The sequence below is a fragment of the Neofelis nebulosa genome, chromosome 4 (assembly GCF_028018385.1).
Source record: "Neofelis nebulosa isolate mNeoNeb1 chromosome 4, mNeoNeb1.pri, whole genome shotgun sequence".
Taxonomy (NCBI): Eukaryota; Metazoa; Chordata; class Mammalia; order Carnivora; family Felidae; genus Neofelis; species Neofelis nebulosa.
In genome coordinates this window covers 128,187,400-128,764,115 of record NC_080785.1, presented here as the reverse complement: position 1 = coordinate 128,764,115, position 576,716 = coordinate 128,187,400, and the positions used below count along the sequence as shown (strand labels likewise).

Below are 576,716 nucleotides of genomic sequence, written 5' to 3'. Positions count from 1 at the left end.
TAGGTCGGCACAGAGAGAGGAGATAATGGCTAATGTTAAAGTCAAGGAAGTTTCTAGAATCAGAAATCAGAATCAAAGTCTGGATTCTACAGTGGAAAAGAAAAGGCTGCTCACTCAATTATGTATCATGATCTCATAATGTATTGGGAACCAAGGAGTTATATGAGGGTGAGAATTATTTATGCAAGTTTAAAAAATTAATTTAATTAGAAATTAAATTAAATGTGGATTAAAACCACAAAATTATAAAAGGACCATTGTTGATGAGCATGATGGTGATGGTGGATGCAGGGTGCAATAACAATAAAAGATTAAACTCTGGGTCTTATTTTTTATTTCTCCCTCATAAGTGCAGTAGAATCATAGTCCTGCAGAAAATGAGGATAAAATCCCCTAGTAGAGATTCAGTAAAGCAGGGGCTTCCAGTGTGTGGCCCCAGGACAAACAGCATCAGTATCATCCAAGAACTTGCTAGAAAATAAAGTTCTTAACAAAAATAAAGAAAAAGAAAATTCTTAGACTTCACTCCAGAGCTCCTGAGTCAGACTCTCAGGCAGTAAAGCCCAGAAATCTGTGTTTTAATAGGACACATGAAATTTTGAGCAACACTGAACTAGAGGAAGAGTAGAAGAGGTTATATGTGGAGAACAATAATTATATAACATCATATATGTTACAATCATGGAGTATATAATCTACCACCTCTGTTATACTTGCTTTATTTCATACACACAAAATCTTCACACTGTAAAAAAACTATTTTCCAGAATTCATAATTTATTTTTATGCAACTTAAGATGTATTTTATAGAGAGTGATTTAAATGCTGATGGCTAGATTCTAAAACTAGCACAGAATCCTCATTAAATTTCTAATAATAGTACTGACAATGATAGTAAAGCATACAAATGTATAATACTTTAGCCTACAAAACATCTGTCAAATAGAAAAAGTGAGTCAAATAACTTGCCAAAGATCATATAATTAGTATTGAGTAGGAAGCTAGAACTTGAATCCAGAACTTGCAACACCAAAACCAGGGCACTTCCCATGACATCACAGCTACTTATACCATAAATGAAACACTATCAACAGTCAACAACAACAAAACAGTTCCCGGTAATCATGATTAAGCAAAATTATATTTTCATAAAATTGACTGGCATTTGATGAAAACCTGGTTTAATTAAATAAAGAAAAAAAAGCAGATGGAGTTTCCTAGAGAGTGGAAGGAAACTTTGGATATTTTGCAAGAGTTAAAAAGGGAATCCAATTATGGAAAAGATACTGTGTGGAGGAAACAACCCAGCTTCCCAACAGTGACAACTCGCGGTGAATGCCCAGTCTGCCACCAGGGGAGAAAGGAAAGAGGAAGGTATTTGGGGCTGGGTAGCTAGTTGCCATTAGAGCTGAAGAGTTAAGTACATCTGAGATTGGGCAAGACACGGGAAAGTGTGACTTGCTTGTGATCCAGCGATCAACACTTACTAGGGAGCTACTTTGTGCCAAGCACTCTGAGGTCCGGGATGAGGGTGAAGCGAGCGGGGCACTTGTCCCAGGTGCAAAATTTAAAGGGGACACAAAAAACACTCAGCAATCAGGACCTTTCAATGCAATATTTTTTAAAATCATAATAAATGTCATAAATTCATGATGAAGAAAATAGCAAAACGTGAAATAAAGATGGCATCTGTTTTATTATTGTTTTCCTTTGGTTTCAGGCTCCAGTATGTGTTAGGGTGCTGTTAGTGATCTTGTCTTTATTCCCCGTTCCGATAATTTGCTCACCTTGAGATGTTTTGCATTAATTTTGATTTGGAGAAATATTGCATAAAAATACTGATTTACCTTAATTATTGAGTTTGAGTCCTTCAGTTTTGTACCAGGTGCCTCATTCACTGTACCCTAGCCCTGGCCCTGCATCGTGCTAAAAGCTCTACGTCATTTATCTCAAGGAAGCATCACAACCCATAAAGTGCATGATTTGTTAGGTGGGAAAATTTAGTATTTGAAAAACAATTTTTTATGTTTACTTTATTTTTGAGACAGAAACAGAGCATGAGTGGGGGGAGGGGCAGAGAGAGAGGGAGACACAGAATCTGAAGCAGGCTCCAGGCTCTGAGCTGTCCGCACAGAGCCTGACGCGGGGCTCAAACTCATGAACCAACTGTGAGATCATGACCTGAGCCGAAGTCAGACACCTAACCAACTGAGCCACCCAGGTGCCCCCCAAATTTAATATTTTTAACGCAGGAAAAAACATTGCATTTGAAAATATATCTAAGCCTACAAAGATACACAGAGACGTGCAAATATCCTATCATATTTCAGGGAATAGTGGGTATCAACTCAATCTCACATGCCAGTTTGTTTGTAACAGCCAACAGTGCCCGAAGGCACAATTCCACGTGTTTGACTCACTTAATACATTTCTTTCCATCACTTTCCTAATTTGGTACATGAAACATGCTCAGATTTTATAAGTCCTGTTAATGGTAGGAATCATTGAACCCCCACTGAAAGAAACGCATCTTAAAATCTATACCTCAAAAATCTGGCCAACAATTGATTCTGGTTGTTTCCTGGCATGGAGAGACCCTAAGAGTGAAGGGACAGGTGGAATGGGACCAGAAAAATGAACATGAGAAAAAAGCAGTGGCAGAAACACTAGAAAGAAGCACATGTCCCCGCTAAGGTAGAAGTCCCTGACTTGCCTCCCTTTGTCTCAGAATCACGTGAAGCCTGGGATCTTTCTCAGACCTTCACATTCTGCTTGTCTGGGGCGAAGATTGGGCATCCCAGAGGATGCTGATGTGCAGCCAAGTTTGAGAGCCAGGGGACCCACGGACTCAGTCTGGGTTGAACCAGTGTAAACAGGACTCTCCTTGGTATTGCTCGAGCAATGAGAGATATACAGTGTTGGGCATCTCCTATGCTTTTGTTGGGCTGTGAATGGGTTGGTAAACAGGGAAATCTGAACTGTTCCAGAGAATAGAGGGAATGTTTAAAGGGGTGCGTGTTTGACCTGGGTGGCTCAGTTGGTTGAGCGTCCAACTTTGACTCAGGTCATGACCTCACAGTTCATGGATTCGAGCCCTGAGTAGAGCTCTGCACTGGGACTGTGGAACCTGGGATTCTCTCTTTCTTCTTCTCTCTCTGCCCCTCCCCAGCTTGCACTCTTTCTCAAAATAAATCACTTTTTTAAAAAAGTCAAGAGCTGTGTGGTTGTAGGGCGGGAAGGAAAGACGAGATCACTGAGAAATGAGTTTTTATTATGTTTATGCTGTATAGTGTGGTACATTAGTGCTTTTATTCCCATGTGACCTTCAGAAAAATATTTCTTATTGCTGGCCTTTGGCAAAGACTATCTTTTGGGGCTGATGTCAAATTGCTGAGGACTTTTCAGGTGAAGAGGCATAAGAGCACAGACTGCCCTTCAGTTATGTGGTCTAATAAGGAAAGGGTATACGGAAGGGACCCTGGCAAACAGCAGCCAGAGGATCCCAGCTTCAAAAAAGAGAGAGTACCAGGTGCTGCCACCACACTGTCTGAGTGAACTGGAGATCTCACAGGAAGGATGTCTGGCAGGCATTTCATTTTTCTGGAATCACAGCCTGCAGGGGACCGATACTCAAGTGTTCTGGAGTACTGAGCTATTACCACTTATCACATCCCTTTTATAACCTCTTGCTGAGTTGCTTCGCCAGTGTTAAAGTGATGGTGTGGCAGTGTGGTGTATTTTTCAAATTGAGCTGGAAGGTATGAGTTACCACAATCCTTGTACAGTTCACAACATAGTTTCTGTGAGGGTCACACACATCCACTTTGATCATTTTCTCTCATAAGCACAGTTAAAAAGGAATGCATTATAAAAGAATTTTGTGAAATACCAGCATGATGAGCATGTTAAGGGCAAAAGCAGTAATTACTATTTTAAGCTGGTGTGGCCCAGACATGTGGAAGGAAGCAGAGCTGACACCCTCTAGCTGCATCAGTTTCACTTCTGACCTTGGATAAGAGATCTAGATATCTGCACTCACAGCTATCTTCCCAGGGGCGCCTGGGTGGCTCAGTCAGTTATGTGTTTGATTCTTGGTTTCAGCACAGGTCATGACTTCACGGTTTGCGAGTTTGAGCCCTGCATCAGGTTCTGTGCTGACAGCACAGAACCTGTTTGGGATTCTCTCTCTCTGCCCCTCCCCCACTCTTTTTCTCTCTCAAAATAAACTTTAAAAAAAAAAAAAGCTATCTTCAATTTTCCACATTAAATAAAAAGATCCCGTGGTAGTATTTTTTTAAAACGGCCACAGCAATATTTCTGTTCTGTATGTTTTGTCTGTTTCCTTTGTCTGTTTCCTCTCCCTTGAACCTGAGCATGCCTGGGACTGTGTGGTGTATAGAGTCCAGCAGAGCCGACATTGTGAGACTTCCCAGAAGGTCACAACTTCTCCCTGGCTAATGAGTAGGATATTCACTTATCCTGTAGCCCCATGCTGGAGAGATCATGTGGAGGGACCCCATAAAGACACAGAGAGATGCCTAAGCAGCCCCAGCTATTCCAGAGTCTTCCCAGATCAAGTGCCAGGTACATGAGTGAGTGAACTTTGGATGATGCCAGCCCTAACCTTCAAGCTGTCCCACCTGACATGAAGGGGAGCAGAGAGGAGGTGTCCCTGCGGGATGCTGCACAAATTCCAAATTCATGAGCAAAATCGATACAATCATCATTTTAAGACATCAAGAGTCAGCGTGGTTGGTTATATGGCATTAGATAAGCAGACGAGATGCAGAAAATCTATTACTGACAATAAATTGCACCAGTGGAAGGAATACGTTCTGACCATCTGATATAAAATAGCAACCCTCTGTTGCCACTCTCTCTACTCTACATAGTTTTCCATAGTAATTACCACTCCCTAGTATTATCTATTGATATTAATCTATCTATTGATTGTTTATTTCTGTTTCTCTACACTAAGAGAGTAAGTTCTGCTAGGCACAAAGAGACTTTGGTTGTTCGCTGCTGAGTCTAGAATGTACAGACACATAGTTCTGTAGCGAGACTGAATGAGAGGCTCTTTACTCACTGCCATTCCTAAAAGAATAGCCAGAAACTAAGTTCTTGATATTTGTTTTAGATTTTTTTTTATATGATTTGGGTCAAATATTTAACTCGAGTAAAGAACAAAATTGTTCAGCAGCCTAATTTTTATTTTACCAGAAATGGCTGGATTAAGTTTTGGTTTTGTTTCCCTGCGACTTCAGTTTTATGAGAAACCAAATCAACATTTTGGAAATGTGTTTTTCTTCATATGTAATGAACCTTGATGAGTCATGAAATGAAAGTATGTCCAACCTCCTCAGGAACCTAATGAATGACATCTCCATGAACATGGTAAGGAACTTAAACTTCAGGCCAGATTTCATAAAATCCTTGTAAGTATGTCCAACCTCCTCAGGAACCTAATGAATGACATCTCCATGAACATGGTAAGGAACTTAAACTTCAGGCCAGATTTCATAAAATCCTTGTAAGCGTTCTCTAACGGTGCAGTCGATACTTCCACAAGACTAATCACAACAAATGATTCAGGGCATTATTTAAGTGTGAAACTCATGGCTGTGGAAAGAATAAAAGAAGCGTTGCAATAGCACACATCTTGTTAAAGGCTGACATGAAGCCAATTCTGTTCACATTTTTGTTCCAATTTCAGATTTCTCAATGTTCAGCTCCTTAACAGTTTCCTCCCAGCAAGTACTTGAAAGATGTGGGGTTTAAAATTGAGAAATGTGAAATTAGGTGGCTTGGAACTCAGATACCAACCTACCAAGGAAAGGGAGAAAGGGTGGAGGCCTCCTAGGGAAGACTAAGCGATTTTAAGGGAAGATGAATGGGCCTTCAGAAGAGTGGATGGGAGGCATGGTAGTTTGTGACTGTCTGTGTATGGTATTTACTTCTAGTCTCCTCTGGAGTGGTTAAGACCCTATCTTCCCTGTTTGCTGGCATTCCCAGGGAGGCTTTCTAGGCCAACTGAATTCCTTTCAGAAAATCTGTCTTTAACCAGGTAAGGGCAGTTCAGAGAAAGATTCTTCCTGTATCCGCTTTCCTTCAAGTGCCTACAGGTCAAAATAATCAACATATCAAAGCAGCCTATTTTAGGGTGGCAACAGTGCTTACAACCATCACCAATATCCAACTCCAGAACTTGTTCATTATCCCCCACATAAGCTCTGTATCCATTAAATAGTAGCTCGCCATCCGTGCCTCCTCTGAACCCTTGGAAACCTCTCTTCCACTTTCTGTCTCTATGACTTTGTTTACCCTAGGTACCTCCTGTAAGTGGAATCATAGATTACTTGGGGATTTTTTGTTTGTGTCTGCAACTGTCTTATTTCACTGGCATAATGTTTTTTGAGGTCCATCCATGTTGCAGCCCGGATCAGAATTTCAGTTTTTTTAAGGCTGAATAGTAACCCATGGTGTGCATAAATGAATATATCACCCTTTGTTTATCTATAAGCCAAAGCACATGGGAAAAAGTCTAAATATATCTCATGAGAAGGGAAGAGAAATGTTGCTTCTCAAAAGGAAGGGGGAAACGAAACAAAGCAAATAATCTCAGGAGCAGGGAAAGTAAGTAAGGTGGAATGAGGCTGGGACCATTGTGTGGTGGGCCAATGGACCTTGAAAGAATGTAAATTTCCAATGTTTGCTTATCAGGTGTTTGACTACCTGTGATGAACTCCCTCTCCCAACTCATTTCCACATCTTTAGTAAAATCAGTCACTACACTCACAAGTACATAGTAGGAGTAATGCTCTTCATTTATTTACATATTTTTCAGCATCAACTGAGAATGGACTGAATTTTACATCTGGTTCAGAAGAAGGACTCCCAGTTGATTGTGAAATGGTAAGCCCCCAGGAATCCCCTGAAATACCAGAGAGGGGTTTGTACTTTTACGGAGCAGGCATGAGGATCAGGTCAGTCATGTCAAAATTTCAAGGGGCCTAGAGATCTCATGAGATAACTGGTCTAATTTACTTCACTACCTTTTGTAGAAGGAGAATTTTGAAAAGTCACTTCACCAACCAGACTGAATGACCACCACCGATCAGTTTTTGCTCTCAGGTTTGCTGTCATTGAAAGAGCATGAGGGCTACTTTGGAAAATCCCTTTGGAAGCCCATTCAAATACATCAAGACCACAAAATTCAAAAAATTGTTCAACTCTGCGAGAATTTCAGAGAAAATCTCCTGGCATCTGTTAAAAATAGTGTTTTTGAGAGATGCTCTAGGTTGTGTAATTTGAGAACACAATTCTGGAACAGAGCTCTGGTGTACTTCCCCACAAAAATAGCCCAACGTGTGGACATAAATGCACTGTGCAGAGGAATCTAAGAAGGAGGCAAGTATTGGCTTTAGAAATTACTAATGTCCCATTAAAAGATTCCTTCTTGGTCACCTGTATTTGCTTTAACTATTTTAAAAGAGCTTTCACCTTAACTATCAGAAAATTTTCTCCAGGTTGTTGATTATAATCTTTCCATTGACACATTAGGCTTTTTACTCAATTTCTCTTTGTGTTTTTCAATCCCCACCCCACCCCAAACACACATACATAAATACATATACACACACACATATACCCATACACACATATGGACACACACATACACCCATACATACACACACATACACATGCATACACTCAATATACCCATATATATACACACACACACAGAGGCTTCATTGTCATTCTCTACATGCTTAGCTGCTTCTTGCAAAGTTATCCCTTCCTTCTCATAACATTCCTCTCTTTTGAACAGGAAAACAAATCCTGTTACAATATTGATTTGGACATCATTAACAAGCAGTGGTGGCCTTGGTGACTGATATATTTGCTCTAGTATGTGAATCCTTATCAGCAATCAGCCTGATGAAGGAAAAAGTCACCAGGACAAATAAATGAAGGGCCTCATGACACCATTAGGAAATGAGTTTTCAAGTTCTAGTCCCAGCAGGTTTTATTATGGGGCTGTGTCCCATATTATGTTCATCATTTGCTACTCTGGAATCACTGACTTGGGTTGATGTCAGTCCTGCCCTCTCAGGCATATCTCTGAGTTACGGGAAAGGTAAACGGATCAGATAGAGTAATCAAACTCTTTGCCTAGTGTAATTACTTGAACTCATTTTACAGGTATCCTTGTCATATGACCTTGTTTAATTCCCAGTATACAATTTGATGTTCATCCTTTTAATAACATGCACACCGAAAAGTTTTAGCACAGGGAGCAGAGAATCTTATATTCCGCCTGACACTGCACCTTCTTGCTTTCTGCAACACTTTCTGAACCCATGTGGACAAAACCCAGAGACAAAAGAAAGCCAATTTGGGGAGGCTCAAATTTAGATGGTATACACATAAATCCAAGTTCTAAAAGTGAAATTAATAAACAATTTTCTTTTTTTTTTTTTTTTTTTTTTAAATTTTTTTTTTCAACGTTTTTTATTTATTTTTTTTGGGACAGAGAGAGACAGAGCATGAACGGGGGAGGGGCAGAGAGAGGGAGACACAGAATCGGAAACAGGCTTCAGGCTCCGAGCCATCAGCCCAGAGCCTGACGCGGGGCTCGAACTCACGGACCGCGAGATCGTGACCTGGCTGAAGTCGGACGCTTAACCGACTGCGCCACCCAGGCGCCCCAATAAACAATTTTCAATGCGGTAGTTTATTTATCACTTCCCTTGCTCAACCAACAAATTAACCATTGAAGGAAATATCCAACACATTCCCTGCCTTGCAGTATACTTTCCAAGGGAAAGATTGACATTTAAATGGATACCACAAAACAATATGCTTCCATCACGGCTATGACCAAAAGCCTGTACTTAAAATTCTTCCGCAGCTAGGAGTGGAGGCTGGGCCAATAGAAAAAATCCTCCAGCAGATTGGTTCATCCTTGGTACCTTTGCACATGTCATTCCTATTCTACCTTTTTCCTTTGTACTTCTTTAGACTCACTGTATTCTTAACTATCGATATAATACTAAACAAGAAAGACATGGACCTTCACTGAATGGGATTTGTAATCCAAAGATTACAATACTTTGTCTAAGTGGCACTTTGCATTTATTAATCATTTAATCAAAACCATAGCAACACTAAATAATAATGATGGCTAATATTTCTTAGGCAGCTGGTATGGGTCCTGGCACTTTTCCAAGTGTCATAATGTATTTAATTCTCACAGCAATTCTGATGTGAGTATTCTTATTATCTTTTTTATACTTGAGCAAATTGGGGAGCAAGAACATTAAATAATGTGTCCAAGGTCACATAACTAGTAAGTAGGAGAGTCACTCTGTAAAGCTAAGTTATTACACCAGTGTTATGCTACCTCTTTTTTTTTAAGTATATTTACTTATTTTGAGAGAGAGAGAGAGAGAGAGAGAGAGAGAAGAGGGAGAATACCAAGAAGGCTCAGTCCTGTTAGCACAAGCCCAATGCGGGGCTTAAACAAATGAACGATGAGATCATGACTTGAGCCACAATCAAGAGTCAGACACTCAACCAACTGAGCTACCCAGGCACCCCTAAAATTGATGTAAACCATTAGCTTCCACTTCTGGGATGGTAGATTGGTTCCTTTTATATGCCAACTTTGATGCACAGTTAGAAGCTTTGTGGAGAACAGGTTGAAAAATATGACAAAAGTTGTACAAAGATCAATTAGTGATGTCTGCCATAGTTTGGAGATTGTATATACACACAGACATAAATATATATTTGCTAACTCTATTCTGGATTGCTGTTTTTAAAGAGGTGTACAGCCAGATGATGTTTCTTTACAGAAATGGGAAACATTGCATGCTTTTCCCTTTGTCTGGGTCATACATGTAAGGAAATATGAAGATAATCATCTCTCAAGATTTGTGAGAGCCTGGAAAACTCCAAAATGCTTTGTCTGTGCCCTTTCTTACCACAGGGGCCAAGGAAGCATCTAGTTCTTGGGTTACTTAGCTGCACTTGGCCCCATGGGAGAGAGATTTAGCCTCTAAAAGTGGCAGCCTGATTGACAACTGAATCTAAAATTGATTCTTTTGTTTCCAGAGTTTTCAAAGTAAATGCACATAACAAGTTATTTCAGCTCCCCGAGAAGCCATAGAAAACACAAAGTATTAAGATAACTAACATTTTCATAAGGTAGGCCATATTACAAATCCCCTAAAAAGTCAAACAGCCATACTTGGCAGAACTAAAAAACCAGGAGGAAATAGATCTGGATCCTATTTTGACTTGTTGGAGCATTAATAAAAAGAAATAAAGACCAATTCGACAGTATGATTTAAACTGTTTCCATTTTATATCACATTTTTTAAAAACATATCAAATACCCTCCTTTTCTTCAGGGCCCCAAAGGCTTAAAATACATTGACTTAATGCCTATGGGAAGAGCGACTGTGGGTGTAATTGTGACAGTTCTCCAGATCTTTGCCATTTCGTCCATTTATATATCATTACCATGGCTACTGTGATAACATTTAAAATAATTCCAATGTAAATCTGACAGCACTTCATTAGATTTTCTTAGAATCGTGTAATTAGGTAAGAAAAGACCGCTGATTGAGAAGGTTAGAATTGCCTGAGACACGATTGCGTTTCACAATTCACAATCACAACATTCCTTCTCAAAAGCCCTCCCTAATTTAACAGATAGATGCTCCTTTAAACTGGGAATCAGGAGACAGTGGTTGTAAAATTTAAGGGTTCAGTGGAGGGGGAAAGAATAACACTGAGCTACCTTTTCCTGTCTTAGAGGCGGGGTAACTGGATAGATGTCCCTCTTCCCTTCTGCATTGCCAAAGGACTAGGAGCCCCTTTGATACTGGCTTCAGAAAAGCTTAGAACCCTGAGAAGATTAAGCCTCTGGATCTTTAATATTGTAATTTACCGTCTTTATTTTTCTTAACAAAGTGAATATAATTAAGGAAGATAAAAGTGCCGTTAAATCAAGGTTCTCTCAGGACGAAAAGCCTCCTACCAACAGAAATGGCACAAATCTGATTCATTTTCTTAATAATCTTCAAATATATGGCTTATTCCTGGGCCCAGAGGTGAAGTTGAAGTTAAGCATAATTTTTAAACAAACGCATTCTGTATTCCAAAGAAGCGAGCAGCAGCATGAAGCTATTTAAGCAGCAACCATAGCCGCCTTGTTTGCAAAAAGGCATCATAAATGCTCAGTTTGACACTCTTTGGGGTTTTAACTGGGGGAGAATGTTTACACTCTTGAAATCTTCTATAATGAGGAAGAATTTAGACTAATTGGCAAATCTAATAGGAGAGCTGATTAGTTCATACAAATAGCTCAAATCCATTATTTGACACAGACCACACAACTGTGGCCTTTCTTAAGAGAGCTCTATTCAATTTTATAACAGAGCGGGGGAAAAAAAATGCAGACAAAATCAATTTGTTATTGTTCTCAAAAGGGTTGCTGTCCACCATGGAATTGACTTATAAAATTTGTGCTTAGAATCAAATTATCCAATCTGAGAGAGGAATCTACGTAGACGCACCTACCATACCAAGCAAGCAGAGAGAGACAGTGGTCCAGAAGCAAACAGCAGCATACCTGCTCAGTATCTGCTGTGAACTGGTGTTTTGTATAAAACTGATTGTTACAATGGAATGGATTTCTCACTGATAATACTGTGTGACTCCCTCTGCTTTTCCTCCAAATACCAGGGTCCCGATGAGCAATCAATCAGATTTGAACAAGTGAAAGGCTGACAACCTCACTTGTTTACCATGCCACCTGACTTTCAATCAGTGATCACCAGTGGGGGTGATGGGACACATTTGAATTTTGGAAGGCACATGTGGCCATTGCAACCAGAGGTGGGAGTGGGTTATGCTGCTGGCATCTCATGGGTAGAGCCCAGGGATGCTGTCACACATCCTACAAAGCACAACACAGCCCAGAACATCAACACTCCAAAACATCAATAGCACCAAAGTTGGAAACAAACAAACAAACAAACAAACAAACAACCTCTTTAACTAGATGCACTGATTATTTTCTTACCCTTGTAAATAATTAAACTTTTTAAAAAAAAATCGTCCATTGCCTAGCCTTCCAAATTTTTTCATTCAGACTCTTGATAAAAGCAGAGATTGTGATGGAGCCACAATTTGTAAAGAGCCCTAAATCTTAAGGGGCTGTTAACTCCTCCCGTTCAGAAACAGAGAGGTCATCATGTGAAAACTAATCGTATTTTCTGAAATCACAGGGGAGGATCTCTTTCCTTTGCTATTTAGGACACATGTCCAAAGGAGGCCTTCTAATCCGGACTCCTGGGAAGCATCTGCTTACAGGCAAGGAAGCCCCAGAGAAAAGGCAGTTTATACCAGTGGTGAGCTTTACTGACACCCCGAAAGAGGGCATGAGCAAAGCTAGCTCCAGGCTCAAAGCCAGATCAGGTAAAAATAGTGACCAGAGATGGGCCCTTAGGTGACTTCTAAAATACCACCAGTGATGAGTGAAATCAGCCAAGCAAAGCAGGAAAGGTCCTTGTCTTTACACGGAATGAAAACACTGCCCAAAAAGTAGATCAGAGCTAGTTGCACATCATTCCTTCTCCAAGACAGAGATGCATCAGCTTTAAACCAAAACACTGAGGGGAATTGATAGCATACATTTCGTGGCAAACATTAACTCAGAACAAATTTATCCTTTACATAGCAACTTCTGTGCTGGTGATTAAATATGTCTGCTGCCACAGGTCACGCCGTTCGAATTAACACAAATATGCAAGTATTAAATTATTTCAACAGCAAGGCAAAAGCTTTCCTGGAAGCAGGCTCTCAGATCGTATATCTACCTATCTCACCTAACTCTGACAAAATGGTTTGGAGTCCACAGGAATTATTGCCCCATAGAGAGAAAGCTTATGAAGTAGGTATTTTAAATTCAAGACTGCAATTAACTTAGCTCAAGTTAATGTTTCAGGATTTATACCAACACAGAAATCTGGAAAAAGCCAAGATCAGACTGTAGACCACATTTATGACTCTACTATAGGGGGCCCGTTATCCTAAAAAGACAAAGCATTCCTCTTCTAGCCCTAATCAAAAGGGAACCGATGGCATAAATCTACTTGAATTTCGGAAAGGTGATTAGATGACACTTCGCAAAATTGTAAATTCTGTCAAAGATCAAGTGACTTTTAAACTAAAAACCAAGCAGGCAGTTTCTGCGAACTATCACAAAATAATTGGAAAGCCGCAGCTCAGCGACTGGCAAAAGTTTCAAAGCTAGACTTTCTGCAAGAAGCACTCTACTGGCTCCTCAACTTCTCCCCTCTACTTGGCTCTTATGCTACAACTCCTCCCAGATCTGACCTTTCTCTCTGGCAAAGAATGATTTGAATCATATGAGAAAGCTTTTGTTTGGTTAAAAGAACCAGCTTCTTTAAGATGCACACAGTCTTGCGTTTCTATGTATTCCAGTCCACCATTCTTTGTAACACAGGCTGATTATCACCTGTATTTTCTTTCCCATTTTCTGACAATTTCTGAGGCAATAAGGCAGGTGCCAGTCTGTACATGTAGATGACAAAGGAGAGGGGGCGGAAGGAAGCTTTCAAAAGGAGGGAAAATAAAGCTTAAGAAGTTCAGAGGGATGATGAGCCTCTGACCGTCACCAAATAAAAGGACTGAACTCTTTCTGCATACACACCAACAATATAGGGGAGGCCTGGTAGCCAAATGCACACCAGACAGCTTATATTTGTGCTGGAGGGTGGTCGTTATTCTTTTAAAATTGACTTCATCACTATAGGAGAAAAAGGTGAAATACTTACTGACTAAAAGCATCACTGCTTACCCCCTTCCTCAACAGAAAACTAGGCACTGCCCAGGGTTATCTGACTCTATGGGGTCTTTGTATCCGCATTGTCTTTGAGCTATTTTACAACTCTGAAAGCTGTAGAATACTGATAACAACACAAATGATTCTTATCCATAGAAATGCAAATTGTCCCAGCTGTAATAGAGTTGATTATTATTGCCCTATGGATATTGACCAAATTTGCATGAAGTAAGCAAATTTATTTCAGCAATCCTGTTTGTCTACATATTTGTTGTCTCTTTAGATTCTCCTTTGAACATGTTATAACATCTTACTGCTTTTCCTCATTAATGAATTCAGTAAAACATTTTATATGTATTCATTTTGTATTTGTATGAGACTTATGATGATACTCCATAAACAATGTTTTCAAATTGGAAGATGATAGCCCTAAATCAAATTCAATGTTCTATCTTGAAGAAACGAGAAGTTTCAGCTATCCCAGGTTGGCAGGTCTAAATGGGATCACTTAGTTCTAGGTGCATGGTGGGTGCTGAGTTGAAGGGCAGGTGTACTCACCAGTGTTCCATAGTCCTCACTAAGCATTAAAGTTTGCAAACCCTACTTTTCACACATTGTCAGGATGCCCCCTTTTAAAATTTTTATTTATTTTTCACTGAAAATCTCTGGCCTTAAGGCACTGAGAATTGAGTTAGTGACATTTGTCAACATGTGACACAACTTTCACCATTACTCTGTCTTCTCTTTTTTTTTTTTTTTTTAATGGATGGATGTGTCTCCACTCCCAATTCCCTCCCCTTACCATTGGCATTCCCTCCAGTGTATTTAAAAAATGTCTTTCCAATCCATATTTTATAGATTTATTTAGATATATGGCTCCTTAGAAACATTTATTTAGATCTATGGATTCTTTAAAATGCAGTGCTGGTCTGCATGTTGTTTTCGTTGCAGGAAGGGTAGTACAACACATATCTCATTCTGTTTCTTCTTTTGTTACACAATATTATTTTTTGAGATCCATGCAGCCATGCATAAGTAAAGTTCATTACTTATGATGGTTGCAGAGCATCCTATTATATGTACACAACACATTTCTGCATCCTTTCTCCTAATAATGGAACCGAAGTCACCTCCAACTGTCTGCCGCCCCACCAGTGCAACAATGACCTTCCTAGCATCTATCGCCTGTCAGTCTGGGAGACAGACATGAATTTCTGGATCTAATGGTATCCATATGCTTGCTGAGACTCAGCACTGCTGAGGGCATCTCCATCAAATGGCAACTCCTCACCCACCAGCACAGCACAAGGCTTCCAGATCCCTCAGTGCTTCCACTATTAGCATAATTCTTTTTGTGCTGATACCTTTTATTGGTTTTGCTTTTCAATAACATTAATATTTGCCATGCAGTCTTGCCTGAAGTTTTAAATTAACTGTTAAGGGTTAATAAGAACCAGATTTTTCCATTGAATTTATAAAACATGAAGCATGGTTAAGAAATAATTTTTCATCTTTTTCTTCATTATTTATTATTACACAGCATTCAAGGATAGTACACGTGTCTTAAGATTTCAAATCTGAGAAATACATCTCTGCCAGGAGTTGCACCTGCTGCTTGTTGGGGTTGTTGGGTGTCTATCTCAGGTATTGTTATGACCTGTCCGATTGGTCCCACAACACTGAGGCTCTGGCTGTCCAGGAGTGCACCAATATGAACATAACTTCTAAATTTTTGCCAAACTTACAGATTGTGCAATGGCATCTTCTTTCTGCTGTTTTAAACTGCATTTTCCTTTATGGTTTATTTTCTTCTTGAAGGTGCCCTTGACATTGCAGAGTAGCAGCGACAGAAAAAGAGAGCTAATAAATGAAGAGATATGAAAGGATTATATTCAATAAATTCCTTTTTTTCAAGTCCACAAGGAAAGAAATAAACAATCGTTGACTCAATCTTTTCCAGATCAGATCCTAAGAGATGTGGGCTATTTGATTCACACATGGAAAAACAAACAGAAAAACATATGCATAATCTAAGAAGACAGACAAAGTCTTAAGAAGTCTTAAAGAAACAAAGTCTTAAAAGAAATATTTAACTAAATTTTCTGCAACTTGCAACTAAGACATAGATGTGGTTCCAGGCGCCTGGGTGGCTCATTTGGTTAGCGTCAAACTCTCGATTTTGGCACAGAAGTCTTAAAGAAACAAAGTCTTAAAGAAATATTTAACTAAATTTTCTACAACTAGCAACTAAGATATAGATGTGGTTCCAGGTGCCTGGGTGGCTCAGTTGGTTAGTGTCTAACTCTTGATTTTGGCACAGATCATACTGTAATAATTGTGGATCAAGCCCTGCATCAGGCTCTGCACTGGTGGTCGGGAGCCTGCTTGGGATTCTTTCTCTTCCTCTCTCTCTTCCCTTACCCTGCTTGTCTCTCTCTCTCTCTCTCAAAATAAATATATAAATAAACTTAAAAAAAATAGATGTGATTCCATTTTCACATGCTACATGTACCTACATAGGATACAGTTTATTTATCCCCAGTCACAGTAGACACAGTACTGAGGGACCAAATACTGAGGAGCCACAAAAACATGTTAATTTCTTTTAAAATAAAAAAAAAAGAACTTTTAGGTCAAAGCACATGTTTTAATACAAAATTCTTAATTTTTTTGGAGGAAGGGGCCCACAAAGGCAAATACACTTAGAGCCCAAGAAAAGCATAATGTGGCCTTGATTTTATAGGGCTACATAATTTTATTAATTTGAGTGGCTATAGAGAAACACAGTTTTATGTATTTACTTTCTGGGCAAAATTTTATCATCAAAAAGCAATTTATAGCTATATATTTATTTTTATGAAAAATCAGATCTAGTCTATAACCATGAATCATAAACTAGACAACATTTTCCAGGGATGTTTTACGATGAAGCATGGCATCTGATTGCCTTGAAGGAATTGTTGATTTTGGAAGGAACCATACCAGAAGGCTGGGCAACTGATTCTTTGATAGAAAGATGATTTTTTTTTTACTTTAATGTTTCATCATCAATTTACATGTGCTACATGACTGACCATGTAGATGCTGTCTTGAACGTGATGGGGAAAAAAAAAAGCTGGTTAGCACTTTGCAACCTTGAAGACAGAGCACGGATAATCCTGTCTTATTTTCCCTTCTTGGGCTATTACTACAAAAATACATAAAACATAGGAGCCCTGTCTTACCCAACATAAGACAAAGGTCTATAAAAACTGGACAAGCATTCACCATGATTAAACCTAATGGCCTCTTGGAATAATAGTAAATCCATTCTAAGTGTCATGTGGGATACAGGTGAAATGGGGGAGAATGTTTCAGCACTCACCCTTTTACTTCTTTCTTCTTCCCTTTTCCACTCAGTCTATGCAATGCTCAAACCTGTTCCATGGCAAATGGCAACCTCATCTAGTTACTGCTCTTTCCTGTGCCTTCCTCCTTAAACCTCTTAAAACACTCAATGTCTCCATTTCCTCATTGGGTCTTCTCCCTTCTTATGCCACTTCTATCTGAATTTCCCCCCTTACTCCACTGATATTATGCAAAGTACAATAAGTAGTTTAAGAATTTCTGTATTTGTAGACATTTAGATTATTTCCCACCTTTGGCCATTAAAAAAAACAAACAAACACTGCTGCTATGAAGATGCTTGTAGATTCTCTCTGTACACACTGGAGAGATATTTTTCCAAGATGAATCCCTAGAAATGTAATTCGTGGGTCAAAAGAAAAAGTTTTAACAGATACTGCCAAAGTGTATTCCAAAAGGGCTGAACTTTAATGGATCTTTAATGGATCTCTCTGTAGCAAATGGTACCAGACTATTCTTTTCTTGTGGGAAAACTTTATCCCACAAATCCTAAAATCTAGTGTAGATCAACATAATTTAGGGAGCTGGTTAAAATATAGATTCTTGGACCCTACCCTGGACTGTAACAATTAACAAGCTTCCGGGGGTGCTTCTCCATGCACTAATGTTTAGAGAAATTATTCTTGTCCCTCTTGGCCTTCCTCCTATGTATCTGTCCTTCCCATGGGGTTCTTCCTATGCTCAGCTTTAGAGAATTCTTTTTTTTTTTAATGTTTATTTATTTTTGAGAGAGAGAGAGCATGAACAGAGACAGAGGGGGACAGAGGATCTGATCTGGGCCCTGTGCTGACAGCAGAGAGATGGATGTGGGGCTTGAACTCACAAGCCATGAGATCAAGACTTGAGCCAAAGTTGGACACTCAACCGACTGAGCCATCCAGGCGCCCTTATGCTCAGCCTTTAACACCGGTGATTTCAGGGCACCTGGGTGGCTCAGTTGGTTGAGCATTCGAATTCGGCTCAGGTCATGATCTCACAGTTTGTGGGTTCGAGTCCCTTGTTGGGCTCTGTGCTGACAGCTCAGAGCCTGGAGCCTGCTTCAGATTCTGTGTCTCCCTCTCTCTCTGCCTCTTCCCTGCTCATGCTCTGTCTCTCTCTGTCTCTCAAAAATACAAATAAAATAAAATGTTAAAAAAATTAAAATACACAGTGGTGATCTCAGGGCTTATCTCTTTTCACTCCACATAGTATCATTGAGTGACATTATCCACTCACAGGTTTCAATTACCACTGAGATGTTAGTGAATCCCAAAGATTCACCTTACCCAAGAAAATCACACCACATATCCAATTGTCTATGGGCTATACATCCACATGGATGTTCCATAAACATAAAGTGACCAAAGCTTGACATATCACCTGTCCCCATACACCCACTCTTTATGTATTCTCTCAGTTGGTGGTGAGCACCTTAACAAAGTCTGCGTCAGCCACTTGCCATTTATTTACCACTTCCCATCTATTACCTGCTGCTGATTATACCACCTCTCCAGTTCTTTTGCTACCCTCTCCACCTAAAATCACTGCCCTTGTTCTTGTCATCATATCTCTCACCTACTCTTACAATAGCTTGGGAACAGATCTCCAGATCTCCTTCTGATCTATTCCTGTCTGAGCCAGAATGAGCTATCACAAAAACTAGGTGCCCAAGTTACTCTCTGCTCTAAAACCTCCCTGAGGCTCTGCTGTACAGCAAGGCACCCACAGGCTTCTCTGCCCTCCACTCTCACCAGCTTTCTTCTCCCAGCTCTTCTCATCATGCACTTTACTCCATCATAACACCAAACTGCTATTTTTTCTCTGACACAACATGCTATTTCATGAGTCCAGGCTTATTCCATTTCCTTTGTCTGGACAACCTGTCTCCTCCTTATTTTGCTCAGTGAATTTTTATTCACAGTAGAAGACTAGGTTTAACCCCTTCTAGTACTCAGTGTTTGAACTGAGCTGAGATAAAATGTGATTTTTTTGTGTTCCATGATCACACATGTCTGTCCTTCTTTCCTTCAACAAATGCTCACAGAGTGATTTCTACGCATGGGCATCCTAACAGGCATTGAAAATACAGTGGAGGAAAAAAATGGAATAGCCCTTACCACCAGTGACACATCACAGGACTTAGATTATTACAATAAAATATAAACAAAATGGCTGAAACCACCTTAGAGTTAATGACATTATCTTACTAGGCAGCTTTGTATATACCTTCTTTGGAATAGTCCCTCAGTTAATATTTTGGCCCAAGATGGACAGCATCCATTTGACGATCGGGACTTGCAGATTATCTGACTTCTACTTGATATTTGAGGTGACTCTTGAGGTCAGCTTTTTAGAAATTTATCTTAATCTTACCTGGAAAAAGTGATTTTCTGTAAGATTATCTAATACATAATAAATTCTAATCAATTCTAGGTATTCCAGAAATATCAAATCTGAATGTCTTTAGGGTCTTAGAAGAACTTCTACAACTACGAAAAACTACGTTTCAAAGGGATGTTTCAACCTTTTTCTCAACCATATAGTTCAAGAGAGACTTAAAAAAAATTTTCCTTGTAGAAAAGAAAGCATTTCATTAAAATTTAAATGAGGGGATTTGTAATCTCTATCTGCTTTACTACTTTATAAAATATGGTAGTTTATAAGAGATGCCCACAAACATTTTGCATGGAACAGAAAGGCAAAAAAAATGAGCTAGATTTGAGCATCAGCAGCTCCCCACAATAATGGAGAGTCGAGAAACTTTTGCATGGTTCATTTAGAGGCTTGAGACAGGTTTGTAAAGTCAGCACACAGGTTTATCAGACATACCAGATGCTTCCTCACTATGAAAGTGTTCAGCATGTGTGAAAGAATATTTTGCAGAATTAGACTTCTATAAGATGAGATTTCAAGCATATGACTTTGGGCTCAGTGAAGCAGTATTTGGTCCTCTTCAGGTTCAATTTTTTTTTTTTAATACATAGGTGTTCCCTAAAGCATAAGGTCCAATACAACATTTTAAAGGTGTCTACATGCCATTTCATAGACATGGCAGCACATATATCATGTCCATGTATCAGAACACTGCCTCACACGTTTTTCAGCATGGGAGCTTACAAGAGTTCTCCAGATAGTAAGAGTGATGTAGCAGATGTTAGCACAAAGGAAAGAGCAAATGAGATGTGAATTACAGGGTGACGAGGCTCGTATGAATCTCATTTGTTTAACCATCTGAATGGTGCTCCAGGTATTAAATGAGCTAGATACTATTGAACGCAATTTTCTGAAGAGCCAGGAAGGTGGTTTAATGGACTATGCCCACTTGAATGTCCTCACATCATCTTGCCTTTTCAACCAGCCATAGCTTACTTAGCTTTTCTCCCCAAGTCTTTTAAAGTAATGCACTGGATGATTATGACCTTGTCATTCTATTTTCTAGGTAATATAACATCAGGAATTATTACATGATTAGTAATTTAATTAGCAGGCGTATTAGCAGAGACTCTTTTGCAAATTAAGAACTTCCTCTTAATAACCGTGCAACATCTAAGGACCTGGCAGTTTGAGGGTTGCAAATTTAATTGCTTTACTTTCTCATACCCACCCTGGCTACAAGAAGCTGTGATATTCCTGACTTTCTAAAATACTACTTTTCTGAAAACAACTCTGAGGTTTCCACAGTTCTTTCAATGGTTTAACGACTTGATCGTATTAGTGATGCAAAGGTATTGACCCAGGAGAGCTTCTCTTTTTAAGCCTTCCTGTCACTTCTGAAACCAGGTGAAACCACTTATTCTAGAGTAGGCAGTAGAGACTATAATTTAGCTTGCCAAAAATAATGGATAGTTCTGTCGTTCATTTCTCATTCGCTGGATGTGTTTCCCTGTTCACAGATAAGAATTTCAGTGGGCTGGTAAGATAAGTTCATTTTCAAGCTCACCACAGATCTGCTATCTTTCACCTACTTTTGGGAAATAATTGGGTAGAAAATAGCACTTAAAACATGGAATACTTTTGTGGTTACAAAGTCAACAGTTCCAGGAAACTTTTCTGATGTGTGGACAGTGTGGGTTTTTTTTTTTTTAATGGTGTAATTAAAGGTAATTTCCTTATACCATAATGCCAGTGTATTAAAAATAATTTTGTTTTTCCATTTTTTCATTTTGCCTAAGAGAAGTGGTATGAGGAATAAAAAAAAGTTGTTTTTTTTTTTTAAGATTAACACTAAAACATGGATGAATCCATGTGGTTAAGTATGATATCCCAGGACTTAAAAACATCTTCTGTAACTATCTAATGTTCCTGGTAACTGGGAATCGAGGAAAGGCCAGAAAGACAAGGTAACTCTTTAAAAGGAAGTTCAAGCTCAAGGATCAAATGGTGAAATGTGACTGTGATGATCCAGCATCCAAGTTAAAACAGATATCCACTCAAAGAAACTAATAAAATAGGAAATTTGCTGGATATATTCATGCTAGTGTCACTTACCAGTGTTGTGCCAAGCCTCCTTTAGCCAGAGACTCCAGCAAGGGGGAGATTATGCCTATCTTTTCCCAAGTCTATGTTCAGTGACATCCTGTTGGTACCTGAAATTGGCCAAGGAGAATGTATTTATACCATGGAAATAAGCAAAGGCTATGGATTTATTTTTTTGTTTTAATTTTTCCAGTCACACCACTCCATACTAAACAATGGCAGTTGAGACTCTTAAGGGATGGGACCTGGAACAGAGTCAGGAGTCAATTTGGATTATTTTCCGTAACTCTGGGGTTTCAAAGGCTTTCCTGATTACTCTTGCTGCTTCTGTTCTCCTTCTGCTCAACTTTGTATGGCTATGCATGGCTTCCAAGTTCAAATAGTCCACAGAGTAAAACCAGAGTCTCTTGTGTTATCAGAGCACCTAAGATCACCAAAGAGACAGTGACTGGTTATATAATTATGAGTCTTTCCTAGTGCTATCACTTCCACCTTTGCCCCCATATGGTCTAATCTATATACCAGCCAGATGACCCTGTCTATGTGATAGTCTGTATCATTCTCTCCTCAAACATTCTAATACATTCCATCACATTTGAAGCGTAAAGAAAGTACCTCCATAATTTAAAGGGCCCATGACCAGACTCTTTCCTCTCTTTGGATCTCAGTGTCTACCACTCTTCCCATCTCCCCTTCTTCTGGCCACCTCCCCTTCTTCTGGCCATAACTCCTCTTTCTTTTTCTCAGGCAGCCTACTACTTCAGGGCCTTTGTTAAGTTTTACTCCAACCATGACAAATGTGCACAAGGAAGACAAAACTGTATTGACTACAGGGAATGATTTCACCGGAATAGGTACCGACCAAGGTTAGGAGTGTTACAATATATACGCCCCAAACAAGAGACACAATGTCTGGAGAGTAAATGAGATTCAGAAAGAAATGGAATCAAAGAAAACCGAGAGAAAATGGAGAAATACTAAGGAGCAATAAAACAATGCCTTGGGTATTGTGCTACAGCAAGACTTTCAAATAGCTGCAGGGCAAGTATAGGCAAATTGGTCACTATTAACAAGCCTCCCTTTCTTTCAACAAGGCCTGATACTTCCCAGAGAGTCAAGCAATTGTGGGATAAATCAAGCATAAAATTAAGATACTTAGGGTCAACAAGTGTTGAGTTTGAGTCAATGGAAGGATATTCTGCAATTTTCCCCCTGATAAATAAGGAATCACACTTTTTCATAGATTACTATAGATATTTAGGTAAATCAATAAAAGTATTTTTCAAAAGATATGAGGTGGGGATGATTATTGCTCAAATATTTTATTAATACTTATAGTAAGCAACAAATAACCATTAGCTAGGTATCAATTATTAAAACACTAATTTATAGATAAATAAATCTCTATCTCTATATGTTTAATATATCATTAACAACTCAATAAAAGTACTAAGTTGAGTACTACAACTCAATAAGGGTACTAAGAGTCCTATATTATTGATAAAGAAACCAAGGTAGACAGGGGTTAAATAACTGGCTGTGGTTAAATTAACTAGTAACTAGAGTTGCTAGGACTTGAGCATAGGCAGTTCACAGCCAAAGCCCATTCTCTTAACCACTCTACGCACTGATTTGTAAAAAATTGTTTCTTATACATTTTGTTTTTTAGCTTTTAAGGCCAAAAACTCCCTTTGGTGAGAAATTCAAAGTTGGCTCCGTTTGTTGTTTTTCCGCAAATCTATACCCAAACACAAGCTTTCCTGCTTCCTGCATGTCTGCATTACTTCCCCCCTGTATGACACACAGTCTCCTGGCTCCAGTGCTTTTCCATGTCAATCCACTGTGCCAGAATAAAGGTGCTCACCCGGTCTCTTCCTTCTCAGATGGTACAGACACTCCCTCATTCTTGTGTGGTCTGTGTACCAGGGCCATCTCCAAATGGTTGGTAATTGGCCCTTGACAAGGTAAGTACAGACATGGAGAGTAAGTGAAAGGGCGGGCCTACACCGGCCGACTCCATCTTGTTCTGTGTCCTTCACCTTGACCACACCTCCTCCCCTTGAGTAACCCCCCCCTCACCTGTCTAACAGGACTCGGACCCTTCCCCAGCCAATCGGCTGAGGCCATAGCCATTACCTCACCAACTGCCCCTAGGCCCCAATAAAACCTTTGTCCTTTTGAAACTCGCTCTCTCTCCCCGGTATCTCCCTGCTGCGTCGGTGCAGGTAGGGGATTGAGCTCGAGCTAGCTCGAATAAAGGCTCTTTTGCTTTTGCATCGGACTCGGCTCCCTGGCAGTCTTTGGGGATCACGAATTCTGGGCATAACAGTAAGGAATTTTCGTAGCCTTCGTAACTATTTGGCACAGTTTTTTACATCTATTCAATTAAATGATGAAGCTTTCAGCATGTATTTTGGATATTCTTTTTCCTCTCATTTTTCTACTAATTCATGTTTGTTTGTTTTTTTACATTTTCTACAAGTATAGGTAAGTGATGGGTTATAAAATAAAAAGTGGTTTTCACCAGTTATAACTTTAGCAACAGTTCTCTACTGTAAGGTGGCCAACCATTCTGTTCTCCTGAGACCAGGAGGGTTCCCAGGACATGGTGCTTTCACTGTTAAAACTGGGAGTGCCACTGGCAAAGCAGAACATATTGGTCCTAGTCTACAGTTCCTCGTCCAAATTCCAAATTCTTCTGCTGGTCTTTTACAGTTCCCTTTTTTTTTTTTTTTTTTTTTTTAGTTTATTTATTTATTTTGAGAAAAAGAGAGAGAGAGCAGGGGAGAGGCTAAGAGAGAGGGAGAGAGAGAATCTCAGGCAGGCTCTGTGCTATTAGCACAGAGAACTACGCCGGGCTGAATCCCATGAACTGTGAGATCATGACCTGAGCCAAAAATCAAGAGAACACTTAACTGACTGAGTCATCCAGGTTCCCCAGTCTCTCCCTCTCTCTCTCTTTTTAAATCTGATCTCACTCTGCAAACAATCTTACTTTTTCCTTTTCCCTAACACATATCATTTTATTTTTGAAACTGAGAATTATCCATGAAAAGGCTCATGAATGGAGGATATGATTCATCCTGAAAGCCAACTCGGATCACATTTTGTTATTATCCAATGCACTGTGCTGAGTTCTTGTCTGAGAAGGCCAGTCACCACAGTGCAGTGGGAAGGAACACAGGGCACATTCTACCACTCCTCTGGGTCGAACCAACGAAACTGACTCTCCCCTTTAATCCTGTTTACTCACTGTAATGGTTAATTTTATGTGTCAATGTGCCTGGGCTGCAAGTGGCCCAGATAACTAGTGAAGCATTGTTCTGGATACATGTGTGAGGGTGGTTTCTGAGTGAGATTAGTATTTGAATCAGCAGAGTTAGCAAAGCAGATTGCTCTCCCTATTGTGAGTGGGCCTCCTCTAATCCAATGGAGGCCTGAATAGAACAAAAAGAGGACACAAGTACCTCTCTCTGCTAAATTGCTATTGAGCTGCAACACCGACTGATCTTCTCCCGCTTCTCTACTGGCTTTCCTGGGTCTCCAACTTCCAGGTGGCAGAATGTGCGACTTCTCATCCTCCATAATTGTGTAAGTTCCTTATAAAAAATAGATAGATGGTTCTAGACAGAGACACAGATGGGGATATATCCTATTGGTTCTGCTTCTCTGGAGAACCCTAATGCAGTCATCTGCAAAGTGGTATGGGTATGAAAAGACTATAGGGCAGATTATAGGGGACAATAGCATGTAAAGCAAGTTAGCAAAGCACATGGACAACATGGGCATGTTATTCAGCACAATTAAGCCATTAACACTATTTCAATAGAGAGCAATGATCTTGGCCATGGGTCCAAGGGCTTGTGGAGGTAAGCAAGAAGGGATCACATAGGTGGCATCTGGTTGTCCTTCTTGATTTAATTTGGCAACAATATATGTTGACCATTGTTTGAAAATACTCCGGTTTACTATTTGGAATGAGATCCATGTTAATTCTGAGGGTCAAAAATAAAAATTGTGGAACATAGTAGATGATGTGTGATGCTGTCTCTCCCTTACTGCATGTATTGTATTATATTGCATTGCACTGAATGGCAACACCGATAAACATCTTCCACATAAATAAACAAATGAGACATCTCCTTCCCTTGTTGTTCTAAAACAATTTTGCTTACTTTTTGCACACCAGATGTTACATTATCTTTTCATGATTTTGTATTTAATTGGCTTAGGAGATCTTGAGTTGAAGTTTGTCATTAAATCTAATATACTCTCATTTACAATAGAGTATTTGCCAACAGCATGTAAATATTTGGGGAACTGGAAAAATTGCTTTGATCCAACTGTGAAACTTTGCACCCTATATAACTCTCACTCTCAAAATCAAACTTTCATGTAAGGCTTTATGTCATGATTTTCATCTTCTTGTTTTGTCCCGCATTTCTTGTAGGTCGTTAGGACAGTAGCTGCCGTTGTCACCAGGCTAGTCAAGTGTGGATCTTACATGTGTCACTTTCTACTGTTGGATGTAAAAATCCTGTAAAAAGCCTAAAGTCAGTTTTGCTGTCTGTTCATTTTTAAGTGTAGGAAAAGACAAGCATTCCTTTATAAACAATGCTAGTGTTCTTTGGAAATTAAATATTGATAGGCTGGCAATGTACTAGCTTAGATTAGATGTATCTGAGCTCTAACAGTTTCAGTGCTTAATATTATCAATTATATTCATTTTTAAATAATGAAGCTTGTGTAAAATTGTGGCCAGTTTGCTTAAACTATGTACTTTGGTCCAAGTCAACACGGAACTGGGTCATTTTCAGTGAATTCTGCCAGGTCTCAGCAGCACAAGTAAGATTTTTGGTGGCAGGCAGACCTGGATTTCAATCTTGTGCCACTATGTGATTGTGGGTTTAGTATGTACTTTCCAGGTTTCATTTTCAACATCTGTAGAATGGGAAGCTATTATCTCCTGCAAAGAGATTTTGCGAGGCTTATATAAGAGAATTATTCCTTCATTTACTCAATAAGTACTTAAGTGTCCAAGAATTCAAGGCATTCTTCTATATGCTGAGGGTACAGCAGTGGGGAACAACTCAACTCAAGTATAAAATATACTATATAGTGCTTAGAACACAGTACATCATCAGTGTTGGATTCCTTCCCTTTAAAGTGCAAATTATTGGGGCGCCTGGGTGGCGCAGTCGGTTAAGCGTCCGACTTCAGCCAGGTCACGATCTCGCGGTCCGTGAGTTCGAGCCCCGCGTCAGGCTCTGGGCTGATGGCTCGGAGCCTGGAGCCTGTTTCCGATTCTGTGTCTCCCTCTCTCTCTGCCCCTCCCCCGTTCATGCTGTGTCTCTCTCTGTCCAAAAATAAAAACGTTGAAAAAAAAAAAATTTAAATTAAAAAAAAAAATAAATAAATAAAGTGCAAATTATTGCATGTTACATGGTCTTAGGTACACATAACACCTTATATTATCAGCTTTCCTTTGTAAGTATTTATGTCGCACATAGTCAGCTAGGCTGTTTGAGGGCAGGGAGTGTGTTTCTATTTTGTATTCTACCTGGCGGTACGATGCATGCAGGAAATAATGAGGAGGTTGCATTGAAGCAATCACCAGTGACCGGCTCACATTTTGTCTGGAGCAGATAGAGGGGAGAGGAGGTTTGGAGAGTAATAACATAGTCTAGCTCTTGATTTCAAAGGTATGTTCTTTGAGGACTTGATTCAGTTCTCATGTTCCACTGGATACCTCAAAGTGTGTTTGCTGAAGGAGTATTGCTATTTTGAGGCATGACTGGTAAAGCAATATCCTCTGTGTCAATGGCATTTCTTTGCATAGTCTAGCATCTTAATTAATCAAATTAATGTTTGATTCCATAAAAAATTAAAAGCCTTTAGCAACACAACTATTTTAAAATGTCAGTCTCCTGCTTCTCAACATAATCACCCCAGGATAATTTTTTCTAAGCATTTAATTATAAAATTAATATCCCTTAGATAGGAACTGGAATAAGCCTATTTTACAATTTTCCTCCCACCCTTTCATATTTACATATGCATGCATGCACATATACACACATACCCACACCTACATACACAACTATTTTTCCTGGAGTCTATAATTGAACAATTAATTTTACTTTATTTTATTTTAGTCACAGAAAAATATAAATGATATTAGCTTAATATTGTATAAGATTTTGTTTTTGTTTTGAATAGGGCATAAATGTTTTCAATATCTTAAGACTGATTAACATTTTGGTAGATATATAAGAATGTCCTCAAAAATGTATATAACTGTTCTCATAATTGCAAAATTATTAATCCTTTATTTCTAAATGTCCTAAAACTAAGTTCAGGACAGAATAAATATTGTTCAAAGAAGAGAATACATAGCATCTTCAAAAGACGTGCTTATACTAGGGCACCTGCGTGGTTCAGTTGGTTAAGTGTCCAGCTCTTGGTTTTGGCTCAGGCCATGATGTCACAGTTTGTGGGTTTGAGCCCCACATCAGGCTCTGCGCTGATATGGCTGAGCCTGCTTGGAATTCTCTCTCCCTTTCTCTCTGCCCCTCCCCCAGGTGTACACACACACTCTCTCTCTCAAATAAATAAACTTAAAACAATGTACTTTTGGGGTGCCTGGGTGGCTCAGTCAGTTGAGCGTCCGACTTCAGCTCAGGTCATGATCTCACAGTCCATGTGTTCGAGCCCCGCGTCGGGCTCTGTGCTGACAGCTCAGAGCCTGGAGCCTGTTTCGGATTCTGTGTCTACCTCTCTCTCTGAACCTCCCCCCGTTCATGCTCTCTCTCTCTCTGTCTCAAAAATCAATAAAGGTTAAAAATTTTAAAAAAAACAAAAAACAATGTACTTTTACTCAAAAAGGGACATTCATTTCATTTAAACTCTATCCATTGTGGCTATAGAAATCTAACTCCCCATAATGAAAATAGTATTGGACATAGGTGTTTCTATAGGTTGACATGGATACTTTTTTTTTTTAAATAATTAAAGTTTTAGAGGAGCACCTGGGTATCTCAATCGGTTATGGGTGTAACTCTTGATTTCAGCTCAGGTCATGATCTCCCAGTTAATGGGATCTAGCCCTGCACTGAGCTCCACACTGACAGTACAGAGCCTGCTAGGGATTCTTTCTCCCTCTCTGCCTCTCCTCGACTGGCTCATTCTCTCTCTCTCTCTCTCTCTCTCTCTCTCTCTCTCTCTTCTCTCTCTCTCTCAAAATAAAGAAACATTTAAAAAATAATTAAAGTTTTAGAGACAAGAAAACATAGTTAAGTTATAGGACCAGAATATAGAATTACAAAATAAACATAATCATACCCAAAATTATTCTCTTTGAACTAACAGATTTTTGCATTTTTCTTTGCTACATCACCACAAGAAACTATTTTTATTTTATATAGTTGCAAATTGGGTCTTGTAAAGCCATGTTTCTTCCTGGATGATAGCCTCTAGAAGTGATGGACACTTCAAGCTGCCACCAAGATGTTGACACTTGGAACTTGATTTATCATCAAACCCCTTGCCATCTCACCCCATCAGGTTTTTCTTCAAGTCACTCTTACTGCATAAACTGCAGAAGTTATTTGTGAATCTTTACTTTCTTTCCCTATCACATCCCATTGCCCAATCCTACTGATCTTTCCTTCATGGAATTCATGGTCTTTTCTTTGCCATCATCTGATCCACAACCATGTCACCTGATGCCTGTGTAACAGCAAAATCTTGTTGTTGGTTTCACTGGTTTATACCATTTTGTTTAAACCCATTCACTAGGACAGACCTCTGTTTATACTTTTACTGGTTTATACGTTTTATTCCAATCCATTCTACACAATGTCACAAAGACCAAGTTTCCTAAATAACACTGTGAACATGCCTTCATCTTTCTAATCTTTCCTTGACCCCATAAAGATATAGAGATGCTCTATAATTGCTCCAACATTCTATTAAGACCTTATTCTAATACCTTACTGCCTTTAATATACTGAAAGCAATGAATTACTACTTATATCAGCACTGTTACAAGCATTAGCTCCTTTCATCAAAAAAAAAATCATTTACTGACATTTGATATACATACAGAGAAGGGTGCATAATTATATAGCTTGATGAATTTTCATAGAGCAAACACATCTGGATAACCTGTACCCACATTCCATCAGCTCTTTTAACCATCACAACTATTCTATGTGGTATTGGAATCGATCTAAGGGAAGTCAGTTACAAATGGATGAGCTTGAATTTAAACTAATCCATCAAAATCCAGAGTTCTTGGTGACATTCATAAGCATTATTTACAGTTGACCCAGACAAATTCATATAATTGTTGTCCACCAACATGCTATGCTTTTTTGTTGCTTCCATTTTTGTACCTCCAAAATGTTGGTTTTTCTTCCTTTTCCCTCCTTAATTCTCTCCCCTATCTCCTATTTCTTTTTAATAATTGGATTAAATCCTACTTCCCACTGCCAAGCATATTTTGGCAGCATAGGGTAATGAATAGAGCCCAGGCTTGAGAGACAAATATTTCTGTGTTAAAATTTCACCTGGGCCATTTACTAGTATTTATTAAAAGTTTGCACATTGTCTTCATGTGAAATGTAGTTTTAAAATTAACCATATCTTAGGGTTTTCCTAAATTGGAAACATCAAACATGAAATGTCTAGCACAATGCCTGGCAGGTGAGAGACAGTCATTAAGAGATAATTCTTACCCCTAATAAGCCTACAGCATCCTTCTCTCCTTCCAATGACTCTGTTAGCCTCCACCCTTTATCTGATTCTTATTTATACGCAGCATGGTGGATTTCCTTTATCTTTATCCTAGATTATTACTGACTTCTTTTCTTCTAATTCCACTTCATTTGTATGTATTTCCATATAGGTAGTAAGCTCTTGAAAGTAGGGACAGCATTTCATGTTTGTGTATTTTTCATAAAGACGTGTACGGTAGCAACCCTATATGCATAAACATCCCTGTTCCTGGCAAACCAATGGATGAGGAGGTCCTACCTGACAGATAAAAATGATATCTAAAAGCAACCTGCACCAAATTTAATATGTTTCAGTACAATTATTTCCCTAGTTGCCCTGATATATTTGTAAGGAGGTAAACAGCTGACATAAATTGTGCTTCTTAGTTTAATTTAATTACCTATGTCATCACAGTTCTGGGGGAAAAAAAGTATAATATGATTCTAGCTCACTAATTCCATTAAGAAGAGAAGAATTCAACTTGCTGTGAAATAAAACTTCTGCTTTGAAAAATCCACAGAACTCAGAGCTGTTGTCTTAAAATTAATGATCTAACCCCTTGGCTATAAGAAGTAGTTATTGTGCAGGTGTAAAAAGAAACAAAGGCAGCCATGTAGAGAAGTAACTGCATACTTGAAATAGAAAGTAATTAGCCTGGAAATGCAAGAAATGGAGTGGGAAATGAATGAGAATCTTAACAAAGCATCAATATCCCAATTCTTGCCAATGGTCCTGCCTTGTCGGGCAGAAAGTTAATGTTATAATTTGAGAGGAGATTTGAGATTTTTAAAGGAGTACTTTGAAATTTGTTAGTGTCATCAACTTGGGGTTTCTAGAAGCTGCCCCAGGGCTTATTGTTGGTATCTTACATGGCAATTATAGGGGAAAAAAGACATTAAATTACATATATTGGAAATATCACTCACTACTTCCAAGCAAGGAATTATTCTTATCTACTTGGTCAGGTCCTGAGGGCTCCTGAATGGACAAAGTCCACATCAGGGGAAATGAAAACAAGTAGCGAGTTAACAAGCATAAGTAGGTCTACATAATAAAGATCTTATTCTAGACAGAATTCTTATTCTAGAGCTTCTCTAGAGAGAAAAGAGAAAAGGCAACAAGGAAGACTAAGAGGGAAATTTGGGGGAATTTGTAACAATAAAAGGGGGATATTTTAAAGCAGTTTATTGGAGTTTGAGAGATTATAAAAACAAGAGAGATGAGGAACATTAATTGCTAAAAGATGCGAATACATTCCTCCCTTTGCCAGCTTTATACTTGGTAAATATACCAGGGCAATGGTCAGTGCCAGTTTCACTAGCTGCAAGCCACATTGTGCTTCAGAAAAATTAAGGAACAGAAGAATCCACTCCTTCTCTCAATATCCCCCCAAACGCTTAAGAGCTGCACCTTAGGTATCTCTTTTGGGGTAACTTTTTTATTTATTTATTTATTTATTTATTTATTTATTTATTTATTTTTTAATATATGAAATTTACTGTCAAATTGGTTTCCATACAACACCCAGTGCTCATCCCAAAAGGTGCCCTCCTCAATACCCATCACCCACCCTGCCCTCCCTCCCACCCCCCATCAACCCTCAGTTTGTTCTCAGTTTTTAACAGTCTCTTATGCTTTGGCTCTCTCCCACTCTAGCCTTTTTTTTTTTTTCCCTTCCCCTCCCCCATGGGTTTCTGTTACGTTTCTCAGGATCCACATAAGAGTGAAACCATATGGTATCTGTCTTTCTCTGTATGGCTTATTTCACTTAGCATCACACTCTCCAGTTCCATCCACGTTGCTACAAAAGGCCATATTTCATTCTTTCTCATTGCCACGTAGTATTCCATTGTGTATATAAACCACAATTTCTTTATCCATTCATCAGTTGATGGACATTTAGGCTCTTTCCATAATTTGGCGATTGTTGAGAGTGCTGCTATAAACATTGGGGTACAAGTGCCCCTATGCATCAGTACTCCTGTATCCCTTGGATAAATTCCTAGCAGTGCTATTGCTGGGTCATAGGGTAGGTCTATTTTTAATTTTCTGAGGAACCTCCACACTGCTTTCCAGAGCGGCTGCACCAATTTGCATTCCCACCAACAGTGCAAGAGGGTTCCCGTCTCTCCACATCCTCTCCAGCATCTATAGTCTCCTGATTTCTTCATTTTGGCCACTCTGACTGGCGTGAGGTGGTATCTGAGTGTGGTTTTGATTTGTATTTCCCTGATGAGGAGCGACGTTGAACATCTTTTCATGTGCCTGTTGGCCATCCGGATGTCTTCTTTAGAGAAGTGTCTATTCATGTTTTCTGCCCATTTCTTCACTGGGTTATTTGTTTTTCGGGTGTGGAGTTTGATGAGCTCTTTATAGATTTTGGATACTAGCCCTTTGTCCGATGTGTCATTTGCAAATATCTTTTCCCATTCCGTTGGTTGCCTTTTAGTTTTGTTGGTTGTTTCCTTTGCTGTGCAGAAGCCTTTTATCTTCATAAGGTCCCAGTAATTCACTTTTGCTTTTAATTCCCTTGCCTTTGGGGATGTGCCGAGTAAGAGATTGCTACGGCTGAGGTCAGAGAGGTCTTTTCCTGCTTTCTCCTCTAAGGTTTTGATGGTTTCCTGTCTCACATTCAGGTCCTTTATCCATTTTGAGTTTATTTTTGTGAATGGTGTGAGAAAGTGGTCTAGTTTCAACCTTCTGCATGTTGCTGTCCAGTTCTCCCAGCACCATTTGTTAAAGAGACTGTCTTTTTTCCATTGGATGTTCTTTCCTCAAAAATGAGTTGGCCATACGTTTGTGGGTCTAGTTCTGGGGTTTCTATTCGATTCCATTGGTCTATGTGTCTGTTTTTATGCCAATACCATGCTGTCTTGATGATGACAGCTTTGTAGTAGAGGCTAAAGTCTGGGATTGTGATGCCTCCTGCTTTGGTCTTCTTCAAAATTACTTTGGCTATTCGGGGCCTTTTGTGGTTCCATATGAATTTTAGGATTGCTTGTTCTAGTTTCGAGAAGAATGCTGGTGCAATTTTGATTGGGATTGCATTGAATGTGTAGATAGCTTTGGGTAGTATTGACATTTTGACAATATTTATTCTTCCAATCCATGAGCAGGGAATGTCTTTCCATTTCTTTATATCTTCTTCAATTACCTGCATAAGCTTTCTATAGTTTTCAGCATACAGATCTTTTACATCTTTGGTTAGATTTATTCCTAGGTATTTTATGCTTCCTGGTGCAATTGTGAATGGGATCAGTTTCTTTATTTGTCTTTCTGTTGCTTCATTGTTAGTGTATAAGAATGCAACTGATTTCTGTACATTGATTTTGTATCCGGCAACTTTGCTGAATTCATGTATCAGTTCTAGCAGACTTTTGGTGGAGTCTATCGGATTTTCCATGTATAATATCATGTCATCTGCAAAAAGCAAAAGCTTGACTTCATCTTTGCCAATTTTGATGCCTTTGATTTCCTTTTGTTGTCTGATTGCTGATGCTAGAACTTCCAGCACTATATTAAACAGCAGCGGTGAGAGTGGGCATCCCTGTCGTGTTCCTGATCTCAGGGAAAAAGCTCTCAGTTTTTCCCCATTGAGGATGATGTTAGCTGTGGGCTTTTCATAAATGGCTTTTATGATCTTTAAGTATGTTCCTTCTATCCCGACTTTCTCAAGGGTTTTTATTAAGAAAGGGTGCTGGATTTTGTCAAAGGCCTTTTCTGCATCGATTGACAGGATCATATGGTTCTTCTCTTTTTTTTTGTTAATGTGATGTATCACGTTGATCGATTTGCGAATGTTGAACCAGCCCTGCATCCCAGGAATGAATCCCACTTGATCATGGTGAATAATTCTTTTTATATGCTGTTGAATTCGATTTGCTAGTATCTTATTGAGAATTTTTGCATCCATATTCATCGGGGATATTGGCCTGTAGTTCTCTTTTTTTACTGGGTCTCTGTCTGGTTTAGGAATCAAAGTAATACTGGCTTCATAGAATGAGTCTGGAAGTTTTCCTTCCCTTTCTATTTCTTGGAATAGCTTGAGAAGGATAGGTATTATCTCTGCTTTAAACGTCTGGTAGAACTCCCCTGGGAAGCCATCTGGTCCTGGACTCTTATTTGTTGGGAGATTTTTGATAACCGATTCAATTTCTTCGCTGGTTATGGGTCTGTTCAAGCTTTCTATTTCCTCCTGATTGAGTTTTGGAAGAGTGTGGGTGTTTAGGAATTTGTCCATTTCTTCCAGGTTGTCCAATTTGTTGGCATATAATTTTTCATAGTATTCCCTGATAATTGTTTGTATCTCTGAGGGATTGGTTGTAATAATTCCATTTTCATTCATGATTTTATCTATTTGGGTCATCTCCCTTTTCTTTTTGAGAAGCCTGGCTAGAGGTTTGTCAATTTTGTTTATTTTTTCAAAAAACCAACTCTTGGTTTCGTTGATCTGCTCTACAGTTTTTTTAGATTCTATATTGTTTATTTCTGCTCTGATCTTTATGATTTCTCTTCTTCTGCTGGGTTTAGGCTGCCTTTGCTGTTCTGCTTCTATTTCCTTTAGGTGTGCTGTTAGATTTGGTATTTGGGATTTTTCTTGTTTCTTGAGATAGGCCTGGATTGCAATGTATTTTCCTCTCAGGACTGCCTTCGCTGCGTCCCAAAGAGTTTGGATTGTTGTATTTTCGTTTTCGTTTGTTTCCATATATTTTTTAATTTCTTCTCTAATTGCCTGGTTGACCCACTCATTCGTTAGTAGGGTGTTCTTTAACCTCCATGCTTTTGGAGGTTTTCCAGACTTTTTCCTGTGGTTGATTTCAAGCTTCATAGCATTGTGGTCTGAAAGTATGCATGGTATAATTTCAATTCTTGTAAACTTATGAAGGGCTGTTTTGTGACCCAGTATATGATCTATCTTGGAGAATGTTCCATGTGCACTCGAGAAGAAAGTATATTCTGTTGCTTTGGGATGCAGAGTTCTAAATATATCTGTCAAGTCCATCTGATCCAATGTATCATTCAGGGCCCTTGTTTCTTTATTGACTGTGTGTCTAGATGATCTATCCATTTCTGTAAGTGGGGTGTTAAAGTCCCCTGCAATGACCACATTCTTATCAATAAGGTTGCTTATGTTTATGAGTAACTGTTTTATATATCTGGGGGCTCCAGTATTTGGCGCATAGACATTTATAATTGTTAGCTCTTCCTGATGGATAGACCCTGTAATTATTATATAATGCCCTTCTTCATCTCTTGTTACAGCCTTTAATTTAAAGTCTAGTTTGTCTGATATAAGTATGGCTACTCCAGCTTTCTTTTGGCTTCCAGTAGCATGATAAATAGTTCTCCATCCCCTCACTCTCAATCTAAAGGTGTCCTCAGATCTCAAATGAGTCTCTTGTAGACAGCAAATAGATGGGTCTTGTTTTTTTATCCATTCTGATACCCTATGTCTTTTGGTTGGCACATTTAATCCATTTACATTCAGTGTTATTATAGAAAGATACGGGTTTAGAGTCATTGTGATGTCTGTATGTTTTATGCTTGTAGTGATGTCTCTGGTACTTTGTCTCACAGGATCCCCCTTAGGATCTCTTGTAGGGCTGGTTTAGTGGTGACAAATTCCTTCAGTTTTTGTTTGTTTGGGAAGACCTTTATCTCTCCTTCTATTCTAAATGACAGACTTGCTGGATAAAGGATTCTCGGCTGCATATTTTTTCTGTTTAGCACACTGAAGATATCGTGCCAAGCCTTTCTGGCCTGCCAAGTTTCAAAGGAGAGATCAGTCACGAGTCTTATAGGTCTCCCTTTATATGTGAGGGCACGTTTATCCCTTGCTGCTTTCAGAATTTTCTCTTCATCCTTGTATTTTGCCAGTTTCACTATGATATGTCGTGCAGAAGATCGATTCAAGTTACGTCTGAAGGGAGTTCTCTGTGCCTCTTGGATTTCAATGCCTTTTTCCTTCCCCAGTTCAGGGAAGTTCTCAGCTATAATTTCTTCAAGTACCACTTCAGCACCTTTCCCTCTCTCTTCCTCCTCTGGGATACCAATTATGCGTATATTATTTCTTTTTAGTGTATCACTTAGTTCTCTAATTTTCCCCTCATACTCCTGGATTTTTTTATCTCTCTTTCTTTCAGCTTCCTCTTTCTCCATAACTTTATCTTCTAGTTCACCTATTCTCTCCTCTGCCTCTTCAATCCAAGCCGTCGTGGTTTCCATTTTGTTTTGCATTTCGTTTAAAGCGTTTTTCAGCTCCTCGTGACTGTTCCTTAGTCCCTTGATCTCTGTAGCAAGAGATTCTCTGCTGTCCTGTATACTGTTTTCAAGCCCAGCGATTAATTTTATGACTATTATTCTAAATTCACTTTCTGTTATATTATTTAAATCCTTTTTGATCAGTTCATTAGCTGTTGTTATTTCCTGGAGATTCTTCTGAGGGGAATTCTTCCGTTTGGTCATTTTGGATAGTCCCTGGAGTGGTGAGGACCCGCAGGGCACTTCCCCCGTGCTGTGGTGTATACCTGGAGTTGGTGGGCGGGGCCGCAGTCCGACCTGATGTCTGCCCCCAGCCCACCGCTGGGGCCACAGTCAGACTAGTGTGTGCCTTCTCTTCCCCTCTCCTAGGGGCGGGATTCACTGTGGGGTGGTGTGGCCCGTCTGGTCTACTTGCACACTGCCAGGCTTGTGGTGCTGGGGAGCTGGCGTATTAGCTGGGGTGGGTAGGCAAGGTGCACGGGGGCGGGAGGGGCAGGCTTAGCTCGCTTCTCCTTAGGTGATCCACTTCAGGAGGGGCCCTGTGGCAGCGGGAGGGAGTCAGGTCCGCTGCCGGAGGTTTGGCTCCGCAGAAGCACAGAGTTGGGTGTTTGCGCGGAGCAAGCAAGTTCCCTGGCAGGAACTGGTTCTCTTTGGGATTTTGGCTGGGGGATGGGCGGGGGAGATGGCACTGGCGAGCGCCTTTGTTCCCCGCCAAGCTGAGCTCTGCCATCCGGGGCTCAGCAGCTCTCCCTCCCTTTGTCCTCCAGCCTTCCCGCTTTCTGAGCAGAGCTGTTAACTTCTGACCTCCCAGACGCTAAGTCGCGCTTGCTGTCGAACACAGTCCGTCCGGCCCCTCCGCTTTTGCCAGCCCGACTCGGGGGCTCTGCTTGGCCGGCGAGCCGCCCCTCCGCCCCGGCTCCCTCCCGCCAGTCCGTGGAGCGCGCACCGCCTCGCCGCCCTTCCTACCCTCTTCCGTGGGCCTCTCGTCTGCGCTTGGCTCCGGAAACTCCGTTCTGCTAATCCTCTGGCGGTTTTCTGGGTTCTTTAGGCAGGTGTAGGTGGAATCTAAGTGATCAGCAGGACGCGCGGTGAGCCCAGCGTCCTCCTACGCCGCCATCTTCCGGACTATTCCTCTTTTGGGGTAACTTAATATAATAGCAGCAGCAGCCAGAGTAGCTGTTAAAATATATTGAGCACTTATTATGTGTCAGTAGGAAATGAATGAGAATTAGTCTCTGGATTATTTTATTTTATCCTCACACAAATATTTTATGGTAAGTGTTATTATCCTCAAATGACAAATCAGGAAAGTGACAATAGTAGCAACTAAGTAATTTTCCAAATGCACATATACTAATTTAGTGGTAGGACCACCCTAGACTCCAAATCCAGAGTGTTAACTACTACAATATCCTGTAAAGCAAAACAAAGCCAAAAAACTTTGGGATACATTTATTGAATGATTTTTCAGTGCACCAGAAAGTATATTTGAAACTTTATGTGTTTTATGTCTTCCAATTTTTTTTCAGAAAAAAAATGAATGTTCCATAAAGTATTCCCAATCATTAATCCAATTCAATATATAATTTCTGGGGTTTTTACTAAAATCTAAACTCTTTACTGACATGAATGCTACTAATATAAAGTAAGTAGAGCACTAAGTAAAATAAAAACAGAGCAGAGGACTCCCACTTCTGGGAAGATTCAGTAGATATGCTTTCATCACCAAGTACAACTCAAAGCCCTGGAAATCAAAATATAAAGCAAGCATAAGAAGAATGGAAATTGATTAGGCAACTAGAACACAAAGAACAAAAGGGTGATGGGTTCCTTGGTTTTCTGTTTATACCAGATAGGGTGCTGCAATGCCAAAGGGTGCAGGCAATAAGTCCCAACAAAAACGTGATCTATATAGACAAAGGGTCAGGAAAGAGCAGCCAAACAAAACAGAAAACATTTAGACAATAACACTCTGCTCCAGTAAACCATCACAGAAAAAACTGTGGCACCAACCTGTTCCAATGCCGGCAATGGTTAAGTGGGAGCTTGAACTTTCATCCTTTCTGGACCGTAATGGCGTACTCCAAACCTCCCTCCTACCTGGTGTCAGGGAAGGTTGAGTAGGGAATTAGGACCCAATGGGACAATAGGAAACCCACTCTCCCCCTAGCTGTAATGTCAATGAAGACCACATGGCAAATTTGTAATTTCAGCTCCACCTACCAATAATGATGCTATATACTTAATCTCCATTAGAATGATGTCAGAAGAAGCCTGGTGGAAAGTGAAGAATTTTACCAACACCTAGTGGTAGTAACAAGGTCCCTACCCCAATTCATAATGTCAGTAAAAGACACATGGGAGCAGTAATGGTGAACTATTATCCCTTCCAGCAATGGACCTATCATATCAGTGGAGGCTATTTGAGATCTAGTATTCCCACCCTTATTTAGCAATGAGGAGTCTACCCATTACTTTGGGTGTTAATGGACACTGAGTGGAGAACCAAGAATTCTACCTCCACCTGGCAATAACAAAACAGTAAATATCTTTCCCTGACTTAGCAGTGTGAAAGGATGCTATACAAAACATAAAATAAGATCCAGTCTGGCATAGTACCCAAAAAGTGCAAGCTTTAATCTAAAACCATGCATTATATAAAGAACCAGAAAGGTCCCAAAATGAATGGAAAAAAGACAATCAATAGCTGCTAGTCCCACAGTGACAGAAATGTATAATTATCTGACAAATGTTTCAAAGCAGCCATCATAAAAATGTCTCAATCATAAAAAATGAGCAATCAAGTTACACTTTTGAAACAAGTGTAAAGTGTAAAAGTAAAAAAAAAGTAAAGTGTAAAAAGTAGAAAGTCAGGAAATAGAATGTTTCTGCAAAGAAATAGGAGCTATAAAGAAAACCACATGGAAATTTTAAAACTAAAAAAATACAACCATGGAAAAAAAGTAAAACTCAATGGATGACCTCATCACAAAATGGAGGAGATAATACAGAACAAAAACTCAGAAAACTTGAAGATAGAACAAGAGAAATTAACGAACCTGGACAACAGAGAGAAAATAAACAAATAACAAACGTGGACAAACCCTCTAGAGCTTGTTGACTATAATATAAGATCTAATAATATTGCCATGGGAGTTCCTAAATGGGAGAAGAAAGTAGCACTACAAAAGTAGTGAAGGAAGTAATGACTGAAAACTTTTTAAATTTGTCAAAAAACACAAACTTAAATATTCTAGAATAAACTCCAAAAAGGAAAATGCAAAGAGGTTCACACAAACATACATTATAATTATACTTCTAAAAAATAAAGACAAAGAAAAACACCATGAAAGCAGATGGAAAGAAAGAAATCTACTGCCTGAAGAGAAAACACTAATTCAATTGACACCAGATATCTCATATGAAACCATAGGGTTCAGAAGGAAATGCTAAAAGAAAGAGCCATTAACCCAGATTTCTATATACCTTCAGAAATGAAGGAGAAATCAAGATAATCTCAGAGGAAAAAAAAGAACTTAGAGGATTTGTCACCGATAGACCTAGCCTAAAAGAGTGGCTAAGTTAAGTTCTCTAAGCAGAAACCAAAAAGGAATATTCAAGACAATCATGTTACAAATACACAAGATTAAAGGGACAGAAAGGAAAATCAAATGTCTTCAGTATAATCTAAATAGAAAATTGATGACATGAGTAGATTATGATGCTATGTACATGTGATGTACTACCTACAATAACCACTAAAAACTATGCAAATATATATCCTGAAAACACTAGAAATAAATGAAAAGGCGATTAAAAATATTCAAGTGACCCAAAGGAAGACAGGAAAAAGAAAACCAAATAGATAAAAAGTTGGCAGTTTTAAGTTCCAATATGTCAATAATTACATTAAGTGTAAATGGTTTGAATTCACCAATTAAAAGACAGAGACTGGCAGAATGGATTTACAAACATGACCCAACTGTATCCTGTCTATATGAAATTCACTTCAAAAATACAGTAAAACCTTGGCTTGGGAGTAACTTGTTCTGCTTGTGTTTCACAGACAAGTGAACATTTCTAATAAAATTTAACTTGATAAACAAGCGATGTCTTGCAATATGAGTAGTATGTGACACTAAATGTAATATGATTACCACTGAGCCAATGGTTCTTGAAATTTGCTTTGATATACAAGTGCTTTGGATTACAAGCATGTTTCTGGAATGAATTTTGCTCATAAACCAAGGTTTTACTGTAGTTGAAAGTAAGAAAATACATGATTAATCAAAAGAATACAGGAGTGTAATATTAAAAGAAGATAAAGTACACATAGTAGCAGTGGATATCACCAGAGTCAGAGCAGAATATTATATAATATTAAAAGGATACCAACAAAAAAAATCAATTGTAAATATGTATGTACCAAATAACAGAGATGCAAAATATGTAAAACAAACACTAGTAAAACTGAAAAAAAAATAGAAAATCTGTAATTACAATTGGAGACCTCAATGACCCTCTCTCAACAAATGGTAAAATATCAAGTCACAATATCAGCAAGGACATAGAACTCGACATCATTTTCCAGTGGGACTCAATTGATATTTACAGAATACTCTGCAGAACAACAGCAGCATACACATGCTTTTCAAGTGATTATGAACATATCAGGATAGACCATATTCTAGGCCATAAAACAAATCTCAACATATTTAAAAGAAATGAAACCATGCAGAGTATGTTTCTTGACTATGATGCAATCAAAATGTAAAATAAAGATATAAGAGAAAAAAAATCTCCAAATACATGGAAATGAAACAACACATTACTAATAGCCCATCAGTCAAAGAAAAAGTCCCAAAGGAAATTAAAACACACATCAAAGTAAATGAAATTGAAAACATAATACAGCAACATTTATGAGAAACAGCTAAACAAGTGCTGAGAAGGACATTTATAGCACTAAATGCATATATTAAAGAAGAGAAAAATATCTCAAATTAATAATGTAAGGTCTGGGATGCCTGGGTGGCTCAGTTGGGTAAGCATCTGACTTTTGACTTTGGCTCAGGTCATGATCTGATGGTTGTGAGACTGAACCCCACATTGGGCTCTGTGTTGAGCATGGAGCCTGCTTAAGATTCTCTCTCTCCCTCTCTCTCTGCTCCTCCCTTTCTCTGTCTCCCTCTCTCTAAAATGAATGAATGAGTTATTAGTTAACGAATTAATTAATTAAGATTCTACCACAACAACCTAGAAAGAGAATAGTAAAACAAATCCAAAGCAAGAAGGAGAGAAAGAAAAAGACAAAGCACAAATCATTGAAAATGAAAACACAAAAATTATGGAGAAAGAGAACACCAATGAAACACAAACTTATTTTTTTATTTTTTAAAATGTTTATTTATTTTGAGAGAGAGAGAGTGAGCATAATGGGAGATGGGCAAAGAAAGAAGGAGAGAGAGAATCTAGAGCTGACAGCACAGAACCTGACACAGGGCTTGATCCCATGAGTCCATGATATGATCTGACTTGAAACCAAGAGTTAGACGCCTAACCAAGTGAGTCACCCAGATGCCCCAGAACTGATTTTTTTTAAGATTAATAAAATTGGCAAACCTAACAAGTCCGACAATGAAAAAAGGAGACATAGATTTCCAACACTACCAAAAACAAACAAAAACAAAAGAGCTACCACTACAGACATGTCAGATATCAGAAGAATAAAAGGTAAACTGTGCAAAGAACTCTGTATTCATATTTTTGATAACATAAATGAGATTGACCAATTTTTCAAAAAACATTAAGGTACCACATCACACCCAATGTGAAATAGAACATTCGAATAACTCTACAACCATTTAAGTAAATAAAATTCAATGTCAAAATCTCCCAAAGAAATCTCCATAGATGGTTTAACTGGAGAATCCTACAAGATATTTAAAGAAGAATTGGGGCGCCTGGGTGGCGCAGTCGGTTAAGCGTCCGACTTCAGCCAGGTCACGATCTCGCGGTCCGTGAGTTCGAGCCCCGCGTCAGGCTCTGGGCTGATGGCTCAGAGCCTGGAGCCTGTTTCCGATTCTGTGTCTCCCTCTCTCTCTGCCCCTCCCCCGTTCATGCTCTGTCTCTCTCTGTCCCAAAAATAAAATAAAAAACGTTGAAAAAAAAATTAAAAAAAAAAAAAAGAAGAATTAACACCAATTGTAAACAATCTCTTCCAGAAAATACAAGGAAAGGAAATACATCCTAGTTTATTTCATGAAGCTAATATTACTCGGATATCAAAATCTGGCAAGGATAGCACAAAAAAAGGAAAATGGCATATCAACATTCCTTATGAATATAGACAAAAATAGCTCTTTAAAAACTTAATAGGATCCAGCATTATATAAAGAGGATTATACACCACGACCAAATGGCATTTATAGCCAGAATGCAAGGCTGTTTCAAAATTAGACAATCAGTATAATCCACCATATTAATAAACTAAAGAAGAAAAATTATAGAATCTTATGAATCTTTACAGAAAAATTATTTGATGTAATTCGATACCCATTTGTGATACCAACCCTCAGGAAAATAGGGATAGAAGGGAATTACCTCAGCTTAATAAAGAACATCTGCAAATACATGAGCTAACATATTTAATGGTAAAAGACTAAGTTCTTTTTTTCCACAGAATGGAAACAAGACAAGAATGCATGCTCTCACCTCCCCTACATAACATAGTGGTAAAAGTTTTAGTCAATGCAATAGTACAAGGAAAGGAAACAAAAGCATATAAATTAGAAAGCAAAAACAAAACTGTTGCTTTACATTTATTTAGAGGTGATATAACTGACTATGTACAAAATCCAAAAGAATATTTTAAAATAGTAGAGCCAACAGGAAAATTGATCAAGATCACAAGATATGGTATAAAGATATAAAAAGCAATTATATTTTCATGTATTAACAAAGAACACCTGGACACCAAGATTTTTTAAATGTAATAGCATTTGCAACTGCTCAAAGAAAAGAAATACTCAGGTAAAAATCTAACAAAACTTGTATGTTGAAAACTACAACACTGGTAAAGAAACCAAAGATCTATGTAGATCGAGAGATATCTAATTTCCTGGATTGAAAGACCCAATGTAGCAATTCTCCCCAAATTTATATACACGAATGCAATCCCTATCAAAAAGGCAGCATGGTTTTTTTGTAGATATAAACTAGATCACTCTAAAATATACTTGGAAATACAAAGGAATTAAAATAGCTAAAACAAAATGAAAAAAAAGAAAGTGGAAGGAAATATTCTTTCTAATTTCACAAATTTTTGTATATGTGCAGTAAACAAGACCAAGTAGTATTGGTGGCAGGATAAACACAAATCAATGGTATGAAATAGAGGACTGAGAAACAGACCCACTCAAATATACAAATTTATTTTTGACAAAGATGCAAAAGTAAGTCAATGAATAAAAATAGCCTTTTCAACAAATGATGCTTGAAACATTGGATATCCATAGGGAGATGGAAAAAGAACCTCAATCCAAGTCTCACACATTATAGAAATATTAACTCTAAATGGTTCACAGACATAAATGTAAAACAATAATTTTGTTTTAGAAAACCTCCTGTATCTTGGGCTTATCCAAGAATTCATAGACTTGATACCAAAAGCTTGATCCATAAAAGGAAAATATAAACTGGACTGTGTCAAAATTAAAACTTTTACTTTGCAAACATGTCTCTTAAGAGGATGAAATATAATACTTCCACTAGGGGTAAACATCAAGAGAATTCTAAAGGTCATTGTTGCAACGTGCTATTTTGAAAATTTCTTAATTAAAAAAAATATTCCATCTAAGGCTCTCAGTTACCTCAAACCTAGAAGTTAGTATCTTTGCTTTGAAAGAAAAATTAGCTTGATGCAGCTTAATTTCTAAACTTAGAATCACAGTATGGTAGAGAAGGAGAGTATTTTAGGAGCCTAAACCTTCCTTTCCAATAAAGAAACAGGTCAAGAGAAGCCAAACAACTTCTATTTATTGACTGAATGAGGACTAGAATCATGTTCTTCAATTTATAATCTGGGGCTCATTTCACTGTAGCACACTGACGTGATTAGTATATTTATAGTATTTATTATGCTTTTAGTATTTCATTTTAGCCCTGTAGGAGACTCTCAAATTGCCACCAGACTTTCCAATCTACTAATCACAGAAAGATTACTACAACTAACTCCAGAGATTTGAAAAGGTGCTTCAGAAAGGCATCTGATTAACAGAATGGAAAAAAAAATATTTTCAAACCACGTATCTGGTCAGGGACTAGGTTCCAGAATATACAAAGAACCCTCAAAACTCAAAAGTAAATGAACACAAAATCCGCCTCAAGAGTGGGCAAAAGCTATGAGATGCAACATGAAACGATGTTCAATATCATTACCCATTAAGGGAATCAAGTTAAAACCATGATGAGACATAAGTGCGTACCTATCACAAAGACTAAAATAGGGGTGCCTGGGTGACTCAGTCAATCATTGGATTCTCATGTTTTGTGGGCTCAAGCCCCACATAGGGCTCACGGAGACTGCTTGGAATGCTCTCTCTATCCCTCTCCCTCTCTGCCATTCCCCTGCTCCCTCTCTCTCTTTCAAAAATAAATAAATTAAAATTAAAAATTTTAAATTAAAAAGAAAGGCTAAAATAGAACTACAAAGGATGGTGAGGATGAGGATGAACTCAATTACTAATGAGCTACTGGTGGTCATGTAAAATAGTAGTCACTATGGAAAGAAGTTTGGCAGTTTCTTCGAAAACCAAACAGGCAACAACCATATGATTCAGCAATTGCACTCTTGAGCGTCCAAGGGAAACTAAAACTTATGTTCACACAAATTCTGTACGTGAATGTATACATAAGCTTCATTTCTAAGAGCTCAAAACTGGAAGCAATCCGATGTCCTTCAATGAATGGTTAAAAACTGGTACATCCATACCTTGAAATTCTACTCAGTAGTAAAAAGAAACAGAATATTGACACATGTAGAATCTGGGTGAATTCCAGAGCATGATGCTGAAAGAAAAAAGCCAATCCGAAAAGATTATATGTTGTTATAATTCCAGTGAACATTCTTGAAATGAAAAAAAAAATCCTAGAAATGGATGAGATTAGTGGCCACCAGGGATTGAGAAGGGGGTGTGGATAAAAGGGAAGTGGTATCATTGCAAAAGACTATGTGAGAAATTCTGTTTTACTCCCCTCCCTTACACCCCAGTAGTGAGGAACAGATTCCTACCCTACAGTTATAGAGATGGCCAAATACCTGACACCCCGCATGGGGCAAATGAGATTGACTGCAGTTTATTAGTCACATATACCTACAGCCCAGGGATGGAGAAACACTGCATCATGCAGGATCACAGTGAGGGTTGTACTAGGGAGCACAGTGAACACTCAGAGGTTGTTTTGAGGGAGGCTTTGCAGTTTCAAGAGGATTGCAATGAAAGGATGCGACTGGCTAATTTGAATATGTCCACAGTCAGCCAGGAAACTGGAGTTATTAACTCCAGGGATAAGCAGGAACTGTGCTGGTCCCCATGATAGAGAAGGTTGTTTGCCTAGGGGGCCTTATCTGCAGAAGCAGAATGGGAAAGGGAATTTACGATTACGCTACTCAAGTGCCTTTTATTTTCCCAGATAAGAAAGCAACACAATATTGGACCTTAATTTTAGGACCCATATCATAAATTCATATGACAAAGGAAATGTTCTATATCTTGACTGAATTAATACTAATAACCTTCTTGTGATACTGCACTATAGTTTTGCCAGGTGTTATCATGGGAGGAAACATTGCAGTCAGCAGAATGGAAGCTTAGAAGAGGAGGAAGTATTTGCCATAAGCTGACTCATTCAAGAGTTTGGTCAGAAAAGATTGCTGGGAATTGAGTAGACAGCATCCATAACAATGCATGACTGTAAATCTCAAACGACTATTACAGAATTTAACAATTATTCCTTTTATGTAATTTGTATACCATCTATTGGCCACAGCTTTTTCCACACAATTTAGGATCTGCAAAAAAGGTAGAAGGCAACTTCTTTACTGCTGAGGGTGGTCCATTTTTGTGGTTTCTAAACATGAATGAATTAGAGAAAAATACAAGGTAATACAATCCACCGTGGTTCTGGTCGGTACAATACAAAAGTGTTCACTGAATGCCAGAGAACTTAGGTTTGAATGTATTTACACAGGAGAGAATGGAAAAAGCACAAAGTCATAATAGTGGAATATGAAGATACAGAGAGAAAAGGGAAAAGAAAAAGCCCTGAGGTATAAATAGATACAACTGAAGGTGCACACGTATATATGTATATAGTGTGTTCAGTGACAATTGATCAGCCCAAGTAAAACAGGAGTTTCTTTGCAGAGTATAGCTCAATGGCTAAGACATCATATTCTGTTATTGAACTGCCCAGATGTGAATAGTGATTTTGCCCCTCACCAGCCATTTAACTTTGGGCAAATTATCTAACTTCTCCAAGCCTCATTTCTTCTTCCATAAAAAGGCACAAAAACGGCACTTTCTTATAGTATAGTTGTGCTGTCTAAATGTCAAAATGGGTACAAAGCATTTGTCACACTGTCCAGCATATAATATGTATGTGATAATTGTGAATGATAATTTAATAGTTGCCTAAGTGTGAGTGAACCAGACAGTAAGGGGGTTTAACATTTTAGGATCAGAAATCTCACCTTGATAGGTCCTGGAAGCAAAGAAGAACCATGGAAAATTTTTCAAGAGGGTTTACAATCCATTAAATAAAATATATTGATTGACGTATTTATTGATATGCTAGAATTCGTCAATTTGCTGCTCTTCACATCACTCTCTGGCATTGGAATTATTAGCCTTGATTCACAAATAAAGAAACTGTGGCTTAATGAGAGTGAGTTATTCAAGTTCAGACAGGAAAAAAAAAAAGGTCAGGTCAGGCTTCCTCGCTTCTGGTCCAAAGCTCTTTCTGTCAGTAGGTGGTTTCCATGAAGGATATAACCACAGAGTGTGGCTGGCAGATGGCCACTCCAGAAAAAGAGGTGGCAAGTTTCACATGAGCAGAAAGAATGAGGGGTGCACATTTGAAGAATTCAGTAGAGTATGTAAAAGCTTATAATTATTTATAATGAAAATAATCATTCAGGAAAATTAATCTAACAGAATAAAAGCTGAATGGGGAGAGGTTGAGTTGGGTGACCAGGATATCACAGTAACCCAAGACTATAAGGAAATCCTTTCTCTTGATGTTGGTTGTTGGAATAGCCAGAAAGAACAACTGGACCATCTGAAGGAAGGGTCTATAATCAATGTACATTGAGGCAGATATTTTAAATCTTAGAATTGTGACCTCTTTCCTTTGATGTTTTTACACTGATTAATTATCCTGTCTTCTTCCAAAATGTCCTCCCAAATTAGAATAAATAAACCTTCATAATTGTAAGAGCAAAAGATCATAATGTCTTCTTAAAATTATAATGATTATTCTGAAATGTGCCTATTATTTCATCTTTGGACAAAGGACTTGGACACATAGAATTTTTGAGAGGTTCTTTGTCTAATTTTCTTTCTCCCTAACCCCAAATTTGCCAGGAGAATGGTAATTATATGGTAAAACATTTGGCTTTGCCATTATTGCTAACAGTGTTACAATTTTCTATAATAAACCCGAAATTTTCCATGAAATATAAACACAATCAGCTGTCAAAGCCCTTTTTAAATCACAAAGAATTAGAAAAAAGTACTCTTGGATTTGTCTTAAGAAGAAAAAATGGCATTGTGATAGCTTTGTTCCTCATTTCAGTCTTTAATGAATATTGTCTGTAATTCCCAACTCTGAATATTACTGAGACATTAATTTTTCTTGTATTTTAACATGCAAGTGAATTCTTTTGTTTGGCAATTAGAAACATAATTAACTCTATTTTCAAAGCCTAGCTTTGATTTCTAAGAGAAGGAGTAACACTAACATTTAGAATAGCATATGGATAGTGAAGCGAAAGTGAAAACAATGATAAAATGTAGAGCAAACTAGAAAACAGTTTAAGTTCAAGGAGTTCATTTAATTGTCTAAGAGTCAAAGAACTATTTTATTATTGTGACACAATTTATTTTACTTGTAGATTTCACTGATATATATGCAAAAAACAATTTCGTTGGCACCTTTGAAATTAGAGGCCTAGTCACGGTGATACTAAGATTTCTGTATCTGTAACAGGACACAAATGAATTGCAGAATGTTCATATTCTTTATACCTTCCCTTGGTCCTCCACAGAAGGTCTCATGTTTGGCACAACAGTCTTCTCCATCCTTTCCCCTTCCTAAACAGCAGATATCCCATTCTGCTGTAAAGAAGCTACGTTAAGCTATAGGATAAAAGAATGGATTGAGAAAGACCATAGGAGAGACCTAGAAAGGAATGGATGTTATAGAAAAGGGAGAAGTTATGAAAAAATTGTGGAAAGAGAAATTGTGCTGTACATGTGATGGAAGTGGGTAGAAGACAAAGGGGCATGTCCCTAGATCCCCTTTTTGTAAGGTTGCTTCCCCCAAAATAGAATGTTGTGAGATAACAGAAAATATATATGTCAGTCTCTGCCCACAGTTCTTGGCATAAAACCCCTGAATCCCTTGTAAATTCCTCAGTTATAATAGCAACTAGGAGCATCTTTTTTTCTAATGAGGTGAGTCTGGGTGGGCTCCTGATGGAGGCTGGTTACCAGAACGATCAACTCATGATAAAGAAGCTTAGAAATTTCATTTCCCCATCCTTCAGAGAGATCACAGGTGTCTATGTGAGCAAATGTCTATAAAATCCCCAAAGTATGAGGAGGTTTCCAGAGCTTCCAGGTGGGTGAACACAGCCACAGACTTGGAGGGTGACACACCCTAACTGCACAGGCACAGAGGGTCCTACACTAGGGACATTCCCAGACCTCATCCAACATATATTGCCATCTGGCTGTTTGTCTGCCTCCTTTATCACCTCCTTTATTTATTTATTTATTTATTTATTTATTTATTTATTTATTTGTTAGTTAGTTATTTTGAGAGGTAGGGAGGGGCAGAAAGAGAGAGAATCCCAAGCAGGCTCCACACTGTCAGCGCAGAGCCCAACGCAAGGCTCCAACTCAAGAACCATGAGATCATGACCTTAGCTGAAACCAAGAGTCAGACGTTCAACTGATGGAGCCCAGATGCCCTCACATCCTTTAATAAACTAGTAAACCTAAGCATTTCCCTAATTTCTCTGAGCCACTCTAGCACATTAATCAAAATCGAGGAGGTGGTCATGGAAACCTCAGATTGGTCAGATGTACAGGGCACAGTCCAGACTTGAAATTGGTATCAGAAGTTTGGTAGGAGCAGTCTTGGGGGACATTAATCTGTGATGTGATGCTATCTCCAGTAGATAGTGTCACAGTTGAGCTAAGTTGTAGGACACCCACTGGGTGTCTTGAGAATTGCTTGGAGGAAGTTCCCACACATTTGGTAACCACAAGGGTCAGCAATGTTATGTATAAATGTTAAGGAGACACTGGGGCACCTGGGTGGCTCAGTCGGTTGAGCATCCAACTTCAGCTCAAGTCATGATCTCGCAGTTTGTGAGTTGGAACCCTGCATCATGCTCTGTGCTGACAGCTCAGAGCCTGGAGCCTGCTTCAGATTCTGTGTCTCCCCCTCTCTCTACCCCTCCCCTGCTCACGCTCTGTGTCTTTTTGTCACTCAATAAGATATAAATGTTAAAGAAAAAAATTTTTTTTAAGTTAAGGAGACATAAAGAGGGAAAAACTGGTTTTCCCCTAATACTGATGTTCAATTAAATTTGAATTTCAGATAAACAGATAATATTTTAGTGTGAGTGCACCCCAAATGCTGGGTCATCTGGTACTCTTTCTTTCCTTTCTTCCCTTCCCTCCTTCTTTTATTTTTTCTTTCTTTTCTAAATCTGGAAGCCCTGCTTTGCATTATCTTTTAAGGGATGGATTCCTTAAAAATTACTTTGGCTGTTGGATTACATGTCTTTGATATGACATTATTCTGGAACAGGACTAGGTGGATCCAGTCTTTAACAGGTCACATTTCCAAAGATAGGCATCAGGAGGTCTTGGGAACTTCCTGGAAGTTAGGTAGAACCTGAATCTTAAATACCCTGAAAGTGCAGCAATAGATCCTTGGTATTCAAAGATACATGTGTTTAAGCATGGAGGAAAAAATAGTGACTTAACAAAGCCTCAGAAGTTCATAAAATATAATAATGTAATCTGTTCCAGTAAAGATTATTCTTTGTTTCCTAGGGATTTCACCCCATAATTAAGGCAATCATGGAAAGAACCAGATGTATACAGTAAAGTTGGCTTTACTATAATTATTCACTCTCATATTTGGCTGGAATTAAAAACAAAGTTCATTCCCACAGTAGAAACGGAGAATTGTGCTATTGCAATTTCACTTACTTATTTTAAAATTTAAATTTGGGAAAGAAATTATATACACAAAGCTGTTATTTGGCTGTCTTTTTGAGTCTGCAGAAGAGAGATAGAACTCTTCTTGCAATATGGAGCATGATGCATTCAAATAGGCACTATAATTAGTCACAATAACTTTACCACACAGGGCTGGAATATACAGAATATCCATACTATAAGCTCTCAGTCTCAGCTGTCTGTATTTTATTATTCTAGTGAATAGGTATGTGATTAATAACAATATCTGTAGAGCTTTCTCTTTCTCTTTTTAAGATTTGCTGATGTGTTATTCCCCTACCCCTCACCCTTAAAGCTTCTGCTATTCCACTCTTTTGCATAGAAACCTTCAATAGCCCTTCCCTGAACTCTGGAGAAAGTATCACATGCTTTTAATGTTTGACAATGCTTCTTGTACATGGCCCCAGACATCCTCTCCAGCCCCTAAGTCCATGATCTTGACATGATGGGCAAATTCTCTGGATTGGTCCCCTGTTCCCTCTCAGTCAAGGAAATTTGCACTTGATGGTACCTCTGGGTACAAAACACTTTTCTCCACATTCTCTACCTAACTCCTACTCAATTTCCTGGCCTCAGCTTAGACTCCACTTTTTTCTGAGAAGACCTAAATCAAGATTGATTAGGTGACATTGTCATTAGGTTCCATGCATCCCGAACTTATATTGACATAGCAATTATTACACTCAATTATAATTGTTTACTTATTTATATGTCATACTAGAAACTTTCTTTAGAATTGAGTCTTATTTACAGCTTAATCCTAGTACCTAGTACAGTATTCTCAAAGAATGTATCTCAATAATTGTTGTTGAAAGAATAAACAAATAAATGTTTGTGCTGCTAGAAGTTTAATTCGCTATAGCAGATTTTCCAATGGCAAAATGGTTGCATCAACAATGCAAACGATGGCCATTCCAACAAGAAACCACTGAAAATTGCTGCAATTAGCAAAAACAGGTGGAAACTGGGCATCTTCTTTTAGTACAATCCATTTCCTTTGAAAACTACAGAAAAACAGTTCAGTTTAGATGCAGGCAACTGTGCTTGAATCCTGTGTCACACACCACATCTTTGAGATTGTGTTAGTTTCTAGCATTAGTGAATATAAGTGATATCATTCTCTCCTAAATCCTTCCGTTTCGAAAGCCATGTGACAGCTCAGACCTCTATGCAACCCATCAATCAGTGAATGATTCAGTCCATTTTTTAATTTCAAGTCATACTCTATAACAAAGGCCATAGCTACATCATCAATATTTGACCACTTGAAGCTTAAATTGTTTTCCAGGCTGACAAGTGCTCAATCGGTCAATTGCCCAAAAGATAATCCCATTGACTGTCTTTATAACTGAAATAATTGGAGCTATAGTCTAGAATTTTTTTTAAGTGTTTTGAAGCCTGAATCAAATAAATCAACTAAAATCTTCTCATTTGCTCGGCAATCACCCTGGCAACATCTGCCTGAAGTTACCATACAAATTTGAACAATGGTGGTGAGCTAAGATGAAACATTTGGTGATTTATGTTTGTTTCCAAATGGGAAAACAGTAGAACAGAAATGAGAAAATCTCAATGTTTGAATCTGATTCTGATATGAACAAAATAGGAAAACTGAAAATAAAGAGTTTGATTTCTCCTCCCCCCATTTTTAATACCTTAGCATACTGGGATAAGCTCAAGTACTATACACACTGATTAGAAATACTTCAGGAGTAAGGACTTATTCTCTACTGCTCCAGTTTAATGATAGGGGCTACCAGCAGAACCACTAATCATACTCAGTTTAGACAATATTGAGCCATTTCAACACTTTTTATAATTTACTATTATTTAGAGGGCAAGATACCATAGCTTAGTGATTACCTTCTATTATTGCTTCTTGAGCGATCTGGGATATAATGCCAGAGTGAGTTTAAATACCAGCTAGCTACCTTTAAAGTACCTAGGGAGTTGAAGGAGCTCTATTTCTGAGTATTTGTACCAAAGAGGATCAACCTACTAGATTTGATATAAGCTTTCCAATTTATCCATTTTGTTCTGAGTGCTACCTATTTGAAAGCTCTGCAGTGTTATTTGAAAGCCGGTTATGAGAAATTTATTAGACACTGATGGAATATGTTGGGTCAGATATAAGAGGGAAAAAAAAATATCAAGGCTTCACCTTGGCTCTTTTCTTGGGCTTTATAAAAGAAATATCAAATAATTAATGTTGCCTTGGTATTTAGTATCTCAGCCTGGAGAACCCTGGACAGAGTCAACCCTTATGTCTTCATTTGATTTACATTGCCTGCTTACAGATGGATGGGTCTGTTTGGAACATACCAAATACTAATAAAAATCTCAATTAATTCATAAATATGGTCTATGAGCCTTCACATTTTCAGACTTTTTCTTCTATGAAACAAAACGCTTTCAACCTGCACTGAGTCACAGTGTCATTTTTTTAAACATTTAAACTGTCTCAGAGTCTTGACAGATGTATAACACAAAGCATTTAAAAGGGAAATGTTTTACTTAAGTAAGTTACAATGCTACAAAACTCTGTCTAAACACTACAAAACACTTCACTTCAAATCACAGACTCTTTAAAGAAAACCCTAGAAAACACAACTTTCTAAAACAACAACTAATCTTTATTTTGGGTTTCTTAGTAATTGACTAGGATGTGGTAATCTTTTGGAGTGATAAAATCCAAAAGAAAATGACCAAAATCTGGCTGGAGATGGTCCATTTAGTACTCACTTTTACTGCTAGTACAGCACGGGCGTGAGGAATTTGGAATGGGAATTTCTCTTTAATAGGTCAGCTAGAGGACAATACTAGATCCTTAAGGACTCCAGTTTGAAAATCCTACTTCTTAACCCTACTTACTTCTACGATCTTGATTTGAAATAAATGCAAATAAACTTTTCTAAATGGTTCAGGGAACCTCCTTACTTAACTCTGAGTATCACTTGTGTTCGTAAACTGCAATAATTCCAATTTATAGGCCTTAGGGTTAGAGACCTGCACTCTGTATTTTCTTTCAAAATGTAGAAATAGGGACACCTGGGTGGCTCACTCTGTTAATTCTCCGACTTCAGCCCAGGTCATCATCCCACAGTTTGCGGGTTTGAGCCCCGCATCAGGCTCTGTGCTGACAGGTCAGAGCCTAGAGCCTGCTTGGGATTCTGTGTCTCCTTCTCTCTCTGCCCCTCCTCCACTTGCGCTCTTTCTCTCTCTCTCTCTCTCTCTCTCTCTCTCTCTCTCTCTCTCTCTCTCTCCTCTCTCTCTCAAAAATAATCAACATTAAAACAAATGTTTTGAAATGTAGAAATAACCTAAATTAAGCCTAAGCACTTTACTTAAAAACGTAATCCTTCCGGGGCGCCTGGGTGGCTCAGTCGGTTCAGGTCATGATCTCACCATCAGTGAGTTAGAGCCTCACAATAGGCTCTGTGCTGACAGCTCCGAGCCTGGAGCCTGCTTCAAAGTCTGTGTCTCCCTCTCTTGCTGCCCCTCCCCAACTCATCTTGTCTGTCTCAAAAATACAATAAAAACATTAAAAAAATGTTTTTAATGTAATCCTCCCATCACAACCCATCTCTCACTAGAGTTAATTTCCTCCATAGCGTGAAAGACCATCTGCACTATTAAAAATTTCCCTTACTTAGCTGTCTCCTCAAACTAGAATGTAAGCTCTAACAGGGAAGGGATTTTGTTTGTTTTGTTCACTGCTTTAGCTCCAGGAATGCACACAGTAGACAGAATGAAAAGTTGTTGAATGTAAGTGAATGAAAATATAACCATACTACAGTAAGCTACTAATAGTAAAAGTTGTCAAGTGGAAAACAAATCTGGACTTAGAGGAGGAGAGATAGAATTCAAAAATACTATTGTGGGGCTCCTGGGTGGCTCAGTTGGTTAAGTGTCTGATTCTTGATTTCAGCTCAGGTCATGATCTCACAGTTCTCGAGATCAAGCCCCACATCAGGCTCTGCCCCTCACCCATCTTTCAAAATAAGCAGACTTAAAAAATTACTACTGCAATGTAGACAAGGAGAGCATTGCAGTTAAGAAATTCAGGACTATTGCAAAACAGAGAACACCCTGATTGGAAGTGTCTCAAAGGACAGGTAGAAAGTCCTCTCTTTTTTGAGGGGGCGGGGAGGATAAACAAGGTTAGGAGGAACTGGCTGTGAGTGAGTGGGATAAGTAGGTGATAACCTTGATAGTTCCTCAGGAACTTTTTTCCCAGAGGTTAGCCATTTCTCCATAGGGACCATTAAGGTGGTGCTACTGACTTTCCAATGATAGCTCAAGGGTGGGTAAATGTCTTGGAGTGTAGGGGAAGGAAGAAGTTTGACTCAAGTTTAGTCAAACCGGTGAAGGAAATAGGTCAGCTAATCATTCATGCAGCGAAGAATAGGAATTTGGAAGTTCTCTGTGTCTGGCCTGTAAACAAGAGGGTGGGGGCATCCACAAATCTTATCCAAGTCTTATGGAGATGTGTAGCTCTTGGCAGTGAGCCATTCCTCTTAACCAACCAAAAAGGGGATTAGATTTGTTGACAACAGCTATTTTCTAGGGGCAATGGGCTCAGGTAATGTGAGAAGTAAGGGAGATGATTCATTCGTAGACATACCAAATAAAAGCTGTGCTGTCTAGTTAACAGGTTTACAACCTAATGGAAATATGTACAACCTCCTCCCCCAATAATGGAGTCCCAAACCCTTAGACACTCACTTCTTGGTTCTTCTTCCCTTCTCCATTTTGTGGGCTTATTTTCACAGGCTTTGCAATAACCATGGGCCAAAGAACAAAGGGAAGGGAGACTGAAAGTCTCTGCATCACCTCACGGAATGTACATTTGTTCTAATGAGACTACTTTTTGCCTTACGTGCACATAGGCTATGTCTGGATAAGGCTGTAACCTCTATAGTACTCAGCCAATGAGGAATCAGTGAGGAAGGGAGGGGCTTGCATGGTAGGAAACAAATTGTCTGCTGTAACTGCCCCATGTGCACCTCTCCATCAGACACCTGCTCTTGCAAGAGCATTGATTAAAACCTCCCTTCACTGTACTCCAAGTCTTTGTGCCCCTCCTTTGTGTCAGGGGGGTTATTTCTCACAGGTAAAGTCAATGTTGTTAAAGGATTTATTTATAAGCATCGCCAAAAGGAAAAAAAGTTTGCAAGAATAAAAAGTAATCAAAGAAGAAATGATAAACGTGAAACTGTATTGTGCATTCTGTACAAGTCTGTCTTGTTGTATTTTTCCACAGTTCCAGGCCTGTCATTCTAGAAGAGGTTGCTACCTTCACACAGGTGTCGTCCATACTAACCACAAAGATAACAAAGGTAGAAATATTCTGTGCTATTCTGCCTGCCATTCTTCTCCATGAACATATGCCTTAAATGAGTCAGAGAAGGGAAATGGGACTAACAAATTCTTTGTTTCATGGTACTAATTGTGATTCTGCCATTTAGGGATTCATATTTTTATATACAAGGAACCTCATGAACAAGCCAACTACGTTTATGTGGTTTCTCCATCTTAGTAAAAGGCAGATTCACACATTCATATGCCCCAAATCTGCAGCCATCTTTACTCCTGTCTTGCACGCTGCATATTCAATCTGCCCACGAATCTCATCAAAATGCAGGCATAACCTGACCACTTCCCACCTCGACTACCATCAGCTGCATTTTTATAATCCTATCCATTATGTCAGGTGCGCTCCTACAGGGCTACTACCTCCCTGCTCCCTCTGCCCAGAATGTCCTTCCCCCCAGCATGGATCTCCCTCATATCCTTGGTTCTTGGCTCAAATGTCACCGTATCTGAGAGGTGATTCATGTCCAGCTCAGATCAAATAGCAAACTCTTCTCTCTTAGCACCCTGTTTACTCCGCTTTACTTTTCTCTGGAGCACTAACTATGGTGTCTCCTGATTGGATTCGATGGGAAGGCCACAAAATGTGGAGGTGTCCCAGTTGGATGGGGGCCAGGGGCATGGACAGTGAAAGAATTCATCCAGGGCAGAAAATAAAGAAATAAAAGTTAATTGAATACACTACAAGGAAGCAGCAGGCAGGACAGTGAGACTGTGTATGGTGAGGCAGTGTGTGTTGGGGGGGGGGGGGCTCTGTCACAGGATGGAGTGAGGGAGTCTGGGAATGTATGAAATGTCCCCCTTGGTGCCTTGTTGTCATTGGTCAGTTAGGGCTCAAGTCTATTTCGAGTGGTCGCTTAATGAGCCTGTTTGCATTCAGCTCGGTAGTCGCTGTGGGCCTTTTTCCCTTGATCAAGTTTCCATTGCTCAAGCCTGCTGCCTAAAAGCACCTTCTACACAAACCTCATTCATTCATTCATTCATTCATTCATTCGTTTTTCTATCACCCTACCATGAGATCTTTTTGTTCAGTGCCATACCCACAGCACCTAGAACAGCATTTATCATAGTTTAGGCATTCAATAAATATGTTGGATGAATAAATGATTTACAGTTTCATGAAATTTAAAGTTCTTTGTACACCTATGTTGCTCTGAGACACGGGAAGAAAAAAGGGAAAACACATTGTCAGCAGTACTAAAGAATTTTCCATAGATAGTCCGAATTCTCTCCCCTTAGAAAAAGAAAAAGTTGTACTTAACTACATTCAGGTGAAATAGTGGACTTATTTTTTGGTATAAATTCTACCAGAAGTCTAAGTTAAATGCTGTAAATACAACTTGTATTTTAGGAGCATATCATTTTGATCTCACCCATCTTTATATACTCAGCACCTGCCATGGAAATCCAGGTTGGCATAACTTGACCAGAAACTATTTAGATTTTTCTGAATTTGTATTTTCAATCCATTGGGCCAATAGTTATTGGACGTCTACTCCCCAGAGTGGGTTAAGGGAGATAAGCCAATAAGAGATCTGTCCCCAGTTCTCATCCAAACTCCCTGTGAATGGTGGACCAATCAGTACCCAGCCATGCTCTGATGCACAAGAAGGTGAAAACGGAAGACTACAGGAGATCTCGGGCTGGGATGCAGGCCAAAACTGCTAGAACTGGCATAAAATCTGTCCTGTTGCAAGGTATTCTATGACTGAGCCTACTCCCACTCTCCTTGAACAGGAACCTGGGCCAGACACAGTAGTGTGGCAAGCCATCAACAGGATTTCATTTTCAGCCACATCCATTGTTGAGAGAGGGAAGCCAGAACCATAAGAAGATCTTGCCCGGGTACTAGGAGGGTAAAAATAAGCATAAGAGCCTAGAAGTGAGTTTCTTTGATTGATAATATCTAATAGATAACCTTTCTTCTTATAGGAGGCCTAGGGAGATTTTTTTTTTTAACTGCAAATTGTGCAGCTGGTCCAAATTCATTTGACAAGGCACTTGAAAAGAGTTTAATTTTAATAATATATTATATATTATTAAAATTCCAGGAAACTACTGTTTATATTTATTGAAATATAAATGTGAACTCAGGGCCAAAGAAGACTTATAAAAGTGGGTGGTCACAGGCTGCTACAAGTACAAATACATACAAAGTTTATAAAGGGAAAATTGCTAATATGCACCCAAAGCATTATAACATCCATGTACTTTTTATCCAGCCATTTTACTTCAAGGATTTTATTTGGTGTCCTCCCACTACAGAGGAGAGATGGTCAAAAACTATTTTATGTGCAAAATATTCTTCCAGACTATAACCGCAAGATTTGGAAGCAATCTAAACATTTAATTAAATACATATTTTTTAAAATTACAGAATATATATGAACTCAAAGATAAGTTATTTTTTAAAAAACTATGTAGAGTGACCCAGTTACTGGTCAATCAAAACAAACAAACAAATAACTGTCCATGCCTGGGCTGAGAAGTGCCAGTTTAAAAATCACTTAAACTCAACCGTAAACAGAGGCTTCCCTGTTTTTTTTTCTGTTGTCTTCATTCAGCCTAGAACTACCACAACTATCCCCTTTCTTCACAACTATTCTTTTTCTTTTGTTTCTTTTAAATATTTCAGTATTTTGAATTCATTTCTATCTCCGTACATTTGTGAAGTTTGATGTAGAAACTAAGATTTCCAGTGTTTCTTCTAGATCAGAAGATTTAACACTATAAGAAGAAGATGGGCTGGGCCCAGGTAGATAATCAGAATGTTTAACAACCAGTGGGCTCCAGGCAGAATGGTCTTATCTTCATAAGTGCTGGATCACTGAGTCATCCTCGGGGACCTGGGAGAAGATCCAAGATCCCTCTGGAGCTCATTTACTGACACGTATAATATTTTTTTAAAAGAATTCTTTCTAAATAAAAAGAGCAGGTATGTCCACTTCTTCATTCAAGTCAGAGGAAAGAAGGCCTCAGTGTGAACAAGGCATTTGAATGCTAATAAAATTTCAAAGAATGAACTACAGACTGGAAGCCAAAAAGAGACAGAGAGACAGAGACAGAGACAGAGGGTTGTGAGTTCAAGTCCCATTTTGGCTATAAGGTTTACAAGAAAGAAAGAAAAGAAAGAAAGAGAGGAAGAGAGAGAGAGGGAGGGAGGGAGGGAGGAAGGGAGGGAGGGAGGGAAGGAGGAAGGAAGGAAGGAAGGAAGAAAGGAAGAGAAAGAAAAAGGAAAAAGAGAAAGGAAAAGAAAAGAAAAACCTATTGTAATCTGGGTGTCTGATAAATGAGGAGCCCTGGAGAACCAACAAACCGTATAACTGAAAACTGAGGGATGGGTGTCTCTGTTTCTGCCCCAAAGCTTCTAGAGATGAGGGGAGGGAACTACATGATTTTTTTTAATGGATGTGTTTTGTACTTAGAAAAGCTAACATCCTTTGCAGATTAGCATTCAAGGAAATTCTGCGTCTTTCTTTTCCTGGTCTACTGACCTTAACAAGTTTTCATTTATTTTGTGCTCTCATGCTTTCATCTTTAAACACCCCTTGCTCTCTCCACAATAAAGTATAACAATGATAGAAACTAAGTTTCAAGAAAGCATCTAAGCACATTTAAATGGTTACAATTTCACCTCTAAAAGTAACATATCCTACTTCTCTATTAACTGCAATAACATTCAATTATTGTACAAAGTGCCAACACTTTATTCAAAAGGCAGCCATCTGGGAAAGGGAGCCATGCTTAGAAGCCTTTCCAGAATCACTCTTCACCGAGACACCTTTAATCTATAATTCAGTGTAATTCTGGCCCTCTGACTACACTGACTGGTTCAGAAATGGATGCAATGGATACAGAAGCTTCATTGCTTACCTGCACCTGGCTAGGGAACTTTTACTAGGACTGGACAGGAAAAGAAGCTTTCCCCAGGACATTTCTGAGATTTCTTTCTCTTATAATGCATAAGAACGTCTGATAGACTCACCGACACTTTATATCATCGATCTTTATCTTTTGAGCCAAGAAAGAGTGGCAGAGACCTGATATATTTTGATCTGAATGCGGCCATGTCTGAAGTTGTTTTACTCCCATTAACCTTGCTTTTGGACTATAGCCAGCTTCAGGGTAAGGGTTTGGGTTTCGGTTTGGGTTTTTTGGGTTTTTAATCTTGTGGGTTTTGTTTTTGTTTGTTTGTTTTTGTTTTTGCATTTGACTGATACAATCGATCTCATGAAGATATGTATTGTTATTCTCAACCACTTAGTATGGATAGTGACAGAGAGCTCATCCGCATGAATGTACAAAGTGTTGAAAAGAATGAATTGAAATAGCCAAAAAAGTGGAGGGAGGAGAATTTTTTGGTTAGCTATATAAGAAAGGGCAACTATCCATAAACACTCAAAAAAATGATCTTATTATATTTTCCTCCTATTTTTCTTTTACTCAATACTTGCTATCCTTACCTTTCTCTACTAGCCACTTTAACTTCCTATGCTGATACTTAGTATGAGTAATTCACGATTGTGAATGTACAGAGGTGATGTACAGAGGTCACTAAAGTGTTCATTTTCTTTTATGAGTCTTAACAGACGTTCATTTCTTTCTTCTTTTTTCCTTTCATTCTTTGTGTCACAAAGGAGAGGAATTATTTTCTGAGTGCTCATGAAGGGTCATACCACGTACATATGCCAAGTTGCTTTACACTCACAAAAAGCCTTAAAAGGTGGACTGATCCACGTTTTAAATCGTGGGTAAATGGAGATTTTGTTAAGTTTAAGCGACCTGCCCAAGGTCACAGCTTGTAAATCACAGAATGGAGATTGAACCCAAGTTTCCTGGGGTGGTAACTCACATTCATTCACTAATAAGAAACAAAATAATAATAATAAATAATAATAGAAAGATCAATGATAGAAACACTTAAGTTTACTACGTTTTAAGTGTGAGGTATATACTCTATCCACATCTACAGGAGGAAGATACTCTATCTCTATTTTAAGGATGAGGTAACTGAAGCAGAGAGGTTAAGATGCTTGCTCAAAATCACACAGTAAGTGAAGAAGTTAGGAAACCATCCAGGTGAGGTGTCAGGAATCCCTTGTTTTTAAATACCGTGCCAAACTGCATCAATTCAATGATTTTCTCATGCTTTAGGCCAGGGCAGTGTTTCTCAAGCACGCTTTCATGGTCACCTCCCTAAGTTGCTCTTGGGACTAAAATCCTTCCATTGGGCTCTCTGTCTTTCAAAAATGAATAAACATTTTTAAAAAAATTTTTAAAAAGGTGGGGGCACGCCTGGATGGCTCAGTCGGTTGAGCGTCCAAATTCGGCTAGGTCATGATCTCACGGTTGGTGGGTTCGAGCCCCGAGCTGCACATCCAGCTCTGTGCTGACAGCTCAGAGCCTGGAGCTTGCTTCGGATTCTGTGTCCCCCTCTCTCTCTGCCCCACCCCTGCTTGTGCTCTGTCTCCTTCTGTCTTTCAAAAATGAATAAACATTAAAAAAATTTTTTTAATCCCTCCATTGGGAATACAAAGACTAGGGTGTATGTTCCTTAGAGGCAGAGGCTTTATCATTTCTGCTAACCTAATTTAACCCTTTATGATTTTGATTTTTGTCCCATGGAACTGTATACACGGCACTTGGATACATTAATTGACTAGAATGAGCGGTATTTACCCCAAAGCAGAATAAATTCCACGACCTTTGACCAACAGTACCTGTTTAGCAGAACTGGTGGGACCCTCCCCCACCTTTTCAGCCATCTTCTTCACATTCCTAAAGATGTGAGAATTTAGAGGTACAATCTACAGAAAGATTCTCCAATGGAGAGCTCTAAACATTTCTTTTCGGGGACCCTTCCTTCAATGGCATTTTCCACCAAAAATTTTTTTATTTGTAATGTTGGAATACTATCTGAAACCTAAAGATCTTCTTTAGAGGGGCGCCTGAGTGGCTCATTCTGTTAAGTGTCCGACTCTTGGTTTTGGCTCAGGTTGTGATCTCACTGTTCCTGAGGTTGAGCCCTGCATCTGGCTCTGCACTGACAGTGTGGGGCCTGCTTAGGGTTCTCTCTCCCTCTCTCTCTCTGCCCCTCCCCATTCATGCTTTCACTTTCTTTCAAAATAAATTAATAAACTTTTTTTAAAATTAAAAAAATAAAGATCTTCTAAAGAACTTGATATTGGGCTCTCACAGATGGTGAGAGCATTTCCTGCCGCCCCCCCCCCCCACCTTTGGACTCTAGCAAATTGCTTTTCATTTAAATAAAAGCAAACTGTTTAGGGGAAGAAGAAGTTTTTTCTATTCAAATTTTTCTCTACTGTTAAGTTACTCAGTACCCTGTGAGAAAACAGCTGTGGTTGTCTTATTTCCACCTCCGTGTCTGTTTTTAAATGAATTTACAGCTGATGCAGGCTTTGTTTTATTTTATGACTACCACTAAGAGATGAATTATGAATTAATAGGGAATTGTTAATTTCACCTCAATCAATAACATCTTTAATAAGTGAGGACTGCCCATTAAAAGCCAATAAATCATTATGGTAACTGTTAATAACTTACACTAAACTCTATATGACAATATATATATATAAATATATTGGGAATTTATTACAAATATCTAGGAATAAACTTATGCTCACCTTAGATTTGAGTTATATCTGTTGACTACAGTCGATATGATAATGAGAGCTATTTTCAAGGCCTTCGAAACAGGTTTTTATGCCAGAGACTAGAGAGTAAATTTAATTGACACTTCTCTGATACTCAGACCTGCCTCGTCTGTACAGCTTTCACATGAATTTTCAATTCAATTTCAACCTCAAATGGGAGCTCCCACAAATCCAAACACCTTGTTGAAACAGCAGAAAATGAATTATGTGGATAACAATATTTCATCAAGCTTGAAACTCAGCTGTGTTATGTCCAAAGCAGTAAAACTGTGTAAATAAATTGCTAAGTCACACTAGAATTGATTACTTGTGTCTCATGTGTTAAAACCAGGATGACTAGTTAAAAAGAGAGAGAGAGAAGAAAAATCATCTCTTTCACTTGGCACATTTTATTGTTATTTTCAAGTTCAAATGAATGTTAGAGCAAAGAGCTCTCCTATCAGATTTCAATAACTTCAAATTACCAATAAATTCTGTGACTGTCTATGAGGGTGCATTCGCACCTGCAGCTTGTTTTTAAACTAAGATTTTCCTACTCAAACATTTTAAGAAAACATTGTGGGATTGCAATTTCATTGTATTATAATGAGTACATGATTTTCAGTGGTAGGGGAGGAAAAAAGTTTTCCTTGACCTTCTTAAGGTCCCTGGTTGTATCTGAAAATTAAACTGAGAAACACAGATGAACAGGAGAAGATCATGGAATTTTTACATGTACATGAGAGCCTTCATAAGAGAAAGACCTGATCACTTGATCAGAGCTGGAAGCTTTAATACTTTTTAGACACCTCCTCAAAAAAAAAAAAACTGTAAAATAATTGACAAGACAAAGGGGTTTGAACTAGGGTGATAAATGGTGAAGAACCAGGAAGATAAAGGTTAGTTTAACAAAGTTTGTACAGATTTCTCAGCCCCAAATTCCCAGGCTGTAGTGGTGAAAATATCTTCTTTCTTCCTGGTACAAGGAGGGTACCTTTCACATGAGACTTTTATGACTTGTTTCAGGGGTAAAAAGGGCTTGGAGACAGGGGATAAGAGGGTAAGTTTCCTGTTTCTGCCATTTTCTCAAATCCCTTCAGCTTAAGATACTCAGTATGCCGATCTGAGGGATTCACTATCCCTTATTTTGTGGTACCATGTCTGGAATTGCATTATAGCCAATAAACCATTTTAAATTTCCATAGCTAGAATATCAATTTTGGTATACAGGGTAACCCAGGCAAATTAAGCTGTCTACCACCTGTCATACATTTTAATCATCCCCTGATCCAACCAAACCTGAATACCATTGTGAAAATTTCAAAAAGGGTCAAACCCAGAGATCTACCAACAGCTGCTGATAAAAGCAAAAAAAAAAAAAAATAATAAAATAAATAAATAAATAAATAACATTTAATAGGAGATAACAGCAGTATCACCTTTTTTTTTTTTAATTTTTTTTTCAACGTTTTTTATTTATTTTTGGGACAGAGAGAGACACAGCATGAACGGGGGAGGGGCAGAGAGAGAGGGAGACACAGAATCGGAAACAGGCTCCAGGCTCCGAGCCATCAGCCCAGAGCCTGACGCGGGGCTCGAACTCACGGACCGCGAGATCGTGACCTGGCTGAAGTCGGACACTTAACCGACTGCGCCACCCAGGCGCCCCAGCAGTATCACCTTCTTAAGAGTCTGTATAAACTATTCCTGAACCCCAGTCTGAGTTAGAAATGCCAATGGGGAAGGCCATTGCTAGAAATGATCTTCCACATAGAAAAAAACACCATTCCTTAGGTAGACGGGAGCAGAAAAGAAAGAAAGTGAAGTTTTGAAATCAAAGCAGAAGTAGAGACAAACATATTACTTGCCTATCTGTCCAGAATTCTCATGAGTCAAAAGCTCTAGTGTTTGGGTCTCTATAGTATCTTCTGGATCCAGAAACTAGGGTGGATGCTATTACATATTAAAAGTCTTGGTGCACGTGGGTAGCTCAGTGGGTTAAGCGTCCTGCTCTTGATTTTGACTCGGGGAATTATCTCACAGTTTGTGATATCGAGCCCCATGTCAGACTCTGTGCTGACAGCATGGAGCCTGCTTGGGATTCTCTCTCCTTCTCTCTCTGCTGCTCCCCCAGTTGTGTGTGCATGCATGTGCTCTCTCTCTCTCTCTCTTTCAAAAAATAAATAATAATAACAATCCATTTAAAGTCCTCCTTCAGGCAGCTAACACACTGCCTTTTCTAAGCTTCCTTCACCAGGCTCAAACATTTCTAGAAGAGATTATTTATCAAATACTGTCCCTTCAGGACTATAAGCAGAGGTGGCTGGAGCAGGGAAGAGTCTTCAGAAGGGGTGCTGAGATCTGAAAGGCGAGGAAGAGTAACTTGTGCTGAAGAGAAGAGAAAAAAAGACAGGTGTAGTGAGAAACAGCACAGGAAATATTTACCATTTATGTAAATGAAGAAAGATAGCAACCCTGGCAAGCTCCTTCTCTGAACCCAAGGGAGGCGGTGTCCATGTTGTTTTAGCAAACCCCCTGAAAGCCCCATGGCTGTTGTTGCTATGATGCTGGTCTTCATCAACCACCACGCAGGCTGAGCCTCAATGCTCCTGAGTACTGGAGAAGGAGTTCCACACTGGGTGGGGCCCAGTGCCTGGTCCTGGCAAATCTTCTACGGACCACATCTACACTAGCTCGTATCCCTCTTTCATAGAGAGTGTTCCTGTAGTACGATGCTTGTGTATTCTTCTATCTAGACGTACTTTCCTTGGAATGGATCAGGCCTCTCTTTGATGCTTTAACTTTTAGACATTCTGTTGCATTTGGGGAATGGGCCAAACCCGTTTGCTTACTTTCTTTTGCTTTTTCTCTATTCCTTTAATCATTTCTTTGAGAACTGCAGACAGTGCAGAAAAAGCAGGCAGGAAAGAGAGATCATGCGCATTTTACCTCCTTTATCCAGAAAATGCAGCTTTTTTTGAATATTGAAATTGATTCTGTTCTATTACATATTTTATTCCTCTTTTAAATTTCAGAAAGAAACTGGAAGGCAAGTTAGTGTTTGCCGGCATTGTGAGCTGATTTGAATTCATTTTTGGATATAATTCTAATAGGTAATATTTACTGAGTGTTTATTATGTGAGGCATTGTTCTAAGCTCTACAAATGTATTCATGTGACTTTATAACAACCCTGAAAGGTAGGTACTATTATTACCCCAACTGTATGGCCAGGACACCCACTCAAGGAATTTGGTCCCTGAGTCCATGCTTTTATCAGTAAAACACGCTGCCCTCCTAGTATACTGAGGGAAGCTCTGACCAGATCCTTTATGCTTAAAAACAAACTTATCCACATTTTTTTGTTGTCTCCATTCTGTCCATTTTAATTTTTTTAATGTTTATTTATTTCTGAGAGAGAGAGACAGAGCATGAGTGGGGGAGGGGCAGAGAGAGAGGAAGACACAGAATCGGAAGCAGGCTCCAGGCTCCAAGCTGTCAGCACAGAGCCTGATGTGGGGCTCAAACTCACAAACCGTGAGATCATGACCTGAGCCAAAGTCGGTCGCTTAACCAACTGAGCCAACCAGGCACCCCTTTTCTCTCCATTTTAATAATAAGTTAAAATAAAAACAATCCAAAAAATCCTCTCTATGCACCTTGCACGCTATGCGGGTTAAAGAGATTTCATGTTTTACGAATCGTGCCTACTGAGTGTCTTTTCCTTGCACATCACAAGAACTAAACTCACGATTTTGATATAGTGCATTCTTGTTATGCTTAGTGCAGAGAAAGCAAGACCCAGGACCTCTATCACAGAGTACATAAAATTCCTCCTCTAAAAATCAAATTGCTTATTGGGAATGACTCCCTTTGCTTAACCTCTCACTGGTTTAGACCTCAATAGTTTTCTTCCTTCAGAAAAACAAAATAGCCTCCCCATGGAGGGAAACTGTCAGTCCCATGTCAAAGTTCTTTTAATATTTAAGAATTACATACATACTTATTGTATATTTTAATCATATGTTTCTCCACATGCATATGCCTGGATTCTTTTTCCTTCTGCACGATGCTGGTCAAAGTATTCAGTTCAAATGAAGGAGGGTAGTCTTCCCTGAGTAGCTCAGTCAGTATTGAGATAATAGAGACAAATTCTTCAACATCCTTTTGTTATTCCAGATCAGTTCAATGGAAAGCATCTTTCTATAGATTTATTTTCCCTTGTCTGTTGAATGCCTGCAGAATGTTATCACCCTCACAGTTATAACCATGCTAAGGCATGGTGGCAACCTCTTGTGCTGCAAGGTTTAATGCTGTATTGTTTCCCCACCAATTGCTCGTGATCAAAAGTCTCCGTCCTTTGATGCCTTACTGATACTTTGCAGGATATTTTGTGTTGCTGTCATAAATCCCTTATTTTAAGAACCAAACAGATGATAATAGGGTTGATAATCACATATTGCAAAAGTCACTCTTTTTTTCGGCACATGATACCTTTTAAAGTCCTTGCACAGTTTAAAACTCACATAATCGAAGCCACGCTCTGACAAATGCCAGCCGGTGTCCCACGTGACAACAAGCTGGACACAGGCAACAGGTCACCCAACATGACATTCTGCAACTCTCAGGAATTTTTAAAATTTTAGACCTGCATTGCTTTATTGTTTAGAACACGGTCAGACTGTATGAGTATTTTCATGTTGTAGGCCTTCAAATCCTACAATCCAAGTTAGAACAAATAAAACCATACGGTATTTTCTTCTGTCGTCTATGTTTACGGAGACAACTCAATTTAAATAAAACTGAAATTAGATATATTTTTTTTTTGCATGTACCACTACCAAGAATGCATGTAAAGGGAAGAAGTTACCTGTGCCTAGCACAGTGTCGGGCATAGAGCTGGGGCTGAACGCATATTTATTGAAAAAAAAAAAATGAATGAATAAGTGAAGCCTTCCTGTCTTACTAAACCCTTTTCTTAAAATGTCATCTCTCTGGTCATAGAATAAATTTTTAGATTTCAATCCTTTTAAACTTCTTTAGGCTTTACCATTCATTTTCTTGGCATCTGTACTGACTGCTTCAGTGAGAACATGTTACTTATATCCTTTGTATTATTGATTCTAAATGAAATGAGCATGAGTTGACTGATGGAGGTGCCAACAAAAGCCCCTTCTATCTAAGACTACGGAAGCAAAACTGAAGTTTCCAGAACAAAGTGGGACAGCTGCTCTGGTTTTGCACTGCCTGGGCTGCACCTGGCGGGCGGGGCTCCACGGTGACCCCTCCCACCCACAGAGCATGAACCACAGGATAAGTGTTAAGTCCACGGAATACATCTTCTGCTTTATTCCCCCAACCACCTGCATGGAATGCCTTTCATTAATATGATCCATATTGCATATGAAGATACAGAGATTTAGAGTTTATCCCAGGTTTGCTGCTAGTCTCTGACAGAGCTCAGACTGAAACTCTGGCTGCATCATTAACCCCCTTGCTCCAGTACCTCATGAGACAAGAGTTTCTTAAAGAAATGACTGGGATGGGAGAGAAATCAAAACATCATTTTTTGAGTAATGAATATCATTCTGGGAAATTAGTCTGGATGATTAAAAACACGGAAAGACAGGATAACTATTTTCAACTCTCTGAAAAGCTATCATGCAGTAAAAATTCATTGAAATTTTTCTATAGAACCCCCAGTATTAGATGTTACAATGGAGAATGGGAGTTTTAGGGTGAGCAATTCAATCTCAATATATGAGGAACACTAGTAATATCTACACCAAATAGATTACAAGCTCCTTTGGCGGGAAATAAAAGCTTTAACAGGAGACATAATGAACACTTGCTAAGATGATAAAGAATGGATTTGTAGATGAATAGCTGCACCGAATGGCCTTAATGTCCTTTTCAAACTAAAGATTTCATGATTCTGTGATTCAGCGAAGCTAATAAAAGGAGGAAGGATAAGAAAGGAGGAAGAAACATTAACTTACCACCTAGTTAAGAACACTATTTATGCAACTTCTCACTTAAATTACTCATCATGAGGTCACAGCTCATGGAAATCATCATTTCCATCTTACACACAAGAAGAAATAGGCCCTTCTCACAGACATGAAAACTGAGTCTTAGAGTATATAAATACTATATCCAACACCATACGGCTGTATAATAGCAAAGCTTGGATTGAACCTCTATTGTTTTTGTCTCTGAGCAAAGGTCCTGAATGGAATAAAAACTGTATATGAAACTATTGGTAGTGAGAGAGGAAAAGTGCTAAAGAAAAAGAAGTCAGTGACACTTGTGATAGAAGGTAAGGACCATCATGGCAGGTATAGGGGCCACTGCAGTGGGATTTTTACAGTAGAGGAGACAGAGTGGACTCAGTGTTAAGTAAGCACAGGCAGTTGGGAATTTATTGCCAGGGTGCAAGTGCGGAGGTCAGTGGGTGGAAGATTTCTAAGAGGAAACACTAAGAGGTAAGGGGATTCTGGCTAACCTGGCATAAAAGGATTTTTGCTACAGACAAGCCAGACAGTGTTGTCCGAGGATGGATGCTGGAGGGTGAGGAACCCGATCTGATATTAAGGGTTGGGGGTTCTGATTAAAATGACTCTGCATGGTTCTCGCCAATGCTGGATTTTACAAGGAAGTGCACAGATGAACCTGGAAAGCAGCCATTGGGAGTTACAGGGCGGGAGGGAGACATGGACATATGAACACAGCATACGCCACTGCTGGGACAGCCTCACATGTGCTGTAAGAACGATGTTACTGCTTTGGGTGCACCCGGATTTAGGCCGAGAATATAGATGTCTCAAAAGAGATGAGAGCTGGGATGGGGGGTCATGGGGCAATAATTCACATATTTTTAATTTTTTAAATTTACCGTCCCCTGTCTGGAAGCATTATGATGAACAATGTCCAAATGATTTGGTTGTGACTAACTTCTTATGGGCAACTTGGAAGTCTTCATGGGCATTTGTATATATTCATTTCTTCAATAAGTATGTTCTAGCTGCTGTATCTCCATCATTAGAAAAAAAGGCATAAATCCCTATCCTCATGGAGTGTACATCTGAGAGTGGAGGAGGATGCTAATTATAAATAAATTCTGCAGCTTACTGAGAGAAGTGCTTCGAAAGAAAAAAAAACGGAGCATGACAAATGCTGGGAAGTGGCAAAGGAGCATTCAACTTTCAGTCTAGATGCTGAGAAAGTGATCTGAGCAAAGGCTGGCACTTGAGGGGGGAATGAGCTGAATAGGCATTTGAGGACAGATCACTCTAGAGAGAGGAATAACCAAGGCAAAGACCACAAGGGAGGAAACATGGCCACGTGTTCTAAGAACGATGAGGTATAGAAAGGAGGAAAAAGACATGAGGTCAGAGCGGAGCAGGAGGTTAGCTCATGTAGGACCTTGTAGATTATTGTAAAGCCATTAGCTCCTACTCTGCTTGCACTGGAAAGCTACCAGACAGTTTTGAGTGTGGGCAAGGAATTCTCTAACTCACATTTTAAAAGTATAAAGTAGATACCAAAGTACTCCAGCAGGTTCCTGAGAAATGGAGAGTCTACTAGAGGTACCATAAGGAGATAAGGGAGACGATTCCTATTGCATACCACACTGAAGAAATAACTTAAAATTCCCTTCAGTATCTGATCTCCAATTGCCTCAAAACATTAGTATTTGTGCTAGTAACACCATCTCTCTGCCTTCTTCCACACACAGCTGCCAAAACTCTTTCCTGCTACTCTCAGCTCTCGTTTTCAATTTCTATACCTCACTTGGCAACACAACACAGTCTAATTAACTGCAGAACAAACTTCTATTTTTTCTCAAGCATGCCCTTGAAAGGTTCCACTCTACCCGAACATATGAAAATGTTCACCCAAGAAAACCAGGTCCTTCCCTCAAGATAATTTTAATGTTCACAAAATACAACTTTTACCATATTGTGTTTTTTTATGCTAACTATTCTTGTAATACACTAGACTAGACCTGAAATTGGGTTTTTTGAGACTTACGAATTGGGGTCTTCCTTGAAGTAAGTACTTTAGCACATGGTCTATGATGTGTTAGCAGTGACACCTTATTTCAGAAGAGGATGCGACGGTGGGACGTGGCGAACTATCAGTAGAACACTGAACTGAAGGTGAAGAAAAGGAGATTTCATTTCCATTTCTAAACCAAGGACCACACGTGCCTGAATTATCCACTAACAGGCCTGCCAGCCACTCGTTCATTAGGAGGTTTGTGCTATGGTGTAACTAGAGGGAGTAAGATCTTGAAACCTATTTATTCAAAACTGTACTTGTCATTAGTTAAAACAAAAGCTCCAGAAGTCCAGAGACCAGTGCAGGGAGGAGGGTGGCTGGGCCAGCTGACAAGTAGGAGAGGGGAGGTTCTGAGAGACAGGGTGGAGACAGGAAAGTCAGGCTTTGCCATTTTGCCCAAAGCTTCCCTGTGTGAGTAGAGTCAGAGCCTGTGAAAACCAGCAGACTCAGTAGCACCTAACTTCTTTCCCCTACTCTTGCAAAGGTGAGACCATCAGAAGGAACAAGACGTTTCAACAGGTCTTCATTACAACAAAATGTCCTCCATACATCACACTGGATTACCAACAACACCTACGTTACAACAGATCGTCAGCTTCAATTCAAGATAAGCAGTGAGTCTAGAAAATTTCATTATTCACAATTACTTCAAAAAATACAATCAGTTCCTTAAAGCCCTGCCAATCGAAGTGTGGAACTCACACCGGTAACACCAGCATCATCTGAAAAGTTTTTTTTTTTTTTTTTAATTTTTTTTTTCAACATTTTTTATTTATTTTTGGGACAGAGAGAGACAGAGCATGAACAGGGGAGGGGCAGAGAGAGAGGGAGACACAGAATCGGAAACAGGCTCCAGGCTCCGAGCCATCGGCCCAGAGACTGACGCGGGGCTCGAACTCACGGACCGCGAGATCGTGACCTGGCTGAAGTCGGACGCTTAACCGACTGCGCCACCCAGGCGCCCCTCATCTGAAAAGTTTGAAGTGCAGAATCTTGGAATGCGTCCCAGGCCTACGGAATCAGAATATAATTTTAACAGCAGCCCCTAGTGATTTATATGAGTAGTAAAATTGTAGAATAGTGGTTTATGGCAATTATCCTCAAACCTTGTACGTAAAAATTACCTGGAGAGGTTTTCAAATATCCCTAGCGCAGGTGGTTTAAAATTGTATACATTCATTACCAGTCCTTAAAGGATTCCAAAATGCAGACAAGTTTGAGGATCAGTGCCTTAAAAATAGTGATATTGATATGCAAATGGAAACATGCTCTAAACTTACTGATTACCAGTTAGGTTTTCCTGGTAAGGTAGATATTAAGAAAGCAATAAATCCTATCATAGAAAATTCCAAATTAAATTTCCAAACTTTAATGATATAAAATTTCTAAAATTCTAATGACATTCACATTCATTTTAATTGCAATCAATCCATAACTGACAAATGGTCAGAGAAATCCAGAAAGACTGCCACGTTCTCTACTCAGAAATGTTAAGGATTCTTTGTTTTTAAATACGTTGTTTATAGTTCAAGGGTGGGGTTTTTTTCAATGGATTGATTTCTTCTTTTTTATTTCTCAAATCATTCCTCAGTAAAGAAGATAAAAAAATCTTACCTATTTTCAGTATTTCCAGGCATGATTATCACAAATGTTTTGCAAGTTAGTTTGAGGAACTGAAAGGATTTCTCAATGGCAGGTGTTACTTTTGTTGAATCAACAAGATTGACTGGTCTCATGGTTGTGTTTAGTGAGTCAATCATTTTCATTACACAATGGATAACGTTGAAAGGAAATTTTCTTTTATTCATTGGAAGGCTATTTTGTGATATTGAGAACAAAGAAAATCAACTCTCTATAGAACGAGAGTCAATCTTCCAAAATGTAATACATCCATTAGGAGAAAAAAAGAGAGTCAGATAAAAAACAAATTGGCTAAATGGGTTGAAACAACGCTTTAAAATTAAGTTTACATATTAAAGGGAAGATAAAAGGAGTAAGTGTTTCATTTTCTAAGGCACAAATACCTTCTGATTTTCAGCTATTTCACATCTCAATTTTTTTCTCTCAGTACATTTTTAGCACTCCTGGTTATGAACAGCAGATGAAATCAAACTGACTTGAAAAGAAGATGTACTTATTGGTGCATATAATTAAAATATTAAGGGGTGTCTAGCTTCAGGCATTGCTGGATCCAGATGCTCAGATGATGCCAGAGCTGGTCTCTTTCTCTAGGCTAAGATTTTTCTCTGTGCTGCCTTTTTAGTTTTTATGGAAAAATGGACCATTATATCCAATAAACTCACAGTATATCTCTGTTGATTTTAGTTGCCCATCACTGAATGTGATTGCTAGGTGAAGGAGATGCTTCTTGGCAGCATCTGTGTTCTGTGCTCAACCTATGGAGCTGGAGATAGGGCTAGCCCTGTTTAATTTTTTTTTTTAACGTTTATTTATTTTTGAGGCCGAGAGAGACAGAGCATGAACAGGGGAGGGTCACAGAGAGGGAGACACAGAATCTGAAACAGGCTCCAGGCTCTGAGCTGTCAGCACAGAGCCTGACGCGGGGCTCGAACCCACAGACTGCGGGATCATGACCTCAGCTGAAGTTGGACGCTTAACCGACGGAGCCACCCAGGCGCACCACCCCCCCTTATTTAAAAAAAAAAAAAGTAACGTTTGTTTATTTAGGCTAGCCCTGTTTAAGCTACACGAACTGAGAGGAGAGGGTAGGGGCTCCCTAAATGATAATCAAAGTATTGATGTCAGAAAAGGGAGTAGGGATGGAGAGGCAAATGTAACACTGTGCAAAGGCCCCTACATTATTTGCCGTTTAAACAATTGCATGAGATAACAATTGTTTTTAAGAATTCCAAAAGACATAGGCTTAGAGAATTTATTCACCTTTGTTTACACACTCTGGCATGGGCTTTCAATACACATACATCAACTCCAATTTAGGAAAGAAAAGCGTCTGATGTTTCTAACCATGAAATCCCCAAGTACGACAGACAGCACAGCCCAGAACAAGGAAATGAGGACACAGGGGAGGATGAGACCACCAGCCACACTATGGTAAGCCATACTCAGCGAGTGTTTTCTTGATTTTGTTGACTGTGTTGCTGCATTGTGAAGTCTATCCCTTTGAAGATGGCCAAGAGCTAATATGTGACATGCACTACTCTCTCTCCTTTATCCACCTACTGTTACAGTCAGGGCTTTTAAGGAACCTAAACAAAGAAAACCCTATCTCTGTGGAAAAAGCGTCTATCTTCCAAAATGAAATACATTCAGGAAGAAGCAGACCAGAACTTCAATTTAGGTTCCTAAGACTCAAAATATACCTTCTTTTTAGTAATGTAATTACCAGCTCCCAGAAATTCATGACAGAAATTGAAACTGTATCTAATTCTCAGGCTTATACTGCAAGTTTTTTTAAAGATAAGCAAAAAAGGGAAAGGGCTTCGAAGACTGAATTATATAAATAGGATTGATGAAAGAAATAGTTCAGAAACACTCAAATACATTTATGTGGCAACTATTTCTTCCAATGATTTATGGATGTACAGAGAAATATATTAGATGTATAAATGTTTCGTCTTTCTTCTACGCACCCCACACCAAGAATTAGTATATCAGCCCTTACTCAGACTTGTCAACTTGTCTACTTAGGAAATTCACAGTGTAGTATATATTTTTTAAGTTTGTTTATGTTAGAGAGAGAGAAAGAGGGCAGGGGAGGGGCAGAGAGAGGGAGAGCAGAATCCCAACCAGGCTCTGTGCCATCAGTGAGGAGCCCGACATGGGGCTTAAACTCACAAATCTTAAGATCATGACCTGAGCCGAAATCGAGTCAGATACTTAGCTTACTGAGCCACCCAGGCACTCCTAGTATTTTTTTTTAAAAAATGAATTACAGATGCTTTAAAATCGGGTCTCAAAACCTCAGCACTATTAACATTTTGAGCTGGACAATTCACTATTTTGAAGGACTAATACATTGTAAGATATTTGGGAGCATTCCTAGTTTCTACCCATTAGATTTGCCAGTAATAGCCCCACATTTTTGTGACAACCAAAAATGGCTCAGACATTGTCAAATGTCCCCTAAGGTACAAAATGATTCCCGGTTGAGAACCGCTGCTTTAAATAAAAAATGAAAATAAGGAAATTCATAGAATACTGTTAAAGCTGTAATCCAGAGTATAAATATTTTGTCTCTTTTTGACCCTTACATTCTGGAATTGTTACAATTATTTCTTTGGAATTAACAACAAATCTATTTTTTAAGAGTTATGAGAATAAAATCCCAACTGCAAAATAGGAGAATACTCCTTGCTACATAAACCTTCACAAGTAAAGAGGGCTGTGACTTAAGGTGGTGCTGGATGAACCTGCTTAGTTAAATGAAGATTCCTCTTTTCCACTTCCCTTTGGATTTCTGTTGGTCACTATAGTAACGAGAATGGGAGAGATTCAGAACAAGGACACATGCACTCCAGCATGACAAGTTCAGCTGAAATCTAGACCAGCAATGTAACAACAAAAACAAAACAAAACAACAACAGCAAAAAAAACCCAACCTCTGTGAAACCTAATGATTACATACATACCATCAACACACTTTGCTATGGCATTACAAGAGTTAACACTCAGCTCAACAACACTCCTCATCAGGGAAATGCAAATCAAAACCATAATAAGATATCACTTCACACTTGTCAGCTTGACCATTATCAAAAAAAATAAAGAGAGAGAGAGAGAGACAGACAGACAGAGATAACAAGCGCTGGTGAGAATGTAAAGAAAAAAAAGGAACTCACATGCATGGTCAGTGGGGATACAAACTGGTTGCAGCCACTGTGGAAAACAGTATGGAGTTTCCTCAAAAAATTAAAAATACCATACCATCCAGCAATGCCACTTCTAAAACACTAACTCAGAAAAATATCTGCACCCTTATGTTCATTGCAGCATTGTTTAAAATAGCCAAGTTAGGGAAGCAGCATAAGTATCCATTAATGGATGCTAAATAAAAAAGATGTGAGATCTATATATCTACAGACAGACACACACACACATACCACATACACATACACATGGAATATTACTCAGCCATTAAAAAGGAATGAAATCTTATCATTTTGCAGCAGCATGGATGGACCTTCAGTATGCTAAATGAAATAAATCGGACAGATGAAGACAAATACCCTATTATCTCAATTATATGTGGAATCTGAAAAAAACAAACACACACAAAACAAAACCTGCTAGGTACAGTGAACAGATTGATGATTGCCTGAGGTGAGCAAGGTTGGGGATGGGTGAAATGGATGAAAGGGATCAAGAGGTACAAATGTCCAGGTATAAAATAAGTAAGTCGCAAGGATGTAATGTACAGTACGGACAATACAGACAATAATATTGTATTAACTTCCTATGGTGACAGATGGTAACCAGACATTACAGTGATCACTTTGTAATGTATATAAATGGAAAATCACTATGTTGTACACCTCCAACTAATATAATTGTATATATCAGTTATACTAAAAAAGATAAAACATTTGGATTTTTAAAATTATTTTAGAGAGAAAGTGAGAGTGAGGGTGAGCTGGGGAGAGGGGCAGAAGGATAGAGAGATAAAATTGTAAGCAGCCTCCAGCTTCAGCACAGAGCCCTCTGAGATCATGGGCTGGGATCATGACCTGAGCTGAAATCAAGAGCCAAATACTCAGCCAACTGAACCAACCCAGGCACTCCAAACCTTTGGATTCTTAAGAATGGGAAAAACTCAAACACTTTCATTAAGGCGTGACTTTGTCAAATTTCTCCTGGGAGGTTTGGATCCCTTGAAACCTTAAATTAATGTCCTTCCTTACCCTTTGGAGGATTTTTTTGCTTATAAAATAGAGTGATGAATGTCTCCAATGATAACGAGTGAACAGAATTTTCAATATTTAAATATAGGCTGAAATACTCATATGTTCCATGTAAGAAACAAGCATAAGATCATTAATTCTCTAATGGGATATTTCTCTTTCTGTCGTACTAAAGTTTTAAAAGTATAGTTAGAATTATATTTACAGCCAGAGATACATTTCAAAATTGAAATCACAAAGTGCAAAAGAGAAACGAGTTATTTCCTAGTGGGATTAAAAGTCATTGCATGGGATATATTATTTCCTGATTTTTATCACTGCAAACCATTAAAGAAAATGATGCTTATGGCTTTCTTTTCTTAGACCTTGATACAGCTAGACCTCAGTTTAAAGAGCTTGGGGACTGAATTTCTTACTTTTATAAACTTGAAGTTCTAAAGACGACTTCGAGAGATCTAACTATGGATTAATATTTGTGTAGAATCCAATTTGAATTATTTTGAGCAAGTGACTCTATAATTTTAGAAAATCTTCTAGAAAAAATAAGGCAAAGTTTATAAATATTTGTTTATTTAACTATATCCCTTTCTAAATCATGAAATACTCATGGACAAATCTACACTGTGGCAGAGAAGATAATTTTCTCTTTTACTTCCTTTTCATGATTAAACCATCTCCCCCTTGCATTTTAAGAAGCTATAGAGTATATTTCTAAGCCTTCCTACAAGTCAAGTGCAATTAGCTTCTTACCAAGGGACTGTGAGGATAACTGATATTTGCAACATCTCTCACATCTTTTAAAGAAAATCGTCCACCCTCCATTTATTTCCTCATTCCCCCTTCAAAGGGGCTAGAGCATGGATGTAGTGGGAACCCAGCATCAAACATGTGGGAGAGAACAATATTTTAGAGCAGGGGCTGGCAAACCCTGGACCATGAGTCAAATCCAGTCTGCTACCTGTTTGTGTAAATAAAGTTTTATTAGAGCACAGCCACACCCATTTATTTACTCTTTGTTTACAGATGCATTTGTACTACAATGACAGAGTTGCATAGTTTTATCACAGACTATACAGCCCTCTATGTCTAAAATATATACTCTCTTGTATTTTATGGAATAAGGTTTCTTGGCAGTTACCTGAAATGATGGTGGAGAAGCAAGAATCCAGGAAGTACAGTACCAAGACCCATGATGGGTGGTTATTAAATGCAAAGTGGAGACAATCAGGGATGAGCTCAAATCTAACCTCATCACATGTAAAACAGGATCATCGTTATCAACCGTTCTGGATTACTGTGGGGATAAATGAGATCACATATAGTACCTAACAAAAAGCAGGTGCTTCTTCAGGAATCACTGGAAACAACACTGTGTCTGGATTGAAGTTTGGCTGCTCTATCCAAAGCAAAGTATTAGAACAGAGGTAATTTAGGGTCTCAGTCATCGCTCTCCAGTGTTGAGGATCCAAGAGGCTTTGATCTTTGTATGCTGTCAGCCACAAGAAATGGCTTCTGTTTTGTGGTCTGTCATAGCTACCCAGACCTACCAATGTTCACTTTTCCAGCAACTAAAGAAGTGTCCATGCTCCTGTGCTTTAAGGCCATGACCCTGAAGTTGCTCACGTCACTCTCTGTCTTAGTCTGTTGAAGTTGCTTTAACAAACTCACAAAGAGTGGGCAGTTTATAAAGAGTAGAACCTTATTTCTCACAGTACTGACATCTGGGAAGTCCAAGATCAAGCTGCCAGTCTGGTCAAGGTCTAGCAAGGGCTTACTTCCTGCTTCACAGACATTATCTTCTCCCTATGTCCTCACATAGTAGGAAAGCAAGGGTCTCTTTTATAAGAGCACTAATCCCATTCATAAAGGTTCCACTCTTATGACCTAGCACCTCCTAAAAGTCCCCATTGCCTAAGACCATCATCCTTACATGTTACAATTTCAAGAGATGGATTTTAGGGGGACACAAACATTCAGACCATAGCACTTTCCTTCACATGCCATTGCCAGCATTTCCTTGCATGGCTTCATCTGTTTGCAAGAGCAGCTGACAAGTATGATCTATGGCTGGGTGGCCAAGAGCCCAACACCAAATGGGCAGCTCTATTACTAGAGAAGGACAGAATGGATCCGTGAAATAACCAGCATTTTCCACCATGAACATTAACGTAGGTGAAAATGTGAATTTTACATCAATTGACTATTTGGTATTTCTCCATTATCTTTCTTTCTAGATCACTGAGCCATAAAATTACATGCATATGCTGAGAAGTGTATCACACATCAGATAGTTAAGATGTAAAATCCCCATGAGGACAGCCAAAGGTGGATGTACTCACCTTCCAGGGTATATGGCAAGGTTGTGATATTAAAAAATTAACCCTTGTATGGCTCCAACAAAATTTGGCGAACATGCAACAACTAAGGAGACAATTGTTGATTCCAAGAGTATGGGAAGAGCGAAAAACCTGGAGGATTAGGATGGGGAATGCATATACTCAAAATTAAGCCAAGGTGGGGAGCTCCAAAGAAGAAGATAAGGTAGGACCAGAAAGAATCCTTTGAGCTGTAGGAACAGTGTGGTTCTGGAAAACAGAAAATTTGGGAAAAAAACAGGAACTTGGAAAGACATCTTGTAAGATGCAAAGAAAAATATGGTTTTGGTTCTTTAAAAAAATTAGTCACATTGGTGGTCATGGAGCCAACATGGGGGAAAGAATTAAACATCAAGGTTGGGGAGCATGATTAAGTACGAAAATCAGCAGGATTTATATTAGATTTTTAAAGTGACCTTCGCTGATAGACTTGTAAAGAGTCCGAGAGAGCACCAGTCAAATACGCACTAATCCCTGAACTATGCATGGGTTGTAATGCTGCTATTTTAAAAATCCATAACATCCTCCAAAACATGGATTGTGGGCTTCTGTCACCAAAGTTCTTATTCTTACCTTTCAACAAAAACCAATTGCCGAAACATTTGCTGACTACAGAGTGATGTGGTCTGCTCTGTAGGGTGAGCAAAGTATAGATGTGGCATTGAAGATGCTTATGAAATAGGGCGGGAAGACAAAGTAGGCTTCTACACAGGTGACCATTAGGCCGCAAAATATCATTATGCTCACATGGAGGTGAAGCAATATGCAAATCGCACAGCACTGAGTTCATTCCAATTGAGAGCAGATTTTATGGGAAAAGTAGAATTTTTACAAATCTCTTGAAGGAAGCAAAGATTTTAAGAATCGTTACTGGTGGAATAGAAAGGGAAGACCATGCAATGGCAACTCTGCACTTGAAAGAAAAGAGGGAAAGAAATTTAGAGAGTATTTCGCAAAGGGGCACACGTAGCGAGCTCTATACAAAGGTCTGTCATAACTTTATTCCACTAACAAATTCTGTCAATTATGCCCCCAAACTTTTGTCTCTTTTCTGCCTCTTCTTCCATCTAAAGGGCCAGCACCTCATGTTAAGCATCCAAGACTTTGTCATCTCTTATCCACCAACCATCATGGTCTCCTGTAGGATCCCAATCTGACCATGCAATCCATTCTCCACATGACAACAGACTTCTTTCAAAATGCAAACTCAGTCCAATTTCTTTCCAGCTTAAAACCTTTCAAGAGCTTCCTAACACGAATAGAAGAAACATCTTAGGTTTTTCACTCAAACTGGAAGACCCCCAAGACTTGGCCCTGTCCGTATCCAGCCCCATCTCACCTCTGTTCTGTATGCTCTTACAACACTCTGCCCTTGGCCTTTCCTACTTCAGAACCCCTGAGCATTCTGTTCCTGCCTCTAGAAACTAGTTTATTGGACAAATCTTCACTAGTCCTTTAGGTCACCTCTTAGACGTCACTTCCTCAGAAAACCGTCCCCACCAATCTCAGTTGGGTTCCTTTGTTAAAATGCCTCACTATTCCTTGTCCTTTTGTAGGATGCATCCCAATTGGTAACATGTGTGATCGCTGTCTAATGTTTGTCTCCATCATGGCTGCTAAACACTCTGAGAGTAGAGAGCATGCTGATCTCGTGAAATCCCTTGTCCTTAGTGACTGACACTTGAAAGGTATTCACTGAATAAATGTATTAATGCAGGCATGACTGAGCAAATAATCAAGGACTTTCATAAAAAATGCAACAAACATTATTTTTAAAGCCTCCTGATGTTTTATCTGCACAATGTGTTAGGATACATTGAAACAACCACATTTGTGTTGCAGGACTCCTGAGGGCAAAAGTAAATAAAATTCAGACAGGTAAGTGAAAATACAGATTTTTAGGATTACACTGCTGGTAAAAAGGATAATAATTATAGATAATAAAGTACGTACTTCAAGCACTGTCTAAATAAATTATACATTATCTATTTTATGCCACATATGATGGTGACTCTTACTATCCCCATTTGGCAGCCAGGGAAGCTGAGGCACAAAGCCTTGACATGATTTCCTCTAGAATGTCCAACTGTCAGGATGGGGTACGCAACTGTCAGGAGTGGCTCTTGTCCACACTGCCTCTCAGTTTGTCCATTAATGTAATATATCGAATTGTAAGTATTTTAATTTGATAGCAATTTCTCTGAAATTTTAGATTTTTACTGCTTTATGTTTCCTTTATCATAGTTAAAATATGATTTAATTAATAGTAAGGAACAAAACTATAGGCTTTGAATGAAATAAGGGCCACAAAGAATAGTTTACCTGTAAAAATGTCAATCTATCTATCATGTTAATTCTTTGAGACCACTGAGCATTCAATTGCTTTGTTGTGTTGTTTTAAAGCCTTTAGTAAATTACTAGTTTTTCAAAGTATTAGTGTTTCTTGTAAAATTATAGCATTTCTTACCCTGCACAGCAGAATTTGGGACCCCAAATTACGGCACCACTTTAGAGAAAAAAAAAAATGTCTGTTGGTAGATTAGTAATTAACTCAGATGGATCTTGGTATAAAATAGAACTACTTGAAATAGTAAAGACTATTATGGTAAGACACAATGTTATTTTAATGCAGTACCTTGGAATAACTTCTACTCTCTAAACCATGGTATTTTTTCCCAAAATACATGAACCTAAATTTTATAGGCAGAATTATTCTCTACTACATTTTATTCTTACATTTATTTGGGGCAACACTTCCCATGTTATTAAACAATGAAGGCAAACATGTTTTTAGATTCAGTTTGTATTACAATAATCCTAATCAATATCTCCTAGGTTTCTAAAGAAGAGTTAATTTTCCATAAATGCGTTAACTTGTCTCTTCTGAATGGCATAATTTATACACCACTTTAAATGACCTAAATGCCAATAAAATTACAATTTTATTTTTTAAAAATTTTTTTTTTCAACGTTTTTTATTTATTTTTGGGACAGAGAGAGACAGAGCATGAACGGGGGAGGGGCAGAGAGAGAGGGAGACACAGAATCAGAAGCAGGCTCCAGGCTCCGAGCCATCGGCCCAGAGCCTGACGCGGGGCTCGAACTCACGGACCGCGAGATCGTGACCTGGCTGAAGTCGGACGCTTAACCGACTGCGCCACCCAGGCGCCCCTAAAATTACAATTTTAAACCTTTCTCTGTAAATTATTTGTGCTTCTTCATAGATGCTAAGAAAACTATTCTTCAGTTTAGTGTGTATATATACACACACACATACACACAAACACACACACCAGTCCATGTGTAGACACATATATGTATATTTCAATTAATGCAGTATCTATTTCAGTGAATACATATAACCTAACAGTTAAGATCATCAGCTTAAAATAAAGATTATCTGAATTCTAGTCCTGGCTCCACCGTCTATTAACTTTGTGATTCTGTGCCTGAGTAAATTCATTTATAACATGGGGATAATAAAATTATATATCTTACAGAGTTTTTGTAAGGATTAAATGTGATAAGACAAATTCACTTTTAACAGAGGGCTTAGCCCAGCTACATGCTCAATAAATGTTACCCATTACAATATAATAGTAAAATATTTGGGCCTGTTATCACAGAACTTAGCAATAATTTGGATTAAAGGTAAAATATTTTCAAACCTATTATTCTATAGTATCTGAAAAAAAACTTTGATGGATTCATGAAGAGATTTTCCGATTTGTCCTGAGAGGTCCATTTAAAGTAGTACTATTTCCCATGCTCTACTGTGTCTCTCATTTTGATTCATTTTTATCTTGTGATATAGAAGGAAAACAGTGGTAAATAACATTTCAACACTCAGTGAATCAAGTGTAACTATCTAATTTCAATCCATCACTTACAACTCTTAGTTAGAAATCAAAAGCATTCTAACAAAACAATACTACAATGAAGAGTGATACTTTAAACTCTCAAGGAGGAAAGATTTAAGCAAGCAAAAATACAAATCAGCATGCAGTGCAGGGTCTGAGGTTGGGATTTACCAATTGGCACTCTTGAGCTGAGATTTTGGCACATAGAATTTTCATTTGAGCAACAAAATGCATCTAATTGTGTAATTTGCATTCCTTAACTAATGCATATGAAAAGCAAGAGTAAACAGAGAACATTTTAATTTTTGAAGTGACAAATGTGATTGGCTCTTGTAAGGTACTTATCTTCCAAGAATCTTCTTGGCTTAACTCATAAATACAGAGAACAGACTGGTGGTTTCCAGAGGGGAGGAGAGGTGGGTGCTTGGGCACATTGGGTGAAGGGGGTCAAGAGGTAAAACTTGCAGTTATAAAATAAGTAAGTCATGGGGATGTAATGTACAGTGTGGTGACCACAGCTGATACTACTATATTGCAGAAATGAAAGTTGCTAAGAGTAAATCATAAAAGGTGTCATCACACACACAAAAAAAGAATTTTGTAACTTTGTAAGGTGATGGATGATAACTAGATTTACAGTGGTGGTCGTTTCAGTGCAGACAAATTTCAAACCATTATGTTGCACACCTGAAACTAATTTAATGTTAATCTCAATTACATCGCAATAAAATAACAACAACAATAACAACAAGAGAATCTTCTTGGCCTTCGAGTATATTAATGAAATTGTTGGGTAAAATAAGCAATTGGAGTACGTTGGCAATAGATCATATAAGACACAAACTCTGAGATGTTTAGGCCTTCAATAAATATTTATATATGTGTTTTATACAATAAGGATTTTCAATTCCTAAATCTACCTCCCCTAAACTATCTTTTACTATCAAGTTTGTTTAATAATGAATGAACTAATAATGGTTTCATAGAGCCATGCTGTAAGGTTTACTAATTTTTACCATTCACCTAAATCAGGCAAAAAAAATATTCACATTTGAAGAATGTAAAGAGTGGAAGAATCCTGTTACTTTTACTATTGCTCTTAAGGCAATGGAAAATGGAAAGTATGTCTCAAAGCAACTTTCTGATATTTTGATTTCAAACATTTCAAACCTACATATATATTCAGTCACTCATTTCATTGCATAAATATTAATTGGAATATTTATTGTATGCCAGGCATTTGCACATATATATTTAAAATATTGATACTTCCTCCCTTATTTTTTATGATGCACAATAATGTAGAATAGATTGTTAACTTCACCATCATCATTTTATCCTTCTTCCTTGACTTAACCAATGTGCCTGTCTTAAAAACTGCACTTCCTTGGAACCATTGCACATAAGGGTGACCATGAAAATCAGTTCCAGCCTATGAAATATCAGCAGAAGTAAATAAATGAAGTCTCCAGGAAACTCTTTGTAAAGAAAGAAGAAATTCAGGGGTGCCTGGGTGGCTCAGTCAGTTAAGCCTCCGACTTTGGCTCAGGTCATAATCCCACTGTTTGTGGGTTTGAGTCCCGCGTTGGGTTCTGTGCTGACAGCTCAAAGCCTGGAGCCTGCTTCGGGTTCTGTGTCTCTCTCTCTGCCCCTCCCTTGCTCGTGCTCTGTCTCTCTCAATCCCAAAAATAAATAAATAAAATTTTATAAAGATTTTTTTAAGTAAGAAATTCAGTAGGCAAGAGCCTTTATCCTTGGCCCAGTTTTCTGTCTACCTTCCATATACATAATGAAGACAGTTCTATCCCAAAGATACAGAGCAGCAAGTACCCTAATATTTTTGTGGAATTAATTTTTTTAATGTTTCTTTATTTTTGAGAGAGAGACAGAGTGTGAGCAGGGGAGGGGAAGAGAGAGAGACAGACAGAATCTGAAGCAGGCACCAGGCTCTGAGCTGTCAGCAAAGAGTCTAATGTGAGGCTCTATCTCACCAACCTTGAGATCATGACCTGAGCTGAAGTCAGCCACTTAACTAACTGAGCCACCCAGGGACCCCTTGTGGAATTACTTTATCAGACTTTAGCTTGTGCACTTACTACATGAGAAAAAAATCAACCCAAATCTTCTTTAAGCCATTCTTATTTGGGTTTTCTGATACAAACATCTTAAAGACATTCTGGAAATAACATTTAGGAATGTGCATTTCCAAGTTCATGTTAATAATGAATTGTACAAATTATGTAGCTTCTACAAATCCAGTAGGGACTATAAGACCTGAAAAACTTACTGCACCTGTGAGAAAACCCACAGATAATACCATACTCAGTGGTGAAACACTAAAACCTTTTTTCCTAAAGTCAGAAACAAAGCAAGAATGTTCACTTTCCCCTCTTCTATTAGGAGAGTACTGAAAGTTTTAGAGCATTTAGGCAAGAGAAAGTAATAAAAGAAATCCATATTGAAAAGCAATAAATAAAATTATCTCTCAGATGACATAATTTGTCCATAGAAACCCTAAAGATCACACATGTACGTGCATACACACACACAGGGTAAGAGCTCATAAACTAATTCCACAAAGTGACAGGCTAGAAAATCACCTCAAAAGTCAGTTGCATTTTTATACACTACCAATGACCAATGAAAAAAGGAAATTGAGAAAATTGCTTTTACATTAGCATCAAAAAGAATAAAATAAATAAGGATACATTTACAGAGGCAAAAGGCTTGAATATTATAAACTACAGAATGTTGCTGAAATTAAAGACCTAAGTTAAAGAGAAGATATTAGTACTCATTAAAGATGACAACATAACACAGAAGAATCTATAGATTCAAAGCAGTCTCTATCAAAATTCCAAAGATATTTTTTGCAGAAATAGGAAAACCCATCCATTATTTCACCTGAAATCTCAAGGGACTCCAAATGACAAGAACACCTTGAAAAATAACAGATTTGGAGGACTCATATTTCCTAATTTCAAAACTTAATTCAAGTTACAGTAACCAAAACAGCATGGTACCAGTATGAGCACATACAAACCAAGAGAATAAAAAAGATCTCAGAAATAAATATTCACCTGTATGTGTTCAACTGATTTTCGACTGTGGTGCCAAGACCATTCGATGGGGAAAGATTCTTTTTAACAAAAAGTTCAATCAGTTTCTCTGACAATGGTTGTCAAGTATTGTCAAGTGTCAATGGTATGCCACAGTTTCAAGTATATAAAGTTTAAGATGAAAGTCTTAGTTAAGACTACATACTGATTATGATGTCTAGCGTTAGAACTGTGATCTGTTCTAAAATTTATTTCGAAAATAAAGTAAGATAACTCATATTGGTTTTTTTTTCTTAATTGAAAAGATTTTTTTAATGTTTAAATTTTTTTTCTTTATGAGTTTTACCTTAAAAGAGAGAAAAAAGCAAGGTGGCTAGTGCTTAAAACACAAGCTTTAGCCATATTATAAGAAATTCTAGGAAGCATTCTATTTAATTCACTTTTTTGTAATACATCTAAGAAGAAAATAAATTGTAGCATTTTCAGAATAAAAGAACTGAATATGTAGAGTGTGACCAATTCTGTAATGTGCGTTCAAAATAATTCTTTTAAGACCAGGAATGTGGTCAGCTGTGTTCTGGTGACTTTGAATGCTGAGCTTCTTTTCTTAGATGGAAATCTTGTAGTTGATCTCTGAATATCAAAGCACACCTTGCCTTGGGAGAAAATGGATGCAAAATGTTTTCACAGTGAGATAGGATGGGACAGATATTCAATCACAAAATGCAGAGAAAATAAAAATAAGAATATCCCTCAAATATTATTTCCCCAATAGTCTAAATCCTCTTTATGATCAATATCATTTCTGCCAATCCTAACACCAAGTTTCCAAATATTACAAACCAAGTTCCTAGAAGGTTACACAGTCTCCTTTCCCACACCGCCTCCTTCTACCTCCACTGTTCACAGCCTGCTGTTCCCAAGCAGCATCACTTTGGTCTTTCAAAAGACAAGTTAAAAGTGAAAGTGAAACTTTTTACCATTTTGCGAACATGGAAACGTCTGCTTTCTGGGTTAGAGAAAAATAGAAATCATGTATTTTTTTGAAGAGTGTTGGACCACTGGCTTTGGGTACAATCAATAATTATCAGGGATTGTTCAGAATGCTCTGATAAAAAACACTTCATTCATTGTAGCTCTTATTTTCAGAGACAAGGCAATTACAAAAAGAAAAGATTGGCAAAGAAATACTGCAACATTTTGGCCTGGCTTAAATTCTTTCAGTGGATGGATAGTCTTGGAATGCAGAGTAACCAATTTTAAACTTCTAAACTACAACTGTATCAAGTGCATGCATTAAAAAGTCGAAAATGAATTCCCAGCAATAAGCCAACTGGGTTAGTTCCATATATTTGCTCATAGATATGACAGGTTAGACCAAATTTACCAGCAAAGAAATTTCTTAGGTGATAACTAAAAAAGTGTCTGATATTGAAAACTTGTCCAATTGGCTCATTCATAAACACTACCTTTAGAATCATATCTCTTATATTTGAGTTGAACCATAGCCTTATGGTTATAGAGTTTTATGCTATTAGACACAATAGAGCTCCCTGCTTGGCAACAAATGTTTCAATATTTTGGCCTGAAATGTTTAGCTCATTTATATGAAAAACAGTTACCAACTGGAGATCGTGGTCTGACAGTTCACTCGTTTACCATTTCAAAATCCTCTGAGGGTTCCACTTGGGAACACTGGATGACTAATTACCTAGAGTTAATGAAGCCCTAATTGTTATGGCATAAGCTGGTCCACTTAACTTTCCAAATTCAGGACAATTAGGCATCATCAGTATTATCCACTGACTGAGCTCTAAAATAAGGTTTAGCATTTCATTCTCAACAACCTTTAGGTATCCATGAAGAAAATGTGTCATGACTTATGACAACAAGGTCTTCTAGAAAAATTAAATTAGTGAATAAATCAAATGGCTTTACGACTAAAAAAAGCAATGTACTAAATGTAAATTCTAAATAAACTGATATTAACATTCATTATTCAAGAATCAATTTACAAATGAATACTTAATTTCTGTCAAAATTAAGACTTTTTGATTAAAATTAAGTACCAGAATTAAGTTAAACTATAGATTAGTGACTTCCACTCAAAAGTGAGGTGGCATCATGGGCAGGATCCCAGAGCTCCAACCCCCAACAAGTAGAATCAGTAGTGTCATAAAAGATCTGAACAACACTTTTAACCTAATTTGACATCCATAGACCTAACTGACATTCACAGAATGCTGCCCTCAGCAGTGAAAGAATATATACCCTTTGTGAGTCCACAGAGAACATTTGCCAAAATAAGGTATACAACAAATAATCAAATAACACTAAAGAAATTGCATGGAATCTAATTCATTCAAATTATGGTTTTGGAACATGTGGCAATTAATTAACTAATTAGTCCAGTAAAATAATAACTAGAATATCCATCAGCTTCTTTGAAATTAAGCAGTACATTTTTAAATACACTGTGGGTCATGAAATAAATCACAAAAAAGAATCAGGAAAACTTTGGAACTAAATGACAATAAATATGAAATCTAAGAAATGTTGTGATACAGTATTTAGAGGCTTATCTATAGCTTTAAAATTCATATATTTGAAAGTAACAAACACTAAGAACCAGTGGACTAAGTACCTATCTTAAGAAACTAAAAAGAGGGATACCTGGGTGGCTCAGTTGGTGAAGCATCTGACTCTGGCTCAGTTCATAATTTTGCCGTTTGGGGGTTTGAGCCCTGTGTGGGATTCTGTGCTGGTGGTATGGAGCCTGCTTGGGATTCTCTCTCTCTCCCTCTCCCCGGCTTGTGCACTCTCTCTCTCTCTCAAAATAAATAAATAAACTTAAAAAGAAGAAACTAGAATGAGCAGTGCAAATGACTCCCAAGAAAGTAAAGGAAGGAAACAATAAAGAACAAAGGACAAATTTGACAATCTAGATGAAAAATACATATATTTTTAAAAAGCTGTGATTACTGAACCCAATACAAGAAACTCTAAGTTCAGATGGTTTCAGTGGTGAGTGTTTTCAAACATTTAAGTATTTAAGGAAGAGAATGTGAATTTCAAAAAAAAAAACTTTGACAGAAATCCTGATAAGGCTATTAGAAGAAAGAAAAATTACAGGCAAATGTTTTCCATCAAAAGAGATATAAAATCCTCATAAAGTACTGTATGAAATGTAAAACTATCCAGAAAAGATTGTACACCACAATTAAGTGAGGTCTATTCTGTGAATGCAAGGTTAGTTAACATTGGGCCGGGGGTGGGGGGGATGTAAGTGGACATATTAACGACAAAAAGAGGCAAATCATATGGGTGAAGATAAAGTTTGTGATAGATTACATACTTCTTATCAAAAACAAAACAAAGCAAAATAAAACCACTCCAAAAAATCACAAAAAGCCAAAGTGGAATAGGTAATAATATTTTTAATATGATACTATCTCTTTGAAAGAGATCGATGATCATACATGATGATCAAATATTAAGTAGTTTCTGCTTGAGTGAATAAGAGAAAGATGACTGCTATCACCATTTCTACTCAACACACTGTGGGAACTCCTAGCCAGTGCAATGAGGGAAGCAGGGTGAGAGGCTAAGAGAAAAATTACCAGGTGTACTCACAACTGCAAAGAAAAGATCTTTCCCCTCCCCCCCCACCGTTCCCGAAACCAGCCAGGGTGCCCCCGGTTGTAGTCTGACATAAAGGCTGGAACCAATCAAGTTCTGCTGAATGGTTTAAAATAAAGGCGGGAACCAATCGAGTTCTGCTGAGCGTTCAAATTTAAATGTTAACCAACCACAGCTCTGTAACCTCTAAAAAAGGTCCCTAAGTTGTTTGTGCGGGGCTATAAAAGAAGCTGTAAGATCCTTACTAGGGGCCTCTTAGCGCCACTGGCAACGAGTGTGCGGAGGACCAGGTTCAAACCTGCAATAAATGACCCTTGCCACTTGGCTTTGATTCTGGACTCTGGTGGTTTGTTTTCGGCGGGGGGGGGGGGGGGGTCTCTCGAATCGGGGCATATCAAGGGGAATAGACAAGAGTTGGGAAGGAAGAATCCATCTTTATTCACAGGTAACACGAGAGTACCTGTAGAAAACCAGAAAGAATCAGGAGGCGAAGTTCAAAAGTAAGCAAAAGAAGTGTGATGACAAGAAGTCAGGGTAATAATTATTTCCGTGTGGTGATGGGAAGTAGTTTCTGGAAGGAACAGTAATAACAGCCAGGTTCTTGATCTCAGGGCCATCCACCCTGAAGTGTTCACTTTTTGAAAATTTACTGACCTACCACGTTAGGTTTTGGGCACTTTTCTTTATGTATGTTACTACAAAAAAACTACACTATATGCTATAGGTGACATTTATTGAGTCATTGAGATAATCGGGTGCCAATAATTATGCCATTTAATGTTAAAAAAAACAGTTCAGGAGGCAAATCCTTTTTTTAGCCTCATTTTACGAATGAAGAAATAAATTCTTGAAATTGATTAACCTCCTCAAGCGTGTACAACATAAAGAATCCCAAGGTTTATACACATATCCTTCTGATGCTAAACTCAACTTTGTCACTAAATTAACATTTTCAATGCTTCTTAACTCAATGTTTTTTCAAACTCTCTTCACAGTTCTTTCTATTTAAGATTTTGGGCAACAAGCATAGGTTAAATTCTAATTCAAAATGATTGTGACTTCAGCAAAGCCATGACCTCAAATGATTACATGGCTGAAAAACCCATGCTTAAGGAGATATTTGAGGGTACACTGCATTTTACTTACTTTCATGCAAGATCGACTCAATCTGTCAAATGTTTAAAAATCAAAGCCAGACTTAAAGCCCAAACATGTATTAAATCATGCGCACAAATGATTCATAACAAAAGCCAATCCACCCCCTGCCATGCTGGCAGCCATGAAGAAATCACAGCCATGGCTAAATCTGAAGACCTACTCTTCTCTCACATTGTTAATGATGAGATTACAAAGGCAGCAAAGCACAGGAGATGAATGGGTGCCCATAAAATATAAGACGTATACTCCAGTAAGACCCAACGTAATTGAAACAAATTAGATCATGGTGGCACTTCCTTCTCCTCCATCTAGTTTTTTTTTTTTTTTTTTCTTTCCAATCTCCCAGCAGAAGTTGATGTAAGAAGAGAAAATATTTGCCGGTCGATACAACAGGCAGTGAAATCTTCCCACTTTTGTGCAGATGGAAGCTAACTTAATCTGGTTCATATGTTCTAAGAACATCTTAAAATAAAAACTGGAGGCTGATTTGCACCCAGAAGAACTGTGTATAAAGCTGAAGGAGGCAAGCAATTTAAATTTCCAATATGTCACTGCAATTTTGTTTTCATTCCAAAGGGGGAATAATGCCACCATTTTTCACTTCGTCCTTTGATCCCTTTTGAAACTCACACTTATATTTCGAATATTACATCTGACCTAATTATTTCAAGAACACTGAAGTTGCTTTAAAAAAATCAATTACAATACCCAGTATGTTTTGTTTCTACTTACAAATTCATTATTGAAACTTGCTGTCAGAATTCATAGCAGCAGAGTTTCCAGTTATAATACATGTATGACATCTGTTATTTTCTCTTGTAAGTGGAGTCCTTGGAGCACTCTGGAAAACTTGGTTATGAAAATACACAGTAACCATTTTAGCATCATCCTACATAACAGGACAATGCTTATCTAATCATTGCCTTTAGACCTTTATGGAGTTTTAAATTCATATTATACCCCTATTTATATAATTATTTTTTTTCCAGGGGAAAACAGAAAAGCCAAGCACTAAATTTTACTGAAATGTTCTGTTCAGGTGTCAAGTCCTCTATTTACTGCTCTGTAACTGGTTGGCATGTTTACCATGATAGCAAAGAAAAAAAAGGGGGGGGGGGTGGATGGGTAGGAAGGACATGCTAAAAATAAATTTGTTTTGTATTATTTCAACTCAGTAATCAAAGCTCCACAAAGGTCAGTGCCATGTAGGTCTTATTCACAAATTTACTCCCAGATTTTAGCCCAAAGACTATTGCCTAGCAGGTGCCCAGTAAATCTCCATTGAAAGGAAGAGGGGCACCTGGGTGGCTCAGTTGGTTAAGCCATTGACTTCAGCTCAGGTTATGATCTCGTGGTCAGGTCAGATCTAGCCCGGTGTCAGACTCTGTGCTGACAGCTCAGAGCCCGGTGCTTGCTTTGGATTCTGTGTCTCCCTCCCTCTCTACCCTTCCCCCACTCATGCTCTGCCTGTCTCTCTCAAAAATAAATAAACATTTAAAAAATTTTAAAAAAGAAAGGATGAAACTGTCACTTTTGGAAGCTAAGAACAAAGAAATAGAAGATTACACTTCGGTTAAAGGCCCCCAAGACCACACACAGTTTTGATGAGTCCCAGGACTCAGCATACAGTGGTTCTCATAGCCATGATTTATGACAGCAAAAGGATCCAGAGCACAGTCAGAAAAGGCAAAGGCTCACAGGGTGAAGCCCTTAGGAAAGTGGGCACAAGCTCCCAAGAGCCCTCTCCCAGTGGAGTCACACGGGACTTGCTTGAATTCCCAGCGGTGAGTTGTAACAACATATGGAAAATATTGTCTATCAGGGAAGTTCATCAGACCCACAGCCCAGGGTTTTTACCAGGCGTTGGTCACAAAGGCATATGCTGCCGGGTAGGTACCAGAATTCCAAACTCACTGAAGAAAAGTCAGTGTGCAGCAGAAATCATACTGTTTGCATAAACAGTTTAGGCACAGTAAGAGAGGCTTATCAGTTCTAGGCATGGTGGAAAATCTTTTAATATCTCCTTTCTCAGAGGCCAGTCAAGGGCCAACATTGTAAGCAGTCTTTTCTAAGGATAGTGGTCTCAGGTCTGCTGCTGTTTTCTATACAGAGCTCATTTCAACTCACTGTGTAAATTTTAATGCTTGCTCGCCTTTCTATTTGGCTCCCATCTTCCAGTTTAACAGAGCCCTGTGGCAAGTCCCATATAAATCCAATATCATTGATTATTAGCAAACATTTTAACACTAAGTTACATATCTAATGGTACACATTGCTCTTTGGTCCAAGTTGTGATGAGAACCATATTAAATAGAACAAAACAAATCTTAAAAGTCCTTTTCCCTGTTGGATTTCTGTACTGTTATGAATTATGTCAGTGGTGGTTCTGGGAGGGGTCATTTTTCCGACTCAGATTCATCTAAAAATGCAGAGTCATTATCTTATTAACATTTTGTCCTTAAAAAGCATTTGGGCTTTCTATACATTATTAGTGTCACAAATATTTGTTGAAAGAATAAATTTATGAATACATATTTACATATGCTCTTTGAAAGATAAATTTTGCTATTGGCTGAAATTTTAACACCAAAAATTCCCTGAAAAATACTGCTTTGCTGCTTCCTAGGTAACTTTTTCTGGTTAAGGACATATCTTTTTTCTTTAATATTAATAAAAAAAAGAGTTTGCTTCAAATGGAAAATGTTTGTGTTTAAGAAAAGAGCTTGAATTTCCCAGTTATGGCAAACTGCCTTAGGCAATTTACCAATAGGTAAATAATAGGCAATAATCAATACTTTACCTTCTGGATTTCCAGAAATTTCAAGCACTAAATTTTAAATCATCTTTTTTAGGTTTATTTATTGATTTTGAGAAAGAGACAGTGTGAGTGGGGGAGGAGCAGAGAGAGAGAGAGCAAGACAGAGACTCCCAAGCAGGCTCTGCACTGTCAGCACCGAGCCTGATGCAGGGCTCGAACTCGGGGAGATCATGACCAGAGCCAAAACCAAGAGTCGTAAGCTTAACCGACTGAGCCACCCAGGCGCCGCCCCCTCCGCCCCCCTTCCCCCAACAAAGGTCCAAGCACTAAATTTTAGTAGGACCTGCCTTTGCCATGTAATCATGCAGGTCTTTCCAGGAAAAGGATGAGTGTATTGCTTGATCCTTTGAACCTGGATTTAATCATATGGCTTGCTTTGGCAAACAAGATGTCATCAGTCATGATGCAAACAGAGCTTGAAAATTATTTGCAAGATTGAGTTTATGCTTTTGTGCTTCTGTCATTGCCAAGAAGAGGATGTTCCCGGGCTGGCCCACTGCTCCCAAGAGAAGGAAGAGAGACAAGTGGAAGAGATCTGAGTAACCCCATCCAAGCCCAGCTGACCCCCTGCCAGCTCCCACATGTGTAGGAGAGCCAAACCAACATTACTGGGCCCACCAGCTGAGCCTGGCCTGGATCAGCTGAAATGCACTGACACATGAGACATAAATGTTGATTTGTGTATGCCACCTGACAGCTAAGAAAAGTCGTGAAAAGTTCATAGAGGCAAATTATAGGACACATTTTGCCAAACCACCACGGGGAAAGTTTTTAACAATACTAGAGGAAGCGGACTTAAAGCTGACTAGAGGAAGACCTCAAACATTTCCTAGAAATGGTATTTACATTTTTTAAAAGACTTCTTCTGGGGGCGCCTGGGTGGCGCAGTCGGTTAAGCGTCCGACTTCAGCCAGGTCACGATCTCGCGGTCCGTGAGTTCGAGCCCCGCGTCAGGCTCTGGGCTGATGGCTCGGAGCCTGGAGCCTGTTTCCGATTCTGTGTCTCCCTCTCTCTCTGCCCCTCCCCCGTTCATGCTCTGTCTCTCTCTCTGTCCCAAAAATAAATAAAAAACGTTGAAAAAAAATTAAAAAAAAAAAAAAAGACTTCTTCTGGATCAGTTAAAAGTAAGACATAAATAGTTTGCAAGGGCTATTTTAAGATAAGGTTTGAGTCATTCTAAATAAGCCATTAAAAGTTAATTTGATGTCATTTTATATTCACAGTCTAGAAAAATCTGAACTCTTAGATCCCTCTATTTTATTTCAAATTTTCATTAAATCTTGAACCAGTTTCAGTGTGCCACACACCAGCATGGCAGAGTGAACAGAAACAGGAAAGGTGGTAGACAGTTTCATTATGTGTGGTGAAGAATTCTCAAACTGGCCTGGAGTTTCACCAATAGGAGGGTGAGTAGTAGGAACAGAAATAAAAGTGAAACATGTGAATCTGTAGATTCCTTTCATGTCTCTCTAATCAAGGGGAAATTAAAGGCAAAAAAGAGGAAAAAGGAAGTAATGGCTGTTTTATTATGGCCATAAGGTCTCAAAACACTAAAGGGCTTGCCCTGCTCAGACACTCCTATCAGCTCACAATAATAAGGCAACCTGCTGCCATATGTGTATTCGTATAGGCTCTAAAGTGACTTAGGGCAAAGTGATATCTGATTATATTAGTTAGGAGGAGCACTGTCTACTATAACAAATGAATCCCTAAATTTCAATGGCTCAAAACTGTAAATGTTCTCTTTACATAATAGTCCAACGTGGGAAGCTTTGTCTGTATTGTTCTTCAAGGATCCAGGCTCTGTCCATCTTGTGACTGCTCCCTTCTGGCTTGGGAGTCTCCTGCAACCAGCCCAGACACAGGAAAGAAACAGTGAAGGAAGTACACTCGCTTCTTTAAAGGACTAGATGACAAGTCACACTTCCTCTGATATTCCATTGACAAGAGTTAGTCACGTGGACACAAAGAGGCGCAAAGGAGGGTACGAGGTATAGTTTCAGGCTGTACAGCAGCCTGCTACCAACAACTTCACACAAGGGAGGTTATGTGGTTAACTAGCCATTCTCACCATGCTGACACAACTGTGCTCTGCCCAGGGAGACCAGCCCGGGCCTTCAATATAGCAAGAACTCGGACCACATGGGTGGCTCAGTCAGTGAAGTATCTGACTTTGGCTGTCCGTAAGTTGGAGACCCATGGCAGGCCCTGTACTGACAGCTCAAAGCCTGGAGCCTGGTTCAGATTCTGTGCCTCCCTCTTTCTCTGCCCCTCCCACATTCACACTCTGTCTCTCAAAAATAAATACTAAAAAAAATATTAAGAAGTATAGCAAGAGCTTAGAGCATAGTCACAGAATAACTGAATTAATGAACTGTCTGGACTCATGTAGTCATTTTTGCCCTATAGTGTCCTTCTAGCTATTATTACTGTGTTTATTAGCTCTCATTGAGTAATCGCTTCATGCCAATGGCTACGCTTATTAAGTGGCTCTGTGAGATAGGTATTACCACTGTACTTGTTTTAGCAGATGAGGAAACTAAGGCTCAGGAGAAGTCAAGTAACTTGCCTAAGGTCATTAGGTGTTGGGATCAGATCAACATTCAAGCCTAAGTCTGTCTAACTCCAACTAAAACGTTTAAAGAAACTGAGTGGCTCCTTCTCACTTTGAGCTCAATCATTTGCTGATTTACAATGTAACATTATCCATGTGTGGACATGTCTTTTCTAGTTACCGCAAGTACTCTGAAGAAATAATCTAAGCCTTTGTTGAATTTTTCCCTCTGGGTCACGCCTACCCCACAACTAAGGTAAGTTTAATCTTATAATAATCTATTTTGAAATATGGAAAAATAAAAAGGTGAATCATTCATTTCAAGTTGCATATTCACTGTATGTGAAGTATATATAATGATATACATTATATATATAATCTATAACAGTGTAGATGTAATAGTATGTATAACAGTAAGTAAATACTGTTAAGACAAATCAAATTCTCACATATTTTCCTGCTCCATGGCCTGGTTTCAAATTAGCATTTAGAAAAAAATGGAAAACATAAAGTGAGGTAAGATTTCTGTTCTATTTTTGGGAAAGAACGAGCTCCGAGTGACCCAGGGTAATATGCTAAAAATGAATCATTAATATAAAGCAGGCTTAACTACAATCTGAATATACACCTTAAACATCAAAATTATAGGTACTGCCTGAATCCATCATCAATAAATTGTGTACATAGTTTTTAGCCCCAAAGTTTAGGAGAGCAAATAGTGAAATTTCTTCAGTTACATCCTTGAGAAACAGTATCTCTCTTTAAAAAGAAAACAGATTGGGATGTTTGCATGGCTCAGTCAGTTAAGCATCTGACTTCAACACAGGTCACGATCTCACCGCTGGTGAGTTCAAGCCCCACGTCGGGCTCTGTGCTGACAGCTCAGAGCCTGGAGCCCGGTTCGGATTCTGTGTCTCCCTCTCTCTCTGCCCCTCCCTGACTCACACTCTGTCTGTCTCTCTCTCAAGAACAAACATTAGAAAAAAAAATTTTTTTAAGAAAACAGATCATTTTGATTTTTTAAAAAAGGGATGCTAAATTATTTCTACTGAATTAAAAAGAATTTAATTCGGGGCACCAGGGTGGCTCAGTCAGTTAAGCATTCGACTTTGACTCAGGTCATGATCTCATGGCTTGTGAGTATAAGCCCCATGTTGGGCTTTGTGCTGAGAGCTCGGAGCCTGGAGCCTGCTTCAGATTCTATGTCTCCCTCTCTTTCTATGCCCCTCCCCTGCTCACTCTCTGTCTCTGTCTCTCAAAAATAAATAAATGTTAAAAATATTTTTTTAAGTATTTATTTCAAGCAACTAATAGCTTTTTATATTGAAGGTAGTGATCAGATTTTCCTCTCTTTATTCAAAAACTGAATAAAATATTAAAGCCTTAGATTGTGGCTGGAGAAATCCTGAGTAACAAAACATTCATAAAAATGCAATATTAAATGCTTTGTGGGATCTGGTTTAAGCAAATGGACTCCTTTATCTATAACAGTTTAAAACAACTTATTCCTGGTTCTTGGGCTGGCAATTTACTAACATTCAGTTTTACCAAGTATTTTCACAAAAATGATTTTTGAGATCAGTAGGTAGTTTACCATCATACAAAAACTGAATGAAAACAGAATCTATGACTTGTGTTCACCATATCAGTTGTTAATTCATATTAGGCACAACATTGCACAAACCAACAAAAACATAAGCCTTCTGGATCCCTCTCTCTGACAATGTTTAAATGAGGGTTGGGTGACCCTCTTCCCTTGGAGCTATGCTATCTGTGGCTTCTAAGGCAGCAAAGACAGGAAGGGACAGATAGGCAGGAGGGATATCCTCTTAGCTGTCTTGACTCCCCACTGACACATGTCTCTCTTCTGGCGACAGCCCATTGGCCAAAACTAGTCACAGGATGCCCCAACTAACTACAAGAAAGACTGAGAAATGTAGGGGAACTGAGGAGATTTTGATGAGCACTGTTTCTGCTACATTTACAGCAAAAACAGGCACCCAACCTTCCTGAGAGCCGTTCTAGAAGTTTTCCCATGGATTCTAATCCCATGCAAAGTATACTTACTGAGCTCAAAAAATTATCTGTGGCTTTTTTGAGCTGTGTTTATCAGGGTTATCATTAAATGAAAAGACAATTCTGATAGAATCATGATGGCGGACGTAATCCTAACATTCTCAATCTTGTGATTCTGAGTTTAAATTTCTTATTGTTGACGCATGGAATTTTTTTTATAAGCTTCAAGTGATTCACAGCTGAAAGTGGGTTACCTGAAGCCTCCTGATTTAGTAGGAATGTAGAGTAGCTGAAGTAGATATGTTTAGTAGTAGGAGCATGTATGATTTAGTAAGATTTTTCTCATAAGGAATGATATTTTTTTTTCTCTTTGGGTATGAATTCTGTTTCTTAGTTTCTACAACAAAACCAAAGCAGCTTGCAACCAAAAGCTTTCTCTGTGCACACACTGCAGTTTTGTTTTTTTAAACACTTACTGAAAACTCAACATAGAATAAAAGTGGTAACGTGGCCACCTGGTTTTCTTTTCTTTAATAACATGGATCATGCAGAATGCATTACAATGCCAGAGAGAATTTTTTCCACTTTTTTAAAGTTTCTAAAATTCATGCCATGCAAGGTAGAATGCTATTTTCTAATCCTCACTCCTAAGAAAATTGTGAGAGCAGAGCATCATATGTCATAATAATTTGGGCTTAGCATTCATCATGGATGTCTCACTTGCTTTATAAACAAATTGCTATTTTTGGAAAGCAAACAGATTTCCTCAAACTTTTCTCACATTGATTAGTAAAGATGTATACATAAGGGAGTTTTGAAATTCTTCCAAATCCTCTCATATGTTATCCACCCTTCATTATGAAGGTATATGACCTATTACTTATACATTATTAGTGGATAGGAGGGGTTATTTTATTTTATTTTTTTTATAAAGGCTGCTGCTTTTTTTTTTCCCAATGTTTATTTGAGAGAGCATGCAAGTGGGGGGAGGGGTACCAAGCAGGCTCCGCACTGACAGCGGGTGTGGGGCTTGATCTCGAGAACCATGAAATATAAGATCATGACCTGAGTCAGACGCTTAACTCACTGAGCCACCCAGGCGCCCCATCCCATTAGGCGGGATTATTTTAACCTGGTCCTCCAGTATGGGCTCTGGAGAAAATATTGTAATCATTCACCTAAACCAAATTATTGCAAGCATTCCTTACCATGAAATGATTTTACCAGGAGTTTTATTAGAATAGTATGCTGTGCCTTAACTAACGCTTGTTTTCTCTTTCAAATACCACACTGTATTATGTATAGTCACATAATGACCTCAGAAACTTCCACTTATCTATTATTTGAAGCCTGTATCCCCTAGACACTAAGGAGAGGGTCCAGGAATTTTGATATCCTGTATTTAATTTATGCCTATAAGAAGACGCTGCCTGCCTGGTTAGAGGAAGTTAGAAAATGAGAATCCCACTGAAGAGAAAAGGTCATTTGAAACGGTTCATGGCAGGTAGCATTCAGCATATAAAACCCTCTTTTCTTGACATCCAAAATAATAGTCGGTGAACTTTTGGCATTTATTGGTTACAAAAATATATTACTACAGAATTTTTAAATATTTTTTAAGAAAGTAAATAGCATTTATTAGTTACAAAAATATATTATTGCAGAATTTTTAAATATGTAAAATTATAAGAGAGGTATTAGTGAGATTCAATCATACACACAGTTTCCTCAAAGAATTAAAAGCATGAAAAAGTAAAGGAGAAAAATAATTGTTAGAATTAGCAATTCTTGGGGTGCCTGGGTGGTTCAGTCAGTTAAGCATCTAATTCTTGATTTTGGCTCAGGTCATGGTCTCACAGTTTGTGGATTTGAGCCCCATATCAGGCTCTGTGCTGACAGCATGCAGAGCCTGCTTGATATTCTCTGTCTCCCACTCTCTCTGCCCCTCTCCTGCTTGTTCTCCATCTATCTTTCTCTCTCTCAAAATAAATAAGTACGCATTAAAAAAAAATAATTGGTGATTCTCCTCCCTCTTGCCACTCAGCATATCATCCTGAAACTGAAGATACTCTTTCTGGGGCACCTGGGGGGCCCACTTGGTTACGTGTCTGATACTTGGTTTCAGCGCAGGTCATGATCTCATGGTTCATAAGATCGAGCCCCACGGGGGGCTCTGCAGTGATAGTGGAGAGCCTGCTGGGGATTCTCTCTCTCCCTCTCTCTCTGCACCTCTCCCACCAACATGAGCAAGGGTTCTCTCTCTCTCTCAAAATAAATGAACAAACATTAAAAGAAAAGAAGACACCCTGTCCTTGGTATCAGTCCCTAGTGGTTTTAGTATGAGCATCTTATCACCCTGACAGTGATTCTAGTGAAGGTTAGGAGCTTGCATACAATATGATTCCTGAACACCCACCAAAACCTTCATCTATTCCTCAACCAACAAGATAGAAATGGAGGAAAAACTCCCCATGTTGGGCTTATTAAGAGGCAATATCCCTGTACAGTGTACAGAAATTTACCGAATTGTCAAAGGTAATTGAACAATGCCTAATTTTCACTTTACTAATTTAAGAATTTGAGCATCTGACAAGTTCTGATTGATAACATGTAATTATCACAATAGGATCCATATCCACATCATTATTGTCTGTCAGTGGGCCAAGAGTTTGTGGACACCTTGCAGATGTCCTGAGGGTTTCTGCAGAAGATAACCAACACTGTGAGAAATGAATCCAGAGGTTAATGCTCAAAAAGCCAAAATCAACTGACCGAGCTTGTTTAAAACAGATTGCTCAATATTCAGTCACCTTCTTAGCAAACCTAGTCAATAACATACTAACAGACACATTCACCTCTATATGGATAAGGTTCATAAACCAAAATGAAGATTATTCTTTGATTTAGTCAGTGTCAACAAACAGCATATGGGTTACTCACTACTAGTATGCAAGCTTTGGAGTAAGAGGCATTATACACTTGGTATTTGAGAGTTAAATTTGACAAACTTTTTGTTTGCCAAACTCTCTGTAAAGGGACAGATAATCAATATTTCAGGCTTTGTGGGGCAGATGGCTTCTGTTGTTGTAGTACAAAAGCAGCCATAGACAATACATACATGGATGGCTATGGCTGTATTCTAAAAAGCTTTCTACAAAAATAGGCAACAGGCCAGACTTGGCCTGGGGGCTGCGGTGTGCCAATCCTGGGTCACGGCAGGCTCTGGAAGGTGCCTTCTACGTCCTTAGAACACAACACAAAACCTAAGCAGCAACTCCTGCCTCTAGGGAAAAGAAACATGATGGGTGGAGGATAGGAGATAGAAATACACTTCCCATCATGTACCTTTTATAATCTTGAATTCTGTCAAGTATGCCACATTTACATAAAAGATGCATTTATCTTCGGAAAGTATCCTTCCCATGTAGCAATCAACTTTTCAAGGAATCCATTTAATCTTCTATAGAGCAGGGGTATAACATCTCCTCTCTTTCTTTCACTGAGCAATTAAGGAAATAAAATCAAACTCTGTACGCAAATACGTTTTATATCTAGCTAAAGCTCCACTTAAATATACAGTGTATTTTCATTATTTTATAACTGTTGCTTTGGGGAGACAGGACAGTTTAGCAACTAGAAGCCTAGGTATCAGAGCCAGATGGTTAAATACCAACCAGAGCATTTTCAAACAACTTGCTTTCTTATCCACTGTGTGTTCAAATTGAAGCCCATTTCAAATCAATACTAGTCACAAAGTAATTCAGACAACAAATCTGGCATCTTGAAAACTGGTACATAGAAATAAAAGTCCTAACTGAGACCCACACTTTAATAACTCATTGTATTGTATTCTTAAATCTATATAATTTACTAGGAAAAAAACTGCGATAAGAAACATGTCTTCCTTTTATCTAGTTTTTTAAACTTTCCTAGTCAATTCTGGTATCAGTCAGCCTTCAACGCAGTCCCATTGACATTTATAGTTTCTATAAATGTTGTACGATCGGAAATTATCAAGATCAGAATAATGACCTTAGGCACATGGAAATCCTCAAGGACTAAGTAATATTTAATTAAATCAGGTCAAATATATTAGGATAAAGCATGAAAATGAAAAAAAAAACTATTTTAAAATCATTTTCAACAGTAAATCTTAAAACTGAAAGACATTTCAGGTTAAACGACTTTAAACAATTCATTTGCATTAAATGTGGATTTACTGAGATTTATTTCAGAGGAAAATTTAAAAGATTTTTGGAGTATGCCCTCTCTAGCTATTGTTTATAGTTGCCAGAATGGGTAAGTTAAGAGACAGAGTCATTTTAGGAGACATGAAGAAAGACAAGTGAGTCAACATAATGGAATAAAGCACTCACTGTTTAAATGAAACAATAGTACAGTGTGAGATGTGAACAAACATTGATTAGTCATTGGAAAAAGAGAAACTATTTAATAGCATTGGAACCGGCTAGAAAGTTGGAAAAAAATTCCTCACTTTGTTAAGGATACAGAATTGACCAAGTAATGAAAGGTGGATGTGAAATGGAGTCTTTGGGGTGTTTTTTCTTTTGAATCCAATATTGAAGTGGAAGATGCCATTTATGTCATTGAGTCTTAGACCCTAAGGTAAGGCAACTATGAGCATAACTATAGGTATGCATGATTCTGAACTTGAGAAGTAATAACCTGGATGGGGAAATGGATTCTGAGTAGCAAATTCTCTAGGCAGCCAAAGATAAAAGACTTTCCTGTTGACAAACAGAGGCAGTAAAGCAAAGAGCTGCTTCATCAATGTGAGAGCTAATTAAATCTTTGGGAAGTTGTTCCAAGGCATGGAAGATAGAAAGCAAATATCAGGGGTAACGGTTTAAGAGGAATGCCTTAAGGATGAAGGAAATAAACCTAAATGAAAACTTCTTGGGGGGAAAAATGGAAAACAAATAGCCATCGAAGTGGCACACATTCTTGCTGAAGTAGTTGGTGGTAGAAACGGAGAATGACACCGGGCGTTTCTACTAATTAATTACCAAAATAATAACTGAGGCATCCGTATTTCAGAGATGAAATTCCTGAAACCAAATACGGTTCTAGAACTTATCTCAGGAGGGACAAGAGTCTGCTGAAGTGGCCTCACTAGTGCCAAGGGTGGGAAAAGCGATAACTATTTGGGGCTTCTTGCTAAGTAAAAAAATAAATAAATAAACAATTAAAAAATAAAAATTACTGAATCGAAACCAGGTATAACAGGGGAAGCTTATTTCAGATGAGAAAAGAAATCACAACCAGCTAATCAAGAATGTTAATAATATGACAAACACACAAAATCCAGGGGGAAAAAAACCCCAAAATATTTAGTTAATATTTGGACACAAATTTGACCCTGTATTTGGGTGACAATGCCAACGACACCAGCAGAAGTTCCTTGGAGTCTTCCTTTTTTTTTTTTTTTTTTAAATTTTTTTTTGACGTTTATTTATTTTTGAGACAGAGAGAGAGACAGAGCATGAACGGGGGAGGAGCAGAGAGAGAGGGAGACACAGAATCGGAAGCAGACTCCAGGCTCCGAGCCATCAGCCCAGAGCCTGACGCGGGGCTCAAACTCACGAACTGCGAGATCGCGAGATCGTGACCTGAGCTGAAGTCGGACACTTAACCGACTGAGCCACCCAGGCGCCCCATCCTTGGAGTCTTCCTAAGCCAGGACAGCTAGCCATAGTTTCATAGAACTGACTGTATGCCATATACACCCAAGCTAAGTGTTTTGTCCAACTTAATCTCCTTTAGCAGATCCCACATACGGTCATGGCCAAGGTCACTCAACAGGAGGGGAAATGTGACAGAAGGCAAATCAGAGGAGGTCGACAGTAGTCTCGAACTACTGAAGTCAAAATGTCTTATTTTTGCAAATTTTACAAACGCACATTATGGTGAACACATTGTAAGACTCCTCCCAGAATCTTATGAAGAGCCCATGTAAGCAAGGAGTCCAGCAACTCCATCATCGTCAGAGTGAATTTGCTTCTACACAACTACTGGTGCTTCTCAGCTACACATAGGCTACCACCTGTAGGAGGCAGAAACGGTGTGGACCAGCAGAGTGTAAGACCCTGACATTAAGTTTTAATTCTAATTTAAGGGCCTGAGTGTAAGTGTTTGATTACTGAGGCGTCTTTTTCAAAGAGACCCATTCTGAATAAATATATTGCTAGGTGTATGAGACAGCTACCAGCTAAACAACTAAGTAAGAAATCAAGCTGGCCCACCCAGGAAGATCCCCTCATAGAAAGCCCTGGATAACAAAGATCACTGACCACTTGAGTGACCCCACTTTTCCCTTCTCATGCCCCAAATCTCTCTGTTTTCAATTCACCAAAAAAGATTAAACCTGTGGAACCCTAGGCACCCACCCTTGGACCCAATAAAGGCAGAACACAGGTTCTACTCCGGCTCTCCCCTTCTCTACTCACAATCCGGCTATGTGATCCCTGGGCAGATGGGGTCTCTGTGAGGACCAACGTTCCTGATGGTTGTTGCTGAGGTGTATCTTACAATCACAAGTAAGAACCATAAGGACCAGTCCAGGTACAACGCTGGTTCAGGTCAGTTAGATAAACGTCTGTGGGGACTCACCACAAGTAGTAAAGGTGCAGGTGAGTGCCTCAGACATTCTTTTTTTTTTTTAATGTTTATTTATTTTTGAGACAAAGAGTGCAAGCAGGGTAGGGGCAAAGAGAGAGGTGGACAGAGGATCTAAAGTGGATTATGAGCTCACAGCAGTGAGCCGGATGTGAGGCTCCAACTCACAAACCGCGAGACTGTGCCCTGAGTCAAAATCTTGATGGGTTCACTTAACCCACTGAGCCACCCAGGCACCCCCTCAGGCATTCTTAGCTTATAATATCACTATTGATAGGTTGACGCTTCCACAAAATAGCCAGATGCCAGAGTTTCATAAAAATGATTAGGAAGTTGCAATGCAATTTACTGTGAACTATCTGGCTTCTACTTTACACTTGTAAAGCTTCCCCAAGGTGAGAACACTAACACATACTTACAATTATTTAAGGGAAAGTTTTTCTTGTTTATTTCTCTGAAGATTCCAGATGCTTTCCCAGAACAATGAATGGGACTTCAGTTCCGAAAGATTTAGAATTCCTAGGCTACATGGTATGATCTGAAGGATGGTGTTAGACGGTTCTTTGCTCGAGAACAATCTACCCAGGAAGGGCATTTAACTTCTCTGAGGCACTTATTATTTAGAATAAAAGAGAATGATTCAAGGCCACTCCCCTCGTTAAAATTTAAATCGCTCTCTAGCAGAGACTAAGAAATTTGGTCACATTATTATCAATTAGAAAACTCATTAGGAATCAGTATATTAGATCAGAGAGTTACCAACCATGTATCTGAGAGAATATTACCCAGAAAAGTTATGTTCTGAAGTTCTGAGGCAGAACAAGGTAATGAATACAGATGAAAGAAATGCTCTCTTCCAAAAAGGGTTTCTGCCTCTAGAGGACAAACCATAATTGGGCTTTGAGTGAAAAGTGGGCAAGAGAAGCACAGGGACACCTAGAATACCTGAAGAGGTAAGACAGGTGGAGAAGGAAGAAGTTGAAGGAAGTCAAAGTTAAACCTTTTTTTTTTTTTTTTTTTTTTTTTTAATTATTGTGTCCTTTTGCCAAGGGCTTCCTCTGCCCTTAGCTCCTGACCATGACCAGGTCTATACATATAATGTCATAGGATTAAAGCTGTGTGTGTAACTGAAGAGTTCAACAGTAAGTTCTAGTGAGTGACAGAAGACCCCTTTTCATACCAGACACTTCAGTAAGGGGAAGTTTGATGAAGGGCTTTTCAGGTGACAATCTTATGGCAGCATTTCCCAAAAGGAAGTACATGTACTACCATTGATAGGTGAGATGATAGGACTTTAGTGGACCTTTTTTTGAATGCTTTTATTTTGTGTTATACTTATCCTGATGCAGTAAAGAAAAAATTTTATCTAGCCAGTGAGTTTAGAAATTACAAAGTTCCCCTTTTCATTATTTCCATAAAAGAAGAAGTGGGTCAATTTAGAAAGAAAAGGATAAATAACAATAGTGTGAATAGACGATACTTAGATGCAACATGAATTATCAAGGTGGACTGAGAATGATGCAACCTGGCAAATAAAGTCATATATAAGTCTGTCCTTTCGCAGAACTAGAGACTTTGCAAGACTGTAGAGATAGAACACATTTTGCATTAAAGGAGACCCATATCTCAAATTCCTAAAATGTTAACAAATAAAAATAGTTAGAAATTCCAAAATGCTGTTACATTCTTTAACTTTTAAATGCGAGCAGGAGTCATACATAATTTGTGTGTGTGTGTGTGTGTGTGTGTGTGTGTGTGTGTGTGTGTGTGTTTACCTGGGAGGAGCTTGAGGTATGGAGTTAAGTGGGTTAATCTCAAAGGTGTGAAGGGCCATGTTAAGGTTTCAACACAGGTGTACTCCTTTCAAATTCCATAGTAGCAATTATTCTAGCAACTAATTCAAGATGACATTTTGGTAAAAATTGTTGTTTTTTTGTGTTTTGTTTGTTTTTTGAGAGAGAGAGAGCATGCAAGTTGGAAAGAGGGGCAGCGGGAGAGAGAGAGAATCCAAAGCAGGCTCCATGCCTATAGCAGAGCCCATCTTGAAGTATGATCCCAAGACCCTGGGATCATGACCTGGGCCCAAATCAAAAGTCTGATGCTCAAATGACAGACCTACTCAGACACTCCCATTTTGGTAAAACGTGTCAAGGCAGAGAATCAGTATGGTTAGCAAAATGGTAAAAGTCTCAGGTACAATGGGCATGTTTACTTCATTATCTCTTCCCGATTAAAATTTGACCAAGTATTGGAGGAGAATTGTTAACACTGGATCTGCACAGCAGTCATGATGTTCAACCAGAAAAATATGGTGAAAATGATATACACACCAAAAAATAGACATGCATACATATATGTATTTATGTATGCATACATACAGACACATCCATTATATGCATGTATGACATGGAGTTTTTGGATAAAAATGGGAATTATGCTACATGTTCTGATATATAATGAGAGGTCTGAAGCCTTATTTTCTGGATTCAAATCCCTTATCAGCTATGTGACTTTGGATAAGATTTTCAAACTCTGTAAGCTTCAGTTTCCTTGAAACAATAAGAAGAATAGTAGCTACCTTGTAGGGTTGCTTCAAGGATAAAATAAGGTTAATATAATAAATGCACTGAAAACTGAGTCTAGGAAATTATAAATTATAAATGACATTATATATGTCTGTGACACTATTATCCATTTTTAAAAGTATTTATTTTTAATGTTTATTTTTGAGAAAGAGAGAGAGAGAGAGAAAGAGAGATCATGAGTGGGGGAGGGGCATAGAAAGGGGAACAATGGATCCAAAGCAGACTCTGTCTGTCAGCACAGAGCCCAGTGTGGTGCTCAAATTCACAAACTGTGAGGTGATGACCCAAACAGAAACAAAGTTTCATATGCTTAACCAAATGAGCCATCCAGGTGCCCCTATCATTATCGATATGATGGTACAATTTAAAATATAAATAAATTCAATGGAATATTCCTTGGCAATGAGAAAGAATGAAATATGGCCTTTTGTAGCAACGTGGATGGAACTGGAGAGTGTTATGCTAAGTGAAATAAGTCATACAGAGACAGACAGATGCTGTATGTTTTCACTCTTATGTGAATCCTGAGAAACTTAACAGAAGACCATGGGGGAGGGGAGGGGGAAAAAAAGGTAAAGAGGGAGGGAGCCAAAGCATAAGACACTCTTAAAAACTGAGAATAAGCTGAGGGTTGATGGGGGGTGAGAGGGAGGGGAAAGTGGGTGATGGGCATTGAGGAGGGCACCTGTTGGGATGAGCACTGGGCATTGTATGGAAACCAATTTGACAATAAAATTCATATTAAAAATAAATAAAATAAAATAAAATACACATAAATTGGGGCACTTGGGTGGCTCAGTCAGTTGGGTATCCAGTGTTAGCTCAGGTCATGATCTCAGGTTTGTGGGTTTGAGCCCTACATCAGGCTCTATGCTGACAGCCCAGAGCCTGGAGCCTGCTTCGGATTGTGTCTCCATCTTTCTCTGCCCCTCCCCTGCTCATGCTCTGTCTCTGTCTCTGTCTCTCAGAAATAAATACACATTAAAAAATATGCACAGAAGTCTCACTATTAATTTGACACAATAGCTAATCTGTTTTGATCACAGATTTATGTATTAAATAGAAAATTAAAATTATTTTCACACCAGCAGTTGGCCCAAAAGTGTAAGATACTTGAAATAGTTTTAATAATAAGGGCACTGACTATTTAAAGGAGACCCAAGCCTGACAATTTGCCATAGCTATAGTCGCTAAGGAAGTAAATGCTCTATTATGCCTGCGATCTTTCTGATATTTGTCCAGTAGATTCTCCAGTTTATTTATATATTTTTAAATTTCTTAATGTTTATTTATTTTTGAGAAAGGGAGTGGGGGAGGGCAGAGAGAGAATCTGAAGCAGGATCCAGGCTCTGAGCTGTCAGCACAGAGCCCGACATGGGGCTCGAACTCATGAACTGTGAGATCATGACCTGAGCCAAAGCCGGAGGCTTAACTGACTGAGCCACCAAGGCACGCCCCCCCCCACCTTAATTAACTTGGACTAGAATGTAAGTGCTACACAAGGGTGAGGAGGGGCAATGGAAGGGGTGACTAGCTCAGTTTTGGATGAAGTGAGTTCAAATCCTAAAGGATGATGAAGACTTTGCCAGCTGAAATGGCAGAGAGAGAGGCAGCCTGTGTCCTGGCAGATACCCACAGGCTACAAATGCCTGGAGCTGAGAAAACACTGCTTCTTCATGGAACTGCATGCTTTCTAGTATAGTGTGAGTTTAAATTATAAGATGAGGGAGCTTGAGAGACTGAGCCCACTCAAGTTATAATAGGGCCTGTGTGTCATGCTAGGGATTTCAGACTTTATCCTGAGAAAAGTTGGGAGCAACTGGAGAGCTTTAAACTGGGGAATTAGACAGTCACTTCTGCTAAGAGGCCACCAGCATCTATGTGATAGGAATTCTTAATCCCGAGTCCTGAACACTGCCTGAAATTCAGTGGGTCCGTGAACGGGGGTGGCCAAAGGGAAAAAAGTAGCATATTTGTTTTTACTAAGCAATGTAATGTGGTCATAAAGCAGCACATAATTCTACATTATAACTTTGTTTACAACATATGCAACTGTTTTAATAAAATTGGTTTTCTCTGTAATCCTATGCATTTTAGTTAATGCTTTTAAAAACATCTTTCTGAGAAGGGGTCCATGGGCTTCATCAGGTTGCCACAGGGGTCTATGGCACAGACCCCCAAAGAAAGATTACACGTGCATACAGACTCTTGACAAGGTTTTTCTGGTATGGTCGGGGAAGTAGCCAAGAATTCAAGAACAAACCACAGATCCCGACAAGGTAATAATTAAACTGACTTAATTAGAAACTCCAAATACTGATAGCTCTAGTACTTCCCTGTGTTTTCTAGCAAAAAAGCTGAAAATATTAGGGTGTCTCTTTCAATACCAATCATCTGGCAACCTTATAGACACTATCCCTGCATATTATTCTGGTTGATTCTGTACATACATAATAATCCCATAGTGGATGTTTATTAGGGATGTCTCTCCAGATCCATCCCCCTCCTTCTGGCAACAGCAACCAATGAATGGACATATTCCTTATGTTCTTTCAGTAAGTACGGTCTTGGGAGTTTTCACTCCCACAAACCTATATAACAAGGCTACATCAATCACCATATCATACCTCCTCAATCCCATGACCTAACTTTGTCCAATTGCATTAACTCTCAAGATTTTATAGGAAGTAGCTGGCAAGATTCTAGTCATTTCTACAGTATAAGAACTTGAGAGGCTATGAAAATGGAGCTCCTGCAACCACTTTTCCATCACAGCAGGGAGGCTGGCATCAGAGGAAGAAGTCCACACGCAGACCACAGAGGCAAGAAATAGGACAAAGTTCTGCTGACCCCATATGATCCCTGAAGACAGAGCTAACACTGGACTTTTTAAATTCATAAGCCCAGTGGTTTGTTTTGCTTTTTTTTTTAATTTTTTGAATGTTTATTTATTTTTGAGAGAGAGAGACAGAGTGTGAGTGGGGGAGGGGCAGAGAGAGAGAGGGAGACACAGAATCTGAAGCAGGCTCCAGGCTCTGAGCTGCCAGCATGGAGCCCAAAGTGCGGCAAGAACCCATAAACCATGAGATAATGACCTGAGCTGAAGTCGGAAGATTAACTGACTGAGACACCCAGACGCCCCTTCTTTTTTTATTATTAATAAAATTAGGGTGGTTTGAAATTTTATTACTAGGTAGAAAGGATCCTAACAGAAATACCCAAAGCTCATGTGCTTGGTGAAAAAATTCTGTGTGGTCCATAGCATAATGTGGATTCATTGCTCAATTCATTTGTGGCTGCATCAAGTTATAGCTGTCATAATTATGCCTTTGGTGCCCATGTTGTGTTGATGGCATTTCCTAAGCAAAAGTGTGTTAAGTGTATTCCATGAACCACATGCAGCAGGATCCCACAACATGTGACGAACAGCAGACATTCCTATAATCATAACCAAATGTATTAAATCTCCAGGGGAAAGGCTGAGGCCTTAAAATTTGCATTTTGCTCAGACACTTGGTGATTTTCACATACAGAAAGATCTGAGAACCCTCTTCCTTTACTAAGGCTACAGAGAACAAGGAGAATTACATCATCAGGGTTTCTGGTGTGGTACAGTGCAAATTCTTCACTAGGTGTTTTTGTATTTTTCACTGTAAAGTTTCATATTATTGGTTGGATGCTTTGTACTGGGATTTGTTGCGTTCAAAAGGTCTCTTTGCCATAATTTCTATGAGTTTGGTACAAAAGTAGACTTCCAGGACTTGTTATCGGTTCAGTTAAGAATAAACTTAAATGAGGGAGCCTTGAAAAATCTGCCTTTTAAATGTTTTTTATTTTTTTTATTTGAGAGAGAGAGTGCACAAACAGGGGAGAGGGGCAGAGAGAGAACGAGAGAATCTCAAGCAGTTTCCACACCCAGCACAGAGCCCAATGCAGGGGTCGATTCCACAACCCCGGGATCATAACCCAGGTTAAAATCAAGAGTTGGATGCTCAACCAACTGAGCCACCCAGGCATCCCAATCTGACTTTTTTTTTATTTTTTATTTTTAAAATTTTTTTAATGTTTATTTATTTTTGAGACAGAGAGAGACAGAGCATGAACGGGGGAGGGGCAGAGAGAGAGGGAGACACAGAATCAGAAGCAGGCTCCAGGCTCTGAGCCATCAGCCCAGAGCCAGACGCGGGGCTCGAACTCACGGACCACGAGATCGTGACTTGAGCTGAAGTCAGACACTTAACTGACTGAGCCACCCAGGCGCCCCCCCAATCTGCCTTTTTTTAAGCCAACTTTCCCAGGTAATTCTGATGCATTCTGACATTTAAGATCCATTGAACTGGAGAGATCAAGAGAAAAAAAAAACCTGAGATCTAAGCAGAAGAGACGAGTATTAAATCTGGAATCTTTGAATTCCCTTTTTACTTGGCCATCCAAGAGACATTTTCACTTTACTCTACTTGCTATAGGTTTTTCCTTTTTTTCATTATACCAAATCTTCACCCATATAGAGGTTGAGAATTCATGGTGCTCTCTGTACAGAACAACTCAAGCTACTTGCAAGCAACAACATTTTTTAATTAGGTGTATCCCTAAGGAAAAAACTTGTGCCTCTATCTCCTCACAGCCCAGTAGGGCTGAACGCTTAATGAATTTTAGGATGTTTTTAAAGTAGGAAATTGAGCATACAATTGAAAAAGCGAAACTACTGCTACATTCGTCAAATAAACTCACCATGAGCTCTGAATTCCATTTCTGTTTCTCGGTCAAAATTGAGTTTGAGTTATGCACACATTTTCAGAATAAGAAAACCATTATTTACTTCTTTTCAGATATGGGTTTTGGCATCTTCTTCAAGCCAGCTGTAGAAATTGAGCCATGTATAAGAGAGCAGAAATGTTGCAGTATTTTATGAGGTTTTTTTTTTTTTAATTGCCTTAGGTAGAAATGAGAACTTTTCCTACATTGTAAACTGTCCACTATTAAGGAGAGGAAACTGCATCTATAAAACGTTTTCCTTCTACCAAATGGACAGAGTTGCCTTAATTTGTTAATTCAAGGGGTAACCCCCTTTCACGTGTGCGTAGAAGACACAGATGGAAGGGAGGGGGAGAGAAAGAGGGCTTCCTCATCAACTGCCCATAGGTATTAAGAAGCTATAAAAACAATACATGTTACATAACGGTATCTCGCGTTTCTTGTAATTAATAAATCTAAAGATGGAAAAATCATTTATATGATATTTTCATTTGTTTTCATGGAAGTTTTATTATTTATTTTTGAGAGAGACAGAGAGAGAGTGACAGAGAGCTCAAGCAGGGGGAGGGCAGAGAGAGAGGGGAACAGAGGATCTGAAATGGGCTCTGCGCTGACAGCAGCGAGACGGATGAGGGGCTCAAACTCACCAGCTGGAATCTGCAGTGACAGCAGCGAGACCCATGTGGGTCTCAAACTCACAAGCTGCAAGGTCATGGCCTGAGCCAAAGTCAGGTGCTTAAACAACTGAGCCATCCAGGCTCCTCTCTTTTCATGGAAGTATCTGTGCATTAAAAAAAAAAAAAAAATGTTTATTCCAGGTAGCAACAATAAGACAAAATGATCCAATCACTTCCTTTCTCCAAAACTAAGGCATTGTATCTGAACATTCTGCAAGGTATATCAATTAACTTTAAAATCAATTTCCAAATCAACACTAGGAAACAGAGCTGCCCGGAGGATTTCATTTCCAATTTATCTGACAAACAAGCAGCCTGAACACATGAAGTGCAGTGTGGGGTGCCTCCTATTGCTTGATCACAGTGGCCATCTATATAAAGATTTGACTCAACATTTGACTGAATCAGGGCAGATGGGTCCCTCAGTCAGTTAAAAGTGTGACTCTTAATTTTGGCTCAGGTCACGATCTCACCATCGGGAGATAGAGCCCTGCATCGGGCTCTGCTCTGACAGCGCAGGGCCTGCTTAGGATTCTCGCTCTCCCTCTCTCTCTGCCCACCTCCACCGCCCCCCCAAATAAATAAATACACTTAAATTTTTTTTTACTGAAGCAAGAGCTTTTACAGGCTTTTGTGTTTCCTTAATGGTTTATATATCAAATAAAAACCACTAGGCATTTGTTCTCATCAGGGACTATTACAAATAGAAAATACTGTACATTTTTCTCAGCCTTCCACATCTGTTTCCAGTTTATGCATGGTTTTCAGCAGGGGATCAGTGATGGCTTCATCAGAGGAGGACTACTGTGAGTGATTTATGATTATAGGAACTTACATGAATGTGGGAGCAGGGGGTGGGGTGGGGGCAGGTCCATGCAAGGCTATAGCTTCTGCATCTGATTTGGGGCTTTGCTGGCTATGGTTCAGACGGGCTGTCCTCTGGCAGGGGAAGCTGGACATGAAGTGGGGCCCCAAGAATAAACTGAAATCTGGAAGGAGGAACTATAACCCACCAAGGCAAACAGCTTCTCTTGATTTCATCAGGAATATCTGCTATGTGACAGGTATGTTACAAAGTACAGGTCCTCTGCCAATGGTAAACAATGCTTAGCGTGGTCTTTTTTCCCCTCAGCGATCAGAGACGGTGCTTCAGAATCCTTCTCAACACAGATATAGAGGCAGTTGTTTCCAATTAAATGCAGTTGATCAAAAAGAAGAAACCTATTGGCCACCTGTCGTGTCAACACAGCTTTCAAGTAAGGGAGGCCTGTTATAGGCGTCCCATACTCTCTTGATCTCAATCTTCATCGATTCTATGATTTAAAGGGCCTGTGGGGATAATTAATCATGATTTAAGACATTGCTTTTTGAGGGAAAAATGAATTTCAAGGTTCACTAACCATCTTATGAATTCATGCTTGGTAGATTCCCAAGAGCAAGTCTTTCATTAACAGCAGTAAAAATAAAACCTACTCTTTTGAAAATTATCTACATTTATTTTTATTTGCTCTAAATTTACAGGCTTCGAGTCTATGTAAACTTGTCCAAAAAAGTAACTATTAGATATTGAGAAGAAGATCAAAGTGAAAAGGTGCCAAACTGGGAGGGACCTGGACACCGCCTTCCTCCAGCCTCCATGGAAACTGTTCTGTAAGTACTGATTTCATGTATCTCACTAGCTCATGGACTTTATTCTTTCTGCTCTTCATATTTACATTTAGCTTAAATCTGCTTTTCTCTAGATTTGCTCATTGGAACTGAATTCTGTCCTGTTGCTTCTCCTCCCTGTGTTCCTCCAGCTCTTACTTTTCCCTCAAACCTTCTCTGCAAGGGAGATCGATGAGTTTCTTTAAGAATCCTAGGGGCACCTGGGTGGCTCAGTTAGTGAAGCGTCCAACTTCGGCTCAGGTCATGATCTCAGTTTGTGAGTTTGAGCCCCGCATTAGGCTCTGCGCTGACAGCTCGGATCTTGGAGCCCGGAGCCTGCTTTGGATTCTGTATCTCCCTCTCTCTCTGCTCCTCCCCCACTCATGCTCTGTGTCTCTCTCTCCTTCAAAAATAAATGAAAAACATTAAAAAAAATTAAAAAAAAAAAGAATCCCTGTCCTACCACATAACATTATTTTTCACACATTGGTACTCTGGTTGTTCTTGACTGGTCTTACCCAGAAGCATTCTGGTTTATTCATACTTCTTTCAGAGTTGAGACGCTTACCACACTCAGCTCAGAAATGACTCAGAGTATCAGAGGACTCGTAGAATTACGCTTCTGTGGCAGCCTTAGAATTAAAAGCAAATTCCTTCTCTCTCCCTTTCGTTTTGTATCTGTATCTTACTACTTCCTTGTATTGATCTTGTGGTCATTTACACTCTTTAAGATTTCCCACACAAGGTGGTTTAACTCATTGTGCTGTCCCTGTAACGGCACAGCTGGAATATTTAGACTCAAGAGAAGGTCATTATATTTGTCATTTTTATAGTTTACTGGCCTTGAAAATATAATGGGAATGGGTTGAGTGCACTGTGAAATTTTTCATTGGATTTAAGCAATCACTACTACCTTTTCTAAGTGCTTACAAGTCTACCTGACACATTATTCTGGATTTTATCTGGCTTAGTGGCAAGTTTACGTGTAAACCCTGTACTATGTGTTCCTATTGTTGAGAGACTATAAGCTCCCCAAAAGTAGGAATTTTCTAGCTGCTTGGTTCACTGATGTATCTCTAGCAGTAGGCTCTCATTTGAATATGCAGAATAAATGAATGAACGTGACAGGTACTTTCTATACACTAAATATTTAATCTGTATCATAGCCCTACCTGGTAAGGGCTATTTTTATTTCATTTTACATATGAGGGGGTGATATACTCACTTTCAAATTTCAGAGTGGATAATGGCTGGTTACTGGAAATTAGCTCTAACATGTATATGGAAAACAAGAAACCGTAGCCTAGGAAAGAGCCAAACTACCATAAACTGATTAGATTTGCTTTATATACCAAGTGTAGCTATTCATTCACCCAGACACATTTTAAGCTGTTTTTGTGCACCAGGGTAGGAGGAACTGAGAAATAAAGGAGTGCCCCTGGCCTCAAACAGCCAACAATTATGCTCAGAATGACAGAAAATGTGTACTAATAAGAAACAGTATGGAAACAAAGGATCACACATATGCTTATGTAAGTGTCTGAGTGGGCATGATTCAAAGTGACACTTATTTTTCTTCACAGTCAGCTAAAGCTCAAATGGAGGTCACAAAATGGAACCAAATTACAAAATGATATGTGACAGGAAGCTCTTCTGAACCAGTTAAGAAGTGAGAGGATGGGTGCCATTGAGACCCAGATCAAGATATATAAAAAATGACTTCTTATCAATACAGAAACCATAGATGATTTATTGCCTCATAAATAAGAGTGTGGCTCACCATACATGTGACCACACAATGAAAGTATTCCTCACTCATGAGGATTGAATTAAATTAATTAATTGAAGTCAAGTAAGGTTTTTAATTGGTCTAGCTTGACTAGTTACAATTTATATCTATTCTCCATCCTTGATCTCAGAAAAATTCTTTTGTTGCAGGACTTCTTAGGTTATAAAGATCTTTTCTGGATTTGTTTTTCTGGCATCCAAGCTATTGGTTTTCTTTTGTCACTCATACCAACAATGTATGCAAATAAATTATTAGTCAAAAGTTTGGAGGCTGACAGTTCTAAGTATAAAACTCTAGATAGTTGGGGCACCTGGGTGGCTCAGTCCGTTAAGTATCCGACTTTGGCTCATGTCATGATCTTATGGTGCACGGGTTTGAGCCCTGCATAAGGCTCTGTGCTGACTGCACAGAGCATGCTTGGGATCCTCTCTCTCTCCCTCTCTCTCTGCCTCTCCCCCAGTGTCTCTCTCTCTCTCTGCCTCTCTCCTTTTCTCTCTCTCTCAAAATAAATAAATAAACTTAAAAAAATAAAAATAAAACTCTATATTTTTACTAATCTATAAAACCTGCATCAAATGTGTAATACACGCCTCTTCCACCAGTTAATCTGTCATTATACTTGTAAACTATTTGCATCAATTTGACTTGTTCTAGAAAGAGTAAGCCTATGATATGAGAGATTAGGCTTAATTTCAGTTCAAAGAGACATTGGGGATATGATTTATAAAATAATAAAAGCCAGAAATGGATTTTTCTTGTAGATGATTCTATTCTTTAGATGGCACATTAATCCCACCCCCATCACTATTTGCAATTCCATTCAGCAAGGTCATGGTAAAAGCCAATCCTGTTTTCTGAATCTCATCCAGAAACCTGGCTGTGACCTTTTAATTTCATTCCTTAGCTTCTAATAATGGGAGAAGTAATTTTTGCTTCATTGGTTTTTGATGAAAACTCTATTATTAAACTTTCTGAGAATTCCCTGTACTTCATGAATCACTTCTCCTTGCTGTTTTGAAGACAACTTTTTTGTATTGCGATGAGTTTTGTATTAAGATGTTATTTTTTAGAAGCAGTTTTAGGTTCACAGAAAAATTAAGAGAGAGGTACAGAGACTTACTTTCATCTCTACACATCCAGTGGCTCCCTCATTATCAACATTACTTACCAGAGCGGTATGTTTGTTATAATGGAGAACCTACACTGATATATCATAATTACTCCAAGCCCACAGTTTACCTTAGCATTTACTTTTGGAGCTGTACTTTCTATGGGCTTGGATGAATGTATAATGGCATGTATCCATCATTATAATATCATAGAGAACAGTTTCACTGCCCTAAAAATCCTCTGAGCTCTGCCTATTTATCCCTCCTCCTACCCCCCCCCCCCCGCCCCTAACAATCAATGATCTCTTTACTATCACCATAGTTTTATCTTTCCCAGAATGTCATATAGTTGGAATCATACAGTATATAGCCATTTCAGATTCTTTTACTTAGTTATGAGCACTTCAGTTTCCTTCATGGTTTTTTTAATGGCTTCATAGCTCATTTCTTTTTAGCAGTGAATAATACCCCATTATCTAGATGCACCCCTGTTTATTAATCCATTCACCCACAGAAGGGCAATTTGGTTGCTTCCAAGTTTTGGAAACTATGAATAAAACTTCAATAAACATCCATGTGCATAATTTTTAATAGACTTTCTTTGCTTTTGACCTTTGGTATTTTGACTATAATGCATCCACCTGTGGATCTCTATGAGTTCGTTCTGCTTGGAATTTATTGAGCTTCTTACATGGGATTCATGTTTTTCAGAAAATTGAGGATATTTTGAGCAATTATTTCTTCAAATATTTTTGCCTCTTTCTCATCTCCTTCTGGAATTTCAATTATGCATATGTTGGACCACCTGATGGTGTCCCACAGTTCTCTGAGACTCTGTTTTTCTTCATTTTTGCCTCTTTATTTTCTCAGACTGGATAATCTGAACTGACTTATCTTCAAGTTTGCTGAATCAGATCTGCTAGTATGTCTCTGTTTCGAATTTTTTGTTTCAGTCACTGTAATTTTCAGTTTCAGATTTCCTTTTGATCTTTTAAAAAACATTTTAATCTCTTGTTTGCTGAGACGTTTTACTTTAATTCTCTGAACATATTTTAAAAAGCTGATTAATGTCTTTGACTAGTAAGTCCAATGTCTGCAATTCTTCTGGGATATTTTCTATTCACTGATTTTTTTTTCCTGTTTATGGGGCATACTTTCCCATAAGTATGGGAAAGTTTCTTTGTGTCTACTGTAATGGATGATGTAAATCATTTAATGGGACAACTCTGGAAATTATATCCACCTTTCCCCATCCCACCCCCCAGTTTGTTGTTATCGTTGTAGAAGTCTTTTTGTTTAATGATTTTCCTGCACCACTCATGTGAAGTCTGTATTCTTTATTATATGCCCCTGAACTCTCAGCTCAATTAACTTTGACTGGCTAATCAATGGACAGAGAATTTCTTAATTGTCTTAGATGAATAAGTCTCTCATCCTTTGCCAAAGGCCGTTGTGTATTCTGGAAGGAATCTTTAAAGTTTGGCAGTTTACATCTCTGCCTTGGTTTCCACTTCCTCCTTGCACAGAGCTTCAGTGTCGGACAGAGATGAGAAGGAAGTTCCTTCTTGGGTTTTCCTGGCATGTGCATAGCCCTGCATATATGCACAGCCTCCAAGATCATCCAGAATATGTCAGAGTTTTTCAAAGCCTGCTATGACACCTCATTCCTCAGTTTTTCTTTTTATGTTTTCTTGGCCAGCTTCTTATGTTTCTTAACTGCTATATGACTGCCTCAGAAAGCTTTAAAGTTAAACAATTGCTCCTGATTATTTTTAACCATAACTCTGAGGAAAAGGCTTTTCCCACTGAGTATGGTCTGACTCAGTCAAATAGACAAACCCTAGAAATGGAGCTTCTCCGGGGAGCTATCAGACAGATCAGATAGTGACAATTCTCTGGGTGGGTGATTTTGAGGGAAGCTCTAAACCAATTCTGCACCTCCAGTTATTGCTAAGCCACTACTTTCAAAGTATACTGGGTTTGGAAGGCTGCCGAATTTCAAGGCTACCAGAGACCTAAAGAGAGGGAGTTATAAATACAGCAAGTTAAAAAGCTTGCTGTTATTACCAACATTTGGCCATTTTTCTTGACTAAGTATTCTTCCTATCATTGCAAGTTTTGATTGATTTCCTGAGTTCTGAAAAAGTTGGTATTTACTACTTTTGCAAATAATCTTTATTGCTCTTTTGGAGGAGGAGATTTTTGGAGGCCCTTCCTGTGCCATTCCAAAAGTGCTTCTTGTGGTTTACTTTTCCATTTCTGTAACAGATTCACTTTTTTTTTTCATTGCTCTCAGCATATGGCTTTCTTAAGCATCTTATTTAACTAATATTTTCACTGTCATTTGACGTAGACATTAGTGAATGAATTCAATGTACTAAATATTGCTGTGAATTGCAATATTATAAGATGTTAATGACTCTGGTGGAGTTTCTAATAAACAGATTTTTTTTACAGTTACAATGTTAAATATTCAAAAAAGAACTTTACAATAGAACAGTAATAGATACAGTAAGGTAAAGAATTTTGAAACTTGCATAGTAAAGGTTAGGGCATTCTGATCTACCTAAAATAATAATATTCATTTTTAATAGAAACATTTAGATACACAGAAAAATCACAAGGTAGAATAATCACAATGATTCAACAGTTTTTTCTTGAGGAAATACATACTGAATATCATTTTAGTCTAATGGCATTAACTATGTACCAAAGACAGAGAAAGAAAATAGTGCAGGCAATTCTGCTCACAATGCATGAGTTGAGAATGTTAATATGAGGTGGTTCAGGTCTTACCGCTACTAATGATTTAAGTGTCTCATTATGCTGCATCTGATTCTGTTGTTTAAAGATAAAGTGCTTGAAAAATATTACAAGATCATTATCTTCTGGGTATGTGCAAACATTCCTATTCACAGACAGAATTATTACATGATACCAGGTGTCATGGATTGTATACGGTCCCTAAAAAGTCATGTCCATCAGGAACCTTAGGATGCGAACTTTTCAGGTATAATTCGTTAATTCTTTTCAGGTATAATTCATTAAGATGAGGTCATACTAGCTTAGGGTGTGTCCTAAATCTAATAACTGGTGTCCTTATAAAAAGAGGAGAGAACTCACAGAGATACACACAGAGAGGAAGGACATATGAAGACAGAGGCAGAGTTAGGAACAATGCAGCTACATGCTAAGAACACCATGAACTGTTAGGAGCCACTAGAAGCAAGGACAGAGTCTTCTCTAGAACCTTTAGAGGGAGCATGGTCAAGCAATATCTTGATTTTGGATTTCTGGCCTGTAAAAACGGTGAGAGAATAAATTTCTGTTGTTCTAAGCCACCCAGTTTGTCGAACTTTGTAGAAACAGCCTTAGGAAAATTCTATGGCAAGGATCCAATATAAAGAATTTTCAAGAGTAAATTGAACTAAAAACAATCTGGCATTATTTTCACCTTAGGAAGTGACTTAACATTATCCCCTCACAGCAACTACAATGCTATGATTGAAAGAATTTCATTAATTTTAAAAGCACAGTTTATTTTAAAACTATTTAAAATATAATATGTAAGTACTATAATCTAATTTATATCATTGGCAATGTTATTCAAATGCTCTGGCCTTCAATTTCTTCTTTGGAAAAATGGAACATCATATCTTAATCAACTATACGTACTTTTCTATATGGGCATAGGGGTTTTTGTTAACTTCCCTTATAAAGTTTAAGCTGTTATTGACTATGTAAAATCTTTCAGTCCAGAAAACTTATTTTATTATCTAGGCATTCAAAAATCTGTTCAAATAATGCTATCTGCTTAATATCAGAATAATAAAAACTTAAAGCTGAAGAAGAACTTAAAAATACAGTACAAGCTGACAAGATCCAAATCTTTCCTTTAGGGAGCTGAAGCTCAGCTTTAGAGAGCTTATCACCACAGTGAAACTACAATCCAGATCCTCAGACTCCTCCTCTGACAAAAATAATTGCTATTCTTGTTAGAAGAGCTCCGAACAAGTTTTGCATAGTTGGGGTAATGGTTAAGATAGTAGGCTTTATTTTTTTTTTTTTAATTTTTTTTTCAACATTTTTTATTTATTTTTGGGACAGAGAGAGACAGAGCATGAACGGGGGAGGGGCAGAGAGAGAGGGAGACACAGAATCGGAAACAGGCTCCAGGCTCCGAGCCATCAGCCCAGAGCCTGACGCGGGGCTCGAACTCACGGACCGCGAGATCGTGACCTGGCTGAAGTCGGACGCTTAACCGACTGCGCCACCCAGGCGCCCCAAGATAGTAGGCTTTAAAGCTGACAACTTAGTTTCAAATTTTATCTGTGCCTCATATTAATTTTGTGACTTCAGCAATTAATACAATCTTTCTAGAACCCAGTTTCTTCATCTGTGGAATGGATTTAATAATCATACTTCCATAAAATAGAATTAAAAGAGGATTAAATGGGTTAAGACATATAGGTACACAAAAAAAAACACACCAAGTCACTTAGTGGTTATTATGATTACAGCCACTGTTTGCACTTTTGTAAATAGCTGTGCAATGTACTTTATGGATTAATTCTGCATATGTTTGCTTTATTGTTTCACATAGCCCAGGATTTCTCAGCCCAGGCACTAATGACATTTTGAGTAGGATAACTTTTGGTTGTTGGGGGCTGTACTGTGTATTGTAGAATGCTTAGTGACATTATAGGATACTATATACCAGGAACATTCATCCACTCCCATTGTATGACAACCAAAATTTCTCCAGACACTTACAAATATCAAATACTGCCAAATATCCCTTCTGATTAAGAACCACTATTCTAGTCTTAGGTTCTTTGAGGGCTGGGAGTTGATCTTATGTCACTTTGTTAACTCCCAATTATCTGGCCTCATGCTCTTGTATAAATATTGTATTTTATAACTTGTATTATATAATAATTGATGGGAAGTCTATTTCGAATTAAATATTATATATTCTAATATAGAAGGGGGTTATTCCACCATCATCACCCCATTATGATCAATATCTGGTAGCTAGCTCAGTGCTTGGCTTATGAGAGGTATTTTATGAATGATGGTTAAATATATGAATGTTGGTTGGTTGGAGGAATTGTTCCTTTATTAAAAGGGGTGAAATGCCTCCTCCCATGCACTGAGTCCTCATCTTTCAAAGGCACTGTCCTAAATTCCTTACATACATTATAGCAATGAACTCTTAATTACCAGATGGTGACAGAATCCCATTTCGTTGGTAAGAAAACCAGTATTTACTTCAAAGTCACACAACTAGTAAGAGTCAGAAGCAAGGTTTCATTGCATATCTTCTTAAATCCTCATGTAGACTTAGTGTTCTTTTGATACCATGGAGTTAAAATTAACATCCCCAGAAAAAGTAGAATCATCTATTATACTATCAACCTTTTTCAATTTTCTGCTTCCTAGAATTACGCAGACCATAGAAAGTTTTAGATCCAAATAAATGCTACAGAAACTAATGAAAGCATCTGATGGCTTTGAAAGACATTTTATAGTGTAAGGTTGAGGAGAAGTAAGCAGGTTACTTCTCCAAAGCATTTATTCATCAGTCACGAGCTCAGACCAACTTATCTTATTTGACATACATCTCATCACCTCTACTCAGGCTTGTAGCTCTCATTTCAGGATGGTATGTTTACAGTGGAAAATAAGTCTCAAAAAGATTTATTATGTCATTAATCAATACTCAGTGCTACAGAGCAAATAAACCACAAACACGCTGAATCTGCTAGTTCAGTTGTCTTCAGGACTGTCAACCTTAAGTGTCTGAGATCTGAGAGTACTCATCCTTGGGGTTACTGTGTGTACAAATGCACATATGTGATGTCCCCTCTAGAAAAGCTAAAAAGTGTTTAATAATGACTTACCACTTTCCTCAGACATCTTATATCACACCATAGCTTTATAAATTATAGCCAGTTCTGCTATTTTGTAAATAGGGTAAAAAAAAATCAAATGTAGATTACTGGAGGGGATCCAAGACAGTGGTGTGGTAAGATCCCAAACTCACCCCGCCTTGGACATATCAAATCTACAGCTACATAAGGATTATTTCCTTCTAAAAAAGATATGAAAACTAGGAAATACAAATGAAATCCATGATGAGACAACATCACCCCTGTCAAAACGGCTAAAATTAACAACTCAGGCAACAACAGATGTTGGCGAGGATGTGGAGAAAGGGCAACACTTTTGTACCAGGAATGCGAACTGGTGCAGCTATTCTGCAGAACAGTATGGAAGTTCCTCAAAAAAAAAACCCTAAAAATAGAACTACCCTACAATCCAGCAATTGCAGAATTTAGTATTCACTCAAAGGATACAAATAAACAGATTTGAAGGTGTACATGCAGCCCAATGTTTGTATCAACACTATCAATAGTGGAGAGAGCCCAAGTATCCAATGACTGATAAATGGATAAAAAAGATGTGGAATATCTATATAATGGAATACTACTCAGGCATCAAAAAGAATGAAATCTTGCCATATGCAATGATGTGGTTAGAGCTAGAATGCATTATGCTAAGGGAAGTAAGTCAATCAGAGAAAGACAAATATCATGATTTCATTCATATTTGGAATTTAAGAAACAAAATAAATGAACATTTGGGAAGGGGGGAAGAAAAGAGAGGGAAACAAACCACAAGAGACTCTTAATGATGGAGAACAAACTGTGGGTTGACAGAGGGAGGTAGGTGAAGGGATGGGTTAGATGGGTGATGGGTACTAAGGAGGGCATTTGTTGGGATGAGCACTGGGTGTTGCATGTAAGTGATGAATCACTGAATTCTACTCCTTAAACCAATATTGCATTGTATGTTAACTAACTACAATAAAAATAAAAATAAAAGATCTGAAAACTGGAAAGATTGCACTCCATAACAAAGGATAAACGACCACAGGGAGAAGGTAGGAGAGTCAGAGACATTGTCTTGCAACATGCCCAACCCCTGGCACTGCAGCACACAATAGGGAGGGATCTCTATATAGACAGGCATTTTTCCCAGAGAAGCAAATGATTGGTGTCCACACTGGGCACTCTAGCCTCTGGGATTTGTACCAGAAAGATGAACCCTCAGAATGTCTGCATGGAAAATCAATAGAGCAGACATCTGGGAGTCCAACAATGCTATAAGAAGCTGAGATTCCCCTCTTACAGGGCTTGTATGTGGCCTTAATTGCCCTAGACCATGAAAATACAGGTATTTGAAAGGCACCTAGATTATCTGTGAGAGAGATTCATTTGCTGATTTAGGGCATTGCCTGGAGAGGGAGGAGAAAGCTGAGACAATCTCTGGAAACAGAGGTGATGGCAGATGTCTTCGATGTACTCTCCACATAAACTATTATCACAGGTGGATAAGATCAAATGAGGCACCCTTCTGCCACCTTGGTGGGATGGTATGGGGGGGTGAGCAGTTGGCACTTGTTGAGGCGGAAGAGCCTAGGCAAATGCAGCAGTCCCCTGCTCTCTGACTGGAGTGGGTGAGTGCAAATGGTCAAAGAGTTCTTCTGCTCCCTACAATCTGCAAGCTAGGGAAGTTGTGATACTTCCCAGTCCCCTGGCTGGGGCTGATGAGCATAAATGGTGACAGCATTCTCCCATTCTCTGCATAAAGTTGGCACATAAAGATAAAGAACTATCCTGCTGCATTGCTGAAGTCCTTGGTCACACACAGGACATTTTCTCATTGCCTTCTTGAGGCTAGTGAGTGTGCTCCACCCCCTACACTCTCCACATGCCTTGTTAAAACCAGCAATCCACACATGGGACACCCCTTGATCACCTGGCCCTGGTTGTAAAGATGGCTGGAATTCCAGAGCTCCATAGACTGTAACAATAAGATAGTTCTTGGCAGTCCACCACCGTAGGGCACTTGAAGGACAGCAGAGCAAAATAAAACCCTAGTTTTCCTATGAAAAAGGTCTATTTGCTTATTCTGGAGCTTCAGCCTAACAGATAGGCTTCAGGTGCCCCACACATCCGGAACTTAAGAAAGTGCCCCCAGGGAACATGAGTAGGAAGGCATCATCTTTGTGCACCCCCCTGGATTTGCTACAGCTCAATGAAGCTTCCCAAAAAGAATTTATATTCTCAACTGGAGTCCCGATCTTTGCAACTATCTCCCAGGGATACCTCCAGATTTTCTGGCCTGGAAACCAGAAGGGATTACAATTGTGTTCCCACAGGACTGTATATATTTGTATACTTTAAAAGCTGCTTGCGGGGCGCCTGGGTGGCACAGTCGGTTAAGCGTCCGACTTCAGCCAGGTCACAATCTCGCGGTCCGTGAGTTCGAGCCCCGCGTCAGGCTCCGGGCTGATGGCTCAGAGCCTGGAGCCTGTTTCCGATTCTGTGTCTCCCTCTCTCTCTGACCCTCCCCCGTTCATGCTCTGTCTCTCTCTGTCCCAAAAAAAAATAAATAAAAAACGTTGAATAAAGCATTTAAAAAAAAAAAAAAAAGCTGCTTGCTGCCTGAGGGTCTGGCCTCTGATCAGCCTGAAGCTAAGTGCTAAAAATAAGACTCCTTTATTCGGATCAATAAAAGGTATTGGCACACCCTCAATAATGAGGGCATATGAAGAATAATTCAGGTGGTTTAGACAATCACAACGTTTAATAGACAACCAAGAGCTAAGGCAAGATTAAATGAGAATTATCACCTACACAACTCCACTCTCTCAAGACAGAGTGGGAGCTGTTTCACCTAATATATCAAAACACACACAGAGAGTCAAGCAAAATGAGGAAACAGAGAAATATGTTCCAAATGAAACAAGATAAAACCTCAAATGGAGACCCTAATTGGAATGGAGCTAAGTAATATACCTGATAAAGAATCAAAGTCATGCATATGCTCAGCAAATTTGGGAGAAGAATGGATAAAGACAGCAAGAATTTCAACAGAGATGGAAAACAAAGTACAAAACAGAAGTCACAGAAATGAAGAATAAATAATTGAACTGAAAAATACACAGGTTTAACAGCAAACTGGATGAAGGAGAACAGATCAGCAAGCTGGAAGGTAGAGCAATGAAATTCATGCAAATAGTGTAACCAAAAGAAAAAAAATAATGAAGATAGTTTATGAGACCTCTGAGACAACATCAAGTAGAATAACATTCATATTACAGAGGTTCCAAAAGGAGAAGAAAGGACCAGAACATGTATTTGAAGAACTAATGGCTAAAAATTCCCCTAACCTAGGGAAAGATGCAGACATCAGACATCCAAGTCCAGGAAACCCATAAAGTTCCAGATATGATGAAATAACTCAAGGAAAGCCACACTGAGGCACATTATAATTAAAATGTTAAGAGTTAAAGATAAAAAATCTTTAAAGCAGCAAGAGAAAAACAAATTGTTTCATACAAGGGAAACTTCATAAAGCTATAAGCAGATTTCTTGGCAGAAACTTTGCAAGCCAGAAGGGAGTGGTAGTACATATTCAAAGTGCCAAAAGGAAAAATTTCAACTAGGAATACTCTGCCTGGCATGGTTATCATTCATATTTGAATGAGAGAAAAAAAGAAAAAGAAAAAGTTAAAGGAATTCATCACAACAAACTGCCTTATAAGAAATATTAAAGGGATTTCTTTAGGATGTGAACAATTAGAATTAATTAGTGACAAGAAAACATACTAAAGTAAAATCTCACTGGAAAAGGTAAATATATAGTAAAGGCAGTGGATTAATCACTTATGCTACCGAGAAATTTAAAAGAGAGACATAGTACAATTAACTGAAACTGTAATAATTAGTTATGCGATACATAAAATAAAAAGATGTAAAAAGTGACATCAAAAACATAAAACATGGGAAGGCAGTAAAAATGTAGAGTTTGGGAATGTATTCAAATTTAAGTTGCTGTGAACCTAAAATACAATTATAAACATAGGATGTTATATGTGAACCCCAAGGAAACTGCAAAGCAAAAATTTACAGTACATACACAAAAGAAAATGAAACGAATGTAAACATCACATTAAAGTAAGTCATATCAAACCACAAGGCAAGAGAAAAAGAGAAGAAAAAAAAACAGAACTACAAAACTTCTAGAAAACAACAAAATGGTAATATAAACATACCTATCAATAATTACATTAACTGTAAATGGAATAAATTCTCCAATCATAAGATAGATGGAAAAAATGGATAAAAATGGATAAAATGGATAAATGGATAAAAAAAGATCCATCTTTATGCTACCTACAAGAGACTCCATTTAAAAGTAAGGACACACAGATTAAAGAGGAGAGATGGGGACAAATATTTCATGCAAATGAAAATAAAAAGAAACACGGAGAAGCAATATTCATATAAAACAAAAGCCTTGAAAATGAAGACTGTAATAAAAGACAAAGGGGGGCACTATACAATGATAAAGGGGTCAATCCAGCAAGAAGATATAACATTTATAAATATATATGCACCCAAGATAGAAGCACCAAAATATATAAAGCAAATGTTAAAGGAGCTCAAGGGAGAAAGTGACAACAGTACCATATAGTCCACTTATGTCAGTGATCAAAATCAAGATCATTCAGACAGAAAATTGGAAAGGAAACTTCGGCCTTAAACAACACATTAGACTAGATGCATTTAATAGATATATACAGGAGATTCCATCCAAAAAGAGCAGAATATACATTATTCTTTTTTGTTTAATGTTTATTTTTGAGATGAGGAGAGAGAGAGAGATACACACAGAGTGCAAGTGGGGGAAGGGCAGAGAGAGAGGGAGACATAGAATCCAGAGCAGGCTCCAGGCTCTGAGCCGTCAGAACATAGCCTGAGGCGGGGCTCGAACTCACAAACTGTGAGATCATGACCTGAGCCGAAGTGAGACGCTCAACTGACTGAGCCACCCAGGTGCCCAAGAATGTGCATTATTCTTAAGTTCACATGAAAGATTCTTTAGTAGAAATCACATGTTAGGCCACAAAATAAGTCTCAATAAATTCAGTAAGATTGAAATCATACCAAGCATCTTTCCTAACAAGAATAGCATGAAACCAGAAATCAATTACAATAAGAAAACTGGAAAAACTACAAATAAGTGAAGATTAAATGACTTGACACTGAACAACTATTGGGTCATAGAAAAAATCAAAGGATAAATAAATACCTAGAGACAAATGAAAACAGAAAAGGGACATACCAAAATATGGGATGCATCAAAAGCAGTTTTAAGAGGCAATTAGCAATACAGGTCTACCTACTTTAACTTCACACTTAAAGGAAATAGAAAAAGAAAAAATGAAGCACAAAGAGAGTAGAAGGAAGGAAATAATAAAGATCAGAACAGAAATAAATGAAATAGAGACTAAAAAGATGATAGAAAAGATCAGTGACACCAAGAGCTGGTTCTTTAAAAAGAAAAAAACAAAACTGACAAACTTTTAGCTAGATTCACCAAGAAAATTAAAAAGAGACAGAGGGTTCTAATAAATAAAATAAAAAATGTAACAGAAGTTACAATTTATACCACAGAAATATAAAGAATCATAAGAGACTGAAATGAATAATTATACACCAACAAAATGGACCACCTAGAAAAAATAGATAAATTCCTGCAAACATACAATCTTCCAAGACAGAATCAAGAAGAAGTAGAAAATCTAAATAGATTATTAATAAGGATATTCAGTCAGTTATCATAAATCTCCAAACAAACAAAAGTTCAGAACCAAATTGCTTCACTAGTGAATTCTACCAAACATTCATAGATTAATACTTCTCAAACTCTTCCCAAAAATTGAATAGGAGGGAAAGCTTCCAAACTCATTTCACAAGGCCAGCAATGCCCTGACACAAAAGCCAGACAAGGACACCACAGACAAAAAATAAAATTACAAGTCAGTATTCCTGATGAACATAGATGCAAAGATCTTCAATAAAGTATCAGCAGCAGGCCAAATTCATCAATACAGTAAAAGGATCATATTCTGTAATAAAGTGGAATTTACTCCAGAAATCCAGGGATGGTTCAACATCCAAAATTCATTCAACACAATACATTACATTAATAAAATGAAAGACAAAAAAACATATAATTATCTCAGTAGATGCAGAAAAAGTATTTGACAAAATTCAACATGCATTTATAATAGAAAATCTCAACAAAGTGGAGATAGAGGAACCACACCTCAACATAATAAAGGCTATGACAAACCCACAGCTATTATCATATTCAATGGTGAAAAGTGAAAAATTTCCTCTAAGATCAGGAACAAGACAAGGATGTTCACTATGCACACTTCTATTCAACAAGGTACTGGAAGTCTTGACCATAGCAATTAGGTAAGAAAAAGAAATAAAAGTCATACAAATTGGAAAGGAAGGAGTAAGACTGTCCAATTTGTAGATGACATGATACTATACATACTAGATATACAAGATTCTCAAGACTTGCCCTAAAAACTGTTAGAACTAAAAAAAGAATTCAGGAAATTTGCAAGATACAAAATCAATACACAAAATATTGCATTTTTATACACTAGTAGCAACCAATCCTGAAAAGTAATCAAAAAAGCAATCCCATTTACAATCTCACCAAAAACAATAAAATACCTAGTTAAATTTATTTAACCAAGGATGTAAAAGACCTGAAGCATGATGACTATTAGACATTGATGAAAAGAAGGGAAGAAGAAAGAAATAAATGGAAAGATATTCCAAGCTCATAGATTGGAAGAGTTGTTAAAATGTCCTTATTACCCAAAGCAATCTATAGATTTAATACAAGCCCTGTCAAAATTCTAATGATATGTTTTATAGAACCAGAACAAATAATCCTAAAATTTTTACAGAAGTACTAAACACTCCAAAGAATCAAAACAATTTTGAGAAAGAAGAACAAAGCTGGAGGTATCACACTCCCTGATTTAAAACTAGACTACAAAACTATATTTTAAAAAGGAGTATGGTGCTGGCAGAAAATCAGACACACAGATCAAGAATAGAGAATAGAAAGCCCAAAAATAAATCCACTCATATATGGTCGATTAATTTACAACAAAGCAGGCAAGAATATACAATGGAGAAAGGACAGTATATTCAATAAATGGTGTTGGGAAAACTAGACAGCCACATGCAAAAGAGTGAAAATGGACCACTCTTTTATACCATATACAAAAATTAACTCAAAATGGAGTAAACACACGCATGTAAGACCTGAAACCATAAAATGAGCTCCTTTTCTTAGCAATATTGTTTTGTTTTTTCTTTTGGATCTGACTCCACATCTCCAAATGCAAAGGAAACAAAAGCAAAAATGAACAAATGAGACTATCAAACTAAAAAAAAGACAAACAAAAACAAAACAACAACTTCTGCACAGTTGAATAGTGAAGGGAACTATCAACAAACCAGACAACCTACTAAATGTAGGTTATTTGCAAAGATATTTGCAAACCATATATTTAATAAGTTGGCAATATCCAAAATATTTAAAGAACTCCTTTAAATATTCTTTAGTTAAAGGATCCATCAGATCCATCACATGGAAAAAACAGGCAAAGGGTCTGAACAGACGTTTTTCCAAAGAAGACATACAGATGGCCATCAGGCACATGAAAAAGTGCTCAACATCAGTAATCATGAAGGAAATGCAAATTAAGACCATAATGGTGTATCACTTTACATTTGTCAGAATGGCTGTATTACCAAAAAGACAAGAAATAACAAGTATTCGCAAGGATGTGAAGAGTAAGGTGGGAACATAAACTGGTGTAGTTACTATGGAAAACAGGAGGTTTCTCAAAAAATTAAAAATAGATACCATATGATCCAGCAATTCTGCTGGATATTTATCTGAAGAAAACAAAACACTAATTAAAAATGATATCTGCACCTCTATGTCCATTGCAGCATTATTTACAATAGCAAAGATATGGAAACAGCCTAAATGCCCATTGATAGATGAATGGTTAAGATGTTGTATATACAACGGAATACTAACCGGCCATAAAAGAGAATGGAATCCTGCCATTTGTGACAATATGGATGGACCTGGAGGTTATTATGTTAAGGTAAAGAAGCCAGGCACAGAAAGACAAATACAGCATAACTTCACTTATATGTGGAATCTACAAATCAAAACAAACAAAATACAACAAAATGCAGGTTCACAGATACAGAGAATGGATTGGTGGTTGCCCAAGTCAAGGCTGGGGTGAGTAACAAGGATGAAAGTGGTCAACAGGTTCAAACTTCCAGGTATAAAAATTAAAAATCATGGCGGTGTATTGCATAGTATGGGCAAGAGGGTCAATAATATTGTAAAAACGGTCTATGGTGGGAGATGCTAACTAGACTTACGGTGGTGATCATTCTGCAGTATACACAAATGTCGATCACTGTTGTATACCTGACATTAACATAATATTGTGTGACAAGTATACCTCTAGAAATAAATCAAATGTAACCCCATCTTGTTTTACGAATAGGGAAACTGATAAATGCCTCTTGGTGCATAATGCTACCTTCAAACATGTGAGCTCTTCAACAAAAATGAAACAAATGAGGTGTCTGGGATTTCAGTTTAATGACTTCTGGCCATCACATATGTTTTGCTGCTCGATGGCAAGCAGGGGGCTTTAGTTCACTTTGGTCATAGTCAATGCACTAACAGTTATGTACCTTCAAACGTGATTATTGTAAAGTTGATCGAGTTGATCTTCAGCTGTACTGTAAACAGGGTACTGCATACAGTCTCCATATATGTTTATCATTTTTCTGTCGTATTTAAGAGTTGGTTAGGAATACATAAAAGGTATAGTTACTAAAATATCTGATTTTTTTTCTTCCCTCCCCCATTGAAAAGAAGGGGCTTCTGTTGTTCCTACATGACTAGTTAGAACCATAATAAACACTGTACCAGTAATTTGTAACATGAGTATTGTGATATGCTAGTAACACTCTTGTAGCCTTGTTTTACAAAGTTTATTTTAATCAGTTCAGTATATTGCACTAACTGTTTTAGTTATTTTACTTATATGAAATCTACCACACCAGAGATGATGTAATCTCTTTAAGTGTTGAACTGCTAGTGGAACTTATACATTTACAATAATTCAGAATTAGTAAGGAAAATGGTTCACCAGTATTTAGTTTTATATGGAGGGGCTTAGATTAGAATAAAGTGGTATAAAATGCAAAAACAAACAAAAACACTAAAGTATGGAAGTCTATTCCCTAAATGCCATTCAATTCAAGATTTTTTCCATCAAATACAGTCAACCAGAGTGCTTATAAATTACATCCTAGATAATCAGCTTTAAGGCACTTGTTCTATGTTAGAACACATTTCTCACTTTGTAATAATATGTCATTTCTAGAGTCATTCTACACAATTCTGCTTAATTTTTAATGTATTTGAAAAATATAGCATTATTTCAACTAATCAATCACTAAATGTGTCATTTATATTGAAAAATGCATTTTAAGTTATGGAAGGGGCGCCTAGGTAGCTCAGTCAGTTAAGCGTCAGACTCTTGATTTTGGCTCAGGTCACAATCTCACGGTTCATGAGATCAAGCCCTGAGTTGGGCTCTGCGCTGACAGTGTGGGGCCTGCTTGCAATTCTCTCTCTCTCTCTCTCTCTTTCTCTCTCTACTCCTGCCCCACTCTTTCTCTCTCTCCCTTTTTTGCTCTTAAAATGAATAAGCATTAAAAAACTTTATGGAAAATAGACTTCAATTCTTTAATGGTGATGACTTAATGGCATTATTAGGGTCAAGAATTCCACCAGTACCAATGTAAGGAAAGGTAATGCTTCTGGATATTGAAACGTTCTGTTATCTTTTAAATTCAGTTCACACTCATTCGATTCTTCTATTTTGACACATGGAGTTTGTACTCTGGATGCTCCCAGCCTCACATAGGAAGCAAACCCCACTATGAACAACTTCAATAAAGTGATATAAGAATAATAACAAATATAAGTTAGAGATAATGTAGAGAAAAGAAACTGAAACAGGGGGTGGCATGGGATTTAAAAGGGGCTTTGCTGAGGAGCAGAATGTACATGTAGGAGCTCTGACCTAGAAACGAAAGTTATGATTTTACTCACTCATGTGAAATTTTATCCACTCATCTGTAATTCTAATATTACTCAAAGAGTTTGGTAATTAGACAACATCAAACCATAATTGTAAGCTATCATATTATAACTGAATTCCTTTGTTTGTTTGTTTTGCTTTCTTTGAGTCTGAAGTTCTGGGAAATAACCTTTTGGAATTCATGTTTATAAAAGAGTAACAGCCAACACTGATGCACTTACCGCCACTTAGGAATTACTCCAAGCACAGTATGCCATTTAATCCTGACAACATGCATTTTTTTTTTCAACGTTTTTTATTTATTTTTGGGACAGAGAGAGACAGAGCATGAACGGGGGAGGGGCAGAGAGAGAGGGAGACACAGAATCGGAAACAGGCTCCAGGCTCCGAGCCATCAGCCCAGAGCCCGACGCGGGGCTCGAACTCACGGACCGCGAGATCGTGACCTGGCTGAAGCCGGACGCTTAACCGACTGCGCCACCCAGGCACCCTGACAACATGCATTTGAGGTGAACTGTATTGTCTCCATTTTGTGAATAAGGAAAATGAAGCATATAGCGGTCAATACCCTTCCTCAAGTCACAGAGCCAAGATCTCACAACAGTCCCATACTGTTCCCAAATAATTAAAATAATAACTAGCATCTAGTTTGATGCTTTCCCCAGCTGCCATTTTATCTGAGTTCACACATCACAGTGACATTAAAGGAACTTAGCCAAGATTACTTCCGCTTTTGTATCTATTACATAGCCATAGCCATGGCTGAGCAATTCTTTTATTTTTTTATTTTTTATTTATTTTTTTTAAATCCTGGCTTTCCTATTTATTGCAATTCTGCTTTTAGAATTATACTCATTATAGCCACAAGTTGGTACATTGAACAAAAGGCACATCACCACCATATTGTTGGTAATACCCCTACACTGGAAAATAGCAAAATACCTTTCCATACTACAATGGGTAGAAATACAACCTGCAGCACACTCACATAACGGAATGCTCTACAACAAAGAGAATAAATGGTCTCCAACTACAGACAATATGGATGAATCAACCAAACAATATTTGGCAAAATAAATCAGACAAATGAGTTTGTTCTATGAGAATCTGTGTGTAAAGTAGAAAAAGAGACAAATAAAGCTGTTCAAAGTCAGAATAGTGGTTATCCTTAATTTGTGAAGTGACCGGGATGGAGAAGGAGAAGAATTTTAGGGACACTGATAATGTTAATTTTTTTAAGGATGCTGGTTATATGGATGTGTTTGGGAAATTCATTGTTATCTTCATTCATAAGGTGTATACTTTTCTGTATGTATATTATACAACTATATTTGTTTTAATCAAACAATATAACTCATTGGCCACTGAACAGAGCAACTAGCTATACAACTGACATATTAAATGGATCAAGTGGTAACAATTAAATATTATTTTATGAAAACACTGCTTTGGCTATTCAACTTCATATCCTTAGACCTTCAATCATTACGGGATACAAGCAGACAGTTTATCATCTTCAAGTGAAATCATCTAAGACTTTCATTTTCCTGGTTTGGATCTGGGCAGAAGGTAGAAAGTACAGAGGAACCAAACAATCTTAGCGGTAAAACAGGGTAAATGCTTGGGAGATGGGAGCAAGGAGGTGAGCAGGAAACATAAGCAGCACATGAAAGCCTCTAAGAAAATTGAGGAGACTACTTACTAATTGCATGGTGTCACCAGAGTCTCTAAGGTAAGAGAAAAGATGCCCTGGCCAGGCATAAGTCTATAAAAGTGTAAAGACTTTCTTGGACTATGAACGCAGGGTCAAACTCAAGTGTGAAGGGCAGTGATAAAAAGCAATAGTTGGTTCCACGCACAAATCCATGGTAACCATCTTAAATTGTGCTCTGTTCCCCCGGTGGTCTGTCCAACTGCACAAACTACAATCGCCTTTAAAGCCACTGCAAAATTCCCAAGTATTAAAAATTGGAGACATGACTGTAGCTTGAGTTAAGCGGTTATAGGGGCATTTACTTTGTTATTCCTCACTAAAGCCTCCCAACAAAGGGAGAAAGCATATTAGTCCCTAGAACGTTAATATAAAATATTTAGAGGGGTCAAATGTTTGCAGCTTTTAAGTACTGAAAATATGAATACTTGTCCCCAAGCACATAAAGCACCACCACAAACAAGAAATATTAATAAATTATTGCTTACTTGAATTGCACAGCCTGTGGTTCCCCTAGACGATGAAAGTCAAGCAACTCTTTTTAAGTATACATTGGAATTGTCAGTCATCTGCTCACTGGTAGAAAGTAAATAAGCCCCATACTAATCTTTGTGTTAGTGCCTTCTTATCTCCTTGTTAATCTGTAATTAATTTAGGAAGCAGCACATATGATTTGGGACTAGATTCAGTTTTATCTCCAACATTAGAATGGTAAATCCCTTCATTAACAGAAACAGTACATGGAATAGTTATTAAACTTATTCTTATTATGTTATATTGGATATTTGTTTCAGATTGCAGCCATGCATGAATGGATATTATATGATGCTTTGATGACCTTTAGAAATTCATCTGATTAAACACTCTTGTACTTCATTATGACATTTCTCTCCTTGTACTACCAGATTTGATGTGTATGGCTTAATAATGTAAGTAGACACAAATGCTAATAACTTCACAATTCATTGCTATTTTTTAATGCACATGAAATTTAGTACAAGTTTCGCTGGCTGGAGGCTTACATGAATCATATAAATTAGAGGGTAACAAAAGAACATATTAGCATTTGTTAGCCTAGATGCACGAATTTTGTACTAACCATTTTAATATGTACTACAACTTTCCACCCTCAAGTTAAAAAGCCTTTCAATTTTTCAACCAACATCATAATTGAATTGGTTCTCTTTCTGCCTAAGGATAACAATTTTACACTGATGGAATCTTTATTAGATTCTAAGGATTATAGTGACGGTTCTGGTTTGTCAAGTCAAACACCACCACCCAGGGAAAGGGGGTATTTCAATGAATCATGAGCAAAAAAAATTTTACATTTGTCTTTTAAGGGGAAAATGCTTGTTTAATTATTATTGTAAAATAAGCTGAATAGGCCTCTGATAATTGATTCTCAGGAGAAATGGCCACACACTGAGAAAGCTATATAACCTAAAGTTTCAGGGAGCAAAATTGCCCCCAAAACATAGCTATTTTTTCACTTTAGGTGGTATTCTGTTGATTTCCTGATTAACATATTTTTAAGTTGGTGTCTGAAATAGAATTTTAGAAGTCATGAGAGAGAACATTTCTTTTTATAGCTGAGAATTTTTGTGTGTGGCCATAATAATTTTTTTGAAATGAGATTTAAATCATCTTCATATCAAATTATAAACATGTTGCACTTGATTTTCAAAGTCTGATTACTATCCTGACAGCCTGAAAAAAAATCTTCAGATGCTCCAACATTAAAAACTCTACAACTATACAAATGACCTTAGAGATAAGCTAGATACATCCTTGTATTTTTGAACAACAAATCTGATATCTGGGAAAACAAAGGATATATGTAATACCTCCAAGTAATTTTGACTGTTTCTTATATATTTTATTATATTTTTCTGTGGCCTTTGGTTACAGGTTTAAATTTGGGAGAAGAATTAAAACAAGTGTTACTGACCATAAAGGAAAAACTGAGAAATGACCAGGATAGCTGGAGGGAAAGCAAATGCACATAACTTTCTTGACTGCAAGCCCTAGAAAGAGACTTAAGTTACTAAGCACATACATATACTTATGGGTGCATGTGCACACTCAGACACAAACAAATCAATTGGAAGGAAACAGGACAATTCATAATATCAAAAGAAGAATGACTTCCTCTCTAAAACGATATGAATCAGAGCAATTCTTTGTTTCCAGGTAGCATGAATTAATTAATGGGCATGTGTTTTTCCATTATAGCATTAAGACAATTTGTTTCTGATAAGGGTAACCTAGAGTTTTCTCTCAGTAACCAATTTGCTTCTCACTTAGCTCAAGAGTGGATCATATGTCCCTGACCTAAGCCAATGAGAATATCACTTTTTTTTTTTTTTTTAGTCCTGGCAATTGTCTAGGGATGCACATATGATCCAGTACATAGCATCTTTCTGAACTTTCTCAGAAATTCTTTTATTCCTGCCACCTCAGATGTGAACATGAGAGGTTGCATTTTCAGGGACACTATAGTAATTTACTACCACTGAAAACAAATCACTCAAAGTTAGCAAAAATTGGGGGGGGGGGAATATACACATATGGACAACAAAACCATTATGTGATAAAGTAACTAATGTAGCAAAACCAAGCCAGATACTTGCACGTAAGCCTCATAACTAATACAATTTTAATAGAGTGAATTGCTCAGTAAATGATGCCTGACACTGCTCAGAGATTAAAGGCACAAAAGGTCTTCACTTAAGACCAAACCCTACCCAGCTAACCGAAAGCCCCCACTTCCCTTAAGGTCTTGGTGATTCTCTAGAGAGAGTTTCTATTCAGCTATTTAATTCTTTATCTTCAGCAAAGTCATTATGTTTAATTAAATGTAGGAATGATGAAGTTAAACTAGACTTTAAGTAATCAGTTGAGTTCCAAAGAACAGGAATGATTAAAGTTCAGATTCTTAACTAAATATGTTTTCATAAAACAGCCAGAAGTACTATCTTTAAAATTGAGCTTTGACAATGGGCCAGTCTCTGAACTGGGTATATTGTACATTTTCTCATTTTGTCTCCACAATGACTGTTTCAGATAGGCATAAGTAGCCCTCTCTTCAAGCCAAGAGACAGAGGTATAGTGTTAACTTGCTGAGCTGGGATTCAAATCTGAGTCTATCTGATTTAAACATCCTTTTCTACTGCCAGCCCTGTCAAATCCAGAGATATCTTTTGATTATACTTGTATTATCACAATTTAAAAACTGGGTTTTTTAATATCTGTAAGCTCAAACTGAATCACCTTTACATACCTAGAACTCTATTATTACTGACTTCTTTCTTATCAGGTCCCCTCCCCAACAAACATAAAAAGTGCTATTGGAGTTGTGAATTGGTACAACTTTTCCGAAGCATTTGGCAGCATTCTGCAAAGGTTTAAAAGTTCTCACACCATTTGAATCATCATAGTTAATGCCAGGAATATTTCCTAAATGGTTACATGTAATCAAGTTGGTACATTTCAAAGCAATTCAGAATAGGATAAAATTACAATGCAACTTAATGTCCAAGGAGAAATGAGTAAAGCAATTATTGCTTAATTACACAATGGAATACCGTGAATCCATTAAAATATTTTCATAGAATAATACACAATAACATGGAAAATGTTCATGATAAACATATAAAACAAAGTAGGATACTTAAAAACTATGCATAATATGACTCTAATCCTGCTTTAATACATGCACAGAGCAATGTTTGGTTATCACTAAATAAAGGGATTCTGGGAATTTCTTTGCAAACGCTGGTGTGATCGCAAAGAATATAAACCTACTAGAGCAAGCTTGAACAAGAAAGGTGAATGTATCATGAGGTCTGGGGCATTTAAATGAAGTCAAGGGGAGAAGTATAGCTGTGCCTCAGGAGAAATGGGAACAGGGCACTGGAGAGCTGTTGAGAAACAAAGATGTCACATTCTTGGAATTGCTTTCCTCAAGGCTTCTGCTCCTTTGAACACCTCTTTTTATTCTCCTCTATAGACTGGCTCTCTTTGCTTCCCTGTGTGCATGGCATAAGATGAACACTCAACTATGTCCCAGTTTACATATTCTCATTTCAATCAATTAGGGAAGGCTGACTAGTCTCCCTAAATTCAAAAGTTATAGGAGGATCTCATTGGTCTAACTTGGATCACATATGGATTCTGATCCAATAAATGGTGACAAAGGGGACCTGGTCACAGATAGGAATCTCATCTTTAGTGCCACTAGGGGTTGGGGATGGCTGCTCAGGTTATGGGACATTACCTTACAATTTTTCTCTAAGAGGAAAATTATTTCCTTTTTTTGCATTATTATGTTCTTCTGAATTTTTTGGTGTGAAAACATGTCTCTTTTGCACCAATTAAAAATTAGAAAAAAAAATGATGTCTCCCAGGTTGAGAGAAGCCATGGACACATCAGGTGGTCTCCCCACATGGACAGCAGAGCCATGAATTATTCATAGTTTGCAGAAATTCTCCTAAGAGGTACAGAGTACTCTGGCTAGGAACTCGATAGAAATCTTTTATCATTACTACACTCTTTAAATGTGTTGGTTTCACTGAAGATCCTGAGGGCCAAGTAAAATAGCTAATGGCAGAAGGAAAAGTCAGATGTGAGTCCAAGAAGCCAAGAGCATCAGAGGTCCCAGCTTCATTTGACCCATAAGAGAAAATGGGTAAGGAAAACAGAAGGAGCATATGATACAACATTCAATCCACCCCAGGAGAGAGGCATGTCAAGGGCTATGTCCCACCTTTAGGAAGTTACTCACATTCACTGATTTTTAGTTTTGTAAAATGAACAGGCTTGAACCAAATAATATATAGCTCTGAAAATATGCTGTTCTAAATATGTGGTAAGAGTAATTCGTAAAATAATGAGCTTTGGATTTTCACTTGGTTTTTTTAACAACGAAAGTCTGTCTTCAAACTCTTTTGGCCTATATACCAGAAAGGAACTTTCAATATTTGGGGTCTTAAGTCATTTATTACAGAATAGGCCTTGTCATTCAGGAATAATCAGGTATGCAATGCACTGCTATCGTAATGGGTTTTTAAACCCTCCTTCATGGTTCATTAACATGGATGGACATAACTTCAGAGGTCATAAAGCACAATAGCTTTCCTACACTTTGTTGATAAATAGGTCAATCAGCTTACTTCATAGAGTCAACAACATTCCAGATAAGCACAAATTGAAACTCATACACAACTAATTGTATATGGGATGACCAAAATGTCAATTCAAAATTAACATCCGTGCTTTAAACTATTATCAACTATATGACTACCCTTTCTGTTGTACTCTGTCTATATGCCACGATATTCTCATTAACAGTGTGTCTATATTTTTGTCTTTTTGGGAGACAGGGCAGAAAAACACAGTTTTGAACATACAAGTTAAATCTTCATCCAAAATTTATTTTTATTAGGGGAGCTAATTCTCAATATGTTATACTCCTTATTCTGTACTGTTTTCCGACTGCTCACTGTACATTATTTTAGTTCCAAATCAATGTGGCTCTTTTTTAGAAAAGATGTGCTACACACCATAAGTGTACTTGAATTCCTTCCCTGATAATCAAAACTCTGTCAAGAGGTTTGCTAGCATTCGACTCTGATATTATACTGTTTGACATCATTCAATAATGTGTTATACACGGAACAAACAAGTGTTACTCTTTAGTCTCCAACATATGTCAAAATAAATGGCTATTTCAGTTGTAGTTTTCACTGAGTGACATTTCTATGTGGTGTCATGCTTTTACTTATCGACCTTAGCTTCCTGGAGTGATGAGCCTCAAGACCAAATATTACCTCCATTGTTCCCTAGCCTATTTTTAACAAGTTGTCAAACCCAAAGATCCATTCCAAACAATTTCATGAAACAGTCCATCATGCCTCATCTACTAAATTGCTTTATTATCTTCTGCACCATTGGTACCAAGACTAGACCCAGTCTTCCAGTTTCTGATTTTGTGAACTACAGTTCATATTCCTATGTAACTTTCTTTCACCATAGCTACAGGTGTTTGGATTGTTGATGCACAATGAGAAGATTATGTCTAGGGATAATTTTAAGTAAGTGAGATTATTCAAAAATTATGTTGTATAAGTTGATTTACAGACATCATGGCAGAGGCTTGCAAAGGAAGAAATTCAAAAATTGAATTAGATGCATCTAAGCCAGACATTCAACTTCAATGTCAAAGTCTTAAAGTGGATAATTCAAAACTGCTTCACCAATTTACTCTGAATTTCTGTGTTCATTTTTTTCCCCTCTCCCAGTGCATTTTGTGATGGTTAATATGACAGGTACTCAGTCACATCAATTGTTCCTTTTTTCCTTGAAAGATTCTATAGTTTCCTTTTGTAATGTAGAGTCTTTTAGAAATTTCAAGGGAAGCCTATGCCTTCCCCATCTTTCTTATATATTATTTTTGCAAGTGGGTCATAGTGGTAAGAAGAGACAATGTGAATATTTGAAAGTTGGGGAACATTCTTGAACTGAAAAATAATGTCAAAACAATTCCTGTTGTAAAGAAATCAAAGTACTAAAAATGAAACAATTGTATCTAGCTCTACTATTCCCCTCCCTGTCTTCCAATTGCACAGAATCACTACTTTCAAATATTTTGATCTTAGATCTATTAATTATTACTTCCTAATCCTAAATAATTCACTTACACTGGTACTTCTAGATTCATCAATACAAGACACTATTAAATATCTAGGTAAAATTTGAGGACTTAGCTCATTTATTCTACCCTTCATCTCTTTATCAACATGTAATCAACACTGTAATAATGAGCATTTCCAAATTCATCTTTACCATCAGTGCCCCCAAATATTCATCGATTCAGTCACCTGATAAATCGGTATTGAATAACAAACATACAACCAAGCCTTTTGTAGGCACTCTGGTTATAGCAGTGTATACAACACAACAAGGCCTGCCTTTACAGAACTTTCATTCTAATCAGGAGAAAATAGGCCACAAACAGAATATGCCAGATGCTGATAACACATTAAGAACAAAAAATGAAAGCCGTATAAGGAATTCAAGAGCATATATAGCATCATCCGAGAAGGCCTTTATGACAAGGCAGCATTTCAACAAACACTGGACAATGAAGGAATAACCATGTCATTATCAGAGGGAATAGGAAGGAAAATAGCAGAAGCATAAATGGTGTTAAAAGGTTAGGCAAGAAAGGCCAGTATAGGTGAAGCACATCAAATATGAGGAGCGTAGAGAAGATGAGAGGGTTTGGGACAGCCAGCAGGGAAAGGGGCGTGTTGCAGATCTCTGAGAACTTTGCCAGCTAATGACGAGGAAATGTATGGTATACTGGTCGAAATGGAGTCTCAGCAGCATTATGCATCAGAATGGAGAGACATACTGTCTTCACCAACCACGTCTCAGACCTGGGCCCTCCATCTTAGCCTGTGTAGCACATAAGCACCACTAGATTCTTCTAATAACATTATTGTTTTACAGTGTTAACAGTGTTATGGAAAGCCCACTGGAGTAGGGACAAAGCCATGGCAAGACAATGAACTTGTATCATCTATGAAGGTGGAAAAAAGCCTTAAAATAAGGCAGTGACATTAGGTGCAGAGAACAGTGGACAGATTTGAAAGAAATTTCCTAAAAGAAACCAGTGGATACTTTTGGCTGTTGAGGAGAGTGACAGGACAAGCAACAGATTCCCTATGTGTCTGGCTTAGGAAATGAAGAAGTGCAGTTAAGAACTGGGGCACCTGGGTAGCTCAGTCAGTTGAGTGTCCGACTTTGACTCAGGTCTTGATCTCATGGTTTGTAAGCTCAAGCCCCTCATCAGGCTCTGTGCTGACAGCTCAGAGCCTGGAACCTGCTTCGGATTCTGTGTCTCCATCTTTCTCTGTCCGTCCCTGCTAGTGCTCTCTTTCTCTCTCAAAAATAAATAAACATTCAAAAAAAATTTTTTTAAAAATGAATTCAAGAGGAGGCAAGTTTGAGGAGGTTTTAAAAAAGGTTTTGGGCACCTGGGTAGCTCAGTCGGTCAAGCGTCCTAATTCGGCTCAAGTCAAGATCTCATAGTTTGTGAGTTCAAGCCCCACGTCGGGCTCTGTGCTGACAGCTTAGAGCCTGGAGCCTGTTTTGGATTTTGTGTCTCCCTCTCTCTCTCTGTCCCTCCCCCACTTGCTCTGTCTCTGTCTCTCTCTCTCAAAAATAAACAAAAATATTAAAAAAACGGTTTATTACAAGATAATTTACATTCTAGGTACCTGATGGGTGTTTGTCCTCACTACTACAAAGCGAAAGCTATCATTTCAGGGAAAGGTTTATAAAATTCTTTCTTAGATTATACTGTGTACTGTTACTTGTTGGATTAATGATTCTTATCAATTTTTCTCCAATTAAGATTGAGGTGTGCACTTTGAAAAGGTGATAAGCTTAAAGCCAAAGGTTATATATCAGCAGGTTGACAGAAATTGGCATACTATTCTGGTCATTTAAAAGTCCTTAATTAGTAGATAACCAACTTTAATATTCTATATCTTATTGCTGTGTCTTATTTCATTCAAAAATATTTGAGGGTTTACAATTTTCCAAACGTTACACCAGGTACTGGCATTAAAGTAAATAAGATATGGTCTCTATCCTATTCTTTTAGGCAACATAGTCTATTAATAAACTATGGAAGGACCAGTCACAGCTCTACTGGCTGATGAAAGTGTACCTTAACAAAAAGTTTATTTGTTTATTTTGAGGGGCATGTTGCAGGGAGAGAGGAAGTCCCAAGAAGTTTCCACGCTGTCATCACAGAGACCGATAGGGGCTTGAGTTCATCAACTGTGAGATCATGACCTGAGCTGAAAACAAGAGTCGGACAGTTAACCAACTGAGCTACTCAGGCATCCCTGAATAAGTAGTTTATAAGGAGTACAAGGAAGGACAATTTTAAAATTATCTCATTTAATGTACTTTACTTTTTAAGTGTTTTCTATTTATTTATGTATTTTGAGAGAGAGAGAGCACAAGCAGGGGTGAGGGGGACAGGGAGAGGAAGAGGGAGAGGGAGGGAGGGAGGGGACAAGAAGGGAGGGAGGGAGAGTGAGAGGGAGAAATAGAGAGAGAGAGAGGGAGACTCTGAAGCAGGATGCACACTCAGCATGCAACCCAACTTGGGGCTTGATCCCACAACCCTGGGATCATAACCTGAGCCAAAATCAAGAGTCAGATGTTCATATGACTGAGTCATCCAGGCACTCCACTGAGTTTACTTTTCTAAAACATTTAAACAATCCTTCAATGGAAAGCTTTTTAAAAATTACCATTCTGTTTTTCTTAATTTTTGTCATGATCCATATGAAGTTTGGCAAATATGTGTATGTATCTTCTCTCCCCTTCCCAAGGCAGAAATCACTAACCTGTCATAGATGTATTTCCAAATGAACCCTGGTGTAATCTCAGAAATATTTTCTATAACAGAGCATAAGATGGCAGCGAACATTATTTTATTTGTGTATAGGAGATGAAAACTCATTGCCATCCAAGGCTTAAACAGGCACTTCACAAAAGATGATAGGAAAATAACTTACATACTTCTGTGAAAGGATCAACCTCATTAGTCATCACAAAAATGCAAATTAAAACAACCATGAGAGAGTCATGCTAAAATGAAAAACTCTGATAATACCAAGTGCTGGTGAGGATGCAGATTAAGTGAATGTTTCACTGTAAATTGTTTAGATTACAAATTGGTTCAACTACTTGGGAAAACTGTTGGATGGTATGTGGGTTATAAGCTTAGGAATCCTCCAGGCTTACACCAATGGGCTAACAAGGCATAAAGAAATACAAAGCCATAGGATGCTCACACCCGAGTTTGGGTAAACAAGACAAGGCAACCAAGAATAGGGAGGTGCAAAGGCACCCCAGAATAGAGAGGAGGTACAGAGCCCCCAGAATAGAGAGGGGCAAAGTCCCAAAATAGGAATGGACACAAAGGCTCCCAATACAAAGGTATATGAGGTAAGCAAGATCAGGCATGCAAGGCAAAAATGTCCCCCAATTTAGTACTATAGCAGAAAAGCTTTCATAGGAGAATAGGGCCATGGTAGGTAAATTGGTGAATTGGACTATGGACCTCTGCAGTGCAGGCAAAGCAGCCCAGAGTGGAGATGTTTAATGAAAGAAAGGGTGCCTTGTCAACCCTGAGATTATTCCCCCTACCTGCCTCCTCCCCTAGGTTCCCTAAGGTAAACAGAGGTGGTACCTCATGTCTGCTGTAACCAACCTCCCACTCTACTGTCCTGTAGGCATCAGGATTTTGCTTTGTATTAACCCAAACCCCTAACCCCAAATATCTTCAAGACCCCCTTTCCCTCATGTTCCCAAGTTAATGTTCACAGATTGATTCATTGTCCCTTTGTGCAAGTCCATCACCATGTTTGTAAGCCTTCTGATCCTAATAAAAATGGGGCAAGGACCCTTACTCAGGGCTCTTGTCTTTTCCCAGACATTAGCCCTCTTTCACTTTCAATCCTGCATCCTGCTCTTTTGCTAGACAAGAGAGAACTTTAGACCCAGAGTCTACAACAATGGTATCTGTAAGAATTGAGTATGTACATTCCCTTCTACCCGGCAATCCACGCCTACTGCTATACCTAAGCAAAATAGGTCCATATATTTACCAAAAACTAGGCACAAGAACATTCATAGTAGCAGTGTTCAAAATAGCAGAAAAACAAAAACAAAAACAAAAAAACCTGGAAAACACCCAAATGCCTTCATCATTAAACAGATAAATAACATTTTTACAGTATCATTAGCCTATTACATTATGTAATACTATGCAGTAATGAGAACAAACTAAACTATTTGCACCATGGATGAAACTCATAAACCTAATACTGAATAAAAGAAGCCAGAAAGGAATATAAGACATAAAGTTTCATTTATGTAAAACTCAAAACACAAAGTTAGTCTCTGGTGGTACAGGGTACCATTGGGCAGAGTATAAAGATTTCTGGGAGATGATAATATTCTAGGTGCTTGCTACATGGGTGGGCTCATTTTTTGGAAAATAAATTGAGCTGTAGTCAGATAATATGCATACATGTTATAATAAGTTAAAATAATTGTATGCATGTTATAGTAAATTAAAAGCTTATTTAAAAAATAGGGGTGCCTGGATGGCTCCATCAATTAGGCATCAGACTCTTGTTTTCAGCTCAAGTCATGATCTCACGGTTCATGAGATCAAACCCTGCATCGTGCTCTGCACTGACAGTGCAGGGCCTGTTTGGGATTCTTTCTCTCCCTCTCTCTCTTTCCCTTTCCCACTCACTGTCTCTCTGAAATAAATAAACATAAAAAAAAAAAACTAACCTAAAACCTTTGGGACATCCTTGAAATCTCACCAGTTTTGGAATTTTCACTATTTCCAATTTGAAAATCCACTAATTCTTGGATTTTACCCCCACATGAACATCTTTCATTATGAGACATCGCTATAATTAATTGCAAGAAATTTTAAAAATAAAATTTCAGCTTCTAAAAATAACCTTAGGTTTGGGGCACCTGGGTGGCTCAGTCAGTTGAGCATCTGACTTCAGCTCAGGTCATGATCTCATGGTTCGTGAGTTTGAGCCCCACATTAGGCTCTGTGCTAACAGCTCAGAGTCTGGAGCCTGCTTCCGATTCTGTGTCTCCCTCTCTCTCTGTCCCTTTCCCCCTCATGCTCTCTTTCTCTCAAAAATAAATAAACGTTACAAAATTAAAAAAAAATAAAAATAAAAATAACCCCAGGTTTCTGGTGAAATTAATTCCCTTCAACTTCTAAATGGGCTCTGTTCATACTTCACTTGATTTTATCTTTACGTCAAAATTTGACTGCATTTTTTTTTCCAGAATGAGCTAAGTAAAATTTGGGAATAAGAAAATTATTAAGAAGATAATTATTAAGTTATTAACATAATGGGTTTGGGCATTTATCAAACCACTTTCCTTCATGAGCTAGGAAAAGAGCAAAGTGAAAAGTAAAAAATATACAATTCAGGTGTGTTTTTCGTTTTATTCTTCTTACTTACATAATTTGTTTTTTAGGCTTTTTCCTGTGGGTCTAAGTTATTTGTTCTTTTCTGCTCATCATTATTTCTTTGGATGATAAATATAAACCATGCCTTGTAGAATTTATGTGGTAAATTCTCAAATGTTTTTCCTTATATAATTTTTTCATATTCAACCTTTAATTCAACTCACTACTTTTATAACAATAAAATTAAAAGCTTTAAAAAGAAAAAGAGTACCTTAGATGATCCATTTAATTCAATTTTAGAAAATTTATTCTTTTTGCTAATGATTGATATGGAGGCCTGTCTGTGATCCTGTTCCTTATCGAGGTAGCCTGAGGGGGAGGGGCTGTTGGGGCTTGGATAAGGGCTTTTCTGCTAATTAAGAGAAACTGTGAAGGGTGCAGGTTTCTGCCTCTACTAAACAATCTAGGCAGCAGCAATAACACGGAATCAATCAATGGAAGCCAACACTCACAAGCCTCAATCTTTATTTGACTATGATAAATAAACTTGTGGCTATTCATGTTTTTATAATTGATTGAAACTCATTGCTGAACAGAATTTACAGAATGGGAATAAAGAGCTATCAGGACAGGAAAGAAAGGTGGGACAAGTAGCTGATAATGACAGTATTGATCTAGTGAAAGTGTCTCACCTGGAGCTGACATGTCACTGGACTGGGACAAGTAGGTGTGATAACAAGTGTACTTATTTTTAACCAAGTTTTCATCAGAATTATATAAGGAAAAATAAAAACATCTTAAGTAATTTAGATGGGCAAGACTTTTCTCTTTCAGACTTCCCCGAGTTCTCAGTACAGTGCCTCAGACTTGACTGGTGCCCTACAAATATTAGCTGAATTCATGATCTGTGCTTTTAGCTCTTTGTACCTAGAGCCAGAACCTTGTTTCCATAGCTTTTCTCACTATCATGCTCCACACCCCAACCTCAGGAGGAAAATTGTATTTCATTAAACTTATTTAAAATTGATTAATATACTGATTAATTTAATTAACTTAAACTTACAGTTAATTTCTTTAAGGAGAGATTTATGCAGGCAGTACCTCCCTCTTCTCCATTAAGAATATATGTGTTACCCCCCACCCATGTTCACTACAGCATTATTCACAATAGACTAGACATGGATGCAACCTAAGTGTCCACTGACAAACTAATGGATAAAGAAAATGTGGTGTATAAAAGCAATAGCATATTATTCAGCCATAAAAAAGAAGGAAATCCTGCCATTTGAGACATGGATGGAGTTTGAAGGCATTATGCTAAGTGAAATCCGTGGGAAAGAGAATGACAAATACCGTAAGACCTCACTTAGATGTGAAATCTAAAAAAGCTGAACTCATAGAAACAGAGTAGAATGGGGGTTGCCAGGGTGGGAGGGTAGGGGAAACAGGGAAATGTTGGTCAAAGAGTACAAACTTCCAGTTATAAGAAGAATAAGTTCTGGGGAACTAACATAAAGCATGGTGACTACAGGTAGCAAAACTGTATTATCAACTTGAAAATTGCTAAGAGAATAAACCTTAAACACTCTCACCACACACACATACACACAAAGGAATGTGAGATGATAGAGGTGTTAACAAAGCTTATTGTGGTAATCATTTTGCAGCAATGCATACATGTATTAAATCATCACCTTAAAATGACACAATGTTATATGCCAACTCTAACTCAACTGGCTAAAATGTGTGTGTGTGTGTGTGTGTGTGTGTGTGTGCATGTGCGCACGTGTGTGATAGCTGCTGTTACCCAGTACCGTGTGTGGTGGTGAGAGGACGGGGGAGTAGTAGGGGTGAAATACCTCATTTACTAGCTTCCTGACACAAAAATGACAATGACTATGGCTCATCCTTCTGTGCAATGTTCTGCAATACGTAGTAAATAGAATTACACAAATATAAATATTTACAAGTTTATTTATCATATTCAGATAAACATTATGCATAGATTAGAGGTTGTTTTTCTAAATATTTTATTCATGTGTTTAAAAGAACACATATTTGTAGCATTTGTTCCATGGAGATGGTCGTATTTTCTGAAACTTGGTAGGCACGTTTTTACAAGATGCACTGTAGAATATATCAACAACTAATGAATTAGAAATACTGATGACAGTGCACTGTAAAATGTATTAGGACACTAATTAGACAATCGCAGAAATGCTTACTGATGGCTTTTAAACACCTGCTTGGCAATTTCTAAGCCTGGGTGTTACTTCATTTAACAATACACGCTTAATTAGGAGACAGAGTTAAGATTAAATAATAAACCCAGGACCGCCCAGCATGCTCTATGCTTTTAACTTTCTACCTCATCCACAAAATTTAAGGAATGATAATTTCATTTACAGAGGAAGCAATAGAATAGATTTATCTGTTCCCTCAAGGCAGATTCTAATCGCTGTTATGAAGCTCATTTCATAGAATGGCAGAGAAGATTTAGGAATGAGGTGCGTATGGAGGTATTGGAAGGACGTTAGAGCCTAGAGCAGAAAGCTGATCATTTCCAGGTGAGATTTCTCCAGACAAGGGGAAGCCCATTTCTCTGTGATCAGCAGAGACCAAATTTTGTTAGGGTTTCCACCTTGGTGGCCTGCAATGGGTACCTGTTGTTTTATGTGCTTGCCACGCCACTTGCACACATGTATATGTTCCTCCTATTTTTCGACACATGAATATGGTGGAAGGACCAACAATAATAAACACGACAAAACCCAGCTGGCTGCAGTTGGTGAGTGGTCTCTGACCACTCAGAGAGTGTTCTGGGGACCAGCAGTACTGACCTCACCTGGGAGTTTCATTAGCAATGCATCATCTCTGGCCCTGCCCTTGACCTACTATATCAGAATCTAAATTTTCATAAATTCCTCAGATGCTGTGTACAATCATTAATTTGTAATGCACTGCCCTACAGCACTTTATTACAATGTCTCACTCAGTCATTGCTTTTGCTTCCCTACAATACTCTTGGGTCATTGTAACAAATACCCCTTTGTCTTTTAGCTAACCACAATGGGTTTCTACTACCTGCTACTAGAAGACTCCAGAGAGCCCCACTTTACCTCTTCAATCAATTTTATTTCCTAAAACAAATGAAACTTTAAATTTAATTTCCAAAACAATTTCTTTCTCCAAGCAGCATTAAAATAAAGATTGAGGGGGATTCATATTGGGGGACCTGAAATTAAGAGTTATTTGTTGTGGCTTAAAAGGTGATTCATGAGTCTTTGAACACAGAATAACTACCCATGTTCAACAGCTGAATTTATTTACAGGAAAATCTGCCACCACATATAAAAATGTTTTTAAGGGTAATATTGTGTTGATAAATTGTAAGAAATAAAAAAGAATAGAGTGAGAATCTGTAGATTAAGAGAGACTTAAAAGATACATAAGGTTAAAATAGAGGAGCAAGAATCAACTCATGTGGCTAAGGATGGACATCTGGGTGAATAAAAACATTAAAAATAATTACCATAAATTTAGGTAATGGCTACTTAGGGAAGAGGAAAGACATGATTGAGAAGGAGCATAGGCAAGGGACACTGAGGTAGGTAGGAGAGTTCTATTTCTTAGCTTGCTGATAGTTAGAAAATGGGTCCTCTGAAATAATTTATTGAAGCACACATTTGTTTTGCGTGGGTTTTTTGGTAAGTGTATTTTATTATAAAAAAATATAAACAACAACAAAGAAAAGTCTCATAGGAGAGTTGAGCTCTACCTAAGAGCTGAAATATCTTTTCTACATATAAGGCTCTTTGCAATTGTGTCTAGGGCATTTGCTTTAGTGGGATAATATTAAAGTCAATTAAAACAAAAGGGAGGGGCACGTGGGTGGCTCAGTCATGAAGTGACCAACTCTTGATTTTGCTCAGGTCATGATCCCAGGCTCATGGGAGAGAGCCCCAGCCTTGCAGCAGGCTGAGTGCTGAGGGTGGAACCCACTTAAGACTTTCTCTGTCTCCCTGGGACCCTTTCCCCTGCTTACATGCTCTTTTCTCAAAAATAAAAAAAATAATAATAAAAATAAATAAATAAACAAACAAACAAACAAATAGCAATGCCTTTCTTAAAGAACAAAATAAAGTAAAATAAATACTGAGTGTATCTTCAGGACTCATCATTTCTGGATTCATCTGTCACTGACTCATTTTTTAGAGTTTCCTTTTATTTTTTGTTTTTAGCATAGCAGGAATTGGTGTTTCACCATGGAAGCTCTAGATCTCTGAAGGCCAGATGCTAACATGATGTCAATGTTTTAATACCGGGCCATTTACTAATCCTCATCTTGGAGAGAGGGATAACCATGGCATCAACCTTAGATCTTTAATAAGGGTATGAGAATATGTATTAAATCACTAAGTGCTCCCCACACATTTAAGAGCTGTTAATTTCTAGTTGAAGTTGTGAAAAGAGCAGAGTTTTGGAGTCTAATGATTTGGACTGGGTCTCAACTTTCATTTAAGCAGGGTAGCTATTTTCTGCCTGATTTCATAAATCATAGAAGTGTGTATTCAGGAAAAGTTTATCAGTAAGGTACTTTCTATTGGTCTTAACATCTGGAAAATAATTCACCACTCAAATGTTAGATTATTGTCTTAGAATAATATCGAAGAGGTTTAAGTACCATTTGCACATTAGAAGTCTTTTGTGATGAACCATATACTTGCATTGTATCCAAGATTAGGTCAGAAAGCCAAAAAGTGTTTTCCATCAATGTTGCCTTCAAATCTCAATAAATGTTAAATGTAGCTGATGGATACATGAAGATTCACTATATTATTCTCTTTATTTATTTATTTTTAATTTTTTTTAAGTTTATTTATTATTGAGAGACAGAGCATGAGCATGGGAGGGGCAGAGAGACAGGGAGACACAGAATCTGAAGCAGGCTCCAGGCTCCAGCTGTCACCACAGAGAGCCCGACATGGGGCTCGAACTTGCAAACCGCAAGACCACGACCTGAGCTGAAGTTGGACGCTCAACTGAGTTCCTCTTTTAATTTGTATTGCTTTGAATACTAATGAAGTTGACCCTGTTACATTCTTTTTCAGTTTTTAGTCATATAAATGTCTTCCATTCCTATTTTGGCCTCATTTTGCAATAGGATCATTCATTCTTTTATTATTACTCTCTCAGGATTCCTTATACATTACAGATATTAATTTCATTATATAATACATGTGCCAAGGTTTCCCTGTTTTTGTCTGATTTTTTTTTTAATTTTTTTTTAATGTTTATTTATTTTTGAGACAGAGAGAGACAGAGCATGAACGAGGGAGGGTCAGAGAGAGAGGGAGACACAGAATTGGAAGCAGGCTGCAGGCTCTGAGCTATCAGCACAGAGCCCAACACGGGGCTCGAACTCATGGACTGTGAGATCATGACCTGAGCTGAAGTCGGTCGCTCAACCGACTGAGCCACCCAGGCACCCCTTTGTCTGATTTTTTTACCATATATAGAAGATGTTAACATTTATTCAGATACACATATATACATCATTTTTCCTATCTGCTTTCTCTTTGCCTTTCTATTTAAAAGCTTTCCCTTTCCACTTATTTGTTACCTATTTACATATTTCTCCTTATTCTTTTATGATTTAACAAATTATATGATATTTAATGGAGTATATATTTTATGATTTCGTATTATAGTCAACTCTTGAACAACATGGGTTTGAACTGCACTAGTCCCTTTATACACTGACTTGTTTGTTCAAAGCAGTACACTAAATAAATTTTCTTTTATGATTTTCTTAATAACATTTTTTTCTAACTTGATTGTAAGAATATCTAATACATATAACACATAAAATATGTGTTGATTGTTTATGTTATCAGTAAAGTGTCAGGTCAAGAGTAGACTACTATAGTTAAGTGTTTGGGGAGTCAAAAGTTATATGTGGATTTTTGATTATGCACGTAGGTGCCCCTAACACCCACATTGTTCTAGGATCAACTGAATTCCGTTTGGTACTGATTTAGATACATTTTGTGAAACACAGTTCTAACTTGGTTTTTCCTCTCAAGCAGACAATTATTATTTATTCTGAAAATAAATCCATCTGTCCGTATGTACTTGAATTTTCTTCTTCATATTCTAAAAATTATGAAAACAGGATGCTCTGTGTATATGGAATCTCTTTGTTATAGGTGACCATTCACGAGTCAACAATAGGCAGTCTTAAGTCTTTATAGGTGAAAATATTATTCATTTTTCAGAAACAGATGTACTTTGAGAAAATAAAGAAACTTTAAGATCCCCATTTGTTTTCACAGAATGAGTAGGAAGGAGATAGAATCTAAACTGTTCGTAGGTAATGTGGCTGCCCTTCTCTTGTGTTCAAAACATAAATTTATGACACTACCATACAGTCAAAATCATGGTGAATATAACCTTGAACTAATCTTGAAATTACCATGAATGGGACAAAACTTTTCATTTTTATTTTGAAGATAAGGCTTAAAAATGTAAATAGACTTAGAAAGAGTTTATACATTTTGGCCTCAAAGAACTTTAGATATGTTACTGATAGGAGCCAACCCGGGGAACAGGTATTGAATGATAAGGGACCTCGAGACCAAAAGGGCAGGTTGGGGATGAAGGGAAGTTAAAAACACAGTATGAAAAATGGAGCCTTTCTATCACTACTAGTCTTGCTATAACTCCCATTTCCAGAAAGGCGATCATATCCTAAGTACAATCTAGCAATCCTTCTCTGAAAGACAGGCAAATGAGTCCCATCTGTAAAAAATGAGGGAATTCTCTAGGTTGTACATTTCATTTGACCCTGGTGATGAAAATCCTAAATCATAGGTTGATGAGAAAGACCAGATAAACAAGAAGAATTATAAAGTCAAAATACAACAGTTTACCACAAATACACATAAGACACACCTGTGCTCTATGAAGAGAAACCCAAATTCCAAAGAGAGAAAAACAAACAACATATATTGTACCTAGAATCAGAGTGGACAATGCTTATAACTTCAGGGAGGGCAGAAATAACATTTAGATGACTTAGGTGATAACATTTAGATGACTTAGGTCCTGACCCCAAGGGATGCAATGTTTCAGGCGTAAGAGAACATAATAATTTTGGTGTGTATCTAGGGGGCAGGAGACAACCTTTCCCAGGGACACAATGACCTGGACTGATATATGCTGAATTTATCACTAGTTTGCCGTACAGCTAAGAGGTGAAAACACCTTCAATGCAACAAACTTAGTAGTTTGCAGAAAGAAGTACTTAATGAGGTATTTAATCTTAAGCAACAGAATGGTAAAGGAAAGATATTTTCTTTTACAAAGAGACAATAAAAGTGCTTTTCTCTTTAATTCTATTTTTGCTCCTTTAAATCCATGAACTCCAAGCATTCTCCAATGCAAAATATTCTCTCTTTTACAAGAAAGGGAGACACAGGCAGTTCAGAATATAACATCTTTCCTATACCCTACTCTACCCCTCTACCTCTTCCAAATAAGAGAAATGTGTTCTCATTTATATTATCCTCCCCTGAAGTTGACTCTTGTTAAGAAGAGTAATAAATATCAAATCAAATTTTCACATGGTTGAAAGGCAAAAACAGAAACAATCTATTGTCTTATCCTCTGTGCGATCCTTTATAGATCAAGTATTAACATCGATTTCTTCAAAAATAGCATCTCTATGATATTCTCCATTATTATTAAATGATACATCATTTTGCATTTTATATGGAAGTTAAATCGGACTGTAGATATATTGGCCTGTCAGTGATTTTATCTGCTTTTGTTTTGGGGGTAGCAGTCATTTTATTGTGTCTGTTTATCGATTTAATGATGATCGTTCTTTGGATGATATCCAAAGCAACATCTCTGTTCATTTTAAAACACACCTCAAAGTGTCTGCTGGATATTTCAACTACTTCTCATTTCTACCTAAAATCTAGCATGCTGAATGCTAGTCTCACAACCTATAGTGCAGTCCACAAAGAAACCGCTTCATTCGCTGATTTCCTTTTTGGTCTCTGATAGGCGTAGCCATGAGTGGGAGTGGAATCAGAATCCAACATTAATAGAATCAACATCTTCTAGTGAAAGATGAGGCTTGAAATCTTTTGTCACCCTTGCCTCATTTCCTATCTTTCCTTCCTTCACATCTAATTATTCACTTAATGTTAGTTTCCTCCACGTAACTTCCTCCTTCATGGATAACAGCAAGCAAGGACTCCGGACAATGAGAACTATGTCTTCAACCCTCCCCATGTCCAGGATCATGAGGTGTTTCACTTCTATCCAGGCCTCAGGAAATGTTGCCTTCACTCTCTGGATCCCTAACTTATGGCACTGTTAATGACATATTTCTATATAGGTTAGGGATCACACAGCTTTCTTTTATTTCCTTCTGGAAGGTTAGGTTCTTTTTTTATTTTTTTCATGGAGGTCATCTTTACTTAAGTCAAAAATTATTTTTGGAGAACATAACACATGCCTGATGTTGTAACAGAAAAAGGACCTACCTGTAAGAGAAGAGTGTGGAAAGGCCCCACCTTTTGAGAAGAAAGAAGACAGGCAAGTTTCTATGTTAGACACTGCAACACAACAGGTTTATAGTTATCCTTACAACACATCAGTGCTAGGGACTGGGAGCGTAAGTTCAAAAATGAACAAGATCAAAAAAGAGGTGATATTTTAGTGATAATTGACAGAAAGGCCACCGTCCCTTGCTGAACGGTACGATTTCCTAAAGGGCAAATACAAGAAGGTAAAAAGTTAATTTAGAAAAAAACCTCACTAAAAGGTTGTGCATTAGAGTACAGCTTTCAGGAGACATGAAAGGGCTAAGAAAAGCTATAAGAAAACAAAGGTTAGTGAAGAATCTGGCTCTGCATTAAAATCCATGTGTGTTTCTTCAAAATCATAGGCAATGGTTATGGAGGTTTTACCTGCCAGGCCTCCTGGGAAAGCTATCCTCCTCACACCAGACTTGAGGTCACAGCCTGGGCGTGGAAGTCCCTGAAGGGGAGTGCCGTCAAGGATGCAGACTCACTGGCCAGCCGTGTTCTTCACTTACATTCGTGGCCCAGAACCTTCATTCCTAGGTCTTTTTGTCTGGGGCCTCAGGAAGAGGTCTTCTTCTGGCACCTCCACTGGGGCCTCCTAATGCAAATGGGGGGTGGGGTTGGATGGAGATTAAGGGCTTAACGATTTCATTTTTGGCTTCTTGCTTTAATCAGGAGCAAGACCCTACCAAATCCTTTGTGAAAATAACATGAGGCCGCTCTATGAGGTAGACCATTGTAAGAAAGCGCCTTCTCTGGGCCCACACATTCAAAAGCTCGCTCCTCCCTCAGGCCCTGAAAGCTTCCCCAAAGCTCTCAGAGGTTTGTCAAATCTGAAAACCACAAGGGTAGGCCAACCCTGGATTACTAGTACTAGCAAACACAGGAAAGGAAGAAGGGAAATCACTACAGATAATAAGGCTCTGGGCAGACAACAGAACCCACCTCACCCGCCATAGGTAGAAGCAAGCCGTGGCTACAGGCAGAAATGCAATAGGCCTTTAGTTACAAGCAGGAACTGCCGCTATATCCACAAGTGGAGGATGAGGCAAAGTCTGTTCCTGTCAGAAGACAAGGTGTGGGTACAGGCAGGAGACAGCAATTCACCCAACCATAACACAATGGAGGTGAACATATTTATAATTAAAAAGAAAAATCACATCAAGGAACAAAGGCTCTTTAAACAAACACTCAAGAGATCTTCTGCCCACTGTATAATTGGAACTGTGATTAATACCTCGAGAAGAGAATATTTATTCAGTACTTTGTCAATGTTTGTTGTTTTGTGAACCATTAAAAGCTTGGATCTCTAGCCTTGAACTTCCTATTTCTATTTCTAATCTATGGTTTTTATCCACAAACTAAAGAGCGGATGAAATATAATTAGAATATACCTTTCAAGAAGAGAAAGGAATATGTAATAAGAACATTTCAAAACACAATTTGAACTTGGACAAGGATCAGGGCCAAATACTGCTGCAAGTGGTGATATTTGAATTGGGGGCCCTTATTGGATAGAGAGATGGTTTAAATCCCATCGAATTCAAAAGTGACCTGAAAACCTCTATTTGTCTTTCCTTCTTTGAAAAGGATTTGGAATCTAATCTTTACCCTCTCAGTACAATTTTTCTAGTAAGTACTTTTCGAGGACAATATAATGATGTTGATTTCTTTTTTATAAATATGCCCTTCCTAGGTGGAATAATAATCTGACTTAAGTGCCTTTAAATATAGCAGTACCATTTTACCTACTTTAAAAAGTCAATATGAAGGTAATCACAGATCCCATTAATCACTGCACCTTCGAAATCTATTTTCACCATACTAAGTGTTACATTTATAATGAATACAGTAGACCACTGACATTGACAGGTTTGTGTTTTATCATTTTGACAATTAGCAGTGACTATGAATGTCTACGACGTGTAGTGCCTTGTAATTTTCCAGAGACCTGCATTTGAATTGCCTGCTGGGAGAGAGATGATCAAGATTAAGTCACTTAGCTAGTGGGTGAGCACTCTGACCCAGCAGCTGCATACCTCACCAACACCTATCTGCATTAATATAGATCCTCAATCAAGCTGCTTTAAATTGTCAGAGGTGACTCTATTCTGACACATGTGAACTGGGCTGATGGTCTAACACAGCGACTCTCAAACCTGAGGGTGCATCAGAATCATCCAGAGGGTTTTGTAAAAACACAGATTACTGGGCCCCATCCCACCCCAGGATGGTGTGAGTGGAAAGTAAAATTTGCATGACTAGGAAATTCCAACGGTTCCAAAGGGATGCTTTGAGGGCCACCGATCTAAACAATTTTATCCATTTCATCATTAGAAAACGATTTTTTTTCAAAGTATAATTGCCTAAGCAAATAGCAGCAACAGTTTCACCAATCCAATTTGTTCATTTACACGGAAGAATGTGGGTCAGATATCTATACTGATTGTCAAAATTAAACAAAACAAAACAAAACAAAAACACTGTACAGGTTGTTAAATAGCCACTTCACTGAGACAAGTAAGCCCTTCCCCTCTCTACTAATGCCACTCCGTTCAGCCTACCCAGAAGCAAGCAGATGTTAACTCCTGTAGGGGACCTCTAGAAGCTTTCTAACTGGTCATTGCCCTCAGTTTAATAAAGCAAAGCATAAGACCTTGCCCAAGACAGGTCAGTCCTTTCCTTATGAGGAGGCAGGTGGGGGAATGGGAGGCACTAATAACGATTCTTGTCTTCTTTTTCATCTTTCCATTCATTTATTTTACCAATGTCTTACCATTTATGTATATATATCTTTCCTTTCCTTGGTTAAATTCATCCTTAACTATTTTATTGCTCTTAATGGTAATATAAATGGGACTGTTTTTTCCTTTTTTCAGATGCTGCACTAGTGTGTAGAAATGCAACTGATTTTTGTACATTGATTCTCTGTCCCAAAACTTAACGGAATTTATTTATCTAACAATTTTTGGTGGTATCTTTACTTCAGTAAAATAAGGATTCTTTCTGATTAAAGAAAGGAGTTGGCAAGCCTGTTCATGCACATTTCAGTAATTGTGGCTTTTTACAATGGAGTAAATTCAAATTGCTGTGAATTCTTGAGGCTCCCAAATCACCCAGTCTTGTTCGTTCAGGTCAAAGATCAGAAAGGAATCTGAAAAACCCCACCATTAACAGCAATTCACCCAGTTTGAGAATATTCACTGTACCTTTAGAGCTGGCATAGTGACAGCCAGATGAGGATCTAAGAATTTGGGAAACAGCCACCTCAAAGATTCAACAAGACAAAAATGTCAATGATATTTTTGAAAGTTGTCTCATACATAAACATATTACATAATAATGAATACATAAGAATTTGTCATCACCATATGTTTTTATCTAATCACTGCCTTTCAAGATGTTCTAAAGCAGCACTAATACAGATATCCAGGGGGATGTCTTAGTCAAATCTTTGACAGATTTTTTCTCATGTCCCTGTTGGCTAAATTCTTCATATGTAAATTACTCTAGTTTAAATTTAATCACTTTTCCCCATTTGGCCCCTAGAGAAACACTTGTGTACCTCACAAAAAGCTCCCTAAATTTTAAGCTAATGACTTAAAAATCTCTATCACCTTTTCTTTCCTTTCTCATTTATTCAAATAAATAAGCACCTTAACCGGGTGCTAGGCTAAGTACGAGGGCTATAGACGTACTAAGTTTGACTCTGTCCCCATGATGCAACCACCAGGAGGGACCATCACAGTTTTCTAGGAGAAGGCATAAGAGTGGATTATGCTTCAACTGAGAAACAATATAGGGGGAAGAAAGGCATGACAAGGGACGTGTCTTGGGAAACTTTTTTGTAGTGGAAAAGAGGAACCACATGGCTGGAGCAGAGCAGCAAAGAGAGAGGGAAGGGCACGGAGGCCACAGCATGCATGACCTTGTTGAAGATTTGGACTTTAACTTCAGAACAATAGAAAAGATTTGAAGAGTTGCATGTTAGGTGTGGTTTGAACAGACTGGATTTTTTTAATGATCCTTCTGGCTGCCGTGCAGAGATTGCACTTGAGAGGACTAGTGTGGGGAGACAGAAACTACTGCAGAAACTACTTTCACACCAGACGTGATGGTGGCTTGGATGGAAAAGATGATAGAGCACATGGAAAAATAGTAACCAGTTTGAAAAACATTCAGAAGGTAAAGCCATCAAGACACTTTGGTGATGAAGTGAATATGTGGGAATTGAGATAGAGGGAATTATCAAGGATATGAATAGTGGTGTCACTTCGTCTAAGTTCAGGGACAGGGCAGATCAAGAGTTCATTTTCAGCTTGAGATGCCTGTGAGCATTTCCGAGGAGATATCACAGGTATGCAGGTCTCTCCCTGTAAGTTTGGAGTTCAGAAGAAATTAACTTTTAACCATGTTGGTCATTAATATCTGTAGAAGCAATGTCACATCGTGGCTATTTCAGGCTTTGGATTCAAAGGCCCGGGGGCAGGACCAAAGAGATCATGAATCCTCAGAGAAAGACTTTGAACTAGCTTAGAAACTGTCTTTTTTTTTTTTTTTATGGTTTTCTGGTTCCATGCCATGAGCGTCCATATAGTAAACTTGATCAAAGGTTCACCTACTCTATATCTTGAATCCAAAAGAAATAAACATAATAGATTTCCATTTGGCTATTGGATGGCTAGTTAAAAGAGGTTGGATGAGTAGACTAAATTTAAAGGGATCAATAAACAATACAAATAGCAACTCTGTCTTGCTGGGGATACTTTATATATTTTGAGTTTTTTCTCTAATTGCTTGGCACCCTAGTTACTGACTTTCTGTGAGATTAACCCTATGACAAACAGTTCTAATTCTAGTGATAGTCAGCTCCTTCACAATGCCATGCACTAACCAGTTTGCTCAGAAGATGTCATCAGCAGAGCCAGTGAGTTCTAACTATGAAATCTACATTTTCATGCAATTTGAAGCACTAAACAAAAATTCGCAGAATATTTACTTAACAGCAAAAATAATCTATTTCATGCAAAGAACATAATTGGATTTTTCACATTTGTATATAGACCTTGCTTCTCTCTGTACTAGCTTGGGAGATAATTTCTCCCTCTGCTGGAAAAGAGTACAGCTTCAGAGCAAATTCATATTTGGAAAATAGTACCTTAATATAAATTACTTAAGTGACCATGATTAAATTAAAAAAAATTTCTCTAATATGAAGGATAATTTTCTTTCTGTTTTAAGAACTGATTCTGCCTTGTCACTCATAAGAGTTATGACTTACTGAGAAATTACTACATATGTACTAGCCTTTGAATAAATTCTGTGCCCCGTGCATTGTAATTTAGTTCTCAGCCACTATAAGAGGCAAGCAATATTTTATAAATCTCACATCATATACTTTTATATTAAATATGTATATATACTTTATGTTATGTTTTATTTATTGGTTGGTTGGTTGGTTGGTTTAAACAAATGAACTGAAGGTAAATTTATGTTGAAGTGAAATGCCAAGGTCATGTATCTGTTAAGCAGCATTTTAAGACTTGAATCTTAGGTGTAATCCTCAGTCGCAGCCCTTGACCACTCAAAAGATCTCTTCAGAATCATTTTTATCTTTGCAAGATTTCACAACATTCATGGCATGTTTGCCTCAGTGAAATGAACAATTTGAATTAAATACTAACATATGAAAGACCACCTTCAAAAATCTTTCACGTACAATCTTTGGTATTTGGGGACACATGGGGCTTGGTCTCCAAAGACAGAATTATTTTCTCAGACAAAATGCAACTACTGAGAATTACAGCAACTCATACAGCAGCAGCACCTACTTGCACTGAAACACTTGTCTTTAAAAATGATCAGCTCTCTTAGATATTCCATTCATTCTCCAGCTGTAAATTATTTAGAAAAGGTATCACTTCTGCAGTTCTAATAAATCCTATGAACTATTTCTCATGATATCATATTCATATGAGAATGAAAATCTCCATCTTCTCCATCTTTTGTGCCAAAATAAAATATAGCAAAGCTGCTGAAAACTTGTATTAAAGCCCTGAAATTATGTTTCAAAAAATACTCAGGAAATATTCAAAGAGAGCCTCTTTGTGTGTGAGTGAAACTGATTAAGAGCCTAATATATTTGCATGCAAATGGAGATATCACACCAATGGCATGAAAGGTTGCAAGTAGGTATCTACTTGTTTTAACATGAAAACCATACTACTCACTGTGTACATGCTGTTTTAATGCACATCTCTTCCTTAATGAGTTCTGAGTAATAATAAGAGAATTATGCTAGAAATTTCATATGGAATTATGTAATGTATGAAAAGGGGTTTGCATAACGTTTCTCTTCTATCCAGGAGATGAAGTGTATAATTCACTAAAACCCTGGATATTAATAGCTCCTATATCTGGACTGAACAGTCTTAGCTATAAATGAAAATTTCATAGAAATATAGTCTAGTTTAAAAACAGTGTTTTCAGAAGACATTGAGAGAGGGAGAAGATAGTATTTTTATTCATATTTGTGCCTTGCCATCTGTGGACATGCTAAGGATGGTTGACTTTTTCTTTTCTATATGAAACACCAGAAATGGGCCTAAAGGGCATTGTTCATTTTACCTGACACACAGTGATTTCAGTCTTTTCTTGGGAGACACCCTCTGCATGATTCTTATGTCCCAAAGCAAACATGTTGAAATGTCTTAAAAGTCCTCCTATGTACCACCCCAAAAATATTTTCCATTCAAATCCTATTCTAGGGGCTTAGTTTAGAAAAGTCTTTATTATTACTGACATAATCTTTAGATCTCAGGGCATTTGATAAGAGTGTTAATAGACAAAGCATTTCTCAAATAAATCAGCCAGCAAATTTCAAGCATTAGTTACTTTTAAGTGAAGCCTGTAATTCTATCTTGCAATTCATTCTAATAAAATATATACATCATTGACATGGAAATAATTTTCAAAAATCGGGGATTCATTGACAGTACTATATACATAAATCTGTGGAAATAAACTCTATGTATTCATCTATTACATTAAGTTTCCTAAGTTCTGTCCTGTTCTAACATCTTCAGAGACAAAGGAGATTTTAATACTTGCAAAATAATTGGGAGATGCAAATAAGTAGGAAATGGCATATGCTAGAACACAAAATATAAAGGTACTTTCCGTTTGCTTCCGAAATCAACTGATTCGCCTCACTTTCCTCATGATTAAATTTAACATGATAGTCCTTTCTGAAGTCAAACAGGTCTAAGTTATCAGATGAAGATGAGCAAGGCAGGTATCCAGATGGGGATCTGGGGAGAGGGTGGGAGGCATGACGGTGACCAGAGATCAGATGATCAGATATGAGGAGGGGTCTTCATGAATAAGTATGAGGTGGGGTGGAAGGGGTAGCCTCCTGTTCCATGTCGGAGTGCAAGCGGGCTACGGAGGGCTACCTGGTGTGAGGCGTTAGACCCCAAGAGGGGTATGGAGGACATCTGTGTGGAAGATGGTATGCCACAAGTATGTGAGCCAGAGAAAAGAGTCATCCACAAAGGAAAGCACCCTGGCTGAGGATATCTATGAAAGCGTTAGGATGTGGTGGGGTGGTTGGTGGGGGGATGATGTCCAGTATGAAGTACAGGAACATAGACAGGGATAGGAGATGTGATGGATGTGTTGACAGGTGATGGTATCATTTCTACACTGGTTACACACAAGGAAATTGACCAAATGAGTAAATACCTTAAGGGACATGGGATTTGGTTTTTCATTGTCAGAGAAAGAGGTAGCAAACCAAAATGCCACAGAGACCAAACAGATATCCCCTCTTTATGAGGGGGAGGGGGAGGCACTGAGGAAGCTCTTGAAAAGTTCTAATATTTGATTAGTGAAACTAATCAGCCAGTGAAACTATACTGTAAGCTGACAGATGAGTCAGACAAGTCTCACATTTTCTTGAGACTTGATGTATAATTATGCATGATGAATTAAAGGCTCAATTCTCCACCTACAGACAGAGGAGTCTGAAACCTAGAGGGGGGACAGGTGATCCTTCTCTTCCATGAATGCAATAAGTTACTGTGTCTCTTGAGACTAGTACAGAAAAAGGAAGAATGCTAACATGACCAAAGAGATTATTAAATGCTGACCTATGACATATTCTTAGATGTTTTGTCTCATTTCTTACTGCATATTGGTAATATGGATATTATAAGGCCATTTTGCAAAATGAACAATGCAAAACTTAGAATTTAAATACACAAGTATGTTACAGGATTAAAGATCTTGGTCTGATTTCAAGCCCATACTTTTTAAGCCTTTATACTCTCTCCCTAAAATGAAATAAAAATAGCCTCCCAGATACGGTAGATTTTCTGATGTTGTGCTATTCCCAAACTTCAGTAATTCTGTTATAATAAATACTGTCTTCTCAGTACACATAAGTATTGTATCATCTATGAAAAAAATTGTGAGAAAATGGTTATGGCTTGAAGATAATCAAATGTTTTCTAAGGAAATGAGTTATTCTTTTTACCACAGTGATAACAATTTACACATTCTATGTGCAATGTGACTTTGTTTTTTCTCATTTCTGATGGCTTTGCCACATGGTGCCTTTTTAACTGCCCGTTTTGTTTGTAAACTTACTTAGTTGGTAAACTAAGCTTCTTTGAGATATTGGATAAAGTTGAGCACCTCCTGAAAGGGTTACCATCTGGTCCTGGCAGTGGTCTTAAATGACACTACTTTTGGAAACATATCTAACTTTCTGGCTTGAAGCATTTTTGGACTGACCATTTAGGATGAATTTATGTAGCAAACTTGTGCAAATGTCAGCTTGGGCTTATATATTTTCAGGGGAGACATTTTATTCCCTCATTCGGTACGAAGTTTGGAGACAGGCAATTTTCCTATTTTTACCTGGGAACAGAGTTATTTCTAATTCATCCTTACATGAGGAGAATAGCACTTTTGAGTTCCAAATAGAAGAAAAGTGGATTTCTGCTTTGACTTTCCCATTTGGGCTCAGCTTTAAAATTGTTTTCTTCTGTACCAGCACCCACCCCAGTCCTGGGAAATATCAAAGATGACACTCAGAAAAACTGATTTGCCCATGTGATTCAAGGTGAAAGCTAACTTCACTGTTTGAATTAATCTCAGGTTGGTGGCTTCACTCAGCCATTGCTCTAGCTTCTTTACTTTGTTGTCAGGCTACATACGCATTTCTTTTCTTTTCCATTTTGTGTATTGTTTTTAAAAGAAAGGTTAGTGCTAGATTCTCATCTGCCGCATTGCCAGAAATCGTACTAGAAGGCCAAGTTTTCGTTATTTCTTTGTTCAGTCAGACTCTAGAGTTCAGTAATACACATTACTAAAATTTATTTGAGGGAAAGACTATTACAGATGGCATGGGTTATCTCATAACTTGAAATTTAAAGAAGAAATCTAATGTATGTTAATCTTTCCCCTTGTTCCAGTATTTCTTTTCTTTTCATTGAAGATCACTAATTTTAAAAAATATTTTAAGGGATAATGAGTTGACAGGCCTCCAGGCAGACTTGTAGTCTACCCTCATTTCAATACAAAAAACAAAATCATATCACTTCATGACATAATCTCTCTGGACTGCAGTTGTAAAGTTAGTTCTCTCATAAGGAAAGTTTTTTGTTTCTTGTAACTACTAAACCATGGTCGAGATCAATACAGGGATATAAAGATTCAGTCACCAATAGGCCATTCTTTGACTAAAATCTAATTTGTAACTACAAGATCTTTGAATGTATTGTTTTTATTTTTTATTTTACTTTTTATTTTATTTTTGAGACAGAGAGAGAGAGAGAGAGAGAGAGAGAGAGAGAAGTGTATGCAAGCAGTAGAGGAAGAGGAAGAGAATCTTAAGCACGCTCCACACCCAGCGCAGAGCCCGACACAGGGCTCCATCTAGAGACACTGAGATCACGACCTGAGCTGAAATCAAGAGTCAGATGCTCAACCAGCTGAGTCACCCAAGCACCCCTGAATGTGTTGATTTAAAAAAAAATTTTTTTTAATGTTTACTTATTTTTGACAGAGAGAGAGAGAGAGAGAGACAGAGCATGAGCAGGGGAGGGGCAGAGAGAGACACAGAATCCAAAGCAGGCTCCCGGCTCTGAGCTGTCAGCATAGAGCCGGACGCGGGGCTCAAACTCACAGACGGCGAGATCATGACCTGAGCCGAAGTCGGACGCTCAGTCGACTGAGCCACCCAGGCACCCATGAATGTATCGACTTTAAATCAATGTGCCATTTCATGGCTGTCAGTCTCTACTTGTAATTCTGGTGTATGATTTGGTCTCAAAAGACCTGATCTCAAGTTGGTAATGCTTATTACATTAAAACTTGCCAATGACACTTGGAAAACTTAAGCTACGTTAGTTCATTAAATTATGTAGTATTTAATATGGTGCTTCAAATTATTATAGATACCTGACAGACATACAAGGGGTTTAGCGACTTGTCTTTTGGAATTCAGTGATTGGAGCTGCTTCTTTGAGTCTTAGAGGTAATCCTGCACTTCACAAAGTTAAGACAGTGGAATGTGTCATGCAGAAGCCCACATTTCTTTTTACTTATACTTGCTTTGAATGAAATACAACTTTTTAATACTATGTAGTCAGACTCTCTTGTTTCAGGTCTGATAAAAGCAAGAAACCAATTTCCTGTTGTTTGGTTAAGTCCCGATAAAAACTAGAAAGTGTGATGCTTGGCAATGCACAAATGATTGCTTGTGAATTTTATATGAACATTGAACTTGGTTTAGTCAATATATTCTATTGATTGGTTTAAGCAATATTATCAAAATTTGTTTTGAGAATGATAGTGTTGCCTGGCACAGTGCCTGGCACATAAGAGCATTAGGATGCAGTCAAATATGTGTGAAATAAATCAATCACTGAATAAACTGTATAATGGACTGATCTATTTAGAATAGCTCAAGGCAGAGCCTGGGTGGCTCAGTCGGCTAAGCGTCTGACTTCACCTTAGGTCATGACCTCACGGTGCGTGAGTTGGAGACCCGCGTCGGGGTCTGTGCTGACAGTTCAGGGCCTGGAGCCTGCTTCGGACACTATGTCACCCTCTCTCTCTGCCCCTCCCCCACTCACCTGCATGCTTGTACTCCCTCGCTCTCAAAAATAAACATTTAAATAAATAAAATACCTCGATAAATATCTACCATTTAGAGAGCACATTACCCTTAATTGTGTTAACTTGTCACACAGTTGATCTGGGTCAGAGCTTTTAGCTGTGTGGATGTGTGGATGATCCTGAGGCCCTGGGAATTATGTGCAAAATTATGAGCTAAACGTCTAAATGTGTTTTTTTCCTTCTGGGGAAATAATAACTGCTTCTACAAGATCCTTCGAGTGTTTGAGATGAATCATGTTTAAATATCACTATCTCAAAAAAACATGGATTGGTCACTAGCTAAATCCCAAGACCTGGTCTTTACTACTGCTCACCTGCTTGTACTCACTACCCTTTTGTTATATTTTCCCCTAAGCTCTTCTTTCCAGTTTTCCTCTTTTCTTTTTTTAAATTTTTTTAACGTTTATTTATTTTTGATAGAGAGAGACAGAGCACAACTGGGGGAGGGGCAGAGAGAGAAGGAGACACAGAATCAGAAGCAGGCTCCAGGCTCCGAGCTGTCAGCACAGAACCCGATGTCAGGCTCAAACTCACAAACCGCGAGATCATGACCTGAGGTGAAGTCAGACGCTTAACCGACTGAGCCACCCAGGCGCCCCCCAGCTTTTCTCTTAACTCAGACAAATGACATTTGAAATCATCTCCCAGGTGATGGCACCTGCCCAGACCACCTGGACCCATTGAGCTAAATCTGACTTGCACCTGTGCAGATGGACCATGGCGTGACCTCTAGAATGACCTACAATTACCTTTACCTCATTATAATACTAAAATCTCCACCCAAGGTAGAACACCAGCTTCATTTACATAATATACAATGTATGTGTAGAACTGTTTCCTTAAGGCACCTACGTTACCTTATGTCTGCCTCTACATAGCATAACAAGGTTTCCCAATGTAAATATTCATTGTTGGGGCACCTGGGTGGCTTAGTCGGTTAAGCATCCAACTCTTGATTTCTTTTTTTTTTTTTTTTTTTTTTTTTTTTTTTTTTTTTTCCAACTCTTGATTTCAACTCAGGTCATGATCTCATGGTTGATGACACGGAGCCCCGCATTAGGCTCTGAGCTGACAGTGTGGAACCTGCTTGGGAGTCTCTCTCTCTCTCTCTCTCTCTCTCTCTCTACCACGTCCCTGCTCATGCATTCTCTCTCTCTCTCTCTCTCTCTCAAAATAAATACATAAACTTTAAAAAAAATAAATAAATATTCATCCTAACCGTAAAAGAAAGGAACCCAATCACCCTCCCTTGGGGAGTCACAGCTTTGGAAGCAATTTCCTGTGATCTCCTTATTTGCTGCAAATAAAAGTTTTCTTTGTGACAACTCAACCTGGTACAGTTCCTGACTCACCAAGGAGCAAACTCATGTTGGTTCAATTACAGATTTATTATTATTATCATTATTATTTTCAGATTTATTTTGGATCAAGGTATATCCCTCAGCAACATGGTGTTCTCTTACTAGAATATCAAGAAAAAATGCTCTGATATAGCCAGGTCTTGGGATTTCGAAAAACAAAGAAACAAAAAAACCAAAGCATTATTAGACGCAAGCTTTGCCACTTCCTAACATAACAAAACCTTACAAGGTTGTAAACTGCACAGTGGTAGGAATTCTTTGGCCTTGTTCAATGGCTATATTTCCCAGCACCTAGAGCAGCACCTGGCTTATAAAAGGTGATCAAATTAGTTGAGTAAATGGTAAATGAATTAAAATTCAAAGGAATATTGCTTTTGTTTCCAAGAAAAAAGAAGAGGCTTATTGCTTATATTTTAACAATTCCGTGATCTATCATTATAAATACTTAATAAACTCAAAGCAAAGTATGCAAAAATTCAATATCCTCACAAATCCCAACTTAGGTAAATTTTAACATTTATGTGAGAATTATGTTATCCACTCAGATTTTAGAAAGACCTGTAATAATTAACTCAAGGAATACCTGAAGCTATTTTTTAAATGGCCTACCATAAGTTTTGAAAACCTGACCTATCACCATTTTTACAAATCCTCCTGGTGTACGGTGAAATATATAAAGAACGTCGAGGGGTGCCGAGGTGGCTCAATCTGTTAAGCATCTAACTCTTGATTTCAGCTCTGGTCGTGGTCTTAAAGTTAGTGAGTTCGAGCCCACATAGGGTCTCCACACTGTCAGTGCAGAGGGATTGGGATTCTCTCTCTCTCTCCCTCTCTCTCTCTCTCTGCCCCTCTCTCTCTTTCTCTCTATCTCAAAATAAATAAATACACTTAAAAAACAAGAACTTTGGCAAGTAAGTCCCTATAAGTAATATCTATGATGTTATATTCAGGTTTGAAGTCAAAACTTGAATCAGCTTCTGGTTTGTTTTATCGAATGGTTTCAAATGTTAGAATCCAGCTCAAAGAATCACACAATTTATTTTATTCATCTATCAAAAACGTAGTGCACACTGAGCACAACATGTTTGTGGACAAGACAGATATCAACAGAGCTTATACTCCAGCAAGGGGAAAAGAGAACGATCTATGCCTTTGATTTATATTTCTTTCTAAAAGGATTAAATCACAATTTATTAGATAATCAAACAAAATGAAAGAAAAATTTTTAAATAATCAAGAAATAACAGTGAGTACTACATTATTCATTATATCCACATTTACGTGTTAATGAAAATTGAAACCTGAAAAGAACACTAGGTATGATCTAATCCAACATTCATTTGACAGATGGGAAACCTCAGACCAAAGAGGTGAATTGGCTTGTGCAACATACGACAGGTGAGGTAGGAAGTCAGAAGTTAGGATAGATACCACGTTTTCTGATAGCCTTTTCAGAATACTTCCTCATAGAATGGGAACCCACTTGTCCCCAATTATAATTACTGAATGAGTGTTAGTTGAATTCATTAACTAGCTACATTTTGTTTCCCATATAAAGAAAGAGACATATAATGTGCCACTAAGATGTAGGTCATGGTTATGAATGGGTTAATACTTAGTAGCAGGTATTCTAGGAGTTCTAACTCCCTTAATAAAAACAATGCTACGGATAAATGGTTATCTTAGTAAAATGCTGATGGGAATATTTAGGTACACCATTTTGGACGATCATTTAGTAATATCGATCAATATTAAATATGTCTACCATTTGACCTTGCAATCACATCTCTAGAACACAAGCCCACAAGCATGCACACAAATTAGCCAGTATACTTATAAAAGTGACACCTGTAATAAAGAGGAAAAAATGCAACTATCTAGCTTTATTCCGTCATTAAGATTACAGAGAAGTGACTATTTTTAAAGTTTCTGTGAAAATTTTAGTCCCATCATCTATGATGGGTCTGTTATATAATAGGAGCATGATCAAATTTAGTCTAACTCTTCAAAAACACAGAACCTGACACAACACCGTGAACATAGAACTTGAATCTATATTCTTGATCAAAAGTCATCCTACCCTAAATGTACCCTTTCAATCTACTGGAACAACAAAGTAATGATTGAGAACCAGAATTGGCCAATAGTGCCAAACATCTAGATACTTTTTTAGGCTCTAAGACTTGACCATTCAAAACCTATTCTTCTTTTGTTTCCTTTTGTAAAACAGGAATAACATTACCAAACTCATTACACAGTTTTAAGCAATTATCCCAACATCAGAGGCATAGTGAAGGGCCATCACCATCATTATCTGTATATGCACATAGAAGTTATATACTCTAACCACCAATTTTGCTGTCCAGGAAGTGGTTAAAATCCTGGCTCCATTTTTTGGGGCTGTAATGGAGGTCAAGGGAATGTTACCTACAATAGTCCTTTGTGTTTCAGGTAACTGTAAAGTAGCATCATTTAATAACTATACTTTAACAAAAATCCTGAGAATTCTTCCTTGAAATAACTGTCTAATATGTTAATTACAGTGAACTTTGACAGGGCTATTGAAGCTGACTTTAGTAATAAGCAAATCTCTTTAAAAGAAAAATATACTAACATATCATGCGCCTACTAGAGAGAGAGATGCTGAAATTATAGTAGTGTATGGAGTAAAAGTCAAAATTCCTTCCTTCTCTCTCCAGGTATAACCATTTAGTATGTTTGGTGTATTTTTTAAGGTGTATATAACCACTAACTAATATTGAACTTTAGATTTCAAAAAGGGACATTTTATGTGTTGCTTTGCAAGTTGTACCTTCTATAACTCTCAAACCATGTGACAAACATTTCGAATTGATGATCTATACAATGTCACGGTGTCAATTAATGTATATTCTTGTGATCACATAGCTTTGAGAATAAACAGGCTTAATTTTATATAGATCAAAAATCAGCAGTTCTTCTTCTGTAAAGGGCCAAATAAGAAAACATTTTTGATTTTGAGGGTCATATAGTCTTTGCTTCAACTATTCAAATCTGCCACTGAAACATGAAAGCAGCCAAAGACAATAAATGAACAAATAGGGATGGATGTGTCCCAATAAAACTTTATTTACAAAAACAGCTGTGGGCCAGACCTCACCTAAGGGCCATGTTTCTTGAGCTTTGCTTTAGATTTCTTTTTAGCATTCAGTGCTGGTGCTGTAGACCCCTAAACTGGACAGCATCTACATTAATTTTATAACCTGGTACAAACTCCTGCAAATGGGAGATTTCATAAAAACCTTTAATTTTTAAAGGCACAGAATTGCCAAATAGTGAGTTAACCGCTGTCAGTAGGGCAAATGAAAGGCATCCCTCATGGATAGAATCCTGACATAGAGAGTGTTACTTTATAAAGAGAAAAGAGCACATTAGTTACTCTTCATTACATGAAAAAACAAAAGCTGCTCACAAAATATTAAAAGCATGTGGATATTGAGTGAAAAGAGAAATAGATGAGCTATGGCAGCAAAAAGAACCATTTCAGTGCATTTTATTGATCATTAACCTTTTGCTTTAGGAGGCATTTGAAAACAACAGAGAACTGTGTTATTGGTTTGACATGAAACCTCTAATGATGCATGAGAATATATGCTCAAAAATGTCAAAGGTCACTGGAGAAATCACATATTGGCAGATAAAATGTTTTTGATGTTGTGTTAGGCAGAAGTAAAAGGGCAGTAAGTTAACTTCACTTGTAATGCTGGCTTGGGGAACTTTGGTGGTATTTAGCAAAGTTAAAACTGAATGCGGTTTATTCTGGCTTTCTCCTTCCTAGATACCATGAGATAAAACTGACGGGTAGAATATCAATGTCAAGAATATATTTCTTACCAAGCACATTTAAAATTGTCAAGAATCAACCAAAGTAGTTATATTCGTGGTGTTTTAATGGTTTATCAGCAGAGATTGTCAAAAATTGGAGAACCTACTCACAGGCAAACACAATCTTAGCTATATAAAGCATGCTTCCATTTTGTTCCTTCTGCAATTGCTAATGTCTAAAATATGTTCATGAGTGGTATCTGATCTTAGCTATTAAAAATATTAGCATAATATTTGAGCCTATTTTTTTTTCCAGAACAAAAAAGTCCACAAATAAACTTGGGAGGGATTTTAAAAATGTGAAAGTTTTGTGGGATTATATACCTTTTATACATCAGCAAGTAAACACTGGTTTGCTAAAAAAAAAAAAAAAAGTTAAAAAAAAAATCCTACCACACACTCAGAGCATTACTCATTTAGGACCTCCTCTGAATTTCTTAAGCTGCTTTAATTGGAGAAGAATTCAACACTGCCTTCTAAAATAAACTCAATTTGCAAAATTAAGCCTTGCAGGTGTATTAATTTGATGAAGACAAAAGTGAACATTAGACCAAAAATGTTCACTCGTTATGAGGGTAGGCTGGATTTCTTGCTATCAGTTGACAATGACCTATAATCTCCTGAAGAAAATACAACATTCACCCAGCAATAGCACTGCTAGGAATTTACCCAAGGGATACAGGAGTACTGATGCATAGGGGCACTTGTACCCCAATGTTTATAGCAGCACTCTCAACAATAGCCAAATTATGGAAAGAGCCTAAATGTCCATCAACTGATGAATGGATAAAGAAATTGTGGTTTATATACACAATGGAGTACTACGTGGCAATGAAAAAGAATGAAATATGGCCCTTTGTAGCAATGTGGATGGAACTGGAGAGTGTGATGCTAAGTGAAATAAGCCATACAGAGAAAGACAGATACCATATGGTTTTACTCTTATGTGGATCCTGAGAAACTTAACAGAAGACTATGGGGAAGGGGAAGGAAAAAAAAAGGAGGTTAGAGTGGGAGAGAACCAAAGCATAAGAGACTCTTAAAAACTGAGAACAAACTGAGGGTTGATGGGGGGTGGGAGGGAGGAGAGGGTGGGTGATGGGTATTGAGGAGGGCACCTTTTGGGTGAGCACTGGGTGTTGTATTGAAACCAATTTGACAATAAATTTCATATATTGAAAAAAAAAGAAAATACAACTTTCATAACATGTGGTATAAATGAAAAACACCAAGTATACATTAAAGAAGAAATCTTCATGGAGTATCCTGTAGGTAACATTTGAATGATCTAAGATGAGTGGATCTATGAGTTTTTACTTTAAGTGGTCAAGCAAAAACAAAACAAAAACAAAGTAAGCTGTACTTTATTTCTAGTTTTCCGTCTCCTCCCACATGGAATTCATCAAACAATAATCTTGGTCCTACCTCCAAAATCTCTCAAGGGTTCCCAGTTCTCCCCACACACTTCCTCTGCTCCAGCCCACGTGGGATTCTCATTCCGACCTTCATACTAACCTCCCTCCTGGCCTTTCTACCCCGACCCATTTGACACACAGGGGCCAGTATAATTAAAAAACAAAACAAAGCAAAACACACACAGAAAAACGATTTAAATCGTACCACTCTTCTGCTTAAGGAGTAAATGGTTTTCCATTGCTTCACATTAAGGGCATATAAAATCCAGCTTCCTCATTATGACCTATAAGTCAACAATATGTCTACCTCATCTGATGCCATTTTTTCTTGTTCAGACTCTCTTCTCACCTCAGCATCTTTGACTACCTGATTTCTCTGTTTGGGAAGCTGTAGTCTTAACTCATTTTCTGCTTAGAAGATTCTCCCCCTTTAGGTCTTTGCTGAAAACTTCTACTTCCTCTCTTCTCTCTCTGGAGTTCCATTTTCTCCCATTGCCATTATTAACTTATTCACTATATTTCTTTTACAGTCTATAATTATTCAGCTCATTTTCTGATTACTTGCCTAATGCCTATTACTTCTTATTGAATGAAAGCTCCACGTGAAAAGAAGCACTATTTTCCCCGCTGGCTGCTATACCGCACTGCCTAGCACGAAGAACCATCTGCAACGGATAATCAGCTATTCATTAAGAAAGGAGACACCCATGGGGCGCCTGGGTGGCGCAGTCGGTTGGGCGTCCGACTTCAGCCAGGTCACGATCTCGCGGTCCGTGAGTTCGAGCCCCGCGTCAGGCTCTGGGCTGATGGCTCGGAGCCTGGAGCCTGCTTCCGATTCTGTGTCTCCCTCTCTCTCTGCCCCTCCCCCGTTCATGCTCTGTCTCTCTCTGTCCCAAAAATAAATAAAAAAAATAAAAAAAAAAAACGTTGAAAAAAAAAAAAAAAAAAAAAGAAAGGAGACACCCATGAAGAATGAAAATTCTGCAGACCCAATAATAAAACGACAATATAATGTACGCAGACACACATACACGCAACTAGATGCTTTATAATTAAAGTTCCATGTCCTTACTAGGTGTTTCTTGAAAATACGACAATTGCAGTCAGAGACTGTATAAATAGAAAACGTAGAGAAAATATTATAGTAATGAAAAAATTAAAAACCATTTTGTTTATGCTGAAAATTCACAAGGAAGTTTAAGAACAGAATGACTTCAAGTGACCGATTTCCCATCCCCGAACTCCGTAGGAGCCGGATCTGAAGCATTCCTCGATCAAAACGTCAAGTCTCGCTTAATGACAACGAGTCACTGAGCGCCCATCTATACCAGACTATGCTTTGTGCTGAAGTCACATGGACTCTATGTTAATCCTCACAACAACCTTATTGAGTTGCTACGACTATTCTCATTTTGCAGATTAGGGAATCTAGAATTTTTTATTTCAATAGGGCATAGGGATAAAAGAAATGCCAGCAAATCATCTGCTAGGCTTATGGGGGGAAAAAAAACGGCACTGCAGATTTTACTGCTGTGCTTAATCATTTATGAATCTAGTTTAACTTCTGTCTCTTGCTAGAAAATGGAGAGACTGTGGAGTTCTCAGTTAATTAAGAGAAAAGGCATTGCTTGTCTTTCCCCATGATTCATGCAGAAATGTCAGTGACTGGAGACTGGTATAGGAAGCAAGAGGAAAGAGAAGATTATATCTGACTGCAAGACAGAAGACACTGATCCAGAAGTCTCATTTGTTAATTCACTTTATTAATTATTTTATTGATTGCCTTCCAATTACCAAGCAGAGTGCTATATGCCAGAGATAAAAAGATAAAGGAAAAGCATTCCCTGCCCTAGACATAGTTCCTGTCACTTGAGTAGAGAGACAAGTACACCAGTAATAAAAATATGCTGATCCCTTCTATAATGGTTGGTATTTATGGAACACTTTTCAAGAGTTAAATACATACCAAACTTCTGGGTAAATAAAACAGTGTGAAACAAACCAGCACTAGATGCTTTTATGAGACAGTAGGGAAACGTCAAAAGCACAATTCATTAAGTAAATAAGGATGGCACATCTTAATAGACAATAGGACAGAAAAAAAAATTAGAAGAAAATAGAAAAATCCATGTTACCATGAAACAAGAAAAATGCATTTTCTTAAAGTTTGGCTATTTACAAACTTACCCTGCCCTCCCAAATCTTATCATATTGTTATTTATTTTAGACATAAAGCTGTCAAATTAATGCCTGTTCTCGTGTAAAACTTCATCCTTGATTGTCTGAAGTTAATTCCTGAGTCACTGCCTGACAGATGGTTTCAAGTTTTACATTCTCACAATAAAGAGACAAGTTTACCCTTTTCTGAAAAACTATCTAAATTTGATTTCCAATAACTAGTAAGGATAAAATTAGCGTCTAGACTTGATAGCTATAAAAATCCAGCATATCTATGCGATATATTTGACAGTCAATTGTTTTGCATACCAAGTGACATTTTTATACTGACAAGTCAAATTTAAGGGATCCATTCAAATTAACATCGCTGGAAGTGTAAACATTTAATTGTAAATGCAAACACAAATGCGTTCCCATTCCTGAAATATTGTTTTATTTTTATTTTAGACTTTTATAGCTGGGGAACCTGGGTGGCTCAGTTAGGTGAGTGTCCAACTTTTGATTTGGCTCATGTAGTGATCTCATGGTTGTGGGATAAAGCCCAGCTTGGAGCCTGCTAGGGATTCTCTCTGTCTCTCCCTCTCTGCCATTCTACCATTCATGCTTGCATTTTTTTTCTCTCTCTCTCTCTCTCTCAAAATAAATTAACATAAAAAAAGACTTTTACAGCATATATCCTTTATAACCCTTTATTCAAACATGTTACTCTTCTTTGGTATTTGTATAACACTGTTACTATATACTCCCATATGTACAAACCTTATTTAAATTTCAGTATAATCTCTGTGTTTTTCCTGATTTTCAGAGGTTAAGGTTTAGAAAGTTAAAAAAAAAAACACATAGACATCCATACACATCTATATATTAATATGTCTTTAACCTGCCCCACAGATTTTACACACACACAGACACACACATTCTTTAGAGAAAAGAAAATGAAATATAACAGAACGATATATACAATGCTCAGATTTTGGCTTTCCCTCAGGCTCCAACTAGTAACTTTAATTTGATTTTAGGGTCTCCTCCCAGGCAAGCATTTTAGAAACTTCTCTGACTACTTCTGATTAATCACTAAAGCTCTCCATAAAGAACCCCTCCATTCACCCTCTTTGCCTAAAGATGCAAATCTTGCTTGTGCTTTATTGCATTCTTCAGATTCTGAGCCCATTATTGTCCAACTTTATTTGTATACAAGAATGATTTAAGATTAGAAAAGGAAACCTTTCTGCTTACATCATCAAGCACTTGTCTGTGTGAATCAATGAAGAAAGCCTGCATTTTAAATTGTAGCTTGACCCACATTGCAGCTTCTAAGGACTAGAGAAGACATAGTCTTTTCTGCCTTCAGACTCTTGTCCTGATTAACATTATTTTACCTGCTGCCCTAATAGAAAACAGACTCAAGGCACTCCTGAAAAGACAATGCAATGGTAATAAATTCAAAACATAAATCTAAAATGAGGCCTAAGAACTACAGATTCTATATTTTAGAGTGTGGAGCTCAACCACCACGTGAGACTTGACAAATAAAATGGGGGCAAAACAAGTTTTGTTCAAACATTCAAACCACTGACTCATGTTAAATAAATGATTAGCATCATTTAACATGATTCAAACCGCTGACTCATGTTAAATAAATATAGCAAGTTTAGGAGTGACAAAATAAAGATTTTAAGGGAGAGTTAGGGGTGTCAGCATCACAACTACTTGTTTCCTTGATTTAGGAAGAAAATGGTTTCTTTCCTTTTGCCTCAATTTAAGAAAGAGGCTTCAAGGAGACCATTTTACATGTCACCTGTATTCTGAGTACGTGATGGATTGGGATGGGTTTGCTACATAAGACTATCTGAAGGAGAAGCCATCCAGCCAGACTTTTTGAATTGGAATAAAAGAAAAGTTTGCTGCTGCATTGGTCTTGGTTGTAAATCTAGCATTTGTTGGGACATTGAATGCTTAAGTTTTCAAATTTCATTGGATAAGATGTCAACCACGTGAGAGAACCCTTGGTGCCTTTAATCTGTCCCCACAAACCACCCAAGGACAAGAAAAACTCAGCAAAAATAATCTTGGCCAGCTGAAACACAGCCAAAATATCTAGTGTGAGAATTATGGGAACGTGGAGCTTCTTAGTCAAGGTTTTTAGTGAGAATTCCCTAGGATAAGTGGGTGGGAAGAATGTCTCCAAAGAGTCCACGAAAATGACCTCAATGGACTCTACTTGGACCTTGGGATCCACACAGTAAGGTGGCTCTCAGGACAGTAACTTCTTACATGACAGTTCGAAGATCCAAGAAATCATAGCAGAAGGTGCCAGTGGTATTTTTTTTTTTAAGTTTATTTATTTATTTTTGAGAAAGAGAGAGTATATGGCAAGTGCAAGCTGGGGGGGGCAGAGAGAGAGAGAGAGAGGAGGAGAGAGAATCCCATGCAGGCTCCATACTATCAGCACAGAGCCTGATGTGGGGCTCAAACTGGTGAACCCTGAGAATGATGAGGAGCATAAGGCAAGCTGACAGGCCACAATCCGCCCCCCCCCCCCCCACCAGGTGGGATATGTGTGATATTTCTCGGGCACTCCTGGCTGCCCAAGAACAAAGGAAAGGGGGAAAAACAGTGGTTAACTGACAGAGCTCATAGTCTTGTAGGGCCAAACTGTCTATCACTCCTCCATAGTCATGTGGGAAACAAAGGCAGAAGGAAATGGCAGATAGAACTAAATTTCTTTATAATCTGAGGCCCACTGACAGATACTTTGAGGCTGGCAGAGTAAAATGTATCACCAGGAATGACCTACTGTCTTAATGCTAATGCTTTGCTAGAGGGAAAAGCAACCTGCTTGACAAGAGCTAGGACTCCAGGATCCTGTGAGTCTTTAGCATATGAAAATCTCACTGGAAACTTCTCCTGGACTTTACCTCCCCCCCAACTCCATGGTATATACCAGTCTCTCCTCAAGGTCCCGGGACAGCTCTTTCTACCCACAGGTCCTGTCTCCGTGCTTCAATAAAACCACCATTTTGCACCAAAGACATCTTTAAGAATTCCTTCTAGGTCATTGGCTCCAGACCCCACGAACCTCACTATCACCCCCCCCCCCCCAAAATCTCATCAAGATCATGACCTGAGCAGAAATCAAGAGTCAGACACTTGGGTGGCTGGCTCAGTCAGTTAAGTGTCTGACTTTAGTTCAGGTCATGATCTCAAGGTTTTTGAGTTCAGTTCAAGTCTTGTATCAGGCTCTGTGCCTAGAGCTCAGAGCCTTGAGCCTGCCTTGGATTCTGTGTGTGTGTCTCTCTCTGCCCCTCCCCTGCTGTGCATGCTGTCTCTCTCTCTCTATCCCAAAAATAAATAAATGAACATTAAAAAAAGGGGGCGCCTGGGTGGCTCGGGTGAGATAAGCGCCCAACTTCAGCTCACGTCGTTATCACAGTTCCTGAGTTCAAGCCCAGGGTCAGACTTTATCCTGACAGCTCAGAGCCTGGACCCTGTCTCAAATTCTGTGTCTCCCTCTCTCTCTGCCTCTCCCCAGTTTGCTCTGTGTCTCTCTTTCTCTCAAAAACAAATAAACATTAAAAAAAAAAAAAAGAGTTGGACACTTAACCAACCGAGCCATTCAGGCACCCTAGAAGGTCTGATGCCAGTTCTCTTAAAGCACAGTCCCAGAACTGGTCTAGCCTTACTTTTGTCATATTCCATTGGTTAAAGCAGCTATTGGACAAGGTAAGAGAAGAAGGGAAACAGATCCCATCTCTTGATGAGGGTGTGTTAAAATTTTGTAGCCATCTTTAATCTGTCCACAGTCACGACTGAGGAAACTAAGGCCAAGTAGGTGTGATATACTATGTCACTTCCTACCTCCTTCCTTTTTTTCCCTATTTAGAAGCCATTGTTATTGAGAAAGTGGAGAAATAGAAGTTCTAGATGAAGAGAGAGGCTATGCTTACCTCTCCCACTGAGATTGATAGGATGCAGCAGACTGGAGATGAGCAAAGAGACAATTTTGTATTATTTTGTTTGGATTTAGCTGGAAAGCTTAATTATCAACTAGAACACTGAAAACAAGTACAGAGGTGTCACTGGCCTTGCCATAAATTATATTCACGAGTAGAGAAACAATTAACATCATAAGATACATTTAAAAGGGTGATGTGCCCTGTTAGAAAAGTTACATCCGAAAGATAAGAGATAATGGGTTGGTGAGAATGTGGAAAAAAGAACCCCCTGTCCACTCTTGGTGGGATTGTAAATTGGTGCAGCTGGTATGGAAAATGGTGTGGAGGGTTCTCAAAAAATTAAAAATAGAAATACCAGGGACACCTGGGTGGCTCAGTTGGTTAAGCATCTGACTTTGGTTCAGATCATGATCTCGCGGTTTGTGAGTTTGAGCCCCATGTCAGGCTCTGTGCTGACAGCTCGGAGCCTGGAGCCTGCTTCAGATTCTGTGTCTCCCCCTCTCTCTGCCCTTCCCATGCTCATGCTCTGTCTCTCTCAATGATAAATAAACATTTAAAAAAAATTAGAAATACCAGATGAACCTGCAATTCCACTTTTGGGAATATATAGGCAGAAAGCTAAAAACCTACGCGGAAATCGATGGAATGTGGAGCAAGCTGAGGACAAAACACAGGTTAATAGCTCCCTTCGCCCGGGGAATATGTGTGCTATTCCTCAGACACTCCTGCCTACCCAAGAACAAAGGAAAAGGGTTTAAGTGCTTGCCATGGTGATGTGGGAAACTAAGGCAAATGAAAAATTAAATCCCTTTACTGCCTATAACCCATTGACAAGTTCTTGAAACCAGCAGAGTGAACTCCCTCTAGGAGTTCAGCTGTCTGGATGATGGCAAAAGGGAATCTTAACATTATCCCAACCCCCAGGATCCTGTAAGTCTACTTTACCATATAAAAATTCCTTTGGAAACTTCTTTTATTTCAACTCTCCCAAGGTACATGCTGTCAATCATACTCCAAGCTTATGGCCCCCTGATAGACATCTGAAGGGTCTCATGACTGAGGTTTTACTAAACAGAAATAAATGACATTTCCCTAGCAACAGGTAGCCCCTCAAGGTCATGGAAACCTTGCTTCCAAAATACCTTAGAGACTAACTCTATCCCTGACCCCCTCCCAACCTGAGGGTATATAATGAGTTTCCCACCATGACCCCAGTGCAGCTCTTCTGCCCACGGGTCCAGTCCCTATGCTTTAATAAAATCACCTTTTTGTACCAAAGACATTTTCAAGAATTCTTTCTTGGCTGGTGGCTCTGGACACCCCCCCCACCCCCCGGGCCACCATCACACCAAAATGTCATCAGAAATAACTCTACCCCCATGGTACAGCATTGTTTACAATAGCCAAGACATGGAGGCAACCTAAGTGTGCATCAACAGATAACTGGATAAAAAAGTGGTGTATATATGTGTAAACAGAAGGAGTTAGAAGGCCCCAGAAAAAGAAAGATGAGACATATATGGCTTTTGTGTCACAAGAGAAGTCATTTTAGGTGCCTAGCTATGTTCCATGATTTATGTCCTCCCAGCTCTACTTGCTCAAGAAAAAATCTTGCAGAACTTCCTAGGAAGTGTCAGAATTACAAAGAAATGCAAAAACCTCGGCAGTTAAGGATTGTAAGGGAACAAAGGGAATGCAGAAACTAACACTCTCTACCGGGCAGGAAACAGGCTAACTGTAAGAGAAACAATACATCAGGGGTAAAAACTCCCAGGGCCGGTTCAAAAGTATGCAAGGCCTTTCTTACTTGGAGATCATGAGCTCAACACTCCATCTAGTTTATACTGGCCCTCAGAGGAAGTCCACAGCCTTTCTCCCTTGTCTTGATTATAATGTTAAATCTCTCTGTGGCCTCTGGTTTAAGATAATGTTAAACGTCCACCCTAGAAGCAACACAAGCTTCATTAACATAACATAGGAAGCATGTGGAGGCCTGTTTTCAAAGCATGTTTGTGCAACTTGCAGCCAAGTATACAGGAGATGATGAAGCTCAGCTTTCTGAATACTTATCCTAAACCCTAAATAAAAGGAACCCACTCACTTCTGCTAGGGGAGTCACAACTGTGGAAATTATTTCCTCACGATCTCATTGTTTGCGGCATAATAAAGATTCCTTTGCAGGACATCTCTACTTGGTGTTGTCCCTATCTGCAATTCACCAAAAAGCAAACTCACTTCACTTCAGGTACATACATACAATGGAGTATTATTCAGTCATAAAAAACAAGGAAATCCTGTCATTTACTTCAATACGGATAGGATTTAAGGGCATTATGGTACGTGAAAAAAGTCAGAGAAAGACAAATACTGTATGATCTCATTTATATGTAGAGTCTAAAAAAACCAACCAAACAACATAGAAAAAGCAATCAGACTGTGATTATCAGAGGCAGGGGATATGGGAGGAAAGGGAAGGTGATCAAAATGTACAAACTTCTAGCTGCAAGATAAATAAGTACTAGGGATGTAAACGTACACTATGTGCCTAGGGTATACAGTGCTTTAGAGGACAAAGGAAAGTTAATCCTGAATGCTCATCACAAGGGAAAATTATACATATATTTTTGCATCTATGGGAGATGATGGATGTTAACTAAAGTTATTGTGGTCATCATTTCATGATATATACGTCAAGTTATTTTATACATACACTTTATACTTACGCAGTGCTGTATGTCAGTTAGATCTCAATAAAACCAGAAAAAAATTAAAACACGAAATAAAAGTGTGATAAGACAAAAATAAAATGCTTTATAGTTACATTTCATGAAACTTCCTGGTTCACAATAACTTTACAATTCATTCTCTCTCTCTCTCTACATATATATATATATATATATACACACACACAAACATATATATATATATATATATATATATATATATATACCTAACCAAATTGTGTTATACAATGCATTCTTTTAATCAAGGTGAATATTTTAATAGAAATAGCATGGATAAAGCTAAATGTATCTTTGACTGCAACTCCTCATTCTAATACTACCACCTTATCCCAGAAGTAACTATTATTACTGATTTGATTCATTTTCTTCCAAACCTTTGTATGCTTTTATAAATGAATGTATATCCAGGAAAAAACATCACTTAAAGTTTCCACATAAGAAGAAAGATGTTCAGTTTTTCAACTTATTATCTGCCTTTAATGCCAACAAACTGTGTTGCATATTTTTTACGTGAAGATTTCTATTGCATGCTAATCCATAGTATGTATTTATCACATTGTTTTTGATCCTTTCCCTTCTGATGGACATTTAAATTGTTCTCTCTCTCTCTCTCCATATATATACACATACTTCTTTCACAGAGCACAGCAACGCACTGATTGTCCTCATACCATTTGAAAAGTATTTGGGTGTAAATCTCAATTTATAAATCTTTAAGTCTCAGAGGTGGTGTTTTAACTAGATGTATCCTAGTTTTTGTACACCTTCATTGTGATGTCTGATTTTACTTTATAGATGGTTTTATTAAGAAATGTTTTTGTCCCTTCCCAGATATTTTTCACACATTTGTACTGTAGAATGATAGCCCCCAAATCTGACTGTTAATTTTAATCAGCTTGTTACACAAAAATCTGTAGACTCCTTGCCTCTTTCTGAGAGGCTGATTCAGGATGGTTGTGGAGGAGGCCAATTCTGATGCTTAGGTCTGAACAACTTTAATAAAAAGAGATGAACTAGAAGCAAGCTCCATCTGATATTAAACTTTTCTTAAAAAATTTTTTCAGGGGCGCCTGGGTGGCGCAGTCGGTTAAGCGTCCGACTTCAGCCAGGTCACGATCTCACGGTCCGTGAGTTTGAGCCCCGCGTCAGGCTCTGGGCTGATGGCTCGGAGCCTGGAGCCTGTTTCCGATTCTGTGTCTCCCTCTCTCTCTGCCCCTCCCCCGTTCATGCTCTGTCTCTCTCTGTCCCAAAAATAAATAAAAAACGTTGAAAAAAAAATTTTTTTTTTCAGAATAAGGCATTTCCATCTATACTCCGCGCACTACCCAAGACAGCAGTATCTAGGTGATTACCTCTGATGTCTAGTATAGAAAGTTGTAGAACATGCAGGTATCTGTAATCATTTTGTGGTGGGTACAAGCTCATCTACACATCACAACTAGCTGTGCACAGGGGTCCTCGTGGCCCAGGAAACAGGGCGCTTTCAAGAAACAACCAAGAAAAGAATCCGTAGAAGATCCTGCTAGAAAGGACTTCAAAAACTTTGTATCTTGTGTTTTGTGGCTGAAAAGATTCCCCCTCTTTTTTTTTTTCCAAACCTTTTTGACTAATCTTTTAGAAGTGATATATCCAGATCAATATGTTTAATTAGGGAACTTTTCTTCTTAAAAATCACAATGTCAAGATCAAACTGTTTTCATGTTAGAGTCTAACTCAGATTCACCAAACCCTCTCTCAAATATGAATGAGCCTGAAGATATGCCAACATTCCATGCGTATTTGACTCATAAAAATGTGAGAGTATCGGGGCGCCTGGGTGGCTCAGTCGATTAAGCGGCCGACTTCGGCTCAGGTCATGATCTTGCGGTATGTGGGTTCGTGCCCCGCGTCAGGCTCTGTGCTGACAGCTCAGAGCCTGGAGCCTGTTTCAGATTCTGTGTCTCCCTCTCTCTGACCCTCCCCTGTTCATGCTCTGTCTGTCTCTGTCTCAAAAATAAAACGTTAAAAAAAATAAAAAAAATAAAAAAAAATGTGAGAGTATCTAAGAGTCAAGTTTATCCCTTTACCTGTACAGAAAAACTTTACAACAATGAAAACACCGAGATGTGAATACCAGAGATGAGGGAGAAACTTGTTTTGATGCAATGGTTTTTTCCTTTTAAAATAGCATTTAGTCTCAAGGAAGAATAATTGAAATCAAATGCTCATAGACTCAAGACGCTAAAATTATTTACTTATGACCATTTGGGGAAATTGTTCTGGGCCGGTAAAAGGAAGAGGGTCTTTTTCCTTTTATGATGCCTCTTCCAAACCAGAACAAACAAACAAACAAATTGGGCATTTCCTTTCAATACGGCATTTGCTGGGCCCGTTTTCACCTGGAGCAGCAAGCAAGTATACAAATGGGATTAAGGCAAGTGATATAAACTATGGAATAAAAGGCACAAAACATTTCAACTGCTAAGAAGTGAGCTCTAACAGGGGCGCCTGGGTTAAGCGTCTGACTTAGGCCCAGATTATGATCTCTCTCGGTTAGTGAGTTCCAGCCCCACAGGGGCTCTCTGCTATAAGGGCAGAGCTCCCTTCAGATCCTCTGTCTCCTTTTCTCTCCCCTTCCCCTGATTGCATTCTCTCTCTCTCTCTCTCTCTCTCTCTCTCAAAAATAAATAAATATTAAAAAAAAAAAAAAAAACAAAAAAGAAATTAGCACTAACCTCTTCATTCTGGCTGGGAAGAAAGGTAGAAATCGGTCCTAAATATGCAGTATTAAGGACCGACCTCTGCAGGTAAAACACTAACCACGTTTTAGTTATTATTTCATTTAATTATCACACAACAGAAGCAGGCACTTCTTACCTCCATTTTGCAGGAATTTTAAAGGAATTTGGTGTGATCAAGTAATGTGCGCGAAACCACTAAGGAAGTGAATGGCAGACTCAGGACTCGGGGGAGATCTGATCCCAAGCACATAATCTTAGTCATTTCCCATATGTTCTATCATCTTTTCTAACATACAACTTGGATGTACTTACCAAGACTAGACCAAGACTCGGCTCCCAGCTTGGCATAATTTCCTTCCCACCAGTGCCTCACTCAGATCTGGAAACTCTTCCAGTAGGCAACTTACCTACCACCTGCAACAGGTTCTTACCAGTTTAACCAGCACTCCCAGTTCCGCCCTCTCTCCTGAGCACCTGGGGCTCATCTACCCTCACAACCACCTGGACCCACCTGCTGTCTTTTCCACAGTGTGACAGCTGTAAACACGGTTGTTCTCCACAGGATTTAACAGGTCTGTGAGTAGAAGCATGGGCATGCGTGGCTTTCAAGAAAATTTTCCTTGAAGGTACTGAACGACCTTTCAGAGAGAGGTGAATATTCGTGAAAATAAGTGAAACGTTTTCCATTGTTATTACCTTGGAAACTATACCTAGCGCTTACTTTCCCTCTTGCCATTTCTTTAGATTCAAATCTTGACCTGCATCTATTGTTCTCTCTCTCTTCAAGATTATTTCATTATTCGAAATGAATCTCCCGAGCTATGGCAGGAGGCAACTGGATTTAAAAAAAAAAAAAAAAAAAAAAAAAAAAGGGCATTCCTCTTACAGAGGTGGGGAAACAGAAGAGAAGGGCTTTTTTTTTTTGCCCCAAAGAAAGGGCCTAATGAACAAGAGCCTTGCATAGAGGGAAACATAATTTCTGAAGGGTGAAATCTTTTCTTCCGGTGGTAGCAGCAGCCGAAGACATCTCTTTGATTCTTCAAATCCCAGAGGGACAGTCTGTCCCTGGGTAGTGGTCCTGGCGGCTGGAGGTAACGTGCTTTAGGTAAGAGCACAAAAATAGTAATGTTCTCAACATGGGTGTCTGTTGGATACTCTTCAAGTGATTTCCTTTTATATAACATATTCCTTTCTGCCAAGGCTTTCTAAAAATTCCTCAGCCCCTCCAGACTAACTTCCAGAACCTTCTCGGCATCCTAGACGAGCCAGAACAGGTCAGGTGACTCTGGTTTAAACTTAATTGCTATGATTCAGGAGGAACATATATGAGGTCACAAACAGGCCTTGTTTACTTAAAGGTAGTAAAAGTAAAGCTTTTAGTCTGAGATTTAACATCTTTCTGAGTAACATCCTCTGAATATTATTATTGGCATGGACTTGTGGCAACATTCTGAGCTTTTTGCCATTTGGGTTTATTTTGAGAGAATACAGATTGGGGCTGGTAGAGGCTGAGTTCCTTACATGTGCCCAGTATTGTGCTACAAACTTGATAAACATTATCTTAGTTATAACAATTACTAGAGCATATATTCTAAAATATCTTACTCATCCTCAAATTACTCTCTAGTCCCTTCTCTTGCTTTAGTACTTACATATAAGCTCCCTGAGAAGAGGGATCTTATATCTGGTATGCAAAGATCAGTGTCTGAAACTATGGATGAATTCATGAACCAACCTTAGAGGTAGGTAGCGTTATTATATATGTTTGAAAAGTACTCTTTGATGAATGATTTGACATTTAAAGCATAATAATAATAATAGCCAATTAAACTTTGTTATTGATTACCCATGAGCCAAACTATGATAAAGGCTTTCTGTAATTACATGGGGTCATCTCCCAGGATACTCCTCCTAGTGAGGTCTTTCCATTGGTGCTGTTTTACAGAAGAAACTTTGTGTCTTAGAGGGATGATTGCTTCTCCAAAGTCACACAGTTATTTAAAATATGGCTAGGATTCCAACCACGTCTATGACTGGGAACAAATGCTCTTCACCACTCAGCTATACTGTTTTTTTTTTTTTTTTTTTTTTTTCCAGTTTGGTCAACTTTCCCAGTATAAATGATCTACTGCTTATATATTACTTCAAATAAAATTTTATAATACCTCTTATTCTCTTAATTATCATATCTATTATCTCCAGAGGCAGCACAGGAGGGAAAAATAAGCAAGCCAAACAGGAGAGAGTAAGATGAAATGGTGAAAAATCCACTGATGTAATTCAACAAATATGTACTGAACAGATAAAGATGAGCCATGAACGAGAGCCTTTGCTGTGACAGACTTTATGATCCCAATGAGCATTTTGACTTGTGAGCTTGACATTTAGCCTTGGAAGGGCAGCCATTCTCATCTGGATGTTTTGGAAAGACCACTACAACAATCACATTGAATGGACTTTTCGCTTCCTCATTAGCCAGTCTAGATATACGTTTCAGATTAGCTTTGTGTTTGTCACTGATGCCAAAATGCATCTGCTAATTTGCCATTCTTATCTTTGTCTCTGTTTTGTTTTTCCCTGAGTTTTCCCAGGAAACATCCAATTATACAGTTTCTAATTCTTTGTCTTCCACACAGTACTAATCATCAAGGTGGAAACATCAGGCTCTAAGATAATTTCAATGGGGAAAGTAAGAGTAAAAAGAAGGAATGAAGGGGCGCCTGGGTGCCTCGGTCAGTTAAGCATCCCACTTCGGCTCAGGTCATGATCTCTGGGTTCTTGGGTTCGAGTCCCGTGTTGTGTTCTGTGCTGATAGCTCAGTGCCTGGAGCCTGATTCAGATTCTGTGTCTCCCTCTCTCTCTCTCTGCCTCTCCCCCACTCAAGTTCTGGTTCTTTCTCTCCCTCTCTCTCTCTCTCTCTCTCTCAAAAATAAACATTAAAAAATTAACAAAAGGGGGGGGGCGCCTGGGTGGCTCAGTAGGTTAAGCATCCCACTACAGCTCAGGTCATGATCTCATGGTTCATGGGTTCGAGTCCGCATCGGGCTCTGTGCTGACAGCTCAGAGCCTGGAGCCTGCTTTGGATTCTGTGTCTCTCTCTCTCTCTGCCCCTCCCCTGCTTGCACTCTGTCTCTCAAAAATGAATAAAAAACCATTAAAAAGAAATTTTAAAAAATTGAAAAAAAAGAATAGGAATGAAAACCAGTAAACAACGGAAGCATCTTTTCTTAAATATTTAATTCTGTATCAGTGCATTTATTTTGTGAGCAAGTTCAAGAGGTAATTATCACCTACATATAAAGCAAGACATGCAAAATTAGGGCACAGTGTTCAAATAAAAACAAAAGCAGAAAAACCTAACCATTTAAATAAACCATATTCCAATCTGTTTATATAATTTCTTTCAGAAGAATGGTACAATTTACTAATTGCTAATTTTGTAATTGCTGCTGTGGGTTGATTTTACCTCCAATATTTACTGAAGTGTATCCAATTTATGATGAATAGCAGTACAGTTTTCATTTTTACAGAGGGTACAATACTTCAGAAAAAAATAAACCCAATTAAGATTAATTTTAAATTAAAAAAAGATGGCATTGTAAGAACATGAAACGGCAGGGGGGACTTTAATTGGAAAAAAAAGCAACTTGTAGCTTCCTCATCATTTTGCATTTTTTATTTTATTGAATTATACTGTTACATTTTCATTGAAAATGGTAAAATTATTGAAATTAAACACAAACCATCTTCAAAGATTAAAGAAAATGTACGATGAAGATTAAACATAAAGCCTAGAAAATATTTTTAACACAAATGTTTTTTTTTTTTTATAACTTTTACTTGAATGGGGCGCCTGGGTGACTCATTCAGTTAAATGGCCAACTCTTGGTTTTGGCACTGGTCATGATCTCACGGTTTGTGGGTTTGAGCCCCACATTGGGCTCTGCACTGACAGTGCAGAGCCTGATTGGAATTCTCTCTCCATCTCTCTCTGCCCCTACCCCACTTGTGCTCTCTCTCTGCAAAATAAAATAAACTTAAAAAAAAAAAAGCATTTATAATTTTTACTCGAAGAATTCTGAAGCTGGGTCAGTTTTAGATAGCTTTCCACGTAAGAATTAGCGAATATTAAATTGACAATAACCAAAGGAAAGCTTCCCAGGTATTCCATTCCTCAATTCGAATTATGATCAATAACAGAGGCAGAACAAACTATACTGCAAGTTGGTACTATAAATGCTGACTAAAACTTCTACTTTGGATGCATCAGATTTTGCCAGGGATCTAATGCCTTCGAGCTCAGCGTTTGCAGCCAGCTCGCCTGGGTTAGAATCCTATTTTACTTGCCCTTGCTAGAATGGCATTGTATGATGTACTTAATCTTGTTGATCCTTGGTTTCCTTATCTGTATAATGGGCTTGACATTAGTACCTAACTAATAAGATTTCGAGGATGGTCAATTTAGTAGTGATAAAGTGACTGAGGGTCTGGCTCCAAGACAGGGAAGATCTATTATTTGACATTAGCAATGTTATATTCCTATTAAAAAAAATCTGATGCCAGACTCACTTTACCCCCTCTTCTAGGAACTTCTGGTGGCATGTACATACATTCTTCATGAGATCAAAGGAGAGCTCTAAATATATTAAAACAAAGCCACCTTCAAATCTTTACTTGTGTCTTCCAGTGTCACATATTTACATACTGATGAGAATAATAGGAAGAGTATGGCTCTAAGCACTCATACACATCATTTTATTTATGAACTCCCATCCTTTCAAGTGGGTAATACCAACAACCTCAATTCACAAAAGATGAAATTCGGCACAGAGGGTGTGGCAGTCACTGCAGATCTGACATTTCTAGGAGAGTAAGACTACCATGGCCCCAATCTGCAGATAGGGAAACTAAGGCTTAGAGAGCCCACTGACTGGGAGCAAGGGTACATGGCCACTAATTGGTGACGGTGTAATTCAGACTAAGGCAATAGGATTTAAAGTTGACCTTCTGATTCTGCCATGCCAAACAGCCCTGGCTTCAGGAGAGAGAACACAGGCACTGGTTTTAATGGCATAATCTGTTTCTCCATATTCCCTAGTTCTTTCCCTTCATAAGGGTACACCAATGCACCTGGTAAAACTGTAGTAAATTTAAAATCACACCTCCTATGGCATCTGGGTGGCTCAGTCGGTCAAGTGTCTGACTCTTGGTTTCAACCCAGGTCATGATCTCATGGTTTGTGGGTTTGGGCCCCAAGTTGGGCTCTGTGCTGATAGTGTGGAGCCTGCTTGGGTCTCTCCCTCCCTCTCTCTGTGCCCCTCCCCCCCACTCTCTCAAAAAATAAATAAGCTTAAAAAATAAAGTCACACCTCCCTACACACAGGTACATGCACACACACACCTGGCACAAGCCCTACACATACTCTCCCCACTTGATTGTCCTGCCTCTAAATATATCTTTTGAGTTTTCATGTAAGAAAATAACTGAATTGTTTCTTTGGAATGAATTTTCCTCACATCAGCAATAATTTTTAAAATGCTTCGCTAATTACAAACCAATCTTTTCTAGTAATTTAAAAAAATATTTAGAATACATTACACCACAAGGATTATTGAGAAAGTCTCAAACACTGATGCCAGTGAGAAAGTCTATGAAGGACTTGATAAGTTGTTATTAATCTTAAGAAAATAGTTGTCAAAAATGTGGGTTATAGCCACCATCAACTAAATAAAGTCATTAGAAACTAGATACCATAATTAAGTAAAGTAAATTTTCTGCTACTCCTTCCTTCCCTCTCCCTCCATATGTAAAGTATCTTTCATGGAAACTCCCCTTTTTTTAAAGTGTATGTATTTTGAGAGCGAGAGAGAGAGAGAGAGAGAGAGAGAGAATGGGCGGGAGAAAGAGAGGGACAGAGGGAGAGAGAGAGAGAGAGAGAGAGAGAGACAGAGACAGAATCCCAGGCAGGCTCTCAGCTGCCAGTGCAGAGCCCAACGTGGGGCTCAAACTCATGAACCTTGAGATCATGACCTTGAGCCGAAATCAAGAGTCAGAAGCTTAGCTGACTGAGCCAACCAGGTGCCCCAGAAAGCACCTTGCCTTAAACTGCAGATTTTACTAAGTCAGTGGGGTCTAAAAATAATTTTTTAAAATGTCCTCTTAAAAGATGGAAAGACTAAATTTTGGCTGAAAAAACATCAGCATAACTATTATGGTGCCCTCCTATTTCCCCCCTTAAAATATTCTTTTTGACCATACCACAATTAATCATGCAGGGGCCATTGATTGTTATAAATTTTATTTGAATAATAGAAAATAATACATACAGATAACCATAGGATACACACACAGAATTTAAAGATAAATCTTATACTTTTCAATATGAAACAAAGTACATATCTCATGGAGATATATTGCTACAAATGCCAAGAAACAATAATCATTTTGAAAATGGAAAGTGTAGGAACATATTATAGGAATTACTAAATAATAAAAAGGTACAACTCCATTACATGTAGCATAAAATTCAGGTATTGGAGAAAGCGTTTCCCCACTTTTTGACTGGAAATAACAATGGTCATATGAAATCTACTAAGTCATTCAGATTTTTTCTAGATATATACAGTATATACAGACCTTGCAAAGAAAGTTATAAATATTTTTCTCCTTTGTGTATAATGACTTTAATCTTAAATGTAATCTTTAAACATAAAGTAACACTTCATGATGATACCAGAATTTTGCTAATTTTTATTCTTTTTTGATAGCTGAACTGTGGTCAAATTCTGATATATCTGTAAAGAAGAACGAGTTCCTGCAAAATGTGACATTGTAGGAAAGAAGTAAAAAAATGATTTTCCAATGTCTAACACTCAATCTGTCGATTTTCATATATTCTTTACATATTGCTATGAAGTCATGTCTTCAACAATCTTTTGAAAACCACATATTGAAAGACTGAGTCATACATATCAAAGTCAGCAGCATTGCCATGGTTCTATTACAAATTTAACTCAGGAACTAAAAAGCCTGCCAGACTCACTCTGATAGACGGTTGGATTTCATTAAAAAACCATCTCCACCATCCAAAAAAGAGAGGGCCTCTTAATGGAATCAGAAATTGGAAATGAAGAATTGTGTGAATTTTGTTTAATATCTGAGTTGAGATTCAGGTCATTCCTTATTTTCTCCACTGTGTTTTAATAAAACCTGAAAGCTTGTCCATAGATGTGAAGGAAACAATTACTTTCTAATATTTTTTTTTAATATTTGAGAAATAATAAAATGTGAACATTTCAATTTTAAAATATCGGTGAACAAAAAAAGAAAGCATTACCCATAACGGAATGCAAACTTAAAGAAGCGGCTGGTTCTTCTTTTATATAGTTAGGTAAATTCCTATTAATATTTTGCACAGACCCAAAATATGAGGGGTAGCAAAAACACTTTCACATGTCCTTCTGTATCTCTTAACAAATAATTTATGGGGCACAGGCAGGTACACTGGGCATTATTTCCACATTTTATAGATGAAAAATTGAGAACTAGAGAGAGCAAGAATCTCACAACTTTGTTAGACGTAAACAAAACAGCACCGTTTCCGCCTCTGGTGTAGCATTTTTCAACATTCTTGTGAGTCACATGCACCCTCTTCCAAGCAAGGTAATTTTTAAAATGTATTTTCACTCTTGAGTATTTCAAATGAGCATTTCAGAATAGTACTGATCAAGTCTTCCAACCAATGCTGTTATAACGGGGAAATAACATTTGGATTAAATGAGTTTTTCCACATTAAACAAACAAACAAACAACAAACGTGTGTGGGCATATGTGTGTGTATACACATGAGAGCATGTGAGTCTATCGAAAGGCAGTGCTCAAAATCATAGCTTACGAATATCTTTATCAAAAGTCTAATGTAGTTAATATGTAAATTCCTTTGGTGTATCAAGTAAATATTAAGGCATTTCAGATTCCCCTAAAAGGATTTACTGTTTTTTTTTATTATATTCATATTTTACCTATAGAAAGTTAAAAATACAGAGTTGAAAAAAAAACATGCATAATCACTGCATTTCATGAAAGCACTTTTTTTTGTAACCAATTAACTTTCTAGTAAACAATTAAAAAAAAAAGTTAGTACCGCCACAGGGCATTTACAATGAAGAACAATACTACAGGTACATAACTGGACACAGCGTGGACATGTGAGATGGCTGAAGTCGAACCTCTTGCGTCCATATCTGTCAAAGATGATAAACAGCTCATTAATAAGGATTGTACCGAAATAAATCATCAGGGCAAAAGTAATGCCTCTGCTATCAAAGTCAAATCATACCACGAACCCAACCTAAAACCCTGAGTTATGATTAATCCTCATTTTATTTGTCAGTGTTGCCTATATTAGTTGCCAAGAATATCTCTGAAAGCACCGACGTATTTAAGTTTTTTAAATAAATGAATCTAGGCTGTGCTCATCTAGTATTATTTAACTTTAATTGAAATTGCAAAAACAACTTAATCACTTTGAAAACAATTATACTCTTTTGAGATAATTCAATGGTTTAATTAAAGAAAGCTTCATTGGATGAGAGTTTGGAAAAATCTGTTGGTTTCTACTTTATTCATTTCTAGATAAATTATTAGGCGTGATATAAAACATCATCTTTAAAAAAAGCAATCAATAAATGCTCCATTTTCCCAGAGATGGCCTTGTCTACACTAGTCTATGCAAGCTCAGCAGACAGCATATGTCAGATGAAAAGGCTACTCTTGACTCAGCAGCCCTAAAATGTGAAAATAGTGGCTGTTTCTGCAAAAGCATAGAACTTACTCCTTTTAACAGTTACACTCTGGCCATATTATCATGTTATCTCTACATCTTGCAGTAATGTACGAATACGAGCATGTCTGTCTTTTTTTAAATTTTTTATTGTTTGTTTACTTATTTATTTAGAGAGACACACACAGAGTGAGAGTGGGGGAGGGGCAGAGAGAGAGGGAGACCAAGAACCTGAAGCAGTCTATAGATTCCTATGCTGCAGAACTCAGTTCTGAGATAAACACTTTCTGCTTTCATGGGATAGTTTAATTATTTGCTTTAGTCTAAATATGGCATTCTTTATGATTTCACATAAAGATAAAATTCTTCCAAATTTCCATATCCCTCTTTCTCGTTATTTCCTAATGATTTCAGTCATTTTGTCTTCTAAGATTAAAGAGAGAGGTTTTAATCTTATTTCCAAGACTACAGGCTAGGCCACGCCCAAGGGAAGGAAACAGGGTACAAGGTTTTTAATGTCACTAAGAACTACAGATTAGGATATGGAGACAAGATGGCTTCTACCACACTTAAATGGAGGTCCCCAAACTCCAGATTTGGAAATTGAAAGAACAAATAAAATTTCTTTTACCACTGTCACTGATAAAATATGTATGCAAGTCTGTTCCCCTTAACTCTAAAAGTGTAATTTCTATAGTAAAATAGGTTTACTTTGGATTTGGAAAAGAAAAGTTAGTGCGAACCTCCTTCAAAATCAGAAACTGAGACTTGTTTTTGAAGTATCTTTTGGTTTGGTCAGCAGTTTATGACCTTAACAATGTTAGATTTCCCACTTTTCGAAGAATTGATAAGATTCATCTACAATTTCTAGGAGGCAAACTAAGATCTTAAAACTAGTTTGTGGTTTTTTTTTTTTTTCTTTTTTTTTTTTTTTTAAATTTATTTTTGGGACAAAGAGAGACAGAGCATGAACGGGGGAGGGGCAGAGAGAGAGGGAGACACAGAATCGGAAACAGGCTCCAGGCTCCGAGCCATCAGCCCAGAGCCTGACGCGGGGCTCGAACTCACGGACCGCGAGATCGTGACCTGGCTGAAGTCGGACGCTTAACCGACTGCGCCACCCAGGCGCCCCTAGTTTGTGGTTTTAACATTGTCCTTGAGAAATGCTTAAGAAATTGTTTTTTATAGGCAATCCAAAAGCAAATTTAGGCATTTCTCATAATGAGGAAAAGATTGAAATTAATAAAGTTCTGCTAAATATTTTTTGATGTCTTTTCTTTCTGTTATTACCTTTCTTCATGTTTTGTATCACTCCTGAGAAAGTTTTCTTGCCTTCATCTCTCCTATTCCAAAACCTTCTTAGCATTTAGATGGAGGAGATGGTGGGGGAAAACGGACAGAAGGGCATTGACTGACTCACTCTTGGAGGCTCGTAACACTGGTGTTATCAATAAAGTAAATGTTGACTTTGACAAACTTACTGGTTATTCTTGGGATCCTGATCTGTTCGCTACTGGTTCCATCTCCTCCGTCTGTTGTGGCCTTGACTTCAATAATGTAGTCCTCTTTAATGGGCAACAAAAGTTCTGCTGAAGTCTTATTTGTGTTCAGCACTTGTACACTGTTTTGACTGCTAGTCCTATAGAAAACCTGAAACGCATGAACAAATACACTCATTTCTTACATTGCCTACTCTTCCATTTTTCACAGAACTGATTACCCGGATGTTACTTCATTTACATTGTCTTTCTATACTCACCAGAATATAAATTGAATTCACAGCTCTTTCCATGGGTCTTAGACTGGGGGTTAGCACATACCAAAATCATCAAGTCCTCAAATTCAAAGAGGTAAGGAAGACGGAAGTGAACTTCTTCTGTGGAAGAGTTCATCTGGGTTGGGCATTTGTATGGTTAGAGAGATGGGGCAAGCCCCTACTCTATTGATCTTGAAAACCAGACCAACAAATTACAGCCAACACTTTCAGTTGCTTTTTAAGCAGTATATTGGGGTTCATCAGAAGTAACAAATTAATTAACATGATGAACAATTTATATTTTATCCCACATCCCTGAATACCCAGAATTACTTCCCTTTTATTTATATTTAAGAAAGCAGATATTTGGGGAGGGGGGAGATACCCTTTTCATAAGAAGTTGGTATCTCTATGTCAAAATTAGATTAGAGCAACCATATTATCATAGTTAGAAAAACCATTCGAGCCTAGCTTCCCTTGGAAAGTTCTGCCAGGAATAGGAAAAGAAAGCATTGCAAATATCTTACTTTATATCCCGTTACTTCTGATTCATTCTCCATTGCTTTAACTTGTTCCCAATTAAGTAACACTTTCGTGTCTGTAGCATTCCAAACAACATTTCCTGGTGGCTGACTGGGAGCTTGAAATGCAAAATGAGAAATTAAAACAGATTTGAACATGAGTGATATTTTACATAGAACATATAAATGACACTTACAGGAGGCTTACAGAAGTACAGCAAAGTCTCTTTGGTAAGAGCATATAGGTGGAATCAGAAAAAAATAAGAGTAGCTAAATATCCTTTTATTTATTTATTTATTTTTTGTTTTGTTTTTAATGTTTATTTTTGAGAGAGAGAGAGAGAGAGAGAGAGAGAGAGGGAGAATGAGCAGGCAAGGGGTAGAGAGAGAGGGAGACACAGAATCCAAAACAGGCTCCAGGCCCCGAGCTGTCAGAACAGAGCCTGATGCAAGGCTCGAACCCACGAACTGTGAGTTCATGACCTGGGCCGAAGTCGGATGCTTAACCGAATGAGCCACTCAGGCGTTCCTATTTTATTTTCTTATTTTTTTAATGCTTATTTATCTTGAGAGAGAGGCAGAGAGAGTGTGTGTGTGTGTGCAGCAGGGGAGGGCCAGAGAGAGTGAAGAGAGAGAATCTCAAGCAGTTTCCACCCTTTCAACACAGAGCCTGATGCAGGACTTGAACCCATGAGCCATGAGATCATGACCTGAGCCAAGATCAAGAGTCAGACGCTTAACAGACTGAGTCACCCAGGCACACCACTAAATGTCCTTTAAAAAAGGCTCTTCAATTAAATTGTGAGATAATTCATTTCATGACATTCATCATATCTTTTAGGATATATTTCCCTTGTTGCTGTGGGTCCTTTTCTGGAAACATGTTGATGGTGGAGATATAGAAATTCCTTTACCCACCACGAGAGGGATGCTGCTTGATGCACCAAGAAAGGCAGGCAGTGTGACCATTTTGACATATAGACAGAGGCGAAGAGAAATTGCCAACTGAGTAAAGACACACAAAATGAAGTATGGAGCGGCGCCTGGGTGGCTCAGTCGATTAAGCGGCCGACTTCGGCTCAGGTCATGATCTCGCGGTCCGTGAGTTTGAGCCCCGCGTCGGGCTCCGTGCTGACAGCTCAGAGCCTGGAGCCTGTTTCAGATTCTGTGTCTCCCTCTCTCTGACCCTCCCCCGTTCATGCTCTGTCTCTCTCTGTCTCAAAAAATGAATAAACGTTAAAAAAAATTAAAAAAAAATGAAGTATGGATGATTTTTAAGCCAGCTTTGTGTGATGACACAGGCAAAATAGGAGGCAATCAAGGATAAGGGCTACTTATATTTATTTCCATGAAGTTAATACCTATTCACGTGAAAAAATGTAGCAGGGAGAATACACGTCACTCTTCGTTTTTCAAGTTTTAAATCAATTTTTGAGAAAAATAAGGCAAGACCCGAAAACATTAATGAGAATTCCCTTAGATAATGAGTGAAATTCCCTGAGGTTTAAAACCTTGGATTCATAGCTTAGTTCCCTCTCATGAACTCCAGTTAGTAAACTATGCCGGGCAAAGGGGTTCAACAGCAACACAGACAGAACATTAAAATTCAGTTTCTCATCAAGCACAAAACAAACACAATTTTATCCATGTGGCAACAGCATCACAGTTGCCCAAAGCAGTGCTGAAATACGCCGTACTTGTGGATTTAGCCACACAATGTGATCTGGCTAACTGAATCTGTAATGGGAAAATTATATAAAATATTGGCTATGCAGAGAAATTTCTAAACATCATTGACTCACGCCATGAGGGAAAGATGGCTGAACCTACAGATGGGAAGAGTTCTCCAGATACATTTACGTGACTAATGACACCAAACAAGATTGTATTCCCTGCAGATTCTTTTGCTTATTGTCCGCTCTTGAACACTATTCTACACTGCCTTTTCAATTTGCGATCTGGCATTAGTGACGGCTTCAGGTCAGTTCAGAGAGTTCAAGCTGTATTGCTTTGATAACAAAAAATATATATAATGACAGTTGCTTACGGTTGAAACACTAATGACCATGTTCTGTTGTCTCAATTCAAACGATATGAATGCACAATTGTTAGGACCTTTTCTCAAAGTCTGATTTCCTGTGTCCTGACGGTCCAATAAAAGGACAGGTTCATTTGATGCAACTCAGATAACACAGGCAGCATAGTGGTTCTACCAAAAGATGTGTGCCCGGAGATTACAGGAAACTTGAGTAATTTGGATTGAATCATCTATTCCAATACTAGTCTCATAGAAGAAATGACTGCAAGTATAACACTGAGAAATATCTTGTATCAGTGCAAAAATAGATGAGTTGAATGAGTTCAGCCTGAATTGAATACTTCTTAAATACACAGAAAGAAAAAAGAAACAGGAACAGGGGAAAGAAGACAAAATTAAGGTTTGTTCTGGGTCTGATTACCCTTATTCTGAATCACATCAGTTTTTCCTGAGCATCAGATAATCATGTACACTTTCATAACTTTTGCTATTTTTAAAAAGAGGACTTGACTTAAAAAAAAATCTAATTTAGCCTCATCCCAAACACTAATACTCACACAATCATTGGCTTAATATCCTTGTTACATTCTTATGGTACCCTCTAAAGTAAATGAAGCATTATTAAATGTAAAAAAATATATTTGTGAACCACCCTGAAGTCATCTCTCTTATCACCAATGATAAGAACGACATCATGTGGAGGGGCCCCAGGGTAGCTCATGTGAAAAGTTTCAGTTTTGCAAGATGAAAGAATTCTAGAATCCATTACACAACCACCAATCTTAATGCTACCGAACTATACATTTAAAAATGGGTAAGGGGTGCCTGTCTGGCTCAGTCCCTTAGGCATCTGACTGTTGACCTCAGCTCAGGTTTTGTTCTTGGGGTTGTGACTTCAAGCCCTGCATTGGACTCCATGCAGGGCATGAAGCCTACTTTTAAAAAAATGGGCAAGATGGAAATTTCATGTTATGTGTATTTTTACCACAATTAAAAATCAAAAGCAACAACTTGTTAAGAAGTATTATGTGGATTCAAACCAGCTCTGATTAATTCCAAAGTCTATGCCTCCCCTATTACATTGTGCTGACTACCTGAGACCGTATTTAGCTCCTGAATGACTAATCACAGGTTTGTAAATGATGTAAAAGTGAATATGAAACAAGAATGTCACAAAATATGCTCAGTGCCCACTTTCACAGGAAAACGTATCATGCTTTTCCTGATTTCTCAGACAAAAGTGGGGCCTCTTTTCATTTACCTGATCCACTTTCTTCATGATCCTCATCAAAGGTACATTGTACACTTAGTTGTGGTTCTGTTTCTATTAATAGCCAGTTTTCCTATTAATCTGTAAGATCTTTGCAAGCAGAGACATTGTCTGGTAAGGTCTCTGACACAGACAAGTCGAAATGGTAGATGTACTCACTGGCCCAATGCCTTGACAAGGGTAGATATCAAATTGGATATTGTATATGACTGATGTTTTCATGTAAAAAGCAAAAACTCAAGGATTAAGGAGACACTTTTACAGTGTTATCAGAAAATAAGTTTGAAACCTTTCCCTTTGCATTCCTAAGGAATGATTCATGCAATGAACATTCTGAATGGAGTAAAGATTCAGAGTAAGTATTAGTGAAATAATTCACTGTGACACCAGCAAGACAACATTTAGCTGGTCACACTTTTCAAATGCAGCATATCAGAATTCAAAATGAATTTTCCAGCTATGTGGTTGAAAGTTCTCCAAGCCATCCTAATAAATGCTATATGTCTATAAAGACAAAACTAGGACAGGTAACATCCATTAATCATCAGCCTTGAGACTTGAAATTGAATACGCCCAGTTGTACGGAGGCTAAGGTGATAAGGAACAGAACCCAAAGAAGAAGAAAACAAGAAAAACATCAACAACACTGGTGTATTAATTGAATACTTAAATGATTTATTCAAGAGACATCTATGTGTCAAGGGTTAAGAAAAAAAAAGAAGGAGGTGACAACATCTGGAATAGATTTTGAAAGGCAAATACGATTTTTGCATGTAGAGGTGAGAGAGGGAAAGGTATCCAGCAGAGGAATAAACACCTGCCAAGACACAAAGGCAGGAAATAGTAAGTTTCAGTGGGGAGCTCAGTTGTGACTGGTTACAAGGTAGTGGGGAAGGGTAGGGATAGACCAGATGCAGTTGAAGACGCAAGCAGGAGCCAGATGCTAATGGGTCTAAGAGACCAAAAGAACCAGGAAAGGAGTTTTTCCATAGGCAATTAGGAAGGCATTGATTAAGTAAAAGTAGGGAAGTGATACTATCAATTTTGTAGTTTCACAGATCAATGTGGGAATAGGGGGATGAGAAGGAGAATCTTGGCAGGCATTCTGTTGGGAGAATATGGTAGTACTTAGTGTAAGAGAGAATTAAAGGTCTGTTCACACGAAGATGATTGTAGTGGAGTTAGAGGGATGGAACAAATGATATTTGTGGAGCCTCAACAAGTCATGATGGCTGACATCATATGGGTGCTGGCAACAAAAACAAACCTAATTCTGGCTGACAACACAGACCTTGGGGAACAACATCTATACCTGGAATTCCCTTCGGCCACAAATTTAATAACTTTATTGTGTGTTAGGGATCCTTCTGAGTACAGCAGACAAAGAGATTAATATGTTCTCTGACTTCTACCCACAGGGTCTATCAGTGGTTCCCAAGGATCAATATTTCTACCATTAGAGATGATTTTAGATGGATGACATTTTTAATTGGAAATATTTAGATATTTTCACGTAAGCCAAAAAAAAAAAAAAAAAGAACTAACATCCATTTCTTGATTCACAGATATGATTCTCTGGATGAGGCCAACATTGATACATCTGTAATAATCTACTTTACACACAACACACAGATCATTAAAACTAGGTTCTAAACAATGATAAAGAACAAAGGTTATTATGAAAACACAAATCACTCCGATGTTTTCAGCTGTACACAGATGTGTGGTAAGCATCCCAAAATACACAGTCATAATTCAAACTAACTCTGACCTAAGGGAATACTTACTACATATAATTCATCTTAAACTAAGTGATCAAGAAAAGAATATCACTCTACTAATAACAATCACAGATAGTCTGATTAGCTCATTGCAAAACTTATCTTCAGGTATGCATTTTTCAAAATAAGTTTACTTTTCTTTGCAATTCATTGTGCTCTTTAACTTTAAAACTTTTTCTATTCAAATAATTGCTTTGTTTTCATTTTATGAAGAAAGTCTTATAGCTACTATCTTGTAATCAAGAGAAATAGTGATTTTCTGTTTATGGTAATGGTATAGTTGCTTTTAAGATAAATATATTTAACTATCAAATTAAATCTATTAGGAAAATAATCATACGGTTTGTTTGCACACATGGGTAAAATCATGCAAATATCATTGAGTGACTAGAGATGGCAAAATGCTGGGAAAATTCTGCACAGGTTGATTTGGTTATTTCATGATCCAGACTTTCCTTCTGCATCTTCATTGCTACTCATGGCTTCCATCCTTACAACATTTAGTTCCCTTGTATGGAGCCTTCAATGCTCTTCTTTTCTATCTTCCTAGGGTCAAACCTCAAGTATGAACGCTTTGCTTCCACAATCTCTATAAAAAGGCTGCCTACTCCTATGTGCCAAGAGTCATCCTGGCATGACACAGAAAAGATCTACCTAATACTTCAGACAGAAGCCTGGAAGCAATGTGGCCATTCACATGGCACATGTCCTGAACTAGCTTCCTAGCCTAACAGAAGCCACAGTGTCTCACATGTAAAGGAAGAAGAGCTAAGAGAGCAATTGTTCTATGACAACCTACAAGATAGTGAAATTGCTCTAGGACTGTCAAGCTTCAAATCAAAAGTTGCAAACTGAAAATGCATCTGCTAAATCAAGCTTGCAATTTTTTTTTTTTTTTGTCTAACCCATTGCACTTTAATTTTGCTTAGTTGCCAATATTTGAAAGTCAGGAGCTTTCCTGTAAGTTCTGGATTTCTGATTGTTAATTGCTTGTGTAATATCAGATCAGAAGGAATGGACCTTAGGAATGGACCTAAGGAAAGACTGTCCCAGCCATCCACCCCTGCTCATTTCTACCTGTGTGGCTACTAAAGGTGTCTGACTTCACATTCTTCTTTTCTTTTCTTTTTTTAAAGTTTATTCATTTATTTTGAGAGACACAGAGAAAGTAGGAGTGGGGGAGGGGCAGAGAGGGAGGAAGAGAGAGAATCCTAAGCAGGCTCTGCGGTGTAAGCGTGGAGGCCAATGTGGGGCTTGAACTCATGAAACCATGAGATCATGACCTGAGAAGAAACCAAGAGTCAGACTCTTAACTGACTGAGTCATCCAGGTGCCCATTCCTCTTTTAAAATAAACACTAGGAGGTGCAAGGGTGATTGGGATTCTCTCTCATCCTCTCTCTCTCTCTCTCTGCCCCTCCCCTGCCCACGCTGTCTCTTTTTGTCAAAAAAAAATTTTTTTTTAATTAAGAAAAAACAAATACTAGTTTAGGGTGGTTTATATATATTTTAAGGACATTTAATTGGCATATTTAGATAATTAATACATCTTGATTGAATAAAACTGTACAATGTAACTGGTTAAAAAAATTTTTTTATTGTTTATTTATTTTTGAGAGAGAGGCAGGGTGCAAGCAGGGGAGGGGCAGAGAGAGAGGAAGACCCAGAATCTGAGGCAGGCACCAGGCTCTGAACTGTCAGCACAGAGCCCAACGCGGGGCTTGAACCCATGAACTGTGAGATCATGACCTGAGCCAAAGTCGGATGCTTAACCAACGGAGCCACCCAGGCATCCCATGATGTAACTGTTTAAACTTGTTATTTCTCTAAAGGCTTGAGGTTGTGGATGCTGAGGGAAGGATGAGAAGGAGGAAGGGTGTAGATACTGAAGGAAGATGAAAATGTAATTCAGGGATCTCTAGAGATCTCTCAGCTACCTGAGCTATATTCTTAGATCCTCTAGAAACATCTCATTCATGATCCTTAGTATTAGCTGGTAGGGTCGACTGTTTTATTGTTTAAATTTTTTTGAGGTGGTTTAAAATCTTTGTAATTCCTTTGCCTCTTACTTCCCATGGGAAGATTATATTTATCTCACTCTCACGACATTCAGCTTGGCCATGGGGCCTGTGGTTCCCAGGGATGTAGGAAGAGATACTTCCCCTTCTCATTGGCATCTTATAGACATCAGGCTGTGTCATATGACTTCTTTCAACCAAGGGAATGCAAGCAAAAGTGAAACGGGCCATTCCCAAGTGGCAGCTTCAAAAGCCATCAAAGAATCTGCTTAGCCATTGTCTTTTCCCTCTGCCATGAGACACAGAGTGGCTGCTCCTTCAGTCTGGGCGCTGGTGTGAACACAACCTGGATCAGATCAGAATCATACTTGTAGTGGACATGGACTATGAATAAGACAGGAACACTTGTAGTTCTAAGCCACTGAGATTTGGAGGTTGGAGACTGTGGCCTGCACTAGCCTAATCTGACTGATATAGCTATTAATCAGTATTCTAAATAGCTCTGATGCACCACAGTACATTTTTGTAAAGGAATGGAGACACAAAACAGTACATATTAATATAACTTATCGATTAGGACTTCCAATTTTACTTTCCAGATACTATCTTATGCAGAAGCCCAACCCAGAATAGGCTGATTGAGTTCCACATTTATTAGAACTTGACATGTGGTCTACATTTTTAAATTTTTGCTAAATTATATCTCAACTTTCACATGCTACAGATTTTTCCCCTGTCAGCTCAATTTCTACTGTTGATGGTATGCTAAAATAGAAAAAAATCATAGGGGCACCTGGGTGTCTCAGTTAAGCTTCTGACTTCGGCTCAGGTCACGATCTCACCATCTGTGAGTTAGAGCGCCACATCGGGCTCTGTGCTGACAGCTCAGAGCCTGGAGCCTGCTTTGGATTCTGTGTCTCCCTTTCTTTCTGCCCCTCCCCTGCTCACACTCACTCTCTTTCTCAAAAATAAATAAACATTACAAAAGATTTTAAAAAATTAAAACATCATAAAAACGAATTTAATTTTGGTAGAAAGGTTGCTATATTTACAGCACAACACTAATTGGCGGGCTGGAAAATTATTTCACTAATTTCAAATGTGACAAAAAAAATATTACGTTCAAGAATTTTATTACTATTGTTCTTTAAGCACCCATCATGATATCCTTTGTGTATTTGATTAACAGACTCCTCAATATCAGCTTTATAGATTTCACATTGTCCGCATCTTCTTGTCTGCAAGCAAGAGATTACTGTAACATTGCTACCGGATGAAACAAGGAATATAAGGCATGTCTACCAATAGGAGAAGGACTAAATTGTGGCATATTATCACCATGGAATATTATACATACACTAACATACTTATGAAATTGCTATGACATACAGGTAACTAAATATATAGCATACTTCTACTGTATAAAACAAACATTCTATAGAACTTAAGTCTGAAAAGAACTTAAGCCCCACAATATTAATGATGGTATTTCTGAGTAATAAGATTATGGGTGGTTTTTATTTTCTTCTCTACAATTTTCTTTTTTCCCAAATTTTCAAAAATTAAAATATTTTATATAATAAAAAGTAGAGGTTGTTAAAATTAAGAATATTAATATTTATTAATTATTATTAACTTTATATAATAATTTTAATATAATTGTATACAGTATTTTCCTATAATACATATTAATTAATAATAATTATTAATAAATACTTAATATTAATTACAATACTGTCCAGAATTTTCAAAGGTGATATGTCCATAGTGGTGACGGTAAAACTGGCATTCCATATTTTGAACAAATATGGAATGTTAAGAACATATGTTTTCTGTGATTAATTATGCAAGATTAAGTAGATTTCTTAATTTGTTTTTGGCTCCTTGATGATAGTGAGGTGAATTAATGACAAGTGGTTGTTCTTACCGAGAGCTAGACACTATACTCTGCAGTTGGAGTTGAGCTGAACTTCAGCACCTGACATCAAACTGCTTAAGCACGTAACATTGTGCAGGAATCAGATCACCAAAAGGTATTTGCTCCCAAGTAATGAGATATATTTTCTTTGGAACCGTTAGAATTATTGCAAATAAACAAATGACTTATAATAGGAACGTGACTCAATTTTTAACAATACAACAAAAACATCTACTTCTTAACTCATCGGCAACTCAGGAAAGACTTTTCTTGGGGTCCAACCTGGAATGCCAGGGAAGAATATCTTTCCTTCTTTTACATGACTGGAAATTTCCTCGGTCAAAATATTTTCTTCTTTGGATAATAAAAATATTACAATTTGTAAACTGTAAGAAAAACATTTAAACTTTTCTAGAGAATGTGTAGGCAAGTGGAAGATTTCCAAAAAAGTGCCAAAGTTCTTACAAAGTAAAATTTGTAAGATTTACACATTTGGCCAAAGGAATTACTTGATTCTGTATTCGCTGAAATTCTGACTGGAAATCTGAGGAACACGCATTAGTGAACAATGTATTCTATAGCTATATCTGATCTGTGGTACATCATACACAGACATGAGTCGTTTACATACATATCTGGGATGTGATACATAGAAAATTCAACAAATAGGGGCGCCTGGGTGGTTCAGTCAGTTAAGCATCCAACTCATGATTTTGGCTTAGGTCATGATCTCATGGTTTGCGGGACTGAGCCCAGTGCTGGGCTCCACACTGACATCATGGAGCCAGCCTGGGATTCTCTCCTCCCCACCCCCGCTCCCCCCCCCCCGCCCCTTTGCACATGCACTTGTGTGCGTGTGTGTGTTCTCTCTCTCAAATTAAATAACCTTTAAGAATAAAACCAATTAAACAAATAACATTAAGTCATCTAGAGAGAAATTCCCTTTACTTTTCCCATTAGCTTGAAGAGAAAGTTGGATTTGAGGATACTAGGTCTTTTTTTTTTTTTTTTTTTTTAAATTTTTTTTTTTCAACGTTTTTTTTTTTTTTATTTTTTTTTTATTTTTATTTTTGGGACAGAGAGAGACTGAGCATGAACGGGGGAGGGGCAGAGAGAGAGGGAGACACAGAATCGGAAACAGGCTCCAGGCTCCGAGCCATCAGCCCAGAGCCTGACGCGGGGCTCGAACTCACAGACCGCGAGATCGTGACCTGGCTGAAGTCGGACGCTTAACCGACTGCGCCACCCAGGCGCCCCGAGGATACTAGGTCTTTAACCTCCTTTCACTACTAACATCATAAACAAAGAGGAAGCAGGTTTAGAGGCCTGATCAGGGAAGCACATGATCCTAGTATTAAGAATAGAGAGTAACTTTTTTTTTCATTGTATTTATTATTATTATTATTACTATTTAACTTATTATTTTGTTAGTAGCTGTTTATGGCAATGACACTAGTTTCCATACTCTGAAAGTTAGTTTCTGCTTTATTTTTAAGTTTATGAAAGCAAAAATTGTATGTTAATTTTTAAGAAAAGTTGTTAGGTGCATATTAGAAGAGGCCCACAAAAATGGCAAAAATTGAAAAGACAGATCACATATAAAATTTGGGAAACTTTGCATGGATATATTTCCTAAGTCATAATGTAGAGTGGATAATTATCTAATTAAATTATATATACAAAAATTCTAGGACTTCCAAATTATGTATTTGAAGCAGGAATATTCATTTTATCAAAAACCTCTGAAATATTCTTATTCATATTCTTTGTGTGTGTGTTTTACTCACATACCTTTTCATTTCCTGAGGACACACTTAATTGGTTTCCATAAATTTAGGTAATTGATTTTAGCTCAACTTACATGGATAAACATTGTATTTAGAAAAGCAAAAACTCAGGTGCAAAATGTTGTACCACTTAATATTATTCTGTTTTCTCAAGTGGACATACATGCATAATCATCACTGAAGGCATAAAAATACAGGTTCCCCTTGTTCCAGGGTGAGGTCTGGGTATGTGATTCAGGGCAGGCCTGTGAAGGTTTTCTATCAACTGGCTGTAACAACTGGTTCTGGGATAGGCCAAGAAGAACCATCCTTAGCTCTGAATGGAGTTATCAGGAAGGAGTGGTCTACTTTTCCCAGGGTGTTTCTTTGACAGAAATAAGCCTTGAGGTGCTAATTGCAATACTTCTACCCTGAAAAGGGAACATGGTGAAAATGATTCCACCACTGAACAGAACCAAGAGATGGAGAGTCTTATCTGTTCAACAAATATTATTGGGCACCAACTATGATTCCTTTAACAGTGGAGACAGAGCTCTGAGGATAAAGTTATGATCAAAACAGGTGAAATCTGTGCCCTGAAGGACCTTGCATTCCACTCAAAGCAAGCTGGAGAGACAACAATCAAATAAATAAGGACAAGTTCCAGAATGTGTGGTAGTTGTCAGGGCTCTGCCCAAGAACAAAGCAGGGAAGGAAACAGTGTCAGGAGATGAGGGATGCACTTTTAAATATGGCGGTCAGATGGCACCGAGCTAGTATTTGAGCAAAGATCTGAAAGAGATGACAGAGTAAGCCATTTGGATGCCTGGAGAAGGAGCCTTCTGGGCAGAGGGAACAGCAAATGCACAGGCTCTGAAGTGAAAGTGCAACGAGTGAGGAGGAAAATAGACAATGAGTCAGAGCAGGATTTGGAGGATGGATCATATAAAGCTTTGTTGAGCATTATAAGGATTTAGTACTTATCTGAAGTGAGATGAAAGGGGACAGCCTGAGCATCACTGTGGCCTTAGGGAGGCAAGGGTGGAAACAGGCTGAGCAGTAAGGGGTCAATGCCCTGATTCCTGTGAGGATCTGCAGCTTGTGAAAGCAATATGATGTGGTGGATGCTTGCACATGTCCGATTCTGAATCAGCTGTTGGGGTTGAGAGAAAGAGATGAGTTGAGGCCTATTCCAAGAATTTTGGCCTGAGCAACTCAAACACTGGGATTTAATTCACTGAGGTAGGGAATACTGTAGAAAGGAAATGTTTTAAATGGAGTGGATGGAGCAGTCAAGAATTTAGTTTTAGGAATATTCAGTTTGAGGTCTTACTAGATGATTCTTGAGGATGCTGTTTGAGTGCTAAATCCATCCATACTGAAAGCCAGGATTACCACTTGACTTTTTAGTTATACAAAGCAGAATATTTGCCCTACAAATTCTTTTGTGCAATCTCTGAACATAAAATTCTCAGTCTGTTTCCTTTTAGAAGCCAAGAAATTTCATCATTTACATGCCATCTGCAATTTTTCTTCATCAGTGCCTTTAGACACAAGATGTTCTTAAGAGTTAGCTCTCCTTGGGTTGCAAGTAACCATCTTAGATTACTTAAAGAGGCTAATTACCTTCGAAATGCTTCCAAAAAACACCAAGTATTTGGATATCAAAAATTAAGTGTTTAATGGAAGCTACAGTATTTAACTTGAGAATCCTTGTATTATTTTACATTAATCAAAAATAATCACACAAGATCCGTACTGCTATAAAGTCTTGCATATTGAATTCCATGATTACAAGTATATGAAACTTGCACATTTTAAGCAAGATGGTAAAAGACTACCGTAAGTGTTTTGAATTCACAATGCTCAGTCAAGAGGAAGTATATTTGATTAATAATAGTACTTCAGGCTGGCCTGCTTCTTTAGATGCCATTCCTCCAATTAGCTACCCACTCAATATTTAATGAGTGGTTCCTAGCGCCATGCTGGGTACTGGGGCTGGATGAACAAGACACAGAAGGATTCTTTCCCCATAAAGTTTACAATCCAGAGGGGAAAACAGGTAGCAAGAAAGGAATCAAAGATGTTATGCTAGTTTTTTATGCCTGAAGCATGATGATAATGCTCTTCAGAGAGATAATCACAAAAACCTTACCAAAATTCTTAAATAGGATTTGAAGCTAAATCCACGTCAAAGGTTAGGATGGCTATTAAGAGCTCCCAGTAACAGTTACAACACCAGCTTCAAAGGATTCTGTTTTACTTGCATTTTTGTGCCTTTAAAGAAAAATTATTAACATAAAATTGAAAAATTAACACATGCTATTTATATCCAAACTTAGAATAATTAAGGATTTCAATTATCTCTAAGCGTTTCCCACCCAATATAGGAAATTTTCCCCTAATAACACTTACAGATCAACACGCACACTCCCATTCAATTGCAGCAATAGGGATGCATCACGTTCAGAGGGATTTCATTCAATTGTTGGGATTTCCGTCAGACTAAAAGCTCTGTGAACAAAGGAGTCCAGTCTATCTTTGATCACCTTACCCACTTCCTAAGCGTGGAGTAAAATCCCAGTAAATACTGGTGTTAAACGGGACGTGGATATCCTAATTATATGGTTGAAAGAGAGGATAGCACGCTGATTAAGACTATGTCTGGATTTGGATGCCTATACTGCTACTTAGTCTGTGGTCTCAGCAAAGTCATACAATCTCTATATGCCACAGCATCCTCATCCTTGAAGAGAAGCTACCATCACCTTCCAACCCATGGTGTTGCTGTGAGCACTGAGAATCAATACATGAAACATACCTAGAACAGTCACAGCAAATTATGCAGTAAGTGTGAGCTTTTAAAATCATAATCACCATTGTTCTTGGTGCAAACTTCTACTTTAGACTGGGTATTTATATTTTACACCTAAATCATACAAGGGTTTTGCTTCTTTTTACAGTTTTATTTCACTCATTGTACATTATCATAATATTCATAATATTCTTATTGATCTGTAAGTCTTTTCCTTGTGCCTTACCAATTTGCTAAGTTCCTCACTGATTCCATGATGTCATACTGGCTTTTACAATCATAATTTTCTAGCAAGTAATCACATCAATTATTAAGTCAGAGGAAAGAGCCAGATAAACTTGTTTGCATATCTTCTTGCAATCAGAATTTTTGATTGATGCTGTGCTTTGAATATATAAATGATGATGTATATTTAAATCTTACTAATTCAGAATTGTTACTGAGAATACCAAACATATTTAGCAAGAAGTTCTAAACACCGAATATTTTTAGTTCAAGTATTTCCAAAACCAAATACTCCTTCATCTAACCCTAGATGTGTAGTATGAGTAAAAGATTGGGTCAGGATTCTCCTAATAATTAGTGAGGGATAATACTGAATTATGACATGTATTGGTTGCTTGTACATGTATGCCACCAAAGATTTATAATGGCTTGCTGCTAAACTTTTGCTCTGCAATCTCATTATACTAAATTGGTAACCAAGTTCTCTTTTATATAGATAATACAAAGATGAACATGTGAACTTCACTGATTAAATTAACACTGGCTAATTAAAATCTAAAGTAGTAGAATTATGTTTTATATGTATTTTAACTTATCCACAATGCTAGCCAATTATATTTAATTTTATATTACTGTTGTAATTTTTACTAAAATTTATTTATTTTTATTTTATTTCAGAGAGAGAGAGAGAGAGACAGGGCAAGCTGGGGACAGGGGCAGAGGGAAAGGCAGAGAGAATCTCAAGCAGGCTCCATGCTTAGGGCAGAGCCCAATGCAGGGCTCGATCCCATGACCCTGGGATCATGACCTGAGTTGATATCAAGAGTTGGACATTCAATTTACTGAGCTACCCAGGCACCCCTATATTATTGGTATACTTAGCAATTTTATTTAATAAGTGTATATTCTCCACAAAAATTTGGATATTATATATGGAGAGAGAAATGCAGTAATGAAGCTAGAAATGAAGCAAAATTAATGTCTCATTCCCATATGAAGCCAGTTAAGCAAACATTTTCACTGAGTTAATAAATTTTGAAAACAAGAAAAAAAATAGTTTTCTGTAAATAAAAGTAATGGATTATTATGTTAAAAGTACGTAATCTGTCATGCCCACTTTCCTTACCTGTACAATGGAAAAAAGTAATGATACCTACCTCATCTGGTAGTTAGGAAGTTTAAATGTGGGAATGCATGTAAAGCACCTGGGACATAGAATGTTCTTAACTATTATCAGCTATGATGATTACAAGGATAAGGACAATTCAAATGGTTGTATTGCAAGAAGTTATTAATACACGGATTAAAAATATACTTGTGCTATCAGTTTCATTGATATATATGTGGGAGACTATGGAATTGCAAATCACTGATTTTCCTGTGGTCTAATTTAAAGCCAAGTTATGTATAGTTTGTAAATGATGCTTGTGAATTTACCTGTGAATATTTAGCTAACAAAGACTCAGCGTTGAACGCAACACTGACATCTCTGATTATATTTTTTAAAATATCAGTATATTCATGTGGACCAACAACTTCTGGTGGTAACTTTTTAATGCACATTGCCATCTTTTGAATAAGGTGGGAAAGAAAAAAAAAAAGGAAGAAAATCACTCTCGACTCTTCGGTGTGAACTTTAACTTATTCATGTTTAACAGAAATCATCAAGCTTTGGGGAACTAAAAAAACATGAAAATAAACTAAGTTTACTTACTTTACTAGTTTTTAATGTTTATTTATTTTTGAGAGAGAGACAGAGACAGAGACAGAGAGCGAGCAGGGGAGGAGCAGAGAGAAAGAGAGAGACACAGAATCTGAAGCAGGCTCCAGGCTCTGAGCAGTCAGCACAGAGCCTGACACTGGGCCCGAACCCATGAACCATGAGATCATGACCTGAACTGAAGTCAGATACTTAACCGACTGAGCCACCCAGGTGCCCCTAAGTTTACTTATTTTAAAAGAAAAGTACATGGACTTGAGTAAACATCTCACATTAAGATTTTTTCAAAAGGTACACATTTATTTTCATTTGGGTTTCTATCTGAAGATTCAGGGATATCACAAAGACAAAGACAAGGGTGACTTGCAGTTTACAAGCATTTGGAACTGGGTTTGTAATATTCATTGTGCTTAGGGACTTGGGTTGTCCATTTTAAATGATAAAGAAGGTTATCATAAACTACTTCCCTACCATTCAAAAAATCGGAATATACGTACGAGTTTTCTTTGTGGTTGCATTCACCGTGGCGCTAAAGGGACCAGCACCAGCACTGTTGTAAGCCCGGACAGCTGTGTAATATGCCACATTACTCTTCAAGCCACAGAGTCTGGCTGACGTCTCGTTTCCCGCCACTTTCACTTTGCTCGACGATTCCTCTTCTCCATTATTCCAGTACCGCACCTGGTAGACAGAAAAACAGAAAAGATGCAAAAGGCTGACACAAACAATACCACCTTTTATATTAGGTGGTTTTCATTAAGATCGGCACTGTAACGTATTTATATTCAACTATTCGAACATAGACTCATTAAAGCCCTACTATGCGCTAGGTGTTCCATTAGGTTATCAAGTGAGACAAAAAGGGACTCCAGGAGAAGACAGAGAATAAACAAGTACACAAAGAAGCCAGATAAAGTCAAAGAGAATAAGCGCTAAATACTACTAGACTATAGCTTATAAAGGGGAAATGAGGGTGAAATGCAGAAATTTGAAAGAGCAACTGCTCTCACTTCTCAGGCCCTAACCAGCCAGGACCGAGCTCAACTCCAGAATGCTGACAGCCCTCATGAACCTCCACTGGATGGTGGAGGTTCCCTCTGTGAAGAAAGTGAACTGTCAGAGAAAGCACTATCCAAAAGCCAGCTGGCCACTGGATTGTACTACAGTGATGGCCAGCTGTCAACAATCCCACCTGTGCATGCAGAGCTGTGGAGGAGAAAAGGAAACCCACTGACATAGTTATGAATCGTGCAAAATGATGAGATGTTAAAGATAAATGCATATGTAGTATAAAGTATAAAGTAAGTTAAGGGGGATATTTAATTAAAAAAACAAATAAGGGTAGGAAAAATATGATAAAAATACATGTTCCCTATCTCTAAAGTATTACTATGCTTTGTTAGAAAGAATAATACTTTTACCAGAAATATTACATGAGAACAATTATTTCCCTACATGTATGTATGTACGTATATACATATGTATGCATATACATACACATGTATATGTGTGTGTTTATATATATATTTATATTTCTATTATTCACATTATATTTATATATAGGACCCCTTAAAATGCTGTGTCCATCCATATATAGGTGTATTTGCATTTCTTTTGGAAATGAGTTAATTTTTATAAAAACCTCAAAAGAAGAATATAAGCCCAAATGATCAGGACTAACTTGAATATGTAGTTTCTACACCTTTATTTTATTTTTTTATTTTTTATTTAAAAAAAATTTTTTTAGGTTTATTTATTTTTGACAGAGACAGAGTGTGAGCACGAGCTGGGGAGGGGCAGAGAGAGAGGGAGACACAGAATCCGAAGCAGGCTCCAGGCTCCAAGCTGTCAGCACAGAGCCTGACGCGGGGCTCGAACCCACCAACTGTGAGATTGTGACCTGAGCCGAAGTCAGACGCTTAACCGACTGAGCCACCCAGGCGCCCCTAGTTTCTACACCTTTAAAGCACTAAATTAACACTGAAAGTTGATGATGACATGTTAGCAAAAAAAAAAAAAAATCCACATATCTTAACAGACCCCATTTACCATCATAAATGAAAACTCCATGGATTTTATTCATTAACTAAAGATAACATGCAAAATAACTGTCTTTTATAAAGCCACAGCCAAGTAAATTGCTAATGGATACCAAAAACTGGCATACATTCTGAACTCAACAATTATAAATACTAGGTAGTGGTAGGTTCAGACAACTCCCAAATGGCAAGACACCATTCCCTCCCCTTGAAAGCATTATCTACTTAGTAACGAAGAATGACACATAACCAGTAATTTAAAAAAAATGTTACAGACAGATTGACTTGTGGCCTTTGATATAGCATACATTGGGGGGTGGGAAATCACAAAATTATGAGTTATTAAAATATCAAGAGATGGGACGGCAGAGGCATTCAGGAGTTAAGTAACTCAATCAGGGCAATCTGGCCTCTTCTTATGGGCCACTCTTTTTCTGATATGTCAAATCACTTCAATATAAGTTGTCTACAGAAGTGTTCCTTACATGACTAATTCAAAGAAGAAATGAAAATAATTTTCAACTGGCATAAAGAATATCGTTAATAAATTTATAGAAAGCACTTAAAAGTCCTTGATAGCACTCTGCTTCTGAAGTACTCCATGTACCAGAACGAGAGATTTATTTTTAGATCTAAGTGTCTGACACATATTAGAAATATATAGACAATGGAGAAAATTTGCGCCAAATTGGAATATATTAGTTAGAATTGATTATGTAATCTTCTTACATAGCTTTACTTAAAAAATTGAATATATGTGTATTAACTCAAACATAAAGAAACAAGGCAGTACATTAATATTCCCAATTTTCTGTGAGTAGTTAATCAATTGTGTTCTATAAACTTTTGGTCAAGAATATTTATAAGGGTTGATAATTACATTTTTAAAAAATATTTATTTATTTTCGAGAAAGAGAGAGAGAGGGAGGGAGAGAGAGAGAATGAGTGGAGGAGGGGCAGAGAGAGAGGGGGAGAGAGGATCTGAAGTGGGCTCTGTGCTGATAGCAATGAGCCTCATGCAGGGCTGGAACTCACCAACCATAAGCTGAAGTCGGTCTCTCAACCAACTGAGCCACCCAGGTGCCCCGATAGTCTTTTTTCAAAGGAGGGAAAGGGAAAAAATAACGTAAGAAAAATAAAGGAGGGAAAATTATCTTTTATTAAAGACTAAGACCATGTCTTTCCTCCCAGCTGTGTTCTGGGTAAAAGTCCTACACCTGAGAAAACAAAATATCACTCTGTGCCAATTCAGATTTTATAGACACAACCACAATGCAGGGAAGCAGAAAGGAAAAATATCCACATTGAAGGAAAATCTCTGCAAATATAACTGTTTTGAGTGTGTCTATTATACTTCAATTAAAAAAAGATGATAGCGAATAAATATATGCGTATATATAAATATATATGCATACATGAATATATGTTATATTTGGTGTAAAAGAGTTAATGTAACAAAGACAGAACATGAAAGTTGCATCTACTAAAGATGAGCAGAGAAAAATATTAGAAAATGCATGAAGAACCCGCTAACAAGAAAGAAACTTAGGAGATTCAACTAGTGGGAGACTAGCTACAAGATAGTGATCTGAAGTGGATCTTAAAATAAGTATATTTAAAATGTCCAGATTTATTAAAGAAGGAACTGAATCTATATTTGCCAAGAATAGAAGATTAAAAACAAACAAACCCAAATTGGGTGTATTTGAAAAATACCAGAAAAATACAGTATTAAAGAGTAAAATCAGTGACAGAATTAAACTGAAGACTACATGATGGAAAAGAGATTTAATAAACTCTGAACATGGAGGAAAAAATAAAAAATAATGAAAACAAAGTTAAGAGATATCGAAGTCAAATGAGAAGTTCCAACCCGAGTTCCAGGAAGGATTAAGGAAAAGGTAACAATCAAAAGAGAAAATAAAATGTCCGAGAAATAAAATGTCCAGAACTGAAGACACACAGAAATTTTCACAAAGTAAACTCTGAGTTTAGTGTGTGGGAGGGAAATAAAAGGTAAATCTACTGCAAAGGACAGTGTGATAAGAATAGCTGGCTCTCAACATTTTCCTATCACGATAGACCTGAGTTATAGTTCACCCTCTTGAACAGCTGTGTGTCACTGTGCCTTGGTTTGCTAGTGCAGAGTGTGCACCTGTGAAGAGAAACCACTGCATTTCTGGGCATGGAGGACAGCAGGAGAGGCAGATGCCAAGCTGGGGACACACATGTGAAGCAGTGTCTGTCTTGGTCATTATCACAGCTCTACCACTCACAGCAAAGCCTGCACATACTAAGCATTCAGTATTGCTGGATGATTTGAACCAATGCCATCTCCATCCTTCCCACTACAGAGATTCACTGGGACATACTAAGAAATACATATTCGGTCTCTGCCAAGGTTTCCTGGCATACAGATCGCTCCAAACCCTTGGAATCTCCAAAGAGATGTGTCAGTATGTATGCTAATGACATACACAGCTATCTGTGGCTGCAGGATACCTTAAGAAAGGGGCTGGTTGCCAGGGGACCAACCTTACAATTTGAGGGTGGGAACTTGCAGCCCCACCTACTGACAAGAGGCTAGAGGTTGAGTTACTCAGGTTGACTAAATATCACCGATTTAATCATCTATGCCTAGGTAGCGAAGCCTTCATGAGAAGCCCTCCCGGAAGGGTTCAGAAAGCCTTGGTGATCACACCAAGGTACTGGGACGGTAGAGCTCCTGGAGAGGGCATGGAAGTTCTGTGCCTCTTCCCACACACCACGTCTTATGAATCTCTTCCATTTGGTTGTCGTATCCTTTATGATAAAGGGATAATAGTAAATAAAGCGCTTTCCCGAGTTTTGTGAATCGTACCGGCAAGATCTCAAACCCAAGGAGGAGGTTGTGGAACCCCTGATTTTCAGCCAATCAGACGTACTAGACGCATCTGAAGTGTATGTGTGGGGGAGGCAGGTAGTCTTAGGGACTTAGCCCTTAATTTGTGGGATCTGAAGCTAACTCCAGGTTTATGGTGTCAGAACTGAACTGAACTTTAGGACACCCAACAGACATCAGAGAATTGATCAGTGTAGAGAAAACCCCTCACCTATTTGGTGTAAGAAGTGTTTGGCGGATACAGCAGAGACGAAGAGATGGTTTTTTCCTTTCATCCACCAAGCTAAGTACTCAATCCTAATATTCTGTGCATCTATGAGACACTGGAATTCTAACTGCTTGAGGAGATAAAATAATTATTTTTCTTCAGAACCATAAAACCATATCACAAGCCAAAATATTTTTATCTGTATAAGTAAACAGAAACAAACTTGAGGAATGTCAGGATTTAAAATGCTACCCCTGTTTCTGCAAGTAATTTGGTCCTTCCAAACACTGATGTCCCTGCTGTGAGGAGTCCTTAATATCATTCCACAAAGGATTTCACTTAATTAAAACTTAACGCAAGATGCAATTTATAAAAATAATCTATTGAAAAAATGGCACTTTTCAGCCATTAAAATACAGGTATTAAGTCAGAAATACTATTTTAATAGACTAAAATAATTTTGTGTATGCTTAAAGATTTTCAGAGTGACAAATATTTCAACTTAGCTGTTAGACACCAAACATACTTAAATAAACATAAGGCAGCAAAAATGCAGTCAACAGTGTTTTAGAACACAAATCCAGATCTGTCTTCTACTCTTCTTTAATTGGTTCTCAGCCCTCAGGATGACCTGTGTGCTATTCGACCCCTGGCCCTGCCTTCTCACTGGATTTGGCCAACGGAAGGCAGATGAGAATATGGGAGGAGAGAGGCCGAGATATTTATTTCCCTGGATCCCTCAACGCTGAGACCCAGTTTTCTAGGGATCACCTTTGTCTAATAGAGAACACAAACTTCCAGTTATAAAATAAAAGTCATGTGGACCTAATGTAAAGCAATTGTAATGGCGAAGGTAGATCTTAAAAGTCCTCATCGCATGCATACAAGATTTGTAAGTATGTGTGGTGATGGATGTTAGTTAACCAGACTTACTGTGGTGACCATCTCACAATATATACAAATATCGACTCATTATGTTGTATACCTGAGATTAATATAATGTTGTATGTCAGTTATATCTGAAACACACACACACACACACACACACACACACACACACACACAACTCCATTTGGGCAACCCTCACTTACACACTAGTTGCTGGTCTCTCTAGCATAACCCATCCTTCCCCTGAGCCAAAGGTCTACATTTCATTTACTTGAATTCATTTTTGCCTGATTTCTAATTGTTTAAATATATCTTAATTGTCTCTCTCCAATTTTCCTATGGACATTCAACTCATTCTAAGATGAAGTTTATTCTTTGCCTGATAGTAAGGAATTAGACTCAATACATATTTCTTTTTTTCTGACAGAATTTTCATACTCTCCAAAAATTACTCAAATATTTGACATCTTTTCCCATTGTAATTACAATGTTAGGAACTAAGCACATTCTGTAGAGCTATTTAGAACAGGAGGCGGGACGAAGGTACCAGTGAAGTTACAGTTTGGCATTTTGCTTACATTTTTGGTTATGCTCCCCCCATACACTTAAAAAAAAATCTACGAGGTTTCCTCCAAATATGCCAATCTGTATTATTTCACACTTGTAGACTTCTGTTTCAATCACTTATCAAGGTCATTCTCCCAACTTTTATTTTTTCAAGACACATAATGGCTTTAAAGAAACTGATGGTATATATTATGCTCTAACTTTGGAGCTTTTGCTCCTCCGGCACCCGCTACCCAAGAACTTAAACATGCCGCATCCTCTTTATCGCATCTGTATCTCTTGTTCCTATCCAAAGGGCACAAGAAAAGATCTGAGCCTGAGTGTTATAGCTTAGCAGATGAAATAAATTGGAGCCCAGGGAAATGAGCTCCTCAACTACTACTTGGTCAAATCAGAAAGAAAATTAGTCTAGATGCTAATGATGATGTGTGCTCAGCATGCCAGGTGGCACATGATCAACCCTCACTGAGATGAGAGAAAAGCAGGAGCTATTAACAATTTTAAAGCCATATTGGGGAAACTGCAACCCAGAAAGTTAGCCACATGACTGGTAATTAAACACTCTGCTAAGTCGTTTGTCTCTCCATGTTAGTGCTTGAGTCATTACTGAACCTAAGAAAATATATATTCTTATCTTGGTGTAACTATATAAATTATTTCTTAAGATTTTCCCGATTAGTCTATCTTTCTCTTAGTTTGTTTTCTTTGCCTTCCTACCTAACAAGCACTCGGGAAAGACATTTTCACTAGTTGTTTCCTTTCAACATGCATATCCATGCCGCATTTGGATATTAGGTCTGCTGTTCTTTATATACCCAGGGCAGAGCCAGTGCACCCCAACTCACAATTAATTTCAAGGAAGTCCCATTTTCTCATTGCCTGTCTCATTTTTTGCTTCCTACCCCAACGGCAACAACAGCACCAACAGAAACAATAGTCACTGTGTAAGTGTTTGTTTCCGTATTTCTTCAGTGCTTTTCAAATTTTTTCCTCCAAAGAAATCTCATCCCAATGACCAATACTCAAAACAGAGAAAAGCCCAAGTCTCTCTGGGCCATTTTGACAGTAGCGGCTTTATCTCATTTGATTCTCCAGTGATGCAGTATGTTATTTACTATTACCATCTTTATTTTAACTGAACGTTGGAGAGCTTTAATAACTTGCTCAAGGCCACACAGCAGTAAGAGAGTGGAGTCAAAACTGCATTTATCCAATCAACACATATTGTTTGCATGCCTCCTGTGTACCAGATAGGACTCTTGGCACTGAATAAACCAGCAGAGTTCCATGTCCCTTATGGAGCTTCCATTCGAACCGAGTGGGGATGAATGCAAATCTGTCTCATTCTAAGATGGTGTGGACTTTGTAAGACACTATGCTGGCTCTACTTCCATTATTTGGTTTTCTCTTTCATTCGATTACTCTCTCTTTCCTGACATGACCAACAGAGGTATGCTTCAGCTTTCTTATAGAATATTCTTTTTTTTTTTTTTTTTAAAGAGAGAGACAGAGGCAGAGGGAGAGGGAGAGGGTGAGAAAGAATCTTAGGCAGGCTCCACGCCCAGTGTACAGCCTGATGCGGGGCTCAATCTCATGACTGTGTGAGATCATGACCTGAGCTGAAATCAAGAGCTTGATGCTTAACTGACCGAGGCACCCAGGCACCCCTCTTTTTTATTTTTTGTTTAAAAAAATTTTTTTAATGTTTATTTATCTTTGAGAGACAGAGAGACAGAGACAGAGTGTGAGCCGGGGAGGGGCAGGGAGAGAGGGAGACACAGAATCCCAAGCAGGTTCCAGGCTCTGAGTTATCATCACAGGCCCAATGTGGGGCTCGAACCCATGAACTGTGAGATCATGACCTGAGCTGAAGTCAGACACTCAACCGACTGAGCCACCCAGACACCCCTTTTTAAAAATATTTTTAATGTTTATTTACCAGGCGCCCCTCTTATAGACTATTCTTATCAGCTTAAATTTATATATTGCAAAATTAACATCTCTCTGCCTCTATGCTGCCAAACAATTGCCAGCAACAGCTAGCTTTGCTGTAGTGCTTGAAAGCCCACAAAGCCCTTTTCCACATATTCCCTTGCTTATTTCTCTTAACTATTTCACAAACTACAACCAGCTCTCAAATTATGATCCTGTGTAATGGTTTGTAAATGACAAAGTTATGAATGGGGGATGTGCATCTCCATCTTCTTTTTTAGGTGTGCAAAATATGTTTTTTTCTTAAATTTTCTTTAAGTTAATTTGATTTAACCACGGAGCTTCATATCCCACTCATCTAATGGGAAAATCAACCTCAATCACTGCGGGGGTCCCTATTCCCAAACCCTCGCCAAGAAAACTTACTATTACTGGTTTGATCCCGTCAGTTCCTGGACCGTGCTTGGGAAATGGGAAATCAGTGATCATTGCTGCATATGGGAAATACATCTGTTCCCTCCTTGTGGTCTTGCTACCAACGTGGACACTGCCAGGTAGAAAGCTATGAGGCCCCCAAGATTTTATAAGCCTCAGATGTTTGTTTCCACCAAGGTCACCCAAAATTTCTCTTATATTTTTTCCTCAGTGGCATTTCTCTCTTCTTACCCTCCAGGATACATGAAACTAGCTCCTTAAGGGCTTGAGCTTTGGAATCTAGGAAGCTAGGAAGAAAGGGCTCTTACAGGCAACTTCTCTTGACAACCATCATAAACTCTCTGGAGGCAAAGCAGCTTAGAGTTGAAGAACTGCTTGAGGATATTTACTGGGGAAAATTCCATAAGTTCATATTTCAAAATTCTTCTGAGATATGACTTGTACTTACGTGTTATCATTATGAGCCAGAAACTGTGAAAAGCATATCAAGTGTCTAGTATCATTCAATACTCCCCAAATCCTAATGAGGTTGAGCCAACTACTGCACCATTCTGCAGGTGAGGAAAATGAGGCTCACAAAGTTTATGCAACTTTTCTAGCACATCCAGGGAATGACAGAGTCAGGACTTGAGCTCGGGTTTGAGCTCAGAACTACTTTCCTTTGAATTTCCTTCCATCCGACCTATCTGTCCCAACAATGCCACTGCTGTAATCATTTGGGAGCTACCACGGGCTGCCCACCACCTTTCAGTGCTTCCATTCACTGTCCTGGAATTAAAGGAACTTTCCAACTAAATGTTCTTGGCTTCCTTTAAGATGCTGATAAAGTTGGTTTGCTGTATCTGTGTGGGGTTTTACTTCTTTAAGTCTGGGCAGCTCTGTCTCTGATTAAGTTTCTTCGTGTCAGGACCTGAGTGTCCTGTGTTTAAGGGGCAAGAAGATATTTCCCTATGGATGCCTACTAAAAATATACATTAATAAGACTCATTCCTAGATGTTTGGGTTCAGGGAGTCCAGGGAGGGCTCTGGGGGTTCAACTTTAGCAAAAATTTGGGTAATTCTGGTGCAGGTAGCACATGGTGCCCTCTTAGAGCACCACTGCTTTAGTCTGCCTTTTCTCTATGTTATCACCAATATTTATTCAAGTCAATGTTTGGTTATCAGAAACAGAAACTCTCTAAGTTCAAATATAAAGGGGGTTTACTGAAAAGAAGGGCAAGGTGCCATTATGAAATAGAAGACAGTGAGGTGACTTAAGAATTGCACAATTGTCAAAGAGGTATTCTGTGTTGCTTTCTCTAAGCCTTCACGGGTCTCTGTCTCCTCCATTCACTGGAGTTGTATGGGAATATGTCTGTTCCATCTCATCTCTGCAGACCAGCTTTGTCCTGCTTGCCCACGGCCTTCACTTGAGAAGCCTTAACCGAGTCCTAAATTCGACATATCACTGCATTACACTCAGTGATTACAATCTCTATATTGCTTAGTGCAACATAATAAATAAGAATCTGACTAGCTCAGCTTAACTGTCTATGGATCTGATGGCCACCGTGGTGCAATAATTTGAGGTTACGTAGGCAAGTGGTGGGGTCTATGGTCCTGTGTTGCAAATGTGCCTGTGAAAACCTTCACTGAATCAGGAGTTACAAACGTGAGGGAAGTTTCCAAAAAAGATGGCTGTGGGTCGGGATGAAATCATAACTATAACTCTTGTAATATCACTGTCAGAGAAGTCTTAAGACTTTTCATCTTGTGAGTTCTCAGCTCAACTGCTCCCACTTCCAATTGCTCCCTATTAAACATGGCACCCAGTCTGGATGGTTCTTCTCAACATTCAAAGCCATTGGAGCCTGGCTCTCCTGTGTCTATCTGTAGTTGTCCTTCCCACAGGAACTTTCTTCTGCAGACGAGTTTCTACTCCTCTACTTCTCCAACATGCCTTCCTTAATCTGGAATGTTTTCCATTTTCTCTGTGTCTGCTTACTTTTCCTTTTTAAAGTTTAAATTTATTTTGAGAGAGAGAGAAAGTGTAAGAGAGAGAGAGAGGTGGGGCAAAAAGACAGAGAGATTCCTAAGCAGGCTCTGCATTGTCACCAGAGAGCCCAACACAGGGTTCAAACTCACAAAATCTTGAGATCATAACATAGGCTGAAACCGAGAGTTGGATGTTTAATCCCAGGTGCCCCCAAACAGAGTTCTTTGAAAGTAAGAATTAGGTCCCAGACTTAAGGCAAGAATTAAGTTACAGACAGCTATCTTCTCAAGAACCTAAAAGAGTGCAATGTAACAAGGCCACCAAAAAAGTAAGACAAAGAGCTGGAGGAAAGAGTTTTCCTGTTGGCATAAATATCTTTGAACTTAATAATGCAATTCAATCTCATTCTTATTTTCTAGTCAATCTATTTAAAAGATTTAGCTCATCTGATTGATATATGATCTCCTTCCATATTACTGTTTTTTTTCCCTTTTCTATCCCAAGTTATGTTCATTCAACTCGTTGAGTTAAACTCAATATCCACTGATAATCACATGGGACAATGTGGTGGTAAAATTTCAATAAAAGTCAGACTTTAGTTAAGATGTCATTGTTAAAAAGAAGTTTAAATTAAAGGAGACAAGGCACCACAGCAACATACATACACAGTCTAATTAGTTTTAAAAGAAATTACCTCATAGCCAAGTAAATGTCCATTGCTTAACTTCCAAGGAATGGTGTTCCATGACACTTCAATTTCTGAGGAAGACAGGCTATTTGCAGACACTTGAGATGGAGCTATTGTAGGCTCTGTTTGGCAACAGAAAGTGAAATACAGTTATTATTTTGGTACTTAATTCAAAAATCTATTGAAGCTTTTGTTTTCAAAAAAGTACTATAATGTATTTGAAAATTCAACTAAGTAGATTATAAAATTATTTGAAAACACGAACCACGTCTTGGTCTATTTCCATTCCTTGGGAGTCAATGGGCTTTTCCTTGCTAAACAGCCACAGGAACCTGTTCTTTCCTCTGTTGTACTTTTTTTCTTGGTACCTTTTCTTCCCTTCTTTTCCTTTGTTCTCTCCCCTTCATCCCACAGCTCTTGCTTGGGCACTCCTATGCCCACAAAGGCTGTCTGTTTATTTATTTATTATGTTTTGCCAAACAAAGTCATGCTTTACAGAGTTCATTTATTCAATAAGCATTTAGTGAGTGCCTTCTGTATTCAAGGCCCATAACAGGGGCACACTCAAGTAAGATGGGCCAACTTCCAGGAGTTCACTGTTCTGAAGGAGTAGACAGGCATGCACAGAACTTATAACACAACAAAAAGATCCTTTTGTAATAAACAACTCTTAGCAGCTTTAGGGGCTCACAGTGATTCTCTCCTCTCAGGGCACAGCTCTGAGCAGAGGCTCCCCCTGCCCTGATATCCATTTCTGTGTTAAATGATCCTTCTTCTGGGCCATGCTTATTGATAGTGAGACAGAGTCTTGGTCCAAGGAAGGACCTATCAGACTTTTTCTCCTGAGTATTTGAAATTTGGTTTGGACAAATAAGGAAGGAGTACTTGAGGTCAGTCAACCCCGTGTGACACCCTACAGAGGTAGATGGTTTCTGAGGCCCCAGAGCTTCTCTGATTAATGATCTTTATGAGGTGTGCTGTTTAAAACTTCCTTTGATTGGATAAGTCCTAGTATATTTCCACCAAATCCCTTACCTTTCTCACAGATAAGTCAAATCTGTTTCTGATGTTTGAAATAGAAAGACCTTTACCGAACTCATCATTAGTGGCAAGAATAGTAACAGAAGGAGGAAAGGGCAGAGGAGGAGAGGGCGAAAGTCTGTAGTTGTCCCTCCTTCTAATTGCCAGCCTTTCCAATCCACGGTGCACAGGGTAGGCAGTGTCTGAAAACTCCCTGGTTAACTGCCATCCTTCCACAGATCCTTGCCTTTGTAATGAAAATCTTTGGCAACTCTTGGAAATGGGGTCTGGCTATTAACATGAAGACTTTTTTTTTTTTTTTTTTTTTTGCAAAGGTTTATACTACCTGTTTGTCTTTCTCTCCGAACTCTGTAGAAAAAGAGAGGATAAGAATAGTGTCGGGGGTATTAAAAAAATTGAGTCTTCTTATTATTTTATACACAACAACTGTGGACCATGTTTTTCAATTTACTGCAAGGTGCTGGGGGTAGAGAAGACACCGTATAACCACATTTCATGAGTTCAGAATGGTTAAGAGCGAAGGCTCTGGGTTAAAATACTAGCTTAGCAAGTCTGTATGGAGTGTGGCAAGTCTATGAATTTCTCTTATTAAATTTCCATTTTCTTATGTATAAATGGACAATAATAATAGTGCCTACGTGTAATTCCTCCTTGGAAAATCCAAATTAGATAAAGTCTGGCAGATGGTAAGTATTCAATACATGTTAGCTCCTGTCATTCTTATTAAGTAGAACCCCATGTGAGAGCCAATATTCACCTGCTTTTGTCCCATAAAATGGCAATTTCATATGATTCTCCTAATAATAGTATTTTCTAAAGAGATACCATAGTTGGGGCAGGTGTATAAGAAAGGCAGAGAAGTGGAATGGGTCCAGAGTGGACTGGCTGGAGCTGGTGCATCACATTCTCGAGTCTGCCCATTGCACACCTCTCCATGTCACACTTCCCGTCCTCTCTGTCCACCCTGCTAACATCCTATTTGCAGGTCACAGGAAACACTATAAAACCTGAGATTAGGGCATTCCCAAGAGAGTATCTTAATCTTATCCCCAAAAGAAGAAAGTTGTGGAAAGCTGTGTTGTTCCTTGCTTCACAAACTGGGACTTGAATGCACTCTTCATCAAGATTTTTATAAAGGTTATTTACTTGGACAGTGGGGGAGGGGCAGAGAGAGAGGGAGAGAGAATCCCAAGCAGGCTGTATGCTGTCAGGTTGGAGCCTGACTCAGGGCTCAAACTCCCAAACCATCAGATCATGACATGATCAGAAACCAAGAGTTGGCTGCCTAACCACGTGAGCCACTTAGGTGCCCCAGCTTATCAAGAGATTTTTAACCAATAGTTATATCCTCTGATTAGTTAGTGAGTCTGGTACTTCCAAGTAGGCATGGTTGATGTTTACCACCTGAAATGTGAATCTCACTGTGACTTCAGTCATTATCCTTTGGAAGAAATTTATCTGAAGTCACAAAGAACTTCCAAATCAGTTTTTGGAGCATAAGTGGTTTATTAGGTTGGAACTGATATATAATCAAAATGTTTTCCATACCTTCTTCTGCAGAGAACACAGTTGTCACCGGGCTAAATGGTCCTTCGCCTTTGTTATTATAAACACCCACTTTAACTTCATACAGTGAAAATGGCACGATGCTTTCATTCCTAAAGACATATCTTGGGGTATCAGGAGATGTAACCACTGTCTGGATCCAGTTGGTAACTCCAAGGGGACGGAAAGCAACAACATAACCAAAACCTTCACCATTCTGCAGTTCTTCGGGGACTGGCTACAAAGGAAAGACATATTAAATTACCCTTACACATGAGAGTGAGATAAAAATAAATGGAGCTATAATCCTTATTCTTTTGCAAAACCCATCAAATAATAATTGACATCGTATTAAGCGGTTATATAAAAAAAAGGAGAAAAAGGTCAGTGGCACAGTCAGCTGCTTTTAAACAGACATATGCCACTCTTTCATAGCCATCCAGATAACTAATTAGAATTTTCTAAAGTTATTCAAATCTTTTTGAGCACTCTGTAGCTCCAATGTGACTTATGTATCATAAGATACGCTTTTAGTTGAATATACCTCATCTCTTAAATCAAATAAAAATCATCTAATCCCTAATGTTGAGTCTAAGGAAAGAAATTGCCCACTGATTAGATGGCTAAATACAAAAGGAGTAAAACTATAAAAAAAAAAAAAGAAAGAAAGTAAAAACAGTGTATTAAGGTCAAAGTTGTGTTTAGATCATATCAAAAATTCCTACTGACACTCCATCACGATCTCTTAACTTTCTAATTTTTCATCAACATCTTCAAACAACACAGCCAATTCTCATGCTTTCTGACTTCAAATGTGTTAATTAAAATTTTTCCTAATTACAACATAAAGCAAGAGCTGAGAGCATGGCCAGGAAGCAAGCACCTGCTGGAATCAGTGGGTGTGCATCAGTGGGGTTACAGCTGCATGGGAAGCCGTGAGGACAGCTTGAGAGAAAACAGCCAGGACTTGACTCTCACCCCTATGTTTACCAGCCAAATGACCCTGGGCAAATTATTTAATATTCTCTATGCCTTAGTGTTTTCATCTATAAAATGTTCCAAGAGTGAAATGGAAAACAAAACAAAACAAAACAAAACCATACACAAAATGCTGGAAACAGTGATCAGCATAGAGTGAGCATTCAAAAATTTAAGCTACTAGCATTACCACCCCCTCCAGTACCACCACCACTGCCACTCAGGAGGCCATGGTGGGAACAACAACCCCCCGTGGGGGAGGATGGTGCCCAGACACTTACATCCCAGGTTATCACCAACTCAGACCGGCTCCCACCTCCTCCACTGACTTCTGAAGGAGGCACTTCTGGAACTGTGTAGGTTAGAGACACAGAGATAAAACCCTATTTGCATTTGGTGACACTTATGTGAAAGAAGATTCAGTGCTGCCTCTTTTTTTTTTTTAACGTTTATTTATTTTTGAGACAGAGAGAAACAGAGCATGAACGGGGGAGGGTCAGAGAGAGGGAGACACAGAATCCGAAACAGGCTCCAGGTTCCGAGCTGTCAGCACAGAGCCCGACACGGGGCTCGAACTCACGGACCACGAGATCATGACCTGAGCCGAAGTCGGCCGCTCAACCGACTGAGCCACCCAGGTGCCCCAGTGCTGCTTATTTCTAATAGTTGAAGTAATCTGATCACAGGCACATTATACATATGCGTATGTGTGTATCTGGATCATATAAAACATATATGCAACGTGTGTGTGTGTGTGTGTGTGTGTGTGTGTGTGTATCTTTGGGGAGATCAAATAATTTACATTTGCATGAAATTATCAAAGATTCAAAATATCTCAAATAGTAAGAAAAAAATGACTCTGTATAAAGGTTAATACAACAGGGGAAAGTGGTTCACTAGGTATGATGGGAAATGAATCCAGCATGAACATTTAACTTGGGAATATTCCACAGTAGAGATCTAACTGGTGAGCCAACATTGGCTTTACCTAAAAAAAAATGACCTAGACTCAAATCCTCAAATCTTGTTAAGACCTGCTCTTTATAAACCTCACACAGGTGTCAGATTCCTTACTTACACTGAGAACTTCATGCTTCCTAAGTTCTATGACATAACTAGAATAGAAGTTCCCTGAAGGTGGTCTTTGTTCCCAGCTGTACCCACCATATCTAGAACATGCTGAGCACACAGTAGACACTCCTTAAATACGTGTTGTGGGGGGCAACAGGGTGGTTCAGTTGGCTAAGCATCTGACTCTTGATTTCGGCTTAGGTCATGATCTCATGGTTTGTAAGATCAAGCCCTGCCTTTACCTTTGCACTGACAGTGTGGAGCCTGCTTGGCATTCATTCTCTCCCTCTCACTCTGCCCTTCCCCTACTCCCGTGCTCGTTCACTCTCTCTCTCAAAGTAAATAAATAAATATTTTAAAAAAATATGTGTTGTGTGAATAAATAAATGGACTACAAAGATCAGCAAGGTTCCCCTATTTCTCATAATTCCTGCCGGAAATGTCACATGCATTGTCCTGAGTAAAAAACCATCATTAAAATTACTGAAATGTATTCCCTGACTTCTATTTTGGCTTAGTATCTAAAGTGATATGTGAGCTGTACTTCAAACATCCTTTTAATTAGTATTAATTAATATTAAAGATTCTGAAAAGGAAAGTCTATTGATTCTCTCAAATGCTTCAATAATGTGATACTATGTACACTTCCTAATTTCCAGTTTCAATGTTAGGATATTATAAAAGAAGTCTTATGGTTAATACTAATAGTTTCCCCAAATATAAAATTTTAACAGTGATTCTCTCTTAATCATTGAGGGGTCAAAATATTCATAATCACCAGTAACTTGAGCTCATTCATGGAGCATAGTGGCAAAATGAGATTTCCTAGCAGCAGAACTCCCAAATGTCATTATCCTACCAATTTGTCAATGCTTGTTATAAATGAAAACAGCATTTCCTTTGTTAACAGGGTGACTATGTCAGATAGTAATTATAACCTTAAGTGACAAAAACATATTTACTCAACATGCACTAATATAACGCTGATGATGGACTGAACTTTTGGAAATGTCACATTACATTAGAATCACTTATATGAGTGTCTTTTGACAAATGCCATATGGCCAGTTCTGCCATTAGATAGGTCAGATAATTGCAATAATGGATTTTTGAGGTTGATTCCCTGCTGGCCTGGAGACCAATGCCAAGAGAAATGGAAATACACACCCTATTAACCCATTTGACTCAGAAAACAAAAACACTAACCTGCCTCTTCAGTTCTTACTTTTTCTGAGGGCAAACTGGGTTCTCCACCTCCAATTTTGTTGCTGGCTACAACCCGAAATTCATATTCCACCCATGGATTTAACTCGACTACAGTAGCTGTGTGTGTTTTCCCATCAATGATTTCAGGCACTAAAAAGGAATATATCAGAGAAGTGACAGTCTGCATGTCTTGGCACTGACTTAAAATCCATTTATATTTACCAATGGCATTTGACTCTCTTCTTTTACCTGTTGTGGCAGTTTGCCAACCCACGGAGAAAGGGGTCCTCGCCTGGACAGAATAGGATATAACTGGGCTATGGTTATCTGTACCTTCTTTCCAAGAGAGTTGGGCTGTTGTATCTGTAATTTCATCTACCTTCACATTTTCTGGTGGTCCAGGTGAACCTAAGGAAAACAAAAATGCAAACACTCCGTAGTAATTCCATAAATGTCATCTTTTATACCAAAGTGAAGAATGTGTGACATGATCCATTCAATACCTACAACTGATCCTAATTTCAAAACTACTTGGGAAGAAGGGCATCTGCCTAGCAATACAATAACCACTTTTTCTTTTTGACTTTTCTGCTTTTAGATATTCAATCTGGATGTGAGTCAGTAATTTCAAAATCATGGTATTCTGGGCCTGCAAATGACACCCGCTTTTTGAGGCCTCTGTTCAGTAGGATTACTGCACCTTTCCAAATTCTGCATCTTTTACTTTTGGCATGATTTCTTTTCTTTTAATTTACTGATGCACATCTGTAGTTCCTAGCTTGCTGTCTGGAGTTGTTTTATTCTATCATGTCCTCTGGTCCTTTTTCCAGCCCAGTAGCAAAGCAGTACCTTGGACAGTAGCTCGGATTGGCAAATTCTCTCAGGCATTCTGGATGATCCTGGTGTTCTGGAAGTTGTCATATACACACTATCACTATTCCCTTTCATATTAAACACTGTCGCTGTATTAATGACATGCTCAAAAACACATCAGCTTGGCAGCAGCTGTGAAATGCTTATTACAGTGAGAGCTATTTGAAGGGCAGAGCTGAGATATTTATTTTGTTGAATTAGCACCCATCCGTATTGTCACATCCTCTATAGACTATTTGGGGGGGGATCAAATCAATAATATAACTCACATGCTCATATGTGGTCTCATGGTTTTTCCTCCAGTATGAAATTATTAGTGGAGATGTAAAACAAACAAACAAACAAACAAACAAACAAACAACCACTGAGGCATTCATATCTACCTCTTACTATGAGGTCGGCGGCAGATGAAACACTGTCCACCCCCGTCTGCACCATACACACATATTTTCCACTGTGTTTCAGCTGAATGTTTCTGATCATTAAATCTCCAGATGAACTCTGTTGGGAAAAAACAGGTAAGGAACACACTGTCATTTTGAAAACACAGACAGTCTTGAAGGCTGTAGCCAACAACACCATGGAGATGAAACCCATATTTAGAGAGAAGACCAAGGTGGTTCAAGACTGTAGATTGCTACAATGGAATGTATGGAAATAAAAACATGTTAAAACCATAAGTGATTGCAGATATATATTTCTGTATCTAAATAAACAACAAGCTTCCTTCTGGACATTTATGGGTTCAAAAGTAAATAAGGGCAGAGATTATGGTCTCAGAGTCTATTTACTTCCATCCACTAGGATGACACTTCTTTTTATATCCACAGCTCAGCACCGGCTCAACTCTTCTCTCTGATTCCAACCTCTCTGCAATTATCTGCCTGAGAAGAGGAGAGAAGCATTTAGGTATCTGGTGGGAGATAAATACAGCGGGACAAGAGGATTACCGTGGTTGAAACACTTTTCTGAACACATTGGAGCTTAAAAAGCCTAAAGCCATTTAATTCTTTCAATACAGAATTTAGGAACAGTCAGTATGAACCCCTCAATAAGAAGAAATTAAAACACTTTAAACCTGAAAAATAACAGCTGTCCATAAAGACATTTGCTGGCATCCTCTAGCACCAATTAATGGAGCAAATGCATTTCTAAAAGCTCAACTTCAAATGTCCTCATTTAAAAAGAATATAAAATCATGTTCATAAAAGTATTTACTGCAGGCCAGTTGCACACATTAGTAAAAATATGGATTAAAATAAAGTGATTTGGCAAGCAAAGCTCTTTGAACATGATCACTTACTGAAAAATCTCTAAACTGGTACATAAGAGGAAGCAATAGTGTTTATCGTATTAATTAAAAGGACAGTTTTACTCTTAAGTTTTCCTAGTATTTTTTAAAAGATGGATTCCACTACTGTGCTTCTAGGTAATTTCCTAAGATCTCCTACAGGGTAATTCCTCAAATATTGCTTCCTATCCTTTGGATTCTTAATGGGCTATATATTCTCTGTTGGTCAGATTCTGTGGCTTTAGCCTGAATTTCTTGAGTACTGGGAGAAAGCAGATGTGAGGTGATTGATGGCTGTAATTAAATGATAATCCAAAAACTGTTAAGTTTGCACATTTTACTTTCAAGTTGAACTTTTTTCTTTCCCTCCCTCTCTTTCTCCTCAGGGTTATTTAGAAATTTATCCCCAGGACAAAACTTTCAATGCTTGCTGACCTTTAGAAACTCTTCAGGTTTTATGAGCTCCATACACTCACAGGAGGTTGATTATCATTTCTATAGAAATCTCTTATTTTCAGGGAAGTAAGAACCGTTACTATTAAATTCCATCAAGGCATTAGGTCAGTTCTTATTCTTGCTTATGTTTATTTGCTTATTTTGAAAGCAGTTCGGTAAAAGAAAATTGGAACTGGACTTTCTTTATGCCCTTAGACATATAAATACATCTTTTAGCCACACTTGTTGTTTGTATCTGTTGAAAGAGTAAGGAAGAGACAGATATTGACTTGTCATTTCTTTTCACTTATGGTATGAATGGGTGAAGAAAGAAATAATTAGTTTGCTTATGTCAAAACCAAATCATCTTCCTGAAGAAATGTAGTTGGGCTCACCATCAGGGAAAATAGAATTTTTAATTATCTTTTTACAATGTAGAGTGGAAAAAAGAAGCAATTAACTGAGAGGTGTAGACAGCAGGAACCAGTGACTTTTTTCCAGCACTAACATAAAGTTGAGCGGATGAATACATAAATGGAAAATAAAATTTAGCAAAATTTAAGATGGCTGCTCTCTTTAATTTCTGTCTCTCTCAATAAAGCATATTTGTATTGTTCCTCTTCAACTGTTTCTTCTCTCTTACTCTATTTTTTTAATGGATCAGTACAGAGAATTAAGATTCATCTTAACAAAAGTTCATTGAATGTTTGCCATGTTAGGTTCACTCAAGGATAGCAAAGTATCTAATACATGGTCTCTGCTCTCTAGAATGTAAACCCATACCAGGGTAACAGATATATACATGTGAAACAAATTATTTTCATAAATATAGAAAAGTTATGTATTGAAAGTTAAACTAAATTACATGCCACAGACCATTTGTAGATAACTTTAGAATTAATGAGATAGAAAATTCCAAGCCCTGCTGAGGATTTGGGAGGAACTGGAACTCATGATGATTAGTACGACCATTCTGGAAAACTAGAAGTATCCACCAAGGCAGGACATAAGCATAATCTATGACCCAAGAATTCCATTCGTAAGTATAAACCTTACAGAGATGTATGCCTATGCTCATCAAAGACATTTACAAAAACGTGCGTAGCAGCACTGTCCATAAGAGATAAACTATACAAACAACTTAATGTCCATCACAATAAATAAGTAGTGGAACACTCACTTAAGGAAATACTATTAGACCATGAAAATGAATGAACCATAACTACATACGTCAACATGGCTGAGTCTCAGCATCAAAGACATAAATCAGAAGAGACAACATTATAGTAATCTGTCGTATCACAGATGTAGATTGTGGTTTTCTTTCAAAGGATGGGTAGCACCATGAAGATTTCTAGGATATGGGTCATGCTGTTTCCCGATTTCAGTGTTGGTTACCTGAGTGTGCTCATTTTGTAAAAAGTCATTGAGTTATACACTTATGATCTGTGCATTTTTTGGTCTAATATAATAGCTCTCAAAATTCAGTCATTACTACATAAGACTATATGTTTATATGCTCCACATTAAAAAGGGGCATAGGCTGAAGTTGTAAAATAACATGATTCTAATTCTAAACTCCAATTTCTTTCACAAGAATTAAATATTTGATAATAATAATGTAAGTAATTGTGCCAATTAGAACATCCTATAATTTCTTATCAAGATGTAATTGAATATTCTGACATTGCAAAAAGATAAAAAAGGAAAAGAAAATTCCCAAGGGAAGTTTCACTTATGTCAAACCAGTTCTTGTCCTCATCAGTTTTTCATTGCTCTTGGTTACAATATAGTTGATTGCTGACTGACTGTGATAAAGGTGAGAGAAGAGGTATGTCCAGAAAAACACCAGGAAAATTAGTAAAGTAGTACTCAAGAAAACTGAAAAAAGTTGTCAAAATGTGGCAAAGCAGTACTCACTAGATTATTTTCTTAACATATTTATCAATAAAATGTCATCCATTACTTAGATATATTTAGATTCAAATGAAACAACTTAGGAACATTAAAATCATCAAGCACATTCTTAGGAACACTATTAATTCTTTGAATAAAAAATAGCTTGGACTGATGAATGGATAAAGAAAATGTGCTATATATGTATATATATATATATATATATATATATATATATATATATATACTTATACGTATACATATACATACACACATACATCCATACAATGGAATATTACTTGGCAATCAACAAGAATGAAAGCTTGCTATCTGCACCACGCAGATGGAACCAGAGTGTATTACGCTTAGTAAAACAGTCAGAAGAAGACATATACCATATGATTTCACTCATATGTGGAATTTAAGAAACAGATGAGCATAGGGGAAGGGAAGAAAAAAAAAAGATAAAAAACAAAGAGGGAGGCAAACCATAAGAGATTCTTAAATACGGAGAACCAACAGAAGTTTTCTGGAGGGGAACGGGTGGGGGGCTGGGCTAAATGAGTGATGGGTATTAAGGAGGGCACTTGTTGGGATGAGCACGGGATGAGCACTGGATGTTATATGTAAGTTAGGAATCAATACATTCTACTCATGAAACCAACACTAAACTGTATGTTACCTAACTTGAATCTAAATAAAAAAAAAATAGCTTGTAGCTTGTTTTCTATTAAATTAGTCTGTTAGTATTTCTTTGTATTGTTTTCCTGAACTCACCCATTTCTCCTCTTCCTTCAAATACAGTGGACCAGAACTGGACAGATGCAGAGTCAAAGCTTCATTTTTTAAAAAATCTCCCCATCCCTACTTCTCTTAGATCTCCCTCTCAAAGCACAGCAGTGCAATTCTCAGTCTTTCCCTTTTCAGTGCCATTGATCAGAGATTTACTCAGAAATGGAGACTTTACTAATGGGACAGGCCTATTCTAATCACTTACAGGACTCTGAAAAGCAGGAGACATTTCACTAAGTTATATGAATTGTAGATTTTCTGAAATGCCCTATCTTTTAAAAATAAGATAATTTACTCAGAACTACTGATTAAGCATCCTCCTGCACTTCAGTCACAAGGGATACAACAGTGAACAAAATAACTGTCCATACGTTCATGGAGTTTGCAGTTGAAAGACAGTCATTAATCAAATGACTATAACATACCAATGTAAAATCACAAAGTAATAACGCAAGCTCGAGACATAGAGGTATCTATGATTTTCTGGAGTTTTGGTGAATTGATAGTTGAACTGATATTTGCAATACGAGTACAAGCTACCTAGAAAAAGAGGGTTAAGAAAAAGGCACTTAAACATATACAAAAATGCTAAGGCAAGTGAGAACATAGACTATTTAGGAGTACAGGGGAGAGAGGATATCAGGGGTATAGTTAATCCACAAATTGTTGATTTGTCCCCAGAAAACTTAAAGCTCATTGCAGATAGTTTCAGGTTCATATTTACACCTTGATGACAATGAAATTTTAAGTGTTTTCTATTTAAAAAAAAAATTTAAGGCTTTGCTAGATTTACTTGATTACCCAATTATTTGTTCATCTAATCATGTAGATGTCCCCTAGAAAAAAATTACATCTAGAACATGTTACAGGTATAAACAGTAAATGGATTTATAAGCCAAATCATCTTTGAAATAAATGCTAAGGGAAAATTCAGGGTGCATGAAATATAGAAGAGGAGCTTATTAACTTTTCCCTATATTTTCTTAGGTGATGATGCTAATGGAATTTTTGATGTAATTTAAAGAGTGCTCTGCTCTGAAAAAAATACTACATGATGTGATAACCATGCCAGGCAAAAACAAATAAGCAGACAGATCATTAATAATTATAGGTTGGCTGAAAGTACACTGTGATATCTACCATATGCTAAAAATCAAGGTATAAAATAAACCTTAGAACTCAGGAAACCTCTTGAACAGTGCAAATGTAGCATAAACTTTAATATAACAAATTATCAGCAAAAACTAATTTCCTAGTAAGCACTCTGAATGTAAATGCTGCTGCTGGACTGCCAAGAAGCATAATTTTCCAGTTTACGGGGGGAAAAAAGCCTTTGACGGCTATTTGGAAGGCGAGGCTGGATAAGTGATCCACCTCCTTTTTGTCGCTTTACGCGGCCTGTTATTGCATAGATTCCAATGTTAATCATTCATCCTATCGCTGGGTTGCCTTCCAAATCCTGACACTGCATGTAAATCATATGCAGGTGCCTTGAAAACAGTCAAACCTGCTGGTTCCTTTTGGAATCTGGGTGGTGTTTTCCTCTGTGAAGGTCCCTGAAGGAATTGTTGGTAGACATGAATGTCTGACCAACCAAATTACAACGTGCCCCCACCATCAATCCAAAACAGCTGCAGTAAGGTCACTTCCATTTCGGATGTACACTGTTCAGGCAAGGAGGAAAAATAATTAGCAGTCCTGAGACCGGAAAAACAGGTCCTAACACTAACAGTCTTAATTTGTTGACTGATTAACATCTTCCTTGGAAGTTTTCTGAAGCCTAGCTGTCTGAACAGATGATACTAAAGGCAGAAAATGTGTTGTCTGTTCATATCAAAATTTACTTTATTTTCTTTGATACCAACAATTTGGAATAATTGTTCCCTTACTGGATTGAGAGCTCCAGCTTGTTCCATCATAATGGTTTTTGGAAGAGTGACACATAAAAGATGACAAAAACTCAGGCAAAGGCACCTCATGCATATTTTAGGTCATGTCAAGTGCTCGTTTGCTGTAAGGTATCAGCTTTTCTACTGCAAATCAAGTTCATATTAACAATATGGGACACTTTTTTTCTGGAGGGCGGTGTGTTGATGGAGGACCTAACTAAGCATCCGTGATTTCAGGATGCTTACTCTTTGTTCCCATAGTAATTTTAACTCAATGTTTTCTAGTGACTTCATTCACTAGAGTCACACCTCCACAATTTGGTTTCCTGTATCCTAGTACCAAATGCTCCTTACTTTTTTCTTAAAATTATAAACTTTCTTAAGCTTACATTTATATGGAAATTGATATGGAAAATGTATGTTTTCATCTTAAACAGAAAACTGCTGACCAAAATAATCATTACCTGCCAAAATGAATACGGTGAGTAGAAAACAGCACAAAGGACACACTGTCCACAATAATGTACATGGGTATTAGCCGGACACTTTCAAAATCTCTGAGACTGAGACCTTTGCTCTTTTAATTAAAGGGGGACTTTAGCAAGTATTAGAGAATCGTTAGTGACAAACTGAACATCATACTGAACCATTCTCCTTGATTTAACCTAATGATTGAAAGACAATTAAAAACATAATAGATCTCTCACATTCTACCTTGTTATATATGGCCTATGAGTACATGGTCTGTGCTTTGCAAAACATGGGGCTCTCCAGTTCACTAAATCCAGCAGTGCTCAATGCTGGCTGTACAGTAAACTCATCTGAAGAGTGTTTTAAAAAATACCAGAAATGCCTGGGCCACATTCCAGAACAATCAAATCGGAATGGACTAGGAAATGGAGACCCTTTATCTGATTCTAAAGTCTAGTCAGGGTTAACAATCTTGATACCTCCTAACATTTCCATTCTTCATCTTCACTTCATTTACAACTAAAACGTTCTAAATAATCACTCATGTCTTTCCCTAACTCTAAAATTCTGCAACTAATAATTGCATGAGAAAAGCATGAAGTTAGGCTGTTTACTGATGGGCTCATAAGTTGAGAACCGCGCATGGGTGAGAAAACCAGTATTTATGAAACAGGTACTAGAGGTCAATGACAAGGCTTATTTCCTTGTAATCAGACTGCCTTGGTATGTTCACCATAATTAAAAAAAAGACAGTAGATACTGAAATAATTCAACACGTTGATTAAATTTCTATAGATTCATACAAAAATTTACTATTTGTCAACATGAATCATTCCAGGATTCCTTTTTTTCTAAAAAAATTAAGTTTATTTATTTATTTTGAGAAAGAGCACAAGCAGAGGAGGGGCAGAGAGAGAGAGGGAGTGAGAGGTACTCCCAAGCAGACTCCATGCCAACAGCATAAAGCCCAATGATTCCTTTGGATTTAGGGGTTCATTCTGACATAGCATGAAAGCATTTCACATCATGAGAGGCTACCCTGAGTGACAATTTAACTTGTGGATCAAATCTCTCTCTCTTTTTAAATCCTTGTATCAGAGCTTAAAATTTAGAGATAGTAGATTCATCCATTGTAGAATAAAAAGACTAGTATATAAGAACAGGAATCTACTCATACAAAGGAATAAAAAGTAATTGTTTCATGAAACCTTGACCGAGTGTGTCAAATGTATTTTTACTTCTAGCTTCAATTACTATTGCTATGTAATAAATTACTCAAAATTTAATGGCTTACAATAACAGTGATCATTTATTCTGCTCTAGAATATGTCATTTAAACAGGGATCAGTGGGGAAAGTCATCTCTGTTATAAATCTCATCAGCTGAGGTGGCTGGCAGGGGACTGGCAAGCCCATTTACATGTTTGGCAAGTTGAGGTGGGCTGTTGGCTGGGAATTCAGCCATACCTGTGGACTGGGGACTTTAGTTCCTCTTGAGGTAGACCTCTCCACAGTGTGCTTGGGCTTCCTCATATTATGGTGGCTGGATTCCAAGAGAAATGGTGCTGATGGAACAAGATAGAAATGCATGCATTTTTATGAGCTAGCCGTAGAAATCACATAGCGTCACTCCTGCTGTTCTTTATTGCTAAAGGAAGTCATAGAGGAGTAGGTTTTAAGGGGAAAGTCATAGATTTTACCACTCAATGGGGAAGGGTCTCAAGTCATACTGAAAGAAGATGGTGAATATGGGATGTTGTTATAGCCAACTTTGCAAACACGACTGGCTACACTCCTCCAGATCTCTCTGTACCTACAAATACTGCCTCCTTTTTGGGCAGCCAACCTATATGCACTATATCTAAAATGGTTCCTTCATCCTCTGCCTTTTCCTTGGGTTCCTCCCATCAAGAGATCTGAGGGAGCGAGAACAGTGAGTATGGGGTAATTATTCACCAAAATTTATCCTTACAGGGTTGTTTTGAGGGGCTGTACTGATGACTCAAAATAAGTTAACAACAACAGCCCTTGTCTAGACACCCTTCCTTTCATGTCAGTAGACTATGTGTGAGCCAGAAAAAGGACGCCTAAGCACTCACAGAGAATACAATTATGTCCTCTCCCAGGAGAAATGCCGGGAAAGATAGCTCCCTATGTTTATTATAATAGCAGACCGATATGTTTCAACAGTATTCCTGACACCTCAGAAGTGTAGATTTTTCACCTCAAAGTCTTACTGAAAAAGATTAAGTATGAGAGACTAGGTTTGAAGTCAAATATGACTATTGTTAGGCTATTTTTCTGGTAAAGATGGTGATCTAAAATTTTAGACTCTGTATAAGAAAAACAGCATAAAAAATCAGAGTGTTTATGGCAATAAAAGAACACCTAAAATCCTGATTTTTGAGTCTAAAATTTTAAATTGCCCCAAATGAAACATTTATTCTTCACTTTCTTATTTAGTTTCAGATCAATTAAATGGTATAATTAAATGTCATGCCTTGCAAAGTAGAATGATTTTCTTTCTGAAATTGGGACATAAACTCTAAGTCAGCATGAACAATTACAACTCAATAATAAAAAGGCAAATAACCCAATTAAAGAATGGGCCAGCCACCCTGACTTTCGGTTTTCAGTGTATAAGCAGCTTACCATCACACTTTGTCCTAAAAGCAAGTAAAAAATTGAATGAACTGAAAAATCAACAACTCTTCTTAGATGTGGTACATCTAAGACTGAGGTCATAGAGGAAATCACTGTCTCCCAAACTGGAAAAAACCACATGTAAATCCTGAGGATCCTAATTTATTGGAGCTGAAACCCATGAGTAGGAAGTGCCCCAGGAGCTAGTACTGGGGTAGACAAACCTGAACTGTAATTTATGAATTGCTGGAGGGTCAGTGTGGACAAGCTGGAGAGCTACAACTCTAGGGAACGTAGTCATAGGTGGTTCCCTACGTTTCTGTGAGCTGTACCTCCAGGAGCTCTATCAGGTTCTCACAGTGAATAGCAGAGAAAAATCCCCCTGTGTTTCTGGCAGGGGAAAGGAATAGAAACCATGTAGCATTTTGAAATAAGAACATTCTGTTCTTAACAAGGCTTGCTTTCAGGAGAAACTATTTTATCAGAGACTAACCTGCTGGGGTTTTTATCAGAGATAAATACTTCTGAGGGAAAGGGAATACCCAAATCCAACTCTCTCTAGCCTTCAACATGGGGGAAGGAAAACAGACAAAATCTGAGCCCTGCAGACATCTCACCAAATGGGTGAAGGGGAACACGAAGCACTGAGAAGTTCACAGTCCAGGAGAACAGGCTGACCCAAAGAATGAGACCTAATCAGAGGACTAAAGAATGCGTTCCCTCGTCCCACACCTTATACCACATTAGTAGTGACCAATTTACTGCCCCATGTCTGTCTAGCACATCATGTCTGCCGTTCAACAAAAAATGACAAAACACATTAAAAGGCAAAAAACATAGTTTGAAGAGATTGAATAAGCATCAGAGGAGGCACCATGTATGGCAGGAATGTTAGAATTATCAGACAAAGAATTTAAAAAGAATTGTGATTAATAGGATAAGGGATTTAATGGAAAAAGCAGACAATATGCAAAACAGATGGACAATGTAAGCAGAGAAAGGGAAATTCTAAGAAATAAAACAGAAACACCAAAGATCAAAAATATGGTAACGAATGATTTCATGGGATCAGAAATAGAGTAGACATGGCTGAAAAAACAATCTCTGAGCTTGAGGATATGACAATTAAATTTTCCAATACTGAAAATCAAAGAGAAAAAGACTGAAAAAAAAGAATAAAATATTCAAGAAATGTAGGATAACTACAAAGGTATAATATACATTTAATAGGGATATCAGAAGGAGGTAAAAGAGAGAATGGGAACAGAAGTAATATCTGAAGCAAAAATGACTTAGAATTTCCCCCAAATTAATATCAGATACCAAACCTCAGGTCCAATAAGCTCACAGAAAACTAAGCAGGTTAAATGCCACAAAAACTACACGTAGGCATTATCACATTCAAACCTCAAAAAACACAAAGAGAATCTTGAAAAATTCCTGAGGAAAAAAAGCACTTAACCTGGAGAAAGAAAAAAAGAGTTACATCCAATGTCTCCTCAAAAACGAACCAAGAAAACATATGGAATGAAATATTTAGGGCTGAAAGAAGAAACCCACCAACCTAGAGTTCAATACCCTGAAAAGTAAAAAGAGAAATATACACTTACTGAGGCAATAAAAAAATATTAAGGAAATCGTTTGCCAGTAACCTGCATTGTAAGACATGTTAAAAGAAATCCTACAGAGAGAAGGAAAATGATACAGGTCAGGAATTTAGATTTACATAAAGAAAAGAGCATCAGAGAATAAATAAGTCAATGCAAAATAAAGATTTTATTCTGTTTGTTCTTCATAGATCTAATAGTTAACACTTTGTTCAAAATACTATGATCAAAAGTGAATTTAATTTGATATATAAATATACACATATGTATAAGTAAAATGAAAGACAGCAATGATATAAGGGGTAGGAGAAAAGAATTAGGAATATTTTGTTATTATTAGGTCCTTACCATTGAAGTTGGTTTGGGTTATTTGAAAGTGGAGTTGGATTGGTTGTAAATACATACCGCATACTTTAGGATAACTACTTAAAAATATTGTCATTGATATACTAAAAAGGGAGAGAGAGTGGAGTCCTAAGTGAGCATAAAATGCTCCATTAAAACAACAAAAGGCAGAAAAAACAGTGAAAGATAAAAACAAAAACAAAGAACAAGGGCAACAAATAGCAAATGGAAGAAATATGATAGCTACTAATCCAACTATATTAATAATCTCCTTAAATGTCACTGGTCTAGGGGCACCTGGTGGCTCAGTTGGTTAAGTGTCCACCTTCGGCTCACATCATGATTTCGTGAGTTGTGAGTTCGAGCCCCACATTGTGCTCTGTGCTGCTCTCTCTCTCTTTCTCTCTCTCTCTCTCAAAAATAAACAAACATTAAAGCAAATTTTAAAAAAATAATAAAAAAAATCAATGGTCTAAATATCTCAAGCAAAAGATGGATATTATCAGAGTGAATTAAAAAGCAAGAGCCAACTATATCTTGTCTATAAGAAGCCCACTTAAATATAAAGACACATCTAGATTAAAATAAATGGATGGAAAAAATATACCATGCTAATACTAATTTTTTTACAAAAAAGTGGGAGTAGCTATATTAATTTCAAACAGAAATGACTTTAAGATAAGAAAAGTTACCAAGGACAGAGAGAGGCATTAGCTAATGATAGAATGGTCAATATTTCAAGACATAACAACCATTAATGTATACACCTAACAAGAAAGAACCAAAATACATAAAGGAAAAAACTGATAAAAACTGTAAGGAGAAATAGATCAATCCACCATTATAGCTTTAAAACTTAAAATCCATCTATCAAATGAACAGATCCAACAAGTAGAAATGCAGTAAGAACATAGTTGAATGAACAGCACTATCAATCAACTGGATATGATTGATATCTATAGACTACTTCATCCAAAAATAGCAGATTATACATTCTATTTAAGCTCACATAGAACATTTACCAAGAAAGACCACATAATGAGCCATAAAACACACCTTAACAAATCTGAAAGGAAAGATATTCTGCAATGTCTGCTTTCAGAACATGGAATTAAAGTAGAAATTGATAGCAGAAAGATAGATGAAGAGATCTGAAAACTCCCCAAATATTTGATATTAAACAGCACACTTCTAAAAAACATGTAGGTCAAAGAACAAAACCTCAACACAGAATTAGAAATATTTTGAACTAAATATAAATGAAAATATAACTTATCAAAAAATGTGTGGGATGTAGAGACAGCAATACTTAGAGGGAAATTTCCAGCACTGAATGCATATATTAGAAAAGAAAAAAGATATAAAATCAATAATCTAAGTTTCAATCTTAAGAAACTATTTAAAAAAGGCAATTTGGGTGCCTCGGTGGTTCAGTCGGGTTAAGCATTCAACTTTGGCTCAGGTCATGATGTCACGGTTCATGGGTTTGAGCTCCGCATCGGGCTCTGTGCTGACAGCTCAGAGCCTGAAGCCTGTTTAGGATTCTGTGTGTGTCTGTCTCTACCCTTTCCCCACTCACACTCTCTCTCAAAAATAAATAGACATTAAAAAAAATTTAAAAAGAGGGACAAATCAAAAGTAAGCAGCTGAAAAGGAATAATAAAATTAAAAATCAGTGAAATTGTTAACAGGGAATAAATAGGGAAAATTAATGAAATCAGAAACTGATTCTTTGAAAAGATTGATAAAATTGATCAACCTCTGGTTAGGCTAATTAAGGAAAGAAAGAGAAAACACAAATTACCAAAAAAAAAAAAAAACAAAAAAACAAAAAAACCCCACAAAAAACAAAAGACAGATACCACGATGGATTCTATGAACATTAAACAACGAGCAATTCTATGTTCACCAATATGATTGCTTAGATGAAATGGGCCAATTCTCTGAAAGTTACAATCTGCCAAAACACATACATGAAGAAATAGTCTCAATAGAATTATACTGTTAAACAAATTGAATCAATAATTAATAACTCTCTCAAAAAGAAAGCAAAAGGCCCAGATGGGTTTATTGGAAGATTCTACCAATCGTTTAAGGAGGAAATTATACCAATTTTATAATCTCTTACCAGAGATAAAAGCTAAGGGAATATGTACCAAATCATTTTATGAAGCCAATATTACCCTAATTAATACTGAAATCATACAAAGACACTGCAAGAAAAGAAAACTACAGACCAGTATCTCTCATAAACATCAATACAAACATCCGCAACAAAGTATTAGCAAATCAAATCCAATAATGTATAAAAATTTATACAACACAACCAAGCAGGATTTATCTCAGTTAGGAAGGACTGGTCTAGTATTTGAAAGTCACTTAATGTAATCCATCACATCAAGAATCTGATAAGGAAACATCTTTGGGAAAATGTCTATTCATTTCTTCTGCCCATTCTAAATCAAATTTTCTTGTCTTTGGTGTTGAGTTTTATAATTTCTTTATGTATTTTGAATCATAACCTTTCATTGGATATATTCAACAAAGAATGGGGAAATTTCTTCAACTTGATTAAAAAACATCTAGAAAATACCTACAGCTAACATCATAATTAATGGTCAGAAACTTGAAGCTTTCCTGCCAAGATCAAAAACAAGGCAAAGATATTTGTTTTCATCATTACTCTTCAACACTGTTCTAAAAATCCTAGTAATCCAAGAAGACAAAAAAAAAAAAAAGGAATAAAGGGTATACATATTGGGAAGAAAAAATAAAATAAATGGTCTTTTTTTTCTCAGATGACATAATTGTGTATGTAGAAAATCTGAAAGAATCAACATAACAAAATGCCTGGAACAAATAAGCAATTATAGAAATGTTTTAGAATACAAGGTATTCTGGTATAAAAAGATAATTTTTTCTCTCTTTTTCCTTCAGAAGTAATCTTCCATCTCACAAGAGTAAGTACTAAGTCTCCAACTGGATTTGCGGGAGACAGATATACACTCGATCTTAGCCAAAAGTCTGAGAAGCGATTGGGGGAGTCAGATATAATTCTAAATTCTTCTTTAATATCCAAAATACTAATAAGCACATAGAAAGATTCTCAGTCTCATTACCGATCTGAGAAATAAGAATTGGGAATAATGAGATATCACTTCTCAATTATCTGTTTGGCACAAAAATAAATAAATAAATAAATAAATAAATAAATAAATAAATAAATAAATAGACAAACAAACAAACAAACAAATAAAACTTAAGAGGAAAAAGCAGGTGTGGGAAAGGATTTGGGGAACAGACACCCTTAGGTTCTGCTGATAGAAACATAAATTCCTGCCCCTTTCCTGGAGAACAATTTGGAAACAATGCTACCATTATTGCTAATAGTAGTAATAGTCATAACAATAACAAGAACAAGAACATGTGCTATTCTAAGTACCGTGTGTGTGTGTGTGTGTGTGTGTGTGTGTGTGTTTGTGCATGTGCGTGTGTAGTACCTCTGAATAATGTACTATTATCACCTCAGTTTTACAGACAATAAACTGAGGCAAAGAGAGATAAAGATCAACATTTCATAAGGGAATGAAATCGGTTTTATTAGTTGCAATTCTGAGTTCAGGTTTTTTAATGATGAAACTATATAATTCGAATCAGATCCAGCAATTCCTTACCTGAGCAAATATCCTCAGAAAACTTTCTGAGAATTATTGACAAGGCTTCACTATTATTGCTTCAAAACACTATTAGCTATTCTCTTCCTTACCTAGTTTCTTACTCTAAACACTCTCAGAATTACTTCAACTGGAATCTGATTGTTAGTTATTTAACACCATTGAAAAATCTAAGAAAAATTAAAAGGCTCACAATACATAGCTGCTTTATTTCATACAGGAGCAGTGAATTATTATGATTCTTTCCCTGTCATTTTCCCCATCCATCCATTCCTTCCTCTCTCCCTTCAGCCACCCATCCATCTCTCCTTTCCTATTAAGACGGTATTGTAGTTTTCTTTATTTAGGTCTTGCAGACCAATGTGTATCTTATCTTAACATATATCTTATCTTTTATTATTTTTTAAAATGTTTATTTATTTTTGAGACAGAGAGACAGACAGAGCTCGAGAGGGGAAGGACCAGAGAGAGGGAGACACAGAATCCGAAGCAGGCTCCAGGCTCCGAGCTGTCAGCACAGAGCCCAATGCTGGGCTCAAACTCACAAACCACGAGATCACGACCTGAGCTGAAGTCGGATGCTTAACCGACTGAGCCAGTCAGGCGCCCCAACATGTATCTTATCTTTTGAGGGAGTTTTTTGTCCTATTATACTTTCTTATTGGTTACTGTTGGTACGTAAGAAACCTATTACTTTTTGTAAATTTACCTTGTATATAAGTAGTAGACTTAACTCTGATTAATTTTTTAAAATTTAGAGTTGACACTATTGGATCTTGAGTAGCCTGAATATCATTTTGTCTTCAAATAATGGTATCTTTGTTTCCTTATTTTCAGAGTTAAATCATTTATTCCTGTCCATACTTTATTGCATTGGTCCAAACATTTCCAAATGATTTTAAAATAATGGTATTTGTGCGTTTCCTTTCTTGTTGCTGATTTAAATAAAAGTATTCCTAGTATTTCTCTTTAAGGACACTTTTGGTATGCGGAGGAAGTATTTTTCTGTGTCTGTAATAGGTCATTAATTTTATTGCATGTCTTCTAGGTACCCATTAAAAATAGTATGGTCTGTTTTATTAGTTCTACTGATATGATGCATGCACCTTGGCTAGAATATCCCCATGTAGTTTACAAAGGTTATTATTATTATTGTTTTAATATAATGTTCAGTCTGGTTTGATACAATTTTATTTAGGTTTTCATACTATATTCACAAAATTAATTTATATCTACAAATTATTTGCTGTCTTGCCAGGTTTTGTTATTAGGAGTATGTTAGCTTCACAAAATAAATTGAAAAGATTTTTAAATTTTTATGTTGTCAAATAGTTTATATAACAGAATATTTATCTGTTTCCTGAATATTTGAGAAAAATTACCAGTAAAATTTTCCAGCCCTAGGGGCATCTGAGTGGCTCAGCCCATTGAATGTCTGATTCTTTTATTATTATTCTTATTTTTAATGTTTATTCTTGACAGAGAGAGAGAGACAGAGCATGAGCGGGGGAGGGGCAGAGAGAGAAGGAGGCACAGAATCCGAAGCAGGCTCCAGGCTCTGAGCTGTCAGCACAGAGCCCAACACGGGGCTCAAACTCACAGACCGCGAAATCATGACCTGAGCCAAAGTTGGACGCTCATCCGACTGAGCCACCCAGGCACCCCGAGTGTCTGATTCTTGATTTCAGTTCAGGTCATGATCTCATGGTACCTGGGATGGAGCCTTGTGTCCAGCTCAGTGCTGACAGCGGGGAACTTGCTTGGGACTCTTTCCCTCCCTCTCTCGCTCTCTCTGCCCTTCCCTTCCTTCCACACACACACACACACACACACACACTCTCTCTCTCTCTCTCTCTCTCGCACAAAATAAAAATAAATAGACATTAAAAAATTATCAGGCCCTAAAATCATTTTATTTTTAGTGAGGGGGTGGCTGGTGATGGTTCTTGATTTACATGTTTTTATATTAATGGATATACTTAGGTTTTCTAATTCTTGTTAATTTTGATCATTTATATTTTCCTATAAACTTTCCATTTAATTGGATTCCATTAAATACATACAAGTTGAACATGGAATGTTCTGTTTTAAGATATTTCTTTCTGATCTGTTATAATCTTTCTCATTTCTAATTTTAGCTGTATCTTTATTCTTCACGGATATATTCTATAGCTTATCCATTACTTTTTGACATTCTATCTATCCCTTTTGTTTTTCTATCTCCTTTGTATACAATAGTTTTGCTATTTTTTCCCTAAATTCTACAAGGGTGTGAAAAGAATGAAAAGAAATGTGTATTTTCCATTTGTATGGTAAATTTTTCATATGTATCTGTTTCTTCCATTATAATATAGCATCAAAAGATTCTTTTTCTAATTTTGGCAAATTGATCTGTTGGCAGTTAGAAGAAGCACTCTCAGACTACACACCAATTTTGTTTCTCATTTTTCTCTTTGCTTTTGACTTGATATATTTTAATGGTACATTATTTACAGTATTATAGTTTGTGATTATTATACCTTCCTTACAGAGCAATTTTTTTTCAAAATATATTTATCCTCCTTACTCTTGAGATTTGCCTTCAATTATGACTTTCACAAAATCACACTTGGTTCTCTTTCTTGTTGCATTTGACAGATAAATATTTGCATATCTTTTCACTGATATCCTTTTATTTATAGCCTTCGTTGTTGTAACTCCGATATTTTTATGGGTTTTAGCTCAAGCAACATGTTACTTGATTTGACTTCTGCCAGTGTTCTTATAAATTTAAATCGTACAGGGTTTCCACTAGGGGTGGATTTGGACCATTCATCCTAATAAACATTTTACTTGACGAACACACCCCTGGGGTGCCAATCACACTGTAAGTAGAAACTGAGACTCTATATGCCTGGTTGAGCAAATGATGAGTTAGGGAAATAAACTCAACCTCTTGAGTTTATTTTGTGCCTCTCCCTTTTTCCTAGAAGCATTGTAGAATCTTGTTTATTCATCCCTGATCAGCACTGTGGGAGGAGACGGATTTCAGGGAAGTGTTCAAGATGAGTAAGAGTGATTTCTCTGTTCTAATCCCAGTTTTATAGACTCCTTCCTGAGTATATTCTCTTTTTTTTTAAGTGTTTATTTTTGAGAGAGAGAGAGAGAGAGAGAGAGCAAGCAGGGGAGGTGGAGAGAGAGAGGGGGGAACAGAAGATCCAATGTGGGCTGTGCGCTGACAGCAGAGAGCCCGATGTGGGGCTCAAACTCAGGAACTGTGAGATCATGACTTGAGCTGAAGTTGACCACTCAACCGACTGAGCCACCCAGGCACCCCTCCTGAGTATATTCTCTTAATGATCCTTCCAAGTCAGGAGACATTTTGAATTTGGACAATATATAAAATTTATAGGACACTCCAAGTGGGGGATGCCTAAAAACTCAGAGTGTCACTGCAATTAGTGTTTGGAATAAGTGCTTTGGCTGAGATCTGTATTTACGATGAACATATATATGCATACGTACCTTTTTTAAAACATAGTTTTGTATTATAAAAGAACTGCTGTTTTCAAACTTTGAGTCCTCATATCCTGATAATTTCATGACACAAATCAATTTCCAGTGACCACACTGTATTATGACACACAAAGGGTTACTTTCACGGATATTTTTTTTCTACCACCAAGAGCTGGAAAATGCATCAAGTCTCGACGCTCATGACTGCTGCCGTAACAAGAGTGAGTCCAGGCTGTGACAGATAAATCACACTGAAGTCAGCCACTCCAGTGAATGGCAGACTGGTTGTCAACACTAAACCTCTTATTGCTTCCAGTGACTTTTATCCACACACATTTTAATTCATCATAGATCCAATTCCACAAAATGTTTGTAAAGCTGTACAGCTTGGCTCTATACATTCTTCATTTCTAAAGCACCTGCATCACATCGAGCTTATCAAAGCATATCCATTGAAACATCCATTACAATATACACTGAACCCTTGCTGTGTTTTGGTTTGAAAATTTCTATTTATAGTGAGCCCCCCCTCCATATCATATATCTAAGTCCAAAAGGTAACTTATTAGGCAAGTCAGAATTGTCCTTGAATGTTCTTAAAATTATACTTAAATTGCCATGCCCCAGATACTAAGGTCCCAGGTAGTAATGTTCTTTTGTTTTTCTTGAACGTTGGGCTATTATCTCTTTTATCCTCTTAGGGGAAGCTATGGTATATTTAAAAGTAGAGAAAGATGTTTTACTGGGGTGAAGGATGGAATCTCTCTGCTTTCTATTTTATTTTATTTTATTTTATTTTATTTTATTTTATTTTATTTTATTTATTTTATTTATTTTATATTTTGACTGAGTGTATGGTGTGGAATTATGTCAGTTAAACAGGATTATAACAAAATGTTATTGTACACATACTGCTGAGTCTATGTCTCTTCTTATAGCTGCATATATATGAAAAAAAAGTGTATACACATGAATATACACCTTCTTACATACATAGAAATAATGTATAAAGATATGTAGACATAGGGAAATGGGGAGATAACAGTGTTCCAGGAAGAGACCACTGTCTGTGAACTCTCATGGTGGGAGTGAACACAGCATATACTAAAAACTGATGTGAGAAGAGACCAGAAAATGAGGGACAAAATGTTAAGTGACTCACTGATGGCATCATCTAGTAGCCACAGAACCTAAAACTCATATGTATCTGAACACAACTGGGTTGTTTTTCCCAGTCACACCACACTGTGCCTACACTTCAGATTTGCATGGCAAATAGTGGGCTTAAGTGGCATTTTTTTACTGCTCATTTATTTATACAACTTTGGTTTGTCCCACAGGCACAGGCCGAAGCTTGTCTTTGGATCCATACCTCGTCCCGTGATATGCCAATTTGGTTTAATCACTTGGTTTAACAAGCTTTTCTGAATGTATAACCACGCAGAAGCCTGTGATTGGCAGGATGTTCAACCCTACACAATGTATCTGATCTAAATTGTTAGAATTTTCTGAGCTTATAGATTTGTCCCAAAGGTATGTGATTTTTACAATAAATGAATGAGTATTGAATACTCAAGGTATGGTCCAATAATATCCTGTTGTATAGTCCCAATGACAACTGGCTGAATCAGTTAAGAACTTTTAGTGGATTTTCCATTTTTTTAAAAAATGTTTTTAGTGTTTATTTATTTACTTTTGAGAGACAGAGAGGGAGCACAAGCAGGGGAGGGAGAGAGAGGGAGACACAGAATCAGGAATAGGCTCCAGGATCTGAGCTGTCAGCACAAAGCCTGACATGGGGTTTGAACCTGGGAACCATGAGATCATGACCCCCAGCTGAAGTCAGACGCTTAACCAACTGAACCACCCACCTGCCCCTCTTCCATTTTCTAAACTATGCCTCCCCCTTTAAAGATATGGTTCTTAGGGGTGCCTGGGTGGCTCAGTCAGTTAAGTATCTGACTTTGGCTCAGGTCATGATCTCATAGCTTACAGGTTCGAGCCCCACATTGGGCTCTGTGCTGGCAGCTCAGATCCTGGAGCCTGCTTCAGATTCTGTGTCTCTGTCTCTCTGCCCCTTCCTGCTCACACACTCTCTCTCTAAACATATAAATAAACATTAAAAATTTGTTTAAATGATAAAAAAAATAAAAAAAAAATATCGTTCTTACCATCTACCTTTTTCTGCAACTTCCTGACTCACACTTTGCTGCTTTTCAAAACAGGTGATATATCCATGAACATACTGGATAAAGAGAAGCAGACTCTCCAGGTTAATGTGAAAGCTGCAATGAATTTATAATCAGAGGACAAGAGTTGTTGTGTGATTCTCTTCTCATGCAACAGAAAACCAATTTACTTAATTGCCTGTGCTTAAGCGTAATGTCATCTTGTATGGCTTACTGTTTTATACTGATGGGAGAATATTAAGTTACTAATGGCGTAAGTCCATAAAAAAAATTCATAGGCCATGAACTAGCATGCTAGAAAAAGAACAGATTTGGCAGGCGGTAGCATTAATTTATGAAATGTCATGTTTTAGATACCTGACTCTTGTAAACAGATGATTTTATACCTGATGTGGGCCCTATCATTCAACTAAGAACAGGTAAATTACATTAAAACCTCAAATGTTCTTAACTCCAAGCTCCTCTTACAGAAAGCAGTCATCTGGCTCAGTCCGAAGTGAGCACTTCCTCAAGAATGTTTGATGAATATTAAAATCAAATTACTTTGGGCTTTTAGTCTCTCGTTATTTCTTTAGCATTAGTGAAAATAGAGGACACTCTATGCAATAAAACACCATCAACAGTTTAAAATCCAGGTAAATCACAAACACCGTTATCTACACTAGACAGCAAAGGTAACTAATGTTTCAAATCTAAGAACTAAGGTTAGGACAAGAGCTGAGTTAGAAAAGAAGCTTTTTCCAGAATTGATAATGGGACTTTATGAAGGTAACATTCTAGTCTTTTCTCTTTTCCTTTGCCTTCCTTCAGGGAAAGGACGAACCCTAAGCATGGAATAGAGTTGCCTGAGAATACTGGCATACGCCTTTTCTTACTGCGACAGAAGAAATTTGTGACTTTTTTTTTTTTAAAAAACGTATTTAAGGGGCGCCTGGGTGGCGCAGTCGGTTGAGCGTCCGACTTCAGCCAGGTCACGATCTCGCGGTCCGTGAGTTCGAGCCCCGCGTCAGGCTCTGGGCTGATGGCTCGGAGCCTGGAGCCTGTTTCCGATTCTGTGTCTCCCTCTCTCTCTGCCCCTCCCCCGTTCATGCTCTGTCTCTCTCTGTCCCAAAAATAAATAAAAAACGTTTAAAAAAAAAAAAAAAAAAAAAAAACGTATTTAAAGTAATGGTGAAAGAAATGCTAGTAAGTTGTAGCCACTGGTGAAGTCCTCCCAGGCCTTGAATTGGTCAGAATAATTAGAGAAACCAGAACTTCTAAAATGGAATAAGCCAGGTAAGAGAAAATAGAAAAGGCAATGAAACTGCACATAACTGCGGCTGGTATCTAAACATCACCACTTTTTTATTTCTTGTAAGAAACCATCTGCAATGTTTACTAGGGCTGCTGTAACTAAGTGACACAAACTGGGCAGCTTTAAACAACAGAACTTTATTCCCTTTACAGTTCTTGAGGCCAAAAGTCTGAAATCAAGCTCCCTTTCTAAAATCTCTAGGATAGGACCCTTCCTTGTCCCGTCTGAACTTCTGGAAGCTCTAGGCATTCCTTGGCCTATGGAAAGATAGCTTTAATTTCTGCCTGCATCTTCACACTGGCCCTTCCCCTCTGTGTCTGTGTCTTTTTTTTTTTTTTTCTAATTGTATTTATTTATTTTAAGACAGAGAGAGAGAGAGAGAGAACGCGTGCGTGCGCGCAAGTGGGGGAGGGGTAGAGAGAGACACACATCGAATCTGAAACAGGCTCCAGGCTCTGAGCTGTCAGCACAGAGCCCCACGCAGGGCTTGAACTCACAAACCACGAGATCATGACTTGAGCTGAAGCCGGACACAACCGACTGAGTCACCCAGGAACCCTGTGTCTGTGTCTTTACGTGGTGTTCTCCCTATGTTTGTGTCCAAACTTCCCTCTTAAATTTTTTTTTTTCATTGAGGTAGAGTTGACATACAATATAATATTAGTTTCAGGTGTACAACATAGTGATTCTCCAGTTACATACATTACAAAATGCTCACCACAATAAGTGTAGTTAGCTTCTGTAACCATACAAAGTTATTATAATATTATTGACTCTATTCCCCTACACTGGATTTTTCATCCCCACGACTTACTTATTTTCTAATTTCAAGCTTGTACCTCTTTATCCCCTTCATCAAATCTTCTTCTTATAAGGACATCAGTCATATCGGGCCCATATCGGGCCCATTCTACTCTGGTAGGACAACACTACAACTTAACTAAATGTATCTGCAACAGCCATAATTCAAATAAAGTCACCTTCTGAGGTACTGGTGTAAAGAAATATTTTCTGCACCTCGTTTACTGTCAACTACCACACTCGTACTTAGAACACAGCACAACACTTCTGACACCGTGTGTGTGGGTTCTCCACACCAAGCAATCCTTGGACACAAGTTGGATGCCTTATAATTCAGTTCTGATGCTATCTGCCTGGAGTTGGCACTGGATCCCATGAGTTAAGAGCTGAGTCCCAGAGGACTGGCCACCATTTAGACACCAATCACAAGTCTCAGACACTTACCTAATCTTCTGATCAACTAGCTGTAAATCGGAGTTCCCATGGCACTCTGCTTGGGTTCAATTATTTGCTAGTACAGCTCTCCAAACTCAGGGAAAGATTTATCTACATATATCTGTTTATTGTAAAGGATATATATGTAAGAAAGGGTGCAGATGAACACCCAGATAAAGAGGTTCATAGGATGATGTTCAGGAGGGTCCTGAGTGCAGGATCTTCTGTCCCAGGGGATTTGAAGGGTGCCACCCTCCTGGCAGGTAGATGTGTTTACCACACCAGAAACTTAAAAAACTCCACACTTTTGGGATTTTTGTAGAAGCTTTATCACAGTAGGCCTGATCAATTATGAACTCAATCTCTAGCTCCTCTTCCCTTGTCAGAGGACGAGTGATAGAGCTAAAACTTGCAAGCTTCTAATCATGGTTTTTCTGGTGACCAGCCTTCATCCTCACGCTGTTCAGCAGTTCACAAGAGTCACCTCATTAGAACAAAAAACTTCCTATCACCCACGAAATTCCAAGGGTTTTAGAAGCTCTGTGGCAGAAACTAGGGGCAGTAACCAATATATTTTATTATTTCACAATTAGACTTCAGGACTTAATCTTTTCTGGGGGCTGGCAATTGAAGTCATAACATTACCCTTTTAAGTTGCACACGGTACTAATGCGTTGTTACACCTGTCTGTATGTGTATCTACATTTAATAAAAAATAAAATCTTTGTCAAAAGAATACAGCTGAGTTGTCCATCGTGTCATTTTTGTTTTTAATTCAAAGGACAAAACTTGAACTCTACTATATACCATTGACGTCTTAGCCAAACAGAATGAAGCTCTCCCTGAGTCAAAATGAAGAGGCCTCCAAGGGCAACTGGCCTTGTGATTCTGGATTCACAGACATATGCCCAGCTGGAGGGGAGGGGGAGGGTCTGCTCTTAGTTTGTGTGGCCCACCAAACACTGTGGTCACTTCTTTTTATTTTTTAAAGTTTATTTATTTATTTTTGAGAGAGAGAGAGCAGGGCAGGGGCAGAGAGAGAGGGAGAGAGAAAATCCCAAGGAGGATGTCAGCACAGAGCCCGATGTAGGGCTCCAACTCGTGAACCGTGAGATCATGACCTTAGCCGAAATCAAGAGTCAGATGCTTAACCAACTGAGCCACCTAGGCACCCCAGCACCGAGTCACTTCTTAACAGTTCTCCTCAAAGTATCAGTTCTTCCTTGAAATCTGTAATTATTTCTGAGATAGAACCATCACAAATGAGGAGAAAGAGTGGAACGTAAGAAAATATTTGTGTTTTGGGCACATACAGATTTAGGCTTGAATCTAGGTTCCATAGTGTCTAGCACAGTGACCCCAGGAAAGTTAATAAGCTTTTCAAATTCTTAGTGTGTGCATCTGTGAAATGAAAATCCTCACTGCTAATGCCCAGAGTGATTTCAAGAATCAACGTGGATAAAGCTCCTGGCTTGATACAAAGGAGGCACTGAGTAAATGTGACTTGGTTCAACTTCATAATATATATGGCAAGTTGAAAGTCAACACCTTATAAGAAAACTTTCTTCTTCCATAGGGTGCTAGTGACCAAATTTTCATGGTGATATGTATAATTAAGTATTTAATATAAATACAACAAATATCACTTTTAATTAAAATTATAATTCACAGGTAGAAGTCACTGTGTTTGCTTTCTGGTAACTACAATAATAAAATTAGATCACAACAGAACTGGGAATGAAGATTTACTCACAGTGCAAACATTCTCAAGCATCACATATGTGCCAGGTGTTCTTTTAGGGATGATGGGACACAGCCACAGGTGATAGAAACATCAGGAAGGAAGTGGCACAACTTACCCCACCAACTTTCTCAAAGTGAGATCCATCTTTCTTAAAATCTGTGAGGGCTCCATTGAAATACCAGGTAAACATGATGTCTAGCAAGGGATCATGTTGCACTTGGCACGGCAAAATGACACTTTCGCCAACAGAGACATCCATGTTGGATGGTGCCAAAGTTATTCTCGTTGGTTCTGTTAAGGGAACAATAAAGTTTTAAATAAAATTGTAGTGTTTTTATTTTGATGAAAGCATTTTCACAAGCTGATTGCTAACCTAACATGTAGTGTGCATAATTACAAGTCTTCAACATTAATATAGACATTTTTATGCAGATTTGTAATGTATTTCTTTGGATCCACAAATTCTTGTTAAAAGAATTAGGAAATTTGAATTTATAGGATACATCAGTTTAAAAATTAAAGTCACCTGTAAACAAGGTTCTAATACTACTACAAAATCAATTTTAACTTAGTTTTACTGCTTTGTGAAATATAGGGGTAGAAAGAGAAACCACTGAATTTTCACTAACTTTGAATGACTCAAATGCATTACTACCAAAATTTAAATACACTCAAACATTTGAAAGGCCACACAAAAGACATCCAGAACAGGTACTGTAAGAGGGATACTAAGTTAAAATGCTAATTAAATGCCTGTTTTTCCCCAAATGTCCACATGTACATTTCTTTCTTCCTATCATTAACACAGCCCTTCCAGATGTTCTGAATTAAACTTCTTTTGACCCCACTTTTCCATTGCTACTCATTTGTTGACTCCATATTGCAGCAAAAGTCCTCCAAAGAATCATTTATGTATACTGTCTACAATTCCTCTAGTAAATTCTCTCTCTAATCCACTCTTGTTAGGCTGTGGCTTCCCGCAATTTATTTGCTTTTAAGGTTCCCAGGAATCACCCTGTTGCAAACCAGTGGCACATTTTTCAATTTCATGTACTTAATTGATGTTTCAGCAGTATTTGCTCCCTTTCATCACTGTCTTCCTGTCAGTTCACTTTCTTTGCTTGGTTTCTGGAACACGAAACCCTTTGTTTTCTAGTACTGTGCTGGTCACTGCTTTGTGGTCCCTCTTCTTTTCCTACATCTCGTAATGTTAGATTGCCTCAAGCTCAATCCTTGGTCTTCTTTTGTCTTCACTCACTCTTGGTGATTTTATCCAGACTTCTCTTTTCAAGTACTTATCTGTATGCGAACAACTCCCAAGTGTGTGTTTCTATCCTCTATCTGATCTCTCCTTTGAATTCAGGCACAGCCAAATGCTAATGCTTTGGCTAAAGAAATGTAAGATGGAGCTATGTGTGGCACTGACAGGCAGAAGCCTGGAAAAAAGTAAGAGGCCATCTGAAATGTAGTCTTTCCTCTTCCACTGTGATGGGTAATGTGCAAGAGAATGGAGGCACCAGGACCCTTTATTCCTTAATGTAAACAGCATAGCTGACCCACCATGGACTGTGACATAAGCAAAAAGTATTAGCTTATGCTAATATTGTTGTTAATGGCAGAATACTGTGGTCTGCTTTCCACAAACAGAGCTTGGTGAACATTTCACATTTACCACATCCAAACTGAACTCCTGATCTGCCTCTTCCCCAAAGTGTGCAATCCTCAGCCTTTTCAATCTCAGTTGTTTTGATGGTCATTCCTTCTGTTATTTGCCAAACGCCCTGCAACCATCCTTGTCTCCTTTCTTTCTCTTGGGCCTCATTGGTCAGTAATTCCTGTTGACTCTGCAAGCCCAGTATTTGCAGAATCTGATCGCTTTCCATCAACTCCTCTGTTGTCACTTTCACTTGAGTCATTATTGCCTCCTGCCTGGTTTGCAGCCATGGTCTTCTGAGATCTCTCCAACTTCTACTCTTGATTCCCCACAGTCTGTTCTCATCAGAGCAGCTACACCAAAAGTTTAAAAATATATTTTACATCATGCCACTCTCTGCCAATTTGCACCAGCCTCTACTTTTCACTTCTACTAAAAGCCAAAGTCCTCACAAGGTCTACAAAATTCTTCCACGATTTTCCCCCAAGGAATCTATTAGTTAACTCCTCTATGTCCACAAAATCTCTGCCTAATCTCTCTTTCTCACTGGGCGTACTTCAATCACCATCTTTCTGCTCCAGCTGACCTCTCCCACACACTACTCTGTATTTTCTCAATTGTTTGCATTTTTTTCCCTTGGATAATTCCCTCATTTTTTATTCTGTGTATTTTCTTTCTACCTCCGGTAGAAGGTAAAATTCATGAAGGCAGAATCTTTATCCGTTTATTTACCAACAGAAGTCAAACACTGGACACACAGCAGGTACTCATTTTTTTTTTCTCAAATATATAAACAACATATATGTGCAACTGTAAATGACTCTCACTGATGGTAAGGATTGTTTCATGGACGTCAAAAACTCCAGAAAATATCAATGGTATTGTGCAAGAGTACATTCAAAAGATGTGACATAACAGAATAGCATAAAATTAGGTCATCAGCATATGCTATTTGTAATTCTTTTGCCTATCGTACTTGCACATAACTGATATGTTCCCCAGTGCATACTATGGTATGTAAAGAAATAATAAGAATTGTTCTCTTTATTTCCACCTGTTAAAAATAACAGTGCAAACACAGGTTCTATCTTCATAGTGCACTGCATAGTATAAACAATCTGGTTTTTTCTTTGCTCTTAATAACATACCATACAGCCCATCTCTACATAAAGCAATCTTTGGGAAATGTACCTACCAGTAACAACCAAGCGCGTTGTGCCATTTGCTTTCCCAAACTGGTTTTCTGCTATGCAGGTATAAGTTCCAACGTCAGCTTTAGTCACATTGACTATTTGAAGTCCTCCGTCTTTTAAAAAAGAAATTCTAAAGAAAATACAAATTAGACAAATAAGTGTATATTAGTCATTTTCCCCAAATAGCAATTTTTAAAAAAGTATTGCCTTAAGCTAGTATTTTTATTTATTTTTTATTTATTTTAATGTTTATTTTCAGAGAGACAGAGACAGCGTGAGTGGGAGAGAGGCAGAGAGAGAGGGAGACAGAGAACCCCAAGCAGGCTCTGCACTGTCGGTCAGAGCCCGAGGCTGGGTTCGAACCAACGAAACTGCGAGATCATGACCTGGGCCAAAACCAAGAGTCGGATGCTTAACCGACTGAGCCACCCAGGCGCCCCTTAAGCTAGTATTTTTAAGTCCAGTCCTTAGCCTTCTTGGAAATAAAGAAAATTAAAAGAAAAGTTATACACATACACACATGTGCACACGCGTGCACACACACGCACAAAGAGCTGAGTAAGAAAAGATGCTCTACCGATTGGAACTTTTCTTGATATTTTTTATGCAGCCCTACTTAGCAGCATTACTTAACATTTCACTTACTTTCAGGGATGCCTTTATCAAATAAGTGTGAAATGTTTTCTAAAGATATATGGTGTGGTAGATTGCTCATGATGGGTTAGCCTTGTAAGTTTGGAGAAAATAGAAAATAGACAGGACACTAACTCGCTTAACTTTAAAACAGTTCATGAGAAAGGAGAAACTCTCTTTCCTTTACATAATGAACTTGGGAGAGTCACATTTGACTCCATATAAACTCAAATTTTACAAAATCACACGTTCATGTGAGCTACTGCAAAGAATCTGGGCAATACAAATGAACATTACATTAGAGTTTCTGAGCATATGCTTAAGATACTTAAGGCTTTTGCATCTAGCTAATTCATTAAGGAAACACAAATGAGTGCCTTACACGTGCTAGGCATTATGAGACTCTCTGGGATTATAGTGTGAGCAAGAAAGAAAGTCTCCACCTTCACGGAAATAAGTCTAATGAGCAGCTTAGACAATAAATAAGTAAGTGAGAGAAGTTCAGATATTTGGGAAATACTCTGAAGGAGACAAACAGGATGACACAATAAAGAGTCAGAGCTATAAAGAATGTTCCCTTGATAGGGTGCTTCAGAAATGCCTCTGACAAGAGGTATCATTTGGAATAAGAATAAAGAATGAGAAAGGGTCTATCCGTCATTAGTCAGATCCATGAATCTTTACTGCCTATCTTGTAGACCTATAATTATTTTCCTTTCTTTGAATTCCTAAAATCTTCACTACCCATATCATTCATTTAACACTTAGGATGCCTTTTATCTTGTATGGTTCATATCTTTGGTATCTGAGTGTCATATCAATCTAAAGAGAGGGTAAATTTCTTAAAAAGGTTTCCGACCCCGAGTCAGCATGACATGATATAGTAAACCATGGTCAATAAGTGTTTGCAACTTTTAGGCTATCCAGTAGATATGAAAGGACGCTGAGGACCTCAGACTATGATGGGATGATCTCAACTCAATTTCTGGATATTATCCTGTTTGACAGAAGATATTGAGGCAAGTGTCAGAAGTGTGGATAGTCCAAGTTTATGTCTCAAAAATATACAAGATATATCTTTTATATTACATATAACTATTTTTCATGTCTTTTATATTACATATACATGTACATTCCTTTGATGGCCTGTCATTCACATTCACTCAAATCCTAGCTCCATTTTCTTGAGTGAGAAACTGGTGGAATCAGAGGCAGCACACATAGACCTGCTCATGATTCTAGGCAGAGTATCCATGAATGTTTGTTGCTCAGGTGATTTGTTGTTTGTTTGTATGTCAAGAAATGTTTGAAACAAAAGGGTTTGAGAACAATGCCCTAGAAAGCTAATCAGGGAACACAGAACATTGTATTTTAATTTGAGGAGCAAAGCAGAAAGGTTAAAAATGCCAAGAACTTTCCTAGGTAGCTGGGACAAAGGTGCTTTATCTGATTTCCTTCATGGAACCCTCACCACTTTACTGGGTATGAAATGCAGGCTGATCACTTTTCTCAAAGAGATGATTGAAGAAAAATCACTTTATACCTTAGCATATCAGAGAACAAAGATTTTCTTAGACAGTGTACAATAATAATTGAAAGAGGAGACTCTGCAGAGGGGCACAAGCAAATAAAACACTTAGGATATGGAGAATGTTTTCATAAACATAGGGAGTAAACGGAAACAAATGTGAATCTGATCATGTAATTCTGCTATAACCCTCATCCCTGGCTTAGACCGCTTCTCTGGCATTACACCGCCTATAGGAGAAAAATTACATCCTGAGCCCAATACTTATTTTTCATTGGGACCCTACCTCTAACTTTGGAAGGCCTTGTGAATTCTACCCCTTGTTTGCTTTTCTCCAGTCACAAATACCTTCTTTTAAATGCTTTTATGCTTCTTATTGTCTTGGGACCTTTGTGCACACTATTTCCTATGTGTAATTAATGTGTACTTATCCTTCAGATTTTGGCCACTTTCCTGAACCATGGGTCAGATTAGGTGTTCCTGTAAATGATGATAGATCTCCTGTGCCTTTTTTACAGCATCTGACAACTGGCCAATTACATATTTGTGTGCGTCCTTGACTAATTTCTTCCCCTAGTAAGCTCAGAAACTGTAAGCTCTCTGGAGGTAGGAAGAGTGTCTAGACAGTGTCTGAATTACTCACTGTTAAACTCCTAGAGCCTCGAACCATTTCTGCCATGGACTAAATGTTCAAAATTAATACTTGTTGAATGAACAAATGACTGTGCGTTTAGAGAGTCACTACAGAAGAACTTGGATTAGTGAAGGCAGGTTGCAGAGCATTGAAGACATTGTAAATTTCAAGGAAATAAATTCAGAAAGTGTGTAAACTATTAGACACATACACATATATTATACACATATATATGTGTGTATACACACACACACACACATATATGCACATGTATATGCATACAGTTTACCCTTGAACAACATGGGTTTCAACTGTGTGGATCTATTTATTTGCAGATTTTTTCAAAACAGTATAGTACTGTAGATGTATTTTCTCTTCCTTATGTTTTTTTTTTTTTAATTTTGGAGAGAGAGAAAGCATGATTGGGGGAGAGAAGCAGAGGGAGAGAGAGAGAGACAAAGAATCTCAAGTAGGCCCGACACTTGGAACAGAGCCCAGTGCAGAAGTTGATCCCATGACCCTGGGATCATGATCTGAGCTAAAATCAAGAGTCGGATTCTCAACTGACTAAGTGACCCAGATACCCCTTTTCTTTACGATTTTCATAATAATACTTTCTTTTCTATAGCTTACTTTATTATAATACAGTAAATAATACATATAATATACAAAATATGTGTTGTGTAAGTTATTGGTAAAAGTTATTAAGACAATAGCAGGCTCTTAGTTATGTTTCTGGGGAATCCAAAGTTACACTGGATTTTCCACTTTGCATGGGGTTGGTGCCCTTAACCCCCAAGTTGTTCAAGGGCCAACTGTGTAAATATATAAGCAAAACAGAGAAAGATGAGACAATAGAAGGCAGGATGAGAGAATTTAGAAATTCCTAGGATAAGAGGACTACAAATGTACTTTTACTATGAAGGAAGAAATTAATTAGAGGGAGGGATGAAAGTAAAGTGGGGGAGAGAGGGAAGGAGGAAGGAAAAGAAAGACAGTGAGACTCAAGTACTTGAGAAAAGTCTCAGACTGAGTACAAACGAGGGCAATGCTCCCGATCCATGATGATTGCTAATCCTATGTGTAAAACCTTTTGGCCATGACCCTCAAAGAGAATAGGATGTGACCTAGAGCACTGCTCAATAAATTTTACCTACTGTTGCTATCAAAAAAAAATTTTCCAGCTTTGCTGGAGATGCTAATATGTAAAGACAGCAAGCTAGAAGATGATATCAGAAAGTCTTAAAGACATTTAAATAGTGGGGCAACTTCATCTGCCCTGAGTTAGAGGGTGGAGGTAGAACTGGAAGCTCCAGGAAGCTGGGCAATTGACTACTTCCAAGATTAGCAAGCATGAAACCAAAGTAAAAAATGTCTCTGGTTGACGGAACAAATACTCAGCTTCAGCTTCGACCTTCTGATTTGGGTATCACACAATGGAGACAAGCTATTTCAGTAGCTTCACATGCTATGAATTAGTGTAACAGCTAAACTTCCAATACAATATAGAACCATTAGGGATATTGGAAGAATCACAAAACCTGTAGTGTGTAAGGTTTAATAGCTGTAAATGAACAATCCTATCCTCGTGACTATGCTGAGATGAGGAACCGTTTCAAAAGCAAGGCTAACAACTCAGGAATCACACGGACTCCAAAACAAACATACTGACTCTCAAAGAATGCAAACTCTGTACATTGTAAAATTTTGAGCTAATTGGGTATTTTCTTCCTAAATTGGTTTTTCCAGTAAGATCCAAGAGGCCCACAGGGCATCTCACACAACATAAAAATAAACAATATTCAGTAAATGGATGGAATAATTGTTTCTCAAAAGAAAACCTTCAATAACCCAAGCTTCCCTACAGAGATCCAAAGTGAAAATTTTATACCACTTCAGTATAAATGAAATTGCTTTCTAAGCTTTCTGGGAGCACGTTTTGCTGCAAACGGATAGAGCTGAAAATGTAGATAACAATGAGTAACTCTAAGTCTTGGCACAAAAAGTTAAACAAAGATTTATGAGATTAACATTAAGAAATGGGGTACTCCAATTTCCTTTGAAAAATGCAGACTTTAAATCACTGTGGCATTTTAACTCCTTGATCAGTTTTATAATATACCTTTATATATCCCATTTTATTACTCTTTCCTTTTGTAATAAAAGAGGTTAATTATTTCACTTAACTTTGTGCAGTCTATGGTTAGTTTGGGATAAGTACACTTAATTGCTCTCAGCTGCTCTAATGGTCCATTCTGTAATGCAGTGATGGCATTGAATTTGACTGTTAAGCAACACTGTTCAGAAAGTTGACTGTTATCTAGGCAACACTCACCTCTACTTTATGAAGATATATAATCATCCATAATAACACAGTGTATTTCAGAATGCAGAAAGTGTGGTATATCATGCATACAAGGCAGGATTTCTGAATACATTGTTGTACCTTTGCCTGTGTTCTGAATATTACGGTAATTTATTCAACTTGAATTTTAACAAACATGCTGCAACTCTACATTTTCTCAGGAAACACATCTCAGTGGAGATGAAATCACATGAGATCATAATGATTAAACTAGCTGTACAGAAAATAACAAACCTATTTTGGACTTCACTGTTCAAGTACATATTCAAAAAGATGGATGCTTACAATTAGCCATAAGAGAAAAGTACTCACAATGCATATATTACAGGATAAATAATGACAGTTAAGAAAAACAAGTATAAATTGATGAAAATGCATGAGAAAATAAGTGTCGGTGTAAAAGAGCACCGAGCGTAATGTTCTCATTTCCAGCTCCCTCTCAGCCCCAAATGCTTGGTGAAATAACTTCTGCCCCCTGAGTTCAAAGATAACGTACACACACTATTTAGGAAAATAATATTAGAATTTTCATTCTTTTAGCTGTGCCATTTTGGGCTTTCGTCTTATAAATTCAACAGTGTTAGGTTAGTGATTTATTGGTTGGCACATCTCCAAGGAAAAGAGAGGCAGAGCGGAGAAGATTCGGCAGTTAATTATCCTATTTTTGAACAAGCAGTAGGCTAATAATATGTGGCGTTGTTATTTTGTGGGACACACACATTACATGGAACAGGCACCCAAGGTCCTAGAGAAATGTCCTTTTTTCATATCAATGAACATTGCTTCATATCCATAAGAAGAGAATCAATTATACAGGAGCATAATTATTACTTTTATAAAACCTTTCCAAAACCATGTCTATCATGACAAATACATCTAGAGCTAAATTTTTGTTATAACAGTGATGCAATAGGTTTTCTTCTAAAATGGAATCAAGCCAAAAGAACAATAGGCCCCTAAAAGGGGATTTCCACTTCGAATTGTTATATAGAAGTACTCATCTAAGTAATTCATGGGCTAGAGGTAATTCCTTTGAAACATTCAAATCCTTATCAATGAAGTGTCTGCAAAAACGATAAATATTTAGATGTATGAGGGAGTAAAACAAACAAGGCAAATAAACAACTCTCCGATGGCTCCCATATTTAAAAGAAAGTCTCAAAGGGAATACTTATTAAGGCTCAAAGGGTAGCCATACTTGACACTATTCTCCCTTGCGTGAGACAGAGACTCATAAGTGAAATCAAGGACAATCAAAATGTCAGCTCTCTTGCTTATACTCCACATAAAGCTGATGAAAATTGCTTAAGTGAGTAGCATGGTTTCCTGATATTTCATCCCAGAATTAGACAGACCTAAGCACCTTGGCACAGGTGGACAACCCCAGGCCCTCCCTGTAAGCACAAGCTCCCTAACCGCATGGCAAAGAGAACAGCAAAATATATGCGTTCTCTGTAGGCAGGCAGACACCAAAGAGAAAGGAGGGGGCTGAGTTTTAATGTCAATGTTTTCCACTCAGTTCAAGAGTCAGACACTTTCTGTGGGGAGGGGTCGAAAAGTGATCCAAGTGTTACTTGCTTGGGTGCTCTTCTCAGAGTTTAGCCTCTCTGGAATGGAGTTCACCCCCATCAAGAATACTAACATGCAAGACATGTTATGTGCAAAAGGAAAATTCAGTGACTCAAAGGATATGGAAGATGCCGGATATTTTTGGCTGTCCAGAAGTGATTCCTCTTTCTTTGGTAAATGACATGGATCTTCCTTTGGGGAATTCATTTCACCTCTTCTATGCAGTCTTGGTGGGGATATGACTCAATATCCCCTGTGCTTTCCATACTGAGGGATAGATACATGACACAAATAGAGTTTCCCAAACTTTGTTGTATCCCAGTCACCTTGAGGACTCCTTAAAATACAGGTTGCTGGATCCACCATCACATTAGATCTGGGATAGGGCCCAAATATTTACATTTCTAACAAGTTCCCAGGTGATTTCTGGTGTGGCTGATATGGGAACCACACTTTCAGTAACAGTATTCTAAGCTATGCCCATTGGATTCTCCCTCCTTCAACTTTAATTCGGGACACAAACACAAAAATGATGGTTCATTCCTTCCAGCCCTTGCTCTGAGAAGATGATACAATTCCTTCTGCTGGGATTTCTGGAGCCACCCAGTTTTCTGTCCATCCTTGAGTCAGTTTCTGCAACTTATCTAATAATTCTGAGTAATATCCTTAAAATACTCCTCAGCTATAGTTCCCAAATCCCTAAAGGATATATAAGCAAGTACAAGTTGGTGCCATGCACATAATATTTTTTCAATATATATTTGCTGTCTTAACCAATATGAAGGGTTCAGAGACAATCTTCTATAAAGAGAGTACAAAGTTTTATCACACATCAGGAGTGGCCCCCGAAACACCTGCCGTGATATCGGGCTCTTGCAACATAGGACGGTTTTGGCCCCACTATTCCAAATCCAAGGCCATCTTCTATTTTAGATACCCATCAATATATAACTTGGTCATTTACTTTTGCAGTGTGACTAACCTTGCTGAGATACAGAGTTCTTCGACTATTTGAAAAGTCTGGAGGACTCTACGCAGGACAAATACACATGCATACAAAACAATTACGACAGATGTGATAAAATTCAAGATGAATCATCTAAGGTTCTGTGGACACCACGTTGGCAGCTCCTGTTAGCAATTCAACTCATCCAATGATAGTAAGATTGTGTTTGAAACCTCTCTGTCTTGGATGCTTCAGTGTTAGCCTTTTTAGATGCACCTTATCAAGATTTTCCTTCATGATGACTGTGTACATTTGGTGATTAGCTCCTTAAAAACTATCTTGCACAAAAATGGGGGGGTAATATAGACACAGAGAACTGGTGGTTGCCAGAGGGGAGGGTTTTGGGTGATGGGAAAAAGGGATGGAGAGGAATGGGAGGTACACGCTTCAGTTATGGAATGCATAAGTCATGGGGATGAAAGGCACAGCATGGGGAACATAGTCAATGGTATTGTTATAGTATTGTATGGTGACAGATGGTAGCTACCCCTTTGGTGAGCATAGCCTAACATATAGACTTGTGGAATCACTATGTTGCACACCTGAAATGAATGTAACATTGTATGCCAACTATACCTCACTTATTTTTTATTTAAAAAAATTAATGTTTATTTATTTATTTTTGAGTGAGGGATGGAGGGAGGGAGAGAGAGAGAGAGCAAGCAAGCACCGGGGAGGGGCAGAGAGAGAGAGGGGGAGACACAGAATCCGAAGCAGGCTCCGAGGTCTGAGCTGTCAGCACAGAGCCCAATGTGGGGCTCGAACGCACAGATCATGAGATCATGACCTGAGCTGCAGTCAGACTCTTAACTGACTGAGCCACCCAGGTGCCCCTCAACGAAGCCTCACTTAAAAAAAAAAACAAAACAGTAATGTTGCATAGCTCAAGAATGTACAATTATCAGGCCACACATTCATCCATAACCTGGGGTGGGTCCCAAACTGTTTTCTGACAAAAATCTCAATCCTAATAATCTGTATTTTCTTGTCCCTCCACCATGCAGAGCTGTGATCATTGTCTATCACGCAGGTTCTGCTAAGCCACCACACCTTCAGTAAGATGATATAAACTTTAATACTAGCATAATTAACTCTTTAAGCACTGACTCTTCATTTTCATAGCAGCCCTTTCTGTGTACTCTAGGTTCTTGGCACTGAACATAACCTTGAAACAATTTCTCTTCCAAGCTTACTAAAAGCATACATGTGAGAAATAATATTCATGGAAAATTAGGAGAAATGTGGTCTCTTTCTCAAGAACCTTGAGTCTTAATACTCAAAGTTACCCTTTGGATTGCGAAGAAAAAGGAAAAAAAATCTTTATTACTCATTGAGAAGTCACTTTCTTTTATTTTAAGAACGCTGACTGTTAGTACTACATTCCTCAGTGTTCTCTTCATGACAACCCATTGGATTCAGATGTACACTTTTGTATATTTCTGCCTAGGACGAGTAGCGTATCTCCTTATTAAATGGTTTTGCTTCACCATTTACGGACATCCTGAATTAGATAATTGGCAGTATTTCTTTCTGTTCCTTTGTTAGCAGAAATCTCTGAGCCAAAATTGTGCATCTAAACAATGAACAGATCTGTTGGCAAACATTTTGTAAACTTACTCAGACACTCACTCAACAAGTACTTATTGAACATGTACTATGGACCATGCTCTGTAATAAGCAGTAAGGATTCACTGGTAAGAATTCAGGCTGTCCTAATATAACTTACATTCTAGACAAATGGAATGCTGGCATTTTTTTTTCTCCTCAATTTCTTCTCCTCAGTGTTCACTTTGTGTGTACATTTGATAAACTGTCTCAAGTTCTTTTAAGAATGAAATATGCTATGTGTAAATGAAATAAACTAGAATATAGAAGACATCAAGCTATTAAAATGAGGCTTGAGTAATAAAGAAATAATAAATATAGAGAGGTGAAATATTTTAAGCACCTAGAAAAACATGTAATTTATATCAAGTTTTAAAATACTACCATTTTCCCAATTAAGTAAATTAACAAATACCATGGAAAATTAAGTGCCTAATAAAATCTTAAAGGTAAAGTTAAACATGTCTCTTTCTTTAGTATTTGAATGTAAAAGGCCAGGAAATAATTTTTTCCCAAACAAGATAGACTTATACATTCAACCTCAATTAAAGATTTTTTTTTTCAGGATGGCATACTCACAAATGGTCAAATGCTTTCATCTTCCCACAGAAATGGCTCTAGCAATGAAATCTTCATTAAGATAGAATTTAAAAATATCACAAATAAAATCAGGGAGTGGAAAACAGGTTAAAGTGCAAACTGAATTGTTTTTAAGTTTGTTGGGCACTAGGAAATTTAACTCAGTGCACCAACTCATTAGAACTTACACAACAGGGGTGCCTGGGTGGCGCAGTCGGTTAAGCGTCCGACTTCAGCCAGGTCACGATCTCGCGGTCCGTGAGTTCGAGCCCCGCGTCAGGCTCTGGGCTGATGGCTCAGAGCCTGGAGCCTGTTTCAGATTCTGTGTCTCCCTCTCTCTGCCCCTCCCCCGTTCATGCTCTGTCTCTCTCTGTCCCAAAAATAAATAAAAAACGTTGAAAAAAAAAATTAAAAAAAAAAAAAAAAAAAGAACTTACACAACAGATCCTAAATTATGAATAACTCCTTCTAGCATTGAAATGTGGGAGGTAGCAACCATCACCTCTGAAACACGTTTATTCTTTTTTATGGAAGTGGAATGGTACCTCACCTAATCAACCATCCATCCACCCATCTATCTACCCATAATTCTGTTAAGGGTTCAGCGAGGAGGAAGAATTAAAATATGGAACCTTTCTTATTTTCAGTAGGAAGACTCAAGTAACCTTCTATGTAAAAAAAACAAAACAATTTTATGTATTTGTAAGACGTTGTGGTACACTAAATAAGAAAATTATAGGTATTTTTAAGAAATGGAAGCTACTCAATAAAGAATGAAATTCACTTCAATAAATATTTTTTGAGGACTTACGATGCTCTAAGTGTTTTGGAAAATAAGACTAAGAACTAGCCCCTACCCTTTGAAAATTTACAGTCTAATGGCTGACGGGGAATACATATAACTCATGCACAACTAACTGTAAAATGTGATCATCTGGCATGAAATTTTTTATATCTAATGAACAAATTCATCCAACTCCGTTGTCAAAATACATAGTCTCTTCTTTTCTCCATTTCATTTACTGTTACCCTAAATCAAGCCTCCAGTAAATCCTGTCCTGCCAACTACAACTGCTTGCTAAGCAGATTTTTTGCTCCCCTCCTTTCTTTCATTAATCCACCTTACACATGTCGGCCAGAGTTATCTTTTAACCAGATCATGTCACATCCCTGCATACAGACCTCCAATAACTTCGGGGCACCTGGGTGGCTCTGTTGGTTAAGCATCCAACTCTTGATTTCAACTCAGGTCAAGATCTCAAGGGTTTGTGGGTTCAAGCTCTGTGATGGACTCTGTGCTGATAGCAGGGAGCCTGCCTAAGGTTCTGACTCTCTCTTTCTCTCTCTGCCTCTTCCCCATTCACTTCCCCTACTTGCTCACACATGTGTTCTCTCTCTCAAAAATAAATAAACATTAAAAAAAAAGACCTCAAATGACTTCTTACTCTATTTAAAATAAAATCCAACATTTTTATCATGGTCTTTAAGGCTCTCATCTCTGAGACTTCATATTTTATTTATTTGTTTATTTTATTGTCTTTCTGAGACTTCATATTTTATTACTCTCCTGATTTACACATGACACCTCAGAGACACTGGCTTTCATCAATCTCATTCCCATCTCTAAGCCTTTGCCCTTTTGGGGTGTCTTCCCAGAAGGCACTTCTCCCAATTCTTGGCATGATCCTTTATTACCATTTAGTTATCTGCCCCAAAGTTACTTCCTTAATGACCCCTTTTCTTTTTTCTTTTCTCTTCTTTCCTTTCCTTATCTTTAGAAAATATTTTTTTTTAACATTTATCCATTTTTGAGAGACAGAGAAAGGCAGAACATGAGCGGGGAGGGGGCAGAGAGAGGGAGACACAGAATCTGAAACAGGCTCCAGGCTCTGAGCCACCAGCACAGAGCCCGACACAGGGCTTGAACTCACAAACTGCGAGATCCTGACCTGAGCCAAAGTCAGATGCTCAACCGACGGAGCCACCCAGGCGCCCCTGATGGTTTTTCTTTTAAAAACTCTATAAAATCATATATTTTTTTCATTATGGCTAAAAAAAATATCTTTTTAACTTCTATGTATTCTTCCTCTCTCTTCTGGAATCTCTATGAGGTCTTTTCAGTTTATCTGCATTCTGTATTTCCCTTCTGCAAGTCCCATGAGGAAAGAACTGTGGCTGCCTTGTTCGCGTGGTTTCCTCAAAGCCCAGGGCATGATGTAGGTGTGCCAGAATGCACTTCCCAAAGGTGGCCACAGTTAGATTTTGCATCCCACATGCTCCCCTAGAATCTTGCTACTGTCTCATCAAGCGGTAGAGTCTAATTCCCCTCCCTGTGAATCTAGTTAGCTTGGTGATTCCCTTATAACCAGTGGAATGCTAGAAAAGTGAGGTGTTGTGTCTTCTGAGCCTAGGTGACTCATCTTCCATCATGCTACCTTGAATATTCACTCTTGAACCCATCAGCTTCTTGTAAGCATTTCAACTCCCCAAAGCCACCATGTTGTAAGGAAGCCCAAACTAGTCCACGTAGAGATATCACATGGAAGGGCCTTGGGGCTGCCAAAGAGACCGCAGTGCATAGATAGCTCCCCATTCTTCTGGCTCCTGACTGCAATAATGGGAGACACCCTGAGAGAACACTTAGTCAAGCCTAGCCAAGCCTTTTCCCAATTCTGACCCATACAACAATGAAATTGAACAAAGTGACTGTTATTTTCCACCATTAGCTTTCAGAGTGATTTGTTACGCAACAATAGTTAATGGGAACAGTGGATGTTAAATATTTGATGAATAAATGAATCTTGAAATGAACAAACATGTATGCAGCAGAGTCTGAGGCTATAAAAATAGATAAGCAAAAGGCTCTCTGAGAATCCAGGTAAGATGGCCTTCTGCACAAATAGTTATAATATGTCCTGTTAGATGATACAGTTGGATAAAGAAACCACAAGGGTAACGCAGAAGAAAGAGAAATTAATCTTGCCTTCCTGGCTTGGGGGAAGGCTTCCCATTATGAGTAACAAAAAGCTGTACCTTGAGTGATAAGGAAGGGTTCTCTAGGTTGAGAAGAAAAGATATTCCAGACAGAGGAAATTGCAGGAGCAAAAAGGCAGGATGAAATGAGAATTTTGTTTCTTTCTCCCTTCTTTTAAAAATTATCAAAAGGCAATGGTATGCAGCCCTGTCCTCTAACTTGATAGTCTTAAAAATTTTTTTAACGTTTATTTATTTTTGAGAGAAAGAGACAGAGCATGAGTGGGAGAGGGGCAGAGAGAGAGGGAGACAGAACTGGAAGCAGGCTCCAGGCTCTGAGCTTTCAGCACAGAGCCTGATGCAGGGCTCGAACTCATGAGCAGTGAGATCATGACCTGAGCTGAAGTCAGGTGCTTTAACCGACTGAGCCACCCAGGTGCCCCTCTAACTTGATAGTCTTAAGAGTCAATATTCGTACTTTGAGAGAAAGCATCTGATTTTTCCTATCTTAAACATATTAGCAGAAAAAATGCAAAAGTAGTATGTGATGATAATACATGTTTCTATAATAGCATTAATATTTTTATTTTTTCAATTTTCATTGAGAAGTGGCATACAGAACATTGACTGGGCTATTAGGCAAGTGAGTGTGGGATTTATGGGCCTGAGCAAGAAATGCCCTATGACCAAAGAAATGTGGTTTGGGTGATGACACCCAGTAAATAAACATTTACGCTGAGTATGGGTATGAATTAATTAATTTACCCACTTGTAACAAGCAACTGGCTTGAAGTAGATTCCAATGTCCAGCACTTTTAAATTCATTAACCAGCTTTCTCCTACCAAAATCATGACACTGACAAAATATTTTAAAGTGGCCTTAACTTTTATAATTCTTAAAAATCAATCTGAGTTTTTACATGGTCATCTGCAAAATTTAGCAGATATGATTTATAAAAACAGCAATTTCTTTAATAACATTTAGGTAAAATTTATTTGTTTAGGAAGTTTAGATAATGGAAAACTCAACTGAGTGTTATAGAAAACAAATGTCTTTACTCACAATGTTTTTTTGATCTCCACACCCAACGTGGGGCACGAACTCATAACCCCAAGGTTAAGAGTTGCACTCTCTACCAGCTGAGCCAGCCAGGTGCCCCTGCTCACATTTCTTTTTAACTCAGTCTTATTACTCCTAAAGCATCTGAGCAACATGATAAAAAAAGTTAATATTAAAAACGACATCAACAGGTGCTTTTTCGGAGAGCATATATATAGAAGCCACAGTAGGAGATGCTTCAAACATACTACCTTATTTTTATCTTTGTAACTAGAGTCCACTGAGATAAAGAAATGTGAGAGAAATGGAGCAGGGACAGAGTTGGAAATAATCTTTCCAAAGGAAACTTGGTCCTTTCTTTCTTTGTCAGGACAGGTCAGTATTTTTGTTCAACCTTTGCTAAGAGTATGTGCCAAGCAAATGTCACCTAACATACTGCCTAACTTTGCAATAAGAATTTCTGCAAAAGGGGCACCTGGGTGGCTCAGTTGGTTAAGCATCCGACTTCGGCTCAGGTCACAATCTTGCGGTTCGTGAGTTCAAGCCCTGCATTGGGCTCTGTGCTAACAGCCTGGAGCTTGGAACCTGCTTCAGATTCTGTGTCTCCCTCTCTCTCTTGGCCCTTCCCCAGTTAACACTTTCTCTCTCTCTCTCAAAAAATAAACATTAAAAAATTAAAAAAAAAAGAATTTCTGGCACAAATAAAGAAACAAGACTCAGAAATTAAATAACCTGTCTAGCTCCACCTAGGTCTTAAGTGAAAGGGCCAAAATCTGACACACACCTTTCTGATTCTGATGCTTTGCTCTTTCCATGTGTTACAATTAAATCAAGAAACAAATTAAACATAGATTTACCTTCATCTGACACAGTGAATAATGTGTACAGTATTTAGTATGCTGCATGCCCATTAGGCATAAATAATTGATGTAAATACTAATACAAGTACACATTCGGAAACTTAGATGTCCATAGTTAATGGGAGAAGCTCTGTGGGCATGTACTGGTGGTTGGCAGGTGGGATGCAGCAGAGAGGAAGTGATTGGGATGGCTTCCTAAGAGCCCATCCAAAACCAAAAATCTGGATTCCATTGATTCTTCTCTTAACTTCACTGTTAAATAATAGCTTAATCTTCTCATAGGGTATGGGACTTAAGGGGCAAATGTGCCCTTTCCTCTTCCCTTAACAGCTGGAAGCATGAGAAAAATGGAGGTGTGGATTAGGGAACCCAGACAGGGAAGAGGACTGCTCTCTATTTTCTGAGATGGTTGTATTTTTACCCAGCTATCTCAATCTCTCCTTTAATTAAAAAGATCTTCCGATGCTCATTTCCTTTGAAGGGAGAGAGATGGCTGTCTATGTGGGAAAGAACTCAGTTCAGGCTCTTTTATTTTTCTGATCATTTGTGGACTTCAGCACGGACACAACTGGAATGAATATGTAGTTTCGCCTCCTGTCTATGTCATCAACCATTTTGTTCACATGGTGTTTTCCCTGCTCTTTTGTTCTGCTGGATTTTACATATCCTTCAAAACATAGCTCCGGGGGTGCTTCCTTTGAGATGCCTCTCCTTCTATGGAACTGCTCTCCCAATTCCCAAGGCTGAGCTGGCATGTCTTCTCTTTGCTTCTCACTGGCTTCTGTACGCCTCCACTGCAGGCAAGGTGGCAATGTCCAGTTTATCCATCTTGTCCTGGAGGTGATTCCTAGCAGCACCCCCTTCCTCTTCTCAGTTTACAGAATAAATTATATGGTCACCTTGACCATATAGTCGATCCCAGTGTAACTGATGGCTAAGTTTTCCAAACTCTAAACAGATTGTGTTGTGGGCTCTTTAAGGGCCCTTACTGTTTTGTATTCATCTGTGTATTAGTGCTGAGGGCAGCCCCCACTGCTGAATAAAGATATGACAAATTAGTGGATAACATGAGTACCTTCCCTACAGACAGGGAGCAGGAATGTCAATCTTTACTCAACTAATAGCCAAGTCCTGAAAGTGGCAACATCACACATATTAAATAAAAATCTCCCTTGATCTTCTAAATTTACCACTTAGAGATTAATTTGGAACTAATGGTACAGGAGCAAAGAATTACCTGAGATCTTAGCTGTTTGCCCGAGGGTAGATTAACTAAAATCCACTGAGCTTCCATACCCATAGGGTAGTTGTGAAGTAACAGCTGTTTAGATGGTAGCCTTAGGATGAAGGGGAAGATAACAAAATCTAGCTCTTTGGGTGAGAGGGGGTAGCCGAAGGCAGATAGACAAGGGAGCAGCATTTTGAACAGTATGAAAAAAAATACAGACTCTCCTGTGATAAGAGAGAGAGGAGCCAAGACATGTGGTTGAATAGGGAAGGGACGGAGACTGAAACTTTGGCAAAAGTATCATTCTTCTTCGTCTAAGAGCTTGAAATAAGGGGAAGCACCATCTAACAGATTTGCTGAATAGTAACAGAGTTCCTAGACACATCTTTACAAAGCAAGAGTGTGGTGACTAGTAGTAGCAGGAGCAGAAATGCCAAGTGGTTCTTGCTCTGACAGAATTATTTTGGTTACTGGCAAAAGTTTTGATTCTGCTTCTAAGTGCTGTCATGGAATTGCTCAATGTTTTACAGAAGGCAAAAGTGGCCTCCTGGGAGCATTTCTTGAGCCTTTCAATTTCTTTAAGCTACTCACAAATTCAGGATGAGGTGAGTGTAAGATTGCATGTAAAATTTTGCTTAAAAAAACGAAAGTATAATTTATATTTATTGTAATTCACTTTTGGTATGCAGTTCGGTGAGTTTTAACAAATCAACGTGGACATGTAACCACTGTCACAGTCAAGACCTAGAATAATTCCCTCACCCCTGAAAGTTCTCCCAGGTGCCTAAACAGTCAACCTCTCCATCCACTCTGGCAACAGTGATCACTGTTTTTTGTCTCTAAAGCCGTACTTTTTTCAGCACTGTCATATAAATGGATTCATACAGCACATCATGCTCATTGCACTTGAAAGCCAGTTTCTAAATATATGTAAAATGTATGCTAAGAATTGGTTAATACATTTTAAAAGCATTGTGTGGATTATGGCTATTAATATTTGGAAAAAAAACCCTTTACTATTTTTCTTTAAAAAGCATTTAAACTTCTATAATATTAAATGCTGCCTAGAACATATGAAACAATTTTAATGTGTTTAATTAGAAGTAATGGGCCATTCTTTGACTTTTTTTGAATTGAGGCTATTGCAATAAAATATTTACTACTGTAAGTAATAGCATTCAACTGAAAGCCCTATTTTTAAAAATAATTGGTTAATGCATTTTAAGTACCACTAAGTGATACAGAAAAGCTAACCATTCTTTAAAATATGCCAACTGGCTATTTCTTCTTGAATACCATGCCTGCTCGCATTCTCTAGAGTCTTTTCCAATTTTACTTTGCTTAAGGAGAAAAAACATTCTATTTTCACTCCAGTCTTTTTTGAAAATATGTGGATTATAAGCCAATGAATGAATGAATCAAAGAACAGTAAAACACCAACACTTGGTGTAATACCACTGAACACTCAAAGGGGCAGGGCATTTCTGTTTATTCAGAAACCGCTGTTTCCTGCAGGGAGAAAAAGCACAGTAACTTTTCTCAGTACTGGATGATACAGATATAAAACAAAACAACAAAATAGCAAACAACAACAACTTTGCCCAGTCCCGACGCTAGTAACTTCAAAGGTTAGAATATTTGCATACTAGGAGACTTATGCTGACTTTTACTTAATAAATCGATTCTTTTGCTTCTATCTATCTATCTATCTATCTATCCATCTATTACATATAATTTGTTGTCAAGTTGTTTTCCATACAACACCCTCTGTTCAACCCAACAGGTGCCCTCCTCAATGCCCATCACCCACTTTCCCTCTCCCCCATGCCCGATCAACTCTCAGTTTGTTCTCAGTATTTAAGAGTCTCTTATAGTTTGCCTCCCTCCCCCTTTTTAACGATTTTTTCCCTTCCCCTCCCCCATGGTCTTCTGTTAAGTTTCTCAGGCTCCGCATATAAGTGAAAACATACGGTATCTGTCTTTCTCCGCCTGACTTAATAAATTGATTCTTTATAAATTATGACTGTTAGTCATTTAACAAAGACTGTAAAAACAGGATTCTCTACTCAGAGCGTAAATTTCCATCAGCTTCAGAAGTAAGGTGTTGATGCTCTACCATGTAATGTTAGGTACGTTTCAAGACAATTCTAAGGCCATGGTTTCACAGCTACCATGTCATGCTCAGAACACCTAAATTTCTACCTATAGCTCAAGGTTTTCTCCTGAATTCCAGGTTCATTTAGTCAACTTCTGTATGCTCATATATCCAGTTGGGTTTCCAAAAAGCAATTCAAACACAAACAATCCTAAATACCACTTGGATTTGCACTGACTTCTGCTCTTTCTGTAATGTTCTCTCTCTCACTGAATAGGTCTACCATGCTCCGTGATGTCTAAGCTGGAAATTTAGGATTCATTCTTGCCTCTAAAGTTTTTGTCAAATCATTAATTTCATCAACAACTCCTATGTCCTGTGGATTTAACCCCTTCTCATACTCAATGCTTCTCTCCATTCTCACTGCCATTTCTTCAGTTCAGGCTAGAATAATCTCATGTTCAGACTGGTGAATTACTACTAAGGGAGGTTCTTCCCTCAAGTCTTTCTGCCACTCCAATCCATGTTCTGTTGCCACCATTGTGCTTTTTTAAAGAAAATAATCAAAATTAAATATGATCTTTTAATTCTGCTACTTTGATATTACTCTGTTGTTTCTCAGTGCCTATGGAATAAAGCCCAAACTTCCTGATTTAGCTTACCATCATTCTCAGTAAGATTCCTGCTCACCTCGATAGCCCTATTCTGTCTGCATTCCCCCTTGCCAGACACTTCACACTTGAAGTAAACTGAAGCTACTCAGGTATTTATGCCTTCCTCTGAAGCATTCTTCTTCAGCGAACTCTAGTCATTTTTCAAATCTTGCTGTACATATTACATTCTCCAGAAGTCTGCTCAGATCCCTAATTTGGAGATGGAGCCTTCTCTGGTAATCACAGAACATACTGTACTTTACCAATTGAGTTTTACTGCGCTTGTCTGTATACCTGAAAAGCTACCAACAAGAGGATGGACTTCTCTGACAAAAATTAAATATCTAGTTCCTAGCACAGAGTAGGTGCTCAAAATATTTTCCAATGACTGAATGACCACTTGATTTTAAGACCTTAAGAATCACTATTTACATTGTAAGCTCTTGTAATCTATTCAGAACAGCTTTTCTAAGACCTCTGCTGGGAAGTAATTCCTTTAGTACCTTAGTTTGAGATGCTCTCTCGACCTCAAAGCAATAACCCTGATTTCTTCAAAGCGATTCTGTAATTTAGTTGTCTCAGTGACTTAGATTCTCATTACTATGCCTGATGCGTTAATTATAAAGCTGTTATTGTGCTGATATAAAACCTTACAAACCAGGTAGAAGATAATTATTCATTGTGTGATTGTGTGATTTACACAGTAGACATATTTATTAATTTTTGCGATTTTTAAGACATATTTAATCCTTAATTTCTTTTCCTGATTTAGACTTTATTTTTTTACATTTATTTTTCTTGATTTGGGCTTTAAATAATAAAGTATGTGTATATACTGGCTTAATCAAAAGTGTATTTGCCACCAGCATTTCCTACGCTAGGCTGGAGAAAGCTTTCCTATTTATAAGTTCCTCATGCAGTGACAAACCCAAGTTCATATACAAAAGATAAAGAAAAAGGAAAAGAAAAAAACCTAAAAAACGAATGGATTTACAATCCTGCCATAAATACCCTATCAAAAATTTTGTCTTCTATTTTCAAATGTGTCATTTGTTCCCCCAAATGAGATTTGAATCTCGATGTTTTAAGTCAGAACAGCCAATGATTCAACAACCACAATAAATCTATCATTTAAAGTGCTTCCTCAATTTGGCTTAAGGCTGTGACCAAGTCAAGAGGGACAGACATGGGGCTTTTGCTGCCAAGTGATGGCTGAGGCCCACTCTGATTTCACATGAACTTGGAGAAGATTCAAAAGTGTAACTTGTTCAATAATTGCTTCTAGCAGCGTTTCCCCTAAGCATCAAGGCTCCGACTCATCAGTACTTTTGCTGTCCAAGGAGATAAAAGCAAAATCCAAATAATCAGACCCGGTACTATGTACTGAATGTTTGAGTCTCCCCAAAATTCATGTGTTAAATCCTAATCCCCAATGTGATGGTATTAAGAGGCTGGGCCTTTGGAAGGTGATTAGGTCATGAGCAGGGAGCCCTCCTGGATGAGATTAATGCCCTTATGAGACCCCAGAGGGCTCTCTTGCTCTCTGTCTGTCATGTGAGGATGTAAGGAGAAGACTGCCATCTGAAACCCAGAAGAAGCCCCTTATCAGAACTTGACCAAGCTGGCACCCTGATCTTGGATGACCACACCCAGAGCTGTGAGAAATACATTTCTGTTGTTTATAAGCCATCTGGTTTATGGTATTGTGTTATAAAAGCTCAAACTAAGATACTTGGGAGGGACTGCAACACTATGGACCCTCTTCATAAACATGTTTCCTCTTTTTAACCCTATTTTTACATCTAAAAGTTTTCTTATTCATCAAAGAGATGTTACAAATACTTAAAACAAAGTGGAGGGTCAGTAGTCCTGAAATGGATAGAAGTAACACTGATGAACGTGATACATGTTAGAGTAAATCGTTTTCCTCTTTCTACTTAAAACATAATGCCAGTTTGAAAAAACCCAAACAAACAAACAAACAAACAAACAAAAATGTAATCCCAAATTCTCATTGCATACAGGCCTGCCAAAAGAAAAAAAAAAATCCATATTCCCCAATCTCCCTTGCATTTCAGTTTGGTCAGCTAACTAATTTCTGCCCAATAAGGCATAAAGGAAATAACCGTATTCTGAGACGTTCCTAAAAAGAGGAAGAAGTGTACCCTGATTTCTACCTGCCTCCTTCCTGTCACTGGGAGATGACATTGAGGAGCTAAAGCCATGGCAACCATCTTGGTTCAGGATGTGAAGAAAGTAAAGCAAGATAAAAGAGGTCTGTGTTTTGGACAACTGTGGATTCCAGATAGTCCCAACTGCCTACCTTGAGAGACATCAACCAGCCAACGAATCACCCAACCAAAAGGCATCTGTCTTTCTTAGTCACTGTTACTTTCAACATCTTATTTGTAAAATATCCTTATTCTTACCAATTAGTATATCTGCAAATATCAGACATTATGCTAAATGCTAGCTGTATAGTAACTATGCAACATAGGAATTATTATCTCTTTTGTGAGTGAGGAAATTAAGATTCAAAGGTGTTACATAATAGATCTAATGACACCAAGGTAGTAAGGAGCCGAGTCAGAAGTCCCAGATCAGATTCTGGAATTTATACCCTCTTTTCCTGTATTACCCCATTACTCTATAATGTGGGAGTAAATCCCTCTTTGTGTGCCTCTTGCTAAAACTCTTAATCTTCTTATCCTCTTTTGAAATTAAGATTAAAAACCTCTGCCTACTATAGGCACTACTGCGAGGACAACTGGGTTTATTATTGTGTAAAACATTGAAATCCTTGGGACTTAACTACTATTTAATTTATGTACACAGTTAAAACTATTTAAAACTTTTTTAACACGAAAAGTCAGTAGTTACATGAGAAGACTTAACTTCCAGTACAGACACAAGTAACTAATTTGTGCCACAAGCCTTTACTTGTTTCAACTGGTTTACAAAATTAAACTCCAAATCACTAATTAACTTCCTATTCCAGAAATCTATTCTGTGAGGCCCAGCATTTAGCTGGATTGTGTTTAATCACTCAGTTCACAATTTTGCCTTGTCATCCTGCTGTGGCTCCTTTTTAATGGAAGTGTCTCCCATTAAATACTGGAGGAATTGGAGATTGTATTATCATACCAACTCACAAAAATACCTTGGTGTCTTGGTAATATAAAAGCAGTTCAACCTGGTTGTCAGCAATAAGACTTTGTAATTAAAAAAAAAAAATTAATCCATATTTTTTTGACCTAATGTTTTATTGTTTGTTTTCCCTCATCTCCAAAAGAGTAATCTGGATTCCATGACTTCAAAGGCTGAGATGGCCTCTAAAATTCTGGGCTCCTTATACAAAATGTGACATTGAAAATACTTAGTGGTTATATCTAGAGTCAGGGATTAAAATCTTGGTTTATGTGACTTTAGGCAAATTGTATTATCTAAGTTTTATTTTCCCCATTAGTAAAATGGAGATGATAATATGATCTATACATCACAGAGTTGCAGAGATGTTTAAAAAAGATAATGCACACAGAGCTCTATATTAGTTTCCTCTTGCCTTTTTTTTTTTTAATTTATTAATTTACTTTTGAGAGAGAGAGCCAGCATGAGCAGGGGAGGAACACAGAGACAAGGAGAGACAGAGAATTCCAAGCAGGCTCCACACTGACCGTGCATAGCCTGATGTGGGGCTCGAACCCACGAACTGCAAAATCATGACTTAAGCCAAAACCAAGAGTTGGATGCTTAACCTGAGCCACCCAGGTGCCCTAATTTCCTCTTGCTTCTATAATAAATTAGTACAAATTTAGTAATTTGGCCTAAACAGCACAAATTTATTACAATATAGTTCTGGAAGTCAGAGGTCCAGTATGGGTCTTGCTGGGCCAAAATCAAGGTATTATCAGGGCTGCATTCCTTGGGAAGGTTGAGAATTACTAAACGCTCCTTCATGTTGTTGACAGAATTCAGTTTGTTGTGGCTATGGGACTAAGGTCCCTGTTTTCTTACTGGCTGTCAACTGAGGGCTGTTCCCATCTTAGAGAGTACGGCAAATTCATTTGCTCATGGCTCCCTTCCACCATCTTCCAAACCAAAAATACCAACTGAAGTCCCTCTGAAGTATGAAATCTCTCCTGCCTTATCTTTGATTATCATATGTTTCTGACAAACTCTTTTGCCTTCCTCTTACAAGTATTCAGGTGATTACTTTGAACCTACACACATAATCCAGGATAAACTTCAAATTTTAAAGTCATCTGCTTACCAACCTTTATTCTATCTTCAACTTTAATTACCTTTGGTCATCTATGTAACACAATCAAAGGTTTACAGGAAAAGGACACGGACATCTTTGGGGTCAATATTCTACCTATCACAAGCTCTGAGCATAATACCTGGCATGCAGTTAAGTACTCAATAAATAATAATAATAGCCAATACTTACACTTATTCACTGACAGGTAATGACCTAAGTGCTGTATAGATATTTATGTATTTCATCTAGCTAACAAGCCTCATAACATACTAATTATCATCTTCATTAAAAATGAGAAAATGAGACACCAAATGGAAAGCTTTACACTGAGGAAGTAAAAGGCTGAATGAAGATTTGAACCTGGGCAGTCAGTCCGCACTGTAAGTGACACCTTTAAGTCTCATTCTTCCTCTTCATTATTACAATAGTCAGGAAACCAAGCAAGCCTTTGTCTAAACTAAAACCAGGAATGAGAAGTTATTTCAGTACAGGGAAATGGCAATATTGGTATTTATTTGGCATATACTCTCATTATGTCTTCTCTACTTTGTCCTGGGACGTTGGCTCATCTGAGTCTAGGACAGACCTTTCATCATTCTACTTTTGAGTCTTACCACGTGACTGAGGAGAAAATCCTTGATAAAATAAGGTATTCTATGTGGGAAGAAGCTAGATGATATATCCAACCCTTTTTCGATTTCGAAAATTTATTACTATCTTCATGAAAGTATTACAGACTCGGGGCGCCTGGGTGGCTCGGTCGGTTAAGCGTCAGACTTCGCTCAGGTCATGATCTCGCGGTCCGTGAGTTCAAGCTCCGCGTCAGGCTCTGTGCTGACAGCTCAGAGCCTGGAGCCTGTTTCAGATTCTGTGTCTCTCTCTCTCTGACCCTCCCCCATTCATGCTCTGTCTCTGTCTCAAAAATAAATAAACGTTAAAAAAAAATTTAAAAATAAAAAAAGAGAAAGTATTACAGACTCAAAGTTACCACTGTCTTGGTTCTTCAACACCTCATATTCTACTGAAATGCTGGTGCTTCTGATTTCATACTAAGAATCCACTTTGACATCACTATTGAAAGTAAGAAGAGTACATCACCATTATTTTGGACAATAAAATACCTTTCATTCTCCTGCACGATCACATCTCCTCTCTTCCATGAACGGAGTGCTTTGGGAGAGGCTCTAGGTTTACAATCCAAGCTGACCATGCTGCCCACTTGCACTTGAAGCAACTTTTTCATTGGAGTCTTTGAAAAATCGGGAGCAGAAGCTGAAAGGGAAGAGAGAATGAAAATTTACTTTCAATTTAACATTTTAAAATACCTGTGGGTTCAAAGGTTGACTTCATAATGACTTTTATTTATTTTTTAATTTAAATTTTAGTTGGGTTAACATACAGCCTAATATTGGTTACAACTACTTAAAATTTTTCTTTAAGGTGGATTTATTTTTTAGAGAGAGACAGAGTGTGAGCAGGGGAGGGTCAAAGAGAGAGAGAGAGAGAGAGAGAGAGACTGAAAGAGAGAATCCAAAGCAGGCTCCAGGGTCTGAGCTGTTAGCACAGAGCCAGGCAAGGGGCTGGAACTCCCAAATTGCAAGGTCATGACCCGAGGCGAAGTCAGATGCTCAACCAACTGAGTCACCCAGGCGCATGTGTTATAACTACATTCAAAGTTTCCTGGCACACAGATGTTAGTACTTGATTTACTTAATTGCGTGGGCACCACTCACAGGATTTCAAAGCTCAAAAAGTAATTCCTATCATTGTATGTTCCTAGAAGTTCTAAATCTTGGGATAATTTTTTATGTAGAAATTTCTAAACTTCACCATTAAGTTTTAAAATAGCTCAATCATGAGCGTATCAAAATGAAAAACATTTATCACAGAAAGTTAGTTCCATGCAGACAACAATAGGCTCATTGTCCCTTGTGATCTCCAAGACCCAGCATGTGGCACAGTGCCTGGCACTTAGGTGCTCAGTAAATGTTTTTAGAAGGAAGGCTGAGTATACTGAATTATTATCGTCTTGCATAAAACTGATCAACATCCATTATAAAATTTTCATATGCTTATGTTTAACTTCTGAGTTGGAGAAATCTATAATCTGCATTATTATATTAATGTTCTAGTATCACATTAAATATGATAACATGTAGAGAACATTATGTCTGCTGATAATGAACAGAATGTTGATCCCGAAACAACACTTGAACATTCAAGATACATAATAATGTATCTTTGAATGAAATGATAGGTTAATCAGAAAATCAGTCTTTTATTGCAAATGTAGAAAAAGTTAACTAAACATAGTGCATTTCTCCTAATGTCTAATACTCTGCCTTATAGCAAACCCGAATGAATATAATTTATTTTTCTCGTAAGTGGAGATCATATAGTGAATTATATTGTGTGATTCTATATAAGAGTGTGGATAAAGAAGATACGTTATCAAGGGGTTGTTGGCCTTAAAAATTAAGATCTTAAAAGGACACTTTTGACTAAAAGTATTTTTCCCATACAAGAGCCTCATATAGCATTTTGGGTAGGAAATCATCCATTTTAAGATGAATAAACTATCACTCATAAGGCTAATTTAATACAAGAGATAGTAGTGCTTCAACTTAAGACTGTGTACAAATTGTACTCTCTTTTTGTTATAATACCCCACCTTCCCTGTCATGGATAACAGTAGCCAGATTTTCAGCTGATGATCTGCCCTTCCCAGACTTCAGGCCTCCTACTGCAGAGAATGCATTTCTAACCACCAGGCATGAAGGATGAGAGAACTGCTTCCAGTAATGTCAGTGCGGCACCTGACATTTTGGGCTGAATAATTATTTGTTGTGAGAGGCTGTCATGCGCGCTGTAGGATATTTACATTGTAGGATTATTTGTGGGTAGCCTTTCTGGCCTATACTCACAAGATGCCCGTAACACACACTGGTTCCCTTTTCCCCTATCTATCACCAACACTGTAACAACCAAAAATGTCTCCTGACATTTCCAAAGATTTCCTGGGGGCAAAATCATCCCCAGCTAAGGACTGCTGAGTTAGCAGGTGCTTACAACCTTTGGGCCATATTGGATCAGACCAGCCATGGGTATGTGGCCCAAATCAGGTACACAAGGCCAGTGACATGCAGGACTGTGACTTCTATATGAGCAATTCAGAAAGCCATGTATTTTCCACTGTATTGACTGTGCTCCTGGAAACTGAATGTGTTGGGGAACACCATATAGAGCCTGATGATGGTGATGATGCTTGAGTCCTGCCAGGATCAAATTCTGTTCAGATCCAAATCTATATTTTAATTACATGTAGCGATAAATCTCCCTTCTACTTTCTCTCTTATTTATGTCATAACTATGCTATGCCCTGACAATTTTTTGGTTGATTTTCAGGCATTTGCAACTTACAAAGTGTTTTTCTGGATAACTGCCCTAAACACAATATAACATATAACATTTTCTGTCTTTTCATATACTTAAAGTGCAAGAAGAAAATAATTCAGAATCTCAAATGGTTGAGCCTTTTAAATGAAAACTTCAGTATGCCCAGTGTTTGAGGCTTCTAGCAGGGTTATTCAAACCAAAGGCAACTCCTTTTGGAACAATATATGATTGTTTTGAATTCCAGTATTTACTTTTCTGGCCCAGTAACAACAACAGCAACAACAACAAAACCCACCAAATTTACTTATTCTCTTAAAAGGCATTGCTCCATTTAAAATATTAGAGTTGCATAAGGATGTCTTAGGTTGACATTGTTCCTTACTGTTGCCCTACTTCAACCTTTGAGGCTTATTCCACCTACAACTGTGGCTTTCCTTTAGAAATCATTAAAATATATTCTCTGGTTAAAACCCCTGAATGATATTATAACAATAGGAATGTAATATGAGAAGTAAATACTTCTTGTTCTAGCAAAAAGGGAGGATTTAAGAAAAAAAATATGACAAGAGAAGCTTAGTCTTACCTATAACCTTAAGTTCAGCACTGGAATAGATGAGCCCATGTTTGTTTTCTGCTATGCACTGGAACATGCCAGAATCAGTCACATTTAGGTTGGATATTGTAAGGGCACCATTTTCTATCTGTATTCTCTCCTAGGTGATAACAAAAATGTCTTGCATATAAATGTATATATAATTTGAAAAGAAAAATGAAAACCACTATTATTTCAGTCATACACAAACCTCCTTCATTTTTCCTCAGAGGATTGTGCAATCTGACTTGAAATTTTAACTTTTCCTTATTTAAAAATTTGTGACTGATTTAACATAACAGCCACACATTAGTAATACTAATAAACACCCTTCAGTCCAAATGTCTATTGGTAAAATAAATAACAAAGAAAAAGGTACAATATTGCAGCCATTTTATTTTTCCCCGTGGCTAAAGTTGCAGACTTTAAAAAATGTATCATGTTTCCACGCCGTCAACTGGAAAGGTTTTCATCATTTTTTTAATCACACAAATCAAACACGTTATAAATTCTGTGCATTAAAAAGAGTTCTGGGAAACACATTTATTAAGGGTTTTTAGGTAGTATGACAGGTTATATATAGAAATTGGAAGGAATATAATTGACTTAGTACACAATTTTTTAAAAGAACAAAAATTACATGGCTTAAGAAAGAAAGTGATTGAGAAAATAAGTATGTATGTAAGAAGGTAACCACATAACAATTATTCTCCAGAGGCCATACCAGGTTGTCAGACAGGGAAAAGCAAATTATATTCCACATTTGATCAAGGTAAGGCCTTCCCTAATTTCAAAAGCAAAAAACAAAAATCAAAAAACAAAACAAAACAAAAGAAACAAAAAAACTATACCATAGTTAGACTAAATTCACAAGATCACCTTTTCCCAATGACATTCAATGTTGAAAATATTTTCTTCTTGGCAGATTGGGTACTTGATTTTATATTTTATCCCCTTTGACACTTCTTAAGGTGCGAATGAATGCTTGCAAACTCGAGTCTACTTTGGCACTAGGTACGAGGAAGGCATTTATTTAATGTCAAATGAAGAGAGTGAGGATTAACCGGGCTCATTACCTTACCTCGAGCACAAGGGCTTCTCCATTTTTCAACCATCGGTAGGAAGGTTTGGGCTTACCACTTGCCCGGCATTCCCAAAAAAGATTGTCCTCCACTGCTATTTCTACATCTCTTATGAGCTGAACCCAATGAGGCTTTGCTGCAATGAAAGAAAAAAAAACCACACCACCCAGCAAGTAAAAAATAAATGCTTTACACAAATGGATATAAACACTGTGAGCAACGGATTAATGTGAGCATAGTGGCTAAAATTACATTTAATTCCCTATTTACTAAGTGGATATGGGAAATGTTTCTAGATTTGAGGATGGATGATGCAATCTATCACTTCCTAAGCCAAACTCATTATGTTTTCTCTGTTTTCAAAATTCTGGGCACTGTATTCTATTTCCTCAGATGGGTTATTAGCAGTAGATAGTAATGCAGGTACAAAAAACATACTCCTTTCCAAGTGCATTTGTGAATCATGAGGTCACAATTGATGACAACTTAATACATGAATGACAGCAGATACTAGTCTTAATTACACACTAAGAATTAACATCCATAGAAGAGAAACTTCTATAGCTGAGGAAAAAAATACGTTCCTCAAATTAGAAATAACTTTTAATTAAATACAAGCCGATGAACATCTTATGAACCTCTGTGTGAATTAAAATGAAAGCAGGGAAAGATGGATAAATTGGTTCAATTTGAATCATATGACTTATGAAAAAGAAGGAGCTCGTGCAACCTTAAATTATGTATGCAAATCAGCAGCATCAAATGGATTTATCATTTTCTGTTACATTTTAGAAGATATTTGGAAAATTCTCTCTACAGATGAAAGCAACATACCAGTTAAAACTAAAGCCTCTCAATATACACAATCTATTCAGCCAAGTCTCAGTTTGCATCTTAGACCCAAAACTGGGAGGTGAGATGTCTTACTGGTTTCACATTGCATTATGTATGTGATGTCTACAATGTGATTCACATGTGCATTCTCCATATGGAGAAACAGTGTATCTATTTCTATTTAATTGTAACCATGGGAAGATTTGTCTTTGCATTTCTATCTCATAAAATTGCTTTTTTTTAATCAAAGAAATTGAAATGAAAATACAGCTATTTAGCTCTTAGAGAAAACATACTGGTCTGCATTTTACCTTATTATTATTATTATTATTATTATTATTATTATTATTATTAAATGACTTTCCCAGTCTGAAGTGTAGTTCAGTGCAAAATCACTTCACTCTATTTATACTAAAGCATATTTTTCTTCTTTCAGGAATTACAAGCATTTTTTGGGATAAGACCACAAAGAGACTCACACATGAGCCCTTGACTGAGATTCAAGTTTCTAGCAAAAAAATTGCACTGGCTTCTCAGTACTACTGTTCTTCTTCTCCAAATGGGAGGAAAATTTGCTGGACTGAAACCAATTCTGAGATTACAACTGCCATGTTAATGGTGATTTCCCCCCTTATTCTATCATATTAAATCCAAATATTCTATCTGGCCATTTTTTACGTGAAATATTAGAGTGGATAACCAGAGAACTTCATGGCACGGATTGAATACACTACTCTTAAGCCAGAAGTGTAGAGTAACTTTCATCAAACACCCCATCTCATTAATTTCTGATATATTTCTCAGGCATATATCATATTACCAACCCAATGGACTAGAGCAGGATTCTACCTTCTCTAGTCAGTAGAGTGGATGATGTCGGTTGTCTGGTGTGCATCTATTTCCTCCTTTCTTTATTTATAAAATAATCCCCATTTCTCACTGAACTATCCTCTCTTCCATTGCCTCACACTGTCCATAAAGTTCAGGAATATCTGACCATATTCCCTGTTCCAAACAGAGGCCCTTAAGTTGTTTTAAGCCAATTCTCCTTGCTAAGGTTTGGTTGAGGAATGAACTTTCGGGCAATGAGATTTGAAACGAGATTTGCACAGTGTTCTGGAGACAGTAAGGATGAACAAGATTGATGCTGTGGTTACTGCGGGCAGACATTGTGTGACTATACTGGAGAGCAACATGCAGAGTAAGGGAAAAGACAGATAAGAGCAGAAACAAATCATAGAGAAACTGAGCAAGGGCCTGATTATATGGTACATGAACACTAGCTTAGCTTTGGATTTCTTGCCCCATGAGGCATATAATTGTTTATTTAGGTAGGGCTGCTGTTCCAGATAGCTCAAACATTGCTGCTGTAACATTACGACAGTTGGAATATTCGAGTTTTCTTTTTTTTTAATGTTTATTTATTTATTGTGTGTGTGTGTGTGTGAGAGAGAGAGAGAAAGGAAGGGCAGAGAGAGAGAGAGAGAGGGAGAGAGTGAATCCAAGCAGGCTCCCTGCTGTCAGCACAGAGCGCCTTGTGGGACTCAAACTCATGAACCAGGAGATCACGACCTAAGCTGAAATCAAGAGTCAGATGCTCAACTGACTGAGCCATGCAGGTGTTCTGATTTTGTGTTTTCTTGTAATGGTCACCTCTTACCCTGGGTCAGGTAATGGTTTCTCAGAAAGGAGTAAGTAAGCTTCTCCTTTGAAGCTCTCTTCTATGAGAAAAAAGGACTTGCTGTGAGTGATCTGTACAGACTCATGGCTTAAGTGTTCATCAACCCACCTTTACATCATCCCACCAGCATGTAGACCTTGACACCTGGGTAACATTAACTTGGTCCTGTATATTCTAATCTAATCACATAACAAGAGTTACAACACAGAATGACTCAGAATATTAAACCAGGCCTCCATGTTGCTCCTGACAGATCCCAAAATGTTAAAATAGTTGAACAGGTGTCAGTCTACACAGAGATAATGCAAATTTTTCTGAGGGAGGTCAGAAAAAGCCCTCTAATTTTAATATTTGTCTTTGCAAACATTCTCCTCCTTGAAACATTTACGTGTATAGCCTGTTTTCATTGCCACTTTCTAAGATAAAAAGAATACAATGCAATTTGCCTTTCACACAAGTGGTCAATTCCCACTAGTTTTACCATGTTTCTGATGATTAAATTCAAGTATATATTCATTGAGCATACATCTTTACATAAACTACATAAACTACAGGACATTTTATAAAATCATATATTTATACTTTCTAAATCATGCTTTCATCAAAAAAACCTAATGTATTTTGTAATAAAAAAGATTTGAAAACAAATTTTGGAAAAAAAAAGATAATTTAATTTTCCTACCAACAGACTCTAAATTAAGGTAATGTTATAATCCTTTCCTTACCCCAACCAAACAGTATATCAAATAAATGTCATTATGAATTAAAGGCAGCAAACAGCACAGTTACATTATTGGAAGGGATAGGAAAACACTGAAGAACTCAAGAGTCTGAGTTCATGTGGTTTGTCAAATGCAGTAATTGCAAGTTTTCACCATCAACACTTTCTTTCTTCTTAGTGAAGATCAGAAAGAAAGATACAAAATCACATTTTCTAGGGGAGAGGACAGATACAGAGGAGATCGCTCCTTGATATGATTCAATGCATAAAACATTACTCATAGAAAAAAAGGATAATATTTCACTACTGTAGGAATCATTTTAAAATGCAAAAAGAAGACATCACGCTTCTGATTTCACGGCAAAATGTTACTGTTTTTAATTCCTCCTATGACAAATATTTATCGCTATTTAACAAAATGCAGGATTGAACAAGTGGACATTGGGATTCTGCCATAATTTCCCACCACCCGACAACATTTGATAGAACAAAAGCTAAAAATCCAATTAGCCCAAAGTAGAAGCTCACCATAGTAAGTGAGACGCCCTCTGGCGACATTTCTTCCTCGTGAATTCTCAGCAACGCATTCATAGGAACCGGCATCTTCCTGTTGGAAGTTGGGGATTTCAAGCACACCATTGAATTTCCTCAGTTTAATTTTACTGGAAAAGGGCAGTCCATCACTTCTCCTCCAATTAATCTGAGGTACAGGACTAAGAAGAAAATTGTCAAGTTATTTGCTATTTTATTCTTATTTAAAAAAATTTTTTTTAATGTTTGTTATTGAGAGACAGAGAGAGATAGAGCATGAGCAGGGGAGGGGCAGAGAGAGGAGGAGACACAGAATCCCAAGGAGGCTCCAGGCTCTGAGCTGTTAGCACAGAGCCCGACGCAGGGCTCCAACTCACAAACCCGTGAGATCATGACCTGAGCGGAAGTCGGACGCTTAACCGACTGAGCCACCCAGGCACCCCATTATTTGCTACTTTAAACAGATGTCTGGATGCATGTTAGGCTTGACAAAATAAAGCTTTTGTTAGGATGGAGCAAAAAGGCACCCGTTTTCAAATGCAGAACATCTCCAATTGTTAATCACATATACCTGATACAAGGCTTAACCTCAGTTGCTATTTTAATAAAACAAATTCTGCATTTTCTTGAGTTAAATCATGATTTAGAGAAAAAGCTGAACACATATCCATTGTATTAAAATACAATAAATGAACAAGCAAAAGAGAAATAACACCAATCTAGTTCATGAAATTAGGCAGGCATAGTCATTGTCTGCAAATTGCCTTTATGGTTTCAGCCTAAATTATATATGTGCATTCTCCTTATATTTTATTTTTCCTTTGCTTCTAAATGAAAGAAAATTTTAGAAAATAAATAAGGAAAAGAAGAGTCTGTCAAAAACTATCTTGATCTCTTTCAGAAAACTAATACTTCAGCACCCTGTAGTAAATGTTATAAAACTTACTTTCCAAGAGCAAAACATTCCAATTTCACAGTTGCACCTTTAGCCACTGGAAGAGTTTCTGGAAACTGCACTTCTATTTTTGGTTCATATTCACCCATCACACCTGTAAATCCACCATATAAAGTTAATAGTTTCAATGTTTCCTGTGGAACTGTCCCATTTTTCTTAAATAAAACTTTCTTTTTATCCATTTTGAACCAGTTTCTCTAATGATTTAAATTACTCACTAGCCATTCATTAGGAACTTTTAAAAGCAGAGCTAAGTGGGCCAAACACACAACATTATTAAACATCAGGGACCTTGGATTCCATGATTCATAAATTACCATTTACAGAGTGGTTCCGAGAAAGCCATTATGCTTTTTACCTTGTATAAAATGGGAGGCTTTTTTATTCTGTATTTAATCTGGACATTTCTGGTCAAACTGAAATATACAATGTATTATGACTTCTTGAAATATCCTAAGGAGCAAAAATTATGGGAGGGAATTTACTTAATGGTACCCTGGTAGCAAAGAAACCAATCTTAAACTTCTTAAATGGCACCCTGGAGACAAGAAACAGTAACTTCATAAATGAGAAAGGTCAAATTCAATTATAACTGACTGGAAAGAAATGTTTAGGTAATATGTGGTCATGACATTGTGCTGTATCAGATACGGTTTTGTGTAAGTGGGGCAGTTACACAGGATTACAAATCTGATTCCTTTAAAGCTCATGTGTTCCCTTGAAATAGCCATGAAGGGGTAGAGAAAACACATTTATTTTCTTTTCAACTTTACTAAGGTATGATTAGCAAACAGAAATTATATATATTTAGGCTGCATGTACAACCTGATATTTTTTACTATGTACAATGTGATGATTTAATATACATATACATTGTTAAATGATTATCTCAAATCAAGTTAACACATCTAGCACCTCACACAGATACTATTTTTAATTTCTTAATATTCTGTGGTGACAACACCTCAGGTCTACTCTTGTAGCAGATTTCAAGAATACAATACAGTATTATTAACTATCATCACTATGCTGCTAGTGGCAGGGAAATGGGGAGAGGTTCATCAAAGAGAATGGACTTTTAGTTACAAAATGAATATGTTTTGGGAATCTAGTGCATATTTTTTTAAAAAATTAAGAGATGATTTATATACTATAAAAATACATCCAGAGCTTAAAGAAGCTCACGGTGGCCAAAATCAGGACAGGTGACTTCATGACAATGTAATCTGAACCTAGGCTGAGAAAAACCTCAAGCTTAGTTGAATGCTCTCCTGTCACCATCTTGAAATTCCTAATAATTTCTGAACACTGGGTCCATCATATTTATTTTGCACTGGTCCTCGAAAACAATAAAGCTGATCCTGGGTAAGGATTAGGTACAGGGACCTATGGTCAATGAAATGATCTTTCTTCATCACTGTACTCATATTTTTTTGTTCAGCGCAAAGTGAAATAATTCTTCATGGCATACTTTTCACTTTTTCCCATTTTTTTTTTTGCTTGGATTCACAATATTTACATTTAGAATTGCACCTTGAAATATTTCCTACCGTCAGAACGTAGCACCAAAGGAGTTGGGGAGCCCAGCACTCTGGTGTTCGTCACCGTACTGGTCACCACACACGTGTAATTACCCACATCGGATGGTTCCACCTTGGCAATATACAGGTGGCCTGTTTCTTGAGAGACAAATCTCCGACTGTCTTCTTCAACAAATGATGGATATTCATTGAAGATCCAAGCATATGATAGTTCTTATAAAATTTTTGGAGAAAAGAAATCCCATCATTAAGGCAAGTTTTCCACAGTATACTAAAAATACGTACACAAAACCACCTCTATGACAAAGTAATGGTGAGTGGTTCTATCGCAGGTCACGAAGAGAGACATTTCTGTGAACTGATTCTGCAGTCAGTCTGCATTACAGTGGAGGACAGTGCTGATTAGCATTCTTGCAGGAGCAATATTACTACCATCATCATTATCGCTACTCCAGACACCTCCTGACAAGTTTCTCTGGTTTCAGTCCTTCTCCTTTTTAATTTGTATCTCCACACCGCATATTCTATGATCTTTCAAATTTACCAACCTCATCATGTCAGTTTGTGATATAACACTTACCTGCAATTCCCTGGAGCTCCTGGGAACAATGCCACATTTCTTAACCTGAATAAGAGACTCCGCATGGTTAAGCCCCTGCTTCAAGTCTGAGCCCTGGGTCTTGGCACCTGCTGTTCTGGGAGCCTGCAGTATCCTTGTTCTCTGTCCACTCCTTTGCCTCCTCCCCTTTTAACACTAAACCCCATTCTCCCACAACAACTTCCACATGGTTTTCAAAGGTTGGTGCCAAACATCAGGAACCACCTCTACAGAGAAGCCTTCCTTCATCCTTGTCTCATGGTAGGTTCTCCTTGATAGAACAACGCTAAGTTTCTATCAGTTAAAACACTTACTGCTGTATATGTAATGGTCTATTTACGTAACCACCCTCCCACCACTGGGTAAACACTGATGTCAACTCTTATCCTGACTGCCCTCCCCCGCCCAATTACCAAAATGAAACATCCAGAGACACTTAATAGTCCTCAATAAACATTTATTGAGTTAATTAAGGATACAATTATGCTCCTATCTCCTCTGTAAAGTCTAATATGAGAGTTTTCTTGACTTTTAGGGTCAAGGTAAACCAACTTTCTCCCAAGGAACTAATGTTTTTTACTCTGTGATAATGAGGGTAAATAATATGATGCTGCATTGTTCTAGATGCCCATATTTTTCACAGGCAAGTTGTTACTTAAGCACAGTTACCGCAGTTGACTTCTTTGATTCCTTCTTTCCATGGTCCTATTGTTTTTTATGATTTTATCAACATTATTGCAGTGGTTCATTACTGTAATGTTTTTTCAAAAGAATTTTCCGAAAACATGTAATCAAAATCAATTTAGTGAATAACAAGTTCAAAATACATTCAAGGCATAATTCCGGGATGAAGGATCTCTGCATTTTGTAGAAAGGGACACTAAGTCCGTTTACAAATAACAATGAGATAATGTAAAAGGGCTGGGGGAGAGTTACTCTGGGTTTCAGAGGAAGAAGAGGTGACATTCTCTCATGACTGAAGAAGAGGTCTTCAAGGACACAACAATATTCTGACAGCAGGGATAAAAGCACTCCAAATGAAGTGAGGAGCATGTGAAAAGCAAGTTGGGGAGAGATCATGGTAAATACCTGGTGGAAATGAGACACAAGTGACTCTCTTCTGCCTTCAATGGAAATGCAAATGTTTCATGATTCCAAAGGTTGGCAAGTCAATGGCATATCATGCACATGTTAAGAAACACTGATTTTTAACCTTGAATCGATCTTCACATCATGCTGTATCATTTCAGTAGAGTGTTTCATAAAATTCCTATCAGTCATGTGATAGGTTGTGAAATTTAAGTTGTTTGTCAGACTTTGAAAAAAAAAATGGGTCTCAAACATCCACTCCACAGTTGGCCTCATGCCTACATTGATAGTGCTTTTTCTCTTACAATAGTACTAAATAGGGGCACCGGGTGGCACAGTCTGTTGAGCTTCTGGCTTCGGCTCAGGTCATGATCTCATGGTTCGTGAGATCGAGCCCCACATGGGGCTCTGTGCTGACAGCTCAGAAGCCTGATTTGGATTCTATGTCCCCCTCTCTCTCTGCCCCACCCCTGCTTGTGCTCTGTCTCTGTCTTTCAAAAATGAATAAACATAAAAAAAATTAAAAAACAACAACAATAGTACTAAAAAAACCATAGAGCTGGAGAAAGCTGGTCAGGTCGGCTGAATCAGTTCTGCAATTGCTGAAATTGACTGCTGTGGAAGCCTTACTTCTTTAGGCTCTTCCTATTACTCTAAGCATCTCCCACCCCATAATCCTTTAACCCCTGTAATATCACCTTGTTTAAAGAAGGCAAAGCCATCTCCTCTGCTTTTCAAAGCGTTCTATTCCTGAAATTCATATAATTGTCCCTCTGCCTTTTATTTCTTATTTAAATATGTCCCTTGTATCCAGTGAGTGCGAAACTTCCACTGCTCCCCAACATAATAGACCTCAGCTTGGTATTAAGGACAAGAAGTCAACCTTGTTAAACCAGTTTCTACTAAAGTAAGAATGGTTGGTGGAAAGAACTCAGATTTAGAGTTGGAAAATCTAAAATCATGTAAATTCATAAAAGAAATATTATGTAGCAAGGAGAATATATGATCAGTAACCAGATGCAAAATTTGGAACAACTCTAACATATGTAATTTTGACTGAAAAGTTACAAGGCTCCACTTGTATTATTTCTTTTAATCCCAAATCAATACCATTGACTTCAATATTGTACTATTAACATACTGTATACAGATATTGTGGTGTGATCTAGCAACAAATGATAGAAGAGAAGAAAGTCAAAATCAAAATCATTTGAAGGCTGTTCCCGAAATGAGCAAGGAGAGTTGGGGGGTGGACTGTGGTGAACATGGAGGTGTCCTACTTAGGTCTCACCTCAGGAGAACTTACTGCAGGAAACACAATTAACTGGTGGTAACCACCCACCGGCACAAGATCGAGGGGGCTACTTCCAACTAACTGATGAACTCCACTGCGGTGCTGATGCTTGCCCATTCCGCGCCCCCCCCCCCCCCCCCCCGCCGCTCCCCACCCCGGTACCAAATGTCTCCAAGGGCAACTCTGGTTGGAGATGCCCCATCAGATAATGGCCACACTGTTCTCAGAGCTGTGAGGCGGTCTGGCTTTCTTCCTATGTGACTTGTCTTTTCCTCTCTTTGCTCACAGATACTGGACTTAACTCTCCCCTCCACCAATTTCTGCTCCCTCTCTGTTTATCCTCCACAGGTATTTCCTCCAGATTTTTTTTTTTTAATAACAAGTTTGATCCTCTAATCTCACCTTGGGGTTTGCTTCTCAGAAGACTTGAATGTACATGGTGTTGCCGAAACTGAGTAACAGACTCTCCTCTGTATTACCAATTGCCCCTTCCCTTAGACCTGAAGGAAATAGCCTCTTTAACTGACCTTCCTTTTCAATAACTGTCTAAGACCTTCAGGCTCTTCAAATTTACAAACTGACCTAACTGATTCTTAGTAACTACCCTCCAGACAAGCCCAGATAAATCAGCATACCAGAGGAGAACACTGTAAGCCCATCCTGAGACCTCACCAAATAGAGAAGAAACTGTAGAACCTTCACCTCCTGAGCAGAAGTCTTAAACTATCATTCTTAATTTGAGAATCCCATGGAGAAAAGCTGCTGTTTTGTAGAAATAAGTACTCCTGTATTCTCCTTTGAGAATTTGTATCATCAGGCAAATGTGAGGGTCTATCTTAGACTGGCATACTAGTAGCTCTTGAGCTACAAATGCTTTATATTTGTAAACCATCACCAAACGGACATCATGTATGTGATCTTCACATGGTCACATGGACAATATGCGCTCTACATATTATACACTATAGAAAAATATTTTAATTTAATTTTATTGTTGAATTTTTTTTTGTTTATTCATTTTTGAGAGAGAGGGGACAGGGGCAGGGAGAGAGGGAGACACGGAAACCTAAGCAGGCTCCATGCTCTGAGCTGTCAGCAGAGAACTCGACGTGGGGGCTCAAACTCACAAACCATGAGCTCATGACCTGAACCGAAGTTGGACACAACCAACTGAGCCATCCAGTGGCCCCTAGAAAGCCATTTTAAATACTTGTCAACAATATTTCCTCCTTCTTCACATTCTAAAGTCACAGTACGTATACTTTTCAATTAAAAGTGCAATAATATAGCGTACATATTGGAATACAAGGTAACCAGAATAAATTAATGGTCTTCCTCCACTATTTCCCCCAGATACATACTCAGAAAATCAAGAATTAAACAATCTTTGGTGAACAGCACAAAAATCTAACTGTAAGGTTGTTAGCTGGGATAAACAGGAGAAACGGGAAAGTGGGAAGAAGAGCCACTCAAGGTATGGAAGAGGTTGTACTGGAAATCACTTGTGAGACTCAGGCAGGTAACCTAGAAGTGAATGGCCAAAGGGTGGATGAGACCTTTAAAGATACGCTTACCAGAGGGTTTGGGACTAACAATGGCAAGATGGGCAGAATAATGCCGCCCAGAATATGTTAACACCCGAATCCCTGAAATCTTGAACATGTTACTTGACATGGTTAGAGGAACAATGCAGATGTGACTAAAGTAAGGACACTGAGATGAGATTGTTATCTTGGATTATCAGGGGTGGGGAGAATGTAATCACTAGAGTCCTTGTAAGAGGGAAGCAGCAGGGTCAGAGAATCGGAACTATGACCTCAGAAGCAGGGGTCTTACCCAGAGAGAGCTATTTGAGGATGCTGCTATGCTCTTGATTTGAAGATGGAAGAAGTAGCCATGAGTCAAGGAAAACAGGTGGCTTCCAGAAGCTGGAAAAGGCAAGGCAATGGATTCTCCCCCCAGAACCTTCAGAGCCTTCAGCAGCCCTGTCGACATCTGGCACCTGATTGTAGCTCAGTGACACCTGTATTGGACTTGTGACTTACAGAGCTGTAAGACAGTAAATCTGTGGTGTTTTAAGTCACTACATTTGTGGTAATTCGTCACACGAGCAACAGGAAACTAACAGAAATAACGATCATAGCTAACAAAGAGGGGTTTATTAAGTCCAGGTGCAGTGCTGTGTGATAGACACAAAACTTCCAAAGAAAAACAAATGATTAGAGACAAAAAAGTGGAGAAATCCTGGCCTGAGAAGGCCTAAGGAAGAATCGTATGTTATACAAAATGATTGTAAGACCAATACAATGGCAGGGGTGGGGTGTTCCAAAAGAGACAGCAAACCACAACCACCCCAAAACGAATGAATTTGTGTTCGGTTGTTTTATATAAAGATTCAGACCCTTAACAACTCATGGAAAGAAATCAAATCTGGGCTTAATATGGAATACAGTGTCATGACAGGAACAGCAGAACTTTGGAGGACCTACCCACCTTTCTTTATAGACTTACTTATTGAGATGGAATGATACATAACTTTTATCTCCTAGAGAGAAGATCTGCACAATTTCATTTATTGCCTGCATAACTGTGTTAAAATATATGGCATCACTCTGATTGAAAACATTAGAGAATTATGTGAATTACTGCATTCTGAATAAAGTAAAAAAATACCTGCTGTAATACTATGAGAGTTTACTTATCAAAAAAATCTGCATTTGCAATAAAGATTAATTGTACACTGCAAAGTAAAACATATATCAAATCGGCATTCTTCAGGGATTTTTCAACATCATTTTATGTATGATGATAAATACAAAGCTACACTAAAAATGATAATTTTATATACTCAAATGAACTAGACTTTACAAAACCTTTCACAACTTGTGGTGTAAATCACAAACACATTATGCCCAAACTACTTGGCCTCTGGGCTTCCTATTAACAACTCTACATTAATATTAGGTATGTGAAATATTTTTTAGAAGAGAGAAAAGAGATTTTGCCAATCAGAGCCATAAATTAAGATAATGAAGTCCTGAAACTGCTTTCTAAAAAAGTAGTATGTGATGAATGACATCACTCCTCCAGCCATATTCTTTCCCAGGTCACTTAAGTGTAAGGCCAGTCAATTTAGCAGGAAATATGTCACTCTAGTGTTTACCTGGAGATACATTAATACACATACTACTGACATTTAAGGGTTTATTTCTAGTTCCATTATGAAATTCTATTATGAGGGAGATTTAATCCTTTGTATGGGGATTTTCAAGAAGAAGTTGTCAAACAAAATTGCAGTTGAACAAAATTGTAAAAGTAACTTTGGCTATTTTCTCTGGTGCCAACTGGGAAGTTTGACCTACTTAAAATAAGGCATATTAAAAAAAAGGTTGTGGGAACTTGATGGCTGTTAGTCAAGATTTGTATCACTGATTCATACAACTGGGAAGGAAATTTTGCTATGGAGCTTAGAGATATCACCCACTGATGGAGGGTCTGAGAGAGTACATACTCAAAGATCTAAAGCCATGTAGAAAAATGAAGATAATACAAGGTTCAAAGAAGAAAAGGTCAATAGTAAGGACTGAAAAAAATCCGTACCCTTAAAGCAGAAGGTATCTATGGACATTTCCAACATTTCAGTGTGTTGTCTTTCAAAAGCTGTTTTGTAAGTTGTTGTTTGAGAGTATACTTCCTTGCTTAGCCGGTAAATGTCTGACTCATCCATTCTGATTTAGGGTACTAATAAATGTGACTTGTGAGGGTCCTCAGATAAAGAGAACAATGATCAGGGAAGAAAACAAAAACTAAAAATGACATTCCTTTATCCTTATACTTCTGGGCTGAGTCTCGGCCAGGAGTCAGCAAAGTATAGCTAGGGGGTCAAATCTAACCTGCTGTCTGCTTTGTAAACTAAATATTTTGGAACAGACTTGCACCCATCCAATTCTTATCATCTGTGGCTGCTTTTATGCTTACAGAAGCAAAGCTGAGTAGCTGCAACAGAGACTATACAGCTCATAAAGACTAAAATACTTATCTGACTCAACTTTTAAGAAAAAGTTTGCTGACCTGTTCTAGGTCAGTGTTAGCCTGAGACCAAGTTATGAGTTTGGTGATCTTTACCTGACTTACTTTACTTTTACTCCTCTTTTCCTTATGAGGCTGTCGTATGTCCTAAGTACACGAAACTTCACAAAGTGTAAGCTAGTCTCCTAAATCTTCTATGCCTGTCTCTCTTGCTTTAGCCTGCTGCCTTTTGGGAGCACGCATAAGTCATTTCCATTGCAGAAATGGAAATAATGCAGCTTCCTGATGTGCTCTGTGACCACCATTTTGTGGACCACCATTTTCCTTAAGAAACAGAAATATTTTCAGCAGGCACATGCATCTTCCATCATATCAAGACTTCACAAGGCTCTGTCTTCATTTTTCAAAGGTGTTCATTTATTTTTCAGAGAGAGAAAGAGAGTGTGAGAGGGGGAGAAGCAGAGGGAGGGAGACAGAGGACTTGAAGCAGGCTCTGTGCTGACAGTAGAGAGCTCAGTGTGGGGCTCGAACTCACAAACAGTGAGATCATGACCTGAGCGGAAGTCGGATGCTTAACTGACTGTGCCACCCAGGTGCCCTTCTGTCTTCATTTTCAATGCTTCCACCAGGGTAGCTCTTCTAACACGTGCCTCCGTCTCTTTCCCGGTACTATGGTTGCTAAAGCTGATGTGGTGTTAAGGTGAAGTTCTTTCCTCCATATCTGTTGATGCAGAAATGGAGAGAGCCCTCGAGAGGCCATTCCTTATTTTTGCTTGGATGCATACATTCTTCCTTTTTCTCATGAAGAACTTTTTAAATTTTCCCCAAAGAACCAACACTCTCCCAACCTTAATTCAAGTTGTTTCAGTGGACTGACCCTTCCCTTGTCTCCTTGTTCCAAGGATATCTCAGGATGAGGACGTGCAAGGTGGGGGCCAAATTTAGTGACACTCAAACTCTAATGTCCAGCAATGATTTAGGGGAACCAAGGAGCGAAAACACTGGCAAGACATTTACTGACCTTCTTCCTTTGGCCAAGGTGCTAAGGAAGCATGGCATTGTTAAAGAAAGGACTTTAAATTTTCCTAAGAAAATTTCCTGACCTAATCAGGATGGGTCAGTTATGGTAATGTTTCATGACGACAGGACAATCCTCTCATGTCACAGACACATCTACAGTCACTGCAACCCCTTGGTTGTATGTGGACTTTCTGCTAGAGTGATGGACCTTGAGCAGAAACCCCCCAGATGACAGAGTCAGATCCTAAGATAAGAGAGACTTTGGGAATATAATGCATTTCTTTTCTGATACCTTGTTCCTATTATAAAAAAATACGCTTTTCAAAGGAGTTCAAGACTCAGAAAATGTTAGAAAGCAATATTAAGATTAGCTCAAAACTCAAATGCTGCGGATGACTACAAGTTTCATCGCCAAGACCTGCCTGTGCAGCTAAAAAGAAAATGCTTTGTAATTGCACATTTTGCACAATGCCACGCTTGATGCAATGTGTATGCATTAAATATATGCCAAGTTCCTCTCGCCAGGTTTGTACCTTCCTCATCACTTACACTGAATAATGGACAATTTTTATGACTTCAGTGACAGTAAACAACATTTTCCTTTTAAGTGCAGTCCAGGAGATGCTAAAGAATCCTATAGCTCATGGGAGTGCTAATTGGAGCCAATTATAATTTGATTGACCTGCCTTGCTATTAAAATGATATGCAAAATTTACACTGCCCTTGCAAAATGGTAATTTCCTAGTACAAGCTAACTACAGGAAGCCCACCCTTTAACGAATCCAAAGGTGGTGCTTTTGGGTTACAATTCCCACATCAACTCTCAGAAGCTAATTCCAGAGAGGGGCCTCACTGGGTTGCAAATGATACAAAAGAACTCTATGGATGAGGAAAAGGTGCAATAAAAATAACTGAAATAATTAAGGACTAGTGAATAAAGTAGCAGCATCACAGTAACTGTCCATTCCTCATTAGGTCTCATTTTCTTTTATTCTTTCCTTAAGGAATGTCATGGGGACTTGATATTTCTCTTCTTGCCATGCTGGTGATTTTTTTTTTATAGCAGAATAAAATGTCCACTTTCACTAGTAAATAGAATGTGGTTATTAGCGGAAGATGAAGTCATGCGGCCAAACCACAGGGGGCTTCTCACCGGGGACAATAAATGAGTCCTCGGGAAGCTGGAGAAATTAATCTCTCTCTCTCTCTCTCTGTCTCTCTCTGTCTGTCTCTGTCTGTCTCTCTCTCTCTCTCTCTCTCTCTCTCTCTCTCTCACACACACACACACACACACACACACACACACACACACACAGTACTACTACTTGCCATTAGTAGCACATCGAACTGCTCATCAAAATAGTTTAATACTATTAAAAAAACTTGTCTTAAAACGGATCTTTACTCTCTGATTTGTAACGTTTCAGAATAATAGATTTTAAATAGCAGTAGCTTTGTTATAAACTTCTGAAATAGTACAAAGTCACATGATTTTTAAAAATGACTATTTAAATGTTTAATTATGCCAGGATATGTGATTATGCCTGGATGTCCAAAATAAACTTGACAACAAAAAACAATGCCCCCCTCCCCCCACCATCAATGATCAAAAGTAATTCCCAGCCTTCACATCTGTAGGGCTCTATAAATGCCAATTCCTTTGGGCTCTAAAGGATATGCTCAGATTTCAGCATCAGGTTCAAGTCAAATATAAATAACAGTTTGCAGGCTTTGAAAAAAATAATAGGAGTTTGGAAAGTAGCATTTGTACTACCTCATGTTCCCTCACTTGTTACACTAACTTATAAATACACGTTTACACATGCATTTCTTCTCTGCCTCCATAGTGTTTCTAGTCCTTGCCTACGTGGCTATGCACATATATCCAGGGAAAAAATCTATCACATTATCAACTCTGTAAGAATGCCTTTCAAAGCCTGAAAAAAATTGTTACAGCTTTTGCTATGATTTAATAATTTACTGATGTTAGAAAGAAATAAACATAAATAAAAGGTTATTGCTCAAATGCTTTAGTTAAAATTCTCATTTGTGTATTAATGTTTGACTTTTTTAGAAATCACCTCTCTGATGTTTCTCTGTAAACATTTACTATGTTGACCAATTGGCTTATTTATCAAATCCTGAATATCGTTATCTTATACTCGATCCCTTTTTATTAACTGTTTTCTCTTTACAGTAAACCCAAGTCAGTGCAAAGAATAATTTCTGGTCAATGAAAGATCAATACTTAAAGAAGTATATGAATGTCCCTAATTTAGGGACTCTTTCACAACTTACACTATCCAGGTACAGGGAACAGTAAGGGGTAAAAGTTAGAAAGAAAATAATATATTGCTCTCATTCTACCCATACTCTATCATTATGAGCTCCTCAAAATGATGGCTGTTTAATATGTGAGACTGTCTATATTAAATAAAGAACTTTTGATTGAATATTAATTTCTAGTAGTAGATTTACCCTTGCTACTTCAGTACGTTTTCCTTATCCCCATTTTATTTTTCAACTTCCCAGCTACCTGTTTACAAATGTCACATTTAACTAATAGATGTGCATTGTATTGGTCCATGAATACAGAGATGTAAGAATAAATGAATAGCAAACTGATGTAGAGTATGTCAAAGGCAGCATTTTTAATATGCTATATTCCAGGGCTATGCAGCTCTTACATTTCTGTATCTAAGGCTAATGGATTAATGACCTTTCTTATTTTTTTAATGTTTATTTCATTTTGAGAGAGAGAGAGCACAAGCTGGGGAGGTGCAGAGAGAGATGGGGACAGAGGATTTGAGGCGGGTTCTGCGCTGACAGCAGAGAGTCTGATATGGGGCTTGAACTCAGGAACTGTGAGATCATGACCTGAGTTGAAGTCGTATGCTCAACGGACTGAGCCATCCAGGTGCACCGATTAATGATCCTTCTATTCACTCTTAAGAGGACCACTAGGATTCTAATCAGGATCTTGTTCTAATATAAAGATATTGAATGAATATTGGCTTCGTTGTGATTTTCACAACTGTAGAATAGGAATCCACTGAGGCAAATCGTTTTAAAAATGCATCCTAATTACACTTAAAATTAGTAACTGAGCTCATTTGTACTTCATGCGTAAGGTTACAAAGCTCATGCCATAAACCTCAGTTGGTAAAACCAACCACCTCAAATATTTAATATAATCTAAGTATATGGTTCTATTGACAGTTGTTCCTAAAATGCAGTCAAGTTTATGAAGTTTACACTTCATCTCTTTCTTTTTACATTTTTCTTTTTTTTTTTTTTAATTTTTTTTTCAACGTTTTTAATTTATTTTTGGGACAGAGAGAGACAGAGCATGAACGGGGGAGGGGCAGAGAGAGAGGGAGACACAGAATTGGAAACAGGCTCCAGGCTCCGAGCCATCAGCCCAGAGCCTGACGCGGGGCTCGAACTCACAGACCGCGAGATCGTGACCTGGCTGAAGTCGGACGCTTAACCGACTGCGCCACCCAGGCGCCCCTTTTTACATTTTTCAAATAAGAAACAAATTATAATAGAAGTTGTAAGAGCACTGGCTCTTCCATTATTTTTCTTTCTTTCCTTCTTTTGCTTTTCGATTTTCTTTCCTTCCTTCCTTCCTTCCTTCCTTCCTTCCTCCCTCCCTCCCTCCCTCCCTCTCTTTCTTTCCTTCTTTTGCTTTTCAGTTTTTCCTTCCTTCCTTCCTTCCTTCCTTCCTTCCTTCCTTCCTTCCTTCCTTCCTTCCTTCCTTCCTTCCTTCCTTCCTTCCTTCCTTCCTTCCTTCCTTCCTTCCTTCCTTTTTTCCCAAATGTATTTACCTAAAACAATACAAAGAAATGCAAAGCAACCACCTGCTCCCTCTTTCTGATGTTTTTGTACAAAGCACTTCTGGTAAAGGAGACAGGTTTCCTGGTGAAGAAAAACCAGCAATCATGTAAGTGCTCTTCAGCCAACATAATGAGAAGCTTTTCTTTCCAAGAAGTAAATATGCACACCTACAGTATAAGAATATTAGACTCTGTCTTGGTCACAGTCAAAGATAACTTATACAGGAATGTTAAAATGTGTGACAGAAATGTTCACTGATCCTCTTTACACTGAAGGTATACTGAACTTTATTCCTTCCTAATTCAATATTGTATCTTCTTTTTTAATTTATTTTTAACTCTTTTATTTAAAAAAAATTTAATGTTTATTTTTGGGAGAGAGAACATGAGCAGGGGAGGGGCAGAGAGAGAGGGAGACACAGAATCTAAAGCAGGAGCAGGCTCCGAGGTGTCAGCACAGAGCCTCACATGGGGTTTGAACTCAGGAGACTTGAGATCATGACCTGAGCCAAAGTCGGACACTTAACCGACTGAGCCAGCCAGGTGCCCCTATATCTTCTATTTACTCTCCCTAAAAATACTGTGATTTTACTTTCTAAAAAAATTCATGTTGAACAAGTTGTCTTGCTGATTTACCCCTGCTTATTTTGATTCTTTTCCCTTACTATTACTTGAGGTGATATAAATATCTCTTTGCCAGTTCTGTTTCAGCAGTCAATAGTCTGAGTGAAAGCAATGCATTTATTTTAGTTACCCTGTGGAACTCTAGTTCTCTGCTTCTAGACACTTTTTCTGTCTTTGTTTGAGACCATATGTTGTTAAGGCTCTGGGAATTACTGAAATTGCTCATATTTATTTTATACCATATTTAAAAATTAAAAAAAAATTTTTTTTAATGTTTATTTATTTTTGAGAGAGAGAGAGAGAGAGAGAGAGAGAGAGAGAGAGAAAGAGACAGAGCATGAGTGGGGGAGGGGCACAGAGAGAAGGAGACACAGAATCTGAAACAGACTCTAGGCTCTGAGCTGTCAGCACAGAGCTTGACGCGGGGCTCGAACTCACGAACCGTGACATCATGACCTGAGCTGAAGTCGGACACTTAACTGACTGAGCCACCCAGGTGCCCCTATTTCATATTTTTTAAAAGTTTATTTATTTTGAAAGAGAGAGAGAGAGTGCGTGTGCACACACATGAATGGGGGAGGGGCAGAGAGAGAGGGAGAGAGAGAGTCCCAATCAGGCTCCACATCCAGCTCAGAGCCAGATGTGGGGCTCAATCCCATGACCCTGGGATCATTACCTGAGCCAAAATCAAGAGTTGGACGCTCAAACGACTGAGCCAACCAGGCACCCCTGTTTTATACCACATTTAATTTCAATTGCATATCTTTTGGAAAATTTATGAGCATGCTCTTTTCTTTCATCTCTTTATTTTATTAATTCAATTAGTTGACCTTCCACTGGCATGAAATGAAGGGCTTTTCTAGCTTCCAATCTGAATGTGTCACATCAAAGAGTATTTAGCATGCCATGTTTCGTATCAAGCAACCTTGTGGCTATATTGTATTTCTGTCACTCACAGACACTTATCATACTTGGGCTCTGGTAAAAAAAAAATAAATTGTATTGCTTTTCTTTAGAGAAAGATTTTCAAATTTCAGTTAGAGAATCCGCTTTTGTACCATTTGTTCACCAGAGAAAATGTAAGAAGGTAGCGAGAATAGTCTTAGCCAGAAGGATTTGATTATCAGTCCCGTAGGGTACCTGATGATGGCGGCAGGTAGACAGGACATGGAAACTGTTCTGTGGTACTCCAAATTTCCTTTCAGGCTCTGACATATGAAGATACAAAGGAACACTTCTCTACTGCTTAACAAGGAGAAACGGCAAAGACCATGTGGATAACAGAATCTCAAGGAGAGCATAAAGTACTGTTTAAGGACACAACAGTGCTTGACCAAGCTTTCTCTCTGATTGTAAAAACAACTTGAAATAAGCTTTTTGGGATATCCTTGGAAGTAAGGATTTCTGTGTTGCAGTCATGGGATTTGAGGTTTAGACATTACTGTGTCCATTCTTGGTTGCGCCTTTGATAAATTATCTTCAACTCTCTAGTCTCACATTCTTGTTCCTCAAGAAGGAAAGGGTTGCACGGAATTGGTTTGGTTGCCATTCTGTGGGATATGGATCCTCTGGAAACTGCAGAATTACCGTAAGATTAGACAATCCATATGCCTGCTATACTTGATGGGGAGACTGAACAAATTATACGTTACATAACATATAACTATTACTTAAAATGTGTGGGCTATACTGTGACTGACAAAAATGTATATTCAGTTAAAAAGTGTTAATGAATTCATTAGGGCTTTTGTATATCATGTATTTTCTCTCTCAAAAATACAAAATGCAAGAAAAACAGCTACGTTGAAAACTTGGATACTGATACTGATTTTAACACTAGATACTGATAACGCCTTTACATGTCAGCTTATTTAATCCTCACAAAACTCTATGAGGCAAATATTCTCATCCTGTTTTACACAGATGAGGCAACCAAGGCAGTTAGGGAAGTCCCAAGTTATAAGATAGTTCGAAGGATTTGAATCCTGGCAGTGTGGAACAGAGCCTAAAGCACTACACAGGACTGTCTTCCTGTTCTATCTTTTCAATCATGTGAGTGATAGTAGCGTCTCGACAGTTCAAATGAATCCATCAATTCAAAAGGATTGGGGAGTAATGCTGTTTATGATCCCTTCTATCCCTTAAAATACTAAATCTCCTTTATAAGTCTAATTTCTACATAATATGGTCTACGGTATTGTTTAAAAACAAGAGTCAATGGCAAACAGACAAAGCAAAACCAAGTAATAGCTATGACAGAAACAAACAAACAAACAAACAAACAAACATGACTAGGATCCATTCCTGGTTCTGGTACTTCCAGCGATGAAACATCCAGAAAATTTCCTTTCCTCTGTATGCCTCAGTTCTCTTTTTTGCAAAATAAAGATAACAGTACCTATTCCATAGGTTTGGTGTGTAGGTTAAGTAAAATACAAAGTACTTACAGGCATGCATGATAAATAATGAGTGGCCAATAAATGTTTGTGGTTATTGTCACTGTTTTTGGTGCTGTTTTGGTCCTCTTTGACCAAGGGTCAAAACTTTGTAGGTTGGAACCCTACAAAGAAGTTAAATATGCAAATTTCTGGCATTGTAAAGAAAGCAGAGATGCAGGGCTGAATAACAAGGGCTCAGAAGTGAACCAGCTGACCTTAATGCAAGGAAAGAAGATTGAATTTTCCCTGGCAGAATTAGGGAGCAGACCAAGCCAAATGGAAGAGCTTAGAATGCTGGTAGGGAGGCCATGGCAAGTATCTGTCAGAGTTTCTCTGCTTTCTTGATGGTGAGAAGCTCTAAAATGATGGTGCGCATGGATATTTGACCCCTATGACCAACTAGGTTGAGTGGTGGGTCTTGCTTTTTAATAGTGTTTTAGTACACTTTTAGGAGATACTGAGGCATATACTACTGGATAGATAGAAACTATTACATATAAAAAGAGAAGGGAAACATGGCAAGAATAAACTTTCTTCAGAACAGCTGACAGAACCAGAGACAGAAGAATAAAATAATTAGAATAATTGGGATTAAAATGTTTTTCTTAAGAGAAAACGTAAGCTACCGTAACTGTTCTGAAAAAGTTACCTGGTCTCATGTGAGTCAAAAGCCAAAAGGACCAAGCTTTGATTCTGAAAATATGCAAAATGCAGGCATGAGAAAACACAGCATCCTTTCCGCTAAATTAATCAGATGAACTACCTTTGTAGCCAAAGCAGGTTTCTCAGTACAGGTGAATCAGGGAACGTTGCTCCACAGGGCACTGGAAGCTATCAATGACGTGGAGTCCTATTTCAAACATGCTTTTGGAAATATTTCCAAATGGGAACAATCATTTCTAAATGTCAGTTCACGGTCTCTAATCTTAAATAATGGAAATATCTCGTCACATCCCTATGAGGATATCAAGAGCTTGCTTTGACTTTAAAACCAGAAAAGCCATTAATTAAAAGCTCATCTCCGTGCCATTGTTTTGGGTGATACGCAGATATTAAATGAATATGAGAGGAAGTCCCCATTCTACTTCACTCTTGAACCTTAATGAAAACACAGTGACACAGGTAGGAAAAGAAACAATTTATATTTTACATTTTAACATCATCCATAGAAAATGAGATCCTGGTAATCAAAATGTTCTCTCCTTTTCTTTGATTGATGGATTCTCATTCTGTGGTGACAGGGGGAATGTTTAACAGTGAATGATCAGCTCATAGCAGCTGTGCTGGCTGCTGGAAGAGTCGGGATGGTCTACTACAGGCTCTCTGAGTAGCCAGGGATTAGCCCGGCTCAGTGCCTCAATGGTTTCTGATAAAAACCAATTCCCTGACTTAAAATTACCTCAGTATTTCTCAAAAGGCGGGCCCGTAAGAGATAGTAAAACAAATAAGTTAATATTGACAAATTAAAAAGTGACATGAATTTAAATAAAAGTCTACATTGGAAATATTTATTGAGAACCTGATAGATGAGACGTTTACTGGGTAGACAAACATCTTTTTAAATATTAATTCCATAATTCTTATAATAAGAATACACTTCACCTGAGTGGCTGTCACATCACTAATTTTAGAATTTAAAGTATTTTAATGTTCATTTATTTTTGAGAGAGAGAGACAGAGACAGAGCATGAGCAGGGGAGGGGGAGAGGGGAGGGAGACAGGATCCGAAGCAGGCTCCAGGCTCTGAGCTGTCAGCACAGAGCACATGGCGGGGCTCGAACCCACAGACCACAAGATCATGACCCAAGCTAAACTCTGAGCTAAATTCAGATGCTTAAATGACTGAGCCACCCAGTCGCTCCGAGAATTTCAAGTATTTTAAACATGACTGAAAAACTCAGGGCAAGAAAAATTAGAGCATACGCCTACTTGGTGTTCGTAAGTTTAGAAAAAGAAAAGAAATGAAGATACGTAGAAAAGAGATTTTAGAATCTGGTAATATATTTATTTTTAATAAAAACTTTCCTACCAGAAAAGCTATAAAATAAATGCTAATATTTATATTTATTTCGACAAATATTTCTCGATAAGTTACATTTTAAGGGGCAGCTAGAAGTCTTTAGATACACAATATATTCTAAACATTTGTCTTCACAGGATATCTCACAAAATTGCCTAGAGACACAGAGGCAAGAGAAAAATCAACTAGCCTTTACAACCTCAACAAAGAAAGCACTCTTGTAGTCCTGCCACACGCAGTCCCAGGTAAAATCAGGAAAATAAGATTCTGAAAGTATTCCGCCTTGCACATACATATTTAGAGGACAAACTATCCCGCCAGACTTTCTTTTCAAAAATCTCTTATGTTAGTTACCAAGTTTTCATGTGACTACTGAAGCTAATTCCCACTATTTTCCATATTAGAAATCAATGTGTACTCTGTTGACATTTGTCCCAAACACGGATTAAATGTTTGGTTTGTATTCACACTGTCAGCATGCAGCTCCAACTGATATCATATCCAAGTTACTGGCAGAGGAAATGAAAGTATGAAAAATATAATTTTAATTATTAAAATTGTTAACCTTTATCTCTCAAATATTATATGCTAGATATTTATAGGCAAACGTTCTGGAATTGCATTGGCTTTTATATTCGTAGAAAGGCTAACTCACCCCGACAGTGTCACTGATTTAAGTCTGGACTACTTTTGGAAATTATTTTAACACACTGCTCAGGAAGGCCTAGGTTTCTAGTTACAAGAGAAAACGTGGAATGAGAAGAATATGTCTGCCTCACAAAATCTACTTCAAAAAATATTTTATGTAAACAAACATGATAAATAAAATGACTCACAAAAGGGTCATGGCCAATGTTTTGTGCCTTATGCTAAGCTCTGAAAAGTCTGACATGTACTGAGTATTTTATAATAATAATAACAGCAGAAATAGTCACAGTAGTGGTAACAGTAGCTATTACTTAATGAGAAATGACTGTGTGCCACGTATTCTGTCATACTGATCTCTTCTTTAATGTTCATACCACTCCATGAGGTAGGAGTCATTATTCCCATTTTACAGATGAGAATATTGAGGCCCGTCAAGGTTAAAGAAGATCTCACAAATAGTAAGTCAGGCCAGGAAGGTTGGAACTCAGCTGACTGCTAAGCCCCAGCTCTGAGTAGTGAATAGTTGTGCACTCACTAACTCACACTTCCATCAATCTTCCCTCTCTCTTTAAGCCCTATTCCATACGCCCAGATAAAAGAGAAAAATTGAAGGCCTAAACTTCAGATCACAAGCCTAACGACTTGGAAGAGAGCCGTATTATTCTCTGTGCACTAAATACGAGTTTCTGAAAGATGTAATTAAGATTCTCAGGAACAAGCATGATAATAACTTGTAGGAGTCAACACTACACCTTTGCCTTTTTTCAGCTCTTTTTTCTCAAACTCATCCCCTGTTCACAGATTAACCTCACCTCTCGCTGCAGCGAAATGGTACAGGGAACTGTAGGCAATGGTCTTCAAAAAGTACTCTTGGAACTATTAAGAACAAAAGTGTCATTTGTTAGTCAAGTGATCTCATTAAGGGGCATTACTCTAACCGTTGACTCAGAGCTCTAATAGAGCTGGATTCCAAATCTTGCAGAATTTGACCTGGGTGGGACCAAGGCCCAGAATGCTGGCTTTTGTTAAAGGGTATGACTAAATAGAAAGGAAATGTGAAACAGCCCTAACAGTGTGCCGTTTTATACTTTATCTTGCTGCTGAGAGCCTGCTTTTTCTGAAGAAAAGGCTATTTCGTGACAGAATAATTGGTTCTGATTCCACAGCTCTCTATGTCAATGTGCTTCCTTCCATGAGGCCCTAGAAAGCTTTGAGTTGCATGGGAAATAGAAGAAAATCAAATGGACTCAACCCATTTGGAAGCTCCACAGCACAGTCCCAAAACAAAGTTAGGCACAGTAAACAAAGCAAAAGTCACAAAAGGAAAGGTGTGCTTGGCGGGGGGCACTGCTTATGATTAATATCAAGAGCAAACCAGCCACAGCCTGCCAGGCAAACCCGGTCAGCGCAGTGTCTTTCCCAGTCAGCAGTTATCCACCCACCTACATGTTCTACATACATAGCACTGGGCCCAGCGCAAATCACGCCGTTATAAAGGGAGTAATGGAATAACAATAAAAGTCAGATTTAGCAGTGTTCAGACAAATGGGTAAATGTAACTGAGCAATCAAAACTATAATGCAAAGGTTAATTTAGGCAAAAAGGTAGAATTATAAAGGCACTATGCACTCGGAAAGTATTTCCCGTTACATTTATTAGCTTCTCCACTAGTACTCTATTTATTGAAGTCTAATAAGAACCCATTCCTGGTCATGAATTACCGGAGATATGTCTTACTAGAGGAATTAAACACGTAACAGCCTCTAGTATGAATGAAGGTGTTTTAATAACTTGGAGTTTGGCAGCCCGATAAAACATTATGATCATCTTGAGATTTACACTAAAGTTAGCAGCCCTGCTTAATGGGAACAGGCTCCACTTGACTCATCTGTGCTTTCCCTAACCACATGCTTCCTCCTTAGGACAATACTGTTTCAGATTACAGAAGATAGGAAGTACTCTCCTATCATAAAGACATAAAACTGCCAAGACTGTGAACACTCTATAAAGAGTAAATATGTGTTTCCTGGGTTTAGAGACCATGAACTGATCTGAAACTACTGCCCATCAGCTATTCTCATCTGCTAAATGGAGACAGTAACATCTCTGACTTTTACGGAGTTGTTTTGAATAGCTAAATAATCTCAGTGGCATATACTGAATGCTCAATAAACAGTAGCTATTGTTATATTTATTATTATTAATTTGCACTCTCATACTTATCTTAAATAACACACTGCCTTTTAATTTCTATGAGCACTGTTATGTAACTTTCCTCATGTAAGAAGTAGAGATAGGCCCTGGAATGACAAAGGAGGTATGAGAAGGAATGGAAAAAGAGACGAAGAGGAAATAAGAGGGAGGAGGGAAAGAAGGACAGAGAATCCAAATCAGGGTCTGGAAATGTTGAGTATTTAACGGAGGCAGGGAGAATAAAGGGCATTACTCCAACAGAAAGGGATCATGTTAGGTAAATGAAGGTTACTGATGGAGTAAATTGGAGGCAACAAGGTAAGGGAAGAATGCCCAGGGTTCTCCTATCTCTACTCACACTTCCTTCCTCCCTCCTCTCCCTGTTTTCTTCCTTTTCCTTCTTCCCTCCCTTCCTCCCTCCATACCTCCTTCCTTCCTTCCCTCTTTTCCTTCTTCCTTCCTTCCTTCTTTCCTCAGTAATCACTAAATCCTTCGAATATAACAAAAATACATTCTACAAAAACTCAATATCAAAAAGCCAAAAGATCAGATATTAGGTACAGAGGAAACTACATAACTGAACAAGACAAGTTACTTAGGACAAGTGAGTTATGTAGGAACAAACAAGTTAGAGGAATTCTCTGTTCTCAGGGAGCTTGTATTTTACTAGTGAGATGGAGGGCTTTAAGGAACAAATACATAAATACATATCAGAAAGTATCAAATGATGATAGTGGCTATGAAAAGAATGTTAGGAGGTTGATGCCATAGAAATGAACTCAAGAGAACTGCTTTGGGCAGGGTAGACAAGAATAGGGTTCATTTAACTCTGAGTTGAGGTTAACATTCATATGTAGAGTGTTCCATTTTAAGTATACAGCTTGGTGAGTATATAAGTATGTATCTGTGCAAATAGCACTCAGATCAAAGTCCAGAACATTCTCAGAAATTTGGTTTATTTTTTTCATAAGTGATATTGTGTTATATATTTAATTATGTCAGTTAAAAAAATATTTTAATGTTTATTTTTGAGAGAAAGAGAGAGAGAGAGAGAGAGAGAGAGAGAGTGAGAGAGAGAGAAAGAGTGAGTGGGGGAGGTGCAGAGAGAGAGGGAGACAGAATCTGAAGCAGATTCCAGGCCTCGAGCTGTCAGCACAGATCCCGATGCAGGGTCTGAACTCATGAACTGTAAGATCATGACATGAGCCGGAGATGGACGCTTAACCAACTGATCTACCCAGGTGCCCCTAATTCTCTTAATTTTTCAGGCACCGTTTTAAGGTCTCTCCATATTATGCCTTTTACTTGTGGCTTGTAATTTCTGTTCATACCTCCCGATGGGTATCAACCACATTTTTACTGTATTTACTAACCTTCTAATCCAGTTGTGGACCCCAAGGTGGCTTCCAACATTCCAACAGGAATGAACATCCTCAGACATGAACCCTTACTGAGCGATGTGGGAATTTTTTTAAATACACGATGAGAGGAGAAAGTCAGTGTCTGGGTCTCTGAGAACAGTAATCTGACTGACCAATGACAGACTGCTTTCCAGAACATACACCATGCTGTACTCCCACGAGCAGTGTGTCTTTGATTGCTGTTGTTTAGATTTGCATGCTCTGATGTCTCATAATTTTGAAAATCTTTTCGTACAATACTAAAACTTTTGATTTTCCTTCTCTTAAATCTGCTGCTCCTTCCCTTGGCACATTTCTCAAAGGGCGTGGCCATCCCTTTCTGGACAATTTGCAAGGGGTGTGTTATTAAGGAGGTAACACTTCAGCTGAGGTGTGATTAACAGGGAGGAGCAGACCTTGAAAAGATCAGCAAGTTCTAGGCAGAAGGAACATGGAGAACAATGGCTTAAGGCAGGACTGAGATGGCCACATAGAGGGAACAAGCAAGAGCACCTGGCGTGGGTGGAACACAGTGGGAGAGGGGGGAAAAGGGTACAGATGAGGTCAGACAGTGAGGAAGGGCCACAAACAGTCCTGTGATTGAAAATCTGCCAGACAGTGCTGAGGTTTTCTTGTTCCATTGGCAGAAATTTTAATGTTGAACCTGACCTTTTACCAGCCATCAATGAATGGAGAATGACAAGCACAATTGTAGCTGATATACCTCTGAGAGTTTAATAGTAATAAAAGTAGATCAACAATTGCGATTCAAAGCACTCAGAACATCATAAAAGTACATTCTATAAAAATCTCAATAACAAAGAGCTAAAAGATTACATATTAGGTAGAGGGGATATTGTGTAGCAGAATAAGACACATCACTGAGAGAACCCAGAAAATTGCTTTTTCCTCATGGGAAAAGCCAAAAAGAATAATAATAATACACTTATTTCATTAGGCTAGTCTGTGGAGATGTTCATCTCAAATTAATATAGAAATAGGTCTACAAGGTAAGGGATTTTGAGCTTTAAATTTAAGGACAAATTGTATTTCTCATTTATTAAGTCAAAAACTCAAAGGGTAGTTTTTGAGCTATAACATGGAGGAAAAAAGCCTCCATCTGATTAGGGCAAACATTATTGAGTCTCAATAAAACATATACACTTTCCAGATGTTAATTAAGCATCTAGCATTTAGAAAATACTGTGCTTTTGGGGTACCTGGGTGGCTTAGTTGGTTATTCATCCGACTTCCACTCAGGTCATGACCTCGTGGTCTGTGAGTTCGAGCCCCATGGTGGGTTCTGTGCCGACAGCTCAGAGCCTGGAGCCTGCTTCAGATTCTGGGTCTCCCTCTCTCTTTGCTCCTCCCCCCCCCCGCCCCCCCGTGCTCTGCTTCTCTCTCTCAAAAATAATAAATGAACATTAAAACAATTAAAAAAAAAGAAAATAGTGTGTTTTGGAAGCAATGTGTTACAAAGCTCTTAGAGAACAGAGACAGAAGACTTATTTTTATGTTCATCTGGTATACAGCAAAATAGCAAAGGACCTATCATATGAGTGACATCAAGAGTGTACATTTTATCGAGACACACGGTGCCCAATCTCAATTCATCTGTCTGCCTAACAGTAGAGTCATGATGTTCATCATCGTCTAAACTTTCCATGGTGTGAAAGGAAGCAAGGAAAGCAAACACTGAAGAAAGTATTATTTTATCTACAAACACATGAAAATTGTCAAATGTTAAAAGGAAAGTTAATCTCTCTTTTTAGTCATTTGACTTGAAAAGATGGTGAGGAGCCAGCAAAGCTAGACTGCAGCAAGTTTTCAGGCATCTGCAATAAATGTTAAAATAACCGTCACCAACAAGAAAACCTCCGCTTTCTTTCTATTCCTCATTGGTGGCTTCTGATTTCAAATAAAGATATGATTGTAATCATTCCTTGTTACTCTGCTGGGATGAGTAATTTGATGTGCATGAAAATGCTTTGTACTCACAGAAAAGTCTGCAAATACAGGGCTCTTATTATTTCAAAGAAATAAATACATGAAAAAATGTTTAATGTGCAATGAAAATGAAATATGTTAATAGAGCAATATGATAAAATGTAAATAATATAAATTGATACAATAATCAAAAATAGAATTAACGGAGTAGCCTGAAAAGTCTGGTTACATACTTGCTTGCACACATTTATAGTTTTCATTCTGTTTCCCTGCAAAGTGTTCATATCCTTTTCTGTTTCTCCTACTAGTGCCTAAGCGTCTTGGGGCCAGAACATCACCCTTATCTCTATGGCCCGGGAGTGTGGGAGGGTTAAGAAATGTGAGAATTCATGCAACTATACCCAATCATCAGCTGAGTGCAACACATAGGCTTTGGAGAACAAAAGCAAGATTTGTCTGATTCAACGAATCTATAATCAGTGTGCTAAAAGCCTTCATCATTGCCTGCCATATGTTTATACACACCTGTGCACATGCACACACACACACACACACACACACAAACACAAACCTGGTCTCAGCCTACCTGAGGACCCCTTCTCATTCCACTCTCCCAGCCTCCCATTCTACCCAGACTTGCTGGCCTTGTGCTCCCCCCAGAATTCCCAGCACTTAGCATCCTTGCCCTCGCTTTCCCTCTGCCTCCACTGTTCACCCCACCCCCAGTCTTTCCCTGGCTCACTTCTCCTTGCCGCTGAGGGCTGCCCTGGGCTGGCCTCTTTCCTGCCCGTTGCCTCTAAAGCAGCCTCCCCTCCCTGTCACTGTTGCTATCCCACACTTTTATCTTCAGAGCTTTTATCATTCTCTCCCATTTTATTGCTTATTGATCTTGTTTATTTTAAAACTTGTTGCCCCTGTGCCAATGCAGTTAGAGTCTATCTCCAGGTGAGTTAGGACTTTGCTTAATTTTTTAGCCCTCAGCTTGGAACAATGCAGACTTGAATTGGACTCCCTATGAATACATATTTATAAAGCATTTATGACAGTATCTGGCATTTAGTATATAAATGCTTAATCAAACAACAACAACAACACAAACAATGAAAAGCAATGAATTCAGGCCATATCCACGCTGGCTAACAGCTGCGTAACCCTGGACAAGTTATCTTCCTGTTTGAGTCTGGGTTTCCTTATTCCTAGAAATGGAATGAATACTTCTTCCTTCACTGGGTTTGTCAAGAGGAAAATGTGGAAATGAACAGAGAAGTATTTAACACGGCAGGTGTTCAAAAAATATTACTTCTTTTTCTCCACTGCTTCTAAATTTTTAAAACCATTTTAATGTGTATTCAAATTCTTCAAATTTTGTCCTGAAAGAGTTAACTTTTGGTAAAGTGAATTGCAGTGATGTAAGGGTATTATGTGATCGGAAAGGTTTTAAGGATTGTTAGCTAAGGGGTGGAACATGAGTAGTTGGTTAACCTGCCGGTGCACATGTATGCCCTCAACACAATTTGTAGGAGCCTCAATTTATTGCTTAGCACACAGCATGTGAGTGTCTTTATTATATGCCTCTCCAGCACTACACTATGAGCAGCATGAACGCAACTATGGTGTTTATATCTGGTGGTTTTTTTTTTTTTTTTTTTTTGAGAGATTGAGAACTAGTGTGAGCAAGGAAGGGGCAGAAGGGATAAAGAGAGAGAGAGAGAGAGAGAGAAAGAGAGAGAGAGAGAGAGAGAGAGAGAGAGAGACCCAAACAGGCTTGATGCCGACCATGAAGCCCAGGGTGGTACTTGTTCCCACAGCCTTGAGATCATGACCTGAGCTGAAATCAAGAGTCAGATGCTCAACCTACTGAGCCACCCAGGTGCCCTAGTGTTTGTATCATTTAAGCTCGGCAACAGAGTGGGTATATAATTAATGCTTGGTTGGGGTGCCTGGGTGGCTCAGTCGGTTAAGCGTCTGACTTCAGCTCAGGTCATGATCTTGTGCTGAGTTCGAGCCCAGCGTCGGGCTCTGTGCTGACAGCTGAGAGCCTGGAGCCTGCTTCAGAGTCTGTGTCTTCTCCTCCCATGTTCATGCTCTGTCTCTCAGTAAGAAAATAAATGTTACAAAAATTAAAATTAATGCTTGGTGAATTAAATGAACCAGTTACAGTGGAGGAATCTCAAATAATCATGACTAGTCTCTTTATAGCTGGTTGTATCCTACAAATAAAAAGGTTAGGCTGTTTTGGGTAGAGATTTATAACTGGGTTTTAAAATAGTTAAAAATAAATTTCTAAACAATGTCTCTAATTAAAATTTGTCAGTACATTTTATGCAAAGAAATGATTCTCCAAATTAACATAAGGCTCTTCTGAGTTTCTCCTTCAAAGATCCCATTACTTTCCCTTTTAACTTTCCCAGTTGTTTATCTTCAAACATAAGGTGTTCCTAATAATCTCCATTTAACAGATGGGAACACTGAAGTTCAGAGCTGCTGTTAAATTGCTTTCTCAAGCAAGAGCACCAACCCAGTTGGGGTCATGATAGAAGTTTTGTATCTTCCATTACTCTTTCAATTAGAATCTGCTTCCTGGTAATTAACACATTCTCTCTAGCCTGCAAAATAATCATCCTTTGTAGAGCTCCGGTGTGGAAAATTCCTATTTGAGAAAAGACTTATTTTGGAAAGTTTTATAAGGACTTGCGATTGCAGGCCATCGTGAAAATCACTGTGCCATTTTAGGTTTAAAAGTGTAATTGTGATCAACAATTCCCTGCAACCATGGCAACACAATGTGCCCCTTTCTACTTGTTTACTTTTAAGGAATTGGAGGACTATTTAAGGATTAAGATTACCATGCATGCTGTATCAGCTGACCTTTACAAAGGATAAAATAAAAGCTCTGGGTACTCACCCTTATAAATCAGTGTTGGTGATTACTTTGGGTTACATAGGTATACATGGACATTTCAGTTCTTAGAAACTATTTATAATAATCCAGCAGTAACTATCATATTTTAAGGACTGATTTGCACACCAAAGGATATTTTAATATAGTATTTATGTTTGCATAAGTTTGTGGATCACTGTTTAATATCAGCTATGAGATCAAAGCAAAGAAGAATTCCCTTTATCTTGGGTTTCCAAATAAGAATAAATTCATAATTTTCCATACCTCTATTAAAATACATTAATATTTGTATAAGAAGAGAAGGGAAGAAAAACTCAGGAGGAATAAACGTGTGACCTTGCTGAAGAAAAAAGCTTCATAACTGACAGGTTATATGTGGCTGGAGACTATGAAACCAGCTTCGTTATTAATGAAAATATAAAAAAAAAAATGCATTCTGGTTCCACTACTTAATAAGATCCAATTTAATTTGCTCTTGAATCTCAATCACTACACAAGATGAGTTTTTCTTTAACTACATTTTTTTCACTGTTCATACTAAAAAAGAAATTCAAACTGTCCTTATTATAACCAAATTAGTTTTCGTAAAAGCATGTACTCAAGATAAAAGAGAGACTAGGAAAACAGTATTTACAGAGACATTTTTTTCCCCCAACTCAGCTCTCAGCCACAGTCTTTAATCCCTCTATTTGAATGTGAACACTCTGTTCATATTCCCATTCATTCTCTCCCACAGTTACCTGAAACAAACTGATTCAGGGGCCTAATTAAACATTAAAAAACAGTACTTGTTAGAACTGTTCTAAAATGTATGACACCCTTTTTTATTTTTTTAAATGGTTTTTTTTTTGTTTTTTTTGTTTTTTTGTTTTTTTTTTTGGGACAGAGAGAGACAGAGCATGAACGGGTGAGGGGCAGAGAGAGAGAGGGAGACACAGAATCGGAAACAGGCTCCAGGCTCCGAGCCATCAGCCCAGAGCCTGACGCGGGGCTCGAACTCATGGACCGCGAGATCGTGACCTGGCTGAAGTCGGATGCTTAACCGACTGCGCCACCCAGGCACCCCACACCCTTCTTTCTCTTAGTAAATTGAGCCTGAGGAACATAATTTAACTGACCGCATGAGCAGTAGGCAATATAATGTCATGTGATGTAATAACATGAGGCCCAGAGACACTCGTGCAAGCCCCAGACATGCACAGCTGAACACAGTGTGCTGTCTGCTTCCCGGTCTTCTCATTTGCCTCATTTTCTGCCACTCGGTGGGTTGCTCATTCTTCTGACCATCTTCCAATACCCAAGCCTGTACAGCAACCAGCATTTTAGATCTAGTTTTAAGCACAGGCTTTGCTGGGAAGCACTATGAATGAAACCCGTCTTCCTCTAAGAATAAACTTTGCAAAAGATACAAGGTCTTTTATATTTCTTAGTCTGGAGGGTATGTTCCCCAGGAGCAGAAGCCTGGGTGCTGGGGATATGTGAGGCCGCAGGGTTTCCACGGCACATCTTCCAGGGGCATCAATTTTACCACGTGGAAATATCATAGTGTAGAAGGCAAAAACTACAGGATTCTTCAAAGTGAGATTTGAGACTTCAAAGGATTCTTGGATTTATGGTTGTTCTCCCATGGCTATGTCCCAGAACCCCTAAGGTCTATGTTTTTCTCTTTACTTCCTAGTTAAAAAAAAAAAAAAAAAAGGAATACAGAAGCACTGCTTAAGGCATGGGTATCAAATTATGTCATAAATACATGAGGTTTCTAATGATCTAAGGTCTTTAATGGTAGGTCTTTTTTTTCTTCATTTTAATAATAGTCCACCAAATGAAGCCTCATTTAAGCTCATAAAACTTTCAATCTTTGGAACTCATCAGTTGCTACCTTGTCTTACTTAGAGCCATGCCTTTTTCTCCTTCTGTATCTCAAAATCTTCTCCTTCTAATTCACAAACAGAGAGGCCTCCTACACCACATTGCCTTAGATAAGTAGGTAGTAAATAACATTTTAAGCGTGCCAATAGGTATCTGGCACTTGTTTATTGAGTGTATGCTACCTACTAAGCATGAACTTTGGCTCTAAAAATACAGAACTAAAAAATTAAGCAAAGTCCTAACTCACCTGGAGATAGACTCTAACTGCATTGGCACAGGGGCAACAAGTTTTAAAATAAACAAGATCAATAAGCAATAAAATGGGAGAGAATGATAAAAGCTCTGAAGATAAAAGTGTGGGATAGCAACAGTGACAGGGAGGGGAGGCTGCTTTAGAGGCAACGGGCAGGAAAGAGGCCAGCCCAGAGCAGCCCTCAGCGGCCAGGAGAAGTGAGCCAGGGAAAGACTGGGGGTGGGGTGAACAGTGGAGGCAGAGGGAAAGCGAGGGCAAGGATGCTAAGTGCTGGGAATTCTGGGGGGAGCACAAGGCCAGCAAGTCTGGGTAGAATGGGAGGCTGGGAGAGTGGAATGAGAAGGGGTCCTCAGGTCGGCTGAGACCATGTGTTTTGGACCTTGTGGGCAGCATAAGGAATTTGGACTTGACTTTGTCTGTGTTAAGCACCTGCTGATGTGCCTTAAGTAAGGAAGTTAACATGATTGAATCTGCATTTTAAAGCAGTAACTGGCTATTGTGTGCACAATGAGAGAGGCTGGAATAGAAAGAGGCCAAGAGGAGACTCCTCCAGTGACAGAGACTGGCAGTTTCAACCAGATTTGGTGAACTACCAACCTCATGATCTTGTTGAGTGTAATTGCTCGAAGAATATGAAATGTAAGGGAAAGAGAAGCATATGGCGTGCTTACCATGCATTCCCTCATGGACTCCTCCTAAGAACTTATGGAGTTAGGAGGGCAATGATCCTCCCTCCTGCAAGGTCACAAAGTGCTGGGTGGGTAAGTCAGGATTGAAACAACAATTAGGAAACTGGTTTATAATGGATACTGGTCACTTCAGAAACTCTAGTTTTCAGCTGGAAGGTGACACAGCCCTAAAAGAATGAAGGTCTCATCCATTCATGGCCTGACCTGGTGTTTGACTTCTTTCTACCCCAGACTGCAAAGCTGTTTGTGCTCAGTATTTTAAATTTTCAGTTGTTTTCTGTTCAAGAGTATAGACCCATAAAAATGTTACAGGCAACAGAAGTCTGTTCAAGGTGATAATGCAACCAAACAGAACTTCCTGGGCTTTGAGAAATATTCTGACCTTATTTTTGTTTGTCATTACACCCATTCATATAGGGAGTTGATTCTGATTCTCTTCTAGTTCGTTTTCTCTTTTCTCTCTTGTTGTTAGGTTTATTGATATTCCATGTTCTGCTTCCTTAAGGCTTACTTAACCAGGAAACTTCTCTTTATCATGAAAAACCATCTTTTACAAGCCTTCTTCTCCTTGATGTCTTCCTACTTCCAAATTCATAATACTTTTCATCCACTTGGCTCTTATGGGCTTTACCGTTCTCTGTATTTTCTTACTTAGGCCCACATCTGACAACCCCTCATAGACATTACAAACTTTCTGAGTTAACTTTCTGATAGAACCCTCTCCCCTAGTACACTCACTTTGAAAAGAGCAGGCACAAAATAAATATATACAAAATAAACGATCACCTAAATAACTAGGCTAAATTTATCTCTATGATGAGTTCATTCCATTTCAGAGAAGATGCCAAGGGATCAGGAATTTTCTTTTTAATTCAATGTGGGCGAAAGGGTATGGACAATCATTTGTTATTTCATCAAGTACTTGTTACTTGTTTACAAGCCTTTCAGAGATGCTAGAGATGTTGTGCACATGAAACACATAAAAGGAAAGGAAGATGGCTAAGTCTTCTCAATGTCTATTCCTCTGGTTTATCTAACTGGGGGAACTTGAATGTAATAAATCATTTCCATGCCTGTCTCTCTTTGATTACAACCCGACTTCTTCCTCCCAACTGAAACTTAAAAGTCTGTTTCCTCTTGAGAGAAACGTAAAAAAGAATTTTCTCTTAGAACTCAACATGTTCTTAAAATAACCCAGGACACAGACTACTATAGTGAAAAGGGTTAGTTATCAGGAAACTTGAGATTTAACATGGCATGGCCATATACCATGTAATTTTGTTCAAATCAATTGACCTACAGAGGTCTCAGTTTCCTCATCTGTAAAATAAAGAAATTAAAGTAGATTTTTCTACAGTATGTTTTATGGCTAGCACACTAGGGAAAAATACTGACATGTTTACAAAACATTGTAGTTTGCTCTGGAGCTATTGTTTTGTTGTTGTTGTCTTATGTGTATTTTATCTGTAGGGACATTTTAGAGTAAGAAAAGAAGTGAAAAAAAGATGGATTAGACAAGAATGGTTCATATTCCAACTATAGAGATTGTATTAACAGTCCTTACTACTTGTGCTTTTGAAAAATTCAAACACAGAAAACCTTTCACAATAACCCAAATTGCAGACTAAATGTTACACTCAAAGATACTCATCATAGAATTATAACAGCAAAAGTACAAACAACTTAAATGACTCAGATAATGAGAAATGAAGGTCTAGTTTCTTAACATGATAAAGAGTATCTATGAGAACAGCAGAAAGCAGTACTCTTAGTGATACACAAGTAATGGGATTCTCTTCACATATACTTAAAAAATAGCTCTTGTCACAGTATCTTGTGGGATCACAGGAGCATCACCTGAGAATCCTAACATAATGTCCAGAAAATCTGAACATATTAAATATGAAAAGCTATGTAGTCTTCTTGTATACTAACCACAGTCTTTAGAAAAATTATATGTAAATGGCTAGACAACACAATTTGAAAAGATATGTGTAGTTTATGTAGAAAAGAACACTGAAAAAACGATGTGACTTTAATGCTGAAGATATATACCATATTTATGAATGTAAAGTCTCAACAGTATAAAGATATCAGCTTTCCCAAAATAATATGCAAATATCAAATAACTAATTAAAATCTTAAAAAGTTTTTGAATGTGATGATTTTGATGCACATTTAGAAGAATGAGTATATTTAAAAGACAGTATTTTTTTCTTTTTTGGCAAAACAAGTTGTATAATAGAGGAACATACCCTGAAAATTATTAAAACATTATGAACTGTAGCATTTAAAATATTGTAATGATGCTGTAGGAAGCGAATATCAGAAAAAATAATTAAAAAATTGATCTATGCATGTACATATGTATGTAGGTATGAATCTATCTATCTATCTATCTATCTATTTATTTGGAAATTTATCTATTTATTCTGAGAGAAAGAAAAAGTATGAGCAGGGGAGGGGCAGAGAGAGAGGGAGAGAGAGAATTCAAAGCAGGCTCCATGCTGTCAGCGCAAAGCCTGACACAGGGCTTGATCCCACAAACTGTGAGATCACAGCCTGAGCTGAAATCAAGAGTTGGACCCTTAACTGACAGAGCCACTCAGGCGCCCCTCTATATGATATTTTTAAATGATTGGGGTGACATTTCAAAGAAGTGGTGGAGTTTCCTGTTTCAATAATAAATGACCCTTCTGTGTCCTCTACAGTATTAGAAAAACATCCTTCTGTAAAATTCTTTTTAGGTTTTCAGTTTCTTTTCAGGGTTATTGATGTTCCATTCAGCATCTGAGAAAGGAGCTGGAACTCCTGTCCTTGGATTCCATGGTTGGTTGTAAGCTCAGGGTCGGAGTCCTCACAGTTTCTAGCTTACTGCCTTATGTTTCTCCTTACAGGTGTACCTCGTTCACCTCAATGCATTAGCAATTTGGCTATTCTCTATCTTTGATGTGACATTCCTTTTCATCTATAAAGCAATAAGAAAGTATAGAATTTTAAGTCAAATTACAATTTATTAAATATAGCTGATCTTTGACAGTGGGTAAACTATTAAAGAGGCAAGTGTACTAAGTTATTTTAGTCAAAGGATTTTTTTAGGTAGTCACACAAAAAAATTGCTTTCTTGCATTTATGTATAGTCACTTGAGTTCTAATTCAAATTGTGAATTCTAATAAGAATATTTTTCATTATTTGGGGGACAGAGTAATCCAGGCTTTTTGAAATTATTACATCTTATTTTAGTTAACTATCAACTGTCAAATCCTCTTTGAAATATTAAAATGAAATAATATGTATGTGCATTGAATGATTGATTTATCAAGATATTTTATTCTTACAGAAAAAAAGTTAATAAAAAATAAATGATTAAAAAAAAAAAACAAAACAAAGAAGTGGTGGAAACAGTGGATTATCCACTGGCAAGTGCTGGGATAAATGGGTATCCATTTAACAAAAATGATGTCAGATCTCAGTGTTACACATTATACCAAATTTTGGATGGGTGGAAATGAAAATTTTAAAATACATAAAGACACTAAAAGAAAAATACAGATGAACAAGTCTGTAATATGCAGACTTTATCAAGAATGAAAATTATATGTAAGACTGAAAATCATATATAAATCAAAGAGATTTAACTATAAAAATTTTTAATAAAGTAAAAAGGCAAAATAAGCAAACAAATATGAAGTCTACTAAACATAATAATAAAAGGTGACAGATTAGGAAAAAATGTGCCAAAAATGACAAACAAAATTCTAATCATCTTAAAATATAAGGAATGATTTAAAGACATTATTTTTATAGTTACAGTTACTTCTTTTCACAAAAAGACTTTGTAAGGTATTTATAAGAACATAGGGAAATGCTTAAGCTATAACATTAACAGAAAAAATACAGTTTCTCAATTATGAAAAAATATGTGTAAGAAAAAAATAGGACTGAGTAGACAGACCAAAATGATGGCTATCTTGCAGCATGGTAATATGAGTAATTTTTACCTTTGTGATTTAAACCGACCAAATTTTCTAAATGCTCTGTAATACGTATCATTGCTTTTATCATCTGGAAGAAAAAAATCCACTGTGAACTAGTTTTTTAAAAGTATCTTCAAGGGAAAGTCTTGTACATTTTGAAATCTTAGTTTTTATATGTTCCTTAGTTTAACTATATGCAGTGGACACTATATGCCAATAAACACCTCCTTTCCCCATGTGAGTAATTTTCCTTCATCCAGTTTTCTTTCTTAGCAAATCTATAATTTGGCCAAAAGGAAAAGAAACCATGTGGATACCGGTGTGTATGCGCAAAGGAAATAAATCGCTAAAATAAAATGGCTACATTATTTCTCATTGCTAGTAATCCTTTTGTTTCTGCCAGAGGAGAAGAGCAATAAAGAAAAGATATATAGGAGAATTTTAGCAGTGAACATGTTCTTATTTAATTTTTTGAGGGCCAAAAATGACAATTCTACGCTGGTTGTTACAGAGTATCTTGAAAATCTCTCAAAGATATAAAAGAAAAATAAAAGTTCTGGTGCTAAGCAGCATGTTCTCACTGTAAATCTGAAGATTTACAGAATGATCTGGCAGAATTGAAAGGGTCCTTCATTTGTCCCTTGCAAATGAACACTGAACTCTCCTTTAAATTGTCGTATTAAACTGGAATGTTTTATTTTTTCCCAGGTACTACTCAAGATAAAGCAAAGTGAAACTTCAGAAAAACAGTGAACTGAAGAATGCATATACTCTGTGGGTAGTAGAAAAATCTTTACTGAGAAAACATGAAGGTGTGGGTAAAATACAGGGATGCTAAACGTTCTAAGAAGGTGACCCAGAATTTTCTGCACCCACAGAAGTTTTTAAAATAGTTCTGTCTGGAATATAGTGGTAAATAAATACTTGATGGTAAAATGTAACAGCATACTGCATTCATTCAAAGGTATGTCAATTTGATAAAGTATAATACCTTGCTGATGTTCAAAGCAATCCTACTGCCACTCCTATTAGAACAGGAAATGTATAACTATATGCATACATAACAGGTTCTCCAGTGGTGGTAGTTGTGAGCTACATGATGAGTCTCTAGTTAACCTTTCTTTGACCCGATATTTTCCAATTTAGCCAGAATGGCCCAGGCAATCATTGGCTTCCTGCAGCTGGCTTATAACTTGGAGTAGGAACAACAACGATGTTTGAACAAATTCTGCTCCCCTGTGGGAGGCAGAAAACTTCAAGCTAATGTGCTTCAAAGGAAATTAATTTCCCACTGGTCTTGCAACTTTGTGTTCTATAAATCCCTGGATTTAAGACTAGGAATATTTCTGATGTGCTTTTGAAAATCTGATCGAACTAGTGTTTAAGAAAAGGAAAACAAAATGGTCCAGAACACAATGCTATAGGCCTTTAATAAAAGGTTTGCACTGAGTAAATCTTATCCCTGGATTATCTCCCTACCATAGCAACTGGGGTTCATTTTTAAAAGGTATTACAAAAATAAGAAAGGCAAGAAAAGGGTACGCTCAGGAGGCAGTACATGTTTTAATTCTTTCAATTACACTTGGATTTGGAAGTTGTTCCTGTCCTTGGAGGGGACATAACCGAGGCATGAAACTGGCTTGCAATTTGAATCTCTTTTGATGCATTTCCAACTGGGCCAGATTACTGGAGCCATTCTCAAAAATATGTACCCACTCTGCAATTCCTAGTAGATATCATGCAGAACCTTTGTAAAGTCACTTGTAATTCTCTGGAGAAATGTCTCCAATTACCATGTGGACACTTGTAGGCCTTCCTCAGGGCACTTACCCTGCAATGGAGGCTCTTAATTCTGTGATTCCAAAACAATTTTCATATAATTCAACTCTCCTTCTGTCTTCTAATGAAGCCCCCTCATTGGCACAGAGAGACCATTTGAAGGGTGTTTCCCTGAGTTTTACTAGTATTGTACTAGGACTGAGATAGAATATGGCTGCTTATATAATTATCAACTCTAGAATATTCTTTCAATTCCAAGTATAAAGGTTCTCAAGTCCTTTTGCCAACACACTACACACAGCTTAGAAGCAGTTTTCCATGCCACAAATTGTTCAAGAACTTTGGATATATATAAGGGTGGTATGTCATATGCCCTATCAGGATGTCTTATCACAGCACTAATAACCCAATTGTTAGTTGTATCAATTCCTATTAAAATCAATTAAGACATCTATTCCTAATAATATGCAAAAGACCTTGAAGTTAACAAATATAACAAAAAATATAGATACTATTTTGGGGGGATAAATTTCTTATATTTTGGCTGTAAATTTTCTCTATGTAACACTTCCAAATGAAATCTCCAGGCTAGCTGTTTAATGCTTGTGTGCTTCTACTAGGAAGTCAGTTCATGGCTTGTTTTGAAGTTCTTCCAAGTTGGAGGTACCTGGATATCCACTGAGCTCTGGATGTCATCCAGTCCTTTTACTTTCTGAAGAACTCCTTCACTGCATTATGATATTCTGACCATAATGACTTGATGTTAGCAAATTAGCTCTTCTTTCAACTTAGCTGAGGATTCTTATTGATGCCTTATAGCTTGGAATACGTCCTTCCAATATGCTAAGAATCACTAAGAATCAGAAAGAAGTCATAGATGCATTATTTAATACGCCCAGTGCCTGTTAGAGATATGGAATTTTGTTTCTGATCTACTTCACTAATAGATTAATAATGTCTTTAATAATCATATAACACCCTCTGGGTGTTACAGTTCTGCTTACGTGCCTGTACTTTGTTCTAAGACTCTTTGAATTCCCCCTTATTCTTTACTCAGATACTGCAGAGAACAAAATCCTGTCTCTGTATGGCTGAGGGCTGTTGAACTTCTGCTTTCTGACTAATCTAGGGCGATGCATCCAGGATAGAACCACAGCTATGGAAAACCAGAAAATACTTTTTACTGCTTTCTACCCCTGGATTAAGAAAACTCATCTAGATTTCATGTTACAGTCATGGGAAAAACCAAAATATACCAGCTGAGTGTCTGTACGTGGTTGGCAATATTAAGTATGTGTCAAGAATTAACATTTCATGTTTATACCAGATGTCAGGTACACTGAGCTGTCAAAAAGCATAATGCAGAGAGAAAAGGTCACAGAATCCTGAGGGATGCTAGTGGTGCTTAAAGGTTATAATGATTGAAAAAGATTGCTTTAAGTCTACATATATCACCACTTCAGATGTCATTTCACATCTCAAGTGGAAAAGAAAAGGCCTTCTTAAGAGATTTGTGAAATACAACATGTTTTGGCAGTAACATTGAAAACACACTTTGGTTACTGTAAGCCAGTCAGAATGGATCCCCTTATCTGAAGATCAATGATTATGGATGATTGATGGACTAGTTTCCCCGCCAGAAAACACCAGCCTGTTGTTATTACTGTAACAGATGTAATGTGATCCACACATAATTAATTGAATTTACAGAATGCCAGAAATACATTAACTACTCAAAGCATCCCTTAATTTTCTCCCCCAGTTTTCATAATGATATAATGAAGAAACCACCCCTAAACGTATCAAGAATTCTCCAGGCAAAATAAATATGAATAAATTCGGGCAACTGACTCCACTTGTTTACTGATAAAAGATGTATTCTCCCTCTCCCTCTCTCCCTCTCTCTCTCTCTCAACCTCCCTTGCTCCCTCTCTTCCTTCCTTTTCCTTATAATCTGTCAATAAAGAATACTGCCCTTATTTTTTTTTTGATGCTTTTTTTTTTTTTTTGAGAGAGAGACAGAGTGCGAATGGGGGAGGGGCAGAGAGAGAGGGAGACACAGAAACCGAAGCAGGCCCCAGGCTCCGAGCTGTCCGAGCTGTCTGCAGAGAGCCTCGTGGGGGGCTCAAACCCACGGAACGCGACATCATGACCTGAGCTGGAGTCAGACACTTAACCGACTGAGACACACGGGCACCCCGAGAATCCTGCCTTTAAAGGGTATTCAGATGGAACTACAAATTTAAAAGAGGTAAAAACAGAAATGCTGTCTACGAAGAGGAGACGAAAGGTATGTACACCAAGCTTTCCCTTGAGATCGCTCACAAACCCTCAGTGCACTTGGGGGAGGACATTTTGAAAATGACTGGTGTGCTCCAGCTTCAAGCTACATGAGCATCTCCCCCAGCAAGCCCCCCAAAACATGTGGTCCTGCAAGATGCTGCGTAAACAAAGGGTTCATCTGTCAAGTAAGTTTAGGAAAAATTGCATGCTAGAGTCCTCCTTTTGGATATGTGAACTTAACACCTTACTCTTAAAAGCTCTGAGAAATAAGAGAACAACGTTTTCTTTTGCTTTTCCCAATATTTTTGAAAAAGTGTTTTTTTTAAACTGCCTCACATTTGTACATGATGCTTATTACTGTTCCATAAGAACACAGTATGACAAATGCTGCTCAATGTCACACAAAAGGGTCTCTGAAGTATAAACATACGCTGATAAAATTTAAAACCACAAGAGAAAATAAGGAGTCTATGGTGGAATACAGAACTTAACTTTACCAATTATACCGAATGTATCAACCCATTAATCAGATAGTCATATCAGGGAGTCTGTGCATAATCAAGTTCCTTAGCCGTGGAAGGTAATCATTATAAGGCAGTATAGGGAATATGTGACACGTTGTATAGAAATCAAATGGGAAATGAAAAGAAGTAAAAGGAGTGAGTTGCAAAATACATAGTATTTTCCGGTTACAGTAATATCATGGCCAACATAATGTTAGAAAAATGAGGAAAAAATTTAATTTCTGGATTTACATAAAAATTTACCTCAGGAGCAACACTTCACTTAAAGCTACAAACAGAAAAATTAGTTGTGTTTCTCCTGAGTTATCGTATTTACTCTTGGGAACCTGATGCTTCTTCGTGGGAACTGAGCTTTGCGGACATCCATTAATCTTCCAAAATCACCTTTGTCCAGATAATAACAAATACAGTCTCAAGAACTACTTTTGAGTTTGTACTTATGTGTAATAAAACTCACACATTAACCCCTACAACTCCGCTGTATTTAGCTGACTGGTTTATCCCCACTTTGGGGGCATAAAACATTTGATAAGAAAAGTAATGACGTAAAACAGACTAGAAGGGGGAACGCTTAATTAATTACTTCAGAAAAAGTATGTAAAATGAATTTGGAAAACTATTTCTAGAAGGAATGAGATGTGACTTCCAAACACTGCAGGCCCCCGGGAACTCATAATTAGCGGTTTTAATTAACTTTGTTTGGCATTATTTTATATACTCCTGAATCTAATAAAAGTGAATTTTTAAAGACCATAAACCGTAACTTTAACTATCTCTCAGATTTGTATTCTCGCAGATTGTTGAGTCAATGAGGCTGATTTTTTTAAATTAGCATTAATTCTATGTCCCTGAGAAGAGGCTTCCATCTATGGCCTACAGGCAGGAAGCGCCCTGGAACCATGTATTATTTAACCCACAGTGTTAAAACATTTTTGGAAAATTTAGCCAACATAAAGTTTCTAGCTTTTGGTAAAAAAATCTCAACATACTTTCTCCATGGCAATAATCAGCTGGAGGTGAGCAGCATTTGAAACCTCTGGGTGCCATTTTTCACCAAGATATATTGTTCTTGTGTTTTCTTGTTGGTATAGTCAGGATAACGTTAATAAACTAGTTATTGTATTTAGATCTCAATCAAATGTAGGGAAATTGAAAGGACGGCTATAAAAGCCAAATAGCTAAAAAACAAACAAACAAACAAACAAATAAATAAATAAATAAATAAATAAGAGAGAGCATATGGTTGATTATGGTTTTATCAAAATTATTTGTTGCTTATCTATGTGACATTATAGTTCCTAAACCATTTGATTAGCACTAGTCATAATACTTGCTTTGCAAAACAGAATGAGTGTGGAAATGATTGAACTTATAAAGAGATTGAATGGTTCTTGTAATTTTCTTTTCTTACTATCATGAGAATGGCTTATCCCAGATAGAGGCTGCTTTTTCTTAAAGTGAAGAAGTGACATACAATATAGCTGCAGTCAACCCACCCCTGAGAGCCTACAAAATAGGAAATAAACCTTCATTATATATATAACTGTAAGATTATAAGCCATGCGATTTTGGATTTATTTGCTCTGCAGCAGCACTTAGCAAGAAAAATCTCTCCATGTGTTTAATATGCAAAATATGCCTGTGTCTAATGAATTTAAGAGGACATTAGGAGAAACACCATGGTGAGAAGTGTAATCCATAAACGGAAAATACGTGTGACAGAAAACTTAATGAACTAAAAAAAACCTATGTACTTTCTGTTTAAAAAATGCAAATAAAGTAAATGATGCTGTTAAAAGATTTAACTTTGTAACTGGAAAAAAAAAATTGTCCAAGCCTCAAAACCTGCCCCTGCTCATTCATTTGCATGATTTGACTGGCCCCTGCTTACGGAAAGGCAAGCACTGGGGCATCTCAATGATTGTATTTAAAAACTGAATGTTGTTGGGGCAGGGGTGGCTCAGTCAGTTAAGAAACCGACTTCAGCTCAGATCATGATCTCAAAGTTTGTGAGTTTGAGCCTCACATTAGGCTCACTGCTGAAAATGCAGAGCCTGCCTGGGATCCTCTGTCCTCTTCTCTTTCTGCCCCTCCCCCGCTCGTGTTCCCTCTCTCTCAAAAATAAATGTAAAAAACATTTAAAAAAAAAAAAAAGAAAGAAAAAAGAACCTGATTCTTGTAATCTTACTGAAAACTTTGCACATGATTCATTTCCCAATTTCTTACAGTTAAATCCTGGTATTTTTATTTTTTTTAAATATTTATTTAGTTTTGAGAGAGAGAGAGAGAGAGAGAGAGAGAGAGATACAGAGCACAAGTGGGGGAAGGGCAGAGAGACAGAGGGAGACTCAGAATCCGAAGCAGGCTCTAGACTCTGAGCTGCCAGCACAGAGCCCGACATGGGGCTTGAACTTAAGAATCATGAGATCATGACCTTAGCCGAAGTCCAACACTTAACCAACTGAGCCACCCAGGCACCCCAAACCTGGTATCATTTTAAATTCCAACTTGCTATATTTAATAGGGAAAAATATGTTTTAAATAAGGGTGAGGCCTATAAGAGAAACTGATCAATTTTGAAATTCCTTCCCTACACGATCAATCTGGGTTTTATGCTAGACAGGTACACTCCCCTTGACATGAAACACACACACACACACACGCACACGCTTCCACATAACAAAGATAAACAGACCCAAACTACTCAGGGTGAGATGCCAAGCAGTACCCATGAGGATCAAAGGCTAAACGATCTTAACCAATGCCAGGAGTGGTGCTCAGTTCACGTGACTATCAACAAGAACAGTTGACTGTGGGCGCTAACAACTTTCCCACACCTGGGAAGGTGGATGTTCAGTTATACATGGCATACCAACAACTATGCTCTCTAAGGCAGCTAATGTGAATGAAGAAAAAACTTAGCTGAGATAAGAACTGCCTAGTTTATAAATAAATGAACACTAATGTTTTATACAAGCCAAGAATTCCATTTCCCTTTCAGAATCTAAATTGTCCTTAATAATAAATTGCAACCACTAAAATACTACAATGCTTACACTTCTCCCATCATGACATTCTTCCATTCCTTGAAATATTCCCTTAACACATTTAAATGTGTATGACTTGACGATAACGTGTCTCAAAATGTTGCTCAAAGACTGTCTGAATCAAAAATTCTCTGGGGCACCTGGGTAGCTCAGTTGGTTAAGCACCCAACACTTGATTTCAGCTCAGGTCATGATCTTGTGGCTCCTGAGTTTGAGTTCTGAGCTGTAGCTCTGTGGCGACAGCATGGAGCCTGCTTGGAAGTCTCTCTCACTCTTTCTCTCTTTCTGCCCTTCCCCAACTAATTCTCTCTCAAAATAAATTTAAAAAAAAACTTAAAAGAAATTCCCTGAGTCATTTATAAAGGGTGCAGATTCCCAAGAAAGACCCCACATTATTTAGTCATTGAGATCACAGAATGAATATTTTTAAAAATTTTTATGTTTATTTATTTTTGAGAGAGAGAGAGAGACAGCACAAGCTGGGGAGGAGCAGAGAGAGGAGGAGACACAGAATCGAAGCAGGCTCCAGGCTCTGAGCTGTCAGCACAGAGCACCACGCAGGACCTGAACTCACAAATTGCGAGATCATGACCTGAGCCGAAGGCGGATGCTTAATCAACTTAGCTACCCAGGCACCCCGTGGAATGAAGATTTTAAACAAGTCCTCCAAATAAAACTTCTCACATAGCCACTAGAGTTCCCAAACAATTCCTTAAGACATGAGATTCTATCTGATGTCTCAGGCCCTCATGTGCATATTTTCAAAAGCACAGATCTACCTAAGTATGGCAGAGACGGCCTAGCCATACTTCCAACCTGTTCTCATTTCTTCTCTGGCATAGACAGGACTACACAGTCTTACCTCCTTTGCACTTAGTGTGACCACGTGACTGGAGACCAGTCAATAGAATGTGCACATAGGTAACGTGTGCCATACGGACCCATTCCACAAAAAGCACACAAGTGGCTTCTTTCACCCTTTTCTTTCTGACACCTTGAGGGAGATAAAGGCAGTGACCATGGATGTCAGACATTGTAATGAATGGGCATAAATGGATGGAGCCAGAGAGCTTGATTTGGACCATATCTAAGCAAGAGGTACACTTTGGCTTGTGCTAATACCTTTTCAGGTTTGTTACCATAGGTCTTGTAATCTTAATTAAAACACTAAGTCCATATAAATGCATTTGCATGGCAAAGCAACCAATGTTTAGCTCTCTCTCTTGCCAGTGCACAGATTACTTCTTAACTCTTACCCAGTGCTACTATGATGTTTGTTTTGTTTGTTTTTAATGATAAAAAGTACCAACTAATGATCATCCTCAATTTCTGCTTAGAATGTTAGGAAACAAAGCATTTACCATCCTTGATTTGCACTAAATTAACAACCTTATGTTTACTTAAAGCAGACAACATCAGTCAGAGCTCTGTAATTTTTAAATAAGTTCTTGTTGAAGCACTACCACTGTAACAGTGGATTTAAACTCCCAGCTTATGCATGTAATTTTCTTGATGGGCTTAAGGCTCCTTCTGACTTCTGTCTGTGGGTGGATGGCATCAGAGTGAGGAAAACTGCAGCCTTTAGTGTAGGAAAAAGTGACTTTCTCATTGTACTAGGGAAGACCATTTAGAGGATCTGAGAATGAAATGGGAGGGAGAAGCATGAAGCCATGCTGCTGTGATAAAATCTATGTGGAAATGGTCAGTAGCATCCCTGAGAATTTGGGGAAACTCACTCGGAGACCGCAAATGTAAGTAACAATGAATGCACAGTTTTTTCAAATTGTTTTCTACGACCTTGCCTCCTTCCAGGGACATTGTGGTATGTTCACTGCTGACTTCAATCATAAAAGGATGCTGGAATAGCCCAAGGACATTTGTTGAAACATGTAGCTTCTATTTATTATTTTTTAAAATGCTTATTTATTTATTGAGAGAGAGTGCATGTGAGTGGGGGAGGGGCAGAGAGAGGGAGAGAAAGAGAATCCCAAGCAAGCTCCCAACTGTCTGTGCAGAGCCAGATGTGTGGACTTAACCCACAAACCATGAGATCATGACCTGAGCTGAAACCAAGAGTCTGACGCTTAACTGACTGAGCTACACAGACACCCCTGTTTCTTTATTTTTTATTTTATTTTATTTTTCATTATTTATTTTTTAAATGTTTATTTATTTTTTGAGAGAGAAAGAGCAAGCCAGGGAGGGGCAGGGAGGGAGAGAGAAATCCCAAGCAGGCTCCATGCTGTCAGTGCAGAGCTCGACGCAGGGCTGGAACTCACGAACTGTGAGGTCATGACCTGAGCCGAAACCAAGTGTCAGAAGCTTAACCGACTGAGCCACCCAGGCAGCCCTCTTTATTTTGTATTTTAAATTACTTATTAGCCTTGTATCAGTGTCATTCCCCTACCCCAGGACTAGTATGGCCTTTACAGTAATGTCCCTTGAATTAGCTGTGAGCCTTTGGCTGTAAGAAACAGAAGACCACCAGAGTGGGAATGCAGTATATATGTCCCTGTACTAAGGTTGGTGCATAGCACCCCAGGTCAAGAAAGCAGCTGCAAAGGAAGGCAGGCTGGAGAGCCTGTGGTTAATGGGTCCTTAGTCTTTACTCTCGGCCCCTGGTCTCCTAATCCTTCACAGGGCTACATCTCTGCTTCATGTGCATCAGCTTTCTTGGCTGCCTAGCCTACTTAATTGAAATAGTCTGCCTCAAGCTTTAAAATTCAGAATTCTTTCCTGTCGGGTCAAATACCAAGTTTCCAGAAGAGAGCATCTGATTGGCCCAGCTTGGTCAGGTTCCTTCTCTGGGCCAATGAGCCAATGCTGGAACATACTATAGGTAGGTGCAGCCTGTGGAGGCCATGGTTTGGGGGGGGGGGGTAAGTCCCAGGGGAGAGGCAGTCACTGATGCTTGTACAGGATAAGCATCTCAAAGACATCCCCATTTTTCTATTTCTAAGTGTCACTGTGCTGTTAAACAAGAAACAGCCAAGTCCTTCATCCCTAACCACAGATTAACCAACTCGGAGGGAAACCCAAACATTTTCTGGAACAATGTTCTCTAAAGTGGGGTACAAATATGCCAGGCAAGATAAGCCTCTGGAGTACAGGGAAAAAACACAATAAACCCTCTTTATAGATTTACTTTTATTTAATTTTTATATTTTTCCATAAACTCAAACTATTAGGACTATAGCATATTTTTGCTTAAAAAATAAATCAGACATGTCAAAGAAGTCACATACATTATCTTCTTAAATTCTCACAACCTCCCTATAAAGATAAGTTCTGTGATTATTCCCTGTTTACAGATAATAAACATATTCAGAGGTTAGGCAACATGCCCAAAGTTTGTAGTAAGAGTTAGAACTGGAACTCAAGCAATCTAGCTCTTAGATGCCTGGCTTATACCCACTATGCCTGCTAAGTATGTCTGAGGGGGGTGGGGAGACAGTGAGACAGAGAGAAAGGAGGTGTTTATAAACATTTTAAGTATATCACTGCATATATCAAAAGGTTTTGAAGAACACCATCACAGAAGGCAGATAATATGTAAATCAAAACAAAAAACAAAAGTACAAAACAAACAAACAAAAAAAACCCCTGAAGCCTGTAATTGTTATGAACATACGAAAATCTTTCAAAAACCAACAGATCGGGGCTCCTTGGTGGCTCAGTTGGTTGAGCATCTGACTTCAGCTCATGTCCTGATCTCACATTTGGCTCCTTGCAGTCAGCGCAGAGCCCGCTTCGGATCCTAGATACCCCCCTCTCTCTGCCTCTCTCCTAGTCATGTTCTCTCCTTCAAAAATAAATAAACATTAAAAAGAAAAAAAAAGCAATAGATCTAGGTCTGAAGCCCAAATCCACTGTTGGGCAGCCTTGGACAAGTCAGCTAACTCCTTTCAGCTTCAGCTTGTCAATACAGAATATGAGAACTATACCCTTCCTTGATGTTATTAGCAATAAACCCAGTGTCTGGTTGAAAAATGGCAACTATAACTATTATTGTTATTTCAGGCATAACCAGTCATCAGCAAACCCACTTTTCTCACTTCCTGTGGGGCCACAGGTCCTGAGGGCAAGAGGACTCCTATTTATCTTTCTATTTCTTACATAATTTCAGGCTTTTCACTTGGAGAGTGGTTTGGGGTAAGCCTCAACTAATATTGGTTTGAATACATTCCTATCCAGTTTATCAACAATGCTCTCAGTTTTTTTCTCTACTTAATATTAAGATTTGTCAGGTAAGGGGCGCCTGGGTGGCTCAGTCGGTTAAGCGTCCGACTTCAGCTCAGGTCATGATCTCGCAGTTTGTGAGTTCAAGCCCCACATCGGGCTTTGTGCTGTCAGCTCAGAGCCTGGAACCTTCTTCGGATTCTGTGTCTCCCTCTCTTTCTGCCCCTCCCCTGCTCATGCTCTGTCTCTCTCTGCCTCAAAAATAAATAAAAACATTTAAAAAAAAAAGATTTGTCAGGTAAATGGCCATATTTATTATAGTAAAATAGCATTATAAGACATAAAATGCCTTCTACACATCAACAGATATTTGATGGATGCATGAGTAAATCAATGGATGAATAAAATGGATGGGTACATGCACGGATGGACAGATGTATGTATGTATGTACATATGTATGTATGTATGGACAGATGGATGGATGTATGGATGGATGTATAGATGGACAGATGGATGGATGGATAGATGGATGGACATACGGATGGATGTATGGATGGGAAAAAGAATAAATGGATAATAGGCAGACTCAGTGAATTCTCAGATTCTACATCCAAGTACTTCAGAGAAACATGAGTGTTCATCTCCATTTCCAACTACAAAATGGATGCTCAGCAATTAAGACTATTCTCTAAAACATATCCTCTCTGCAGAGATCAAAATATTTTGCCTCATCCATATAATAGTAGCTGAAGTTTGTGTGTCAATAGATTCAGAACATACTTGTCTGAATACTACTATGAATTTGTTAATATTTTGGACTCCTCTAAATGTCAAGTCACATCAGAATTGACATATATTAAAAATCAGTTTTACAATTTGATATATTATTCATTCAGTCTACAGGTGGACGCTCCAACTTTTTGCCATGACATGCTAACCTACCCCCATCCACTCCCCTCTCCCGAGTTAGAAGCAGTAAATTCAGAATGATATTCTATGGGACAGATCCCTATTCCTTAGTAAGCCACCCGTGCACCTGCTTCACCTTGATCTCACAACTTGTAATGGTATAAATGCCTGCAAAGATGCAACTTTTTCAGCTTTAGAGAAAGGGACACCTCTGAATTCTCAGAGCAACATTTCCCAGGGACCAGTGATGCAAATGTGATGGAAACCAAGAAGTCCATGTACATAAACAAAAGTGTAGCTGAAGGAAAAATGACTGCCCAAGATAAAACGGTGTTAAGTTTGCAGATTATTTGCGGAAATTATTCTTTTTGAGTTAATCACATTATAACACACCAGGTGATATGTTTTGGCACCTTAATGAAGGGTCTAGCCATGGGACACATCTTTCCAGAAAACTCCTACTTGGCACTTTTTCCTCAGGCCTGCCCCATCTCAGCTACCTGAGATGACTTTTGTTTTTCAGTCTTGGGGAAAGGAAGGAAAAGAAAAAAAATAAATAAATAAAAAAACAACCAACGATGTTGATACAGAGGGTGTAAATCCCATGCCATCTGGTTATGTTGCTCACAGTTCTCACTTCTGTCACACCAGGATTTTCAAAGTAATTTTTAGCATCAAGTCACTTCATTTCACTACCTGCTGTTTGGCATCTCACATTGTCCTCTGAACAACCCAAAGGCTGTGTTGTTGTAAGTGGATGGCAGTGTCTGGGGCTGTCATTTCAAGAAGAGCATGCACGCAACAAAGACATGGGAAGCTGGATCAGACACCAAACACGGCGGAAGACTACAACCTATTCTCCGCTCAGAACAAATATCATCGGCCATCTTCGGACAAAAATCAACTCTTTATTAACATGCAGGCATGCAAGAACCTGATCAGCCTATGAATTCCCGCTTCATTAATATTTATCATGATGTGCCCATGAACTAATCTTGTAACCTTATTTATAATAGGGTAATTTTTCTGGTGCATTTGAATTTCTAATGATTTTGTAGTGATACCAGTAATGGCATGGTAATTACACTAATTCCCAGCTAATTTTCACACTGTTGATAACTAGATTGATAATTAAGCTATAGATAATCCATGCCCAGTCTCTTATTTCTGACTTGTCAATTCCTAGTTTTCCAACTAATTTCCAAGGGGATGCTAATTCCTCTTGCCTTGGAGAGGTACTAGATTTTTCTGTAGAGAAGCCAATGAATAGGAAGTGGCAGAAAATGTCACAGAATGAGTAGAAGATAAGACTCCTCTCAAGTGACAGTGACCTGTGTCACTTAGGAGTTTTATGGACTCCTAAGAGAAAGTTCTAATTGTCACCTACCATGAAACAGTTTTTCCTTCTTATTGGCATCAAATAAATGGCGACTGCTCTTAAGCAAAGCAGCCTCAGGTTGCTGCCACTTTCTTATAAATTATCTGCATTGGTGAATTAAGGGAATATAAATAATATATGCAGTTTCCAAGCTTTGGTACCCTGATTTTGGCTCTTTCCGTGTTTAATTCCCTAGCCTATTTTGGAAGAGTATTTCTGATTTTTATCCCAAATAAACAAAAGACAATAAAAAATTTATTGACAAGAGAAGAGATTTTACCATCATTTTACTTGGGCCAGTAACAAAAGAAATAGAAGCCATAAATTAAAAACAAAAACAAAAACAAAAAAACGGTAAGAAGAGCTACTGCGACCTTCAATAAACAGCTGTGAAGTACCTTTACAGATCACATGGCTGGCTATGGGAAAAACACAACTGAAACCCAAACAAAAGACCTCTATGACCTCCACACGACGAAATGAGGAAGGCCTTTCCAGTGTAGGATGCTTTAGACTCCTGAAGTGTCCCCGTGGAAGAAGAAGGCACAAAGCAGTGTGGGAAAAGATAAAGCTGCATACCGCATCTGTCGATGATTTAAAAATGCACAGCCCACTCTCACCGACATCTCCTTGAGCCTTGTTATGTTCATCTTATTGTGATCCAAAGAGGAAAAGCATCATCACACTCAGAGATCTGAGGCATTCCCAGAAGGGTTTTGCAGAAACTAGTACACCCAACGGATGATGGACCCCATCAACACCTAAGGTACGTCATATAATGTAATTTAAAGTCTGAAGTCTGTTCTTGGTGTGAGGCTCTCGATGAATTCTTAGATCTAAACTAAAGTCAAGTTCGAGGTTAGGCTGGCCCTTCACATCACACCTAGGAAGTTAGAAGCCAAGACAGAAAACCATGATTACTTCTTATGCTCGGGACTCTGGGACCTTTATTAAAAAGGACAGTGCCCTAACCCCTAGGACTTAGGAAAAAAGAGTATTTTTAAACAGTTTTTTATTGTTTGTTTGTTAGTTGGGTTACTTATTGATTGACTGATTGATTGACTGGTTCTCAGAGAGAAAGACAGAATGTGAGTGGGGGAGGGGCAGAGCAAGGGAGAGAGAGAATCCCAAGCAGAATACATGCTGTCGGCACAGAGTTTGACATGGAGCTTGATCTCCTCACTGAGAGATCATGACTTGAACTGAAATCAAGAGTCTGAATCTTGGGGTGCCTGGGTGGCTCAGTCAGTTAAGCATCTGACTCTTGATTTCAGCTCAGCTCATGATCTTACTGTTCATGAGCATTGGGTTCTCTGCTCTCAGCAAAGAGCCTGCTCCAGATCCTCTGTCTCCCTCTCTGTCTTCCCCTTCCTCCACTCTCTCTCAAAAAGAAATAAACATTAAACAAAAAAGAGTCAGATGTTCAACCTGAGCCATCCAGGCACCCCATAAAAACAAGAGTTTATGAGACATTACATATAAATCTGTTTGAGACCAGGAAGGCCACAAAGCAAGGGAATAAATCTGAGTAAAGAGCATCTTGAGAAAGACTCTAGGCTTGAATGGAAAAAAAAATTAAAAAAAAAAAGTGATATCCTCAGAGGGGAGGTAATATTTTGGTTCTGAAGTTACAAACCTATTCCAGTGTTTGGGCCAAGAAACTGGGTAGGGAAAAGGGAAGGAGTGAGGGCAGAAGTAGGTAACAGGAAATCCTCAGGGACTCCACCTAAGGGAACAGACAGGGTAGGGTGTTGTTATTCAGAGTGTGGCCCAAGGACCAGTAGCATCAGCTTCAGAAGAGAGCTTATTAAAAATTCAGAATCTCAGGTCTCAAACCAGACCCAGTGAATCAGAATCTGCATTTTATCAAGTCCCCAGTTGATTCATTTGCAAGCAAAGTCTCAGAAGTACTGGACTGGAACATACCTCAGTTGGGCATTTGGTTGAACTCTGGAGAGATTTCTGCTCAGGAGACTTTGGCATTGCTGATCTGTTGTGCTCACATAAATAATGGCCTTGAATATTAAGACAGAGCCATTAACTCTGCTGCATCTGGTATGAAATGTCAGAAGCCCTTGGCTTAGGATAGTGACACTTTCACTGAGGACTCTGTGCCTTTGTACCACCATCATGTAGAGAATGGCAACTGGGGGTTGCTTTAGGTTGTGCCAGAATAGAAAGAGGCCAGGCCAGGAGCCAGCCATTCCACTTCCTCAGAGTTCTATGATTTTAGGTAGACTGCTTCCTCTCAGAGACACACTTTCCGAACTCCCAAATTGTAGCCTTAAACAACAGCTGGGAGACTCAGGGCTGAAGCTTACTTTCTGGCCTCCTGCCTCATCTGTCATTTATAAACAAAAAGGTTGGGGCGGGGGGGTGCCTGAGTGGCTCAGTTGGTTAAGCGTCCGACTTCGGCTCAGGTCATGATCTTGTGGTTTGTGAGTTCAAGCCCCACACTGGGCTCTGTGCTGACAGCTCAGAGCTGGGAGCCTGGGAGCCTGCTTCGAGTTCTGTCTCCCTCTCTCTGCCCCTCCCCCACTCGTGTTCTGTCTCTCTCTCCCTCTCAAAAAAATAAACATTAAAAATATTTATAAACAAGAAGTTTGGGCTCAAGGCATTCAGGTATTGGCTGGGTGAGAGCTGAGCCTCCTGGCATCTCCAGGACTAAAGTGTCTGACTCTACCTTAGATTGTCACTCATCCAATTCCTCTTCATACTTTTAATCAAAGGAATCTCCTGGCAGAAGATTTCCACAAAGAGCCAGCACACTGTTTAGCATCTAAGTAGCACTCCGTGAACAGAGTTGCTGTGACCCTGTCTGTTGTTTTTACTATTACAATTATTATTTGCCATTCTGAGCCTACTATGTCAGGGTATTCCTCAGGTAGGGAATATGGTGGATGAGTAAGTACGACGGTGTCTTTAGTAATTAGAAAATGACAACACAATTAAACATTTCTGGCCATGGAGAAGGGACCAAGAAAAAATGAAAAAAGGGGAAGTGAATGAAGGTACAGCAGGGTGGTAAGACAGAGAAGGGCAAGTGCGTGTTCTGTAGAGTCACAGAATGGGCCATGAATGCCACATATCACATGTTCTGATAAACCCTGGTGTTGTAGCTTCAGTTGTTTTATGCCCTGCCTCACACTTTCCACTGAATAAAACTCCCTAAATCAATAGGCGATAGGAAGAAGAACTGATTATCAGCTGTTCTGGCTGGAGTTCACTCTCATTTGTCAGTGCCTGCACCGGTCTGGGTGGCACCCAGGGCATATTTGTTGTTAGATGCTTATACCTCTAGAAACAAAGTTACTCGTGATTTCTCAAAAAAGCATTTATGACTGACCAAATCTTTAAAAAGGATTCCTTTATTCATTCCATGAATGTGTCCATTTGTTCAACCAATATTTACTGTCTACTTGTTATCAACCAGCCTTTTGTGGCTTAGCAAGTATGTATTAAATTATTTTCACATGTGCTGAAGAAGGTTGTCTTCCCTTGGGCACCTGGGTGCAGAACAAAGAGCAACTTGGACTCTGTCTTCAAGGAGTTCACCAGCCAATGTGTCAGGGCAGTGAATGTAAATTGTTGAGTATCTTAGCATTAGGCAGACTTGGATCAATGAGAATCCTATTTTCAGCATCTAACTCTGACACTGTAGCCCTCATCATTTTCCTGTACAATCTAGCACTAAAGAAGGTATGCTTCTGTTCAGTTCTTTACAATTCCATGCATGGTCTAGGCTCTTGAGGGCTAACGTGGCCTCTCCGGGGAAATTTCTTTCCTTCTTCATCTACAAGCCTACTTGACTTTCACAGTTACCCCAACCCATGTGCTTCAAACATAAAAAGAGAAATACATGAAGTCACCAATAGTTCCCCAAGTGCATGATATTAGAAAAGAATTCATCTTTTGTAGCATGTCTCATGCAACAGGTTAGTCAACTGAAAGCTCCCTCCTTTGTTATCAGCAAATATATCTAATCCTAAAAATACTTAAATATCACTCAGTCAGGATCTTAAGTCAGGACAACATTTCCAAAGCTCCTCACAGACAAGATTCTCCAGTTGTTTCTTATATTCATTTTAAAAAATAAATTTATTTTGATACTTCCTTGGTAGGTGTACTTCTAGCCATTGTTTCTAATACATTGCCTTGCTTTTTCTCCTAACAAAACCCTTCTCTTCTTTTAGAAAATGCATCTTTTTCATACAAGTGCTTCTCAGTAGACACAGCTGGCCCTGACCCTCTGCTGTAGGAATAATCTCTTAAATAAGGTTAATCGGGTTAAAATCAAGAGCCATTGAACAACAGGTTGTCTGCTTCATTAGGATCGCTAGCATTAAGGACCACAACAGATTGGAGTTAAAAGAGACCACCTTTGCCACCACAAGGAGTCTACATTACATAGTATCAACGTTGAGGGAAGCAGGGCCAAGATATCCAAAGAAAGGACACTTGTTCATGAAACTGGCTGAACCTGTGGCTCCAGCAGACTGGGAGACTAGGTTCCCAGGGAGGAGACACTGAGATAGAGTTTGGGATATTTTTATCAATGATCAAAGCTTATAAAAGGAAGGAAGCAGGAACAGGACTGGGAAGAGAAAGAAGTCCAAGTGTGATGTGGCCCAACAATGCCCCGTACATCCTGGCAGCAGGCTCTGGAAGACTGCCCACCAAAATGTTGGGCAGAAAAGGCTGACTCTTCAATCCTTCCCTGATGAGTCACCAGATGTGGGCTCTCAAGACAGGGGGTAGATTATGGGCAAGTGACTCTCTACAGTTGAGGAGATTGAAAGGGAGTTGAGAGTTAGAGGCTATCCACTGACTCTACCATGCACAGTGAGGCAGTAAGTCTTTCCAGGTGGTGTATCTCTGTGACAACCACACAGTTCTACTAGAAGCCAACTTATCATCCCAGTGATGTGGGCCAGTAAATTCCCTATTTTCTTCAAGTGGGTTTGAGCTCGGTTACTCTTATTTGCAAATAAGAGTAATAAGGAAACAGGGAAACAGGGAAAAGAGACTCTGTTTCCCTTCAAAGTTAAAATTCCTCTGTAACTTCAAGATTCCAGAAAATATATACTACTCAAGTACTTTGGGGAGCCTGATGTTAACCATTCCCCCAACATCATGGCAATCATGTGTGCTAATCAAGCCTTCCAGCTGGCTCATACATTTCAAGTGATCAGAGAGTGATGATGGCAAATGCTTGTTTCATTGGACTGAGGGTTTGATGATTAAAACTGGCAAGTCACTGGTTTGTATGTCACAAAACAAATAAAGTCCAACATATTTTCATTTGAATAAACTTCACCACGATGAGAAGAAGACTTCTCAGTTTCGCCTTTGGCCAGAAAGATCCTCTCTAACCTGTTTAGCTCTCAGTAATTCCCATCCTCTCAAGAACAGAATTGTTTGTGTCTTCAAGAACAGTGATTTATACATTAATAATGCCCTCTCTATTCCTGTAAGTGACCAAGTTTGCAATAGTGAGCACAAGAGCAAAATAAAACCAACACTCCAGGCTCTTGCTAGGGAGCAATGCTTATTAAATTATTTTCAAATGTACTGAAGTTCATTTTCACTCTGAGTTTTTAGCAGTATTTCAATTTATAGCAATGTAGCATAAAACGTGCAACACCAACGCCCCAACGAAAATGATGTGAATACACATACGCATATTATTTTGATATATATATATACACATACATACATCACATGGATACAGAGGTCCAATGTCATATATTAATCATGTTGAAGTGTGTGTATGAGACAGAGAGAGAGAGAGAGACACAGGAAGAGGGGGAGAGAGAGAGGTAGGGAGAGAGAGAAGGGGGAAACCATAAAGACTCTAATGTAGGTCATGTTCTAGAACGAAATAACAAATGATATGGTGTAGAAGCACCGTTCAGCACCATTAGGTAATTGAAACAAACTTGATCTCACTTCCCTTTACAGCACTCCTTGTTGAAATAAATTATGTTTATAAACTTCTCGGGATGGACTATCTTTTGTATAGTTTCTTATATTCCAACTCAGCTGACAGAATCCAATACTTGGGCTATCAATTTTCTCAGGGTAATTTAGGGAAGCAATAACAGTACATATGCTGTTGGTCTTGCACTGAAATTTCATCAATGAATATAAAAAAACACAGACCACTTCTCACCTCCGGAGTGTGGCGGCGGGCCACAGAGCAGGACGACTCCCTGGCCTTCACGCACAGACACTGTACTTCTCATTTTGGTTTTAAAATTTTCAAGATCTATTGTGAAAACAAAACAGAAAGGAATTTCAGAAAGAACACTACAAATTAAAATGTTAACACAGAGCCAATCCTTTCTTTTGCACGATAAAACGCTTTCTCAGGAATCTCAAGAGGAGAACATTTTCTTTGAGAAGGAAAATTGGGGGTTTTGATTTATTAATGCTTCTATGAAATCCAGCAATACAATAAAAATATAAACTCACTAATCCTGTGGTGTTTTAACAGTGTCAGATGGCCTAGGCTACCCCAAAGGACAAATCAGGTATTAGAATTAAGTAATTAGAAAATATGACTCAAAGACAGAAATGAAATATCTTGAACCAAAAATATACATGAACCAATATCCACATATGCCACAGTGATTCATCAAATCATGAAGACGTTTAGCTTTACCTTATAATGAAAGCCAGCTATTCATGGATTTCTCTCCCCAAATACTTTATTATCAGTAGCCTAAATAAATTTTATCCTACCTACAATTATTGCTGTTATTTACAAAAATAATTGAAAATAATCAGGTTCTGGATACAAGTGTATTTGTTCTAAGTCTTGAAGGGTTCTATACAGGATATGCATCACCTGAAATTACCATGCAGGTTGAATTCAAAGGATAACAGTATATTAAATCCACCTACTCCTTTTTATTTGTAGTTGTGAAAAAAAATGCAAATAATTTTTATAACTGCCCAAAGACTTTTCCCCCCAAATTTTTAATAGAGGAATCAAGGCAAATACTATTATAACCACCAGTGATTATGTTTAAAAATTGTTTAATTTCTTCCAGTAACAATCCAGGAAAATAAATTCTGATTCTTATTCTCCAGCATAAATTTCAGAATGGAGAAAATTTCATTGGCTCATTTTGAACAAAACTTAAGCCTTTTGGGGAAATAAAAAGCATGAAAAAAATCTACTGTTTCTTTGAACCCAAAAACTGTGAATTCCACTTTTAATATACTCAATGGTGTCACTTTCTGTATCAGAACAATTGCACTGTCAATTTGTGAAAGAATACACTCATTTCCTAGCTCATAAGTGTTCATATAAATTGCTTAAGTGGTGAGGCAATATGTGTATTTCAGAACACGACCTGGAAAATTTCAACTTTGTCTTGAAAAATGTAAAAAGCAAAATAATTATCTTCAAACGGATAAAAACTACAAACTGTAGGCAGTTATGAATATTCTAAGCACTTAAAATCAGCCCATTGGAAGGAAATAAGAGGGTCTATTTGCTTCATTTTAATGTTTCTGAAAAATAGTATTAAACTACTAGGTTTAATAGGCATGGAATAGGTTATAGGCATGGGATAAAGCTATTCAGCAAAACTCACTATGTATGCCCATAAAAGAAAAAAATTTACATCTGGACTTATTTTAACCAGAAGTTACCCTACAAAAATGATATGACAACAGAGCATTATATTATCTTCAATGTGTAAGTAAAATGCAACATAATCAAAACATGAAGCCTCCTGAAATATACCTGAGTTGGAATTGCAAAATTGTACCATCCAAATATTTCCCAGTGACTAAACAGGGGAGTACTTCATATCAGAATGTAGCCTATATATGGAAAAATAATATCAAATAATGATTTTCTGGCAACGAAGTATGTATCATCATTTCTTATTTCTTACCCAATCCTTGTTTTATTCTGTTACATAAATTCACACCATGGAAGTGATTCATCCCTGGTTTTAGCTGGAATATGCACAAAAGGATAAACCAGTTCTATGGAAACTAATAACGTCTTTTTTCCCCAAAAGGTAAAAATCCCTTTTGCCTAAAGCACTGATACTGTGCAACAGATGAGCCCATTGCTCTAGACACTTGCATTGAAACAGTCTCTATGCTACACGTGGACAAAGAACATTATTTTTTTGGATATCTGTAGCCAGTTTGTGGAGCATATACATCAGGGATAGCAAAGAAAAATACCTGTACTGGCTTTAACATGTTTTCCAGGGCTTTGTTGCTAGCAAACTGTGACTACAATTAAGTTTTGTTTTCTTTAAAACACAATCCTCTGAATTCTTACTTTATGTTACTCAAAGTGTGGTCCAGGACCACCTGCATTATTATCACCTACGATTCTTATTACGAATGCAGATACCTGGGAAATTGCTTAAAACTAGTCAGTTAGAAGGAGATCTGCAGTTTTAACAACCTTACTGGCTAAAGTTTGTGCACACAAAATATAACTTTGTGGCTTCCTATTAAGATGTACTAAGTTCAACCCAGATTAAGTATCTTAAAACATATCTCAAATTTTTTGGAGCATATGAAAATGCCCATGGGGTAAAGAATCTGTTAAACATCCATTTAAGAGTAGGGATAAAAAGTGAAGCTGTCACTAACTGAACAAGTATTCACTTAAGACTTCAGCCTGCTGCATGCTAGGTTCTGAAATACCAATCACTGGGGCTTCCTTTCAAAGAGAGCCCTGTGTGGTAAGAGACTTGAGACCAACAGCAAGAACCTTGCTCTTCTGGTGGTAAGTACACAGAGGAACAAACATTCAACCGAGAGACGGAAAAGATGCCTTGAAAGAGTAGCAATCAGCCAGTCAAATCCAGGATGGGGTGCAGAGGGTGGGGGTGTTGAGGGGGAGATTCTGTTCAGACAGAGGAATCAACAAAGGAAAACCACTGATGCAAAAGAACACCTCCTTCAAAATACAGCCAGATTCCCACCCTTTGGGGGTAACACTAAGGACTACAGAGATAAAGGTAGCATAAATGTCTGCAAAGTTTTAGATCACTGAAATACCTATTGGATGGTTACATGTGTAACCCAAACTCAAGGATGCCTGTAGTCCATTCTTGGCAAGAATTGTATTAGGACAACTCTGCTTAGGAGTCAAAATAAATAAAAACTAAATCCAGAATTTGTTAGTAGAAATAGTAGATTAAAAAACATCTAAGAATTTTATTTTTGTCTCCTTTCCAATTCTTGCAGACTCTGAAATTATTTTGGAGTCTCTAATTAGCTGGACTTTAAAAACAAACTAACATGATAGAAGAGCATCTAAAAGAAGTACAGTTAACATCATATTTGATGGTGCAGGACTGAATGCTTTCTCCCTAACATCAGGAATATGACAAGGACGTCCATTCTTACCACTAAAATTCTAACCACTGCAATACTGAAAGGAAAAGAAATTAAAAAGTATACAGTTTGGAGATGAAGAAATAAACTACCCCTGTTTGCAGATGACATGTCTAAATTAAAATCAGAAGTAATCTGTCAAAACAAAAACAAAACAAAACCTCTCAGTATAAATCAGTGAGCTAAATAGGTCAAAGGATGCAATTTCTACATACAAACACTGAGCATGCAAAAACCAAAATTAAAAACACAAAACTACTCACAATCATTCAAAAAAAAATTAGATCCTTAGGCATACAGATAATAAAACATGTGAAGGATCTATTTGCTGAAAAAGACAAGATACTGAGAGAAAACAAATGTAACCAAATGGAGAGTCATACATACTGTGTTCAAGGACTGGAAGTCTCAACATAGTATGAACTCTGCAAATGATATGCAATTAGTATTAAAATTCCAGAACATTTAAAACATTTGTTCTCTTACTTTTTGAAGGTACTGGCAAGCTTTTTAAAAATTTTACATGTAAAAGCACAGGCCTGAGAATAGCGAACACCGTCTTCACTGAGAAGAATAAAGTGGGAAGAATCACTCTACTTAATACTAAGATTTATTTTATAGCTACAATGATCAAGACACTGTGGTACTGGCAGAGAAATAGGTACACAGGTCAATGGAAGAGAACAGGCTAGAAATAGACTCATATAAATATGCTCAACTGATTTTTAACAGTGGCAGATGCAATTAAATGGAAGGAGAGCCTTTCAATCACATGGTGACAAAGCAGCTAGACAACTATATGCAAAAAAAAAAAAGAAAAAAGAAAAAAAAAAGAAAAAAAGACCTAACCTTCACTCATATATAAAAATTAACTCAAAATGAAGCATAAACTTAAATGTAATATATATATATATTACATATATATATACATATACATATGTACATATATACATATATAATATATTAATATATAATAATATATATTATATTATATATATAATATATATAATATATTATTATATATATATTTTATATATAATATATTATATATAATATATATTATATATAAAATATATAATATATATAATATATTATATATAATGTATAAAATATATAATATATATAATATATAATATATAATATATATAATATATATAATAAATAATATATAATATATAATATATAATATATATAATATATATAATATATATATTATATATATATATACACATACATACTTGGGAGATATACATAGGGAGAACATCTTTGTGACCTACAACTAAGCAAAGAGTTTTTGACAACAAAAGACCTGACAAGTACCTGGATCATTAAGGGAAGACTGATAAATTGGATTTTATCAAAATTAAAAACTTTTGCCTTAGGAAAGCCCATGTAAAGAAAATGAAAAACCAACTACAGAATGGGAAGAATGTTTGCAAACCACTTGACCAGGAAGTGAATAGTACCTAGAATAAATAAGTCCTCACAAAACTCAGTGATAAAAACCTAAAGTATTCAGTTAGAAAATGGGCAAACAACCTGAACAGACACTTCCTTGAAGAGAATATACAGATGGCTAATAAGAATGTGAAAAGATGTTCAGGAGAAATATAAAGTAAAACCTCAATAAGACAGCACAGCACACATATCCGAGTGGCTAAAACTAATAAACAGTGACAACACTAAACCCTGAAGGTTTAGGATGTGGAGAAACTGGATCACTTGTACTTTGCTGGTGGGAATGCAAAATGTTACAGCCTTTCTTGAAAACAGTTTGGCAGTTTCGTATAAAACTAAACACACAAATACCATATCATCCATTTATCCCCAGAAAATGAAGACATACCTTCACACAAAAATCTGTACACAAAAGTTCATATAGCTTTATAGGCAATACCCTGAACTGGAAATAACCCAGATGTCCTGCAATGGGTCAATGGTTAAACTCACACTGGTAGATACATATCATGGACTACCATGCAGCAATAAAAAGCAATGAACTACTGATACACCTTACAACTTGCGTGGATCTTCAGAATTATACTGAGTGAAAAAAAATCCCAAATAATCCTGAAAGGTTACCTGCTGTATGATTCCCTTTAGATATTATTTTTTAATTAAAATAAAAAACTAGAAGTAGAGAACAGATCAGTGGTGGCCAGTGTTTGGGAAGGTGGGAGCAGGGAGATGGGTATGGTTATAAAAGCATTGTCGGGGATACTGACTGTAGTCAGATACACAAACTACACAAGTGATAAAACTGTATAGAACTACACACACACACACACAGACACACACACACACAGACACACACACACACAGACACACACAAACACACACACACACACACACACAGATGAGTACATGTAAAATTGGGGAAATATGAGTGAGAAACAAAGAAAAACAAAGAAAAAAATCCAGCTCTCCATATTTCATTTTATTTTATTTTACTCTTCCTCCACACCCCCCCCAGTCAGATATTCCAAAGCTCTAAGCACACCATGGGGCCAGTATCTCCAAGGTTGGCATCAAAGGGAGATGTGTAGAGCCACGAAAGAAGTACATTCCTTATTCAGAATGCTTTCCCATCCATTCACCTGGATCATTCCTGGAGTATAAAATAACTACCTTGATGCCTGTCTGTTAATATTCTAGATTGAGCAGATTTTCCATGGACTTCTCAAGGACTTTATTTTTAAAAATTTTTTTACCGTTTACTTGAGAGAGAGAGACAGAGCGAGAGTGAGTGAGCACAAGCAAGGGAGCAGCTCAGAGAGGACACACACAATCTGAAACAGGCTCCAGGCTCTGGGCTGTCAGCACAGAGCCCGACGGGGGCTCTCCACGAACTATGAGATCATGACTTGAGCCGAAGTTGGCTGCTTAACTGACTGAGCCACCCAGGTGCCCCTCAAGGACTTTACTTTTAGGCTGATCTCCCCAAGCTGTGGAGAGGAAGACAAGACCACAAGAAACCAGTGATACATACACAGAAAAGACCGGGGTGACTCTGATTTTCTGACAATCTTGGGCTCAGTTTGGAATCTGATTCCACTTCCTGTATATTGTGGGTGTTGCTTTCTCCATGTAGATTAATTCAGGTAATCACCTAGCAAGCAGAATGTGAAATGTCACTGAGTATAACCGCAGGGCTACTGTGCACAAGTGTGCCTCTGCGTGACTTAAAATGAGTCAAACAAAGGCTTTGTTTCCTACCAAAGTCAGTTAGGGAAATGCGGGGTTAAGCCAAATTAAATGAGTTTCTTTATACAGAATAAATCAGTGACCTTAATATAAAATACACACTCATGAGGTCTACTAATGTCAGATGGGAATTGAGCATCCTAAACATATCTGACCAAAGAATTCTGTGTAGAACATTTTACGGGAAATGCTGGAAAAGGCCATATGTTGAATTAGGTACACATATGTGCAATTGGGTATGCCATAAATACCAAAAAAAAAAAAAAAGATGCCAATAAAAGACTGAGAAATAAAACAAACCATTTTCTTCCTAAGAGGATTAAAATGAAGCATAAAAGTGGCAATATGTCGGAAATTTTGGCCAGCTGAGTAAATAGCTTTAACACTTAAAAATTTAGACCTCTGCCTCCAAACACCTTGTGATCATTTGCACTTAGAGCGTGAGAACTATTAAAATCATTATCACTGAAAGCTGCAAGTGAACTTTACTAGTTGTGTAACTCAATTGTATTTGATGCTATGAGGTGAAGTGTTACCTTTTCAGTTAAAACGCAAAATATTACCCAGTAGTGATAAATATATTGTCAAAGGAACACAGACAGGCAGAGTAATAGTACCATGCATAATCCTTTAAATGTCTTTAACGTTTAATGTTTAATGTTGAAATGCTTAGTGGTTGGTAGTTACCAAATTAAATCACTGCCTAAACAGTGTAAATGATGAGACTGTCTTTGAAAGAATCAGATAGCTTTCAGTAAAAGAAAGCTGCGCACTCCTATACAAAAGCTACAAAAACAAAAACAAAAACAAAACTCAATGAAAACATCTGGAAAGGCAATAAAAATCAAAATTGCAGTTCGGTTAAGGTTTTCATCTTCATCTCCGTGGTACCAGGTGTTATAAATAAAGAAGAATCTCATGCAATGATTCAGCTTCTACTATCAAGGGTAGAACTTCATTTAGTTGAAAAATCTCATTAAAGCATACTCCACTCTGAAAAGAAAAAAACAAAAACAAACACAAACAAAACCCTGTGTTTCAGTGCATGACCATGAGTTTTCTTCCTTTTTTCCGACACATGCAGAAGCCTCTGGAAGATCTCCCAAATCAGAATATTAAGACACAGACAAGTGACTCTCTTACCATCTTCAGTGTCAGCAAGTCCACAACATAACCATTACTTCCTGCTCTATATCCCAACTCCCAAATTCAAAGTGTCTCCTCTTATATTTTGTTGCCTTTCTTATTTAATATATCAGTCCGGTTCTCAAAACATTTAATCAACTATGAAGTCTCTACGGGAAAATTCTACCATGGCAACATTTGTGTCTTAGGAAAATAAAAATGTTCCCTTATTTAAAAACAATGGCTTGTTCAACAAAGGTCGTAGCGTCTTCGTCTTCGTTTTGTTTCTGCAAAAGCAGGGCCTCAGGTGATCCAGTGTGTGTGGGAGACAGTCTCAGGAGGTAGGAGGGAGGGAGCGAAGACAATGAGAAGGGGCTACTGGAGTCCCGGAGGGCTTGATTGCATAAAAGCTTCCAATAAGCTGATGGAACGCCTTGCGGAACTGCCATTTTGCAAGATGGGAGTCTGGGGTATTTATACACAAGCTCCCAGCTTCAACAATGGAGGGTGCCCCCACCCCACCCCAGGGGGCAAGAATTCCCCCATACTCATTTGAGCACGCATTAGCTCACTATGAACCTGCAAGGGAGTGTCGACCCTCCTGCAAATGAATTAAGGTGGGCAAAGAGGATGTCATATTGGGTCCCAAAAATGTCTACTGAAAACAGATTTTCTTATTTACAGCCTGGCCTTTTAAGAGGTTTTAAAACAGGTGTGCATTGTTAGTTTCCAAGCAGACCTAAGTATTCAGTATTTTCTAAGCCTACTCAGGATATAGGGAGGCACTTAGTAAGATCTTAATGTCTTCAGGAACTGTTTAGTTTTGTTTTTTAAATACAGCTTGGGAATTTTGGCGTCAAGGGTGAGACCTCAACATCTTCTCTAAGACCATCCACACTGGTGTCTCCCAGTGCACCTTCCCTCTGTCTCCTATCACCCCAACGCTCTGGCACCCCCAACTTTCAGCCACATACCCAGAAATAATAGCAAACTACTTAGTTTTTCCTGAACACAAAATGCTGGTCTAGTTAGTCAAGCAAATAGTGTTCCCACTTCTTCATGGGTATAGCACACTTTTATTCATCTTCAAACCTAGCTTGAGCCACATAACCCTTTCTTGAAACTCCTGAAAATATCTCCAACCATTTTGTCTCTGAACTTCCCATACTTTTGCATTTGCTCATCCTGTTCTATTTGGGGGGCTGTGCTAAGGTTAGAGCACTATCATTTTCACCTTTACCATCCCTGGACAGTAGCATATTTCTTGGCATTGTGTGGGTCATCGATAGTAGTTTAAAATGACTTAAACTGTCTTTTCATTACGTCACCTTTCTTGGAATCTCCATAGCAAGTCTCCCAACTAATCAAAGCCTCTGTGCCTGTGCTGTAGACTTCTGAACTTTCTGTCACAGAAGCTTAGGGGAAGAATGCAGGAATAGGAACACGAGAAACATGTCTTTGCTCTGTCACAATCAAGATCTGTGTGACTGAAGGAGTATCACTTCATTGCTCTGTGCCTTCCAGATTTCCATCCAAAAAAGTGAGGACAACATCTGCCCTTTGAACTTCTAAGGTTTTTTTTTTTTTTCTTAAAGGATCTCTAGCATCACAGGTGTGAAAGTCCTGTGAAAAATGAAAAAGACTATAGAAGTGCAAACTCTTCCTATTCCTTCTCAGTCTTTGCTTTTATACCTCTCCCTATTTCAGTCTCTCTCATGCCTCCTCTATGGTCTTAAACATGCACACATCACCCCACCTGGAAAACAAAACGTATCTTCCAGGGACCCTCATACTTGACTTTTTGAAACATCCCTCCACTCTCTACCCTGACCATCTGCTTCCTCCAAGTTTTAACATGCAGTCAACTTGGGTTTCTGTCTTCTGGAGTTTGACAAACCCAGGTACAAATCCCTTCTCTGACACTATCTGTTTGACCTGAGGCACATCACGTCACTTGTTGATCAACAATTTCATCATGTGTACACTAAGGATAATAATAGCAATTATATCTGCTGTATTTGTGAGGAAGAAACTCGTGCCAGTTACTTACTACAGTGTGAAAACTTCTAAGTGTTCAACAAATGATAGCTCTCATTTTGCTTTTCTTTTTTTTTTCAAGAACCTCATCAAGTCTGAAGCTTCTATCACTATGTCTGTACCAGTGATGTGTCTATGAAAATTGTGATTCAAAATGGACTTTTAGTCCCCCGTCCTTCCAGCATTTTCTGGATACCCAATTGCCACCTCATATGTGACATTTCATTTTCTGATGCTCCAGATGCCCCCTACACTTCCAATCCAATCTGCCACTTCTCTTTCCTACACTGGCTCAATTCACTCCATTTGATCATGTTAACTGTTCCGCAAACTCTATCCTCTCTCTTTCCATTTCTCTATCGCTGCCACCATCTTAATGTTGCTGGAACTACACTACAATGAAAATTCTGCTGTCCACAGTAAGCCTATGACTCTGGTATGTTCGTCTGTCTTTTTTTTATACCTCGGCATCCCCAATGTTACAAGAATACATTTTATTAACATTGACTAAATGGATATAGGAAGGACTTAATGGATGAATGAATTTGCTAGGCTCTGTAATAGAAAATTTTTTTGAAATTTATCTCATTTGATTTTCAAGAAAGCTCTATGATAAAGACATCTTATTTGCAGTTTCCAAAAAGCTGTGGTTCAAACTTATCACGGAATTGGACAAAGGTGATGTCATAAGCGGTGAAGCCAGTTCCATTGATTTTGGTCCAATTCTTTTTAACTTTATATGTACAATAAGTCCATCCAAACTTTTGGGCTTTTCTTCCCACCTGTGGTCTCCTCCCTTTTCACTCATCCAATGTATCTATCTTATACTCATAGTGTTGAGTTCAGCTTTCTTCATAAAACGTACCCCCAATGTTCTTTTTTTTTTTGGATTGGATGGTTTTATTTAATTTATTTATTTATTTTTTTAATTTTTTTTTTCAACGTTTTTTATTTATTTTAGGGACAGAGAGAGACAGAGCATGAACGGGGGAGGGGCAGAGAGAGAGGGAGACACAGAATCGGAAACAGGCTCCAGGCTCCGAGCTGTCAGCACAGAGCCTGATGCGGGGCTCGATCTCACGGACCGCGAGATCGTGACCTGGCTGAAGTCGGCTGCTTAACCAACTGCGCCACCCAGGCGCCCCTATTTATTTTTTTAATATATGAAATTTACTGTCAAATTGGTTTCCATACAACACCCAGTGCTCATCCCAAAAGGTGCCCTCCTCAATACCCATCACCCACCCTCCCCTCCCTCCCACCCCCCATCAACCCTCAGTTTGTTCTCAGTTTTTAACAGTCTCTTATGCTTTGGCTCTCTCCCACTCTAACCTCTTTTTTTTTTTTTTCCTTCCCCTCCCCCATGGGTTTCTGTTAAGTTTCTCAGGATCCACATAAGGGTGAACACATATGGTATCCGTCTTTCTCTGTATGGCTTATTTCACTTAGCTTAACACTCTCCAGTTCCATCCATGTTGCTACAAAAGGCCATATTTCATTCTTTCTCATTGCCACGTAGTACTCCATTGTGTATATAAACCACAATTTCTTTATCCATTCATCAGTTGATGGACATTTAGGCTCTTTCCATAATTTGGCTATTGTTGAGAGTGCTGCTATAAACATTGGGGTACAAGTGCCCCTATGCATCAGTACTCCTGTATCCCTTGGATAAATTCCTAGCAGTGCTATTGCTGGGTCATAGGGAAGGTCTATTTTTAATTTTCTGAGGAACCTCCACACTGCTTTCCAGAGCGGCTGCACCAATTTGCATTCCCACCAACAGTGCAAGAGGGTTCCCATTTCTCCACATCCTCGCCAGCATCTATAGTCTCCTGATTTGTTCATTTTGGCCACTCTGACTGGCGTGGGGTGATATCTGAGTGTGGTTTTGATTTGTATTTCCCTGATAAGGAGCTACGTTGAACATCTTTTCATGCGCCTGTTGGCCATCCGGATGTCTTCTTTAGAGAAGTGTCTATTCATGTTTTCTGCCCATTTCTTCACTGGGTTATTTGTTTTTCAGGTGTGGAGTTTGGTGAGCTCTTTATAGATTTTGGATACTAGCCCTTTGTCCGATATGTCATTTGCAAATATCTTTTCCCATTCCATTGGTTGCCTTTTAGTTTTGTTGGTTGTTTCCTTTGCTGTGCAGAAGCTTTTTATCTTCATAAGGCCCCAGTAATTCACTTTTGCTTTTAATTCCCTTGCCTTTGGAGATGTGTCGAGTAAGAGATTGCTGCGGCTGAGGTCAGAGAGGTCTTTTCCTGCTTTCTCCTCTAAGGTTTTGATGGTTTCCTGTCTCACATTCAGGTCCTTTATCCATTTTGAGTTTATTTTTGTGAATGGTGTGAGAAAGTGGTCTAGTTTCAACCTTCTGCATGTTGCGGTCCAGTTCTCCCAGCACCATTTGTTAAAGAGACTGTCTTTTTTCCATTGGATGTTCTTTCCTGCTTTGTCAAAGATGAGTTGGCCATACGTTTCTGGGTCTAGTTCTGGGGTTTCTATTCTATTCCATTGGTCTATGTGTCTGTTTTTGTGCCACCCCCAATGTTCAATATCTGCTCAAAAGTCTCCATTCTTTCTCATTGCCTAGATGGTAAAGCCCACATTCCTTATCCCGATATTTAGTCATTCATTCAACAGATATATATGTATATGTATGTCAAGTATGTGTCTATGTCCTAGGTAGTTGGACATGAGCGCACAATCTGTCACTCTGAGTATTTCTGCTTCTCAAACTTGGGCCCCATCTTCTACTTTAAATTTATATTAAGTTTTTGTATCTCAAGGTCTAGTTTGAAATGTTCATACTATGTGAAGGAAGTATTCTCTGGTAATTGTGAACTATTCTGGTAACTGTGTTTTAAATTTTTTAAATGTTTATACATTATCTTTTTGAGAGAGAGAGAGAGAGAGAGCAGGTGTGGGGCAGAGAGAGACAGGGAGATACAAAATCCAAAGCAGGCTCCAGGCTTTGGGATGTAAGCAAAGAGCCCGATACAGGTCTCAAACTCAAGTTACGGGGCTTAACTGACTGAGCCACCCAGGCGCCCCTGGTAATTGTGTTTTAGATCTGTCTGTCCAACAAGACTAGAGTGGAAGCCTGGGACGTCCTTCATCTCTTCTTTTAGCCTTTCACAGACCTCACCTTGTACCTATCCAGAACAAATGGCTTCAACTTAGGCAACATGATCTCTCTATAAAAGGTACTGTCAGCTGTCCAGAGCAAACAGAATGCTTGTGCCTAGTAGCTGTTCTCTACCATGCCCTTCTGCTTCCTGCTGTTGTATTTGTTAACAAAACTAATTGCTTGGCATAGAAATTGTTATTGTTGAAATTATGTGTCTAGAGAAATAATAAAGAAAGTTGAGGAAATAGGTATATGAAAAAAAAAGAAATGGAGCTTATGCTTATATAAAAATAAACTCCAAGACTTTTGTAAAACTCAAAAATGAAAATTTACACTTTTCCAAAAACTGATGCCAAAGTAGGTGGAATAGAAGGGGCCAGATAACCATATAATCTTGAAAATGGAAAATATATATCTTTAGACTATTTCTGTACCCAGGATGCCTCAGAAATATTTTAAAAGTTATGACTCAAATTAAAAAAATACTATAACTGGAAGTCTCAAAAGATGTATATGGGTGTGTGATTTATACAAATATAGTACATCCAACCTTGAACCAAAGAAGAGTGCTTGACACTACATTAAAAAACAGAAAAAAAAAACCCAAAAAGCAAATAACACATACAATTATGCACCCAAGGCAAAAATAAAATTTTTAAGATTAATATGTACCCTTTTAAAAATAATGACCTGTTTTAAAAGAATTTTTGGAGTGACATAGCAACTAAAGCCGTATGGATTTAGAAAAGAGTAAATGCTGCTTAGTTAAATTAAACAAAAAAATTAAGAATACTTTAATATCAATGCTATTGACAGTTTTGCTCTTTTAGTATTTGAATCCAGGAAAACCAAACAAACAAATAAAGGAACTATCTCCATTTGATTATGAATGTTAATTTCTCATATAATACAAAAGTTTAAAATATGAACCGTTAATGTAAACTGAAGAATAAAAGTAAATCTTTACTGCCCAACAATGTTTTTCTTCGTATTCTTCATGAATTTAACAAAATCCTAGCTTGTCATCAAGACGGTAATTTTAAACACTTATCTGGCAATATTATAAATCATTTTCTTTTTCTTTGAAACAAAGATCTCCAGGTACACCAGAGATTTGAGAGAATTCAGAAAATCTGCATGAAAACCGTATTTGAAAAGTCAATTTGATTTTAATAAGACCCTAGGAAAAGCAAGTGTTCTTATACAAAACATTAACAAATAAAGCAAGCTATATTTTCAACACTATCAAAATGTGTTATATTTCAAAAATGAACCATCATGTTGGGTGTGCCATCGAGGAATTTTAATAATTAGTAATATAAAAATATACTTGGTCCTTTCATTTAGAAACATCTATTTGCCAATTTGAAAAATTTTTAAAAATCACATAAACTGACAACATTCTGAAGATGGGAACATACAGCACTTCAGCGTAGTTATCTTAATTATACTCTCAAACATTTTTGAAAAGCTCTTTAATAGTCAAATTAAAACGCGTCAGTGGCTTCTTCAGCAAGGAATGTGAAGTCAGACTTCAGTTGGAGTAAGTATCTGCACTAAAACTAGCTCCATGATTTTGCAAATTCTCAGCCTCTTGGATGCTCTGATTCTTCCGAAAAATTAAGATTATCTGAAAACTGCAGGTAATTTAACCTGTGTTAGAAGCCCACTCAGGGGACTACATGAAAAAAATATGCAAAGTTCTTGGAATATACTAGGTCCCCAGCAAGTATTAGCAGGCTGCTTCACTGCCCAGGCCAGCTCAAACCCGACTTGTCCCTGTCCTCATCTAGCCAAACCTACACCATGCGAGCCCAGCCAGAATTTTTCCTTCTCCTTTGAAGCTTTCCACAATTACTCCCTTTTATCTATATTTAGCCTTTTGCTTTTCATAGGTATGACCCTCTCCCCAGGAACATCATAATCTCTATTGTTTGCCACTCGCAATTAATGGGGTAGTTGCTAAGGAATATTTGTTAAATTCAACACATGAAATGAGTCTCAAAAGCCCCTGATCTTTGGTATCCGTGGCCATCTGAGGAGAACAGACACTGAGACTGTTTATAAGCGTCACAGAACACCTGTCTTTAAGATACACCTGATTTCAGGGGTGCTTGGGCGGCTCAGTCGGTTAAGTGTCCGACCTCGGGTCAGGTCATGATCTTGTGGTTTGTGAGATCGAGCCCTGCGTTGAGCTCTGGCCTGACAGCTCAGAGCCTAGAGCCTGGAGCCTGCTTTGAGTTCCTTGTGTGTGTGTCTCTCTCTGCCCCTCTCCCACTCGCTCGCTCTCTCTCTCAAAAATAAATAAACATTAAAAAATTAAAAAAAAAGATACCTGTGATTTTAGCAATGAATATATGATGTTACATTCTATACTTTATTCGTCATAGGATTAATAAAAGTAAAAACAAACTGGCACAATGCAGTAACTCTCCTAACACTATAGGAAAAAAAAATCAAATATGGAGCCCTTACACTTATTTACAAATGTTAATTTCTTAATGATTCACTCAGCACCATTTCTACACTAACAGCAAGGCTCACAGGTGAGGGGAGTACCCTTGCTACATAGAAAGAAGCTAATTAGGTTTATTTTTTCTTTAATTATATGACCACCGCATACTGAAAATTCTCGTTAAGAGAAAGAGACATCAAAGGTTACTTATGGATTGCCTGAGAAAAATATTTACCCAATTCAATTTAAATGGAGATTACTTTTTAAAGGACCAAAATGACTTTAGATGTGCATGAACCTCTAGAGATTCATGTATTTTATCTCACATGATGCTCAAAAAAAAAAAAAGTGAGATAGGCAATATATATCATTATTCACAATTTTTACATGAGCAAATCAAGGCTGTGAGAGGTTAGATTTTGCCCAAAGTCACACTGCTAATTAAGTGTCAGAACTAGGCTGATGGCACATCCTCTGATTTCTAATACAAGAAAAAAAAAAAGGCAGAACGTCACATCCAAATTAAATTTGAAGCTTCTGACTCTTTGTCAGTCTTTAGAAAGTCTACCTTAGGAAAGTGAAATGAATAATATTTGCTCAGTTTGAAAGTCATACTTAAGGTATGTCCATTCTTTCAATCATTCACTCAATTATCCCACAAATCTTATTAAGTGCCTACAAGGCTGTGAGGGAAAAGATGTGTTCCCCTGGAAAATGCCAGCTGGTTCCTTGACCACAGGGTGTCTTGGTTCCCTCTTTCTCAACAAATAAGAAGCCCATCCATCCAGGAATCCCTTGGGAGTCTGATGTAGGGATCAAAGGCACTGATCAATGAAACAGGGCTTTCAAAATGTAAAGGACAGCACCATATTTATATGTAAATGCTCCCTTTAGGTATCACTCTCTGCAATGTTATGTAGCTTTAGGTTTCTTCAAAATTATTATCCACTGTTGTATGTAGGGTGTAGTCACTGTTTATTTAGTACCCACCTCCCTGCCCATCCTGCCTAGAAAGTGGCCTTCACAAGACTATAGACTTTATTCTGCTACATTTTTCTATCCTAGGCACACAGAATGGTGTTTTGCATGTATTAAGTATATAAAGAGATGTTATCCTATGGTTTCAATAAGACATCTCACCCTTGCATATCTCTACATCAACCTACAGAAAACAACAGTGGGGCCTGATAGTATCTTAGAGCACTACCTCGCACAGTTCATTTCTGTTGTTTTGCAGCAGATCTCTTGAATTATTAACTTTAAAGCCTACAACGCAAGTAGCTAGGAAAAAAAATCCTCCTACAAAATGTAACTGTGAAGTTTGAAGAAATGTGTATATTTCTCCCTAAAATAAAATTAAAAAAGGAAAAAAATAAGAAAGAAATGTGTGTATTTTCCCCTAAATTTAACACTGGGTCAGACTTATTGTGTCATGTACCTCAAAATCAAAACTTTTACAAATAAAAAAGGCAGTAACTTACAATAATGGGGAATACTAAAAAGTTACATTTTTAATAATGATTTATTAAATTTATGAGGCCTTTAAAATTTTAACCCAGAAAAAAACAACCTATTATAGCTATTTAAGAAAATAGCTGTATTATTTTGTCATTTTAACACTATACCCTAAAATAAACCGAAGCATAATAGATGGATATAAATATTATGATAACCTGCTTGTTGCCATGGAAACACCACTATCAGTGTATCTCTGAATATGCATTTGCCTGTTTCTCTGGCTAAGCAAACACACACTCATACTACTTGTTTTCTTTGTAAGTTACATCCAAGATTCAGAATAAGCAAAGAACACGAATGCAATTTTGTGCTTCAGAAATGCATTACACATGATATTAGGTGACACATGGATCCATTAGTCTAGTAGACCTCCCACCCTTTCATACTTAAGGAGCTCTTGAAAAAGGTTTCTGGTTTAAATTTTTAAAGCACAAAAATATACACAAATTAGAAAGCAATTAGGGCAAATGTGCTGATGCACATGGTAAAATAAAGTGAAAATGGGACAAATGTAAATATAGTTATTGTTAGAATAAATGTGCCAACTTATTAAATGACTGATATATTGTACTTCGGACCTGTTTGTTTATTAAAAGTGCCAGAAATCATGAAGCTAGGAGGAGAAATGCACTCCATCAATCCTATATATGTTTCTCTCCATAATAAATTCTCTTTTGCATTTAGCTGACGTTATCAATTAGGTTACCATTCTCTTAGAAAATATTGCCCTATGAGTATATATTCCATAAGCTTGAGTTTTTAAACAATGAGGTCTCTATATTTCTGTTCTACTCAGTGTTTTCCTTAATCATTACATAATAAGATTGGCAGCTTTTGTAGTAAAATAGATGGGAAATAGGTCTGAATTCAGATTGTGGAAATAGAATAGAGAGGAAGAAAGAGATTTTAGGAATACTTCCAAGAGATAAAATTATGCAATTGATAATGTGTAGCAACATTGATAAGGAAGAAAAGAAAGTGCTAGAGGAAACCCCAAGCTCTTTTGCACGACTTACGTGGTCCAGTGGGATGTGAACTCTCGCTTTTCTGCAGCACCTCACCATTGCCCATGGCCCTCCTCCAATTTAGTCAGATGGAATTCTTTTCTCTAGGTTGCCTACAGCATGGCTTTGTCCTGCCTCTCAGGACTTCCTTCTCCTGCTCCTTCCACCTGGCTAACAACCATTAACCCCTCTAGCCCAGCTTAGGTACTGTTCCCCACCAAACATACTATGACAGTTTCATGAGGGCAGGGGACTCCTGGGCAAGTCCTGGCATGTAGTAGGTGCTGTATCCGTTTCCTAGGGCTGCTGTAACAAAAACCACAAATTAGGGGTCTTAAAACAACAGAGACTTATTGTCTTACAATTCTGGAGTCTGGAAAGTCTAAAATCAAAGTGTTTGTAGTGTTCCCCGTGATCCCTGTAGGGGAACTCGTCCTCGCCTCCCTCCAGGTCTAGTGGCCGGCAAGCAACCTGTGGCACTCCATGGCTGGTAGATACCATCGCCCCAGTCTCTGCCTCCAAAGTCACACGCATTCTTCTTCTGCATCTGTCTTTACATGGATATCTTCTTTCCAGAAACTCCAGTCACATTAGATTAGGGGCTCACTCTGTTCCAGAATGACTCATCTTAGCCACTGGCATCTACAACGACCCTATTTCCAAAAAAGGGACTACTCTGTTTCTGGGTTAGGACTTTAACCCAGAATAGGTGGTGGGCAATATCATGAATACGGTCCAAAGGTTATGTGTAGGGCAGAGGGAACAATCAAGAATGGACGAGCATTTCTCACTACTTCTGCATGTTTCAGAATGCTGAGCGGCACTGAAAGCCAGGATTCCCATGTCTTATCCCAGAACTTGTCACCTACCAGACAGTGGACCCTGTTTCATCACAAGCTTCAAGATTATGACATAATTCTTTAGACTCTTCTTCTGTCCAACACTGCTGCCTTTTCAGCAAATCTTTTTTCTTGGTGTCCTGCACTCCTCACCCAAACGGCACTTAAAAACTAAGCTTCACTTGAATTTTTTTTTCTTAAATTACCACTTCAACTAAGTTTTGATATACTTCTAAGAAAACCATTTTAATTGAGGCACTTTTAGCCAAAATTTAAATTTTCTCAATTATAAACCTGTCAGGAACTAGCTGAATATGGCCCGCTCCTTTACTGCTCAATTAAAGGACATTATCAACCATAAAAAATTCATTAAAATCTACAAATGGCTAAAATTAGGCAATGATGAACATAAATGATCCTGAATATTTTTACATGCCACCAAAATATCTTACTCATGATGCCACACGTGCTGCTACAGAGAGATGGTTTAAACACACGCACACACACACACACACACGCACACACACACACACACACACACACACACACACACACACGACTATATACTAGCAGGAATTAAATACAGCTATCTTTCCTAAAGCCAGCAAACAGAATAGCTTCCATAAAGTATGCAGTGTCTAGATGGCTACTGCGTTATTACTCTATGATGAATATTGCCCTTTGGTATGCTTGATGCTACTAAATGCATTCATAATGTTTAATGCACCCATGATATATTTTAGTTAGAAGGTTAACTGATGTTTGTAGTGCAGCACTTTCTAGAACATCACGGTCTTTTGACAATAACATATGGAAACATTAAAAACTCCTCTTGTTTTATAAATGCCTTCTACTAGAATCGATGAAATTAAAGAGAAATGCTATAATAAGATATGTATTTAACTATGACAGTAAGCAAAAGTAGCACTGCTAAAGCATTAATTCGAAAGGCAATTTATTTTAGGCAGCTTCTTAATGAGTACTGCCGGAGCCAGGGTGACAACAGTGAGGGATGTCGCTGTGATGCTGGTAGAGAAAGATGTGCTCCATCAGCCAGAGCTTCTGCGATGGAGTCAGCAAACATTCTTTGTTTGTGTTTGAAAAACCAGATGGGATGATTTCATAACTTGCCTCTACCTATGAGTTTGGGCCACCGATGAACCTAAAGCCAGGGCTGCAGCCCAGAGTGGCACAGGTGTGCCCTGTGTATCTCAGGAGGGCATCCTTCACATGGACAAGGATGTGACTAGGGCCCGGAGGATACGTGCACTGCTCAACTGTCACAACCATACAATGAAGTTCTGCTTAAATGCCAAGTCTTCGTGGCCCTGCTGTTTACCCCAAGCCACACCAACTCACAGTGCTGCTGCCTGGGGCAAGGGCAAATAAATGCCAGCCCTGAACTACTTTCACTTTCCCACTGTCAACTGCTACCAAACATACCTACCCCTAGTCTGACCTGTAGGAGTCAGACATCTGACTCCTAGTGCATTGGTGTTAGTGTCAGAAGAACTGTCAGTCAGACCTTCACAGCTCTGTCACGCTGGGCTGGCTGCTTATTCCCTCTGTGACCCAGTTTGTGCATCTGTAAAATGAAAGCAATACTTACCTGGACAAGTTTTAGTCAAATTTGCAGATGAGGCTGTTAGGGCTTATTTAGATTGGCAGGGGAATATCTTACTGTGGTGAAAAGGATTCTGTAAGCATTGTTGCACGTGTGTGTGTGTGTGTGTGTGTGTGTGTGTGTGTGTGTGTGTATGTAAAAATATGTATGTGTATAAGAATACTTATATGAATATATACACATGTGTACTTATAATATAAATATATATGTGTATAAAAAGAGACAGAAACAGAGCGAGAGAGAGAGAGACAAAGACAGGCTCTATACTAAATGATACTGTAAGACCCAGAGTTGTAGACTTCAATACAGCATCACCAGTCACATGTGGCTACTGAGCCCTTGCAATGTGACTAGTCTGGACTGAAATGCACTGTAACTAGATATCAAAGACAATATAAACAATGAAAGTATCTCCTTCAATTTTTTTATACTAAATACATATTGACATCAAATTTAGGATATATTATGTTAAACAAAATGTATTATTTAAATTAATTTCACCTATTTCTTTTTGCTTTTCTCAAGATGGCTACTGGAAAACTTGAAATTAAATATGTGACTCACATTATATTTTTATTAGATGGTGCTCCCTTAGAGTACTTTGCTTCAGGAAGCCAAAATACTCATATATATACTTCCAGAGATCAGGGTCAGATGGTAGGGTTTTGACTTTTAGACAGACAGACTTGCAATGTAGGACACGTCAGTAACTTCAGTCTAATTTCTTCTATACACATATTCCACACTAGGCCTTATTATATGTGAATGTAATACCAAGTTGCTTGAAGGTCCCAAAGACATTTTGCTTCATTTGTTCCATTTAAAGTTATTTCAGGGACACATATTCATCAGACTTTTACAAGTCCATGCCATCTGTATAACAACTTGGTACTATAGACGACAGACTTCAGTAGGGTAAATGAAGGACAGTATGACAAAGAGCAGGGTATGAGGAAGCCCGGAGTAATACTCCTACTACTGTCCTGTTTTCAAGTTCAAGATTTACCATCTGTTTTCTCTCTTAGGGTGAATGATCTAGTGTGCACAGGTTATTATCCCTTAGTTGGAGAGCTCATAAAGAGTTTCACTGCTCCAAGATACTGACAATTGGAACAAGAATCTTCTCAACCCCAAGTTAAATTGCTCGATTTGAAAAACACAACCCATTTTATAATGAAGAGATAAAAACAATCTCTAAAGGTCTTCCACCACCCCCCCCCCCCAGCTACTTGAGTCATAACTCACTCTGACACACCCATCAGGGTGCAGCCCAGCTTAAAATGGGATGATCCATTGTAGCCCACTGCCTGATGTCACTTTATGGATGGGGCACTCAGCTGAGAACATCTGCTTTAAGATTTTCCAGGTTACAGCTCTGTCTTCTATGCTACATGGGGCAGAACACCAGAGTTTTTGACCAATTACTTACACACACAGTCAATATGATACGTGGATCTTCTATGGACAGAGAACTTACTCATTCTACCTTCAGGAATTCCATGATTCGCATTCACAGGGAAGTGGTTAAGCCCTGTGGTGCCTAGGTGAAAGTAAGAGGGCAGCTTCCTTCTTCCTTGTTGTTTATATCCATTCTGAACACATATTTTATGCTGTGTACATTGGCATGGAAGACGTATGTAGACAGGCTCTTTTAATCAATAGCATAGAATAACAACAGAACCACTGGAGAGTAGTTTCATTTCATGGCATTAGTTAAAGGATCAAGACATTTGACTTGGCCTAGAAAATGAAAGAGACTGTGATATTGTAAATGCCCTTTATTCATCCATATTTTCTAATATGTATAATTTATAAATTTAGCATACGGTATCAGAAAGCAAATCTCTCGGATGAATCTGACGTGTATGTAAATTATGGAGTGTAATAACATGCTCTGAAGTCAAAATGCCACTCTCCAACCTGAGCCAACTCCAATTACGTAGCCTTCCAACAAACAACTAAGGTTCTTTAACTATAAGACAAGAACAGCACTACGTACAGTTCTGGAGTTGTGAAGATTCAGTGAGATATCATATACAGGGGTAACACAAACAGTAAATACCAGGTGTTCCTACAGTGTATCCGCCCCACTATAAATGTCTTCCATGACTATATCTATGAAAAGGTCCTCAGGGTCTACCAGAAAGGTACATTTCACTATTTTTCTATATGTTTTGCAAAACATTCCTTGTCTTCTGTGTTACACAATAGCCATCACTATCCATCCCACATTTACCCCTGCTTGGTTCTAGGAAAAAGTTAGCCTCTTCTGATGATCATAAATGCTTTCTATATCCAAGATTAAAAATTTATAAACCATCATGTTTCATTTTGGTTGCAGCTATCAGGATACTTCCCAGCTGTTAGGATTAACATCTCCCAGGTGCCTCCAATCCTTTTAAATGGTCTCTATTTTTATCTGGGCTTGTCCTATTTTATATTAATTTCCTTCCATATGCGAACTCAAGTCTTTCGGAAGCCATTGAGTATAAATCTTAAAGTAATATCTATGTATTATATAATAAAAATTAATGTAGATTTTTTGTGGTTCTTATTGGGCCTGCTCTGGGGCCATTTCATTGCCAACTGACATCCTGCCACAAGAAAGACAAAGTAAAATAAGAAGACTGAAATTAAATTAATCATTTTTACATGAGGTTCTGAGTCTTAATGTAAATCATACTATTGTAGTAAAGAGTTTAAATCTGAATTATTTATATACTCTTTTAGAATAATAATCTACTTTGTCATCTTTACTCAATTAAAAAGAAAACCAGCCATTATTTTTAATAGAGAGAAGAATAAATTCCAGTTTGGTTTGTAATAATCAGCAGGGGCACACGTTTAAAGTGAATATTCCCAGGGCCTGGCCCTAAAGATTCTGCTGAGGCAGGGTGGTGGAGGGGCTTCGGATCTATTAAATATAAAATGCATAGCAAATAAATATAAAATTGGTAAGTCCAGAAAGTGATTTCAGGGTGAAACATTTTGCAATTTTGTGTGAATGGGTAGTATACCAGATAGGCCAAAAAACATCTGACATACTTTATCCTTCATGAAATGGTAAGTCAGAGTTGACTGAAGTCATTTCGATTCTGACATTTACCAAAAGCCATCTGGCATTAATTGGTCTTCTTCCAAATATTCAGGAGAAGAGCTGAATACTCTACTATAGAGTATGCCAAAAATATTTACCCAGGACCCTAACATTCAGAGAGATATTCTCAGAACATTATTATTAAGCAAGATAATTGTTTGAAAATTCTGGACACATAAGGCAGTGTAATTACCTATTTCTCAAAAGAGCATGTTAAAGTACATCTCTTATTTTTATAATAATTTGTCATGATCGGGGCACCTGGGTGGCTCAGTCAGTTAAGCGTCCGACTTCAGCTCAGGTCACGATCTCGCAGTCCGCGAGTTCGAGCCCCGCGTCGGGCTCTGGGCTGATGGCTCAGAGCCTGGAGCCTGCTTCCGATTCTGTGTCTCCCTCTCTCTCTGCCCCTCCCCCGTTCATGCTGTGTCTCTCTCTGTCTCAAAAATAAATAAACGTTAAACAAAAAATTAAAAAAAATAATTTGTCATGATCATATGTAGTTATATAATCATTTAATAGCAAAAGAATGAATCATGCTGAGTCTGTCCACCTCACCTGTTCCCAAAAAATGAAAATAATCTTTTGCTTATAGGCTTATGAAAATTAAATGACTTGATTCTTTACACATAGTAGGCTTTCAGGGAATGGTAACTCTTAAACGTCTATTACTGTGGTAGGGTAGGTTTTACATTCTGCTTTCTAGCTATTTGAAATGTATTTTAAGCATATAACCTTTTTTTAGATACAGTAACAAAAATCTTCTAAAGTTCCAGTTATAAGAATATATACGAAAATCTCAAGAAGAGTTGCTTAAGAAATACTAAGAAAAATCTCATACATTGCTGGAAATGTAAATTGGCGTAACTTTAGAAAGCAATTTGACAAATTTCTATCAATCTCCATAAAAGGTCTATATACAAAGATACTCATTGTAGCACTGTAGCAGTATTCACAAAAGGAAAAGTCTAGAAAAAAACCTAAACTTGTCCTTAATAGAAACTATTATAAAGAACATGGTTAATCTGAAGCTCTTGTTCACAAACCTTAGTGAGCATGAGAATTATATGAGGTCTCGTTAAAGCAGCAATGGATCCTGGGTCCAACGCAACAGTGTCTGATGCACTAAATCTGAGGTAGGGCCCCAGAATCTGCATTAAAAATAAGTTCTCAGGTGAAGCTGATGCTGATGATTTGGGAACCACACTTTGAATCTACTGCTCTATGCCATGAATCTACTGCTCTACGCCACAAATTTTATCACACAGCTGTGGAGGGGGGGAAATCAGAGCCATATGTTCTGATACGGAACAATCTCAAAAATATGTTGAATGGGAATTTTAAGGACAGTCTGTTTGGTTTTAACATTTAAAAGCTGTGTACCTATATACACTTGAACAAGCAGAGAATTGTGGCCTGGCAACCATGGATATAAGGGTGGGAAGAGGGCATACTCTTCACTACAGGACTTTAACATTTTACATGAGCATATATTATTTTTTAAATGAAGATGTAGCCACTGGAAAAAAAAAAGAAAAATTCAAGAATATTCAACCTTAATTAAGTCTCTACTGATTTAGAAAACCCATTATCACCTTGTTTGTCCAGGAGCATCTTATTTCAAAGGTACCGCAGTAGTATAAAACTTGAAATCTGGAGTATCTTAAAGCCAGCTCCATTTCTACAGTTTCTTGGCATCATATTAGGATTATGTTGCATTAATGGGCTCAGAATGAGGGGGGCAGATATGAAAAATGACAAGTTTCTTTTAGAACAGTAAAGTACAATACTAAAATAGTAACTTAATGTCAGTAGGTAGGCACAGATGAAAACACAGGAAGAGATAATCTGCTCATTTACCATTAGGTGGTATGTGCTGGTGAAAGCACCTGATATCCATACAGGTTTCAGAGCTGGAAAGTATATTGTCTTGAGCGTTTCTTTAAATAGGGAGCCAATGACTGGTAAGAAGTTTCACTGCAGCTAATTCACATTTTCAATAAAAAACACAAAGCTTTCTCAATTTTCCTTGTTAGGACTTAGGTTAAACTTTTTTGGCAGATGAACATGTGGTGTTCATTTCACCTGGCTGAGAATTTGCAATATTCCTTTTACGTTGAAATAGCAAATGAATAAAAGCAGACTAAAAAAAAAAAACAAAAAACAAAACCTACTTACCATGAAGTTTTTCTCTAAATGCCATAAAAGTACAGCAAATAAAATAACTCTAAAGGTCAATAAATATCAAGGTTATAAAACTTCTCCCACAAACATGCTGTAACATGATAAGGGTAGAGTTTATTTTAACACTATTAAAATACTATATTTTATAGGAAGGCCTGGGTGGCTCAGTCAGTTAAGTGTCTGACTTTGGCTCAGGTCATGATCTCACGGTTAGTGAGTCGGAGCCCCGCATCGGGCTCTGTGCAGGAAGCTCAGAACCTGGAGCCTGCTTCGGATTCTGTGTCTCCCTCTCTCTCTGCCCCTTGTCCACTCACATTCTGTCTCTCTCTCTCTCTCTCAAAAATAAATAAACTTTAAAAAAAATACTGTATTTGATAAAGTTCTGTGATAAAATTAATGTTCCAGGAGCCAATAGTCTATTTTATTTTAATATTATTAAAATCTGGTATCTTACAGAATTTATGATCAACAATATTATATAATTGGCTTTGGGGAAAAAAAGAAGTGACTGTTTAGTGTAGAGTAAAAAAAAAATTAAAAAGCATTTTGATTGTAAAAGTTTAATGTACTCCAAGTGGGTAATGGTTTTCACAAAATAGCTCTCCATTAAGATACAATTTTTTAGAAGGCAGATATGCATAGGTGTTAACAGCCTTTGATTTATAGTTTAGTGACCAAGATTTGCATGAATATTTTATCATCAACTATGGGCCTAAAGCAAATTACCTCAACTTTCTGACACTCAGTATCTCATAAGTAAAATAGGGATATAGAATAATATAATTTATCTCAACCAAGTTCAAAGACACCACTCCCCCTGTGTACCCCCCCCAACCAAAAAATGCCATTTAAATATGAAATATTTTTGTAGCATTACAGGAAAGGAGATGTTATGGAAGCATTGCTTCAACTCCTTTAAAGTAATTCAATGAAAAAAATGTTTACTTTGACTTCTAATGTAGGAAATGTTTCACATTTAGCATTTTCAAGTCTGGAAGAACATAAATTTCATTAAATTGTTAATGTTTTCCCGTGTTTAAGAAAAAAAGTTTGCATGGCTCATAGGATAAATTAATAGATGACAACAAATTTGAAGAATCTAAGAAATTTAAAAAGTAAAAAGCAAGAGTATAAACTATACAAAATAGAGTTAGAAACCATTATAAAGTCATATCTACTTATATTCAGGTCACAGATTCCATTCTGAGCTTTCTAACAATTATGAAGAAAAGAGGCATGTATTAGGTTAAACAATTCACAACGTCCAGAAAGTTTTTCTTATTTAATTCAGGGAGTAAAACATAACCACACCTGATACCAAGAATACAAGAAAAAAGTCCTACAGGTTCCCACAAAGAGGATCCATCTACTGGTATTAAATGCAGCTCTCTGACCTACAAATTCCTGAGGCACACAATGGTGAGTATTTTAAGGCTGGCCTCTCACAGGATCTACTATTTGGGCTAACGTTCTGGGTTGACCATGCAACATCACCTATACCAAAACAATTTTGAACATGAACCCAGGCATTAACTAGGCATGATGCAGGGAAAACAGATATCAATGGAAAATGTCCCAGATAAATGGGAACAAATCGTCAACCTTGCTGAATCTATGAGTAAAAGTAATTCTATGAGTCTGAGGGAGGACATGGTTGGTAATTTGATGAGATCCATGTAAACTGCTCTCTGCTAGAGTAATATATATATATATATATATATATATATATATATATATATATACACACACACACACACACACACACACATATTCCCTTTTAATTAGCAATGGGAATTTACAAAAGCATAAACCATAAAAGTAGCTTACATTCTCCAGGACTTACTAATTGCCTGTTACTAATGGTTTCAGGAGTGGATGAACTATGTCCTAAGGGCCAAATCCAGCCTGCCACCTATTTTATTTTTGTTCAGCCTGGGAGCTGAAACATGTGAAATGTGACATGTGAAAACTGACATTTGAAAATTATATGAAATGAAAATTTCTGTGCTCACAAGTAAAGTTTTATTGAAACACAACCACACCCATTTTCTATGGCTGCTCATCTCCTACAAGCGGAAACTGAGTAGTTGTGACAGAGACCATATGGGCCGCAGAGAAGCCAGACTCAAAGGCTTATGTACTATGTGATCCCATGTATATGACCTCCTGGAAGAAGTTTAAGTATGGGCACAGAAAAGAGATGGATGGTTTTCAAAAGTAAGGCACAGGGCAAGTTTGGCTATAAAGGGATAGCTGGAGATCTTAGCTGTGTTGCTGACGCAATTTTCAACACCCTTAGATCTATACACGAAATAGTGTGAATTAAACTGTATATAATGAAGGAAAAACTCGCCTGTTTGGTTAAACCCCATAGCTGTAGAGACTCAACAGACCACAGTTTTCTCTCTTTCCAGTTTTGTTCTCTTCTAGCTGGAAACTACACACCAACTGTAAATCCCGAGTGTCGGTTCAGGCATCTTTAAACACAAGAGCTACCTTTTATTCAATTAAAGACCACTGAACTCACCTGCTTCCTGTGAAGACCAGCCGAAGAAGCCTTTTTTTTTTTTTTTTTTTAATTTTTTTTTTCAACGTTTTTAGTTTATTTTTGGGACAGAGAGAGACAGAGCATGAACGGGGGAGGGGCAGAGAGAGAGGGAGACACAGAATCGGAAACAGGCTCCAGGCTCCGAGCCATCAGCCCAGAGCCCGACGCGGGGCTCGAACCCACGGACCGCGAGATCGTGACCTGGCTGAAGTCGGACGCTTAACCGACTGCGCCACCCAGGCGCCCCTTTTTTTTTTGACTTAACTGAGTGCTCCACAGCCATCCTGCACTGACTGGACTCCTCAGGACTCCTCGAATCCTCATGTTTTGGCCTTATCTTAGGGTGTTTGTGCAATGTACTCCATTGAGCTTGCCTGCTCTCTTTTCTCCGTGTTGCCTCTTCTCCCAGATGTTATTCTCCCAGATCCAGAAGCCTCTCACTATCTATCATTTCTCACTCATTCTTCTTTCCAACACCTAGTCTATCACCACGCTTTGTTACTTCTTTCTCTGAATACCTCCTGATCTCTTCCTCTACATTTCCAGGGCTAAGATCCTTATTCAGGCTACCATCCTCAACCCATTCTATCAAATAGCCCTGCCCATCATCCAAACGTAGACCTCCTTTTTTCTACTGAACTGCTTACATCATCCCAATGGCTTCTCAGTGAACTGATTGCATAACAAGGCTTGCAAGATTTCTGCCTGCCTATTTCCTCAATCTCCTCCCTTGCTACTCATCTCTATAAATTCTAGGGTCCAACCATCAAACATCTCTCAGGCTCTGGAATGTCTTATGCTTGCTGCTTTTTTTGCCGCTGAACATTTACACACACTGCTCCCTCTGCTAAAGATACCTCCAACTAACCTACTTTCCTCTTCCACCCCCTCCTCATCCATTAGTTCTCAGTTAAAAGTGGTATTTAACCATGAAGGTCGCCTGCCTAAATGCTCTCAAAAAAGACTGCACCCTTCTTTTATTAACTCCAATCACATGTTTAGTTAGGTTGCATAAATTCTGGCTTTTTGTTTTTCCTGGAGTACTCTAAAGCAAATACAAACAGACCATTGTTTTATTGTAAATACCACAGGATTATTTCCCACAGCTATCACCTTTTTCTTCCAGTTAACCTAGGTTTCACCATTAGCACACAGTGTTTGCAGTCTGTAGTATATCTCTTCATCCTCTTCTCATGGTATATTTTTTGGTTTTTGTTTCTTGTTTTTTGCTGTTTTTTTTTAAAGTTTTAATGGGGTTCAATCTATAAATGTTTCCTTTAATGGATCATGTTCTTTGCATCAAGTCTAAGAACTCTTAAACTAGCTCTATATCTCAAAGACTTTTTTCCTATTTTTTTCTGGAATTTTTATAGTTTCACACTTTATACTTGAGTTCATGATTCATTTTTTAAAGACTTATTTATTTTGAGAGAGAGAGAGAGAGAGAGAGAGAGAGAGATCATAAGCAGGGGAGGGGCAGAGAGATAGGGAGGGAGAGATCTCTAAGCAGGCTCTGCACTGTCAGCACAGAGCCCTACGTGGGGCTCGAACCCATGAACTGTGAGATCATGACTTGAGCCAAAACCAAGAGTTGGACACTTAACCAACTGAGCCACATAGGTGCCCCAGTTCATGATTCATTTTAAGGCAATTTTTGTTTGAAGGATGAGGTTTAAGTCAAGATTCATTGTTTTGCCTATGCAGATGCATCAAAATCAGTTGAGAGTATATGTATAGGCCTATTTCTGGATTCTTCATCCTATTCCTTGATATCTGTGTCCACCCAATCCCCAACACAGCACAGTATTCATTAGTATAGCTAAATACTAATCCTTCATATCAGGTACAGTGATTCCTACACTTGATTCTTTTACATCAAGATTGCTTTAACTACTTTAGGGTCTATGTCTTTCCACATAAACTTTAGAATAAGCTTTTCTCTATATAAAAACAAAACAAAAAAAACTTTACTGGGATTCTGTTAATAAGAGCATTAAACCTATAAATCAAACTGGAGAGAACTGACATCTTTATTTCACTGAGTTTTCCAATTTATGAACATGGTATGTTCCTCATTTAATTCAGTATACTTTGATTTGCTTCAACAGATTACACCATTTTCAGGAAAGGAACGCTGAACATGTTTTGAAAAGTGTATACCTAAGTATTTCATTTTCTTTGGAGTAAATGTAACTGGTATTGTGTTTGTAATTTTGGTTCCAATCAGTCCATTTATTATAGGTAAAAATATGTCTGTTTGTCTGTGTTGAGGTTGTTTTCTCTGACCCTGCTGAACTTATTTCTATGTAAAAGATTTTTGTAGATTCCTTAGTTTTTAGACATATAATCTGCAAATAGACATAATTTTTTTTAACTTTTCAATATGTATGACTTTTATGTCTCTTCCTTGCCTTATGGCAGTGGCTATAATTTCTAGTACTATGTTGAGTAAGAGAGGTGAAATGGATATCCTTGCTTTATTTCTGATCTAATGGGAAACCATTCAGTATTTCACCATTACATAGTGTCAGTTGTAGGCTGAAGATGCAGTTCATCAAGTAGAGGCCCTTACCTTGGATTCCTAACTTGGGGAGAGATTTTATTGAGACTGAACGCCGTTAAATGCTTTTTCTGTATCTCCTGACGTGATCATATGATTTTTCTTCTGTATCTTGTTGATATGATACACTGACTGATTTTCACCCCTTCCACCATACATGGATGTAATGGAAAGTCTGAGACCCAGAAGACAGCCCTCATCTGACCATGTCAGCTCTCAGTCTCAAGACTACTAGCTTCAAGAACTGTGAGAGGGGTGCCTGGGTGGCTCGGTCGGTTAAGCGTCCGACTTCGGCTCAGGTCATGGTCTCACGGTCCGTGAGTTCCAGCCCCGTGTCGGGCTCTGTGCTGACAGCTCAGAGCCTGGAGCCTGTTTCAGATTCTGTGTCTCCCTCTCTCTCTGCCCCTCCTCTGTTCATGCTCTGTCTCTCTCTGTCTCAGAAATAAATAAATGTTAAAATAAATAAATTAATTAAAAAAAAGAAGAAGAAGAAAAAGAACTGTGAGAAATAACTTTCTGTTGTTTAAAGTGATCCAGTCTGCAATATTTGCTATAGTAGCCCAGATGCTTTTTTGTTTCATTGACTTTCTTCCCTCTTCTTCCTATTCCTCTTTTCCCCCCCTCTTTTTCATGTCATTAATTTGTTGAAGAAAATCAGTCATTTGTGATACTGACTTGATTACAGTATGGCTTAGGTTAATTTCATCTCTTTGGTTTCTTTTAACTTGAATTTCTAGCTCCTAAACTGGTAGTCTGACAGACTTAGTTAGAGTCTAGTTACTAACCATTTAAAAAACATTTTATTTTTTTGTTAACTATCTTTCATAGGTGGCACTGTATACTTTCTATGGCTTCAAATCAAGAGGCACTTAATTGTGGAAGCCCCCTTTTAGGTGATATTGAAACTGACCAGTAGGTTCAGATATTATCTACTTCCCAACAGGGATACTTTAATCGCCACTAATCTGGATTTTCTATAAAATTACAATTGCACTTGTCAATCTATTTGCATCTAATTTGCATTGTATTATTGGATAGTTAAACAAATGATCGATCATTGAGATGTCTTGGCCAAAAAGAAAAAAATGAGGAATGAGTATGGTTGACACTAGCGATATTGCTAGGGAGTGGTATGTCGATGTGGAGCGATTTTACAAATGGTCAATTCATTAATGAATATTTTCTTGTTCAAATCACACTTTCTACTCAATTTTACTTCATAACTACAAGGAATCCGATAATGGCTCCATGAGTATTGAGAAGCCATCGGATCACTCAAATGATCTATCTCCAATGCCCTTTCACTATGATTTCTCCTACTAAGTTAGAATATCCTGGGGGAGAGCAACAGCAACAATGTGGTCTTCCCCTTACATTATGTGCATAGCATAGTTACAAGTCTGTCCTCTAAGTGCCTATAACAACTAAAAACACCGGATGTTGAACAATTTCCTAAATGTCTCCAAGAACAAAACCCTATTTTACTCAGTCTTCTCCAGCTATCACAGCACCCTTCAATCTTCCTCGTAGATAAACTAACTCAGAAGGTAAGAATCAACTTAGAGTCATCTTGCTTCTTTATTTCTTACCCAAGTTCAGTTGGATCTATTTTGGACATGTGTATCACAGAAATCAACGTATCCTCTTTTCTTTCTGCCTTTATCTGCATCTCCTAATTAGCACCCTTTTCTAAACTCCTTAACTCCAAATTATCATATCCTCCTGCCAGATTCAAAGGCCTGGAGCACAAATCTGGTCATCCTGTCAGCTCTGATATTTAACAGCTCTCCATTACCTAGAGATTAGGTCTCAAATTCCAATCAATGTCATAGACGTCCTGTGTCATCTAATCTTATTTCTCAATGTTTTTCTTCTTGTACAATTTACTTTAAAAAAAGAAAAACAAAAACAACTATTCCCTTGTATCCATATGTCTACCCTTTGTTTAAAAAAACCCTACTGTTTGGGGTGCCTGGGTGGCTCAGTCGGTTAAGTGTCCAACTTCAGCTCAGGTCATGATCTTGTGGTTCATGAGCTCAGGCTCTGCGTCAGGGCTCTGTGTTGACAGCTCAGAGCCTGGAGCCTGCTTCAGATTTTGTGTCTCCCTCTCTCTCTGCTTCTCCCCTTCTTGCGCGGTCTCTCTCTTTCAAAAAATAAATATTAAAAAAAAAAAAACAACAACAACCCTACTGTAAATTCCACTCCTGAAACCAATAGTGGACTGTAGATTAAAGTTAAAAAAAAAAAAAAAAAGTAAAGCTAAAAAAAAATAAAATGAGGGCAGGCATTGCTGATGCAAAATTAGAATAATGTTGTCTAAAAATACATATGTAATAGGAGAAAAATATCCTGCAATAAAAAAAGGGCTAATATGAAGATAAAATAAAATTAGGCTGTCCGTGGGGGGTGGGGAGGACCCTACTGCCTAGAATACTAACTTCAAAATCTATAGCAGTGTCAATATCCAAAGTATCTGATGACGTATGTAACATGGGCACCAACAAATTAGATTGACTGTCAGCCAGTAAATCTCATTCGTTGGTACCAGTTTATAGCAGTCCTGTTACAAAGCTTCAGCATTCTTTAGGAAACTGTATCTTAGGACACTTCTTCCATGGTATCTCGATTCATTCCCATAGATTCCCGTAGTCCCGTACAGACATTAAAGTAAGGATCACATCATTTCCTTTTCAATAGTTATTTCATTTCCCTGTCTAGTCTGTAAACTTCCTAAGGTTAAGAACTCTCTGATTCATCCCTACGATAAAGCCTATTCTTCATTTGTCTAAGACAGACCTACAAGTTTTTGAAGTCCAAGAACAAATGACATCTCCAAAGTGCAACTTTTCATATCCTTCCAGGCCTTGTTAATCTCTCCCTATTTTGTGCTTCCATAATTTCTTCAAATTGTTACTTGTAGATCAATCTGTCTTTCCTGTTAAACTATGAGTCAACTAAGGGCATGGGAACATGTCTTTATATCCTCCATACTTAGCACTGTGACTGGCACATAGAACTTGCTCAATAAAAGGTTATTTAAAGGAATTATCAAATGACCTCAGTAGTGATCGGTTCAGTGAGGGGCTATAACAACTCTGATCCATTAAGTGTTCGATTTCTACAATGTGTAGACAGCTAATTTGCATTTTGTTTATGTCTCTTTTCGGCAACATGACTGAAACCTCATGGGTCTGTGCTATGTCCCTTTTGTCTCTCACCTAGTGCTGAATCTCCATGAATATCTGAAATGAGTGATAGATAACATCAATACCAATAGACATGAATTTCAGTTGGTAAGTAAAAGCGCAAGATTAAAAGCTAACTAGGTAGGATTCCTGGCAGCTGGAAAGGGAGTGAGGCATACCTACTCTAGCCTCCTGCTGTTAGAATCCATGGTTCTCTCTCTCATTATAAAGCCGACTCCTTTTGTGAATGCCACTATGAGCAACTAATTGGTTTTCTGGATTCCAGATTTCCTGCACAAGATGTCAAATGAGTTTGCACCTCATGCAGACATATCTCACAGCAGGGACAAGACTATCTTAAAAACGTTACATGTTTCCAGTTTAACACTGTTCTGGCTGGTTTCCTGGTCAGTTACTTAAGGAAACCTGAAAAACATGTCTTATGTTGTGGTTGTCCTGTTCTCAGGTCAACATCTCCTGGAGAGTCAGCATGTCTTATTCACACCCTTCACTTTCTCTCCAATGAAATGATGTTGGGGTCTAAATAACCTTGTCTACCAGCATTTTAAAATCAATCCATATTACAAATCTGTTGAATGTGCAAGAAGCCCAGAGGGGCAAGAAATGGTGGTGTCCAGCCAAAGGTATATGGACCTGGTTTTAGTGTTTTTTTATTACCTTTGATCCAGTTAAAATTTGTAAACAGACATTCTATAAGGGCCTTTGACAATGTCAGTTTCCTACTAAACCTAGCTGGGACTTCAATCCTTTATTACAGTTCTTTTTTTTTTTTTTTTTTTTTAATTTTTAACGTTTTTATTCATTTTTGAGAGACAGAGAGAGACAGAGTGCTAGTTGGGGAGGGACAGAGAGAGAGGGAGAAATAGAATCCAAAGCAGGCTCCAGGCTCTGAGTTGTCAGCACACAGCCTGACACAGGACGCAAACCCATTAACTGTGAGAACATGACCTAGGCCAAAGTTGAGCACTTAACCAACTGAACCACCCAGGGGCCCTCCCCACCTTTTTTTAAGTAGGCTCCACACCCAACATGAGGCTCAAACTCATGACCTGGAGATCAAGGGTCACATGCTGTATCAACTGAGCCAGCCAGGCACCCCAATGTTTTGCAGAGCTGTTTTTACCTACAGTCAACATCTATGGAATAGTCAAAGCATGGACTTTGGATAAAAAATGCTTGGCTTCAGAATCTGGCTCTCCTCTTGCCAGCTGTGTGACCTCAGACAGTTTTTATGAGGATGAAATGACATGGCCATGTACATAATTTTATTAGCACTATGCATGGTCCAAAGTAAAGGCTCAACAGATATTATTTATAATTGCTATATCTAAACACACATGCCCAAAATTCATGCTTTTATTAGGCAGCACTTAATATTGCCAAACAAATGTATTATATCTTGGCCCCCAAATAATCTTGGTTAGGGGGCCCAAGCTATTTACTGTATTCTAATTTCTTCTTTGCTGAGATACTTGATGGTATATACAGGTATGAGGACAAGAATGTAGAAAAATAGTGCTAAGGCATGACAGGAGGAGAGTGGTTTACATGAAAGAGTGACAGCAGAACATGCTGACAGCTAAAAATCCAGCTGCCAAAGCCACAGTGCTTACACCCCCGTGCAGAGGAAGCAAGTCAAAAACATTTACTAAAGAGCTACTAGACTCAGAGTACGGTATGTACAAAGTGCCTACTCAGGAAAAAAATCCATTTTATATAGTAAATTCATATTACATAACTGTTGAACTTAAAAACAAAAACCCACAGGGAACACAAATGGTGGTTTCCAGCCAAGAGTATATGTACCGCATTTTACGGTTTCTGTTACATGTGATACTGTTGAAAATGTAAACACACATTCCCTAAGAAGCCTTTGACAACCTCAGTTTCCTATTAAATGCAGCTGGGCCTTAAATGCTTCCCATAGCACTTAGGAAAGTGGCTGGTACACAGTAGGTTCTCAATAATTATTAGCCAGCTTGCAAATTCTTTTCTTACTGTGTACCATTCTGGGGAAATGAAATATATAAAGTGATCCCAAACACAGTACCAAGTATTGTGCAGACAGACAGGAGAAACAAAAAAATAAGTGAAGGTCCGTAACATTGCTATTACATGAACAGGTCAGTTAAGGAGTGTAGGGATTTGTGTGTGTGTGTATTATATACATATAATATATATTAAGTATGTATAATATATATGTTAATAATACATATATAATATTTTGTTTGAGAGAGAGTGGAGGAGGGGGAGAGGGAGAGACAGAGTCCCAAGCAGGCTCCTCGTTCAGTATGGAACCCAATGTGGAGCTCTATATCACCACCACAAGATCATGACCTGAGCTGAAATCAAGAGTCAGATCCTTAACCGACTGAGTCACCCAGATGTCCCAGGATTTGTACATTACTTGTGGAAAAGGAGAACTAGGTAGTAAAGGTTGCAACAGAAAGAAAGAAAACAACTGGACTCAATCGAAAAGAGCTTTTCTGTGCTGTTCCTCTAAAAGGGAGAATCTAGAAACCACTGTAGAGTGATTGTTTCCAAGGGAATTAAATACCTTCTTATTCTTGACTGAGAGTCATCTTTGCACACAAAATAAATTTCTCTGAGAAAAAGTAATAGTGGAAACCTGACTTTTGCCTGCATAGCATCCATCCTTCCTTTTGGTAAAGAACCTTTAACTTCGTTTCAGGGCACATTCCTCACTTTCCACCTCAGTGTATGAGGACGGAATGAGGCTTAGCCAATTGGGATAGGCCAGCCACATGGTCAGAAAGCAGGGACCGGGCAAGGTGGTCTCCTGTTCCAGGTGGGTAAGGCTTACCCCTGGGATTCCTGTGTGAACCGTGAAGGAGAAGTGTCTTTGTCCTGAGATGCCTAAGCTTTGGCAGGCGGGCAGCGATCCAGACAGGAAGTAGAGAGACAGAGGCTGCCCCAGAGCGAGGCCAACAGAGAGGAGTTCAACAGAGAGGAAAGAGGAATCAGAGGTACTGAGGCCTGAAGGCATTATCCGAACTCATAAATCCAGCCTTGGTAACAGCCAATTTACCCGGGACTTCTCAGCTGCAAGGGCCAAAAACTCCCTCTGGAGTTTTACGAGTCAATTCTGAATTGGATTTCTAACATAGTCACTGAAAGAGTCCAATGAAAACAAGCGGGGACTGAAAAGACACCAAAAATGGTACCAGAAGGAGGGGAAGATGGAGAAAACAAGTGATCTTGGTGGAAGGGCGAGTGACTCAGCAGGAAAGTCAGGAGGCACTAATTGACAAAGGGATAGGATAAACACGTTAAGTGGCCTAATATTAGTCTTTCTGGACACCGAATTCCTTGCAGAGGAACCCAAGGCCTCGTCAAGAAAAAAAGATTTTGAATTGCGGATACCAGGGGAACATGGTATTAAAGAAGCATAATTAAAATATTAATAACAAAGAAATTCACAGTCAAGAAAGCAAGCAAAATATAATCATGAAATTGAGATCAATTCCTAAAATATTACACTGAAACTATTATTGTATATTAGGAGACATACTATTGTATATTAGGAGACATACTATTTTGATGGTGGGAAAAAAACTAGAATGTGTATAATTATATGTCTTATCATTGAATACCTATTCCAAATGGGAACTTGAAAGCTTGATAAGCTGTCATGTAAGAAAATTTGTCTAAAGACTATGGGTGGACCTTTCATTAACAAGTGGTCTACAGGGCAAGCTAAAATACAGACTTTTAGGAAACATTTTCAGTGTGTGCATTAAAACAAATCTAACATTTTGAGAATGCAGTTATGATAAAAATGCACACTTGAAAATCAAGAAGTCATAATCAAGGTACCAGGAATGCAAAATAAAAAATATATCGATTCACTTAAAGTCACTGTATATTAATACTTTTGAGAAGAAAGTACAACTTTTGAGTAGAAAATTCAACTTTAGTGGGAAAGAGACAGCATTGTTAATCAAAACCTGCACATATAAAGAAGAAAAATTGATTAATTAATTAGTGTTCACTGTAGGTAATTTTTATCAATAACTTTACCAAGTCGAACTGAAGTGATGAAACATTCTGTTTTATAATACACTGTTCTTTGAAATGTTGATATTAAAACTTGGAAGTATAATTTATAGCAAACAGAATTTTTTTAAATGATGTAGCATATGCTTTGCTTTATCACAGAACGATTAGGGCAGACAATTCACAAAATTTAAAAAAAAGTGATATTAGTATGTCTTTTGCAAATCAAATCATTCTAAAACTAATGAAAAGCGATGCCTTACCAAATGTGGAATTACAAAAAGATATACAGTGTAATATTATATACTTTCAAAAGGTGTTTTGATTTTTAAAGTCATTACTCCAAATTGAGGAAAAATAAGAAAAAGAGGGAAGAAGGAAAGAAAGAAAACCACCAAAAGAGATCATTACTCTGAAAATTACAGGATTCCAGCTATGATTTTAAAGACATTTTCCAACGTTTGCAAAATAGAAACGCAGCAGTATAATGGATGAGCATTAAACCAATTAAATAGATGCTCCTGTAGAAGAGAAAACTGAAGAATATTTTTAGCATGCTACAGCAGGATAACACAGCAGCCTAAAAATTATGGTACACAATACACTATAAAACACCACACACATATGAGTGCCTTATGTGAAATTAAAGGGTTGAGTTCAATCTAGCCTTTTCACAAGCCATTTGGTTTTAACTTTAAATATTCCACCCAAGCAGCTGCTCCCTTCACCAGGCAACATTCTCTTTCACAGACAAGAGCCCTAACAGTTCTGCTATAGATAAGAAATTGCTTTTAGAGTTAAGACAAAGTGATAAAAAAAAAAAAATCCCAACAGAAGAGCAATGAAAGAATACTCTCCTACAGTGACCAAAGAGGGAAAGTAAAACAAAGCAACAGGAAGACGATTTCTAAGCAAGAACTTTTCTGAGGTTCAAGGAAATAAAACTGATCTATCCTGAGAAGCATTCAATCTACTTCTACTGTAATGGCATTATATTGGAACAGAAGAAAACCCGTATGGAAGAATGCCAGTTAATCAAAGGGCCAAATGGGCTGGTGATGTTGCCAGCCTCAGGAAATTTCCAAGTGTCTGGGATATTGGCCTCTGATAAGACAGGATTTCACAGGACTTATTTTATATATATATATATATATATATATATATATATATATATATATATACATACATATATATACATATATATATGTATATACACACACACACACACATATATGTATGTATATATTGTACATACACATATATATGTGTATATATATTGTATATACACATATATATGTGTATGTATATATTGTGTATTGCATTCAATTTGAAAGGAATCAGAATCAGCTAAGCGGCATTTTTTTCTTTGATCCCTACAATGACACATACAACATGTTTTGTATTGAAAAATATGTATAAGAAGTTACAATAAAATACCATTGCTATCTCAAGCAAAACCCTGAGTCTAGAAGTTAATCATGATTGGTAACTGAAGAAAAGGGAAGTGGGCTGAAATCCAGCCAAGGCTTAATATCAAAGATTTCTTGTTAATGAAATCAAATAAAAAGTAAAATGTACACATAATTAAGAGATCAGAAATCTTCTAGATCCCCAGACTTGAGACATATTGTCATCATTACTGGAGAATCTAAATTAATAAACTTCACATAATGCCCAGTGATTGGCCCGTACTGATGGAGATGACTCCATTCTAATACCAATAGCCCTGTAGGAAATGCCCTATTTGACTTCTTAGAATTAACTGATCACATTTTTAATGATGGAATTAGTTAAAACCAACAAAGCCAACTGAATAAGACACAACCACAGCTGGGGAAAAAGCAAAAAATCTATACTAAATAATCAACCAGAATTTCATGAATACTACCATATTTCAAAACAGGAGTAGGAAAGTTTCTAGATTCTCCACAGTGACAATGCTGTGGTTACAGCAAACAAGGGCCACTTCCAATAATCAACATCCATACACATAAAACAGAAGAATCTCTTTCAGATAACAGATGTTGGAGGAGTTTAAACATTACTCTTCAAACTGTGAAATTACATCATCCTTACAGAAAGGGGTATTTGGTATTCTCAATAAATTACATCATCTTTACAGAAAGGGGTATGTGGGTATTCTCAATAAAAAAAAAAAGAAGGGGAAAAAAGGATATTACATGCAAAACACTCACATATATCAAAATCCAGATGTTCGTATCTTTGTCTTGAAAATAACACTAGCTTCATTCTGTTCAGGTTAACTTATAACCTTAAAATCATACAATGGTAAAACAGAAGAGTATTTTTGGTGCCCAGTGCTTCCTTACAAATAAAGAAACCGAGGCCCGGAGAGCTGAGTGATTCCCATTTATTAACTGAGCCAAGACTAGACCAAGGTCTTCAACTTCTAATCTTGCATTCATTCCACTCTAGCACATTGGTGTGACTAATAAAGTAGTCACAGTATTTGATTTTAACCCTGTTGAATGACTCTGAAATTGAAGGTAACTCTTTTTCAGCCAAGTAACCACAGAAGATTTCTATAAATGACCCCAGAGTTTTAAAGTGACTCAAAACTCATCTGATACAAAAAAATGTAAATAAATTTGCATATATCTGACAAAGGACTTGCATATGGAATGTATAGAGTTCTTATTACTCAATAATGAAAAGACAACCCATTTAAAAGATGCGCAAAATCTATGAATAGACACTTATCTAAAGCAGATATGCAAGTTGTCAATAAATCCATGAAAACACACTCAACATCATCTGTCAGAAGAGAGACGCAAATCAAAACCACAATGAGATACCAATGCCTCCCCACTAGGGGAGTTACAATAACAAATACAAATAATAACAAATGTTAGCTAACATGGGAGGAATTAGAACCCTCATAACACTGCTGGGGGGGGACTCTAAATTGGTGCAATAACTTTGTAAAATGGTGTGACACTTTATATGATATTAAGTTATCATATAAGCCAGCAATGCCAGTCTTCAGCGTAAACCCAAAAGTTTATAGCAGCACATTATTCAAAACAGACGAAAAGTGGAAACAACTCTGATGACCCCCAATTAATGAACAGATAAATACCAGGTGGTATATCCACACAATGGAGTATTAGCCAGCAATATAAAAGTAAAGAAGGACGGATACATGTTACAATATGGGTGAATCTCCAAAACATTTTGCTAAGTGTTAGAAGCTAATAAAAAAAGACCACGTATTGTGTGATTCCATTTACATAAAGTGTCATAACAGGCAAATCCATAGAGACAGAAAGTAGTTCAGTGATTGCCAGGAGCTGAGGTGGGAGGCCCTTGGGGGAAATGGAAACTGACTGTGAATGGGTACCGAGCTTCTTTGGTGGATGAAGCAAATGATCTAAAACTAATTGTGGTGATGGTGAACATGGATATTGTACACAATACACAAGTGAAGTTGTATATTCACAACTCTGTGAATACCCCACAAACCACTGGGTTACATACTTTAAAAGGGGGAATTAATATGGTATATGAATTATATCTCAATCAAGTTATTTTTATAAAATATCTAGACCTGTCCCCCGTCCCAACTCACCATGCCCTCAGCTAATGGCAGGACCATGTTAGCACATACAGTGCCTATGTAAGAATTATAAAAAGCTGCCTTCTCTGGGCCAGAAAGAAAGCCACCCTTTCTTCCACACTGACACAGCCAGACTTAGAGCAAGCTGCACTGCTGGAAAAGGAAGCCTCAGATGGATTTCATCCAGGAGCCCTTGGGCAGGGCTGGGCCTGCATAAATATGTATGACATATTTACGACACAGTGCTCATCCATCACTCTACCATTACCAAAACAGATGGAAAAGATACCTTTCAGATGACCTACAGATATGCCATCAAATCAGTGTGCTTTATAGCAAACACGTGATCTTCCCATTCCCTTCCTCTTACCATCCAAGGCCCCAAACATCCTGGTCTTCTAATGTTGCTTATCTTAGTGAAGTGTACCACCATTGAGTCAAGCCTATGAGAAAAACATTCTACAGCCCTCACATCCAACCCCTTACCAGGTGATGTCATTTTTACCTCAAGCTGTAGAAACACCAGCTCCCCCTCAACAATCATCAGCTGTGTAAACACAAATAATAGTTTCCTACTGGTTACCTTGTTGACATTTCTTACACCCTTCAATCTAATTGCTACAAAGAAGTCAGCCATGTGATCTTTATAAATCAAAGCATGTCACCTTGTTTATTGGCTGCTTGGAATAAGATAGCTTTTCTGAACCCGAACAAACTATCCCTGCAAATACTTCTGTCACCTTGCCACATGCCATTCTTCCCTTCACTGACTATATAGTGTGCTGACCTTCAGTCATGTCTAGGTCATATTGAGCTCTCTTTCACCTCATTTTCTTTAAGGCTAAACAGTGAAGACTGAATCGTAGAATTTCAAGCACCAAAGACAGTAGGGGGAAAGGGGAGGCTATAGTTTTCCTTTATAGAACTGTCACAGTTAGTGTATAATTTTGAATTAATTTGCTGAAATTCTATTCTCCACTAGACAGACCCTCAGTTCCATGAAAATAAGATCCTTCCCAGAATCTTGTAGAATGTCTATCAATAGCAAATACTCATTAAATGAATGCTCATTGGATAAATGGATGAACTCTGCTCATGGGGTCTCAGGAACCTCTTGTGGTGGCTCGCTCTTGCTATTATGAAATCTACAATTAAAATGCTTTCTTGGAGGGCCTGGGTGGTTCAGTTGATTAAGCGACTGACTTTGGCTCAGGTCATGATCTCACGGTACAAGTTCGAGACCTGCATCGAACTCTGCTGTCAGTGTAGAGTCTGCTTTAAATCCTCTGTCTCCTTCTCTCTCTGCCCCTCCCCTGCTCATACACTCTCTCTCTCAAAAATAAATAAACATTAAAAACATGCTTTCTTTACGTCTGGATGCTTTGCTGTCATGATTGAGCCACCTGATTCAATCATGGTCCCATGCTAGTCCCATGTAATGAAGATCTGAGTGATAAAGATTCCAAGTCCAACATAACCTCAATGGTCTAGATAAAGCTATACTATCCAATAGTCTAACATAAGACAGTGTTTGGGGAAGGTTCACGTCCATATGCTTTTAGGGGACAACGGATTGGAAATTTTCTGATTAATTCAGACATGTTGGTCATAGGTGCTTCAATCACATCATCCCTCTCATTCATATATAAGCATCTCAAAGGCATGAGAATCAGTGGGTAAAATTAGATTAAGATACTCGTCTATGGAATCTTCTCAAGCAAGATTTCCTCCCAAAACATAGGCCCTGAAACAATATTGTCATATATTAAATCTCCTTGGAAGCCTGCAGTTATTTTACAAATTAAAACATTTTTTATGATTCAAAAGACAAAGAACAAATATATCCCGTCTATATGGAAAAGCATAAAACACACTGAGAAGTTACCTAAAAATTGTTGACTTCTACAGAATCTTAGTTTTAAAAAAATCACAACTTTCCTATGTGACTGGGTTGAAGAGTATTGTGTTTGATTAGAAACTTTTGCTTTGTTTTTTAAATTCATACAGCATGAATGGCAAACTGATAAAGTTACAGCCTTTTGTTTTAAATTTAACTTGTTTTTAGACCTTCAGAGCAAAGCAGCTTTGAACGTCATCAAAGTCATTATGTTCAAAGATGAACTTTATGTTTTTAGCTGCACTATTTAGTTATGAGAAATAGCACTGCCTGTAACACACAGCAAACTAAGCTCCTACTAATTATAGCACAACAGTTTAAGCTAATTAGTCTTTAGTAATTTCTCTTTTCAGATCCTGCCAGCACACTGATTCATCCTTAAAATTTTCTACATTTGTTTAATCTTTCTTCAAATTTATTTTTTCCAAATCTCAATGTGCTTTTACAGATTACAATCTAAGAAAAGTGAAAAATGTGCTACCTTTTCTGCTGGCAGAGGAAAGAGTAATCCTTTGTAGGAGCGATACGGTCAATTTCTGTTTTACACAAAGACTGGATAATGGATAGCAGTATAAAAAGGAAAAAAAAGGGAAAAAAGGAACTCTGGGCTCAGGAGACACACTGTCTTCTCTCTTTTTAAGAGAATGAAGTAGTATTATTTACAATCCAGTGCAATCCTTTTAATTTCAGTGTCTCTGCTCTCAGCATCTAGGTTACAGGTCACTAACTGGGGACACCTGGGTGATATCTGGCCTTCAGAATTGTTTTGTTTGAAGCAGAATTGGCCCATGTAGTGTTTTCATAAAAAAATTTAGTCTCTAACATTTAAAAAGTTAAGACATTTCATGTTCAGAATGGATTCCTGTTGATCTTGAAAAGTGTTCAGCTTTGGTAACAATGTTCCTGCATTTCCTCACTCGTTACATCATTCACTAAACAAATACTGAGTATCTACTACATTCCAGGCACTCTGTCAGACTCTAGATGTAGCAATGAAAAACAACAGTCTTTCAGTACAGTAAGGAAGAGAAAACTAAAAACGCATTCAATGTCAGATAAGGATCAAGAATATGGTGAACATACAGAGGATCGAAAGGATTTGCTTTTCAGTAGTCTGTTTAGGAATTCACATTAAAACAGTGACCTGGATGAAGTGAGCAAGCTGTACAGATCTGACAGAAGCCCTGAGGTGAGGGCATTCTTAGCATAGTAAGGAAGGACAAGGTTAGAGGGACTGCATTCAAAGACACAGTAAGAGATGGTAAGAGATCTCACATGGGAAGCAGGAGAGGGCCTTGGGAGCCAAGATAATCAGTGAGATTTATTCTTATTCTAATGGGAAACCGCTTGGGGTTTGAGCAGAAGAGATTGATTTGACAAGTGTGGAATCAATCTGCTTCTTGGGTGGAGAACAGAACACTGTGCGCAGTGGTGGGGGCAGGGGTGGGAGAGGGTAGGTGGCACTAGGAAGAGATGTGGAGTAGAAAGGTGAGAGGCAGATACGACTTACATTTGAATGGCAGCAATATGGAGAATGAAAAGTGGTCAGCTTCTGGGTATACTCTGAAGGTAAAACTAAAAGGACAGATTAAAGAATATGTGTGGAAGGTAAATAAGGGGAAAAAGAGCTCACAGATGACTCAGCTTTTGGGGCTGAACAATGCAATAAATGTGTCTTTTTTCCATGGGCATCAAATGAATTGTCATTTTTTTATTCAAGTATAATGAACATACAGCATTATATTAGTTTCAGGTGTACAATGTTGTGATTCAACAATTCTAGACGTTACTCCGTGCTCGTCCTGATGGTGGGGTAGGAGAATCCTAAACTCACCTTGTCCCACTGATACATCTAGATAACAGCCACATCAGTGCAACTAACCCAGAAAACAAACAAATGTGTCTTTTATCAAAGTGGTGAACACTGGAGAGGAGCAAGGTTTCTGGGAAAATCAAGATTATGGTTTGGAAATATAACTCTGAGATGTCAGCTTATATCCAGAGTAGAATTGGCAGGTGGTTTTCTGAGCCACAAGTTTGGGGGACAGGTCCAAGCTGGAAGTACGAAGTTAGGAGTAAATAAATAAATGACAAAAACTAGGGAAGGGAGCAGCGAGCACTCCCTTTAGGAAAAGCACGCCAGCATCTCCGGCCCATCTCAGACCCTACTAATTCTTATTGCTTACACCAAGCTTATTTCACTCATTTACATTATCATCCTAGGTGACCAAATTGAACAGAATTATAAAAAAGCATAAGAAATGACAGGAGACATCTAGTTCTACAAGTTACCTTGCAGCGTTTGTTACAACAAAAATTAAGTTGGATGCATAGCTGGGCAAAGAAGTAAGGTGAAAAGCAGAGCAATTAATTCTAGAGCTTATGCTGGGGTTGCTGGGAATGAGGGTGTGGGCAATGAGAGCATTAGGCTTGAACGGACCATGTGAAAACAGAAATAGGTTTTGGGTCTAGAAAGTGGCATTTTGGAGATAAGCCCTTTCGCACACAGCTGCACGTCTGCAGGGCTGCAGTGATGGCTAAACCCATCCCTGGAATGAGGGAAAGGACTAGGGAGTTAGTTTGTCCTCTCTCTCCTAGGGTGGGTCTGTGGTGGCCGTGAGGGGTTTGTAGGGCAGAGACACTTCAATGAAGAATTCACAATGTGGGACCTAACACTTCACATGGTTAGGGATTTCCTGTGCAATTAACATGGTTGACCCTCATTATTTGTGAATTTCATGTCTGTAAGTTCACCTACTGCCTAAAATTTATTTGTAACCCCAAATCAGTATTTGCAGTACTTTGGCGGTCATTTGAACACATGCACAAAGTGTTGACAAGTCTGAGTCACACCCTGTGAACATTCCCAATTGAGGTTGAGGAAGCAATGCTCTCTGCCTTCTTGTTTCAGCTCTCATACTGTAAACAAGCATCCTTTATTTCTGTATATTTAATGCCATGGTTTTTGCGCTTGTGTGCTTTTGGTTGACCTCACAGTTTCAATGGACCCCAAGCATAGGGCTGAAATCTGTCTCATGTTCTTATGCATAAGGAAACTGTGCTGTGCCTTAGGGGGAAAAATATGTTTGTTAGAAAAACTTTGTTTGAGCATGAATAATAGAGCTCTTGACCATGAGTTTAATGTTAATAAATCAACATTGTACATTCCGCAAGATTCCTTTAAACAGAAACATACATAAAACAAGGTTATGAACTGATTGGCTGAAGATAATGTTGTGACCAGAGGTTTGCAGGAATCTAACCCTATATTTCCCTGAGGAGCAATGGTTCAGTATTCGCTAACTTGTGTTAACAGTGACTTATGGAAGATAACTACCATAAATAGTGAAAACTGACTATTCACATTGGGCTACCCAGAACCAATATAGTAACATAAAACAGTTCCTAGGTTGGTTATACCCCTAAGGTTCCTGGAAAAAGCAATAAAATCTTCTTAGTATGGACACTCCTTAACCCAAGGCTAAAGAGAGTCTCATGTTGGCCTGGGTAGGCAGAAATTCTACTGGAGATCATATTCACATCAAAAATTATTTATGAAAAGATGGTCAATGTCGCTCATCAGGGAAATACAAATCAAAAGCACACTGAGATATCACCTCACGCTGGTCAGAGTAGCTAAAATGAACAAATCAGGAGACTATAGACGCTGGAGAGGATGTGGAGAAACGGGAACCCTCTTGCGCTGTTGGTGGGAATGCAAACTGGTGCAGCCTCTCTGGAAAACAGTGTGGAGGTTCCTCAAAAAATTAAAAATAGATCTACCCTATGACCCAGCAACAGCACTGCTAGGAATTTACCCAAGGGATACAGGAGTGCTGATGCATGGGGGCACTTGTACCCCAATTTTTATGGCAGCACTCTCAACAATAGCCAAACTATGGAAAGAGCCTAAATGTCCATCAACTGATGAATGGATAAAGAAATTGTGGTTTATATATACAATGGAATACTACGTGGCAATAAGAAAGAATGAAATATGACCTTTTGTAGCAACTTGGATGGAACTGGAGAGTGTGATGCTAAGTGAAATAAGTCATACAGAGAAAGAGATACCATATGTTTTCACTCTTACGTGGATCCTGAGAAACTTAACAGAAGACTATGGGGGAGGGGAAGGAGAAAAAAAAAGAGAGAGAGAGAGAGAGAGAGAGGGAGAGAGCCAAACCATAAGAGACTCTAAAAACTGAGAACAAACTAAGGGTTGATGGGGGGTGGGAGGGAGGGGAGTGATGGGTATTGAGGAGGGCACCTGTTGGGATGAGTACTGGGTGTTGTATGGAAATCAATCTGACAATAAATTTCTTATTAAAAAACAAAGACTAAATTTCCCTGTGCTGGCTTCAGCAGCACGTATACTAAGACTAAAATGCCTTTTATCCTTTCTTTGCACAATTAGACAAAATATATAATATAGACAGGAGAAAAGTAATTTTCTCATAATATACATACAAGTCATTAATCATAATATAAATAATACTCTAAAATAACTGACCTTTGAAATTTTAAGTTTTACCTGAAATAACTTCTCTATTAGTAGTTTCTACTTTATGGGGGCTTTTATTTAAAAAGTGATTCTTGGGGCACCTGGGTGGCTCAGTTGGATAAGCGTCTGACTTCAGCTCAGGTCATGATCTCAAGGTTTGTGAGTCTGAACCCTGCATCGGACTCTGTGCTGACACCTTAGAGCCTGGAGCCTGCTTCATATTCTGTGTCTCCCTCTCTCTCTCTGCCCCTCCCTGGCTCATTCTCTGTCTCTCTCAGTCTCTCAAAAAGAAATAAACATTAAAAAAACTATTTTTAAAAAATGGGAACACTTTTATATTCCCAACAGACCAACAAATCACAGGTTCACACAGGCAATGTCCTGAGCTAATAAACATTATGAAGGAATACCTAAATACTTAAGCCATTAAACAATTAAAATAATAAAGAAAAAAATGGGGTTGCATGTCAAACCATCAGAAAAAAACAAGATGCTCTGAATAGAGAACAGGAACATAGAAAAAAGAGCCAGACAGAATGTCTAGACAGGGAAAATACAATCACTAGAAGTAAAAACTCAAAGGATTATTTAATAGTAAATTGGCAGAGATTAATTAGTGATGTAAAGGCTAGAAAGAAGTAAGTAACTGTGAACAGTGCAAAGAGATGTGGAGATAGAAAACCTGACAGACAGGCAAGTTAACAGAGATGCAGGAGAGAATGAGAAGTTTCAAAATATATTCAAAAGAAAATGAGAAGGAGTGGAGTTGCCATGGGGATAAATGAATCTGGAAGATATCTGCTAAAAAATTTTCAGTTGTCATAAGACATGCATCCCAAGATCCAGTTATCATTCCCTGGAACTGTATAGAAATGACAGGAGCTGATCGTGCACAGATAGCATGCACTCTGTGGTAGGCACTGCTCTGGGGGCTTGACACATTTTAGTTCATTTAACCCTCACATCCAGTGAAGTAAATTCCACCGTGAAGCTTTGCTCTGCAGATGAAGAACTAGAAACACAAGCAGGTCAAGTATTTGTCCAAAGTCATGAGGCTGACAAGCCGTGGAGATACGATTCAAACCCAGGCGGTCTGGCTCCAGTCTAGGAGTGTCTTTAACACTACATTTTGCAGTGAAATTACTGTCTGAAGAACAAGGGCAAATAAACGCACTTTCAGACCAATGGGGGGAAAGAGAAAACAAAATAGCACTGATCACCTGCAGAAACATACTAAATAGATTTCTAATAGAGGTCTCAAAGAAGAAAAATGAGTCCAGATGCAAGAAAGCGGGTGCCCAACAGCAATAGTAAATGTGTGAGTGAATCTAAAAAAGAAACAATGATTTGCATGAAGTAACAGTAAGGCTCCCAGAGAAACACCTACATATCTAATTTCTCTCTTCCTCGGAGATATTCTCCGAACTAGGATCTACTTGCAATATAGAGGTATGTTTTGAAGGCAGGGAAACAGAATAGCAAAGTGTACTAAAATTTTACAAGCCAGAAAACAGAAGTGATGGTGTTAACGGGTTTCACAAAATGGGAGAAAGATGACTCTTGGGCTCATAATGAGGAAATCCCCGAAATGAGCAGATTGACAGGCAGAACCCTCAAAATCCTTAGGAATGGAGATAGCAGGCACATATGGAAAAGGAAAGGAAGTGGAGGGGGTGGTAAAATAAAAAGTTTAGGCAGCAGACACCCAGATTTCTGGTCTGCCCACCTACAACCAAGGAAGTCCCATTCCACAACAGAGAAGGGGCTTATTCTCTAGAGGATGAAACACTGGATGCCTTAAGTAGACATTATTCGGTTGATCTTGGGAAGCATCTTGTGAGAAAACAGGTGGATGAAATAAATAGATGCACCTTGGATACTGCAATCTCTAAGGCCTCTTCTCCCTCCACGCTCGTAGAACACTAGTGGCAATGTTATTGCCAACCAGGGGGAAGACTGGATTCTTTTCCCCTCTGAAGAATCTGACTGGCTCAAAAGGGAAGAACTAAAAGCACTGATATTTAAGGGGCTCCCAATGAAATGAGCAACAATATGGTTACCTCACAATGACAAGATGCACCATGAAAATGGAGATTTCTGTTAGGGTATTGGTTCCCCACTCTTAGGCCTGTGCAAATAACCCAAAATAACCAGATATCTGCAAGACAATTTCTCATTTGAAAGACAGAAACCAACCAGTATAAAACAGAAACGAAGCTACTTGGGAAAAACATTTTGTATAGGGGAAGAAAACAAAGGAAGAAAACCATCTATCATTCATATCTTCATATGTATATGAAAAGATATTACAACTACTGAACCAAAAAAAGATATAGAGGATATTAAGAGTACAAAAATTCTCTTCAATTGCAAACATTAGACAGCACATATTAAAAATTCACTAGAAGTGTTCAAAGAAAAGGCTGAAAATATTTACCAAGAGATAGAGATAAAAGCCCAAAGAAATAAATTCGGATAGAAATGTGTGTGGGTGTTAGTGGTAGTGAGGGTTGGGGAGTGAAGAGAGGAGAGGAGCAATCCATTCTAGGCTATCCAAAATGCAAATAACAATGTACGTGAACAGGAAAACAGAAAAAACTAAAAAGAGGAAATCATAAAATCTCTCAGAAGTAAAGGACTGATGTCCTAAAACTATAAGGATCCATAGAGTTCGATAAAATGTTAGATATGTTTATATCTTATCTAACATATGTTTTATCTAACATAAAAAAGTTTATGTTAGATAAAATTTGACTCATAAAAATCAAATCATTGTGAAAATCCTACAAACCTCCTCCAGAGAAAAACAGGTCCCTCTATGTAAAGAATCAAAGTGGCATCAGATTTCTCAACAGCAACATTGGGTGCTGAATAACAGGAGAATATCTTCAGAGTACTGAAGGAAAATCATTTTTAATATCAAATCCCTAGAAGGCTGAGTCTCTCAATTAAGTATGCCGTTAAAGAATTTCTAGAACACATGATCTGGAAAAAATCATAGATATTATTCATCCTTTCTTAGGACACTTGAGAATATGGCATTCTAAAACAACAAATACCAACACAGAGGAAGTGAGATGTCAGGAAGCCACTCCGGCCTCTGATGTGCAGGAAAAAGCTAGTTTACATGGGAGCACTCCAAAGACCTCCAGAACAGATTTCTCTGAGAAGATAAAACCGACAGGGTATCTGATGCATCTCAATATCTGAGAGGACATTCAGATAACTAGCCAAAGTTTTGGATGACGTAAGCATAAAACCACAGAAAATTAAGAAAGTAAAACAAACAAACAAGATTACTTATTTGTGGGAAAAGAAAAATTAAGCATGAAAGAAAAATAATTAGTAATTATACTTTGCTACGAATCTCAGCTCTAAACATTATTTGCAAAGTCATCATCATGTAAACACTGAAGAGTGACCTGTCTCAAATTTTGATCTAATAAAATCCTTTGATAATATGCCCTAAGACAATGCATATGAAAATATTAATTGGCAACTGGCTTTTTCTCAGTACCCGCCCCCCCCCCCCAACTCCTGCCCCAGCTTCAAACAAAGGCAGGTGAAGTGTTTACTTATCTTGGAGGTTTGGATGATGGCTGGGCCAGAAAACTGACAGGCTTATGCTCTTTTGAAACTCTCTCTAGTCAAAGTACAGTAGGTGGGATGTAATGTCGATTTCCCCATTTTTAATTTTGTGCTTTTATAAGAGTTATGACTTTAAAATGCTGGATTTCACAAACCTTATGCAAAGGCAATCTCACATTGCTGTGGTTGGCAAGGTGGTGCTCTGAGAGTATTAGGGCATCAGTTCAGAGCTGATGGTCAAAGAATGCTTAAAAGTAAACTGAAAGTAGTTTCCTCTAGGAAAGGAGACATAAAGAGGAAATGTGCAGAAGCCTGAAGTTTTCCTTAATTTTTTTAATGGTTATTTATTTTTGAGAGAGAGAGAGAGAGAGAGAGAGAACAAGTGGGGGAGGGGCAGCAAAAGAGGGAGACACAGAATCTGAAGCAGGCTCCAGGCTCTGAGCTGTCAGCACACAGCCACAGGTCCCCCAGAAGTTTTCCTTAAAACCAGACACAAATAAAAAAGTACATACAGGTTTATACATGCTTATGTTGTTTCTGACATTTAAAAAACCCTGGAAAATCAAAGGAACTGTATCAGTAATGTCTAATTGATGACATTAAAAATTTCAACAAAAAATATTTGTCAACAATATTTCAGCATTTTGGAGGACAATATAGTTTAAAGTACTGCAAAATACTCTATTGTTAGAAATATTGAATTAACTTTAGACTTTGTTAAACATGCATACTGAAATTTCTAGGGCAATTACTAGAAGAAAATAAATAAGGTGTATAACTTCCAATGTTATTGAGTGGGGAAGAGATTCTCAACCAATCCATATGCGAAGTACACACAAAAAACGCAGAATGAATTAGAAAGCAATATTAGCATATGAACACCTAAATTCTAAGGCAAGTAATTAATAAAAGATTGTTGGTTACCTCATGTGGACCAAAAATATTCCGATTATAAATTTTTATGCATCAAGAAATCACTAAATATACAAAGCAAAAATACAGAAATACTAGGATAAACTGTGAAATCCACTATCATATGAGAGAAACTGATTGTTTAGCTAAAGCATCAGTAATGAGATAATATAATTTCAGCAACAAAATTAACAAGTTTAACCCACTGAACATATGGAGGACACTGCTCTGATCTATGGGACACTAGGTTAGAAACAAGTAAGAAAAGGTGACTAGAAAAACTCTATATGTTTGGAAGTTCAAAAACACAAATCTGATAACTCACAGATCCAAGAGAAATTTCATTCATCATAATGAAATTATAACAGTTATAGAAGTGAACATAATAAATATGCTATTATGTCAAACTCTGGTTTGCAGTTAAAACTGATGTCAGGAAAATTTAAAGCCATACATATTTATATGAGAACAGAAGAATGGTAAGAAAGTAATAAGTTAACCATATAAATTAAGTGATGTAAAAAAGAACAATAAAATAATCTAAGAAGTTGGAAAGAACAATAAAAATAAAATGAATGACATATAAAGATTCAAAAGTGAACATAATGCCAAGTTCTGACAAGTTTTATTAAAAAGAGGAGTAAAATAATACTTAGAATGAAACAGGGAGTGTACAAAGAATGATAATAATAAAAGGAAAGGTTTTGAAATAACTTTTTGCCAATGCACTAGAAAATATAAAAATATGGATGAAATTCCTAGTGAAGCCACAACTTTCCATAAAGAAAAAGATAATATGATTACTCCTGTAACTATTCAAGAGATTCAATTAATAGTTAAAATATTTCCTCGGGGTATCTAGGTGGCTCAGTTAGTTAAGCTTCTGGCTGTTGATTTCGGTTTAGGTCATAATCTCATTGTTGGTGGGATTGAGCTCTGCCTCAGGTTCCACATCCACAGAGCAGAAGCTGCTTAGGGTTCTCTCTCTCTCTCTCTCTCTCTCTCTCCCTCCCTCCACTCCTCTCCTGCTCTCTCTCTCTCAAAAAAATTTAAAAAAATATTAAAAAAATAAGCATTCAAAATTTTTTTTCCTCAATGAAACTCCAAGCCCAGTTGTTATTTGTAGGTTCTACTTCTCTTTTTCTTAAATTTGTCTTAAATGTTCATTTATTTTTGAGACAGACAGAGTGCAAGTGGGGGAGGAGCAGAGAGAGAAGGAAGCACAGAATCCAAAGCAGGCTTCAGGCTCCAAGCTGTCAGCACAGAGCCCAACACAGGGCTTGAACTCACCAAGTGTGAATCATGACCTTAGCCCAAATAGGAAGCTTAACCGAATGAGCCACCCAGGCACCCCTGTAAGTTCTACTTCTTATTCAAGGAATATCTAATTCCAATTTTTCTTACATTATTCTAGGGAATATAAAAATAAGAAATATTCTCCAGCTCATTTTTAGAGATGCACATAACTTTGATACTAAAGCCAAAGAAAGGACAGTATAAGAGAAAATAAAAAGAAAATCTCCTATATGAATATATATGTAAAAATGCAAAATAAAATGTTGGCAAATACCTACTTGCATCCATGTATTTTAAAAACTTACATAAAAGCCAAGAGGAAACTAACCCAGGAATAGTAGTTTGATTAATATTAAAAAATATTCACTACATAATAGTTTAAAGGAGAAAAACAAAAGGAGTATCTCAGTAAAAGTAGGAAAAGCTCTTAAAAGAATAAAACATTCATAATAAAAACTAACCTGAAAAGGATCTGCATTAGTATTTACAAAATCCATAGAAAATGTCCTATCAAATGATGCAATGTTACTCTTAATTTATTCTCTTTAAAATCAGTATCAAGGGGCACCTGGGTGGTTCAGTCCGTTAGTATCCGAATTTGGTTCAGGTCATGATCTCATGGTTCGTGAGTTTGAGCTCTGTATCAGGCTCTGTGCAGACAGCTCAGAGCCTGGAGCCTGCTTTGGATTCTGTGTCTCCCTTTCTGCCCTTCCCCTTCTCATTCTCTGTCTCTCTCTATCTCTCTGTGTCTCTCTCTCTCAAAAATAAACATTAAAAAAGTAAATAAATAAAATCAGGATCAAGATAGGAATATCTATCGTCAAACTATTAACTTAACACTCTATTAGGCTCTTAGAGAAAGAGCAGTGTTGATAAGGCAACAAAAATTCTCATTATTTGCCGATAATACGATTCTCCAAACACAAAGCGCAAAGAAGCCAGAAACAATGACCACACGTTGCACTTGGGTTGGTTAAGAATGGACTCTTCAATCAATTGGGCTGCTAAAGTTGATTTCCCATATTGGAATAATATAAATGGGTACTTACACCTCCTATGATATACAAAATCAATTCCAGATAATTAAATACTTAATATAAAGAGCGTAACATTAAACATTTATAAGTACCTTTAGGAGAATGTCTTTACCATTTAAGGATGAGGGACAAAAAATTTTAAACAACTCATAAAAGAACACAGGTTATAAAGAGATGGATACCTTAATTCAAAAGTAAGAACATCTGTTCATCATTTGACAGACTCAAGGAAAAAAACAACTAGCCACTAAAAAGATGATCAATCCAAAGTATACAAAGAACTGTAAAAAAAAAAAGGCTATCATACAGTAAAAAGAAAAAAATCTACATCAACCAAATATAGAAAAGGAGTTTAACGTCATTGTAATCACAGAAATGCAAATTAAACCATAGTAAAACGCAATTTTATATTCATCCGATTTGCACAAATTAAAAAACAGACCAATAACAAGCACTGGCAAGGATATAGAGCAGCAGACACTCAAAACCTAATGCTGAGGGGACAAAAATGTTGCAGATGTACGCATACTGTATGATGCCACTATATAAAAGTTTAAAAGATTAAAAAGGTACAACAATTTAGCCTGCTGCTTAGAAAAACAAATGTGCATTCTAAGGATAAAAACCACACTTAATTTACAGCAGTGAATCACTATTGAGAGGAGCAGCCAGTGAAGGAAATGTCAGCAGGGTGAGTTAGCAGGTAGGTTTAATTGAACTTCAAATGCTTTAAATCTTAACTGGTGGCTACACTGAAATTCTTTCCAATTTCTCCCTACTATTTGCATGTCTAACATAATTCATGATTAAAATATAACGCACCACAAAATGACCAAAATAAAAACATTGTAATAAAGAAATATAAGAAATTCAGGAATAAGACAAATAAAACTGAGTATTAATGAAGCAAAGATATTTGGGGGTTTGGGGTTGCTATCCTAAACTGCTGTGGTTGGAATTAAGAATCTGGAAAAAATGTTCAAATATATTAAACACGTATCAAAGATTATACACATGTCACATAATAGCAAATAACTGAGAAATCTATAACTCAAACACTGCATCATTTAAAAAATTTTTCCCTTCCACAGAAGTTTTTTTACTATTCCACAAATAATCTACTGGAAAGGGTTAAGAATGGCTACAAAAAGACCTCTTAAATTGAGAATGACCTTTTTCATTTTCATTTTATTACAAACACGATTTCCAAGCAACTTGAAAATTAAGATTACATTTCCTTGCATTTTCTCCAGTGTTATAAGTGGTGCATTGACTATCCTTTCATATATTCATTTATCCATGAAGCACATTTTAAATACTTTCTCCATAACTAATACAAACAAAAAGTATCACTAACCATGCAAACATAATCAAGAGAGGAGACATATAGTGAACAATTTGGATGTTTCTCAGTGACAACCCAGTTACCATCCATTTGTCTACAGCAAAGACAGTCAAAATGCCCTGAAGTCATGAGCATCTTACTAATACAAGGGTCTTGATCCTAATTCCATCTTCGGTTAATGCACCACATCCTTTCAAGGCTACCAAGTCAAAGCGAGGCTTTTTTAAAACTGGTGGTTTGAAATCTCTGATCTAGCAAATATTTTCCACTGTTTTTTCCACTGTCTTTGGTCTCTTTACCATAAGATACCAGTTATATCTCAACTATATCATTTTAAAAATGCATCTTTTACATTTCCAATCTAACATGGAATTAGGCAAAGAATACCCAAAATTCCTTCTTGTCTATTTCCAAAAAACACTTATGAACCGTCCCCTCCTCAAACTGCAAAACCAAAGCAAACCAAAGACTCCCTGTACACCAGCACTGCTAAGCAACTCATGACAAGCACCAGAACAAGAATGTATGTGAGGCTGTTACCACATGTATCCTGATAGGGTGCACCCAAGTGAAAAACTCAAGGATCGTAGCAAACAAACAAAAAACTGACAACCCTTTTTGGGAGAGGCAATCAACCATGTGCTGTTAGCTTCTGTGCAAGTTTTTGCCGGGTGTGCCAAGGCTGAAAGGTCTTTCTCAAGATGTGTCTGCAGAGAGCAGCCTGGAAGGATAAGGTAATGGCTTTCTCTAGGATTAAAAGCAGGTTGCTTACTGCTTGCTATAAGAGAGGCGGGGTCTCTAAGCCCAGTGTTCCTCAGCTGTGTGTGCAGCATCTTTCCAGCCACAGCTTAACACCTCTGTGGGACTTGAGGGTAAGGAAGCATGTTGCTTGCTGAGCTGTGAGTAATAAAGCCCTCTGTCACTGATCCAGGAATATCGTGTCTTCTGCTACCATCAGTGAAACAGCAGCAGGCTAACTTATTAGCTTGTAAGTAGGGTAAATAAAATCCTAGACTTAACAACTTTATCCCACTTGGCCTGTTAAGTACTGGACAGGGAGACTAGAAGAGGCATGATATAATTTCAGAAGTATTTCCAAACAAGCCATACTCTCTATGAAGGATAGACTGAAAAAAAATCTTTAAAAAATCTGTAATAGAAAAATATCACTGCATAAAGGGAACAATATATTTGGTGAAAGACTCCTAGAAATAGGGAATTAGACTGGGAATTGTACATTCTGCTATAGATCAGAGCAAAGAATCTGACCTCTGCATGTAGCAAAGCAAACAGAGTCAGGGTAATCCACTGATAGCATCTGTTGATAAAAACAGAGTTTGGATAAAATTTGCTTTAGAGCATATTTAAAATATTAAGCATAAAAATGAAAACACCAAATGGAAGTGGGAACAAACACTGCCTGTAGATCCAAAAGAGCATTTCAGAAAACTGACTATATCCTCAAAAGAATACAAACAAATAGATGTGGCCTCATCGAAGGACGAACAGAAATTCAAAGGAAAGAACAGCCTGAGGTAAAACGTATTTCAAAAAATAGGACAAAAAAAAATCCAGTACACAGAGTATCAGTGCCTTTTAAATATGAGTAAATCAAGCATAAAACTAAAAGATATAAAAGAAGGAAAATTTCCTAAACTGTGTACAAAACATGCAAGTATAATAATAACTCAAATTCTAAGCAAAGTAATTTTAAAAAGAGCTAAACATTGCTGTATGCTAGAAATATGCATGTTTTTAACTAAAGGGATGAAGAAAAATTATCACATATGCAACCAAGTGAGACAAAAAAGCAACAAAAAAGGAAGTGGTGGTGAGCTCCCAAGAAACGGAAGTGAGTCTGATCTCAGACTTGTGTTCAGCAACACTAACTCCATAAGACAATAGGACATCATATGGGAATTCTTTGGCAGTTTGGGGATTCAACCTTTGTACTAACCAGAAGGTATCTGCATACTCAAGTCAATATAATGACATTCTTTAAAATGTAATACGATGAAACAGGGGCAGCTGGGAGGCTCACCTGGTGATGCATCAAGACTCTTGATTGCAAATCAGGTCATGATCTCACAGTTCACCCTGCCATCAGGCTCTATGCTGATAGCACGGAGCCTGCTTGGGATGCTTTCTTTCCCTTTCTGCCCCTCACACATGCGTGCACTCTCAAAATAAATTTTAAAATATGATGATACATAGTTCCGTTTTTAAACATGAGTTATTAAATAGTAAATATTTAAAAATGGAGATACTAAAAAAATAAAAATGCAAGAATGGGAAGAGGTCTCATGGCGGGCACTGAAACTAGGTAAAAACACTGATACCTCATAGATTCTGGCAAAATTCTGGTTAAAGACAATATGCACATATTAAATCATTCATGAGAAAAATATTATATGTATACTTAGTATATACACACATACATGCATATATACATAGTGCCTAATATATATGCTTGCCCTGTATGTGTATACACACACACACACACACACACACACACACACACACACACACACCCCTCTATGAAAACGGCAGAACAACAATTTAAATCAATAACCACAGAAATCACCAGGACAGCAAAATATACAGTAAGGGAAAAAAGGAACGAAACTTATTGTTTAAAATGGAGTAACTCTGAAAAAACAATTTAGATTTAAAATTCTGGCTATTAAAAGAACATATACAATACTAATTGGTAAACTTCAAGGCAAACTTAAATTTGTATGATATAAAATCTAGCTTTCAAAGTACTCAGGAAGGTACAGCTTTAAATCAGAGAGCCAGAAACACTGTTCATCGAAGATAACAAAGTGAAAACAATGGAAAGAGCAAGTAAGTATGCAAACAGAGCATGCAGAATATAGTATCAGGAGCAAAACCAACCATTGTCATTATAAAGAACAGAAAGCTGCAGAATAAGCCATGCATTAAATGACACATCATCAATTTCTTAATGGCTTGTGGCTGTGGGGAGACAATACTACCACATTATAAGAACACATGCAATCCAATTTCAGAATTACTGAGGTATATGTAAAGAACTAAGAGAAACCTTACAACCAAGGTAACCCTAAGATGCATTACGTACAAAATATACAGCTAAAGCAAAGGAACAGAAACTAAAAGAAGCAAAAAGTAGAAAGTAGTCACAAGATATTATCAGGAAGATAAAAACTAAATGAGATCTCTGGTCCCAATTCAGAATTCCCTGGAGAAAGGCTGTGATTTTTCTCAGGTTGGGCCACAAGTTCACCCAGGTCCAATTAACACGGTACAAAGCTGGCCTCCAGAGCCCTGCCTCAGTGAGGGTTGCCCTGAAGGTCACTGTGAACTGGGCAAAACCACAAGGGAGGTCAATAAGATTCTTTTCCTTCTCATTGTCTTGGTTCCTTAAATCTTTTCAAATCTCTCAGACATAATTCTCTAATTTCTCTAATTTCAATGTTCTCCCAGAGCGAGGATCATGTCTGACAATTCCTTCATTTTCTTTTCAGTTCAAACGCAGTAGCAGACAGAGTAGCTACTCGATGAACATATTCTTAACTGGATTCTTTTTTCCATTCCTAAACAGAATCCTTACAAAAACAGCAAAATGGAAAACACACCCCCACGCATTTTAAGCTCTGATTTGTATAGTACATAGAGATCCAAAAGATCATACTGAATTGTCTCCTCAACCTATTTATCCAATTAATAAAATCCACGTATTGTTTCTGAAATCCAAAATGACCACACAAACTCAGTTAAATATTTTAAAATATTGGGTTTGCTAGATGTTGCAAATGTAAACTTACATGCAAACTGGAGTTTAGCTTCTCTGCTGACAATTGTCCCAAGTGAATTTGTCGCAAAACACTGGTAACTTCCCGTATCCCAGTTTCTGTTTGGGTTAATAACGACAAGATTTCCTCCGTTCAACTTATAGCGATATTCCATACTCGGATTAATATCACTTCCATTCAGCTGCCATCTGTAAAACAAATATCAAGATTTTTCCCCTCTTCCCGTATTTAAATTTTTAAAAAATCCACATTATAAAATCTACTTTAAACATCACCTTTCATAAATGAGGACGATAAATATATTATTCCATGGTGGCATACCTGAATTGAAGCATGGCCCAGCTATTTAGTGGAAACAAACGGTTAAAGTATAGTAGAAAGCATAACAGAATAGCCTCTAGAAGTTAAGGATTTTTCAAGATTTTCTGAAGAGGTAAGAATGATCTGTTCACTGGGGGGAAAATTTAGACTGGGTCTGCATAGGCAAATAGGAAGTAGAAAGTTGAGGTAATTATCTCATGTACTTCAGGCCAATCTCATGTTGCCAATGAAGGGGGGAAAGAGCACACTTCTTTTGATTTATTCAGACCGACTGAGCACATTTAATAAATTAATTGGATAAGTGCTCAACTATCCATTTCAATTTGTCTGGGTAAATACCTATCCCTGAGGCACTCTCCACTCCTCTCAGCCATCACAATGCTATTTCCTAAATGGCACACTGCAGTAAAAGACCCTAAATACCACCAAGGGGGTCCGCAACAGTAAAGGCATTAACCCCAGAGCCATATTTATCAATAGGAAGCCAAAATAAGAAAGGAAAAAAGATGCTGGTTTTTAAACACGAGTTTTTAAACAGAAAAAACAGTTTTTAAAAGAGGAGAATACTTGACGCATCAAAGTCGATTTCACCTTGAAAAACTCAGAAATAACCCACAGTCTCAAGAACACATCTGTTGTATAAATTAAGCCGTCTTCCTCCTGGAAGACTGAATTGTTACAGTAAAATTATACTATCAATTCTATCAATTTTTGTATATTATAACAACAATCATCTCAGTTGCTCATTGTAACTGAGAATGTGGGTAATCTAATACTCCTTTTATAGATGAGGATTTCAATAAAAAAGTTGAGATGTCAGCTGTTCCCAAATAACTCATTACTGGACTAGAAGTAGTACTCATTTTTGAATTCCAGCTCAGAGTTCTTTACTCATGTCATGTGTCATCTAAAAATTGTTATATTAGTACATAAAATATTTAACTTGGACATATTACGTGCTCTGAAAACAAAGACATGAAATGTGAATATTATCACAAATGAAAGTACACAAAATACAGTTTGATACCATTTATGTAAAGTTTTAAAACATATAAAGTAGTATCAATGCACTAAACATATTTTAAAATGTGAAAATGAAAAACCTCCACTTTAAGGTATTTTAAAGCTCTCATGGAAAGAAAGTGGGGTATGTTTGGGGGCAATACGAGGAAATTTAGGTTTTTGGTTTTCTTTCTCTTTTTTTAAATGTTTATTTATTTTTGAGAGAGAGAGATCAGGAAAGAGGTAGAAAGAGAGGGGACAGAAGATCTGAATCAGGCTCCATGATGACAGCAAAGCCCAACGTGGGTCTTGAACTCACAAACCATGAGATCATGACCTGAATGGAAGCTAATGTTTAGCCAACTGAGCCACCTACATGCCCCTGTCTTTATTTCTTAAGTTGAGTAGTGGTTTTATGGATGTTCATCATTACACTAGATTATGTGTTTATATCATTTTCTATATCTGAATAATACATAATAAAGTTTTAATGATGGAAGCCACAGGAAATGAACAAATGTATAAGTTTAGTCCCACATTTCAATGGTTTCCAGGCAGGTACAAATGCAGACAAACCACATGGAAGACACAGTCCTACACATGCTGGGTTTGACTTTCAGAGAATAAATATCACAGTAAATCACAAGTGGGTGGGTTGAAATTCTTTTTAATTTTTACTTATTTTTGAAGGAGAGAGAGACAAAGTGTGAGCAGGGGAGGGGCAGAGAGAAGATGACACAGAATCGGAAGCAGGCTCCAGGCTCTGAGCTGTCAGCACAGAGCCCAACGTGGGGTTTGAACTCATGAGCCGTGACATCATGACCTGAGCTGAAGTTGGATGCTTAACCAACTGAGCCACCCAGATGCCCCATGTGGTGGGTTGAATTTTTAAGCAATGAATGGTTTGTAAGCTTCTGAGCATCTTAATGCTTGCATTGGGAAAAACTCTAAACTCAAATCAGAAAAGATGTAGTTAATTTCATACACTTTTGAACGACAGACTCTCATGACAAAGGGTACTTGTATTTTTGTTACCCAGAAAATACAGTTTGTTGGGGGAAAAGAGGATTTTAGCTCTAGAGTTAGAATCTTTATGGCCTGACTAAACATGTCTGAAGGCTTAATTTGAAAATTGTGTTTTTGTGTTTAGCTGATGAATAATAAAGGTACAGTGGCTATGTGGAAAATTGAAAAGATAAATAAAAATATGGAGAAGCAATTCTTCTTGCCTACTTAGTAGCTGGAAAGATTTAAGATATCATAAAGTATGTAGGAAAATACTTTATATCAGTAAGTGTCTAATATCTGAAAGCTATCTTCCCAAAGCTTTGACTAAACAACTAAAATGGAAAAGATTTTTTCATGCATAAATATTTCGTACTTTCTTTAGCTCGATCTTCATCACATAGACTGAATGCCTAGATTATTGCATTATGTGAAAAGGCAAAATCTACTCCCTTTTAAATATGTTTCCGCTATGCCAAAAGTAAGTGCTTTGCTTCACCAAACTCTTCAGAGCTAAGACATACCCAAAAGAATGTTAATTTTCTTTTAACGAAGTGATACAATTATTTCCCTCCTTCTTAACACTATTTATTATTAAATGGACTTCATCCCCAGATGATATAAAAGTTCTCAGTTATCTTGTTAAACACTGATTATTTTTCCTCTTACTGAAAGTATGTGAATTAAAAAGGTCTGTATTTATTTAAACTCTGAAATGTGTAAGGAATCTCTGGGCCTGAAATTCCAAAAAATTATCACATCCTGAGAAAAAAGTGTACTTAAGTTCCCAATGCAAAATATTCATATTTAAGCCTGATTTCTAAATATTTCTGATACTTTCTTCTGCATAAGAAACCTTCAAGAAAACTGAAGGCATACACACACTTACTCCTTTTACAAAGTATGTGTCCAATAAATCTACAAATTAGACTAATTTTCTTTGCAGTAAATTGTAATCAACTGCTTAGAGTTCAAGAACAACACATAGTAATAAAGTGTGACAGGTGAGTGGCACATTGAGGCCATGAATTTGGGAAGTTTTTAGAGGCAGATACTGTCTTTTAGTTTTGCACATACATAATTATTTGTAAAAGGTGCAGATGTCCACTTTTAAGAATAAAGTGTGAAGTTCATGAGAAACTCTAAAGTTTCAGAATAAGGTCTTTCTGAAATATCAAAATTGCTTTAAAATTCATAAAAGTAACATTTGCGCACCCAAATTCCATTCCAAAAGGCTTAATGCAGTGATCTGGAGCAAGAAAAGACAGCCCAGTGGCTCTTGGGGTTGCATATACCAGTATTTCAATCATATAACATTTACATTGTGCTCTAGAAACAGACTAACCTTGTAGATTTAGCTCAGTGGTAAATGTCACAAGATTAAGCACCTTTGTATAATCATCATGTTGTAACACTCTTGAATGATCTTATAAGTTCATTGCCAGCCTCCAGTGTTCAAATGCTCATTCTACACAAATTAGGATTTGCTTTTAGAATCCACAAGTGAGAAATGGTCTAATATTCATATTTCACAAATTTACTCATTCTCACGCAATGAGCTCTCAATCCCTCACATTTCTTTGTGTGGAAGTTATCTGTGAATTTTTTTCTGGGCCAATGAGTAGAAGCGGAGGGCTGGAATGAGAAGTTCTGGGCTGTGCACTCTGCTAGCCTGAGACAACATGAATTTGATCTATCAACTTCTAAAATCATGTCTGCATTGTCTACACAACAGGGCGCTGGTTATGTCCTCACTGGAGAAACACTGGGCAGGTGGGGATAAGGAGGTTGGGCCAAGCCTGTACAATAGAATGGTGGGAGTCTATGGCAAATTTCCCTGTAAACGTTTTTTGAATACAATTCCTTTAAAACATCATGCATGCCGTTGAGCCAACAGGCTTTGAATTTTGACTATAACAGCAAAAGGTACCTGACACAGGGGCTATTACAACTGGCAGTTACTGCTTTTTCATGAGGAAAACTATAATTGTTACTTCTGGAAAACATGCTAAAACATCAGTGACTGAGGGTACAAGAATCACTGCTTTCCAATACAAAGAACAAACTGTGTAAGAGTGTGTGTGTGTGCATGCAAACATGAATTCACGTAAGAAGTTAAGTCAGTACAAAAAGCCTACACTTTCAGAGTTGAAAGGTGCTTTTGAAAGCATGACTTCCAATGCCTGATGAGTGTTTCAATCACTGCTGAATTCCCACCATCAGCCATAATAGCTGGTGCATGGTAGGGTCTCATAGAAGTTTCCTGAGTGGAGTAACTTAGCCATAACTAACCTCCATATAGTCGTCCCTCCCTGTGGTCAGCCACATTAGTAACAAACATCTCAAAGATGAGGAAGGAGGGGCGCCTGGGTGGCTCAGTCGGTTAAGCGTCCGACTTCGGCTCAGGTCATGATCTCGCGGTATGCGGGTTCGAGCCCTGCGTCGGGCTCTGTGCTGACAGCTCAGAACCTGGAGCGTGTTTCAGATTCTGTGTCTCCCTCTCTCTCTGCCCCTCCCCCATTCATGCTCTGTCTCTCTCTGTCTCAAAAATAAATAAACGTTAAAAAAAAAAAAAGATGAGGAAGGAATGCATATTTATTTTCACTTACTTAATAATTAGTTCTTATTTACTTACCATTCTAGTTATTAGATGATATGGCAACCCTTACACAAAACCTCAATGGCATGAACAACAATCATGAACATAATCATAGACATATCTTGCCACTACAATTTCAGGCACCAAGCCCTAAAACGGGTCTTTCACTAGAACCTGATAACAAGGTTGGAGACTGTCACCCTTTAAAAGTGAAACTAACTAAACTGACTGACATCAGGTAGTTTCAAAATAATCCCTGGATACAATTCACCTCACAGTTATTTATACAAAGCTAATGTCCTTCAGGATAGCTATGCTATCACACAAAATCTGGTCAGGAAAACGGAAACACAAACAATAAGCTGGTAAAAAAAAGAAAACATCACACGTTAGACTGGAACATAAAGTGAAGAGAACAAAATAATTTGCTGAAATCTTTAGGGAGTGGGGCTAAGTTTTGGAAATAAGCCCACACTAAACACTTGTTAAATCAACGGGCAATACTTTATTTGGGGGCTGACAGGAAAATTAGGAATTTAATCACAGAAGCAATTTGTGGTTTTAGATGTGGCTTTCAAGTTAATAAGCAAATGCATTTGTGTTCAAATGCAATGTTTGTTAATATGTTTACTGAAGTGATGAGAATAATTGCAGCCCTTGAAAGAATGAATGTCTAAATTTGCATATTCAATACTTTATCCAAAAATAACTAGTTAGGCTTCAGCAATAATTGCCAAAGATATAAACGAGTTAAATTGCAATGCTGTGTTTTTTAAAAATTAAGTTTTTAAGATGTGTCTTATGACATAGATTTCCATTTCTTCTCACTCATAGATAAATTTTAAACATACATATTTAAGAAAAAAACACTGGGATTAAAAGCAACTGTTTAGTTTACATAGCTATAGCCTCATTCAAATTGATCACTGATTGCCTTAAAATTACTGGTACAAGAATAATAAAAGAGGTTTGCCATTCCGGCTTTCTCTGTACCTGTTTTTGCTTTTTTCTGGTAGCAGTGCTCCCTCACTCCCTTTGAAGAGGCCACTCCTCACATGACTTGACCTGACCACTCGGAACAATCCTTGTCTTGGCCTCAGTGCTTAGTTAAGAATATGAAAGTGGCCCAACTGACTTAACCTGGCTTTGGTCCTTATGTGTTATCCTGCCTTTTCACTCCACTGCAAACACACAAGAAAGAACAGCACCAAATGTGATGTGAATTATTTTTTATAATTCTGTCTGTAACATCTAAAATCTAACTTCTACATTTTTCTTGGATATTGATTGCTCACACTATTAGCAGTTTTTAAATGTCATGTTTTTTTCTGACACTATTCAGAACTTTTGATGACACTAGTAGGAAGGATGCCTTCTTTTTCCAGCTGCTAAGGGGAGGATATAAGTAAGCTTTGTGTTCCATGCAATCAGCTTTGTCACCTCATGGGCGATGTGTCTTAAAATGGAGCCCAAAAAAGGAATCGATCCACACTTAAGAATATGCTCTAAAATGTACTATTGACCACTTCTAACCGTCTGATCCTTCATGATATTCTTGACTCCTAAACATGACCTAATCCCAAATTTGCTTTGTTTTCCCCCATTAACTTCATTCTACTTTTTTTTTTTCATGCTCCAATTCAGCATGCACTATTTGCTAGGCATTTGGAAGGTGAGGGTGAAGAACAAACCGTCTTCACCTTTAAGGGGGTTACATCCTACCAAGACAATCACACATTTCATTTTGGTAAGTTTTACCATGCAAGTAGGTATGGAGTAAAATGGGCACTATATCATTGGAGCATGGACCCAGTACAGCGGATATTAAGAAGGCTTCATGAGAGAGGCAGTAACATAGCCAAGTTTAAAATGCTCTGTAAGAGATGCTGTCTACCTCCACTTCCCTCCGGCACTATAGATATTCTTTACTCTTTAACGGTTAGCAATCATGCCAACCATGTGAACATGTCATTGCTCATACAGCTGACTGTAGGTGTGGGGACCAGAACTGATCAGCTGGAGAAGTTGGGATGCTAAAAGTTGTTGAGCATGAAGATAAACACAGAGAATCAGGCCTACTAATCCAGCAGAAAGGATTTTGTCTCCCAAAAGGCCAAGAGAATTTATTTTTTATTAAAAAAATTTTTTTTATGTTTATTCATTTTTGAAAGACAGAGACAGACACAGCACAAGCAGGGGTGGGGCGGAGAGGAGGGACTAGGAATCTGAAGCAGGCTCCAGGCTCTGAGCTGTCGGCACAGAGCCCGACACGGGGCTCTAACTCATGAACCGCAAGATCATGACCTGAGCCAAAGTTGGATGCTCAACCGGTGGCTATGCTGCCACCCAGGTGCCCCAGGCCAAAAGAACTTAGAGGAACAAAAACACTTATTTGTCTTGCAGCATAAAAGTGAAATAACAGTGACATCAGATCTTACATGGCAACAAGATAATGTAAGGGAAAAAGTGCATACAATCAAAATATTATACATGCTCTACATGTAGAATATATACAGCATATATAGTGCATACAAATGTAGTACATATATGGAGCCATATGTATTACCACATGTGGTACCATGTACAGTAATATGTGGTTTGTGTGTACATATGTGTGTGTGTGTGTGTGTGTGTGTGTGACTGTGTATATATGGGCAACAAGAAAACTCAGATTTTTCTTCCTTACAGTTTACTCTTTCAATAAATGGCGAGCAGCAATTAGTGGCTCTTATTTTCCTCTTCTTCCTTAAACTGAATGCATTTAGTTGATTTTCAGTAAATTCCAATACAGGGAACCATACCTAAAAGGGAGAAACCGTGGCCAGGGGAGATGATATTTTGCAAAGATACTTAGTCCATATAACTTGTATATCCAATATTGTTCACTGTGTACTTTATTAACATAGTTTACTTATTATATAGAGCTGGAAGACAATAAGGTTGTGGTTACTTCCTTTTTGGGAGAACAAAAAAAAAAACCAGAAAAGCTGTGGATTCAAGGATCAGTCTAGAGCAGAGCCATCCAACAGAAGTTTATGGAAGCATAAAAATGGTCTTTGGTTCCTTCCAATACAGTAACTATTAGCCCCACATGTCTACTCAGCACTTGAAATAAAGCTGCTCTGACTGAGGAAATACATTTTTAACATAACTGATTTAAATCTCCCGGGTCAACTTTTGGCCACTGGCTACCACATTGGACAATACAACTCGTAAGTCTCAAGCTAGAATAAATGTTGAAAACATAAAACCCACGTGGGCCACATTTCACTTTAAGACTTATTTTCTTTGGCCTACATTACAAGAGATTCCAAAGAGAAAACACCTGAATTTTAAAACATCTCTTGAAAAGCTTTTGTTGTACTGGACCAGGATACCTGGATGGTAATCACTGGCTAGTGCTGAGAAGCAGTTGTCACCATTCAAAAGGCTTGTGGCTGAATGTTGGATAGTTTCCAGTCATTACTCAATGTCTCTATATGTTCTCAAGGCACATCCACCTCTTTGAGCTTTTTACCTGCCTGGTCGCCATTAGGTATCTACATATTCTGCCCCAGTCTGTCTCAAACATGTGGTTCCTTTAAAGGCTGAATGGCATCCGTAGAAGTGACTTAGCTGGGGTCTTCCATGTGAGCAAATTGTGAAATAATGGGCATTTATAACCCTACGAAAAGTCAGGGAAAATCCCTCCCACTTAAGAAAGTTACTAATACTCCCTCAGGGTAATCTCTTCTGTCATCATCAGCAATTACAATGAGAATACATACTAATTAACCTTTAAATATAGGCTTTGGGGCTTAGGTGGGGAGATGGGGTGGGGAGAAGAATAAAAGTCTCAATTAAACCCTAACACAAGTAATTTCTCTTGAGAGTTTCTGAACTTTTGGATATCTAATATGGCCAATTAAGAGTTCTTTTTACCCAATGGGAGAACCAAGAATATATCTCTCATCAGACAAATTTGCCCCAGTCTACAAGGTAGGCTGTGGGCTTTCAAAGGGTATTCTTTTATCAGACTCTTAAACTTTATTTCAAATCTTGGGAAACAGGGTTGGATTTGTCTTCAACTTGTAAATTTCACATGAACCACTGATTTTCCCCTTGATATCCATCTATCTAACTGCTTATCCTTATAAACCCTTATAAAAATATATCCTTTCTCTGATGTCATGTCAAAAAGCAAATCCCCAACTTCAGTGCTTTTCCATATTTATACCATTTATCTGTAGTTTCTAAAGGATAGTTAAAAAATAAGAACAAGCAAGCATATTTTCTCCTGAAATATTTAAAGAATTCTACAAACTATTCCATGATTGACTATTAAAATCAAAAGATAGGAGAAAAAAATCAGGCCATAACTGAAGGTGTTGCCTAAGTAGATAAGGTCATAATTACAGCCTACAGGGTTGTATACTCCCATTTATTCCTTCAGCATAACCTCTTACACAGAAAACATGAATAATGGGGAGTTGTTGTTACAGGAAAGCCTTGTATTTTCACAATGTAAAGAGGTTCCCTTATGCTTTTTTTCAAGGTCTCGACTTCTAGTGACTATAAACCTTCATTTTAAGTGGAATTTTATACTGGTTACAAGTCTTAACTTTAGAGAATCTTTAGAGCTATAATGAAAGTGTCTGCTCAATCTGGCTACAAACCAAGTACTTTAGAACCATATCTACCATGTTAAATTTCTTCATTTATCAGACACAAAACTGATGGATCAATTTAAGTCGCATATCTCCTGGTCTCAGGTACAGATTCTGCTTAAATTGGAACACACCACATCCCAGGCCACAACATAAAACCTAAGAGGCACTGTGTAAATGGCAGGACCTCTTCATCAACATTTTACACATGGCATCAGTATGTTTAAAGACACTCTCTGGCATTACAGAGAAATTAACGCAACAAATATAAAGAAATTAACGCAACAACAGGCTATTTCTGGATTTCTGATCTCAAGACTTCTTGCTACTTGATAAAAGTTTACAAATACAATTAAACTGTTAATTTAGAAAAACACTCTTGTCTGACTAAATCTTTTTCCCCTGAACACATTTATCATCAAATTATTCATAAGATAAATGCTAGGAATACAACTTCACTGACAACAGAGAAACAGCCCACAGATGAGTCATTCATATGGATTCTTTATCATATTACAGTCATATCTAAAAGGATAATCTTCTGTTTCAGGGAGAAATGAATAGATGAATGAAAATGCCGGCAAAAAAATGTTTCTAGGATAACGTCTTTTATTAAAGTTGATGTGTTCATCTTTCTCCCAAAGAAGAAAATATTTTCAGATGTTACATGTGCTCAAGTTTGATTAATTGAACTAACTCATAAAACACAGATTCTTATATTTTTTTAACTTTATGTTATACTTTTCTTATTTCTACAGAGTGAGGAAGAGGCAGAGAGAAAACTTTTTACACCTCTGTCAATTCTGACCAGTAACCTGGAATCATTGTGTATTCTGTTGAAAGTACACAGCAGGTGCTCAATAAATATATCTTTGAATATTACTGAAAGAGACTGACTTAGGTTACTTCCAGATGTAAAAATACAAAGGTCTACCTTCTAACCCGATGCTGACCCAATTGAACAATGAATGTTGGCTTCTATTATTTACATGGATTAAGAAAACAATAGAAGTTCTATAAGGTCTGCATTAGTACCCTTACCACTTAGAATTTTATTAACACAGGCTGAAGTATGCTTGTTCTGCAGATTACAGAGGAGGTTTTGCCAAGAAACTAATATTGTAAACAGAGTTTTCGAGACAAATGCTCACAGTATCCAAAAGAGCATGTTGTTCTCAAGGTGCCTCGAGCACTTTCTCATTGCCACTTATATGAAAGCTGCATATGCTGTTTATAAATAATTCATTTCTTCATTAAATTGGGTCACCTAAGCACACATAACAGTAAAAATAGTTAAGCTTGTGCTTTTTTAAAAAAAGTAAATACCCATCCCATCCAAATCATCCATCATCAACCTCCAAATATTAATATTTTTATCTTAAGCGGATGGGAATTCAGACTTTTTTCCCTTATACCTTTCTGTGATGTTTGACGGTTTTCAGTGAACAAGTATTATTCATGTAATCTGAAAAATACATACTCTTACATGAAAAAAAAATCTACTAAACTAATATAATTTCTCTTTGAGAATAATGAAAATAACTTTAGTAAGAATGTACTTTATTCCCCTATACTTAGTGAACCTTCACACACATGGTCAGTAAAATGGTAAAGAAAGAAGCACAAATAGCCAAAAAGTAACTTTTTTAAAAACTATGACTTCTAACTACCTTTGAAATATTTGATTTTATCCCCACCATGGATATGTTCCCAACAAGTGCACGTAAACTAATGAGTTTATAAATTAAATTGCACTATAAATCAGTGAAAATGCATTGTTTATTTAAGATATTCTGCTATGTCTTTTTTAAAACAAGGAATCTCATTGTAAAGTGAATAATGAATCAAATATATACAGTATGGATCCAATGTTTATGTATCAGAACTGCTGAACATAGCATACAACTGCAGTTTCATGTATTATTTCTTATGGATGCCATACATATATTGAAGCAAAAAAACCCCCAAAATCACAATGGCCACATTGTTATTTCTTAATTTGGATTTGCAAACTTTCCACTGTACCTGTAATGAGGTGAAGGGTTGCCTCTCGCCTCACAATTTAAAGTTATTTTTTTATCCTCTGAACCAACAGGGAAAATGCTGTTGCTGGGCTCTCTGATGAACACTGGACCTTGTAAGAGAAGATCACCTGTAGGGGTGGGAGACATCCAAAAAGCAATCATAATAAGGAAAAGGTATTCTAGAACTGAAGAATAAAAATAAGCAACCAGTATCTGCTCTTTAAAGCAAACGAAGAAAAAGCAGGGATTGCTTCCCTGGTCTACAATATGTGCTCTGCAGGTATTGCCTTGTCAATGAGGCTCAGTTACACCATTAACAGCCTAATAACATGTATGACAGAATGAACATTAGTATGAAAACCACTGCTATATTAATAAAACCTTAAAAGCATAAATAAGCCTGTACTAATTAATCTTTTTAAATATATTTTTTAAAGTTTATTTACTTTTGAGAGAGAGAGTGTACATGCACACATGCACGAACGGGGGTGGGGGGGGAGGGTCGGGCAGAGAGCAAGGGAGACAGAGAATGGCAGGCAAGCCCTAAGCTGTCAGTGCAGAGCCTGACATGGGGCTTGATCCCACAAACTGTGAGATTGTGACCTGAGCTGAAATCAAGAGTTGGATGCTTGTCAATCCACTGAGCCACCTAGACACCCCTCTAGTAATTACTTTTAATATTATAAACTCTACCTAACTTTTCACTGATGCATATCCTATTACAGGGGCTCTTTTTGTCATAAGGGTCTTTACAAAATGAAAGTTGTGTTCAAAATAAGTTGAATACTTGAGTATGATCTTTCTCATAAAATCTGCCATACATACAAATCAGAATGTTGACGATATTATTTTTCTGTTTTGACCTCCAATACTCAACATTTGGTGGTATTTCCATTTTACTACCAGCCAATTTAAAAGAAGGTTACAACCCTAAGCAAGTATCTTTTAAAAGGTTTTCTACTTTAGTTAAGGCAATTTGAGTACTTTCTGAGAATTTACACACACACACAGACACACACACACACACACATCTGTCTTTGTGCTATGAATTTAAAAAGGAACGAGATAACGCCATCAACAAATGCTTATGCTACTTTAGTTGTACAATCATCGCCAGTGCATTTCTGAAAACAAATGAATCCACAGGAAAAAGAAAAGAAAACTCTTCATTCTCCTATCTTGGAAAGCTCAGTAAAATTGGAGGAATTCCTGCTGAAGCAAAGAATGCATAAACTGAGAGACAAAGAGAGCCCATGAGTAGTCAGACAAAGAAAACAAGTCGGAAAAAATGTCCAGAAACTATGAACTTATATCTTGGCTACTTCAAGTAGGAATAGCATTCCTAAGAAATATTTACCATAATTATGAGGATAATAAAATAATACTGTAAATAATCATTGACATGATGAAAACAGCAATAGTGAAAGCCAGTGTGTGAATCTTATGTGGCCATTACACGTTCTTTAATCTTCACAGAGATAATGATTTCCAATGAACAGAAGAGGAGCACTGGGCCCAAAAGTGGCCAGGAGCGAGGGGCAAGTTCACATACTGCATTTCAGAATGTACACACTCTAGAACATCTGATTTCAGAATCCAGGCAGTGATGCCTGTTGCCTTCTGCTCCAAGAATGCAGCCTTGCCCTTCATCTGGCTATTGCTCTCAGCTTCTGGCAGGTAACCAAAGTCATACATGATAGAAATGCTTTTGTTTACGGTGGTGATGGCCACATTACATCTGAGAGTGGGACCAGTCATACTGATAGTCTTGGATGGGGACTGGCGACATCACAAAGATCAACCGTGTAATTGTAGGTAGAAGATTTGATTCACAGGGTATGATCTAACTTGAGCAACTGAGCTCCACTGCATGTGCCTTCATCAGTCCTAACTATGTAATGAAGCCCCAGTAAAAACTCTGGACACTGAGGCTTGGCAAGGTTCCCTGGGTGGCAATAGTCCTTGTGTATTACCACACATCAATGTCAGGAGGTTTACTCATCCTGAGGACAACAAAAGCTAAGCATTTGGGGTCGTGCTAGACACTGTCTGATGTGTCTCTTCATTTGGCTGATTTTAGTGTGTATCCTTTCCCTAAAATAAGCCAGATTATCAGTATAATAGCTTTCAGTGATGTCTGTCAGTCCTAGGAAATTATCAAAGCCAGAACTTGCAGCTGGTGTTAGAAATGCAGGTAGTCTAGGGACTGTGCACTCAAACCTCAAAGTCTGCTAACTCTGAACACCTTTCCCCTGCAAAATCAACATGCCATTAACCCTTAATACTACCTACCACAAGCTGCTTAAGAAAGCAGCTTGCTTGGGGTACTTGAGTGGCTTAGTTGGTTAGGCTTGGAGTTCAACTCAGGTCATGGTCTCAAGGTTTGTGAGTTCGAGCCCCACATCAAGCTCTCTACTGTCAGCAAAGAGCCCACTTCAGATTATCTGTCCCTTTCTCTTTCTGCCCCTCCCTCCTCACACTTCTCTCTCACTCTTAAAAATAAAATTAACATTAAAAAAAGGCAGCTTGCTATACTTTCTAGTCCCCAGTCTTTATTTATCTCTGAGGGGAAAATCACACAAGGTAAAAAATCTCACTTTTCTTTGTGGAAAAGGAGAACTTTCAGAAGAAATGGATTTTGAAATAGCTACTAATGTCCCTAATCCAAAAGATCCAATGTTGTCATTTTCTTAAATTTTTCCCCCAAGTAAGTTTATTGCATAAAAATAAATAAAAATAAATTAAATAAATAAATAAATAGATAGATAAATAAATAGATAATCAGCTTAATTAATCAAATTTATGGTCTTGGGAAGGTGAAACTAATTCTAATGCCTATTTGTAAGTATTTACAAATGTGGTGGATTTTTCATAACATTTTTTTTCTGGTGGAACAGCTCTTGATTTACTTTGAGTGGCCACTTTATTTCACTTAGGATATGGGATTGCCATTATTTTTCTGAAAAACTTTAACATATGTAGCACTTGACAACAATACTATAGTAACATAATGGTGTAGATTTAAAAATTCCAGGTAAATTGGGGAGAGAAGCTGACAGAAGGAAAATTAGCTCGAGATAAGAAAGGGATGATTTCCATGAAAAAGATAAAAAGAGGTGTTTTTAATAATTTCCTATAAGTGGCCACAATGAAAACCCAAATATGCAATCCAATCACCATCTAACATAAGTCATATCCCAAAATGGTGATCTAATTCTTCTCTAGAGACCCATATTAATATTAAATGAAGGTGTTAAATAACTAGAAAACTTTTCATACTGAGACCCTTTTGGGAAAATGATCACAATAGCTAATTTGCTAATATTTATGTGCCAGGCCCTGTACTAAGGAAAGTATAAGCCTTGCCTCTCTTATTCCCAGGCTACGTTTGACCCCATCTCCTGTGCTATGAGGTCCAGCCATACCGGCACCCTGTGCCACCACTGTCTTGTCTCTGCCTCTGAGACAATGATGACTGCTGTCACATTGGGCTGAGCCACCACCTCCCTTGTTACTCTGATTTCCTTTTGTCATTCAGAACTCTTCTCAGCTTACATGTGACTGTCCATCCACCCACCTCTCACTTCCACCTTTCACAGAGGTATCAAAGCACATCTTGCTGTATCTCACTATATGTGAACATCATACATGTTCACATATGTGCTTGCTATTTGGGTCTAATCCTTTGCTCTATCCCCAACTCCTAGAACATGGGAGATATTCCCTATCAATCTGTTGAATAAATAAGATGAATGAAGGAATTCTCACAATAACTCTCTATAAAGCAGATACTTTTTATTTTTTTAATTTTATTTGTTTTTGAGAGAGAGAGAGAGAGAGAGAGAGAGAGAGAGAGAGTATGTGCAGGCGTGTGTGTGTGTGTGTGTGTGTGTGTGTGTGTGTGTGTGTGTATGAACAGGGGAGGGGCAGAGTGAGAGAGGGAGACACAGAATCTGAAGCAGGCTCCAGGCTCTGAGCTGTCAGCACCGAGCCCGCCATGGGGCTCGAACCCAAGAACCATGACCTGAGCTGAAGATGGACACTTAACTGACTGGGCCACCGAGGTGCCCCTAAGGCAGATGCTTTTTTATAGCTAGTGATTGACAAAGCTGAGATTTTAATTTCAGAGATTATGTTCTCACCTTATAGTTGTTTGGTCTCTCCAGCAGAAAATGAGGCACAGGGTGATTAGACAACCTAACCGTGGCAACACAGGTTTGTTTTGTTTTGTTTTGTCTTGTTTTGTTTTGTGAGAGACTGTGATCAGACCCTAGTGCTCATGTTCTGGGTGCGCTTCCCTTCCCAGTAAACCACACAGTTCTAAATATGGTCAAAGACAAAAACGAACCATCAGCTTCCTTTTTCAACTTCAATATTTTCTGCTAACAGTGGGGCTCCCAGCCTGTGAGGTGCACACCCACCATTTCTGAAATTTAAGGCTCCTAAAGGCTTTTTAGACCATTAGCAGCCATTTGAAACCTTCCTAAAATGTAAGTACAAATTCATAATCAAACATGACAGGTCAGTCCATGTTTCATACTCTTAAAAGAGACAAAGGCCACTCAGTCTTGCTTCACCAGAATGAAACCGGTGATGAGAGCTGCTTGGGATATAATGTAGTCTCTTGGCAGCAATATAAACTTAAAAGGAATAGGTTCTGAAGTCTTTGCTCATCGAAAAGAAATTATCCCACATTTTCTTCAAAAATGAATTTTGATCCTCAAAAGGACAGAACCTTGACAATTCACATGGATATTCATAACCAGCAAAGAGAAGCTTGGCTGAGAACAGAAGGAAGCCTCCTGCCTGGCTAAATGGATTCGATGTAACATTTAGATTGATGCTAAACTTTACTTTTTGTGACAGGAGCATTTTTTTGATATGCTAGCCTAGCTCCAAAGCTCCATGTTAAGTTTACAGCCTAAAATAAAGGGCATATAACATTTCCGAACAGGACTAATCAGTCCAAAAGCCCAATCACGAGGTGTTATTTTTTTCCCCAAATACCCACAGGCTACTTGAAATAACTACCTTTGAATGTAAGTACCAGCTTTATAAGTTCCTAAGGTAATGTCACCTAAAAGATCAAACTGCAGCCAATCAATCCTAATAGTCATACTCTATACAGTTTTTATGAAGACTGACATAGAGAAATAGACAAAGGATCCAGGCAGTTGCATTACTTTTACTAAAAGAAATGAAATTCCTAAAAGACCACAATGTTATCTCTGAAATTCCTATAGAAAAAAGGAAAGCATATCCTATTTTCCCTCACTTATTTATATCATATTTACATGATGCAAAAACAGAAAGATATTTAGAAATGAAGAGGGTCAATCCCAAAAGGGAGCTAGAGTGAGGCCTTCTATTTAAAGCAGAATTTAAGACTAGGAGCTAGAAAGGAATAGTCCCAATGTACTTACAAGGCACCCAAACCAAACAGAATGAGCTCTAGCCTGGGTCAGAGAAAGTAAAAATTATAGGTCACCAATGAAATGAGATCTTGGTCTTACTATTCTACAGGAAAAAAACAAATAAAAGATGGAAACATTTTATAGCAGTGGGGCATTATCTTTTTTTTTTTTTTTTGGGGCATTGGTGGCTTAAAGCTAGAAAATGCCAACCAAACAGAAATGACAAAAATAAAATTCCATTTATATTCCCAAGTCAAGGGAGGATACAGAATCCAATCTTAAGATAATTCATTTCTTTAACAAATATTTGAATGCCAAACCCATGCAGCATGTCAAAAACTAGCTGTGGCACAATGGTGGCTGTCTACTCAACATCTCTTACCTATTTTTTTTCCTTACCTTCAGAATCTGCCGTTCATCAGAGATACAGAAAGCACCAGATAAATTACGTACCCTGAACTCTTGGTAGTTCTTGACTGGAGAGAAGGGCAGACAAGGAAGATTGGGCTATGTATGAGACCAGTAACAGCCAAAGAGGGGTACATATGTTTGCAAGGTTGGCCACAACAAAGTACCACAAGCTTGCTTGTTTAAACAACAGAAATTTACTGTCTCATAGTTCTGCAGGCTAGAAATTTCAAGTCAAGGCATGGGCAGGACTGGCTCCTTCTGAGGGCTATGAGGGACGATTCTGTTTGAAGCCTGTCACCTGGGCTTATAGATGGCTGTCTTCTCCCTCTGTCCCTTCAGGTCATTTTCCCTTTATGTGTCCAAATTTTCCCTTTTTCGAAAGATACCAGTCATAACAGATTAGGGCCTACCTTAATAACCTCATCTTAACTAATCCCATCTGCAATGACCCTATGACCAAATAAAGTCATGTTCTGAGGACATCGACACACAAATTTTGAGGGGGACATAATTCGACCTTATAACAAAAGATAAGGGACAATCTGCTAAAAACTTTTAGGAAAGAGTCTCTATTCTGATTTTGAGGAAAACAAAATGAAACAAAGAAACAAAAATGAAAGAAATGCTGACCTTGCTTCCTTTCCTTTTTGATATGGAAATTGTGAGGAAGGATGTAATGCTGGGAATCCCTATGGCCATCTAGACACCATGAGAGGAAGTATACATATACCACGGAAAAGCTAATCCAGAGCCCTCACATCGCTGAGTTCCTGAACCGAAATGAACTGCCTAAGTCCAAACATTGAATGTTAGAAAAACGAACCTCTAAAGGGTTTTTGTCATGTGCAGCTGAATGTACTATGACCAACATGCTAGAAAAAAAGGGAAACACCAATACAGTAGAGTTATGATGAAAACAAAAAAGGAAAAGCTTACCAGGAGTAACTAATTTATCCATTTCCCACATCTGGAAATGTTATCAAGCAATTAAATTACAAGAAAAAGGCTGGAGTATGGCAGACAGACACCTGGAGTATGAGAGCATAGAAGAGACGAATATAAAGCAATAAAATTATTTAATTTGCTAAATTAATGGTTTACTAAATTATTTTCACAATTTGTATTTCACATTTTGTCCATAAACAGAAATGAAGAAACTACATGGGAAGCAGTGTTCAATATTAGAGATTTAAAAACTGAAAAGTACTGTTTAAGCTTTATAGGTGCTAGAAATAAATGTTCAATAAAAAAATTCTCTGTGGAGTGGCAGAACTATTTCAAAACATGACAAAACTTTAGCAAAAACCACATATTTCTCTCATTGCAACTGGTCTAAAAAACCCAGAAGAATGTCCATACTCATTAACATATATGTACATTCTGATCATGTTGAAGGTTAAGATATCTGGATTTCAGAATTTTCATATTTTAAAATATTTCACATCCATCACATACTTTGATGAAAGTTATGATCTATTTCACTGGATTAATATTCAATTTGTATTATAGTTGAGTAAAAAAAGAGAATGTGGGATTATTTGGAGGGTGCCTAACATTTTACTTTGATACTTTTAGGCCAGCACCTATATTTGATATCTGTGTTTCTGATATTTGCCAATGAAGGAAAAGAACTGTCTACTTTCGAAATGCAAAGAGTATTCGTGCTCCCAAGAAGCACAAATGACAAGAGGGCCCTCCCTAAATTGTCCGAACTGCTAAATGAAATAGTTAACCAATTTCCTGGCATACTAAATGTTTTCATAATGCTTTATGGCTTTCTTTCTTTAAATTTATGTTTTGTTTCTTTTTTTTCAATATATGAAGTTTATTGTCAAATTGGTTTCCATACAATATGTTTTGTTTCTATATGAGTGTTACTTATAGTGCTTTAGAACCTTCCTGACATCCTTCCATAATCCTCAGCCCATAGTTATACTCTCCTCGCTAGATGGTTTAATGGCAACTCTACCTGACAAACAAAAAGTTCAGTGCTATTGTTAGATGCAGTGTTCAATGTGCACAATACATCCAGGAGTGTACGATCCATGGCTCATTTGTCTGAAAAGAAAAACACTTACATCCCCACTTTCTATTATACCAATTTTCATGGACCATCTCTGACATATGCAAATTCACAAGGTTCTCGCCAATCACACTGAATTGAAGACTTCATTAATCAACTCCTTTAAAAACATTTTTTTAGCATCCTTCCCTCAAAGGTTTTAATAGAGATTATTGTATTTGTGGTTTCTATTCTTTACCAAAAAGATTGGGTCAAGGCTTTATGGGACTCAGGCATGATTCCCTTCATGTATTTGAGAAAGAATGTTCAAACTGAACTCCAGTTCAAGGCTGTTGTTTCTATGAAAAAAATAACTATACAATAAAGAATTTCTATCATAAATCAGTTGTAATGGAGAAGCTATTAAGAAGTAATACTAGCTGGTGATTGCTTTCTGTAGTATTTTTGCAGTGTAATCTCATTTATTAGACTAGAGCATAATTGTTTCTGGCCTATACCTCGGTAAGCAGAAGCTAGCTGAGTGTTTGCAAATGTTTGTGTATATCCTGCTTTTTTCTTTCTAGACCACAAAGGGATATTAAGCTGGGTTGTGCAGTAGGTATAGAGATGCAGGGAAACAGGACAGAGGAAGACCATTGCCAAAACTGTGTCTGGAACTATGGGGTTGAGGTGGGGAGAATCTCAGTGCTGCCTCCATCTGAATAACTAAATAATTTCTCAAATTTACTCATAATTTATCATTTACCCACAACTAAATTTTATTTTTCATCATGATTTATTGTAGACACAGCATGTGTGTATACATACTCATACATATAACTGATAAAAAAAAATCTCCTGAAAGAATAGTGATCTTTACTTCATTCTAGATCATAACATGTTTTTCAATTCTATTTTATCCCATCTGCTTTAAAATATTTTCCTTTTTTTGTTAATGCCAGACATAAGCTTCCATATTAAGCTCATCACCTATCCCTGGGATTTTGATAACAATTTGATAATCCCTGGTCTAGAATCATGCCTCTCTTTCCATCAAGGTCCCAGATTATTTTTTTGGCAGGGGGAATTGTTATGATTGCAAGCTATTTAATTTCCTTCATTTAGGAATGAAACCAACTTTGCCAATGAAGGAAATGAACTGTCTACTTTCAAAATGGAAAGAGTATTTGTGGTCCCAAGATGTAAAAATGACAAGAGGGCCTTCCCTAAATCTTGTGAACTGCTAAATCCTCTGTAGTCTTGCAAAGGGGAGCAAAAACTATTATGCTTTGCTGGTAACCTTGGCAAATAACACGTATTTTACGTTATTTTGAAAAACACCGCTTCTTAGTTCTGTATAATATGGAGCAAAATCCCTCATTACATACACTTATTAAACACATGCACAGTCTCAAACATCAACATCTGAAGGTAAAACAGACACTGATTACCAGGCTCTGTACTAGACACTTTGCATCTACAGAGTCACCGAATTCTAACTGAATATTAAATGCTCTGGGTAAAGAAAAAAAAAATCAAACTCATTTTTATGTTATGCTTTCCTTAATAACTAACACAAAATATAAATGATCCTCAGGGCTGCAGAGGATGAGTTAAAATGAACGCTCTCTATACACTTTTGGTGCCATGATCCTAGAGAAGCATTTGGCGATATGTATGAAAAGACAGTTATGCAGGAAGTCTAAAGAAAATCACTCAATTCCTTCATTCATTTTTACTCAGTATTGCCACTTAGTTACCTTTCTCCATTCAGAATTCTTAGCACGATTTTTGTGTACTTTATTCATCATGATATCCCTATCCTCCTATATATTGCCTCGACTTGTTTTTCACTCGCATTTCCCTTATCCCAATTTTTAAACTTTGGAAGACACTGAATATATTCAACACACATTTCTACCTCCTAATCATGCCAATCATATTGTACTTGATAACTCGGTGTCAGAATAGAAACATGTGTGTGTTTATGCTTCTTTGCAAATTGTTTTAATTTACAAAATGTTAATGCTGATCAAATAAAAAAGGAATTTGGCATTCTCAAGATAATTCTAAGCAAACACCCTATCTCCTATGGGAATGTATGTGTCCAACTGCAATAATTCACCATATAAAAATATAGTTTCATATTTTAAGTGAATGAGTGCATCTATGACTCTTAAAAAATATCCTCTCATCATTAGGTGGCTATTTCTGTTTGAGAAATTTGCAGGATGTTGGCCACCTACAATTCATCCACTCTCTCCTGAATACTGAAAATACTGATACTACACAAGAGTAGCTTTAGCAAAACCACACATACAGAGCACTTCTAAAAGCAATACTCTACCAGTCATCTCTTATATAACTTCTGAGTGCTGAAGCAAAGCCCCGTTTCTGGATTTCAATGACTTATTTGAATGTAACAGCTGCCTAGGCTATGAAAATTAAAAAAAAAAAATTTGAGCTTTTGATGGGCTGCTTCATTACTCAGATTTCTAAAGAAGTTGCTTAAAGGGGGCGCCTGCGTGGCTCAGTCAGTTAAGCATCTGACTTCGGCTCAAGTCATGATCTCACAGTTTGTGAGTTTGAGCCCCATGTAGGTCTCTGTGGTGACAGCTCAGAGCCTGGAACCTGCCTTGGATTCTATGTCTCCCTGTCTCTCTCTCTCTCTCTGCCCCTCCCTCACCCTTGCTCTGTCTCCCTCAAAAATAAATAATAAACATTAAAAACATTAAAAAAAAGAAGTTGTTTAAAGTTACTTTCAAGAGAGGCCAGCATTTGTATACATCTTACTTATCCATGAAATGACTCCCTTTGCAAAATATCCTCAGGTCCAGGATAAATCGTTTGAGCGAACCATGAATTTACTTCACATAACTGACACACAACTCTTACTTTCTTCCTTTTGTCTAAATCTCCTAAGGTTAGGATGCAATGCTCAGATTTGAATCTGTCACCTGTTGGCTGCCTGCGCATGCTGCACACTTCTGTATCTTCAACTCAGAACGGGAGGTTTACTTAGAAAACACACTTGCTTTTCAGAGAGGGCCTGAGCAAGATTGTCTTTCGAGGACTTTTCAAATTTGAGATTCGTTACTTATATGAAATGTATAGATGCAACTCATTACATATATTTGGGGATTTTGGTTTACAGACCTATATATGGGTGGTTCCTGGGCCACATCTACCCTGCAACATTATTAAACTCAGATCATAAAATGTTCAGGAAAACACACACACACACACACACACACACACACACACACACACACAAACACTTCCCTGAAATAGCCTCATTTAAAAGTCCAAAAGTATTAGGTATAATGTCAAATTTAACCTTAAGAAAAAAATCAGAGCTTCTTCCCATGGCAATCCCAAACTGCACTACCACACAAAGCAACATTCTGTCTTCCCAGAAGGCAGCCCCACGGGGAATAAGACATATCAGGTTGTTAGCAAGGAATTCACCCATAATTGTTTACCAACTAAATTATCTTGAATTGATTTACACAATTCTTCTTCCTGGAGTGCTTTGCCTCCTATCCTTCAAGACAGAGAGTCTCTTTTGATACTCCAGCCAAAATTAATCCCACTTTATCAGAAATTCAATTTAGTGCATTGGATTATAACTCTCCCAAAGCATCTGTATAATTAGTATTTTGTGCACAGGTTGTCTCCTTTTTTTCTGAACCTGTGCCCTTTTTTATTCTCTAACAGCACATTGCTAAATACTTTGCACATGATAACATAAGTCCTTGATAAAAAAAAAATCTTAAAAAAATGTATTTATGCTTTAGGACAGAGGTCGATAAACTATGCCCATAGGCCAAATTCGACTGCCATCTGTTTTTGTATGGCCTACAAATCAAAAGAATAATATTTCATGACACATGAAAATTATATGAAATTCAAGTTTGTGTCCATCAATAAAGTTTTATTGGAAGACAGCCATGCTTACTCATTTATGTACTGTCTATGGCTGCTTTCACATTATAACAGCACAATAGTTATGACAGAGACCATATGGTACACAAAGCCCAAAATATTTACTACCTGAATATTGCATGAGAAAGTTTGCCAACACCTGCTTCAGGAAGGAATATGTTTAACTGGGGGGTGGGGCTGGGGGAGACAGTGACTTTGCATAGAGACAGACATGCTTTTTTTCCCCTTCAGTACTACCATCTACCTTTTTCGGCAAAACATTTAAGCTTTCTGAGCCACTGAGTTATGGGAATGATATCAATATTATAGGGTTTTTGATGCAAAGATAATCAATATTTTAAATGCAGCAGCAGTACAGTAAATGGAATTTGATATTATTGCCCATTTTTACTTAGCCCTTGCATCAAACTTTTAATTAATCTGACTGAGGAACAATAATTTACGAGAACTTAGTCTAATAAATGGCTTCACTCATTAGAGCGTCCTATCTACAAGGCATGAAAAATGGAATGGAATTGTCCTTATCTCCATGGTAGTTTTGAACACTGCCCCCTGTGTTCACTTATTGGGTTTGAGCAAACAACTGCAAGTATTATGTCTAAGACAAAAGGTCCTTATTAATCTATGTGGGTGGTAACTCCAAAGAAGACGGAAAAAAAAGAAATTTTTATAACACCTACTACATCAGTTCTCACGGAGAGACAACTCTCTAACAGGTATTTACCCTCCTTTCTGTGTCCAAATAATTACCCGCCAAAGTAGTATCAATGGGAAACTTAACAAAATAACCAGCAAAGGGCTTTCAAAAACCCCAGGAGGCATAAAAAAGTATTAGTTCCTTTCATACTGTCATTAGCTGAATGTTTATTTTCTCTCTTCTCCCGTAATAGGAATAATGTCCACAGCACCGAGTATTTTATATTTGCTTTGCTGTGTAATCAAGCAAAAAGAAAAAAAAGGCATTTGTGGCATTGTATATGCTACAGTAAATATCATTCCTTAACTAAAAGATGCATGGGTACTCAGAAACCCATGTAGTACATTGGTTAACAGCCTCTTCTTCATAATTATCCACATACATATGTTCTGTTTATGACCTCTTCGTGTATTTTTTATACATATGTCTGAGTTTATGTGTCATTCATATTTGTACACACACTCACAGCATGAGAATAAAAAGCTCTGTTTTCTATTCAAAAAGTCATGGAAGGTGGGGTGCCAAGGTGGCTCACTCACTGATGCATTCGACATCAGCCCAGGTCGTGATCTCACAGTTTGCGGATTCAAGCCCCACATCGGGCTTTGTGCTGACCGCTCAGAGCATGGAGCCTGCTTCAGATTCTGTGTCTCCCTCTCTCTGTTCCTCCCCCTCTCGTGCTCTGTCTCTCTCTGTCTCTCAAAAATCAATAAACGTTAAAAAAGTTTTTTTTAAATTACAGAAAGTATTTTAAAAACCTATAAAACAACACTTGTTAATGAAAACCTTATATGGAAATGAAAAATCCAGGAGTTCTGCTCCAAAAACTTAAGGCTGATATGAAAACACATGCAGATTGCTATCTGCCTTGAAAACTCCCTGGGGGGCATATACAGACTGCCCTCTCTGCTGCATATATTCTAAGAACAAGAGGGCATAGGAAATGCTGCCATGAATAATCCGCAACAGGGAAATACTACCCCCAGTATTCATATATTCTTTGAATATTACTTGAAACTTAGTAGGGCTGCATGTCAATGGGCAATGCCAAACAATGTCAGAAGGGCAGCCCATGACCTCAGACTAGCCTGGGTTCTTTAAGTCCAGCCAAGGGCAACCTTGATCACCCTTCTTGCTTGTAGGACTGAAAGAGCAAATAATGTTCACATGCTTGTAAGAAACCATGAATACGTCACAAGAGCCAATATAAACAGCGGTGTTCACGTTTCACTCTCTCAGACCAGCAGATCCTATAATGCTGTCCAGGTAAAAAACTGAATCGAGTAACAGGTTCAGAGAATATGGATTCATGAGTCACCACACCGTCACACACCACCACAATTGGTCCTTGAGGTTTCTTTCCTAACCACCTTCCACAAACAGATGATGAGCCTTCGATCACTATGCAGTAAGTCCAGGAAAAGAGCAGTTTCTTCTGTGCAAGAGGCTCCCAAGGTCACACATCCCGAGCTGGGGCTCAGGCCTACCTGAATGAATAGAGAGCATGCTCCTTTCCTTTTTTTTTCAACTGCCCTTTTAGTTAAAAGGAACAAATTGCCTCCTGTTTAAGTGACAGGTGGGAATATTAGTTTTGTCTCCAGCAGTCCCCAAAATAAGAAAAGTAAGCCCAGATAATACAAAGAGAAAGTAGTAAGTCAAATACCAACAGAAGAGCTTAATTCCTCAGCTGCCAAACAGAAGGTGGAAGAGGAAGCATTTTGGTAAATCTAATGGCCTGCTGGCAGTATGGGAAGTTTTTGTCTTTTTTTTTTTCCCAACATTCAGTTTGTTGTTTTTCTTCTTTTTAATCAATAAATATCCACAACGTAGCATGACCAAGATGCACACTGTTTTACACTCAGTAGGTATTTTTCAAAACAGACTGTTGTGTAAACATTTCACTATTGCTAGTTTTTTTTTTTTTATATTTATTTTTGAGAGAGGGAGACAGAGAGCATGAGTGGGGGAATGGCAAAGAGAGAGGAAGAGAATAGATCAGAAGCAGGCTTATGCTGACAACAGGGGGCCTGACGTCGGGCTTGAGCTCAAAAACTGAGAGATCATGACCAGAGTTGAATTCAGACACTGAGCCAACTGAGCCACCCAGGTGCCCCTCATCATCGCTAGTGTCTTAATCTTAACCATGTAACATGAATTTTATGATTAGTAGTATCGGAAGCACAGTTTCACAATTGAATTTGTAGTGCAATGGCAGTTATTATTGGTTCCATTTGTTGCATCAGTGATTTGATTAACGATAAAAAATTAATATAAAGGTTGCTCAATCATTTTCATTTATATGGTTGTGTACAGATGGACAAATGAATTCTAACACCTCATCCATTTCTGTAAGTCATTTGCCTCCTTGTGTTTATTGACACTGCTTAAAGAAATTAATGTGGTGTTCCTTGTGGGCATTGGGAGTTGACCTTATGGAAAAAGAAAAAAAATACTGGCCATCAGTGGACAATTCGCAAAATGGGCCAAGACTCTTCTTGCCATGGTGGCTGGCAAATAAAAACTCCAAAATCTGTTCAATTACTTGATACTGCTTTAAACTATGAAAGTCATATCACAAAACATAAAATAACTATCTCCTCCCAAAGTTTCTTCAAATTATATGCACAGGTACACGTTAAGATGCATACATAATTTGATTGTTCCTTACTGCATATTGTTCTCATCAAGTACTTTGAAATTTACAGTATCTCTATCTCAAACAGCATCCGATGTTGCATATCTAATCATGGGGTTCTGTCATCTAACATTGTCTGAACTGAAAGTGTCAGCTGATGTTCAAAGGAAGCAACATGCAGAAGTGAACATAAATTTTACCTGCAGATCTCATTCATGAGGGATAAAAAAAGCACATGACAAGCTAGGGCTCACTGACAAAACAAGGACAAAGAGCCTGCTATTTCTCAAACTAAAATATTCTGCAGTTTTTTAGTTAGGGTTTTGCTTTGAAAGCAATACGGATGCAAACTGGTCCCTGTGAATGGACATTTTTTTGTCCAAGTTTTGAATTTACACAAGTAGGGACAGGGTTGGGGTGTGGGTAAGGCTCGGAAAGAATGCATAGTCAATGGAAGGTTGCCCTGGAAAGTGAGGGAAGGGATCCTCAAGGAATATCCTTGCAGGCTTTTTCACTGCTGGAGTGTCTCAAAGACATAGCATGCAAAAAGAAAAGTTTTAAAACTTGGAGGAAACAAAAGATAGAAAATGTGGGAGAACTGGACACTACATAGTTGACGTGAGAATTATAGAAAAACATGTTAAAAAAAACCAAAACCTTGCACAGTGCCTGCCAATAAGGACAGCCAAGTAGCTATGGTCCATATTTTTATGCAAGCTCAAAGACACGGACTGGCAACTGGTAATAGTGAGGAAATAGTCTATTTCCACACTGATGAGTATTTCCATCTAATCAAACTCATATAATGATTAGCAAGATGGTACAAATATAGTATAAAGGAAATGCACATCAGTGTAAGGAACCAATCTCCCAAACACTCAGCAGTAGGTAAGATGAATCAGCAAGTTACTTGAAGCAATAAACATTAGTACGTGTTCACAATTCATCCCAGGAAAACAATGTACAGTTTTGTTTTGTTTTGTTTATGTGTTTATTTTGAGAGACAGCGTGCACACATGTGAGAGTGGGGGAAGGGCAGAGAGAGATGGAGACAATCTCAACGTGGGGTTGAAACCTATAGAGACAGACTTGTAACTGAATGAACTACCCAGGCACCCCAGCAATGCACAGTTTTTAAGAAGGAAAGACAGGGGCGCCTGGGTGGCGCAGTCGGTTAAGCGTCCGACTTCAGCCAGGTCACGATCTCGCGGTCCGTGAGTTCGAGCCCCGCGTCAGGCTCTGGGCTGATGGCTCGGAGCCTGGAGCCTGTTTCCGATTCTGTGTCTCCCTCTCTCTCTGCCCCTCCCCCGTTCATGCTCTGTCTCTCTCTGTCCCAAAAATAAATAAAAAACATTAAAAAAAAAATTTAAAAAAAAAAAAAAAGAAGGAAAGACAAAAGAAATAAATACAGAAGCCAGGACTACGACTTACCAATTATCAATCCCATTGAATAACAAATGGGATTCTGATCCCCTAAGCCACTTGGCACACTAAGGCAATTCCTGCACAGGTAATACTAATTAAGTCTGAAGTTTTTTGACTCAGGAACAGCTCTGTATTCAAAGAACCACTTTGCTTTCGGTAGCCCAACCTCCCTGGGACACTTCAGTTTCTGTCCATTCTCTTAAGGCTATTCACCTTAAGCGTAGCTGGAGAAAATGGCAAATGCATGTAAATGGTTTTAATAGGCAACTCATTCCGATGTGTACCTGGGCTGTCACGTCTTCCAAACACTGATCAGTATCAATATTCTCCCTTACCCAGTATCAAGGAGAAACCATTTGGTTCTTTTCTCTGAAAGGATCTATAATACACCATACTCAAAAAAGGCTTACTGCAGGTGAAAGCTTCAGAGGGGAAAATTCAGACAACCTAGATCAAGAACCCATTGGACCAGTAATTGGTCATGTGACTGGGGATAAGGGCCCCAAATGTTTTAATCCACACTGTTCTCTTTTACAAGATGGGCATAGCCTGGAATATATGAGTGTATGTGCAAAAATACATGTATGTGTATGTATGCAAATAAATCCATTTTATCAAAGATTACTGTTATCAATGTCTTTTCTTCCTTCTTGCCAAGTATTTCTTCCTTAAAGGTTTGCGCTCTGGTAATTCAGGGCTTCCTGTTCACAAGAAAAAGCAGCTTTTCTGCAGGTTCCATCTCCTTCCACCTCCTTTTTCCTGAAATAACTCCTCAGTTTCCACCTTACCCTGTTGACTTGAAAGTCCTTCCACAGCTGTATTCTGTCTTTCCTTACTCCTCACACTTGCCCTTGGGGTTGGTCTGACTCTCCATCCATCATCCTTAGACAGTCTCACCAGTTGCTATCACAATCAACACCCCTCACCATCTGAATCTCCTGCTGGGATACCATGTGCCCACCCCTCCCCCACCCCCACACACTAGGATCTCATCTTGTGACTTGCAGCTCATACCACTCTGACAATCTTTAAGCATCTCAAAGAACATACTGAGTACTGAACATACTCAGTATGTTCAAAACACATCCAAATCCCTGACTCCTTCTGTGTTTATTATTTCTTTTAAGTGTCTCATTATCTTCCCACTCAATTTGGAAACCTCGAGAGTCCCCTTCCACTATCTTTTCTCTTTCACCAGGTAGAACTATCCAATTGTTCATCATACCCTTTCAATTCTGACTGTAATTTCTCTCATCTCTAGTCTTTACTTTGTGATTCCAACTACCCTGGTTTGGGTATGAGTTATCTCTCACTTCATGTACTACAATAACCCACAGGCAGATCTTTCCTTTTTGTTTTTCTTCCTTCCAGTGTATCCTACAAACATCCTTTGGAGACACTGGTCTCACAGCAAAGCTAAGATGGCATCATTTCTTGCTTAACAATTTCTAGCCCCAACCTCATTTTTTCCCTACCACTTCTCAATTGTGCTAAGGGCACAGACTCTACATCTAATTTATAATGGAAATATGACTATACTTGATAATGTATTCTATAAGTGAAATTTGCTAAGGGAGTAGAACTTCAATGTTCTCACACACAAAAAAATGAGACATAAAATTTACATTGTCTAGAAATAAACAGGAAATTGAAACAGGTAAAACTAATTTTAATCACATTTTATATATAGCCCAATATTATCAAATATATTTCAACATTTCAATCAATATAAATATTGTTAATCGGATATCATCTATTCTTTTTTTCAAAATATGTCTTTAAAATCCAGTATTTCACACTTAAATCTTAGTTTGGGGCACCTGGGTGGCTCAGTTGGTTAAGCATCCGACGTTTGGTTTCATCTCAGGTCATGATCTCAGGGTTCATGGGTTCAAGCCCCACATTGGGCTCTGTGCTAACAGTGAGGAGCCTCCTTGGGATTCTCTCTCTCCCCCTCTCTGTGCCCCTCCACCCCAATCTCTCTCTCAAAATAAATAAACAAAAACTTAAAAAAAAACAACCCACAAATCTCAGTTTGGATTAGCCATAATTCAAGTGCCCGATAGTTGCACATGACTCTGCACAGCACGGCATAGATCTATAGAAACACGGCTTGGGTTTGAAATGTGGCTACACTTAATAATGGAATGTGACTTTAGGCAAGGTAGTAATCTCTCTGTACCTCAGTTTCCTTCTATAAAGTAATAATATTTGTAATAATACCTAGCTCAAAGGATCACTGCAATAATTAAATACAAACAGACTGCTTAAGCTGGGGTTGACACGCAAGAACATTTCAATATACATTGATTGTCATTATTATCAAAGCTATTACATACTTGCCATGTATGACCGGGATCCAATTCTATGTTACACTTTTCTCCAGACTTAAATAATCTTTCCTACCCGTTATGGGCTGAATGTTTGTGTCCTCCCCAAAATTCATATGTTGAAGCCCTATTCCCCGATATGACAGGGCCTTGGGAGGTAATAAAGATTACATGAAGCCACGAGGACAGGGCACTCATGATAAGATTAGTGTCCTTATAAGAAGAGACCAGAGAGCTTAATCTCTCTATCTCCCTACCATGTAAGGACCTAGGAAGAAGATAGCTGTCAGCAAACTAGGAAGAGTGAGCTCACCAGCAGTGGATCAACTGGCACCTTGCCCTTGGATGTCCCAGCCTGCAGAATTATGAGAAATAAATTTCTGTTGTTTAAGTCACCCAGTCTATGCAGTTTCAACAAACTAAGTTAGACATTGCCCCATTCTCTTACATCATGTCCAACTGTAACATAATGGTTATATCCATGGGCTGTGGAGTAAGGGCTGTCTTCCAGACTGGTTTTCAAATGCCAGCTCAAACCCTTGTTAGGTATGTGAATTTTAGAAAATTCCTTAACTTGTCAGAGCCATTGGTCCCTCATTCATAAAATAGTGATAACAATAGTACTAGGCACAGAGGTTGCTGAAGGAATTAAACAATATAATCCACTCAAGGCCCTTAGCTCAATGCTTGGTACAACGTGCTCAATGCATGTTCATTCTCAATATTATTATTTTAAGATCCATCTCAAACAGTCTTCCCCATGAATATTTTTCCTTTTTCGTTTCTCTAAGTTCTCTCTTCTTAGAACTTCCATTCCAGTCTCTTTTTCCAGCACTTTTCTTAAATAGGGTCTTAAATCTTTAGCATTTTTCTTCTCTCACTGTTTACATGTGCCTCCTTTCCTTCCTAGAGGCAATAACCCAATCCATCTTACCTTCCTCTATACCACGTATCACAATGCCTTACACAAAACACTCAGGAAATGCCCGCTAAATGGCCGTTCAAAAAGATAATCTGGGCTGCAAGGTGTGGGATGCGCCAGAGAAAGGAAGGGAAAGAAGGCAAAGAGATGAGTAGCAAGGCCAAGGTGATAGTTCGGGTGAAAGATTATAAAGACAGGGGTTGACCATGAAAAACTGTACTGGAAATGGTGAAAATTAGGAAGAATGACAAGGAAGTGTAATTCAGGGGCACCCTCTATCATAACATAGACACTGCCTTCTCTTTGCTTATAGATATATTTGTAAGATAAATATTTCTGACCAGAATATCAAGATTTTCCCTTTGTTGTGTCTTGTATAAATGCATGCATGTACATGTGTATGTTTGTGCATGCGTGTGTTTGTTTTATACTCAAAGTTCACCATCATTCATGAGTTAAGACTATACTCCTACATAGGAGCCCAATCCATCTAGCTCTGCTCATATATCTCATGCAAAGACAAAATACGCACAAGGGTACTTAAAAACACTTTTATGTGATGAGTACTTTAAGACAGTTTATCACTTAGGCAACAGTCAATTAAATTGGTTAGCACTGCATTTCTAGGAGTCAGTGAACTAATCAACAGATGCATTTGAGACAATGGCCACTTTAAGAGCCAAATAAAATTGTGGGTTTTATTTAATCTTATGTGTTTACTGAACTCTAATAGCATTTCCAAAACACATTATTTTTTAAGTCCCCCAAACTCTTTCTTACTCACCATCAAGCTTACAAAAATCCAATAGGTGGAATTATCAATGATCACGGTTATAAGAACAAAATACACCAACAATGCCTGCCTTGTTTTTCTCCAGATTTTCACATTCAAACTCTGATAGACTGTCAAGATGTAAATGGGATAAATGAAAAGCAATTCAAGATTTAGGGTGCTGCAATTGAGAGGGATGATTTGAAATAAGTTTATTGGTGAAAACAGGGAGGATGTCAAGATTTATAAGCAGAGATCAGCAACATCTCCATTTCACCAGTATCAGTGCCATCAAATCATACTACACTGCACACAAACACAGCAGAAGAAATGACAGTCATTTGAGATTATGGCAACAGTTTACTTGAAGTGCCACATCCAACACCAAACTCGTTTTCTCAGTGATTACAAGTGTGGCATCATTAAACCAAATGAAAAATATTTCAGGGGGGACTTAACAAGTTTATTTTGCTTTTAAAGCTTTCCTTAACCACGACTGGGATGAAAGACTGGCACAGAAAGTGATTCACATTAAGGTGACAAAGAACAGGATGGCATGTGTGATTGGGGCACATGAAGACATTGTATCCTTTACCCACAAACTATTGGAGAGCATATGATTTTCAAACGCAGCCCAAACGTACGGCTGTTGTTTGTTGTTTGTAGATGCTGTCCATTACTAAATCTGTACTGTTAAAGGAAGCCAAGGCTCATGTTTAGTGATCATACATTTCATCTTAATTACAGTATCAACAGTTTTTAAGAAATTATTTAATCAGGGCGCCTGGATAGCTCAGTTGGTTAAACATCCAACTGTCGATTTTGGCTCAGGTCATGACCCCAGGGTCATGGGATCAAGCCCCATATCAGGCTCTGCACTGAGCATGGAGCCTGCTTAAGATTTTCTCTCTCTCCCTCTGCCCCTCTCCCCAGCTCATGAGCTCTCTAAAATAAAAAAATAAATAAAAATCAATTATTTAATCAAGATGATCTAAATCATCTCCTAAAGCATGATCTATGTTCTCAGTTATAACAGATTTCGGGATGCAATGAGAAACATATGCTATCTTCATAGGTCTTGGAAGAGGCAAACGAAGTTCAGGGGTTAATGTAGCTCTGAAGAATAAAGACTGGGCCAGGTTGGGGAGGGCACATGTGTTGGAGGAGGGCATTTACTGCTTTTTATGCTGTTTAAGCCAGGGTGGGGCCATGGAAGTATAGTATCACTGAAGAGCTGGTTCTTTCTGCTATGTTTGATCTGTATGCATAGAATCAGCTTTTCCCTCAGGCTTTTTTTTTGTCCCCCCCCCCCCCGCCCCGCCCCTGCCAGTGATTGCAGGATGGCCACCTACGGCAATCAGGATTTCAGAATTCCTCACTTGGACACACTAGGATATAGGGCACTTTCCACAAAGTGCGAACATAAAATCTTATGGTAAAAAAACTGCCATGAGCTCAGTAGCTTAGGCTAATCATTGGGGCAAATGAGACAGGTCCATCTTGGAGCTTTGCAGGGTATCAATCTCTTCCAAGTCTCATGGCTGTTTCATGATTGCAGAACAGAGTAGACGTTGGAGACACTACCACAATATCCATGAAAAGAAGGTCAAGGACACCTGAAGATCATCCTCTCTTCTTAGATTATTGGCTACTTACTTTCACAACTCATTTCTAGGTATTACACAGTATTAGTAGACCCCAATGTATTGGTTGTTCACTAAAATTTTAAAAGAACAATTTGATGAAATAAGAATAACTTCGAACTTTTACAGAAATACAGTATTTTCCATGGTGGTGTTTTAACTAGGCATCAACAATAATTTTAGTTACCCAAGGAAATTTCTCTTTCCAAAAGAGATATTTACTTAGCTAGTCCCACTAGGAAATTAAAACTAAAACCACAACAGAATATAGACTGTGAAGTCTAGAATTTCCAAATGCATTCATTAAGGACTTGTCTACATTCACCAAGCTACGACACTTGAAATCTGAACTCAACCTACAAAGGATTCAGTATTTGTAGGCAAAACACTCTCAGGAAGTATTTACAACTTTTCATATGAAATCAACAAATCCCAATTCCTTAATTCATTTGGTTTCCTGTTGGGCTAGTTACATGGTAAAAACAGTTGCAAAATGGTCAGGTTTCTATTTCATAAATGTCTAGAGTTGTGCTGTTCAAAATAATATAATGGAAACCACACATATTTTAAATTTCCTAGGAGCCACATTTAAAAAGGTTAAAAGAAACAAGTGAAATTTTAATATTTTTACTTTATGAAATATATCTAAAATATTATCATCTCAACCTCTAATCAATATAAAACTACTGAGATGTTTTTAAATCTTAAAAGTTTTGGTACCAAGGTAGGAAAATTCGTGTGCCCATTTTGTGCTTACAGTACATCTCAATATGGACTAGTCACATGTGGCTAGTGGCTTCCACATTGGACAGTGAACATCTAGAGTTTCTCCTATAGTTAAGCAATTAACTAATAAGTAATTCAGTAGTGAGACAACAATCTCCTTGAGCTCTTGAGGATTCCTACTCCACGGCCTATACCCTGACTTTATTCCAGAAAATAAATTATTGAAATAGTAAATACTAGTGATTAGGGGACTACACTTTGGTTTCAAAGACAATAAAAATCTTGATATAACCACACAGATTAGGAAAGTTACTTAAAAACTTAGAGACTGTTCTCCTTGTCTCTAAGATAGAAATAATATCTATCTCATTGTATTTTTGTAAATTAGATGAGCTAAGTAAAGCACCTCAATGAATGAGGTTCCATTTATTAATATTGTTAGTATTACTGGGGTACCTGGGTGGCTCAGTCAGTTAAGCATTGGACTTTGGCTCAGGTCATGATCTTGTGGTTCGTGAGTTTGAGCCCTGGGCTGACAGCTCAGAGTCTGGAGCCTGCTTCAGATTCTGTGTTCACCCTCTTTCTCTCTGCCCTTCCCCCTCCTGCTCTTTGTCTCTCTCTCTGTCAAAAATAAAAATAAACATTAAAAAATTGTTAGTATTATTAACTTTGCTGTCATTACTATTTTTTCTTCACCCTCATGTTCCTTCCTTTTCTGGCTTCTTCTCAAAATGCTGGAGGGTTCTCTTTTGTCTTTCATTTCTACTTAGGTCTCTGGCTCTTAAACATTTTTGACAGCAACTCAGTAAGAAATATATGTAACATGAGGACTCAACACACATATATTAAAAGGAAGGCACCAGGAGGACTGGGGTATTGTTGGTTTTGTTTCACTGCTGTATTCCAAATGTCTGGAAGTGTTCAGCAGAAAATATTTACTGAATGACCAGTGCATGCTGATATATTCTACTCCATCCCTTTTTAATTCTAATTTACCTACTTTAATAAAAAACAGTGGTCATGATCCATTACATTGACTTTTTTTTTACCCACTATTTAGTGGAAAACTGTTACCTGTGCTTTGGGCTGGGTCTTCATTCCTTCCATGAGGCACACTTCTGGATATGGACAGAGATAATTTGCTCTAAACACAAGGTGACAGAGAGCCTTCGAGTCCATCCTTGACTCATCCTTTTCTCTCATACCCACATCTATTTTGCGAGCAAATCTTTATGATTCTACCTCCAAAATACACCCCAAATTTGACCAGCTGCTATCAGCCTGGAGTCAGCCACCATCACCCCCCTGCCTGATTATTACATTAACTTGTAATTAGTGTCTCTGCTCCTCTACAATTAATCCACAACACAGCATCTAGCAAGGTCCTTTTAAAAGATAAGTCAGATCACATCATTTCTCTGCTCAAACATACTGTGTCTACTAGGGGCCATTTAGGGCAAAAGCTCTAAATATTGTCATTTACTCATTCTCAGCCATTGCTTTATTTTCTGCTGCATCCATTGCCACAGGGCCCCTTGGCTCTCACCTACCGCTTCTCTCTTGGTTTGACCATGCCAGCCTTCCCGTTGCTTCTAGAACACCCAGCTTGTCATATGTTAGAACCTTTGCATGGGCTATTGACTCTGCCTGGAGCTTTCTTCTCTAAATATCTACAAGGTCAACTTGTTCACCTATATGTCTTTGTTCAAATATCACCTTCTCGAGGAGGACTGATCTTATTTAAAATGGCAACCCACATCTCAATCTCCCACACTCACAATATTTTGTTTTTCTTCCCCAGTGCACTAGCATCTTCTAATTCAATGGCATTTTCCCCGTCACATGCCAGAATGTAAGCACCAAGGACAAAGAGCTCTGTCCATTTTCCTCACTGAAAACAATATGGGTTGAATAAACAGATGCCAAAAAAGTATTTCTTTAAGAATGAATGAAGCCTATGGGCATCGGGGTGGCTAAGTCCATTACGCATCTTGCCTCTTGATTTTGGCTCAGGTCATGATCTCACAGTTCCAGAGATTGAGCGTCATGTAGGGCTCTGTGTAGAGAGCCTTCTTGGGATTCTTTTTCTCTCTTTTCTGTCTCTGCACCAATCCCACTCATGTGAGCTCCCCCCACACACACTTCTCTCTCTCAAAATAAATAAATAAATTAAAAAAAAGAATGAATGAAGCTTAGTGGTTTGTTTTTTTTTTGAAGAAGAAGAAGAAAATCAATCAAATTTATTCTAGAATAAAAGTCCTGGCTAGAAATTACTTTTGCCTCTTTGTTGTGGGGGAAACATGCAGATATAAAACAATAAAAGGAAATGAAAAACTGCACAAAATAATGGATAATGAAAAGCTGAAATATGAGAAGACAGCAAACACGTATTATCAAGCATTTGCTGCATTTATTGGATTTATATCATTGGCTAAACACTACTCTAAGTAAGCAAATTTGCACAGTGGGTTTTTACCTGCCATTGTTACGAGGTAGCCCCTAAATCATGAACAGATTTTTAACTTTAAAACATAGACGATGACCCATACTGGTTAGCAGAATATCACACTCACAAACCAATCTTTTAAAGTAAGCTTTATATAGATCCTAGAGGAGTACTAAAGTAGGTAAAGTATTATATATAATCAACAGTCTTTAGAAAATTGGTAAGAGCCGAATTCTTCTCCATAATTATAAAGATGATCAATTCTTTAAATAACATTCTGTATAAATGTATCATATATCAATTAATATAATTCTTCCTTAAAAATCCTTAAAGCTTTTTATTTTTATTTAATTTTCTTAGGTTTATTTACTTTGGGAGAGAGAGAGGGAGAAAGAGATATCAGGGGAGGAGCAGAAAGAGAGAAAGAGAATCACAAGTAGGCTTCACACGGTCAGCATGGAGCCTAACGTGGGATTTGAACTCGCGAAACTGTGAGATGATGATCTGAGTTGAAATCCAGAGTCAGACACAACTGACCGAGCCACCCAGGTGCCTCCCTCTTAAATTTTTTTTATCAACAAACTTTTATCAATATAAAACCTTTTTTATCCAGAGAATCAAGTTGACCTTTAACTTGTTTTATGAAGTCCTAAGATTTTAGCAAAACAGACACTGCTTTTTCTATAAATTTGCAAAAATAAAATTTGTAAAACATTTCTCAAACATGCTGAAACAATACATACAACCTGAACACTATATAAAATTATAACTTAACATTTTACACCGCTGATAAACTGATCTCATTTTCTGTTGCTACACTTTCACTTTCTGAGCGTATCTTCTTCTTTTCAATTATTTGGAAAATTAATTGGAAATTAACTGGAAAATTGGCAAATTGGAAAAAACTGGAAAATTTCAAAAAATTGGAAAATTTCGGGGTTGCCCTATGAAAGTTGCTGTGGTGAATAATAATATTGCTGTAGTACAATCTCTTTCAATTTGGTCCCTCTACAACAACAGGACTCAAATTTGAAACTGTGTAAGTGAAGAAAAGAATTCAAGAAAAAAAATATTTTAGTCTGGATCTCTGTGTTGATCTTTCTCCAATGATCACTTGAAAAGGCAGAAATCTGTAAACAGTTGGTCCTTTGTTCTTCAATGCAGATTAGTAGCAGTCAAAGAAAGTGATTTGGAAGCAAGATTGACGGGCACCTGGGGGGCTCAGTCGGTTAAGAATCTGACTCTTGATTACAGCTCAGGTCATGATCTCACATTTCGTGAGATGGAGCCCTTATCTGGCTTCTCGCTGACAGTGTGGAGCCTGCTTGGGATTCTCTTTCCCTCTCTCTCTGCTCCACCCATGCTCCTGCTCTCTCTTAATAAATAAACAAGTTTTAAAAACGAAACAAAACAAAAAAACAAGACTGAGACATTAAAAAGGAACACCCACTTTGAAAAACCAAAAACTTTACTTTAAAAGGTAGAGGTTTTAATTTATAATCTCTGATTTATGAATTTTTTTGCCATAGATTTTCATTTAACCATTTGAAGAATGTTTTAAGTCTGACATGAGAGCTCAAAAATCTACTCCAATATATGCATGTCTTCAAGTAACACGTGTTTTATTTGACAATGCATTTGGGGGCGCCTGGGTGGCTCAGTCGGTTGAGCGTCCGACTTCAGCTCAGGTCATGATCTCACAGTCTGTGAGTTCAAGCCCAGCATCAGGCTCTGTGCTGACAGCTCAGAGCCTGGAACCTGCTTCAGATTCTGTGTCTCCCTCTCTCTCTGCCCCTCCCCTGCTCATGCTCTGTTTCTCTCTCTGTCTCAAAGATAAATAAAAACATTAAAACAAAAACCAAAAACAATGCATTTGGCCTCATTCCACACCAATTTGTCTTCTTAGAAAGGAAAAATGACAGCGTGCTTTTTTAATTAGTTTCTTTAGGTATCATAAAGAAACTGTGTTTAGGTAGAAAATTGGTTGTCTTCTCAGGAGATGGGTGCTATGTTTTTTAGGGGTAAGAGGTGATGGCCCCTGTAATTTATTTTCAAATGGGTTAGCCAAATAAATAAAGGAAACACACACACACACACTTATACACATACGCACAGAATACATTAAAATGGCACAATATTCAAATACAGAAAATATAAATGGTGCATATGTGTGTATTCATTACACTATTCCTTCAACTTTGTAGGTGCTGGTTAGCACCTTTATAGGTGCAAAGAAGGAAAATGATAAAAGAAACCAAAAAAACTAATTGTGGTATATATACCACTCTATTTTAAAAAATCCTTCTCTAACTTAGAAAATAAAAAAAAAGGAAAATAAAAAAAAAGGAAAGGTCAAATAATTTACAGTAGATTCTTTTGTATGATAGATATGAGATTATCCATTTTTGTACTTTGTTCTAGATTTTAAATTTCCCAAAAATTAAAAAAAAGTAGCCTATGTTAATTTTTGATCCCTAAAATAAGTTATTTGCTAAAGTAAAAATCATATTGTTTTTAAGATTAGATATGAAAATACTGGCGTTAAAACTTATATTCTCCTTTGTATATGAGAGATTACAAATTTTAGCTCCTTTTGCGAAAAAAGTCATGAATTAACATTCTCAAATTCTGATTAGCTCTTCAATCATACTACTACAGTAGGTCTATATTCTTAGGTGTCATTATATTTGCTATGAGGATAAAATGTCTTGCAAAAACGGGGGGGATGGAAAGAGAATCCAATTTTCAGAAGGAATGAAAATTTCCTTCTGGGAAAAATACTTGTTTTCTTTGCTACTGGTGGAGTATTACTTCAACATTTAAAAATTATTTAACATAGGACTCAAGTAGAGTTCCAACCTCAATTTAGAAAATACAGCTTATTGTTACCTCCTAGGCAGCCAATGAATGAAAGCAGGATCAAGTGTTTCCATGACAACATCATCTTTAATTGCCAAAAGCAAGAGTAACTCTTGTCCAGTCTCTGATGAACAGAATGCTTTGTCTTCAGGTAAATCCTTTAATCTGTAAAATATATGTACAAAGAAGTTAGGCTTAAAAAAAAAACATACTGCTTTTAAAAATAGATTTTCTTCTTTTCATAAAACTATATTCATCATGGTCACTCAAAATTCTGAAATGAACTGAATCTGTTTTGATACAAAAGAGATGTATGAAGTGTACAGACTTTAAAAACACTTTATATAATGGATATGCAGATAGAAGCAGCTTCACAGAATTATAGATGTTCACAATACTAAAATATTAAATATTAACATATTAAATATTAAAACTTTTGATAGATAATAATTAGAACAAATAACATATTACCCTAAAATTCTAACTTTTCTCATTTTCTCTAATGATAACATTTTGGTGAAACTAAGAGTCAAATCAGCAAACATCTTAAAGCACCATTTGCAGTGTCTCTGAATCCCTAATAAGATATATAAATTATAAATAGCATTATCAATACTCAAATTAAGCCTGTTTTTCAGATACAATTGCAGAAATCCCCTAATTGCATATGCTACATAAAACAGATCCAAAAATGTGAACGGTGGAAATTGTTTGGTCTGAGAATCTTGCAAATGAAATGATTTTCTTCTTTCTTGATTTCTCATAAACTTCAATGTGCTGATTGAGAGAAAATAATTATCTGAATACCCTGTGTCACTTTCAGTGGCCATTTGACACTAGTTGATGTTATGGTTAATGATCAAGTAAGCTAGATATGCACACCTAAAATTGGAGAATCTTTTCTGGACTGCTGACACTCAGCTGGTTCCACACAGGAGAATTAATGACTTTGACTATCATCCATGTTAGCAGAAAAGGTGTACAACTGTGATTCAGCAGCTGCTATGAATTGAGCGACATTACTTGTTGCTGAGCAAGAGAGAAAATGTCAGCTTTCTTAAGACAATGGTGGTTTATCATGGGATCCTGACATGCACTGTGATGTATTCAGCCAGAATGAAGTGTGTCCAAATAATAACAATGCCATGAGTGAAAATGTGATAACCTGTAAGTTACACACTTAAAATAATATATTAAATCAGTCATTCCTCTAGTGGTATTCTTATGCACTTGTAATCTAATATATGTTCTTGGGGGGGATGTAAGTGGTGGAAACACAACAAAAATGCCAGGATTTAAGTATGACTTGATCCATGGGAATATGAAACAGGTGGAATTACAATTGTTCTAAGAACTGCAGGTGAGTAACTTACTGTATCATGGTATCTATGACCATCTCTCACTTGCCCCATTACTACCAACTGCTTGTGTCTTGGGTTCCCCTAATGCAAACATTGCTAAATGAATTCAAGTGCAAGCAGTCTGCCTGGGTGGTGAAGGACAAAAAGAGTCAGGGTATGAAGCAATGAGACAGGGGAGGAAGGCAGCCAATAAAGGGTAAGAAATAAAGTCACTGATCCTTGTGTAGGACTAGAGCTTACTCCCACTGGGGAGACTCTGGAGGTCCAGCCCAGGCAGAATAGATGCCACAGAGTCATCCAACAGTTATCGTGGAGTTGCCCTGAGCTATCCTTGCCCAGGGACAAGGGAGCTGGGGTACTTATACACCAGTCCCCATTAGTCACTGTTTGGAGGCTATCCTCAGGGAGTATTAATTACCCAACACTTCTAATCTCTCCCTGGGAGAGCATAATGGCTCCACTGCTAAAAACATGCCTTCAGGTAAAGAAATGTATATGGTGACAACTGGAAGTGGTGTGTGCATTGACATGATAAAAAAACTAGACAGTATGTCTGGGGAAGGCATAGTGTCTGTCACAGCAGGCACATGAACCTGAGAGTTTTTGAAGCCATTTTCAATACTATCAGACCCCAAAAGACTGATGGTTGAAATTACTCAATGATTTAAGCATACAAGTGGAGATACATGTTCTGTCCCCATCAATCATTACACTTCTCAAGTATTTCCAGTGGTTGAGTTTCCCTACTTGGATCAAAGGCTTTCCGATACCGAGCCTTCCTTCTTTTATTTCTTCTCAATCAGTTGTGCATTTTGTGTCCATGATTGTTTTCAGTTACTAACTTGAATGATAACTGAAATCATTCTAGATTACAGGTAACTTATAACTGACAACTATAAACACCATAATCATGCATATGAGATATGAGAAAAGTAGTCCAGAAATAATGAGAAGGTAACACAAACTACACAAACTCACACACATGTACACATGCACGTGCACACACATAAAGTAGAAAAGGAAGAAATAAACTCTCAAATAAAATAGAATGACAGTCACAAAAGAGGTGGGAACATGAAGTGCAGTAATATTATACATGATGTGTCGAAGATTCATAAAACGTTTTGGAGTGATTGCAAGATGTATTACAGTCTGGAAACAGTGGGTAAGTCTTAAAAACAGGAAGGGCTTGAGAAGTATAACAGTAATTGAATTGCTATCTCTTCCTTTGAGGAGTTAAAGCTATCCAGTTTATACACTAAATCAAACTTGGAAAGCATTTGGTAATAACAAAATAACAGACGTAAAAAGTACAAGTAGTTGGAATTTTCAGGAAAACAAAAAGACAAACTTTAGCAAAGCATCCTGTAGTACCATCAACATAATCATTATTAAAAAGCATCCAAGGTCACCTGGATGGCTCAGTCAGTAGAGCATGCAACTCTTGATCTCAGGGTTGTGAGTTTAAGCCCCAAGTTGAGTTTTAAAAAATCCACATATATATGAGAGGCTTTGCTACATACCATATAGCGAACAAAATAAATGGCCTCTGTTCTGACATTGCAATGGAGAAATAAAATGTTCTGAATACTTGTAATTGGATAAGGAGAAAATTACTAGACTGATAACTCTCTGAAGGTAGGACAGTAGCTCATTCATCATTGGTTGCTCCAATGTTCCAAATATCCTGTATATATAGTAGTAGCTTTCAAGTTTTAAGTTTTAATGTTTCTTGCTGAGCTTTAAGAACAATGAATAATTCAATTCAGGAGATTAAATCTTTGTACCGGACATCAAGTGAGTGAAAGCATTTCTACTAGAACGAAAAGATAAGTCACAGCTTGGGATCTAGCCACCGTTTGAAAATCATTTCCGGAAAATGTATTTAAAGGCATTAAAAAGATGGTAACTTAAAAAAAATGTTATCTTCCCAACATCACATCCCCAAAGTAACATGCATCTCTGCTGCATTTTAAAAGTATAAATGTGTTCAAAGAAGTTCTATAAAGTCTTTTTTGTAAACTCATTCATTCAACAAATATTTATTAAGCACCTATTAGAGGCTGGGATTTCAATTCTCAAGGAAGACACAGTGGGGACTAGGTTGTCAGATAATTCCATGATTCCTGCCCTCAGGAATTCCTGCCCATAACCTAATGGGAGTGAAACACGATTCAAATAATTACAAAGTATTTGTAAACAAGACACTATGAAAGGTATAATGAAGAAGTAGAAGTTTGTATGAAAGACTCAATGACCATGGCCCCCTTCAGTAAGGTCAGGGAAAGGTCCTATGAAGAAATGAGAAAAGAAGAGACTATATAATCAGAGTTGTGATTTTTCAGCTATAGACAAATATTTGGTATGGCTTTGAGATGGTAAGGAGGCAGGTGAGTAGTCACTTTCTGGACCTTGTCCAATCACCTATCACCTCATCTCCCAAGAATTTCCCTAGAACCCCACCCCAACACCCTGGATCCACAACCTAAAGGGTTAATACCTGGCTCTGCAGGGGGCTTCCAGAATCCTGCTCTAGCCCATGTCACTTGTGATTGGTCAGTGCCCATGCCCTACTGCTGGTTACATATTTTGGCACTCATCTCTGGACATGAGGAATAGAATATGCAAAGGCCTTGGGTCTTAAGGGTCCATGGCTTGCTGTTAAAACAAAAAGAAAGCTAATGAGATGAAATGCAGGCAGCCAGGTTGAGTGTGGTATAAAATGAGACTGCAGATATATAATGCCTGGCTATAGACCTTCTTTGCTTGGCTAAGAATATTAGTATCAAGATAAAGCCCTTTGAAAAGTCAGTGCAGTGTTAACCAGTAATTGCCATGATAGGATTTGTAGCAAACATTCAAATCAGACATATTGTAGCCTGCATCAGGCTTAAAAGGATGAAAAGAAAACATTTTGCAACATGCCAGTTTCATTCTTACCTTCAAATTCATAGAAATCAGAGGCTGAGCAATATTAGGCAATCTATCTGACGTAAGAGAAGCAAAACATATATCCTAATATTCTTTTATATGCACACACACACACACACACACACACACAGAAATACACTGTATAAGGTTTGGAGATAAAACATCATTCAGGACCATTATTTTTAAAAATGACGTTGCCCATTTTTAATGAGTGCTAAAGTAGGGCATTAACTTTATAAATAATGAGAGTAATTAATACAATCATGATCTGACTTCTCATCATTGCCATGTATTGTTACAGAGAGAAAGGACATAAAATCTTGTCCCACTTGTGAAATCACCAAGCTAAAATAAATATAAAGGAAGCTACTTAAGCAAGACAAATACAAATCACAATGTCATCTGCCATATCAGGAATATTCAACTAGTAAAGGAATGCTTTAAATCAAAGAAAAAATAGATAGCCTTTAGAATTTTCTCTAATAGGCATTTGCATCTGGGGGCAACAGCTTAATATATTCACAACACGTTTCTCATGGCAATCTTTAAATAGCCCCCAAATTCAGTACATATTGACAACTGTACTATCTATTCTTAATGTCAGCTGAGCTAAAAAATGCTAGACCTTGGACTCAAAACCAAAAATGCTTTAAATAGTTGTTCCTGGTTGCTCTAAAAGAAGAGGCCATTTGTGGCTTTTGTCATATACTTTATGAAATTGCTACTAAGATTGCAGATCATGAAATATTGATATATATTTACAATATTAAAAGTATATGAGCAACTTTGAATGTACTCTTGGCAAATGCTCAGAGTTAAGTTTCTTTATGTGGCGGAAGTTTAGGCGTGAGAATGATCTGGCTTCTTTTGTACCAGAGTAATAGGCACCAAATGAGCATTCTTTTTTTCATTGAGACAAACCCTACAGCAATTTTGTCTAGAAGGATTGCTTAGCATATCTCTCACATCTGCAAAAAGACCCCTCGAATTATGACATCTGAGAAACAAAGTCCATTCATTGAGTGCATATTGTTTCCAAGCCCCATGAACCACTCCCCCCAAAAAAACCAAAAAACACCTTTGAGCAGATTAGAGACTTGTGTAGTAAAATACTCAATTATTAGTGGATAAAAGTTTGATGCCTTTGGAGTTTGTATTTTGATTCTTCCAGAATTTGTGTGACATCACTGTCATGGAATGCAACCATAACACTATGATAGTCAACTAATAAATAAGTTTAAGGGCTTGATAAGAGTGCACATCCTGCCAGATCAGAAATCAGGCATCGTCTACTCACTTTGTTTTCATTCACAATCATTATCATTCGTTCATTCATAATCTTCACATCTTCCAGAAATGCTGTGATCTACTCTGCATACCAAACCTCTTTCCTGCTGGAACCAAACTGGCTGGGAATTCAATTTACATGAATGCTGGGCTCCAAGTCCCAGATTCTTGACAACTCCACAAACGTCCTCCCTACAGCTCACAAATGTTTAGTAGCTAAGGAGAGGGGACGTAATAATGTGCTCAGTCTGATGTTAAGTTCACACCAGAAGTTCTGCGTTTACACCGCACAATCAGCAAACACAGCAAATGCCAGCTGGAAGTCATCTTGCACTCCTGTGGACCCCTACAGTACCTGATATTCCTTCAAGCTCAACACTTCCAATACCTTCCATCATGGTTGTTTTGACTATGGCTTCTCTCTTGAACTAGACTACAATCTGAAAACAAAACAAAACAAAACAAAACAAAACAAAACAAAACAACAAAAAAACAACCACGACAGTGATTTATTACCTGTTGTGGGTTAAGGACCCTTCCGAGAATAAGCCAAACCTATGGATCCACCCACCTTACTACCCTAAATACACATTGACTGATATAACCTAACTTTTGTTTTGTACACAATTGCTTTATTACATAGAAAATAATTTCTTTCACACAGATAGTATATATATATATATATATATATATATATATATATATATATATATATATACACACACACACACACACACATATGTATTCGTACACATATGCATATGAATGTATATGTATTTAGAGATTAATTTCTTGCTTTTTTGTCATGGAGAAATTAATAGAAGTTTATCAAAATAGAATTAAATATAAATTATACAGATTGAAATGAGAAAAAAATCTGTAAAAATATAAATGTTCTGAGAAGGCTACTGCTGAAGGCTTGACAAAGAAGCTGAAATTATGAAGCTGTTTTGCTATAGTGAGGCATGTTATCTCTGCCATCCAGTTAATTTTTTCTTTTGGTCCTTTTAGCAATCGGTGTACATGGGCAGAAAGAGAATCGGAGTCACGTTGTGCACACATCGAGTCCATGAGTCAGCTATATAAAAATGTTGCCAAAACACTGTGAACTGCCGTGTGCTGGTATTAGAGTCTCCTTTACTCTGTCCTCAACTCAAAGAGATCTTCTCTGGCAACTTGAAGAGATCTCTCTATCCTCAATTCAAAGAGATTTTCACTGACGATATGTCAGGAAGAATTACAAATCCATTTCTCAGTTGGTTCCACTGGCTTCAGTCAAATGCACACTGAGGAGAAAAGACACAGCCACCAAAACATGCCAAGCCACTTCCTGCTTCAAAATATTAGACAAAATGTCAACCCTTCTTAAGCATACTCCAGAGAGGGCTTACTTCAATTCTCTTGCTTGATGTTAAGCCTCAAAAGAACATGGGTATTTCCAGGGCACTCTCTTTTACAAACATCTCTCCAACAAAGAGTGACTACTTGGCATGCAATGTTGACTGCTGTGGTATGTTCAGGACAATACTTATTGTTTTGGAACAAGTCCAAGTTTCAACAAAATTGTGGATTTTCTAGTGGAAGCTTCATCCCTGAAAAAGATCAACACTATCTAATGTTTTTATAATACAGTCAGACCTAAGGTGCTCTTTGGGATTTTTTTTTTTTTTTTTAGTTTCATACCTCTATTGAAAGGAACCTTGCCCTAATTAAGGGACTTAGGTTTTTGGGCCCTACCACATTTAGTAATAATAGGAAAACTAGACGATAAGCAAATTCTATGACATATTTTTACCCTTGAGATTTTCCAAATTAAACAGGAATAAAATGTACAAAGACAAATTTTCATAATCATACATGTCACATGAGTTTTCTTTCCTTCTTATCAGATGGGAAATTACTGCAGATCTCATGACATGTTGATGAGGAACAACGCACCTTTCCTACGTCTGTATAACAACAGTCTTTGCCACGTACATTTATTTAGAATTTTAAAATAGCTAAGTAACAACATGATGGAAATGATTTCTACAAAGACAATTCTCAAAATTTCAGAAAGGAAAATGAATAGTAACATAATAACCATAACCTTTTATTGAGTGTTTGTTACTTGCCAGGCACTGCTTCATACATCTACTCATTTCATCCTCACAATGATCCACGAGGCTCAATAATATCACTCCCATTTTTTTGGTAAATAAAGCGAGACACAGATGGGTCAAGATATTTGTTTTAAAAAATGATGCCAGAAGCTGTGTATCTTCTACATATTTTTTTTCACATATTAGGTGTCAAATGGAATGAAGCAATGGAGTCATTAGGGAACCAGAAAGTAGGAGCTGGTGGTTTGTATGTTTTTAAAAGTCTGTATTAATAGAATTGGTAATTGAAGCTAGTTTTATAAGTGATAATGCATTAAAATTTATTACATTTTTAAGAAATTAAATTTCTTCTATAAAGGGAAAGGACTGGGCTATTTAAGTAAACAACTCTTTTGCTTGATTTTAAGCATTTTACTGTGATAACACCCCCTCCCTGTTGCAGGTATGAATTAAGAAGAATTCATCAACTGTATCTGGGATTAAATCATGGTATCTCAAAGACACACAAAGTCACAAACATAAAGTGCAAAACAGTGTGTGAAAAGTCTGATACTTTTTGTATGCGGACAAAAAACATACATCTATATACATTCGTAAGCCCGGAGAACAGTTTCGAAGGATATGAGAACTGAAGAGAGCAGCTATTTCTGGGGAGAAAACTGTTCACTTGGGAACAGGGAATAGAAGAATAAAATACTTTTCACTCTGCATTATTTTATATATAAATATAATTTATAATATATATTATTTATATATAACTATATATTTATATATTTCTATACATTTTCTTCAATGTATATACATATATTGATTTCTCAATACAAAAACATATAATTATAAAACATTAACAAATACTTTTCAAAGAAAAATATCATTTCTTTCTTTTTAAAATTTTTTTAATGTTTATTCATTTCTGACAGAGAGAGAAACAGAGAGCAAGCAGGTGAGGGGCAGAGAGAGAGGGAGACACAGAATCTGAAGCAGGCTCCAGGCTCTGAGCTGTCAGTGCAGAGCCCAACTCAGGGCTTGAACTCAAGAACTGCAAGATCATGACCTGAGTTGAAGTCGGACACCCAACCGACTGAGCCACCCAGGTGCCCCCCAAAAAAGTCATTTCTAACATGATAATAGGTCAAAAATGTGTAAATGATTTTATTGGAATCAATAAAAGTATTCATTGTCAATAAAATCAAAAAAAATTCTTGGTGCCCAGAATCAAGGAGAAAGAGGTAAAAGGGGGTTAAAAAGTGCTAGAAAGGGTGTTCCGGCTAGAATATAAGCAGCATTTAACAGGAACCCTATGTCTGCACTTCCAGCAAAGCCATTCTATTCCTTCCCTCATAATTTTGGGTAGAGAACAGTCACTGAGGGCCTACAAGCATATCAGGTACACACATACAGAGGACGTTTGGAATTAAAACATCATCTTTGCCCTCAAGAAGCATGCTGATCCAGAAACATTTTAACAAAAGATTCTGAACTGGAGGAGAGGGGTCTGCAACAGGATGTTCATGTGAAGTTCCTTGGGTCACCAAGATATAGCAGGTGTTACATCCCAAATGAAAGGGAGGTTCCAGAACAGAACAGAATGAAGAACAATTTTTCAAAGGAGATACTGCAAAACCATTTGTCTGGCTCTGAGGACCTTCCTCACATGAGAGGTTTCTGGAGACTGAGTGAAGAACTTGAGAAGTTTCCTTGAAGAGAATTCTGGTAAGTTCCACCCCCTTGGAGGGAGAAAGAAAGGTACTTCTTTTAACCTACGGGGTTTGTGCTTTAAGGACACAGAACCGCACTGTGGGGGATGCAGCGGTCTAGGACCATACTAAAGAGTAAGGGCAGGCTGAAGCAGAACAGGAAATGGATCTTAGAAGATGTTAGGGGCACAGAGTGCATGTCGTCTCCTACGAGCCAGACACACACTGGGGAGCAGCTGGGGAAAGGCAGTGCCATACATTCCAAGCAGGAGAAGCACCTGGGTGGTTGCGGGGGGCTGGGGGGGTGGGGAGCTGGGAGGGAGGACACCTTCCACAAGGAAGCAAGGGTACCTCTGGATTTCTGGTGGCTGAGAAAGTAGGAGGTGACCAGATAGGGGTGGGAGTCCATCACCACAATTAGAGGGGGAAACATACCCCAAATTGGGGGGATCTCTAATGAACCCATGAAAGAAAATACCAGTTCTGCATTCCTGGCAAGTGTGAAGTGCCATAATCCCAAACGACTATAATGGAATCAATCAAGTAAAAGGGGCTGGCCTCTTCTCTTCCCATTCAAAACACTAAGCTGAATTGGAATTAGCAAGTTAGGGGTGCCAGGTGTGAAGGGGAAGCCAAAGAATTCTTTCTTTCTTGGACTGCAGACTTCCCCTCTGCAGCAGGTAAGCACTGGAGGGAGATTAGTTTTGTCTTCAAATCAAGTTCTGAGTTTTAACTATTACATGGGACAGGGGACTTTAATTTTTTGACGGAGATTATGTCTGATATTTAGGCACCATCAAAAATAGAGGGGATGGGGCTACCTGGGTTTTCATCCAGGAGCAGGAAAGGGCTCCACAGAAAGCATCTAAGGGGACAAAGTGGACAACAAGATTGCCTTCTGGTCAGAGCTCATGAGCTACACCTCTTCAATGTACAGTTACGGAGAAGTATGACCAACGGTTAGGAAATGAGGAGACTTCACAGGACAGCCTACAACAGGTGGCATCCAATGTAATTCTTGAATTAAAAAGGGTTTACCTAGCAGACAAGGAAGGAGGCAGGTATGGGAGAGCACCATAACGTCGGCAAAGCCCAGCACAGTAAGTGATTCATGGAAGGGAATGAAATGACTCGGAAATCTAGAAAGCACTGGGGTAGAGAGAAGGATCAAGAAGCCCAATGTTTAAGATGTGAGCAGAGGAAGATGAATTCCTTACGGCCAGAAAGGGATCACCATGACAGGCCCAGTACAACGCATGGATGGACCACATTATGAAAGCAAAGAGGGCATGGCGAGTGTGTAATTTTGCCAGGGAGTGGAGAAAAACTTAAAACACTGATTGCCTGGGGCTGGGAGTACGAATGCACAGGGACCGCAAGTGGGCAGGAGAGTTCTTTCTATGGAGATGAAGTATTCTAAAATTGGGTTATGGTAATGGTTGCACAACTCTGTAAACTTACTAAAATTCACTGAATTGTACACTTAGATGAGTGAATTTTGTGGTATGTACATTTTATCCCACTAAAGCTATTTTTAAAAAATACACATCTAGGGAGAGAAAGAATGAGAATAAGAAAGAGAAAGAGACAGCATGAACAAGATACTGTGAATCAAGACCTTCAAGATGCCTTTGGGGCTGTGCCCTCAGTGATGTTATCATGCCAGGCTCAGTGAGTCCTTGGGAAGCTTCAGCCACATTGAGGAGAGTGGAAGTGTAATGAGAGGGCAAGGAAGTGGCCACAGCAAGAATCAGCTTCTCTTTCAATAATTTAGAATGAGAGAGACAGGATAGTGGTTGGAGATGGGTGGAGGGTCGATGGAGAGTCAATGAAAACTACTTTTAAGTTGCAAAGTTCTTGAGCATATTTATAAATGGAGGGGAAGAAATATAGGAAGGATAAGGTGTGTTTTTCCAGAGAAGAGAATCTTCCTGGAGTTTGCTTGCATGGTATTGATTCTGCCCCAGCCAAAATCACATGAGTAAGACTGAAGGTACAACAGTGGAGAGGAAAGAGAAGTGATTCACCACTGTCCCACGTCTAAAAGAGAAAAGATGAACTTTCGAATGGAGACATCTCGTTCTGGAGTATCCCAGGCTGGGCTCTGTGGCTCCTTATATCCAGTCACAGAAACACTGATGCCTGGCCAGTGACCAAGTGCTCAGCATGCCGTCTGCCTGTGGCTGGTTGTATTTTTATTTTCATAGGTAAATTCATATAGAAAGTATGGTTTGATCTAATGAAGTCACTCCATTTTAAGGAGTTTTTTTTTTTAATTTTTTTTAACGTTTATTTATTTTTGAGACAGAGAGAGACAGAGCATGAATGGGGGAGGGGCAGTGAGAGAGGGAGACACAGAATCGGAAGCAGGCTCCAGGCTCTGAGCCATCAGCCCAGAGCCCGACGCGGGGCTCGAACCCACGGACCGCGAGATCGTGACCTGAGCTGAAGTCGGAAGCTTAACCGACTGAGCCACCCAGGCGCCCCTGTTTTAAGGAGTTCTAAAAACCAACTGCACTGCAGCACACTTCCTCCTTTTACATCACAGGTTACTCGGGGAGCAAATTTGACTATGCATTCTACGTGAACATTCTCAAAGCACTCAGAAACATTTACAAACACTAATAACTAAATAGGACACTAATACAGCACTTTGGGGGACCTCTTCATCTCCCAGATTTCCAAACCATCATGTTGGCAGCAATGGGTTCTATGTAGACATTAATAGCACACACTATTTAATGTGTGTGAGGCAAGACTCCAAGTGCTTTATAAATATAAACACATGTACTGTAACCATCCCCATTTCACACATGAGGTTACTAAAATAGATAAAGGTGAATTAACTTGCCCAATTTCACATAAATGACCCGGCCTAAGCTAAGTCTGGTATTTTTAAATCTATCCCTAGTTGTTATTCTGCCTCATCTGTAATTGGTTTAGCCTGAGACCTGGGCAGAATGTGGTTCTTGGAAGCTTGAGATCTCTGATCAGAGGTTAGCCAGACATATACATCAGGTGAGGTGATGTGTTCAGGCCCTAGGGCAGTGGTTCTCAACTGGGGGAGACTGTGCCCTTCAATGGACACTTGTCAATGTCTGAGGAGGTATTTGGTTGTCACAACTGAGAAAGGGAAACTATAGATATGCTACTGGCATCTCGAGGGTAGGGGTCAGGGAGTCACTAAACACTCTACAATACACAGGACAGTCCCCACAAACAAAGAATTATCCACCCAGAAATGTGAACTGTGTCAATTTGAGAAACCCAACTTTAGAGAAGTTTGGCATCACAAGACCCTAAAAACCACCAGTTTCTGTCAGCCTGGCTACTTACTATTCATATTTTACAGAGGAAAGTAAAGACATCCAACCTTGATGTGTCCGTTCTCAACCGTGAACCTTAGTAAAAAACGGAAGACCATGGTGGTCCTACTTTGTAAAAGTAACTTTTTATTAGAAAAAATTCTAATCACATACAAAGTAAACAAAATAAATGAACTCCAGTATACTCATGACCCAGCCTCAACAGTATCAATACCCTGATATTTTTGTTGTGTCTGTAGCTCTACTCACCCTGCCTCCCATTTGATTATTATTGTCTATTTTAGGTATAATTTGCATACATAAGAACCACCATAAAATGTTTAATAGAGAATTTCGAGTAATCATTTTAGTGGAAAATAAAGCAAAGATCTTTCTACTGTAAGGTAAAATATGAACACAAAGACAAATGTTTGCCTACATGAATTATTACTAGGAAAATCCCTTTGTAGTGTGGCTTCATTTTACCAAGTGTCTCTCACCCAAGGTCTCTCTCACCTGCTCCATCAAGAATGGATTCCCTGATATCTAGCTTCTAAGTCAGTGTTTCCCAAACTTCAGGTTATGTTCCATTCAAGGTGCTATGCATTGGTTTTTTGTTTGTCTGTGTGTTTGTTTGGGGGCAAATGAAGGAAAGAAAAAATGATCAAAATGTACTGAATTTAATAAGGGTTAGTACTGACTGGTTTGTACCATGATATTATGGAAGTACAATGTATTAAATATTAAGCCCTGAAATGAACTAGCATTTCTTACTATGAATGGTGGTTAAGAATAGTTTAAGTTTATTTATGTATTTGGAGAGAGAGAGAGCGAGAGAGCGTGCATGCGAGCAGGATAGAGGTAGAGAGAGAGAGAGACAGAGAGAGAGAGAGAGAAACATAATCCCAAGCAGGCTCCATGCTGTCAGCACAGAGCCCAGAGTGGGGCTCCATCTCGAACCATGAGATCATGACCTGAACTGAAATCAAGAGCTGCATGACTGAGCTGACTGAGTCACCCACCCAGGCACCCCGAGAGTAGTTTAAAATCATGAGATGTGGAAGAAACAGAATATGTGTACATTAACTGTGTGTACATGTACATAAATATGTGGCATAAACACATATGTGTATACACACACAATTGTATAACTTCAGGCAAGTTAGTTGTTTAAACCTCTTTTGCTCTCAAATGTTTCATCTGTAAAACAGGGGTGGTAAAGATGTACATAATTGGTTCATTGTAAGAATTAAGTAAGATTGTGATTATATGCTGGGCCAACTCCTTGGTATTCAAGATGTGATAGTTACTGCTATTATTTCAAAGAAATTAAACATAATTGACACCTTGACTGGAGAGAAATCAAGGACAAAATACTCACTCAAACAGAGGTCTCTAACTCATTTTAAGGAGACATTAACTGCTTACATCTTAAAAAAAAAAAAAAACTTGTTCTGCTTAACTGTGTTTTTTAAAGTTGCTTTATCACAATGAAAGCAGTGATTTTGACACCTTTTGGAAACGCTAATTGTGGCTATGAATAGTTATCTGCTTAGAATTCACACCTATTAGGGGCTATATCTAGGTGTATAAAACATCCACTCTATCAACATAGAAGTGTAAATCTAAATTGAGGCAAACTGTGATAGCAGCTTGAATTTATCCCCACAGCAATTTCGGCTGAGGAGACAGAGGAAAAGTACCCTGGGTACCCTCCCCAATCACAACACGCCTCTATTTGTTTTCATACAAATAAATAATGGTTCAGACAAAGCCCATACCTCACAATAGTGGCGGCGGGTGGAGGATCCTCAAACTGACTGCCCATATGGAATAATCTGGAATGTACATAAGGAGGGGTGTAGACTGAGCACAGGAGCATGTGTGCCCATTTACCTCAGCCTTGGGGGCTGTCCACATGGTGCAATGTGAGTCCAGGACTGCCAGCCAATCTGATTTTTAGAAAGAGTCGGGACATACAGAGTTTTATAAGAGATCTCCCTGTTTCCAAACGTTTCAAACTGGTGTTTCAAACTGGTGTTTCAAACGTTTCAAACTAATTAAACACACAACTTCAAAACATTTGTGTTGATCAAACAAAATATGTCTGCCATTTAGATGTAGCTCATCTTGAAATCCCTGACCAAATTGCACTTTCCTGCTGAAACATTTTGAAAAGCATAATTGATCACTTTCTTGCTCCTGAAGAAATACACAACACTGTGTATTAGAAGCATGTCAATGTTTTTTCTAATCTGAAATACAATTCCCTTACTGTACACTTGAAACTAAGATACAATGTGTGTTAACTGGAATTAAAATTAAAAACTTAAAAAAATAAAAAAGAACATTTCTTTGAAAATTTTTTCATTTTATCTTTTCATGGGGGGTGGAGGGAGTGTGACAATGAAGGAGAGGATACATCTTCCCCACGGGTCAAAGGGGAAAATATGTTAGGCAGAAGATATTCAACTTTATTCAATGAAATGGCTCTCATCCACCCACTAATGAAAGCTGATGTCAAAGAACTAAAACTTTGCAACCAAAGATCAGAGGGTCCCAAAGACCGTGCCCACGCTGGGGGATACCTCAGCTCTGTGTACACAGGCTGCCTCAGACCACAAGGAGCCTCTCCTCTGGACCCCAGCATGCCATCCAAATATTAGCATTTTCTATGCACACCATATGTGAAATACCAGAAGAGCATTTGTAACTATTGGCAGGAAAAATTTGAAGACCTTAATGAAGGCCATGAAGTGCAACTAAGGGCTGATACACTCCAGTTCACACAACAGTAACCAATATGTTTCCATCTTCCCACAGACTGATTTAGGGGGTGGAGCTGAATTTACCAAAAAGCTACATGCAGATTTATAAGTAAACGTCCAACTCTAAACACCAGTGCTGCCTCTTGACGACCTAGAAATCTGCCTGCACACATTTATGATAAAGAAGCTTCTAACAATGGACTCTGTGGTTCCCGGTTTGTTCAAAGCACAGATTCTGCTTCCTTTGGCTTCTCGAGACCCTCAAGATAATAAAGTGTCCACCATGTGGACATATGAGGTTATATTTCATTTTACAGAACGAGATCGAGTTCCCGTCACCAGGACTTAACAGTCCAGAATAACAAAAACAAGTGATAGTTTTCGCGAATACATACTCCAGTTTTCCAAATATACTCAGAAGATGAGGATGTTAAAGAACCAGACAGACGTGAGGAGTTAGTGACAAGTGCCGGATGGGGATGGTGAGGGGCTGCCCAAGGCCCATGCAGTGAAAAGGGTCAGCTACTTCTCACTTCCACACAATAGCTGCTAACCTTTTTGTTTTCATGTTGGCAACTCTTTTTTTTTAACACAGAATTGATCTAACAAAACTTGCCTTAGACAAGGTGTGGCCTGCAGGCCTAGAGTTTGAGGTTTCTGAACAAACAGTCATACAGGAACAACAGAACAACAAGGATAACAACAACAACAACAACAACAACAACAACAACCACAAAACCCCTCTTTTTCAAATACAGATAAACTCTGCTGGGCACGCTTTCTGCTTAGCCATTTCCGTGCGCATCCCCACTGTATGCCCCAAAGCCTATCCTGGTGCTGGGCTCGCAGCAGACACTCAAAACAATATGTGCTGAATTAATGAATATCAGATTTAGGGCAGCAGTCGCCACGCTTGGCTCCATATCAGACCATCTGGGGGAGCTTTGCAAAAACGCTGATCCCCTGGTCCCACTGCATCATAATTTCCAGGCACCAGGCCCGGAACTGTTGTTGTTGTTGTTGTTTTAAACTTCCCAAAGTAATTCTGCTGAAGGGTCGTTGATGCACTGAGAAACCAAGGGCCAGGACACAGGGAGCTTCCGAGTTATGGCCCTAGCTGTCAGGACCAAGACGGAAAGGGGTCTTCCTCTCTGTGGTTGTTTTAAACTGTTTAGTTTGGGTTTATTTTCCCTGAATCTCCCTCTTTTGCCGGTTCTGTGATCCCCTGTTAACAGGGAAGGAGGAGGCAGAATGGAAAGTTCAAGTTGTTCCCCAAATGCACAGGATGTTTCCAAAGAAACCACTGAGAAGATTCAACAAAAGCCTCAGCTAGAAACATTTTAACAGAGAAGGAAGAATTTCCTTCAAGAATAAAAAAGGTATTTTCCAGCTGGGGAGGCATGGGGGTCTCAAGTCCACAGAGAGGCAGTAAGCCTGAAGAGAAGGAGAACCCACAGTTCCCAGAAAGGTGGACTTGGGAAAGATTCCAAGACAGAAGCAGGGGCAGGCAGCCTCACAGGCAGGGACACATGGAGAAACAACTCATGGAAGAATGAGCCATCTACACCCCATCCTTCCAAGCCCTGCTCATTATCACCCACTTCACCATTCACTGGCTCTGTGAGGAGTCTGGGCAATATCACAGGACACCTGGGGAGGCAAAATGAGGGTTTTCCACTTCAAACAAACAAACAAACCAATTTAAATTGAATTATAAAACTATAGGAAGCAGGCTTTCTTGTACAGTAAGAGCTCATGGGTTGTCATTCCAACCCCTAACACCCAACCACAGGAAAGCTTTTTATACAAACTCGGGGTGATACTTAGTTGAGAGGATTTTGTGCAGATTAGTCACTGTTTGTGAAACACTTTGGTGGGTGCAATAAGAACGCTCTTTATTTGGTTACATAATCTACTAATTTTACAGTTTGAAAGCAGAGTGATTAAAGTTTGATCACAAGCTAAGGAAGCTGAGAAATACTGAACTTCACTTGAAATTCTCTCCCATGAATTCCTCCTGAGCCCAATTACTTCAGGGTCAGACATCTATTATTTTACGTAGCAAAAGTGGTGCTTGGAAACATACAAGATGGATTCCAATTTATCCTAATAAAAATCTTCCTGCTTCATGTTCATTTTGAGACCACCTATTTTTTTCAGAGCATGCATATGTGAAAAGATAATATTTATTATTATTTGGGCATTCTGAAGACTTAAGTGGTTTATGGTACAAAGGATGTGTGAACATTCACTTCCTTGGTTGGTGGTATTTTTTTTTTTTTTTTTTTTTTTTTTTTTTTTTTTTTTTTTTTTTTTTTTTTTTTTGTGAAACGCTCTTCCCTGAGGCAGAAATGGAGGAAAGAAATCAAAAACAAAGCTGCTGGCTCTATGGGGACTAGTAACTAAAGGTCTGGAAATTTCTGAAGATTTGTAGCCACAATCCGAGCCCTGTCCCCACCACAGTCTCAGCTGATACTTAGTTCAGGTGCACACTGCACAGCCATTGCCACTGTGCACAGCTTTGCCCATTCTGATCTGAAGCACCAGGCTCCTTCATAAATATTTTGAATATCACCATTGCTACCTTAAAAGAAAGGAATTTGGTGGGCTTTTCACATTATATAGGGCCATACAAATGGTCTTCTAATATTTTAAGAAGAAAGCCCACACTAATTTCAATGCGTGCCATGACATTTTCCTCTCGGCACATGGTGTACCATGGACACGGCCTGACATACATGAGTACGTACATGTCTAGCACAGGATGGACGAGGGGGATGAGAGTCAACTATTTAAAGTGCCCTTTGGGGCAGGAGTGTCACTTAGAAATTTCAGAATTCGATTTATTACAAGTATTTAGTGCCGAATACTGGTGCTAAAAATGTTTCTCTTAAAGTACTAAAAAGCCAATGCTGATAGTAATTCCGGTCTTTTATTGACTATCACGTGCTTGGCACTGAGCTCATTTAATCCCCCATGAGCCTTACGAGGGAAGGGCTATGATTCCTGCCACCTACAAGGAAGCAAATGGATGCTGAGGGAAGTCAGCTGCCCGCCATCACTCTGCTTATGACGAGGGGTCTGGAGTCCACTCCAGTGCAACCTGAGGGCACAGGCTGCTCTATTTCCACTGCCTGGAATGTTCCTGGGCCCCTTAACCAGTTTAAAACACCCATTCCTCCCGGGATGAACAACAACAAAATAATAATAATAACAATTTAATACAATATCATCCAGGCAGTCCCTATACTGATATTTCTAGTGTGGAATTCTGGTGCTGCTTTTTTGTTAGGCTCTGGTTACCATTTCTTCTTATTTGTACATTTGAGTTCACTGACATGTTTGTACTTTTCTTGCTCCTTTGAGCCTCTGAGGAAGAGAAGGATGGGGTGGCTGCGGCAGGTGGGATAAAACAGCATGCTGATACAGAGAAAAGTTCTTTACTAGAGTCTAAATATGAAGGCATTATTTCCCATTTCCACGTTGTATTTGTTCAGAAAGAGGCTCCATTTGCTGAGGAGAGGTGACAGAATGACCTGGCAGAGAGCCTTCCAGAACAGCTCACATAAAATCTAGACCTGTGTGACCTGTCATGCAGCACATTCTATTAGGGAAGCTGGGCTTCTTCAAGGTTACCACTCCAGGGGACAATGTCTCTAAGAACTAGCAAAAGTGCATAGTTAGCAAAACACTTCCCTCTTTCAGAGCTGGCAGCCGTCCCTGTTCAAAGAAGCATATACTTGAAATAAAAAGCCAGTCGCTCGGCAAACACTGTTTTCATAAACACTATAATTCCTCTATGGTTTCTATTTTCGTTTGCACTTTCTTTTTTCCCGAAACTTTCACAGATTCTTCTCATCTTTCAATAAAAGGGGTGTGGGAATATGGACAAGTATGAACAGTCAGATAGTAAGAAACAGTTTTAGATTCTCAAGTTTGTGGGATTCCTTTCATGTACTGCTTAAGAGTTAACGGTTCTCTTTTTACCATATGAGTTTACATGAACACTGACTTGGTTATAAAGGGTGCATCGGTTGAACTTCGGCACTTAGCATGTTTCCTCTATTGATATTTTCTTGACGTATGTCCTGTTTCTCCAAGCAGATGCTCACTGAAGTTTGATGAACGTTTACTATGTGCCACATTCTTTATGTGGATTCTATCAATGAATCTTCAAACACACAGGGTAAGCACTACTCTCAGGCTGAGGAGGCGGAGTTTGAGTTTTGAGGAATCTGAGTTTGGGAGTTAAAGCAATTTGCATATGGCTCATTAAGCGACACAGCTGGCCAAGATCTCAGCAGCTCTACTTCCTCCTGCTTACACACTACCTCTCCTGTTAAAGACCTGCTCCTTCCTTCTGCCCCAACTACATCATTAATCCCAGGTTCACCAGTATGCAAAGAAGAAATGATACAGCCAAGTGGCATCACTGAATGAATCAAACAACAATGATTAAGTGATTGTTCATCTATTTTATGTGTGTATATATATACTGAAATGCACACACACACACACACACACACACACACACACAAAAGGCAGTACATGTTACTTACATGTTTACAGTCATAATATACAGATTGTCCTATACCCTATTTTTCTATTTAAAATATTCTAGGGGTGCCTGGGTGGCTCAGGCAGTTGAATGTCCAACTCTTGGTTTCAACTCAGGTCATGATCCTTGGGTTGTGGGATTGAGCCCCATACTGGGCTCCACGCTGGGCTTGGAATCTACTTAAGATTCTCTTTCTCTCTCCCTCTGTCCCTCTCCCCTGCTCTCACTCACTCTCTCTAAAATAAAATAAAATAATAAATAACATAAAATATTCTATACTTTTCATTTTAATAATAAAACAAACTCACTGTGTAAATTATAACAAATCAAAGAGAATAAAAATCAAACATTACCAAAAATTCCACAATATAGATAAAATCATTGGCAGGATATTTAAAATTTAGAGAATATTGAGTGCTGGTAAGTCAGTGAAATGAAAATTATTTTTATACCCTGACTGTTGGCCTATAGGTTCCTATGTGTATCATTTGGTAAATGAAGGCACAGAAATTTCTCTCCTCAGTGTATATACTAGAAAAACCCTTGGGGCAACTGGGTGGTTCAGTCGGTTGAGTGTCCAATATTGATTTCACCTCAGGTCATGATCCCAGAGTTGTGGGTTAGAGCCTTGTGTCAGGCTCTCTGCTGAGCATGGAGCCTGCTTGGGATTTTCTCTTTCTCTCTCTCTCTCTCTCTTTCTCCCTCTCCCTCTGTCCCTCTCCCCCTACTTGTGTGAGCTCTCTTTCTAAAATTAAAAAAAAAAAGATTTAAAAAAAAAAAGAAAAACTCTTGCACACATACACCATTTAACATGTCCAAAAATAACCCTAGCAGCATTGCAGGTAATAGCAAAAACATAAAACAAACCGATGTCCCTCAAATCAATGTCAAAGTGAGTTGATAAATGATCTGTGGTGGATTCAGTCAATGGAATACTACAAAGCAGAAAGAATTGATGAAAGTACAGTTTTACATATCCACATAATAAATCTCAAGATATATTAAATTAGAGGCACTGGGTGGCTTATTCAGTTAGGCATCTGACCCATGATCTCACAGTTCATGGGTTTGAGCCCCGTGTCGGGCTCTGCATTGGCAACACACAGCTCGCTTAGATTCTGTCTGTCCCTCTCTCTGTCCCTCCCTTCCTAAAACAAACAAACAAACAAACCTTTAAAAAATACATTATATGAAAAAGCACACTTCAGAAGAATAGAGTATACATTTTACGTGAAATCAAGGAAAAAAAACCTTAAAACTTAAAGAGTTGTATAGAGTTACAGGAATACATAGCAACAATAAACAAAAAGCAGGAAAATGATAAGTGAGAAATTCAAAAGGTGCCACACCATAAGATAAAGAGAGAGGCAGAATACAGAAAAACATAACAGCCTTCAGAAGACACTGATAATTTCTACTTTGTAAGTTGTGTAGAAGGCCCATGAGGCTTTACTGTCCTTTATACAGTATGAACATGAAACATGCATTCTTTTGTACACATGAAATGTTTCACTCTAAAAGCAAATACTACAGATTTTTTTTTCTAGACTCTATAATGTTGGAGACTAGAACAGAGTTCAGGTAGAATATGATGGCACATTGGTCCACTCTCACCACTATACAATGATGCGAAAAAGGAAGACCAAGTCTGACTTCTGCTAGAAACAGTGCCATCCATGCCTTCCTGCTAGGTGGGGTCTGCCACGGGTACAGGAAGAAGCCAGTGACTTGAGTCCCATGAGTTTCACCATTGCTGGCGTGTGACACAAGGAATTAAGGCTATACCTGTGGCTATCTCTCAGCCTAGTTTGGGGTGAGGAGAGAATTAATCAAACACTAAAACATGAATTTCATCCTATAAATACGAGAAGCAACCAAGCCTTCAGAAAAAAGTGTGTGTAAATAATTTGCAGTTTAGAAAATTAACCTAGTGGCCACTTGGAAAATTGAAACAACATAAATCAGGCCATTAAAATAGTGGATTACTAGTGGGGAGATTTTTCAAAGTCCACATGTTTTTGCTCTACCCAAGCAAAATCTGAGGCTTAGGAATGTACATGTTTCAAAAAGTTCTTAATGCAATTCTGATCCAAATAGCTATTTGAGAATCACTAAGTGAGTTATTAACTACTCAGCTAAAATGCGCTAAGTAATATGACATAACACGATGACTCAGAAACAATGATTGCCATCTGACATGACTCAGCAGTGATCACACGGTCTTGACTGTAGGTAACAATGTAAATTTATCAATCATGCATGTCGTTTCGATATTGTTCAAAATATTCACTAATTTTTATCTTATTTATTCTCTTCTACTTTTACAATTGAAAAGGTTCCCTTATGACTTTACATTTTCTTTATAACATAAAAAGTACTGATTAAAATAATAAATTCTCAGGTTTTTTTTCTTTTAAAGAATAAGAATGACTGCTACCCAAATTTACCTAACAGTTAAAAAGCAAAACGTGTTGAATTTCAAAGGATTCAACAGGCAGAAAATAAATGGAATGAGTGGAAAATTGAGACACAAATAATCAAGATGAAAGAGAATACACAGGCATTTTAGAAGACAATACGACCAGAAAAAAACACGGTTGAAAACTAGCATATCATTTATTACTTAGGAATGACAATCTCTGTTGGTGACAGATCTGAGAATACTCCGCAAATGATATGGCCAAGCTAAGGCTTTGGAATGATCCAGGTAATGTGCTGCTTATGACACTTAGTTTTTCTCCCAAAAGTGGGTTAGAGTGAAAATAGTCTGAGATTAAGAATGCAGAAAGATAAAAATATGCATTCAGAAGAAACATAAATTAGTATAAGCTATTTTCTGAGTCATATGATACAAAGTAATTTAGAATATCATAAAACGTACCACAATTATATGTTCAATATTGTTCTCTCATTTTACCTAGAAGATATTAACATTTATAGTTTACATACAGACATTAATTTATACTTCCCTCGCCCCCAGAAAAACACTAAGGACAGTTTCATCATAGCAACTGCACAAACATGAGCATTAATATAATCACACTTATAAATAAGTACTCCATGATTAACTTCATGGAGAGCTCAGAGCCCCCCACTTTTATTCTGAGATCACAGAAATGCCAAAGCTGGGTAGAAAAACTGAGATAGTATAAGAATAGGAAAAGAAATTGGACAGAGTAGCAATTTGGTAACCATCTAACTAAGTTGTTAAATTAAGAGTTTTTTCCAGTGGAAATGAAGGTCAAGTACAAAGACTGCTAAAAAGAACACATAAAAAAAATTACTACTTCTTTGCAAGTGGTTTTTAATCATATTTGACTGACAAGTTCAAGTTAAACTTTCAATTTGCAATGGTGGAATTTGTACAGTCATTGAGGATAAATTAATCAGAAACTCCAGGAATGCAAGAGTCAGAAAGAACACAGACTGATTTTTCTATATTGATCAGAGACCACAGGCAGAAAATAAATTGGGAGAACTGACATGGGAGGTCAAGCTGGCATTGAAAGGGGAAAGGCATTATTAGAATTTCTTCTCAATAAATTATGATATGAATTCACAACTTTTATGATATAACAATATATGTTGAACAGTTTAAGAGTATTACACGCCTGACTTTGGGAAACGTTAAAGTTTAAAGGAGTCCTTATTCATCCTCAGATTGTATTGTCAAACCCTTCACCGAACATACGTAAAAAAGTTCGGCTTTTAAGTAGTATTTACAATGTAGTTTTATGAGTACTCAAAATTATTTAATGATGTATAGACATCTTAATTTTATCTAAGAACTGTTATTTACCAGTACATAAACTTTCTAAGGTTTAAATTACTAAATATAGACCATTTCCTACTCTAAAATAAAGACTGTATTAATCCTTCTGGAAAGACATGGTCTTAACCATCTCCTTCAGAATCCTTGTGCTTCTTATTTAAAAAGTCAATTATAAAGTCCCCCCTCCCTGCCCATGCCTTGGATTAACACACGGCATCAGTGTGAGATCAAGAAATCTACATTTTATACATACAGCCTAGGTGATTCCCTGGTACAATGCCGTTGAGAAGTGATGGAAAAACCTGTAAAAACAATTCCCAGGCATGCAAGAAGGGACCTTCAAAAAACTGACATCATTAGAAAACAACACATACAATACAACAAAAGTTCCTGGGAGGCAGTGGTTGGGATGTGTGCCCTGCAGGCTACTGTTTCAAATATCCACTAGTCAATGCACAGAAATTAGTGGCTATTATCCCAAACTGAAATTAAAATGTCTATAGTTTACTTTAAACTTTTCTAAGTAGAAAGCTATCCTTAAAATTTCTCTAATCTCTGATGGGATGGATGCCTGTTTAGAATCTTCAATCCTCTCAAAATAATTTTCCAAATGAACACATGCTAATTGACCACTCGCATACTCAACCTGTAGGACTTTGTGAAAATTACCCTTTTGGAATCCCCACTACTCCCCTTAATATTTTAATAACACTAAATCTACTTGGTATCAGTTTTACCACATTCAAATTCCACTATGTCTGAAGTGCTCGTATCCACAAGCATTAAAGTAAGCATTTTACTTATATATTCTCAGATCCAGTAGCTGCCTTAACATAGACAATAAATTCATTAAGGTCAAGGGAAAGGCCTTTACTTAAATTTTATTACAAGGACAAGTTCTTGATCTCTTCCCTAACAAAACATACAGAATTTTTAAGTATGAAACTTACTTTCGTAGGTATACTCTTGATATTCTGTGATAAGAAGCAAATGATATAAATGGGTTGTGCCATTTGCCACTAAAAAGTACCTTAATAATTTTTTTTATTTTTTATTTATTTATTTTTAGTTCTTATATATTTTGAGAGAGGAAGCATGAGAGGGGGAGGGACAGAAGACAGGAGAGAGGGAGAATCCCAAACAGGCTCCGCTCAGTCAGCGCAAGCTTAGCTTTATATGTGGTTAAAACCTATGATTCAAACCATGAGATCATGACCTGAGGCTAAACTGGATGCTTAACCGACTGAGGGCTCCCTTGATAATTTTTTTTTAAATGTGACCTTGAGATCACATCAATAAAGTTGTCTTGATTATAGTAGCCTGTACTTTATGTACCATTGTCAGAAGATAAAAGGCAGAGTTGAGAACTGGTCCCAATCTCTGCTATTAATCACTCAACTACATTAGTACCTTTTTGAAGTCTTTGATTTGTTTAATTTCTTAACACTTTAAACAGTCAATAAATATCACCTTCACAAGCATCCAAAATAATTTTTAAATTCCACTTACTCTGTTTTCTTTCATTTTACTTATTTAAATTTTATTCATTTAGTGCAATTTTTTCTTTCACTACCTCTCTTCTGCACATTACTCCCTTCCCCATCTATACGTATCACCTTGCCATTCCCAACCCACTTAATCCAGGTTAACAAGCCAATGGAACAGGTATCCTTCCATAGCTTCCCCCATTTGTATTACTTTAACGGTATTTAAACTATATACATTCATACATATATATTAATACACAAATATATAACTACCTAAAGTGTTTGGCCATCCATTTGCAAAATTTACATAGTTTTCCCTGCAAATTGCTATTATTATTCAGTAATACCCAGTGAAACTTTCTCCAAGTCAACTGACATGGCTCTAACACATCAATCTTTTTTTTCAATGTTATTATTTATTTTTGAGACAGAGAAAGAGAGAGACACTGAGCATGAGCAGGAGAGGGGCAGAGAGAAAGGGAGACACAGAATCCTAAGCAGGCTCTAGGCTGTGAACTGTCAGCATAGAGCCCAATGCAGGGCTTGAACTCGTGAACCGCAAGATCATGACCTGAGCTGAAGTCAGACAATCAACTGACTGAGCCACCCAGGCGCCCCAACACATCAATCTTAACAGGTATACAATTGACCCTTGAACACTATGAGTTTTGAACTATGCAGGTCCACTTATATGCAATTTTTTTTATAAATACAGTTTAGTATTGTATGTGTATTTTCTTATATAACTTTCTTAATATTTTTTCTTGCTTACTTTATTGTAAGAATACAGTTCATAATACATATGACATACAAAACTATGCGTTAATCAACTGTGCTATCAGTAAGTTTTCTGGTCACAAGAACCCTATTAGTAGTTAAGTTTGGTGGGGAGGTGTCACAATTTACAGATGGATTTCTAACTGCATGGGAGGGCTCAGCACCCCTGACCTTTGGGTTGCTCAGGGTCAACTATGTAATATAAGCAGATGCATTGAAGTGTACTCAATCTTTTCTAAACTCTTTCTCCCTCTCTCTCTTTCTCTCTCTCTCTCACGTGCGCGTGCACACACACACACAGACACACACACACACACAATTTCACTTGTATGGAATAGACTCCCAGAAATGAAAACATATACATGATTTTTAAAATAATATATAGCACCAGAACACATTACTAAAAGGACAAAACAGTTCATATTTCTACCTGACAAGCAAATGACATCACGTTTTCACTTTTGCTATGAATTCACAAATTTTGAACCTTTTATACAGTTGCTAGCTCCTTGGTTTTATTTTTCTATGAATTACCTGTTTATTTCTTTATTCCTTTTTCTATTGAGATATTGATATAGAAATAGAACTAACGAATGTCAACAGTAAGAAATCTTTGTATATTATGGATATTAGCCCTTTACCTGCAGATTTTCTTCACTGTATTTTCTACTGATTCTCTCCATGCTATTATTTTCTAAGAAATGGTTTTTAAGTTTTACACAGATAATATGCCTGCATTTTCTTTATTTTTTTACCAGGTTGCTATCTTAAGAATATTTTCCCCACTATTAAATATATAGCTTCTCAAATGTCCTCCTAAGATTTTCATATTTCAGTCCTTCACCCATACAGAATTTATTTTAATATATACACTGTAAGGTAAGGGCCCAATCTCATCTTGACTCCAGATGGATAGACATTTGTGCCAGCACCATTTCTTAAATGAATCATCTATTTACCACTAAATTGAAATGCCACCTTTGGTATATATTAAATTCTCACACATCCTAGGATATATTTCTAGATTCTACATTCCTGTATGTCAATCTGCCTCTTCCTATGCCAAATCATGTAGATTTGGTTGTAGCATGCTTTTGGAAATAATGGTGATCAAAGACATCCCTGTATATTTTTTTATTTTAATCTCAGTGGTTGGTCATTTAGACTAATACATGTTAGTTTTAATAGTATAGAGCCTTTACCTATCTAAACACTTTCTATTTCTATTTTATCTACATATCAAATGAGGAATAGCAACTGATCTTTATCAGATGGTTTTCAGTATGTATTTATTATGATCATATGTATTTTCTAAACTAATTTGATTCTGGTGACACAGTAAAATAGTCTTACATTCCTGAAATAAACCTTCCTTGGTCAGAGTTATCCTCTTAATACAGTGCTACATCCTAATTGCTAATATTTGAGTTCAAATTTTATATTTTACTTAGAATTATCTTTCCTAAAATCACACGTATATTGGTCATTTCTTCCTTATGTATTATAACAGCTTCTGACATTAAAACTAGGTAGGCTTCATAATACAAATTGCTGAGCTTTCTGTATTTTTCTAGGGCATTCAGTGCAGATAGACAACTGTACACATTTATGGTCTTGCTCCAGGGATAGGATAACTCTTCCACCCATGGACATAATATAGTCTCAAGGGACCTAAACAATGTGGACATTCTGAACAACATATTCTACTAATAACAGCATGTTAATCAGATCAAATGAGCAACATATGGCAAGGATACTAGAGGCCCTGACATAATACAAGTATTCTAAAAAGCAGGAGGAAAACCCTACATACATCCAATGGTTGGCCTCATAGCTGAACTTTTTAAAAATTTTTATAGGTCCAGTGATATGGAACATGTGAGGACATTTCTACCAAAGTAAAGGACAGACTACTGCATTGTCAAACCAACCTCACCAGTTAGGTTACTTCTTGTGAACAATTTGATGACCTGTTACTCAGATGATACAGAAATTTCCAGTTTCCAGTGGGCCCAGAGCCAGAAAATACTACACCAGACCAGGACAATAGAGCAAGTGGCCCTTCTCTTAGGGCCATATAACCTAGCGGATGCTATGGTTTTAGCAGTATCAGTGATGGGTAAATGTACCATAAAGTTTCTGGCAGGTCCCAATAAGGGAATCACAATATATCCCCTCAGGGTCCTGGAGCAAGGACGTGCCTTCTGCAGTGCAAAATTATACATCATTTGAAAAATAGCTTCTGGAGAGCTACTGGGCCCTGGTAAAGACAGATGCCTGATCATGGGACATTATATAACCATTCTGATATAACTCCCTATCATAACCTGGTTTAGTCAGCCCCACAAAGTCATATGGTCAGGCAGGCACAGCAGAAATCCATCGTAACATGGAAGTGGTATTTCTGGGATGAAGCATGAGTAGGGCCAGACTCGCCAGCTGTGCATGTGTGTGCAAGTCAAAAATAAACCACATCTTCAATCAGAGAAGGCCCTCAAAGACAGCGATGAAAGGAAATATTCACAATGGGCAGAGCATCCGTTTTCTGTTAAAAGAGAAGCATCCCAAGGTAAGAATATACCCAGAGTAAAAGGCAGTGGTTAACAGCGTGGCTAGTTGGTTATAAAACTAAAATGGGAAAGAATAGTACATCAGGGACAGAGTGACCTGTGGAACAAGAACGTGAAAAAAGAAATATAGGAGTGGACACAAAAGGTGAAGGTCTTAGTCTTGCAAGCATTACACCCCAGAGAGGCACCCAATAACCACTTAGTAAGGCGGAAGAGCTCACCAGTTATTAGCAAGGTATCAGTGCTGGCACAATGGATATACAAAATGGGTCAGCAGCAGAGATGGAGGCCATGGATGGGGCTCAAAAGCACGGTCTCCCACTCACCAACTCTATGCCAATTGCCATCAAGAGACCAATATTGAGACCCCAATATGGCTGCATCCCACAAACAAGAAGCAAGCTGGCAATATGTTGATTACATCAGACTTCCTCCATCCTTGAAGGTGCAGTAATTCATCTGGACAGAAACTGATCTATATTCCACATATTCTATGTATTCTATATAAAGAATATATATTATGGAATATATATTCTATATAGAATATATATTCTATATTCTATATAGAATTCTATATAGAATAGAATATTCTATTATAGAGTTGCCTCTTTGGCCCAGAGGTCTTAATAAGCACCATTACAGGTCTTACACAGCAATGAAATCATCTAACACGAGATCACAGACTATATCGCTAGATCGGATCAAAAAAGCTACTTTCCAGTAATGGAGATGCAGCAGTGGGAACAGCTGGCACATGTGCCACTTGTCTTAACACAATTCATACTACCCAGAAGCCATCAGCGCGACGAAGCACTATAGTCATCAGTGTCCTTCCTTTACAGACTTAAGTTTTTAGAGAAGTTTTAGGTTCACGGCAACACTGAGAAGAAAATACAGATTTCCCATATACCCTCTGCCTCCACACACACACACAGCCGCTCCCTCTATCAACATCTCACACCAGAGGGCAACTGGTTACAATCAATAAACCTACACTGACTCACCATGATAACTCAAAGTCCATAGTTTACCTTGGGGTTCACACTTGGGATTGTACTTTCTACGGGCTTTGGCAAATATTTAATGACAGGTATCCACCATCATAGAATTGCACACAGTAGTTTCACTGCTCAAAAAATTCTCTGTGCTATGCCCATTCATCTGTCTCTTCCCTTTATCCCCTTAAAATCTTTTCATTGTCTCCATACATTTGTATTTCCTGGAATGTCTATCTTACAATCATAGAGCATACAGCCTTTTCCAACCAGCTTTTGTCACTTAGTAGTATGCATTTAAAGTTCCTCCATGTCTTTTCATGACATGAAATAGCTCTTTTGGAGCTTTAACATATTTTTAACGATTATTTATTTTTTCAGGGACAGAGACAGAGCACAAGCAGGGAAGGGGCAGAGAGAGAGACACAGAGAATCTGATGCAGGCACCAGGCTCTGAGCTGTCAGCACAGAGCCTGATGTGGGCCTCGAACCCATGAACTGTGAGATCATGACTTGAGCTGAAGTTGGATTCTCAACTGACCGAGCCACCCAGGCCACCTAGAGCTTTTTAGAGCTGAATAATATTCCATTGATTCTGTATATCACAATTTCTCCATTCACCTACTGAAGGACATCTTAGTTGCTTCCACATTTTGGCAACTATGAATAAAGCTGCCATAAACATCTATGTGTAAGTTTTTGCATAAGGTTTCAACTCCTCTGGGTAAATACAAAGGAGTGCAGCTGCTGGGTCATACAGTAAAAGCATGTTCACTTTTGTAATAAACTGACAAACCATCTTCCAAGGTGACTACCATTTGGCATTCCCACCAGGAATAAATGAGAGTTAATGTTGTTACACAACCTTGCCAGTACTTGCTGTTATCAGTGTCCCAGATTCTGGCCATTCTGATACATGTACAGTGGTATTCCACAGTTATTTTCATTTGCATTTCCCTGATGACACATACTTTGGAACATCTTTTTATACACTTATGTACCATCTGTATATCTCCCTGGGTGAGGTGTCTGTTAAGATCTTTGGCTCATTTTTCCAACAGATTGTTCATTTTCTTATTGTTGAATTTTAAGTGTTCTTTATATGTTTTGGATAATAGTCTTTGATCAGTTAGGTTTTTTGTAAATATTTTCTCCTCATCTGTGGCATGTCTTCTAATTTTCTTGAAAATGTTACCAGGTGTTTATTGGCCATTTGTATGCATTTAGAAAAATGTCTATTCAAATCCTGTGCTCATTTCTTAATTGAGTTTTTTTGAGTCGTTCCAATCTATGAATTCTTCAGGCATTCTGGATACAAGTCTTTTATCAGGTAAACAGTTTTCAAATATTTCATCCTGTTCTGTGGGTTGTCTTTTCACACTTTCTTTGTGGTATCCTCTAAAACACAAACATTTATAATTCTGATGAAGTACCATTTATGTCTCTTTTCTTGGTCACTGAGATGTCACATCTAAGAAACTACCGCCTATTCCAAAGTCATGAAAATTGACAAGCAAGTTTTCTTCTAAATATTTTATATAGTTTTAACTCTTATGTTAGTTAGGCTTTTGATCTATTTTAAAATAATGTGTTTCACTGTGTGAGGTGGAGGTCTGACTTCATCTGCACGTGCATAATCAGTTCTTCCAGCACTGTCATGGCATTCTGCAGGCATGGGAGGCATCAGCTTCTAGAAGACTCCCTGAAAGAGTGTCGTCCTCCAGGATACACCCTAAGTTAATGACCATTATATAAGAAGATGTGTCCTTAACAGGTAGAATACATACATTAAGGGGTAGAAGTGGAAGCAGCTTCACTTATGACCCTTGTTGCCTCACTTAGAAAACATCTCTTTTCCATTCACTGAAATTCTGGGGATATAAGAATCTTTGCTTCTAGAGAGGAAAGATTTCGACCTGACACACAGAGTCCCACTCTTTAAAGTCTCCATCTTGTCATTTCAGATTCCTCATGCCAGAAGATCACCAAAGAAAGAAGGAAAAGAAATGTCTGCCAAGGAGAATCTAGAGTGGATACGAAAGGAGAGAGGCATTATCTACACAGACATTTATTTTTATATTATCTGTATTTTTATGTATTATCTGTATAATAAAATACAAATTTTGCACCTGAAAACCAGATGCAGAGGTGAAGAATGTATTTCTCCTATTAACTGTCCCCTGATAAGTTTCTCCGAGGGACCCAGAAGAATCTTACAGAAGATGTTTCTAAAACCTACTACACAAAGCAAGTGTTTATGTTCAATACAAGGGGTGGACTGTAGAAGTTCCCTGAACAATGAGGCATTCATTTCCCCAGCAGCTGAAAATATAGGTGATGAATCCTTTTCCAGGAACTGCCTTCAGCTAAAGAGAATCACCTTACTAAAAGCTGTACTTCCGTCTCTAGGGACAACCTGCATGCAATCACTGCTTTCTGTATGGTGTATAAAGGCCTAGCCCCCCACCTCAAGGAAAGGCAACCTCTAAAGTTCATCTCAGCCCAGATCTCTCCACAGGATAGACTGAGGTTTGTGATGTGACTAGATTACAGTTGATCTTGTCCCTCCACTCAATCCTATCTCCCTTATTCTCTCACAGGATTTGACCCTGAGAACACTCCTAAAGAAAGTCCCTATAGGTCCTCTGTGTCTCAGAGTCATTCCCCCAAGGAAGACAATCTAGACACCTTCCAATTTTAGAAGTAAATCTTTGCAACTCGTCAAGAACTGTTAGCAGCAAATCCATGTATCCCTGTGCCATGTATTTAAAATGATGACCCACGGTGGGGCATCTGGGTGGCTCAGTCAGTTGAGTGTCTGACTCTTGGTTTCAGCTTAGGTCATGATCTCATGGTTCGTGAGTTCGAGCCCCATATGGGCTCTGTGCTGACAGTGCAGAGCCTGCTTGGGATTCTCTCTCTCTCTCTCTCTCTCTGCCCCTCCCCTGCTTGTTCTTTCTCAAAATATATAAACTGAAAAAATTAAAAAATATTATGACCTGTGACATGAAAAGCCCTCCTGTGAACATTTAAAGTCAGATCTGTATCATTATAAGAATAAAAAAAAGAACAGGGGCACCTGGATGGCTCAGTTGGTTAAGCATCTGACCTTGGTTTCAGCTCAGGTCATAATCTCATGTTTGGTAGGATCAAGCCCTGTGTCACTTGCTTTGGATTTTCTCTCTCTCCGCCCCTCCCCCACTCTGTCTCTCTGTCAAAATAAATAAACTTTAAAACAGAATAAAAAAGAGTATCACATAGTTGATTCGCATAGTCTTTGATCTATTGGACTTGGATTTGAGTCTTTGATCACTATTTACTGTCTCTTTGACCTTGGGTACATTACTTAACATCTTATAGCCAATTTTCTTTATCCATAACATGGGGTTAATAATAGTAACTTCACCCTGTGGGTCGCCTTAAGAGCTAAATAACCTAAGGCATAGAAAAGTACAAAACACAAAGCCTCAGTAAACATTAGCTCATTTTCATAATGAAAATAATTACTAGGGAAAAAAATAGATACAAATGGATTTAAATACATAATTTCCCAGTCTACACTGGACCTCAGATTCTGTAACAGCAAAATGAAGAGAGTAGATGAAAAGCTGCTAAGCTATCTTTTCGTTCAAAAAACAGACTCTAGGTGCAGGGAACCAAATGATCTGCACTAGTGCGGTTTTTGGTATTAACGGTCCCTAAGATGTTGATGATTCCTCCACCATGAAGGGGAGGCAGTGGCCACCCCTGCTCCTTTGGGGCCTCATTAGAGCCTTGCTCCTCATCAGCTCAGAAGACGACTCATCCTTCAGGAGCTTTGGCATGTGGCAGTGGCTGTGTACCTTGTGACTTATGCAGCCTACCTCGACCAGCAGGAAGCTTTGTGGCTGCCAGTCAGTCCTCACAAAATTGAAGGGTAAGCAAAGAAGATTAAAATAAACTAAGACACCCACAACCAACCTAAATTTGAAAAAAAAATAGCAACTCTGAGCAATATTTTAGTGCTTGTGCATTGCTCAAAGGAGAAAAAGAAGAAAAAAATCCTTGCCCCCTTAGAAGAAATAAAGGCACAACCCTCCTACTTTATTTAACGGTTTTTCTCTTCTTGAGATGGTTTCCTGATCACACTATGCAATTGCTTAATATAATAATATACAGAAATAGTGGCTTCCCAAAGGGTATTTCAGTGACCCACAGCCAGAACCACGGAGTCAACTATTCTAATTATCATGAAATCTAATGTCTGAGACACTGGGGCACTGGTAATGTCCCTAAATCCAAAATAACTCCCTTAGTCCAGAATATGCATCTCTAGGGAAAGTAAGATCTTGTATCATTCACCTAAAGGGTGGCAACTCAATAACATTTTATTTTTACAGTCACCCATATGTACTGGATGATCATCAATGATGTCAATATACAGTGTCAGCACCACTCAGCCTCTGAAGCCAGACGACTCTGCGTGCAAATGTCAGCACTGAATTCACTGGCTAGATGCCAGCAGGTATGTCACTGCACTCTTTCAAGCATTAATTCCTCCTCTAAAACAGGAATTTAATAGTAACACCTAGCTCTTGATGACCAGATGAGCTAATACCTATAGAGCCCTGAGTGCAGGCTGACTGATGGCCTGATAAGGTTTACTGCTTATTGTGGAAGATGCTATTAGGGATGGTAACCTCAACAGAAGGCAGATTTAATTTTATATGCATTAGATGCTGTATTAGCCTATAAATACATCAAATTTTTAAAATTTATGTATAAAATAAAATATATAAATTACATGTATACATACACGTATGTGTGTATGTACTCAGGCATGCACATATTTATAAAAAAATTAGAGATAATTTATCCATGCTTCTCCATTTCCAGGCTGTCACCTTAGTCCAAACGACTCTAATCTCCCAACAGGATTATTGAAACTGACATTTAATTAGCTTCTCTGGTTCTCCTCTTGCTCTCCCCTCCTTACCATTCCCCTCTCAGTACCCAATGTTTAAACCCTAGCTCAGCACTTTTTATTCCCTGCTTGAAACTTTCCAGTGGCTTCCTATTGTCCTTGAAATAAAATCCGGCTCCTGGCTAGGGTCCACGTGTTCTGGCCTCTCTATCTCCCTGTAACTTCCCCTTCTTCCACTCTTGGGCTTTATCACTGCATTCCAGCCACTGGCCTTCATCCTCACTTTCAAATAAGTCACCTTTATTCCCTCCTCAAGGCCTTCGCACTTGCTAATGTCAGTCTGCAAATCTTCCCTCTGCCCCAAACTCCCATGGGCTTGCTTTCCCTCCCATGCCTCTGGTCTCTGCTTAAGACAAGCCTCCCTTACAGGGTGTCCTGCTTCCCTCCCTGTCCTCATTACAAAACTTTGTTGTATGGTGCTCATATCCATTATCACTCCCTGAATCTATTACATTTATCTTTACGTGTAGCACTTCCCTCCTTTTGACTAAAATGGGAGCTTCATGAAAGAGGGATTAGGTACTGTTATCATATCCTCAGTGCCCTCTACAATTATGTTATCATTAGATAAAACTCACTAGCTTCTTTGTAAATGAGTGAATTTTTAAAACAATTTTTTAAAAAAGGAAATACCTTCTTATACAACAAAACAACATATGATCATCTTTTTTTTACATAAATATATACCTGTGTGTGTATATATTTATTTATTTATGTTTATGTTTATGTTTATTTATTTCTACTGACCACATACTTCACAAATCAGAAAGGTAGAAATGGATTTGGCATTCAAAACTGCAGGCCCACAAGAGCTTTAGAAAACATTTCTAGGAGCTATGAAGTAAGCTGTTCTCACAAATCTGACTCATCCAGGAGAGTAATTCACCTAAACCCTTGAGACTGAGATCTTATACGCCTCTTGGCATTTTCCCCACATTTCCACCAGCCACATCATTTTTTATTCTCATTCCCAGTAGAAATTACTGACAAAACAAATCAAATGAAACAAAATTGTTAATGTGTGTGAAGGTAATGGGTTCTAGCATATATGACTAGCTGTGAAAATAAACACATTCATTTCTTACACGGATTCAAGTAAAAGTAAACTAAGACCAGCTTTTGTTGCATCTGGTTTTATTTTCATAACTTCCCCAAATACACTCTTTTCCTCCCTTCCTAAATGTTTCATGTTGTGTTATTCTCCTCCTTTTTAATTCTTTATTTTGCTGTGTACTTCACAAACTTGAAAAAGTGCACACATCATGGTGATTTTTTCTTTGTTCGCCAAAGAATTCGATGCTATGGCAACAGTGTCCAGAAAATGATTATTGAAAATAATTAGGGGCTCAGAAATAAACACAAATTACATCCATGTAATAAACTCAAAAGGGAAAACAAGACACTGAAGATGGGCCCATGAAGGTAAATCCTTTTGCTCAAAGATGAGTTGATGGAAAGCCATAAAAGTTGTTATGCACTTGGAAACACTGGCCACACGTGTCTTTTCCTTCTCTGCTTCTCCCTCTGCTATCATGGCTCAGCACTGAACTCTAGCTGGATGCTTTCTGTTAACATGATTCCACAGTGCTTTCATTCAAGCCATTGGAAGCACCTCTCCCTCCTGGACACATCAACTTTTCCAACCCCTACCTTCAAAGCAGGTTCAGACAAAAGAAAAAAAAAAGTACTGTATTTGACCTGAAAGCTGATCACCTGAATTTCCGTGCAATTAAAATCAGTTGAAATGTAAACCCCACAGTGAGCTTCTATTAGAAAGGCTAAGAGACATGAAGGCATCCCTGGCATGCAAAGCGATAATGCTCATCTGAGAATAATGATAAAGCTGCTGCAGATGTTCAGTCAATTAGACTGCCTGATTAGCTCGACATTCCACGGCATCAGGCAGCTCAATCACGGCTCATCCCACTGTTCCTTTTCTGGGGGAATGGCATTCAACAGCGTACCCACTCAGCTGCCGGGTACCATCTATTTGTTTCTCTGCATTCCGCTTTTCAATCCACCTCTCTTTAGTGCTTCTTTTGGTTGCCAAGTCGCAGATGTTTTGCTTTCTCATTTCCCCTCTTCAGAATACCTTTTTCATTTGAAACCCAATAAGCACGATGGGGGGAAAAATTTCCACATTAGCTCTTGAAATCATGGGAGCTAAAAACTGATATATCACTGCCAACTGGAAAGGTTACACCTGCCAGTGCCATGGTCCACAATGCTCTTGCTAAGTAATAATAGAATCTGATTTGGAAGCCCAACGTTCCTATTATAGGTGAAGCAGGCTTGTCCCATTCTTTCTGGGCAGTCCGCATCCTCGCTGCTTGTATATGAAAACTCCCTGGAAGGCCTGAGGCAGAATCCTCCAGAACAGACCTCCAACTGCCAGAAACCTATTTTCCCAGGCTCCCTTGCAGCTATGATTCTATGATATAGCACAGGACCTAGGCTCAGACAAGCAAATACACTCACCCCAGACTTTGAATGGGGAGCTTAGAGCACACAGCATTCATTGTAGTGGAGCGTGGTGACAGGGGTGATATGTCACTCATTTTCCACAGAACGCACAGCAACACTTCCACACCTCACTCTTACATCGGTGGTGGCACGCATGATACAAGCTCTGAGGTCCATGATGTGCTTGATGTCCTCGGCTGTGTAAATTCTTGGCTCAGCTCTCTACCCTTTTAGATATTTTCTTCTTGATTTATCCAGCATCCTCTAAATAAATTCCCTTTCTGCTTAAACAACGAGAGTTAGTTTCTGTTGCTTGCAAATTAAGAACCCTGACAAATACAGCCAGAGCAGAACAATAACATGTGATTGTTAGAGCAGAGACTGATGCAGAGAAACACATCCAGCACCCCAAATAAGACAGAAGCTTATTTCACTCCTACGTAATAATTTAGACTTCAGTAGCTCTGTGCCATGAAGTCACCCAGGAATCCAGAGTCCTCCTCTGAAAGATCAAACCTACCTTCCACCATTTCATTTCAATGCAGAGGAAAAGGAAAAAAAAGCTGAGCGGAGTATGAGTGATTTTCATTTTTGCAGTCGTTGGCTATTACCATTATAAATGGTTCTGTAAACTCTGTGGCTTCAAACAGCACAAATATGTTATCTTGCAGTTCTGGGGGTCTCAAGTCTAAAATGGATCTCTTAGGTTAAAAGCAAGGGGTCAGCAGAGCTGTGTTTCTTGTAGAGGCTCTAGGAATTTGTTCTCTTATCTTTACTCACTGCAAGAGGCTCCCTATAGTCCTTGGCTTGTGGCCCCTTTTTCCATCTTCAAAGCCAACATCACTCTACCTGCTGCTTCACCATCATATCTTCTCTGACTCTGATCTTCCTGCCTCCCTCTGATAAGGAAGGATCCTCATGATTATACGGATCCACGTAGATATTCCACCATACCATCTATAGAAAGTCCCTTTTGCCATTCAAGGTAACAAATATATTCTTGGGTTTAAGTGAGTAGGACACGGGCATATTTGAGGAACTATTATTCAATTAACCACAGAACAGAACCCAGAAGAGGAACCTATCATTTTCATTCACATCCCACCAATTTGAAATTAGCCATAGAGCCACATGTAAGCTGCAAAGGAGCCTGGAAATGTCAGTCAACCTCGTGGGCAAGTGCCCTGTCAAAACTAAGAGATCATGGTAAAGGGTGAGGGTTTCTTTAACGATAAGAAAGGCAAGAGGCCTGGAGATGGGGTGTGTCAATCAGTTGTGCTGGTGGTAATAAGGTAGCACAGTCTAATGGCATGATTCAGGAGAGTGTAAGAAAGGGACTATTCACAAACGTATGAACACAGTTAAAGGAAATCATCATGATGTATTATCCTAAAATTAGCCGTAGCAGAGGGTTCTTACCACTTTTATATCCAAAGTGGCAAAGGCAGGTATATTAGTTTCCTAAGGCTGCCATAATAAATGATCACAAACCAGGTGACTTAAAATAACAGAAATGTATTCTCCGAGTGTTTTGGAAAAGAGAAACCCAAAATGATGATGTTGGCATGGCCAGGCTCCCCTCAAAGGCTTCAGTGAAGAATCCTCCCTTGTCTCTCTTGGCTTCTGGTGGTTGCTGGCAATCCATGGCCTTCTTTGGCTTGTGGCAGCATCACCTCCAATCCTCATGTTCATCTTCACTTGGTCTTCTTCCCTGTGTCCCCTCTGGTCTTCAAATCTCTCTGCCCTTTTAAAGACACCAAACACCAGTCCTTGGTTTGAAGGCTTACCCTAATCCAGTACAACCTCATCTTAACTTGATTGTGTCTGCAGAGATCCTATTTTCAATAGAGTCACATTCATGAGTACAGGGGGGTAGGACATTAACATATCTTTTGGGGGAACACAATCCACCCATAACAGAGGAGATTACCAGGCACTGGAACAGGGGATTTTAGCTTACAAGGGGCCTGGTAAGAGAGTCTGTGACCTCCAGGAGAGGAACACAGCCAAGTTATGTCAACTCAACATGGAAGCAGCTGCTGTAATAACTACTGATTGCACTCTCCTCTTACCTTCTGACCTCCTGCCATCCACTGGCTGAATTAAATTATAATGGAAGCTGAGGGACAAGAAGAAAGTCCAAAAGAGCAATCCACAGAAGTCAGCATCTTCTAGATGGGTATAGAGTGGGCTGGACAGGCTTGTAGAATGGATGTGGAAAAGCAAACAAAGTCTACACTACAGAGCATTCAATGTCTCTGCCACAGGCATCCTCATGAACACAACCCCTAAAGTGGTTTCTGAAACATTGACAGATGATTATCAAACAGTCTAAATCAATTCAACATGTTTGAGTTCCTGCTGTGTGATACATATCACCTTAAGTACCACAGTGACTACAAATATGGCATCTTCCCAGTGACTGAGCTACTGGGGGGAAGGGGCACCTGCCTTTTCAAATCTTGAGAAGATAAAGGATGCGGCCTTTTTTCAAATGATCATTTCCTCTACTGATAACCTGATGATGCTTCTGGGTACATGTTTTCAAGATGCTCAGAAATAAACAAAGGAGACACACAGCTAAACAAAAATAATTCTGTGGGAATTTTAGGAGTATGCACAAGAGCTAAGGGAATACAAATGAGGGAGCAATTAGCAGGGCTCAATACACTGTTGGTTATAATTCACTAAAATCCCATACCTTGAAAAATGGGTAACCTATGAAAAATAAATATGGAAAATCTGTGTTAGCAAGATGTGAACAGTTCTCGGTCACTCTCTATAAATCGGGACTTCTTAATTGAAGTACACTTGGTGATTGTTCTCAAAAACTATGCCTACTGACAGTCCTTAAACTTTCTAAACCAAAAGAGTAAGAAATTCCTAAGCATGTTAGAAGTCATCAATATCAATTTTCTCTGAAAGGCTGAGAATATTATACCAGTGCTGTCCAATACAGAAACTCATTCATTTAATAACTGTTTTAAAAATTTATGTGACATTTGAGTAGAGATTCCTAAATGATTTAATGAAGGCAAATAGGAATGTTTTCATCTGTATTTAAAGAAACCTTAATTCAGACTCTAAATTATCTATGCACTTTGTGTCTATACGTATGCACATGAATGTGAGCACACATATATGTGTTCAGGGAAAACAATTCCTTCACTCCTTCCATGTGGACAAGATCCCACTAACTTAATATATGGCACCTTCTTACTCTTCTGCTCTCAGGGATGTGGAATGATCTAACTGCCTGGTAGAGCTGGAAACCAACTGAACACAATCAGCTCACTCCATGCTTCCTTCCCTTGGTTTCCTTCCCTTCCTTTCCCATGCTTCCTTCACTCTCCTGCTCTTCTGGAACAGGTTTTGCGAGGTGAGGCCTACCCCAGTCCATCTCTGTCTATGAGATGTAAATACATCTGCTAATTCAAAGGTGAAACCTTAACAACTCAACTTAGCCAACAGAACCAAAGCTCTGCTCTCCAATGTGGCCTACATCAGTAACAAAGGTGATCACTTGGCTTCTACAGCCTCTTCTCTATTTTCCACTGTTTTTCAGAATGTGAGAGGGCAATGGGGGGCTCCCCAGTGTTTCTTGGAGGCTCTCTCAAAGGTTTCAACCTCTGGTTAGCTACCTTGGACTGCGATAAAATATACATCTGGGGCACCTGGGTGACTCAGTCGGTTAAGCATCCGACTTCGGCTCGGGTCATAATCTCACAGTTCGTCAGTTCAAGCCCCACGTCAAGCTCTGGGCTGACAGAACTTGGAGCCTGCTTCAGATTCTGTGTCTCGCCCACTCTCTGCCCCTCCCCCACTTGTGCTGTCTGTCTCTCAAAAATAAATACATGTAAAAAACAAAATTAAAAAAAGAGAAATATACATCTAAATGTGAAAGTTGGTGAAGCACATGGTGCTTTGATGACACAAAGACCTGTGGCTTAGAGTCTTGGACATCAGAGTGTGGCCAAAGGAAATGAATGTTGATGGCCAAGTGTGGGACTTCAGTGTGTAGGCAAACAAACACTGATGGTGGAATAAAGCCTGTATGAGGCCAGGAGGGTTAAAAAGCCATGCTCTGCGAAAGGGGCTTGCTTCAAGCCTGGGGCCATACAGTATCTTGAATTCAGAGGATTTAGGGATACAGTTAATATTCTACCAAAATCCATTTGGATCCTTCGGACAGGCTCTGTATGCCTCACTCCCGGTTTCTGTATGCTGCGTCTGAAAACTCATACCTGTTACCTATAACCTCTAAAGGCCTGCCTTGGTATTACTGGAGCTGTATCACCTTCGCAAGCGCAGAAGAGAGAACACCTGGGAATTACATCCCTTGGGGCAGAACAAAGCCAATGCCTTAAGGGTGTGGGAGGATGAAAGCCCAGCTCCTTGACCTTAAAACGGAACAGACTTTGGGTGTAATTTATATGTCAGAGCTCCTTGTAGGATCAGGCCTGGCCAGAACTCTGCCTGGTCTGCCCACCCCTTAGCTTCTTTCCTTTTCCCGTCCTCCTCCCCTGCTTCCCTACCAGTCTCCCCTCAGAGCATTTCCTCAAACAAAATACTAGCACAAAGGTCCTCACCTCAGGGTCAGCTGTAGGGGAATCCAACCAAAGAATGAGGGACCAGAGCTTTGCCTCAGGCGAGCAGCTCCCTCCAAAGAGGCAGGAACTAAGCACCACCTGTGGGCCTCCAGCAGAAGTACCAGCGCAGGACAGCCCAAGGCAGATGGCAGCGAACGGGAGGGTGCCAGATACAGCTCTGACAAGATGAGGTGCACAGCTTTAAGCTGCAAGTGCTGGCCGGCAGGCTGGTTAAGGCGGCGCTGCTGTTCCCAGGCAGGCCAGACGGAGACCAAGATTACACGGCAGGAATAGAGCACTGATGGGCCTTTTAGGCTTTGGTACGCAAAACAAATTTTGCTGCTTTTAACAGTAATTCTCCATTTGCTACACAGAACTACAGTACTGGGCCTCAGGAAGTAGCACTACATCCAGAGCCCTAGAAGTCATTCTGTATTCTGGGCCAAAGGCAGAGAGCTGTGGTAAGACATAGGCTGAATTCATCTTGCTTGTCCACAGGCTCAACAATGGAGAGCTCAAAATCGATGACTTTAAAAGTACGATCTTACAATGGTAATATCTGGGCCCTGAGGGAACATGCCAGAAAAATAAACAGAATTCAAAAGAATATTGGTCTTCCAAAGTTCCTGGGAAAGAGGTTTCAGTAGCATTAACAGAGCCACAAGTGCAGGGGCCGGTTAAGAACCAGTCAGCAGCACAAACAGTTGGGAGGAAAAGGGAGAAACCTTCCCGGGGGGACAGGCAGTGAGGCAGCTACTGAGACATGGCACTTAAAACGCCCAACATCAGGGGCACCTAGGTGATTCAGTCAGTTAAGCATCTGACTCTTGATTTCAGCTCAGGTCATGATCTTGTGACCATGATCTCAGGTTCATGAGTCTGAGCCCCATGTCCGGCTCTGTGCTGACAGTAAAGAGCCTGTTTGGGATTCTCTGTCTCCCTCTCTCTCTGCCCCTCCCCCGTTCGCTATCTCTCTCTCTTAAAATAAATAAACATTTTAAAAATTAAGAAAAAAAAAGGAAAAGAAAATGCCCAATATCAAAAGAGAAGCTCCATCAGGAGGTAAAGACCACACTCAGGGCTGTACTGAGTGAAATGAAGAGATATTTACTGGAGGACAAAAATATATATCATATATATACACATATATATATGCACACATATATATGTCTGTATATCTCACTAATATATATATATATATATACACACACACATCAGTAAGATATATATATATACATATATGTGTATATATGTATATATATATATATATATACACACACACACAAACGTAACATATCTTAAGTATGTAAGGACCACCATCATTGCAAATTTTTTTAACATTACATATTAATTTTCTCCTGCTGCCTAACAGATTACCACATGCTTGAACAACACAAGGGTTATGCTTTCATAGTTGCCATGGTTCAGGAGTCCGGGCAGCAGCTCTGTCCTCTGCTCTGGGTCTCACCAGGCTGACATCCAAGGTGTCAGCTGAGGATGCAATCTCACCTGAGACTCAAGGTCCTCTTCTAAGTTGACTCAGGTGCTGGCAGAATTTGGTTCCTTGAAGTTGGTGGACTGAGATGCCTCTTATCTTGCTGTTGGCCAAGGACTCCTCTTAGCTCCCAGAGCTTGCAATAAGGTCCTTGTCACATGGTGAATGGAGGCAGTTCACAACCTGGACATTTGCTTCTTTCTGGGCCAAAGGAAGCTCAACACTCTACCTCCCACCCCTCTGCAACTAGCCAGAAAAATGTTCTGCTTTTCAGAAAGCTTGCCTCCTTAAGTCAGGGCCACCTGGATACTCTCTCTTTTGCTATATAATATACCAATATCACCAAAGTGGTATCTCATTATAGTCACAGGATGCTGCCAATATCCAAGTAGATTATACAAGGCATGAACACTAGGCTAAAGGTGGGAATCGTGCAACCACCTTAGAATACTGCTTACCATACTCACCAAGCGACAATAATGTCTAGAATACAATTCCCTAAGTTGGGAAACATTATGCAAACGTGGATGTTTCCACCACATATAGCAAATGGACAGTGTCAAATTTAACTTCTTACTAGGACACAGAATTTCTGTTCATTCAGAGGACTGGGCAATGAAGTGGAAATCAAGATGCTGTCTATCAGCCCTTCTTGGTTGTAGAGCACTAGCTCTCTGGCAACATTAAATGCTGGGCTCTGCAATCATAACACTGCCCGAGATGACTTCCCTGTAGAGATTGGATTTTTTTTTTTTTAACTCAGAAAATGTTGTAGGGGAGCCAATGTTGTATGATAATCTTGTGTGTCCTATTAAGTCTCTGACTATTTTTTTTTTAACGTTTATTTATTTTTGAGACAGAGAGAGACAGAGCATGAACGGGGGAGGGGCAGAGAGAGAGGGAGACACAGAATCAGAAGCAGGCTCCAGGCTCTGAGCCATCAGGTCAGAGCCCGACGCGGGGCTCGAATTCATGGACCGCGAGATTGTGACCTGAGCTGAAGTCGGACGCCCAACCGACTGAGCCACCCAAGCGCCCCAAGTCTCTGACTCTTTAAAAACAAAGGACACAAGAGACTTGGCGTCAATTTGAGGTATTCCCCAGGCTGCAAGGGCTGAAAGATCACCAATTTCCAATGCATCGCTTAGAATAAACAGGAGGGGATGGAGGTGGGATTCTTAAGATTCTGAAATTGTAACTTAAAAAGAAGAAATTGAATGGTAGACTTTAATTCATATGAATGTAAATGTGTTTGGTATTTAACTTCTAAGGGAACTGAACCTTTAGATTTCACTTTTTCCTGGAGAATAAGATAATGGAGCAATTATTCCTACTTGAGTTTAAGGCATCTCTAAAATAATAAAGAATAGACTACAATAGCATAGAAACATGGTGTGTCACATCTGCACGGATAAAATGCTTTTTACATGTAGTATAATTTCTGAATTACATATATCTGTATACTTGTGCTTGGTCATATAAAATAGATTTCTGACTATAGGCTGCAGTAAGAGTAGGTTGAAAGCCAATTAATATATATAATGTGTATAATAAGTGTACATAATAAGCATCAGTATATTTTAGCCAATGCTCCTATCGTCTCCTGTATCAGTATCAGCAGCTCTTATCCTGGATGGGAAACTGAGTGATCTGGAAAGCTTTAAACTGCCTGAGGAGGTTTGCTTCATCACCCTCCATACCCCTAGAATCTAATGTGACTGGCAAGGGGTAAAGACTTTTATGAAAATGGTGATCAGCTCAGTGGTAACGATTGGAGAAGTGGCTTTTGTAGCTTGTGTAACCCTGGACAAGGCACTAAGGCTTCTCAGAACATCAGCTCCTTCACCTGTAATATAAGAATTATCCTTTTCTCTGCATTCATAGAGTTGTTATGAGGATTACATGGGACACTGTATGAAAAGCCCTTAGCCAAGTGCCTGTTGTGTCTGATCACAAAGTGGAAGCTATTATTCAGACATACTAAAAAACCTACCACGGGGAATGTATAAATCAGATATTTACTGATACTTTTCATCAAAATAATCTTGTCATTTCTTTAGGCAATGCATTAGAAGTCATTTTATCCTTGGAAACTAGGAAACAAAACTTACAGACCTCAGCTCTCTCTTTCACTAATGCCAATTATGAACACCACGTTACCATATTTTGTAACTTTCTTCTTGTTTGATGACTAGTTGCCCAAGTTCATCTTTGCTCCCTCTGGCTCTGGGCTCATCTGCAGCTACTCCCACCTACCAATTAGGGTATATTATTACATGTTTCAGTGGTGGCTTTGGGTCACATGCTAACCTCTTTCTTAAGTACCCCACAGTCTGCCTTCCACCTGCCATGGGCTCCAAGTCATTGCACTTTTCATCAGTTTCTTTGTGTTTCTGAGTTACTTTTCAATAAAATATAGGGACTTGCCTCGCACTTCTACTCTCTTTACTTAGATCTGCAATGAAGTTTACCAATTTGTGTAGATAACATATTTCAGGCCCCTGGGTTTCCAGAGACAGGTAAGTCAAAAGAAAACACTATTTTTCACCCATCAGGTTAACAAACATTTTAAAACCTGACAATACCAAACATTGGTAGAAAGTAGGCAAATGAGAACTCTCTGGTATTGCTAGAGGGAGTAAAACTAGTGTTGCTACTGTAGAAGGCAATTAGAAATCATCAAAGTTTAAAAAGTACTTATCCTTGCACAATGCATTTACTGATACACCAACAACTGCACTTAGGAATATCTAATGTAGAAGAAATCTTGCCACATTTGAAAAATGAGGCATTGGGATGCCTGGGTGGCTTAGTCGGTTAAGCATCCGACTTCAGCTCACCTCATGATCTCGCAGCTCGTGAGTTTGAGCCCCACATTGGGCTCTGTGCTGACAGCTCAGAGCCTGGGGCCTGCCTCAGATTCTGTGTGTGTGTCTCTCTCTCTTTCTCTCCCTGCCCCTCCCCCGCTCACACTCTGTCTCAAAAATAAATAAATGTTAAAAAAAACTTTATTAAAAAAGAAGAAGGAGGGGCGCCTGGGTGGCTCATTTGGTTAAGCGTCCAACTTCAGCTCAGGTCATGATCTCACAGTCTGTGAGTTCGAGCCCTGCATCGGGCTCTGTGCTGACACCTCAGAGCCTGGAGCCTGTTTCAGATTCTGTGTCTCCCTCTGTCTCTGACCATCTGTCGTTCATGCTCTGTCTCTCTCTGTCTCAAAAATAAATAAACATTGGAAAAAAAAAAAAGAAGGAGGAGGCATAGCCCATGATATTCACTGCAGTTTGTCTGTAATAACAAAAATTTAATGTGAGTGCTTATCAGAAAGGGAATAATCAAACTATGATATATTTCACTAAGAAACTCTACTCAAATATTAAAAGGGAAAAGTTTAAGCTATTTATAATAAAACATGAAGTAAAGTGATAGAAGGATGATATAAAATTACACACTGTGATATCATTGACATAAGACAATAAACAATAATAGCTTATATTTTCTATGTGTGTGTATGGGCAGATCACAAAGGGTCCACAACACACAGATGAAACACTTGAATTTGTCTCTGAAATGTTGGGGACTCTTACCTATACTGTTTGGGTTTTATTAAAGGATATGTCTGTTAATTACTTGTGTAAGTAGAATTATAAAATTCTACTTTCTAGAAGAATAATAACATACCTCTATTTTGCTCCATTTGTTGCAGCAGACAACCTGGAAATGGGTGAGAAGCTTTAGAAGAAGCCAGGTGAAGCCCAGCCAAGTGGAAACTGCCCACATACATAGGTGAATACCTGTAATCCAGAAAAGTAAGAAGGTCTAAGACTTCATCTACCTTCCAGGTAGGTCTATGTGAGTGCCCAGAGGGATTCTAAGAACCATCTTTAAAACACCATATTGGGATACAGTTAGCGCTAAGACCAGATTGGAGAGAGTGCATTTAAGACAAGTAGGGACACACGACTCTTCGCCTCAATGCCTGCAGCTCAGAGCTGAGTGCTTTGTACCCAAACCAGTGGAAGGAGTCAACAGGACTCAACCTGCAAAAACCTACTCAACCTGAATGTAAGAGCATCCTCCTGGCCCCAACATTCTAGGACACCCTGAGCCTTAGGAGAAAGGATGGAAGGGCCAGGCACAGCAGAGTATGCATGAGGATGGCAGGAGATATGGGTAGGCTAAAGAAAGGAAAAGCTCTTCAACCACGCAAGCCATCATAAGCACTGGTTCCCACACAAGGGGCTGTCACAGAATAAGATCAATGCATTTTCTCTGTATTGGGTATTTCAGAATCCCTATGAAAAGTCACAATCACCATCGGTATTCTGAATGTGGAAGACAAATGTCTGCATAAATGAGAGTTTTGGGCTTTTAATGCCTAAGCCAAACCACATGAAATTTCAGAATTCATGGTCTACTTTACACAAAAATGTTTTTGAAGTTCCAGGACACATTAAAGTTATACATAACCCAAATACTCAACAGTAAGGGACTGATTAGTAAATTATGGTATACCCACTTCCGAAATAGTATGTTCCTATTAAAGGTCTGGTACAGAGATATGTTATTTAACTTGAAAAATTGCTCAAAAGAGTCAAGTAGCAGTGAAGTTCCATGGGGGTACCCTTGATGAGAGCATGGGATTGAGTCTAAGATATGTTGCTTTTGATCTATGGATACTTTAGCAAGACTCCTACCAAGACTGTTAGCGAAGACTTTAGTAAGATTCTTAAACTGTATCTCGATATAATAAATCATCTGCTTCACAGAATTGTTGTAAGGCTTAAATTAATATATACATAAAGACCCCAGAGGAGTGCCTGACACTTAGTAATTAGTCAATAAATATTACCTATTATTAATATTACCATTATTCAAAAATTTCTGTTAAATGAAAACAGCTCTCAAATTGACAGGACATTTTCCCATTTTGAAAAAGAATATAGATATATTTATACATAATCCATATTGATATAAAAATAACTCAAACACAAACACAGACATATATGCATGTTTCAATATTCAGTGATATAGAAACAACTGAAAAGATACAACTAATGATTGTTGTTGAGTACTCTAGGAAATATTTTATTTCTTGTCTTTGCTAATTTGAATAGGACAGTGTTAGGATCCTGGACTTTGAAAAGTGAATGCTCAAGTTCAGTCTCTGGCTTGACCACTTATTAGCTGTGTGACCTTGGGAAAGTCACTTAATCTCTCTGTGCCTAAAGCTTCCCTTACTTGTCAAATTCCCTTATCTTCCCCAAATGTGTCAAATTCCTAGCTATGTTAAGTTAGAATGAAATAGAAGATCTATTTAAAAATAATTTACTATGACCAATGAATTGAAGATCAAATGGTTTAAATATATGGGATGGATAGGAAAGGATCATGTCAATTTTTACTTTTCTTTCGTGAGTTTATAAAAATGGTTAGAATTTTCAGATGACATGAAAAAACCTAGGAAATCTACAGAAAAAACGATTAGAGTCAATAAACCAGCTCAGTATGGTTGCAGGATACCAGATTGTGAGAGAAAAATCAGTTGCATTTCTATACACTGGAAATGCACAATCTGAAAATGAACAATACATTTATTTATAATGGCATCAAAAATAATATAGTAAGATTTAATGAAATTATCCCAAAATAAGAAAAGTTAGAAATAAATTTAAGAAAAGAAGTATAAGACTTTTACACTGAAAACTACCTATAAGTGCTGAAAGAAATTCTAGAAGATCTACAGAAATACAAAGTGATTACTTGTTCATATACTGGAAGACTTAATGCTGGTAAGATGGCAACACTGCCCAAACTGATGAGATTCAGTGGAATTCTTTCAAAGTTACAGTTGTCTTATTTGCACAAATCGAAAAATATCCTAAAATTCATATAGAAATCCAAGGGACCCAGAATAGCCAATCTTGAAAATGTAAACGAACAAATTAGGAGGACTCACACTTCTCAATTTTAAAACACACTATAAATCTGTAGACAAGACAGGGTGGTACTGGGATAAGGTTAGACACATAGATAAATGGAATAATACTGATATTCCAGGAATGAATTCATATATCCATGGAGAACTGGTTCCTGGCAAGGGTATCGTGACAGTTCATTGAGGTAGGAAAGAATAGTCTTTTCAACAAATTGTGCGGGGACAACTGGCCATCCACATGCAAAAGAATACATTTGGATCCCTAGCTCACAACAAATACAAAAATTAAAACAGATAAAAAATCTTGTTTGTAAAAGCAATAGCTATAAAACTCTTAGAAGGACAGGTGTAAGTCTTTGTGACCATGAATTAGACCATGTTTTTAAAGATATGATACCTAAAACATGAGCAACAAAAGAAAAATATATATAAATGGGACTTTATCAAAATTTAAAATCTGCTATGTGTCAAAAACACTACCAAGAAAATTTAAAAAACAACACAAACAATGAGAGAAATTACTTGTGAATTATGTATTTGTTAAAGGTCTAGTACCCAGAATATATAAAGAATACTTACAACTAAATAAAGAGACAAATAACCAAAATAAAAAATAGGCAAACTATTTAAACAGACATTTCTCCAAAGAAGTTATATAAATGGTCAATAAGCTTGTGAAACCATACAAAACTGATCACTGGAGAAATGCAAATCAAAACCACAATGAGATAACCACTCTGCACCCACAAGGATGGCTACAATAAAGAAAGAAAAGAAAAAAAAGAAAGAAAAATAACAAGTGCTGGCAAGGACATAGAGAAAATGGAACTCTCTAGCATTGCCGATGGGTATGTAAAACAACACAGACTCTGTGGAGAACAATCTGGCAGTTTCCTAAAAAGTTAAACTCAGAGGGGCGCCTGGGTGGCTCAGTCAGTTAAGCGTCCGACTTCAGCTCAGGTCGCGATCTCACGGTCCGTGATCTCACGGTCCGTGAGTTCGAGCCCCGCGTCGGGCTCTGGGCTGATGGCTCAGAGCCTGGAGCCTGCTTCCGGTTCTGTGTCTCCCTCTCTCTCTGCCCCTCCCCCGTTTATGCTCTGTCTCTCTCTGTTTCAAAAATAAATAAACATTAAAAAAAATTTTTTTAAAAATTTAAACTCAGAGTTAGCATTTGAGTCATCAATTCTATTCCCATTTATATATCCAAGAAAATCCAATACACTTGTTCACATAAAAACCTGTATACTGATATTCAAAAGAGTATCATTGATAATAGCCAAAAAAGTGAAAATAATCCAAATGTCAACTGATGAATGAATAAGTGTAATACATATGTAGATGTATATACACATGTATATACACAATGAAATATCATGCAGAAGTAAAAGCTGTAATGTATTAATACATGCTACAACAAGGATGAACCTTAAAAATATTTGTTAAGTAAAAGCCACCAGACACAAAAGGCCACTTATCATATGATTCCATTTATATGGAATTCCCAGAAAATGGAAATCCATAAAGACAGAAAGTAGATTAATCGTTGGTAGGGGCTGGAGGTGGGGAGAATAGAGAGGGACCGCTAATGGATGCAGGGTTCTTTTAGGATGAGTAAAATGTTCTAGAACTAGACAGTAGTGATGGCTGCACAACCTTGTGAATACACTAAACCCTAGTCAATTGAACACTTTAACAAAGGGAATTATATGGTATGTAAATTATATTTCAAGAAATAAAAACTGCTTAGAACAGTTTTAAAGACTGAAATCTGGGATGCCTGGGTGGCTCAGTCGGTTGAACATCCAACTCTGGCTCAGGTCATGATCTCACGGTTTGAGTTCAAGCCCTGCATCGGGCTCTGTGCTGACAGCTCAGAGCCTGGAGCCTACTTCCAAATCTGTGACTCTCTCTCTCTCTGCCCCTTTCCTGCTCATGCCCTGTCTCTCTCCGTCTCTCAAGAAATAAATAAATGTTAAAAAAAATTTTTTTAAAGACTGAAATCTTTTAAAATTCCTGCTTTATGTTTCATGGTAACTAAACCAAAGCCATTAAGGTTTGCTGTTAAAGATCCATCCATGGAATTTATGTTATTTCCCCATAACAAACTTGTTATTTTCCCCAGTGTCAGACGTATGTTTTCAATCATTAAAATGCACCAGCCACCTCTGGAATTGGATGTTAACAAACTGGGTAACCACAATTTCCATTCTGGAAGTTTCTTGGAAAAAATCTAAGGTTATAAGTTCTACCAGACATCTCGTGAAGGATCTGCATTACCTTCATATACTCAATCTTATCACTGAAAATACTAAAACTGTGGTGATAAAGTGAACATGCAATATTAGAGAGCAAACTCCTCATTGAAATGGAAAAAATACATGCTTTCTCGGAAGCATTTACTATTTAAAATAAAGTCATTACATAATGTTTGAGGTATTCAGGTGTGATTTGTTGTCCCATAAGTCTCTCCCCAACACACGTGCACATGTGCATGTACACACACACACACACACACACACACACACACACACAGTGTTTCAAACTATGTAGTCAGGTCTTTTGTGGTCCCGTGATTTATGGGAGGATATTCAGAGAAAGACCTTAATGCCAGGCTTTCTTCTTCCTCATACTCCTTCATTTTCTGGTGTCCCTGGCTTAGACCAAGTTAAATCTTTCTGGGAGGCTTCTTAGTTCACTTTCTGGGCATTCACTGAATTACTAAGAAGATACCCACTATCCCAGCCCACAGTGTTCTTGGGAATCCTGCACTTGTACTTTTTCAGAGGTAAGCCTGAGGGGGTAAACATCTCCTGGGTTGGCCATCCTGATACTCAGAGCCCAACTTCCCAAGGTCCATCACACATACTCCCACCCCAAACAAACCTCCTCACCCTGGAAGAGTCTATCACCTGTGAAGTCTTGGCGAAAGACACCTGCTCCTGTTATTATTATTTAAAAAAAAATTTTTTTTTTTTTTACGTTTTATTTATTTTTGAGAAACAGAGTGAGACAAAGCGTGAGCGGGGGAGGGGCAGAGAGAGAAGGAGACAGAATCTGAAGCAGGCTCCAGGCTCTGAGCAAGCAGTCAGCACAGAGCCTGATGCGGGGCTTGAACCCACAAACTGTGAGATCATGACCTGAGCCGAAGTCGGATGCTCAACTGACTGAGCCACCCAGGCGCCCTTATTATTATTATTTTTAAATATAATTTATTGTCACATTGGCTAACATACAGTGTGTAAAGTTACGCTTAGTTTTTGGGGTAGATTCGCGTGGTTGATTGCTTACATACAACACCCAATGCTCATCCCAACAAGTGCCCTCCTCAATGTCCATCACCCATTTTCCCCTCTCCCCCACACTCCTATCCACCCTCAGTTTGTTCACTGCATTTAAGAGTCTCTTATGATTTGCCTCCCTCCCTTTCTGTTTGTAACTATTTTTTCCCCTATTCTTCCCCCATGGTCTTCTGTTCAGTTTCTCAAGATCCACATATGAGTGAAAACATATCATATCTGTCCTTCTCTGACTGACTTATTTCACTCAGCGTAATACCTTCCAGTTCTATCCACGTTGCTGCAAATGGCATGATTTCATTCTTTCTCAGTGCCAAGTAGCATACCATTATATATATAAACCACATCGTCTTTATCCATTCATCAGTTGATGGACATTGAGGCTCTTTCCATAATTTGGTTACTGTTGAAAGCACTGTTACAAACATTGGGGTACATGTGCCCCTATGCATCAACACTCCTGTATCCTTTGGATAAACTCCTACTAGTGCTATTGATGGGTTGTAGGGTAGTTCTATTTTTAATTTTTTGAGGAACCTCCATGTGGTTTTCCAAAGCAGCTGCACCAGTTTGCATTCCCACTAACAGTGCAAGAGGGTTCCCTTTTCTTCACATCCTCGCCAGCATCTGTAGTTTCCTGATTTGTTCATTTTAGCCACTCTGACTTGTGTGAGGTTGTATCTCAGTGTGGTTTTGATTTGTATTTCCCTGATGATGAGCGATGTTGAGCATCTTTTCATGAGTCTGTCTTCATCTGGATGTCTTCTTTAGAAAAGTGTCTATTCATGTCTTCTGCCCATTTCTTCACTAAATTATCTGTTTTTCAGGTGTTGAGTTTGGCAAGTTCTTTATAGATTTTGGATACTAACCCTTTATCTGATATGCCATTTGCAAATATCTTTTCCCTTTATGTCAGTTGTCTTTTAGTTTTGTTGACTGTTTCCTTTACAGTGCAGACAGATGCTTTTCATCTTGATGAGGTCCCAATATTCATTTCTGCTTCTAATTCCCTTGCCGTTGGAGATGTGTCGAGCAAGAAATTGCTTCGGTCGAGGTTAAAGAGGTTGTTGCCTGCCTTCTCCTCTAGGGTTTTGATGGTTTCCTGTCTCACATTTAGGTCTTTCATCTATTTTGAGTTTATTTTTGTATGTGGTGTAAGAAAGTGGTCTAGTTTCATTCTTCTGCATGTTGCTGTCCAGTTCTCCCAACACCATTTGCTAAAAAGACTGTCTTTTTTACATTGTGTATTCTTTCCTGCTTTGTCAAAGATTAGTTGGCCATATATTTGTGGGTTCAATTCTCGGTTCTCTATTCTATTCCATTGGCTTATACACCTATTCCTTTTAACACCCAAGACCTCTGCCTCCTTGCAATGCCAAGATTCCATCTCCTTATTCTTATCCCCTCATTCCCCTCCTTCCACATTCTTGTCCTCTTCTTTTTAAATTCCCTTAAGCCAAGAGTCTCAATTTTCTCCTGGGAGAGAGAACAAAGGAATATAATACAGATTTATATCTTCAGAAATTATCCTACCATGCATTTATGTGAAAACAAACACCGTTCTGTGATCTTGAGAATATCAAATAAACTTCCAATGTTCTCATCAATAAAATGAAAGAAGTTACACAGCTAATCTCAGTAGCTTCTTCTCATTTAAAAATGAAAAAAAAAATCAGTATTATGTATAATATATCTAGTTAAAATGGAACAAGAAAAATTCATTTCCAAAACCAAAACCGACTACATACAATTTCTTGAGTGGAGAAAAAAAATTCTTAATCTGGCCACAAGCGAGGAGGAAATAATTTCATCAATCAATAAGAATTGAAATTACATTAATCATTTATATGTAAACCAGAAAAGAGGTTATTTTTATGGCTGAGATAAAAATCGGAGTGATCATACATTATTCTATTAAAAATGCCCTTAAATTGTATCTATTCTTTGGAAAAGCTTTTGCGTTTCTCATACAATAATTTTAAATTTATACTAAGTAAAAGGGAAACAAAACACTTGCCCTGGTGTTTAATGATTTTTTTTTCCTATTTTGAAAAAATTAAACGTATTCTTTTGTACTTCTTAAACAACTGTACATTAAAAAAATTAAAAGCCTTAAGTCCTACTTCTCTACTGAAAACAGAGTGTTTATTTTATGAGTTATAACCCTCCACTTTTCAGTTTGTTTTACTTATTTCTCAAATTAACCACCAATTCTTACAGAATCTTACAGACCATCTCTACTACTAAGGAGCAGTCGCTGTGAATTTGTAAGAGGTCTGCTTACTATACCTGAGAATAATGTAAACAAACACCTCCACTGGGTTTACTGTGTTCAAGCTTCATTCAGGAAGGAAAACAAAATGCACACCTCTCCCTGGAGAAAGATCCAGTTACTACGCCCAGAACACAAAGTCAAGTCATTACAACCTGGAGTTAGGGAAAATGCTGTTCAGGGAATTATGCCCAACATGTTTTAGATGAATGGATAAACTAATATCAAATGAGTATCAAATGCTTCCATGCACTATAAAGATGAAGAGATACTTCACTAAAACAGATCATTAATCCAAGTTGTATCAGCAGTTTCCCCCTTGGAAGTTGTGATTTCTGACTATTCAAACTTCCCAAGTGATTGCATTAAAATGCATCTGGCTTCATTCTTCAATTGGCTTCACAGCATTACTTATTCTATTATATATTTTCAAGGGGGGGGGCGGAATTATAGTACGTGTATGTTACTGAAATGACCTCAAACCCAAATAGCATAGTCTCTCTCATTTAACCAATGCATATTTCATTTCTACTACCACACAAGATCTCCAGTTATTCTAAATTATTCATAATCACTCCTTCCCAGTAACATCCATATGTTCTCACTCACCCAAAAGAGAAAAGCTATTTCCATTTTTGATTAGTACCATTTGCAACCTATCACCTTTCTTTAAAACGAAAGAAGGTTGAGTATTTCCAAAAAAAAATAATCATTATAATATTGGCAAAAGCTAAATGCTTGGGTCAGATGTTGTTACCATTAATTTTAGCCAAAAGTTTTATCATGAGCCAATGATGACTGTCACTGACTGAAATCTATGGTGAGATATTTTAATATTAATTATGTTGCCCACACATATGCAGTTCACAGAATCTGGAAATGTGCCTGGCATAAGGCAGGCGTTCCATACATATTCGTTGAATGAAAAAAAGAAATGAATGTCTAACTGATGGAAGTTTTATTTTAAACTTAAAAAAAGATGTATTTATTTTAAATATTCCATATTTTTATTACAACAAATTTCTGAGAAATCCTTATCAATTTGCAAATGAAACAGTGAAAATATCAATTCCTTATAAGGTAAAGTTAATGTTATTTACTAATTCCCAAATAAAAAAAAGCCTAATGTAAAAAAATTACATGTAACACACAACTTAAGAAGATTCTCATGTAAGGTATCACTTCCACTAATGATTTTTTTAATGTTTATTTGTTTTTGAGAGAGACAGAGCATGAGTTGGGGAGGGGCAGAGAGAGAGGGAGACACAGAATCTGAAGCAGGCTCCAGGCTCTGAGTTGTCAGAACAGAGCCTCACGAGGACTTGAACTCACAAACTGAGATCATGACCTGAGCCAAAGGCGGACGTTTAACCAACTGAGCCACTTATGAATTAACATGAAATCAGGTTCTGTAAAGTACTAGCAGGTCATCTAGAGTTAAATGAAAGGATTACTCTTCCATACAGAGGTCTGTTCTCTACAAGCCCATTCTGCAAGTTCATTTACAAGCACATTCATTATCCCTTAGAGTATTCTGTCAAGAAATCAGGAATTATTAGAATTTAGAGTTGGCTAAAGTGGTATGTTCCCAAAAAGACTAAGGTTAAAGGGTCTCATGACTTACTGCATTTTCCTTATGATTTGGAAAGGACTTGGGGAAGGGGCCAAAATTTACAGGGTTTTAATCACTAATCACAAAACACTTAAAACCTTTAAGTGGCTTTATTCTAAAAACTCTGTTTTTATCATTATACTTCAATAAAACTGAGAACAAAAATAAACACCCTGTGAATGTGCCCTCTGCCTTAATTGGAGTGAAGAATGAACCCATGTATACCAATATATGACGCTTACACTGAAACCTATCAATATCACATTAGATATTAGCGAGCACTTGCTGCAATTAGGAGGCAAAGACTACCAGACTAATTTTTTAAAACTAATTCATTTAAGAAAGACAAAGTGAGAAGGAGAGAGGCAGAGAGAGAGAGAGAGAGAGAGAGAGAGAGAGAGAATATCCCAAGCAGGCTCCGTACTGCCAGGGCGGAACCCAACTCAGGGCTCGAACTCACCAATCGTCAGCATCACTGGGATGCTTACCTGACTGAGCCACCCAGGCACGCACCCACCCTGCCCCCCTCGACTAAATTTCTTTTAAAAAGCAATTGTAGACTCCATACAAGAAATACACTTTAAATTAAGGTAATAGGTTGAAAGGAAACAAAAAAACACATTTCCTACACATTTTCTAAGCATAAGAAAGCTAGTGTTATATACCAAAATAAGACAAAGTAGACTTTAAGACAAAGAATATTACTAAGAATAAAAAGAGCATTCCATCATAATAGAAAGGATCACATCATTAGGTAAAGATACCAATATTAAATGTGTACACACCTAACAAACAGAGTTTCAAAATATAGGAAGCACAAACTGACAAACCAAAGAGGCAAACAGAAAAATACACAGTAATAGTTGAAGATTTTAAAAAGCACTTTCGCAGTTATGGATAGAAAATGTAGGCCTCCTCTTACCTGACAGGAAAAAAAAAATCAGTAGAGCCACATAAAATTTGAAACAAAGAATTAGCCAGTTGGTTCTAACTGGCATTAAGAGAATATTAATGTAACATCAGAACACATATTCTTTTCAAATTCACTGAGACATTCAGAGATAGACGGATGTTGCTCTCTAATATGAGTTTTAAAATCATCAAAGAATTGAAATGATAAATACTATCTCCTCTAACAATAAAAGTATTAAACTAGAAACTAATAAAAAAAAATTGATAGGGGCAACTGGGTGGCTCAGTTGGTTAAGCATCTGACTCTTGATTTTGACTCAGGTCATGATCTCACAATTCACGAGTCCCAGCTCTACGGAGACCCCGCGGTGACATGATCTCACTGCTCGTGAGTGTGACCCTGCACTATTTGTGCAGAGCCCTCTTGGAATTCTCCCTCCCACTCTCTCTCCCCACCCCTCTGGAGCAAACACGTGCTCTCTCACTCTCTCTCAAAATAAATAAATAAACTTAAAAAAATTGATAAATCCAAAAATATTAAGTAAAACGTACTTCTTAAATAACCCACAGATTCAAGAAGAAATTAAACACAAAATATGCTAAAATTAATAATAATGAAAACATATCAAAATTGTGCAGTGCAGAGAAAGCAGTTCTTGGAAGTGTAAAAGTTCATAACAGTGAAAACATATGAAAGTTGTGCAGTGCAGAGAAAGCAGTTCTTGGAAGTGTAGAGTTTTAACTCTTAAAGGAGAAGAAAACAAGTTTAAAACTAATGATCTGAGGCCCTGCTTTAAAAAGCAACATAGGCAAGCAAATGAAGCTCGACATAAATGCAACAAAGGAAATATACAAAAAAAGCACAAATAAATAAAAGTTTTAAAGGACCGATAGGGGAAATTAACAAAGTAAAATAGTGTTACTTTTAATATACTAATAAAATTGATGAATCACTAGCAGTGCTGAACAAGAAAAAGAGAAAACACAAAATCCAACAACAGGACATGAAAAGAACAACATCACATCAGATCCTCCAAACATTAAAATGGAGATAAGGAATAAGTAAGATACTGTAAACAACTTTATGCCAATAAATCCAGTACATCTGATACAAAGGACAAACTCCTTCAAAAATACAACTACAACAGCTGATGCAAGGTAAAGTAGAAAATCAAAGTAACCCTATACCTATTTAAAAAGCTTCCAATCAAAACCGTTCCTGTAAAGAAAGCTTCAGGCCAGATGACTTCATGGGTGAATTCCAATGTTAAGAAAACAAAGCAAATTTTATACAAACTGTTTCAGAATATAGAGGAAGAAGGAATATTTCCTAAATGATTTCATGAGGTTAGCATTTTCATTATATCAAAAATATGACAAATATTACAACAAAATGACAGACCAATATTTTCTCGTGAAAAAAAAAATTAAATCCACTAAAATCCTAAAAGTGCCAAATCCTTAAGAATATTAACAAATCAAACACACCAATGTATAAAAAGGGTAGTAAGTCATGAAAAATGGGGTTTATCCCAGAATATAAGTTTGGCTTAACCTTCAAAAACACCGATTAGTGTCATATGCCACATTAACAAAGAGAAAAAACATTCTCAATAGATGAAGAAAATGCATATGATAACATTCATCGCCTTCATGATAAAATTGTCAGCAAATTTGGGATAGAAAGGAGCTTTCTCAATAACATGAAGAGTAACAACACCTACAGCTAAGATCATTCTTAAGAGTAAAATTAAACCTTTTTCCACTTTTATGAGGAAGGCCCAATGTCCTCTCTCACCACATGTATTCACCACTGTACTAGAGATCCTAGACAATGCAATGAGTCAAGCAAAGGAAATAAAACATATTCACATGGAAAAAAAATGTAAATCCCATTATTCATAAATAATATCATTATGTATTAGAAAGCCCTATAAGAGCTACAAAAAAAAAAAACAACCCAAAACCTGCTTAGATTACAATGTGAATTAGCAATGATGCAGACTACAAATTCAATATACTAAAACGAACTGTATTTCTAAATCTAACAGTAAAAAAATGGAGAATAAAAGTTCATAAACCATACTTCCAATAGCATAAAAAAGCATCAAACAGCCATAAATAAATCTAACAAATATGTGCAATACCCCTAGACTGAAAACCACAAATATTGCTGAGATAAATAAGATGACCTAAATAAAAGGAGAGATAAGCAATAATTATAGATTGAATGATTCAGCTAAGAGGTCCATTCTCCTTAAACTGCCTTAGAGATTCAAAGCAATTCGTTTTAAAATTCCAACAAGTCCTTTTGAAGAAACAGATAATTCAACAATTCACATAGGATGTAAATTGCAAAGGATGGAGAAGAATGAAAACAAAAATAAATATAAAAGACTTGCCCTAACTGATTTCAACCTACAAAAATTAAGACAGTGTTGAATTTGCATAGGTAGACAAATTGATTGATGGAAGAAAACAGAATTCAAAAACAGACCCCAATTAGATTGATGTTTTTTTTCCTTTTTAAACCACAGTACCAAAGCAGTTCATGTGGATGGGTGAATAGGGCTGTTTTCTTTTTTTTTTTTTTTTTTATTAAATTTTTTTTTTTCAACATTTTTTATTTATTTTTGGGACAGAGAGAGACAGAGCATGAACGGGGGAGGGGCAGAGAGAGGGAGACACAGAATCGGAAACAGGCTCCAGGCTCCGAGCCATCAGCCCAGAGCCTGACGCGGGGCTCGAACTCACGGACCGCGAGATCGTGACCTGGCTGAAGTCGGACGCTTAACCGACTGCGCCACCCAGGCGCCCCTGAATAGGGCTGTTTTCAATATATGTTACTGCAAAAAAGGATATCTATATCTAAAATCCTCAATCTCTGTCACTCTATTCACAAACATTTATTTGACATGGGTCACAGATCTAAATGTTAGAGAGCAAACCATAAAGCTTCTATAAGAACACATAGAAGAATATTTTTATGACCACGGGCAGGACACACAAAACATTAACAATTTCATAAAGTGATAGCTGGATTTCTTGAAAATTAACAATTTTTTGTCATAAATATTATCATTAAGAAGATTAATAGACAAGCCAGTCTAGGAAAAATATTAGCAGTACACAGGCTGAATATATATGAAAATGATGAAAAGATTTTTTTTAATTTTACAAAAATGGGCAATAGGCTTGAACAAACACTTCCCAGAAAATATATAAATGATAAATTAGCATATGAAAAGATGCTTCACAGCATTCATCATGCAAATTAAAACCACAATAGGATACACTTTCTCAATTACTAGAATGTTTAAAATAAACGTGAACAAATATTGGCAAAGAAGGTAGTAATAGGAATCCCCAAACATTGCTGGTGGGAATGTAAAATGGTACAACCACTAACAAGTGCGTGTGTGGGCTGGCGGGGGGCGGGTGGGGGGGGTGGGGAAGAACCTGTGACAGAGAAATTCTACTCATAGGCATTTACCCCCAGAGACATAAAAACATGTCCACAAAATAAATGATACACAAATGTTTATATAATCTGTATTTAAACTGTCTCATTTGTACTGGTGGGAATTTATGGCGGTGACTGAATGACATCACAGAGAGGTTAATGCCATTGAAATATATTTTTTTGAAAGAAGACTTAGTCCTTACATTTCTCAAGAGAAGGGGGCATACCATGCCACACAGGGCCATGTGGGGAGGCAGCAGTTTTAGAAACGAAGCAGAAGTAGGAACAAGAGGAAGGCACAGGCCACAACTTTTGTTGGCAAAAGGCAAGAGTGGGCCAAATAAGCAGCTTAGAAACGGCTAGTTAGAATGACCATGGAGGACTCTGGGGCACAGGAGCTCTGCCTAGTTGTGTGGTACGTGGTTCTGAACTGATTTAGGGCAGGGGAAATCCTGGCTTAGTATGTGGGACATAGATGAAGGAGATAATTCAGAGCATGGGTTATGCCACAGAGCCAAATGACTTTGGCCAGTAGTTTGATCCTGTAATCAATGGAGGCCAAATAGACAAACAGACAATCTAAGAAGACAAAGAATAATAGTCCAAGACTGCAAAACAAATCAAATGTCCTTCAGTAGACAAATGAATACACAATTTGTGGTATGTCCCTATAATTGAGTGCTTCATTAACCATTGAAAAAAATACTGCTAGATGCAATACCACCTAAATAAATCTGAAAAAAATATGATGTAGAACAAAATAACCAGACTTTAAATTGTGTGTGTGTGTGTGTGTGTGTGTGTGTGTATATATATATATATATTTTTTTTTTTTTTCCAGTTATAGGAAGTCTGAGAACAGGCAGAATTCTATTGTAATAGGAAATAAAACAAGTTCCTATCTTGGGAACTGGGGAGGGGGGTGTGTATGGAATTGCCTAGAAATGGCTATAAGGAAAATTTCTGGGGGAGTACATATGACCAACATCTTGCTATGAGTGCCTTTTTGTAGCTACCCGGATGTATTCAATTGCCAACATGCATCAAACTGAACACATAAGATCTGTGCATTTAGTTGTCTATTATGTCTACTTCAATTAAAAATAAAATCTGTTAGAGAAGGTTATACACCTGAAGCACAGAATCGCTTTGTCTATTTTTACTGCTGACTTTTCACATTCATCCTTTATTTAGAGTCCAGTAAGAAACAGTTAATTACAATTGTTTTAATCACAGGCTTTGCAGACAATCCTAGTTTCCACTTCTGGCTCTTATGCCTGGTTTTTATCCGAAAGTCTGTGTGACTTTTTTACCAAGGTAGTCATCTTTTTTCTAAGCCTCAGCTTTTTCACCTGAAAAAAAAATGGGGAAATAGTACTTACTTCTTACCTAAATAGTCTGGCAATATCACAATATAGTGAGCCACATACTGATAATAGTAATCACTACAACAAACATTTCTCTAGGTTGAACAAGTATATATCATATGCATTGTCCTCAAGTGTATTTTCTATATCATGATGAATTTTGTATTTTATTTCTTACAATAAATGTGACATCTCATATAGGTGTTGACATTCAAATGGGATAAAATATAGGAAAATGTCATATTCATTATAATCTTTTTTCTCAAAAGGTATGAACTGAGGCATTATATCACCAATGTGCTCTGAAAGTATTATTACATATGATCCTTATAGGATGCCTATGAAACGGATATTATTATTCTCATATGACAGCTGAGGAAACCAAAGCTTAGAGATATGCCATGCTCAAAGAATGACAAGTGGATAAATGGCAGAGCCCAGACTTCAACCTTATCATTAAGAATGCTGGTTCTTTCCATCTTTCCATCCTGACAGCCTCAGCAAATTGGCTCATCCTCTCATGACTACAAGATGGTTGTCTTCCATCAGGAGTTACATATTCGCACAGAATCTAAAATCCAGAAGGAAGAAAGAGGGAACTTCTTTGTCCCTTTTTAATCCAACCAGTCCAGTAATGAACACAAGGATTGTTTCCACCTTTTTATCATCCTTTGAAAGGAAAAAGAAGTAGGAAGTAGCATATCTAGCTTTAATAAATTAGTATAGGTGTGATTTTCATATGCATGGAAAGTCATTAGACTTAGTGATTTTGATGGGTCAGTCATGTACCAGTTATAAGTGAGGTCTGTGCAAATGAATCCAAGATACAATGACAGGGAGAATCAAAAATTAAGCTGTAAACCCCATAGTGCTTTCATATATGATCAATATATAACTTTGAATATCTAATTCCTATTACTTTAATGTTAAGGAATAACGGTTCATAAATCCAAAGTCTATGGATTTTCTGTAAAACAACTGTGGGAATTAAGTCCTTGCAAACTACAGAATTAATCATTTACTGACATTTCTGGGTTTAAACTGCATTAGATTTTTTAATTTTGAAGTCAGGTTTTAGACAAGTAAAACACTACAAAAAATTTACCATCTTTTCAACTAGAATAAACTGAAATAAAAGTTATATTTATATTTGACTCAAAATCTCTTATGGTGTAATACCTACTTTTTGTAGGTCATACTAAAAAAAAATCATGCTAACTTGATCATTAAATATTAAGTATATATGCATTTTAAGGCATACTATAAAATTAAAACATAATTAACTCTGCAAAATCATTATTATCTACCATCTTGAAATACTAAATGGCTGTCTTAACAGAATCTAATGATTTTACTCTTTCAAATAAACACAACTAAAAATGTAATTTTAATGTCAGATAAATACAGGGATTAAAAAGGGATCTATTCATGCCCATTTAAGGGTTTCTTAGCTGTCAAAATGAGCTACAGAAGAACAAATGGGAATTGCATTCTATCTTATTTCACCTTTCTGCAGAGGCATAGTATGAAATTCTTTTCTTGTAACTTCCTTGTTAAAATTACAATCTATCAGGTAGAATACCAACCCACTGGGATAATGGTAAAATTACTGTCTTGGCATTCAGACTTCATATCCTCAAATATTTTGGAAGTTGCGACAAGCTGCTAGATGTCTTCAAACTATAAAGAAAAGCAAAATATCCTCATTTTGGCAGGCACAGGACAAGACAACAAACAAAGTAGGGTGTGTAGCCTCGGGCAATGATTTCTCTATAGAGATTCCAGATCTTAGAAAACCACTTATCAAAATATTTGTTCCTTTATAGTGATAGAGGAGGTTTCCAACCAAACATGTAATGGATATTTTATCAAGAAAACACATAAAAGCCATTAATAAAGTGAGAGACGGAAGGGAGAATGCTAAAATACGTATACCCCATTAACTTCCTTTTCTGGATTGACTACCGGAAATACTCCCCTGGATCTCATGAATTAACACCTCTTCTCTGTATTTTAACCTGCATTAACAATGAAGGATATAATGCACAGTTTGAGGTAAAAGGTATGAAGAAAATAGATCACATGACTGCTTGAGAAATATAGTGATGGATCACAGAACTGGCCTGGGGTGTTCAAATCCTTAGTAGAAAGCTGGTTGAGTTACTTCACCTTTTCAACCTCATCTTTCCCAGAAGATCAAAGAAGTTAATAACAGCATCTCCTTCATGGTATATTTGTGGGATTCCATCAATTCATATACATAAGGTACTTGGAAGGAACATAGCATAATAAAATATACAAGCTAACTAACAATAAAATATTATAAATTAATGAATGGATAAAGTAATAACTGAAGTTAAGACACTATTTTATTTTGTTTTTAAATATGAAATTTATTGTCAAATTGGTTTCCATACAACACCCAGTGCTCATCCCAACAGGTGCCCTCCTCAATGCCCATCGCCCACTTTCCCCTTCCTCCCACCCCCCATCAACTCAGTTTGTTCTCAGTTTTTTAAGAGTCTCTTATGTTTTGGCTCCCTCTCTCTCTAACCTTCTTTTTTTTTTTCCTTCCCCTCCCCCATGATCTTCTGTTAAGTTTCTCAGGATTTACATAAGGGTGAAAACATATGGTATCTGTCTTTCTCTGTATGACTTATTTCACTTAGCATAACACTCTCCAGTTCCATCCATGTTGCTACAAAAGGCCGTATTTCATTCTTTCTCATTGCCAAGTAGTATTCCGTTGTATATATAAACCACAAATTCTTTATCCGTTCATCAGTTGATGGACATTTCAGCTCTTTCCATAATTTGGCTATTGTTCTAAGTGCTGCTATTTCAAACCCTACCTGGGGCATACCAAAACAAACAAGCAAACAAACAAACCAAAAACCCCAAAACCCAAAGTACAAAAAACAAAAACAAAAAACCCAAAGCTATTACTCCTTTTTTCTCAAGTAATGTTTATCTAATTAGGAAGCTTAGGAGTATCTGCAGTATTGTCTCAGCTTCACCTAGCATCTGTTGCCTTGATTTTACTTTGATGAATTGCCCCTCTCAGACAGTCTCATTCCAAATAATTCAGGTGGGATATTTCCGACTTATCTTTGTTCTTTCAAAGATCCAAGGATAAGCACACGGCCCATACCGGACCAAAATAAATCAATTTCAGAACTTGGTACCCATTAGGAAGAAAATGATTGCTTCTTCCATGCAGGAATTAAAAAGCATTATGGGGCGCCTGGGTGGCGCAGTCGGTTAAGCATCCGACTTCAGCCAGGTCACGATCTCACGGTCGGGTCCGCGAGTTCGAGCCCCGCGTCAGGCTCTGGGCTGATGGCTCGGAGCCTGGAGCCTGTTTCCGATTCTGTGTCTCCCTCTCTCTCTCTGCCCCTCCCCCGTTCATGCTCTGTCTCTCTCTGTCCCAAAAATAAAAATAAAAAACGTTGAAAAAATTTTTAAAAAGCATTAAAAACATAAGAACAGACTCAGGAAAAGCTAGGGGTGGGGCATGGAGACAGTGTAGACGGATAATAATGACACAAAGGAAATCCAACTGAGTTCAACATCAGGGCTTATCTGTTCACAAATACCATGGTTTTCCTTTCTTCTCAGGTACAGAGGGGGACTTCACCCCCCACCCCCTTGATTATGGGCATGGCCATCTGACAGGTTTTGGTCAATGAGATATGAACAGAAGTGACTCGTATCTCCTCCAGGCAGAAGCTTGAAGACAACGGCATAATTTGCCATGTTCCTTTTTCCGTATCATTTGCAAAAGAGAGGCACATGTCACAATTGTTCTTTTGTCAACCTGGGCCCCTGAGTAACTCCAATGAACATATTCCACCTGCCACTTACACAGGATATGTAGCATGAACAGGAAGTATGCTTTAATTGTATTAAGCTGTAGTGATTTTGAGGAGTTGGCCTGTCTGACAGATACATGAGCCAAAAGAGAAGGAAAGAGGGAAATACAGGCAGAGAGCTAGCCAATGACTATCGCTAAATCCTGGATCTCACTCTGCCTAATAGCATCTGTCCTGGACTTTTCGATATAGAGCACCAATGCATTTAGAGGGAGCCAAGGATAGAGGCTTGAGTGAGTCTGAGATGGGTATCTGACATTTGCAAGCCAAACTCGGCCTTCTAATACAGGAAGAAGCTATATATGTGTGTGTAGAAAATAAACATATGCAACTATAATACAGATGCTAAATTACCATGGGATGCTTTTAAGCAGGTGAAAGATCACAGTGTAAGTTTTAGGCATAGACTTGATTCTCAGAAGCAAACAGATGAGAGCAAAGACTTTCCCTAGGATGAGAAGGGCACACAGGGGTAAAAGCGATAGCACAAAGGTAGTGATAACTACAGGACTTAGAGCAGTGGATTTTGGAGCGACTACCTGTCCTACTATGCAGACACTTTGGGAAACATTTGGGGGCATTTTAATTTGCTCATTGGAGAGAACCAGGGTCTTTAGAGGGCAGAGGATATGGAGGCTAGATGTTCTGCAAAGCGATCCCCATGTGGCTTTCAAACAAGATAAGAGAAAAACCTATTAATCATTATCCAAGCTTCAAAAGAGTTGTTTGTGCAGTCTTAATAAAGAAGAATGCAACTCCTACACAAATTAAAGAAAAACTGAATTTGAATTGTTCAGATGTCACCCAAAGTTGTCCCCCACGTCAGAAAATCACATCACCAGTGGCATCACCCCTAACAGGAATCTGGTCGACAACCTGACTCACTGATGATTGGTCTGCAACTGGAGCCACAATGTTCACATTGATTCTATGAATATATTCACATATACACACTTAGCTCTCATTTTAAATATTAAAGGTGAAGAAAAGTGACTGTAACGTTTAGTTGACTAATGTCTTGTTTCTCTTCAATCCAAGCTTAATTACTACAGGTATACAGGCAAGAGCAGGTAGCCACATCGTATTCTCTAGGATGGTCCCAGGCAAGCACTTATTTGTAGATTAAAACAACAGATTATATTATGACTTAATTTTCTTATATTCCTCCTTTTATTACACTTAGGGCCTCAGGTTGGCTCTTCTGAAATCATGTAATTCTGTTGTATTACCTATGAATTTCACATCAGTGTATCAACTAATATTGCGAAATATTAGTTACACCCAAGCTGTCTGAGAACCACTGACTGAAAGAATCATACTATTGTCAAAATGTAGAAACCCTTGAATGCCAGGTTAAGAGCTGTTGTTTGCTTTGTTTTGTTTGTTTGTTTTTACATCTTTGCACAAACAGCAAGAAGGTATTATAGTTATGCAGTGATCACGTGGTGTAGAGATGGTGGTCATTCAAAGATAATGAATATGGTACCATGTGGGGTGATTGAAGAGAAGAGAAAACAGGGAGGCAGCAGGTGTGGTGGTGGTGGTGTGATAAAGGCCTGAACTGGGGGAAGAGCTGGGCACATGCATCTGAGAAACAATGCAAAGAAGACTCCAGCATGATAGATAAGTGATGGAGTTTGGGAGGTGAGGGAAGAATCAATGGTCACTCAAAGGGATCTGGTTTCCCTGACAGGGAAGATAGATGGTCCTGACACAGAAATAGGGAACTTTGAGAGAAGAAGCCACATCTAGGGAGAAAGAGGAGTTCAAGTTCAGACACCTTCCAGTTTAGATCAGCATCAAGACATTCAGATGAAAATGGTGGACAGCGATATGGCACTATTTGGGACTCAGCACAGGAAAAATCCAAGGTTGACAATAGCAATTGAGACAGGAGTTAAGAGTTACAGAGAAGATGCACTCTCTGATGGGAGCAAGAGGGGAAACAGAAAAGGCAGTGTAGAGCTGAAGCTCAGGAAACATCTACAATTGAGTAAGGGGAGAAGGATAAAAGTCCATCAGAGCAGTGCTTGGAGACCCAAAAGTTCAGCGGTAGGAAAGTCAAAACAGGTAAAGTGCGGGTGAGGAGAAGTAGCGAACAGCACTGAGAGCTTAAAACAACAAGGACAGAGACACAACCACTGGCCTTGCCAGAAATAAGATGCTTGTGATACCAGGAATGCCACTTCCATAGCAGTGAGAGCAGAAGGCAGACAGGAAAGCAATGAAAACCGAGAGGAGCACGTGCAGGTCGCCTTTTCTAGAAGCTCAGTGGTGTAAGGGAGGGCAACAGGAAGAAACCTCAAGTACTGTTTACTGATTTCCATTTAGACTGTGAAAAGATATGCTGATTCACACAGACAGGGATTTTACTCTGGAATTGAGAATCAGGGGAAAACACATCTACTCCAAAATGTTACTGGACAAAGAGAAAACCAAAATGAAACTTACATTATATATATATATATATATATATATATATATATATATATATATATACACACACACACACACTCATTATACATATGCTATGTTACACTATACATATACATTATATGTGTATAATGTATATGTATACATATATACTTACAGCACATATGAGATATATATATATATATATATCCATCCATCCATCCATCGACTGTATCTGATGATTCTTACTTTAAAAAGTTAACGTAACACAAATGTTTTCTCTAAGTCTTCAGCCTTCAGGATGTGGCCATCCTCAACGGCTTGGCTATGAGACATCTGGGTCTTGTTTTACTGAATGAAAATGAGTGCAAAAGAGCAGGTTCTGACTAGGATGTTCCATCACAGCAAATAACTGTGGGTCACATCCAACTGAAGACTGACCTCCAGTATTCTTAATAAACTTGTTTTTTAAGGAGCGTAAAGCACAACTCTGGATTTATATTTCTCGTGGATCCTAAGTTCTCTCTAGAAAATCTCTTTTTTGGTAAGGTTGCAAAAAAAGTATGTGGAATTTTATGAATCGATGATTGTTACCTTTAATTACTTCATAAAACTAGCAACAATGGAGTGGCTACTATGTTTTAGGCACAAATATAGCTTTAAAATAGGGGCCCCTGGGTGGCTCAGTCTGTTGGACATCTGACTTAATTTCCACTCAGGTCATAAACCCAGGATCATGGGATCAAGTTCTGTGTGAGGGAGGCTCTGTGCTGAGTGTGGAGCCTGCTTAAGACCCTCTCTGGACACGCTCTCTCTCTCTCTCTCTCTCTCTCTCTCTCTCAATCCCTCTGCCACTCTCCCCTGTTCTCTCTTTCTATGAAATAAAAAATAAATAAAATAAACTTAGCTTCCTAAAATGTAAATGAATAAGCAAATTGGCTCAATATCTTAATACATATTATTAGGTGTAGGGTTTTTGGTTTTGATTTTTTATTTTTTTAGATGTCACAAATTCTGACCAGAAAACTAACTGAGAGTTTTATAGTCTGGCAAATTTGTTTTCACTTAGAACAATTTATGACAATAAGTCTAAAATGCATTGTGGCTAATTAATGGCTTTGGGGAGGGGGGGTTGATATACATAATACATTAGCTTTCTGATGGTTTCACCTCAGATCCTGCTGAGTCATCTCCTCTAAAATTTCAAAACATGTAAGTGGTTGAAAGAATAGAAATTCCATTTTCTCTTCTCTTTCATAACAACTTACGGTGCAAAGGTGATTTGCTACTGAACATCAAAGAACAAGGAATAGACATGGAAGATTGAAGGGACATCATCACATGTGACTTTAAATGTCCCAAAACATACTAGTCTAGAATTCCCAATGATGTTATAAAGTCTAAGTGTTCACAGGAAGGGAAAATTTTTTCATTAATGCTAATAAATACTGGTATTCTTATTTGAGAAGAATAACAACTACCAAAAAGCGAGTGTCTCTATGCCGGCAATGGTTTGTTTTTCAATCTGACAAATTGACTTTACAGATAAGGAAAATGAAGCTCACTCAGTTTAACTTTCCAAGACACTCTCTCTCTATCTGTGTCTGTATCTACTTCTACATCTATATCATCTATATATATTATACATATATCTTAGTGAGGGGATAAAAACCTCACCTTTACCCTGTTCACTGGTTGGAATTGTTGTAAGAATAGGATCGATATTAGCTGCTATTTGTATTATTTTAGCATCTGCTGAGAGGAAGCCCACCTTGACAGTAAGAGGTACGTCACTGACTTAAAAGGTCTGTAGAAAGAAATATCAAATATGTATTCCATTACCTACCCAACACCAAGCCACAGCACAGTGGAGTAACCAGAGTAACCTGGCACAGAGTGGCCATTCCTTCTCTAGAGGTGGAGGAGGAGACGTGGCACTTTGAATGGTAGACACAGAGGGATAAAAGACATAGGGAACATGGGAGAGAAGAAATTACAGTCCAAAGGGAATGTTCCATTCTCCTAGCTACATGCTCAGTGAAAGACGAACATGAGATGAGAGGTATAGGCAGACTCTCAACAGGCTGCACACAGCAGGTCTGTTGTAACTTGCTAGTGCACCTGCTGTGACAGGGCCAGACTACAGGGCTGTCTGCTAGTACACAACTCCACCAGTCTTGCCCTTATAGTAAACACACTGTACCACTGTTACATATTCCAAACAGTATTTCCTATCTGAGAAAAGTATTGAACAATGTATACAGAAACAAAATAAAGAAACAAAAACACAATGTGTTACCAACACTGAAATCAATGGATCCCATTCCCTGAGCAACTCAGTTCATATAAAATAAGAGTCCGATTGACTTGAGCACCTTGGATCCTGCCGGTTGGAAATGGTATAATTCCATCATCAGGGGACACTACTAAGAGGCAAAGTTCCAATGTCTTCAACATGGCATCAATATGTGCCAGCATACTGATGAGAACAGCAAATGACCTGGGGTTAATCCTTTTGTCTTCAAGGGAAGTATAACCAAGTAGCCCCTGGAATTCAGGTCCTCCCCATTCTCCTAACCATACTGCCAGGAGAAGTGAGGCAATTTAAACACTCCATCCATTCATTCGACCAGAATTCTAGGGCAGCCACGTAATGAGAGGAAGAGGGCTCCACTCACTCAGACAGTTCAAAGGACTGACATCAGGGATTGGTCAATGTACATTGATTGCACACAAGGTTGTCTAAATCACTTATTCTAGGTTTGGTCCTGAACCAGAAAACCACACTTTACAACCATTTCAGTAAGCGTTTATCATTATCCTTAGAACAATGATTTCATTAGATATATAAATCCCTCCAAATGATTTAATACTGTATGTGAAAATTCTCTACGCTCTAAGCAAAACTCTTTCTAGAATGATATTGCATCAAGCAGATGATTATTTTTTTAATGAATAAGGAGTAACCCAGACTTTGTTCCTCCTAGCTACTGAGCTGTGGCTTTGTGAAATGGAATTTACAATCACTAAAGAGAAAACAGCTCCAAATCCCACAACTCCGTTTGCTTAATTATTCATGACATTGATCAGCACACTTATTTTTAAAAACAGATAAAGTTACAGCAGCACTCATAGAGAAAGAAAACTTCTTGCTATCTGGTACCACTGAGGACTGTGGAGTTTCTTTTTTGGGGATTTGTACTCTGCATATGCACACTTTAAAAGCAGCCAAATAGCACGAGTACATATTAAAACAAGGTTACAATATTAAACGCCACCTTCTGAAGGTGACACTTTTCATCCTAATTTTACTCACCAAGATTAAATTCTGCTTATTTTTCTTAATCACAAAAATTAGATAACTCTAGCAATCCTAAAAAATAATAAAATCCTAAAAAACAAACTTTCTACTCCCCATACCAACTAAGGGTGTCTTGGAAACTTCCAGAAGAAATTTTAGAACATACATAGGTAGTTTCCTTGAAGTGGGAGGTGTCTGTAAAGATGGGAGCCAACAATTCCTCTTAATGAGGTCCATGCTGCCTCTCCCCATCATTAGGTAAAGCCTGTTTCCCCTTGTCTTGTTTCTGGAGTGGCTTTGTGACATGCTTTACCCAACAGAATGCAGTAGAGGTAATGTTCCGCCAGTCTCAGGCGTAGACCTATGAGGGCCTTACAGCCTCCACTTTCACTCTTTTGAAATATGAAAGAAAAGCAAGTCCAGATTACTGAAATGATTATGACATAAGACAGGGCAACCCATCCTGGTCCTACTATTTCCAGGTACCCCAAAGAGGCAGCAGACTTGTAAGTGAAAGCATCTTGGATCCTCCAGGCCTAGGCAAGCCACCCCAGCCAACACCACATGGCTCCAAGAAAAGATGTGCTGTTTCTGAAACGCCCTGTTAGAATTTCCAACGCACTCAAACAGAACTATAAACAAAGACTGTTTTAAACAACTAAATTTTGGAGTGGTGTTACCCAGCAATAAATAACCAACAGATTTATAATTGAATTCAGTACAGTGTGATTCCCAGAGTTGTACTCCTTCCTTCGTATAGCAAGCAACTCATATTAATTCTACAAAAGAATCAATCCACAAATACTTCCTGAGGCATATCCTAAGTGTAAGGCACATAGATAAAATTAATACTACTAATACCAAGTGTTTAATGGGAGCTTAAGTATGATTATTCATTCATTAAATATGTAGGGAATGCTTACAAAGACACAGGTAATGTGCCAGGCACAGGTGGCAACACTTAGAGAAATTTCACAATTGAGAGGGGTCTCCAGGAAAATAAAAGACAATTATAATAGAGTATAACTGTTATCGTAACAAAGGGTTAAATTCTAGGTGTGGAGATTTTTAAAAAAATCTAGAAATAACTATGTTGAGGCAACATGATGCATATCGTAAGAAAAGTGGCTGAATTGCTCATTTGTTGTAAGCATTAAATGGAGTGGTTAGCATAGCACTTAGCACATAATTAATCCACATTAAATGGTACTGAAAAATCTAAGCTATACAAAGAGTTACAAGAATTCAAACAGGGAAAGATCATGAGTGGTTTGAAGGCTATTTGTGGTCTTTATCTAATTGGTTCAATATCTTTGAGAGCCTACTTGCTGCCAGACACTGGGGTACAGAGGTAGTCAAGAAAGTTAGGTTTCCTGCCCTCAAACTACCCAATCTGGAAAACATACAGTAATAAGGATGATGACAGATACGGAAAAGTAAAGCAGAAACTGTCATCTGTTCGGGAAGTGTCACTTACTTTGCGACTTGTAAGATGAGCAGGAGTCAGCCAGGCAAAGGCTGCTGGGTGAGTGCATATGTATGAATGCGTGTGTGTGGTGGGGTGGAAGGAATGGTGGTTATGGGGAGGTGTACACACTCAGAGGTCACACCACATGCAAAGACTCACCCAAGAAACTGAAGAGATCCCTCACTGCTAGAATCAGAGAACAGAGCTTGGAGTTCCCTATGATAAGGCCAGGAGGGCAACAGAGGTAAAATCATTGAGGCCCTGTAAGCCCTGTCAAATAATCTGAACTCTACCTTAAAACCAACTGAAATTCTTTAAGGTCTGAAATAGGGTTTCATATTACATTTCATATCATACACTGGCTGCAGAATGGAAATAGGTTCAAAATAATCATGAATGGATAGCAAATGCAGGAAACCAGACTGGATGCTTTTTTACTAATTAAGGAGAATGATGATAGTGATTTAAGTGAAGATACTGGAACTAAAGGTAGAGAGAACTGAGCAATGTCAGTGCAGATTTCAGAAGTAGTAAAGACAAGAATTGCATGGTATTCAATTTGGGCTGCAAAGAGATCAAAAATACATCCCAAGTTTACAGTTTGAGCAATTGGTGTGATGCTGATATTGTTTTCCGGTGGTGGGAGAAGGTAGAGAACACTGGTACCAACAAAACGCTGGCAAGGATGTTCATGAAATCAGTTCTTTTAGTAAAAAAATTTTTTTAACGTTTATTTATTTTTGAGAGAGAGAGAGACAGCATGAACGGGGGAAGGTCAGGGACAGAGGGAGACACAGAATCTGAAACAGGCTCCAGGCTCCGAGGGGTCAGCACAGAGCCCGACGCGGGGCTCGAACTCACGGACCGCGAGATTGTGACCTGAGCCGAAGTCGGATGCTTAACTGACTGAGCCACCCAGGCGCCCCATCATGAAGTCAGTTCTATAAGTGTTGGGGCTGAAAGGCTCTGAGAGATCCAGGTAGGAGTGGTTTACTCATCAGCATAGCCCGGGTTATGCTGCAGTAACCAACAATGTGAAAACTCCATGGCTGGTGACAATGAAGTGTATCTTGTGCTCATGTCTGATGTCAACTGCTGGTCAACACAGGGTTCTCTTCATGGCAGCCACTCAGGTCCAGACTCCAGGAAACTCCGTTTCAACATGGGTTTTCAGGGCCTCAGAAACAGATGAGAACACAAGGAACCATGTACTGGCTCTGAAAGCCCCTGTAGGAAGTGACTAAACATGAAGTGTTCACATTTCATTGGCCAAAGTTTGATAACGATCAAACCTTGATGATTATGTCATCATCAATGGCATGGGAAAGAAACATCCTTCTCCAGGAAAGGATGAATGAGTGATTCTCAACAGTTTCTGAACAGCAATAAAGCAAATTTACATCTTTGGATAAAGCTAACTAGAGCTAATGAGAGGCGAGAGAGGTTAAGTTGAACCTGAAAAAAGATGGGTATGATTTTGACAGAAGTAAAGGTAATCATTAAGAGGATTCCAGCTATTGATGTGGAGCAGTGGTAAGGAAATCACCTATGATAGATAGTTTTTGTCAGTTTCTGTGTTCCTCTCTTTATATTAAGGAGGAAAAGAGGGAAAAAAATAAATGATTTCATATGAGGGAAAAGGAAAATGAGACAACCAAAGGCTCCATGGCATAAAAAGAGCTGATGAGGGCCAGCTTTGGAAATAGGGAAAGAGGGAGAGTTAAGCTAATAGGGAAGCAGAAAAAGATTCTGAAAAGTGAACTCAATCTCAGTCCTAGAGATGAGAGCCTACATAGAGACAGAAAAGTGAGTCCACCTGGGGTCTGAGATGAGTAAAAAAGTTCACTCACAATCATTATGGAGGATAAGGCAATAGTTTCCATTTCCAGTTATATAAACTTTTCTTGTAAGTGGAGGCTGTTCCAGAGTGAAAAATGTACTACTTGCAGACATGGGAGATATGGATTCCACTTCTGGGTAGGTCACTAACCTGTACTTGACCTGAGGCATTCTATGAATCTTTTTGGCCTCATTGGCAAAACGTGTTTTAAGATGCTATGCTTTCTAAAAAATTTTGGACAAAAAAAAGCTCTTTACAGAGATTTTTATCTATTCCCAGTCTCCCCAGTCTCCTATAGCTTTAGATTTATAACAGGGCATGGCCTCAGATCTGCCTCTATGCCCTAAGAGTATCCTGCACTCAGCCCAAATCATGGTTTTCCATATCACGACTTACAACTCACCAGGTATGTCCTTAAATACACTCTCAACTACAACAAGCATGGACATGACTCACTGGTTCCAAAACTGGTCAGTCCAATGTTTATCAAGCAGACAGACTGTGCTGTTACTTTTGACCCTTGAGGATTCAGCTCAGTCCTAGATTAATATAAAGCCTTCCCTAATCATTCTTGATAGTTCTACCTGTTACCTCTCATTTTTCTCAGTTCTCTTCATACACCATACCTCCACTATTCTATGAATATATATAAAATGTATGTAATGAATAACACAGACATCAATAGTAAAAGTGCTACAAGCAACAAGTAGGAGAACTATGGGTTGTCTTAAGGGCCTCACCTTACCTCGCATATTTATTACAACAAATCTATATGGTAGGACCAATATTCCAACTTTACAGATGAAGAAACTGAGGCTTAGGAGAATCAATTAATGTGCCCAAGGTCACAAACCATTAAGTGGCAGACAGAGTTTGTCTGGATTGAGAAGCATACACATACCACTGGGCAAAACTTCCTAATAGTATTCATTAGATTTCCAAGTACATATGGGTTCTTCTGATTGGGCTGTACATGCTCTGAGAACTTTCATTGTCTTTTCCACCTCTGAGTATTACTGAGCTTCACACAGGACTCCTTCACTTAGGCAGCAATTAGAGAGTTATAATTCATTCATAAGCAATAAAATGACATTTTACATTTCCCGTTTTTTAATTTGAAATGCAACTAAAATCTAGAGGGCATTTACAACGCTTAATGGATAGGAGATGAGGTTTGGTGCTATAGCAGATTGCATTATTGGCGTCAACTCTTCACCTTTCCTGTATCTATGCCCTTGGCCATGTGACTTTGCGATAGCTGCCATTAAATGGACAGAGGACAGTTCCGTGCCCTTGGCTTTGAGTTTGGCCATGTTTCTCATTATGGCCAACAGAAGATAGCATAAGTGATAATAATCCATGAGTGACCAAGATCTCTTATGATTCCATCTGTCCTTTTGCACCTATGCAATTGGCATGAGAATAGTTTCTACCAAAGGATTTCTCCTTCAGCCTGTGCCTCAGAATAAGATGCTGAATTATCTGAGCCATTCAGATGTGAAGCTTGAGCAGAGAAACCCAGCTTGCCCACGCCAAGCTCTGCCAACTCCTAGCTGACCCATAAAAACATAAGCAAGACCAACTGAGTTCAGGAGAGCTACCCCAGTCTCTCACAAAAGTGAGAACTATATAAATTTCTCTTATTTTAGGTTACTGAAGTTTTCTGGTTAGTTTCTGTAGAGGATTATTGCACTTAATAGCTAATTCATATAAGTGAACTGCATTCTGATTCACAAATATTCCTTCCTCACCCCTAGATCTATACGCGAAATATGTTTCTGCCCCTCACCTTGGGCATGTAGTTTGTCAATAGTATATCAACCTGTGGTAGGACTCAGCAGAAGCTCTAATGTGCTGGGAATAGTTTGGTTCAACGTTTTGCACTTGTGCCAGAAGCGTGGTGACTAAAATAAATCTTAGGTTTTCAGCTTTATTTCATAATTAGATAAGATTTGGGGGTACAGTTCTTGTGGAAGGGTTGAGTATAACTAGTGTAAAAGAGACTGAAAGTGTATTTTGTGTGTAGAAGACTAAGAGAGGTAGATTATGGTGGATTACATTATTATTCGTAAATGCATTTATCCTCTTTGTCCTTTATCGGCTCTACTATGACGGCTGGCAAAAAAAAAAAAAAAAAAAAAAAAAAAAAAAGGTGTGGGGGGAAAAAACCCAAAAAACAAAAAAACAAAAAACCTGACATATGACCAGTCCTAGGCAAAGTTTTAAAAGCAACTTCACAGTTCAAGTAAGCCTCTTGGGTTTCTGCCTTCTGCTGTGAGAACGTGTACCAGATAAGGGCCTTTCTTAACCTGGGTTCCCCAGAAACAAAATCTGAGATGAGAAGGGTCTACTGAAGAATACTCTCGAAAGAAAAGAATGCTCTCAAAAGAAAAGTATAAAAAAAAGCATGATGAGGCAAAGGAGGATCCTGAAATTTAAAGTACTGTACATGAGGCCTCTGTTGATCCTCAGGGGCTTTCTGGAGCTGGTATAGGCTTCAGAATTGTCCTAAATTAAAGCAAAGGGATCAGGTTTTTGTACCCAGGCAGCAGCCTTTCATTGGCATGGGCACCACCCAAGAGGAAGCATAACCTTGCCTGAGACAGTTCCCTCTGCAAAGGGAAGTTCCCCAGTGAGGGATGAACCTGTGAGCTATTAGCAGCCTATCTACCAAGCAGACATGGGTAGGTGTCTAAAGCCCTACGCTGGTAGACCTGGATGGAATGCCATGCTATATACTGTGTGGCTGTACTTCTGCCCAGAGCCCAAAATGAAAAGCCACATGGAGCAGGGACACAGTCAATCCACAGCATGGAAGAGAACCATGCTGACCCAACTCTGACCCACAGCTTTTCAGGCAGGTGAATAATATCTGTCCTCCGAAGCCTAAGAAATTTTTGGATTATTTCTTACCAAAGAAAAGTTGATGGATATACTTATAAAACAACAAAAAAGAGATTAGACTTCACATTTTAAAAATATGTACTTACATTTTTTGATAGAGAAAAAGTGTCATATATGCATATGTGCAAGTGGGGCAGAGAGAGAGTGAGAGAGAGAATCTTAAGCAGGCTCAATGCTCAGCATGAAGCCCTAGACAGGGCTTGATCTCACAACCTTGAGATCATGACCTGAGCCAAAGTCAAGGGTCTGTACAAGCTTCACTAAATAAGCCACCTAGAAGCCCCTTTACTTACATTTTTTAAACGTGCTTTTTAAAATTATGAACATGTATTTGTGTGTAGTGCTGCTGCATAAACTACCCTAATACTTAATAACCTAAACATAACTTATTTGCTGATGATTCTGAATTTGACCTGAGTTCAGCTTCGTGGTTTGTTTGCTAATTTTGCCTGATGTCATTCATGTAAGTCAATCATCCAATGGCTTAACTGGGACTGATGGTCTTGTGTGACTGACTACCAATTCTGGCCATTAGCTAATATTGGCTGTAGGCTCTGTCTTTAGGTCACCTCTCAATCTCTAAAAGGCAAACCTGGACATCTTTACGTGGAGGTTTCAAGGCAGTAAAAGAACAAGAACATAAGCCCCCATCATTGGGCTTAGGCTCAAAATTCCCAATAACACCACTTTGGCTACATTTTTTTTATTGCTCAAATTCAAAAGGCCAGCCCAGATTCAAGGGGAAGGGAAACCGATTTCTTTGCTTAAAGACAGGAGCAAGTACGCAAAGTTCCAAGAAAGGCATGGTTGCAGCCAGCTTTGCAAACAGTCTCCCAAGGGGCTGATGTGCGGTTTTTCTTTTTCTACCAATATTTTTCTCTGAAGACCGAGTTTGATCACGTTTATAGCCACCTTCCTTGCCCCTGTAAAGAACCCTCCAAGTAGATGTAATCTTTTCAATTAGACAGTTGAAAACATTTACCCACTAGGGGTCAGTACTGAAGAGTCAATTCAAAAATGGAACCTGAGAGAAAGGAAGGAAACTAAGAACTCATCTGAGAAAGAGGAGGAGGAAGAAATGGGCTAACTTTACATAACATGGTGTATTAATCTGATATACAATCTAAAATTCCTCCCCTTCATTTGATTTTATTCTCTTCTGGTTAATGCTTACAAAACATTTGTATTTCTTACCTTCTGAATTTTATAATTTGGTATTAATTCTATTCCTTATTCCAGTCTATGACTTTGGTGGTGTGTGTGTCTATGTCTATATATGTGTGGTCAAAGTGGGGCGGGAAGAGGAATAATAAGACATAATCAGATTATTAATAATAAAATGGAAGAATAAAAATAATGATTCAGGAGGAAAACCCTGTGACTAATTTCTAGAAAAACGACAGAAGATATTTCCAAGAAAGTCATAATTGAAAACCATTTATAGCAGCAGACAATCATGGCAATATTTGACTAAAAAGAGAAACATCTATATTCCAGAATTTCCCATTATTTGGAAATATGCCTTCTACTTACAAGCATATTCACAGAATATGTGGCTTGTTTCAAATAAAACCCTTCCAAATACATACATATATATATATATATACGTATATATATATATATATATATACGTATATATATATATATATTTGTAGACATTCTTTTGTTCTTTTTAAAAACTAATATTGCCACTAAGTGCTACAGAATCAACTCCATAGGGGTGATCTTTGTTTAATATTGGTGAAATAATCCAGTAAATTAGTACTAAACATAAACATGTATATCTTTCCATTGCACATTAGAACATTTTTTCTAATGGTAGGAGAAAGTGAGAAAGAGAGAAAACCTTTGGCCTGCAAGATTCAAACTTCAAAATTATCCAGCTGACATACACAGGTTTTGGATGGTTTTTCTTAGCAACACAAAAAAGCTTCACTAAGAATAGTTGAAGAATACGACAAATTGCCTAGCATATATAAACGTAAACACTTTTGTAGGCAAAGGGAATGGGCAGTGGTAACAGCAGTGCTGTCTGCTGTAGCACACGCCGGACTTTGGTATAAATGGGCCTTATCTGTATTCCAGAGCCTTCAGAATACTCACTGCAATTGGTAACGATTGGTAATCAGCAACTTTCTGCTGCTTTACATTCACAGAAGCGGCCAGCCCAAGTGAGTAGCAGCCATCAGATTAGATCACTAGCTATATTGTTCGGGTTGATTTTAATTGCCTGAAAAGGGTCATTACCATCTTCTGCAATATGTTAAGTTATTTTAAAGAGTGACTATTTCTATGTAAGAACAAAAATGGACCAGGAGTCTGTTAGTGTTAGAAAGTGTAAGGAAATATTCAGTAAGATCGTGGCCCTGGTGGCATAAAAATCCTGTCCAAATCTGATTACATTGACAAACACACACACTTACCTGCAGAACTTTTTAAAACTCATATGGCAAGTAAACACAGATTCCCAAGCTGATGACCACAGAGAACCACCCAAATGTCACATCCTGCTTTATAAAATGCCAAGACTTCTGTTTCCATGGCAACTTTTACATATAGGCAACTCCAAGGTGAATGAGTTCATGATATTTAAGAGCAACAGGACAAACATTTGCATGGGAAAAGGTCCATCCAAGTGGACTACTTGAAACCTAGAAGCCACTTGCAAAAATATTACATCAGAGTGTGTTTAACACGGGAACTGCAGCTATCAGGGTGTTTGTTCTTTAAATTCAAAGCCTAGCTACACAATTGCATACATGGGGTACAAGTGCACAGAGCTACACACACTCATGTAGTCGGGCTTAAAAGATGCTGATAACTACATAAGGTCTGTTGTCTTGTTAACAGTAGCACACGAATGTCAATTCCCTGGTTTTGATTTTATACTATAGCCAAAACACAATACCACTGTGGGAGGAAGCTGGGTGAAGGACAGACAGACCTCTCTGTACTATTTTTTGAAACTCCCTATGAGTGTAGTTGCTTTAAAATAAAAAGTTTAAAAATATTAGTCACCAGGTCTCATCACCGACAAATAACTCAGAAAATCCTGTAAAGGATCAAGGAATGCCCGTTATTTCAACAGAACAGTTAATGTTTCTTTTTTTTTTTTTAATTTTTTTTCAACGTTTTTTATTTATTTTTGGGACAGAGAGAGACAGAGCATGAACAGGGGAGGTGCAGAGAGAGGGAGACACAGAATCGGAAACAGGCTCCAGGCTCCGAGCCATCAGCCCAGAGCCTGACGCGGGGCTCAAACTCACGGACCGCGAGATCGTGACCTGGCTGAAGTCGGACGCTTAACCGACTGCGCCACCCAGGCGCCCCAAGAACAGTTAATGTTTCTAGAAAGATCACTTAGTTGGGAAGCAGTGAGAGAGATATGGAATATCTCTATAAGGATAAGGGGCTTTCTGTGTGTGTGTTTTTTTTAAGTAGGTTTCACACCCAGTGCAGACCCCACTGCGGGGCTTGAACTCATGATCCTGAGATCAAGACCTGAGCTGAGGTCAAGAGTCGGATGCTTAATGGACTGGGACACCCAGGTGCCCCAAGGGGGCTTTCTATTGAAGGACAATTGGTAAGACTGTTAAATGCCCACAAGCCTGTCTTCCCCCATTTATAACTATGTAGCTCTTGATAGTTTAGGAAGATGTACTTTTGATTTGTTGTGAAGCATTTAGTTATTTCTTTCATATTCATTGTTTTACTCTAATAAATAATGGATCTTGAGAATTCCAAAATTACTCCCATTGCACTAAACTAAGACCCTTGCATCAAGGACCAGCCATCAGTACCGACAACCAAAGCTTATGCCCCCTTAGGGCATATGTTTGTCACAGAATTTTTCTAAGTTCAGACCATATCAAGATATTCATCTGTTGTCAATTAATAGTTTGCCACCCCAAAACTGTGCAAAATACAATAAAATCTTTAAATTATACACTAAAAATTTTAAGTCCAATAAAAAGAAGCCATAACATAAATAACTACAGTATAACTGCACGTGAATAAAAGAGATCAGCTCATCTTTTTTGATTGTGCAAATAGTCACCAAAACCCTAATATGCCGTGCTGCTCCATGCACAGACTATCAGGAAAGATAGATATTAAACAAATGCACAGTATCAATTGAATTCAAATCCATTATCCCTCTAAAGAAGAAAATTTTAAAACATAGTTGAGAGTGGAAGCCACACCTCCAAACCTAATCTGGAGGACACTAAAGGCTTCCCAGAAACAGTAGGATTAGAATTAAAGAGCATTCCTGGCAAAAATAACAGTGAATTAAGGGTGGACATGAGTTGGTATGTGAATGAGCGGCTTGGAGTCAGAGCCAAGGGTACAGGAATCTTGAAGCCAAAAGCAACATTCTGAGTTTTCAAGAAAGTTTTAAAAAGCTCTGTTAAGTTGGAAGTTCAAGGATGGGTGAGAAAAGAGAAGTCTCATGCAGACAGGCTCCATCAGTGGCATTTTCTCTGTAGGCTGTGGGTGTCCAATGATACAAGGTTTCTGGTTCATGGAATAATACAGCAGCATGTGTCAGAAAGACTGGAGAGGGGCGGAAGGTGGTTTCTTGATCCGCTGCATTTAGTAAGAACTTTAGGTAAGAACTGCAAAGGCAGTAAAGGGCTTGGAACCTGGCTGATGGATAATCACATGAATGAATGTTCTTGTATTTTTAATCAGTTGACTGGTTGAAGGGAAAAAAGGGGACAGTACCGAAGACCACTTGGTGCCATGTGCCTTGAGGACCACAATGAGAAAAGATGAAAGAAGGTATCACCTTATGCTACAACCAGCTTGGGAGGAAAAATGATGATTCCCATTCTGACACAATGGCTTTGAAGTAGCAGATATCCAAAAGTTCTAAGAGATCTTAGAGCAAGGTGACAGAACACTCTGTAAAAGTCAGCTGCAGACCTCTGCTGAATATGAACATGACAGACAGGATCTCTGGTCACAGAGGTGCTCCAGCCACATGTTATAAACTCAGCACCCCCAAAAGCATAGTTCCCATGGGTTTATCAAACTCCATTGTGAGCCACGTCCTGTGATAGAAGCTGCTTTGCAATAGTAAGTAAAACAGATGTGGTGACTGTTTGTAAGATGGTTACAGAATAGTAAACAAGGAATCAGATGAGATAGTTTCAAGTTATGATAAGTGCTTTGGGCGATATGAACAAAAAGAGACAAGCAGAGGGATTAGAGAGCACTCTTTCAATAAATATTTATATTGTGACCAAAAGTGTGATCAGCTGTCAAACTCTATGTGGGGTGTGCATGTGTGCGTGTGTGTGTGTGTGTGTGTGTGTGTGTGTTTGGGGGTAAAGGATAGAATGGGCTACCAGGCAAAGGGATAAAATAAACCCTAAGATAGGAAGGAGGTCAACAAAACTGCAGACAATGGAGAGAAGCCTATGAAGTTCTTTCTCCCCAAAGCATGGCATGTGATGATGTTGGACACAGGGGTAATGTTTAAATCCTACATGGCTTTGTAGATATTTAATAGTTCTGAATGCAATATAAAATCATTTAAGTGCTTTGAGGAGAGGAGTATTAATTTAACTTACATTTAAGAAAAAAATATTGCCCTGACTAGCATGCAGATAATGATTTGGGGGAGGAAGCAAGAGAGGAGGCAGAGAAACCAGCGCAGTTTTCCCTTGGGAGGAGATAGTGATTTGGAATAAAACAGAATCATGTGAGTGGAGATGGACAGAAGTGGACAAATCTGAGAAATATCACAATCGAAAGGACGCACAAGATCTGAGTTGGACTAATTCCCTAGAATAAGAGTATTTGAAGTATTGTAATGGTCCCAAGCACTCTTTTTTCCCAAAGATAGCATACCGACAGCCTCATTTATCAGCAATATAATCAAAGTGGTTTTTGAATTACAGATTTCATCCCTGAACATTTGAAAGGCAATCAAAGTCAAGCAAGTTAGAAAAACAAATGGGACAAATTTGTTCTCCTGTTTTAGAACACAGAAAATTTACAATCTGAGTTATAAAGGCACCTAAGAGAGGGCTATGGAATTGCTATAACATATATAATCTATTACTCAGAATGCCAATATGTCTGCAATAAGGAATATGCATACTTCCTGAATTATTTTATCCTACTTAATAAAAGAGTCATTTTTTCTCACTTTTTGCAAGGCAGCTTCTTGCACAGTAAAGATTCTACAAATATTTACATTCCAAGTAGCAGAGCTGTTTGAGATGCCATAAAGTTCTGCCAGCACTTCTATTACAAACCCTTATTTCTTGTTTATAACATGTACATAAAAGGGGAGAAATAAAAATGTACCATGGATTGGAACCTGGCATACAAAGTTTCGACTAGGGGGAGGATTGCTCCTGCAGCAAATTTTCAAAAGAAATGTTCCGCTATATTTAGTAGATAAATGGGGGAGTGGTGCTACAAACCAAAAACCACTTAGCATAGTTGATTTGTTCCTGAAATTTTTACACAAATTAGATCTGAGACTGAGATCTGTTACACCTTAATTTCAAAGAAATGTTCTGTCTTCAACTATCCTGTGGCCAGCCCAATGCTCTAATTACTGCCAAACATCTTTGCAAAAAGGATAGTATCTCAGGCAGTGTTATCAAGCATAAGAACTAGTCTACCAGCATTAAGTGACTCGTAAATACATTTTAAAACCATAGGAGCACCTCTGAAAAACTCACCTTCAAAGAGACAAACTCCCTAAGATCAAAAGGCTTGAAAGTGAACTGGTGGCAGTAATTGAATCAGAGATGGCAAGCAAACATGGCCAGCATCAATTAATCCTCCTGCCATCTAACTGTCTCCATACTGGGAGTTAACATTATTTTACTCCTAAGACCTTACTAACCGGTGACTAGAAAAACACAGAACACTGAACCAGCCATGTGCATAATACAGTGATATACAGAACTGGCAGCTTTAAAGGGGCAATTATATCTGTATACCATTTAGGCACAAAACATTTCAAGAGCTAATGAGAACTTCAAGTTTCACACTTAAATTACGCAGTAAAAACAAAGAGAGAAGATGCGTACCGAATGTGTGAGGAGTTAGGAACTTATAAAAGAGAAGGACGCTTATTTTGCTAGCAGAGCGAAGAGGCTATTAGTTTGTAATAACTGGGCATATATGAAATGTGACAGTGATAAAATTGAACATAAATCAGCAATGGAAAGGCTACAGCTTGCTGTCCGTAGCTAATCTTTGCTCCAAGTGAAATTGCTCAGCACTTTGGTCCTATTAAATGTTTTGCTGCCATTTTAAGGAATAATCAGGCTATCCGGGTGGGTTGTGAAGGATGCTGAAAAGTTGAGAGTTCTCTTGGAGAATGGACTTAATGCCTTCATGTCTTTGTGCTAACATTACTGATATCCAGACATTGAGAAGAACATGGAGGTGAATGTTACTGTCTGAGGCAGCCAGTGCCTGCATCTATTGCCCTACAAATCAATTAGCCACTGTGTCTGTTATACCACCTTCAGACAGGAGGGCCACACATATGCATTTAGCCTCACCATTTACCTGAAACAAAAATGTGTAGCAATTCACTCTAGCTCCCAGGTGGATAGTGATCATTTCGAGGGTCCTCAAACTACATGTTGAATCTCAACTGACTCGAAGCAAACACTCAAAGATCATTAATTTCTGAGCAAATATATTTCCACTGGCAAGGCTGAACCCTATCAGATATCTTCTATGAACCACATTTACTAGAACCTGTCCCATTGCAATCAGTGACTGGCACATATTAGGCACTTTGTAAATGTTGCTCAAATGGATATGAGTATTAACCTACAGAACCTCCTCCCTGTACCATAGCCCACCAAGGGTTAAAACCACAACCTCAGATGTCAGGTAATTGCAGCCAAAGCCATGTTACTGTTAGTAAACACAACTAGCAAAGCAAAAGTAACACATTTGACTTCAGTATTGAGACATAATAGCTCTTCCAAAGGCAATTATTCCTTTCAAACACTGTAGGGCTCTGACTCATTGTTCTGATTAATTCTTGTTTTTTAATCTATTTACAGATCAAGATTCTTTTTCAGCTCGTGTGATATTCATCTCTGTGGGGGTAAACAGAAACCACAGCTTGTAGAGTCCTCCTACTTAATATATATATATATATATATATATTCCTGCTTAATCATTTTTAAATTATTTCTGAATTTACCTACTCACCATATGAGCTGGGGGTTCTGACTTCCCTCCTGAACATCATACATCTCCCCTCCCTGCTCTCTGCGTTGCTTTCTCTAGCTCTGTTTTCCTCACATGATTTCAGGTGAACAAACTGGCCACCCCCTTCCCAGAGCTGTCTGTCCCCCTCTCTTTGGCTCGGACCAGAAACTGACTGTCTTCACCATAGCCGGTACCATTTTGTTACTAAATCATTCCTCTGGGCACATCTCCTTGTTGTACATCAATAAGTAAATGCAGTACAGGGAAGGACAGGCGGATTGGAGGGTCGTGCGGGGCTTTCCACAAGCACAGCCCATAAGCTGTTCATTCATTTCAATCAGTCAAAAAATTTTCTAATGGTGCTGTGTCTTGGGGTACCCAGTTGACACTTCCTGGTTTCCGTTCCTGGTAGTCTGTTAGCCGCTTGGTTAGCTTTGCACGGCTCCTTAGAGAAGAGAAAAGCAGCCAAGACCAGGTCCGAGCTCAGGAAAGCTGGACTATAGCCCATTCCAGACAAAACCTGGCAAATACACGCGGCAGAAGATTCTGTCCAAGACTGCAGATTGAAAAGTGGAAAGAAAATGAGGCTTGGAAAACTTGGTCGCTAATCGAAGAATCCTCCGCCCTAGTTTCCCCAGAGCTGGAGAGCAGGGGGAGGTTTGTGGCAAAAAGCTGTATCACATTTCCACCCCCTGCACCGCGAACCTAGGATTCATCTTAAGTACCCTTGCATTTCACAACTTTTTTTTTTTTTTTTTCAACTTCACTAGCCAAATCCGCTGAGCTAAGGGCTAGCCAGTGGGATCACCTCGCATCTCCCCACGCTGGAGCTGGAGATGCAAAGTGTTCCCATCCTGGAAACCAATCCTCGCGCAAGAAGAAAAAAATTATCTCCCCAAAGCAAATCCGCTCCGAGACGCATCTCTTATTCTCCACTTGTCGGGGGCACATCCCCGCAAACAAACTTTAGGGCTAGGAGCCTTGAAGCCAGTGCGAAAAGTTTGCCAGGGCAGGTGGCTCACCGTAGTGCCCGGGGCGGCGCAAGGAGCCGGGACTCTGAGACTTACCTGATTTCTGCAGTGCACGAGGCGCCCGCTCCGCCGGTGCGCCGGCCGCCGTTCTCCGGGGCCTGGGGGGCCGCCGTGCGCGCCCGCGCGAGCCTCCGCCGCAGCTCCCCGGTCCGCGCCGTTCCTGGCCGAGCCTGCGGCGCCCGCCCGCCGCCGCCGCCGCCGCGCGCCAGGCTGCTGTGGCTGCTGCCGGCGCCGAGCAAGCGCTGCCTGCGCCTCCGCCGCCCAGGCTCCGGCTCCAGCGCGGGCACTGGAGGGAGGGGAGAAGGGGCGGGAGGGAGGGGCGGGAAGCGCGGCAGAGCAGCCAACGGGGTCCCGCGCCTAGCGCCGGCGGCGCCCCCCGCGCCCCCGCGCCGGCCAGGAGCCCGCGTCTCCCTGCGCTCTGCCGCGTGCGCCCACGTGCGTCCGGCCTCCGCAGGGCCCTGGGCGGCGGCGCGGGATGGGGCGGCGGTCAGCCTGTCACCGCTTGGTGGCCTCGTGCGCGCACAGCTGGGGCCTGGGGAGCACGGGGTTAAAGGTAGGATTTCCACTTCTAGGAAAGCCTCCTACAGCTGCGCTGCCGAAAGTGCGCAGAGCTTGCCACTGTCCTATTAAGGCGGATAATTATTAAGGCTTCGCTGTGTACTAGGTAGTGGACAGCGCAATTTAAGGGAATTGGTTCACGGCGTCCCCGGAGCGACCCTGAATCTATTATTGTCTCCTGACTTAATGATGAGGAAATTAATTTGCCTAAGGCCTCAATGCGTCAGTTATAAGAATAATCACAATTGTGTTCTGACAAGGGCCCTGTGAGGTGGGTCTTACCTGCATCTGGCTAAGTACATGCAGGCAGTGGTTGGTGAGAACACCTTGACTTCCGGTGAAAGCCTGCTGGATTCGTAAGCCCTCGCATTGGGGAAACTTCCTTCCAGTGCCCGGGCAAAGGTTGTTCAGCGAGCTTTACTTGTGAGTGATAAACATTTGGAAACAACCTTCCTGTCCGTTATTAACAGAGTGTCTAATTAAAATACAGTGGGATACTTTGGGATATAAAGCAGCATCTATAGAGAGGGAGGTACATGTATTACTATTGGCATAGAATGACCTTCAAGAGGTCTTGTCAGGAGAAAAGTTAGTTCTGGAAACATAGTTACAGTTTTTGTGCTCATTTGCGCATCTCTGTATGCATATTTATGTGTGCACAGTTTCTAGAAGGATGTCCTAGGATACCGTTATAACAATGCTCCTTGTGAGTAAAACTGTAATTGGGGCTGAATTTTATAATTCTTTGACATTGTTTTAAAAAGGTATCATAAGTTTACTTTCCCTTTGTGGTACACACACACAAAAAAAAAAAATTCTAGGGGCGCCTGGGCGGCGCAGTCGGTTAAGCGTCCGACTTCAGCCAGGTCACGATCTCGCAGTCCGTGAGTTCGAGCCCCGCGTCAGGCTCTGGGCTGATGGCTCGGAGCCTGGAGCCTGTTTCCGATTCTGTGTCTCCCTATCTCTCTGCCCCTCCTCCGTTCATGCTTTGTCTCTCTCTGTCCCAAAAATAAATAAAAAACGTTGAAAAAAAAAAATTTAAAAAAAAAAAAATTCTAGTCATGTTTGTTTAATTAGGCCTAACAAATTCCCAGCCCTGTCTCCTCTTCTCTCCCGGTGATTCCTCCTGTCAGGGGACAAAACTCATCATCAAGGGCATTACTCTGGGTGAAAGAGACCTGAGAGGGGGTTTAAGGGAAATGCCTGTTTTGACTATTTCTCATTCTTGCTCTTTTACCCCCCAAATAAGTAGCCCTGCCTGGTCCCCTGCAATTCAGAATAGAATTCGAATTGCCGGGAAAACTCTGGTTAAGGGCGGGGGGGAGGGTGGTAAAAAAACAAAAGGCAGAGCCCAGGTCTGTAAGGTGTAGGGCAGGGCTCCCTACAATCATCCCCACAGGCAGGGCACTGACTATTCCCGGTGGCAAGAAGAAATTGCGTCAAAGGCTTGAGCGGGACAGGGTTCCCCTCAAAACTACTTCAACAGTGATTTTCTCTCCCCCCATGAACACACAGTAGGGTCCTGGAATACACTGGGTCACTTTCTCTGATGTTGGCCATTTTTGTCCAACTTCTCACTTTATCGGGAAACTTTTCCTGTTAAGAGTCATGGCTGGATTACAAACAACAGCAACAAAAGGTGGCTTTATTTATGTTTGAAAAGGGGGGAGGCAAGGATAGATACAGCACGCTACTATAAATAAAATAATGTGCTTTTTCCCATCAGAATTAAATTGTAGTAAATTTGGGCTCCTTAAAGTCTCTCTACTTAGGAAAAGAAAAAAAAATAGAACAGGTATGGAAAGGTTGTTTATGGTCGTTTCAGTTGTTATTGGTTACTGTAAATAATCTTTTTGCTTGCAATCTGGGAACATGTTGGCAACCCCCCCGAGTGTGACAAAATGTTTTATTGAGTAGAACTGGTGTATTCTGGAAGGAACTGAGAAAATTTCACATGCAAATTATGCTGATGCCTGGCACCTAGCAGGTGCAATTACTGCCATGCCCACATCCATCAAAAGGAGTGCTTTTCTTAATATTTTCAAGTTGATGCCTTATAATGCATTTTCCTTCTAATGCATATGTGTATACCCTGTCCGGCGTGAAGGGAAAGAGCATTTTCATCAAGGAGGGGGACGTGGCCCCAGGCAGCACAATGACAGGGGGAAGATGGGAAAGAAGCTTCCGAAATTAGAAATCTAAAGCTGAACCCCTCACCACCCTCTCCAAATAATTAGTCATTTCCAAACTCAGATTACATTCCCTATGCTGGTGAAAACTGATTAGTACTGGAAAGGGATTTAATGGACTTTTTAATCTATGGTTGCAGCAGAAGGGGGGCATCTTAAATTTGGAGGAGTTATGATGAACATTTAGTGTGAGCCACAGTTTCATTGGCAGAACAGGTAAGAGGTGTATAAATATATGTATTTAGAGAGATACGCATCATTTTATTTCCTCTCTTTGCTCAAAATGTAAAGCATAATGTGAGTCAACTGAAAACCTGATATTTACCAAAAGTTGATACACAAGAGCAGGTTTAAATAAAATTCCCATCCAATTTCTGGGCCGGAAGCCCAGGAAATTAAAAAAAAAAAAAATTAAAGGCACATGTGGGTCTTCTCAGTGTGAATGCCGGATGGAGTTTTTATTGAATTTGGCCTCAACTGATTGTAGCATTATAAGCAATTCTGCAGTTAAGTTTCAGCAGCCATTTAGATGGCAAATCCTTTTTTTAGGGTATTATAACTAAGAATAATAACTTCCTTTTTATATGGCACCTTTTATATCAAAGCACTTTAAAGTGTGCGATCATCTTCCCATTATTAAGATACCCCATCTGTGTTGGAATATAGAAGCCATTTCATGCCACTGACACCACATAACAGTTATTTGTTTGCCTGTTTATTGTGTAGCAAAAGAAAAAGAAGGAAAATATCTGCTAAAGCCACAGCCTGACACTCTCGGGTAAAAGTATAAATTGGAATGTAGCCAAGTTACTAAAACATACCTATTTCTATAAAAAGAGGTGTGGAGCCTTTCAGTTTCCATGGGTGGAAAGACAGGTCCTGTGGACAGTGCCACGTTACCATTACAAAGTTCTTGCTCATGTCCAGATGTAGCGATCATGCTGCTGAGCATATGGAATTGTTATCTCTAGTGCCGGGGTGCATGTTTCAGGGGGTTCTTTCAGTCAAACTAAAAAGTATTAATACATTGTCAGAATCCAAGCCAGAGTAAAAATAAGATGGCTGCGATGACTGGATAAGACAAGCAAAAAAATCTTTTCATGAAATTTTCACTTTAAATGTCTCATTGTGTAGTGAATATCCTTATTCAAGCAAATTCTCCACTTTTCTGGTGAGAGGGTCAAATTGGAGGATTCTGGAAACTTGAATGCATATAAAATCCTTAGCACTGTGCCTGGGACTTAGCTCTGAATACTAATCAAACATAACAAATTCAGGTACCTACTCATTTGTTTTCTCCTCTGAAGAAGTTTGCTGAATTTCCTGTCTACAGTGGCTCTGCTGTCATTCTCTATACTTCGCAGAACATATCCCTATGTGACATTTTTTTTTTAACATCTGTTTTGTATTGCCAGAATCCCTCGCTAGAATGAAAGCTTCACGAAAGTAGGGACTTTGTTTTGTTTACTGCTGCGTTCACAGCCCCCGGCACGTACCTGACATATACATGATAGGTGTACCATAAATGTTTAATGATTGAAAGGACTTCCAATGTGCCAGGCACTGTATTAATTGCTTATACACAGTACTTTGCAACCCACACAACAGCCCCATGGAATAACTGTTGTTTTACCACCTTTTTATAGATGAAGGCACTAAAACACAAAAGTGAAGTTATGTATTTGGAAGCTCTTTCTTCGGAGATTGCGCGAGGTATGGGTAGCAGGACTTGGCTTTGAATCCAGGGGTTGAATGCCAGCCTCTGCTCTGTGTACATCCCTGTAAGTTTGAGTAGATTTTGTTACCCATCTAGTCCAGCCCTTCTCACACTTTAATAATGCCTGCTACAGGGGATCTGATTCAAATGCAGAATCTGGTTGAGCAGGCCTGGGGTAAGGCCCAAAACTGTGCATTTCTACCAAGCTCCGAGAAGATGCCAGTGCTGCTGGTCCCCAGACTAGACTTTGACGAGCTAGGATATGGTCCAGAAATTTCATGCGAACATATAAGCCAGCTGGCACATTCCAAACTTTAGGGATATAAATTAATGGGAGTTAAAAACAGTATTTAGAATTACTTATGAAACCATAGAATTCAACTTACTTCTTCTAGGTTTACAGTGACTAGTCTGGAGTACAATCTCAATAAATATGAATTTCTCATACAGAAGAAGAGACTGAGGCACATAAAGTTTATGTAACTTTCCCCAGTTCAGGGAAGATAGAGCAAGGGAGCCTGCTACCTGTCCTCTTTTCTTTCTGATCTGAAGTCTTTGGCTCCTCTCCATCAGTTTCTTGAAGGTAGATTTCATGGAAATTTGAAATGGTAACACAGTGACAAGGTTAAGAAAGTTGGTGAAGAGGGTGTCCACAAACATAGTTAGCAATTTAGCGATTGCACTTTGGTAGGGATGAGGTTGTTGCAAACTGTGAAAAAATGGGGCCGTTTGAAGTTCACAGCTCTTAAATTGAAAACCTAGGGGCACCTCGGTGGCTCAGTCAACCAAGCATCGACTCTTGATATCAGCACAGGTTGTGATCTCGTGGTTGTGAGATGAAGCCCCAAGTTGGACTCTGTGCTGATCATGGAGCCTGCTTGGGATTCCCTCTCTCTCTGCCTCTCCCCTGCTTGTGCTGTCTCTCTCACACACAAAATAAAGAAAGAAAAATCTCAAAAAAGAAAACCTATAACCTAGCACCCTAAAGACAACTGCATATAAAGACTCCCTAATGTATGTGACTATACAAAAGCAATGTAGGCTTCAAATTTGGTAACTTTATGTTATTTTCTTTTCCTCAGGTATAAATGAGAATAACACTGTCTTTCCCATTTAAATATGATCATGTTTTAAAAAAGAAATTATTGGGGTGCCTGGGTGGCTCAGTTGGTTAAGTGTCTCACTTCGGCTCAGGCTATGATCTCACGGTGCATGAGTTTGAGCCCTGTGTCAGGCCCTGTGCTGACAGCTCAGAGCCTGGAGCCTGCTTCAGATTCTGTTGTCTCTACTCTCTGCCCCTCCCCCATTCATTCTCTTGTTCTCTCTCTCTTTCAAAAATAATAAATAAACATTAAAAAAAAGAAATTATTATATACATGTCACTTCACTGAAAATATGAACTTTGTTCAAAGTGGGTTTACGTTCCATGATTTTATTTCATTGTTTCTTTAGTATGGGTTTTAATAATTATTTTATCAGTCTATCTAAAATGCTTTCCCCAAGACTGCCAACATTTCTTGGAATAAAGATGAGGATTTTTTCATATGCTAAAATGTAGAAAATATTATTTATATATTTATATTTTAATTCTGTTCACATTGCTATTATGATGCTAATTTTTTGACAGTGGTAAATTTATTGACATTAAAAGTGGGCTTCTGCTCTATGTGTATCTTTGAAATTCTTTACATACCTAAAAACAGCTTAGCTGATATGTTTGAGATAAAGGGCATTTTCTAAACTTGAGGCAAAAGAAAATGCTTCACAGGGGAGTTTGAGAATGAAAAACAAAAAGTGTTCCTTTGTGAATAAAGGAACTTGTATTTTTAAGTATTTTTTTTAAAGTGTATTTGTATGAAGTATAAAGAATGAAAATAATGATTCTTTTAGTTGCCTCTAGCTGCTAGAACAAATTACCACGGACTGGGTGGCTTAAACCACAAACATTTATTTTTTATACTTCTGGAGGCTCCGAATCTGAGGTCAAGGTGCCAGCATGGTTGGGTTCTGGTGAATGTCCTCTTCCTTATTTACAGATGGCATCTTGTTGTATCTTCACATGGCAGAGAGCAAAGAGAGAGTGTGTATTCATGTGGGAGCAGGAGAGTGCAAGCCGGCTGTCTGGTCTCTTCCTGTAGAGGGCACTGATTCCTTTCAGGAGGGCTCCACCCTCATGACCTCTGCACCTCTCAAAGGTTCTACCCCTTAATACCATCACATTAAGGCATAGGATTTCAACATGTGAATTCTTTGGCTGAACACAAGCATTCAGTCCATAACAATGATACAGAGTAGGTTGAGGTGAACTACTGTGCTAGATAGAAAACATTGTAGCGCCAGCTAAGAGACAAGCAAGGGGAAGTTTGTGTTGATTTAGCGGCTAACATCAGATCCTTATGAGCCTACAGAGTAGTATGAAATAACATTTGACAACATTTATAGGCATCTATATCAAATGGGTTTTTCAGTCTCTGAAAAGGCAACATAAGAAGTAGTTTTCTATTTCATCCAGTTCACCCCACTGAAATACTTTTTCTGTAATAATCTGGTGAGCCATTAATATGAGTAGCCTTAGATATAAACTAACACAGAGTGATCCATTCTGTCGTCATTGTAGAATATCTCATCATGGCCACTTGATCTACAAAAATAAGATCTGTTTCCCCTATTTGCTAGTCACTGAGCACTACTGTGAGAAAGGAATCATTTCTGTACCTAGTCACCACCAGCCAAACACCATGAACCCTTTCCTTCCTCTACAGGTTGGTGGGTGAGCAGCTGATATCTCAGGTTCTGATGCCTACCTCGGGACCTTTCCCATGGCCCAGCGCACCATACACATTAAAAATGTTCATGGAATGAACATGCATCAAGTGGTAAGTTTCTAAAATTCTTTTTGATTACATGTCACTCATTTTGATCATGTACTTTTGATATTTTTTTTCATTCTTGTCAAAATGATTAAAGGAAAAGAGATTTTTCTCATTGAAACACATACTTCGTTATGCTAAAATATCCTTTTGAGAAACTAATAACTAGAATCTTTTAGCCTAGTGGTTCTGAGACTTTTGCTGCACATTTGAATCACTTGGGGGACTTGAAAAATCTAGATGCCCTGGCTGTACCTCATGCTCATTAGTTTGGAATTTCTGGGGTTTTGTACCCAGGCATCAGTATTTTTAAAAATGCTCTTGTGATTCAGCTATGTGGCGAAGTTTGAGAAGAATCATGGGTTAAGTTAGCCAGCACCCCCCCACACCAAAAGGTGTACTGAAGGTGTTACCCCCCGGTACCTGTGAACATGACCTTATTTGGAAATAGGATCTTTGCAGATGTAATTAAATTAAGATGAGGTTTTAACGGATAAGGATCAACCCTAATTCAGTGACTGCTGTGCTTTTATAAGGAGGGGAATTTGGATACAGACATATGGAGACAGGGGGATTCTATGTGAAGACATAGAGACAGACAGACACAGAAGGAAGGTGGCCATGTGGAAATGGAGACTGAGAGTAGCACTGTGCAGCAGCAAGCCAGAAAGCACCAAGGATTTCCACATGCCACCAGAAGTCAGAAGAGCATCGTGGAATAGACTCTGCCTCTGAGCCACCGAGAAGGAACCCACCCTGCCGATACCTTGATTTTGGACGTCTGGCTTCCAGAACTGTGAGCAAATACATTTCTGTTGTTTAAGGTACTGAGTTTGTGGTGACTTATTACTAGCAGACAAATACAGCACTTCTTAGTCAAGCCAAGGACCAGGCTGGGTTGCAGTATGTGGTTCCTCCTTTTATCTCCTTTAGCCATGGAGTTGAATTAGTGGGTGGGTTCTAAATTAATAGCCGTTTTCACGGGCTATGCCAGAAGAAATATACTACCTCCTTTTTCCTCCTTCATGCCCCACCACTGCCATTAAGTCAGGCAGAAAAATTCTAAGCACTTATTTTGATGAAACATTTCTTTGGGTCATTCTTGTAGGTATTAGATTTTGCCATTTGCTATTCCAAGCATTTGCTTGCTTACACACTTCCTATCATGGTCCGTAAAATACTGGGTGAGTGACATTACTCTCATATTTTCTAACCAAGTCTACTTGCTGCAGAATGTAGTCAGTATAACCAAAACATTTTAAGGTCAAAAACAAAGAAGATGAGGGAGCCTCCTTTTTCTCGAATCTTTTGGCTCAGATAATAAGTTCCCAAATATGTTTTCCCATAAAACCATCTCTTCTATTGTTTCTTTACTTATTATGAAATGAACCTAAAAACCAACCTATTTAAAGGCGAGATTGAAGGAGAGTTTAGGTGACGCTTAACCATCTTCAAACTGTTAGCACAGTTTTCCACAATCACTGGAAAGACAAGTGTAGGAATGAGTTGGTCATGGATGCCAAAAGTTAGCAATCAAAAGCAACTCTCTTCCCAATAACCCATTTTAGATAACTGAGTAACTATGAGTGTGACATGATATTCTTATGGAGATGATACTCTGGTTATAGCTCGAATGTGTGCAAAACTTCAGGGCCAGTCTAGAAAGTTTATAAGCTAGAACCCCCAAAGTGACTGTTGTGTGTCTGACACCCCGGCGAACAGAAACTAGAGCTACAAATGCAGGTATGCAATCATAAAAGCATTGGGAGAATTATCAAGTGACGTGTTATTTTGACAGTTAAAAAACTCAAAATAGAAATAACTTACACTTAGGGGTTAGGAAGTCACATGGATGAAGTACCACTGGGGGAGAGAAACCTTGGAACTTCTCTTGTCAAAGATTGCTAAATCTTTGAAATAAGCATTACTAATATTTTTGGCTAATTCTCTTTTGACCACCAGGCAAACGCATTTTGTTGGGGCTGTTCCTGGCTTTTACATTCTCATGATCCCCAGCAGGAAAAACACACATAATAAAAGGGAGGTGGAGGAATAATATTACCCAGGCGATTGCCTAGGAAAAGAGCTCTTATGCTTTAAGAGCCAAAGTATTTTATACACAGCTAATGGCTGACTGACTACATGGTGTGTGGCTCCAGGTGTGAAGTGAAAACTGTGGAACCATTTTTTCAAAACAAAGGGGAAAAGTGTGTGTACCAATAAACGCTTTTTTCTTTCTCCCATGGTCTGTCTCTCTTGAGTTGTGATGATGTTTTATATTTGCTGGTTAATGTTGTTCTAAGTAAAGGAGAATTTAAATTGTTAATTTTTAGCATGAAGTTCACCGTGTCTTTTTATGTTGTATGGTGTCAATTTCAAATGCATGTATAAGAGCTTTTAACTTACATGCAGAACTTACGGTTTGTATTCTGTGGCTTCTACATGCATAGCATAGGTATTTTGTTCTTCCCACAACAATAGAAACACTGGACAAAGCTAACTCAGCTGTTGTTACTTAATCTGATTTGCATACATTTTACCCATACTCTATTTTTGGCTCATTGATGAAGAAGGAAAGAAGGAAAGGAGAAGGCAACATGGGTTGTCCTGGCATTCACTCTCCTCCGTTGTCATAATTTTCACATGCATGTTGGCTAGTACAGGGAAGTCGTAACATGTAAGAAAAGACTTCATAGGTTCTTTGGTAGTATTTCTGAGAATGCCATTGCTCTCTTTCTGCATTTGAAGCAAAATTCTAATTACAATGGAAAATGTGGCCTCTCAGGGCTGTCAGCACCTTGCTTACTCAGTTGTAGACATAATCAGCTTGCTTTTTACTCAGCTTGGGTCTGACTGAATTCCCACGCAGAATGGGTGTGCTGGAAGTCTGTGCATATGGAGCTCGGTGAATGGTGCATGTCAGACATTCAGATTGTACATATATCCTCTGCTGATGCACATACCCTATTGTCCAGTGGATTTCACTTACAGAACACATGTTCAAATATAAAATTACCGAGGCTTTCCAGACAGCCACAGCATAGCATTAAACCAAAAAGAGGACAGCTACATAGGTAATGCTGGTTGCCCTGTTGCCCTGGGCAAAGCCAATATGAGCCTATAATTACAATTTTCAAATTTAGCTCTGCCTTTTTAGCATATGATGTCTTGGACTTATATGAAAGCTTTGGGGTGATAGCTAAAGACTTTCAATCTCATAAGTTACTTGAAATGTATTAAAAAGATAGTCCTCTTTTTTTTGCTGTTCTATCCTAATTTTGACTGCTTAAAAATAGATTTTTTTCTCATATGAAATAGTAAGCATGGTGTCCATGAGTAGGTTTTCAGATTTTTCCTTTGTCAGTGTCTTTTCTTTAAATTTTGTTTAATGTTTATTTATTTTTGAGAGACAGAGACAGAGTGCAAGTGAGAGAGACACAAAGACAAAGGGAGACACAGAATCCAAAGCAGGCTCCAGGTTCCACGCTGTCAGCCCAGAGCCTGACATGGGGCTTGAACTCACAAACTTTGAAATCATGACCTGAGCCAAGGTCAGTGCTTAACCAACTGAGCCACCCAGGTGCCCCGAGTGTCTTTTTTTTTTTTTTTTCATGTCATACATTTACTGTTGGGAAGTACTCACAATCTATTCTGGATCCCCAATCTAACAAGCCACGGGCAATTAATATTTACTGGAGAACAATATAATTTTACATGCAGTCACACCCTCCCTCTTCTGCATACGTTTATATGCACTTAGTTAATTTTTAGAATCAGTGTAGTCATTTATTTTCATTATTTTCTTAGGGAACAAGTTTTATACCACATGTTTAAAAACTGACCATAGGGTGCTTAGCCACTTGGCTCTTTCATTGATAGGTCCTTTGAGGCTAAATCTGCCCATTCACTTACTTTTCCCCCCACTCCCTTCTAGAAGGTTCTTGCATTTGAAATTTAGATCATTAACTTTAAGTAAGAAATGGCAGAATCTCAAAACTGGCATACATTACAAGAAAGCAGCCTGGGGGCTACACATACTCTTCCAAATTTTAATACTCCCAGGTGCTTTCTTTATTGAAAACACTGCAACTCTACCCTGTATTTGGTATGCTGCCCTGCTTACCAGGAGTGCACATCTAGTGTAAGCCTTATTCTTAATAAGGCTACCAGAATCAGAGCCAATCAAAAAAAGGAACAGCCTTCATAAATATTCACACCTCACCAGAGACTTAGCTGTATGTAACAAGTAATGAATAGTCATAGGGAATCTCATCATTGACTGAGATCCATCAATGCAAAAACAAAACCCCATTTCCAAAAGCAAAATAAAGGAAGCATGTCTGTAAAAGGCTAAGAGTAGTGTTATGAGAACATTATCTCAGTTTAGAGATGTTTCTGTTATATTCCATGTTTTATTTATTTTCTCCCCCACTGAGATTAAATATAGATTTTTAAATATAAATATCTGTTTTAAAGACCTCTTTTTCCCAATATAGCATTTTCCCCCTTCTACTTGGATAACTGTGTGTTCAAATGCCACAGACGGCAAAAAGATACATGCATTTTCTCTGTGTAGCACATCTGTTTGCTTACAGGACTCATGGGAAGGTGGTAGGTGATTTTTAAAATGGTTTCTGGCTTGTAGTAGAACATTTCATCCTGAAAACTGGAAAACCACTTGGTTCGACTACCCTCAATTTGAGAGTAAAATATTTGGGCTTAAAAAATAAAGTGGGTAGAGGCATATGGGCTACAATGAGTCAGGAAGTATTCTGGACATTAAATCTGGGAGAGCAGGGGAAAATGTGTCTGTTCTTCCTTATTTCTCCCTTTACTGCTTGCTAAATAGAATTGTCAAAGCCTCCAACCTCCTGCATCTGTTGCAATGTTTTGTAGATTAGATATTTGGAAAGCACTGTTGTCTTTCAGAATCTGTCTTAAATGTGATCCTCTCTCTGTTCTGAAACCCAGGCAATTAAAAACGATTTTGTAGGTATGCACTATGAACAGGACACCCCTGGTTGTATGAATTACTTCCCCTCTTCACACACTCCGCTCATATGCATGATGAAACTGTAAGAGAGACTCAGAGGACCTCTAAGTAATTTTAATGTATATAGAGTCAATCCATAGGGAATCTCCTCATTTATCCATTTAACACTCTTATCATCTACTCATCTCTCTGTCTTTACTTTTTTTTAAAACTAAATTGCGGTTGACTTACAGCAAATTCATTTCACAGTCTGTCACTTCTTCCTCACCCTACCCACCCCCCCCCCCCAACCTTCAATTCAAGATACTTGCCTACTAAATTAAATAGAAACTCTACTTCTCATTAGGACTCTACTGGAGTCAGGATGCTTTGGGGACAAAACAATAGACACCCAAACTAAAAGGGAAATGTGTTGTTTATGGAACTGAAAAAATACAGAAGTAGCATTGGCTTTAGACATAGCTAGATCCATACCCTCAAAACATCTCATCCACACTCACTTTGTCTTGGTCTCCTTGCCTCTACTTTTCTTTAGTTCGATTCAGTATCAAACACATTCTCTGCTATTAGTGATGCCTAGAAGCTCCAGGCTTACATCCTCCGAGCTTCACATCTTTCCACGTGAGACTGCTCTTAACCCCAACAGTTCCAACACAAGTTCCAGATTGAAGTCTTATTGTACTCAGTTGCCTACCTTGGATAACCCGCTTTTCCTTGAGCCATCTCTGAAACCAGAGGAGGTGATGCTGTGATTTATACCTTTGGAACGAGGCATGGAGTCAGCTCCCCAGAATAATGTGGACTATGATACGTGTAGGGGAAATAAAGTCCTATTGACAAATGAGTTGAGGGTTGATACTGGACGGGAAGTTACAACATAGGTCTATCAGAAGTCACAGCCTGCATTTCTTGTCCGATCCTTTTCTATCCCTGTAAAAAAAACCTTTTGTCAAGACCTCCTTGCCTTTATCAGCCACCACACAGAGGGATGGCACTGTAGATTCTGTGGCTAATTGGAGGTTATGAGTTTCAGCCATGGTTTCAGGAGCTATAGACCTTTTTCCGAGAGAATGCCCTCAGCCACATTGATAGTCAGCAATTTTTTCTCCTAGTTCTGAGTTCAAAATCTAGTCTTGAAATAAAGTCTCATACCAACAACAGTTGCCTTTGGAGATATTGGAGCTCTGTTAGGGTAAAGCTTTAAATTTGCCCCCACAGTTTTAGTGGCTGCAGCCTCTCTGAGATGTTTACTTATGCGTACATCATAGATTTAATCATATGTTGAACATTGAAGAGTGCAGATGACAAGATAATTGTTCCTATACCGGGAGCCTCCCATTTGAATTAAGACCCTCAGACCTTCACTGCAGTATAGTGGTCAAGTAGACTTCTCAATACAGCTAGCCGGTTGTCTACCCCTCCTAACCTAGCCAAAGGCTATTTCTTAAGGGTATGATTCTGCTAAGCAGTGAATCCCCCAATTGAACACAAGATGCAAAGATAATTTCTTAGTGTAGAAGGATCCTTGAAGACCAGCCTGTGGCTGTTTGCATTAGTCATTGCCTCAGGGGAGACCTGGGCAAGCAGTTTAGGTACAATGTGATATCTTACAGAACCTTGCTCCTCAGCATTAGCATCAAGTGGGAGCTTATTAGAAATTCAAAATCTTAGGTTCTATCTCAGAGAGTCTTTTTAGTACCTGAGCTTTATAGTTTTGCAGCAGTACATTGTAATAGTTAAGAGCCAGGCTCTCAAGCAAGACCACCAATCCTTAATCTTTCAGTGCCTTGATTTCCTTGGCTTTATAATGGGAAGAGTCATGGTACCCACTCATATCATTGCTGTGAGGGTTACACGAATGAATGCACATAAGTAATTAGTAATAAGAAATTAGAATGCACATAGTGATTTCTCAACAAGAGTTTTTAGAATATAATAATAATTACTACTATCATCCTGTGCTTGAAATCAGAGATAAGAATAACCCATGGTCAGCTCTCTACCCAAAGCATATGCAAAAATGGAGAACTACCTTCATACCCTGAAATAAGTTTTTTATATTCTCTTTTGCCCTGGCACGTTTGAATCATCTTTCATGAGTTTGTTTTGTTCATCCAGCAGAACTCATTTTGTTCATTCGGCAGTGATTTGGTGTTTTGTCCCACTTTTCATGATAAACCTGACCAAAGGGTTTGTGCCTTCATCACATTTGTCCATCTTGGTACATCAGGTTACTTTTATTGTCTTCCTATGCTCTCACATTAGGCACACAGCAATCTAAGTCTTCTTAGTCAACAATGGGTGCCTTCTTTCTGATGCATATGTTATTTTTATTCTTATTATTGGCCATCAGCATTAACCAGCTCTGCACACACCAGTACAAGCATTGCAGCAGACGTTAGGGTGAGGGCTTCTGCAAATCATCTTAGATGATTTCACAGTCAAAACTCCAACCCGAATGAGATCCGTTCCCACACTCTCCTTACCCTGCCTACTGTATTCCCAGCCTGCTCTCTGACCAGCCCCTGACCCAGCGAGGATCAACTGGGCCATTTAATTCGGATCTCACAGTCATGAAACACCTCAAGCTGACCTTTTAATATGATTGCAAAGTAAGTTTATAAAGTTTTACATGTACTCATTCCTTTTGAGGGTTTATTTAATTGGCACTAGTTTGGTAAAAATTAAACATTACAAACATACCACAAACTTTTATAACCTACTTTTGGAATTAAAAATTTTTTTAATATCCTGGAAGCCTCAAAAAAGGGAAGCAGCCTCTGGCCCTCTGTTCCAAACACCTTTAAGATTATCTCTCCTTTTTGAAACATTCCAGATGCCACCTTCCTCTAAACCCTCATAGCAAGTTCTGAACTTCTCACCAGCTCTTCGTTATTTTCTGCCTTGAATTAGAGTCATTGTGTGCAAGCCTTAGATAATAACCTTTTGAGTTCAAGGACTTCTTATACCTTGCCTATGGGATATTTATATTTTTTATGGTGTACTTGCTTAAGCCTTAATAGTGTCACTGTCACCTGGACAGAACCTATGTTTTGTTCATTTATGTATCTAGTAAGAGCCTAGCAAAGGATTCTGTGCACAAAGTAGGTATACAATTCATTTTTGTTGAAATGGCATGAATCTTTTAGTCTGAATTTGTATTAGAAATGTCTGTGTCTTGTGTGTGTTTTCAGGGTCTAAATGGTGGTTGGTAATGAAATCCACACTCTGCCTTTGCTCCTGTGAATCGATAAAGGGTTTCCCTTTAAGAGATAGTCCTCACCAACACCCTTCTTAGTTACATTTGATATGTCTTTCATTCTATCATACATATTTTTTATCATATTGCATTTATTAGTTTATGTGCCTGCTGTACTTTCTTTTCCTGTGAACCCTTCAAAAGACAAGAACTATTTTTTTTCATTATTATATCCCTAGTGCCTAGATCATTTTTTGCTCTATAATTATTTTTCATATTTACTAAGTGGAAAGAACAATGGATTGAATGCAAGACAAATGTTCTAAAGTAAGGATGGATTCTGGTATCATTGTGAACCATCACCATGATAATGCTTGATAACAAATTGCCCCAAGACATGGTGGCTTAAAATAACAATCATTTATTCATGCTCATGTGTCTGTTGTGTGACTAATCTAGCAGTGTTTAGCTGGATAGTTGTGCTTCCAAGGGTGGGTCTGGCTGGGTGTGGCTCCTTACCACATATTGGGGTCAGTCTGTACCAAGTGTTTTGACTCTTGGGTATGTGAGCTACCCGAAGAAACTCTTTATGTACTATGGCAGAAGTGTAAGGGAGGAAGCCCTACCACATAAACATATTTCAAGCCTTTGTATGCATTAGGTTGGTGGAAAGAAAGAAAGCAAGCAAGCAAGCAAGCCAGCCAGCCAGCCAGCCAGCCAGCCTAATGGCTGAACCTAAAGTCATAGGGTGGGAAGTACACCTTGAGTCTGTAAGAATTAAAAACTCTTGGGGTAAAGGACAAAGATACAGGAAGGGGTTGAAAATGGTGGCCCCCATTTCCTTCCACCATTTCAGGTTTTAAAGAAGATTTGTTAAAGAAATAGTGATCCTAGAATTGGACAGTTTAATTTAGCTATTGCTGTTCGAGGATTTATTTGTGTTCAGTACCCAAGATATCTAAGGATGATTCTATTTTAAATCATATTTGAAGATCTCTTGAGTTGGTGCTTATAGAGTTGTCTTCTTACAGCCTTTAAAATATAAACTGTATACATTTATGGATATCCAAATGTTGCTGTGCTATGCTTACTAAATTTAAGGTTAGTCTCTTTCATGACTAGATTGTCTTTATGACCCTGGTTTTGCAAATCTCCCTAATGAAGTTGCCTCCTTAAAAACTACTAACAATCATGATTGTTTACAGAGGCAATGCTATTTAATAACTTTTTTCTCGTAATCAAGTCAAACTCCATGAAGAGTTAAGGATATTTTTTTTTATTTGTAAGTGAGCATGACTTTAATGCAAGTTTATGCAGCAGTTCCAAGGTTTAATATTTTGCACCCTCTGCTGGGGGAAAAACACAGAGAATTACAGCAGATATAGAGAAGTAAGTGGTTTGGGATATGAAGTGAAAACCTTAGGTTAGAAGAGTACTTGGTTCATAAAAGTCTTTCATTTCACAATTATTTTGAGAATATGTTTTTGTAACTCTGCTGTATAAACAATATATTACAAAATTTGAATTCATGAACATTAGCCTGAGAATATCCAAGCTTATAATTTTGGGGATGTTGAGATACGAAAAATCCCTCCCACACCTTCCCTGTGGATGAATTTTGGAATATATTTAGGTTAAATCTTGTTGGTAAGAACCCAAAATATCAAAAAAAGGAAATATTAAGTATCTGAAGAAATGAGATTTAAATAGTACGTTCCATTAAGAAAGGAACAAGCTGGTAATTTTCTGTTCTGTATTCCACAAAAGAGGTTGTCGGCTTATGCAGTACTTGAATTATAAGGAAACAAATACTTTATTGTTTAAAAAGTAAATTTAAATGGTGTAACCTGTTCCTGTGAATTACTAAGAATGCTAATGGCAGTGTCCACTGGCATATACTTTCATTTAAAGGCCTCCCCATAATGGCAAAGACAGCCTAAAATGACTTCAGGGTAGATTCAAACATAATATAAATCTGAATTTCATAATGCTTTTCATACGATGGAAGACAGTAGCTATCTCAGAAGCATTCTCTAGCTCTTACTCCTAACAGGTGAAAAGTTTCATCAGTGTGGAATGATCACATAGAATGACAAATATGTTAAATGGAGGAATATTAGAATCAAACAGGTCTTATTTCTAAAGCCTTATACCTGTGCATGTAGAAACATCTGTGTGACTGTCCTAGTTAATGCTGAGTGCCATAATGTTGAAAGTGGTCAGACATCCATTTCCCACACTTTTATAATCCACTGTTGAAAAAAAATATTTCAGCAGACACGGCTGTCTCAGTAGCCTCTGGAGCAACACAAACCTGATATTTTCTAATCCAAGGTTATTTTTCCGGTCATCAATTCTATTTCCAAACATCTGACAGACCCTGGTGTTCTTAATTAAAATGGTGGCACATCTATCGATCATTATCTTTATGACTTCAATTTTCTCCTCAACTTGTAACAAGTTCAGAAGCAGGCTTTCACAGACCTTGTCTGTTGCTCTCTGAATCACATCTAGTAGAACTTGGCTAAGCCAGGCTGACATCATTTGATAAGTAAAACACGTATCCTTAGATGTTAAATCAAAAATAGAATGGTTTACCTCCAAGGAGGGACCTTGAGGGCAAAATGGTAAATTGTGATTTTGCAATCTGTTTCTCTCTCCAAATCTCTCCCTCCCTCTCTCTCTCTTTTCATAAAGCCACACACTTAACAAAATGTAAAATATGAATATGAATAAAATTATATTTCAGTATCTTTGTTTCTAGACTTTGGCATAGGGAGCACAAATACGCGACTTTTGTAAATACAGCCCTTCGGAATAGTGCCATGGATGGAATACAGCAAAAAGAGCCACAAATTTTGTTTAGGTGTATTTTCTGCTGGCTGATGCTATGAGAAGACTTCATATAATCTGGCCTTTCTTTCCAGCCTTCTCTTCTGTGATTCACAACATATGCTGTCTTGGTAGAGCCTGTGCCTCTAAGGGTTCTTCACAATGCCATTCTTGTCCATTTCTTCATGAGTTATAACCTGTCTAGAATATCTTCTCTTCTCATTTCTACCCCTTTACATCAGATTATGCTCAGCTTGAATACAATAATTAGCTATAGAACTTATTTTTAAAAAATTTTTAATGTTTATTTATTTTTGAGAGAGAGAGAGACAGAGCATGAGTCAGGGAGGGGCAGAGACAGAGAGAGAAACATGGAATCTGAAACAGGCTCCAGTCTCTGAGCCATTAGCATAGAGTCCAATGTGGGGCTCCAACTCAAGAATGGTGAGATCCTGGTCTGAACCAAAGTGGATGCTCAACTGACTGAGCCACCCAGGCGCCCCAAGAACTTATTTTTTTAAATGTCAGGATTTTTTTTTCGGAGGCTAGCACTAATCTAATTAGTTATTTAATTAATTTCAGTTAATTAGTTAATTGTGTCACATATTTGCCCTTTCAACACAATTTTGGATGGAGTTGGTTAACCTTCATACTCCCCGACCCAGATCCCTGATGCAGTTTTCTCCCTAGCAAGAAAAACCCTAAATATTCCATCCAAAAATACCCTTTATGTTGACTCTCTCAACCCATTTTCTTGCAGTATAGATAAAGATCTTAGAGTTTGTTTTGTCATTTTTTTTAAATTTTGAGAAAGAGAGCATGTGCAAGTGGAAGAGAGGCAGAGAGAGTGGGAAAGAGAGAGTCCAAGAGAATCAGCACAGAGCCAGACACGGAGCTCTAACCCACAAACCGTGAGATAACAACCTGAGCTGAAACCAAGAGTCGGATGCTTAACCAACTGAGCCACCCAGGCACCCCTGTTTCATCTTTATACTTGCAATTGGTTATGTTTTCCCATGAACGTTTCCACTCTTGTATTTATTAGTCAAGATTCTTTCAGTTACAGGTAACAGAATATGCAAACTAGCTCAAGGTAAGAAAAGGAATTTATTTAGGACATAGAAGGAAAGTAGAAGGGAAAGACACAAAGGAATTCTCAGAATGAAAGGAAGAGATATGTAGTCTTAAGAACTGAAAATGAAGACTCCGTGTTTCCGAGATTCTGTATGAACCTGTCTTCCATCTCGGCATCTGTCTCTATGGGCCTCTTCCTGCAGCTCAGCACATCTCTTGCCCTCCAGTGAGGATTATAGCTGCTAGAAGCACATGTTTAGAAAACAGCAAAGAGGATTACTCAGTTGGTTGACCATCCAGCTCTTGATTTCGGCTCAGGTCATAATCTCATGGTTCATGAGATTGGGCCCTGCATAGGGCTCTGCACTGACAGCTCAGAGCCTGCTTCGGATTCTCTCTCCCTCTCTCTCTGCCCCTCCTCCACTTGCGTTCTCCCCCTCTCTCTCAAACTAAATAAATAAACATTAAGGGAAAAAAAGAAACCAGCAAAGTGTCAAGTTTCTCATTATATGGTCACCTGGGGAAGGCATCTGATTGGCTCCACCCTGACTCACATATTCACCTGTTGGACCAATTTCCTGGGGTCGAAAAACTATTAGATTAAACCCTGTGTAATTCTTGTTTCTGGGCTTTTAAAATGGTCAAATATAGGCAGGTTCTTCTTCTTCTTCTTCTTCTTCTTCTTCTTCTTCTTCTTCTTCTTCTTCTTCTTCTTTTTCTTCTTCTTCTTTTTTTTTTTTTTTTTAATGGTTCAACCCAATAAGGATCAGGCTTGGGTCACACATTACCATTGGGGCCAGGTGCTGTTTTGCTGCGAGCTGAAGAATGAGGTAAGAGAACTGTCAGCCACCCAACAAATTAGATATTACGTAGTTTCAGTAAAAAATATTTTAGGTACTTCACTAACTTAAAACCAATAATATAATCTTTATTATATGAAGACTGAAACCATGAAAATATACGTGGTATGATACAAACCTGGCTTTTACTGCTCTGAAGTTGTTAGGGCAGAAGTTCTGTTTCCAAGCATCTGAAAGGCTATGGTGGTCCTAGTTGGAATGGTGGAAGTCATTCTAGATATATATTTTTTTCTTTTTTCTGAATCCTTTTTCTAAAATGGATTTTAATCTTCATTATCATGTTTCATAGGCTAAATTTCTTATTATATATACTATTTCTCATCCAATTTTCAAGTAATTGAGAACAGTATTCTGAAATCTTTCCTGTCTTCTTCTTCAAAACCATTATTCTGTCTTTAAAAATGAGCCTTATGTATTTAGGGTCATATAATAGAAGATATATAGGTATAAGACTGATCTTATTCCTCTGGATTTTGTAAGTTTCAAGAGTACAGGTCAGTAGCAACTTTATTCCATTTGAGCACATCGATTTATGGTTGAACCTTGTAAAATGCCAATATCCAACCATTTTTGACTGACTGAACTGACAGTGTCATACGATTCAAACTCTTAGTCCGATGAGAAAAATTTATACCAAATTCTGCAAATTGACTTCATGCAGTATGCAACTCACTGTCATTCTTTTGTTTGTTTTTTTTTAAATTTCCTAATGTTTGTTCATTTTTGAGAGAGAGAGAGAGAGAGAGAGAGAGAGAGAGCACAGAGGAGAGGCAGAGAGAGAGAGACAAAGAATCCAAAGCAGGCTCAAGACTGTGACCTGTTAGCACGGAGACCTACACAAGGCTTGAACTCATGGACCCTGAGATCATGACATGAGCTAAAGTCAGATGCTTAACTGACTAAACCACCCAGCCGACCCCTCAGTGTCATTCTTTATTTTTTAAGTTATTTTTAATTTGTTTTTAATGTTTATTTTTGAGAGAGAGAGAGATGGAGAGAGAGAGAGAGAGAGAGAGAGCACACGGTGGGAAGGACAGAAAGGGAGACACAGAATCCAAAGCAGGCTCCAGGCTCTGAGCTGTCAGCAGAGAGCCCAATGTGGGACTCGAACTCACGAATTGTGAGATCATGACCTGAGCTGAAGTCAGACGCTTAACCACTGAGCCACCCAGGCGCCCCCACAATGTCATTCTTGATGTAGGTCTAAAGTGGTATAGGAGAACCCCCTGGACATATACTGTAACTTATTTGTTTATCCTGCTGTTAAGAGCAGTGGCTTCTTGCAGTGGTACCATGTACCCAAGTACAGCTATAAGTGGACAAAGGGTAACTTTGCAGTCCAGATATGTGTGTGGGGTCACAGTGGGACTTCCAGATCTCCCTAAAGGAACTGAGGCCATACCAATTTTGTTCATTGTTTTGTACTCAACACTGAATACTGAACCCAGAACAAAATAGACAGCTCATATAGTAATATCAAGTGAATGAGAATAAATAATGTTAATGTTTGAACTCACTTTGAAGTAATTATTTTGATGGGGAAAAATGCTGTAAGTATATGGAAAATTAGCTAGTTGTGTGCCATTTCACTGATGGCTTTGGTGAACAAATTGTGAGACAACATATCATAACTGACATGCTAAATGTGAAAGAAATAAGTAAAAAAAAAAAGCAATACAAGGCCTGGTGATACCCACTTCATGTTAAAAGATGGAAGTGATAATTAAAGGGGTTAACTAACTTGCCTAAGATCACATCTAGCTAGTTAGGAAGAGATGTATAAAACCCAGGACTCACTAATCCCATTCTGATAGTTTTACCATATTTTATTTAAAAGAGAAAAATCAAATCTATATTGGATCTCATTCATCGTCAAATTTAGCAACCTTTAAATGGATTTAGTGGAATTAAATGCAATATACTAAGTCAGTATGTACCCCAGAACAACATTTTCCTTTGAAAAGGCTGTGTAACATTTCTTAACATTCATCTTATTTTTTTTTTTTAAGTTTATTTAGTTTTGAGAGATAGAGAGCAAGCAGGGGAGAGGCAGAGAGAGAGGGAGTCAGAATCCCAGGCGGTCTCTATGCTATCAGCGCAGATCTCCCATGAACTGTGAGATCATGACCCAAGCCGAAATCAAGAGTCGGATGCTTAACCCACTGAGCCACCCAGATGCCACTCTTAATATTCATTTTAGTCTACGACCATACTATCATGAACACACCCTATCTCGTCTGATCTCAGAAGCTAAGCAGGGTAGGGCCTGGTTAGTACCTGGATGGGAGAACATTCATTTTACAAAGAACCTCAGACATTTCATTGCTTCTCTACACCAAACAACATTGAAGAAGGCAGAGTGTGTTTTTTACCTTGATTATTTTCTGTAAGTTTAATTAATGTAATTTTTGTTACTAATGTGCACAGAGATTAAAACCTATGTTTAGTCTTTCATTTATTCAGTACTTGTTGAGAATCTACTGTGTGACCAGAGAACACTGGTGCTGTAGATACAAAGGTGAGCAAGATGCCATAATTGTTCCAAATTTGAAACATACACACCAGTGAAGGCAACAAACATAGACACACACACACAATCAATCAATCAATCAAAGACCAATAAGCTCACTGATTGTATGTTCTGAAAAGCCCTCTTAAGAAAATTAAGAGGTTGCGAAGGTAGAGAATAATAAGGGGTATGGAAAAAACATGGGGGAACCAGTATAAATAGATCAGGAATTATTCTCTGGTAGGTTACATAATGATGTAATTGATTGATGGTAATGATGTGAAAGAGACTTTCAGAGTTTGAAGATATGAGCATCTGCGTAATGGGGAGAAAATGACAACATGCGCAAAGGCCCTGAGTTGGGAAAGAAGTTTAAAAACAAAACGAGAAATAGTGCAAGGTCCACAGAGGGCTGGAGTTCAGCGAGCAGGGCAGGTGGGGAAGATCAACTGACTTTTTGAGGCTAGGGCTTGGGCTTGTTTCCAACGGGAAGATTTTCTTTCCCTTCCTTGGTTCTTCTTTATTATCTGACCTGTGTTTGAAAAGACAGAGGTGGTCCTCCTTGGGTCTCCTGCTCTCCTGCATGTCTTACTGGCTATGCTAAGGCTACTAGCTTTTACAGCCAGTCTCCAGCATTTCTCAGGGTTATTCAGCGAGCAACCTTGAGAGATGAGGTTACATCTTGACTGGACACTGAGCAGGCTTGCTTACCATTCGCTATAAAAATGATGGATTCCCCCAACCTAAGTGTTCTCAGTTGTGACACAAACCCACTGTGTGTGTAGCACCCAACACATCACCCCACATAGGACTTGGTCGCACAGGTAACTGGCACAAATATGTTGATGCTCTTGCTGCTTGCTGTGCTTTGAGTAATAAGGTCATTTGTCCCTGACTCAGGAGTCTTGTGTGTTAGCCAGCATCCATGAACAGTAAAGTGTCACATGAGCTTATAAGCAGCGTGAAAATTAAGTCCCTGACCTGAAAATATGTTTGTTAACTCCTCAACAATTTCGGGGAAATAATAGAAAGATAGGACTTGACTTTTGAAGAGTGTAAGCTAGAGATTTGACTGAATATAGTCACATTAATTTTTAGTGTGATTTTTAATGAGGAAGAACATATGAGAATATTATTAGTGTTTGGTTACCATCTGTGAAGAGGTGCAAAATATTGATTGCTTTGATAGAGGGATGATAATGTATTATTTTTAGGAAAAAGAATTTCTATGCTATGGGTGTAGATTTTCATCTTGACTGTATGATGTCAAAACACAAATAAACAGTTGAGTTTTGCTACATGCTCCCTGAGGACTCTTCCTCAATTTTGCTTATGTATCTCTACATAAATGCATTTTTTCTAAGATATTTTGATCTCTATAGTTTTTACCTTTTACATAATGTATCAAAATATAGAGATATCTAAGAAGTCTATTTCATTCACGTGATAGATTGGAGATTATGAAATTGTGTGTCTTTTAAAGTTGTCATGTTTAATGACTTGTGTTGAACTCTCAAAAATTCTGAGACTCAAACTGCACAGGAATGAGTATATTTATTCAGGTCATTGCCACAGGAAATGCTCTCAAAAAGAGTGCCTCCTCAAACCCAGGGAATAAGAAAGCTTTTTCAGGGGAAGGACACGAAAGCTGTAGCACACTAGCTGCACATTTGGTGGGCTTTGGTAGGACAAGTGCTTCTATCATACCCAAAGGAGAGGAATTTTGCAATTTGGCCCACATCAGCCCTTTACATCCTGCTCTCACAGTGGTTGACTTGAAAGAATTTAGAAAGAAGCAGTTTGCCTATGAACATGAAATCATGGTAGTTGAGCTCAATTTTTCCAAAACGCTCACTTCTGTTTAAGATTCTTTTGAAGGTTGACTAAAGGACCAGCATCGTGTTTCTTAAATGTATCCCTTAATATTACAGGTGTTGTAGCCAGATTGCCAATAAGTTATTTTAAAAATAAACTAAACTTCTACATGACTGTACTTATTAAATATTTTACAAGAGATGTTTTGAACCTCCCTTTGTGAAATCTTACATGAATGAGCATTTCCCTGATTAACTGTGAAACGGTGATTTATTCTACCTCGAACTTAAAGTCTAAATATAATCATTTCATTACTGGTAACAAATCACCTTAAGAGCATTTATAGCTAGAATATTTCCTCACAATCTGGCATTAAATGTTGAATCCAACTTTCAGTTCTATCTTCCTTTATCATGTTGCAGTGAACCTGAAGGTTAATTTCCTTCCCATCTGCCTTTATTTCTTTTTCTGTCGATCTTATGCTTTTTTTTCTTTTTCTTCCACAAGAATATATTTTTTTCTATTCAAGACCCTTTTCTTTATTCCACTTGTAGAATTGGGCAGCAGATTTTTGGTAAGATGCCACGCTAAAGGATCATTGTTTCATTAACGTAATGTAAAATCTCTCTCTTCTGATTAATCACCTGATTTTCTAATTTGAATATTTGTTTTGAAACAACTTTTTTTTCTCCTATCAGCAGATAGCACTTTGAAAGTTGTAAGAAATCAAATGTTTAGGGACCTATATGAATTAGTTATTTTAATGACATTCACACAACTAGGCTTTTTTTTTCGGTAATGAATCTATATTATTACTTTTTCCTCCATTTAGAATTTGTCAGTACTAACTAGCAAATGACATAATAATATCTGCATTGAAATGTATTCAAGAAGACAGGGAATTTAATAACAGCTTTTTAAAATTTCATTTGGAGTTATGATCAATTTGAAGAAAAACTTGGGTAGTCTGATGGGACACGTGTTGCGTTTATATGACAGTTCAATCATCCTCTTGCAGTGGTGAAGAACATAGGTTTGTGGACAGGCACCTGTTGACTGTAACCTTAACTCTTTAGTCCCTGATCTGTGAGCATGGACAAATATCTAAGCCTCATCTTCTCACCTTCAAAATGAGGACTATAATACCCAGATCACAGGTTGTTGTAATGATATATAATACTTGCTTAATGAATTTTCTTGCTATCTTGTTCCTATTACTGTAATTGATAGAAAGCCAACTAATATACTGATCATTGGCCAAACTCAGATGCCTCTGTGGAAATGGCAGGACAATTTTGCCTATATATTCTACACACAATGAATTAATCACCAAATTTAAACCATAATAATTAGTCTTGAAAGATATGGTATCTTCGCCTCAATTTACATTGTAACAGCATATGGATTATGGATCTTTGATATTTTTAATGCATTCATCTTACTGCATCACATACTTTCAACCTTTTTAAAAGAAAACTTGTATTGTATAGATCTGTTGTTTTCGTACTTTGCGTCATACCTGACATTAATACCTGACAAAATATGTGCGTTTTTGGTATTTTGTTTTCACACATATGAAGGAAAGAATTTATATTCTTCCTTTTTTTTTTTTACTATTGATGTTTCTTCTGTCTACTTTCACATATTGCACTGTAATGAAATGTTTTCTTTATGTTTTAAAGTCAGAATACATAAGGAGGATGACAACACAGAGTCATGGAAAAAGACTATAAATTGCATTTGGGGTCTTGGAGTCACAATGTAGCTTCTCTGTTCATTGGTCATGAACATGGCCATGGGATTAGTTATTTCAATTGAGGAATGTCAGTTTCCTCATTTATAACCTGAGCAGAGTAATATTCCCATAGGTTTATAGTGAAGAGTGATGGGAGAAAAAATAATATTGTAAGTGGGGGAACATATATATAAATGTCACTTGTTGCTATGAAAGTGACTTAAATCCCAGTAACTTAAAGAAAATTGCTGGTAAACATGCTGGTAAAAAAAAAGCAAAAAATTGTTTGCTTTTATTTTTTTTATTAAATTTTTTTTAACGTTTATTTATTTTTGAGACAGAGAGAGAGCATGAACAGGGGAGGGGCAGAGAGAGAGGGAGACACAGAATCTGAAACAAGCTCCAGGCTCTGAGCTGTCAGCACAGAGCCTGATGCAGGGCTCGAACTCACGGACCGTGAGATCATGACCTGAGCCAAGTCGGACGCTCAACCGACCAAGCCACCCAGGTGCCCCTGTTTGCTTTTAAAGTCAAATTTGTGTCTTTATTATTAACTATGTTTCTTAAACTTTAGATGTCAGTGTCAGCTTATGTTAATATTAAAATTTTTAAAGTGCGAAATTGGTATCTCACACACATTAGGATGATTACTCTAAAATAACCCCCAAAATAACAGGTATTGGTAAGGTATGAAGACATTAGAACTATTGTATGCTCTCAGTGGAAATATAAAATGGTACACCTTCTATGGAAAGCAGCTCAAAAAATTGGTGGTTCCTCAATAAATTGAAAATAGAATTACTATGTAATCTAGCAGGTTCACTTCTAGATATATACTCAGAGTAATTGAAAGCCAGGTCTCCAAGAGGTATCTGTACGTCAGTGTTAATAGTAGCATTATTCACAATAGCCAAGAGGTGGAAGCAGCCCGAGTGTCCACTGACGAATGAATGAATGAATGTATATACATATAATGCACTGTTGTTCAGCCTCAAAAAGGAAAGAAATTTTGACACATGCTACCAGCATAGATGAATCTTGAGGCTGTTATGCCGAGTGAAACAAACCAGTCACAAAAAGATAAATACTGTTTGATTTCACTCATATGAGATACCTGAACTGGTCAAATTTATAGAGACAAAAAGTAGAATAGAGGTTGCTAATGGCTTGGAAGAGGGGGGATAGAGAGTTGTTCTTTATATAGAGGTTCCGTTTGATGAAAAGACTCCCAGAGATTGGTTTGAGTGTAAATGTACATAACACTACTGAATTGTATAACCTTACAAAGAGTTAAGGCGGTAAATTTTATGTTATGTGTATTTTGTGTATACTTTCCCATAGTTTTCTTTTAAAAAAGCCAAAATGGTGTTTGTTTGACCATCTGAAAGCTCTATAAAGTCATTTAGCATAGCATGGTATTGAAAACTGCTGATGATGGGTATCAGACAAACCTGGCTCCATTACTTACCTGGGGAGTTACTACCTCTGGAGTAGGTAACTTTAAACTTGAGTAACTGTGTCTTTAAACTGGGCCAGATTCATGCATCTGCTTCAGTCGTGCTGTTTTGAGGTTTTAAAAAGATATTGTTCTAAAGCACAGCAAGGTATCCGTACTTGTTTGCCAAGGCTGTCATAACAAAATACCATAAACTGGGTTGCTTAAAAAACAGAAATTTATTTTTCCCAGAGTTCTAGAGGTTAGAAACCCAAGATCAAAGTGTTGGAAGATTTGGTTTCATTTGACACTTTCTCATTGGCTTGTAGGCGGCTGCCTTCTCTCTGGGTCCTTGCTTGGTCTTTCCTCCGTATACATGGGTACGTGTCTAAACTTTTCTCTTCTTCTAAAGGCAGCAATCATATTGAATTAGTGCCCACATTAAATATCTCATTTTAACTTAATTAACTCTTCAAAGACTTTATCTCCAAATATAGTTTCATTCTGAGGTACAGGGAGTTAGGGCTTCAACAAAGGAGTTTTGGGGACTGTAGCTCAGCCCACAATAGTATCTCATACTTCTTAAGTGTAGAATAAAATTAAACTGATATGGATTAGTTATTCTTAAAAATAGGTGTTTTTTGTGTGCCTATAAAATGTGATATTTCTCTCATAATTTATATGATTTAAAATGAAATGTGATGTAGATAAGGTAATCACATCAGTTGATGTGACTCATCCATCAGTTGAATATGAGAGCCCACCTTAATAAAATAGGGAATTAAAATCATGGTTCATGTTTTCTAGAAACTAAAAATGAATGTTATTACTTTAATAATGATATTTACTCTTTATTGTATACTGTTATTTTATACATTGCCCTATTTAATGCTCATAAGGACCTTGCTAGGAAGATGTAGGCCTATGTTTTATATATTTCGAGATTATATATTTATTTCTGTTGCTGCTGGTACTGGAAATGAATTGTGATGGTTTTAAAAATGTACCCACTGTTATCATTCTAAAATAGATATAAGCGAGGCAGTCTTGGCAATAATCCAAGGGCAAAAACATGCATAAAATACTGGAAATCTAGATTCAGAGGACAAAAGAGCATGTGTCTCTAACACCCCCCTTGTGTTCCAATTCTCTTTAAATTAGAAAATATATGTATTTATATGTGTGTGTGTGTGTGTGTGTGTGTATAGATACACACACATATATAAATATATAAGTTTTATATGTTACTGAAACATGAGGACAGATACAAATTGACAGAGACACAAAGGAAAAAAAGGGCAAAATTTATAAGAGAGGTGAGTTTTTTCTAAAGCCTGAATAAGGAGTGCTTCAGGTTTAAAGTCAATGGAGTAGGAAGGAAAATTGGGGGGTTATTTGAGAGGCTAACTGAGCAAATACCTTTATAGTGTTTGGGTTAGGGTCCCTGGGCCTTCCTCAGTCTCTGCTGGTTGTTCAAGGCTGGAAATGGGCTTATGGATCCGACAGCTCATAATTCCCAGGAGGAACAGGAATTCTCTCTGCAGCACACAAGCTACTGGTACATCCCATCAAGAAACCTGTTCTCTTCTCCTAAAATTGTTGAGGGCAGGCTTTTGTAATCATAATCAGCCGCTCAGACTGCAGTGTAGAATAGTCAGAACACAATTTTTACGTATTTTAGGAGAACTCACACCACCCAAAAAAAGCCGTGGAATAGAGGATGATAGGAATGGCGGGGGTAGGTGGGGGTGGGGGGGATGTTGAGCGCCCAACTCCTGATTTCAGCTTAGGTCATGATCCGAGGCTCATGGGATCAAGCCTCTGGCACTGGGCTCTGTGCTGGATGTGGAGCCTGCTTTGAATTCTCTCTCCCTCTCCCTCTGTCCCTCCCCACTCTTGTGTGTGCAAGCTCATTCTCTCTCTAAAAAATAAATAAATAAATAAATAAATAAATAAATAAATAAATAAATAAATAAAAATCCTGTGAATAGTATTACTAATAATAAAAGTGAAAATGTTTGCCGGATATAGAATGGATACAAATACAGAGGAATTTAAAGAATCAGAAAAGGAAGCTCAGGAATTTTCTGAAAATGTACTACAAAAGATAAGAGAGATGGACAGCAAGCACGGGAAGGTAATCGATATATGAGGACACATCTAGAAGTTTCAGTGAGATGAAGGAAGGACAGTGGAAAATAATGATGGAGAAATTCCTCAATGGGCAGCCAGCAGGATGGATGAAATAAAAAATACCCATTTTTTAACGACCATGGCAAAAGTCCAGAATTTAAGGATTAAACACAAAAACAGTAAAAAGAGAAGCAGTGAGGAATAAAAACAGAACAAAACAAAACAAATTACCTAAAAGGAAATGAAAATCTAAATGTTGTCAGGGTTATTTTCAATAACAATTAATGTAAGAGAACAATGAAAAGAAATTAATTGAAAATCCAGAATTCCCTCTGCCAAACTGAGATTCAAATGTATGATTTAAAAAACATTAAAAAAACTTTTTTTTAATGTGTAGAAACAGAACATGAGGGGGGGTAGGGGAAGTCCAGAGAGAGAGGGAAAGATAGAATCTGAAGCAGGCTTTAGTCTCTGAGCTGTCAGCAAGGAGTCCAACAAGGGACTTGAATTCATGAACTGTGAGATCATGACCCAAGCCGAAGTTGGACACTTAAACGACTGAGCCCTCCAGGTGCCCCCCAAATTTTTTGTCATAGAAAGACCCTGAATTTTATCGCATGTGAAAAAGTTACTCAAGGACCTGTACCAGAAAAAAAAAAAGATAGAATCTAGAAGCTTGGTCACTAGAGATTTTGGTAGGTAAAGGATCCAATAAATAGTAAAAATTCCTTATGGTTGAATCTAAATTGTACTGCTACATAGGAAAAAAAATGTATGTACATGTGAAAATGAATATCAGGTCTGAGCTAGAAAAAGTAGAAAAGACAGTCATAAATAAAAATCAGGTGGGAAAAGGGAACATAAATTGATATAAAAGAGATTTAAAAATAAATAAATGCTATATTACCAAAATGCCTGAGTGTCTAAACAATATTTTTTGAAAAAAGACCAGGGATATGAAATTGTGAAATTTGGTGAAAAAAAGACTAGGGTTTACCTTGCTTCCTTAAAGATTTGCATGTTGGGGTGCCTGGGTGGCTCAGTCGGTTAAGCCGCTTACTTAGGCTCGAGTCATGATCTTGCACTCTGTAAGTTCGAGCCCCACGTTGGGCTCTGTGGTGACAGCTCAGAGCCTTCAGCCTGCTTCAGATTCTGTGTCTCCTTCTCTCTCTGCCCCTCTGCCTCTCATGCTCTCTCTCTGTCTCTCTCAAAAATAAATAAACATTTAAAAAATGTTTTAAAAGATTTGCATGGAAGGAGGGATGTAGGGAATGACCATGAATTAGAAGCCAGTGGACCAGTTGTTAACACTGCAAGTTCTCTTTTATATGAACAGGTTCAGGACACCCTACCCCAAACTATCACACCTGGGCGTACGGAATTAGTTAAGCTGAAGGAGTTTGTTTTAACAGCAGAAGTAGGAAGGTCGTTATGACCTCCCTTGCCTTGCTGCCTTAAAACAAGTCAGAAAACTCTGAAGTGAGAGGTGCTCTCCCTTATACCCAGAGGAAAACAACATCTTTATCTCCGAAGACAAAGAGGTGCCAAGAAAAGTCATAACAGGCTTTGCTAAGTTAACCCCAGTTGACTCCTTACATCATAATCTTTGACCTGTTGTATTCCTCCATGTTTACTCCTCATCAAACCTACATAAAAATTGTCTGTTTTCCCCAGTCACATAAAACTTAGATTAAATAAATTTATATGTGTTTTCCCTCTTTTCCTCTTAATATGTATTTTGCCAGTTTAATTTTCAGACCAGCCAGAGCCCTAAGAGGATCAAGGAAAACTTTTTCCTTCCCTACATATACATGACCTTATCCCATGGACCCACACACCCAAAAAACTTCTCCAGATTGCCTTTGAGATTATAGTGGAGGAAGGACCTTTACTCATGAAATGAACACATTTTTAAAAGGCTGTTAGAAAGGAAACCACTGATACTCCGTATCTGGAAAGAAGTCAAATGCATTTGAAAGCTTGAGGAATCAGAGAATTTATTCAGAAGTCAGAGGGGAGTTTTACATTGAAAATCTGTAAAAGCGTCCTGATGTTTTTCAAGAGAGTAAATCATTGAGACCTGTTTTTGTTCCTTATGTTTTTAACTCTTAAGACATGGAGTTCTCTTATATGTGAAGTTATTTTGATTATGAGGAGGTAAAGTCTCATCAAAATATGTCTAATTGACTCAAGCAGTAGCAAGCCTGTAAAAGGACTATCTGAAGAATAAATGGAAAATCATTCACAAATTTGCTCCTAAAACATGCATAGGCTAAAGTAAGCTAAGTACTTTAAATTATTAAAAAAAAACATGTTTTTACATTATATAAATGATTCCAGAGCATAGGGATAATAAAATGTCCAACAGTGAGATGACTGGAGAAATTTCAGTGCACCTATACCATATAATAATATGCAGACATTTTACAATAAGATAGACCTCTATATACTGACACAGAAGAATGCCCAGAACATAAAATTCAAATAGCAAATCAAGGAGAGGGGTGCCTGGGTGGCTTATCTGGTTAAGCATCTGACTCTTGGTTGGCTCATGTCCTGATGTCGCAGTTCAAGAGTTCAAGCCCCATGTCAGGCTCTGTGTTGACAGCACAGAACCTGCTTGGGTCTCTCTCTCTCCCTCTCGCCCTCTGCCTCTCCCCATTCACACATGTGTGTGCTCTCTCTCAAAATAAATAAGTCAACATTTTTTTGAGTGCCAAGAAAAAATATAGAGCTTTTCAATTTTTATTTTAAATTAACTTTGTATTTACACATATATGTAAATTCATACCTATTAATAATGTTACTTCAGAGGAAGAAAAGAGATGGTGGGTGTATATATATGTGTGTATGCATGTGCATGCATGTGTGTGTGTATATGTGTGCACATGTGTGTGCATGCATGTGTATGTGTATGTGTATGTGTGTGTACATGTGTATGTGTCTTGAGGGGTTAGAAGTTTGGAGAGAATTGATATACTTACATTAAAATCTATATATTTCCATATTTTGTGAATATTATAAAATCAGAATGCCTTAATTTCTTACTTTGATATGAAAACATACTTAAGTGCATATGATAACAGAGAAATCAAGCCAAAATACAGTATTTCATTTGCACAGAAAGATAAAGACACTGAACCTTGGACTTACCAAGCTTTTTGCAAAATCAGAAAATGGACTATCTCCTAAACTTAAGCCCAGGTTTTTGGAATCTGCTATCTCCCCACTTAGTAGTGATTTATTATATTATAAATTACATGCTGAAAGATTCTGATTGTAAAGCTATCATGCACACATATGTCATACATAAATCACAACACAAAACATGTGCACACATATAGAGGGCACTCACTATTAAATCACTTGAAGATAAATAATGTGCAAATTATCAGGTATATGCTTCTAGTCTTTGATGTATGCTCATATATGCTATAAAATATTTTAAATTCAGGTTATATGTACATATTTATATATTTCTAATTTCTACATGTGTCCATATATGTGTATCCATATACACACGTGTATATACATACACTCACACATACATGTTTATAAAAGTCCTAATATATATTATGACTTTTTAAGCATCGTATATAAAATATTTGCCCATGTTATTAAACAGTCTTATAAAAGCTGCTTGAATATCTGTGTATTTAACTTTTGTACGGATATGGCAAAAAGTTAACTCATTAATTACTGTAGTAATTTTTGTACTCTTATTAGCTCTGAACATTTCCTTACAGCAGATTCCTAGTAACGGAATTTCTTAGTCAGAACTCATACTTGTCTTTTGATCTCATGGAACCACTCTCCAGAAAGTTTTTACCAATGCCAGTTCATAAACACGCTCCTTTCTCTTTCCCCAGACAACACTAGGTAATCAAAATAAATTTTATTATTCTTAAAGTTTCCCGATACAATAAGTGCAAAATGGCATTTTTCTGCCTTTCAGACTCTACCATTTAGTGCCATTTAGTGCCATTTAGTGCCAGTTGAAATGCTTGACAGAATGCATAATACTCTGGGCAAGTCTTCACTGTCAAAAGCAAGTAGGTTTTCAAACTTTCAAAGTATCCACTTAAAAGTAGGTCATTCGGGAAGAACTCCTGAGCGCCAGTTATGTTCCAGGGTAACCCAGATAACAACTGAAGTCACTCACTCTGTCCTTTGAGATGCAAATAAAATTAGTTCAAACCTGTCTTGCTGTCCCTAGGAAGTATAATATTCCCTCTAAGAAGTCTGAATCCCAAGGAGCATATGCTTTCATGTAACCTTGCACTCTGATTTCTTGGTCCATCCGCGCCTCCCCATCTCGCCGTGCACCTGCAGACTTGTACTGTCCTCCCTGCATTATTGATGAAACAGGGACCACACTCCTAACATGACTCATGCCGTTCAGTGGCAAGCATAAAGGGGACCTTCTGGGTGGGAATTAGAGAGTTTACATCCCAGTTCTACCCAGCAAATGACATTTATATATTAGAAATTTATGAAATGAATAGAAATTAAGTACCAGTCATCTCCATTCTTAAAAGCCATTCCAGTAGCACAGGAGGTATATAACCCATTGTCCTTTCTCCTGAGGCCAGCACCTGCTGACATGTATCTCAGACCTTCAGTTTTTCTCTCTGTCCCACAGTCTCTTTGCTTCTCTGCTTCTCTTGGTTCAGCCCTCCCCCACCAAACCCAGTTTATTTCTTGCAGAGAATTGTTTCATGTCTTTTCTATCTCAATGCCATCTAGCCAGAACTCGGGAGATTTCATCTTCATAAGTAATGTGCGCATTCAGGAATGATCCTGGACAAAGACTATTTTCTCCCAGATAGGAATATTATCATTAGCACTTAAAAGAACACCTCACTGCTTCAAAGATACAATGCCAGGAAGGCTTGGGTATATAAAGAGGAACAAAATCGGATTCATGATCTCCACGCTCTCCAAATGTAGCATCTCTTTTCTAGGCTTGTTCAGGACCCGGATATTCTTGCAAGGCCTCTGACCACCTGCTGACTTTAATCACCATGTGTGATCCTAATGTGCCCATATCTCAGAAGAAAGTTAAAAAATGGATACAGGAGGGTATATGCTTCACCCAAGAGCCACTGCTTAAATCTGGCACACAGGGTCATTCTTGCTGGCTCTGTGGATTCCTACATTTTTCTGTATCATATGCAGTGTCCTGGCTGGTACTATGTCCTATTGCAATTCATGATCTATTACGATGATCTATTATAATGCCATTCTTGACCTATTCTGTGCCTCCAACTTGAGTTCTGTCTTTACCCTACTTAGCATTCAGAATGAGCATATGTTATATGGGCACTTTCTTTAGTGACAGAAACCCAACTCAAATTACCTTAAGAAAAAGAGAGGGAGGGAGAGAGAGAGAGAGAAGTTATTGATTAATGTCTTGTGAAGCTAAGTGGTGGAACTGACTTCGGGGAATCCAGAGATTAAAACAATACTGTCCCTCCCTTCCTTCTGTCCTTCCATCCTTCCTCCTTTCCTTCCTGCCTTCATCTCTTCATCTCTCTCCCTCTCTCCCTCACTCCCACCCTTTCTCTTTCCCTCACTGCCCACCCCTTCTTAAAAATGGAGTCCTCTAGAAGGACTTGCTGGCTATAAGAGATACCACTATCCAGATTCAACCAGTATGGAATCATAGAAAGAGTCCTGATTTGTCAACTACAACACTGAATTATAATTTAGTTTTGGCTCAAACTAACTCTAAGTTCTTAAGAAACTTTCTTAATTTCTCAGGCCAGAACTTGGATTCCTCATCCATCCATTAATACACAATATGGTGTATTAGAATTATCCAAGGAGCTTATGAGAAGCAGGTGCTTGTGCTCCACACCAAATCCATTGAATCATAATCTCAGAGGAAAGGGTTCTGGACTCTGTGAATACCAGATTAGAAAACAGAAATGGTTCATATTTTTTGGAAGTTTCCTCCAAGATATAAAATGTATGACACTAAGAAGTTATAAGAGGACCGGATCCAGCTACAAAATACATGGTATTTTTAAGTTCATCATGAAAAACACAAAATCATTATAAACAATTATAAAAGAATCATATGTTCCTATTACACTTGACATTTCTCTGAGATTAAATAAAATAGGAGTTCTAAAAAGATCACAGAAAAGCTTTTCAAACATGCAGGGAATGTGGCATGCATACACTCTTCATATATAAGCAACAAAAAGATGAATCTGAAACTTGTGGGAAAATAACAGCTAGTGATGATATATTAATGAAGTATAGATCTTAGGATATGCCATCATGGGAATTTTGGTGACAAAACACAAGACAAATACAGAATAATAATTTGATTCACTAGGTAAATAGACATTTAAGTAGGGCTCAATACTCAATAGTGGTCATGATACTTCTCAGGGCCCTTTATATCTAGCTTAATAATCATAATTTAAAAACAACCACATTGTGACCCTGTTGGAGGCTTCTTGCTTCTGGGTGACTCCATTAATGGAAGCTTCTCTTCCTACATTGATTTAAAGGAAAGCTGGGAATAATTTTATACCCAGGCTCTCTGTTTAGGCAGAGAATCCTACAATGCCTTTTGTCATTAATTAGTTAATATATTTTATAAGGGTAACAAACAAACCCCGTATTCTGTGTGAAATTTACACTTTGTATTAGTCAAGACTTTTTCAGTTACAGATAAAAACATACAACTCAAAGGAGCTTATGAAGAAAAAAAAAGAAAGAAAAGGGAAAAGAAGGGGGTGGCCTTCTTGGTTTGCATCATTAGAAGTCTAGAAGCCTGCTTCAAGTCCGCTGGCTCCAGAAGAGCTCAAATACTGTCATGAAGACTTTCTTTGCCTATGTTGCCTCTACTTGTCTGATTTTGGCTTCATTATCAATACAAGCTTTTTTCCATTTGGCAGAGCTAAATGATAGCTGGCAACTCAGTTATTACCAAAGCGATAATACTGAGAATAGTTTGTTAAGTATCTACTATGTTCTAAGTGCCCTGCGTGAATTAACACCTTCATCATCACAATAGTTCTGTGAGATGGGTCTTGCTATTGTCCCATTTGGGGATGTGAAGACTGTCACAGAGAAGTAATTTACCTGAGTTAGTGAGTGTTGGAACTCAGATTCTAATTCAGGCTGTCTAACATTAGAACCCAGAACCACTTGCACTTAGTTTAGGAGGAGAAGATTGGGTCCACTCTAATGTTATGACTGAAAGTGATTATTCTAAAATAGGGAGAGAGGGCATGGTTTCCCCAAAGGAAGGGATGATGAAGAGGCCAACTGAAAGACTAAGCCATAATTTTTTTTCTGATAATTGAACTGTATATGTCATTTAAAAATGCATTTGGCTCTCAAGGTCTTAATTTCCTCCTCTGTAACTCATAAATAATAATCATAGGGTTGGCATAATCAATATGAATCAATTTTGCCAACAGTAATCCAGTATGAGGTATTATTTAAATAAAACTAGCTTCCATTACTAGTAAAGGAGTATGTCTCAACATTAAGAAAATGAATTTGGTTAAAGGACCAATATAAGAATTAGAATTAATTTAAAAGTTGGGAGGGTCTGTGAGAGAAACTAATTTTGGTGGGGGAAGTGTAGTAGTTGGAATCAAGGAAGCAACAATAATGGAAAAATAAATGAATCCACCTCATGAAGGTTATTTGGCTTTTCTGCCTTCTAACATTTCAGATAAGATTTTGGAACACTTTCGATTCCAAAGCATGGAACAAATATATAGACGTTCAGGTCTTCAGTATGGTTAAGAGAACTGAAAGATAAAATGAGAAAATGAGTATCTTACTTTGGAACATCTTAAATTTGCTTTGGTGTTTACCTCCCAAACCCCCCCCCCCCACACACACACACACACACTTTTTTAGGGGAGCATCAGAAGGGAGTGTTTCTTTAGATCAGATTCAAAAGTGAAGGAATCTTTCAGGTGATGAAATCCTTTTCGTTCAGGAAAGTCAGAATTCCCTCTTTAAATGTGTTTAAAAAATAGATTCGAAGTCACAACAAAACTCACCTGAAAACAATAAGAAGATAAAAAGCAAAGCAAAACTAAATAAACAAGATGGAAGTCAATCTATACAATTCAACATCAGAAGAAGACTTGAAATGGACACCTCTCCCCAGCATTTGTATTTCCACGCTTAGCTGGTTCCATAGCAAAGGCCAACCTGTGTCTGTTATAGTTGTAAACTTTTTTATGTGGGACATATATGACAAGAGCAATCATTTTTGTTTTCACTGCTAAGCAATATTTTAGAATAAGATTTAAAGAATGGCCATAAAGAAAAATGCAAACCCTTCTTTTTCCAGCAATATACTGCAACTCATTGGTGCAATATACTAGATGGAGGATTTTTATTTTCTGGAAATATTTTCATATGCTTTCCTCTTACTTTTTGGGATGGTCCCCTTCTGAATACTTCAGATGCAATTTAATGAGAGAGTACAGTGGTAATGAATAGGGTGGCTTAGAGCAGAGCATTTTTTTGTTAGCATGTTTGAGGAGTGTTCTCAGAAATCCATCATCCTTCTGAACTGTGTTTAGACTACTGTCCATATAGATGTGTGTTTTAAAAAGTTAATATCTTCATCTAAGGAAGCATATTGTATTTGATATATTCTGTACGAAGACTTGTCAGTGTGATTAGTCCCACCAAGACTGACACTTTTCTAAATGTTACCTACATGGGATTGATCACATTTTAAGCAGGTTTCTGGTCACTAAGGAGTTTTTACCTCTCTCTAGAAGTCTCTCCTTATCATAGCAGTGTTGCAGTGATAAGAGGTGGGATGCTTGGAAAGGATAAAAACAGTGTTTGAGGCTGATTCTTATTAAAGTAGGATAAAATCTGATTAGAGAAATGTACTAGCCGTAGATTGATTTGTTTTTGAAATTAGTTATGAATATATGCTTTCAAGTAAATTGATTGAAAGAAAGTATATGGAATTTATTGTAAGTGCTTATAATAGATATTGAGATACAAGGTTGTAATAATAAAAAATATATTATCATGCAATATCCATTCTGCTTTTAGAAGAAACTAGTTTTGTTGAATTTTTTTCCATTGAATAATTATGAATTCTTAGAATGTTTTTTGAAAAACGTTCCAAATTCAAACATGTTTACATATGTACCTACAGACATATATTCATCAGAGTGGTATGAAAATTATTTTTATTTATCCATTTACTTCCTACAAGTTTCATTTTCTTCAAACCAAGTGTATTTATTGATTCTAAATTCATCTTTGAGAAAATGGCATCATGTGCTATTAGTGGTGCTGTACTTTATTGTAGTTTATAAATATTTTTTCAAGTGACACTTTTATATTTGATTTACCAAATATAATATTCTTTATTTTGTCTAGTTAGTAATATTTTCCAAGTTTTGATTAGCTGTTTGTAATGTGGGCAAAATACTTTCCATATTATAATTTTTCTACATTGTAATCTTTAGAATGGATTATGTGTTTATTATTTTCTAAGGGATGATTTTTTATAGAGAGTATTCAGAAAGATTAGTAATTATCTTCACTAATATTTAATAGAACACCATGTCGATCATTATTAAAGGCAACAGAAATTGACACTATTTACTATCCTTGAGATGAAATTTGTGTGCATTTCTGGGTGCCACATACTATAGTACTTACCCCTGAAACTTATTTTTTTAACTTTTTAATGTATATTTACTGAGCTAGCACTGGTAACATACAGAAAACAAAAGCCACTTTTGAGCTTTGAGTGTGCTTAAACTGATCAAACAAACAAACAAACATGAGCTCTGGAGACCATAGTAGTTGATTACTTTTCATTCTTCCCATAAAGGCTTTTTTGTTGTTTTGTTTTGTTTAGGTAGAGATTAGAGACAGAAGCTTCAAAGTCAGACACAATGGGGGCGCCTGGGTGGCGCAGTCGGTTAAGCGTCCGACTTCAGCCAGGTCACGATCTCGCGGTCTGTGAGTTCGAGCCCCGCGTCAGGCTCTGGGCTGATGGCTCGGAGCCTGGAGCCTGTTTCCGATTCTGTGTCTCCCTCTCTCTCTGCCCCTCCCCCGTTCATGCTCTGTCTCTCTCTGTCCCAAAAATAAATAAAAAAACGTTGAAAAAAAAATTTAAAAAAAAAAACAAAAAAAAACCAAAGTCAGACACAATGAAGCTTGGATTCTGGTTATACTTCCTACTAGCCTCAGACCAAGTTTCTCATTTACACAATGGAGACAAAAATACCTATTCTTGTAGGGTTCTTGTCAGGATAAAGTGACAGATATACACAAGCCCTTAGAATACTGCCTGGCTGAAAGTCATGGAAACCTTAATGATACTGTTACTATTCTGATGGTGGTGGTGGTGTTGTTAACTTCTGTGGTTAGATGGTGTGTTAATCAGGCAATCACACGATTCTGATTTTGTCAGATATTAATAATTAATTACTTATGAATGCCTGGGAAAACTAGTAAGGATAAGGTATATTAGCAGATTTTCATTTTTATAACCAAATTCCAAATCCCAACCTTCAGCTAAACTTGCTGGGATTTTCTTAAGCACAGAAAATCCACCTGGACTGTGATAAAGTCACCTCAAATAAAGTCATCAATGGGGGCTTCATGCACAGACTTTAGAAATGAAAGACACTGGACTCCATCAGAGTATTAAGACCTATTTGTATTTTATTTATGCCCTGTAGACGAGGACCAACATATTGTTTTCCACAAGATACCCAGTGTCTAGCATAGAGTCTGGAATATAACAAACCCTAAATATGTATTTCTTGAATAAATTTATCAGAGAGGACATGAAATTGTAATACCATTGATAAATTACTACTCCCCTCTTCTTTCTTTTTTTTTTAAATTTATTTATTTTGAGAGATAGAGAGAGAGTGAAAGCATATGTGTGAGCAGGGGAGGGGCAGAGAGATAGAATCCCAAGCGGGCTCTGCGCTGTCAGCACAAAGTCCTACTCAGGGGTCAGTCCTATGAACCATGAGGTCATGACCTGAGCTGAAACCAAGAGTCAGATGCTTAACCTGCTGAGCCAGCCAGGTATCCTACCCCCTCTTCTTTCTTAATATTCTGAAAAACATTAGCAGATCTGTTGTCACATTTTCAAATGATTGCCTTCCTCATTGCAGATGTATCAATCTATATTCCTCGGTATTCGTTATTATTCTAGGGACAACAAAGCATAGTCTGTTAGAAAGTTACTGGCTTACCTCACTGATTGCAAAGAAAAAAATTGACAACAAAGGGCAAGGAAAAGGGGAAATTCAAGAGCTCTTTCATGATTTAGCTGCCAAAAGCTCTCAGTCTGTCTGTCTTTAAATTTTCAAAAAAGAGCATCTCATTAGCCCAGCTTGGATGAGTTGTCTCCCTTTGGACCAATTAGCTGTAGCCAGGGGAAGTACCACTTATTAGTGACACATTTGCTAAGAGTCTATCCCTATGGGTAGGGCACCTAGTTTATAGCAATTTAAAGAGCTGGAAGACACCCCATCTCTGTCAGAAAGGGCTAAACTATCCTGTGCTAACAAATAACCCCAAAGTCGTTGTGACTTCAACAAGTTTTATTTCTTACTTTTAGCCCATTTCCATTGCTGAGTGCCTGGGTAGCTCTGTTGTCCATCATCCTCACTCAAGGACCCAGGTTGAGAGCAGTCTATACCTAGATATATGCTATCCAATATAGTAGCATTTAGCCAGGTGTTTAAATCTAACTTTAAAATGAACTTTAAAATAGTTGCAGTAAAATAAAAATATAGCTCTTCAGTCATGTTAGCCATGTGTCACATTCTCAGTGGCCTCGTGTACTGTAGCTAGTGGCTATGCAGAGAACATTTCCATCTTTATAGAAAATTCTAGTGGACAGTACTGATTGGTTGCTCATCACTGCGACAGAAGAAAAGAGAGCTCTGGGAGGTCTTGGGCTGGCAGTGAAATCCTTTAGCTGAGAAGCAACATGTATCACTTCTGCTCATAGTAATGGCCCCACCAAATTTCATGGCCCTGCCTAGTATCCAGAGGTTCAGGAAATATAATCCTACTGTGATGGTTAATTTGATGTGTCAACCTGACTGGGCCAAAGGATACCCAGAGAACTGGTTACACATTATTTCTGGGTATATACGTGAGGGTTTTTAGAAGAGATGAGATTTCGAATTGGTAGATTGAATGAACCATATTACTTTCCCAATGTGGGAGGGCATCATCTAATCCATCGAGGTCCTGAATAAAGCAGGAAGTCAGAGGGAAAGTTGAATTTACTTTCTGCCTAGCTGCGTAGCTGGGAGATTGATCTTTTCCCTTTGGTGCTCTGGGTTTTCAGGCTCTTGGAGTCTGGAATCTTCACCTCTCATCAGCTCTCTGGCCCTCAGGGCTACAAGGCCAGCCTTCCCAGGTCTCCAGCTTACAGATGGTGCACTGTGGGACTTCTCAGCCTCCATAATTATGGCAGCCAGTACCTTATAATAAATCTTTTTCTCTGTATCTACATTTATAGATGTATATATCGTATTGGTTCTGTTTCCCTGCAAAACTCTGACTAAAATACCGAGAATGTGTCTAGAAGCATAAACCGAGGCATATTTGGAGAAATAGTACTAATAATAGTCACCAAAAACCAACAGGCCTTTACTGTAACAGCAACCATAATGAACCATGTAATACTTAACTTTTTTTCTTCAGGAAAATATCTGTGGCTTCTCTTTTCCCTAGGGGAACACTGTTGGACATAAAATCATTATGCTTGATCTGGAATGTTCACACCATCCAAAAAGCTACCAAACTTTCTGTGTGTGTGTGTGTGTGTGTGTGTGTGTGTGTGTGTCAGAGAGAGAGAGAGAGGAGAACAAAAAGAAGAAAGAGAAGGTGTGGACAAGAATCTGGTTGGTGTCATTACTTTTGTCTAATTCTTCTTAAGGGCAGTATCCAAATGATGTGTTTCGGCTCTCAGAACATTGATTTTGTATGACACTCTTAGTTTGATAAGCTAAAAGAAAAAAGTAGCCAGTCTTAAGAAAGCAAGGAGAATAATTATGCTTTGCAAGAGCACCACTTCACTCTCTAAACCTCTGACAGCAGCAGCCCTTGTAACAATAGTTGAAAACATGGACTGTGTGCCACGTTTTATGCTAAATGTGTTACATTATTAAATCGTTTAATCCTTATCACCTCAGAGTTGTACAAATAAAGGATGGTTAAACAGCCAGGTTAAGATCATAAAGCTCAAAGACAGTAGCCACGGTACTGAAATTGTGTCTGTCTGAACGTTCTGGTTTCCAATCCAAGTATTTGGTGACCAGAATGCCATTCTTCATCATTTCTTTACATTTCCCCTAGTAGGCACTAAGATAATAATTAAAGAACAAATGATAGAAACTCAGATTTCCTAAAGACCTTTAATCTCTTTTTGAATAACTTATCTTACAGATGAAACAAGAGGGCTCCATAGGGCTCAGGCTGTTGATTAAGGTCACAGAGGTAGCTATTAGCAGAGGCAGGATGGAGACCAAGGCCTTCGGAGGACCAGAACTATTTACATTTACAGGGGCAGAGGAAAAGGATGATGGCTTATAGCTACCTCATGTACTTCCATTCCTTTGTTCTCACATTATTTCACTCAGCAGATATTGGAAAATATTCTGTATTTCTGGCCTTCAAGTAGGTCATAAGGACAGAACTCTCATCAGACATGGTCTCTACATTTGTGGAGAGTGTTAATTGTGGCATAAATTTAGGTACTCATTTGAAACTTCAGGATGTTTTCTATCTTTCAGGCCTTGGAGACTTTAAAATAAATGCTAGTTGGTGTTAGCACCTTTATACTCTAAAATCAATTTTATTCTTCATGCTCAAAAGAGCACAAATGCTTCTTTAAAATGGATAATGTCACTCCAGGTTTGTTGGGCTGTTTAACATTTTACTCTCAGCAAGACTTCTGAGACCCTCTGCCCATCGCTGGGTTGTAGAATTTTCTGGATTTGAACCAGTAACCCAGAAGTGATAGGATTTATATTCTGTGTGTGACCCAGTTACAGTCTCTGGCACCTCCTGTTTTCTCCAAAGGGTTGATTTATTATTGCACAACAGATCTTCATACATTTTTTCTGTTACAAGGTATTCAC

At 38.1% G+C, this 576,716-nt stretch overlaps 1 protein-coding gene and 1 long non-coding RNA gene across 4 annotated transcripts; one reads left to right on the top strand and one right to left on the bottom strand.

The window, feature by feature from the left end:
• Nucleotides 1-192,126: 192,126 nt before the first annotated feature.
• On the bottom strand, nucleotides 192,127-532,800 carry CNTN3 (contactin 3). 3 transcript variants are annotated; one of them, XM_058726206.1, is made up of 24 exons: nucleotides 532,690-532,800; nucleotides 445,677-445,811; nucleotides 417,421-417,547; nucleotides 405,835-406,010; nucleotides 346,113-346,208; nucleotides 293,020-293,223; nucleotides 291,461-291,563; nucleotides 290,512-290,696; nucleotides 286,747-286,883; nucleotides 285,657-285,786; nucleotides 282,799-282,949; nucleotides 258,631-258,758; nucleotides 255,897-256,072; nucleotides 231,165-231,282; nucleotides 230,158-230,316; nucleotides 229,909-230,058; nucleotides 227,913-227,983; nucleotides 226,657-226,891; nucleotides 224,074-224,189; nucleotides 212,952-213,135; nucleotides 196,911-197,023; nucleotides 196,109-196,277; nucleotides 194,035-194,088; nucleotides 192,127-193,589 (listed from the first exon to the last, which is right to left on the bottom strand). In XM_058726206.1, exons 2-24 carry the CDS (start codon nucleotides 445,729-445,731, stop codon nucleotides 193,543-193,545), a joined length of 3,084 nt encoding a protein of 1,027 aa, XP_058582189.1. In that variant the 5' UTR covers nucleotides 445,732-445,811; nucleotides 532,690-532,800; the 3' UTR covers nucleotides 192,127-193,542. The 3 variants fall into 3 exon arrangements, with proteins under 3 accessions (XP_058582189.1, XP_058582188.1, XP_058582191.1); XM_058726205.1 differs by having other exon boundaries at nucleotides 192,127-194,088; XM_058726208.1 differs by lacking the exon at nucleotides 229,909-230,058 and having other exon boundaries at nucleotides 192,127-194,088; nucleotides 230,242-230,316.
• A 286-nt stretch (nucleotides 532,801-533,086) lies between these two features.
• Nucleotides 533,087-542,313, top strand: LOC131509893 (uncharacterized). The gene is made up of 3 exons (XR_009260764.1): nucleotides 533,087-533,206; nucleotides 539,880-539,993; nucleotides 540,524-542,313. It is a non-coding gene; the product is annotated as an uncharacterized LOC131509893 (long non-coding RNA).
• The last annotated feature ends 34,403 nt before the right edge of the window (nucleotides 542,314-576,716 follow it).

Excerpts from the sequence above, each read along its gene's own strand:
- CNTN3 (XM_058726205.1), bottom strand. The coding sequence starts at position 445,731 with ATGATGTTGTCATGGAAACACTTGATCCTGCTTTCATTCATTGGCTGC. Across the intron at positions 417,548-445,676 it reads ATTCATTGGCTGCCTAGGAG|GTGATCTTCTCTTACAAGGT; the intron begins GTAACAATAAGC and ends CCACCCCTACAG. Across the intron at positions 194,089-196,108 it reads CAGGATCCCAAGAATAACCA|ATATGGACGCAAGAGGTTCG; the intron begins GTAAGTTTGTCA and ends CATCTTTGACAG.